Consider the following 573,974-nt stretch of genomic DNA (forward strand, 5'->3'; position numbering starts at 1 on the left):
CATTTGTGACATTTTTACTCATTGTGTTAGTTTGTTTTGTTCACGCATCATTATTCTAACTCTTCCGTTAACACCCATATACCACAACCACTGATAATAATCATACTAATATTAAAATAACAACAAATAGTAAAGTGCAATACCACACGACAGAGCCGAGGGCTGGTTTAATAACAACCATTAAATGATATTTATTGTATACAAATTTCGAATCACTACGAAAAGTCATCATTTATATAGATATATACAACTCGTCTAAACATCAACCAAATTAGATCTGTAAATTTGCTTCCGCAAATTCTTGTTCTTCCCTCGACGGGATACGAACCTATGCAGTGAGATATCGTGACACCAAATCGCCTGCACTCTAGCCTTCCCGCTAGATATATATATATATATATATATGTATTAGTATTTCAATACACACAAACATTTGTAAACAATCGATCTCTTAATGCATGATACAAACTAATATCAAATAGCATGGATGTAAAAATTAACGTGACCTATCGAGTAGACCCTGTCGTGCCAAATGATTTAACCGCCAAATCACACAAACCACTTAACCTAAACGCCACCTATATGGGCAGACAATTCAGAAGAAAATAATTTCATTCTAATTCATAAAATCAACCGACTGAAATTATATTTCTTCTTCCGTTAACACCCATATACCACAACCACTGATAATAATCATACTAATATTAAAATAACAACAAATAGTAAAGTGCAATACCACACGACAGAGCCGAGGGCCGAAAACACAAAGAACGGGAAAAATTCAAAATTCAAAAAAAAAAAAAAAAAAAAATCATGTCATAAAGATCTGAAAATAATGCTAGAAATTATCCAAAGAATCCTTCACGATAATATCGTTTACCGTTTCGGAACACCATCTACCGTGTCTCTATAAACTAAAAACCTAAATTAGCACAAGCACTAGCACCTTCAGACCTAAAACTGTGAAACCCATAACACTTACTATCAAGAACATACGACAGAACACTTCAATAAAGGGCTCGCGCATCCTATAGTATGACACTGGCGTATTCTTTTACGTAAAACATCAACATCTAAACATTTGGAAAAAATCCAAACAAAAAGTAGAATAAAATAAATAAATAAGTAACCCCATCAAAATAGCTAGAAAAATCAGCCCAATGCAGAAATAAATCAAATGTTTCACTGACACTTATACGAATGACACCTTCTCTCAATCTGTATACGCCTGTTTTGAAACGTTTAATGACAATAGACATATAATGATCTAAAATAACTTAAAATAATCACTTCGTCGAATAGATAGCAACTCAACTCGCAAAAGCACTGAAACACGTACAAATATCAAATACGCTGATTATACAAGTCACCAAAAGAAAACATAACAACCCACATTACATGCAGTAATTCTAACGAAACAGGCTCCTTTATATTCGTAGGAGTAGGCAAGCTACGCCTCACATCTTCTAGTAGGTTAATTACTAAAGACGAATTCGTCGGTAATCATGATGATCCAATAAGAGAACGTATCCACTGTAAAGAGTAAAACGGTTGTTCAACTGGACTAACAGTATTTCTCGAATGTGTCAATACAGCTAAATATAAAACAACGTAAAAAGCTTTTGCTGGTACAGTATAACCATTTTCAATTCTGTTTGATGCAGCCCAATTATTCCAGCGTAAAATACTCAGATAATATCCTTTATAGTCGAAACTGCTAAGATTCCTACATAAGTTCTGAGAGAAAATTCACTTTGCTAACTAGTGAAGCAGGTTAATTCTGCAATTCTTCCGGTGAGTGCCTGCAAAAATATATTTGTAATTAAAAAATAAAACATAACTAATAAAAGCAATCTAAAATTATAACTATCAGCTAAGTACTATGCATCTAATTATCCACAAAATTCATATGAAATCTCAAATCAAAAACTGAGATTCAAATCTAGTAAAGCTAGTAATCTATACCAAGAGATCAAGAGAGATCTATCATATACATGCAAGAGATCAAGAGAGATCTATCATATTCATGCTCACATCAAAGTGATCTATAATACATGCTCACATCAAAGTGATCTATAATACATGCTCACATCAAAGTGATATATGACTGGATGAAAAATCCATCATTAATGTTATTTAAAAATATGCAAATGTTAAATCAACATTGCCAAATATGGTCTTTTTACTCTACCAGCTATATAAACATGTCTGTAAGTAGAAAGATCCATAAAATTTGTCACTTCAGAAAAGAAACCATCACCATATAGAAAAACCATCACCATATAGAAAAAGCTTTAGCCAAAAAACCAGCAGAGAGCCAGTATAGAGTAAAAGTTTAATTTTCACTGTCGAAAATACATTAATTCTTGTGGGAACAAAGAAACAGGTGAAACGAACAACCCGTTAATCCCTCGTCAATCAACCGTGAAAACGTCAATACCTGACGAATTCACATTCCAAAATCTGGAATAAAAAACTGTCAATTTAAAAATTGTCACCTGAGGTAAACTAGTCAACCTCATGAGGTCCCCTAAGGGATTCAACTATCTGAAATACAAATTCAGAATTAGCCTGTAGCCAATCATCAACTATCTGAAATACAAATTCAGAATTAGCCTGTAGCCAATCATCAACTATCTGAAATACAAATTCAGAATTAGCCTGTAGTCAATCATGTTAATCAACAATCCGACTAAGATAATCTGCTCTCTTATCCTCAGTACGTAGACTCACTACCATGTCAATATAAACATTGTGCAATATATATGTGCTAAAATGTCTAAAATCAACTTTTGCAATACTGATGTCGTGCTCCTTTTACTAACAACATTTTTAAATGTGGTTACTAGTAATCTTATATTGTTGCAAGCTAAAAAGTTTATCAACGATAAAAATACATTTTTCACTACTGTGAACTCCTTCCATTTGGAACTTGTAGAAACCTCACATTCTATAAACCACATATCGTGAACAATATTACATGGGTTTTCACAGTACGCTATAGTCTGCCAAGAACTTCAGATTTAGAAGGTTTAATATTGGCTTCATGTGCATTTAAAACCTTAAATCTTTTTATTAATAAGACCAATACTGTCTACAGATAAATGTATATTACTGCTCCAGTATGAATGAACACTATTTATATCATAAGACAAATGTTTTGTCAATAAATATACAATATTGCCTATAACTTGAGAAATAGATATATTAAGCTGTCCTGGCTACCAAAGAAGCTATATCTCCCTAACAAATACTTTCCGTTTTTGCTAAACACAAATCAATGTATGAAATGATATTCATTATCTTGTGTATACAATTGTCAGGAATAGTAAAAACTCCTTTATCTTAGGCCCTGAAATTATAAGGTTTTAATAGTAGTCCACAGACGTCTCAGCCTTGGGTATAAAACCGCTACTTGTTGTATTACATAATTCCTCATCGTCATGTGTACCGAATGCATCGTCTGAGTACATAATAATCTGCTTATTTTCTTCTCTCCATTTTAATGAGATATTCTAGTAAAACTATAACAAGCAGAAACACCGTTAAAGTCCCATACAAATCATAGATATTTAGCACGAGGTGGAAACATATATAGACTAATGTATAACATACTTAAACGTATATGAATTGGTATAAATGTAATGTTTTGCAATACGCATATCTTCAAAGTTTACAATTGTCTTCCGCAAATACCTGTCATATTCTGTCTCAAATCTGATTTTAAACGTGTTGTTTAACTGAACAGAAACAGTTAACGGATTCACAACAAAGTGAATATTTGACATCTCTACAATTAAATCATAGCTAATAAATTAGTAATCGCTGATTTAACAAAAGAGGTATCTTAAAAATAATAAATTATTTGACAAACAATAATCGATATTGTATGAATAGAAAGGTAATATACAACCATCTCTTATAGTATCTATAATAAATATAGGCGTATCAATATCCATTTAAAATTGAATGTTTCTGCTAAGTCTATCCTTAATAATAATATCAGGCTGACCTACTTGGTCTTCAATAAAATCATTGGTCAAATTATAACCAATACAATTATCTATTATAGCTAAAATTTATAGATAATTTAAATACTCATCTTTCAAAATTTCACTGAGGCCAGGTTTGGTGGGTGATTTACTTCTGTTCACATACGGACTGCTGGACATGTAGTGTGTTTAGGACACACAAGAGTAGTATATTCCCATTTTCTTTTCTCTTCACCTGGTACTCCATCAACTGATTAGCACACTGTAACTTATCCAAGTCCTCCAAATTTCTCTCTACCACCAATAATTGCCGACTCAGTACCTCTACTTTGTTGATTTAAAGCAGTTAAAACAGTTCTCAATGAAATATCGGGTTCACCTTCATAATCCAAGACTAAATTCGAACGTACTAATCGACTAACACAGCTAGAAAAATTAACGTGACCTATCGAGTAGACCCTGTCGTGCCAAATGATTTAACCGCCAAATCACACAAACCACTTAACCTAAACGCCACCTATATGGGCAGACAATTCAGAAGAAAATAATTTCATTCTAATTCATAAAATCAACCGACTGAAATTATATTTATTATTAATAAATTTGATGCGACTGTCGTACAAGTGGTATATTATTATAAAACCAGGTTCAATCCACCATTTTCTACATTTGAAAATGCCTGTACCAAGTCAGAAATATGACAGTTCTTGTCCATTCGTTTTTGATGTGTTTTGTTATTTGATTTTGCCATGTGATTATGAACTTTCCGATTAGATTTTTCTCTAAGTTCAGTATTTTTTGTGAGTTTACTTTCTACATACGACTATATCAAAAATAACATCTGAGTATGGACTTAATCTTAACACAATAATATCCAATAGATATCAAAGGTACCAGGATTATATATTAATATGCAAGTCTACATAAGACTGACTCATCAGTGACTATAAGATCAAAATAGTTATAGAGCCAAACAAGTACAAAGTTGAAGAGAAGTGAGGACCCAATGTCCCAAAAAGTTGTGCCAAATACGGCTAAGGTAATCTATGCCTGGGATAAAAAAAATCCCTAGATTGTCAAAATATTCATAGTTTTGTATACAGGAAATTTATAAAAATGACCATATAATTTATGTTTATGTCAAAACCGAAGTGCTGGCATGTGGCAGTGGCATCGACCCAGTAGTATAAAAAGTTATCAAAGGCACCAGGATTATTATTTGTAACTACGCCAGACGCGCGTTTCGTCTACATAACTCTATAATGACGCTCAGGTTAAAATAGTGCATAACAACAAGAGGGAAACATGATAAAATCAAAGATTTGATTATGCAATCACCAACCCAGTAGTCAGCACCTCTGTGTTGACTGGAGTTATCATTGATATGTTCATAATTATAAATTTACTGTTAACAAAACTTTGAATTTTTCAAAACTAAGGCTTTTCTACTTAAGGAATAGAATATCTTAGCTCTATTTGGCAAAACCTTTCGGAATGTTTGGTACTCAATGCTCTTCAACTTCGTACTTTGTTTGGCTTTTTTACCATTTTTTTATTATCCAGCGTCACTGATGAGTCTTTTGCAGACGAAACGCGCGTCTGGCGTAAATATAAAAATCTAATCCTGGTATCTATGATGAGTTTATTTACACCATTACCTAAAGTCAGCTGTTAAAGACCAATCCAACCCTTATTATTAATAGTATGGCCTAAGTCGGATAAATAATTCTACAGCAATTAAGTAATTTTATTGTGTTCAATACTCATACATTTTGTTGTACTCATGTTAATAACATGAATATAGTATTTCGTATACATATATGTAAACTAAAATACTGCTTTAACACGCATGCTTCATAATGATTGCTGCAGGGCATCATTTGATGATTCAAGTAATATAAAATTCACTACAAACATGACAAATACTTCCAATCCTCACTATAACATGCCTTAATTGATCGAAACTGCAATGCTATCATAAATTTGCAGCAAGTTTATTCATACCTTCATTTCCATAGTACTAGTTATCAAAATTTGCTGTTTGATTGCAGCAAAGATTAGGCATCTGATATTTAAAAGTTTGAAGTTGTAAAAATCTACGCCTAAATGACAATGTTGCAAAGGCCTGCCATTCAGATGATGTTACAAGATTTTATCTATTAATTCAACGAAAGATCTTCACTGCACACTCGTTGACTTCTTAAGAGTAGTCGAGTCCCTTATATAATATATACTTCATTACAGGAAGCTTACTCTTCTCTTCCATGTAAATATTTAACATAATATCCTGTTGGTAAATCACAAAGGGGTCAAACAGTACTGACATGTATCTAGTAATATAGACACTATCATCAGTAAAACAGTATGATAATTGTATGTGTGTATCAAAGGGTTGACTGCCTGAAGTTTTGTAATGTATTGTGCAAAGTTATCGTTCAAGTACTAGTATGGCTTTCTAGCCTGTAACTGTAGCACAAGTCAACTGTTTATGTTCTTAGGTTCCTTTGACATCTGACTCAGGTTTTTTTTTTCATTTCACAGACTAAATTTTTTGATTTACCAATAAGTCAAATACGATTGATATCTTCTTCTTAAAGTTTTTATACTTAAATGATGAGTTGTACCGATAATTTGTGTGTTTGCATAATATTTGAAAAATTTCAATAAATAAATAAAAAACTAGTGTTCTACTTCTTATCTCAAAACTTTTCTGAAAAGATAGCCAATATAAATAGCTAAATTAAATGCAGGCTAATATAAATTTCTGAAATAACTTATTTGAATGATCGAGTAACCGAAAGCTTTTGCAAGCAAAAGGGGATTTAAAGTTTAAAATGAATAATGAATTACAAGAACATCAAATTGTTTGCCAAATTTTGTTTTATTTTTGACTTCCTTAGTTTTTGGAAGTTTGCTATAGCAATACTTTCCTTAGGCGTCGGCCTCAAACTTCCGATGACAGACTATCGCAAATGTTTTGCTCCGAGATAATGTAGTACTAGTGTTTAAATACTGATTCTAGGATGATGCTTTTGAAATATTGAGTCCTTTTGAAAAGATTACAACTGGAATCAAAATGGAAGGAGTGTGCACAGACAATTCAGGTGAATTTAACTTTATTTTGAAAATGAGTATCACAAACACTACTTTGCAGATTTTCCATTCGCTGAAGAAGAAATCAAAAGAAATCTACGCGAGACATCGTTTCATTCATGTATATTTCATGAATGAACATTTTCCCCGCGTAATTTTTTACTATGTACGATCTTTACGATTGTTTATTATTAGATATAAAGTAAAAGCCCAATACTATCGAAAGACTCCTGTATTCATGGCTGACATTACTGAATGCAACTTGTTAATGTTTTGACCAAGCCGTTGGATAATTGACAAGTGATAAAAGTTTGCTTGAACAATTATACACAGATGACAGAAATACTCGATAAACATTTGACTTATACCACACGCCAATGACGAGTAAAGGTAATACCGGTTATAAAACATTCATCGGAAGGTTTTGATGCCAAAAACATTTGAAAACTTTTAAATTCCGCTATTTAAATACTAGCTTTTTCACATGTCAATGTGGATGTAAGGACCTTTACTCGTCCAGCATGCTCAGTCACGTGGATAAAACTGACCGTTGAAAACCATTGACTCAACGACAGTTCGTACGTATCACAGCCTTCTCAGTGTTACACAAATCGTTACAAGGATAAGGCAGACAAGCCAGTTTCTACTTAGCATAACAAGTGCTGTAGCAACTATGTACATGATTAAATAAAATCTGTCCATGTAATAGCAAAATGACAGTCTTACTCTAAGTGCTAGTCCAAATAATTATGACGAACCAAAAATCTAAAATGTTTGCCTCAATGCTAAATTTCACAGCATCAACTGTAAAATATTTTCAAGGTTATAAGCACATCTCTAAATCTAGTGTATTTAAACTTTTAGTTCCTGTCGTCATACTGCTATTGTTATGTCCCCCACATATTAAGTTTTACCCTTTTCTTTTCAAAGTATGTATGTCCCTTACTTGTACATACGTCCATACATCCAAAAATCGGTTTCTGGTATCTAACTTTTAGTTTTCCTAAACCAAATTGTATGAAACTTTTACGCAATGCTTATTTCCACAAAACGTAGGTCAAGGTGAATTTTGGAGGCGTTGATTTTACAATTATATGAGTTATGCTCCTTAACAAATGGAAAAGTTGATTGAATATTTTTGTTTACGATCTCTAACTTTAGTTTGTTTCAACCAAAAGTTATGAAACCTGTACACATTGCTCATTATCACAAAATACAGACTAAATTTGAGTTATGGTTGTGTCAGTTTTACTGTTCTAGTGTTATGCCTCTTTATAAATTCAAACATTTTTGTTCTTGTTTTTCCGTATTTTACTTATTAAAAGACTTAACTTTTCGTCCAAGTAACATAACATACAGTCTGCAGTTAAATTTTTTTAAAGTATTTATTTGATTCATACTATCCTGGATTTTTACCAAACTTGGACAGATGCTTTTTACAATTAAACTATAGTATAGAGAGGAATATTGTTGTAAATGTTCCCCCTTATTTTTGTTGATTAAAAGCAAAAGTATGCGATATACCGGGTTCCGAGGAACACTTACGATTTTTCCGTGCTCTATCTTCAGTTTGCCTCAACCAAATGTTACAAAACTTATACACAATACTTTTAACCATAAAACCAAGATCACAAATTTGAATGTTGGTGCCGTCATTTTACTGTTATGGTTAGGGTTATGTCCAGTTACAAATTGAAAAAAATACTATAACATCACAGGCTCTAAATATGGCATTGCCATATAAAGAAATTAATAGAGCTTATTGTTTATTTTAGAACAACAGTTAAAGGTTGCAATAGAAACTATCAAAAATTTATATGACAAATATTAGAAAAAGTGATTTTTGACAATTGCTAAAAAGAAAATGATTTAGTTAAAAAAAAAAACATATAGAATAATACACATCTATAAACTATTTGAAATAATACACATCTTTAGCCTATTGGAAATAATAAACATCTACAGTTGACAACTTCCGAGAGGTGCTATCCAGTACTTTGATTTTAACAAGAAAGGATAATTGTATTCAGATAAATATCAACCAATGGTAATCCCTATAGAAGGACGTTCAAATATATGTCCACCCTGTTGAATTATAATAATTGTTTACTTTGTATACAATTTAAACTGTAAAAATTACAAATCGTGATAGATAAGTTAAAATAAACACATTTAAATTTCTGTAACACAAGGAAAGAAGGTAAAAACGAAAAGATAATATAGTGTTTTATTCATAATAACATTAACAATACCAATTTCCCTGCACCAGATGCGCATTTCGACAATACAAGTCTCTTCAGTGATACTCGTAGCCAAAATATTTGAAATCCAAAGCTTATATAAAAGATGAAGAGCGATAATTCAAACAGTCCAAAAAGTAAAGCCAAATCCGCGAAAGGAGTCAGAGCTTTGCACGAGGGAGATACATTCCTTAATTTATAATAATTTCTTACATTTTGTAACAGCAAATTTTAATAACACAAGCAATCCGTATCTTCATGCCAGTACCGAAGTACTGGCTACTGGGCTGGTGATACCCTCGGGACTAACAGTAAAAGAAGCACAACAACTAATCACCAAAAAAAATAGGTTTTAGTGTTGAGATAGTATTCTATCTAGATAGGTATAAAGTCGAAACAATCGGATAGCTACTTTAAGTGGCTAGTAGACATTTGCGAAAACTCGCATACACCTACGATTAGGATTACGATTACACTTACAGGTAACATTTAAACTTTGGTCGTCTCAAAGTGTAAATACAAACTGTCGTTCCAAACCAATGCTATGTCTTTTATGATGATTTTAAATGTTGAACAATTGAGTTTTCAAGCAAAACATGAAACTATAATTACAATTTTTAATTTTGGTCGTTGTGTTAAACTATAGTTTAAGTATGTCTCTCTAAAGTATGCATATGCTGAAGGCCTTACATTAACATATAATGGTTTACTTTATAAATTATTTTTTGGATGGAGAGTTGTCTCATTGGCACTGATACCACATCTTCATATATCTTTCATTCTTTATATGAAAAAATGAACGAATATCATTTCATAAATTGATTTGACAACTGAGATTTTTTTTCAGGAGAATGAGATTCAACAAGTTATTGTTTAAGAACTACATGTTCATATAATATTTTTTCGTGGTATTTCATTTCCCTTTCGATTAATTTTCATAATCTTTAACTTTATCTCAATCGAGAAAACAGTTTGTTAAAGTTTCCTCTGTCAATAAACATTCAAAAGTATACGAAAAAAAACACAACCCATGTTTTGGTGATTATATCTATGTCCATCTTTTAAATATAGAATTTGAACATCATCATCGTCAAACTCTTCCCTACAACTTTAATAATAAGGAATAAAAACATATTTTCTGAGAGGATAAAAAGTACAAACATACAACAGTTGAAATGTTTATTGTGTGCTAGATTTTCAGTGACAAATATTTTATGTATGTTCATGACGATACAATAATGAAAAAAATCAGCAAGTCGCGATATTATTGTTTTTTAAAATGTTACACAAAGATTTGTTTTGTTGCGGAAAAAGGGGTGCATAGAACAAACACTTTTATTATATGAATTGCGATTGTTAGAGCGGAACAGGTAGTTTAATTATGTTTGTTTCTGTTTTGTTTTTTAATTTAGAATTTGTCGAACGCTATATGCATATATCTATAACAAAATACGTAACAGCAAATTGTAAGAAAACCCCGAAATATACAGAGAAAAGTTAAATAGACTGATAACCCGCTATAGAGTGAAGGTTGAACATGCAATCAATGAATAAAAATATAAAGTAATGGGAACCTTGTGGAGACATCCAAGACAGCGATTAACATCTGGTGTGACTATATGCGCTGCCATCGTTTGCCGCTGTAAAGACTTATTTACATAATCAAAAAATCATTTTATTTTGTATCATTCCTTTTTTTTTTCATTTTGAGATGACCCTTTGTTTTTTTAACTGAAATCGTAAGTCTAAGGTATAATCCTAGGTGTAGACCTAGTTTCCGCAAATGTATAATAATACAATCACAAAAACACAAATTCTGAATTCTGCAAATGCATGTAAATAAATAAGAATAATTGTATTTGATAACTTTATCAATACTGATCACTAGTACTGATAATTAAACAAGAAACATTGTCATTGCTGTTTGTTGTGAATATGAACAGGACAGAAAAATATGTACCATAAGATTGTTATTGAAATTCACATTGATGTGTATAGTTGTGATTGCTATCAGTTTCAGAGAAACAATTGACAAATTTGAGTGAAAAATGTTTTGTGGAAATTCTTCCTTGCAGTTGGTAACATTTGTTTTTTTCTTTTAAAATAGTCATGCACAGTTCATAGAAATTGGGGTTGTTTTTATATAACCCATATTTGTACTCTGACATGTTGAACAATATATTTTTAGTTAGAGTTAAGATACAACTACGCATGTCAGTATGAAAGTAAATAAATTTTTCACAGCCCATAGAAGCATATAGGTTTTCAGTATTTCTATAATCTTTTAAAGCAGAATTTGTGTAAACGCTATGGTGAAAATATGAAAGTTTTGATATATTTAAAGTACTCAAAGGAAAAATGTATGATAATGGTAATACTAGATTATGAATGTATAATATTTAAATTCATTAACCTCTAATAAAGTCATATTAAGGTGGTATGGGTGTCTTTCGCCATCTTGGATTGTAAAAAACAGAGAATCTAAGGTCCATATTTTCTATCAAGTTAGAAAAATTTGATGCAGGAATGCAGATTTTTAATGTGAATTTTCATTTAAAAGAACCAATTTATAAGAATATAACTTATAAATATTAATATTTTTACAAGTGTAGATTATTTTTGGTTGTTTTTTTAATATTTTCAAATTTGCAATTTAAGGGGAGGTAACTCTAAAACAGTGCATTTTCTGAAGGACTCTTCATGAAATTTTCCTATTTTGTCTTTTAGCCGGAAAAAACGCACGGTGACCCTATCTTTTCTTTTGATATTCTCAAAGCATTGTACGAAAGCAATCTTTTCCTAATTTATTTTACAATTTTATCATTTTGTTTAGTTTCTATTCACAAAATGTTGTTTTTTCCTGTATAATCCATACAAAATTTGTCATTTTGTCACTACCTGTAGCTTGAGAAAATGCACGGTGACCTATCATTTTTATAATATTTTTGAACATGTATCAATAGATACTACATTTTGACAAAGTATGAACAAATTCTATCATTTTTATTTTAGACTCCCATACCACCTTAAACGAGTGACTGGTGGAAAATAATGTTTATCAAATTCTTAAACCAATACATGTATATATCATTAAATTAGTCTTCTGTGCACGATTTTTGTTATGAATGTTCTTGCAATATCGAGAGTTGGATCACTTCCTATGGTTTTTCTCTTATTTTCTGTGATATAACATTAAATTCTATTTGGTCTCGCAAACATTTCTTCTTTTTGTTGATAGTCACAATCATTAATCAATATCCTAAATCGGTAAAATAAAATGTTCAAAAGTCTCTACGCTCAATTGCTTTCTTGAAGTGAATTTATACCTTGCATACAATTTATTTGATTTGGGCTTTACATAGTTTTCGAACTTCTCGTAATAAGTCTTTAAAACTTTTGCCACTGCTTCATTTGTACCTGTAAATTCCACGTGTGGATTAAATATCCCGGCCTTAATTTCCAACCCATATCATGAGGTAGTTACATGTCGTTTCCTCGTTCTTTGCTTTCAGTGCTCCTTCGAACATAAACTGCACATGTTGTTTGAACGTTTTCCATGCTGTCGGTAAGTCACCACTTTCCCAGTCCATTTTGGGCGTTAATCCTAGTGTGGATTCCATCTTGAATTCCCTTTTAACAGAATCTTGACAATTTGCACAACTTTTAACATTGCGAAGTGTTCTGGAAGGATAGTCCTAATCCCCATTTTCAAGGGATTAATCTGACACTATGTTATGTATGGCTTATTGAACAGACAAGTTCAGTGCCAGATCTAGTTTAATTCTAATTTCATAATGACGTGTGCATATATGAAACATAATTAATTGTCGCGTTTTGAAGCCATAGTTATTTTGGTCCTTCGGCAACTTCGTACTTTATTTGGCCTTTTTAATTTTTTGGGATTCGATCGTCACTGATGAGTCTTTTGTAGACGAAACGCGCGTCTGGTGTATATACCAAATTTAGTCCTGATATCTATGATGCGTTTATTTACCGATTGTCACCTCATAGTAGTGTCAATCAGCAAAGAAGCTGACATGATCAAGATACTTTATTTCCTGCAATCCTATCGTTTCCCATCGTTAATTATCCATTTTTAGATGGTGACGTTCCCTTGTCACCATCTTATGGTGTTTATATATCTCAACTTGTACGACTTGTACGATTCGCTCGTGTATGTAACAACGTAGTAGATTTTAGCGAGAGAAGTTTATGCATTACTGAAAAATTATTACACCAGGGTTTTCGATATCACAAACTATCATTTTATCATCGGTATAAGGAAATAATTCGTAAATATAACTCAACATACAGACATCTAATACGTTCATGTATTTCACATTCAATCTTTTATGGTAATATTCTTTACAAAGCACAAAAATATCAGTATTGACCTCAAAAGATTACAAAAACAGACTTATTATGAAGGGATATAGTTACGTTACTGTTGTCAGGTCATTAAAGATTGCATTTTTTGGCTTTGATATTGATTCACTTATAGGGTCTTTGCATCGGAACTAAACACATTTATTTAAAAAAAAAAACAGTTGTTGGCATGATACGGGTTATGTTCTTCTCATATATTTTATGATAGTATGATACTAAACCCCTAACGGGGTTAGGGGGATTGTGCCTGATATTCATATGATGAAGACATAATCTTGGAATCAGTTGAATTTTGAATCAATTGAGGTCTGGAGATGGCATGTCATTTAACTGATAGTAGTCTGTTGTTATTTATGTATTATTGTCATTTTATTTATTTCCTTTTGTTACATCTTCTGACATCGGACTTGGACAATGTGCGTATTGTTATGCGTTTACTTTTCTACATTGTCTAGAGGTATAGGAGGAGAGTTGAGATCTCACTAACATGTTTAACCCCGCCGCAATTTTGCGCCTGTTCTTAGTCACGAGCCTCTGGCCTTTGTTAGTCTTGTATAATTTTTTATTTTATTTTCTTGTGTATAATTCTGAGTTTAGTATGACGTCCATTATCACTGTACTAGTATACATATTTTTAAGGGGCCAGCTGAAGGATACATACGGGAGCTGGAGTTTCTCGCTACATTGGTGGCCTTCGGCTGGTGTCTGCTCTATGGTCGGGTTGTTGTCGCTTTGACACATTCCCCATTTCCTTTCTCAATTTTAATCAATGACAACAAATTCGTTACGTATTGAGGACGTGATTTTCCAAAAACGATCGCCATTTATTTCAATTGAAATCAACGGTAATCTTCTTCTTGTCAACCTTTTTCTTTATCCATATGAGGCTGGCTTCATACTGGATATTCTTAGAAAGAGTGCGAAGAAATTAGCATTATCTTCCACGTTCCGCTAAATATACTTGATGTCCTCTAACTAAACAATTAAAAGCTAATTGACTTTGTAAATCGATCTATCCAATCGAACCTTTTATTAGGGGATACAACAGATACAGGTCCGAGTACACAGTTATTTCGTAGTGCATTTCTTTTAGACAATAAATGAAAATAAAAAAAATCCCACCTGCGCTTTCTCAATAATATTTTTACAGTGTGTTGTACTACTTTTGGGACAAATTATATCAAAATTATAGAAAACTTCATCAGCTCTAACTCAAAATATGGACAATTTTATGTTAAGGGGGTCTTGAAATCTTTTGACAGCTTCCGAAGTGCTAATTTTTTACCTTTTTCAGCTGGACCTAATCACTACTTTAAATTGATATTTATGACCAAAATGTTTTTACAGTGTCATTTCAACCCCCTACTTGCTATATGAGGCATTAAACAGGGAGAAATAAATTTGGAAGGGGTATAAAATAAATTGGCAAGTAACACACTGTCCACACCAAGGACTATATTCGTAACGAAAATCAAAGGACGATAACTGTGTACTCGGACCTAACAGTTATAAGAACAAACATTTACGTCTGAAGAGATGATTACAACTTCTCAATATTTAATGTTTTCATTTCTATGTAGCAATATTCCTGAAACACTCATATATGGAAGCAACATTCCAGCCGCACCAACATATGGAGTATAATATCACAGTTTATGCGATATTTCAGAGCTTGCATTCCTTACCACGATTTCCTTGCTAGACAGTGGCTGCTAGCTGAACACCTGGTTAAAGAGTTCCAAGTGGTGAAATTGAAATCATCACTTCGAAAATTTGACGGACGCATGAACGGCTAGTAAATGTACGGTAGACTTTTAAAAGATCTTATAAATTGTATGTAGATTATACCGTTGATTATAAAGAGTGTGACTTACCGAAAAAACTTATCACCGGGTTTTTACTTTTATTTTTCAGCAACATGTCGGTGTCATATGTAGAGCATGATCTACTCACCACTCTGGATCATTTGAGATTCCTACCGGTTTTGGTTGGGTTCGTGTTGATCAGTCTTTTGTTATATATGTTGTTTTGTGTGCTGTTGTCTGCTTTGTTTTGCCATTGGATTGTTAGTTTGTTTTCGTCTTATTAGTATGAATGTTATTGTGGTATATTTATACAAATGCAAATAATTGAATTAAACCAATCGAGGTGTTCTTTGATGAAATAATAAAAAAAAAATATAACATACTAACAAACTAACACGAAAAGGAAATAAAAAAATATGGATTTCAAAAAAATACATCAACATAGCTTCAAGCATTGCATTAGTATTTACAGTTTGAATAATACATTAATATATAATTTAAAGCTTCTGTTTTTTCTTTGTACGTATACTTGACTTTTGTTTTACTAGTAGTTGTTGTCCAAAATAATTTTGAAATAATGTCTAATATCGCAGCATGATCCTTGTAAGCCAATTTATAGTGGAAATTAATAATCTTCCTCTTTAAACATAAAAACAAATCTTCCAAATAAATAGTGTACGTGTATGATTCAACAATTCGATGTAACACTTAACTTATTTTTAATCAGGAAATGAAAAACAAAATTCTCCTATAAAAGTGCATTACAAGGGTCTATGTATTTGGAATAAGCAACCTTGCATTCAAGGTTATGGATGTTCCTCCCTTCCTAATAGACTTCTTGGAACTGACAATGTTAATGTCGCTACATACCATGCATTAGGGTTTTCTTTTAAAATTGTGAATAACCCATTGTCCATAGAAGTGGTTTATCTGTTTCTATTTCAACAGATTCAGTCTGAGCAGACTCATAAGTGTTTGATGTACTAATCAATTCACCAAACTTAAGACGTTGTTTATTCAGATTCCATTTAAGACCGGTAGTAAGCACAGATTCACATGGCTCTCCTATAGGTACCAAGCCACACCAGTCCTCTCGAAAAGAAGATTTTACTGATATTTTGTATGATCCTTCTTTTAGAAGAACAGCAAGGTTATTCTCTGACATTAGATAAATTGGTATTGAGATGTCAAAATGAAACAATGTGTCAATATTGGCAAAAATCTGATCAAGCCGTCCACCAAAAGCACCGAATACAATAACACAGCTTGCATTCAGTTTAAGAAGTTTCATCTTCATTGCAAGTAATTGTAAAGCCTTTGTAAAGTCTGTATAGTTCTGATCAGGTGTTGATACTATTTCCACACCTTTATTTTCAAAGAATTCCTTAACATCTGGCCTCATTGAATCAAAGTCGCCAGAAATTAAATCGGGGATATAGCTTTCTTCATTCTTCGTTAAATTATCATAGAGTTCATTGGTACCACCATCTACCGAAAGCTTGTACACAGATTTATTCCATAGAAACCTAATCAGTTTCAGGTCTGGATTAAGAGGTCTGTTCAGCATAACAATGATGCATTTAGAATTGTTAGACTCCAGTATTCGTAAAGGTTCAAGCAGTTTTGCCATTTTCCCACGCAAGTCTGAAATAATAAAATAACAAAAAGATACACATGTGTTGTATCTACAGTTACTATTAGTCCATACTGGAAAAAAGAAGTAAAACTTGCCTCTTATGCTAAATTGCTTTGTATTGTAAAATAGGAATGTAATCTCACAAGTGCATTTACAACCTTAATAAAATACGACCTTCATAAAAAGTTGGTCTTACCATTACATATCGGCTCTGTAGCAACAGGAATGGTCTATATAATTGTCCATTCGTTCTGGGAACAGTATATGTTCCTGATTCGTTTGATGTGTTTTATCATTTGATTTTGCCATTTGATAAGGGACTTTCCGATTTTGAATTTTCCTCGGAGTTCAGTATTTTTGTGATTTTACTTTTTAAAATTATCGTCAGTTTTCCTTTACATATTTAATAGTCATGTATGAAAATGTAAGTCCGATCTGAGGGATGTACTGCGTACGTCATGTACGTAGTATTAAGAAAGTGATGAACTACAATCCTTTTGGGCATATATACAAAAGAGAATTTCTTGATCTGTACTTTAAAAGTCTTGTAGATGTATGTTGCAATTTACATTCTGATCAGACTAATTTGAAGATCTCTGGAACTGGAGTTACAAGGCTTATTAGTAAAAGTTTACTAATCTTACAAAGGCAATCTTTCCTATAATTCACATTATCATAATTTCTTATCGTGTATGTGTAACAAAAAATTTGTTCCGGCGTAACATTTGTTCCGCCGGATCAAGTTTCATAGGAAATATGTTCCACCGGAACTTATTTCACAGAAATTAATATGTTCCAGCACTATAAAATTTGTTCCGGAACTAATTTTTAACCAAATGTGAAATACGTTCTATAACAAAAGTCACAGCTCCATGATTTTTTTCCAATATTTAACATACTATATAGTAAAAAATCATTTCTGTAGATCACCGAAAGGGGAAGTGGTCTAGAACACAGTATTATTTTATTTAGGGGGTTCACTATACACGCAAATTTCTATTAGTCTTCACTTCAAGGTTAATCGAGCAAATTTTATTTAATAAGGCTTTTTACAGTTTTTTTTACTTTACTACGGGCTCATAAGGATCTTAAATCTGATTTATATATTGCTGTGTCCACAATAGACACAGCAATATTATTCTACGTATTTCACCTGTATCGGTTTGGACAATTCCATGGACTATTCCATACACACACCATTATGCTTAAGGGGTTTTCATATGTCATGTCAAGATGATATAGGCTATTTACCGTTGTTTGCCACAAAAAAAATCTGGTAAAGTCACTTTTCTGAAAAACCAATATAAATATAGTTAACATATTTATATATTTAATCTAACTGTGTTCATTGACCCGAATTTTTTAATGACAACACACACCTAAAATTCGTTTTGGTCTATTCCATGACATATGCGCGGGAAATATTCATCAGAGACTTTAATAATTTTAATGGACGTTCATTTGGAAAATTTTACTATCTATTTTATGTGAATAATTGTCATATGTTTTTGTTTTTCATACATTTAAAGGATCAACGTTATTTAAATTCCGTATATCTTCATTTGACATCAGGTTTGTACGCATTTAGTCTCTTCTCACTATAGTCTATAATCAAAACTGAAGGCCGCGAAGGGACACATGTCATGATGACACGTGCTGCACAATCCCACACATTTCACATTATGTAATAAAATTCTACTGTTTGCGATAAAAATATTCACTGTTTAGGGGTGTTGAAATTAGGTCTTACATAGTTGATGCGTATCCGATCCGTGATTTGTATATATTTCAATGGTGCTCTCGGTAAGGCCAAAAAAATATATGTTTGATTATGGGTACCTGACCGATCCTATTTTGAGCACCCACCCTAAGCCATTTTATTGCCGTCGTAAGAAATAATCCAATCATTATAAATAGGGGAACTCTCGCCCATGGACAACTCGGACCACACAATATTCAAAATCATGGCACAAAAAATAAAATGGACAAAATAATAAAAAGAAAATACCGACCTTCCTACCTACCCTACATATTTTGATGATGTAACCTTAAACAGACATGTTAGTTTTCTCGTTTGAATTGTTTTACATTGTCTTATCAGGGCCTTTTATAGCTGACTGCGGTATGGGCTTTGCTCATTGTAACATGTACAACAATCGAACATCAACCCACACTAAACTGAATGTAATTGTAACATGTACAACAATCAAACATCAACCCACACTAAACTGAATGTAATTGAAAGACATCTAGAGGTTGATATCAGAGGTGGATTTAGGGGGGGGGGGGGGGTGTGGGCCCCTGCTTTTTGAGAAAAAATTTGGTTGCTTATATAGGGAATCACTGAATCGTGACTGGAGCGAGCCCCCTCTTAGGTCAGTCAGTGGGCTCCCACTTTAGAAAATTTCTGGATTCGCCCCTGGATATAAAGTATCGAACAGAAGAAAAAAAAGGGAACAATATGGTGAATTTTAGAGACTAATATTATTTCATGTACAAATGTACATGCATTTGAAATATTTAAGATATATTGTTTCCCTTTTTTTGTTCTAGGTTCCACGCTGACCTAGCTTCCATTTTCAAAAACTGTGATTTAAATGCTAGTCTATTAGAGGGATATTTCCTTTTCATTGGTTGTAGATATGGAATCTTATTTTACCATGAAGTCAGATTTGAAAATGACTTTGGGAATGAAGATATCGTAAAGACTGAATGTCAGTTTTAGTCGTATATATCTATAATACTAAAATTACGAGGTCCAATTTGTCAGCCGTCATCGTGAAAAACGACGAATCAAAGAATTCGACTTTATATTTATAACTAATATAGTACAAAGGTGTAGATTAAAAATCACACCACTCCAGGCCCTTTTGTTTTCCACGTAATTAATATTGCCAATAATTAAGAAGTTCCGGATCGAGTCCGATACCGATACCAAAAATTAATAGTATATTCACCTGTTACCGATTACCTTATTTGTACGTTCTGTGTCTGACAGGTGCACCACCAAACAGTGTATTCAGGATTAATATGCTACATGTATATACATGGGTCGTATCCACAGGGTTGAAACTACTAAATTGTCAAATTTTAATCAGTTTAGACTTTCTAAGATACATTGTAACAATACAAATACTAAAATCTGGACTAAAAATAAGGCGTATAGGTACAGTTTTCAATTTGTTAGCCGGCATGATGTAAAACAGCGAATCAAAGAATTCAATTTTATTTACAACTAATACATGTATGTATATGACAATGCTTCTGGTTTCATTAGCGAATTTTAACAACACAGGGAGGAACCTTAGCGTCATTGTTGTAGCGCTAAGGGACATTGTTCACAACCAGTAGTGAAATAAAATATTTAAAGTTGAAAAAAAAAAAAAAAAAAAGACAATGCTTTTGATTAAAAAAATACTCCATTCCAGGAACTTTTGTTTTTCAAATAATTAATATTACCAATAATGGATAAGTTCCAGTTCGACGGTTTCAATCAGAAAGATTTGAAAGCAGAGAAAACTGTGTATCGTTTAATCGGCATAACTTTATCAGATAAAAATACTAATACTAAAATAAGGCTTGCACATAGTTATATACGTTAACTCAGTCATGAACCTGCGATACCATGTGTCTGTTCTAGTGTACTTTATAATTTTAGTCTTGCATGTTACTTAACATAATTATGTGTACATATATCACTGATTCAGTGGCAATGGTAAATAGACACTGACAAGTCTTAGATAATATTTTATAGTTTTGAATGTTTTGTCCGTTGACTAAAATTAGGTGGAGGTTTGTGTGTTCTTATTTCCAACAGAGGTAAACTCAACACATATCAATATGTGCATGAAGCAAATTGATAGTTGCTAGATACTGAATGATTATACCACAAGAAAGTTTTAACCTGTGTATATATACTTAAAATATGATAAAAAAAATCATGTCTTTTTCAGGACTTCTGAATCCAACCATGTAGTATAGAATGTTTTTGAGATGTGGTTTTGGTCGATGGATGTTAATGAAGGACCTGTAGTACAAAGTATATCACTGAATTTAGCTCTTTGTCTAAGTGTATTATTGAATACTTTGCTTTGAGCTCAGTTCATTGTTATGCAAATCATTCTTTGTGAAATAAAGATTTGACAGAAAATTCTCATGTACAAGGATTTGTCAAAGTAGTATCACCTCTATTTACAATGTAAGTATTAGGGAGATAAAAGCATTCTATATTGATTTGAACCAAATATATTATAAAAAAAAAGAACAAATTTACCCGAGAATGCTACTACCACTACTAGCCATATGATGCTAGGTTGTTTTAATACATCTGTACTAGCAGCCTACTGATGACTTGGTTCTGAGTGTAAATGGTCCTTCAACTATGCAGGGAAAAATTATAAGGCATATCTAGGCTTATCAATTTCTAAAACAATATTTCATCGTACATGTTTGAAATTTTTAAACAACCACAGAAATTTTTGCAGTTGAAATACATGTATGTATCCTGTCGTCGTCTTCCCAAGACGGATGGTTTCCAGATAATAACTTCAGTATAAGTAAAAAGGAAGCCTTAAAATTATAACATACTGTGGATTCATTTATTTTCGTGGGTACCAATTTTCGTGGATTCAAGAAAGTTTGCATTTTCGTGGATATTTAATTTCGTAGTTTTGCTGAAGTCTGCATACAAGCCTATAGAAAATTTGTTAATCGTTGAACATTTAATTTCGTGGTAAGACTCTAGCCACAAAAGCCACGAAAATTGGTATCCAAAGAATAATAATGCATCCACAGTAATATTTATAATCATAAAAGGAAGCCTGGGATTGTTTTGGGGCGTTATATATATCGTCCCTAAGGTTTAGGAATAAGGGTTCCAAAGGTGACCAAAACAAGCATTAATCTAGTGTCCGTACAAAAAGTTGTGTATAAGTATTTCAATTGTTCTGAAATTGTACCATAATATTGAATACCATAAGTAGAAGGTTGAGGTCTATTTTGTGGGTTATGGGTCAAACAGTCTAGGAATTAAGGGCCAAAAACAAACATTTTTGTAGATTCCAGACAATAAATTTGAGTTATTTCTTTGTCCAGAATGGTTGTTGAATTACCTAAAACCAATGCTTTATGAAATCTTCTTTAAAAATTGGAGTTTAGATTTCTCTGTCCATAATAGTAGTTGAATCAACTTAAAATAATGCTATACATGTATATACACTATACAATGCAAAATTCACTTTACTACCAAAAGATAAATTTAAGCAGTCTTTAATAGCCATTCAGTGATTACAAGCACTTTGATTATCATTCTAGGGTTATGCCCTTTCACAAATGGAAAAATTTCTCAAGTTTGTCTCAACTAAATTTAGTGAAATGTGTATATAATGCTTATTACCTCTAAACTCAGTTTAAGTTCAATTTTTGGCAGCTTCACTTTATGTACCTTTTTAACGTTATATGCTAGCGGGGGGTGTATGACATTTATATTTTAATACTTAATGTTTTATTAAAATGAGTAGTTGAATAATTTATATATATTGTTGCAAACTCCATTAGAAATTTGATTTGAGATCATTTTTATACCACCACAAAAATTGTAAACTTTTTGGTTGTACATTTGTATCACGTTGGCGTCATCGTCTTCATCCAAAGACATTTGGTTTTAGCACTCTAACTTAAGTAAAAGTCAATAGAAATATATACTGAGCGACAAAAGAAACGATACACTTATTTATTATCAGATTTTCAAGATATAGGTTTTACAATATAATTAACAATAACAAATATATGAATGACTAACAATGAATTATGCATACTAAAAAAATAAAGTACAGCGGAGTAACAGTTTTGGCACAATTTCAAAAACAAAAGATGAGATCCAAAATCTCGAATAACAGTACGCTTCATCAGGTGTTTACAGTTTGAAAAGTCAATATCTCGTGTGTCCACCATTGGCATTAATTACTGCTTGGAGCCTACTTCGCATAAACAAGACAATTTTGGAAATTTTAGCCTGAGGTATGTTGTTCAACTCCTGTTGTAATGCTTGGGACAATTCTTGCAGTTTAACAGGTTGGCGTTGCCTTGCGCGAACTCTACGTTCTTCTGATCGTCTCTAAACTCTTGCTCGACCATCGGAATGCTGGAGAGTGAATCTGGACTCATCAGAAAACAACATGTTACTCCATTCATTATTGAGTCTCCATCGTCAACGACCTTGACACCATCGTAACCGCTCTAGTCTGTGTCGTTATGTCAGTGTCGGTCCCCTATAAGCATCTAAGATTAAAAGACCTGAATCTTCTACTGACTGTTAATGCACTGATATGTCTACCCTGAACAACACCAGTCGATGCCCTAGGAGGCATAAACCTATCCCTCAAATGCCGTATACGGATGAATCTGTCGTCAGCAATTGTTGGTACCCGTGATCGCATAGACCGAGGTCGATCCGCCGTAGATTCAGTCCCTTGGAATCTCTGCTGTAGCCGATATAATGTCAAACGTTTAAAGCCAATTGCTCTTGACACGGCAGTCATACTAATGCCTGCTTGAATCATGCCAATTGCACGGTCCCGTAGTGCTGTCGTTAGACGGGTCATTTTGAAATGTTTTCTTGAAATTTTTTGAACTTACTACTGAATACAGTAACAGGTGTTGAACAACATCAAATTAAGTCGAATTTTACGAACAGATTTCTTTGCACGTGCAAATTTTCCAAATTTAAAATTCAAAAACTGTGAAAAACTCACCTGTTGTACAGGTGAAAAATCAATATGTATTGGACGTATTTTTACCTAATTAACGCGTGTATCAAGTTTCATTTTTATATCTTTACTTTTTAAAAAATTATTAAAAAAATAAAAGTGTATCCTTTCTTTTGTCGCTCAGTATATGAAATTTAGACACAAGGTTTATGACCATGAAAGGAAGGCTGGGATTGATTTTGGGTATTTTGGTCTCAACAGTTTAGGAAAAAGGGCCCAAATTTAGCATTGTTCTTGGTTTTTGCTCTATAACTCAAGTATTAGTAAACAGAAATCTATGATATTTTAACATAGGGTCTATGGCCACACAAGGAGGGTTGGAATAGATTTTGGTAGTTTTAGTCCCAACAGGGTAGGATTTAGGAACCAAAAACAGGTCCCAAATAAGCATTTTTCTTGGTTTTTTTAACAAGACCTTTAGCATAAGTTAATAGAAATCTATAAAGGTTTATGACCACAAAAGAAAGGTTTGGATTATTTTTGGGAGTTTTGGTCCCAAGGAATAAGGGGCCAAAATTAAACTTTGTTTGCTTTCATAAAAAAAATGAATTATTGTGCTTCTTTGATATGCCAAATCTAACCGTGTTAAGATTCTTAATTTTTGGTCCTGTTTTTAAATTGATCTACATTAAGGTCCAAAGGGTCCAAATTTAAAATCAGCTTGATTTTAACAAAAATTGAATTTTTGGGGTTCTTTGATATGGTGAGTCTTAACATGTACTTAGATTTTTGATTATGGGCCCAGTTTTCAAGTTGGTCCGATCAAAAATTGAATTCTTCGGGTTCTATGATATTCTGAATTTAACCATGTATTTAGATTTTGGATATTGGACCAAAATAGGTAAATGTCCAATTTAAAATTTTTAAGTTGAAGTTCTTTATAGACCACATTCAATCTGTGTCAGAAACCTATGTTGTGTCAACCATTTAACCACAATCCAAATTCAGAGCTGTATCTAGCTTGAATGTTGTGTCCATACTAGCCCCAACCGTTCAGGTTTCCACCTCTGCAGTCGTATAAAGCAGCACCCTGCGGAGTATCTGTTCCATTCATTTGTTTTTTCTTAATTTGTGTGAATTAACATTGTTACAGTAAATGATAATTACTACACTTGCATACCACAACGAATACTGTATTGGTACATGTATCACTTATATTTGTATCCATATAACAAAACAAAAAATGAAAAGGAATAATTTTGCAATACCTTTTGAGTACTAAATAGCTTTTTAGGTATTTAGACATATTTTAAGACTTATTAAGTAGATGTTGATGATATCTGCTTGACATGCTTCAAATTCGATCAGATTACTTTTGGAGCAGTTATGAGTCTTTGAAGCATGCTCACAAAGGTTCTTTTGGTGAAATCATTTTTATTTTGGTCAAAATTTGTCTTTGCTTCGACCAGCTTTGGAGGAGATATAAAGAATTGATATAAATCAGCACAGAGGTTTACTTCCGATCTTATTTAGCCCCAATAATCATGTCAGACTTAAGCCATTGTCATTACTTAAAACCAATAAATGTATTCTAATCTGAGGAAGAAATTCTACATTTAAAATTTTTTTTTTACTAATGATACTGACGATCCACCACAAAGTAATGTAAATAGAACCATACCAATAATAAGCAAATACATATAAAAAAAGATGAGGTATGGTTGCCAATGAGACAATTCTCCACAAGAGACCAAATCAACACAGAAATTAACAATTCCCAGCTACAAAATGTATCCAAAACCAAAGATGTAGAACATGTTCTATCATAATCATTTGGTAACTAATGTAATTACTGTCTCCCCATGTCTGTATTGAACATAAAAAAATATCAAATAAATAATACTCCTAATGCTCAGATCGGTTGTCACCATGCGACACAGTTATTAACACCATATAGGAAAAACATAGAACTTTATTGTCATAAGACACTGTCAAACATCCAAACACACTATCCACACTCATCTGTGTCCACACTTGTAAAATTTAAAAAAAAAAGTGAAATAAGTTCCTGTGATATTAGTTGTGAACAAAGATTTTACAGAGATCAATGAATATGTTCTCCTCGAACCTATTTCACAGAAAATAAGAACTTTTAACATATTGCACAGCGAAATATTTTCATGTTACACTTAAAAATTATAATGCAAGATGAATCCTGTACAACAAATGGAAGTTTTTAATAACCATGACTGGATATAAAGCCCGGCCTTGCAAAGAATCCTGTACTGTGTTTGCATGGGGTACATAATTAATTGTCAAAATCTGCAAATTTAGAAACAGATTATCAATTTAATGGTTAGACTGTTTATCTATATATTTAGAAAACTTGATGATTTATTGTATTGGTCAAAATGTTTAAACAAATATCATTTTTGGGGGTTTTAGAATCATTTTTTCAAATGAGCCATTTAAGGGGAGATAACTCTTTAAGTAAAAATGTATACTGGACTAATAGAGAATTTTTTTATTTTCATTTGTAGCAAAAATGCAAGTTCGGTGATATCCGTTTTTCTTTTTCTTTTCTTAAAGCATAATAATAAAAACCTATCTTCTTACAATTTATTTCAAAATTCTATCTCATAAAATGTTTTTATGCACACAAATGAGTTTTTAAAACCTCATATGTTGAGGCTTCTATAATCCTATAACATAGGTTATGATTATGATTTTGTGATGTTCATGGTGTTATAGTATTTAAAGAACAAGTGGAGACTATTAGCAATTTAGGTCGAGTTTAAAAGGTACGAGTTGGTACAAATTTGGTACGAATTAGTAAGGTCAAAATGTCTTGGATGTAAACAAACAAGAGAAGAACAACAACACATGCCAGTGTAATCAAAGACGAAATGAATAACAATTTAGCGATTAAATATTTTCCGTGCGGCAAAGTACAAAACTGATCAAATATTCAGTATGGGTTGTCTAGAATCAAAGAAACACGGTGTGTAAATTAATATAAGGATGTTGTTTTCAAAATGAGCCCTAGCAAATAATTTAACATTTTACCTGACAGTTAGTCCAGGCACACGTCCAAATGTCTCGATCACATGTGTAAAATAAGTTTCACCTGTTCTAGATTCAGTACTGATATCATAAAGTTATGTATCCGTTTATGTCTTACTACAAATCTCCTTTTCAAGGAGCACCTTCCTTTTAAGGAATGTAGGAAAAAAAGTCACAGGAAACAAAGTCACGGAAAAAAAGTCACAGAAAAAAAGTCACAGGAAAAAAGGTCACAGGAAAAAAAGTCACAATATATATTTTGTGTAAGAAATAGTCATATATTTTGTGTAAGAAATAGTCATATGGCCGCACATATATATGAATATATTGAGAAACATTCCCAATTGACATTTTTTAATTTATTTTATACGACTTGCTTTGGAAATTTATATGTAAATCGCAAAACATTTAAATGAAACGTGTAAATGCTGGTGTACTATTGATACATATTTTTAAGGATTTGTTGTCATTATTTTTGTTTTATATCTCTTATGAAAGAGATGTAAGTTTAACAGCACCAATTTCCTTCAATATGAATACAAGTGAAATGTTCAGTATATATAAATTAACTTGACCACATGTTATTTTGATTTTTAAAGATAAATATTCTTTAATTTAGTGTTATACATTTTTTTTTATGCATAATTTCAATTAAACATATTGTGACTTTTTTTCCTGAGACTTTTTTTCTTAAGGATTTTGTGACTTTTTATCCTGTGACTTTTTTTCCGTTAACCCTTTTTGAGAGATCTTTTTTTTAATGTTAATATATAATAATGAATACATGTACTGTTAAATATAACATGCAGTTAAAACATCAAGTAGCAAACTGTTATATTCTACATTAATAAAGGAATCAATTAACTTTATTTCTGTTAGTTAATTAAGAAATAATTCATGGGGGCTTAATTACATCGTGATTTTACCACGGCTTGGCCTTTTATGACAAATATTTTACCCTGAACAACAGTGTCAACCCTAGTCCAAATAATTATGACGTCTTGAAAGGCTATTATATTTTTTTTCTTTGACGACGATGTAAGGCGTAAAAAAAAAAAATTATAATAGCCTTTCAAGACGTCATAATTATTTGGACTATGTCAACCCTTGGTAAAATCTAAATATATTCAAACCCCCATGAAATATTTCGATAAACGCACTATTCAATTGGCATAAAAGAACATAGCTTACTGAATTAGTGACATGCTTAAACTATTTACAATAACGTATTTATATCGTTTGGATGAATGTAAATGATAATTTACTTATATGTCTTACATGTTTAAAAAAAATGACTTATACAACATTTTAGCATCATTCCTTGTTGTGATGATTTTCAGTTTCAGAAGCATATATTTTCCTGTAAAATGCTTATATTCTTACATCATCATTCTATAATGTCTGAAACTTCATTCATAAAAAAAACATATGGCACGGGAGTACGATCGGAACAGCTCAGGGAATATATTCATATTTTACCACGGGTGTGTACAGAAAGCGTTTGAAGGATGTCATGTTATAATGTTAATTTTCCATGTACAGGGATATTCATTGACTTCCTTTTATTACAGATCCAACTGTACCCAGGTGTGCAGCAAATAATTATCCTAGAAATCCAGCTTACGCCAACCAACCACAAATGTATCCAGGTAAGACTTCAATCAGTATTAATGTTATGACATATGATGCATAAAATTGAGAATGCAGAAGATATCATAGATTGATATTGCTATAGATCTGATTTTAACTCAAATTCAATGTTGTTATTTTAGCAATTTAGAAATATTTAAGAAAAAAATGTACAAATGTACATCAATTCTGGACTTATCATGCTTAAAAAGATATTTTAGTCTTGATTTTTGCAGAAATGTAAAAGTATCTTACTTTCATTCTACAATGCCTTCTATTCAGTCAAAGATTCTTCATGGACAAATTATATCTTTTACCTACGATGTACATATACAATGTATTAATTGTTCTTGTACTTTGTTTTTTTTGCCACTGTCAGAAAACAAAATTTATCAAAGATACATATCTTACCTTATAATTTGGTTTGCCAGATTGGCTTTTCATTAAAGCAAGAATTATTGATTGTGCTCACATCAAAAGAGTTTGAAGACAAAATAAGATCATTAAAAATCAAACATTCCTAAGAAATTGCTCAAACTACAAGTACATTTTGTACATGTAAGGTAAACAATTTACACATGTTAAGTTCTATGTTACAGCTGGACCAGTTAATGTACCTGTAGGTATGCATGGTGGCAGGGATCATATGGGAGAAGTTATTGTTGCTGGTAAGATATTATTGAAAATATTTACATAGCATATCTATCACAGGCACTTGTCTCAGAAAAAAAATTTCCTATTATATTCCTATATACCTTTAAATAAAGGTTATATAGAATATTTTTTTCTGAGACGAGTGCCTGCGATAGATATGCATATATATGGATTCCATACCCTCTAGTGCAATGACTATTTAAAGTGAATTAACTTAAAGGAAATCATTCATATTGGAAGTTAAATTCCAATAAGGCATATATATATAGGAATTTTCAAAACAAAATATTAGAAAAGCTCTATAATTATAACTCAAAATTGTCTAATTCTACTCTAAGAGGGACAACTCTGATACATCTTTGTATAACTTTAAAGCACTGGAATTTTAAAGATGGGGAACGGCTGTGAGTGAGTGAGTTACTTGAGTAAGTACAATCATGGAAAATTGTTCAATGTAAAAATTTGAGTAAATGCCCTTAAATTTGATAGATTAAAGAAACCAAGGACCACCCTTTCTGACAATCAAACATGGGTTATGGGTCAGATAGTGTCTATAATCAGATTAAATAAAAACAAAAACCCTGGTGTAAATATCATTGATTTGAAAAATAGACAGATGTCTGTCCAACAGGTTAAGCATGAACTGGTATAGACTCTAAAATATTTTGAATAAATTTTTAAAAGGTCATCAATGATCTGCAATAAATGCCAAATTTTGGAAAATGATCAAAAACATTATTAAGATATAATAAAAGACAACTTTGTTATTGCCTTGGTAAAAGATTTTTTTTTTCTATTTTCAGGAGCCTTGTTGGGCCATGGAGGTTATGGTGTAGGGGGATTAGGACCCACAATGCATAACCCTATATCTGGTGGCTATGGTGATATGTTCTAAATCTTGTTATTACGTCATTTGATGTGATCATTTACATGTAAACAATGGGTATAATTATATATTGTGTTCTTATTCAGGATTTAAAGCAATAAGGGTATTTTTTCTAGCTTTTATTGATAGATTTATTTTCTAGATCTGATGTTGTGTTATGCATGTGTTTTTGATGTTTTGATTTGATACACTTATGAGTATGTTAGGTAGATGGCAGAATCTATAGTGTAAATATATTTTACTTTTACTTTATCTAAATTAAATTTATATGCTGTATTATTTATAAAAAGTGTCTTAGTATGGATTTCAAAGATTTATTTAAGCTACAGGTTGTGAAAAACTGTCATATGATTGTCAGAATTATACTTGGAAAACACACTTTAATCTAAATAGAAAGAAAATTTAATAATAGAGGTTAAGAATAGAATTTGAGAAAATAGTTCTTATAATAGGCTTTCATGATGGTTTTGCTATTAACTGCTGAAGGCAGTATGATGACCTATAATTGCTTATATTTATACTTTTTTTATTCTGCTTGATAGTAATTTCATTGCAAATCAAACCACATTTCATTAATTCATATTTCAGACAATAAAAATGAAAAATGGATTTATCTTTATCCTTACTTTTTACAAAACAGAATTAATGAACTTCCCACTCTCTTTTTTTTTACTAAAATTATCTGAGTTATCTCTCCTTACATGTACATGAAAAAAGTTTATAAAAAATTGAAACAAACAAAAGTTTTAATATATAATGAAATATTTGTAAAAACAATCTTTATATTAAAAAAAAAATCAAATGATCATATTCTTAAATATTACAAAACAATCATATTTCTGTCTCAAAATCTCATATTTTATAAAAGATCTCACACGATTGTTTTATAAATAAATATAATATTCTCAGACACAACAATAACTTTCTCTTTTTTTTGTATGTTTATTTATATTTTGTAGGCTCTTTGTCAGCAAAATTATATATTTTAAAAATTCATATTTTGTTTAACTTTGTAATAACTTGCCAAGTTGTTAAATTATAAGATATTGTACATCACTGTTAACATTTTCTAACTGTTATATACTGTATACTGTATATTTATCTGTTTTTATCTATTTATAAAATAAATATCTTTATAATTTTTCATTCTTTTTAATTTAATCAAAAAAAAGAAAAGACTGTTGTCACATGTATTTTTTATCTTGCAAATATTGTGCATGAATCTTCATATATTATAAAAGTTGCCAAGTAAAATTAATAAAAAAAATACAATTTGCAGTAAAATACAAAAATAATTTATGTGCCAGGATATATTATAACTTGTGCAATATATATATTGCTCAAAAGCTCAGTATTAAGGCAGAACCAATTGAAACCAACATATCACATATGTTCCTAGGAAGGTTTTTATACGACCGCAAAATTTGAAAAAATTTTCGTCGTATATTGCTATCACGTTGGCGTCGTCGTCGTCGTCGTCCGAATACTTTTAGTTTTCGCACTCTAACTTTAGTAAAAGTGAATAGAAATCTATGAAATTTTAACACAAGGTTTATGACCACAAAAGGAAGGTTGGTATTGATTTTGGGAGTTTTGGTCCCAACATTTTAGGAAGTAGGGGCCAAAAAGGGCCCAAATAAGCATTTTCTTGGTTTTCGCACTATAACTTTAGTTTAAGTTAATAGAAATCTATGAAATTTTGACACAAGGTTTATGACCACAAAAAGAAAGGTTGGGATAGATTTTGGGAGTTTTGGTTTCAAAAGTTTAGGAATTGGGGGCCAAAAAAGGGCCCAATTAAGCATTATTCTTGGTTTTCGCACAATAACTTTAGTTTAAGTTAATAGAAATCAATGAAATTTAAACACAATGTTTATGACCACAAAAGGAAGGTTGGTATTGATTTTGGGAGTTTAGGTCCCAACAGTTTAGGAATTAGGGGCCAAAAAGGGACCCAAATAAGCATTTTTCTTGGTTTTTGCACCATAACGTTAGTATAAGTAAATAGAAATCTATGAAATTTAAACACAAGGTTTATGACCATAAAAGGAAGGTTGGTATTGATTTTGGGAGTTTTGGTCCCAACAGTTTAGGAATAAGGGGCCCAAAGGGTCCAAAATTAAACTTTGTTTGATTTCATCAAAATTGAATGATTGGGGTTCTTTGATTTGCCGAATCTAACTGTGTATGTAGATTCTTAACTTTTGGTCCCGTTTTCAAATTGGTCTACATTAAGGTCCAAAGGGTCCAAAATTAAACTTAGTTTGATTTTGACAAAAAATGAATCGGTTGGGTTGTTTGATATGCTGAATCTAAAAATGTACTTAGATTCTTGATTATTGGCCCAGTTTTCAAGTTGGTCCAAATCGGGGTCCAAAATTAAACTTTGTTTGATTTCATCAAAAATTGAATAAATGGGGTACTTTGATATGCCAAATCTAACTGTGTATGTAGATTCTTCATTTTTGGTCCTGTTTTCAAATTGGTCTACATTAAAGTCCAAAGGGTCCAAAATTAAACTTAGTTTGATTTTAACAAAAATTGAAATCTTGGGGTTCTTTGATATGCTGAATCCAAGCATGAACTTAGACAATTGATTATGGGCCCAGTCTTCAAGTTGGTCCAAATCAGGATCTAAAATTATTATATTAAGTATTGTGCAATAGCAAGTCTTTTCAATTGCACAGTATTGCGCAATGGCAAGAAATATCTAATTGCACAATATTGTGAAAAAGCGATTTTTTTTTAATTAGAGTTATCTTTCTTTGTCCAGAATAGTAAGCAAGAAATATCTAATTGCACAATATTTTGCAATAGCAAGATTTTTTTTTAATTGGAGTTATCTTTCTTTGTCCAGAATCAACTTAAATCTTTGTTATATACTTTTACTACCAACTGATAAATTAAAATAATCTTTACCATTCAGTGATAACAAGCAGTTTTTTTACATCTTAATATTTTATGATGTATTTAATGAGTAGTTATTGTTGCAAACTCCATTAGAAATTTTAATTGAGATTAGTTTTGGAATAAGGGTAAGGGGGATGTGATTAAAAAAATTGGGTTAAATTTTTCTCATTTGAAATTTCATAAATAAAAAGAAAATTTCTTCAAACATTTTTTTGAGAGGATTAATATTCAACAGCACAGTGAATTGCTCTAAGAGAAAAAAAAAATTTTAAGTTCATTAGAACACATTCATTCTGTGCCAGAAACCTATGCTGTGTCAACTATTTAATCACAATCCAAATTAGAGCTGAATCCAGCTTGAATGTTGTGTCCATACTTGCCCCAACCGTTCAGGGTTCAACCTCTGCGGTCGTATAAAGCTACGCCCTGCGTAGCATCTGGTTATCAAGAGCTTATACTTTGTTACTGATGAAAAAATCATGATTGCCAGTCTGAGTCCTTAATCTACAATAGATAACTTCTAACAATGGTCAACATAACTATATCATTTAATATTAATGGAAATTAATAAATCAGTTTCGCATAAATATTTGATAGTGCTTTGATTATGTTACACCATTATTAATCTCGAAGATGGAAAACACAATCTCTTGTGGAGAGCTGTGTCATTATGATATTGGAAATCATATCACATATTTTTATATCAGTAGTTATTATGAACTTTTCAAGTTTTATGCTTGAGCTATTATGGTCAAAAGTTTGCATTCAATCTGTTTTCATATCAGAAACCTATATTAATATTTAACTTATAGTTTATTGCTACAAATTTAGTCTTGTGTATAACAAAGATTTCCAATTCTATATAGAAATGAGGAGATCTGTTATGATTACCTTTGAGACATCTATCAACCAATGTTCAAATAAAGTAGATGTAAGCAATACAATGTACAACTGTACGACCTTCAGCAATGAGGAAAAAACAAAATTGTATCTTCATCTTTAAATGGCCCTGCACCAAAACTACTAGTAATGTAAAACAATTAACCATAAAAACAGCTAGGAACGTCCGAATTGATTATAAAAAAACATTTGCAAAAAACAAATATTTTGTTAAATGAACGTCAGACATGAACAAAAAAAACCACTGTACTACAGGCTCCTGACTTTGGACAGGCGCATAATCTATATGGCAGGGTTAGACATGCTTCTGAGCGCTTAACCCTCCCTTAATCTTGGACTGTTGTAACCGCTCAACATTAAAACAAAAATCAGTTGTGTAATCTATGTATGTGAATCCCATTTTATGTTTGTATGTGGTGATTCTATAATAAAACATTGAATCTGAAATTGTAATTGGCTTCACTCGGAAGATAGACACGAGGCTAAGAAACATAAAACAACAGAAGTTACTGAACTATAGTTCCAAATTAAACATATTACATCTACTTAATGTATTGAAAGCCTACATTCTATGCTTGGGTAATCTTGTTTTTTTTTTGTATGTTTATAAATTAAAGGTCCACAATATTATCAATGTATCACTGACCAGCTCGAACGCTCATCTTTATATTGAATCATTTGGTTGAGACAGAATTGAACCTTACCAAGAAGTAGCTGACTCAAACTGTTGAATTTAAATCCTAATAGTAGCTCTAGTTGGCCTTTTGTGGAAAATGACGCAGTCATTGTTCCATAACTGCCGACCTGAACTTCATTACATTTCTCTGCCTACCGCGCTTGGTTTCGTATTTACTATTTTCCATACAAACTGGAATCTTCTTGTGTTATCATTATGCATGAGCATTGTGTAGTAATCAGCCAGGAACCAGTTTACTCTCGGTTTCATATTAATATTTTACAAACTAACTGGTTTCTGCTTGTATTCCACTACACTCGAACAAAGTGTTGTAGTTTGACGGGAACCAGTTTAGAATTTGTAAACTACAAAACGTAATCGGTGATTGTTCATTCCGTTTTGGTGTTCCATACCGACTTATATGTTTTGAATAAGCTTAAGACCCTTCAAACATTAACGTAATAGGTATATTAAAGACTGTTTTACAAAAGGATTGAACTGTTTTACTTTCAAAGTCGTACTATATTGATATCTGTCATGTACGGATTTCCACTCTCACCGGTTAATTTCTTCTTTTACACATGCTTTTGAAACTTCCTGTTAAAACATCGCAAGTGTTAAAATTGTTTTTTGAGTGAATTAAACTTATTTTAACAATCATGAAGCGTTCCAGAATCATTTTAAAGCAGTTTCTTCTTTTCTTTGATGATGGGAAATAGGTTTTCTCAAGAAAATACCGCAAACGATCGCAGAGGAATTGAAACGTACACGTCAGGTCGGCACCTGGTTAAATTGGCATCTAGTCAAATCGGCACCCATTTGACATCATTTCGGCATCCAATAATATTTGTTATAATATTTTCTTTTCAATTAATTAATTACTGTTACCAAGGACATTGTGAATATGTTGTTGTGTATTTAGGTAAACAACGAAGCCCTTACCAAAGCTGTTGTTTTAACAATTAGACAATTATTAAAATAAAATGGAAAACTATGAGTCCCTTTCAATAAATCAAACTTTCATGCCAAATAATTAGCAAATTTAAGGTGTTTTTTTCTTCAGTAAAGTTTAAACAGCATTTAACAAACAATCCTGATAAATGCTCAACTGGTTAAAATAATGCAGAAAAATATCTCATGTATTAGTCCAAATAATTATGACGTCTGGCACGGCAATTTTAATTTTTTTCTGGGACGCCTTCCTACGACGTTCATAGGAAGGCGTCCCAGAAAAAAGTTAACATAGCCTTGCGGTCGTAGGAAGGTGTTCAAGAATAAAATTTAAAAAGCCTTGCCAGACGTAATAATTATTTGGACTACTCATTTATATATAATTAAAAATACATAAAAAAAGTCATTTAGTTGAGAAAAATAAATATATACAAAATGTACATGAACACCCAAAAATGTGAAAGTTAGTATTTAACTCTTTTTGCTTAAATACTGAAAAAAATTCTGGCAACCCCTTTCTTATTTTCACTCTTTTTGCTTAAAATACTGTTAAAAATATATATTTAACTTGGTGCCGGTTTGACTAGAATTCTTTGACAAATGTTTGAAATTATCTAAGTTTCATTAGACCTTTGATAACAGTAACAAAAAGATTATTTACTGAATATTTTGTGGGAGAAGGGGGTTCAGACTATGTGGTATCAGGTCTGTTTTCGCCCAATACATTTTCGCACCCTACATGTTCGCAAATTCGCACCTAAGGTCCGTTCGCACCCTTCTCATTCGCGCCCAATTTTAATTCAAATTCAAGTTGAATAATTGGAAAATCATGGTTGTTGTTTTAAATTGTTTTGGTGTAAATACTGAATGTATTTATAGCTTGGTATGATTAAAACATGGAAGATTATAAAGGAAAAACACAAAAGATAATTATTTTTAACAGCTTGGTCCCTTTGATCTGAAACCAAAATATAGCAATTCACTAATATAACCAAAACATGATAAAATTTATTCAACACACAAAAAAAACCAGTCAGAATCTCACTTCATTTTGAAACAAGTCAATGAAACAAAGTTATAGCAATACACTTACCAAAACATGATTAAGAGTTATTCAACACAAAATAAAACGTTGACAAAATACCACATTATTTAGAAAGGATTATTATTATTTTTAACAATACGCTATCCAAAACATGATTAAGATTTATTCAACACAAAAAAATAATGCTGTCTCACTTTATTTTGAGACAATGACAACAATTATACTTATAAGAAAACACTTGCTTACAGAGTTATTAAACAAAAAACCAATTAAGATTGGGTGCGAACATGTAGGGTGTGAAAGTGAAAGGGGGTGAACATGAGTGGGCGCAAATGTGAATGGAAGCGAAAGGACCCGGATTCAGACTATGTACCAGTGAGAAATATACAAGCCTTTCTACGGTATTTATTTGTACAATTCAGGTAGTCTTGACCTATTCATTTGTCTTAAAAAACCAGCCAGTTGTCACCTTCACTTCACACACACACACACATATACGAATATCAATTATATGCTTACGATACATGTTGCATTGTTAAACTATACGGTATGTGAAAATCAAGACTTGCATAAAAACTATCCCAATATTAGAGACAGTGGCGTCATTTTTCTTCAGAGCTTTCAGCTCTTTGATTACATCTTGGTATTCGTCTTAAATGCACAGATAAATTGGTATTGGCAATACTACTAATCTATTGTTAATTAGTAACTGGGCCAATGATACCTTGGACAGGACACTTATTTTTTCTTGTAAACCGTCACAGGTAATCGATACCATTGGTACCATCGAAATTGTTAGGTGACTCGTTATAGTAGTCGTGAATTGTGGTTATTGCCCCTTATAACGACATTTTGTACCATTTTTTTCTTCTTCTTCATTTTTTGACAAATACAAATGGAATTTTTATTTAGTAGCTTTTAAAAAATGATCACTCAGTAGGATAAAATCTACACACATTTCACATATTGTCGATTTCATAAAAGAGTTTTTGCTATATGTAAGATACTGATTTTTATATGAACGGGAGTACATCAGCCATGTCAGCAGTTAAAATCAGCAAATCAAATAATATAGTCTCTAAAGTTGAAAAATGCTCATTGTTGAAGATACAAAATCATGGTTTAGAGCCTCTCGTTTATTTTCTATACATAATGATTTGTTCACAGATTACCTTGCTTTGGTTTCTTTTGGTAAAAGCCCAAAAAAGGATTCATAGACTTTGTACTATTAGACTGCAAGAAAACCTATATAGCAGCAAAGAGATAGCTACAAGGAGTGTTCAATAATATAAAACAGACATATAATTCCTGTAATATTGGTATTTCACTAAAAAATGTAGTACCTACTATCCTAAAGAATCTATTTCATGTGGATATTCTATCAACAAAGGCGGGAAAACAAGTGTTAATGTAATTTATGTAGATACAGACACAATAACATCTTACTTTGTCTAGTGGTTATAGCACTCGTTTGACAGGCATTATATAATTAGTCAGAACTTTCGGAAGACTCTGTCTCTTAATAAAACCTGTAATTTGATTTGGTGGGAATCCAATTCTTCACCAATTACGTAAAGAAATATTGTATTTTCTCCACGATTTATTGAGAATGGAACGTAGGGAACACACACGTAAGTATATACTTACATATTTGTTAGTCGTTATTTTTGTGTGCTTTGTCAAAAAAGTGTCAATCTGTAGTCATCAGTTATATGCATAATCAATCAAGAAAGTTCTTACAAATATTAGGATTATTTAAACAGATAAAACGCAAGTTACTCCCAAGCTTAGATATAACTGTAGTCTTAATTTCATCAATGATTGAAGAAATATCTCCGGTTGCACGAAATTTAATAAATTATTGGATACTAGTAATATATTCAGAAATTGTGTATAAATGTAAGGGTTAATTGCTATATGATATTTTGCTTATTTATCTTTTTGGATAATTTATTGTTCGCAACAAGCATCTACCCGTCTATTTTGATGCATATACAGTAAAGCAAATTATTTTTACAAGTGGCAACTGCATTCAAGCGAGCGTTACTTTGCGTGTTTAGTTTCATAGCTAATTTCGTCTTTCAAATAAAGTACATTGATTTTATTCTGTAAAAAACGTCAAAAAGGAATTTTAAATGATATACATGCGAAGATTATTCGAAGCATTTTTGTTACACGCCAAGAAAGTGTACATAGATTCACCACCACAAGTGTTTATATCATCATTTATGTAATTAGCCAAAGTTACTACCACTTTGCACTAGAAATATCATTCTGATTGCTCTGTGATGAGTTTATAGTTGTGTTGCAGCAACATAGATTGATTAGTATTTATTTTTAACAGACAACACTTCAGTCATTCACACATATAGTAACACTTATAAAAAGCACACTAAGCAAATTAGTGAACACTAAACCCCGCCCAAACCCCATCCAACCCATGATGTTTATTATTAATTTATTTTTGTTGCACTTGTGTTATCTCTATTTATTATACACTGATTATTTGAGCTAAGTGTTTTTCATAATATATTATGTATTGTACCTTTTATAAGCCCTAGCCAAGCGTAGAGATTGAAACAGGAAATATGTGAGATTTATAAAAAAAAAAAACTCTACTTTCTTATGTGCATTTTTTCAATCAGAAACCGGTGTCCTATATTTCATCATATATTCTTTTTTTTTGTAATTAATTCGGAAACGAAGTTTTTATAGGAGATCTTTGTTAGTCTCTGTTTATATTTTATTATTAAGTTTACATAAGATGTGGACACTGGTCTATTGTTGAAGACCAGGTGTCGTACTCTAGATGTGTCGTTGGGTTTCTGGTTGTCGGTTTTACAAATAAGCTTACGTCTAAGATCGATCAAAAGTCATGAATAAATCAGTATACTTAATTACGCCCAATCTTGGTTGTCTTGTGAAACTGGGTCCTGTTTTATTGACGACTAACTCCTTTTAATAGCGCATCTTTTCAAAAGGTCCCAGTGTCATATTCTTATCACTTGGTGTTCCTCGTCCGTCGTCGTCCGTTAACTTTGTTGAAATCGTCTCCTCTATAGCTTAAAGAAACTGTGTTCGATGATCATATAAAAAATTAATAAAGTTTTAAAGTTAAAAGTGTTCCTTGTGTTTAAACTTCGTAATATTTATAATCCGTGCGGTATATAAATTCTATGATATTTCTTCAATTTTGTTTACTCCCCCCACAATTTTGTATCTAACAGCATTCAAACTTTTCAAAATTTATATATTATATGATATAGATAGAAAATGTATTTCTCGACTTATGGAAACATTTCGGATATATTTTGCCGATTTTAAAGAAGCTGAATCTCCGTGATTTTTAGCTGGAACATACATAAAATTTTGACCAATATGACATTCCTGGTCCTCGCGACAATTTGTCTACAATAACTCTGCGATGCTTGTTTCCTTTTGCCACATCTTCTTTATAAACAAGAAAAAAATTGATTACTAGTATATGTAAATTTGATATCTTTAGCATTCATCATTTGCATTTCAACTCGGACTGAATCAAAGGACCTACAAGATATACTTTTAATCAAGTGTTAACTTTATTCAAAATGTTGCATTGCCGTTGACAAAATATCTGAAATGTCTGTCCAGATTTAACGTTGATTAAGCGCTATTGTTGCCTTTAACTTTTATCCGTTTGACTATTCCTATCTCTTATAAGGCTACATGTACATTGCCAGCATTTGAATACACTCCAAGAAGACTTTGCAAGTTTGATATGAAGTTTTACTGATACAATCAATTTAACAAATATTGTCTCGACTGTAGCGTTTTGTTGTTATTTAGAATATTTAGTGAATATATCTCGCAGGTTCAATAAAAGCAACACAAGAATTAAAAAGTTTCACACGTGAGAAAACTTGCATCTATTTAGTGACATAAAAAGCTGCAGAAAAATGCACATCAGTTTGAAGAGAAATGTTGGTCAATGTGTATTTATAAAAACAAGAATGCCCCACTCGCACTATCATTTTCTATGTTCAGTGGACCGTGAAATTGGGGTAAAATCTCTAATTTGGCATTAAAATCAGAAAGATCATATCATCGGGAACATGTGTACCAAGTTTGAAGTCGATTGGACTTCAACTTCATCAAAAACTACCTGGACCAAAAACTTTAACCTGAAGCGGGACAGACGGACGAACGGACAGACGGACGAACGGACGCACAGACCAGAAAACATATCTTCTATCGTAGGTGGGGCATAAAAACGTAATTACAAGGAAGTTATCTATAGATCATAAAGACTCCCTGCATGACGTTTTTTTTAAAGAATACATATTAGATGTACTTTTTTATAAAAATAGTTTTGTTTGTTTTCTGTAGAACCTAATAAATATAGAGTTCAGTTGGTTTACAGTGGTAAGTCTAACATTTGTAGTTTCCCAGCATGCCTTTAGATTTATGTTTGAGAAAGTCAATCCCTTCCGTCTACAACATCACCAGCTTTATAATTTGTGTTCTTCCCTTTTTGGCTTAGCTCGAAGCTTATAGGCGTGAAAATGAATGTTTACAGCATAAATTGAAGGCACAGTGTAGTTAAGGCTACGTGCACCCTTCTTCCCGAGTTTGTAGTGGAATTTGTGTTGCTCAAAGCTTGGTTTTCTGTGCAACGCTTTTCGGACTGTAGTTTGTGTACTCGTCTATTCTTAAAACACAATTTTCGTAAGAAAGAAAAGAAACTAATTATAGACAAAAATGCAAACCATTCAAACCTATAATTGCCTGCAATTAATTCATATGAATTAACTTTGGTGGATAGTTATCCCATTGGCAACCATACCATATCTCCTTACTTTTATATTGTCTGCAAAGTAATGCAATGTACATAAAACGTATAGATTGAGCAGCTTCTAACCTTACCGAACTAAAATTTCAAATTTCAGAACCGTTTTCTAATTGAGTATTTATGCATTATGAGCAAAATAAGTATACACACGCACTACATTGATTATAAAAAAATTAAGCAAAACGGCTCAAAGGATTTAATAGTACGATCCTATTTCCATAATGTTCATTTCCTTGTTGACCACGCACCAGAATCAGCATTACATCCATTATGAAAATGAAGCAGTCCAAAAAAAGAAACTGAGAAAAATCCGCTCTGATTTTATATAGTGTCTTTTCATTGCGTAAAATTTATATATATATTCTCCAATCTGTCCATAAAACAGACAAAAAAACGTAAACAAACTTAAAACGATATATATTTCGTGTGTGTTATTTGCCCTCTAGGACAGAGAGGAAAATAGAAATGAATTGACATGTAAACTACACAATAACTCTTGTAATCTGAGTTGTCAGTAGCCCTTTAGTATTTTCTTTTATCATTATGAAAAGCGTATACTGTATAGTTATACATACAAATGTATCTGTGTTTAGATCAGGAAGGCCTGTGATAAAATAACCATGTATTCTGTATACAAAGCTATGCATGGAGGTAAGCAGATTTTGTATATATTCACTTCTGTAGTTCCGAGTTTTTTTATGCGAATTTAATTTCAATGTACAATCGACATCTGTACTTTGGTTAATTGTCATTTTTAAAAATTTCATTTTGCATTCCTCATAAATGTAAGCATGCATGAACTAAGGAAATAGATACAAGTGCCTGGTCTAGTTTTCTCTGAGAGCAATGTTTACGGAAACACATATATATACATTTAGAATAGATAAATAAGTATCTTATAAATACTAAGTGGGTGCAGTACTAACTTGGAAGTTTAGTTCCGTTTTGATAAAGATGCAGTTTAAATGTATGCATCACAGTAATTCGGTAAGGGAAAATCATGAAATTATGTAACTTGAGTCTAGCTTAAAATCGATGTCTAATGACGAGTCGCTTAGTTTATTATAAAATAAGTCGGAGACCTATTCTTAAAAAAAAACGATTATCAATATAAGGTTGGATGCTAGCATTTTCGGTTTAGATTTGTAAAAGAATCTTCAAACTGGTTTACAATCTTGTCCTTAGAAATAAGGTACACTTAGATACATGTAGGTAACATTCTTAAACATAGAGATTATCAATATAAGGTTGGATGCTAGAATTTTCGGTTTAGATTTGTTAAAGAATCTTCAAACTGGTTACAATCTTGTCCCTAGATACATGTAGGTAACGTTCTTAAACATTGAGATTATCAATATAAGGTTGGATGCTAGCATTTTCGGTTTTAGATTTGTTAAAAAATCTTCAAACTGGTTACAATCTTGTCCCTAGAAAAAAGGTATACTTAGTTTTCTCATTTGAATTGTTTTACATTGTCTTATCGGGGCCTTTTATAGCTGACTATGCGGTATGGGCTTTGCTCATTGTTGTAGGCCGTACGGTGACCATAGTTGTTAATGTTTGTGTCATTTTGGTCTTTTGTGGATAGTTGTCTCATTGGCAATCAAACCACATCTTCTTTTTTATATTAGATACATGTAGGTAATAATATTGATTATACCTAACATTGCCTCATCAATCACAGTAACAAATTATCCATTCATTATTGCAACTCTGTCCTCATAAACTGATCAATTATTTCCCAATTTGTGTTACACTTTTATCACCAATTTCTTTATTATTGTAAGTGATCGTTATTTCAATTTGCATGGTGGTGGTAATGTGATTACTTACTTGATAATTGGATTATTTATATACTGTGGCTAGTTCTAATGTACATGCACTTTTATCATATAGACAAGACTATGTTTAAAATCTTAAAGTTGTCACATACAAGAAAAGAAAATAAGTAAAGTGGTCCTTTTAGAATTGATTCTAAACACAAATGAACATTTTGTTTTCCAAGCATGTTGAAAAGATGTGGAAATTCTTTTTTTTTTCTTTTTGTTAAATCGCATCTTATAATCTTGGTATATTTACCGAATGTAAGGTTGCAACAACATTAGAAAAACTTGAATTAGCCTGATTTAGACATTTGTTAGTCAGCACCCTGAGCTAGCACCTCAAGTTTGTATCCAAGGCTTTAGCTATGAGGGCTCTGATAAAATTTTATCAAGAAAAACCCCATACAATTACTTTGATTTACACATAGATTTATTGTTATTTTCAGCAATTACTATCTTTCTGAAATAAGCGAATCCTTAAATAATATAGATAAACTACAATGAAGTAGATATCGTTACGTAATGTTTTAAATACGATGAAATAACCAAGTTTAACAATGAGAAATAACAAAATGCACTCGACATCAAGGTATATATTCAAACGATCAATTTCTACTGTAAATACGTAAGCAAATCGATTCTTCAACTTCCGTCTTCCCAACCCAACAATATTTATGTAACACATTCTTCCAAGAATGTATGTAAAATATGATGACACAGTTTCTTATAAACAAAACAGAAAGTTACCATAATATTTATAAATTATAACCACGAATATAACAAAATAAAATGATAGATTAGATATAACTTTTTCTTGTATTCAGTTATTATTTATCTTTTGTGATAAAACATATGTTGCATCAACATCTTGTGTTAGTATTAACAGTTCTACAAGTAATAACTATGCGATGTTAGACATACTAAACGTGAAACTATTCTGATTTACATGGGTATGAGTTACAAGCTGTGGCCAGAAAGTTATGAAGAGCCAGGTAGGAAGAGTTATCGTTCGTATTTATGTTAAATTCCTTGCTATGCATCAGTTTAACGTCGTATTATGTATAAAAAAAATGATATAGAAGAGGAAAACTTTACTGATATATATATATGTATGATACCTGGAAAAAAGTAGTACGATCTAAAATTCAAGTTTAACACCCCTATGTCAGTTGAAAAAAATACTTTGAAAGGTTTTGAGGACAGATCTTTGGTATCTTTTAACCTCAAAATTCAGTATAATTATATTGTAACTGCATTTTAGTATCTACTATATTCATTTGCGTTTTGAATATGACATTTAGAATATAAATCAATTCAATATAAAAATAACTAGATAACTTTGTTTTTTTGTGTTGCTGGGTAGCTCTTCAATGAAATATTCAATATCTCCTTTATTCATAATATTCACTTATATTCGGTAGATCAGATTATAAATACTCATATTTTAATGAATGTTTAAAGCTATATATGTGTAAAGTTAAGCATACTAGCGAAACTAGGAAGTTATTGTGTACCTCACTTTTATATAAGTATAACATATATATATATATATATATAAGTATATTGACATTTCTACATGTATACTATGAGTACTTAGTTTAATAATTTAATTTCCGGTTTACGCATAACTTTGCATTGTACGTTCCATCTCAAATTTCACAATGGGTTTTAATCTATTCTAGATATAAAGATATGCACAATTAATTGTTTGGCATTACATCAAAGAGCAAACAATAATACTAGGATGAAGTGCACACACAATTCGATTTATGTGGCCTTGCGATCTTAATTCAATCGGAAAATATGAAAAATTAATAACGCATTGACGTGATCTAATTATATATATAGAAAGTGAAAGTGTGTGCAATATTGGTTCACCTTTATGGGACTTAAATCCAATTTACTGCCATTTTTGTCCAACCACGTGGAAACACTATACCTGAATAAATAAACAGAAACTACATATTTAGCGAGAGTTTAAACTACTGATTATTGTTTGAATATAATTAAAACTCATCTACCGTTCAATTTAATGGATATCAGTGATTTTTTTCTTAGTGAAAATGTAACTGAATGAATTCCGGAAATGATGCGTAACCGTCTTTGGTACGGTAAGTAACTCCATTTTCAAGTGTCTGTAATATATGCCAATGGACGTTCAGCAAACTTGCTACAATTTACACTAGTGTTGATTTGCTTCACATTCAACTATGAATGTTTATTTTTGAAAAGAATAAATGAGGTCAACTAGTAAAAACAAGTAGGATCAAAACATTGGAATAAGTTAAAATTTGAAGTGTTATTTGGTTATGCACAAGACAAACTCGAGTACATTTTAAATTTTACTTCCCTCTTTAACTCAGTAAGAGTCAGGGAATATTTCGAGATATATGAATAAGATGATATTTCAAATATCTAAATTATAATCCTGGTACTTTTGATAACTATCTATTCTGCAAAATTATTTTACAATCGACTTGCTCTAGATTAAGTCAGATGTTACCATCTTAAACCTAACGTTTTCAGTAATACATAAATCAATATTCAATTTTGTGTGACTACATCTATATATCTACGTAAGACATATCAAGGCAAACTCCAATAAATTATAGTTTAAACGTGAAACAAACACAAGCAGACAAGTTTAAATGTCGAAATCAATATTTTTTCTGTCATGTATGGAGCTAACTTAATTTCTTATATCTATGTACTATATAATGTTATATCTTTAGGTATGGGCGATATTAACCTTTTTAAAGGTCAGCTAAGGATATTGATTAACGTCACATCTGTCTTGTATATTACAAATAAACTTACCTAGCGGAAACATTTGATTAACGCAAAATCTGTCAGGAGGAAAACATTAAGATATACATATTTCTTGGTTAACTCTTCAATTTTATTTTGATTCTATCAAACTATGTTTATTCGATGACTTGTGCCCTCTGTGTTCCAATTTTCTATATTGAGTTATCTCTCTTTTGAGCTTGAAATATACTCCTTGTTGAAAATTATTTTCCGTTGTCAGAAAGAGAACAGCAATGCACTTACAATTGCTAATTTTTTTAATAAAATAATATTTTTTTTTGTATTTTAAAGAAGTTTTGTATTGTAAACCATCCCAATTCCTCTCGTTTCAAACATTGCATGCACAGTGAAACTATTTCTCTCCGTGCACATGTCAAAGTTCTATCATAATGTCTTTTGATAAGGCTTTTCTCGATTTGAATCCATTATACACGCACCTAACTGTATGTTTTCAATAGCAATGAACTATTCTGGGAAAACAAATTAAATAACCTTTTATTGACTTGCCAATGGATACAGATAATCATTTTCTCTTTTTTTTAATCAATCGATTGAATATTGTCTTTCGTCCTATATTTACTTGCCGACTAAAACAATAGCATATTAAGCGTTGGTGTATTGTGTTTATTTAGTTCGATGCTGAGTTTGTTTGTTAACTATTAGAAATTAACAGTTCCATAAACAAATCAGTAATATTGGTTTGGTTTCAGGTCATTCAAAGTGAAATATTTATATTATAATTGGAAGTTTAAATCGAGGATATTTTTATTATATATTTCTGAATTGCAAGGAATATCAAGTTACAAATTGTTAAATGATGTATTTTAATTAGAGGATTATGTTTCATATCGAGGCTACTTTGCTAAGTTATTATATTGATCAATTTCAAATGGCATCCCAGGTTTTAAGAATAACAAGTACATTCAAGTAAAATCAACCGTTTATATATATATATTTCATATAAACGGTTATATTCCACTGTTTGAAATCATTTATTTGATTATTTGGTAACTGGCAACACAACGATAGGTACATCATGCACCATGGTAAAGAAGGGGTTGGAATAAGGGAGGTCAAGAACAAAATGGGGAGTTCTAGCGTCAACACAAAAATATTTGAGGTCATTGATGAAAGTTATCGTATTTATGATATCATATTGGGTGTTAATGTAGAATGTAGGACAAATTTGGAAAATATTGCTGTCATACCTCATTTAAGAATTGAATGTTTTTTGTTGTAAAATCATTAGGATGTAAAAGCGTTGACCGAAGTATATTTTATTGTTGAACCTCCTGACATCATGAATGTTACATTTCATTGTGTAATGAATGTTAATTTCAGAAGGACGCGAAATTGCTGTTAGTCAATAAAGAAAAACCCGTATCATTACGAAACATACATGCAATGTAATTATTAGAAGTATAGTGTAAAAATTGACTTTTGCCAAAATGGGTTCAAAATGCAATTGAAATAGTCCCAAGGTTCTGATAACTGAATAATATGCAAAAATTACAATTAACTGATGTTTTAGTGATGATTCTATATCAAATCTATATCTGCTATTTTGTATGCACAATTGAACCATTCTATACACCTCATGGTCTTTCTACACCTCGATAAACTTTCTTCTTCCCTCTCTGTTGATACAGTAGAATTTTTAATCAGCGAATATGTTTTTAAAAGCTGTTTTTAGACGTTGGCCATGATCGATGCTAGTTAATTATTAAACCTTTTTTCCTGTTCTGCACCGAATCCTTCAAAACGTCTATTCATCTTTATAATCCTACATAGCTTCATCAGCGTCCGTGACAACTTATAAATCAATAACTGGGCTATTATATTAGTTTCAAAACGAGATAGTATTGAACTGTTACATCAAGTTGCAAGAGAATTCATTCTAAAATCTATTGAAAATATCACTGAATCAGGCTTAGCCTTGTGTTGCCATTGTCAGAGAGAAGTTACTTATACAGAGTTAATCATTGGAGACATAAATAATGTATGGACAACTTGGAATATTGAATTAAAAAAAGAAAAAAAAAGAACTTGTTGAATTATTTATTTCCAATAAGTCGTATATTATATAAAGGAAAAGTTAATAAGACTCTCTAAGGACCAAATGTAAATAAGTCATATGAGGGGAAAATGATTAAGACTCAATAAGGACCAAATTTAAATAAGTGATATACATGCCGATTGTCGGATCCAGGGGTTGGGTTCCGGGGGTCGGGAACCCCCCTTTTTTTGACAATCAATGCATTTGAATGGGAGCATATAGTGGAACCCCCTTTAAGTCTGGGTTGGGACCTCCCCTTTTTTTGTAAAGTGGCTGGATCCGCACCTGTCATGTATAAGAAACCAATCAGAACCAAAATCAGTAAAAAAAGGTTATATGAAACCTGTATTACTTAGAGTGAATCGCCAAACGAAAGCGAGGTTCAGCCCTACTGCACTGTATTATATATACCGTTATCAGCAGTGTATATACTCATAATGCATAATGTGTTATGCATTAACTTCAAAGTGTAAACAAAACACAATTGCATGCATCAAAATTCTGAATCAAAACTATATTTATTTTTCTATGACATGTATAGGGGCACAGCAGGGTTAAAGTAAATAAACTTATAGCAAACGTAAGATTTGATTCTTTGAACAATACATTATTGATAATAGCAACTCTTAAACCCAGAAGCAGTAGAATACACTTGACCAACCGAATAAACAAACACCTATCACATGTTTATAGACTGGACAAACAAAAAGGCGAAATGGCTGAGGAATTACTTAAAATGATATACACGTCTTCAACCAAAAGTTAGAATTACATAAATGAAACTGCTGATTACCAAACCAATAAGTAACCAATAAGCATAAGTTTAGCTGCTGGGGAACTTGGTAGCCAAGAGTTATGATCCATAAAAAGTTTCAGAAATGAAAACTTAGAACTGAAAAGAAAAAGAAAAACGTATAGAACAAAACAGAATAATGAATGTACATTGTGTACTATCATGACTATTATTATGATACTTTGACAAGAGGTTGTATCATATATTAACTCCTATTGGATCTAAAGTATACAATTAGTTTCATATCTTGAATTTAACATCGTAGATCTACCGCAAAAGTAGCTCACATTGAATATTTCCATATACAAAGGCTCATACCACATCTTCCTATATATATTGTATAATTTCCAGTTTTTATCAGCAACCTCCCAATTACGCTTACATGTGAAGTAACGTATACCAAAATTATGACATATTATAATTTTTTTGTTGTTTTTCACGATTTTCTATATAGGAGGTTGCGTTTTACATGGAAACTTCTGATACAAAAGATTTTAATGATAGAGCTGAAGTAGCTAGTATGTTAAATATTTTACCAATATCATCATGGCCATGTTGGACGTTACAGAATATTTGATTGTCCATGTTCTTTTTGTTGTACACATGTAGTGCACAATCCTCATTAATTACCTGGTTCAGCAGCTTGGCGGGTCGACCCCGGTTTCGTCGAATTCGTGTTGTTCTTCTTTAAGTTTTCATGTTTTATATGTTTTTTGTTGGTCTTTTCGTTCTTTGACAATGACTGTGTTGTACGTCATTCGTCTGACCTTCATAGATTCCTTTGAATTTTTGGGTAAATTTTTATAAAATAAGAAAATATGAATGGGCTATTTAAGGGTATTCCTTAGACTTGAAAGTGCATTCATTGCATAGCTTTTGTCTGCTCTATGGTCGGGTTGTTGTCGCTTCGACACATTCCCCATATCCTTTTTTAATTTTACGCTTTCTCGTTTTGATGTTTTATTCATTGAAATAAAAATACAAAAGAGAAATATGAATACAAAATCTTGAATATGATAGTTCTTCACAAGTAAATGTATCTATGTATATACATTTGTATAGGTAAATAATCACAGGTTTGTTGTAGGCGTTACATTAATAATATTCAACTCTTAAATATGTATAACTAATCAATTATGGTATGTAAATAGGAATTTTATTTTATAATGAGAAGAAAAAGGTAATTTAGAGATATTTCAACACCTACACACATACACAAAATGTATATACTGTCATATTATTCAAAATATGCAATAATAAACATGCATAAAATACTTATTATATGTGAAGTTAGATTTTCGATTGAATAAGTGTCTATTCGTAACATTCCGACTAAATCTTTTACTTGATGTTGTATCACAAAATGCTCTGCTTCACCCCAATCTTCTTTTTACGGCTCAGCCGGGCGGCATCGTGGACGTTCTTGGTGGCTATGCCGGGGGAGTAATGATGGAATAATTAAGTCGCATCTTCAAATTGATAACAAGTTTTTGTTTAATTATAAACAAGAAGATGTGGTATGATTGCCAATGAGTCAACTCTCCACAAGAGACAAATGACACAGAAATTAACTATAGGTCACCATACCGCCTTCAATGATGAGAAAAGCACATGCCGCGTAGTCAGCTATAAAAGGCACCGAAAATACAATGTAAAATTCAAACGAGAAAATTAACGACCTAATTTATGTACACAAAAAAAACCCGAACGAACGAAAAACAAATTTGTACTAGTAACACATAAATAAACGACAACCACTGAATTACAGGCTTCTGACTTGGGACAGCCACTTGCATACAGAATGTGGCGGGGTCAAACATGTTAGCAGAATCCCAACCCTCCCCTAACATGGGACAGTGGTGTAACAGTACTTTTTCAATTAGTTCTTCTGATAAAAAAAAAAAAGACTATTCATATAATGTAAAGTGCATGCGAATTTTGTCTGCGTTAGTATTACACATTAACCCCTTTATGACTTATCAGTACCTTTAATGTAACGCGTACTTCTATATACAATGTGACATACATGCAATTAACTTGTAAACATGGTGTATCACTTTTGATGTTTAAACATTTAAAGTTGTAATTTCGATATTTTTGCAAAGACATTTTGATTTTGGCATGAAAGTGAACAACTGGTTTTCGTGACGAACTATGTGTTCAGTGTACAATAAAACATACAGTAAGCATATCCGGGATTTATTATTGCCCTATAGTGAAATGTGTAATATATATTCGGTTTTAAAAGTGACAAGGTGTTTGTATTTGTTTTTAGTGTAAAAACTTATAATATTGCATATTTTATATAATTTTAGTAACCTGTACAGTTATAAAATAAACTTTTTAGCGATTTTGTTTGTTCGGGTGATGGGTTTGTTGAATGAATGGTTGGAACGAAGGATTTGACATACAATGTACAAATTACAAAGACTTTAAATGGATAAATTAGAATTTATTAAAGCAATTTATTACATTCTTTCTGCAAATTAGTTTCCAGGGGATAACAAATGGAAATTAATCAGATCAATTGTTGGATCTTCTCTTGAATGAAGAATTTTCTTCCGCGAGTTTTCTTTGATGCGATTGCTGCACAGTTGATATACCATGTCTATATATTATACTATATGGTATTCCTGTTCTTTAGTCTATTTCATCCCGTTTGATGTTATTACAAATTATCCTTTGAAGCTAGCTAGAAAACACATCTTTATGAAAATTGGCTAGGTTATGTATATAATTTACTGCACACAACTCATGCCAACTCTTAAAAGATTTTCATTACTTTACATTGACACGGAACGAAAACCGCTTTATCATTGCACCAGTTTCAGCAAACGTTGACATTGATCTGTTATATGTATTTCCTGTGTTGAAAGGAGAAAGTTACACGGCTCTGTACTGAGTTAAAAGTACGCAACATTTTTTATATGACCGTAAATAAAACCAAAATAAGCAACTCTATATTTTATATATTTTACACTATGCTTAACTGTTTTAATACGTACACTATATATGTCTTAAACTTTAGTAATACATTCACTATGTCTTAACCTGTAATAATACGTACACTATGTCTATGTCTGGCACTGTAGTAATACGGACACTTTGTCTTAAACTGTAGTAATAGGTGCACTATGTCTTAACCTGTAGTTATACGGACACTTTGTCTTAAACTGTAGTAATACCTACACTATGTCTTAAACTGTAGTAATACCTACGCTATAAATAAATTTTGTGTATTTACTGTTTTCTGATTGGTTAAAATTATTAGTTTTATTTTCAATGTTGTCAATTTTGATGGCGACACGCCCACTATGACGTTGTGTATTCATACGCCAACGTGTGTGTACGTTGTTATTGTCAAGATAAATAATATAAAAAGTCCTTTGAGCCTTAGTTTGATAGAAATTTATTTATAATGAATGGCAATAATTTATTTTGATTTTATTGAACCATAAAACTAATTTTTGACTCTTCACATTTTACATAATCCGCTTCGCTATGTACACTATGTCTGACACTGTAATAATACGTACACTATGTCTCAAACTGAAGTAATACGTCGTACACTATGTCTTAAACTGTAGTAATACCTACACTATGTCTTAACTGTAGTAATACCTACACTATGTCTTAAACTGTAGTAATACCTACACTATGTCTGAAATTGCAGTCATACGTACACTATGTCTGAAATGGCAGTCATACGTACACTATGTCTAAAACTGTAATAATACGTACACTTTGTCTGATTATAGTAACACGTGCAGGAAGAACCCTGACTTACTAGACTTACTTATCTACTTAGTATTGCTGTCCCATTTTTATTTGAATAAATATTCAGGAATCTGAACTTTTTATTTGAACGCTGATAGTTCCACTACATATATTGCGCAGATTATTTTATAATTCCAGATATATTCTCGGCAGAATGTATTGGACAAAATATACAAGGTTTATATTCCTATTTTGTCGATGTTTTCAATAGCATTGTTTTGTCTTGAACATTCAACCGAATGTATAACCTCTTCACACGTAGTTTGTACCGCGGCAGTGCTATAGCTATGTGACATTATCTATCATCCATGAACCAGTTGATAATGAATTGCAATGTGTTTTGATACCTGGCATGATTCAAATGCTTAATGTCAAATTGATAATATTATTTATATTTGTGTTTATGCTATAGATTGTAATTCCCTACAATAAATTTGATTTAAGGCGGTTGTTTTGCTGTTTTTGTCGTTGTTGTTGGTGTACTCTTCAACACTTTTATAGTTTTGGCGCTCGAAAAGCGGTGTTTTTGCACGATCAAGTCTTGAACTTGATGGTTATTACAATTTATATACTACAGTTGGCCTTATGAAAAATAAAATATGATAAAGACATCGATTACATATTTTACACGGTCAGACAATTATGTAAATTAATACATGATACTTACATACAAATATGAAGCCAATAAATTTGCATAAACTTACATTATGAATAATTATATATTGAATATAATACCGATATTATTTATAACCATCTCATATAGAATGTCAACCAAATTTCTTCAGATAACTCATTATACAAATTTTCACTATATAGACTAGCTAGAAAATGATTAGACAAATAAGTAGTCTATTATGAATACATGTGTTCTGTATGGGGTCCTTTGTTTCGTGTCTCATGATTGTCAATGGGACAACTCTACACAAGAGAAAAAAAATGAAATGACTCAGAAATTAAAACTATAGGTCACCGTACGGCCTTCAACAATGAGCAAAGCCCAAGCCCATATACCGCATAGTCAGCTATAAAAGGCCCTGAAATGACAATGTAAGACAATTCAAACGAGAAAACTAACGACCCAATTAATGTACAAAAATGTACAAAAGAAACCAATATGTAACACATAAACAAACGACAACCACTGAGTGACAGGCTCGTCTTTATTGTGCTTATAATGAAATTTAAAAGTTTGTATCTGTTAGGCTTAAGAGGGTAAACCTTATACTTATACCCGTTGTATGTTCATATAACAGGTTAACTTTGTCATCTGACCATTACACTACCAGACTCAAGCTAGCTAGGCGAGTTTGTATTTTAGGAGCTCCTAAAATATTTCTTTTTATCCTGCAATTGGGTGTCCTACTATACAGATACAGCCCTACAGATATCGCTATGCTGTATCTGTATACTATACAGATATCGCTTCTAAGCTCCGCCCACTGCCGGACTGAGTATTGTTTGAACCTGTGTGACCTCAGAATGTGTATTCCACTTGCATTCCAATGACGATGACAATTGTCGATTTCAAAACTTGAATGTGTATGATTATGTTACAAAATCAGCCATGTCAATTTCAGCATGCATGTTTAGTGAAAGTCAAGTCTGAAGCGTAGGACAACTCGTACACTTCTGTTTCAAATTGGACAATGTTTTGTTTTTAATTTTTACTGTTGAAATTAGTTGTTATGTTAAAATAGATATTTATTCACCCTGAGCGATGTATTATTATTGACCATTCGAGATTCTTTTTTTGCGAATCCATCTTCAGCGTAATGTGTGATTTTGATATTACTACGCGGGCCTCAAGGGATTACAAATCGAAAATAAATGCTAAATATGTAAGTTTTTGTGTTTTTCAAAACACAAACAATTTACAGAATTAATTGCAGGATAAAGACAATAACTGTTAAGTGTCTTTAAATATCAGCTGTATTTGTACTCGGCTCGAAACAGGTGTAGTAGCTCGCTAAAAGCTCGCATACACCTTGTTTCCTAGCCTCGTACAAATACAGCTGATATTTAAAGACACTAAACAGTTATTGTCTATATAACTGAAACATTTAATTTTCGTTCGTCGGTAATTCATTCGGTTTAACACAGTGTAACAGCTGGAACAGTATATATCGATATAATGTAACATTTGATTATTTGATTAAGAAAATTAAAGTAACTCCAGTACTTGATAGAGCTAACATATTTCAAGCAAAAGAAAATTATGTTTCTGTGAACAGCCTGTGTATTGTAACACATTGCTCGATAAAGACCTCAGGTAACCAGATTGTCTGATTGTTATGAACATAAATTTATACAAATTTATGAAAATCTCCTTTTATCAACGGTGCATATTTGGACATAAGCCATAAATTATTGAGAAAACATGGATTAAAGTACGGCTCTAAGCGATATTTAGAGGTCCATTTTACAACGTGTCGAACGTAGTTATGCCAATGTATGCCCTTGATAAAAGGACATACCGAATATAAAACATAAAATAATTGCATTGTAATCTTATGTAACAAATAATCACAATCAATAGAATGCAGATAAAGTGTTTTTGTGTGCAGATTTATTGAGACTATATATGTCATCTGCTCAACCAGAAATGATTGGGACCTAAAGGTACGGTAATAAAATGTCTTTACCTGTCATTATGCATCAAGAAATAACAATTTATCATTAATCAGATGTGAAGTCTGTTACATATTTGACCGTTCTACACCACTATAGGATCTACACAAGAAAAGCAGGTGATACTCTCGGGAAATATTGAGAGAAGGAAGAATTAACTTGATATGTATGTACATACACCTGCATTAATTGTTCGATTGCAATTCAACAAGGAAGAAAAATAAATCAGAAACTGTGGATTAGAAAAAAAAAACGAATGTTATTGTGAACAGACAGTGCAGTTGGAAAAGAATAAAGCTTAATAGGATTAATAGCATTATCTTTGCTTGATATACAGGACTTTTTGTGTTCTTAACAAATTGACCTGTTTCGAATTGGAAAGAGGGTTACTTGAAGTGATCAGCAAGTTATTAAGTATAGACTAAGTCATCATTTGAGGAACAAACTGTATCAGAATAGACTGCAATTCTCAAAGAAGAACAATTTACTGTGTTGTCAATAGGCTATTACACTTCACAAAAAATCAGAACGACGCCACGAGTATACTATCTTATGATCAATGCCTCTTTCCTATGTACTCGAAAAGTGTGTTGTATCGTTCACTTTGTAAACGAGGAGGCATATAGTAAAAGAATTCCATCGTGAATTGACTCGTGTCTGATGAAAGTGAGGAAATCTAAAAACAAAGAAATCCACTCAAAATTAAGTGCAATAGGAAACTGACAAATGACTTTAGTATGCTCATTATCTACTTCGACTAACTACCAAAAGGAAACTAGAAAGGCCTAGTTCACGAAGTAAAATACTTATTACGTGTAATTAGACTTAATGTCGACAGGGTCTATTGTGTGTGAGATTGTGTGACCTTTTGTTATGCAGAAATAGATTTAATTTGATCCATATATGCAGTTATAAAAAGACTATAAGTTACAAGGTACAATATACAACGGAGGAAGGAAGTCTGATTGTCGGACAGCAGTAGAGAAATAGCGACAGTCTGGAATTTCCAAGTGATCATTAAATATTCACAATTTGCAAAGAAATCCAATATTTCAAGCGACTGCCATGTTCTGATTGGATATTGGAATTTTGTGTATATTTGGTAGAGATCTGATGTATCGTTCTTGTTATATATCAATGAGATTTATGTAGTAGCAAATACGATTTAAAACCACCTATATATACATCATCAATTACTATATTATAAAACTCCATTGAGACTAATTCAGCTTAAAGTGAACCATTATTAAGTAAGCAGAACATTGAAAGATCAATCGTTCCGGCGACATAGTTCATCGCATCAATCGAGCGTTTGGAATATCCCGGCAACTGAAGGTTTGCAAAATAGCAGTCCGACTAATTACTCACGTGAGACGACAATTTGCTTAAATGCAAATGTCAAACGTCCTTACTTATTAATAGATGTAAAGTTAAATACATGTTAGAGGATTTTATCACATTATATGTTCGTAATATTGAGGGATTTTAACGTGTTGTTTACATGAGATGGTTTTACTTATTATTACAAGGCGTAATCATTATTCCTCATAGAAACACAACTGTACCTAATGTGAAGCACATATGGCTTAGAAAAATATCGTAGGAAATAACTTTTTCTCATCATAGTGCAAAGTGGTAGACCATATGTGAATTCAAATAAAAAGTATATGAGGATAGTTCCCGGTAATTTATATGATGGAAAGTCCATGGGAATCGCAAAGGGCCGAGGCTGAAAACGGAGAACTTTTGTCTGTTGAAGAGTCGGACCATGAAGGAGAAAGACTGGTTCACAAGCAACCAGTGGAGATTGTGAAAATTCATGAAGGTAAGCTAGGCTGGTGAATAAATGGCAAAATTCAATAAGTTTCTTTTCGTATGGTTCATTGAAAAAAATAAACAACGTGTAAGATTACCTATGAAAGTTACATTAAGATATACATCAGAGAGTTGACACGTTAAGAAAGGTGATCTTTTATTGATTTCATTATGATACAGTACTTTAAATACTTAACATGATATAAATGTGTATTGGATTAAAACGTAAAATGTAAATGTTTAAAATGTAAACAAATCATTTGTGACCTACGAAGCCATGTTTTTGTTTATATAGAGAAAATCAATATACGTGTTTTAAAAGATGTATAGTATTGACTGATGTCTAACCAAGCGTAAATATCTTACATTATATCTCACTAGATATTTGTGGTTATTGGATAATAGTGTTTTATTATAGTAAGTTATAGACATCTCCCACATGAATTATTATCATTATCCATTACCATCAACCTAGTTTTACGAGAATTTGAGATTTTAATTTGGTTTTGTATTATGACGTTGTCTTTTAGAAAGTACATGTAGATGTAAAGTATACTTTTGTGATGAGTGTTATTAATACAATTATACCGACACGCCTCCTCTACCAGGGCAGAAATGTTTGATCATTTAGTGTAAAAGAAAATTATAACCAATCTCCCACTTAATATTATCCGTGTAGATTCATGTATATGTGACTAAATGCAATATGCACTATCGGAAAGATTATTACATCATATAATTGTGTGAACATCGCCTCGGGGGAAACTTGACATTGGTATATAGATATCAATACATTTATAGTTTGTCTGATCTAGGTTTATGTAGGTCTTATTATAAAACGTTAATAATTTATTTGAAATAATTCAAAATCTGCCGATAGCTCTGTTAAACTACCCTTTATATAGTTTCTGTATCCGAATACAATTATTGCAACTTGTAGAGCACGTATAAAGTTATTAAGTTCTTATGTTTAGCGGCAAGTATTTTAATTTGCATACGACTTTGCAAATCATTCTGACAAGGACATAAATGAATATAAATTTAAACTTTTCATTTTATATAGTAGACAAAGGTAAATTGTACATATGATGTGTTCAAAGATCCATGAACAAGAAAACCTATACAACATGTAGCTTTACGTTAACCCAATGACCTTAAGTTAACCTACATGTATCTAAGTGTTTATAATTAATTAATCTATCATAATTTAGAGAACAAGTATTGAATTAAAAATATATAACCAAGTAGATACATTTTGTAATATAAAATTTATAAGATTTGAATGCTTTTTTTGTTTTCCAAATTTTTGTTATTGTCAAATATTCATGCAAAGCGAGTTAAGAACATAGCGTGCAGATTTTTATTAATTGTTTTACTGTCAAATCATGTATAGCTCGTTGGTCAAAGACTTGGTAGGCTGGCGCCACATTTTATTTTATATATACCTGTACCAAGTCCTTTGTTAATCTGTTTTTTGTTTGAATGTGTTTTCTCTGGTAGGAGTCTGATGTAAGTGGTTAATGCTTGTTGTCTATTATACAATCCAATACTTTGGTATATATATATATATCTGGAACGGTATTTTTTGTATGTATTATCAAAAGAGGCAAGACAATAGCAAGCTAGTACTGGAAGTTTGATTATGTTGACTTTAGAAAGATACAGTCATCGTACTGCTCGGCAATTTAGAACGGATGAGTCGTCATTGTTCTAAGTCATATAGAAGTACTATCGACCAGTAGCCACTGTGTTGAGTTGCAATTGTCCATTCCTCACCCTGTTGAGTTTTCATTTCCGTTTGTAGGCCCTACTGAGTTGCTTGTGTTCGTGCCCCACTTTATTGCGTTTCCATTCCCATATATATACCCTATTCTGTTGGGCTCCTTTTACCCTACCCCATTGTGTCGAATTGGCATTGCCCCAACCCTACCCTGTATAGTTTCAATTGCATCGACTCCACCCTATTGAGTTGCCATTGCCCCTATAACCCACCCTATTGAGTTGCCATTGACCTTATAACCCACCCGGTTGAGTTGCCTACGACTCTATCCCATCCTGTCGAATTGCCATTGCTACTACTTTAAGCAGTTAAGTTGGCATTTCCTTCCACACCCTAATAAGTTGAAATTCTCCTACCCCACTCTGTTGTGTTGTCATTGCCCCAAACCCCACTATGTTGAGCTGTCATAGTCTCTGCCCCACCGCCATTGCTACTAACTAGCATATCCTGTTTAGTTGAAATTTTCTTATACCCCACCCAATTGGGTTGCCTCAGTGGAGGTAAACGTTTAAAAATAACTTTAAAAAATAAAATAATGTTCTACGAGAATAACATGGAGGTTTCCAATTGCTCAAATATAAATTTAAGAAAGTAACCACATGCTGTGGATCTATAGACAAAAAATTGAGAACAGTCATGTGTTGTATTCGAATATTGGACATGTGAAGAAAATCGATCTTGATATTCAACACTATAAGGATAATTTGTAGGTTTGACAACTGCCAGGTCAAACCTAACATTATAACAAGATCTAATTAGGTCTTTACGCTTAATGAATGTCCAGGTATTTACCTTAAGTGTGATTAATAGCTCTCCTCTAGTGAGATGACCCAAGTGGATGGTAATGTGATGTATATATATGTAGCATCAATACAATGTTTACGTTATGAGCCAGTAGTTGATTTCCATGCTTTCAAATAAAATTGAGAATGGAAATGGGGAATGTGTCAAAGAGACAACAACCCGACCAAATAAAAAAACAACAGCAGAAGGTCATCAACAGGTCTTCAATGTAGCGAGAAATTCCCACACCCGGAGGCGTCCTTCAGCTGGCCCCTAAACAAATATATACTAGTTCAGTGATAATGAATGCCATACTAATTTCGCATTAACTGGATTCAAAGCAAAAAACTTGATAGTAATATGAATTTAATAAATAAAATGATCTAAATACGTTTCCCGTGTAGAATGATTGAAAAATTGACTACCATAAAATGCATTGTATGTTGCTAAATGTTATACCTACAAAAAACTATGAATTTGTTATCTTCTTTTCATTTTCTTTTCTTTTTAAAAACTATCATGTTTTAAATGTATAATACAACCGTTTAATGTTATACTTGAGGAAATCGATTTTCGTTCTAAAAAACACTACTTGAAGCTTTATTAGAGAGTTTTATTAGTTTCTAACAGTTTCAGCAGGTGAGGCCTGCATGTTTTTATCCTCATCATAAAGGATCAATACTTACTATATATAATCTTCTTTGAGTGGAGAAAAATTCTTACGCTCTGCAACCGAGTGAAAAGGATAAGGCATCGGCGCAGATGCACAACAATATCAAATCTCGATTTGGTATGCTTCTTTGAACGGAGGAAATCAAACGCAATGACTGGTTGTATTTTTTCTAGCTGGATGTGTATTGATTGAGTGGGATCTGTTTAGTTCTGGATTAAAATGAATATTATAAGCAGCCTCGTTGCTAGGATAAATATAACAACTTGAATGCTTCATGAACTTAGATAAAAGAAAAAAGAAACAAGTCATCAAATTGGAACTGATAATTAAAATAATTACAGCTATCAAATAATATGTATAGTAAACAATTATTCCTTTCTAAAAGTATCATTATGGATCATTTTCCTTTGCTTGGTATTTCGTAAATATAATTGAAAGAATAAATGTATGAAATGGAACGATTTTGTCATATTAAAACATTCTATTACATCTGGTATATATGATAACACTAACAACAGGGAAAGTGGCCAACGATTTTGCTGCTGTATTCCAAGAAATATTTTTTACAGAAAATAATATGTTTTACATACTTCATTTCATAACATCTGGTATACAGCATAGGTAGGCTATCCGGATAACTGTAATCATAGTTATAAGATATGTGTTGTAATCTATTAATTTAGGAAATAGCTACAAAATATTCACGATAAACACAAAAGAGATATAAACAACCTTCTGCCTTATTCTCATAGTATATTTCAGACTTCTTATTATTTTGAAAACCAAATACAAAAAAAATTTAAAAATAAAAAATATAATATGAAAGTAATATTAATGTATACCTATTAGATCATAATAATAAATCATTAATTGGTAAATTCCTTTCTGATCAACTTATTATATTGAAAACCTGTAAAAAAAACAAATATTATAGTAACGTAATTATATACCCATAAGATTATATCTTGTAAATTCCTTTCTGATCAACTTATTATATTGAAAACCTGTAAAAAAAACAAATATTATAGTAACGTAATTATATACCCATAAGATTATAACTTGTAAATTCCTTTCTGATCAGCCTGGAAAACATCTGTATAATGGGTAAAGTTCAGATTATATTTCTAATGTGTATTGTATTCACCTTACTACGTGCGTAATATAGTTTGAACGATAGGAAACTTATATTATAAACAGTGCACCTAAGGAGTAAATATTTTACAGTTTACATCCCAGATGCAGACACCTTGATGATATACAACTTACCAGATATTAGAAGTATTTATTGCCTTGTGATCATTTCTCTGTGTTAAGTCGATGTAGGCAGATCTATTAACACCACTTTATTGTCTGTCTAAAAATAAATCGAATTAAGAATATATGTTTTGCCGAATTAACAAGACTTCACACCCTAAATGTCTCACTAAAATGACAGTTAACAGGATAATTGGATACCTGCTCCAGCACAATGGTGGTCATCAAATTATAAACTATGAGGGGCACAATGAAACCTATCAAATTATATAATGGTAGCAAAGTTGTCCCCTTTTAATCATTTGGCACTATAGAGCCCAAGCATACATGGGATGCCAAACATATCAATGAATGAGGGGGGACAAAAGGCGGTCTGTTAACATATTAACAACACCTCGATTATGGCAAAAACAGTTAACAAAAAATGCAAAAATGCCGATAATTTACAGTTAACAAAGTGAGTTGAAAACAGTTAACAGCTTAAATTTATCTCAGATATCATAACAGTTAACAACACCTTGGAAAGGGCCATAACAGGTTAAAACAAAAAGGTATCCCCCTCCCCCGTAAATAGTATAGAGTAGTCAAAGTGTATGAGTAGTTTTTACATAGGTAGCCCTGTATCTACAGACCTCTTACTAAAATGGCTCTAGTCAAACCTTGATCTAAGGTATTGGCTCCCCTCGAACCCTACACTTATTAAATATAAAGGTCCAGTCTAACCCGGAATAAAGGTATGAGCTCCAATCAAACCATAATGAAAAGTATTGGCTCAAGTCCAATCCTGATCTATTAAAGGCATGGGCTCCCCTCAAACCCTGATTATTATAAGGAAAAGGCTCGAGTTCAACCTCTAATAAATGTAAGGGCTTCATTCCAAACCTGACTGAAAGGATTTCATAGTTGATCCCTTAAGATCCGTGTTGTTCCGAATAACATTAGAATAAGTTTATTGATTTGAACTGAAATTGGACAGTTTTGATAGACTAAACACATGGACATTCATTTGAGTTAAATTAAATGTATATACTAGTAACTGAATATGTCGTTTACAGTAGAACTGATACAAACAGATTAAAATAATATGATAATTGACAATTTGTTATGGTAAGAATGTCTTTTGGACAGAAACAATGAATATAGGAATAGTACTTAAAATTTGGAAGAACATTTACTGAAAGACATGAAAAAGAAAGAAGGAAATAAAGAATACGGATTGCCAGTTCTTTATGTTTTTGATAATAGATTCCATATTTTTTGTACTGGTATCAATTGCTCACCGGAAATTTCCTTCACTTGAGCCTTCGCAACAAGATGCATGGATGCTACGAAAACAATTAAAATAATAACTTTATGCAATACAAACAGATTAAACCAAACGATATTTATCTAAAAATATATCGTTAATCATAGCTTTCAGATATTTAGATTAAAATAAATTTCTAACCTACTGTTTACCATTTTATCATAAAAGCACGTGTGCATGGCGAATTGTAATCACTATCACAGCATTCATCGATGGGGTCACATACAGGGGTACTAGTAGTACTGTATATTTCATTTTCACAATAAAATAGTGACACTTGACGACAGCTGTATCCTTCGGAATCTCTCGGCTTTTAGAAGGGGATTCTTTTCGTCATAACAATGCTTTATTTCAATCCAAAGACTTACACCAGCATTTTATATTTAAGGTGATATCTATAATTCCTTTATCTTTGGAATTTATCTGAAACAAAAACATGTAGGAAACGGTCAAAGACTAAAATAATATTTCAGAGAACTCTCTGATTCGTTATCATAAACAAACATTAAACAGTAAGGTATGAGGATGTCAGCATTAGATACAGGGATACAGTAAAAACAGAAATACCCGTAGATTTAACATCAGTCAGTAATATCATAATTTGTATCGCTTTGTACTAACCATTACTATAAAAACTTGAAATATTTAACATTCAAACTATTGTGTTACGAAGCACACTTTTGTATACCGCATTTACAGTTTTTACTTTTGATTTTATAGAAAAATTATATGATTATGAATTAAACGACTGAATGGTGCTGATGTCAGTACGCATGGGACGAATTTTTCAAATAACTTTTATTATTTTAAAGCAAGAATAAGCTTAATAGATTGAAGCCCCCAAAATACATTTTTGAAGTACTAACACTGATAAAACATCAACAGAAAACGACTAAAATCGCCCGAAAGCAGCAACACTGTTATAATATATTACTAATTTTACAGTTTTAACAGTAAAATTAAGCCCATCTGCAGCACCGCTAATATCAGTTTTTATATTTTAAGTTAAACAGGGTTTGTCCAAAGTCTTTAAAAAAATATTACAACTTGAGTTTACAAATTATAGTAATGTCCCAATGATGTATTTAGCAAAACTTTGATCTAGGCAAACTTGCAAGTGTGATTGATTTATTCCAGTCCCATGCAGGCCATGCAAGGATTAAGACAAATGGGATGAAATTCAAACTTGTCGAAGTCCATGAAAGTTTTTTTCGACGGTTGTCATGTTATAAAAAAGATCCATCATATACTTTGACTAAGAAAATTCGTATGAGAAAACTTTGATAGTCATAACGGGCCTTTAGTAACTCGTTTCCATAGCATGATCAGACGTTTCGCATGTTTAGTTCAGAGAATTAGCAAAAGAAATGTTCCTGGTAAAATTTTTAAAAAGTATGATACTTTAAGGTTAATATTTTGATAGTACCCGGTATCATTTTAACCTTACAACTTAATATACTTTAAAACATCTAAAAACTACTTATAACTTCTAAAAAGTTTTCTTAGGCGATGTTCCCATCATAAAACTGTCACTTCCCTCCATCTTGATATCTCTAGCAGATGAAGTACTTCCTTATCGTCTGCAGCCTCAGACACAATCTAGGTTTTACTGTACATTTTCAATGCACAACATTTGTATATTTATATACGTCCACTCGGAACAAGTTTAGATTCCCTGGAGGGTCTATCTATAACAGTAGGATCATTAGTGAGGACTACACAAAGTTTTTTTCACCACTATTATTAGTGTATTGAAGATGTTAACTAATTAGAATAAAGTGTTTTGTAAGAAAGTGTTACTCATAATGGAGAACCCACAAGAAAATATAAACATGGAGGAAAATGGGCAGGAAAATGTGAACACTGAAGTTAAAATGGACGAACCTAATGATATTAATGTTAAGACTGAGGAAAATAATCATGAACAAACAACCCAGATAGAGGAAATTAAAACGGAAGAACCAATAACCGAAAAAGATGTTGAAAAAACTCAAGAGAAAACTGACCCTGGGTCAAGTAAGTCGAAAAAATGTCGATAAATCTCATTCGTTCTTTGGAAATTTTGGTAAATATGTTTTTGATTTTCATTGTAATATCCTTTTTTGACATTTGTTTGGTAAAGAGACTATGGCACTCATCGCGTCTATACTATTTTATTAATCTTGTTATTTGAAAAAAAAAATAGTAACATGTCAAGCATGTACAATACAACATACATGTAACACACCGATAAAGATTAAACAGTAGGAAAAGTATTTGGACGAAGCTTCATTGTATTTACAGACAGCGAGAGGAAGTGAGAAAAATTATCAAGGGTGCCCCTCCATCAATTCTAACAGCCATTTCCAGCTGTGTATTGTGCTAAATAGTAATATACACTATGTAATGTGTAATTTACAATCACAACTTGTGGTAATCTACTTCATCGTTAAATATTCAGCTCTGGAGTTATTCAATCAGAAGATAATAATTGATGATTTTAATCAAGTCCGTTGCACTCTTTGATATTTTGATTTAAATTGATAATATACCATGCACGTAACCGAGATATAAATATTTGGATTTTTGTCAAATTTAAAACAAAATAATGGTTACATAAATAAAAACGATAACCTACGCTTAATTAACATATCGCAAGACCATTTTTAAGAGTATTGTTACTGTAGATTTTGATATGGTATTGGCATTTTTCAGGGAAAGTTGACCTTATCTGAATTTGGCTTTATTTAATGGCTATTTAGCACCAAACGGTTTTTTCGTATTTCAAAGTTTATAGGTTTAAATAACAGGTTTCCGTAACTAGAGTTTTTTTATGAGACGAGATAGTTAGTCTTGTAGATGGATTGCCTTTCTCGGCTATTAACCCCAATTTGACCGACTATTTACCAATAGCTTGGACAAGGTCGATGAGTGCTAGGGTATATCCACACGCCAGTGGGCCTTCACACTGCATCTATTGGGCCCGTGTTGCCCACGATCTTCGTCAGTTTGGTTGGGCCTCGAATGAGACCAGTATCCGTGCTTTAACACGAAAAGCGAATGTCACTGTCATGTTAGAGCAACAAAAATATAGTTGTGCTTCAAAAGTTGTGTTTTCTGCCTCTATTATGTCATTTATTTTCATATACATGTATAACCTAAAACATTCCATGGCCGGACATTTAGTTAAGCACCAGGAACTAGGCATGTTAGGTTCTAAATGCGCTGTCAAAGTCCTAACGTTCCTCTTAATAGTCTATGTAAAATACAATTTTCACCTAGGAGACAGGAACGAAGCATACACATGTATTTTCTTAGCCTTACCCATGACTTCATAAAATTGAGATTACTAATATAAGTACCATTACTATTACATTGACTTTCACGCTGTACTCTAACAATCACATGTTGGACATTTAATATGTAATGACTATATAATTACTGTACACATTGATCGTGAGAAAATCGTATTCTCAGCAGGTACCGAAACATGTGAAAGGTGACACTTTATTTTTATATTTTATCATTTATGTAAAAGAATATTAAAAATATATTTTGAAAAATAAATTGAAAAATTTATATTATCAATACTGAATAGACCTCATAGATAGAAGTAAGACACATGTATTGATGCATTTAAACAAAGGTTAAACGAGTGATAATTGGCGACAATAAATACCGTCAATATGAATTCACACCTTCCACAGATTCGGCAAAACAAGGAACATGTTCAATAGCGTTCAAACATTGAAGTTTAAACGTCCTTGTTGAAGATGGAGGATCCTTTAAATAATAATTCGTATGGTTCCAATAATATGGTTTTGATATCTCGTTGTCAGTGTAATATGACCCAAAGGAGGACCAATATACACTCGCGCGCATTACGTCTCCAAGGTAAGAGAACCACTGACAATGCCGTTGTAATGATGTCGAAATGTTGTAGAAAAAATAAAAAAAAAAGAGTTTACAACCAAATGAAACCAGTCTCGATAGCATTGTCAATAAATCTTAGATCTCGTCGTCTTGAATATTTAAAAGATCAGTTTGTTTGAAAGTTTTTTTATACATCAAAAACTTTGTCAAACAGGTACGGAATTGTATGAACTATGGACAGAAACGTCTTAATATACTAAAAGACAGTACTCAGATTTTGTTTTATAATAAAAAAAATAAAAAAAAATGATCCCCACTTTGTATCTATTTTTTGTGCCGTATTGGGTTAAAGTTTGTTACAAATCAATATTATTTGTCAACCTTTCATAGATATTTTTGAAGATTTTGCAGAAGTTTTATTTGTGTTAAAATAATCATGATGAAATGATAATGTCTGCGACAGAGTTTTGAAAATGTGTATTTCTTTCATTTATAAGTATATTCTACTGATAGACTCACTTCCTTTTTTGCCTTTAACTTTTACAGATAGTTTAGCCAAGGATATTAACATTTAGTTTTGACATTATACATTTGTAAAACTTCATGGATTGTTTAAGAAATAATTCCTTCGTGTCATGCTCTATGCTCATTTTATTATTGGTAGGCATTATATTTGTCGATATTTTACACTGAGCGTTAGTAAGGTGTAAAATGTGGTCAAATATAATGCCTTACCATGTTAAAATGAGCATAGAGCATGACACGAAGGAATTATTTCGATTCTAATAGGACAAATACAATATTTTATAGGTCGAAGCGTACGAAAATACCGTAAAAATGTTTGGCGTTTCCCGTTTCCTCCCCGAGGAGTCGATCTGTGCATTACATTTCATATTTGATAAATTTAAAAACTACGAGCAGGGTAAATATGTGTTGTTTTATAAAAATATATAATAAAAGTTTATGCTAGCTGCTTAAATGTGTACATTTTAAAGGATGGAAATAACGTTTATGTACACAATAAGTTCGTGCACATGTGTCAAACATATTTTTTATGCTATATTAGAATATGAAATTTAGACATAAGCTCATCTTTAAAAACAAGAAATAGCATTTAAAGAAAAATTTCGATATTTTTATAGATAAATGGACTTGCATGTACTTTTACAAATTTAAAGTCATTACAGCATTAAACTACATGTACTTTTACAAATTTAAAGTCATTACAGCATTTAACTATCATGACTATGATTTTATGCTGATAACAGCAAACGTAGACAATACACATGATTCAGTGGAACCATTTAGTATTTTTGCTTTGTTTTATTTGTTCCTTGACTTTGTTATTGATTTGGTTTATTTTTGTTTGGTTTGAGTTCCACTGCTCTGCATCTTTGGTAAACGAAACGCTTGTCTGGCGTCCTAAAATCATAAGTCCGTTATCGTTGTTGACTTTATCAAATCTCGAAATCTTAATTCATATTCAATTTCCTGCATCTGTTATTTCAATTTCTTACGTTTTAAAGATATTAAATAAAGTTACATTGCATATAATTGTTTTTACTGAATTGACTTTATATTAGCCTTTGTTGAAAGGGTTATACAAGATGAATGATTTTATAGTTGTATGCAACGTTTGGAACATATTTCTTGTAATTCTTAAGCTTTATGATATTGTGTCTTTGACACAATGTTACGTAACCAAAATATAGGCAGACATTTTTACAATGATAACCATCACTAACAAAATAGATATATGCTTTCAATGAAATTGACATATTGTATAGGCACTTGTATAGACACGCGTTTATATTGGCGAAAATTGACAGAAAAAATAAGGGGGGATAAAGACCATAGATATATATAGGAAAAAATAAAACCAGACAACACGTTACAACATGAAAAAGGAAAAAGCCGGAACACACAGTTTACTGGCTAGTAAACACATTACAGGGCACCTTTATTTATTTTGGTTGTTTTTAAATGTTTTTGAATTGTCATTTTAAGGGGCACCAATTTAATTGATGTATTGGCTTTTTAAAAGTCGTTGGATTGCCGTTTCGTTTATCATCACTTAAAGGTTTTTTTCTTTTTTGTGTATCCAATAGAATTATTATGAAGTCGTTTTGTAAGCCAATGCCAAAAAGTTGTTGTATATTAATTTATTGAACTGTTTTTTGGAGGTCTATCATCATGATCATCTGCCAAGCATGTTCAAAACTGCATGCACTCCCTATTTCCTCGTATAATTTTGCTGCTAGGTTTTATGTACACGATTTAACAGAGATAAAATAATATTCTATTCATGACAATGGAAAGTATGAATCCTGTAATCTTTTTAAAAAGTTGTATAAAATGCAATTGCTTACTTCTACTTTAGAAAGTTGTATACTATTAAGTTATTTATGTTATTGTACTGTTTAAAATGCAACTTTGGAATGTCATGCATCTTGTAACGACGAGTTTTACATTTAATACTATCAGGTGGTCAAGAATAATAATGATGACCTATTATTAGTTGATGTATACTATGACGGAAATGTATTTTGGACTTTAGTATAACATTAAGAATTATAAATAAATAATTTAAACAAATGCAGTCAATAAAATGTCTATGTTCTGACATGAATGATCCAACGAGTTGAAATATTGATTGACACCTCAGGGAAATGTAACCATATTTAAAATCTGTGCACTCATCATACATGTACTGGTATTTATGTTTTTGTTGAACAAAATGCCGTACTTTGAAACTTGGACACATCCAATTGGTGACATTATCATTTCATTTAGATAGATTTTATACATCATGAATTTATCGAAGGACAATTTTTAACGATCAATTTTTAACGATCAATTTTAACGATCAAAGCAAAACATTAATGTGTAAAACTCATGTTTTGAAAACCTTCATCGGCTTTTATATTGTGTTCAACTATAAAATTTGGCCGAATTATAAACATGTCTCTTTTGCCTGCAAAACTACTTTATCGTATCCATACGCTTCTACGTTCCGATCCTATACATATTAGTGGAACAGATACAAGCATATAGTTAACGAGTATTTTTCTTACTATTTCAGCTCGGAATGAAAGTTTTGGTAACCGAATGTTACACTGCCTGTCTCAGGTTCCATGTGCCTCCCTGATAGCGTGGATCATCCTCCTGGTGGGACTTGGGGGTCTTACTGGAGGACTGTTGATTGGAATACAGAAAACACGTGATCTAGTCGACTCCGAACAATTGTAAGTATATATATATTCACATGCTGTGTGCAAGGATCGCAAATATACTGCACTTTAGGTTCACAAACATGCACTACTTTAGGCTCGCAAATATGCTGCTCTTTAGGTTTACAAACGTGCACTATACTTTAGGCTCGCAAACATACTGCTCTTTAGGTTCACAAACATGTACTACTTTAGGCTCGCAAACATGCCATGCTTTAGAAAAGACATATTTTCTTTTTTATTGTGTAAAATAAACTGTCATCTTTATGGAATCAACTCGTACTACATTTAGAAGGACAACTGTTTGTCAGCTATCTTAGCTATATTATGATTGATGGTTTCAAACGCATGAGGACTCACCGAGAACTACCGACTGGCAGCAGGAACAAAACTACTATGATAAAAAAAGTCCATTTAGTTAGAATCAACTTTTAACTATATTTTTTTGTTTTTAGTATACTTTATATAACATTACAAAATTTTATGTAAACATGCATTATATGTAGTGTTAACAGTTTTATAACTTTGATAACACATGAATTGTTGTTGTTTTCCCCTTGAAACGCTTGGAAGCAAAACAAGTATATAGTTCTGAGGCATAACAAACATACGCGCCATCAAATTCAATACATAATATTTTTAAGCCAGTGGTAGATTTTTGTTATGCTAAAAAAAAATATCAAAATTAATAAGTGCGCGAAAGATGAGAATATTTTATGCTTGAATGAATTAAAAAAACGTATTAAAAATGATTTAACAATATAAATTCGTCTTGAAAAGAAGTTATTGTTTTAAAATTTGATGTGATGAGATTTTAAGGATGTAATATATGTCAATTAAGTGTTGATCAATCTCTCCCAAGTTAATCTGTTACAGTAGTAAATTGGTTTAACTAAATCATATAAAACTGCTGAGGATTTTAGCCTCGCTTTAGTGTTTGTTAATTGTGTGTAGGGGATTGTTACAATATCACCCCTAAATCCGCCTCTGCCATACAAAGTGTAATTTTATTTCAGCCTATGGTTTTTAGAATATACAGTAGCCGGTGTAGTAGCCGGAATGTTTGTATTCGGGACATTGCTGCTGTGTATTGGTCACATTTCTACAGATCCAACTAGTCGTCACATTTTCCATACTACAAAAAGAAATCTCTGTGCTCAAGGACTGAATATCACGGTAGGTTTATTATGACAAATAACTGTAGAGGGAATCACTCATTGATGTCCTTCGGCTGTTTTCTGCTCTTTGGTAGGACTGTCGTCTCTTTGACATATTCTCCATTTCCATTCTCAATTTCATGAACATTTTTGTGATTTGTTTATGACTCCCTCAGTGTCAAAATTGTGAAATCTTTGGAAATTTCAATAACCATGATACAGAATGCATGGCCCGCACGATTTTTTCAGCTTAAGCTTGTACATGTATGAGTATTTACATATCACTTGAAAATACCTGGTTTTGAATTTACATTGAAATAAACTTCATGAACTTACAACTGAGAAGTTATTTCTCTCGTGATATAGCTTAGATGAAAAATGGAATTAAGTCATCTATATTCGTAAGACATTAATTTCCTTTCCAATTCTAATGAGTTTTTGTTTTAAACAGAGCTGCATTGACCTTTATAGATGTCTTGACATGCCTTCAATTATAGAAGGATTCTCAACATGAGACAGACATTCAATTTCAAATATAATATTATTCAAAATAGGTACAATATAACTCAATATACTAACACGTTCAGATTATGTTGAACTTAGCGTATATTTCATACGAAAGGCTATCCAGTAAAGTTAAGAATCATTAACGATTCACGATCAATCTTCCAAGCTTATACGTATTTAATATTTCTACTGGTTGTCGAGAGAGGAACAAAACGCGTACTTAGGAAGCTTGTGGATAGTGAGAAAGAAAATTAGGTTTGACATATAATCAATGTCTGTTATCTGAAAATGGATTCACATCGACAAGTAAAGGACACAAAAAATTAATTGACGTCTGGCTTGATCAGCGCCAAACTTACAAATATGTCATCTTGTTGATAATTGCCTATTAGGTGTCTAAATATGGAAAAACATAAATAACTCCGCTGTCACGATGGATTTATTTCTATCAAAGTATCGGAATTTAGAAAAACAGAAAACCTCTAACAAAATTAACAATGTCAATGAGCCTTCGTCTTCATCTAAACGATTTTATAAGTAACATGTAGCATAACAGATCATAACAGTCATGACAGTCTGACTACATACCGTATAAGGTATTGTCGTCCGTACTAACAACTGGAGTGTTTCATTTTGAGAATCCTTTTGTATGTTAAGGCATGTAAAGAGAAGGGTGAAGGTCGTTACAGCTCTGTTTGAACTAAAATACACATTGGAATTGAAAATGAAAACTAATTTCTATTTTTTAAACCAAAACCATATCACGAGATAATAATAGATTTATAAAATCTTTAATTAATAATTAAGCTGTAATAACTAATTTTCTTATTTTCAATTAAGAAATATGACTCATCAACACCGAAAAGTGGTCTACCAACTTAGATGCAAATATCACACTTAAGTTAAATGATGCTGAAAATTGATTGTTGTTTACCACAAATAATCTCGTAAACAATTCTCTTGAAACATACATGAGAAAATTAATTTTAAACATAATCACCCCCGTTGAACCTCGATAAATGCAAAACAAATATCATAATGGCACTTGGAACACCCAAAGACTGATCTGACATTCTTAGTTATTCAAAATGATCACAAAGTTGTTTCCTTTATACACTTTAGACGGTTAATTTAGCTTTTTTTTTGCTTGTTCAATACTACAATGACATTGATTTGACATTTGGCGGGAGATTGGCAAGAGGATAACAAAACTGACCAGCTGCTTGTTACTTCATTCTCACGATAAAAATCTTATTAAAACATATACGACCTGTTGTGTGTTACTCCAGCGAAATCTTAAGTCTGTTTGGGTTTGATTTACACCAAGCTATTCTGGTATATGCAACAGGGTAGATTTTTATAATTCAGTAGCATCTTACAAAAACGAGGTATTTTTTTTTTTATAAATGCAGGATATCCAACTACAGTACAAGATATCTCAGCAAAATACAAATGCTTGAAATTTTTCGGACTCTTGTTAAGTTTTCATAACAATAAAATTCCGATTCTATATTACATTATAATTTTAATTACACCGACTGTCAACTATCAAGGTTTTGGTATCCATTGCACATTTTGAACCAGTTGGAAGTGAGATATCGGCACACGTGATGAAAGTCCTGTGTTATGCTTCCGTGCCGACTTTGAAGTTATAAAATATCTTTCATAGTTTCATTTTCGAAGATAATTTTTATACATTTTAATACCTTGAATTTATAAGATAATATGATAAATATACCAATTTCACTTATATTTTAAGTGTTTAGACAAAGTTCATATTACATTTGGTTTACGAAATATATGTGCTTTGTTTTGTCTGTTTAAATTTACTCTTTGTAATGCTGATAATGTGGCCGCTTTCGAAATTGTTAATTGGACAAGACGTATTAACATTGATGATGATTTTGTTGCTTTTAAAATGACCAAAAAAGATTATACACCTCACCCTGCATGGATTATAGCATTGAAGCGTCCTTACCTAAGAAAACAAGCACACTACTTAATTTCTGTCTGCTGTTTAGTAAAAGACAATGACAATAGGCAATACATTCTATGTGACAGATGTGGTAAAATGTTTTTAGATCCAATAGTTCACACTATTTCTTCGTGTGACTATCTTGACGAAACACATGAGAACTTTTGGTGTGAAATTATAAACATCGATCCAATTACTTTTAGTATCTTCCTATCAAACATGTCGGATGAAGAACTATTTCATTATTTACTTTCTTGCAATTCGGACAATTTTCTACTAGAAACCAACCAACTAGAGACATTCCAAGCTATATGCGTTCGATATATCCATAAATTTAGGACTGTACTACAAGATTAATATAACTGTAATATCCGTTATGTTCTAATTCGTAACCTCAACCGAACATAAAACATTTATCAATATAATACAAAACTCGCACATGGGAGTAGCCACTTGCAAAAGTCAAGTGCATTTTATTCAGGTAATAAGTACACGTAATTCATTTTATATCAATGAAAATTGTCTGTCTCTAACTAGCACTGCAACATCAATATTTGCGACTCTTCTTGGACTATCAACCTGTAAATAAATAATTTTCATAATTATTTATTTGGAAAAAAGCATCTAGAGCACTTGACTGCAATGACTCGAATGACTTTAACTACTATCAAACCACCCGTGCATACAAATTTTCCCGCATACTTTATATATCCAATCAAACAGACCTTTCTATAAATAGCATAAACACATGTTCCTTACCAAACAAAACAAACTGTATCGATATATGTACAACTTTGATAAATATAATTACTGACAATTACTCACTTCAACTGATCATGACATTTTCTGATTTAATTTAATTGCTTATTTTGTTCAATTGTTTAATTATTGTGTTTATCATGTTCATTATGTTCACTCTCCTCCTGGAGGCAATAAAGAATATATAATAAAAATAACGATCATTATAATCATTCAGTCCTACTGTTACTTAATTGACTGAAATGAAACAATATGTTGAATATCAATCTATGAGAGAGAAAAACCTTGAAGAACGCATACTCATATAATATTTTAATAAACAAACTTGTAATACTCGAGATAATGAGTTCTCATTTTAAATGCTGTAATATTTGATGCATTACTTTTATCTTTCAGATGCTGATATTTAGCTATATGTTTGGTATTGCATGGGTTCTCATGACTGCCATTTTTGGAGTCCCACTTTACCTTCTCATAAACATTCTGATCATTGACGTTAAGGAAATAAATCTAGTCAATTACGGTAAGTTGATCACGTGATGAAAGTTTCCTAGTTAATTAGAAAAGGTTAGTTGATCAGGTGATGAAAGTTTCTAAAAGTAAAAATTGAACATCAGTTACATTGTAGGTCTGGTTTTCCCAGCCACAATATAGAGTTAACTCTCAAGTATGTGGTACGGTTGTCAATGAGACACATTTCCATTTAAGACTAATAGACGAGGATTTAAAAAAAAACTAAAGGTCATCGTGCGGCCTTTAACAATGAGAAAATTCATGCCATAGAATGTAAATATGATGTTTTTAGCAGTTTTCGTCGTTTTTAATGGGTTTTTTAACCGTTCAAATGTTTCGATGTTAGTGTCTTTGATTGGATATTGATTCAGAAAACTGTGTTTTAACACTTTCCAAAATGTGTGGTCGTTCATTTTAAAGTAGGTCATTTTCCATTCACTCTTGCCTGTCTGCTCAAGGTGTGTACCATGTACCAGTCAACATTCACTCTTGCCTGTTTGCTCAAGGTGTGTACCATGTACCAGTCAAACCAATGTGATTCAGATTAAATTTTGTAACCCGCATTTACAAAATGTACTCTTCAAAGAATACCATTAGATAAATTTACACGTAATTGCAGAAATGAAATATATTTCGAATTAAAATACTTCAACGTGGCCAATGATTAAATGTAATCAGGTATCTGTACCTTACAAACGAGGTTAATTGCACAATTGGTTGCCTTTTAAAGCATTTGTTTCCAGAAAGATACATTCCAGATCATTAATGCAGAAATCAGGCTGATGAAAAATCAATTCGATGCCTCGTCGTTGTTGTATATAATTCTGGCTCCGTATATTGATCCGCGGAATTCCCCATAGTAGTATATAGAAGATGAGCACTACAGATTGTTAAATGACTATCAAGCTATCGATAATACGGCATTATAAATACCTGATGCTATCTAAAGGGATTAAACTGGTTCTATCAGGGACAATAACACAGTCGCAGAACTGGTTCTACTAGGGACAATAACACAGTCGCAGAACTGGTTCTATTAGGGACAATAACACAGTCGCAGATCTGGTTTGAATTAAATGGATATTAAATTGTACAAGGAATTTCCAAAACAAAGCACACTTATTTCGAATATAAAACAAGGAGATCTAGTATGATTGCCAATGAGACAACTCTCCGTCAGAGACCAAATGACATAGAAGGTAACAACTATTGGTCACCATACGGCCTTCAACAATTTATGTACAAATAAATGAAGGAAAAGCAAGTATGACACAAAGCAACAAACGATTAACACTGAACTACAGGCTCATGACTTGGGCCAAGGACCTAAATAATGTAGCAGGGTGTTCTAATAGTTTGCTAGCGCCGAACCTTCCCCTTACTTGGGTCAGTGGAGTTTCGGTAAACTGTTGTGAAGTTGATTAAAAAAGGTCTTCAACTTCAGATGTTTGACATCTGTTTTATGCAATATTTCGCGATTGTGAAGTACCTCTTTGACTGATTAGCTGAAACATATTTGCTGATTGACATTCTATCGAATATAGTGCATCTGTTTAGGTATGACATTAAAGAGGCTAACCAATCAACAGTATAAAGAACGACTCTAGAGTGAAACCAGTCCGACAAATACTATATGTGTAAAATACTGAGCACCTGAATTCGGATTATTTCTATGATTTCCATAAAAACTTTTTCTTAAATCAAGGTTTTTTAGTTTATTTTAAACATATTTATTTAAAGTGGATTGGGAAACAAGTTTTGCAACTTATATCAATCCCTTTCCACTTTGCGGGTGCGAGTGCTGCCTTGTAGCGGTATTAACCTACTCTTTTTCGAAATATACAAGGGGGTTCTATCTTAACACGGGGTCAGCCATTTATCGTTTCCCTTCCGACAGACTATCATCGTTTCCTCAAGACCATACTCGCAAATGGTGTCAAGGGAGAGCCGAAAATTCAGTTCCTGAAATTGTCATCCCGGAACGGGAATCGAACCAGGAACCTTTGTGTTTATATTATTATAGAAGTCCGAAGCACTAACCACTAAACCACGGCTCTCTAAATAAAATCAAGTTGTCAGTTGATTTAAAATAAATGATTTACATGTATGCTTAACCTGAAATAGTGTAAATGTATGATGATTGACAATATAAAGAAGGAATCTAGCAGCTTATTTCGGAGGCTTTTATGTAACATTTTCAATTAGATATATTTTCCCTAGGATCAAAGTTTTTAATATTAACATTTCAGATAGATATGTACCCCTGCATTTATAACAGTAGTCAACCCTTAATGAACAAATAACCAACAAAGAATGAAACGATACAAATAAACATCCGTCAACGCTAATTCAGTTTTATTTTTATTGAAATTCGGATTTGTATATCTGTTGCGATATGAAACAATTATATTAAAGAAATATTTTATAACCAAAAAACTTTGTCTTGTTGAAAAAGAGAGAAAAAAAATATGATGTGAGATATAATTCAAATATAAGTTTGAAAAATAAGAATTAGTTCGTCATATCTATTACTTTTATTCAAATCCTAAGCTGAAAAGTCTAGACGTATAATGCTTATGTTGTCTATGTCATAAAATTCTGGATAATGAGGTGATCAAAATGTCAAAAGCGTACAAATTTATTATTTGCTATTGAAACTTTTTTATAATCGACCTTTTGGTTTAGATTGAAACATGATGGCTTTGCATGTACGTGAGATAAAAAACCAAAACATTTGATTTTTTTATTTCTAGGTTTGCATGATAAATCTTTTGCTGGAAGTGATTTTGAGAACTTTCGAATGGAGGTAAGATTTGACTTTTAATACAGTTAAAATGATCCGACATGACACATCTACTGCATACCGTTAAAATTATCAGATCTACTGCAATACATGAACACAACCATGACAACAGGGTTCAGTTTTTCCAAATTGTGGACATTAAGTTATTCAAAATTTCCGACATGTAGAGTACATATGTAAAGAGAAAGTTTTGTGCACATATAAGAACTGGCGCAATCCCACCTGATTTCGGGCCTGTGCCATGTCGGGTATATCACTGATGTACTGTATAATTTGTAAAGGTCACATTAAAAGGAGGTTATGACTAATCATAAGCAGTTTGATATAATGTATGGTGTCTTTAATTTGTCGGTATATAAATTTACATTGCCATGTTCCATTCGTTTGAATTGTTTAGCTTCAAACAATCGGCATTCGAAAGGGAACCAACAGGGAATATCTCATCGATTTTTCCTTTTTTCGTATAAATGCAAAACATTATTCAGTGTCTTCTCGAGAATTTAAGTAAAACAGTTGGACTATTTTGGTCACACCAACCCCACTGAACTTATAACAAGAAAACTAGTTATTACCACAAATACAACTACAGTGAAGAAGATAACTTCTAACCTCTTTTTAGAACTGTCAGAATAATCTGTCATAGAACTGTTCTAAACTGTCCTAGAACAGTTCTACCTAGAACAGTTCTACAGTAGAACGGTCAGAATCAATTCTAGGTTGAACTGTGAGATCTCCTCTGGGGTAGAACGGTCTAAAATGTTCTAGGTAGAACTTTCCAAATCAGTTCTAGTCGTAGAACTGTCAGCAGATCTGCCCAAATCAGTTATAACCGTATAACTGTCAGCAGAACTGTATGACTAAACCAGTTCTAACCATAGAACTGTCTAAAAGTGTTCTAGCCGTAGAACTGACCAAATCTGTCAGGATTGTAGAACAGGTCGTCGCTGCAGTTTTTCCATAACGAGAAATATTAAAACAGTGCTGCGATGAGATTTTGTTAACATATATTCTATTGTTTGGACTTTTTATCTTCAAGATAAAGAGTTCTTAAAACTATTCTACCCGTAAAATTGTTTTAGTCGTAGAACTGTTTAAAACTGTTCTAGGGTAGAACTGTCAGTTCTAGGTTACAATTTTTCTAGCTTGAACTGTCTAAAAGGTGTTAAGATGATAGTTCTTCATACTGTCCTAGCATAGTTCTCCTGACAGATTCTGACAGATTTGATGAGAGATTAGAAGTGATCTCCACTGCAAGTTTGTTTCAATACATTGACTTGTATCTTGAAATCAAAATTAAAATAAAGGTCAATATCCCTTTTTAAATATGAATCTTCCAACAGAAGTCTTCTCCAAAATAATTATATGTACCAGGCTTTGTATTTTCTAGAACTGGGTCTAACTAAATGCAAGAAGCTACTTATCTAGTAGGTTTTAACCATATTAAACATGTTAAACATTGAAGTAATTACTTGCCACATTTTGAAATTCCCATCAGAACTATACAGTCTCATTTACTTTTCTAAATTAGATATAAAACACATCAATTCGTTAATGATCTCACTCATTGGACATAAACTAACAAGACTGATTGAAGAGTATTACACCGATGTAGGATGTATCAATACTTTGACGTGTTTCATGGTTCTTTTCTCTTGTCACGTTTAAGAAACACGTTAAATTGTTAACACATTGCTACTAGTGTATATGTTTTTGTCTTGCTAGATTTTTTATCGGGTTAAGTTTGGTACAGAAAACTATTGATATATATATCCGCTTTTTGAGATTTTGATAATTTGAAATGGAGGCGGATAGTCAAACTCGTAAGCCGAAGTCAAAACTGACAACTACAAGACACAAACGAGAAGATACACACCTGTCTACAAACAAATTACCGAAAACTAGGCCAAATGACCAGAATCGCACCGAGATGTGGTATTGAGCGTCCCTTTTAATTACATTTCGTCTCTTGTGTACTTTCCACGTGAACATACCACTTGTTTTGATGGATTGTAGTTGATTGTGATTCATATGCTTAACATCACTAAGCGACTTGCTTTGTATTAAATATTGAAGGTTATGTTGAACTACAAGCCTTGCGAAATCAGAAATAACGATCTATAGTACTGGCAAATGATTCAGAATGATACAAACATGACAAATATTGTATCTTAAAACATAGCAGGGTTATAGATAAACATCCGCAGCTAAACACGTGTAAATCAAATATTATCTTTGTTATTTTAGGCGGATCGGTTATTGGTCATCTACATCACCATCTTTGTATCATCCATTTTGATCACTGTTAGCATGGTAAGTATCTAACACACAGACACCACCACGAACATACGATTTCCATACTGTCCTTTTCCTCAAATCTAGGCATTTAAAAGATAAATGTAACCTGTTTTATGTCCAGATGAAGAAAATCAATCAAAACGTACCGTTTTTTAAGTACATTACAGGCAACGGTAGTTTACCTATGTTCAAATTGTTTTAAAGAAATAAATACATCTTATATCGCGTAACTATTCTCATAAAAGGGTTTTGCTTTGGAAAAATGGATGCTGCATGAAATCCCATAGTCTTCATTCAGAAAGGTTACCCCTTTTATTTATGATTAACAAATATACCCTGGTAGACTTGTCCCCGAGCATAAGATTTTTACAAATGACTAGCTGTAAATAAATTGCTTATTTACGTCTATCCAAGACCTGTCTATACATATCCAATTTTGTTTATTTTAGATGTAGATATTTTATTTTTGTTTTTTCTTTCTTTAGTTTCTTATTCGACGCTGGCATCATATACCAAGTTTTAACGACATATATTGCAAATTACAAGAATATGTACAATCTTGATATACACGTAGGAGTAAGTCTGCATGTAAGGTCCCTCTGGTCAATAATTTTGTGTTTTATCGTTCTGTTTGTAAAATGTGAAAATGTTGTACAACGTCTTTTAAAAAAAAGGGAAATTTTATTCCAATCAAAGCTGGATATCATGTGCGTTTGAAAAAAAACATGTCACCTAAATGTTTAATGTTGGTTTTTTTATTTTTAAATATAAATGTAAATTTAACTTGTACTTCAGGAATATTAATAATAAAATGCAAGTCATTCGTGCCTTAAAATTAACTCCAACATTTCAACCTCATAAGCTCAATGTCGATGCTTTTTATAGTATACTTATTGATATATGATTTCAAGAACGAATATGATATAAATATTTGTGTAATCGATCCTATTTTGATATTGCAAGAGGAAATGATTAATGCGCTATGTATAGGATCTGACCTTGTAGTTCCAAAGTTTTATCAGATAACTATATAGACAGCAATATAAGATCAAGGCACTCATCATGTTGTGGAAAAAAACCAACATCATATCCTTATCCAAACCTAGCCAATTTCTTTTGTAAAATATTGTTGCATGTTATATTGGTGTGTATATCTCTGTGTACAGTGTAAAACATTGTTAACCTTTTTAGATCACTATAAATAAAAGCGACAGTAGTATACTGCTGTTCAATAGTCATTAACTGACTCAATAAAAAAGCAAGCCTTAAACCAAAACCGATGCAAACATTTGAGAGGAAAAATGGAATAACAGAAACACTGAACGCCAACACACACAAAACTGTATTTACTAATTGAGAAAAAGTGAAATTGACTTCCAGGAACCTATTACATATTAATACTTTTTCCTTAATGAAGATAAACATGATAACTCTTTCCTGATCATTATGATTATGATAAACATGCAAACTATTGTCTAAGACAAACGAATACTAAAGCTGAAATATAGATATCAAACCTAAGCGGAAGATACAATGCTACCAAAGAAGTTTATAGTAGTTTAATGATTTCAATTAAGACATTAAAATCACATTACATCCTGGTCATATGTTTTCTGCAAAAAGCAACATCGATTCGGTTACAATTGATTTCAAACAACATCTTGCGTAACCTAGTCATGTGTAAGTGTGTTTATAACGATATTTGAAGCTGTTTCGATTAAGTTATTTATGCATATATATTTGAGTGTAATCTCTGGAATGATTCTCTTTTGGTTGGTTAATGCATAAAGCAGTCACTAATGAGGCTTTGTTACTGTTGCATATCATTGTTTGAATGTCACAGTAGTCAATAGAAACAATACAAAGGAAACACATTGTGCTAAATTGATTCATTTCACAGGTAGCATTGAAAAAGATAAGCGCTTTTGCATCAAGTTATTTTGAATTGCTGTCGCATTTTCTGCATTTTTCTAAATTTACCACCATTACTGATTATATTCATCTTTTGCATTTCATATAAAAAATTGTGCAAACTTGACATACCTTTGATTCAAGTATATGTAATTTATTTTTATTTTGTGTTGAATCGACCAAGTTTCTATCGAAATTAAGAAAGGTTACTTTACGTTTTGACCTTGAACTTTTTCAAAACAGCGGGCTCTATATAATTCACTTCGCTATCCACAGGTCAATCGTTCAGGACAAATAGCCATTTAACTTGGCAAAGCCTGTAGAATTGTTTGGTACATTCTTGCATGGTAGATTTGATGTTTTTATTTATAGTTACTTAACAAAAGAATTAATCAAGGTAGACAATTCCCTCACGCATTTTTTGCAGAATTTGATTTGAAAATATCAACTGAACATTTGATAATTCATTGGTAAAAAAGGATTAATTTATTTACATTCTACTTGAAGGTAAAAGAAAAATACTTGAACGAATATAAATCTTTAATCTCTATCTTTGTAATTACAGATTCACTTTTTGATCGTCATTAGTTCTAATTTGACACATCTTAAGGATACACGACTTGCCACCTTGAATGCCTACGCCGATCATACAGAGATGCAGAATTCCAAGCACTCCGTGGTTGATACGACAATGTGACGTTACGTTACCATGGAAGGAACGTTTCTCTAATATCCAGTCTTTTATTACGGCATTGGGATAGTTCGATGGATGTGCTCTGGTTGAGGCCACATGCTTTTTTCTACAATGTGAAAAAGTGTTTCATGCTCAATGAGCATTACTATATTTATAGGAAACGGTTATACAGATGTCTTTAGAATTTGAAATACCAAAAAAAAAAACAAGATATTTGCAACAAGCATGTGACCTAAGCTCCCGATTACATCCTCGAAACATTTATTTCAGAATTTTCAAGAAATATATTTAAGGAGTCGTTATAAGAAACTATATGTTGATATACGCGATGACAATGTATCTTTGAATTTATATATACTAGAAAGTAGAAATGAACACTTATTTACCTGTCATATTACCATATAACAAGATAAGTATGTGAGTAAAGAAAGACAACTCCTATTGGCTATTAGTGATCTTTTATTTTATTCGCAATCAACCAAACCAAAATTGAACAAACAACCATATGCCTGTGTCAAGGACTGGATCATTTCCATATGATCTTTAACGTTCCCTTTCATGTAAAGAAAACTTGCAGCTTAGTGTGCTTAATAGTATTCTGTTTTCTTTGCCATTGTCAGGACACATTATAGGCATATGTTGTGGTTCTTTTTAAGTGCAATATTAGAAAAATTCTCATATTGTCATTTTCGAAATTAATGTTGGCTAGGGGTTAAGATTTAATGAATAAACTACTAAAGTTGAGAAGAATTTACTAGTATAGGAAAGTTTCAGCTTTGATGAACATCAGATTTAGAAATTTTATCGAAATTGAATAATTGGGAATTATTAGGGAAAAACAATATCGAGTTCGTTATGTTTAACATCTGAACGTACGAAATAGTTTAAAGTTAAGTCAACAGCCGACTTTCGAATGATTATGCAAAGGTTTCGAATTTGACAAAATGTTGTAGTGTAACAAATTAGGTAAAGAGTTGCTTCTGATTGTAATAGGTATTGTATTTTATAGTCTTTTTAAAGAACTCTTTATGAAGTTACTTTGTAATTTGAATCTCATGTACACAAATCTTTTTTTTTAGCTTTTCATTAACTTTGGTCTGTACCTTTTTCCTTGTATTATATTATGCAATTTAAACATAGATAGTTGTATGTTTTGAGATTTCTTATTGATAAATACATTTTACAACATTATGTTAGGAATATATGTATACTTCACTTCATTTCAATGGTCATATCTTCATGTAGTATGTTTCTATTTGGATTCAGTTTTTTCAGTTAATGAACTAAATTGTAGAAATACAAAATGTTGAATGTCATTTATGTCCCACTTAACACCATTTTGGCAGTTAATCAAATGCTGTTGTTATATACATCTACAACAGTCTTTTTGACTGAAGTATAATGAATCGGACGTAGAAAATGTTATGAATAATGTTTATAAATAATAATTGACATAAACACATGACATTTTAAGATATATATATTGACTTTTTCTTGTTTTATTTTGTTATCAAATAGGCAGCTAAATTTACAAGACTACTCTTTACATCTGTAATAAGGTTCATGAAACAAATATTTTCTTGTACAATTCTTAAAATATATTTTGTTGCAATTTGATTAAACGTTGCATTTGAAAATATCAACAAAATATTGACATATACGGGCGTCAGCAAATAAAGGCAACAGTAGTATATCGTTGTTCAAAACTCATAAATCCATGGACAAAAAACAAAATTGCACACAAAACGAAGTTGGAAGTATCATATTGCCAAGAACTGATTAAATTTTTTTTTTTCAACTTTTGATTTTACAGCTGTAAAGAAGTCTTTCGTGAATTCCCGAGTGTAAATTTTCAGGACACAAATTTGTCTCTTTCCAATTAAATGTTATCTATGTAGTTCAATTGCCTAGCACATGTACATATATCTGTGTTTGTGTGTGTGCTTTAAGTGTGTATGCATTGTGAAACAATGTACATTGCCTTTATATGTTACAAAACTTGTGTAAACATTTACAGAATTTTTAACTTTATGAATTGATATTTTATTTTGAAAAAGAATGAAGTGATAATAGCTGTTAAATTGTTGTCTTTAAAAAGGGTAATGTTAACGTTTTCTGTTGTAGAAGTATTTAAACAAGTTACATCAGGAAAAAAACAGTTATGCCCCTTTGGGTAATTTCTTTGTAAGAAAATGGCAGTTGTTTAAGTTTAATCTATTATGATTAATATTCAGGAAAATTTCAATTTTGAATTTAAGTGTTATGTTCATACCCAGTACTTGTTAGATTTGTTGGATAAGGTATAACTATTTGTTTTCAACTTGTTATCTAAAAATAGATAAAGGGGATTTTGATTATAGATATCATAATACTACACTGTACTATGTGATAATTTATACAAAGAAAAATTAGATAAACAGAAATAAAGGTAAGAATAAATTTCAGTTAATTCAAAGCTCAAATGAGAAAAATGTTTTTTTTTATAATAATTAATATCAAACTCTTACTAAAATACGCATTCTAAACGTAAATGGAATTACAGAGAAAATTTTAACATCGTTAATTCAATTCAAAATCTACTACTTAAAGTAGGAACTATAAAGTCCTTCAAAGATAATTAAGTAATCTCTTATTCATATTACAAGACTACATGCAAATTGTGACTGACCAAAGTAAAATTGATTTGATAGAACCCTCGCTACACATGGAGGTGGATTCATGCAATGAAAGTTTGCTTCTATTGGAAGTGAATATGATTACTGATTAAACATGAACCAATTTGTAGGCTCAACAATGTTTATAATTTTTTGAATATGGGTATATATGTCTGTTAAATTTACGTCGTTCTAACCTTGTTAAAGTTCTAAGTGCCAGTCGTTTATGTTTTAACTCTTAATCCTGAATTAATTTAATGCATAAATATTAATTGTTGTTTGATATTGTAGTATTGTTAAAGTACAATTGTTATTTATTTAAAATGGGTAGATTTGAGAGATTGAAATGGACAAATGGTTCAGTTTGACAATTATGTACTACTGATAGAGTTGGAAGATAAATAGATAGGTCATTGAAAATTATGACAAATCATTCAATGAAGCAATATCCATCACATATACATGTACCATTACAATGTTGTAATTCAGTAGTGAAATACACAGCAGTTACTCCTCTTTAAAACAACCACAGGTTCAGACATAATAAAATACAACACGACTATTCACATCGTGTGTACAAGTTCATAGCTAATATTCTAAAGACTTGAATTACCAATATTTCCACCAATGATACAAGATGAACACGCCAGTATATAGTTCACAATCAACAACTATGTTGGAACAGAAATAGGAATCATTAGGTTACAAACCCTACCTTTAAATCATGGTACAACATTATTACATCAAAATCATTGCGACTTCAAATATTAGAATGGAAAATCATACAAATAGATAATCAACACTTTATAGTCAGGATAAAAACACTGATAAAACATTACTTCATGTACGACCATATATTCAAGACAAATCGCAATTATCACAAGGAAAACAGACTCATTATTATCTTTCATCATTTGCTCATTTTAGTTTTATTTTATTATAATAATTATAGTTAGATTAAGACATTTTGGTCTTTTCTCTATTTTCATAGACTTGAGATTAATAGATTTATTTATGTATGGTAAATAAAGTGTTCAATGTCTAAATTGTTAATAGTTGTTCTTTCTTTAGGTTACCAGACAAAATTACATTTTTAGCTCACCTGGCCCGAAGGGCCAAGTGAGCTTTTCTCATCACTTGGCGTCCGGCGTCCGGCGTCGTCCGTCGTCGTCCGTCGTCGTCCGTCGTCGTCGTCGTCGTCCGTCGTCGTTAACTTTTACAAAAATCTTCTCCTCTGAAACTACTGGGCCAAATCAAACCAAACTTGGCCACAATCATCATTGGGGTATCTAGTTTAAAAAATGTGTGGCGTGACCCGGTCAACCAACCAAGATGGCCGCCACGGCTAAAAATAGAACAAAGGGGTAAAATGCAGTTTTTGGCTTATAACTCAAAAACCAAAGCATTTAGAGCAAATCTGACATGAAGTAAAAATGTTTATCAGGTCAAGATCTATCTGCCCTGAAATTTTCAGATGAATCGGTCAATCGGTTGTTGGGTTGCTGCCCCTGAATTAGTAATTTTGAAGAAATTTTGCTGTTTTTGGTTATTATCTTGAATATTATTATAGATAGAGATAAACTGTAAACAGCAATAATGTTCAGCAAAGTAAGATCTACAAATAAGTCAACATGACCAAAATGGTCAGTTGACCCGTTTAGGAGTTATTGCCCTTTATAGTCAATTTTTAACCATTTTTCGTTAATTAAAGTAATCTTTTACAAAAATCTTCTCCTCTGAAACTACTTGGCCAAATTAATCCAAACTTGGCCACAATCATCTTTGGGGTATCTAGTTTAAAAAATGTGTGGCGTGACCTGGTCAACCAACCAAGATGGCCGCCACAGCTAAAAATAGAACAAAGGGGTAAAATGCAGTTTTTGGCTTATAACTCAAAAACCAAAGCATTTTGAGGAAATCTGACATGGGATAAAAATGTTTATCAGGTCAAGATCTATCTGGTCTAAAATTTTCAGATGAATCGGTCAATCGGTTGTTGGGTTGCTGCCCCTGAATTGGTAATTTTGAGGAAATTTCGCTGTTTTTGGTTATTATCTTGAATATTATTATAGATAGAGATAAACTGTAAACAGCAATAATGTTCAGCAAAGTAAGATCTACAAATAAGTCAACATGACCAAAATGGTCAGTTGACCCGTTTAGGAGTTATTGCCCTTTATAGTCAATTTTTAACAATTTTCATTAATTTGGTAAATTTATGTAAATTTTTACCAAATATAGTTCTCTGTTACTTATGGGCAAAGTTCATGATAGATATAATTGTAAGAAGCAAAATCGTTCAGTAAAGTAAGAACTTCAAACACATCACCATCACCAAAATACAATTTTGTCATGAATCCATTTGTGTCCTTTGTTTAATATGCACATAGACCAAGGTGAGCGACACAGGCTCTTTAGAGCCTCTAGTTATTGATCCAATTCGTGTATTCCTATGTCTCAATCTCATTAAAATCACCTGTTATTTTGTGCCACAATACTCTACCTTTTATGGGAGTTAAACGAATTGCAACATCGGATTTTGATGAGATTGTCCTATTTCGCACAATGTTAGCAATGTAGACTAAGAATTGAACTTGTGTTTTCTTTAGAACATTCTTGAAATTCACCTGAAATATTTCGTATGTGAAAATTGGCATTTCAATTACTAGTATATTTTGAATGGAATGCAAATTCCCGAATAAAAGAAAAAAAGGCAGAAGATATCAACGAAGTACTAAAGACAAAAGGCACAACAAGACCGTGGCTAGGAGGAAAAGATAGACCTCAATACAAATCACCACAAAACCAGGGACGGTCAACGGTACTCCTGATATCATCCCTTGACAGTCATATTCTTCCATAAAGCATCAAGATTGTTGAAATATCTTATTTATAAATCCTCAGACATCACAAAACTCATAAACCATCGGTTCATTAGACTCTATAAGCATAAAATATAACAGTATAGTTTTGAATGCAAGACTGCGTACGTAGAAGAAAAGACAGACAAATTGAATTGAGGACAATGAAAACTAAGAAAATGAGAAATACGATACTTAAAAATTAAGCAACGCAAACTTAACCAATATCAAAATGAAACTCAGGAAACTCAGGAATACACTCGCAGCTTATCGATCCATTTCAACCGTGTTGGTGCTTATTCCAAGAAAACCTCCGTTGTTAATTCACCTGTTATCATAAACACTAGAATGAGGACGAAATTTTACAGTGTAACGCGAGGATATGCATGGCTACATGTATCTGACGCAATATTAATTAAAATAGGTTTTATTTCTTCATTGAATTTTGATGGATACGGAATTGGTAAAAATTGTGGTTCCCTTTGAGGCAGTTTTATATGTAACAAATGGTCAAAGAACCATAGTATTTTTTGGGGGCCCTTGTTCAATTGCTTCATTGTAAGCAGCAACCCTTTAGGAACCCATGATAGTAAACACACACTCTAGAATACTGTTTCAACCGGATGGAAGTCAAAACATGAGGTTGACTTACCTGTCTTTGGAATTTGTTATTTGGATAGATGCGATAGCGTTCAACTAAGTCATATATTTTTAGATTGTTAAGTGAGAGGACAGTATCTATAAAGGGTAATGTGACGTTTAAAGATAATGCTATTTTATTTTATTTCTTCTTGAAAAACACCTGCATTAGTTCCGTCACATATGAATAAAGGATCAAGCCAGGAAGTAAAAGGGCATATATTCTTTCCATTGGAATGTCGATTCGTTTTAGGAAAGCACATCTTCACTGTAACCAATATGTTATCAAGAACAATTTCAGACATTTTGATTAGAGAATTATTTGTTTGAATTAGGGTGTTAGTTTTATTCATTATAATTTATCCCGGTCTAAAGCAAGATATTTGTATTTACCTTTGCCATTATTATTTGTGTAAAACGTTGGACTTGATCTCTCCTTTTGTTTTGGAGATAAGAACTGGGTATGGTTATACAAATGTAGTTTAAAGGGTTAAAAACGCAAATGTCATAAAACCAGGTTCAACCACATTTGTTTTTTAAGTCTTGTACTGAGTCAGAAATATGGCAGTTGTTATCAAATCATCCGGTTATATGTATGATGGCGTTTGTTTTAGTTGCAATTCAGTGTTTCTGTTCTTTCATTGATTTCTTTTTATAATTGATGTGTTTCCCTGGGCTGGTGTTTTTGACCTTAATTTGTTTCATCTAAATCGATTTATGACTATTGAACAGCGGTATTTTACTGTTATTCTTATTATTTGGCTATTGCAAGAGAAAAGGAAAGAAAGTAAGATTGCATGTACGTTCTTTTGAATTCTTCAGTGTCCGCATCTGATTCACACCAACCCTAGAATAAGTAATGTTCTGTCAAATCTGGCTTTATGAAAATCATTCGCTTTTAATTATGCATTCAACTAGAAAGATACAATAAATATGAAATAATCCTTTTTATTCTTTCAAGAATTGTAAATGTGTGTATAGATATAAACAAACCGATTGATTGTTGGTTGCTTAACGTAGTGTATGTAGAAATGAACAGAATTTGCACAGAACACATTTGATCTTTTTAACGACCTTCTCTCAATCTCTTCATTATCTTCAAACCAAACTTTTTTCCAACACTGAAAAATAAATATGACAAAAGTAAGAGGCAAAGAAAACCAAAAAAAAAAACCTTATTCTATAATAAATTCAAACATAAAACCAGAAATACCCTGAAAAGAAAGGAAATTAGTCATTTATACAAAAATACATTTTATAAAGAATTTGTATTTACTCATGATTATACGAAAGTTTAAATCTTTTAAAAAAATTTAAAGACTGGAAATTATCAATAGGAATACAATCTGCAGAATTAGTTGTGTACACCTTTTTCTAAAAGATAATTCAAGGAGCAGAAATTAACCATAACTAACTCGATACGAGCTTTCCAAATATATATTTATGTTTTTTTCTACAGAGGAATGGTACACATTCTTGTAAATTAAATGTATGAGAATAAACATGAAAAAAAAATTCTGCATATACAATGACATTGAATCCCTCTGTTAATGTGAACTGACATCAGATTGGTTATATGTTTCTGGTTATTTCGTTGAAATATAAAATATGCATATCACTATTGATATTTGTCAAATATCTTTATGAAAGCTTCATTAAAATGTAATTATAAGCTGCATCTTGACCTACATAAATATATACATAAAAAGGTTTACTTTGTTATTATTTGACTTTATTATAACACAAATGGAAACCTTAACCCTCTTCCACAAGTGAGAAACAGTGTGCTTATAGTAATGTTTATAGATATACATGTTGAGGGAATTATTTGTTTTGGTCTGTGCCTTCTGTCAGTCAATATCAGATGAAAGTTTTTCAATAATTTAAACCAGATCATCTTGAATTTTAGTTGTTATGTCCATTAGGAAGTAAACTTTTTAACGTATACTAGTATTTAAAGAAAGAATATTTATGCAGCTTTTACAGCTCACGGATCATAGGAATGTGATGAAGAAGGTACTGTGAAGTTACATCAACCTCAAACTTTGTACACATGTTCGTTATTAAAAGAATACTTTGATTTATAGGTATATGGCTTTTTTCTTATTCCTAATGAGTGTTTTGACCATGATTGTACCGATCAGTGAACATGAACTTATGATCATGTGAGAGCGACTTGTTGGAATTTGATTTGTTTGAGTTTGACTCTTATAGACTTATGTTATAGTATATGTGATGTTTTCTCCTAAACAACATCTTTGAAGATTAAAATGGTATACTTACAATTTGCCCAACACTGGGGAGTATTGATTTGCATATGTAAGAAAAAGCACAGGATTCAAAGCAATCCAGCATTCATCAAGTTTATTGGCTATAGCAATGACACTTAATTCTGCACAACGTGTTGTTTTCATCCGTTTATCAGTTGGTTCCATTTTTTGATTCAGTACCTATTTCATTAGTACAATAATTATTTTAAGCTCGAAAATCATATCAATGTGTCCCCTGCAGGTCACACAATTTGTTTTGACAGAACAGATAGCAAATTGACTACAGATTGTTTCAAAGTTGAATTAAACACCAATTTACATGTTTCTATATCATCCACACACAATCAAAATAAAAAAAAAATGTTTTAAAGTTAAATATTGTAAGTGTAGCAATAATTAAGCAATCAATCAATTGGCAACTAAGACATATTTTCACTACAATGGTGTTTATAATATTTACTATATAAAAACACATGATAGTTTTGCTTATTTGTTTTTCATTTTCACGATGTTATTCAAACGATTAAGTTTTATAATAGAAAAGGGGTAAATTGTATCTCATTGAACTACAATAAAATAAGCTCCAAAGATAAAAGGAGAATAAATGAGTGACCAATAATTATATTTACTTTTCCTGCTTCCCCTACGAAAGCAATATCCAAAAGATTTGAAAATACTGGTCCCGGGCACAGATTTGTGACTGCTATGTTGTTTTCGAGAACCTCAATTCTCAAGGCATCAAACCAGCCCTGTAAAATGAATTGCATTAATGAATTGAACATGTTATTTAGATTAACCCTGACAGTTTTAAAATATCTTTTATCGGGGAACAAGTCGAAATAAAGAAGAACTTTACGCTATCAGGATAAACAGTAAAGAGTGTTTTTCATTTTCATTTTAAAAGAGTAAAAAACATTTGGGAAGGCAGATGCATTTTAGAACTACTAAAATAAAAAAAATAAGTATCAAAATAAAACAGTAAAAAACAGATACTTAGTTTGAGTAGTTATAGGATTACCTGGATTGCATGCTTAGCTCCAGTGTAAGATCCAGAAAATGGCGCCCCTGTAAAATGCAAATGGTAATCAACAAGATTCATCAGATTTCATTCAATATGTTTCGTTCATTCTCTTTCTCATTAAAATCATATTTTATCAGAGTATGTACATTTTCAAAGATTTCAAAGAATTAATTTTAGATATATTTTGCATCCCAATGCTCAAGTCAGCTGTTGGCTTTTGGAATGAAGGCAAAATATCATTTACACATTAAGTGCATACTCGCAGTTTGGTATTTTTGTGATACTTTTTTACATTTCAAAATCACAGCATCAACTTTCAGTGACATGTTTAAAGTCATGGCTCACTAAGTATCACATTTTTTTTTATAATACAACTTTAAATATGTTTTTGGTACATTTTTCAAATTGTAAATCCTACCAAATCAATTTTAAAATAAGTCGTTAATGTTATTAGTAATTGCCATTACATATTCAATTTACTTTCAATTGTTTTTCAAACTACACGTTTTAAGACAAAATTGTAATCTAAATCCAGAACTTTCCTTTTAGAATTCAGCTGATGAAAACATATATTGTTCAAACAGTTTAACACAGACATGTTCATACAATAAATTATGTTGGCAATAAATCAGTAAAATAAACTTCAAACAATAAATATAGTGTATTTAAATTGTTTAAATTTTGTTTCATTCAATGTTTGTTAATTGTATTGTGAATGTACCTATTTTCCCAGCAATACTGCTCATGTTTACAATATGTCCTTCGTTCCTTTTGATCATGTACGGTAACACAAGTTTTGTAAGGGAGAGCACTCCAAGTACATTCACATTCAAAACTTGTTGGTCAACTTCTAATGCTGTCTTTATCCATTCAGCTCTCTGTGATCGTCCAGCATTGTTGACTAAAATGTCAATCTACAGAAAAAAAGTTGAAACGATTTAAAAACCTAGCGATCGTCCATTATTGTGCACCTGAATGTCAATCATAAGAAACGTCCATTATTGTGGACCTGAATGTCAATCATAAGAAACAAAGTGTAAACGACTCTGAAACAAATCATCACTAAAGTATACCCCAATTGTCGAAAATGAAAATCCTTTTTGTTCGAACAAGCACTGTAATTCGGTGGTTGTCGTTTGTTGATGTGGTACATATTTGTTTTTTGCTCATTTTTTTAACATGAACTAGGCCGTTAGTTTGAACTGTTTTACATTTGTCATTTCGGGGCCATTTATATCTGAATATTTGGTATTGGTTTTGCTCATCGTCGAAGACCGTACAATTACCTATAGTTGATAATTCCTTTGTCATTTGGTTTCTTGTGAAAAGTTGTTATTGGCTACATTGGCAATCATACCACAACTTTTTTAAACATAATAGAAACAGTTGTTGTGTTCATCCTATCATTATGACTTCTGTTAAAGTTAAAGTTATTCGTTCACCAAAAACGTTTGTGGTAAAAAAAAATGTCTAACATAAAGTAATTCCCAGTAAATGCATGAAAGTAAGCGTGGCATAAATAATGTCATAATAGCTGTTAGCCTAATTGTTTCCTCTGTACAAGAGGTCTTCTCGGTATAGTATGAAAAGAAGTTAGACAAAAAGAGCACAGAACGAATCCGCACAGTTAATTGAGATGGAGAAACATGGCCATCCTGCTCAGTAGCTATATTTTCGCTAAAGAAGAAGATGATTGATGTATGAATACAAAGTTACTAGTACGTCTAGTAGGAATTGGGCCATTAAAATCGTTGCGTAGTGAAGGTGACACGGTCTCTATATTTCCGTTCTTGTAACTTGTAACAACTATTTGGTGCGTCGGCATAGGTGACATATTGCATAGATTCTCTTTGCAAAACCTTCCTTTTACAATACCTTTTCTTGTCATCATGGCATGTTTGCCACTGGATGTTCAGCATACAGTAAACAGTGATAGATTTAAATCTACAAGGTTTAACATATACTGAAACGTGTTCAGAATAAAAAAAAAAAACAACAGCATTAAAACAAAATAAAATAGGAAAAGTTTATAACCAAGAGGGCAATACAACCCATCTTATAAGGCAGCATATTTTGAAATTTAACACATGTCAGTCACTAACCTGTCCAAATTTATTAATGACTTTCTCGACAGCGGCTGCGTGAGTATCAAATTCTACCATATCTAACGGTACAACTAAGATATCATCCGCTGTAACACCTCCTTTCTCTATAAGGATACAAAAAATATATCGTTTCATATAAACATTGTGATAATTGTATTATTACGAAAAAAAACGCTTTTCTGTTGATCGACTTCAAATGTATTTTTTTAATGGTTGCAATAAACATACACTTTTAATCAAAGCTGTGCCTAATATAATAGCTATGCGTTTAATTAAAGAGTCGCTTTGTCCTTGAAGGCAGCTTAAAATCATATTGTGCTTGCTTTAAAATTGAGATTGGCGACAATCTTGTTTACACGTAGGATTATTTAGTTGGGTCTTGAATGTAGTGCTGATATGCTATATTTATGCAAGACAAGTGATTTATTATGTTTAATCTTTCATTTGTTATTTGAACGTGGCTGTGTATTTTTTACATCCCGGACGGACGTCTCTCTTACATGGAGTTTACAGACGATGAGAGAAGTGTATTATGTATACATCTAAGCTCACTGCCCTGATTGTGTTTAAAAGAAACGGATGATATTTTCGTGCCAGCATTCACTATAGATGAAGATTACAAAAGAAATCATATGGTTAAAAAAAACTTCTCCCAAAAATTCCTCGACTGTATCACTAACCTTCTACTTCTTGTCCTGTACAATTGACATTTAAACCTTACCAATACATTGTCCTCTGACTCTCTCTAATTCGTCTTTTCGCCGAGCAGATAGAATCAGTTTGCATCCCACTTTAGACAATTCATAAGCTAAACATTCGCCGATACCACTAGACGACCCAGTTATCCAAACTACTTTGTTCTTTAAAGAGCCTAAAATATATACTCTATACAATTTGTGCATCTTAGGAACACTATAAAAACAAATGATTGATAATTTGCTATAGTCAAAATAATTATGACGCGTTGGAAGGCAAAGCTTATTCTTGCAAGGACGCCTTCCTTCAACAACAAAAAAACTCGATCAGTTTGTGTTATTTGAAAACTTAAGTCGCCATGTATCTTTTTTATTGATGTGTACCTCACATCTCTTTTTATGCATACCTATCTTAATTTTAGACATCTTCGCTCGCCAAGGGTTACGATCCACTATCGCTAGCGGGAGTGGATCGTAACCCTTGGCGAGCGAAGATGAATTTTAGATAACATTAATTTTTGAAAAGACATCAGTGTCATCATAATAAACAGGGATGTGCTTCTTACACAAACAACTTCTCTAACATAGTTACGAGAAAAACAACTGAAATGGACACGACCTATGTTGTATGGTAAAGATCATGATTTGGTGGATCGGTATTGTCTAATATAATAGACAATCACAACGCAATAGCCGACTGCTAAGCAGTCTTACATATTTTAGTACCAGAAAAGTCGTCTGATAGTAAAAGAGGGACGAAAGATACAATAGGGACAGTCAAACTCAGTAAATTCTGCATTTCAAACATACTTAAGATGCAACTGGTTCCACCATTTTCTACATACTACGGAAATGTCTGTACTATGTCAGAAATCCGAATTTGACAGTTGTTTTCCTTTCGTTTGATTTATTTGAGCTTTTGATTTTGCCATTTATGGGATTCTCCGATTTGAATTTTCCTTTGAGTATTTTCTAATTTTAATATTAAGAATGTTTAGTGTTTCGTTCTCTCAAAATTGTTACAAGAGTGTTGGTTAAATAATTTGCCTTTCTCTCTCATTTTCCTTCATGGCTCCGTTCCCGGTGCTGTAATTTGGCATTGCATTTTAATCACAGAAAGGTATAAAAAAGAAAGCTAATCAATGCTCATAAACAAGAAACCCTACAGACGTGAGTAAACAATTATAATTGTTCAGTAGTACTATTTGAATATTTTCATACAAAAATATTTTTTTCTAGTAAATGCTTAACAAGAGGCATTCACAACGACAGCAAACCGGATTTATTAACATTTATTTGTTTCCTAGCAATATCACAAATACCATAACTGATGAACGGTGAAAGTGAAAATCGGTAATATCAAAATTGACCTCCATTTTGCCATCAGTAAAAACATATCCAAATTTGAAAAGCTTAGGTTAAATGGTACATGAGTAAATGCAACAACATGAATGGAAACGCCATTTTTCGATCTTTCAAGAACTACAACTGCTGAACGGTAAAAGTCAAAATCAACATTATTGAACTTGACCTCAATTTTGTTATCGGTTACAACATATTAAAATTTAAAAAAGCTTTGATGCAATATTGTGTACATGTTATAACTTGTACGAGGCACTTTTGTACATGTTATAACTTGTATTTTGACCTTGTACAATTTATAATCTATACAAATTTTTTGTACATGTTATGATTTTACAAAATTGCAACTTGTACACGGTATATATACATTAAAAATACATGTACATGGAATACAATATTGTTATATATGATATTTTCAGTCTCCAAGCACTTACTTGGTGATTTTCCGAATTTTTCAGCGATTTGAAGTAAAAGATCACAGTCTCCAAAGACTACCATTACCAGAGCTATGATGAACCATGTCAGCATAAACAAGAATATCAAATACAACCAGTCCATCATTTCAATCGGTCTCTATAATGTATTAAAATTTTATTTTCATTTATAATATACAAGTATATTAACGTGGTCACAGTTTACTTCCGTCACATTCAGGAAATTTCTTAAAAAATAAACTTTGTCTTACATATTGTAAATCTTGAACAATGAGCTAAACCCATACCCCACAGTCAGCTATAATTAAAAGACTTCAAAATGACAAATATAATACAATTCAACAATGTTCAAACGAAAAAACTAACGGTCTGATTTATGTTCAAAATGTGGAAATTTCTTCATAAAATGGATTTTCTTAATCAATGATCATTAATTGCCTGATGAAACGATACTGATAACTGAATGTAAAAAAAAAATATAACTTCAAACTTGATCAATGACATGAACACATTATCTTTACAATTTATAATAAATTACACCCCGACCAGCCTTAAATTTTGAAAGTTGACAATGGCACCATAAGAGCACGTATTTCTTAAAGATTAAGAGGTTAGGATGTCAGCACATATAGACTTGTCTATGTCAATTTTGGGGTAGGGTGGTTGGGGTTACAACTTAGTATCCACACTCGTACGTGATTTAAAAGCTTTCGTACATTGAAGTGTTGATAGAAACCACCCCTTCCCACTCCCCCTTCAACCCCATTTACAGAAACAATTGCCTGCGGATGGTAGGCAAATAATGTCCTTTGATAAAAAATATAGTCTTCTTGATATGAATATAGACACAAATAAGTTGACATGATTAATAACTTAAAGTTAAAACAGTTAAATCACGTGATGGACAAAGTTACTCTACTAACTATCACTGTGCTGAGACGAGTAACATGTAAATGGGGGACTATGAATAGTAATAAACAACTACAACTAAACTGACTTACCTTTAAAACTCAGATAAAAAGCTGTTAAAATATCATTCTTCCGGCTTATCACTCTAACGTCCTAAATATTGACACATATTTGTATCGGTTATGTTTATCACCTCCAAAACTAGGAGCACCCATTCAAGCCAGGTCGTACAAAAAATAATCAAATTAATATGTTATTTAAACTCAAGTCTAAACATATAAAACTCAAGTCTAAACATATAAAACATATTAGGAAATGAAGGCCGTAGCGCATGTCCTTTTATAGTGAGGCCTTCTGCCGAGCGGAGCGAGGCGAAAAATTTTTGGGCCCTTTTTTTTTAGGGGGTTCGGATGCATGAAATGGAAGAAGCTTATTTCAGCATTACTATCTATAATAAAAAAAAAAAAAAAATATAACAGAAATGCGGATTTTTTTATTAGCTAGCCTAGTTAGTAACAAAACGAGTTTCAATATTAAAGTTAATCTCTGTTGGTCAAACAAAACTTTACGATTCTCCTGTGATTTGTACTATTAAAAAGCTTCAACACACCTTCTGATGTATATACATATAAATTTATCTCCAACAGCAAGTTATAAGCTTCTAAAAGACGAGAACATACATGTATTATTAGCACTAATAAGAATACATTTATTATACATAATCATTAACCATATAAGAATAGGTACAGAGAAGACTAGACCAACATTGTTACTTAACCAGATGTTTGACGTTCTAATGTCACAAGTGATCACAAGTTATCTGTAAACATGTAAACATTCCGCTTAAAGACCTGTCAACCTACCTGGACACATTATTCTACCAATTTTTAAGTCATTGGTCTGACCTACCGTTTCGGGGTTCGAACCCACGGCCTACCACAATAGAATCAATGGAACACGCTTGCTTACAACCAGACAATGTTAATAATAATAATAGAAAAAAAGAAACACGAAAAAAATATTTTCTAACAATACCAAAAATATATTTCATACTTTTATTAAAGATAAATAAAAATCATGAATTGCCTTATACATTAAAGACTTCCATATTTATGAAAACGGCGCTTCATGATTTTGTTCAGTAAATCAATTATAAATAATCATTATATTTTTTGGTCAATGAATTATTTTATCGATTTGCATTGGCAGCATGTTTGTTGTTCAGTGTGTAAACATTGGTAGATTCAAAAATAAACCAAGAAAGTAATAAGCCAGCATACTCATGAGTTTCCCTTTTCATCTTTTTTCTCTTTAAAGAACCCGTCTTCAACCAGTTTTGTAACGACATAAATAAGATTTGTTTCAATTTTTGTATTTTGGTTTGTAATCGGGACACTTATTTTTTTTACCGTCACCGCTATGGTAGAATAATTATATTCAAAATCGCTGCTGCAGATTGGAAACACTGTATGAAGTGTGCCGTTAGATAGTTTGAAAGTTGAAACTCGCATATTGATAATGTAAAATACATGAAATTAAAATAATTGACACTTCTAAAGTTTGATCGTCGTTTCAAAAGTGAGGCATTTGCCTCATTTGCCTCCATTACGCTACGGATTGCAGCAATACAAACTGATTATTTTTATTATTATAATAATAATAAAAATAATCAGTTTGTATTGCTGCAATACAAACTGATAACCAAGCAACACATTTAGGAATCATAAGAGCATCTAAAAACGAATCAAGAATAAATATACAAGAACATATAAGTATTGCAAGAAAGACTCTGTATTCTCTAATTCCAGTGGGACTAAATGGTAAGCGAGGTCTTAACCCCAAAACATCTTACAAGATCCACCAAGCTTACGTACTTCCAAGACTGCTATACGGACTTGAAATACTGCCTCTGAATTTGACACAAATAGGAGAATTAAGGCAATTCCACATCAAAACTATCAGATGTTTCCAATCCCTTCCAATAAGAACTTCAACAGCTGCTGTATATATGCTTATTGGCGCAATACCAATTGAAGCTGAACTTCACAAGAGGCAACTTAGCCTGCTATATTCTATCCTAGCAAGTGAAAACACCAAACTAAGGAATCTAATGGAAAGACAACTGATTGTTAACTCAGAAAATCCAGATAGTTTCTTTCTAAGGGTGCAAGAATTCTTACAGTACTACAGCTTAACTCCAATTCACGAGCTAAAAGAAAAACTTCCAACAAAATTTCAATGGAAAAAACAAATTAATATAGCCATAGCCGATAAATGGACAAGTAAGCTACAAACCGATATGAAGGAAAAATCCACTTTGAAATTCTGCAATACAACAGATCTCAAAATACACCAGACTCACCCAGTATGGAACTCTCTACCATCAGTAACATATGAGGTAAAAAAGGCACAAATCAAAGCCAGATTACTGACTGGTACATACCTTTTAGAATGTGACATACAGAAATTCAAAAGGGAACAAGAAAAAGCACACTGTACTCTGTGTCAGCTTGAAACAGAAACATTAGAACACTTCCTACTCAAGTGCCCAGCTCTGCACGAAAAAAGGCAAAACATTTTCCCGGATTTGAAAAAAATCATTATACAGTCTGTTGGAGATAACAAATGGAATGATACTTTCAAAGGGAACCAGTCCTTAATAATTCAAATAATTATCGACTGCACAAAAGTAGCCAATGAAATGAACTTTAGTCCAGAGACAACTGTGCAAATTGAAAATATTAGCAGAGATCTATGCTATGGACTTCATACAAACAGAATACTGCTACAAAAGAGGATTAAGACTTTATAAAATGGTAATCACCCAATGGACACAAACTCTAATGGTTGTAAATTTTTTTATATAAAATTTTATATTTTAAATTTTAATGAATTTAAGCATTAAAAGTTTAAATCATGTAATATAAGGCTTGATAAGGACCACAGATTAAGGACACTTACAGTAGTGTGTTATGAGACTGCCCTCCGTAATCTTTTCTACCATTTTAATTAGGGAGATTACGGAGCCCATAATCCCCTCTAATCTTCTTAAGCCAGCTTATAATCCCCTCTAATCTTCTTAAGCCAGCTTATGGTACGATTTAAAGCAGCTTATGATGCAACTTTAAGCAGCTTATTATGCAATCAATCGGATAAAGATAATCCTTATCTTTTAATCTAGATTAGATAATCCTTATCTTTTAATCTAGATTAGTGCTCCTCAATGTTTTTGTTCCTTTAAGCACATCATTGTGCAATCAATCGGATTAAGATAATCCTTATCTTTTAATCTAGATTAGTGCTCCTCAATGTTTTGTTCCTTTTTTTTATCCCGATAAGAGTTAACAATTGCTAATTATAATCTATTTGTTTTCGGATTAGAGAACCGAGTATTAACCCTTTTAATCCTGATTAGGATAAACAAATGCTAATTATAATATATTTGTTTTCGGATTAGAGAAACGACTCTTAATTTATATCCTAGATTAGAGGAATCCCTTTTGATAATTAACCAGTTGTTTCCAGACAATCAAAATCCAATTGTTTTCGAACTTAATTAGCGGATCCTTTGTTTGAATAAAGGGAATTATTGTAACGGAAGGAGAGACAGGCTATTTTTTATTTTTACAGGAAATACTCTACACAACAGATTGCAAGAGAGAAGAAATATTAACAAACCGCTAACTGTATTTTCTAACAAACTAGTTGAGATAAGGATATTTAAAAAAATGAAAAAAGTTTTTCTTTCTTTCTCTTTGTAAATTCTTGATATTATTTTCTTTCTTTTCTCAATTAGTTTGTTTAAAAATAAACACCTCGTTGTCTCATCTATATATAGTTTCTTTTAACACAAAATAATAACACATTTCATGTATTAATCATTTATTTAAAATATTCTAGATTGTATTTGGTTTTTTTTTTAGTTAAAACATTTAAATTGTAACCATTTTTTTCTCTTCTTTTTTATTGTAAATATACTGTTTATGTCTCGTTGCACATACATTTTCTTTTGGGTTTCCAAATTAGTTTCTGTCTTTTTTGTCTTTTTATTCCGTTGGATGTATTCATTGTCACTATCTTCACTGTATTCATCTGTTTCTTCTTTCTCCTTATTTTCTTCTTCTGTTTTCTCATCTTTATAAGAGGTAGACTCGAATCGTACTTTGTTTGTTTTTTCGACATTCCTAAACAAACGAAGTGGAATGTTAGTAGACTTCAGAAATTGGTAGAATTGATGTATACCAGCTGTTAGTTTTCTACGACCAATTGGAACTGTTGAATCACGTATCAAGTCAACGATAAGAGTGTTTGAAATAACTTTTCCGTCAATGCAAACTTCACCTTGTTCGTCCCACTTAATAGATGGTTGTTTTTGTAAGTAAAGCAAAAGTTGCAAGGCTTTGTCTTTATATCTAGATGGAAAAGTGAGATTGATTAACGATTGTAAATCATCATGTAACGGTTTCTGGTCATAAGACAGATTGTGTTGGTCATTGTCTCGAGGTGGAGTGTCATGTAACACCACTTCCGCTTTCGATTGATCTTCGTTTTGTTTTTGTAAGACAGCCTCGAATTTATGTTTAGGAATAAGAATCATTTCCTTCGTCATTTTAAGTGAGCAAGCACAATCTTTACTACTATAGGAATGAGATTTGATCGATACTTTAAAAGAAGTCTCTTTCGATGTAAACGTTGGGTGTCCTCGGCAGTGATTTTACGAATAACCGTTTTGTACTCAAACAGTTTCTTTTTATTTAGCGGAGATAGTGTAACGACTCCATGTAAAATGTTGTATATACATTCTAGTAGGATCTTAAATTGTTCGTTATTCATCGTTTTTATCAATGCGAGTCTTTGCTGATCCTCAGAAGAAGCCAATAAGGATAGAAAATTAACGTGTCTAATCACTAGCTTACTCATAGCTTTTTAAGTATTATTTCGGAAGAAAAACCACACAGTTCTCTCCAATGAATATATTTGTTCTAAGTAAATAAAGTTTGTCTGTGTGAGCGCTCTAATCAAGGTGTTTGGAAAGGTAAAAGTGAATGATCTCCCTTTGACATGGTTTGAGTTCTTCTTTTTTCACATATCGTTGAAATCAAAGTTTTAGTTCGAGTTTTATATGTTTGATACAAACGTATATTTTTTTATTTGGTTTGTTTTTGGTTGTGTTTAAGTTTTGATGAAAAACATTTAATTAAATGAATGTTTACCACTCTTGCACAAAATTTCCAAATTGGTTTTCAAACTTAATAAATTACCTGAAAGCAGGTAAATTACCAAAAACAATGTAAAAAAACCTTAAATCAATGCATCAGTTCTATAGCGAAGACATTTTAAAAGACGAACAGGAAGAAAAAAAACAAGTAAAAGAATTATATTTGAATATTTATTAGACAAATAGAAATATTAAACACAGAAAAAGAAATGTCATATAATGTGGTTGTGTCATAACATAATCTAAATAGGACAAAATACAACAAACAGTATTAGGTATGAATTTAGTGTTCTACTTTGATCTGACGATTTTCCGTTATTTCAAAATAGCCAGAGTTTTCGGCTACAATGAGTAAAGAGACAGTTTCTGGTAAGGGTGATGCAAAATGACATTCAAGTCTTACTTTTCCTTGCTTTACCAGTGACAGATAGTTGGCATCTGAAAAGTGAGGTTGTAAATCAAAACAGAATAAAGCATATCCATTGTTGAAGTCCGATCTAGTTATTTCATTCCCCGCATCTCCGCCCCACTTTCCACAGTTTTGAAACATTTTAACGTATGCTGCAACATTTGTTGCACCCCTGTCTTCGTTGAATTGTAGTTTCAGAGGAATTCCATCTACAGGAACTCCATCACAGTACAAAGTTATTTGTTGCAAGTCAAAATGTTGAAAATTCCACGGATTAAGTTGATAATCACCGTTCACGGCGTTTGTCGAAGTTAGACCCATGATGATTCGTTTTGGTTTCACGTCTTGGAAAATGTTCTCCAACACTGCATTCGTACTACCCATCATAAGAGTAATATGTTTCATTACTGTTTTTGTATAGGGATATTTAGCATTCGTTGATTTCAATGCTTCCGAATGAGCAAAAATTATAGCTGGATTGACCTTAATTTTACACACTTTAACGACAATATCTTCAATGACAACATCATAGTCCGCATCGTCTTCGCTTGACATTAGACAGAAACTCGGTCTACTTCTGAAAAGTTTCAATTTTACGTCAACCATATTTAATAAGTAACGATCCATTTCAAAAAGATCGTGAAACAACATTCCTTCCATATCAAGGCTCTTAGAATTACCTATCAGTTTTTTCCTTTCGTAAAGACCCGTGTTAGTATCAAATGAGTCCATGTGTCCACTTCTGTCCTTATAAAACAACGCACTCGTTAGTTGTGATGCTTTTGCATCTTGTCCATAATCGAGTAGCGTTTTCATCATGCATTTGTACGAGTAGTTGGTATTACTTGATGATACCAGTGAACCTTGTAGGTAACAGTCGACTTGAGAAAAAAGTGCATAGAAAAATCCATTTACTGGTGCCACCTTTGAATCTATAGCAATATTGTCTCCATTGCTATGTTTTACACGCAACTTAACATACAGTTTCGACCGTCTGAGATCGATGTATTCTAGTCCGTTCTGGGCACACAAATTAAATTCTATTGGGTTGTAGGCTGTTACTTGTGATGTAGGCCGACATTCTTCATACGAAATTGACTCAACTCCTAACTGGTATGGAGGTATCTCGAAAACTTCTAATTGTGAAGGAATAGCTTCTGTAAAGTTATTCTGTGATGTTAGTAAAGCCATTTTTAATTCATGTACTCTGAAAAAACGTCTCGTTTTGGTTCTCTTTTCTTTTTGCATACGCCAACTCCACTGCTGGTTGCCTTATGACTGGTCTTTCGTTTACGTTTTTTTCCTTTTATATGCAAACCCTCATCTTCTAAAGACTCTTTAGCCATTTCGACCATTTGCGCACTTGGACTAACTAGATGAATATTGTACTTTTCATTAGATTTCGACGAGGTTGACGGTGATTTTTGATTCTCAATAGGTATCATAAAAGACCCATTACGTCCGGTATTTTTAATGTGCGTTATATACGTTTTATTATTCCCCTGCACAACATTTTGATAATATTTCGACCACTTCTCCATGCTTGGAATGTACATTTTGTCTGCATTCATCGTTGACACTTCCCCTTTCTTTTTCTAATATGTAGTGTACAGGACAAACGTTGATTTAAAAATGACGCTTGTTCTCCACTTTCGTCGAAAATATGTATTTCTAAGTCGCGGATTTCAGTTTTTTTCACAGGTACGAAAATAGGGTTAGAAAAAACGTAATTCCAAGTATTGTTTGGTGTAGGAAATACACGTCGTAAAAGTGAAAACTCATTGTGAAACAGACTTACACCCATACATACGTCACAAAAAATGTATAGTTCGTGTTTGGTTTTTTTAACAGTTGAAATTTTCTCCTTGGAATAAAAATCCAAAACAGCTATTTCCCACTTTCCTTCTAAATACAATGTGTCACTTAGGTGAACCTTGAAATTTGAAGGTATATTTTCAGGATAATACTTATTTGATTGATCGTTGAATAAGAAAATAATGTGATCCTCGTCAATATCGTCGTTTGTCATGATAATGTTTGAATGTCTTCCTCGGGAATGTATTGGTTATACTTATCAGGCCAACCTTGAAACTTACATAAAAACTCGGTCTTTTCTCGCCTTTTACGCTTTTTCAGAACTTTCTCTACAACCCAGAGTGATTCATCTGATTTATCAACAGCCTGAAGTTCAGCAGAATAATATTCACCAGAAATTTCCTCATCGTTATAAAAAGAGCTCAATTTATAAATCTTGATGTTCTGTTTTTTAAATCTCCGTACAACTTTGAAGATCTCATCCGTCCATTTTTGACTATAACTTCTGTCAAAGATGTGTCGCGTATAAGCAATTCTAACAAGAGAACCGATTTTAAATTTGTAACTCTTCCGCCGTTGCAATCTTCTTTTTCTCTTCAAATCTGCTTCGGTTTTAAGTTTTTGTGGGTTTTTGGTATTTGGCCGACTCGTCTTATCAGGAGATTTCTTTTTATTCAAGTATTGTTGAACCCATACATCCGCTTCGTTTTCCGGTGTAACGTCGTTGGGTGCAATATAGTTTAGGGACCTGTGTGGTGTTGCATTGTAGCTCTTTACAAATTTTTGTAAATTGTCAATGTACCGATACGTTCTCTTTTTAGTAAAGTAACGATAAAATTTATTTTTTATGGTTTGTATCACACGCTCTGCATAGTTTGCTTTTATCTCGTTCTTAGTTACAAAATGTCGCACTCCTCTTTCCTTGAAAAGTTTTTGAACAACCTTTGACTTGAAACATCCATCAACGTCCGAGCGGATCTTGTCTACCTTTGCTGTTTGCAGAATTTTTTCAAAAGCTTTGGCTATGTCAACACCTTTTTTACTCTTTGATGGTTGCATCCAAAGACGTCGACTAAAGCAATCGATGGCAACTAGTATAAAATTATATCCAGAGTTCCATTGTGATAAATTACTTACTTGCATTAGGTCGACGTCCATTAAGTTACCAATTCCTGTTGTATACACACGTAATCTTCTAAAAGAACGCCTGGGAGTTTTTTGTAAGGAATAATTGTCTTGTGCATTTAACCATCTCTTTATTTTGTGGTAACCAATTTTTTTCCCATCCGCATTAACAATGTGATAAAGTTTGCTAGCTGAGGAAAAAGAACTCGGATTTTCTATATTGTAATAAATTGGTGTCAAAAGATTGTTCACTTCTTCATCCATCGTGTTATACTGAACTTATATCCAAACAAACGCTTGAGAAATATACATAAAAATGAGAATTTTAAAACCAGTAAACGTACAATAAAATTCTATTTACCGTCCTCATTTTACCATAATAAATAAGTGTGAACCTTTGATCACTATGCATGTATCTTTACGTCTCAATGTCTTTATTCCACTAGAGTATCACCAATAAACACTTGTTATTATTATTTAACAAAAAACAAACTACTAGTTAGAGTTGGAGAGTTTTTTTAATGCTTGTATTAATTTTCTTCTTCTAAACTATAACAAGTTGAGAATATGTACATTTTTATTTTCAAAACAAATATAAAACAAGATAAAAAAAATATATATAAAATGCAGACACACACTAAATTAAAAAAAAATAGTAAACAAAATAGAAACAGGAAAAGAAAGTAAAAAACCATTTTCTGACTTTGTCTAGCGAGAAAAGTATGAAAAGATATTTAAGATCATCAATCAAATTGACCAGTTGGAACATGGAGATTGGGTAACATAGCACAAATGTTTTATTCTTCTATGAAGACCACGAATAATTTATATCTAATATTTTTTTTACAGTCGTGATTTTAACGCACTTATATTTACACACCGCTTAGAAATGAAGAAAAGATTTACACAACTGCGTAAGGTCCATTTAAATTAAAGACCACTCAATTTATAAAAGAGTGTATAATTTGTTAGTATGGTTGTTGTTGTTTGATTTAATTAAAATGATTGGGTGTTTTTTAATAATAAGGTGGTTTTTTTAGTTCATACTAGTTAATCATTTACCAATGAATATGTATGTTCAATATGTAATATTTGTCACTGTAATTTTAACAAACGTTAATGATACCGATGAATATGTATGTGCTATATGTTATATTTGTCACTGTACGTTTTATACACGTGAGGTGCGAAACTGTATTCTAGTAAATCATGTGCCAATGAATATGTATGTAATATTCGTCACTGTACGCTTAACAAACGTTGTCTTTTCGTCTATTTTATCCTCGATGTTGTCAGATATTTTTTTTTTCAATTTATGAATTTGATTGTCATTCTTGTATCTTTAGCCCCTCTTTTAAGACTTGTTTCATAATTTCCATTTAATACAAATAATGAATGAGATAGAGATGATTTATAACGCTTTCGTGTTCGAGGAGCGAAAAGGGAGAATGTATATATATCTTTGTAAGTTAAAAAAACAAACATTGATTAAACTATATCATTTGTGTGAGGAAAAGAAGCAAATTGAACAGTGGAAGAAGGATCTTCTTTCCAATGTGTTCTTTACCTATAATTAATTGAAAGAGAAAAAAAAATTGACTTTTTTTAAAACGTATTTAAAGGTATGAGTGATAAGCGACGTGGTTCCTTTATTATACTTACTAACATGGAAGAGACAAGAAGTAATACGGAGAGCACACAAACGACTTGGCGCTTCATGGGAGAAAATATTCCCAAAGCAGAAATCGTGTATTTCTGTCAAATAATTATTGTAATAACAATTGTTATAGCATCACTTGTTAATATAACAATGCAAAATGGAAACACTGAATTATGGATTAGTTTATTGAGTGGGTGTACTGGATATATTTTACCAAATCCATCCATCCGAAAAGTTTAATTAAAAAAACATGGCTATGCATGCACGAATATGGTATGACCCTACGCATGAATATACCTGTATTTAAATCACTGTATATAAAAACACCACAGTCATCATGACTCAGTGTCAAATTGATTTGGTGAGAGAAGCAACCAAATGTGATTACGAACACCTCGACACAAATTTATTGAAGAGAGAAGCTGTGTTTACCATTGACGACGAGACTAAAGTAATTATTAAGAAAACAGGAAGACGACTACAGCAAAAGACATTCATTCATATCGTTGTAAAGGGTAAAAAAATCAAAATCAACAGAGACGTGTGGCTAAAATTGTGTAATCTGAAAGAGAGTATAGTGTTTCTACATTCTTTTATTGAAGATCACTAAACTTCATTTGTTTTGAGAACAATCGCCATGTCGGGCATGGAGAAGAAGCTTCTAACTACAGTCTTGATCTATTCTTTTGCCGAGGTGTTACAGGAATTGATTACAAAGAAAACGAAAGAAACGTGTTCTGGTTGCCAAGTTGAACACCCCAGTCAACATAACCACGAATGTTTGATGAAAAGCGAGCAGGAGCACTTGGAAAGACATTTTGAAACAGCATGTCGTTCGTTTTTACTTTTAGATGTGTTGATTAAATTCAGAGAAGACGTAAAAAAACTGAACATGTCTTCAGAATTTGTGTGCAATTACTTCCTACTTAACGTGATCGTATTGGACAGACTACGTAGTCAAACAATAAAAGACAATGTTTACCGTTTAATGGAAAAAAGAATCAAATCACGTGAAAACTTAATATGACATTTTTATTTTTTTAAATTTCTTCATATATTGTACATTGTATGTAATTTTATTTATTATTTATATTCTTGTATTCATGTTTGAAATTTTGTGCGTTCAATAAATATTTCTTAACTTGTTTTCTTTTTGAAATTTGTTGGTAGAACTGAGGCTTTTCTTTCACGATTTGGTTTTTCAATGTTGGTTTTCAATATTCTGTGGTCAAATGATTTTTAACAGTTTTTGCATTGTTGGTTGAGAACGGAAGCTTAACACGTCAAAAAGGAACACCGATGCCAAACACGTAAAAAAAAAACATACCAAAATATAAAAAAAGAGCTAAATACATGTAAAAAGAAAAATCAACAAAAAATACTTATGTATCAAACATATAAAACTCGAACTTAAACTTTATTTCAGTCATTTGTGGGAAAATAAAAACTGAAAAAACTCAGACCATGTCGAGTGGAGATCGTACGCTTTTACCTTTCCAAGCACCATGTTCTATTTTAATTGTGGGACCGACACAAAGTGGAAAGACTATGTTGACTTTTCGCATAATTAAACAAGCTGGAGGTATGTTTTCAACCCCTCCTGTAAAAATTGTATATTGCTATTCTGTTTATCAAGAATTATTCACAAGTATGGAAAAAGAAATAAACAATATAACTTTTCATGAAGGTTTACCAAGCAGTGATCAAGTGGATGCATGGTCAGAAAAAAGGGAACATATGCTTCTGGTTTTAGACGATTTGCTCGCAACAGCAGTGAACGATGTGGAAGTTTTAAATTTATTTACGGTAAAATCTCATCATCAGAACATAAGTCTTTTAATGCTTACTCAGAATTTATATCATTCTCCGGGTAAATTCATGCGCACCATTTCCCTGAATGCATCTTACATTATTTGTCTGAAAAATCATCGTGATCAACACCAGTTAACCGTACTTGCTAAACAAATTTTACCAGGTCAGGTGAAATATTTCATGTCGGCCTACGAACTCGCCACCAAAAAAAAGTACGGATACTTGACGATTGATTTGAGCGCTCACACAGACAAACTTTATTTACTTAGAACAAATATATTCATTGGAGAGAACTGTGTGGTTTTTCTTCCGAAATAATACTTAAAAAGCTATGAGTAAGCAAGTGATTAGACACGTTAATTTTCTATCCTTTTTGGCTTCTGCTGAGGATCAGCAAAGACTCGCATTGATAAAAACGATGAATAACGAACAATTTAAGATCCTACTAGAATGTATATACAACATTTTACATGGAGTCGTTACACTATCTCCGCTAAATAAAAAGAAACTGTTTGAGTACAAAACGGTTATTCGTAAAATCACTGCCGAGGACACCCAACGTTTACATCGAAAGAGACTTCTTTTAAAGTATCGATCAAATCTCATTCCTATAGTAGTAAAGATTGTGCTTGCTCACTTAAAATGACGAAGGAAATGATTCTTATTCCTAAACATAAATTCGAGGCTGTCTTACAAAAACAAAACGAAGATCAATCGAAAGCGGAAGTGGTGTTACATGACACTCCACCTCGAGACAATGACCAACACAATCTGTCTTATGACCAGAAACCGTTACATGATGATTTACAATCGTTAATCAATCTCACTTTTCCATCTAGATATAAAGACAAAGCCTTGCAACTTTTGCTTTACTTACAAAAACAACCATCTATTAAGTGGGACGAACAAGGTGAAGTTTGCATTGACGGAAAAGTTATTTCAAACACTCTTATCGTTGACTTGATACGTGATTCAACAGTTCCAATTGGTCGTAGAAAACTAACAGCTGGTATACATCAATTCTACCAATTTCTGAAGTCTACTAACATTCCACTTCGTTTGTTTAGGAATGTCGAAAAAACAAACAAAGTACGATTCGAGTCTACCTCTTATAAAGATGAGAAAACAGAAGAAGAAAATAAGGAGAAAGAAGAAACAGATGAATACAGTGAAGATAGTGACAATGAATACATCCAACGGAATAAAAAGACAAAAAAGACAGAAACTAATTTGGAAACCCAAAAGAAAATGTATGTGCAACGAGACATAAACAGTATATTTACAATAAAAAAGAAGAGAAAAAAATGGTTACAATTTAAATGTTTTAACTAAAAAAAAAACCAAATACAATCTAGAATATTTTAAATAAATGATTAATACATGAAATGTGTTATTATTTTGTGTTAAAAGAAACTATATATAGATGAGACAACGAGGTGTTTATTTTTAAACAAACTAATTGAGAAAAGAAAGAAAATAATATCAAGAATTTACAAAGAGAAAGAAAGAAAAACTTTTTTCATTTTTTTAAATATCCTTATCTCAACTAGTTTGTTAGAAAATACAGTTAGCGGTTTGTTAATATTTCTTCTCTCTTGCAATCTGTTGTGTAGAGTATTTCCTGTAAAAATAAAAAATAGCCTGTCTCTCCTTCCGTTACAATAATTCCCTTTATTCAAACAAAGGATCCGCTAATTAAGTTCGAAAACAATTGGATTTTGATTGTCTGGAAACAACTGGTTAATTATCAAAAGGGATTCCTCTAATCTAGGATATAAATTAAGAGTCGTTTCTCTAATCCGAAAACAAATATATTATAATTAGCATTTGTTTATCCTAATCAGGATTAAAAGGGTTAATACTCGGTTCTCTAATCCGAAAACAAATAGATTATAATTAGCAATTGTTAACTCTTATCGGGATAAAAAAAAGGAACAAAACATTGAGGAGCACTAATCTAGATTAAAAGATAAGGATTATCTTAATCCGATTGATTGCACAATGATGTGCTTAAAGGAACAAAAACATTGAGGAGCACTAATCTAGATTAAAAGATAAGGATTATCTAATCTAGATTAAAAGATAAGGATTATCTTTATCCGATTGATTGCATAATAAGCTGCTTAAAGTTGCATCATAAGCTGCTTTAAATCGTACCATAAGCTGGCTTAAGAAGATTAGAGGGGATTATAAGCTGGCTTAAGAAGATTAGAGGGGATTATGGGCTCCGTAATCTCCCTAATTAAAATGGTAGAAAAGATTACGGAGGGCAGTCTCATAACACACTACTACTTACATATATCAAGACCAAACATGTGGAAGCTTTTATTATTATTTATTTTCTTTTTTATCTTTTACAACCATTCGTAACCATTTTTAAGGATATAGCCAATTAAAATAAATCACCTTTAAATTTTATGAGTCACCATATACATGTAAATAATGCAATAATTATTATTTAAACTGATGTAAACATTATCACTGTAAATTCTTGAGCACCAATCGTATTTATTTTAAATCTTTTATCTTATCAACATCCTATTTAAAACTCATTTAACATAGCAAATGTTTTGTTTTTTAGTGTTTTAAATTTTAATAAAAAGATAAATAATGGCCTGTAAATATATCCCTTCACCTACTACTCTTTTAACATTAAAATATAAGAACTATTTTTTTTACTACCGTGTGACACGGGTGCTCCGTTGCGGAGGAATTTACGAAGAAAAGAAAAAAGATAACAACACAAAAGCAACAACAACACAATAATAGTTCGGAAAAACAATCATGTCTGGTTAACGAATTTTGGAAATTTGATTATTCTCAGGCTGGTATAGATTTAATCACTCGGAAGTAATAACACCGGCAAAAGAACTTTTTAAAGATATACTATAGCTTTATACATGTATGAGAGATAGCCACCCAAAAGATACCGAAAAACTCGACACATATAACAAATTCATATTTTCTTTCAATTCTGAACGTACCTTAAATATGCCCAAAATAATAACCGAAGAAATGCCAAGGTATGACGAGTTAAAATTTACCACTGTTAAACAACATAAAGTGGGTGCGTGAACAGAAACTAAATGTAGTCTCAGAAAAACTTGAGATTCTGCCCAGATGAGAAAGTACACTTGACATTATTTTATATAAAACGAACTGCATTCTGTTTGAGAGTGCCCTCTGTATATTTCACCAAGATTATGATTTTTATATAAATTTATTCAAAAAGTTACCAAATCTGAGAACAATGAATTTGAGAAGATCTATTTAGTCTGTATATCTAAATTAGCCTTTGTGTTATTATTGCTTATTTGAAGTATTTCGTGTAGGCTGTTGGCATATAAACGCTGTATATATATGCAATCTTGCTTTGTGTATTCAGAATGGTTAAAATCTAAAGAGGTTTTGTTTTGTTTTGATTCGTTTTATTGTCTTTGTATATATTATTAAACACAATTTGTCTTGCTTCATTGTTTTTCTCTCGATTTCCTATTGCTTATATCTATTGATATATAAGTTTTTAGTGTGCGATTATCATGTATGTGCTTAGTAGGTTCTTACCGTATATTCGAAAATTAATACTCTATGATATGATGTTGCATTCATTTAGCATGTATGCATGTCTGGTCAAATCTGGAAAAATGCCTTTAGGGGACGACCATTTGATATTCGGGGGGGGGGGGGGAGGGGGCGGGGGAAGAGGATTTTGAAAATAAATAATTCAGCCTTGATAGTCACAAAAATAAATGGTTTGTTCTTTGGTAGTTTGGAAATAAATTACCTGACTTGCAATGTATTGAAAAGAAATAACTCAGCAGGTCTATGGCTTCTTGGGCCTTTGGCGGTTCCAAAACACTTCAAAAATTTTTTTTTGCCTCGCTCCGCTCGGCGAAATATGTTTGACAATACTTTGGAAAAGGCTAGGTAAAACCAAACTTTAATACTATGTATGTACACAATACATGTATATTGGTTCGGAAAATAATGATTCATTTCGTGATGAAAAGTATAAAATACTTAACCTAATTATACCAATTGTCTTTTATAATATACTATGTATTTGTGTTTTGTTGGTCCTGTCTCGCTATGCATTATCTTGATATGTTTGTATATATTGTCCTCTTGTACACAAGTATGTGTCTGGGGTTATGAATAAAATCTTGAATCTTAAAATTTCTGCAAGGGATAATGATTTATTTTGAATAAACGGTACACAATAACTTGACTATACATGTGTTATTCATAATTAACAAATATTTTTAAAATTGTATGTTTTTGAATATTATAGAACTGATATAGTTGTGAAAATGAATAATCAGTCCCTTGCTTTAATGAAAATGAAAAATCTTGCTTCAATAGTGCAGAAAATGAATAATCTGTCCTCTCAGTTTACAAAAATTAATTACCGATCAAAAACAAAGTACGAAGACCGACTGTTGTTTAAGTTAACAGTCATATCTGGTCTTTCTTTGTAGGAACATGACACGCTGTATGTACGGTTGAGAACGCATGGAATGACTCTTTCTTTGATGTGTCTGTTACTGACAAAAAGTTCAAAAACAAGCCAACATTATTGTATCTACCAAAATAAACTCTTCTTTTTATAATGACAGTCTAAGTTTAGCACTATCTTCTTGGTTGCCTAGCTTACCATGTTTATTGATTATATTTATAATTTTAGCTCACTTGGCACAAAATGCTAAATAAGCCTTTCTTATTACTTAGCATCCGTCGTCCGTCGTCTTCTTTGTTAATTTTTACCAAAAAAATCTCCTCTGGCACTACTGGGCCAACTTGAATCAAACTTAACCACAAATACAATTGTCTATATGGCATCTAGTTTTAAAATGTGTCAGATGACCTCGCCTGTCAACCAAGATGGCCGACATGACTAAAAATAGAACATAGGGCAAAATGCAAGTGTTGTCTATCATTTTGAAATCGTTGTATACTTGAAGAGTGAATCGGAATGAGCAAACATGTTCAGCATGATAAGCTCTACCAATTGTCCATATAATACGCCAAAATTGTCAGACGATTTTTACCATTTATTAAAGTGTTTGCTTTATATCTTAAAAATTATATTAGATAGATAGAAACTAAAAAGACAAGATCTACATTCATTACTTATGAAGGAAATCGTACGTAGTACGCCGCTAGATTAAAACTGACGTGGCAAGGTAACATATGGCCACCGAAAGCTCTTTTTTTGAGAGCCCAGGTGGTCGTGTGGTCTAGCGGGACAGGTTGCAGTGCAGGCGATTTGGTGTCACGATATCACAGAAGCATGGGTTCGAATCCCGGCGAGGGAAGAATCAAAAATTTGCGAAAGCAAATTTACAGATCTAATATTGTTGGGTTGATGTTTAGACGAGTTGTATATATATATATATATATAAACAAGAAATTTGTTCTGCTTCAGTTAACATTAAAGTAGGATTCAGAAAGTTCTTCATTTCTTAATAAATATACATTCAAACTCTTCTTCATAAGACTACATTGTAGTTATGATAGTTATCAAAGGTACCAGCACTATAATTTTGTACGCCAGACGCGCGTTTCGTCTACATAAGACTCATCAGTGACGTTCATAACAAAATATAAAGCCGAACAAGTACAAAGTTGAAGAGCATTGAGAATCCAAAATTCCAAAAAGTTGTGCCAAATACGTCTACGGTAATCTATGCCTGGGATAAGAAAATCTTAGTTTTTCGAAAAATTCAAAGTTTGGTAAACAAGAAATTTAAATAAATGACCACATTATTGATATTCATGTCAACACCGAAGCGTTGACTACTGGGCTGGTGATACCCTCGGGACGAAAAGTCCACCAGCAGTGGCATCGACCCATTGGTGTAAATAGTTATCAGAGGTACCAACAGAAAATAAATTTACAACTATCGTATCTTTACAGATTGTCTCTTGATACATGCAAACATATCATACATCGCTGAAGCTGTAATATAGTGATATCACACTGAACAAGTTCAAATGTCTATATATATAACTAGGTTTACTAGGATTTCCTTTAAACAGCCCCAACATCTTGTGATGTGTACATAATATTTACAATGGTATAACAGCAAAACACTATACAATAATTTTATTGTCAATTAAAGACTCTCCGTAGGGCAGCATATTTACAAATATCAGCAAAGATACAAACTATTTACAATGGTATAACAGCAAAACACTATACAATAATTTTATTGTCAATTAAAGACTCTCCGTAGGGCAGCATACTTACAAATATCAGCAAAGATACAAACTATTTACCACACTGATCAGTTAAGAATTATATGCTTCTTTTTGTAACTTTATTGGAGTGTAAAAGCGTTGACCGAAGTACATTTTGTATTCCGCGCTTCATTCTCAAATGTGCGCACATTCAACGCTTTTACAACCCTATGAAGTTACAAAAAGAAGCATTCAATACTTATAATTACATTTAGCTATGCTCATGAAAACACGAATTATATAATTGTTTTATTTAGTTCACCTGTTCACTTTATTGTGGGACCACGTGTTATCATGAATTAAAAAGTTTTATTTAAGGAATAACATGTGATGTGCAGTTAGCCAATCAAAATAAAGTATCAGAATGAAACATACATCTAATGTTATTATTGTTGAATGATAATAACAAAGTAAAGATAAAATGTAACGTAATAATGTACAAAACATTACAAAATATAAAGAGTGACAAAACAGCACGTATTTTGTATAAATCCCATATGTAATATTGGCCAATGAAGTCAGTACATTATTTCTTCAATTGAAACCAACTCTACGACTATTTGGGGATGACTCATTACTTGATAATAATGACTACAACAACGTTTGACTGTGTTGACTTAATTGGAGGAGAAATATCAAATGATTTTCCACTTAGGAAATGTTACAGAGAGTAACAAGGAAGTAAAACCCATCGATAAAGGCAAACGAATTGATGGGAGTGAAATTATCTACGTTTCCCAAGTACACCAACATGAGAAAAGAATTATGGAAAGATTTTGTTTGCGAACTACACATACAAATTTAGCTGTATTTGGCAAAACTTTTAGGAATTTTGGTTTTCAATGTCCTTCAACTTCGTACTTTTTTTTGCCTTTTAAACTTTTTTTTATTCGAGCGTCACTGATGAGTCTTTTGCAGACGAAACGCGCGTCTGGCGTAAATACAAAATTTAGTCCTGAGTTTATTTACTACCACTGGGTCGATGCCATTGCTGGTGTAGATTTATTTCCCCCGAGGGTATCACCAGCCCAGTAGTCAACACTTTTGTGCTGACATGAATTATCATTGATATGGTTATTTTTTGTATAAATTAACTGTTTACAAAATTTGAAACTTTTGAAATACTAAGGCTTTTCTACTTAAGGAATATTTTATATTAACTGTATTTGGCAAAACTTTTAGGAATTTTGGTTCTCAATGCCCTTCAACCTCGTACTTTTTTTTATTCGAGCGTCACTGATGAGTCTTTTGTAGACGAAACGCGCGTCTGGCGTATATACAAAATTTAGTCCTGGTATCTATGATGAGTTTATTTATATTATATAATTTCCTTAAAATTTCTTTATGACAATACTTATAACATATGAGCTACGTCGGATTAAAATCGACCTTATGCAAATCAATATAAAAAAATCTGATAACCTATATCGGGTTGAAAACATCTCTATGGAAAGTCTGTTACTATTTGAAAATTAAGCTGTTATATAAGAACCCTACAGATAAACTCGTCATAGACACCAGGATTGAAATATTTGCACCAGACGCGCGTTTGGTCTACAAAACACTCATCAGTGACGCTCGAATAAAAAAAAATGTTAAAAAGGCTAAATAAAGTATGAAGTGGAAGATCATTGAGGACCAAACATTCCTAAAAGTTTTGCCAAATACAGCTAAGGTAATCTATAATTCATGGGGAAGAAAAGCAACCAAAAATGCATCGACCCATATATGCTTCACGAATGCAAAAATGCATAAAATTAATGAATCTATGTACCATTAATGACGTTTCTAAAAAACAAAATCATTTGAAAGAAAAAGATGCAAAATAATGACAATAATTTTGTTCGGTTTATCTTCTATAACACAAGTTATTGTAAGTTCCCTGCCAAATTAACAATAATTTCTCTGCATAATTATAATTCTCATATTAAAAGATGGCTTTTGCTCTAGAAAGAAATGGAGGGCAAAACATAAAAGATAATACATTCTTTTAAGATAAAGGTCTTAATCATGTTTCAAGCAGTCTTAAGGTGCTTTATCTGTAAAACTATACTACAAAAGAGTGTTTATGTTCAGTAGAATGCATTCCCGGAGTGTGCCAGAATAATATTTAAATACATAAATATATATATTGCTGCCTGTTTATGCAACAACTATAACAACGACATCAACGATTGGAAATTTCAGAAAGGAAGCCTGCTGTAGAAAAGCATTATTTCTGATCTGCAACAAAGGCATAATACATAAATAGAATTAAAGAAAAATCAAAACAGTAGTTCAAATGAATACTAGAAAAAAATGCATATGTATGATTGGTTTTTAAAATAAAACCCATACGTTTACACGAATATATTTATAGAGGTCAATATGTTAGCATATCAGAATACAAAACATATAAAATGAAAACGTAAATATGCAGCATGGATTGAATAATATATTACAAACAAATCATTAATAGATGGTATTTATTCAATCCAGGCAATGATTATTTATAAACAAGATTATTTATACACAAGGCAACATGCATACTCACACTGTAATTGTTTGTTCAGTGAACCATGAAGTCGGGGCCAAAACACTATCTTTGCATAAAATGACGAGAAGAATCCAAAAGGACCTGATGGAACTTATGAGTTCAATCAATATTATACATGTTTAAATGTTTAACTATCACCATCATGAATGGTTTAACAATTATGACGTATCTGTGTCTGATCCGACACCAGGCACGTTAAAGTGGTAACAGATCTTAATTTATCCGAATGGTAGTTTAATTCTAAACTTACCGATTTCATAAATGTGCCAATCGTGAAGTTATGAATGAAACTACTTTCGCATGATGGGTGATGCATGCACAGGAGACGCTGCTTATGCACCAGAAGTCAGTTTCACAAAAAAAATTCGATTACGATTGATCATGTAAGTCATAAACAATTCAGTATACTCATGATACTAACGATCAATCATAGTCGTAAGTTATTTTGTGGAACCGATTCCTGGGGTTGTTGAATAAAGTTAAGGTGATTCTATTAGTTTTTATATTTTCAAAATAACATTTTGAGAAATGTACATTGATAAACTGCTGAAGCTTCTTCTTATCTAACAAATATTGGCAAATATTAGCAAAGCTAACAACGCTATATGTACAACTCAAACAATAACAAAAAAAACCAGCTGCATTTGTTTCTCACTTTCTGCACATGAATTTTTTTAGGTATGTGTATTTGCTGTTTGTTCATTGGCAGCTGTGTTTCCAAAGTTGAATTATTGTAAACCAACTTATTTTCGCGTATACTTTTTTTTGCGTTTACCCTTTCTTGACCACTTCACGGCTATTTAATTTCGCGATTATCTGATTTCTTTGATGAAGTTTATTAAGAAAAGATCAAATATTGACATATTTGCGACGATTTATATTCGCGTTATTTTTCTACTCGCGAAAGTCGCGAAAATAAATCGCTCAAGAAAATAAGTTGGTTTACAGTATTAGATTGATTGATAAAGGTTACGACTGAAAACGGCGTTGCTTAGCTGAATCCTAATAGACGTATCTTATTTATTCAACTTATTGGTGTTTTCCTTTTTTAAATTATTCAAATATCATAATACAATTAGATAAGCACCTAAGAATAACAGCCATAAGTTTTTACTGGAATAGTTAATATCAAAAGTAAAATTCAATATGTCGGCGTGTCAGTATAGAAATGACAATTTCATTGCTGAGAGGGGAGGGGGGCGATCGGATTTCTTCGGACGGAACATGTCTTTGGTAAAACATCCAGCATTATTATAAAAAGCCCGACTATGACAAGGAAAGCAATGCCTCCACTTCCTATGTAAAATGAAGACTTTCGTGAGTCAGGGGCGCTGTAATGCCTTCTTCGGTAAGAGGATAACGATTTTTATCAACTCTATATAGATAATCTGGGTTAGCATCAACACTACCATTTGTGTACTGGGAGCTATAACTTTTACACTTTGCGATGCATTCCACCTCACATGCTGAAATGGTTGGCACTGGAAACGTGCTTGGAATGATTGTGACATTTTCTGGTTGTTCTGTATAGTTTTGATCCGTCATTGTATCGATGTAATTTGATTTTTTGTTAGATCCGGATCCTTTCGAAGGAGTACTTAGTCTAGATAAGTGAGTTGAATCTAAAGATGATGATACCTCTGTTATAACGGAAGCATTTGTTTTGATTTCAGATGAGGGAAATGTTGTTTGTATATAAGCTGATGTGTCTTCCATCTGTGTAGAAATATTGATGACTGCTGTGGCTGAAAAATTGTCAATCGCTGGAATTTAATGTCAGAAAAATGTGTGTTTTTTTTATATGATTCATACTCGGTCAGTTTCTTTCAGTGGGTGTCTTTGTTCCATGTCTGTCATATTTGTTTTTCATCAATTGTATTGTTTATAAATTAAGATTTCAGTTTTCCCTTTTGAAGGGTTTTACACCGTTTACAGTTTTGGGCCTGTTATAGATAACTATAATGTATGTGGTTTTCTCGTTGTTAAAGGCTGTACGGTAATCTATAATTGCTAATATCCATGTCAATGGAACTCTGGTGTGTAGTTGTCTCAATGCTCTGGACATTCAATGCATTATGGTACAATATAACTAATAACAATTTTGTAGAGTTTTAAACCAACATACTGTAATAAACATCTATGATAATAATAATAATAATAATAATAATAATAATAATAATAATAATAATAATAATAATAATAATAATAATAATAATAATAATAAAAATAATAATAATAACAATAATCATGAAAATAGAAAAAAAAGTACTTACAATGCAAACTACTTACCGTCAATTTGACAAACGACTCTCTGTTTTTCTGTACATTCTCCATTATAGAAGATACCATTTTGTATAAATGCACAGATGTAATCCAGATTTCTATTGTTTGGTTCAGAGCCTACATATACAAAAAAACAAAATATTGCAATAAAACACAATTAACGAAAGTCCGCAAATCAACTCCGCTTTTCCTTGCATTTGTGGTTTTATCTATTAATTGTTTATCTATCTATAGGTTGCATTTTGTAAATTCAGCTGTTTAACAAACCGCGCCTCTTTCGGGGATATCATTGTTATTCATAGATACTATAGTTTGTTTTGCTTAGGTTCTAGTTCCAAGATATGATCTCTTTGTTTCTTCTTCTAGAGAAATATTTTGGGAATGTTACCAGTATAAATAAGCATTTATAGCGACCGCCTTGAATTCTAAGGTAGACCAAGAGTGAAGGTAGGGGTAGTACAGAATTTTAGTATATGTTTACTGAAAGAAGTTCAGGGCACATATGCCGAACAGTCCTATATTTTGACCTTTAAAAAAATAGTAGTGCATATGAGCATTCCATTCTAGCGTATATTTTTTTCGAAACTTCATAGTAAAAGGGGTACAGTTTTAGCCGTGAAAGGAGTTCTTATGGAAAAATTGCATTGTCTATTTACAGAAATGCAACCTGTAGTTTTGTTTATAAATATATATACATTTTTTTTCTCCACGTTTTTACTTCTAGGCATAGCATATTATTACTACTATTATAAAATTTGATGGTTATTTATCCTTTTGTATTTTATGGTTAGCGATATACCTTAAAGTTTCATCATTTCTGACATGGTCTTGAAAAATCGTAAACAAATTTTGAAAGTTATTTACATTCGTCGATATTTCATTTCTATACAAATAAATGTCATTTTGACTAACCCAAATACATTATAAGTTTGTATTCATTTTTTTAAAATTTTAATTCTAGAAATTGATTTTTAAAACCTAATTCTACTAGTCTATTTTTAAACCTGAAATCCTAGAACAAAAATATGTTTCTAAATTTTTCAACTTCTATGAAATCTTTTTATAGGCATCTTTGAATTTATTCATAGTTCTTCTAAAATTAACCTTATTATACAAACACTAAGACAACCAATAGACACACCAATACACAGGCTGGACTATTTAGTATATGTTTACTTTTAATATGGAAGACATTCGCTGGTCTGCAAATCAATTTCGAAAAACAAACTGACAAACAACGACACAGTGAAGTAGCACAACATTTTAAGTTATCTCAATAATAAAAAAAAAGCCATAACTTCAAATGTGAAAATGTAAAAGCATGCCCCTCAAGCAGCACGAAAGACAACATCCTTTAATATAATAGACGTGTTAGGAAAGGCAATACGATTTTGACGCTGATGTTAAAAACCAATACCACTATAGTCAATAGTGGGGACCATATCAAAAAGCATAGAAAATCATTTATTTTAGTTACCTGTATGGGTTTGTTTAATAATAAAGGTAAGCAAAGACTCATCGAAACAACACCTGATAAACAAATTTAATATACTTTTAGATATTTGGATGATATTTTGGCTCTCAATAATGACGACTTCAGTATGTATACTAAAGAAATTTATCTTGTCGAACTTACTTTAAATAAAGCTAATACTAACAATGACCACTGCCCTTTCCTCGATATTGATATCTATTTCACTAAAATGATATAAGAGATGATTTTTCATTTCCTATCGTTAATTATCCATTTTTAGATGGTGACGTTCTCTTGTCACCATCTTACGGTGTTTATATAATTCAACTTGTACGATTTGCTCGTGTATGTAACAATGTTTTAGATTTTAACGAGAGAAATTTATGTATTACTGAAAAATTATTACACCAGGGTTTTCGATATCACAAACTAGTCAAAACATTTACTAAATTTTATCATTTGTATAAGGACATCATTCGTAAATATAGCTCAACATGCAGACTTCTTATACGTTCAGGTATTTCACATCCATTTTTTATGGAAATATTCTTTATAAAGCACATAGGTGTCAGTATTCACCGCAGAAACTAACAAAACCTTTAAATAAACTTATTAAGAAGGGATATTGTTACGATACTGTTGTCAGGTCATTAAAGATTGCATATTTTGGCGTTAATATTGATTCACTTATAGTGTCTTTGCATCGGAACTAAACATATTTATTCACAAACCAGTTGTTGGCATGACACGGGTTTTGTTCTTCTCACATATGTTATTATGGTATGATACTAAACCCCTAACGGGGTCTTCTACTGGGCTGGAAATACCCTCGGGGACGAAACGTCCACCAGCAGAAGCATCGACCCAGTGGTGTAAATAGTTATCAAAGGTACCAGGATTATAATTTAGTACGCCAGACGCACGTTTCGTCTACATACGACTCACCAGTGACGCTCATATCAAAATAGTTATAAACCAAACAGATACAAAGTTGTAGAGCATTGAGGATACAAAATTCCAAAAATGTTGTGCAAAATACGGCTAAGGTAATCCATGCCTGGGATAAGAAGAAAATCCTTAGTTTTTCGAAAAATTCAAAGTTTTGTAAATAGGAAATTTATAAAAATGACCACATAATTGATATTCATGTCAACACCGAAGTGCTGACTACTGAACTGGTTATACCATCGGGCACGAAACGTTCACCAGCAGAGGCATCGACCTAGTGGTGTAAATAGTTATCAAAGGTACCAGGATTATAATTTAGAACGCCAGACGCGCGTTTCGTCTACCTAAGACTCACCAGTGACGCTCATATCAAAATAGTTATAAACCAAACAAATACAAAGTTGAAGAGCATTGAGAAATCGATTATTTTCTAATCTCGTTGTTCCTCAATTGCTTTATTTTGTTGTTGAACGACTACAAGGAAAATCTACAAAGTCACCAAAATAAATGAATCAAAATAATCTGCCATTAAAACAAATTCGAAGCCGAATATTTACTCTACATCAATCTTTGTTTAAAACGTGCCTTTATTTGATATATGTTTAAAATATTTTACTTGTCATAGTGGGTCTTTTAGCTTTAATTTGGAATAATTCAATTTTGAATGAAACGCGTCTTCTGATTGGCTTTATTTTGTTATTAGCCCATAGACATAATTTAGTCATTTGAGCTTGACGTCAGGAACGTTTTTTCATCGTGTTCTACGGTTTAAAATGGAATTAAGAATAAAATTATAAGAATTGACTGTAATACTTTTTTTTCTGTCTATTCGAAATAACATTAAAAAAATGTGGTGCACACTGTTAAATAATTTTAAATTAATTTTTTATGGTTTTTCTTCATAGACAGAAAAAAAAATATTACAATCATTCCTTAAATGGGTTTTGCTCCATGTTGGGGGTCATACGATGACTTATACTTGATAACTAAAAATTAAAATGAAACAATTAAACAAAAACGTTTTCAATAGATATAGGAAGATGTGGTGTGAGTGCCAATGAGACAACTCTCCATCCAAACAACAATTCAAAAATTAAACCATTATAGGTTAAAGTACGTGAGTTCATTATCTTAATCTTTTATTTCATCTAGAAAGGCCATTGCCAATCTCATGTAATGTTGAAAAGCCACAATATCTTAAAAAGAACAACGCTAAAATGTTCACATTTTAACTGGCATATTCTTTCTTTCAACTTTCGTGAGTTAGTATTCTGGACAAACGAGGTCATTGAATTATATTTTAAAATATTACAACGTTTGGACATTATTCAAGCATGTTAAATTTACATTTCTGAAAAGGGTCGGAAGTTTTTTTTCATTCGTTGTATTACGGCTTCCTCCACAAACAACACAGCACACCACGATTTTATTGGGATATTGTTGAAAGTGGCGTTAAACTTTCATATGGAGAAGGAAGTTAATTTAATTATCTTTGGGTCAGGAGAATATTTTGAAAATGGAATAATCTATCACACCAGTCTGCTAAATTATAAGTCGGACATGTTTTTTTATTTCCTTCATTTTTGGTTTTGTCTAATATTCTTAAAATTTGGATTCGACGTTAACCGTTCGCATCATATTGTATCAATCACACCACAAAGCCGAACTATAGGTGTCAGACCACCAATTACTCCTTTAAATTTAGAACGTAAAAGTAGGCCCACTCGGGACAAAAAATAGTGCATTTGATGTCAAACTACCCAACAAATTTGCAGAAATGAAACTTTTGGTGAAAGAGAAATATATTAAGGACATTTGGAGCCCAAATTTACTTGTCTATGAGTTGAAATTAAAAATTGAGGATTAATGCGCTCCATAGTATACTAATTTAAGATTTCAAGAAAACCAGGGGTTATTTTTAGTGGTACATCCATTCGGAAGGTCTCTTCTTTCTTATATGGCTTTAAAGGTGTGTCGAAAATTGGAATGAGGAAAGGTAATACCTGTACGATTCAGTACATACCTGGTTTGTAAGAGGTTAAACTTAAGATACATTTTTTTAAAAAGCTATGAAAATTGCAAAATTTGGTTGAACAGATTGGGACTTTTAATTTGGTGGTCTCACACCTATACTACGCCGGAATACTTTTCAGTACAATTGCATTTTGAGAAAGACCCCACTCTAATCTTGTATCGGTATTGGTATTTTTAACATTAGCGCAGTATATTTTAATCCCTTTCCTAACACGTCTATAGACCTGGTTATTTCAGGCAACGGAAATCAACTTTGTATATTTATATAAACGATAATACTTGTAAATAAATAACTATAGATAAGTGTTATTTGATCAAACGGATGCTTACTTCTGAAATACAGATTTGACTGACTTTCTTCAGTGCCATCTTCCCACGTGTAGGTATGATCAGCATCAAAATCAGTTATTCCGATCCAGCAAAATCTGTATAAAAAATAAAAAGTTAACAATGCTATTATATGGAAGGACTCAATGTAGGAGTGAAGCTTGTATTCTTATATTGAAATTTGGTGTTGAGGGCAGATCTTTGACTATCTCCATTGAATTATTTACCTAAAGTTCTAGACAATATGGAATTTAAAGCTCGACATATTGTAAAGAGACATCTGTTATTTGACCTGCATGTTTTTGTACCGATGGGTTTGCTTTGTTATCAACAAAGACGACAATTATCGTTTTAACCTGTCAAATTCTGTTCGTCTAAATGATAGCAATCTTCATAAACTATAAAACCGTTATTCTGATTCTAATTCATTACAAAAATAAATGATACGTAAGAGCTTGAATTTTTTATAATTTTAAATAAGATAAAACTCCACGAAATGTCATGAATGATTTTGGCGCATCAACTTCATGACTACATAACTTCTTCACCGCCATTTCTTACATTACCAATACATTACATGTTTAGATACTGGAGTAAAAGAGGGGCGATAAATATTAGAGGGACATTCAAACTCATATGCTGAAAATGAACAGACAACGCCATGGCTAAAAAGGAAACAAACCAATAAACAAACAATAGTACATAAAACACAACATAGAAAACTAAACTGGGGTGATCTCAGGTGCTACGGAAAAGAAAAAACAGATCCTTCTCCACATGTGGCACCTGTTGTGTTGCTCATGCTATGACAAACCTAGTAACGTATATCATAGATACCAGGATTTGAATGTTTACGCCATTGGCGCGTGTCGTCTAGAAAAAAAACTCGGCAGTTTCGCCCTTATAAAATTATTAAAAAATCTAAAAGCTATGACGTCAGCACGAAGATATGAGAGGACTACAACTGATTTTCAAAGAAGTAATAAATACTTATATTATCTTTCCTTGTGTTTTAAAGAGAGCTTTTGGTTTTGATAAAACAATAATTCTGTCATTATTGCACATTATTCAAATACGGTTAATTTAAGAAGATGTTTTATAGTATTGAATTTGGAATGAAATCTTAAATGCATCTGTTTGTCTGCATGTCATTTAATTCATACATTTTCACTGCTTTTGTACGGCATTGCGAATTGCTGTACCAACTTTCTATTTCTATCTTAATGGCCAAATCTGAACTTTGTGTCATAAATAATAACACTTCTATGCAAGTTATGAAGGAAGGCAGGTCGTCTCCATTGATAAAACGTATACAGACCCCGGGCCCAGAAAAAAAACCATAGGTTATAACTTCATACAATGTATCCTTTTGAAATATATTTACCTTTATATGCTTATACATGTATATATGTATTTTTTTTTATAATTCTTCAACCTATTTTAATCAGAAGATTAGACAAACTACTTACCTGCCACAGTTTAAATACGTGACAATTGTGTTGGCTTCACTTTGTGACTGTGGCATCATTATGTATGCATTTTCGTTATTACAAATACTCCTTGCATTTTTTAAATTTACGCCAGAATTACTGTGTCTTAATCTTTTGTAGCACAGGGTTCCAAACATCGTCCAACCATTTTCACATAATCCTATATTGAGATAAGAGTAAACAGTTTATATAAAAGTAGAATATTTTGAAATATTTTATCATTTACTTGAAACCCTTACCAATGATTACCAATCGTTATTCTTGTTGGTGGTAAATAAACTCATCATAGATACCAGGACTAAATTTTATTTATACACCAGACGCCTGTTTCGTCTAAATAAGACTCATCAGTGACGCTCGAATCTAAAAAAGTTTAAAAAGACAAATAAAGAACGAAGAGCATTGTGATTCAAAATTCCTAAAAGTGTTGTCAAATACAGCTACGGTAATTTATCATGCCTGTGGTGGAAAGGCCTTAGTATTTAAAGAAAAATCAAAATTTCATAGATAATTTACAGTTTACGGAATCTTTTCTAGAAACAAGATTTATTGGAATTAGGATTTATATAACTGCATTGTAAAAGACGTGATAGAAGCGACAAAAGTGTTTGCTATTTCTTCGATTTCACCATTTTCAATGCATATTTGCAAAATTCTCTTCATGATATCTTGACTTAAGATATTGGCAATAAGGGACGCTTGATAATTTGTTTTCGAAAAAAAGAGAAAAAATTTCAATAGTTTAATTGTGTGTTTTCAATTTTTCTTCAACAACGATCAAGCAGCTCCCTCAAATTGAATATATATCCCAATTGATACGACATTCTAGATTTTGATGTGTTCTCCCCTTTTCAGTTAAACAATCATATATACCTGGACTGTTTATTTCTTTCTGGCAAATCAGTCCATCTGTGCTGTAGCAGTATCGATCACACATCTCACCGTTTTCAAAAACACTGATACACAGCTGAGGTACCTTGTGTATTTCACCTTTTTAAAGTATTCATTATCATTTTTAAAAGTATATATAAATGCACATAAACATAGTACCATAGTAATGTAGTGATTGATATTTTAGTCTTGGATACTTTTTAAAGTGTTAAATAGTTTTAAACTAACTTGTAGTAACTGTGAGTATGCCAATATTTGTATTTTCTGTCTTAAGTCTTTTTATTAGTTGTATATGTGTACCTTGTTTTGATCTGACGAGTTAAAACTTTTTAACCTACTTTTTATAGTCTCTTGTTATGTTGTGCTGTTACACCACTATCCTAGGAGTTTCCGTAAGTTAACTCGTTTGAAATATTTGTAGTTGTCAAATCGGGTACTATTTTAGCTTGCTGTACGGTATGGGTTTGTTCAATGTTATATTTTTTTTTAAATCTGTACGTCTACGGCATTTGGTCTCAAGCTGAAAATTGTCTCAATCATCATATTGAATTTCACATTCCGGGCATTGACAAACAGCTAAGGTATTTTAATCTTTTGTTTAAAACCCATCGTTATCTATTTTTTGGATTACAAAATATATAATATTGATTGAAATCTAAGGAATTAGCCCGATGATAATTTATAACAGAGAGAGACAATACCATTGAGGCAAACAAAACCCAGCAGTCGAACAAACTAGACATATTGGACAAAAATGGAAACAGAAGAAAGCACAAATCTACTTAAACAACACAGAAAAAAAAAAGATTGTACAAAGCGAACGTCAACAACAGAAAGTTACCTCATTTGGAATGGAATGGAATAGTAAGCTGTTTCCGCCAACAACCGAAAATTACCTTAGTTGGAATGGAATGGAATAGTGAGCTATTTATGCCAAGATAGTTGCAACCGATTCTTATACTAGTAAATGGTTTTGTTTTATATTCTGTTTGGAAAAGTTACTAATTTTTTTTTGGATCATTTCGAATTTTTTTGAAAAAGCCTATGTTTACTTCCACAAATAAAGCTTGACACACATTATGGAAACTTGACTTTTTTTGTGACCATACATTCTTTTTAGTTGATTAAATGCTAAGGTTTTCTTGCCTTACAAAATGGTTTAAACTTTTTATTTAAATACTGTATCAAGTACAAAACACGGATCGGGTGCCCAAGTTTTCCCCCTTTATTATAATGGATATATTCAATAATTGAATGACAACTTATGTTCCTTATATCTGACTTGAAAATTTTGATTGGTTTCAGATGTTTATAGCTCCCTCCATGTCCTTTTTAGTTTTCACTAAGGACCATTATCGACATTGAAGTGTTGAAATCACAGTGTTTTGATTATTAAGGTGGTACTCAACACTTACACTAAAATTAGTTTGGCTCGTTTAATTTTCCTAGAATTTTAACGAAGTATTAACCTTGACCCTTTAACAAAAATATAAAAATTTCACAAATTTTGAACTAACCATTTTATCAGAAAAATTACACTGGTTGTATAGCAGTTTGACAAACACCAATTTTGATCTCTGAGAAGCTTAATATTCCCTGTACAACACAACGTATTTAAAACGTTTTACTGACTTTACAGTGTTATCTCCCTGTAGTTTTAGGTACCACCTTAATAGGTTGATTTTATTAACTTCTTGGTTAAAATTGGAAATGAAATTTTAACAATTTTCTCAGAAATTCACAAAACTATGTATAGAAGTTGAAAATGTGATAGATACCGTTTAAATTTACCATACAATTAGACACCTTAACACATTTGTTCTATCAGTACAATTCATAATAAAAAAAAATGTTTTATAAAGGACTTAATCTGCGGGAACTGGACTGGTATTATGGATCTTATTCCATATAACTTAAAGAGAGACTGAATATTTATTGTTCATTTGCCGACAATGTATTTTCGATAGGAAATGTCTAAGCTATATGCTATTTAATATATATGAACGAATGAATAAATAAGTAGTTTATTAGAGTGAATATATATAATTTAATGTACATTGAGTATTAACATAATAAGTTAGCCAACCAAATAGGTTAATTATGCACTATCATGTTTTAACTCTTAATATAACAGATAGAAATAAATTAGGTCAAAATAATAGCATTTAAAAATGTAGACATGCGTATCGTCTTTACTTTGATATTTACAATAGACAGATTAAACAGTCATATATATTCACATCTTATGTAAGAGCATTCTAAAATAAAGTTTGCTACGAGTTTGCTATTAGCATTAAAGAGTACTGTAATGGCTTCGCTTGGAGATAGTTCACAATGTTAACTGGCTAAATAGATGGTAATTCCTGTAACAGTTTGTTTCCTGAATCAGTATAACGGTCAAAACAGATGCGGGTGGAGGAAATGTGTTTCGTCTTCAACCGAACCTAAATTACAAATTTACATAAACGCAGATTAAGTGGAATGTTTCTGTAACGACCTTGTTTTATTTCCAATGGAAAAGTTCCAGAGCTTATCCATGCATTTGCCGAACGTTGCACTATTGATGACTGTCTTTTTAGCAAGCAGAGTAGAGTACAAATACAGCTGTATGCAGTACAAAGCATATATACTGACGATTATATTGAAATCGTAATGCCTTTATATAAATCGACTTAATTGACTCTGCTTTAATTTATTAATTTCTTGAGGGAAATATGAGATTTTTACAAACAAATGTTTGAAACAGCGGTCAAATATATTAGTTTTCTCACATATGTGTACATCTTCTAGTCAGAGAACTTCGCGAAACAATTCAATTTTAATTGGATTTAATAAAAACAATGTGTTTTGTCTGATAAGTTAGATAAAAAAATTGATCTCGACAAACGTTGCTGTTATCCAACAGTAAGTGACAATACATCATGATTTTCATTTGCTCACTCTAAAAATGGGCATTTAATTGTTCCCCGACATACGTTTCAAGAAAATGCATTAATTTGGAAAGACAATGTGTGTTCTTATTTCCTACCTCAAAATGTCCTGTAGCATCGTGTTTGATTATTTTCGCAACTTGATCTTGTGTACTTATACATAGTATATACACATTTGCTTTGTCTTTAACTGACTGTCAAAACTAGAGGCACAAACATATTTTTTTCCTGCAATTGTACTGAGAACTTTATATTCTTATATGAAGATTAGAGGTTTTCACAACTTTAATCAAGATGTCAAATGTATACTCACTTCCCCATTTATCTATTCTGGTCGATCCATCATCCCATATCCATTCTGTGCCATGGCGGAACCTTAGTCCAACCCATATTTTGTCTACAGACCTGCAAGGAAAGTTGCTATCTTAATAATGATAAAAAATAGTTCGACATCGGCAGAATTAAAAATAAAATCTAAGTCTAATGTTTTATTCTATCGATTCGGGAAACGTTAATATACAAATTGTAAAAATCATGAAAATGATGTATGACTAACGAAGAGAAACTTTTCCATTTTCCTTCTCTTCGAATTCTAAAATCAAGACTTCTGTTTTCTTCATACTTGTTCCCTTGTTTGCTATTCTGAAAATTTCTTTGGAGAGTCAAAAGCCTTAAATTAGTTTATTTACAAATCCTAAATTTTTTAAAGATAATTATCTTTAAAAAAACCACCTAGATTTGCTAGCACTTTTAAAATTGAAATGAGTGTTTCACTGTGTATTTATTGTGTAGCTTTTTTTGTACGTAAAGCGTTCTTAATCGTGTATATGTTTATTGTTAAGTATGAAGTTACGGTTGTGCAGGACACGATAATTACTTTCAACCTTTTGTTTAATTTGTTTGTCCCTAAAAAGGTGATCCCCAAAGCTTACAATATTGATTAAAAAATTATTCCGACTGGAATCAAAATATGAAAAGAAACTGCTAATATACAAACAATGTATCAGTGAAGGCGATAAATACAAATCATTTCCATGTTCGCTGTTTGTCATAGAATAAATGAAAAATTAAATATTAAACTTCATCTCTTTTGTAGAACTAAACCATTACACAATTAAGATATTTAAAAATAATCTAATATCTATCAAGCTGTACTCTCAAATAACTCATTTGCAATTTTCTATGATCAAAATGTTCATTAAATGGAATCAAATACATTGATTGAATTAAAATACATTGATTAAAACATTATTTATGTTAAATGAGCTGTTGGTGCAGTGGATGGAATACCTCAAAATTATTCATATGGAGATATGTGATGCTAAAATGGTTTTTGTTTTTTTTTTAAATACAAGGCTCTTCTACCTCAGGCATAGATAACCTTAGCTAATTTGGCAAAACTTTTAGGAATTTGGGTCCTCAATGCTCTTGAACTTCGTACTTTATTTGGCCTTTTTAACTTTTTGTCTTTTGTAGACGAAACGCGCGTCTGGTGTATATACTAAACTTAGTCCTGGTATCTATGATGAGTTTATTTAATATTGCTGCGTTCCTTTTATTTAAATGAGGATTGATTTACATGAATTTCTATCTGGTTCGAAATTAAAATATGCTACAGTGAACATACATGTATGTTATCGAACTCAATAACCTAATTTTAGCTATTCCATTAAGGTAATTTATATGAAGAGTTAAGACAAAATAAATACATTTATAGTTGTTCTTCTTTGTATGAATTCTTTGACAAACTTTAATGCTGATGATAAGGTAGTATATCAATGTGATTTATTCTATAAGTTGAGCTGAGAGAAATTAGTTTACGTGTTTAGGACACTAACACCACACTCAATTTAGCTCATTGTTAACATTGCCTTAGTTTTATTAAATAGAGGCGAAGGATACCAAAAAGGGCCATTAAAACTCACAAATTGAAAACAAACCATCAACGAATTTGAATAAAACAAAAAAGGACGAAGGAAAACCAACATAACAAAAACACAACATAGAAATCCACAGTTTAGTTTATCGTTAAGGATAAATAAAGATTTGGTTGCCTAAATGACACGATAATTACTAACAACCTTTTGTTCAATTTGTTTGTCCCTAAAAAGGTGATCCACAAAGCTTACAATATTGATTAAAAAAATTATTCCGACTGGAATCAAAATATGAAAAGAAACTGCTAATTAACAAACAATGTATCAATGAAGGCGATGTATGCTAATCATTTCCATGTTCGCTGTTGGTCATAGAATAAATGAAAAATTAAATATTAAACATCATCTCATATGTAGAACTAAACCATTGCACAATTAAGATATTTAAAAATAATCTTATATCTATCAAGCTGTATTCTCAAATAATTCAATTGCAATTTTATATGATCGAAATGTTCATTAAATTGCAACAAATACATTGATTATACATTATTTATGTTATATGAACTTTATGTGCAGTGAATGGAACTTATGTCTAACCTCAAAATTATTCTTATGGGGATATATGATGATGGTTTAATATTGATGCGTTCCTTTTATTTAAATGAGGATTGATTTACATCAATTTCTATCTGGTTCGAAATTAAAATATGCTACAATAAACATACATATCGTTGAGGATAACTTAAGATTAAGTTGCCTAAATGACAGAAATTCAATGAAAAATCTTAACTATAACATTATCTTCTATCTTCCTTCAACAGTTTTGTATATCATCTACTCACCACAATACACCGATAAGATTGGTTGCCACTTCTTTGGACGGAGCTAGTACTAATACTGCATTTGGATCTTCCTTGCTACACTGAGCCTGTCCATCAATAGGGCTTCCAGGGACTATTTTATAACACTTAGAACTTTCTAACACCCAGTCCGATTCTGTGCATGTTAATGTGCCTAAATTAAAATACACAATAATATATATTTACAGAATATCAGTTTTTAAGCTTATTATTTGCACATTATTTTCATTGTTGAGATAATACATCAACGACAAATAAGCATAATGGGATTTGTCTGTAAAGACTGAATGTTAGTTATTTATTTAAATAATATTTAACAATAATTGCTGGTGTATGTTTTATCTCTCTAAATTGCATCGTATGATAAAAACAAATAACAAATACAAATCCGAAACTGATTGTAAGCAAAAATATTTTAAAGATTCTTAAAACATGATTTTTAAATTATTTTTTTAATCTTTTCTTTAATATTGAAAAACATATATCATTCACATTCATATATGAGAAACTCGTGGACCCTTTTCAGGAATGACCAGGCCACAAAAGCTCGGTTAAATAACATAAGTGTAAGCCATTTTACTTTATCCTGAAGTCGACGAATGAACCAAATAAATTCTCATTTTAAAACAATAAAGTGCTGTTTTCGAAAGATTAATTGTGTGTAGAATTGTCATAGAGTTCTTAAAAAGAACAAGCAACGTTGAAAAATATAAACAAAATCTTTTCTAAAATTATCAAACGGAATTATACAATATATCAAAATACACATACTCACGAATACAGTTATCTATTAAAAAAAGACAGAAAAGAAAAGGGTATCTTACCGTTTACGAATAAAAAGCAAACAGGAAAAAGAAATATAAATCCCTTCATCATTCTCCGATGCCTTTAAAGGTTGCATATATCTAATTAACAATGCTTGAAGATACATTACACAATGACATAACTAGTTGCGCAGTAATTCAATCATTTTAAGATCATTGTTCTGTATTATGTATAGACACATTAATACTGGTTAGATATGAGTCTATCATTGGTGCATTTATTTAATATAACAATCTGTTTGTAATTTAGAAATAAGGAAATGTTGCATAATTGCCAATAAGACAACCATGAAACCATAAGACGAGGATGTAAACAACACCTATGTAAGACTGCACAACTATCAAATGGTTTTGAACAAACCGTTCCTCATTTTGTTCTGGTTTTTTTTCATGATGAGTTAATTTTCGAAAGACTAAATAAAAGTGTGTTTCTTTAAATCTTTGATGGACAGTATGATAAACAAAAACCTTTAAAACTGTCCAAAGAGCATGCAGACTTTTCATAATGCATTTCATTACTTTACGTTAAAAAAGTATGTATGCTTATTTGCAGATTAAAATTTCTGACCATTTATTTCAAAGAGTGAACAAATCGCGTCGAATAGGATAAAACTAAAGCAAATTAACAGTAGTGTATCGATGTTATAATATAACAAATCGATTCAGGAGACACAGCAAAGTATAATAAAAACTAAAGGAATGACATGAACTCCAACAGAAGCGAGACTGGATCTGTAGACAGGGTTTGGGTCTCTTTATGAATAGGACGTAAAATGTAATATAGCAAACTACACCGCTATTCTGGTGTCTAAAGATTTATAAGTAAAATAGCAGATTGCACGGCTATTCTGGTGTCTTCAGATTTATAAGTAAAATAGCAGATTACATGGCTATTCTGATGTCTAAAGAGTTATAGGTACAATAGCAGATTACACGGCTATTCTTGTTTCTAAAGATTTATAAGTAAATAGCAGATTACACGGCTATTCTGGTGTCTAACGATATATAAGTAAAATATCAGATTACACGGCTATTCTGGTGTCTTACGAGTGATAGGTAAAATAGCAGACTACACGGCTATTCTGGTATCTAAAGAGTTATGGGTACAATCGCTGACTACACGGCTATTCTGGTGTCTAAAAAGTTATAGGTAAACTAGCAGTCTACACGGCTTTTATGGTGTCTAAAGAGTTATAGGTAAACTAGCAGACTACTCGGCTAGTTTACCTTTTACCGAAAACATGTTTCTAAAGAGTTGAGACATATGCATATTCTATCAATCAATTCGTGATGGTAACTGTAAAACCTGTGTACTGTCGATTTCAGTTGTTCTTCTTCATAATTCTATTGTCGCAGTGCTTTTGTAAGAAGCACATTCCTGAATCAGATGTAGATACTTTGAGTGAGACGTTGTTAGATAAAAGGGGGATGGTTGATATAAACAGAAAACTGTATATTAAGAAGCCAGTGATTTTTTTTTTCAATTTTCATCACTTATTTCTGTATTAAAACTTTCTTCCACTATTTTTGTGAAAAAGAACAAACATTTTCCTGATTGATAAAAGTTAATATTGCATTTTTTTAAATTCTCATGCTCAAAAATTAATACAAATGAGTTGATGTTATATGACATCTGATGTTGTAATTCATATTCTCTAGTTAAATAAATAGAATGTCTACAAAAGTAACAGTCAGGTTATATTTTTTGTTGATAGCGTCATGAGACAAAAATTCGCCTTTCTCATCTACAATAGTATTGAAAACATTATGCCTTTCATGTACCATGATCTGTAAACAAAGAACCTATTCTGTCAACTTAATTGAATCGAATAAATTCTTTTTTTCATATTAAATGCCTCTAACATGTCCAACGGCATGAAGAAGAAAAAACCTTCCAACGTATCCAAGCATATAGCAGTGTATATGAAAAAGATGTTTTTTAATTTTAAAAACTCAAATTCACATATGCTCATAAATAAATCCTCTAAGCCAAAAAGAGGGAAGAACAGTTTAGCATGTTTAGTTCTTGATCTATTAATATTATTGGCTTCGAAAGAACACTTCTCATTTCGGAAAAAATAAGTTTGTAATATAGGGATTTCACCATGAAAATAACGTACGTGTATGAAGTGTATAAGATTAAGCTGAAATGCAGAAAGAAGCCAACACAATTTTTAAATTCCTTTTCTTCTAATGCGTGTATTAATATTTTAAGGAACTGCAGACAGTAACAGTGTTGAATATTTTATGTTTGTCATATTACAAAATCATCGATTTTCTGGTGCTCTATTTGTGATGAAGGGCTATGTAAGGAATGTCATGAGCATCACAGTATTTCAAAATTATCGAGAAACCATACAGTTATTCCGATAAAAAGTTACAATAAATGGCCATCATCTTTTGCAAACATCGTCAATTTTTGCACCAAACATGGCAGGAAGTATCTACATTATTGCCTACATCATGAGAAGTTTTGTTGTCATACATGTATTTCTGCCGACCATATGACCTGCATTAACATTCTGCTCCTTCAAGACAAACTAAACTGCAAGTTTGTGGCATCTCTGACCCTACAGCAATATATTGATTGCGTAGGCACTAAAAATATTTTGAGTGTGGCCGATAAATATCAACCAGTATTTACGTTTTGTCATGTTTGACAAATTTAGTCGCTTTTCCAAAACTGCTGCTTATTCGTATTTGTCCATTCAGAGCTTTGTGCCAGTCACTTCGATTTAAATTATATATTTTTTTAAGCAACTAATAAGCGTTGAGATTCATGATTAAATGAAAACTTCAAATCAATCATGCATCGTTAACGCCATTCATAAGTTGATGATGAACAGAAACGTAGTACTTCTCATAAGCCATATCTTCATTTTTGGTCTCTATTTCACCCACAAAGACATTTCGTATACAAATTTTTGATACCGTTTTTGTAGGTTATATATTTGATTTATAGCATAACACTTTAAAAAAAACAGTGATTTTTCATTAATACAGTATCACGTTGCCCATTTCCGTCGAAATTGTATTTGAACATGACCGCTTAAAAAAAACCGCTTGTAATCAGGTTTGATTAAAGGACATAAAAAAACGTAATATAAATAAAACATCAAACAATTTGAAGGTTAAGCCAGCTAAAAACAATAGGATTAAGAGTAAAAATAATAAAACAACAAAAGTACCGAAAAGTCCTTTGATAATTAGCATATCAAAAGCTCAAACACATGAAACAAATGGAAAAGAACTGTCATATTCATAATACAGACATTTCGTTATATAGTTAATGGTCGATGAAACCTGATTTTAAAGATAGCTAAACCTTTCACTTGTTCGACGGTTGCATAAAATTCCATTAAATTGACTATAACATGAATAGTGAGTGACCAAAACAAAATGACATAATAGGTTAAGTCATGTTTGTAAAGAAAAATGGCTACAACAATCAGTATTGTGTTATAATCTCAATCGCTATATAAAATTTAAAAAAAATATGTCAACAATTAGACATCAAAAAGGCATATAGAATCATATTCAAAACAGTGTGGTCCTGGCCATTGATTGACGATCTAAATTATACCATTGACTGGGACAGATTAGGTGAACGTTTGTCTGTAACGAACATTGCTCACTTCTTACTTATTATCGAATTTAAACTATGGGGTCACCAAAGGTTCTTAACGCCTCTAATAATAACAGAATTCGAAAAATTATTCAGGAATAACCTTTATGCTTTGATTTATATTATTGATATAAATCAACACATTGTATTATTCCGGATTCGTTTTTCGAATTGCTTTATTTGGTTGTTGAGAACTTTTGGTGACCCCACAGATTCAGTGTCTTTAAAATACATAGTGAGCAGTGGTTGTTACCGACAAACGTTCACCTAATCTGTCCCAGTCAATGGGATAATTTAGGTTGTCAATCAATGGCCAGGACCACACTGTTTTGAATATGATTCTATACAAAGGAAAAATGCAAAATTAAAGCACAAGAGTTGAAACCATTACCACGGGCAGCACAAGCAAACAATGGTGGGATGTACAAGAACCGATCCACGCATAAACGTTTACCAAAAATGAACCAAATAGTAAACGTGTATAATATAAAAGAATTAAGATGATAATCAATGTCAGTACCTAGAATCTTTACATTAAGACCATCATGAATCATATGTGATGTTTATACCGAAGAGGCATTAATAAGGTCTTGGTATCGTCCGATCCAGCCTTTTTTACAAAAAGGATCAGACGTTATATAACATAACCTTAGTTCATATATTTTCTGCTCCGACACTTGTGACCTTCTACGAAGTCAGAGTTCAGCTGCAAGTTCTTGAATATCGAATGAGTTGGAAAATACCCAAGACGCAGGCAAAGTTGGTATATTATCACAATAAAGGTGAAGGTAATTGATCATTTGAAAATAAAATTGTCTCGTTAGTCATAGATTCTGATACTGAGACGACTAATCGTGTAAAATTTGAGGAACAAGTCTAAATAGATGAAGGAATTCTGTTTATATTGTTTCTTTAATTCCTAGTTGTGAAATATATAATAAAGGAACCCAATAAGAAAGGTTATATCAGTATTACAAACCTAGTTTTGAAGTCTATCCTATTGTTAGGAAAAATATTTTGGAAATCTAAATGACGTCATTTTGTGCGTCGGTCTCTTCTGCTAACCTATAATATGTTGTTCGGCTGTTTCGTTTGAATTTGGTAATTAAGGTTGTTTTCTGTATTCGTTTTTATTCTTAAAAGTTGGTCACCACCTCGGTGTTAACATCTATATATAGCAACAAAAGCAGGTTCAATCCTGAGTTGATTCGAGGTTTAATAAATTGTATATCATACTTGTTTGAAGTTGCAGAACGTAATGTTAGTTGGGTAGCTGTGTCATTCTCATGTTTATGTTAAAGCTATTAAATTGTATTCTAAAACTAACGGTTATTGTCGAGTCCTAGACTATCCTATTATCAATTGGATAGAAAACAGACCACAAGATAACACGTCATAACCGACTGAAATGAAGAGAAATCTTTATAAATAAAGGTATTTGGTTCATATTAGTTAATAAATATGACGAAACGTTAGCTATTGTTAGTATTACTACTATCATATCTAAATAAGTGTTCTAATGTACAATATTATCTTGACGACCTTTCTGTGTCATGTATTCGTAGTAAAAGCAAAACACGAATTGTACAAATAAGATGACTGAACCTAAAAATTATAGATGGCGTCTGGTGTATTGTACATTGTTATAAAATGTTCGTTTAAACTGGACAGAATTATAGTTCAATAATTAAGAAAGTCACAAACTCATAGCAATTGAACTTCCTCGTCTTGAGACGTCTTGAGACAAATTTCCAAGACGAGTGAGGCTGTTCATAAAAGGAGATGGACTGAGGAATTTGGTTCCATGATATTAGCATCACAAAGTTGTGTAGTATTCTCAAACATGTGACATAGTTTAGTCTGTGAAGAAATAGAAAACACTTTACAGTCAATGGTTTCCCCACACGCATTTGCACAGTCTACTTTCGCTTTTAAACCAATTCTGTGTATAACTTCTGATTTCAACGGCGGACTTGAAATGCCTCTTCCATAGAAAGCTGTGCCATACTGCTGAAAAGATGGAACACTCATGACATTTCCTACAATGAAAATAAGATTGTTTTTAATTTTTATCATCACATTTAGATATCTTTTCAATAAATAAACGTTAGGGAGCGCGAAGCAGAATAGGACAAAGATAAAAATATTACACACCATAAATTTAATTTTGCTTATTTCTGTATTTTGTAAAAAACATTATTGATATCTGTTTTAGAGGTTAATGATGACAATTTGGTAGTTATTCAGACCTGTATAACTTAAGTTCTCGTACATACAAATATGAGTATAAAGAAATACGATAACTATGTTTTGATAGTAAGATTGCAAGACCTGACAAAGCCATATAAATATTCATATGATGAAGAGACTGTGTTGGAGGTTTTCGCAGTCATGACCAATCACAGTGTTGACGGTTATTCTAATGAATTGTGTACCTTTACCGCAAAGTCAGCTAAAAATGACCCGAAATCACAAAATGCGAGAACCTAACCCTCCACAAACACAGGACAGTGGTGTAACAATGAATGTATTGTAAATGAAGCTTCAATGAATATTAAAGGGGCACTAGCTATCAAATTCATGGTCACCGATTTGACTCAAATTCTCATATTTGATTTAAAACAATGTAAAACATTTATCCACACTATCAAACGTTTAAAACAGTCTACAAAGCATGGGGTAGATAAAATATAGGTACGTTTCGTGTGTATTTTAGTCCAGACGCCATCTAATTAACTATCGATTTGACCTCAGATGACCATATAAGCGATGTAGACATAAATAAAGATCTGAATAGATTACACCAACACGTGCAATTTCATAGTTCTGTTTGATTTTATTTTATAGATTAAAAATAAATGTTTCTCCTTGCTTTTAACCGTATAAGACTGATTTTATGTGCATCGAATTAGTAATCAAATGATTTACCGTAGTTTCATGTTCATTGTTGGCATCCCTTTTCTTTAAATAACCAGTACACGTACAATGCATGCGTTGTCAATCTCTAGCTAGGGGTTAACTTGACGTTCACATGAATACGGATTTAAAGAGGTCGACTCATTCACATGCAAGTGAAAACCTAATTGTCAATGTTTGTTAGCGTAATTTGACAAAATTGAACCTGTTTGGCTGCAAAAAGCGAATTGTTATTTCACTATTTCACTTTCATTATTGATTGAACAAAAAAAATCAAACTTTAATTTTTTTATATATCTCGTAGCTAGTGTCCATTTAAACATATTTTTTTTGTAAAACGTGCACTGTCTAGTTAATTTTCAATTCAAACCTTACTAATACGATATATAGATAGTCTCCAATCTGCTCCACACATTTGTGACCAGTCCCCATAACACGGTGTATTACATTCCGAATCGCTGACATTCGGATGGATTGCAAGATCTGAGTACGGATCATTACCACAATGGCACCATTGCCGAGACTGAAAAAGATAATTACGAGACCAAAAAAAAAAGATGAAGATAATTTATTTTGAGTTACGAAAACTGTCGAACTTACTAAAAAAAATTTCAAGTGATTGTTTCATTTGAAGCTGGTATATAAATGCCTCATTACATCTCTATCATAGGAAAGATTTTGGATTAACTAACTGTGCGATGTTTGTATTAGATTTATAATGTTTGAATACATGTCCATTGAGCATAAATTTTGCAACATGCCATAAATGGATGCTACATCAAGACACCTAATTCTATCTAAATATCCACAATTGTTAAAAAAGATTTTTAGAAATTCAATCATTTACAGTCATGGACTTTGCTATATATTCAAACATATTGACACGCGTCTGGCATATTTATTTTAATTATAATCCTGGTAACTTTGATAACTTTTTATATACCCCCTGATTGTTTTTGTGCAAATCAAGTCATGGAAACATTTATTATACAGGTCTTATGAAACATCAATATCATGTAAATGTACGTAACAATTACCTGCATACCGGCATACTTAAATCCATCATCTGCGCATCCCAGTATACAGAAGTCTATAGTCAAGGTTAACAAATGTGTGCCTCCATAAACATAAGGAAACTTTCTGATTGGATCGGAATCTATAAAACAGCCTATGTAATCTGCATGTCCTGAAACAGTAAACTTTCATTACATTTTCATCATTTACTTTTTTATTTATTTCTTCATAGCCCATAGATAAATAAAGGTAAACGTAATAACACATCCTTGCTACGGTGAAATTGCTTATACGCCTTTGAACCTAGATGTTATTGTTATATACAGCTAGAATAATTACATTATATGTCGATATCTATATTTTAGCCTTGCAAATTGTTTATGAAGTTTTGTTTTGATACATATAAACGAGGGGTGACAGACACCACAGGGAATTTCAAACTTGTAGAACGAAAATAAACTTCAGTTACCACGCCATGGCTAAACAGGAAAAAGACAAACAGCCAAATAATAGTACACAAGACACATCATAAAAAAACAAAAATGAAAAGCAAAACGAACCCAACCCAAAACCGGGGGGATCTCAGGTGCTCCGTAAGCGTATGCAGATCCTGCTTTACATGTGACAACCGTACGTCGTGTTGCTTATGCTATCATACACCCGGTAAATGGTCTAACTCGGTTGGTCACATTCTTGAAAAGAGAACGGAATGTAGTAACGACATAAGGAACGTAGCCGATATCATCTGTTAAACGGATATTCCATAAGGGTCAATAAACTCGTGATGGCTTCCGTAAAATTTACGATTTGATTATTTTAACTGCACCATTTGTAACTCTTTGTTTGATAGTTTCCTTGTGAGCAGCAACCCTCTATCAAATATATCAAGATACATGTAGGAAATACAAGCCGGGGAATATCGCATCAATTCGGAGACATATACTCCGTATACAGGCGCTGCTAGATTGTTTTAACATAGAAATGGAAAGTTCAACATTCGCGTCCGTATTTGTATAGTGAAAATTGTTCTCATTCTTTATCATATCTGTTCTTCTTTATATCATTAGATTAGCATAGCAACACCAAACATTTGTAATTGTGGAAAAACTTATACAAATAAATGGAACCCCTAAGGATGTTCCTGCAAAGCAAAAAAAGTGTGTGGCGTGTCTAAACTGGTATACTTTGTGGTCTACCATTTGACTTGGATTTAATAATTGTTAGTGTTGGTTTTTAACTTCAAATTCAACATTATTGTCTTTTATCAAATACATCATTGCGGTCAGTTTTTATTGGAAGAGAAAGCCTGGGTTCTTAGAGATATATTCGCAGAAAACTGACATGATAGTTGATTAAGATTGAAGTCAAATCGCAACGTGCGGGGCTCGATCGAACTCACAACTCCAGTGTTGTCCAAATATTGTGTATTATCAAAATCAGAACACCTTAACCTACATGGTTGATGATAAAAAGCATTATGTGTGGGTTTTTTTAATCAAGAGAGAAACAAAAATATATCAACATCAATGTGTGTGATTTACTTACCAAGAGCTGAGTATGAACACTGAAACATATACAAAGGCTATGATAAATATGTTATAAATTGTGTCGTTCGTCATTTGACTTTGATAAAAACATTTTAAAGGTGAAAGGTGCACATAAATAAATGAAGAACATCATAATTTACAACAACATACACAACCTGTTTCCAACTGTACATGTATGTGCCATCCATGAATGAATTATGAAAGAATCTGACAACGTACTGTAGTGGATAATCCTAATATGAACAAGAATTTTCCAATAAAAACTTGAGCAATAACAAAAAAAAAAAAAAAGAGAGAGATCGATAAAGAAACGGAATTCGGCAAAGTGGGAGACAAGTTTTATTAGTTCGACCTCTTTCAGTTTTAGTTGTTTTGTTATGTTTTAATTTACTTAAGTTTCTTTCTCTCTTAAGTTTACTCGTTGTTTTTTTGTTTTGAAGGAAGATATAGAATATTGTTAAATAACGATTATAAATAGGACACGACTCTTTTAGTGTTACATTCAATGGTAATTTCTAAACAACATGCTTGTGTGGAAAAAACATATCTCTCAATGAAAATCAAACATAACCATCCCTGTCCCATCCCTTAAAGTTAAAAACAAATGTTCCCCAAACTTTTCCTCGACTGATTAAATAACATTGCAGGTAACATGAGGTATGAGCTGATTTCAGATTAATTATCCTACCTGCAAATTAAACTGTTCAAATTGAAATACCAAAAGCACCAGTTCTATTAGTCTATGCATGCCACATTTATATCTGAAAAAGACAACAATAAAGCTGAGATACTTTTTACATGTAGTTATGTATATATGCTTGAATTGAATAGTACAAGGCAAGAAAAACATGTAAATATTGAGTTCAAAATACCATTGGGAGCAATTCAAAGTGTGCCATTTGTTACGTATTCTTATATAGTAACGTTTAACGGGTTCATATTGTTTGAATTGATATATTATCGTTCTAGGATGACCCATTGCATCAATCTTAGACGTTATATAGTCGTGCAAGTCTTATCTCGGGGTTGAGTCACTACTGGTTCAATCAAATTATATCAGGTTTGAATCATATACATTTTCAATGATATTTTTAGTCGCATTTTAAAATTACAGGTAATCCGTAACGTTTATTGTCCTTGTTACCATGGTTAAGAGACGGTATTTTCGTATGTATGGTTTCCAAACACACTGGATTTGTAATATTGCCGTCGTTTTCTTTAATGTGTTATAGCATTCTAGTAGATACATGTCCGGTTGTTTTGGGGTTTTATATTTTTGTGTAAAGAAGTATGTTCGATTAAGACCCTGTTATTGAGTTCAATGTTTCAGGATAAAAGATATTCTAAGATGATAAAAAAAAGTGAGGAAGTTAAATAGAAGTAATTGTTTTCCAAGTTTTATTCTGAAGCGTTGTTTTTTATATGCCAAATAGGTCAAAAACAGATTTTTTTTATTAAAATTTAACAAAAACGTACTGATATCACCAAATTAAAGTGTAGGGAAAATAGAGCGCAAGTGCCGACAAAGTAAATATTTGGCTCAGATATATATAATGCATTGACAATGATTGTGCTGAAAGATTTGTTTTTTGACGCCTGCGTGCTTTGTTCCTATTCAAGAAATCAATGAAAAATAGATTTCATTGAATTTTCGTCGGAAATACCAATTAGTGCTACTTATGACGTCATGAACAGTGCGCATCCATATGCATGTACCTAAATTTTCAAAAAGAATTTATTTTCGATATTTTTATTGTGAAAGCCATGATTCATTTTTGTATTGGCCAATTTATCCTAATTTATCTTAACCATAAATAGGGTCCATTTTAAGAGCTTATCGAACCTGCTCCTTAAGTATTTTTAGATATTGATAGCATGAATCAATATTTATCATGTGTCGTAAGTGAACAACACGACGGGTGCTAGTAGTGGAACTTCTATAGCACATAAGGTCCACCTAGTTTTGTGTAAGATTCGTGTTGCTCAGTCTTTAGTTTTTTGTCTAGTGTTTTGTGAACTTGTTGGTCTTTCGCCGCCTTTTTTTTTTTTGCCATTGCATTATAATTAATGCCATTGTATACTAACAGACTTTAAAAACGCAACACTAATTTTTTTATGTTTTTTTTTTTAACAAATCATGTTTGATCTTCATACAACTACTATTCAAGTTTATCATACTTCTTTCTCCGTAGAAAATATCAACATCTGACTACATGTGGTAATTGAACATACCGGATCATTGAAGATTTTTTTTAAAGCGAGATTTGGAACCCATTAAAGTTTTTTTCATTTCTTTTGTTTGTTTTTTTTAAATAGTTTTTCCATCCTTGGTCACACTTAAATAAGTTAAAACATGTTACATCTCTACATACATGTATATTGTAAAGACTAAGAATAATTCACTAAATCAGCCGATAAGAATACTTGAAACAGGAAAACGTGAACGTGCTGCAACCAGACACTTTGACGTCAGAATTCATCTTACTGTCCTTCCAAAGATGATACCGGTAGACGAGAATTTTTGAAGATTATCAATGATCAGATAAACATGTAGTGACAATGCAACGTCAATAGAATTTGATTACGCAAAGTCATTTTCGAGACATATTTACGGCCGCAACGTCAACTGTTTATCAAATTACTGAATGCCACTGCGTACAGATTCATGCCATAAATGTTTTCAATAAACTGAAATGCCAAAGAATCGATTACACTGAACCATTTTAGTCCTTAAGTTTCAACCGCATAATTGCCAAAGCCATTATAATGGTGGAACAACGGCAAAATCAGAAGGATCAAACCAGAACCTAAAGCATGCCGAACAGAATTTGTTGACCTATCTGACAAACATTTTGGCGTTTATAACAGGCAGGCACAGCTTTTGACGGGGACATGTTTATTGGCAAGGGGAAAACAGGGATTCAGGGTATACCAAATGATTTGGACATTAAAAATGACGTAATCAATTCAACATTCGAACAACCATTTTTTTAAACAATGTAGGGTATGAAAGAAATTCGAAAATGGGAATTGAAAAGATTAATCTAGTGTTGCGTTTGTAAAGTCGGTTAGTATATTATGTTCCTGCTGAAACAAACATGCTATACCTTTTACGAATACAATAATATTTCTTCCATTTGGAACTTATATTATGAAGGAACTTCCTTACTTATTATTAAAGAACAAATTATATGCACCAAATCATTCATCAACTGTCAAAGGAAAAGTTTAATTATCAATGACACGGTCCGGTAAACTTCAGCAGAAAAATCGGAAGATAATTAATTAGCGATCAGCTACTAGTATCTTTGAATGATTTATAATATGTTGATTAAACGTTATGGATTAGAAATATTTTTTTCAAAAAAGCATGCATACAGTACATAAATAACTTTATAATATGCATGCATGAAATTTGGTTCAATAACTTTAAGACCACAACATTAAAATTACAAGAAACTCATTTCATGGGTCTTTCAAATGACTTTAAAGAGCTAATTGTAATAGTTAATTTCATTTAACATTCATAGTACATATTAAGATATAGCACTATGTAATTCCTTTATTCGATCAGTACATCAACGCACTCTCAACGGATACAAATTTTGTCAACGAACAACTTTTATTTTCATCCAATAGTCGTCTGTTCGTGCTATCCGGTAGGGTGTGACCGAGGCTTTATGAATACAATACTATGTGCCATGAAGAGGCATGATGTATTCGTTATCTAAATCTTCTAGATCTGTATCTCCAATATAAAATGTATTCTCTTGAATGCATCTTAAATGCATTTTGGAGATTCGTATAAAATATGCTTTTTTCTAATAAGTATCAAGAAATGCACACATCAAATTGCAATACCAACGAAGTAATTAAAATAATGCATATTATATATCTTTAAAAGAATCATTATATATTTACCCCATGTATTCATATAAATAGTAACATTCATCAATCCCTCGAAAGCAATGTCAATAACTGGTATGATATTGTCTGATTAAAGTAATAAACCTTGAACCATGCTTTCCCTGAAAAATTGACAGCACTAATTTTATAATATTATATTTTTTTTTTTCTTCTAATTTTTGTAAAATACTAATGAAATTCATCCCAACGATTGTTCAAATTTAATAAAAGAGCGATTCGACAAAGACTTCTATATTAATTTTACTTCAATGGATTCAATAGTAAATTTTGATACAATTCTTTCACATTAAGATGTACACAAATGTAAACAGTTACGATGAACTTCTTTGTATTTTTTATTTATTAAATGTTCGAAAATAACAACATATTTTATTAAAATGTAATGTAAACAAAGAAATGGACAGATATTGGAAAAATACAATAACATCTGTGGTGTGTCACAGTTTTCTTTAATTGGGACTATTATACTAATATTATTATACCAGCCTAAGTTTTCAAACAGTTAAAATTGAAAAAAACATTCAATTTACCGATTTTAATAAACATAGACAAACACTAATCCACTTTTTTTTTCTAAATTAAAATTGTTCACAGCAAGAGCTAAATAAAATCGGTCAAATTTATATTAAATTTAGTAGTCTAGTCCAAGTTTTAAAACAGTTTTAATCGAGAAAAAATATTTGATTTACCGACGCGATTTTTATCAAATTAAAGAAAAAAATAATCTACTTTTTTAATTAAAACTATTTACAACAAGAGCTAAAAAAAAACGGTCAAAAAAACGAAAAATCTTTGACAACCTGTGACTTAATTGACTACGGTCGTCACAGTTTTCAGGAGAAGTCTCTTGGTTAATGATACCTCATACCAAAAAGTTATGTGTTAAAGGAGTACGGGAAGATGCTATTATCATAAAAGTACACTATATTATTACAGAAGAATGTTATTACATATTTAAGATTTTCTTTTGCGAGATCGTCCCTTTACACTTAAGCTTGTTTTTGTTTTTTGTTTTTTTATTTGATTTAAAGTTTTATGCAATGTTAATCAAATTTTGTCTGATGCTTGGTCCGTTTCTGTGTATGTTACAATTTAGTGTTGTGTCGTTGTTCTCCTCTTATATTTAATGCGTTTCCCTCGGTTTTAGTTTGTTACCCCGATTTTGTTTTTTGTCCATGGATTTATGAGTTTTTAAAAGCGGTATACTACTGTTGTCTTTATTTACAATAATCACTAAATTAAATGCATATGAATAATTAGTGATATGATAAAAACTCATCATAGATACCATGGCAGGATATATATTTTGTATTTCGTTTCGTCTACAAAAGACTCATTAGTGACGCTCGAATCGAAAAATATTAAAAAGGCCAAGTAAAGTACGAAGTTGGAGAGCATTGAGGACCAACAATTCATGATCTAAGCTATATTTTCATGATTTCTTATTCTGCCACTTTAAAAAGGAGGATTTCAACCATGAAACAACATAAAACTTTCACATATTTATAGAGAAAATGAAAAACGGTGTTTCGGAAATTCCTACCCCCGTACATCATCCGCCCCTTGGTGCTAATGAAGGAGAAAATCTATGCGATGACATGTATTAAACTGAGAAACGCTATTTAGCTTTCTAAAGAAGGCCCGTGTTCCCCCTTCCATTTCTAAATCCAACACTGATACCATTCAAATTTACGTAAATAAAATTGAGAATGGAAATGGGGAATGTGCCAAAGAGACAACAACCCGACCATAGAGCAGACAACAGCAGAAGGTCACCAACAGGTCTTCAATGCAACGAGAAATTCCTGCACCTGGAGGCGTCCTTCAGCTTGCCCCTTAACAAAAATATACTAGTTTAGTGATAAAGAACGCCATACTAATCTCCAAATTGTACACAAGAAACTAAAATTAAAATAATACAAGACTAACATAGGCCAGAGGCTCCTGACTTGGGACAGGCGCAAAAATGCGGCGGGGTTAAACATGTTTGTGAGATCTCAACCCTTCCCCTATACCTTTAGCCAATGCAGAAAAGTAAACGCATAACAATATGCACATTAAATTCAGTTCAAGAGAGGTCCGAGTCAGATGTCAGCAGATGTACATATTTTTACTTTGTATTTTCATCTTTTATTTATTTTTATTTTTCAATGTTGCCATTCTGTGGAACGCCTCTTAATTAGACTAATCTGAACTTTATATTTTAGTTTAAACATAATTATCTAAAGTGCATTGTGAAAAAAAAGTTATTGCAACTTATATTAATCCCTTTCCACTTTGCGGGTGCGAGTGCTGCTTGTAGAGGCATTTGCCTACTCTTTTCAAAATCTACAAGGGTGTCTTTTACGTGTTAGAGATATGGCTCTCTCTTAACACGGGTCAGCCATTTATCGTTCCCTTCCGACGGACTATCATTGTTTCTCAAGACCATACTCACAAATGGTGTCAAGGGAGAGCCGGAAATTCATAAGACTTGACATTTTAGTTTCCCCATGTGCCTGAGTTTGCAAAATACTGACTTGGTAGTCATTTGATAATAATTCATGCGCTCCCTTGCAACATACGGGTACTTGGGATACCTTGTTGTGTAATATCTGTCAGAATCAAACAAATTAGGAAGAGGAAACCAGTTTACATGAACCAGTTTACAATTATCCTTCTACTACTTGCATGAATAATTCATTATGTATTTATAGAACTTTTTTCTTTAGAATTCTATATCTTTGTCACAGTTCATTGACAAAAAGACTGTGGAATTATAATTTGACTTTATTATGTAATCTTATTATATAAATAAAGTGTGTCTGAGATTTTGTCTTTGAACATACAAGAACTGTTTGCTTTCAATGAAACAATGATGTGCTCGATCTTACATTCATGATATTAAGTAGAGTTCTATTCATGATGGGTTTAAGAATAGAATCAGCCGGTTCATTCCGCAAATAGTTCCTGATAAAATTATACTGTAAGATCGAATACTCATAAATGAAATTATTCCGTGTTGTGAAAAGAGTACATGTAAGAAAAAAACTAATAATTATAGATAATAGATGATGTATTATCAGTGTTAGTGAGACAACTATACATCCATGTGCAAACAAATGCAGCGGGTTTAATTGTTTCAATAGGTATACCAACCTTCACCCTTACCTGAAAACAATAGTGCAACATCACAACAGACAAAAACGAACTTTAAAATAGAAATTGAAAGGTTTTAACCCAATCAAAACAAATATTAACACTGACAAACAAGTATATATACACTGAAGGAATACATTTGATCTACGACATAATGTAAATGTGTATATAACAAAGAGACACATAACGTTCTTAAAATGGAGGTTAAATAATGATGCTGTAATATACAAAACATTGTGTACTATTACTTCACAGATATGCAGTTTTCGTTTGAAGATAAATGATATACAACAATCCAGTGGGAAATCTAATAAAAACGAATGAACGAAAACTACTTCTTTTTATAATAGATACGAGAAAACAAATTAATAACAATGCCGGTGACAACACTAATCTAAAAGATATTTCTAAACTATAATTGTACACTTTAAAGGTTTTTTTAACAGTATTATTAGAAATAAATACAAAAATACACAATGTATTTTGTTCAGTATTTAATATCGAGATAATTGCATTTATTTAGAGGGTTGTGAAACTGGAATCTGAAATATGACAAATTGAATGTTTGCTGCAAATTGTTAAAACAAATTTAAGTGGAAAAATCATGTACTGTTACAAGCAACATATAAAGATGTTTCGGATCACCATATTTTTAAGTGTTCCACAAAGTCTTTAGCATCTTACAATTTCCCGAAATATACTTTTTCACATTTTGAGTGTACAAGTACACCGGTGACATGACAGTTCAATGTAGACAGTTTTCCATTCGGCAACCCTCGGTAGAATCCGTTATTCTCCAGATGAGGGTACGGAATCGGCCGAGTTGAGAGGATTGAACAGTTTTCATGTTTATAACAATTTAAAAGTCTGTTTTTTGACACCTACCTTCTTGCAATAGGTAATACAGGTGTAACTTATAAAATTTACCAGTGTAAGGTTTTAAATTCAAAAAAAATATGCTTCTACCTAACATTTAATGCTATTCGCCTCGTCTTCAAATTGGAAATGAGGATACCTGAATAATTTTAATTCTAATTTTATTTTTTTCCTTATACCATATTCATATCTATACAAAATCTTTGTGAGGTCTTATAATGTTTTTGTATCAATGCTCAGTATTAGACTGTATCATGAAGTTGACAAAAATTGACAGAAATATGCGGAGCAAAAGACTGTGTGCTTGCATCATCCATTTTTATTCAGCAGGTCATAAAACACTGATAACTTGTACAAAAAAAAGACTATTTACCGGATTTGATATCACATAAGCAACACGACGGGTGCCACATGTGGAGCAGGATCTGCTCACCCTTCCGGACAACCTGAGATCACCCCTAGTTTTTGGTGGAGTTCCTGTTTCTTATTCTTTGGTTTTCTATGTTGTGTCATGTGTACTATTTTTTGTCTGTTTGTCTTTTTCATTTTTAGCCATGGCGTTGTCAGTTTGTTTTAGATTTGTGATTTTGACTGTCTCTTTGGTATCTTTCGTCCCTCTTCTATACCCTTTATTCCGTACAGAACAAATACGATAATATTTCTTCCATTTGGTACTTATATTATGAAGGAAATTCTATTTCATGACACTGGACTATAAATAGTAGTAACTTATTCTTAAAGAACAAATTATATGCACCAAATCATTCAACAACTGTCAAAGGAAAAGTTTAATTATAAATGACACGATCCGGTAAACTTCAGCAGAAAACTCGAAAGATGATTAGTTAGCGATCAGCTACTAGTATCCTTGAATGATTTATAATATGCTGATTAAACGTTATGGATTAGAAATAATCTTTTCACAAACGCATGCATACAGTACAGAAATAACTTTATAATATGTATGAATTCAATTTGGTTCAATAACTTTAAGACCACAAAAAGTCATATTAAAATCATAAGAAACTCATTTCATGGGTCTTTCAGATATTAGTTAATTTTATTCAACATCTATAGTACATAAGATATAATAGCATTATATAATTCCTTTATTCGGTCAGTACATCAACGGATAAAATGTTTATTCAACGGACAACTTTTATTTCATCCGTTAGTCGTCCGTATGTGCTATCCGGTAAGGTGTGACCGATGCTTTATTGATACAATACTATATGTGATGAAGAAGTATGATTTTTATTTATTATCTTAATCTTCTAGATCTGTATTTTCTATATAAAATGCATTTTTGAGATAAGTGTAAAATATGGGGTTTTTTTTTAAATAAGTATAATGACATACACTCATTAAACTGCAATAACAACGAAGTAATTAAAAATTGCATATTACATATCTTTAAAAGAATCATATATTTACCCCATGTTTTCACAAAAATAGTATCATTCATCAATTATCCCTCGAAAGCAATGTCAATAACTGGTATGATATTGTCTGATTAAAGTAATAAACCTTGAACCATATTTTCCCTGAAAAATTGACAGTACTAATTTCATTAATATATTTTTTTTCTTCTAATTATTGTATTTTACTTATGAAATTCACCCGAACGATTTTTCAATTTTAATAAAAGAGAGATTCGACAAAGACTTCTAAATTAATTTTACTTCAATGGCTTCAATTGTCAATTTTGGTACAATTGTTTCACATCAAAATGTACACAAATGTAAACAGCTACGATGAACTTCTTTGTATTTTTTATTTATTAAATATCCGAAAATAACAACATTTTTTATTAAAATGTAATTTTAACAAAGAAATCGACAGATATTGGAAAAATACAATAACAGCTGTGATGTATCACTGTTTTCTTTAACTGGGTCTATTATACTAAATATTATTATACCAGTCCAAGTTTTCAAACAGTTGAAATTGAAAAAACAAACATTCAATTTACCGATTTTAATAGAAATAGACAAAAACTAATCCACTTTTTTTCTAATTAAAATTGTTCACAAGTCAGAGCTAAATAAAATCGGTCAAATTTATATTCAATATAGTCACGGGTGTCATTCGGTTTAACGAGAGAAATGATCGTGAAAGAATATCTAACGAGGGTCAAGTATTGGGAGACGATCGTGAAAGCTCTGTTACCGGATCGTGAAAGATATTTTATCGAGAAGACATATGAAATGTCAGTAAATAATTAATGACACAGACAAATTTACAACGAAATAAAACTGTCTGTCAAAATGGTTCATAATTATGATCAATATGTGAGAAAAAACAGTTTTAAAAGTACATAGTTTTTACAAAACAACAAACGGCAGACCATTGCTTCTCGACATTTCACTGACCTAGAAAATGTAAACAAACTTGATTTTTTACAAATTCGAATAAAATAAACAACATTTATCCGAATAAGAGCATTCTATTTGAACAAATCAAATGGTTCTCATAGTTATTTTGTATAAATATAATCTAAAAGTTGGTAAAAATAAGAAATATTAACACAAAATTGATTTTTCGGATCGTGAAAGATCACGTACCGCTTTTTGAAGATCGTGAAAAAGGATCGTGAAAGATTTGATGCTACGGAGACGTTCAAATTATTTTTCAATTATATGATAATTAATATCTATTATTGGTATTGAGAAAATCTAGATTGGCAAAGATCCTCAATAAATTTTAGCATTTCAAAGTATTATTATGTTTAGAAAATGAAAAGAAAAAGAAATAACAACTACGGCAATAAGAAAAGACAATGGTCAACAAAACTCTGATGATTGATAAAGATTTTGTTTTGTGGTCAAGTCCGTATAGCGTATTTTTTAAGCTTTAGAATAACTGTCTGCTGTCATGATTATAAGCTGTACCTCTGCAAATTTCAAATAGTATGGACATCATTGTCATGCATCATTTGGCCTTTTGCTTATATACCTGTATGCTATAGTGCCACGGCATTTGGTGTATGGTGTACACGTCTGTCAGTATGTTTTATATATGACATCAATTGTATTTGATATATCGAATGATAGCTAGATGTCTATGTCGGGCTGTCGGTAAGGGTTCAAATACTTTCGACCTTATGTCCCCAATAAATTGGCCAAATATAACGTTTACATTTCATTTTGTCAATTTTGAAGGTACTTTAAGGATCGGAGCACCTATATTTTGTGTACGGGATATTTGTAGAGATCTTAATGGCATGGTTCACCTGACCTTGGCCTCTTCTTATGAACCATTGACAATCTTAAGCGTATTTGACACTTCTATTAATACCCTTAATATTACAGACGTTCAACAAATATACTATCATAAGTAAACCGACGAGACATTTCAGCATTTGCGCTCTGGTATTCTATAGTCTTCAGTATATAGTTATTTTATTGGAAATCAATCCTCATCTGCTACGTTGTCTATAACAATACATAGAACTTACGAAAGTACTGTTACACAAAATGTTGGTTATCGGTCAATCTCAAATTATTCAGGAAGGATGTTGTTTTTGCTGTAAGTTTTTGGTTGATGGTTAACATCTTGGTTTAAACTTTGCATATCCATATTAGCTAAATAGTGGCGGTCTGCCTGAATTGTACTAGAACCATTCTCAGAGCTGATAATAGAGACGTTTTAGTGGGTTTTTTTTAACTTTCGATGTACATGTAAAGTGTTGAATTGAAATAATAACTCAAATGTTCATTCTTATCAAAATAGTTACAGGATTCAACCAGTTGCAGATATATCAAATTGTAATAGAAATATTGATTTCTGATTACTAGTATTAAGTCTGGTCACGCATTACCTTTCACGATCAAAATAATGCGTTGCCTGATCTTTCACGATCAAGTTTGATGAAAATTCAACAAAATCCAAGGTTTAAAATTTCATAAACAAATAAATGCTTTTAAGGAAGAGCATACTTTTATTTTACTGTACTTTCAGATACACCAAAGATTAAATTTCAAATATATACCATGATATGTTGAAATATGACAATTATAGGTACAAATATTATGTGTTTTTTTAATTAATTCCCTAGACATGCATTGCGCCATTTGTGTTTTTTCATAAAGTACTGCATATTTTCGTTATCTTATTGCACAGTTATGTAGAGGAAGTTGAACAATTTTGACAAATATATGTTTTTGTTCAGATTTGTTCCGCAATTTGAAAATTAAACGAATATTTCACAGATTCTGAACTAGAATTTACATTAAATGTCTTTCAAGATCCGGTACCAGAGCTTTTACGATCGTCTCGCAATACTTGACGCTCGTTAGATATATTCTTTCACGATTTCTCTCGTTAAACCGAATGACACCCGTGTAAATAAAATTAATATACATTAGTTCAGTGATAATGCACGCCATAATAAACTCCAAATTGTACACAGAAAACAAAAAGTTAAAATAATACAAGACTAACAAATTATTTTTAATACATTTTATTGAGGAAAATAAAAATAATCGGGGGGGGGGGGGGGGGGGTTCACTGTGGCTTTCAATAGGATACCTTATTAAGAAAAGGGAAACAGTTTATATACATGAACCAGTTAACAATTATCCTTCTACTTCTTACATGAATAATTCATTATGTATTTAAAGAACTTCACAGTTCATCGACAAAAAAACCGTGGAATTATAATTTGACTTTATTATGTAATTTTATTATATATAGTATGTCTGAGATTTTCTCTTTGAACATAAAAGAACTGTTTGCATTCAATGAAACAATGATGTGCTCGATCTTAGATTGATGATAATAAGTAGAGGTCTATTCATGATATTAAGTAGAGTTCTATTCATGATGGTAATCAATGTCGTTAAACTCTCCCTTGTGGAGTCATTTGATAATAATTCATTCTTTCCCGTGCAACATACGAGTAATTGGGATACCTTATTAAGAAAAGGGAAACAGTTTACATAAACCAGTTTACAATTATTATTCTACTTCTTACATGAATAATTCATCATGCATTTAAAGAACTTTTTTCTTTAGAATTCTATATCTGTGTCACAGTTCATCAACTGGAATTATAATTTGACTTTATTATGTAATCTTATTATATAAAGTATGTCTGAAATTTTCTCTTTGAACATAAAAGAACTGTTTGAATTAAATGAAACAATAATGTGCTCGATCTTAGATTCATGGTATGAAGTAGAGTTCTATTCATAATGGGTTTAAGAATAGAATCAGCCGGTGCATTCCGCAAATAGTTCCTGATAAAATTATTCTGTAAGATCGAATATTCATAAATGTAGTTATTCTGTTGTCAAAAGAGTACATGTAAGAAAAAAAAACTATTAATTATATATATATATAATATCTTACATTAATTTGTAGGATCCTTTACTATAGATAATTTAGCTGATCTGTAACAATAACATCTACATGCCTTATATATCATGTACTGTAGTACGCCGCTAGATTAAAACTGACGTGGAAAGGTAACATATGACCATATATATACAACTCGTCTAAACATATATATATATATATAAGATTATGTGTTATCAGTGCTAATGAGACAACTATACATCTATGTCACAATTTGTAAAAGTAAACCAATATATGTCAACGTACGGTCTTCAACAAGAGCATTTGCTCACACCGAACAGCAAGGTATAAAGGCCCCCAAAATGACTAGTGTAAACCATTCATACGGGGAAAACAACTGTCTATTCTATACACTATGAACCACACCGACAAACAACAACCACTGAACATCAGGTCCCTGAATTGGGACAGGTGCAAACAAATGCAGCGATTTTAATTTTTTATAATAGGTACCAACCTTCACCCTTACCTGAAACAATAATGGACATCGCAACAGAGAAAGACATACTAAATAATATAAATTTAAATGTTCTAATTCAATCAAAACCCATATTAACACTAACAAACAAGTATATATACACTGAAGGGATACATTTGATTTACGACACAATGTAAATGTGTATATAACAAAGAGACACCTACCGTTATTAAAATGGAGGTTTGAATATTGATGCTATAATATACAAAACATTGTGTACTATTATTTCACATGTATGCAGTTTCCGTTTGAAGGTAAATGCTATACAACAATCCAGTGGGAAATCTAATGAAAACGAATAAACGAAAATTACTTCTTTTTATAATAGAAACGAGAAAACCAATTAATAACAATGCCGGTGACGACACTAATCAAAATATATTTCTAAATAACAATTGTGCATTTTAAAGGTTTCTTTTAACAGTGTTATTAGAAATAAATACGAAAATACACAAGGTCTTTTGTTCAGTATTTCATATCGAGATAATTGCATTAATTTAGAAGGTTGTGAAATTGGAATCTGAAATTTTACACATTGAATGTTTGCTGCATATTGATACAACAAAAGTGGAAACATCATGTACTGTTACAAGCAACATCTAAAGATCTTTCGGGTCACCTTATTTCTAAGTGTTCCACAAATTCCTAAGCATGTTACAATTTTCCAAAATACACTTTTTGCCATTTTGAGTGTTGAAGTACACCGGTGACATGACAGTTCAATGTAGACAGTTTTACATTCGGCAACCCTCGGTAGAATCCGTTATTCTCCAGATGAGGGTACGGAATCGGCCGAGTTGAGACGAATGAACAGATTTCATGTATATATCAATTTAAAAAGTAAAATCACAAAAATACGGAACTTAGAGGAAAATCAATTCGGAAAGTCCATCATCACATGGCAAAATCAAATAACAAAACGCATCAAAAACGAATGGACAAGAACTGTCATATTCCTGACTTGGTACAGGCATTTTCAAATGTAGAAAATGGTGGATTGAACCTGTTTCTATAGCGCTAACCCTCTCACTTTAATGGCAGTCTCATCAAATTCTGTTATATTTATATTGATGTGTTAAATAAACTGTTTACAGACACAATAAATAAAATAGTCAAAATATGGGTACATCAGTAATCATCGTATAACAATTTTAAAAGAAACAATTAAACAGAACACAAAACATCTACTTTCTACGAACACGTTGATTGATTTAAGTGTATGACGTCAGAAAATGTTTATACTTCACAAAAATTTGTCGTTCAATGTGCATACAAATAATTTTAAAATTTTCATAGGTAATGTTAGCATACAGGGTTAAAAAATCAAAAGTATGTAATAATAAATTTCAGAAATAGACCGAGATTTAAACTAGTTAGAATTTATAAGAATCCAAAAATAGTTAATTCCACTACGCGATTGAATGATTTTGAGGTTTGCGGTTCAACGTATATAGTAATTCATAATAGAAATATATCATAATGACATATAATAGAACAAAATAAAACTGACGGGATCTTTTCCAGTACAGAGTCACGTTATAAGAACAAAAGAAATACGAAAAGTCGCAAATACAAAACAAACCACCAAACAATGAAGGCCAAAACAAACACATTGACGAGATGTACCGAGCCACACCAAACGGATATCACATAAAACCATTCAACAGTAAAAGTAATATTAATAATAGAACAAAGATAAATGAAAGAACAATAAAACACGTTTTTAAGATGATAAACAACATCAGTACGCAGAACCTATACATCAAGACCATCGTGTATTATTTGGGAAGTTGATACGGAATATTTATCAACAAGGTCTTGGTACCTTCCGATGAATTTTTTTTAGAAAAGGACGAGACGTTCTTTGACATACCCCTGGTTCATCAACTTTCTTCTTAGACAAAGTCTGTCTGTTGAAAAATTGAAGATATATACAATGTTCGTTTATTTGTATTATTTTTAATACTCCGACGGAGTGACTGTGTCTCCGAACAATTCCAAGAATTGAATATATTTTCTTTTCTTTTCTATTTTTTAAACTAAACTCCAAACAGAATTTTAATAGATTATCACAAACAGTGAAAATCTACAAGAACATGTCGCTTACTGTTATAAAATATTCTAACATCGAGGCTGATGCATACTTAATACAAAATATAACGATCAGCCCTTTCCCTGGGACCTACATCCCCCACATCGAGTAGACCTTTCTACGACATGGTCCAAAATGTAGTTTGCTTTTCGTAGAATTTGAAGTGTTATGACAAGGCTAGGGGTCGAAATCAACCTTTCTGCACCATAGCCTATCAAGTTACTTAGAGATCATTACTTGAACGCTGCTGATATGTTTCAAACTAACAGAAATGTACTGACTAATCAGATGCAACTAACTGTTATATGTTAAGAAATTGGTAAGCTGAAACCGTCTTTTTTATAGTAAAGGTTTGTTCATATCAAACCGACTTTGCTCAATATTGAAGGTCGTACGGTGACCTATAGTTAATGTCTGTGTCATTTTGGTCTTTTGTGGATATTTGTGTCATTGGCAATCATATCATATCTTCTTTTTTTATATTGTCAATGATATGATGCAGACTATCTGCATCTGTTGTATTCTTTATAACAAGGTTGAGTGTGATTTGAAATCTATGTCATACTGGAATTGCTAAAAATAATCAAATTAATTAATTAAGTAAAATTTATGAATGGTTCACTGTTTGTCTAGTTAAAATCATAGTATACATGTACATGACAAAAAATTATCCGTGGGTCTTCCCGCATGCTATAAGGACTTAATACACTAAAAAAAACCTTTTTAATGGAAAAGGACAGAAACTTCACTTTGCAAATGTTTAACTACGAGCCCTATGCACAAAGATGTTTCTACGACCATTCTGTATACAAAATGAGTTGGCACTATCAACACGAGGCTTCTTATTTAACGTCCCTATCAAACGAGTCTGCCTATATACAAAGATTTTTTCCGTACAATCAATTGCAAACAGACGCCTTTAAAAAAGAATTAACACATATCGACTATTCGAATGATATTACTCCAAAAAGTGCTTCGATTCCATTGAATTGTTTGTCTACTAGATTTCAACATCTATTAATCATAAAATAACCACCAAATATGTGGCATATTAAACATTTGTTACCAGTTTTATTAAAAATTAAGACGAAATAATTTTAATAGCTTACCCTTTGGAGAGAGTAATAATATTTCCGAATTGATATATTAAGTAAACCTCAATGATTTTCAGCTTAGATGAAAGCAATCTTATCTTATTCCATGTTTTTCACATAAAAGCGTCGGGCTGCAGTAGAACTGTAGTAGTAATGAATTTAAATACAATAGTAAGTTTACTTCAAAGTCAACTCTGTATAAGAAATCATTATGCATAAAGATCAATAAATGCTGATATATTTGATATCTTCTTTAAAACCAATCAACGTTGATTTTCATATTTGTTCGAAGATTAACAATTGATCGATTGATTGGTTGATTGATTGTTGATTGGTATTTAAAATTACTTTCACCACTGTAAGTTATTTTGTGGCGGTCAGTTTTTATTTTTGGAGGAAGCAGGAGTTCCATGAGATAATCACCGACTTTTTGCAGCAAAACTGAAAATATCAGTCAATAAAGGCTGCAGTCGAGTGCACCTTCCACGTGGATGACTCGGTCTCACAAGCTCGGTGTTGACATGTTAAGAATACAATAGTTGAACTACTGAGACCACTTAGCCACAAGCACTTGCCTCAGAAAAAAAATCCTATATACCTTATTATAACAAGCCATATGCAGAACATGCAATTTCTTTTGTCTGTAACGTTATCCGTCACAATGTAGATGAGCATCCATCGCTATCTGTATGTGTCTTAACTTCTGCCAAAAAAGGCACACCTAATCGAAAAATCTTGTCTAACTGATGTTCCCGCTGTTTCACAGAAGCCCGTGCTCATTTCAGAAAGTAGGCGGAGCTTAATGTGTAAGGTCCAATAAGGGTACTTTGACTGATAAAACTAGAAACAAATGTATAATATGGCACATATTTGGTTATTTTATTATAACAAGGTATATAGGATTATTTTTTTCTGAGACAAGTGCCTGTGCACTTAGCCTCTGACGCCCTTACACATATTGAAAAAAAAACATATTCAGAAGAAAATATTATCGTTTTACCCCAAAAAAATTATACAGTGTTAAATACAATTAAATTATCGGGGTTTTTTTTAAAGTTTCTACGCACGAACAACAAAAGCGACAGCAATGAAAACTCAATTCTGCAAAAAACCATAGTAGACATTGTTAATCACATGAAACGAAACTTGCCGTCAATTCGCCGTTTCGGAATCTAATGCATTATGTTTTATATTTTTAAAAGCTACAACAAAACGTCATGATTGTCAATGGTTAAAATTATTCTAAACTGTTGAAATGGAATTAAACCATTATTTATATTTAGGGGTACAAACAATTGAAATACCATCGGTATCTTCGAAGTTTACAATTGTTAACTAAGAAATTAAAAAAGATTTCGACAAGCATAACGATAATAAAGGACGACCAATTGTATGACGACAGGAAGTGAAACTATTTTTTTCTCAATGACAACTCAATGGCGAGACATAAAATGAAAGAAACAAATACTTAATACATTTTCAAATAAACTGAATAGTTAACTCAATTTGTACTGTAGATGTTGTCTAAATCATTATTTAATTATAAATCGGATATTCCAATATTTACTTTCTCTAATTAAACTGTTTACATGGAATACTTTCGATAATAACCTAGCATTTACATAAGATGAAATAAAATGGAAAAACAAACAAAAAAAAATGTTGGAAATGGATTTTGGTGAGTAATTTAATTTTAAAAACTACTAGAAAGCACTTCATACGTACCAAAATTCAATCATTCGTCTAACAATTCTATTTAAGTGCAAGCGACTAGTGTAGCTTTGAACTTTTGCCTTATAATTGAACTTTGACTGCAATAAAGGACATTACCAAGCAAAAAAGAATGTTTTATTTTTGTATTATGATTATTCTTCAATTTTTATACCTTTTTCCCTTATTCTTTATATTTTAGCAACCGATTATGACTTATTTTATATTGTATGGCCTTCTCCCTCCTTTTTGCACAACATTTTCTTTTATATGAACCTATCCACCTTATTCCATAACCTTAACTGGCTATCTGAAAACTTTGTCTTAGATACAAAAGTATCAATTAGCGGACACTTGGAACTTTCGAACGAACAAAATATTAAATATTCAAACATGTTCAAAATTTCAAAAAAAGGTCAAACAGATTTCTAATACTTTAATAGAGCGTTATCATTACTGACACGGAACGTCATCGTTGTCATCAATCCACAAGTCATCGTCACAGAATTATACGATTTTTCAAACTTTCTTTTTCTCTTTTTACTTTCTCTCCTCTTTGTTTACCTATGAAAGCTAGTATTATATTGTATAAACTGTTTGTTTTATATGCATGTCCATTATATTATACTATTATTGTAACTTTATATTGTATGATGGAGAAGACTTCATAAGTATGATGTACTTGTGTCTAATCCATTTTGCTTTAATTCAGCAAATACAATAAATTTAAACTACACTTATTCACCCAGACCTTCATGCAAAGAATATAGAATCACTGTCAGAGCAAAGAATCGCCATTCTTGTATTATATTCTGTAGTTATTATAAATTGAACATATTATTTTCATTATCTTTGGTTTTTAAAATAGATATAACATTAACTACCTTGGAGGAACATTCCTTTTGTGATTCCGTTATTTCATTGGCTGTACGTATTAAAACCTCGTCGTCGAGCTCACAGGATTAAGTTTCCATTTTACTTGTCGTGCTAATCAAGTGGACCTTGCTTCAGTGTATTCGACCTTTGATTGGTATATGCCTCTGTTCAATTCTCTCAGGTCTGATTTGAGGGATGTCGAAACAGGATAACGTTGTCTTCTATGAAAATAAATAATTTGTTTGTCCGTTTAAAATTTCAGAATAAATCAATGAGATAACGTAAGCATTCGTCCGCTTGTCTAGCTCTCACTGGATGTGGAAGTATCGGACAATCAAGAAAATTTATCGTTTTTAATTTTTGTAATTCCTGTTAATGAAAACCGACCGATAAAAGTTCAGTTATATATTACCTGTAACCAGCGGCGGATCCAAGGAGAGTGTGGGGTCCGGGGGTTGGAACCCCCCTATTTTTAGGTCGATCAATGCATTTGAATGGGGTCATATAGTTGAATTACCCACCCCAACCCACCCACCCTACTTTTTAAAATAGCTGCATCCGACCCTGATTACACATGTTACAACCATAAATCAATATTTTATTAGAAATATAACGTTGTGTGTGGCAGCCACATGGAAAATCTTTTGATATTAATTTGAGATTCATAGATATCCCGTTCTCAAATAACATGCTGGCAAGTACGCTGAGATCAGTGTTGTGTGGCTTATATTTTACACAACGAGGTATTTTACATTCGTTTTATTTGTGCTTCGTGTCACTTTAATAATAAAATCAATTGTCAACTGCTTTTAAACGAGTGTTTTCATGTTGTTCTGGGCCAGACTACTGTCACAGGTTAAGACGAGGAATAGGTGTCCACAAACTTGCTTAACCCTGCCATATTTTCTTCATGTGCATGTCCTAAGTAAGAAAGGAGCCTGTTCTTTGGTAGTTGTTATAGTTTGTTCTGTCTTGATTGTTTTTTTTGTGTTTTTATTTCTTTTAACATGAATCAAACAGTTAGTTTTTTCATTTTAATTATTTCACATTTTTCACAGTTTGTCTCTGAGTGCAAATAATGGTTTTAAATATTAGATATGTATCTGCGATAAAAATACCACTTGATGATGATGATGAGTGTTGGCTGCTTAAGCATTTAAGGATAATATACTTAGGCATCTTCGCTAGTCAAGGGTTACGATCCACTCCAAGTGAAGAGAGAGCGGGAGTGGATCGTAACCCTTGGCTAGCGAAGATGATACTTAGGTGAAGTTTTGGAATTTGTGTCAAATTTTCGGACTCCTTTTTTTTCCATACAATACAATGTAAAATATTTTGCCCCATAACACTCATTTTTTTTTCATTTAAGACTAAAATAGCTCATGAAAGGTCATTTACCAAAATTTTAGAAGATTCTTGATTTTCTTTCTTTTGTTTTGAAACCCCAAAAATACCAATGCAAATATAAGGTAAAAGTCCGAGTCAGCCTTATCCCACCATATTTTAAATCTCAAATATCTCGAAAAGGAGGTCCATGACCTAACAGTATTTTTAACTTATCTTTATCCTTAATTTCTACCAGCTTATAGTATCAATTTTAATTTCTTAATTCACAAGGTAAAATGTAAAAGAAAACAAATATTCGAACTCCAATCTTTGATATTATTCCTTAATGCCACGTGCTTAACAGTTTAGTATAGCAAATACTAATTCCGAAATCTTTGGTTTGATCAAGCTTCGGTTCAAACCCCGACTTTCCGCCATGGAGATGAACACACTATCACGATAGCACCGAAGCAGTTACATGACTTTCAGATCAAGAACTATCGGTATTATGAATTATTTTTTGTCAAATATTTGTACGGATTTTGTGACATAACCTAATACAGCTAGCATAGCGCATATCTTTATTATGTTTGTCGCCGCGTAATTATTTAACAAACTCATGATAGCAATTCCAGTGAACATGAAAAGTATTGTTGAAAACACAAATCCTGTAAAAAAAAGTAGATAATCCAGGCAAATAGGGAAAATTAGATACTGTTTCATTTTTGCATTTTTATAATGAGTAATAGTACAACTATATTTGGTATGTGCGTACCTTGCAAGGACATCATACCCGTCATATAATCTTCACTTGACCTCGACCTCATTTCATGGATAAGTGAACAAGGTTAATTGGCGTGGTTAAGTTCATATCTTAGATGCCATAATGAATAGGTCTTTAATATATGGTGTATGGAAGGATTGTAAGGTGTACATGTACCTCTGGCAGGTGTCATCTGACCTTCACCGCATATTCATGGTTCAGTGGCTTTTGTGTTCATTTGTATGCAATAGGTCCACTACATTTGGTGTATGAAAATATCACACAACGTTACTGAATTGTCAGTCTGGTATGTTTTATTTGACATTGATTTTTTTTTATGATTCATTGCTCAATGTTATGTTTATGTTTTTTGGATTTTTTTAAAACTATTAGCAATAGGTCAACTATATTTGGTAAATTGTATGATTTCTATGGTTCATTGGTCAATCTTAAGTTTTCCTGGTTTTGTTTGTTTCTTAGATACTGCATGTATATGCAAAATTTAAAAATATGTATTGATTGTAAAGTGAACATGTCTGTCTGGCAGTGTTAATCTCACATTGGCCTCATGTTCATGTTTTATTGATAAATGTTAAGATTTCCTGCTATAGTTTAATTCTTCTAGGTACAGTAGTTCAACTACATTTAAAGTATATTTGGTGTATGGAATGTTTGTAAAGTGTACATGTATTTCCAGTTTAGTTTACCTGACCCTGACCTCATTTTCTTGAATCATGTTTTGTTGATGTAACAATTGTAGTAAAGCTTTATATATAGAAATTCCAACATATTATCAATGGTTAGTAAAGTAGGCAAGAAGTTTCAGAGTGTGCACATGCACTTGTTTAACACAACCTAAGATTTTCGAATATGAACAATTGTGAAGGTTTTCTTATTAGATAAACCAATGTCTCCTCAACTACACCTATACAGTCGTATCCCGTCACAATGTCTATGAATTGGGACACAATTGACGTAAGGTTCACCCCTTCATTTCTTTGTTTTTTCGTTTTAGTTTAGATTTCAATCAACTTTTAAACCTAACTTCAGATTTTCGAACATAGATATTCACGCAGTTTTTCTTACAGCCGATTTCATTGAGTTGTATGATAAGGTAATATCTTTAGTTAGCTTGCTTGTTAACTGAACCCTGAAGTCATTATCAGGTCAGGTATATACTACCATCCTATCAAGGTAGCCTATTCCAACAGACGAATAGATTGGTTATCTGTCGGACTAGTCCACTGTTAAAGAAGGGTAGTTTACCTAACATAAAAATGATTTCACGGTTCAGCTTACAAGCAAGCTAACCAAATATATAACCTTTGCCTACACGCTTAATGCAGTCGGCTGTTATACACACGCCAATGACTGTTTTACATCACATATACAGTCATTGCCCGTAATAGTCTCTGTATATATTGGTCTTAAAGCAACTAAAAGATTGCCAACCCCAATCCTCCAGCAATTCGTATTGTCAATTTCAGTTTCTAGTATAATTTTACCCAACATCTGATTTTTGAACATAAACCATACTAGTTTTTTTCCTTGACGATGCTCAAATGTTGCCCTTACATCGCCTTTAAGGTCGTCTTCACTTCAATCAACAAATCAGTCAAAAGATCATCGTAAAATTCCCTCTCCATCGGCGGATCCAGGGGGTTATTTTATGAAAATTTCTGGATTCGCAACTGCTTTTCGCAAAATCGTATCATTGAATGTGTTACCCTAGGAGTATTGTAATTCACCTGCCTATGATATCGAATGCCCTAAATGGATTTGTTTAATTTGGACAAAAAAAGTTTTTATTGTCTAATATAAAAAAAAATGATAACCCTTTTGTTTTTTTGAGTTTTTTTTTTTTTTTCATTTTTGGTTAAGATTGTATGTATTAATCACAGAAATCGTGATTATCTTATGTGACTATGTGGTTTTGAGTTAAACCTGCTAAGTGTTCGCTAGCTATAAATGTTTGCACTTTTCCGAAGTCAGAAATCTGATGTACAGTAGTTGTCGTTTGTTTAATTATGTAATTTAAACGTGTTTCTCATTTCTCGTTTTTTATGTAGATTAAACCGTTGGTTTTCACGTTTGAATGGTTTTACACTAGTATTGTGTGGCCCTTTATAGCTTGTTGTTCGGTGTGAGCCAAGGCTCTGTGTTGAAGGCCGTACATTGACCTTTAACGGTTTACTTTTATAAATTGTTATTTGGATTGAGAGTTGTCTCATTGGCACTCATACCACATCTTCCTATATCTATAAGTGTTCGCTACAATGCTCGCTAGCTTGGATCATGTCCAGAGAGAGCAAATATACAAATATTTCAGAAATAACGGTATCGCTTTTATAGTCTAACCAAAGAGATCCGAATAAAACTTCATTGATTCAATGAATAAGTTTTCGATTTAAACTATAATATATATTTCTTTCAAAGTCAGGAATTCGTAAATAAAGGGGGGCACAGCTGCGAGTTTGTTTCCTGTTAGGTCCAAACATTTAAAAAATGACTTATAAAAATGTATTACCCTAGGAGTATTGTAATTCACCTGTCTATGATATCGAATGCCCTAAATGGATTTGTTTAATTTGGACAAAAAAAGTTTTTATTGTCTAATATAAAAAAAAATTTTGACTGGAGAATCGTACGGTAAGTGATAATAAATAATGGTTTAGCTCATTATTGAAGGTTGTACGATGACCTAGAGTTGGTAATTTCTGTCATTTGGTCTCACGTAGAGAGATGTCACATCTTCTTATTGCTAATAAGGATAGAAAATAAACAAGTTCAACTTTTAATTTAAAATATTGTTTCATCAGGATTGTGTCCAATAATTTTTTGCGTTATTTAATAAATTATGTGCATACTTTTGTACAAAAACATTTGGTATACTGAACTATGTATGGATATTTTTTTTCTGTCTTGTTCACCATTGTAAAATATCATTTTGTATCATTTTGTCTGCCTCTTGTTAGAATGTAAACTGTCTAGAGTGTTAATGAAGTTCTAAGTACAAATATACGCTAATTTAGACATCAACAACCCGACAAAACTGTGGTAAATCCGATAAACTACAATTTTCCGCGGAGCTTCACGTTATGATATACATGTATATCTATATATAGTTCCTTGTCTGTGTCAAAATCTACTCTTTTGTAAAATGAACACGTGTTCCGTTCTCTCAACGAAATATATTTAAAATTTCACAGGTGTTATGGAAATTCAAATTAAGCCTTCAATATAATTTTTAGCTATATTTGAGGTAGTGGTTTCTACAAATTAACCCTACTACAAAACAAAATACACGGGATAAACTGTTGTATATGGATAGCCGTTTTTTTATTTATATTAACTCTTACATATATCATAAACTTTATAATATACATGTACCTTATAAAATTTATAACATATCTTATATTGTTTGAAATATATCTTAAATAATTTGTTTATAAGATATTTTATAAATTATATGAAATATTTTATAAACTATATGATATATTTTATAAAGTATATAACACGGCTGGTAATCTACACACGCAGAACATTTGGTTCTGCAATGAAAACCGTGAGAGGATTTTCCGGTTGTGCTTGAGTGGAGCAATTGTCACCGCTTCAAAGGGTATAGACATTTCTAAATCGCAATTTTCTTATTCGACTGATCAAAATATTGAAAATCGGAGAATGCTATGCTGTGGTGAATACTTTAACGAAGATATACATGTATCATTTACTGTTGTACGTGGAGTTGAACTCCTACAAAACCAGTTGCCGCACGAAAATTTGCCTAAAAAAGTGACATTTAAATTTTGAAATGGTTCTAATTACAGATCATACAGTTCAAATTTACTTTTTATTCGGTCAATGGGTATGAATGTCGATTTGAGCAGCGTTTACGCTGTCCCGTGTTGATCGACATCTTAATAAATCTAAAAACCTCATATTTTTATTATGTATTGCGTGAGGGGATCGGTTCTGATTGAGGACATCGTGAATGCGTGAGGGGACTTGTAATTCTATCTTTATATATAAGCTATCAGTCGTTGAAAGTTGCCTTGATATGGTTTATTTTATTAACTTAGATTGTTTATGAAAAAACAAAGGATTAGGTCCGGTAAGGACCAGTTTTGGCCTTAAATTTCAGGTTCATCTTTTGAAAAATGTTGACCACTTTTTAAACACTTTTTAAACACTTAAGTGTCTATTTCATTTGGTTCGATTAGTTTATGTTAAAGATTTTAACTGATTTAGTCATAACAAACGATCCGATTTAAGCTTAAATATGAAAAACTACCAAATATGCCGAAAAATATCACTTTTCAGATGTTTTTCGTGAAAAATGAAAGTGGTCGCATGCATGTTCATCCATAACCTTTATAAATGTTATGTATTATCATCAAATACAACTTACATTTCAATATTAAGGATAAACACGAATGCGGCCACTTTCGTTTTACACGGAAACCGTCAAAAATTTAACTAAAATGCTAGAATTGTGGAGATTTCAGTAATTTAGCATTACTTAATGGTGCTACTACCCGATACGTACCTATTATCAGGTTATCTACATGTTGATATCGTAAAATATCAGCTGCGAGACATAATATGAAGTTTTTTGTCGAGTGACAATTGTGCCTTAGAGTTTCAAGATATAACATTATTTTTGTTAATGTATGCTGATGACATGATTTTGATGTCTGAAACAGTAGAAGGTTTACAGGAAATGTTGAATACTTTGTCAATTTACACAGAAAAATGGGGCTTGTCTGTTAATACAAAAAAAACAAAAATTGTTGTTTTCAGGAAAGGTGGAATTGTACGGCCTAATGAGACATCATGGGTCTATAACGGTCAAACAATGGATATTGTGGAACAATTTTGTTATTTAGGAGTATTGATAAGATATAATTGTAAATTTCTTAATACACAGAAACATTGTGCAGAACAAGGTAGAAAAGCTATGTTCAGTATGAAAAGAACTACATCATCATATGTTTAAATGTATTTACAATGCTTAGTCTTTTTGATACTTATGTTAGTAGCATATTAATGTATGGGTGTGAAATATGGGGAGTACACAAATCTCCTATGATAGAAAAGGTCCATTTGGACTACTGCAAAATGTTATTGGGTGTCAAAAGAACGACCTCAAATGTGATGGTCTATTATGAATTAGGTAGATTTCCACTGCAGTATGAGCGTAATTATAGAATGCTTAAGTTTTGGTTCAAAATTTTAAATAGTGACAATTGTATATTAAGGTCTTGTTATAAAGAACTTGTGTTAAATTGTTCAAAATGTATGAATTGGGCAACATATGTAAAAAGATTGATATATAGTCTTGGTATGAATAATTTGTGGGATAATCAGTGGTTGTTAAATGTAGACAGCTCATATTTGCCTTTGATAAGACAGCGTTTGTTTGATCAAGCTAACCAAGAGTTACAATTTTTATTAGATTCTTCTTCAAAGTGTAGATTATATAAGTATGTTGTAATAAATGTAGTTTTGCAATTTTATTTACAGAAATGCATTCCTGTACTTTTTCGTAAATGTATAACAAGAATTCGTTTGTCTTCACATAATCTTTGTATTGAAACTGGACGTTATGTTGGTACTAATAGAAATGAAAGAAATTGTATTTTTTGTGATTTAGGGGTAATAGAGGATGAATTTCATTTTATTCTTCAATGTAGAAGATATACTGATTTGCGAAAAAAATATATAAGAAAATATTACTGGTTTAGGCCATCAACTTTTAAATTAATAGAATTATTATCTGGTGAAAACACAAAACAGCTTTGTAACTTGGGAAAGTATATACATTTCTCTTTTAAATTAAGAAACAGTTTATTGTAATAAAAGATGAAACTTCTGACGTCATCTATTGTTTATTATGCGTATTGTTTATATTGTTTGTAATATGCCATATGTATACATTGTACATGTAATTGATTATACTGATGAGCCGTAAGGCTCAAAGTTAATAAAGAATTTGAATTTGAGCGTAGCGAACGAGATCAAAAAGGCTTCATATTATGTCGAGCAGCTGATATTTTACAATATCAATATGCAGATAATCTGATAATCGATTTATCGGGCTATATTTGCGTGTTTCAGAAGTGTTTTCTTTGTTTCACCAGCACACAAAAGATGACTTGATAAGTTCGGGTCAAAGTTATTAACGTCGGTTCAAACATTGTGACGTCGCTGATATGTCCGGGTCAAAGTTATTAAGGCCGGGTCAACGTATTTGACGTCACAAAGACATGATACGGAATAATATTAAGAGCTGAACAGAGTGATATAGACAGTGGGACGTCCGATAAATTTGCATTGCATTGTCAAAAACAGCCACTATTTATGTAGCAGAAGCATGCTTCTATCCAATAAATGACTATAAGTTCACATTGTAACAATTTTGTAAAACTGCTATATTTTGGGGCCAAAAAGGGGTCTTACTGGACATAAATAAAACTTATGAGATAGAATTTTGAAATAACAATAAATCAAGTTTTCTTTTTATGAATAAAAGTCTAACCAATAAATTTCATCCAAATTCGTGGATTTGGGCAAATAATCGGTATAGTTTACTACCACAATTTGATATTAATTATTATTATACTTCACGTTAAAATGCCATATTTTGATTGGCTAAGACGTGGGTGTCAATTTACTCTATCACATGGCTGAGCGGGTGACAATTTTTTTGAATGTTACCCTCTCGTCTAGACCAATCAGAAATCGATAATTCAAAGAAACCCCTCGAAAAGACATTGTCAACCTTGGCTTCGCCGCGGTTGACAATGTTTCCTCGGGGTACCAATCTGCTCTATCACCCTCTCAGCTATGTGTTATTTATATAATGTTGTAATTTTCATTGTTATATCAGTATTGCAAATCTAATCCTGAATTTTGTCTATCCTATTTTGGAATATTGTTTAAGAAATTCATGTGACGTCACTTTGTGCGTTGATGGTATGGCTAACTGAGTAACTCGGCTGTGAATTTTTGTGTGCTGGTTTAGGTTGTTTTATGTATCCGTTTTTATTGTATAGTTAGTCACCACTTCGATTTTATCATGTATATCTATTATATAGTAATTTTATAAAACTTCACTGGTTGCAAAATTATGAATTATTAAAAAAAAAGATGTTCTTATTTCAGGCAGAAACCCAAGCCGTATTAGGCACAACTTTTTGGAGCTTTTGTCTCTCAATGTACTTGTCTTGGCTGTCGAACATTTTTCATGTGAGCGTCACTGGTAAGCCTTGTGTGGACGAAAGACGCGTCTGACGTATAAGGTTTTTTTTAACCTGGTACCTTTTGTTAACTATAATTGGCGTGTTTCTCTTGTCATATATGTTCTGTCATTTATTTGTATTGTAGTCCTGGCTATGTAATGTTGTCTTTAAATGATATATTTACCATTGCCCTAGAAGCAGGAGGTTTGGCATGCCTCAAAACCGGGTTTCATCCCACCATTTTTTCTTAAAATGTCCTGTGCCAACTGTGTGTGTTAAAATTTAATGTTAACTTGTGTTTCTGTTGTGTCGTAATTTTCCTCTTATATTTGATGTGTTTTCCTCAGTTTAAATTTGTAGTCCGAATTTGTTTTTCTTAATCAATTTATGAATTTCGATCAGAGTTTTACTACTGTTGCCTTTATTGGAAACATATTTGCAATTTATTGGTTAGACTGTTTATTCATATACAGAAAACTTTGTGATGTATTGTATAAATCAAAATATTCAAACAAATATCAAAATTTGTGTTTTAGCATCCATTCTTTTTTAAAAATACGCAATATAAGGGGAGTAAACTCCTTTCGTAAAAAATATATACTTGGCTGATATGAAATTTTTCAACTTTTATTTGTAGCTAGAAACAAATCGTTGACATATTTTTTCCTTTTATTGTTCGTAAAACATATATCTCCCCACAATGTATTTCAAAATTTGATTTCTTTAATTTTGTTTATGCACACAAATGGGTTTTTTCACGAACAATCTGACCACATTTAGGCAACTTTCAAAGACTCATACTTTGGAAAGAATATTATGATTGCATGTCCCCTCACGCATTCACGATGTCCTCAATCAGAACCGATCCCCTCACGCAATACATAATAAAAATATGAGGTTTTTAGATTTATTAAGATGTCGATCAACACGGGACAGCGTACACGCTGCTCAAATCGACATTCATACCCATTGACCGAATAAAAAGTAAATTTGAACTGTATGATCTGTAATTAGAACCATTTCAAAACATAAATGTCACTTTTTTAGGCAAAATTTTGTGCGGCAGCTGATTTTGTAGGAGTTCAACTCCACGTACAACAGTAAATGACACATGTATATCTTCGTTAAAGTATTCACCACAGCACAGCATTCTCCGATTTTCAATATTTTGATCAGTCGAATAAGAAAATTGCGATTTAGAAATGTCTATACCCTTTGAAGCGGTGACAATTGCTCCACTCAAGCACAACCGGAAAATCCTCTCACGGTTTTCCGTGCAGAACCAAATGTTCTGCGTGTGTAGATTACCAGCCGTGATAAGATATTATATAAAGTATATAAGATATATTTTATTAACTATAATAGATATATCTTATTAACTATAATAGATATATCTTATTAACTATAATAGATATATCTTATTAACTATAATAGAAGATATCTACAACACAATCAAGTTATCGGTGATTTTATAAAATTTATGAAATTTGAAAAAAGGCAGGACAGGAGTATTGAGTAAATAAAAAGGCAACTTTGCAAAAAAAGGCAGAAGGTTCTCTAAATAAAATCCATTGTTTTTGGTTTCAGGAATAGAGTGTTTACATTGTACAGACGCCGTATTGAACAGTTCTTCTATACCGTCTGCAGTAAAATTTGTGCTGTCTACTTTTGAATCGACTTACAGAACACCAGAATGTGAAAATGCGCAAAATGCTCGGGCGGCGTCAGATGTTACATTGAACACGTGCACGGACGCTCCTGGTCCCGGACAAGTCAACAGATGTGGAAGACTAGTAGGAACATTGAGGGTCTCGATAGACCCTCCATTAATCGATAAAATAGGTAATTAGTTAACAATCTTAATAAAATATCAAAAACAACTTATTTGTGATCATATGATTTAGGGAGAGATCCGTTTGCGCCAAAAATGCTTCCTTTTGCGCCACAACTTTTGTATCTCCAATGCTACGTTTACGTTTAAAATTACATGGTATTATTTGCGCCAAAAATAAAACATACGATTGCGCCAATTGGAAGAAAAATGACTTCTCTCCTCCTTTATTCGAACTTGGCTGTTTACACGGAAAATGTTATCTTTTCTGAAACATATCTTCTTCTTACTGCTGCTGTATGGGTACTTCCCAATTTAGTATGTAGCAGCTTGTAACTTCACTTTATTGTCCAAAAACACAAACATTGTATTGAAGGATGAAATGCATAAAACAGTTCATTATAATTCCTGTTGAATGCTTCTGCTCCATTGCTGGTAAGTCTTGTGGTTGATATAGTTTCAACCCATACGCATTGTGAGATCAAATCACTATGTCATCAGCATATTTGGCTAAAACATTATCAGCAAAAGCTTCTATATTTTGGGTTTAACATTCAGCAAAGCAATCAGTGTTATTATCTCCTTATAAGTCTCGCTGTACAATGACTGTCTAATGCATTTTAAGTCATTTCTATCCATATGCTCATCTTCTCGGTGAAATATCTCCGAATATATGATACTTTTAAGCCAAAAATAAGAATAAATAATATTTTAATCCTTAATATTTATGATAATAGATATGTGCACATGTAAATTGGCGAAAATGCGTTCCGAATATTGGCGCAATTGATACATTTGAAAACAAAATTTGGCGCAAATGGTACCCTAAAAAACAGTAATTGGCGCAAATGGACTGCTGCCATGATTTATGGGTAGATGATTAATTGTGTATTGGTTGCTTAACATCCAGTGATTAATATTTCATGGATGTTCAGGACGATATGGGTTGGTGAGGATGTATTAAAAATAATCAGAATGCAAACTTGGAAAATAAACGAGTGCGTAGTTGTGTATTACTACACTATTTTTTCCAGGGTAGATGTGAACTACACTTGAAAACCTCCATGTTTCTGAATCCTTACATTATTAATCTGTCCCTATCATGGAACTCAAAGATTTCTTGACTTTTTAAAGAATCTTATTACTGTATATTCTTGTTATGTTTCAAATGTCTGTTCGTTGTATGTTTATAAGTTGGTTTTGACCCTTTTGAATTAACAATAGCTTTCTGAATGTTTGACCATCGATTTGTCTATATAGAGCAAGTTATGCATTTCTATCGTTTCGTTTGTATCGTTATTATGTCCCATTTATGGGCATTATGTTTTCGTCCCGCTTCATGTTAAAGTTTTTGGTCGAGGTAGCTTTTGATGAAGTTAATTGCTTTTGAAACTTAATATACATGTTCCTTATCATATGATCTTTCTAATTTTAATGCCAAATTAGAGTTTTTACCCCATTTTTACGGTCCACTGAACATAGAAAATGATAATGCGGATGGGGCATCCGTGTACTTGGGGCACATTCTTGTTTGTACATACTTTAAATTTACAATTAAACTAACATAAGACTTCTGAATTCTTCTTTATGAACCAACGTTATCTAACTGTACGTTAACCTTTTGTCTCTCGACTTAATACGAAAATAAGGAACACGTATTTTGATAAATGATAAAAAAAAATAAAAAAATATTCGGATATAACGACACTCATATTTCAATATTTAAATTATATTGTAGAATTGCCTATCCATTTTCACGTCAGAGGATGTTTCCTAGTAGAGCAGTCATTAGGAGGAGGAGGTTGCTATAGAGATAAGAGAATTATCGATCAGCAGAGAGGGGTTTTATCTAACGTTTTGAAAGGAATATCTTTCTTGCAACTCGGAGAATTCAACGGTGTGCTCTGTATAAATGGACCAAGTAACTTAGATGCATGGGGAACCAATGGGATAATCAGACATGTTTTTTCTTGGGCGTCTTTATTTCTTTGTGCTATTGTTTCAATGGTTCTTCCTAACAAAACATATTAGAAATAATGTGTTTGTATATAAATGCCGCTCATGACAAGTGCTTCTCATATTTTGAAAAGTTTTGATTGGAAAATTACTTCATTTCTTTCACTTATATATATACCGTTGTCCGTTCGTCGGTCGTCAACATGTGGGACAATAACTTAAAAAGACTTTAACCAATCTTTATGAAACTTTTGTGAATTGTTTATATATATTTAATAATGAAAGGTCCTTTTCGATTTTCAAAAAAATTAGATTGTACATGTCTTTTTCATTTAGTTTTTTGTTGTTGTTATCTATTATATATGTGCTTGTGAGTCTGCAGCTTTCCTGATTAATTTCAACTAAAACTTTTTCCAGCGCTGGGTATTTTTAGACACACATTATGTTTTAAAAATTACTATTGAATAAGGAGATCTGGTATGATGCCAATGAGACAACTATCCATCAGATACCAAATTACATTGAGATCTGGTATGATGCCAATGAGACAACTATCCATCAGATACCAAATTACATTGAGATCTGGTATGATGCCAATGAGACAACTATCCATCAGATACCAAATTACATTGAGATCTGGTATGATGCCAATGTGACAACTATTCATCAGATACCAAATTACATTGAGATCTGGTATGATGCACATGAGACAACTAGTTATCAGATACCAAATTACATTGAGATCTGGTATGATGCCAATGAGACAACTATCCATCAGATACCAAATTACATTGAGATCTGGTATGATGCCAATGAGACAACTATCCATCAGATACCAAATTACATTGAGATCTTGTATGATGCCAATGAGACAAGTATCCATCAGATACCAAATTACATTAAGATCTGGTATGATGTCAATGAGACAACTATCCATCTGATACCAAATAACATTGATGAACTTAGCAACTTTAGGTTACTGTACGTCTTTTAACAATAAAATTGAGAAAGGAAATGGGGAATGTGTCAAAGCGACAACAACCCGACCATAGAGCAGACAACAGCCGAAGGCCACCAATGGGTCCTCAATGTAGCGAGAAACTCCCGCACCCGGAGGCGTCCTTCAGCTGGCCCCTTAAAAAAATGTATACTAGTACAGTGATAATGGACGCCACACTAAACTCCGAATTATACATAATAAACTTAAATTAAAAATCAAACAATGACCACCTCACGAACCAATATCGTAAGCTATCAATGCCCCGACATTGTTATTATTGACATTTTTTATTGAATTTTAAGGACAATTAATTCATTTTTTTTTTATATCTTCAGCTATTATAGATATAGGAAGATGTGGTGTGAGTGCCAATGAGACAACTCTCCATCCAAATAACAATTTAAAAATTAAACCATTATAGGTTAAAGTACGGCCTTCAACACGGAGCCTTGGCTCACACCGAACAACAAGCTATAAAGGGCCCCAAAATTACTAATGTAAAACCATTCAAACGGGAAAACCAACGGTCTAATCTATATAAACAAAACGAGAAACGAGAAACACGTATATATTACATAAACAAACGACAACTACTGTACATCAAATTCCTGACTTAGGACAGGTGCAAACATTTGCAGCGGGATTAAACGTTTTAAAGGGCCCAAACCTTCTCCCTTTTTCTGAAACAATAGCATAAAATCACAACATAGAAAAACATACGATAAAATATCAATTGGCAGACTTAACTCAATCAAAAAACGTATGATTACACAATGAACGAATAAATTTGATCTGCGATATCTGAATACAAATGCACAGTTAATAAAATATTAGAGACAAACATTCATGACCAAAAGGCTAACAAACAAATTCAAACACACTGAGAAATATTTAACCAATCAATGTTCACTTTAGAAAAAAAAACGTTTTTTTATAATCTTGAAGTTTATACAAATGTTGTAAGAATAAGTGAAAAATTGAAGCTATTACAAATAATCAAAGCTGGTATACAGACAAGATCCATATAAATAAAAAATGACAAAAAGCATTATAAACAGTATCAACAGGTAGAATTAACAAGAAAATACGATTTGAGGGTACTCGCAGTTACTGACAGCTAGTTAAAAGCCAAAACCAATTAATAGTAAAAAATCATGCATCAGAGACTAAAATCGACTAAAACACATCACAGGGATTTAGTATTTTAACGTCATTAATAGTCAAAGAAGACATGACTTGTGCACTCCCAAATTAAATGTTTCGACAGTTAGTAGTATAGTGAAGAGCGACTTTTATAGAAATAAAAATTAACGTGGCTGGATTATGTTTATTTGATTATAATTAACAAAAACAAATTAAAAAGAATGTATCCACTAATTCAAGTTTATAAGTTGTAATAGTATGTAAATGTTTTTAAGAAGTGAAACTTAAATAAAATATTGTATTGTCTTGTCTTGTCCTCAATACAGTTCACAAACTTTAAACTTGGCGATCAGTCTTTTTACTCCTTTATATCTAAAAACTCCATGAAAACAATGTAGATTATTTTTCTACGTTTGGTAATGTGGAGAACAATATTTGAAGCTCTAATTCACCTTATATGGTGAATTCATCAACAGAAAGTATTAAGCATGTATATCTGTCATGTATGCGAAATTCTGCAAAATAACACAAGCATTAAAAGAGGGGCGAAAGATACCAGAGGGACAGTCAAACTAATAGATTGAAAATACACTGACAACGCCATAGTTAAAAATAAAAAGACAAACAGCCAAATAATAGTACACATGACATACAAATGTAACATAGAAAATTGAAGACTATATATATAGCAACCCCATCAAAAACAGGGGTTGATCTGAGGTGCTCAGTTGCTTGGTCAGATTGTTCAAACTGCAATAGAGTCTAGCACTTTGGTGCAAAGTAAGTATACATTGAATATGTTGTAGTGGGAAAGAACGTTATTGTGACAACTGTTTTTTACGCATCAAAAGCGATTCGTAATGTGATAAGTCTAGACTCAAATTTAAAATTCGATGAAGTACTGTTGGCGCTCGGCGGCTTTCAACAGTTTCCGTGCAATAACGTAGTAAACGTTTAAACCATGCATTTCATTTTCATTTTAATATGTTGTCACTGATGACTGAGGTAAAGATTGATGATTGCGATTTTTTCAAAATCAATATGTAGTTATTGATTACGAAATGAAGGTCAAGATCAGTATATTAATGATTTTCACTTCAACCGTTATAGAGTTATTGTTCTTGATACATTTTCAAATTTGAAATTTATGTCATTTCCGTGTAATAATCTATCAACCGTTCAACCCATGCTTTTCAAATTCAACATGTTAATACCGATGAAAAAAATGAAGGTCAATAAAGATTAATTTCGAATTGAAGATATTCCCTTTTTAGTGTTCAGGAGTTATTAACAGGCACATAACGTCGTAAGTCAGTGTGAATGTGCCTTCATTATACAGGAGACACGAATTGCTGTCAATTTTGACAGCACTCTTCTTGTAACAGTTAGGTCAAAATCATTAGAGCATGTTAAAGATAGCGATCTGATCTGTCACGAAAAGAAAACATGTAGCTGACAATTAAGACTAAGATTTCTAGCAGAAAAAAAATGTTATGCTGTGGAGCCATATGTATTCACATATCAGCATTGTCTGGTTACAAGAGGACGATATGTTTTTCAATAATTCAAATTTAACTGTCGAGAGTAGAGAAATATCGTAATACACGAGTTATGGTGGTGGAATCTGTTCCTCTAATGATTTTTATCGTTCTTTTTCAAAGATTTTCAGAAAATTGTGCTCTTTATATGCGACGTTATCAGACAAGCAGTAGGACAACCGGAAGCGCCTGAGTAAGGATTTCGCCGCTCAGTGATACGGTTCACCAGTCGACGTTGTCAACACGTAATGGCGGCCATTATTTGACGTTGGATTTGGCATTCCATGCTGAAAAATTGCATTTATGACATTCTTGGATGCTTAATCTTTATGCTGAATAACACAAAAGGTAATGGTTTATATCAGATATTTTAGTTAATTACTATCAAATAAGTCGGATCCAAAGAAATGATTTAAACGGCAAAAATAAAATCAAACATGAAAATTGAAATCCAATAATAATATATCATCATTTCCTTATAATATACTAGCATTGAATCAACTATATATACTGGTGCAGAATTACTTTCGATTTCGGTCTAAGGTATCCGCACTTGTCTCCGGAAATATTATACCCATACAAGTTGTCAACATCCGTTTTTAAACTGGTCAAGGTGTTCTTCAAGATCTCCATGGAAAATATTCACGCTTTCACTTTTTGCTCAGATAATAGAACATTGTAAATCTCTAACTGAAAATACGGACCCAAATGAATCAAATTCGAAAGCACGTATGATCACGTTTCATGCCGATTGCAAGTTCTCGAAAAAGGGGGGTACACATGTAATTTCAATGCCCCATAAATTGCAAAATATAGGCTACTGAGGCACCACGAATTTTGATGAACGTCTCGGGTTCAACTCAAAAGTGAACTCCATACTGGGCCCATAGGCAGATTTAGGGGGGGGGGGGGGGGGGGCTGCAGGCTCCCTCTTTTTGGGAAAAAATTTGGTTGCTTATATAGGGAATCAATGAAGCGTGACCAGATCGTACATATGTACACCAAAATGTAAAATTCATAAAATTAAATCTTTCATAAACATAAAATACAAAAGGAAAGCGATACAGGCACAGGCTCCTCTTTCCCATACACAAAAAAATAATAGATAGCCATGCATCCTCTAAATTCATATCTCATATTTTAAAAGAAATTTACACATTGAAATTAACCACTGAATCACCCACTTATTTCAGAGCTTATACATGTACATGTATTTCATGACCAGGAATTATTACAAATTTGATATGCCTGTACAGATTCTTTATATCCATTATGTTATATTATTCCTATAGGCTATAGTCATATATATTTATACAACTAATCATGCTAATTATCATGCTACTTAGAAATGATAATCCATTGACAATATTAATTTCTTTCAAAAAATGAACTCCAACTTGATTGATATCATAATATTATCAAAATAATGGTGTTATGACAGTGGTGGTTCATTGATTCAAATTAAAAGTTAAAACAAGGTTGTGAGTGCCCTGAAAATGTAAAAAAAATCAGCTTGCATATATTTATGTACACTGTACACTATTATAATACATGTTTTCTTTGCCTGTAACTTTTATGTATTGAGCAGAAATTTATAATAATAGATATATAAAATTGCGAATGGAAATGGGTTATGTGTCAAAGAAACAGCAACCCAACCAAAGAGCAGACAACAGTCTACAGCCACCAATGGGTCTTCATTGGATCAAGAAAATTATGGGTTTTTTTGGTAATTTATTTGGCAAATTTGTATTCATGTGTTGATAATAACAATGCAAAATTAATTAAATGTTGCTTTGAATAATTTAGTATTATAGATTTAGTAATTGTATGTACATTTGCTTTATATTTACAGGATGGAGAAAGATGTTCACTATGAATAAAAAATTCAAAACAGAGGACTTTTATATATCAACAAAAACAATTGCAGTACATGCACATATACATGTATAAAAGGTATGATATACATACATAATACAGCAAGAAAACAGTAATCAAATGGAATGTCAAATTATTTTGTTTAAAATAGAAAACAAGATGACTAGAATATATTAACATGATTAGGGTAAGAAATCCAAATGTGTCTGTTCAGGGTCACACCAGTGGGTTATTTTACAATGCACTATGATTTTAATCTCTCAAATATGAAACAAAACATGATAGACAAATATGAATTAACACTATTTTGATAATGAAATAGACTGAAAATGTTTTACATTTAACAGTCAGACAAGAAAATTGCCAATGGAATAAATTTGGAATGGAAGTTAAAATTTATAGTTTATAGGTCCAAGAATGATACACAGACTTTAAGACCAAATGGTATACATTTAATAGTTTAAAGATTTTATGATACATGTATTATCTATGCTGTATAATTTCAAGATAGTTTCATTTGAATTTAAAACTTAATTTCAAGAATGAAGGGTTCAGTAATTTAAGATTCATTAATAAAGATTTAAAACAATATAAGGGAATTAACTCTTACATGATGTGCATCATATTCATATCCATGAGAATGTCAAAAGGGTTTAAATAAACTTGAATATTTTTTCAGGTACATGTAAGAGAATGACTTAAGCAGACCATATTTGGGTCAATGATGCCCATAACAATGAAAAATAATATATTAAAATTATCATTTATCATTTATCATTACTTTTCAATTGAATCAACTTAATTTAATAACAAATTTATTGTTTTCATTTTCAGTACACTGTCAGCATGGTCAGAAGAAGAATTTTACTGGAGGATTAAAATTTTGATACCTGGAATCAGCAATGAATATGAAAATGAAAATAAGATATATTCATGTACAGAATGGTAACCGAGGTGGTTCAATTGTTTATTAGCAGACATTTTTGTTGAACTTATGCAGGATTGAATAAATGAAACTTAAGCTGACTATGGGCTCAATGTGTAGTAAAAAGAGGATTTTGAAATATATGCAAGATTCATCAACATTACAATGTGCACAGGTGAAATATCACCTTATTTAGTAAAAAAAAAAATCAGATTATTGACTCAGTTGTTTTCATGAAAAAAAGTTTCAAAGCAATATCACTGTTGTATACTTAATAAGATTCCTCATTTTTCTTGAACCTGCAACTTTTGTTGCAGAAAGCTCTACAAAGAGATAGTGATCTGGCCACTATGGAAGTGGGGTTAGGTAACTACTCAAAAGACTAATATTTTAAAGGGTTGAAGACCTGGATGCTTCATCCTTGGTATATAGATGCCTCATGTTAAGAAGTTTCTCTCAGGCACATGTCCAATGTCCTTGACCTCATATTCATGGTTCAGTGACTTCTTGTAAAGAAAGTTAAGATTTGTGTAATGTTAAATTCTCTCTCATTATAAGTAATAGGATAACTATATTTGGAATGTCATACCTGGCAAGGTCCTCATGCCCCTCAGACAGTTTTCACTTGTCCTCTTTTCATGGATCAGTGAACAAGGTTAAGTTTTGGTGGTCAAGTCCATATCTCAGATACAACATGTATAAGCAATAGGTCTAGGATAGTTGGTGTATGGAAGGATTGTAAGGTGTAAATGTCCAACTCGCAGGTGTCATCTGACCTTGGCCTTATTTTCATGGTTCAGTGGTTATACATGTACATGTAGTTAAGTTTTTGTGTTTTGGTCTGTTTTTCTTATACTCACTGTATACAATTGGTCTACTGTATTTGGTGTATGGAACGATTGTAAGGTGTTCATGTCTAGCTGGCAGGTGTCATCTAACCTTGACCTCATTTTGATGGTTCAGTGGTAAAAGTAAAGTTTTTGATTTTTGGTCTTTTTTTCTAATACTACACATGTATATGCAATTGGTCAACTATATTTGGTGTATGGAAATATTTTATGATCTATATGTCAATCACACAGGTTTTATGTAAGAGATAACTGTATTGTATTTGAAGCTTTAAGGACGTCCATCAGTAGTTTTACTGTCGCAAATTTAGTTTACCTGGCGACGCGGTTTTACCATTCCAGAATTATTTGACTATTTTCATGTTAAAAAAGACTCTTACCTTTTACCCATATGTTGTAAAACTCTATTTTCAAGAATTGAATCACAAGGATGAATTTGATCAAATAAGCTCACTTTTGGATACTTATCACATGTCACATACTTAAATTATCTATTAAATTGAAAATGGAAATGGGCAAGGTGTTAAAGAGACAACCCTATCAAAGAGCAGAACACATGTCTGTCAGAGCAGAAACAATAGTGTGCTTAGATTGATTTCCTTCACTTTTGCCCTATTATTGAGATTTAGTGAAAGAATTCTAATTCTTTTATCCCAGTATCAATTTAGGGAGAGGGGAATCAGTATTCAACACTGCATTACTACATGTATATATCCTACCACCAGTTACAAATGTATGATATAAACAACCATGCTTTGAACATAGCCCCTGTGACTGAAAGGAGAAAAGAGATGCACAACATATAAAACATATTCCATATGGCTAGCTACATTATATCATTTAAAATATGTCATTGATTTTTTTTTAAAAGTGGAACAGTTTTTTGTAATAAGTTATTTACTATAGGTACTACAGTTCCCTTTCAGTTTGCCTGATTAAGGCTTAATTACAGTTCTAATATGAAAATCAGAAGTTTGAGTATGATTGCCAATGAGACAACTCCTCGCCAGATACTAAATGACTTAATATAGATCTCTGACGGCCTTCAACATTTATTATAGCAGAACCAATAACGTATAGTAAGCTACATGTATATAAAAGACCCCTAAATAACATGACACAAAACTACATGAAAAGGAATATTCTGTGTCTGTGTGCAAAAGTGAAATATGTTTAATTAAAAATGAAAGCATATAATGCAATGGATGCAGATTAATTGTCAATCCAGAAAAAAATCCTACTATAGATCTCCAATGTTATAGTTTATGTGGATTATCAAAAAAAGTTGGCAACAAACTTTTACATACTTCATTCAAATAATTTACATTAAACAAAAGAACAAAAAAAAAAGATGAACATATAGGCATACTGTTGAATGGATATAAAGGTAGAGCACCTAGGACAGACAAATACTAGTACAAATACACCAGGATTCTCTTCGAATTCCCACCACCTAGAATAGCAAATGGTCGCCCCCTTTCCCCCCTATGCATAGATACATGTATATGTAATACTAATATAGTAATCATAAATAATCATTTTCCTAAGAAACTGCAGATTTGAAATATATATGTAAAGTCATGAAGAGGCTGAACCTTCACTGCAAATCAGAAATTGAGAACCATAAGTCCTAAAATTACGCATGCCTTTGATAAAATTAAAAGAGCAAGCCCCCCTCCCCCTTTTGACAAAAAAAAAAGAAACAAAACACATAACGATAACTGTATTAAAGAATGAAAGGAAAATTATGAAAGAAATCGATATGACAAAACAGATAAGTTGTTCATTTCAAAAACTCAGCGGCCGGTAACGATATGCACGAAATGAATCTTTTCTCAACTTTATTAAAGTACGATGTCAACAATCTCATGATGTTGATGCAGGCCTTAAACTGTTAGTTTACCAAGTAAAGCCTGGTTTGGTATAACGTTGATATGGTTTCAACATACTGCCTGACTTTCCTGACATTAAGATAAACAAAATTTATACAAAGTCTACAAGGAAGAAAAGATTCCAACTTTTACTGACTTTTACGTTGACATTTTCGGCGCCGGAAATTGACAACGTTGATCTATGTATTGACACAACATCGGATGGGGCGATTCCGGCATATTCTGTTAGAAAAAATCAGTAGCATTTAAAATTTAATGATGTTTTAAAATATATTCATTTTGTTTCAATGATATTTAGTTGATAATTAATTTAGAGAGATGAATAGCTATCGTGTACTTCAGAAACAAGCGGAAAGGAGGACCACGCCCCCATAGTGGGGACATACAAAATAAAGATGACCGTTCTCCATTTCTACTCGATAGAAGTGCCTAATTTTTTAATAACATCTGTATTATGTACCAAAGATTATAAAATGCAAGTATAAAAAAAATCGAGGCGGAGATTTTTTAGAATCAGCTAATAATTATAGCGGACCAATAAACGTAATAGACAAATAGGCGAAAATGGCGCCTTCTTCAATTTCGAAAAAAAATCTATAATTTTACAATTTATTGACACATATTGATATTTTTATAGGGGTTACATATATAAGGATTCAGCTATTCTTGATAGTTGAATGAATATTTACGTTAAAAACAGAATGTTTCCCAATTTCTAATTCTACCGGCCATGCTAGGAAAAACCTATAAAAAATTGAGACCCCTACTTTAAAATGGGTACAATTTTTTGCCCTACTTTGGACACCCCTTTTCTTTACGGATTTCGATTTGAAAAACTAGCGAAATTACGATGTAAAAAATTCGAGGTAATTGGAGGATAAGCTTTTTTTTGTACCCCTTTTTAATATCGCTATTTTATTCTATAGTGCAGAAAATCGAAATCCGAAATTCTATGTTCAGATGTGAAAAAATAAGATTTTCTTTAATTCTTTTTTTCAAACATGATTATAATAAGTAAACTCATATATTTTTCTCTTATAAATGTGCTTACAATCAACAGCATTGACCGCCGGTACTTTGCTGTAAACGAATGAATATTTTGTACAAAAGCGCGCCATTTTTCAGCTGACGTCGGCCGACGCAAAATAGTCCAATTTTCGGCGTAGGACTACTGAGCGCCGCCGAATCACATTTTGGCCAAAAAGGCACATCCGGTTGTCCTACTGAAGGTCGCTTTTTTATGACGTCACAACAGGAAAATTGAGAAGAAAACAAAACATTTTGACGTCATAATCAAATTTCGACTAATCTTTTGCCGAGAACAGATTTTTCACTAGTGAGGAGAAATATTTTTCTCACACCGGTCAGGAAATGTGAAAATAGCACAAAAATTAGAGAAAAATATTTTCTCACACCGATCAAGAAATGTGAAAATAGCGCAAATATTAAAGAAATATTAGGGGTACAATGTTTGATATTGGCTGTCTTACAAAATTAAACGACAAAGTTGAAGATTAAATGATATACATAAGGGGACGACCATTTGATATTCTGGGGGGGGGGGGGGGGGAGGGGGGGCAAGAGGATTTGTTTTTGATCGGTTATTTATTTTTGTAAACTGAGAGGACAGATTATTCATTTTCTTCACTATTGAAGCAAGATTTTTCATTTTCATTAAAGCAAGGGACTGATTATTCATTTTCACAACTATATTTATGATATTCGAAAACATACAATTTTAAAAATATTTGTTAATTATGAATAATACATGTACAGTCAAGTTATTGTGTATCATTTAATCAAAATTAATCATTATCCCCTGCAAAAATTTTAAGATTCAAGATTTTATTCATAACCTCAGACACAAACTTGTGTACAAAAGGACAATATGTACAAACATATTAAGATAATACATATAACGAGACAGTACAAACGAAATACAAATACATAATATATTATAAAAGACAATTGGTATAATTAGATTAAGTATATTATATTTTTCTTTCGAAAGGAATCATTTATATACCCAAGGAATTGTATATTCAAATATATAATTTCCTTGATATACCCAACCAATATAAATGTATTGCATACATACAATGTACATAGTATTTAAGTTAGGTTCTACGTAGCCTTTTTCAAAGTATTGTCAAACATATTTCGCCGAGCGAAGCGAGGCAAAATTTTTTTTGAAGGGTTTTGGAACCGCTGAAGGCCCAAGAAGCTAAAGACCTGCTGAGTTATTTATTTTCCATACATTCCAAGTCAGGTAATTTATTTTCAAACTACCAAAGAACAAACCATTTATTTTTGCAATTATCAAGGCTGAGTTATTTATTTTCAAAATCCTCCTGCCCCCCCCCCCCCCCCCCCCCCCCCCCAGAATATCAAATGGTCGTCCCCTAAGGAAATTCAAGGCAAAAGAATGGAAGCACTCACATATCGACACAAAATACCGCGATAGTCCGTTTTTTCCTGGTTCACAATATCATTTAAAACACACACACACCGGTAACTGGTGATTTCCGAAATTAGCTAACTGAGGACCAAGGATATGCATAAAATATCCACTCTTGACTATTAGTTTCCGGAATAATAAAGACCATCATAAAATGGGAAGTCTCAATTGTTTCACAGGAAACAGTCGAAATCGATCCTGTATGTTAATTCGCATTTGATAAACTCTAGTCATACGTAGATGTACAGAAAAATATCACGTGATGTGACTTTTTACACCATCAACTTTGAAAAGAACAATATTGCGGAACAAGCGTATTAATCCCAACAACGATATGGTTTCACCATTATTTAATATGGTTGTGTCGTTAGGCAATGTGTTTTTTACATTACTTGATGTGTATGTGACTTAATGTTATGTAGTTGTTTCATTAAATTGTGTGGTTTTGTTATTTCATAATGATGATTTGCCAATACTTTATGATGGCTTTAGCATTAGGTATAGCAGTTTTACAAAATTGTTAAAATGTAAACGTTTAGTTATTCATTAGAAAGTAGAATGCTTCGGCTACATAAACACGGTCTGTTTTTGACAATCGACAAATGCACATATATCGAGTAGCACCAATAAGTCATGTTAAACAACTGAAATCTTCTTAATTTTAGCATTTAAGTTAAATTTTAGACGGTTTCCGTCTTCAATGAAAGTGGCCGCATTTGTATTCATTCTTAATATTGAAATGTAAGTTGTATTCGATGATAATACATAACATATATAAAGGTTGAGGATGAACAGAGATGCCGCCAGTTTAATGTCTGACGAAAACCATCTTAAAAGTGACATTTTTGGGCACATTTGATAGATTTTTCATATTTAAGCTTGAATATAGAAACCATTTATTTATTTCATCAGTATGAAGAAACCAGCTTCTTTTCAAAATTTCTTTGAAGTGGAAAGACCTTTGGTTTTTAATTATTGCAGGGACGTATATAAGTCCTTGATTATTGTTAGGACTTTTTCTTTGTTACAGTAAATAGGTGAAATTAGGAATTACATGTAATTACTAAAATTTAGGAATTACAGGTAATTCCCGAAGCACTTAGTAAATACAAGTAATTCCTGAAACGGCCCAGTTATTACCAGTAAATACTAATTTTAAAATGAATTTTTACACCTATTTACTGACTGCTAAAACAATGTTGTACTATGGTCAGATGATCAAAAGTTATGGTAATACTAACTAGAAGGGAGTTAGTACTCTTAAAATATTGAATGGTTGATTTGTATTAAAAATATCTTGAATAAATATGGACTTTCAAATATTTGGTTAAATCAGAGTCACTTTTTGACCAATTTCAGCAGACATGGAAATCAGAAATGGAAAATTCTCCCTAAGCATTATAATTTAACTTTTTAAAACAAACCTTGAGTTTGAAGAATATTAAGACTTATTACCTGATAAAGATAAGATAACGTTATGTAGGATAGGAACTGGAATGAACTGTTATGTGCATTAGCTTCGACATATACAAACAAATAAACGATATAGTGAAATTATAATTCACTGTTAGCAGCCAATCTGGTTCTATTCTGTTAAATTAGCTGAGAAACAAGGTTGATGAGTTGTGCACTTGCGAGTGAATATTTGGACCTCATTGAATACGTTATCTTGTGACTCCTCCAATTCAACCCCTACCTGGAGATGGGTTATCGATGTATTAAGCTATTAAAATTGTAAGGGTTTTGCAGAACAAATAGTCTCGTCTACTTTTGCTGATAATCGCAGGCTAAAAAAAAATGAGGAAAAAATATTAAAATTTTCCTCTTGACTAGTACTATAAGAAACTTCTGTCAAAATCGGGTAAAAATCGGGGATGGTTTATAAAATCTAAGTTTTAAAAACTTTAACTGCAGAGTGTATGTAATGTTAACTTGGAAAAACTAGTTCATTTATCATGTTTATAAGTAAAATAAGGAAAAAAGGATTTTTTTTTACAAACTTTACTTTCGGATATTATCTTATATTCATAAACATTTAGCTTCTGTCCAAGATTGGTAGGAATCCAGGATATTTGGAGAAAGTTATTTTAACGTTTTAAACCACAGTGAATGATTGAGATTTAGTTTAACAAAATTATAAAAATCAATTGTGGATTGATATCATTGTCTTGCATGCATATATTTACGGAGTTTCAAGACCTATAAAACAACCATTTGCCAGTTTCAATTCACAAACACTAAAGAGTATGCACTTTTGATGTGCCTTATATTCCTACATCCTAAAGTAAGCTCCCTTAAAATCCCTACCCCTTCACTTTTTTATTTGGTATCTTGAATTATGTTTTTAATTTTAAATCAAAAACACCAAGTTAGTAAATAGCTGTAAAAATGACAAAAAAAATCAGTAATTACCATAATCACTGAAACAACTAGTAAATACATGTAATTACTAAATTGTCTAGTAATTACAGGTATTTACTGAAATGTTTAGTAATTACGTGTAATTCCTAATTTCACCTATTTACTGTAACATATACATGTGAATACAAGACTGATTTGATTAATTTTATTTGCCAGACGCATACTCATCAGTGACTCTCAGATAAACATAGATGTTAGAAAGCCAAACGAGTATAAATTTGAAGAGTTAATTGAAATTAATTTCTTCTCCCTTTTTGCAAAGAATACAATTATATGAATAAGAACGCTCTACAATTTCCTACATTTAAAAAAAAACACTTTTTACATTGTCTTATGTAAAATTTGAAATTTCATCATAAATTGTATTGCATAGTCATGCTGAAAATCATATATTAGTTTAATGAAACATTTCGGTGGGAAGATTATATTTGATTCACACAAATGTTCATTTTGAAATAGGAAATCTGTTATAATAAAACAATAATAATAATTAAGAGGTCAAATCAACCCACACTACATTAATATTTCCTTAAAGCTAGATAATATTTTCTATTCTTAGCTATTGTTATTTGAAAGTTATGTTCACACGATGTTTTTGGTTTTGATAACTGTTTTGTTATTCACAAGAAAATGTTACGGTAAGTTACATATTTTACATCACCAAAATAATGCATCTTACTATAAACCGTCTTAGCATTTGTCATTAAAAACCATGCATGTAAGTTGATTTGCGATTACACTATTAGTTTTTCTTTTGTAACTACAATGATGCAAAGCATGAAAAACAAAAGGTCTACAAAGTAAAGCCATAAATGTCTATAGATATAGGAAGATGTGGTATGAGCGCCAACGATACAACTCTCCATCCAGGTCACAATTTATAAAAGTAAACCATTACAGGTCAAGGTACGGTCTTCAACACTGAATCATGACGAAAAGAAAGCTATAAAGGGCCCCGAAATAATAAATAGTGTAAACCATTCAACGGTCTAATCTTTTAAAAACGAGCAACGAGAAACACTTATGAAGAACATCAACAAACGACAACTACTGAACATCAGATTCCTGACTTGGGACAGGTGTAAAACAAATGCTACTTTGATTTATTAAAATGCAATTAAAGTTTGAGAATAATTTGTTAATACAAGGACTGAAAATTAAAACACAACCATTTTCATGCAGAAAACGATGATGCTGACTAACCGCATTCGTCAATCCTCGGGTGGATCCGTTACTCTCCTTCTATCCGTTAGATGAAGGTACAGAATTTGCCGAGTTGTGATGATGCTGACTAACCGTATTCGTCAATCCTCGGGTGAATCCGTTCCTCTCCTTCTATCCGTTAGATCAGGGTACGGAATTTGCCGAGTTGTGACGATGCTGACTAACCGTATTCGGCAATCCTCGGGTGATTCCGCTACTCTCCTTCTATCCGTTAGATGAAGGTACGGAATTTGCCGAGTTGTGACGAATGTGAATAACCGATGAATAGTTTTAAAAAGATCAATGCCGATTTATATCATCACGCAAATGTTCTACTGAATAATACTACTACCCTTGAAACTAAAAACTTGCATACCAAAACTTGAATTTAGTATCAGAGCATAAAACTATTAGGTATTATTTTTTGGAATCTGGAATAAAAAAGACAAACTGCATCTTTTTACCATCATAGTATTCTAACAATAGGGAAATGAGCTAACGCGAAATATACCATGATGATCCATTTAACGTTGCGAACACCATTGACATTCAGCATGTCTTTTCATCTTAAATTTGAAGCACTTACTCAATTTCAATTGTTTTAACAGATTTAATTGTCTTTAAAAGAAGTTTGACCACTGTCTGTCCCTAAGGTGGACAACTTGGTTTAATGTGTGTAGTAATTTAAGGTCAGAAGTTTGATAACGTGTGCTATATAAGTTAATAAAATCTTTTGATTTTCCACAGGAATAGAGTGTATCAAATGTACAGACGCTTTTTTGAAGGGATCGTCAACCCCGTTTGTACTACAGCATTTTGATTCAACACACAGACATCCAGAATGTGACAAAACACAAATAGCTAAAGCGGATGCAGGCGTAACTTTGCAAAGCTGTATGGATGCTCCTGGTCACGGTCAAGTAAACAAGTGTAGGAACAGTCAATGTGTCCATACAGACCCAAATTGTTGATGTAAAAGGTACTGGTTTACATTACAGTTTAACATCAAATGTTCTCTTTCAAAATCCCTATTTAGCTACCATTGATATCTGTTTCGTTGGCTAATCATTTCGTTAATAGTTATCAAAGGTTCAAGGATTATAATAAAAATATTTATAAAGCCAAACAAATACAAAGTTTTGAGGACCAAATATTCAAAAAAAGTTGTGCCAAATACGACTATGGTAACCAATTCCTGGGATAAGAAAATCATTAGTTTTTCGGAAAACGTTTTATAACAGGAAATTTATAAAAATTACCATATACTTGATATTAATGTCAACATCGACGTGCTGACTATTTGGCTGGTAATACCCTCAAGGACGAAACGTTCACCAGCAGTGGCATCGACCAAGTGGTGTAAATAGTTATCAAAGGTACAACAGTAAGTACGGTTGGTGCCCTATAGTGCATTTGTAAAGATAATGTAGATTTTCCTTTGCTTGAGAGATTTATCGATTGTCGTTTTAAAAAAAAAAATGAAACGTTAAAAATGTTTCTTTAGTTTAAACATATTTATTAAGTTTAAACATATTTATTTATAGTGGATTGGGAAACAAGTTTTGCAACTTATATTAATCCCTTTCCACTTTGCGGGTGCGAGTGCTGCCTTGTAGCGGCATTAGCCTACTCTTTTTTCGAAATTTACAAGGGTGTCTTTAACGTGCAAGATATATGGCTGTCTCTTAACACGGGTCTGCCATTTATCATCCCCGTCCGACGGACTATCATCGTTTCCTACAGACCGTACTCGCAAATGGTGTCATGGGAGAGTCGAAAATTGAGTTCCTGAAATTTTCATCCCAAACGGGAATCGAAACAGGAACCTTTGTGTTAGTAGTCCGATGCACTAACAACTACACCACGGCTCTCTCAGTGTTTCTTTTGGGGTGGGTGGGTATTTACTTACATCGGGACGCATAAAGTCATAGAAGTGTCAGTACTAGTAGACGTTCCAAATTTTGCACAAGGAAAACTAAAACCACAAACACACATATCATCTACATTCCCGACACATGATCAGCTTGACACTCTCATTATTATTTTTTACGTTTTATTAAATCATCTCACACAAAGTCCAGTATTTAGGTTTGGTCTGATTGAAATAAAATGTACTGAATACCTTATTTCTATATAAACTATAGCCTAAATTATCTTGATTCAGATGCATATTTAATTCTGAGTAGAATTTTCTTTTTTTTAACCAAATGAATAGCGACACTCACAATTATATTTTGTATTATAGATTTTCCTATACATTTTCTGATCAGAGGCTGTTTCATCTTAGAGAAGACATTTAGAGGAGGATGCTATCGAGACAAACGGATCATTGATCAACAGAGAGGTGTTTTGTCTAATTTTTTCAAAGACATCATGTCTTTGCAATTCGGAGAAGTTGATGCAAAATTGTGTGTAAATAAAGCCAACAGCTCAAGAACATGGGACACTAATGTCTCAAATTCCAACAATTTAAGCACATGGGGCACTAATGCGTCTAAAGATTACTTATTGCAGGATTTCCTCGTATGTTTGTGTCTTGGTTTTATTATTTTTATAAATAAAATTATAACCTAAATGCAATTCAGACAGATCAATCATTGGTAATTGCCTTCCACAATTCATATGTCATATGATTGGCTGTTCAAAACACTTCAAATGTCAAATCAATCAATCAAATGATATTTAAGTTAAATTTTGTCAGAATATATTATCTCTACATTTGATTACCGCAAATGAAACAAGTCTTAAAAAGAGACCTATTGACACAAAAATTAACCACTTAAGATACCATATGACCTTCAACAATGAAAAAAGCCCATACGATATGGCCAGTTATAAAAAGCCCTATACTATACTGTATACTTTTTTAAACCGTATTCATGGGATTTTGCATCGAAAACCTGTGGACTTCCGCCGGCGCAATTGTCCTTTCAGTTCATTGTCTGACATGAACTTCATTATTTGATCAGTTTTATCAATATAAAATATAAACATTAGATATCATTAAATACATATTAAGTTTTGCACAGTTATGTATAGCAAAAACGTTACGAAAACAATGTGAGCTTTCCTTTATAAGCTGGAATGAGAAATTGTCTGCTGGTGTGTCAAATAATGTCCCTTTTCTGTAGCGTTGTTCATTATTCTGTTACTGTAATGGTTAACAATTCATACAGTGACGAAACACATCTGTTTATGGGACTATCTTTAAAGGATAATGCAATGTGGTTTGGTTCCAAATTTTAAGACAGATATTTTAAATCACAGAACAGATTTGTGAACAACGTGCTATCGTAGGAGCATACAACGTTGCATTTTTCTGTTCCAGTATGAAAAATAAATGACGTGACTCTGTAAAACCACTTAAAGCGAAAAATAAACGGAGTCGCCTCTGAAAATCTGTACATGAGAGACGATTTCATGCAAGATAGTACAAGCGTTACAAAATTGGAAATAAAGGAAGCCATCTATTTTCTCTCCAAAATAACTTAGTCATTGTAAGTTGAAAGTATCACATCACACGAAAACGTTCTACGTGAAAAAATATATTTACAGAGCTGTATACGTGTGGGTAAAGAGTCCCTGGATGATGGTGTGTTCAAGATAAGTTTAATGAATACGTTCATAATATAAATACAAACAATCCATCTACACTTCACTTTTGTATGAATCATCAACTTGACTACATGGACACCTTTTAGTGAAAAGGCTATAGATGTATGGAGGTGGGTATCTTAATTGTACCCAACGCAATGCAGTTGCTGAGGGTTGAATGTTTTTGACCAGTCTGTCCGTCCGTCATTCCGTCAGTCCTGTTTCTTGTCATTGTAACTCCTCTAAAACCACACATCCCAATTTCATGAAACCTTTATAGATAGTAAGGACATACTATGCAGATGTGCATATTGACAGGAAATTACTATTCCATTTTTTTCTGAGAGTTACGCCCCTTTGAACTTATTTGTTTCAACATACTACTGCAACAGTTTGCCATCGCAACTTCTCTGAAACCACACAACAGAATTTCATGAATCTTTGTAGATAATAAGAACATACTACGGAGATGTACATATCGACAGGTAATTATGATTATTTTTTTTCCCTAAGAGGTACGTCCCTTTGAACTAATCTGTTTCAGTATACTCCTGCAACAGTTTGGTATCGCAACCCCTTTAAAACCAGTAAACAGAATTTCATACAACTTTGTAGATAATAAGGACACACTACGTAGATTTGCTTATCGACAAGAAATAACGATTCCATTTTTTCTAGGAGTTACAGTTACTTATTTGTTTCAACATACTACTGCAACAGTTTGTCATCGCAACTCCTCTGAAACCACACAACAAAACGTGTATATGCGTTACAAAGTCGTTCTTAAAATTATATACTAGTATTTTGGAAACCTTTCGCTGGAAAGAATATACTTGATAAACACAAATGTACATTTGAATGAATTTAGAAATGCGACATATGTAATAATATGATAATAATCATTGCTAAGAGGTCAAATCAACCCACACTTCATTAATATTTCCTTGAATTTGTAGTTGGTTTGTTTGTTATGTTCAAACAATGTTTTTTGTTTTGATTTCTATTTAGTTTTTCACAACGAAAGGTTATGGTAAGAAATATTTGATTTACTATTCTGCACCTGTCATTTGGTGCCATTTATAGCTTGCTGTTCTGTGTGAGCCAGTAGTCCATATTAAAGGTTATACTTTGACGTATAATTGTTAATTTTTTCATACATTTTGACTTGGATAGAGATTCTACTTATTGTCATTCAATGTGATGTACAGGGCGAATCCTACAATGAATAAGGCACCACTGTTTTCAGTACTGGATATTTAAGAAAAATATTTATAGAAAATATTTAAGCATCTACGGCTGAAAAAAATTTGACAGTTCGTTGTCATGACTAGAAATTGTAAAAACAGACAGCTTCATGCAGGCAACATATTCCTGTTACTCAGGTTTTTGATTTTGACACTGATTGACCTAAAATAAACGGTTTAAAAGTATATTAAATAAACAATTTAAAAGTATTTAAAATGACTTAGAGCATACGAAAATCACAATGATCCTTAGAAAAGACGACTTAAATACAGAATATAGGTCAATAAATCATTTGACATACATGTTAATAATGCCAAGCGAAAATGTTTGGAAAAATCAATGTTCTCTGGAAGGGCTATATAGTACAACATTAGACTGAGAGGATCAAATGTTCAGTTTAACCTTTTTAATTTTAACTTCGAGTTAACATTGTTGTTAGATAAGATGGTTGCATTTTTTCTGTTTATTAAAAGTAAAATCGCAAAAATACTGAACTTAGAGGAAAATCAATTCGGAAAGTCCGTAATCACATGGCAAAATCAAATAACAAAACGCATAAAAAACGAATGGACAAGAACTGTCATATTCCTGACTTGGTACAGGCATTTTCAAATGACGAAAATGGTGGAATTAACCTGGTTCTATAGCGCTAACCCTCTCACTTTAATGACAGTCTCATCAAATTCCGTTATATTTACATTGATGCATTAAATAAACAGTCACAATAAATAAAATAGTCAAAATATGGGTACATCAGTCATCATCGTATCACCATTTTAAAAGGAACAATTTAACAGAACACAAAAACATCTACTATCTACGAACACATTGATTGATTTGAGTGTCTGACGTCAGAAAATTTGTATACGTCACATAAATGTGTCGTTCAATGTGCATACAAGCAATTTTAAAATTTTAAAAGCAGTACAAGTGTTGTCCTGTGTGATTAAACGACCACGCTGTTTACTTTTGCTTGATAATTGTCTCGATTTGCATTTATTTATATTTTCAGACAAAATGTATCAGTTCTCAGAGACGGCGAACTTCGTAATTTCGTACGTTTCATTCAGTTTAATTTCATACTGAATTATCTCCCGTTTATTTCAATATTTTCACTGGTCTGACTGAAATAAAGTGACTTTACTAGTCAAAAACAAATTAACGGTACCAATTTTCTTGCACCAGATGCGCATTTCGACAATACATGTCTCTTCAGTGATGCTCGTGGCCAAAATATTTGAAATCCAAAGCTTATATAAAAAGATGAAGAGCTATAATCCGAAAGGTCCAAAAAGTATAGCCAAATCCGTGAAAGGGATCAGAGCTTTGAATGAGGGAGATACATTCCTTAATTTCTAATAATTTCTAATGTTTTGTAACAGTAAATTTTAATAACACAAATAATCCGTATTTTCATGCCAGTACCGAAGTACTGGCTACTGGGCTGGTGATACCCTCGGGGACTTATAGTCCACCAGCAGAGGCATCGACCCAGTGGTAGTAATAAAATTAACGGTACCAATTTTCTTGCACATTTTTCATAAAGACTCAGTTCTGACAATGGAAAAGTATTTTTCACAGTATCAACATTATTATTATATTATTTCATTTTCTTTTAAACCAATGTTTAAGGACAATCACAAGCAATTTTTTTGTTATAGATTTTCCTATACATTTCCACATCAGAGGATGTTTCGTAGTAGAGAGGACATTAGAAAGAGGATGTTATCGAGACAAACGGATCATTAATCGACAGAGAGGTGTTTTGTCTAACTTCTTCAAAGAAATAATTTCTTCGCAAATCGGAGAAGTTGATGCAAAATTTTGCGTAAATGAAGCCAACAACTTAAGTACATGGGGCTTTAATGCGTCAAAAGAATACTTATTGCAGGGTTTTGTCATGTGCTTGTTGTGTTATGGTTGTATTCTTTATACAATTTAAATTTTTACATAATTGTAAATCAGACAGGTCATTTGTGGTAATTTAAAATGGTACATAACATGACAGGGAGAAACCTCTGTAAAAATCAGCTGAACGTTTTAATCACATTCTATTATTGAGGAATATTAGGCTTCTCAATGATCAGAACTGGAGTTCATTAAACTGTTATAAAACTAGAAAAAAAAATTCCGATCAAATGTGTGGTTCAAGATTTTATATTTTTGTCAAATATTTATGAAAATTAAATGAGCAAAATAATTTTAGTCAACTTAGAGGTGTACTACCCTTAAAGTTGTCTGTTAAAACACTTGAACATGTTTATTTTTTCAATCAATTATATGGAAATGAACAGCAATTTTGTCTGAATATATTATCTATAAATATTGCTATTTACATATTAAAATAGAAGATTTGGTATGATTGCTAATAAGACAACTCTCTACAAAGAAACGAATGCCACAGAAAATAAAGACTATAGATCAGCGTAAGGTCTTCAACATTGAGCAATGTCTGTACCGCAATAGTCAAATAAAAAGGTCCCAAAATATGCATTGTACTTATTACTTTTTTTAAACTGTATTCATGACACATCTTTAAACTTTGGCTCTTTTGCAGCAGTATTACTTTCAATTTATTGTCGGCCAAGATGTACATGAAATATCAGTAAAAAACATGTGACATCAGAATCTCCATATTTTGATAAGTTGTTCAATATCAAAACTAAACATTACATATAAATAAATAAAAGTTTTAAAATGTGCTTACTTTTGACAGAAAAGTCGCGTAAGGAGCGTTTGTGCAACCAGTTCGGTCACTTTAGACGAAACACAGTACTAGTAACCTAAAAGGAATCTAAAAAAAGAATACACACATACGATATTTGTTGTTGGACTATCATTTCATTTACAAAGAAAAAGACATGTGGTTTTGGTGCTAATTTAAAGACAGCTATTCATAGACAAAAATAGATATGTAATCAAATTCTAGGTAACCGTAGGACCTTCAACGTTGTGTTACTTTGATAGAAAAAGCAAAAAGTCATTATAGATTATAGAAAGGTAGTTAATATCAATAAAATATTGAAATAATTACGAGGTCGACAAAAAACTAGCTTTCTGATAAATTTTAGACTCTGATCACACCTGATTTTTTAAAAGTGTATGCTTACACTAACGATATTTCAGGGCTTGTATTTTCTATCATAATTTCCTTGATAGAGGGTTGCTACTCACATAATAGCTATTAAACCAAGAGTTACAAACCGTTATTGAATATTCGTTTCTCAAAAGCCTATAATCCTGTTCCCTTTTGACGAATGTGACCTACCGAATTAGACTATTAACCGGGTTAATAATAACATGAGCAACACGACGGGTTCAACGTGTGGAACAGGATCTGCTTACTCTTCCAGAGCAACTGAGATCGTGTTGCTTAGTCTTTAGTTTTCTTTGTTGTGTCTTGTGTACTATTATTTGTCTGTTTTTCTTTTCTTTTTTTGCCATGGCGTTGTTAGTTTATTTTTCAATCTATGCGTTTGAATGTCCTCTGGAATCTTTTGCCCATCTATTATACAGTTGTTCAGTCTATATTTATTCCACAACCTGACAATCAATCTGTTATCTCACTACCGACATACACATATTTGATGATGATAACCACCTTCTATGTTTAGTCATATTTAAGCGTTCAATTTCTTGCTGAACATAAAGGAATAAATACATCAAACCACTTGTTGTATAATAACAGTAAATTGCACATCAGTCTTTGTGCGAAATGTTCGTCAAATAAAGGCAACAGTAGTATACCGCTGTTCAAAACTCATAAATCCATGGACAAAAATCAAAATCGGGGCAACAAACCAAAACCGAGGAAACGCATTAAATATAAGAGGAGAACAACGACACAACACCGAAACGCAACAGCAGACGGAAACGGACCAAGCAACAGACAATACACCACGAGAATAACAAATATAACATCAAAACCAAATACATGAATATGGGATAGACAAGTACCGTGCCACGTCTTATCTCAAAAATAAGAGAAAACAGAAACGACTCAACGTTAAAATGTTAACACACAGAAACGAACAATATTATAACAACGGCCATCTTCCTGACTTGGTACAGGGCACTTTTAAAGGGGAATAAAAGTGGTGGGTTGAACCTGGTTTAAAGGCATGCCAAACCTCGCACTTTAATGGCACAGTTAAATATAACATTGATATGAAAACAAAATATTACAGGACTACAATACAAATAAAAAGCAGAACATATTAGACAAAGAAAAGCATGATTAATAGATAACAAAAAGCATCAGGTTTAAAATTCAATACTACAAAAACGCGTCTAGTCTACACGAGACTCACCAGTGACGAAAAAAATACAAAATTGTACAGCACTGAAGATCAAAAGTTGAAAAGGTTTTGCCAAATACGGCATTATTGTTATCTGTTTAAACCTGTTACTTAAGTTAAACATGATGTAATAAATCCTTCTGCTTATAAATTGTGTTGCTTTTTCTGTCGATTAGTTGCTCTCACAGTCAAATGCGTCTCATTTGTAAAATTCATATGCAATTTTTCTTTAATTATCAGGATTACTCAAGTAAATAAGTAAATTGTAAATTTAACAAGTGTTTCTTGGGTTCTTGTTTGCTTCCGAATTTAATACAAAGTGAGCAAAGAAGATTTTTGGGTGTTGTTTTATTTATTATTATTGTTGAACAAATCACATGCCAATACATTCCAGTATTCAAAATGTCGGCTTCCTTAGTAACCGACCGAACGAAAGCGAGTATTATGGTCGCTATCATCCAATCCGAACCATTGATATACAATAATAGAATTATAGTTTAGATAAGTACCATGAAGATAAAGTATTCATATCTCATATGGTAGTTAACAAATTAACTTTAATAAAACGAAGGCACTTTTACAGGTTCAAACATACAGATATACACTCTTAACTTATTTATTTATTCAGACGGCGTGCACAAAGCTGAGTCTACAAATGTAACGTCTTCAAATTACAAAAAAACATTTAAGACGTCGGTATTTTCCCTCAGAAAACGGAAGCGTAACAAAATCACTGGACACTTAGATTACCACATAATTCTAAACATTCACGTTCAACATATTTCTTTTTTTTTCGAACTAAAAAGTGCAGCAAATGCACATTTTGAAAATATAAATAAAAATTTGCTACGAACAGTATAATGGAAATTTTGCTACGAGCAGTATAATGGAAATAATTAGCGACGATGTCGTGGATCCTTTTCAGAAAACAGCCTCAAACGCCATTTCTTTAGATTGTAACATAACAGCTGGACATTTAAAAAATTCAGGTCTTCAGTCTTGACTATCGAATCATTCATATGTTAAAGATTTTATTAAACCTCTGGTTTTGCACATTTCGAATTCCAAGTTATTTTGAAAATAAAAAGATTGCATTTACATTTTTTTCTTACCAATTCTTCCATTTTGATTAATAGTCCTTCCAAATTACTACTTCTTACACATTCCGAAGATCATTCCAAGTATATCTACCATGGTCTTTTTTTTAATTTTTTTTTGCGTTAAATTTCATATAATGTCAGAGTCCGAATCTGAACAATTCTAAAATACGAAATGTGGGATACGATGTTAAATTTGTATAAGTTTTAGGTCAAATACTCTATTTTATGCTAATTTAATGTTACAAGTTACATCGTTTTTTTGCCGTTTTCTATATGTCCGTTTCATGCTTTATAGATAAATATTAATTTACCTTACTAGTAATGTGGATTCTAATGGCATGCATCATCATTTTATTATGAAAAGAAATCTTCATAAAAAAATATTAAAGATACATTTAAATATTATATGTTTAAAGCTATTGAAAAGGCGCATTTTACAGTTGCCGTCAACTTTGTGCACGCCGTCTCAGGAGATAGGGGTTCAATATTGCCCTATTGATCATATATAATATAACTATAAGTAACAAGGTCCAGGTCATATTCGATAACGATACCGATGGTTTTTGTCACATGAAGTTCCAATTGTATGTGTTTTCTGTATCCTCCTCCTTTGATAGCATCGCCATGGTTAAGGTATAAGGCGGACATTTAACACACTGCATCGATACAAGTTAAATGTGAGTTTTTGCCTTCCCAGTTTCCAAGCGTGGACGTAACGGGTTTTACTACAAGAAAGTTAACATTACCCAAAACAATAAATGCAATGTAATCAAACATACGAACAGTCACTGTCATCAGAGATGGGTCCAATTACTTTCAATGTAATTGATTAAATCACAATTACTTTGTCATTTGTACGATTAAATCAAATTAATGATTACATCATTTCTGAAAGTGTCTGATTAAATTAATGATTACATTGGCAAAGTAATCATGATTACATCTGATTACAATGAATGAATTAAAAAAAAAAAATTTGAATGATGTGAATGAATTAACGTTTATTTAAAACAAGAGTATTTTTTTAAAGGATTTTTTTTATATATATTTTAAAATGATAACTTCTAACTGCATCTATTTATTAAACCATAAAAGTTCACTATAGACATACATGAACATTATGTCACCCATTACACTGTATCATCTCCGAAAGCCTTTATAAAGAGTTTGATGTTAGTCTTTTGACAATTTCCAGACTTTATATGTATATCAATATGCAGTTTTTGGAAGTTAATATATGGATGAAATAAAGTCACGAGATCAAAATAATTTAAAAATTTGCTTATTTTAAACAAGATATTTGTCCAATGTAGTGTGTGCTAATTAAGAGTAATTTTCACATATCTGATTAATCTGTTATCATATATATTGTCCTACAGCTATTCTTAATTAGAAATTGCAATAAAAACAAACCTTAATTTGTTTCCTACCTGTTGATTCAAAGTTTAGAATAATCACATTATTAACAAAAGATTATAATTTAAGGTTAAAGAAAAATTATTATAATTTTGCTTAAATATCACAATTTTTTTTATCAAATATATATATATGTACATCTTTTATAAATTATGAATATATGTACAATATTTTTAGACTACTGATGACTTTTTAATATTGTAACAGTTTATTTTTTACTGAAATATACAAATCATTTACATGCTTGATAAAGTAAACCAAACTATCTTAACTTGTTAAATATCTATTAAGTAAGAATAACAAAAAGGTTCATTTATTGGCAATAAACACAGTTCAAATTTTTTTTCATTGTAATCAGAATGTAATCAAAATGTAACCAGGATTACAGGGCATTTTGAAAAGTAATTGATTAAATTAAATTACATGTAATCATATTTTAGGCTGATTAATGATTACAATGATAACTTGAACAATATTTTTTTGTAATCAATTACAGCTGATTAACGATTACAACTACAATTACCCCAACTCTGACTCTCATCTGATTCGTTTCTCCTTAATATAAATATACAAAATATAAAAACAATAATATACGAAATATGGGATACGGTCACCTAAGATGCTAAGGATGCTTCACAAATGCAATGGCAAGGAACGAGTAACCGATAAGAACATACTGGGATTCCAAATCGATACTGATAGGGTGCAGACTTTCTGTGAAATTTAAGGGAACATGGTCAAAACTTGAGTATTACATTTCACATTTAGGTGCATATGTACCCCCTTTCCCCCGACCGAACATTACCATAAAATAAGCAAATTTTGGACTTCGACCAAACCGGCAAAAACAAAGGAAGTGAGAGTTTAGAATCGTTTGTATTGATCTATTATTGTTGAAGTACTTCCTTCTCATACACAAACGAGTAATTGTGAATTATTCCAAACAAATATATCAGATGATTCAAGATTAGTCATTCTACGTTGTAGAAGGATACAAACCATAATTTTTTATGTTCTGTCTATAGCTGTATATATTAGAAATCATGTTTAAACTAACTGCCTTATTGGTAGGCATGGCTTCGGTTTTACATAGAACAACAGGTAAGCATTTAAACATGTTTTTTTTTATGTAGTTAAGACCGTTGGTTTTCCCGTTTGAATGGTTTTACATTAGTCATTTTGGGCTCTTTATAGCTTGTTGTTCAGTGTGAGCAAAGCTCCGTGTTGAAGGCCGTACTTTGACTTATAACGGCTTATGTTTATAAATTGATATTTGAATGGAGAGTTGTTTCGTTGATAATCATACCATATCTTCCGATATCTATTGGATCCTGATGTTTGGAATATCATATTCAATAGTTGTTAAATATTTTATATACTTTAAATTAAGTTGCACAACAAGTATGTTGCCATGGTTATGTGGAGTTCATTAGGCGCATCCGCGATATTTGGAAAGATATTTTTAAGGATATTTCAACTTGAGAGCCTCTACATTCTATGCTCTCTGAACTGATGCTGATCTCAAAATAACGACCATATTCAAACTGATAAATTATTTAGAAACAAATTATTGTTTGTATTAGTCCAATAACAGTCATTATGTTTCATATCCGAAATCTATTTTTAATGTGTTTCTTCGTTGTTTTCACACACATCAGTTATATATCTTCCTTTATTCAAAATCATTTCAAGTTTTGCAAATTTGCCGTTTCTAAAAATTTTGATTGAATATAATTTCATACTAGTATGATTTAGAATGATTTATTTCAGGAATGGAATGCGTTCGTTGTGTAGATGTCAAAACTGATATCAGTAAAGCTCATAACTTAGAGAAAATCAAAAACAATATTGCCGATTTTTCAAATCTTAGGAGGTCAGAATGTGTAAAGACAATATCAAATGCAGCAAACACAAACCTCCTCTCATGTAAACCATCTTCAGCTCTACAAAGAGAACACAAATGTGGGACCATCATCGGTGATGTTGTCCTGCATCAAGCATACTTGCAAGTAGGTAAGTATTTTTAATCGAACTACAAATTTACAAATTTATAAAGCTTTATTTTGTTAAAAATTTAGCAATATACGTTTGTTGGTATCTAACGTGTTATCTCACTCGCTTCTGTCGTTTATTTTACAATGTTTTTAAAAGGAAATCTTGAATTTTTCGTTTTTATCATGAACTCTTCATTGTTACTATTACAACAGATTGAAAAACTCATCAAATATAAATGATGGCAACTCGTAGTTGATGAAGCAAATTGGGAGAAACTTTATTTATGAATTGTTTTGCTTAAAATATAAAGTGAAACGACTAAACTACCTATTGCAAAAAAGTAAGATGTGGGATATACCAAGCACACAAACTTATATATATCTTTCTTACACATCTATCTCCAACCTTGTGATGAACATTGGTTTCTGTAAAATACTAATAACTAATGTTTACATATTGTTATTTACAGAAATACCTACGACTGTTTCAATCAGTGGATGCTTAGATGTTGAAAACGGAACAGAGGCTGGTTGTTACGAAGACCTGACTATGCTAAATGAAAATAAAGAGTTCATAAAAAATTTCCTAAACCAGACAATAAGACATCTGAATATGCAATCAGGCGATTTTACTACAGGACAGATTTGTATTACAAGGACGCCTTTTGAGACCGGTGGTAATGAAGAAGCACAGAACAAATCCGCACCAATATCTACTGGGTACGGCAAGAATACGTCCGTGATATCTAGGTTCAAATTAGTTTTGACATTGTCATCCCTGTTTGTCTACTTTGCTGTGTTATAGAATTACAAGTTTCAAAAACCGTTGAATTTGAAACTGACAATATTCAGATTTTATAAAATTGCATATTTTTGTATGTATGATAGCTTTTAACATACATCTACATGTAGGTGAATCAGTTTGTGATTGTGTTTCTTGCTTCATAAAAAAAAATGAGTATCAACATTCACTTTTCTGAAATTCAGTTTTATGTTCATCAGATATTTGTATAAAACATTATATAAAGAAAGGCAACAGTAGTATAACGCTGTTCAAAAGTCATACATCGAGTGAGAGAAAACTCATATCCAGGTTACAAAATAAAACTAAAGGAAAACACATCAACTATAAAAGACAAACAACGGAACATCATTTAAACGTGCTTATAGTGTGTACAACTATCAGTCCAACATTCTTTTTTTAAATTCACTCAGACTAAGGCTTCGATTATGTGATAAGCATAACTAAATGTATCATCAAAGTTAAACAAAAATGAAGATAGAGAAAGCAAAAACTAAAGGTGCCCAAAAAGACATTTAAAGCTGATTAGTTGATAAGAAACTGATTTAGCCATAAATATTCAGCATTTTATATACGATGTTCTATGAAATTTGGTCCCCAATGCCCTTCAACTTCGTACTCTATTTGGCCTTTTTAACTTTTTTTTGATTCGAGCGTCACTGATGAGTCTTTTGTAGACGAAACGTGTGTCTGGCGTATATGCACAATTTAGTCGTGGTATCTATGATGAGTTTATTTACTACCACTGGGTCGATGCCACTGCTGGTGGAGATTTATTTCCCCGATGGTATCACCAGCCCAGTAGTCAGCACTTGTGTGCTGACATGAATTATCCCTGATATGGTTATATTCATAAATTAACTGTTTACAAAATTTAGATTTTTTGAAATACTAAGGCTTTTCTACTCCAGGCATAGATTACCTTAGCTGTATTTGGCAAAACATTTAGGAATTTTGGTCCTCAATGCTCTTCAACTTTGTACTTTTTTTTGCCTTTTTAACTTTGTTTGATTCGAGCGTCGATGATGGGGTTTTTAAAGACGAAACGCGCGTTTGACGTATATACCAAATTTAGTCCTGGTATCTATGATGAGTTTATCTACAAGGCTTGTAGAAATCTGCCCAAGTATTTACTTTTTGGTGAGAAATTTGGACAAATCACCACCAGTAGTAAGGTTATTTGTCTAGGGGTTTTTAGGAACATAGCCAGAACACCATGTCTTGTTCCTCTAAAGATGAAGATCGAAAGTATGGAATGTCCTGCAAGTCGAACGCGATATAAAAGAGAGTCAGAAGATATGAGAGGGACATTCAAACTCATAAGTCGAAAATAAAAAGACAACACCTTGACTGAAAAATAAAAATAAAACAGAGAACACAAACAATATTACACAAAACACGAACCCCACCAAAAACTAGAAGTTGACCTCACGTGCTCCAGAGGTGTTAGCCGACCCTGATCAAGTATTGCATCCCTAGTTTTGCTCATGTAAGTACAAACCCGGTAATACACCTAATTCGATAGGCAGCATTCGGGAAAAGGAGACGGGATTGCAATTAAAACATTCGGACCTGTTCGTTATCATCTGTAAAACACATGCTCCTTAACGGTCACCCAACTCGTAAAGACGTCCGCTAAACTTATGAAGGAATGGTTTCAACTTCACCACTTATAACTCTTTGGTTATATCCTCCTCATGAACGGCAGCACTCTATCAAGGAAATTATGGTAGGAAATGCTTGCGCATGAGTATCAAATGCGGGGTATATACTCAGTAAATAAGCAGTTGTTTCTTCATCTCATTTTTTGTAAAGTTTTATTTTCAACCAATCTCCATTTCCAATTTCTATATGTAATATATCGTTGACCCGTACTAGAAATAGACTAGGTGGTGTGAAAATAGCGAAAGGGTACAAATAACAATATCCAAATCGGAATTGATTAATTTGCTTGATTTCTATATGTCGGTAGCGATCCACTGTTCTAATATGTCCTCGTTGAATTTGTATGGATTACTAATCAGTATACCCCTAGGTTATGTTAATACATATAAGATAAATACAATTTCACTTTTATGAATAAATTTTAATTGGAAATATTTTACATTTTCTATTGAAAAGATAAAGAAATAAAAGATAAATAAAAAATAAATCAATAGGAATAAACAAAACACAAAAGGATTATCCAGTTTACATCCATATCTATATTTTAAATAAAGACAAATCATGTTATATGGGTTGTTGGGAAATATCTTCGATCAGTCGCCAAAAAGAAAGTTTAATTTATGAATTTAATGTTTATTGTCAAATCAGGTTCCAGTAAATAGAAACAAACATCCAAACAAATGAAGCAAGTTAATCAATGATTTGTTTTGCATGCTGTTATAGAAGTGCGGTTATGCATGCGCAATAATTGTGGTAAAAATGTTATGGAAAGAATTAGGAATAAGCAAATCATATTAAGATCCCGATTACCAAAAAAGTTTTCGTTCTAATAGGAAGCATTTGTATGAAGTCTTTTACTGCTTTATGCCCATTAGCCATGTAAATACAAATTCAAGACGAGAACAAAGTGATATGGGATGATTATGGCCCTTCTTTTGTATAAGACGGACACACTAAGTCGTATTTTTCATATAGGTGTTCACAAGATAACAGTCTGCAAAAGGCCGACCGTTTTTTTTTATAGAATGTATAACACTTGTGTGGTGGAGAAGCAGCAAATATAAAATTTTAAGTAATTTATGTTTTTCCTGTATAAACGTGCACACAATCTCAAGCAATGGAGACAGGCTTGATACCACGAGACCCCGAAATGTTGTTAACCGTGCCCGGAAATTTAGAAATGATCCATGTAAACTTGTCGCTCCTTTGAATAAATTTATTCTAAAAGGTTACCTATTCCACACTGTAATAAGATCATTGAATATTGTTTTTATTGGTATAAATATTGATTTTGTTATCAGTAAATTAAAAGCTAATAAATATTACTAGTATGTTATATACATATAAATATTCATGGATCTACAATCTGTCGGTACCTGTAACTTGGCATTGCACAAGGTCATGTTTTTCTGTGGCTGTTTATGACGTCTTTACACTTAATTCATTGGATGTTAGATGTGTACAGATTGATAGTTTAGTCTTAGATGCATGATTTTTTATAAGTTGTTAGTGGCTTTGAACTAGCTTTCACATAATTGCGAGTACCCTCAGATATGTTCATTGTGTCTTTTTGTGTCGGGATGTATAAGTACCCGGCCACGTCCACTAGTATTTTTGTCCATCTGATGAGTTAAGCCTTTTTCAAGTGATTTTGTAGTTCGTTCTTATGTTGTACTGTCATACCACTGTCCCAGGTTAGGGGAAGGGTTGGGATCTCGCTTACATGTTTAACCCCGCCACATTATTTATGTATGTGCCTGTCCCAAGTCAGGAGCCTGTAAATTCAGTGGTTGTCGTTTTTTATGTGTTACATATTTGTTTTTGAATTGGTTCATTTTTTTTACATAAATAAGACCGTTAGTTTTCTCGTGTGAATTGTTTTACATTGTCTTATTGGGGCCTTTTATGACTGTGCGGTATGGGCTTTGCTCATTGTTGAAGGCCGTACAGTGACACATAGTTGTTAATGTCTGTGTCATTTTGGTCTTTTGTGGATAGTTGTCTCATTGGCAATCATACCACATCTTTCTTTTTATATTTATAAAATATTTCCTTTATAAATTTTGAAATTTGCAAGAAACTGAGGTTTCCACTACCTCAGGGAAAATTGTCCTAATATATTTGTTTTTTTTAAGTACTTATGCCATGGTCTAACAGATTTTCAACTGTGACGGTTGATACATCATTGGCTTCCAAATATTCGGCTTTAAACGTTCCTAAAAACCCAGAAAAGCTCTTCGAACGCGTTACATTAATAACGTGTTGTTTTTATTTTTGACATGTCGAATAAACTTCATTTAATGGTCAGTTGTCTAATTGTAAATATCAATTAATCTCGAGTAATAAATATTTGATTAGAAAAATTTATCAAATATGAAATAAAAAAGCAACATTTGTCTGATTCATTACTTCCTAAGTACTTCCTTCTCTCTTTTTAAATATCAGTACCAGATGGTTCCAGACCAGTCACATGAAGTTGTGATTGTGTATATGAAATTCAAAATAAATTTTGCTGCCAGAGTTGTTTGCAATATAAATCATGTCTGGACTAATTGTGTTATTGATGAGCATGTCTCAGGTTTTACACTCGACAGAAGGTAAGCTTTTTACATATATTAAGATCACGATGTTTTGATAATATATGATGCACTTTCTTTAAAAATATATTTGTTTAGAGGCCAGCTGAAAGCACGACTTTGGTTGTGGCATTTCCTATCTATATTGAAGACCTATTGGTGATCTTCGGGGTTGTTTTTTTATTTTATTTTTTTGCTCTTTGTTCGAGTTGTTGTCTCTTTGACACATTTGCATTTCAAAATTCAATTTTATTTCAATTAAAACGAAGCAGCAACATAGTTAATTTGTTGATAAAACTATGTTGATAGTGCATACGTTTTGAATGTTTTAGCATATCTTTAATCATGGAGATTAAGTTTGCTTAAATATAACACTGTTTAATTAAACGACAATAGTTTATATTTCAACCGTATAAAATATTTCGCTTACATCATCTTTGATGACACATACGTCCCAATAGTTTCAAAGACAAAATGCTTGTTATCGTTCTCCCTTCAATATGATTAGGTATTACAAATATGACTTATTTTAAAGCTGGTTAAAATTATAATTTTTATGAAATTTGAAAGTATTTTTTCAGGCACTGATTGCTTGCATTGCATAGATTTCACAGCTAATAGATCCGGTATAGACGCAGGTTTCCAATCCGTTATTGATGGAATAAATATGTTAAACACATCTAGATGTTTTGATACAAATAATACAACACTCCTTCGGTGCAAACCAGCTCTAGGTTACCAGAAAGTACAGAGATGTGGAATTTTCAAAGGGACAATTATCTTACATCAGTGGTCTTTTCACCTAAGTTAGTATTGAATAAATATTTGCTGGATGTTTTTTTGTGTTGGTTTTTATTTCAATTAATTTTAGAACTGTTAGCCAAGTACATTGAAGGATAAACAAACCATCCTAACTTGAGCAACAGATAAGTCATAAATTAGAATCAGAATAAAAAGACACAAATAAGGAAAAATAACAACAGAAAGACAGTTGGACTATAAGAATATGATTGTTTATTAACAATATAAATACTTAATTAACCGAATGTTTTTTCAGAGTTTTCCTCCATTTTGGGGCATTTTTCTTTGCAACTGATGTTATTTTGCTTCAGTTAACTTTGTATCAAAGTCTTTTTTCGAGTGCATTTATGTTTATGTAATATTCTTTTATTAGAAACAAGATATCATACAGTCATTTAAAAAATTTTAATTGTTATATTATTTCAATTTTTAATTTGAATACTAAGTATCCTTTTGGTATCTTTTGCCTCTCTTTTTCTATCAGTTTATAAAGTCTTTATATAGATATAGATAAAACAACAATGAAAATTGAACCAAGGAATGCTGTCAATCACTTACTCATAAAAGTTTTGCCGTTACCTAGGATTTATTACGGGTAGCCTTGTGTTTTTCGCCTCTTTCTGGTAATTTCACAATATTACTTGAATTGTACTTATTCATCATTGTTCATTGTTGACTGTCCCAATTGTTACTGATCAGCTTTCCTAATGAAAATGATGAAGGTAAACAAAAAGGGTGTGTAATAACCAAATGAAGACGTAGTGCAGCCTTAATATTTTCATCATTAGTTGTGTTAAAAACGTAAAAGTCAAAATATTGAACAAAAACACATCAACATTATATAAATACATGTATGGTAAAAACCCACCAGAACTGTGTTTCATTCCTTCAACCTTAAAAAAACATGTTTGGTAAAACAGTCTCCAAAATATATAATATTTTTGACACCTCCATCTACAAACTGAGGACAGCCTTGGACCTTAATTTGAAATACTTGTAATGCCATGCATTCAAATACATAATGAATGTTATACATGTTTTAAATATAACTAAAAGTACTATTTATTACAGATATACTTACGGAGATAACAGCACAAGGATGTTTTGAAGTTGACAGAAGAACAAAGACTGGATGTTACACAGATCCATTTATGTTAAATGAGCAGAAAACAAATCTAGCAAATTTCTTGCTAAAAGAAATTGGACATTTGAAAATTCAAACATTCAATGTCACTGATGGCCAGTTTTGTATAAATCAGTCATTTGCTTCTGGTCGTATTGAAAAGGCTTCAAACAAATCGATATTAGCTACCGAAGAAAGCAAAAATAGGTCCGCAATGCTAAAATTTAAATATTGTTCAATATTAGTTTTTGTGATTTTCATGTTTAGTGATTTTTGAGAACTTCAATAGTACTTTAATGTTTTAGATGAAGTGATGTTAAAATAAAACATTTTAAATCGTATTTCTGTTTGTTGTGTTCATTCTAGTGATGTGACGTCAATACTTTCTCACTGATTAGAAAATTCTTTAGATCATTACTTATTTTTTTATTTTTTTATCTGCCATTTTTGAATTTTGGAATGTTATGAAGAAACACTTTAAATGATACAATATTCCAGAGTTTCATTTGATATCGTGGTTACATTGTACGAGATTAACTGCTAACAACAGAGCTGTTGCTTAGAGGGCCCAAAACGTTAAAGGTGAGTTTTCTCTTCAGAATGTAATACGAACGCCATCATTATTGTGGGGACCACAGTAACCACTATCATATCATCTTTTCCTCGAGTATAACTCACATACCACCATATGTGTACTCTCGAGAGCAACATGACGGGTGCAATATGTGGAACAGGAGTTGTTGAGCATTCCGGAAATCACCACCCCTGTAGTAAGCCCTGCTGTGTTGTGATGAGTCATCATTGATTTGGTCATAAATATAAATTATTTGTTTGCACAACTTTCAATATGTCAAATACTAAAGCTGTTCTACCTCAGGAATTTATTTCCCTAGCTGTATTTGACTAAACTTTAAGAAATTTATTTTCCAATGATCTTCAACTTGGAACAACTTTATTTTGACTTTTTTTTTATTTGAGCGTCACTTGTGAGTCTTATGAAGACGAATCGCGCCCCTTGCGAATATACAAATTTTAATCCTGGTATATATGATGAGTTATTCGATACTTGCATTAAAAGTATGGTATTCTCAAATTATGATATGTCATAAAATATTTAAAAACCACATAACAAACCCGATATTAAAAATGATAACATGTTCAGAAAATGAACGAAAATGTATTTAGTGAAAACGATATCTTAGAAATGTTGTTGAAATCTTTAAGGATAAAATGTTCCTAGAACAATAAACAAAAAAACCAATAACCTTTCAAACAAATAAACAACTAATCATAAAGTAAACAGCTGTTTAAACTTATTCAAGGGATAGAGAACTGTTCCAGGGTAGAAATATTAGGCTATGGTTAGCTAAACAAATCTACATAAATAGATAGAAATCTTTAAAATAGTTCTTACATATAGAATGGACTGTTAAAAAAATTATCAGTAGAACTGTTTTACTGGGTCGATGCCACTGCTGGTGGACGTTTCGTCCCCGAGGGTATCACCAGCCAAGTAGTCAACATTTTGTTGTTGACATGAAAATTAATATTGTGGTCATTTGTACCAAATAACTTTTGGGAATTTTGGACCCTCAATGCTCTTCAACTTTGAACTTGTTTGGCTTTATGAATACTTTGATATGGGCGTCACTGATGAGTATTATGTAGACGAAACGCGAGTCTGGTTTACTAAATTATAATACTGGTACCTTTGATAACTAGTTAAAGACTTATTAAGAACAGTTCTTGGCAGATTTTGAGGCCTTGGTTGGTCAAAGGTGTCCCCGTGTGAGAATTTCGGCTTAAGCCACTATAACAGACTTCCCGTTGTCCTCACACTCCCTGTATGCTGGGATAGGAATTATGCTTGCTTATATTGTTATTAATATTTTGGTGAAATATCTTATTCGCAGCTCTTAAGAGGTGTTCCGACAATCGGAGAAATCAACCTGTAAATACATAGGGGTAAAGACAATTTTTGATATACTGTTTTTTATTATTCCTATTATACAAATTCATATTTTCGGGGGATACGATTTAGTGTAATCAAGATATGACCACGATTTTGTTATTTGCAGCTGTTGATATTATCCTTATACGTTGCGCACATTAACGTTGTTAAGTAACGTGCGTTCGGCGAGCAAAGAACAATGTACCCGACGCTTCTGGTTTAAAGAATCATGTTTACTTAGTAACACAATATAGGATATTGCATCGCACGTAATTCTGGCGGATATTAATTACCTCGAACATCCGATATGGTGCCATAAATTAAACATCCAAAAAGGAATATACATAAGTTGCAGAATCAGTCATTAAAAAAGTCAAAAAACAAAAATATGTCACTCTAAGGATAATTCAGAACAGAGTCCCTAATTAAATGGCAAAATCAAAAGCTAAAAAGCATCAAACGAATGGATAACAACTGTCATTGTTCTGACTCATTATAGGTTTGTTTTATGTATAAAATGGTGGATAAAACGTTTTATAGCTAGCTGAACCTCTCATTTGTTTAACAGTCGAAAAGAAAGCGAATATACTTACAATAATATGTGACCAAAATAAACAGACATTCAGTTCGGTGTAAAAAAAAATATGTCAACAAATACAAACAAAAAGGCATACAGACAAAGCATTTATGTTCATAATAATAAATTTTCTTTGAACAAAACTTTAAGTTTATGAAATACTTAGGCTTTTCTACCTCAGGAATAGATTACCTTACCTGTATTTGGCAAAACGTTTAGGAATTTTTGGTCCTCAATGCTCTTCAACTTCGTACTTCATTTGGCCTTTTAAACATTGTTTGATTCGAGATTCACTGATGAGTCTATTGTAGACGAAACGCGCGTCTGGTGTATATATAAAATTTAAATCCTGGTATCTATGGTGAGTTTATTTAGTAAAAACAAAAGACAAGAATACGAAAATATATATATAAATATCTTTTTCAATGTTAAATGTGCCTAATTGGCTATTAACAGCAGTACCCGTTTTAAAATTGCCATCGTATTCTTGCGAGATTATAATCTATAAAAAAAAAAAATACAGTTCATATTAACGCATCAATGTAAATATAATGGAATGTGATGAGACTGTCATTAAAGTGAGAGGGTTAGCGCTATAGAACCAGGTTTAATCCACCATTTTCTACATTTTAAAATGCCTGTACCAAGTCAGGAAAATGATAGTTCTTGTCCATTCGTTTTTGATGCGTTTTGTTATTTGATTTTGCCATGTGATTATGGACTTTCCGAATTGATTTTCCTCTAAGTTCAGTATTTTTGTGATTTTACTTTTTTCCATAAATGTATTCCATGTAATCAGCATAAAACCTGACAAAAGAAAACAAAATAACGTATCAAGTTTTATTTATCAAGTTATGCTTATATTATTGTGCTAAAAACATAAAACAAAAATTCCGAACTCCAAGACAAATTCAAAAGGGCGTCTATAAAACCGACAAGATAAAACGATATATATCAACAGACGTGAAAATCTGCCACACTGCCAGCCCGGCACAGCCATCCCCTGTTGGTGAAAAAGTTTAATAGCCAGCTAAACCTCCACTTGCAAGTTGTTCATAGGTCCGTTTGACTGACATAATTGGGTAAGCCACCTAAACAGACAATTACTGACAAAAGGAGTAGGTTCAGTAAGACCCCTTTTTGGCTCCAAAATAAAGCAGTTTTACAAAATTGTTAAAATGTATACTTTTAGTTATTTATTGTACAGTAGAATGCTTCTGCTACATAAATATGGGCTGTTTTAGACAATACGATGTACGCTTATTGAATATTAGCACCATTAAGTCATGCTAAATTCTAGTATTTTTGTTAAATTTTAGACAGTTTCCGTGTAAAACGAAAGTGGCCGCATTCGTGTTCATCCAAAATATTTAAATGTAAGTTGTTTTTGATGATAATAAATAACATATATAAAGGTTGAGGATGAACACGGATGCGGCCACTTTCATTTTTAACAAAACCCATCTTAAAAGTGACATTTTTCAGCATAATTGGTAGATTTTTCATATTTGAGCTGTAATCTTAGCGTTTTTAATGACTAAACTAGTTAAACTCTTTCACATAAATTAATTGAACCAAATAATATAGACACTTAAGTGTTTAAAAAGTGATCAACATCTTTCGTCAGATGAACCTGAAATTTGAGGCCAAAATCGGTCCTTACCGGACCTACTCCTTTAGATACACATTGTTGTTCTTAACAGAATGAAGTATGGTAAGTATGAATAGTAGTTGTATGAGAATTAAAATATATTGGTTAAAAAAATGTGTTTTGCTTTTTTAAAGTCAGACAGTATATTTCAGTAGTTGTCTTTTGTAAATGTGGTTCATATGTGTTTTTCGTTTTTTATATAGATTAGGTGGTTGGTTTTGTCGTTTGAATGGTTTTACACTAGTTATTTATTAAGCCCTTTATAGCTTGCTATTTGGTGTGAACCAAGTCTTCGTTTTGAAGACTGTACTTTGACCTATAATACTTCACTTTTACAAATTGTGACTTAGTTGGTGAGTTGTCTCATCAGCACTCATTGCAGATCTTCGTATATCTATATTAGATAAAATTAACAATAATTGGGACCCAGGGGCCAAAACTAATCCCTGATGTTATAAAAAAGAGGTCCTACATTATAAACCAATAGAAATAAGAATAAAAGGTAGAATACGAAAAATACTGAACTCCTAGGAAAACCCAAACGGAAAGTCCGTAATCAAATTGCAAAATCAAATGCTCAAACACACCAAACGAATGGATAACAAATGTCATATTCCTGACTTTGTACAAGCATTTTCTTGTGTAGAAAATGGTGGACTGGAACTGATTTTATAGCTAGCTACACCTCTTTCTTGTATGACAGTCGCAACTAACAGACATAATAGGCAAAATGTCAAATATACAACAGTCCACATTGTATTATAATCTTTGTCACTAAAAATGCAAAAAAAATATGTAACAAAAGAAGCACAAAATGGCATATAGACAAATTTAATTTAGCAAAAGTCAAAGACAACAATACACAAATTTACCATAGTATAATAACACAATGCCGGATTGCATAAGTATAGAGCCACGAATGGTCCAAAAAATTGTTAATGTCTTTTAATCCAGATAAAACAGAAATTATGTTATTTTCTAATGTTGAAACCCCAGAAATGAACTTTATATTCAATGATTAAAATATACCTATTACACATATTCATAAACATTTAGGGATTACATTTCGCAATGTTGATAAATGGAATGCCCACGTTGCTAATATTATCTTAAGCACGTCTAAACATATAAATATGCTAAGGAAGTTGAAATATAAACTGAGCAGGAAAAATTTAGAAAAACTCTATTTACTTTTTATAAGACCTTTATTTGAGTATGCAAGTGAGGTTAGGGATAATATTGGGGTAGGTTATGTCAAGAAACTGGAGCAATTACAGCTCCAAGCTGCTAGGATAGATACGGGGTTACCTATATTCACAAGTTCAAGGGTTATTTATGAAGAACTTGGATGGGAAACAATAGCTGAAAGAAAAGAGAGAAGAAAAATTCAAATGTTTTATAATATTCAAAATAATAGTATTCCAGAATATTTGTCAAATTTAATTCCCCAAAAAAATACAAAGTATGACGGTCTATCCTCTACGCAATGGAAATAATATCATCATTCCATTCTGCAGACTAGCATTAACTAATGATTCTTTTATTCGATCAACCATACGTCTTTGGAATAATCTTGATGATTCAACTCGTGATGTGGAATCAATTAATAAATTTAAAACTGAACTAAACAACCGTTATCCTCAGAGTAATATAGTTGTACCGAAGCAATATGAATTTGGAAACCGAAAATTGAATATAATTCTCAACCAACTTCGATGTTTTGTATCATCCTTAAACTATGATCTATATTGGGTCAATATTATTTCTGACCCTTCTTGTCGCTGTGGTGTTAATCGTGAAGATTCCTATCATTTCTTTTTTAAATGTATATTATAATCAGATATACGAAATAAAGTGTTTTAAAGTCTGCGCTGGCTTCCAAATGATTGTAAAATTAACATAGAACTACTTACCTCGGGTAGTTGTCTTCTTTCTCTAGAAGAAAACAAAACCATTTTCAAAAATGTCTTCGAGTTTATTAAAAGTTTGAAAAGATTTCAAATTGTCTAGGTAGCAAACCTTGATCGCACACACATCATCATCTAAGTAAAATTCCTTCTCCCTTTTCTTTGTCCTTTTTATTTTTTCGTTGGTTTTTTTTTTTGATTTTTTTTGTTGTTTTATTTTTTTATTTTTTTTTGTGTTTCTGTTTTCTAAATAATGATATATTTATTTATATATTTTTCCGTCTTTTGATCCATATTTATATATTATGTATAAATAGATATACGATTCTATACATGCATGCTCATACATATATTTTTGTATTATATTGCTATAAATGTTAAATGGAGAAGACTTCATAAGTCTGTTTGACTTGTGTCTTATCCAATTTGTACTTTAACAAATAAAATATGTTTAAACTAAACAGAGCCACGTCATCTATGTAACAAAAAAACATAATAAGGCATACAGACAAAGCATAAAACAAAAATGAAATACAAGCAACAAACAAGTTTTACAATAACGGAATAGAGTTATATACTTTATAGCATTCAAAATATAAACTGGATACTTCCTTCTTGAATATTAGTAAAACAATTCAATTAAACGTGGCATATATGTTCCCCGACAGTTACGGATATTGACTTTTACAGTTCGAAAGTAAACAGGAGTGTAAAATACACTAACTCAGATGAGGTTGGATAAAACAATGTCTATATTTATGTGTGCAATATTATTTTGGATATTGACTTTAAAGACAGCAGGCGGTAAGTATGATGTGTAAAAAGAAATGTAAATAAAAAACAGAATAAAAATTCAAACACATATCAATATAAACGAATTCCTCAACCGACTCAATCGGAATCTGAATCTATGTCAAAAGCTTCAAACTACAAAGCAAGTTAATAGTTAGCATTCGACTTTTAAAAGAAATTTTAAAATATTTAAGAAGTTTGTTAATTCTACTCAACCGATGCCTTTAATCTGATTAATAATGTTCTACTGGATTGAACCAATCAAAACAGCTATTGTATAAGCCTGTCATGAACAATAATGAAGACTATTCTAGATATACATATCATTATGTATTGAAATAGAGAAACACGCGACCCGTACAGTTATTCAAATTAACTGAGTGGATAGCATTGCCGATGAACTTTCATTTTGAAAAACAAAACATTATTCAAATTTATATTCAAAAGTGACTATGCGGAATTGACAATGACCTCGCAGTATTCAGTAATTCAGTTCCGGCGTGTGAATCAAAACTATCTTCAATGTAAGAAGTACATGTATATATCGGTTGATGAAATCTTAATGATTTCTTTTCTTTTCTTACTATACAGTGCTTAGGGGTACACTTTCCAAAGAAACATTCCAAAATATAATAATAGTATGACATAAGACAATACTTCATCATTAACAAATCGGTTTTAGAACTGTTCATAAAGCGGCTTGTCTTGTATTCTTTCAGCTACAGAATGCTTGCAGTGCATAGATGGTACGTTTGTTACCACAAGCGTTCCTCCAACATTTCAGACATATATAAAAACTTTGGAGAAAGACATAAACACGCCAAAGTGTGCAAATGCGACGTCTGGTTCTCGACCAGGAAGTATAACCATTGGTCCATGCGAAGATAACCCCCCTAACAACAGAATGAATAAATGTGGAACTTTAACTGGGACTGTCAACTTGACTCACTTAACAACTCACTTAGGTATTGAAATATCAGTCTCTTTCATTTTTGCTTTGAGTCTTGTCTAATGTTGTTATTTTTATATTAAAGATTCAATTTGCCTTAAAAGCTTGAGGTTTGACTAGCCGCAAAACCATGTTCAACCCACATTTTTAAATGTCCTGTACCAAGTTAAGAACCTGGCAGTTGTTATGTTATTGTTCGTTTCTGCGTGTGTTGCATGGTCGTTTCTTTCTTTTTGTTGCACTTCGGTGTTTCTTTTGTTTTACTCTTATCAGGCTTATAGTTGATGTGTTTATTTCAGTTTTAGTTTGCAACCCGGATTTTTTTTCTCTCAATCGACTTATGACTTTCGAACATCGGTTTACTACTGTTGCCTTTATTTGAAATTGTAATTGAATAGGATAATTAATTAGTAAAATGACAAAGTAGAATAACAAATAAAATGATTTCGAAAGGAAAAACAAAATGGAAGGTCCTAAATAATAAAATGGTAAAGTCAAAAACTCAAATACCTTAAACAAATAGAATATAATTGTCATATTAAAGGCTTGGTGCAAGTATTTCCTAAAGTAGAAAGCGATGGATTAAATCTGGGTTTTTAACTAGCTATACCTCTCACTTGTAAGGCATTAACATATAATACCATTATATGGGTAATAATATTTGTACAAAACAAACAGAAATAATTGATATAAATGTCTAAAGTGAAAAACAAAAATACATTTGGTAAACGTGACTATTATTGGGATCCAGCAGCCAAAAAAAAACATATACTCACATTTCCGAGAAAGTACACATTGTATAAAATATGGCAAATATCAGGGTACACAAAACGAAAAAGTACCATAAAGGTTGCATGTATCCGAAGTGTCAAACCCAACGGCATCAGGAACTCTCATCTTGCTCATAGCAAAGAAACAGAAAGCTGAATAAACGAATACCGAGCAACATCAAGAGTCAGTTTCCTGGATTTACCTTCATCACGCAAAGAATTATAGAAAAACAAGGTGTACATTTTCCACTAACTGATCATTTATTATCCATTATTGTAGATATCAAAGCGACACTGACAGCTAGAGGTTGTTTTGCAGTTGATAAATACATAGAGGAGGGATGTTATACAGATAAGAATATGTTAAATGACCAGAAAATCGTACTTGAAAAATAGTTCGGAAAAGGAATTGAACTATTCCAAATACAAATAGGAGATATAAACAATGGTAAATTATGTATAAGTGGAAGTAGTACAATGTGTTCTTCACCTGTATTATTGATACTGCTTATATTCAAGTTGAAACTAATTGGACTATTCATAGAGTAGATATGCAGCGTTTTTTAACACTTAAATAAAAACGAAGTAAAAAAAAACAATGGTATTTTGATTATTTTATGCCTAGCTGAACATTGTGTTTATCTGATGTATATTGAAATGATAGGAGTCAAACATAGTGAATTTCCTAAAAATTGTGTTCTGGAATATCATTCAGAAATTTTGAGTTCTTTTACAATTGGTACTATGAATCTGTTATATTAGTAGTGTCGCTGCCTGCACGATTTCTGAAGATAAACTTTTTGAGTATATGTTTTATATGGAAAACAAGTCTGTATGATCGGAGAAACATGTATAAAATGCCATATAAGAGGGGCGAAATATACAAGAGGGAAACGACAATACTTAAAAAAATCTTTATCTTTCACAAAAATCCAGTCAGCTTCTACCTATTTATTACGTTTTTAAGTCCATTGTTTAATATTAGAATAACTTTTACGATTTTGATGATAAATGATGTAAAGTTTAAAATCATTAAAGATGAGAACAAATGTATTTCAAACTATGGTTACCTTTTGATACTGACATCTTCGTAATTAAAAAAGGAGCTATGGTACAAATTCGAGACGGACCGAAAGAACTAAAAATGATACATTATATAGAATAAAAAGATTCGGTAGATTGCTGATGTGACAAATTTTCACTAGGGAACAACTTAGATGTTATAGGTCACCGTACGACTTTTGATAATGTACAAAACCCAAACTGTATCATAAACGCTATTAAAGGTACCGACATTACAAAACGTACAACACTTCAAACGAGAAAACGAACAGGCTGATGTTTGTGCAAATTTTCAAAATAACAACAGTTAATAAACATTAACAAACGACTATCCGATTTGATCGTGGTGCTCCAATGAGAAAATATTATATTCACATCATTGAGGGGCCTGATGGGTTATTTTCTTTCTTCGTGATCGGCGCATTTTCGCTTTCGTGATCCGTGATCATGGAAATGTATTTTCTGTGAATCATAATTGACAAAAAAAATCAACTCGTGAATCATGATGAGACCCCCCCCCCCCCCCCCCCCCTCAGGACCCACATCATTGTTGACAAAACCTAATACTTCCCTTTTTATTATCATTCAAATGAACAATTTCAAATTGTTCCGCACCGTAATAACTCAAGTGATATCGGATATAACCACTCATAATCATCATTGTTCCAGGGTGCTAAATATAAAACTTTTCCTGGTGTACTTGTGGTTTAGGCCGTTTTGTGTTATTTGAACGAAATTGAAATTTCAATCGGAAATCATAAGATGATCGGCAAATATAGACAATACCAACACATTTGCTCTCTCTTGTCTTTTTCCTTTTATTCATTTTCTATTTTCAGAAATTTATGAAATTTATAAGTAGTTTTTTATGTTATTGTTATATTTGTGTATATATACATTAATTGTTTATATGTGTATAATTATAGTAGATTAATTATGTTGTATTTATGTGTTTGATATTGTATATAGCGAGCCTTATTGGAAATTGGTTCTGTTCAAAATAGTTTATACATGTACTCTCTTTTAATAAAGATATAATAATCATTATCCGTCACTTGATGTGTACTTCTTTCCTCGCTTACTTACTAGATGACTCCCATTTTCGCACTCACGACCTCTTCTTCCTCTCTCACTTCATCTGTTACTACCTGTCTGTTTCCGTCTCTCCTTTAACTCTCCCTCATTTTTCTCGACTCTCTGTCACTTGATCTTCCTCGCTCTTTCTTCGCTCGTTCACTCTCTCTCTTGTTGGCTCTCCCTCTTCCTCTTTTTTACTCCCTCCCTTATTTCCTCCCCTCTCGGTCAATCTTGCTCCCGCTTGCTCTTTCTTGCTCTCTCTCTCTTCCTTGTTCTTTTACTCACTCTGTCGTCCTCACTCACTCTCGCTAGTTTCTTTGCTAGTATATATCATTTTTCTATTTTCTTAGTGAACATTTGAAGGGGTTAAACATGTAAGGAACAACCAGTAGATAGATACTAACTACATTAAAATATTTAAATCTGAGAACTTGGTATATGTACATAACGTTCGGTTGACCACTGGTTTTTACTTTCTATTTTATACCTACAGTAAAATTGGTACCCAAATTAAACAAAAAAAGTAAAATCTTGCTATTAACAGGCCTGTCCGGAAACTTGATTTATAATTTAAAAATAAAACAAGTGTTGTCAGCAAAGACAAATATTGCTAAGTACTATTTGAATCTAGATAGTGTAGCCATTTGAAAAACTAAATAATCATGTACGACACGGAAAGTCTCATAAGAAATTGTCTAAAGTCTTTTTTGGCAGACACAATTTTCAATTGAGTATTTTAAAAAATCGTTCTCATTTCTACAACAGACAAAAATTTACATTGATACCATGAGTATTTCTTTAAGATATCAGTCCAATTACAGATATTTATAGATGATCGTTTGTCATCTCAACGAGATTGATGTTCTCGCTTTAGCCTGTATGCGGCGAAAGTAGGAAAATCAATCGAGTTGAAATGACCAATGAAAATAATTGTGTTTGACGCTTTTTCTTTACCTATTACGACGTTGTTAATTTCATTGACAACGGACACCTGCGCACTTGGTATCAAGCGATAATTGTTCATATCAGTCTATTGTGCTGAGAAAGGAAATTATTAGTCATTAAGATCAAAGGAAAATTTTGTAAAATAGCTATAATATTTGTTACAAAGTGTGCAAGTGACCTGATACGATATAGTGGGTCAGTAAATTTCTTATGGGATGATATCAAAGATATATATATATATCATAGTATCAATAATGACTTCACTCTTGTTACACATGGTGTGTGTCTACGTGATTTCAACCTAAAAAAAATATATAAATTGAATCTTAAAATCCGGTGAAGTGTTTTGTGGTTTGTTATCTGTCTGGTGTCTGTCTATACTTGAGGGTGGATAGGAGGGGTCCTAATCCCGAAATCCCGGGCTTAAAACAGCGAAATCCCGAGGTAACGAATTTAAATAAACTTAAGTAAATCCCGACATCCCGAAATCCGAAAAAAAGGATTCCGGATCCCGAAAGTGTAAATCCCGACATCCCGAAATCCGAAAAAAAGGATTCCGGATCCCGAAAGTGTAAATCCCGAAATCTCGAGCTTAAAAACACCGAACCTATCCCCCCTCATATATGAACTATCATGGTTCAGTCTGTCTTTAACCGACTTGTGATGTCCATCCTATCCCCTGTTATTTCTATGTATTTTTTCTTCGACTTTGTTTCAAGTATAATAAAGAAAAATAATACATTTTATATAAATAAAAAGTAGTATACGCAAACCACAAAACATTACTCAAACAAACTGACAGTCAGGAAATTAGAACCACAATAAACCGGAGATAATATTGGTACATACTTAAATATGATCAAAGTACAACAAGCTGTTTAATAATCATTCATTTTTATAATTTACGGAAATATAGTTTAATGGGGCCTCACATCTGGGTGTCCATGTAATTACATAATCACAGGTTTTTTTCAAAACAAGATAATCAAATAATCAAAATTACACAGTCCTAGATTATCAAACAAATTATGATCAATTATCATGAAATGGTTGGTCTAGTAATAAAATGATCACTATTAAATACGGCCAAGTACATGTATTAATCACATAATCAAATACCCCATGAAGAGAATCTTTAATTATGGGTTTACAGCCAATTTCAATGAGTGTGTAGGCAAAGGTAATATATTTGGTTAGCTTACTTACTATAGCTGAACGTGAAGTCATTGTTTTGATGTTATATTTGTTATTCTCTTAGGATTTTGTCTACTGCTTAGTCCGTTTCTGTGTGTGCTACATTTTAATGTTGTGTCGTTGTTCTCCTCTTATATTTGATGCGTTTCCCTCAGTTTTAGTTTGTTACCCCGATTTTGTTTTTTTTCATGGCTTTGTGAGTTTTGAACAGCGGTATATTACTGTTGCCTTTATTTAGGTTAGGTAAACTACCCTCCACTAAGAGTAGACTAGTCCGCCAGATAACCAATCTATCTGTCTGTTGGACTAGGTTACTTGGAAAGGAGGGTAGTATAAGTTACATAACAATGACTTCACGGTTCAGCTAGCAAGTAAGCTAACCAAAGATATAGTCTAGTTAAACTAAGATTTAACCTCAAACTAATTGCAACAGAAAATGTTTAGTTCTAATCTATAGCATTATGCCCTTTATATACACAGAAAAAAGTCTCATAAAATCTAACTAAAAGAAAACTCAAAATCAGCATTTTTGTCCTATGGAAATTAACATTGGAAGGGGAGATAACTCTTGAAAAAATGAGTCCCTTTTTTTGTCAGTTGTTGGTTGTTTTTCTTTAAATTTTGTAAAGTATGATACTTTGATGGGGTTTTAAGTTTAGATTTAACTAAATGATATAATCTTCTGCTCGTGAAATGTGCAAAACCGAAGTGTTATGGGTAGTTTTATTTTTTTCAAGCATTTTTTATTAAAGAAATTGCTAATTAGAAAGCTTTGTGACCATTTTGAAAAAATAATGTGAAAATTTGGTATTGTGTACTGACATCTGTATATTATATTTTTTCCAGCAACTGACTTATCCAAAGAAACTTAAAAAAAAAAATTCAATAAATGGTCAACTGATGAATTGTCTTGATTATAGCTTGACCTTTAGCTACACGCTCAACGATATCGGCTGTAAAGTTTTCGGAAAGCATATTCAGCACAGCAGTTTCACTTGAAAATAGGATGTACACAATGTACAACATACGAAGTTATTATTCTACGTTGAAACCTTTTAACATATCAATACGACATTTGACCTCACTGACCCCCTATAGATCATTTGTGTTGAACATAGTCTGTTTCTCCGCCATTGAAGTTCTTGACAACACCTTAATTATATTATTAATATTTCTATATTCCGAAGGCCATACTGAATGTTTTACGGAGGGGACCAACCTATGCTGAACATATCACAATGAATAAAACAATCTAAAGGGTTCAACTTAACCTGTGCACAATCAGCGCAAATGAAAGATTGAGACTATTCAAAATCGGCGCAAAGTTCGTACTATGTTTCTCTTCACTTACGGCAATTTAAACGATTTAACCGCTAGTGTTGCCATGACTATGGAAGCAGTAAGACATACGATGCGCAATAAAATTACAAAAGTATACCATATGAACTAAAAATTGCAAATAAATGAATATATTAAATGAAGTTAAAAAGTCGATAATATTTACATAAATGAATTGTTACCGATGTTCTCACTAATGGGTGTAAAACTATATAAATCTTAAATAGCACATAACACTGTACTTCCTTTGTGAAATAAAGGAAATAAAAAGAAATCTGTTCATTGCACATGCGGATATAGTCACTTTGTGGTAAGTACTGTTGCGGGATGTTGAAAACAAAATATAAATAAGTCGTTATAGGAAAGCTTATATTTTGCCAGAATACGTTGTGTAAAATGGTGTATAAATTTATTTTATTTTCAATAATTGGGATTACGATTACAGACAAAGCAATCGGTAGGTAGTTCATTTTTCTGTCATGAGCTTTTGAATTAATAAACAAAAACTAACAAGCAGAAGTGATATTTGAATGAATGAATGAATGAATGAATGAATGAATGAATACTGTATTTGCAAGAATCATATACATGTTATGGCAAACGAAATTATATACAATCGATATGACAAGGAGATTTGTAACAATCCTTAAATACACATTTCTATCCTTATATCTCAAGGTCGTCTCGATAAATAGTATTCAATATTCGTTGATGTACCCAAATGATATCTACATTGCCCTTATAGTATCTTGTGTTTTTGCTATAATTCAATTGAAAATAATTTATTGAGTTTATTGAATGCATTCATGATATTCAATTTTGTCAGTAAGGTCTAGATCACTCGCCTGCCGATAGAGCACCTGCTGATATAGCACCATCAGCTGGCGATAAGGCACCTTTTTTGAAAAAATTGATTTGCCTCCCTTTGCACAGTGTCTTAAGTTTTTAGAGAAATAACTATTTGCTTCTCATTTTAACCTAATTTAAATTGTTTTGTCGGGATTTATTTGAATAAATACTTTGAACATTAAATTATTTTTATATTGGGTTTGTAGAATCTCCTTTGGATCTAAATAAAATGTAAACTATAAGCTTACAGAATAAGATTTAATGTTCGTTCGAAATATTTTTTATAAAACTCACAAATAACGATGCCTGCCCTGTCATATATATGAATGAAGTTCTGGATAGGGTGTGTATATATATATTAGAGGATGATGGACAAAGACAACAGAATTGACACAAAAAGGGAATACAAAAAAAAATAGGACAAAAATAGAGAATAATTCATGTAAACTACAACTTCAAGACTAAAATGTAAATCTCGTTCTAATTAACAAAATAATGATGCCTGTCATACAAGTAGGTTATAGTGGGACTGCGCTCCACTATTTCTCCTCGAGGAGGTTCTAATCTCCTATAATCTTGCCAATATAAGTCATTAAACATATATTTCTGAAACTTTGTGATCATTGCCCTCTACAGAAAAAGACACTTTCTGGCCTATTTATTGTTGTTATGCATAGGTGAATTTAAACGTATATTTTACGTCATTAAGATTTCTCTAAATTTTGTACAAGTTAAAACCATTTTTAAGCAACATTTTGTACAGGTTATACCATGTATGAGGTACTTTTTTTTACATGTTTTAACTTGTATTTTTGCATTATACAAGTTATAACATATTTAACATGTTACGCTCGATGTTGGTGACGTTTTCTGATTTCATGTACCTCTGACCAATAATCGGCTTAAAATAAGAAAAATACCGGAAATTTCAAATGTTTTTTTGTGTTAAAATCTTTGGAACACTTAAAACATTATTTTTACGGTGGCTTATTAGTTTTTATTAACTTTTGTCAATAAACTTTCCAAAAATAAACCAGACAAATCATATGTTTTTGCGTGTAGACGGGTAACATACTAAAACTGTTTTTGAGGGTTCCTCCTAATTTCGGATACCCACAAGTAAATAAAATATAAAAATTGAATACCATTTGGAAGAGGAACGTTAAGGCTATGTGATGTCATATTTGTATGACGCAACCGACACCATTTTCGAATCGAGTAGACCTTGGAAAAAGTCATTTCAGCTTGTAGACACTGAAGGAAAAATATAAGCCCTTTGCGGCATAACAGGTGAGAATCGATCGATAGCGAGATTATTTGTCATCAAAGTCTTTATATCAAATATCATTATGTAAAACAAACTTGGAAAATGCTTTAAAAACATTGATTCCCAATTGAAAAGAACGAATTCAATGAAAACTTCGACATCATAGTCAAAATCAAAGCACCGAAAAACACTGTCACAACAACGTTTAAAAAAAAGATACTCTACTTGACATTATCAATACCGAGTAAAAATATGTAAAGCATGTTATCTAGTCAGAAAATACTACATGTCCGGTAATCTAGAACATCTAAACAGCATTTATTCATATCGCAGTCTCTTTTTTAGCATTACATAAAATCATATTTTGTATATGAGTCCCCACTGGGCTCCCGTCACAAAACTTTTAACTAACGTTAAACGTTAGTAATTTCGATGGTTTTTAAAGAAAACGATGAAAAAAAGAGGATTGTGCATTTTAAAACGGGGAAATGAAGTCAATATGATAAATTCCTAATAAAAAAGAAACGGTAGTATGCATTCGTGTATATTTTTGTCAATTTATTTCGATTACTAATGCGTTGGAAGGGTGTCTACCAAAATGTCACAAAAATGGCATCTTCATTTTTTTTCTAAAATACTAAAAACAAGTTGTTACAAATCTTTAGAAATAAGTGAAAACTGTATAATTAAGAAGAAAATTTAGGCGATAATCGTAAATTCTCAAACCGAAGGAACATTTCAATATAAATAGGATAAAGATTAATGTACAAATTATCAAAATACAGTGGTCACATGGTGGTCTACCAAAATGTCACAGCGTCGCTTATTTGACGTTTTTGACGTTCACCATTACATGTAACCGTTTTTTTGCATTATGGCGTTTTTGAAACGTATTTATTTTGTTATAAAAACATCTAAAACTTAAATTCAGAATATACTTTTTTCTTTCACATGTTTTTTTTTCTTTCATGTCATTTTTTTTTAAAGCTAATGAAGCAGAAACCCAACAACAACAAAATTATACATGTACACGTATATACAAAATTCAGTGGAGAACATTATCATCGCCTCAAATAAAACTAGCATATCATACATAACTGATATTCGTATCAGTTAAAGTATTGAATAAGAAAGTTGAACGCTGTGTATACATTATTGTATACATTATTGTGTTATTACATACATGTATACGAATACGGACACACGGACACATATCGATATGTAAACCATCAAATACGGAGATATGTTATACGTATGTAGCTAATCGGATATTAATATTTCTAAACATAGGTGGAAATTTTTCCGTTTTTAATATGATTAATATTTTAAAAGTATTTATGTATCAAATAAAACTCATCGATACTATATGTTGCCTTACATAGACAGACGCAGAAAGTTTTGGACATTAAAAGACCATGTTGGATATTAAGGTTGGCATGTCAAATATTCGCCTCAACATGTCTTGACATTTTTAAGTTGACCTGCTAGATAATTATACTAACTTGTTTAGATGTTAGGTCGACATGTTAGATATTGAAGTCGATATAGTAGATAATTGTGTCACCATACTAAACTATGTGACTTAAATACAACAAAAACCGCAACGCCATACACTTTTACCGTTAATAGTAGAACAAAAATACTACTAGAAATAATCTGTATACTGTCAAAATATATATTAATAAATAAGGAGATGTGGTGTGCTTGCCAATGAGACATCTGTCCACTAGTAAGACATAAGTTTTATTGACGAAGACTATTGCAATTATAGGTCATTGCATTTTTAATACCCTAGTAGAATCTGTAGCCGAATTTGGATATAAACAAATAATTATAAATTATTTTGAAAGTTGTCATAGAAAAAGTCCACAGTATGCCGCAGGTTGACTTTTAAAACATCAAGCAGATATTGCCGATATATTGTCCCAAGCGCTTCCGTACTGTCCGTACCAAGACAATATTTTGAAAAGAAAAACACTCGTTTAAACCAAAGAAAAGAATACAAATATTTTGGAATGTTTTAATTTATGTTAACTGCTTCATTGATTTTTTTTGACATTTGTATTGTGTCACGGCTTCGTAATATATCACGGCACAGGATGAGAGCACTACACAGAACTTTCTCAATATTGTCCAAAGCAATAATATCTATTACATCGAAGAATTTTTTTTATTTTATTTTATTTCTCCAATTGATATTAAAAGAAGTGATTTAGAAATGTATGACGCGTTTACTTAAATTGTATTCTAAGGAACAGAAAATCATTTCGTTGAGAAATAAAGAATGCGCCAAATGAGAACAACTTTAAAAATAAGATACCATCAACGACAAAAACAGGTAAATGAGAGAGAGAAAAAAATAACAGTAAAACAAATACAGAACAAAGTAAAACATAAAATATAAAATTGAGAATGGAAACGGGGAATATATCAACGAGACAACAACCCGAACAAATTAAAGAGCAGACAAAAGCCGAAGGCCACCAATGCAGCGAGAAATTCCTGCACCCGGAGGCGAGCCTTTTATAACCCCACCCCATTCCACAAAAAAATCAAACTTGACAACCGAATACTGTCATCGTTAAATTTTGATAGACATTAAAGTAAAATACGCAAAAGTTAATTTGTTAAACTACTCTAAGGTTGATATTAAAAAAAAGTGTCCCGAGCCTCCCTACAGCCATATTTAAAGTGAAAACAAAAAGATCAAGTATTAAAATAATCTAAAACTGTAAAGCGTTTCTCCTCTTCAGCGCGATTTTCGTAATATAAAAAATCTTGTTTTTTTCAACCGGTAAACATTATTTTAAAACAAATAGTGCATGAATGCGTGGATTTACATGTAGCGTAAATCCCACAATTACCGTCCTTTCCACAGAACACCATACGCATTTATCTTGTTTTTCCTTTGTCTAGAGGTCACCTGGCATACACCCATATCTCCTTACATTAACAGAAAATCAAGTTTTTAACGAATATACTGGACGTCAATATCACAAAACGTCTATGTAATATGATTTTGACGTTCACATACGACGTTATCAAAAGTGACACCAACATCGAGTGTAACTTGTACACGACATATATATAACATGAATTGATAACGTTAACTTCACTGAGAGTTAATCATCTGTTAAGTTTCTCAATAATAAAGCAATCAAATCAAATGTAAATAAAATGCAATCTAATGTCCATTTATATAAATATCAAGACAGGGATGTAATAAAGATGTCATTGAGGTAATTAATAATGTCTTCATTAGCTGACAACTGTAACAGGTGCTCATCTCTGACCACTATGATTAAGATAAGCACCATGTATATACAACCGAATACAAAATAATCATACTTATTTCACTTGCATAAACTTTGGGTATGATTAAGATTTTGTAGAAGTTTAGGCTGTTATCAAAAAGCTACGTGAATGTGCAATAGATATAAAAAAAATTAAAAAAACTGTCCGCAAGAGACAAAATGACACAGAAATGAAAAGTCTACATAGATTATATATTTAAATTTAAACTACGTGAATAATGCCTGCTTGACCATACACTCGTGCAGTTCAACATACAAAGTTTTATGGTAATGATGTGTGTTTAACCCGCATTCAAACCCAAATTAAGAAATGGCGTGTTGTCCTTTTACCGAATTTATGACAAATGTTCTCCAGAAAAAATACTGCATTTACAATTGGTAAATAAATTCTTGGTTCCTCTCTAAATCAACAAAAGTTGCACCCATACGAATCGAAACCGGGTGCTTCGAACATTTACCAATGCATGAAATGACTTGCTTTATGTGTGAAAATAAAACTGAAACTGAGGAACATGTACTAATTGAATGTCCGCTTTATGACGATTTAAGGAACATACTTTATTGATAAAAAACAACGAAACAATAGCATGAATAGGTCTCATGGGAAACGTATCAATCGAAATCAACGAGTTAAACATCGTATAAATTATACACTTGATAATCTCCTATCTATATTTAAAAATAATGGTAGGCACCAATTATTATGTAAACTGGGTCAAATACCCGTTAGAAAAGTACACGATATTTTCAAAGAGTGTGACACCATTCTCATTCTTCAGCCCACTGTATGAATATTCTCGTATAATTACAGCATTTTGCAACCATAGGCTGTTCCCACGTATCGACAAACCTGAAGATCATAAACGCCATTTTTTGAAAATTAAATATATTAGCAGTCCTCCGCCGTTTTTGTATGAGTATGACATTATAGGCTGTTTTATATTATCAAAAAAGGGAGGTATAAAGTTTTGAACGGTAGAGTAATTAAATATACTAGATAAGTTGATAAAATCAATACCTCTGCTAATCGGCGGAGGACATTTGAGCTCATTGATAGGACATTTGAGCGAAAAAAAATAGGACGTTTGAGCGCCAAAGTAGAACCCATTTCAGCGCCAGAATTTTAACCCATTTTAGTGAAAATTAAATTTGTCAAAGACCATTTTAGCGAAATAATTTTAACCCTTTTTAGAAAATAAATAATATATAATAAATTAAAAAATGTTTTATAGACTCAAGACAGCACAATATACAACAATATAAAACGTGTCCATTAAAATTCAGTACTAATGTTAAAAGTCAGTTCTAGCATAAAATTGCATTAAGAACTGCTCTTTCTCTATTTCTTTTCTCGATCGTGGTGCACATTTCTCTTTACTTCGTATCTTTATATATGTTGTTGTTTGTTATGGGCTATCGAAAATACAGGTGATCGGATTAATCCGTCGATTAAATGGGCTCTAATGTTGGCGCTCAAATGTCCCCTAGTAGTTTTATTTTTTTCGCTCAAATGTCCTGCACCCTACAAAAAAAACAGCAGAAGTTTAATTTTTAATTATACGTCGGTTACATCAGACGTGAATATGGATAGTAATACTCCCTCAACTTGAAACTGTGAATCGTCGAAGTTTAGATATGTTCTCTATGGCCATGTTATTACAAGGGACCTCAATATCGTCCAGGACAGAGAGGTTAAAATCTTTTTGAAAAAGGACCAAAATATCGTCCTCCATCTAAAATAGATTGGAAAGAATGTCGTCAAGTCAGATGCTCCTTCCTCATTTTGTAAAAAATGGTGTAAACGGGAAAAATCTGATAAAAAAAATCTCTTGATTCTTATTTAAATAAATGTATGAATGTGGTAGATAAGAGAATTTCACATTTTGAAAACAAGTGAAACTGCGAGCTACTACTCACTGATGATACCCCCGCCGCAAGTGGATAATATTAATAGTGTAAAAATATGCAAGTGTTCGGTAAACAGGAAGTTGTCAAGTTATCAATCTGAAAACGCATCATACGGTATAGCTGACTTATATAAATCTTGAAACCAAATTTCAGAAATCCTTGTATTGTAGTTCCTGAGAAAAATGTGACGAAAATTTTCAACTTGGCTATCATGTGTAAAATCATACAAGTGTTCGGTAAACAGGAAGTTGTCAAGTGATCAATCTGAAATGCATCACACGGTATAGCTGACTTAGATAAACCCTGAAACCAAATTTCAGAAATCCTTGTATTGTAGTTCCTGAGAAAAATGCGACAAAAATATTCATGGTACGGACGGACTGACTGACGGACTGACAGAAGGACAGACAGAGGTAAAACAGTATACCCCCCCCCCTTTTTAAAGCGGGGGTATAATAATTTAGAATTGAATAATAGAGTACATAATACACCTATTTCCAGAATAAGAAATAAACTTCAAATACTGTCAAAGCGGTTTGCGTTTGTACCGGCCGACAAAGCAGCCAACCTTGTGGTATGACGAAAATACTACACGGACGTTCTTAGGAATGTAATTTTAAATTCATCTACATTCAAGTCCATCCGATTCATAGAGAGTCATATAGTAAAAAACATATCACAACCGCATCAAAGCTTAAGGCTTCTTCTGAACATTTGAAGGGCCCTACTATGCATTGGCTACCTAAGCTACACAAAAAAACATTTAAATATCGTTTCATCTTGGCCTCTAGTAAGTGTTCTACAAATAATATGTCAGTGCTCTAGTTCATTAACGACCATTAAAGAGCTTATCATAAACTATTGTAATAAAATATATGAACATAGTGGTATAAACCAGTTTTGGAGTGTAAAAATTCTTTGGATGTTTTAGATAAATGACGGGCTTTTGATGGTCCTTTTGATTGTTTATAGCTTTGATTTCTCTACTCTTTACACTACACTTCCACACTATCTTATTAAACAAAAGTTTTCCTATTTAATTAAATGGTCGTTTGGTAAAGCTAAATTTAGATATATTTGCTGCAACTCATTTAAAGCATGAGAAAGTTAAATATGCTAGATATACTTACTGGAGGTGTGATGAGATGATTAAGGCTGTTAATTTTCTCCTTGATAATATTTACGTACGTTTCGGCAACTAAATTTATTGACAGGTTGTAGGTATCCCCATGGGCACTAATTGTGCTCCTTTAATAGCAGACTTGTTTTTGTACTGTTACGAGTCACAGTTTATGACTAAACTCAGTAAAGACCCGTCGAAATTGCATTTAATTGATGAATTCAACAACACTCACCGTTATCTTGATGATATTTTTTCGTTAAATAATCAAGAATTTTCTCAATATACTGCTGAATTTTACCCCAAGGAACTTACTTTAAATAAATCAAATGTATTCGGTAATAACTGTCATTTCCTGAATTTAGATATTTCGGTTTTAAACGGGAAACTACACACTAAAATTTACGACAAAAGAAAAGATTTTTCGTTCCATATTGTTAATTTTCCATTTTTAGATGGTGATGTTCCTTTGGCACCATCTTACGGTGTTTACATTTCACAACTTGATCGCTATGCCCGTGTCTGTTGTGACGTTTTTAATTTTAACGAACGCAACCTATGTATTACTGGTAAAATACATTATTGAACCAGGGATATCGTTACCATAAATTACTTAAAACCTTTACTAAATTTTTCCATAGATATAAAAATTTGGTTTTGAAGTTTGGTTGTTCCTGTAGAAAACTTATTTCAAACGGGATAGCACATCCTCATTTTTACGGAAATGTTGTTAACCGTGCCCGGAAATTTAGAAATGATCCATGTAAACTTGTTGCTCCTTTAAATAAACTTATTCTAAAAGGTTACCTATTCAACACTGTAATACGATCATTGAATATTTTTGTTATTGGTATAAATATTGATTTTGTTATCAGTAGATTAAAAGCTTACTAAATATTACTAGTATGTTATATACATATACACTTTCATAGATCTACAATCTGTCGATACCTGTAACTTGGCATTGCACAAGGTCATGGTCTTCTCTGGCTGTTTATGCCGTCTTTACACTAAATCCATTGTATGTTGGATGTGTACGGATTGAGTGTTTAGTCTAAGATGCATGATTTTTTATTAGTTGTTAGTGGCTTTGAACTAGCTGTCAGATAACTGCTTGTACTCTCAGATCTGTTCATTGTGTCTTTTTTTGTCGGGATGTATAAGTACCCGGCCACGTCCACTTGTATTTTTTGTCTATCTGATGAGTAAAGCCTTTTTCAACTGATTTTTATAGTTCGTTCTTATGTTGTACTCTTATACCACTGTCCCAGGTAAGGGGAGGGTTGGGATCCCGCTAACATGTTAAACCCCCGCCACACTATTTATGTATGTGCCTGTCCCAAGTCAGGAGCCTGTAATTCAGTGGTTGTCGTTTATTTATGTGTTACATATTTGTTTTCGTTCTTTTTTTTTTACTTAAATAAGGCCGTTAGTTTTCTCGTTTGAATTGTTTGTCTATCTTGTCTATCTATCTATCTTGTCTATCTATCTATCTTGTCTATCTATCTATCTTGTCTATCTACCTATCTTGTCTATCTATCTATCTTGTCTATCTGTCTTGTCTGTCTATCTATCTATCTTGTCTATATATATATCTTGTCTGTCTGTCTTGTCTGTCTGTCTGTCTATCTGCCTATCTGTCTTGTCTGCCTATCTATATATCTTGTTTATCTGTCTTGTCTGTCCATCCATCTATCTTGTCTATCTGTTTTGTCTGTCTATCTGTTTTTTCTCTCTATCTGTCTTGTCTATCTTGTCTATCTATCTTGTCTATCTATCTTGTCTATATGTCTTGTCTGTCTATCAATCTGTCTTGTCTGTCTATCTATCTGTCTTGTATGTCTATCTATCCATCTTGTCTGTCTACCTGTCTTGTCTGTCTATATATCCATCTTGTCTGTCTATCTGTCTTGTCTTTCTATGGTGTCTTTATCGAGGGTCTTATCAAAAGGTGATGTTTTAAGTTAATAAAGGATCAATAGAGACACTTTCTATGGTGTCTTTATCGAGGGGTCATTTCAGCAGGTAATGTCATAAGTATAGAAATGATCAATAGAGACACTTTCTATGGTGTCTATATCGAGGGTCATATCAGCAGGTGATGTTATAAGTAATAAAAGGATCAATAGAGACACTTTCTATGGTGCCTATAGGGAGGGGTCATATTAGCAGGTGATTTTATGAGTGAAGAAAGGATCAATAGATACACTTTCTATCATGTCTATAGGAAGGGGTCATATCAGCAGGTGATGTTATAAGTAAAGAAAGGATCAATAGAGACACTTTCTATGGTGTCTATATCGAGGGGTCATATCAGCAGGAAATGTTATAAGTAAAGAAAGGATCAATAGAGACACTTTATATGGTGTTTTTATCGAGGGTCGTATCAGCAGGCGATGTTATCAGTAAAGAAAGGATCAATAGAGACACTTTCTATGGTGTCTATATCGAGGGGTCATATCAGAAGGTGATGTTATAAGTAAAGACAGGATCAATAGAGACACTTTTTATGGTGTCTATATCTAGGGTCATATGAGCAGGTGATGTTATAAGTAAAGAAATGATCAATAGAGACACTTTCTATGGTGCCAATAGGGAGGGGTCATATCAGCAGGTGATTTTATGAGTGAAGAAAGGATCAATAGAAACACTTTCTATTGTTTCTATAGGAAGGGGTCATATCAGCAAGTGATGTGATAAGTAAAGAAAGGATCAATAGAGACACTTTCTATGTTGCCTATAGGGAGGGGTCATATCAGCAGGTGATTTTATAAGTAAAGAAAGGATCAATAGAGACACTTTCTATTGTGTCTTTAGGAAGGGTTCATATCAGCAGGTGATGTTATACGTAAAGAAAGGATCAATAGAGACACTTTCTATGGTGTCTATATCGAGGGTCATATCAGCAGGTAATGTTATAAGTAAAGAAAGGATCAATAGAGACACTTTATATGATGTTTTTATCGAGGGTCGTATCAGCAGGCGATGTTATCAGTAAAGAAAGGATCAATAAAGACACTTTCTATGGTGTCTATAGGAAGGGGTCATATCAGCAGGTGATGTTATAAGTAAAGAAAGGATCAATAGAGACACTTTATATGGTGCCTTTAGGGAGGGGTCATATCAGCAGGTGATGTCATAAGTAAAGAAAGGATCAATAGAGACACTTTCTATGGTGCCTATAGGGAGGGGTCATATCAGCAGGTGATTTTATAAGTAAAAAAAGGATCAATAGATACACTTTCTATGGTGTCTATAGGAAGGGGTCATATTAGCAGGGGATGTTATAAGTCAAGAAAGGATCAATAGAGACACTGTCTATGGTGCCTATAGGGAGGGGTCATATCAGCAGGTGATTTTATTAGTAAAGCAAGGATCAATAGAGACACTTTCTATGGTTCCTATAGGGAGGGGTCATATCAGCAGGTGATGTTATAAGTGAAGAAAGGATCAATAGAGACACTTTCTATGGTGTCTATAGGAAAGGGTCATATCAGCAGGTGATGTCATAAGTAAAGAAAGGATCAATAGAGACACTTTCTATGGTGTCTATATCGAGGGGTCATATCAGCAGGTGATGTTATAAGTAAAGAAAGGATCAATAGATACACTTTCTATGGTGTCTATAGGAAGGGGTCATATCAGCAGGTGATGTTATAAGTAAAGAAAGGATCAATAGAGACACTTTCTCAACTGTATATATCGAGGGTCATATCAGCAGGTAATGTCATAAGTAAAGAAAGGATCAATAGAGACACTTTATATGATGTTTTTATCGAGGGTCGTATCAGCAGGCGATGTTATCAGTAAAGAAAGGATCAATAAAGACACTTTCTATGGTGTCTATAGGAAGGGGTCATATCAGCAGGTGATGTTATAAGTAAAGAAAGGATCAATAGAGACACTTTATATGGTGCCTTTAGGGAGGGGTCATATCAGCAGGTGATGTCATAAGTAAAGAAAGGATCAATAGAGACACTTTCTATGGTGCCTATAGGGAGGGGTCATATCAGCAGGTGATTTTATAAGTAAAAAAAGGATCAATAGATACACTTTCTATGGTGTCTATAGGAAGGGGTCATATTAGCAGGGGATGTTATAAGTCAAGAAAGGATCAATAGAGACACTGTCTATGGTGCCTATAGGGAGGGGTCATATCAGCAGGTGATTTTATTAGTAAAGCAAGGATCAATAGAGACACTTTCTATGGTTCCTATAGGGAGGGGTCATATCAGCAGGTGATGTTATAAGTGAAGAAAGGATCAATAGAGACACTTTCTATGGTGTCTATAGGAAAGGGTCATATCAGCAGGTGATGTCATAAGTAAAGAAAGGATCAATAGAGACACTTTCTATGGTGTCTATATCGAGGGGTCATATCAGCAGGTGATGTTATAAGTAAAGAAAGGATCAATAGATACACTTTCTATGGTGTCTATAGGAAGGGGTCATATCAGCAGGTGATGTTATAAGTAAAGAAAGGATCAATAGAGACACTTTCTATGGTGTCTATATCGAGGGGTCATATCAGCAGGAAATGTCATAAGTAAAGAAAGGATCAATAGAGACACTTTATATGATGTTTTTATCGAGGGTCGTATCAGCAGGCGATGTTATCAGTAAAGAAAGGATCAATAAAGACACTTTCTATGGTGTCTATAGGAAGGGGTCATATCAGCAGGTGATGGTATAAGTAAAGAAAGGATCAATAGATTCACTTTCGATGGTGCCTATAGGGAGGGGTCATATCAGCAGGTGATGTTATAAGTAAAGAAAGGATCAATAGAGACACTTTCTATGGTGCCTATAGGGAGGGGTCATATCAGCAGGTGATTTAATGAGTAAAGAAAGGATCAATAGAAACACTTTCTATGGTGCCTATAGGGAGGGGTCATATCAGCAGGTGATTTTATAAGTAAAGAAAGGATCAATAAAGACACTTTCTATTGTGTCTTTAGGAAGGGTTCATATCAGCAGGTGATGTTATAAGTAAAGAAAGGATCAATAGAGACACTTTCTATGGTGCCTTTAGGGAGGGGTCATATCAGCAGGTGATGTTATAGGTAAAGAACGGATCAATAGAGACACTTTCTATGGTTCCTATAGGGAGGGGTCATATCAGCAGGTGATGTTATAAGTGAAGAAAGGATCAATAGAGACACTTTCTATGGTGTCTATATCGAGGGTCATATCAGCAGGTGATGTTATAGGTAAAGAAAGGATCAATAGAGACACTTTCTATGGTGTCTATAGGAAGGGGTCATATCAGCAGGTGATGTTATAAGTAAAGAAAGGATCAATAGAGACACTTTCTATGGTGCCTTTAGGGAGGGGTCATATCAGAAGGTGATGTTATAAGTAAAGAAAGGATCAATAGAGACACTTTATATGGTGCCTTTAGGGAGGGGTCATATCAGCAGGTGATGTCATAAGTAAAGAAAGGATCAATAGAGACACTTTCTAAGCTGTATATATCGAGGGTCATATCAGCAGGTAATGTCATAAGTAAAGAAAGGATCAATAGAGACACTTTCTATGGTGCCTATAGGGAGGGGTCATATCAGCAGGTGATTTTATAAGTAAAAAAAGGATCAATAGAGACACTTTCTATGGTTCCTATAGGGAGGGGTCATATCAGCAGGTGATGTTATAAGTGAAGAAAGGATCAATAGAGACACTTTCTATGGTGTCTATATCGAGGGGTCATATCAGCAGGTGATGTTATAAGTAAAGAAAGGATCAATAGATTCACTTTCTATGGTGTCTATAGGGAGGGGTCATATCAGCAGGTGATGTTATAAGTAAAGAAAGGATCAATAGATTCACTTTCTATGGTGTCTATAGGAAGGGGTCATATCAGCCGATGATGTTATAAGTAAAGAAAGGGCCGAAAGAAAACTTTATATATATTTATATATATATGGTTCATCTTTCACAAAAAAATACCGAAAGAATTGAGTATAATTTTACAAAATATTCATCATGTCTAGTGCAAAACATATTTAACCACATCTACATCATGGTGTCATCTTTTATCCCAATTTAATAGTGTTACTTGGGTATAATGTTAAAGTGTTAGAGTCTACTTAAATTTAGCGGTATCCTTACTAATGGAAAAAAGCTAGGAAAGCATTTTGTAAGATTAAGAAAACAATTGGATTGGATAATCCTTGTAAACTTTTAGAAAAATTATTTGATTCATTAGTAAGTCCGATATTGCTATATTGTAGTGAGATTTGTGGTGTTTTTGTATTCGGGAGACAATTCCATTTTGGAAAAAATCCACATGAAATCATAAAAGATATTCTGGGTGTTCATTGCAAAGCAAGTAATGCTGCTTTATTGCAGAGCCAAACTTTGCAGGCTACCGTTGTGGTAAAAAAAATAATCTCATTTTATATATTAAAGTTTTTTTAACAAATGTTTAGGTATGAAAACACACTTGTATCTAAAATTTTCTGGCAACTGAAAACAAGAGGCTCTCAAGAGCCTGAATCGTTCACCTTAATTTTTTTGGTTAAATCTCTCATCAATGATTATTTTGGCTTTTCAATTTATTTAAATGTTCTTTGAATTGTCCTATTTTCTTCAACAGCAAAAAAAAATCATTTTCTCCTATGTTCTATTTTAGCCATAGGAGCCATGTTTCTTGACATACAAGGAAATACAATATAAAATTTATACTAGATACTCTGAAACTCATTTAGCCTAAGTTTAGCTGAAATTGATACAGTAGTTTCAAAGGAGAAGATTTTTTAAAGTAAGTCAACATGATGAACAAATTGTGAAAAAAGTCTTTAAAGGGCAATAACTCCTTAAGGGGTCAATTGACAATTTTGGTCAAATTGACTTATTTGTAGATCTTACTTTGCTTAAATTTTTTGCAATTAACAGTTTATCTGTATCTATAATAATATTCAAGATAATAAAAAACATCTGCAAAATTTCTTTAAAATCATCAATTCAGGGGCATTATACCTGAAAAACCAGTTACCCAATTCGGCTGAAAATTTCAGGACAGGTAGACCTTGACCTAATAAATACCTTAACTTCTTGTCTTATTTGCTCTAAATGCTGGAGTTTTTGAGATATAAACCAAAAACTGCATTTTACCCTGTGATCTATTTTTAGTCATGACGGCCATGTATTCTAACGAAATAGAAAATAAAACACAAACTTTATTTTATACACCCTACTGATCATTCAGTTGAAGTTTGGTTGATTTTGGTTGAGTAGTTTTAGAGGAGAAGATTTTTTAAAGTTAGCAAATATGATATTGTCGTTAAAGGACAATAAACCCTTAAATTGACAATTTTGGTCATATTAACTTATTTGTAGATCTTACTTTGCTGATTATTTTTGCTGTTTACAGTTTATCTTTATCTATAATAATATTAAAGATAATGACAAAAAACTGCAAAATTTCCTTAAAATTACCAATTAAGTGGCAGCAACCCAACAATGGGTTGTTTGATTCATCTGAAAATTTCAGGGCTGGTAGATCTTGACCTAATGAACATTTTTTACTATGTCAGATTTGCTCTAAATGCTTTCGTTTTTGAGATATAAGCCAAAAACTGCATTTGACCCCTATGTTCCATTTTTAGCAATGGCGACCATGTTTGTTGATAGATCAAAACTTCGGATACAATCTATACACTAGATACCCTAAGGAACATTCAGTTAAAGTTTGGAAGTATTTGGCCTTGTAGTTTCAGAGGAGAAGATTTTTGAAATAGTTTACGACGACAGACGACGACAACGACGACAGACGACGACAACGACGACGACGACGACGACGACAGACGACGGACAACGGACGACGACGGACGCCAAGTGATGGCATAAGCTCATTTGGTCCTTCGGGCCAGGTGAGCTTAAAAGAACTCAATGCATGCACAAAGAAATTTATTCTATTTTAAACAATCTAGGATGTTTAAACCTAGCTGGGGGGAGGTTGTCTATTAAACAATGTTCACCAAGTATTTTAAAGGAAGAAGTGATTTGTTGGAGAAATTTCTTGCTTGTCTTTATCAATATATAAATGATGTACATTTTACAGTACACAGAACATTGAGGGATTGATTGAACGAAGCTTAAGAACACAGAACAGGAATATTTTCTTATATACACCAAATAAATATTACAAAAAAAATATGAAGCTGAAAGTTTACTTGTCTGATATTTGAATATGATATATATATATATAAATATATAATGTTAAATGTTTAAAGATTTTTGCTCACATTGTTTTGAAATATATCAAAATATTAACTTTATAAATGAATAATAAATCTTTTGAGAAGACATATTTTCATTTCCTCTTATTTTGAATATTAATCTTTTGTACATGACTTTTGTATATTGCAATGGGATTTTAGAAAAGTCAATTACAATACCAGCTGTTAGCTATAGATAATGTACTTGTTATTTCAATATAAAAAAGAAGATGTGGTATGATTGCCAATGAGACAACTATCCACAAAAGACCAAAATGACACAAACATGTGACTAACGGAAACTTCGTAACATGAGGCATCAATATACAAAGAATGAAGCATCCAGGTCTCCCACTTTCAAAAATATAAAGCTTTTAAGAATAGAGCTAACACCGCCGCCACCCCTGTAGCCGCCGGATCACTATCCCTATGTCGAGCTTTCTGCGACAAAAGTCGCAGGCTCGACAAAAAATGAATGAAAAACAAATATATATGTAACACATAAACAAACGACAACCACTGATTTACAGGCTCCTGACTTGGGACAGGCACATACATAAATAATGTGGCGGGGTTAAACATGTAAGCGGGTTCCCAACCCTCCCCTAACCTGGGACAGTGGTATAACAGTACAACATAAGAACGAACTATAAAAATCAGTTGAAAAAGGCTTAACTCATCAGATAGACATAAATACAAGTAGACGTGGTCGGGTACTTATACATCCAGACACAATGAATAGATCTGAGAGTACTTGCAGTTATATGACAGCTTGTTCAAAGCCACTAACAACTAATAAAAAATCAAGTCTATATGAAAGAAAGGAGATGTGGATTGTAATGTATAAGTCAATGAAACAGAAAACAAACAACACAAGCACATCTATTATGAAACAACAAAGCCAATTGAGAAAGGCAATGGTTTGAATAGATTAGTGGTACATGTATTTGGTTTAATACAAAAAAATGTGGCTCCCTTTTAACAATGTTTAAATTCCCAACAACATTAATACTGATAACTCATCAGTTTTACAAGGTATCAAGAACATGAAGAAGGTATGTAGAAAAGAAAACGAGATAATCCTAACAACTGAAGTATACACTAGGGAGACAGCAACTCAACAACACAAATATATCAGTCAGTACACTTACAGTACACATCCAACATCCAATGAATCTAGTGTACAGACGTCAGGGAAAAACACAAGCGTGTGCAATGCTAAAATATAGGTATCGACATTGTTTTGAAGTTTCAGATCATAAACAATAAGTAATGTTTTTTTAGCTTTCTGTGTCAAATATTAAGCTACATTGTAATCTGACCCAAACAGCATGAATAAACTTCTGTCTAAACATCAAAATTCACCTCATGTTTTGTGCATTTTTCAAAAATCACACCCATGGCAAGATGCTCTAAATGTTGTCCATACGTTTGTAAATCCGTCTTCTGTTAGTCTTCCTTATGACCATGATTACTCTAATAATAATTTCGTCGCTACTTAACAGAATTGTATATTTGGTCAGTATCTTAAGTGTTATGAGTTGAAATATATGTTATGAAATAAAAAGAAGATGTCATTGTGGTATGAGACACCTCACCTCTAGAGACGAAAGGTATTAGAAGGTGTATAATTTTGAGATTTGTCGGGTACTTACTTACATCCATCTCCAGCTGGTACAAGACAGAATATTTGAAAATTTTAAAGTAGCAGCAAATATTAGTACTAAATTATGTTTGCTAGGAGTCAGAAAAATACTTTGGTCTAGGTACTTTTCTTCTTGTGGAGTCTTACAACTTGTCAGCCTGCACACATTGCAGTCTAAAAAAAGACTGAATGTCATTTTTTTTATCATTCATATTTCATTAAAATTAATTGTCAGAAACACGCATAAAATATTTGCCACTGGATGTTCTAAAAAGTAACAATCAGAAACAGATAATCCTGCTGTGTTGGGTAGATGGCGTATACCATGGAAAATAAATATGTGTATGCCCCCGCAACTGGACGTGGGGGGGGGGGGGGCATATTGTTTTACTCATGTTCATCCCTTTATGGGTACATAGTTATTCAGCTTAACTCCTCCTAAAGTTTGAAATCTAGAAAGTTTTCACTTTGCTATCTGTTTGTACATATATTGAAGATGTGAATGTCGTCAGGGTTTGATTTTTATTCTTTTGGGAGATGCCAGCGGGAGTTTAACTTTTGTCATTTTTAGGGTATAAGGGGTTAAATGTTAAATTTATTTTTAGAATAATACTTTTGCATCTGTGGGGGCATCAATTACGTCTCCCAAACACAATAATATCTCAAAGAAAGTCATAAATTGACTATGCTATAATACAGTTACCGCTTACCGGTATGCAACATATATTCCGCTTTCTGAATTAGACCCCCTTTTTTGGGGGGCGGGGGATTTAGGATCTGCCCCTTCTCTTTTTACATGATACAGATATCATTCAAATATAATGTTGGGTCAAACCTAGCTATATAGCAAGCATAAGCTAACCTGCCACTTGTATGACAATTGGTTATCTTTCCATTTTGTATTAAAAACAATGATGCTTCTGACACATCCAAGTACTGATGAATTTAAGTTATTTCAGGGAAGTCCCCCACCCCCACCCCCTACCCCCCTGGCAATTGATTCTTAAGATGTAAAGACATGCTCTTTTTCAATTCATCTATTAAGAAAAGGTTGTTTTAAATAAGTGTAGCCGCATAAATTTGTACCATTTTACTAAGTTAAGTGTCTTCATGAACCTGAAAATCAACTTCTGAAAAAACCGGATCGTATTTACCTTCAAAAGTCCATATTTACAAAAATTATATATGCTTTTGCTTCAGAATTCAACAGACTATCTTTTAAAATGGTTTAAAAACATTATTCACATTAAACTAGCAGTAAAAAGGAAATAAGGTTATCTACAGAAAGCGTATTTATATATTTAATTTTTGAGAAAAAAGTGCATAAATATTGTAAAAAACGTGACGACATGATCAACATTTTTATGAAAATTCTGTACTAGGCTACATATTTTTATGTTTGATATGTTTTAGACAAGAGTCAACTGAAATAGAATGATCAAAAAAATCAAGTCTAGGGAGATAATAGAGTTTGAAAATTTCGAATTTTTGACAATTTTCCAACTTGAAAATATTTGTTAATTTGGTTGTCATGGTAACCAAGTTTCCCTTCTTGCATCCATCTTTTCAAATGTTTCCTATTTAAGTTGAACATTATAGATTGAAGGATCTGGTATATACTTGTTTTACAGTTCATCAGTATTGCACTTTTTCCAATTAGAAAAAATATACAAATTTTGGGTATTTAAGGCCATTAAACACCTTGTTGCTAGGAACAGCCGTTTCCATAGCAACATGTTGATTTTTTGTGGTCAAATTGCCATTTATTTTATTTTTCCCTTAAGTTGAATCAATTAAACTATAGCAGATGGATATCCTTCACTATGGATGTATCACGCATGATTCTTAGCTGGACTGCTACTTAAACAACGAGTATTTGATCAGTACACACAGGATCAATCATAAAAAAATCATGATTCATCAAAACTGAAACTTTATCAATAATTTCATAATTCAAATCAGCGTAGTTCTTATGTTGATATTCTAAGTAATATATGAGAAAGGTCATTTCTGTGTAAAATTAGATTGAGGGCACACAATCTTGCTATTGAAAAAGGGCGACATTTCGGTTTACCCACCGATGAACGGGTTTGTCATGTATGTAAATCGGGTGAGGTAAAAGATGAAAATCACTTTTTACTGAAATGTAATAAAAAAATATAACAACAGAATAAACTTTAAAACTATTATATTAAATATACTTCCTATATGTAGCAGTGAAAATCAGCCTAATACATGTAGGAAATTCTTTGAAAGGCCCGAAAGTGACAAGTTCTTATCTACATAAATATCTGGTATATAGAAATGTGAATTTGACTTCTTTTAAAACTATAATATATTTAATTATGCTGTATTCATTGTTATAATGTACTGAGATATGTAATTGTGTTTTTGCCAATGAAGTATTTGTATTTGAATTTATTCTGATATAAGAGCAAAGTCCAGTAAGACCCCTTTTTAATATTTTGAAAAATTATGATATTTGCGTTAAACCCCAAAAGTGACTCAGGAACATGCAGAAATATTATCACTTTTGTCTTTGAACCGACAATAAAGTCCCTGAGAATGTTGGGCGTTCTTTTGATGAATAAATACGCAGCCACGTCTAGTCAGAAAGGAGATTTTGCATTCTTTGTCTCGTGATGTGATAGAGTGCCAGGCTCTCTGCGCGTTAATAACACCTGGAGGAACTTCTACTGGCAGGGTCTGGAGGTGAGCTGTTGCAAGGCTAAATTTCAATTTCTCTATCCAATACACCCTTATTTACCAGTGTTATTTCAAGTTTGTCGACATTGATTTCGGCAAGGATTTGTATATCTTACTATACAAATTCTTGATTTCGGTTAAAGACCTTCTGGTTGTATTAAAGATTATTGATTTGATATCACCATGAGCATGCATGAAATATTTGATGCTCGAGTTTTGATGCTGAATGTAAAACAAACAACATCCATTAATTTAATATTACTGTATCAGTGTAAATTAAATTTACTTCTTCTGCTAATGTTGTGGGGGTATACAATACAATACAATAATAATTTATTAACGTCTCACCATCAATAACAGGGGCGGATCCAGGATTTTGGAAAGGGGGGGCGAAGATTTTAAATTTTGCCGAGCGGAGCGAGGCGAAAAATATTTGGGACCTTTTTTCGGCTAAAAAACATAAAATAAGTGTAATATGCACAATTTAAACGGTTCCTGGCTTGGGGCATGTATATTTTATACTTGCAGTATTAAAAGTGTAAGGTTGGACATTTTTTATGGACATGGACATTTGATGAAATTTACAATACGACCAACACGAGTTAAAAAAGACAAACAAGCAGTTTTTATCAAAATGTTTGATTGATATGTTTCACCCAACATAACTTAGAGAACCAAAGTGAGGGGTTCTAAATCCCCCAAAGATTACGAAAGTGTCTGAAATGACAACGAATTTAGAATAATGGTCGACAAATGGAGACATAAAGGTCACACCCAGTAGGCAGGTTACAAAGTATTCAATATATATAAGTCCGGCGAAACAGACATTCAAGTCAGACACCCCGGCCACAACATGCACAAAAAAAAACTACGCCCGTTTTTTTCATCATGTTCATTTCATGCTAAATAATTTTGTTGGAAATTTTCGTTTTTAATAGCAAAAAACTGGACAAGACTATTGTTTTCAATCCAGATACGGTTCAGAATTTTTGTTTAAGGCAAGAATCAGAGTCAATTTTTCTCTCTCAAATATCTAAGACTGTCTCCTCAAATCAAATGGTTCGTACATGAGACTTGAAATTTTTCTAGAGCATATACTTAAAATTGAGAATGGAAAAGGGGAATGTGTGAAAGAGACAACAACCCGACCACAGAAAAACAACAGTAGAAGGTCACGAACAGGTGTTCAATGTAGCGAGAAATTTCCGCACCTGGAGGCGTCCTTCAGCGGGTCCCTTAACAAATATAGTTCAGTGATAATGAACGCCATACTAATTTCCAAATTGTACACAAGAAACAATACAAGACTAACAAAGACCAGAGGCTCCTGAATTGAAACAAGCGCAAAAATGCGGTGGGGTGACAGGGGTTCATTATTCAACTTTGTTATTTATAAAATAAGCTGGTGCATTTGGGGTTAAAAATGTTTTCGTAGGTAAATAATATTGTGGAACTTTCTTTTTCTTGAGAGTGCAATAGTCTAAAGAGTATTTACTATTACTTTCTGTTTGGTGGAATAGTGAAATAGAAGTCAATACGTTCTTGCTCAATCCTGTACGTTCTTTCTCAATCCTGTGTTGCTTTGAAGGTTTCCTGATTGTCATGACATCCTCAGCCTAAGCAATGTTTATTACTGTAATTTTAATTTCAAAATGACCGTGTTCCGTTTTTTCAACGCACTGGTCAACTCCACCATAGCAAATCGCATGACTTTGACAATCAGTTAATACCACCGAAAAATATCTTTATAAGTAAAGAATTGTCGTATAAAAATTAAATACTCGGGAAATGGCAAAGTTCACGAAGTCTAGTCTGATAAATAATTTTCCAAAAAAAAAAAAAAAAAAAAAAGTCCGAGCAAAGGGGGGGCGTACGCCCTCTACGCCCCCCCCCCTGAATCCGCCACTGAATAATACAGTATACATAATTCACATTATAAAAGGAAACCTATTAAAATTATTAATGCCATATGGTCCGAGAACACAATTAATTCGTAGTGCATTTCTTTTAGAACATAAATGAAAATTAAAAAAATCCCACCTGCGCTTTCTCAAAGAAACTTTTACAGTGTGTTGTACTACTTTTGGGACAAATTATATCAAAATTATAGAAAACTTCATCGCCTCTAACTCAAAATATGGACAATTTTATGTTTAGGGCGTCTTGAAATCCTTTGACAGCTTCCGAAGTGCTCATTTTCAACTTTTTTCAGCTGGACCAAATCACTACTTTCCTTTAAAATTCTGGACCCAAATATTTTTACAGTGTAATTTTATCCCCCTACTTGCAATTTGAGGCATTAAACTTGGAAAAATAAATTTGGAAGGGGTATAAAAATTAATGGCAAGTAACCCACTGTCAACACTAGGGACTATATTGGTACGAAAATCAAGGGACGACAATGGTGGTCTCGGACCATATGAGAGACGGATTAAAAAGGAACGGACATTCAGTCAATACATGCTCCTCCGTTTCAATTATATCGTCACAAACGAAACAATTTTTTTTTATCTATTGGGAGACTCTCGTAGCGTACTGTATCCACCCGTATTGAGACAACATCACAGTGAAACTGAGAGTCAGTATATGTTGAATAATTGAATTAATTACTAATTGATAAAGCAAATCTTGGAACACAAGAAAAAAGATACTTACGTTACGCACAATATTGGTGCCACTCAGCGTTGCAAGTTACGTTCCTAATAAAACGACGATTTTGACTTTGTTCCACGAAAAGTTTCAAACGTTGACCGTGAAAATGCCGATTAAAATAAAAAGATGTTCGAAGTTGCTTCTTTATATGGTTTTATTTTTTTCAAGCCGGTGCAAATTCAAAATTCCATTGAATTAAAACAAAATTTTAGATACATGAACAATTTTTAATTTTTATGAAGAATTGTCTGCAACAATAGCACAAAATGACAATTTGATGTCTGGTAAAATGATTTAGATATATAAAAAGAAGGTGTGGTATGATTGCCAATGAGACATTTCTCCGCAAGAGATCAAAATGACACAGAAATTAACAACTATATAGGTCATTGTATGGCCTTCAACAATCAGTTTCTTCTATATTTCTTAAAAATTAAGCAATGTTCTCTCTGCCAGAAGACGTCTCCTATAATGGATAGTAAAATTGTAAATATTTCGTTTCCTGTTTCTAGGCTGTCTCTTTTCCCCAATTACACGTTTATATATGTTTGTTGTAATTTGATAATTTCGCCCTTTCAATAAGTATTCAAATGCTTCTTGATTTATAAAGTAGGAGTGTGGTCATTAGTAAGTTATCTCTTTGTTATACCTCCGGGGCATTGTCTTTTTGAAATATCCGAGTAAAACATTTCGATCTTATATATGCATTAATTAATGCAGATCTGTATTTTAATGCATATCAAACGAGAACTTTGTTTTATATAGATCAGACCATTTCATGAAATTATGTTATGCCAAATATGCAAGAAAATTTGTATACAGTTTAACTCTTTACCATTCGGCAAAAATTGCACTATTTTTGCCGCAGAGGAACGATCAAATTTCAATCATTCATAACTTTCTTGTTACTGTTAGTAGACTTATCAACTAAGACTTTTTATAGAAAACCGTTTTTCAGTATTATTAATGATAGGTTTGTAATTTTTTTTTGTCATTTTTGATCACGTGATAATCAGTCCAATGTCACGTGACAACAACAAAAAAATCGGAAAATTGTAAAATTTCGATTCAAAATGGACTTTTATGTAGTTTATTTATGGAAATAGTATCAACAGAGCATTCAAATACAATGTTAGGAATAACATCTCCACGAAAAAGAACCCTCGATGGTCTATTTATGTGAGAAAGAGCATTTTTTATAGCCAAACATGCTATGTGGTGATTTGGGTCAAAATTGCTTTTTTCGAGCTTTTGGGGTAAAAAACGTAGCTCAACTGTGCAACTGAAGTGCATCCACACTTTTATCCCCACAATCATTTAAAGGGCAGAAAACCAAAAATCTGGCAGCCTCAGCATCCCTTAGTTACCGATTTGTAATAGATTATCTTAATATGTATGTCTCTATTATTCTATAAACGACTGTAGCCAAAAAACAGACAATTTACTTTGTCACAAGGAAAAAAGCATTTTTAATTTGAAATTAGAATTAAATTAAAGTCAAGTCAAGTTATTTAATATTTGTGTTTTTTTTTTTTTTAACCGTACATTCACCATTGCGGCATGCGAACTCAGATCGCTTGATTACTAGCCTTAGATGCATCCCCTCAGCTACGGAGGCAGACAGTTGATTTCGATTAAATTCATACTTATTTTCAATGTTATTTATAATATTTATTTATAAGTTGACCATTAACATACAAATATTAGATTATAATAAGATACTAAGAAAGACGTCAAAACTGCATTTTTTTACATTTTTAAAACAACACACAATGTGGAATGGTGTGTGAACCCGGGGAGAATAGGGAAGAGGGTGGAAAAGGGGGGGGGGGTACTTATGATTTAATGTCAAAACCAAGTAACACAAGTAGTAAGAAATGCATTTTATTTATACTATTTGGCCTCTGGAACAACAATATGCACGTTTTAAGTGGTATTGGCACAAATTCTAAGAAATAGTTGCTGAAAGTTACTGACATATTGACAATGTTAACTGTTTGTATCCGTTTTTCGTAGAAACTAATCATAAGAAAACTTATTGAACTTTCATTTTATAAAGCTCAAAACATAACTGAAAGAAAACAATCCATTAAGAACCGATTTTTGCAGTTTATAGAAACCAAACACAATGTTTCGATAATTCAAGATTTACACAATCCTAAAGTTTTTTCTACAAAATTTTAGCAGATTTTTTAAAAAACGACGATAGTTTAATTGCTTTATTTTACCATAAAGATCAACCCCAAAATATACAACTGGCGTTTTAATGTGTAGCTGAAACTCACAGGTTTCATTTAAGCCCTTGGTGAAATCTGTTGATAGTCAAATGACAGAGAACTTAAGGTTTTAATCTAAATTTTACGCAAAAAAAGTGCTTATGACCCGAATTCGGGTCATAGGAACGGTAAAGAGTTTAAAAACGTTATTATAACGCAAACGTCAAATTACGGTTACGGGGACATTTCATTGGACATCTTAGATTGTTTCGGATTTTCTACCTGCAACTCAAACACACATACATATCATATCGTTTTAAAGAAAATTAAATGTTTTTACCATTCATATCAGTTAACAGGTGCTAAAAAATGAGATATGGTAACATTTCGTTTTATTAAAACAAGGATTTGTATAGCTATACAAATCCTTGACTAAAAACCTCTGAATTATTCTTTGTGTTATTTTGTTCATCGGGAAATTTTATTGGACACGGGGAAAAATGACGATGTTTTTAAATTAAGACCGCAGTTACATAATGATGACTTCAGATAGGTTCTGCGGGACATGTATATTTTTTTTGATATTATCAAAATCCATTTTCGTCCGTTTTATCTTATGAAAGTGAAGACAGAAAAAGTTTAACTGGTTGAGCAGCTAATTGGGACATTTTTTCTCTTTTTTATTTAAACTCTTTTGACGATCTTCCAGTTAAAAATGTCTCTTACTTCGTTTTAAGTTAAATATATACAAAACAATTGAAAATTTTTAACCATTCTACTTACTAATGAATCCGCACTGGGATTTTAAAGACTTACATAAAACAAAATTGTAACAGCGGGACACCCCCTGGAAATAACGTTATAGGCATCGAAATAAGTAAAGCTGTTCACTTAAAATTAGACAAAGCACAAAATCATCTATGTTATTGATTTCTGTGGGTTATTTCTTTTCAAATGATATGCATAACATGGATATTTATTGTATAGGATAAGGGCTTGAATTTGAATAACCCGCCTTCTAACCTATATTTCCAAAGTGACACCAATATCGTGCGCAACGTCAAAGCAAATAAACACTAGTGATATTAAGGTTCCTCTATAAAAATATTAGTAAATAAAATGCATAATGATTGTATGTATTTGGTCAGCAACCATTTGATTTTTCGCGACAAGTCGAAAACAACTTTTTTGATTCAATTTTGGCATTACATATAGGATCATATAGTGGCAGCTGAGGGTAAAAACAAACATTTCTTTTTCTCAGAATCAAAAACAAATTATTTTTTTCTTCAAAAACTGGAAACACACTTTTTTCCAAAAAAAAACATAGCTGTCCTCTCCACTTTTTACATCTCGTAAATTACTCAAATAATCGTTTTGCATTCCATGCATTCATTATAAAATCATATATACAGTTATATTAATTGTGTGGTTAACTTCTTTTAGTGGTGTCCAAACAATAAAATTTTAAGGAAAAATAAAACCTAACAGTCATATATTTTAAAGAAATATAAGTTAATTTCCTCCTTTAATTAAGTTTAAATAATTTCATTTCACTTGTTTTTGATCGTTGCAAGATTAATACAAGCTATTGTTTCTCAAATAAAATTTTATATTCTATTAAAAAAAGTCAAAACTTTTAAAAGTGAATTCAAATTTTACAAACCATTTTTAAATCATACTTTCCTGCAATCTTACATAATTAATGTTAGCTGTTATTCAACTTAATTAATAAAGTAACATGGCATTAATTTTTAATTTTAAACCCGTTAGTGTACAAAGGGAAGCAACTTTAGTTGTTCTACGTAGGGGTAAAATTGACAGGTTAATGGTGCAAAATCAGCAGGTGCCATATCAGCAGATGAGTGATCTAGACCCGTCTCAATTTTGTATCCACTTTCCATACTATTTATTCGCTTTGTATGTAAATAGTAGTACGGCAAATCCTTTTGTCTTCCATATATGCCATATGTAGTATTTCGCCGTCGATTAAATTTTAACATGTACATATCATATATATATATATATATATATATATATAGAGCTGAAAGGACATCAATATCCCTACACGATGTATCGTGTTTAACTCCCCAAAGCGCGTCCGGGCGTGGCAGTGTATACATGTATATATCCCACACAACCATGTGACGCCCCATATTAAAGCAAAAGTTTTACTGTGGTACGTCCGAGGAAGTCCAGGAATAACCATATGTGTAAACCTTATCAACTAACCATTGGGTTTATAGAATCATTTAACTTTATATTGTATTGACCCCATGTCAAAATGTATTCTTTATTATGATTTTAACAAAACGTCGGTAACATCCCAGAACTCACCGACACCAAGAAGTAAATGCTTCAATTTTAAGAGTGTGCATGATAATGATGCATCCTGTGGAAATAATCGATATGTATCTAGGTGCACGGATGAAAAATTTTGTTCTACTTTTTTTCAGTGGTAATCTCTGTTCTGCTTTTTTTATTTTTTACTCTATTCGGTCCTGTCTGCTTTCTTTCTTTTTTTAGGGGGGGATGTACTATCCTAACTTTTTTTACATAAAAAGTCATCATGTCTTTTTTTTACAACGTGACTCATCCTGCCTCTTTTTTTAATCAAAACTCCTGTTTTGCTTTTTTTTAATCAAAACTCCAATCCTACCTATTTTTTTCAAATTCCATCCTTGCACCGCCTGCCATAAAAATTAAATGGTAGCTCCCTTAATATGTGTTAATATTACTTCTGTTCTCTCATTTTTTTCCGTCTACAAGATTATACAAATAACTTATTAAAATGTCAAAACTACAGCACTACATGTATATAAATAATATCTGCAGAGCCACATCACACAGATTACTTTGAAAGCAGACAATTACCACTCGGCCATTTAAATCAAATAAGAGAAAAAGATATATGCATGTTCATAGACAAACATTGTATGAATGTTCCTTTTATATCAGTTCTTTAACGATCCGATACAAGGCGATGAATATGGCGAGCCGTACTCAAAGTTCAGAGTTCAATGTAATTCATTTATTTGATGAAATATCTTTTATTTGTTATAAGTTTTACCATGCGTTCCAAACCTTTCAAAAGTTTATATATATGAACATATGATATTTAAGAACCGATATGATCATATGATATAAAAACTATGTCACAACAAGTTTACTGCTATTAAAAAAGACCATTGTTTTATCACTTCATATAATTTTCTGGCTGTATATATAATGGTTAAAAATTCTTTTTTTTTCAGGAACAGAATGTTTGCAATGTGTAGATGGTAGCATAAGCCCACAAAATATCGCAGATTTAATACCAGATTATGTCAAAAAATTAAGCAGCCCAGAGTGTCCGCGTGCAACGTCGGCAACAAAGGGATCAAAAGTTATATTTGGTCCATGTCCAAATAATCAAACTGACAGATGTGGTACTCTCCGCGGAAGTGTTAAATTGTCATTGAAATCGTTCGGTTCAGGTAATGTCTGACACGCAAGATGAAATTTAAGTTTTGTCAAATTTATTTATTGCTTTAGGCTTATTTGTTGACAAAAATATAAAACTGTCCAAGAGTTTTTTGGATCAAGTATAGAATACGTGATTGTAGTACCATTGGACTTATATTTAAGTCAAATGAAGTAAATCGGTTCTTATACAAATTACATAATTGTAGTACCATCGGACTTATATTTAAGTCAAATGAAGTAAATCGGTTTTTATACAAGTTAAATTATTTTCCAGGTTTATTATTTGAAGATTTTAGTTATGTTTAATCGCCATTTTAAGTTGGGATCGACAGGTCGACAGGTCGACAGGCCGACATTAAGTCAGGATGTTGTGTAGAGGGAAGGTTTGGTACTCAGTTAAATAGTCAGCAAGTCGACAGGTCAGCAGGTCGACAGGTCGACAGGTTGAACAGGTCGACAGGTCGACAGGCCGACAGGTGACATGTCGACCTGTCGTCCTGCTGACATGTCGACCTGCTGACCTATCGACCTGTAGACCTGCTGACCTGTCGACCTGTCGACCTGCTGACCTGTCGACTTGCTGACTATTTAACTGAGTACCAAACCTTCCCTCTACACAACATCCTGACTTAATGACTTATAATCTATGGATAACATGAAACATCTTCTGACCTGTTGTCCTGCTGACCTTTCGTCTTGCTGACCTGTCGACCTGCTGACCTATCGACCTGCTAACCTGTTGACCTGCTGACCTGTCGACCTGCTGACCTGTAAACTTGCTGACTATTTAATTGAGTATCCAACCTCATGCTAGTCCCTATCCACATTGACATATTAACAGCTGTTATGTTAACCCCCAAAAACACCGACCCACAAGAACATATTTAATGTTTCAGCGAATGAATATTTCGATTATTGCAGGAACTAGGCCTTCAGATTGTTGCGTGCCTAAACATATTTAAAGTATTGGCGTATGGATATTTCGAATATTGCCGGAACTACTTAAACGTATTCTATACTTGGGCCAGTTTTTTTCAGTATTAATTCGAAATACCCGGTTGACTTTGGGTCTTGGATGATTGCCTCATTGACAATTACATCACATCTTATTTTTTATCAATAAATATCAGTATTTATTATGTTTTGGATAATGTATTGGATGATTGCCTCATTGACAATTACATCACATCTTATTTTTTATCAATAAATATCAGTATTCATTATGTTCGCAGTGTGATTCCTTACAGGTACTATATTGTTATTATTCAAATTAAATTCTGGTTAACCATAGTTGTGACGCCGCTGATATTTCAGGGACAAAAGTATTAAACGGTGATTCCCGCCGTAAAATATTCACTATGCCTTCGGAATATTAACAAGATTTTCATTTACAACCAGTCTAAGTAAGGCCGGGTCAACGAATTTAATGTCAAAGAGCCGTGATACTTGTATGCAATTTAATTGAGAGCTAAAAAAAAAGAGGGACGAAAAATACCAAAGGAACAGTCAAACTCATCAATCGAAAATAAATTGACAACGCCATGGCCAAAAATGAAAAAGACTAACAGTTATTGCTAACTTCTTATCTCGGCTTCGCTCGGTTGACAATGTTTTCTCGGGGTAACAATCTGCTCTATCAACCTTTCAGTTATGTGTCATTAATATAGTATTTTGTAACAATGTAACACCGTTCGTCACAACACTGTCGATTCCGTAGGAGTTTAGTTATTTTACCAATTTAAACGTTTGTGTTCATTGCATATTGATCCCATGTAGTTGGGTTTAAACCTATTATTCAAACTTTAAATCTTACTTTTCTTCTTTCAGAAGCCACAGTGACGTTCTTTTTAAGAGATTGTTTTGCGGTGAATAACAACACAGCGTCTGGATGTTACACAGACCAAAATATATTAAATGATCAGAAAGCCAACCTTGAAAAGAAATTTGGGAATGATCTTAAAACATTTGGTGTAGAAGTTGAAGATATACAAAATGGAGAGTTCTGTATCAACAAAGATGGTACCAATAAGTCTTGCACATTAATGTATTCATCAATGTGGTTACTAATCATGTTAATGCTGGTACCACTTATTGTATAAAGACTATATTGTACTTGTACAATTACGGCAGCATAGCTTACATGCAAAAAAATACCGTCTCCACTGCTTTGTTTTTTGTTTGCAATTTTTGTAAATACGTACATAGTATCATTGGACTTGAGAATTCTCCTCTTATGTGTTGCCAACTTATAATTTCAACAGCAAGGATAGTAAATTCAACAGCTTTGTTTTCATACTAGTATCTGTATTAGTGTTCTGGTTTATCATCTATGCCTTTTTGGTAATAAAGCTTCTAATATCAATATATATTTTATTTTACTGTTCAAACTTTTGTCTTTGTCTGGAGACAGTTAAACTTTTTTCAGATATTTTCAGAACTAGCGATTCATGATTTCGATCCATAATAAAGCAATAAGAAGCCACACATATTGTAGAACTTGCAGTTCAGAGTTTCATGATTTCTTTGGTAGAGCCTCGCTGCTTCAAAGGAAGATACTTGTATATACAGACATTTAAAAAAAAGTGTGGTTCATGTAATTGTAGTTCGTGATTTCTTTGATAGAACTGTGTTGCCTGATACGTTACCACTGAACTAGGGGTTATAGGAAAGGACAGATGAAATAATCTCAGCCTTTTTTAAGTGTTAATATGGCTTGGTTGACTGTTCAAGAATGTAAAGGATGTGATCCATTTGAAAACATAATTGAGAATAAAAATAGGGAATGTGTCAGAGAGACAACAACCCGACTAAAAAGCAGACAACAGCCGAAGTTCACCAATGGGTCTTCAACACATCGAGAAAATCACGCACCTGGAGGTTCTCCTCAGATGGTCCTTACATAAAAAAAATTACAATTCTTCATACTCCTTTAAGTATTTTCCTTGTTTTTTTACTAATTAATTCCTTACAAAAGAGTCTAATAAAGCAAGAACCACTTGCCTTTCTGAAATACTATCAAAGTTCATCAAACCTTTGGTTATTGGATAGGATACATATTCAGCCTGTATGAAACAATCCATACGGAATGTACACGGAATATAGTAGGAAAATTGCTTTGAATTCCTACCAGAAAAGAGTGATATTCTAGTCAGACAGTAGTAGGAATCCACCCGGAAAATAGCAGAAAAATTTAAATTAGCAGGAATTTCCTAGTAGGAATAGTTTACATTCCTACCAGGAATATGCAAATTAGCAGGAATACATTGGTAGGAAAATAAAATTCCTACTAGGAAACCTGGTAGGAATTTTTCAAAATTCCACCCAGAAAAAATGTTTTCTGGTAGGAATTTAAAAATATACAAAATGTAAGTGTATATTCACAAATTCACAACTGGGTCAATGATAAGTTTGAATCTCAATAACAAAGAACAAAGGAAATTCATGGAATAAATTCCTTTTTGAAAAAATGGACTTTTGAAATTTTTAAGGAAACTGCAATATATGCAAGCTATAAAAAGTGTTATACTAAACATGTAGATCTATATTAGTTTAATGAAAAATAATGAGTAAGATTATGCACTATTGATGAATTAATTGATAACTTAATATTTTTAGCAGGCAGATAAAAAAAACTCTTGAATGTATAAGAATTACCTTTAGTCTTGATTTGCCATATTTTCTTACATTTCTATATTGTAGTTTTGTGACCCTAGCTTGAATTGCAGCATTGTATTCCAACACAACTTTTCATTCTTTCCCCTCTAACTTGTGAATTTGTGAACTGGAACTTGCTTGCATTTAACATTGCAAAATGTGTGTCATTAGCAAACAGGAATCCAGTTCAAGATAACTTTCCAGGTAGAAAGATTTCCTGGTAGGAATTTTTATAAATTAAGTCTGGGAGGAATCTTAAAAATGCAGTAGGAAAATAAATAATCAAATCAGATTTTCAAAACAGAAAAAAATCCATACAGACTTTTAAAATTCAACCTATGTAGTAGGATTTTTGAAGTAGGAATATTAAAAAATCCAGTCAGAATTTTGTTCATTTTCCATGTCCGCCTACTTTCCATATGGAATCTTTGAATCTAGGTGGATTCCAACTTCATTCCTACTAGTGTCTAGGTGGAATCCTACTACTTATTTCGTACTGGTTTTTTTTTTAATTTAAGTCTTAATTCTTTCAATCAATGCATGTTGTTGTTTCACTTTCATAAATTATATTTAAGTGATATCAGTATAAAACAGCAATCGGCCAAGATATACATGAAATATTTGCCACTGGACATTAAGTGAGCAGAACAAAAAGAATATATTTTCTTCATTATACTACCATTGGATTGATAATAATTATGACTATCACTGATTGATTTGTGTGTGTGTGAACACCACTTTCGTCAATATAAGCTTTCAGTGGTGGCCATTTTTATTGGTGGAGGAACAGGGAGTTTCTGGAGAAAACTGTTGCATGAAAGCTAGCAATCCTATTCGATTAAAATTTGGAGACAAATTCACCTGCAACGTTTGGTGCTTGAATTAACAACCTTTGAGTTGACAGGCTAATGATACAGCAGATTAGACCTCTTTGGCCAGTTGGCCATCGAGGCACTTTTCTCATCGATATTATCTGATCATTAGTCAATAGTTCACCATAGGTCTTCATTCATTACGTTAATGAATTCGTAGCTCTCATTTTCTGTAAAATGGTTAAAACTAGACGGATTAAAATTGAGAATGGAATGAAAAGGCCATCACTTAGTCTTCAATACAGAATGAAAATACAGAAACGCGGATTTCCTTCAAGCATTGTCAACTTTAACTAATATGATTTTGATTATTTGTTATCCATCTTAATGTAACAATCACCAACAAATTAATCAATTTGCCCATTGTGACAGATATCAGATCCTCATTTTTATATAAATAAATTTTAAACAAACATAGTGTCCACAGTACACATATGCCCTACTCAATATCGTTTTCTATATTCAGTTGACCATGATATTTGGTTTAAAACTCTAAATTGGCATAAAAATTAAAAAGATCATATACTAGGGTCCATGTGCACTACCTTTCAATCTGATTGGATTTTAAATTGATCTAAAACTACCTTGACCAAAAACTTTAACCTGAAGTGGCACAGACGGACAGACCTAGATGGGGCATAAAACAAGGACACATAAGTTGAGGAAAACTGACAAAAAAATAAAAAAAAAACACAACACTTCATGGAAAAATTCAGATTGATCAATATGAGTTCAAGCAAGAAGGTTAAAAGATGAAAACAGACAATTCCCTTTAACCTCCATTTTATAATGTTGATTCCCACAAAATATATATCCGATCTCGCTTCAAATCTTTTTAGATCTTCTTGAGTTACTTTTGTGCAAATAACCATTCACCGAACATTCTGTTTTGATTTGCTTTATTTATTCATTATAGAAAGAATTGTATCCTAAGCTGACATTATATTCAGTAAGAAATTCTAAACTATATTAGATAACAACTAACAATAAAAAATGTAAAAATACATAAAATTACAGTAAAACCTTTCTTAAATAAAAATAATTGGTTTTATTTCAAAGTTTTGTTTTTGATAGTCATTGATAGTAGTTATGTATGTTTAATACAAAAGTTCTCCTGTAAGATTTACATGTAGTATGTGTAGTTTGTAACATGTTAAATTAAACATTTTATAATTTCAATTAAAGTCAAATTTGAACAATTTTTTTCATATGGGAAAGATTTCCTTGTATGTACTATAGAAAGTCATGGTAATGTATTCAGTATTCAATATTAAATTAAAAACATAAAAATATCACAATAATAAATAATTACAATTTACAAAATAAGAAATTAAAAATGCAAATGTTGTTTCTTTTAAATTTTTAAGAATAACAAAAGTCATCTAGTAATTTTCCTAAAAAAAAAATCTGTTTTTCTCTATATAAATATACATATTCATAATATAAACTATTTTAATTTCTACATATTCAAGTACTTAATAAGAAAATGGAATTTCAAATATTAAAAAAGTATAGTAAAATATCATAAAATGGGAAAGCTAAACAATAAAATAAAATGCCATTATATATATATATATACATTCACCCTTGCTGTATTATGCATGTCAATGGGTAAACAAATTCCCTAATATCACATTATTATCACATGACAATAAACTATTCATCAAATTTTATTTTAATTAAAGAGTTCATGTCTATAAAAATGTAAAAATATGGACGGAACACAATAATAAATTTAAATTGTTAGTTATCATTCATTCTAATGCAACAACGTTTGTAACGTTCATTTTGATTGGATAATGTCACTTTCTTACATGGCATCAATTGACAATTGATGCTATGGGACCTACGCGCAAGCGCAGACGGCATATGACAGATTTTAAATACATGTTTTAACGTTGTTTTCTGTCAGTTTCATAAGAATGGAGATACCAATATTGTATTTTAAGCTCCGACGGCATCAATTGGGGATTTGATGGTCGCAAATACCCGTTTACTGTCTCCGCTAACGCGTCGCCAGTAAACTTAATTTGCGACCATCAAATCCCCAATTGATGCCGTCGGAGCTTAAAATACAATACAGTTATCTCCTAAGTAGTAAACTGTAAATTCTAGTTCACAGATGTAAGATCACAAAAACATATTATGTAAGATCACCACTGTGACATAATATCCTTTTTTAAACTGTCACTCCAAAATATCTGACAGAAATATATTTCATACACATTTTCCTATACACTTGTACCAAACTTAAAAAGAGTACACATATATCTCTGTACCAAGTTTCATTGAAAACTTTTCAAAAATTTAATGAAAAATTAGACTTGTATATTTTATGGACAGACATACTGATTCATTCTCTCTTGAAATTTGTTACAAGGATAATAATTGCATATTCATTATATACTATTTTCTAATTATTATTTATCAATATTTTACACCAAATGTAAATTACTTTGTCATGTCCTTTTCTCTTATTAAAACTATATCCACAGTTGTTTTTTTAGTATAATTTTGCAATCAGACGAGTAGCATTTCAGTTTTTAGGTATTGTAGGTTTGTACTGAATAAACTCTGTGCCTTCCCCATCCCGCCCATTTTTGTTCTTTGAACCACCAATAAAAAATCTTTATAAAATATGCTAAAAAAATATTGTATACATGTACTGAGTTACTGAGACAGAAATCCAACAGTTTCTTGGTAAAAAAAAAGAAAATTTTATTATAATGGTCACACCATTACAGTCACTGATTGAACTTAAGATACATAAAATATAAAGTTCCAGACTAAGTATAAATATAAATTAATTTTAATATAACCCTCACATACCCTCACAATAAATTTAAATGACAATTTGCAAATAATAAATAACTGGAATATGATTATATATATTATTATTTGATAAATTTAACCTAAAAATGCATGGTTTTCATAATAGTGTCAAAGTTCATTCATGTGAAATTGATCAAGCAAAAGCTAACTCTTATTAAGGAGACTAGAACTATCTAAAATACAATTTATTTCACCAAAAAACATATACAAAATATACAAATATACAAAAATTACTCATACAGGGATATATATATTTTTTTTTTTTTAAATAGACGTCTAATATAAGCAGGGGGAAGTATCAGGCATTAATTGCTATAAATATAAAATTTCAACAAATGGTATCACAAATAAAAGATAAGGAAGTTTTTTATAATTTAAATTGACATATAGCACTAAAACAATAATGTCATTGTTCAAATCTCTATTATGAATAAAAGCATAAACAATTTGAAAAATATTTAATTCACACTTAAAAGTTTAAAGGTCAATTATCATGTTTACTTGTTATAAGTTTATAGAAATATCTTTGGTGAGGATGATTCTGCATGAAACAGGGGCAGATCCAGCCATTTTTCAAAAGGGGGGGTTCCTAACTCAGGATTAAAAGGAGGGGGTCAAATGATATATCCCCATCCTCCAAAAAAGGGGTGTTTCAAGAACTTCCAACCCCAGAACATACCCCCTGGATCTACCAATGATAAAAAACAAAATGATATGAGCATGACATCAATGAAAATTGTTTATAGAATATATTACAATAACTCTTTCCCAAGAAAAGTTAAACCTCACAATTAACAACACTAATGGGAAGAATTCTTTGAAAAAATAGCAATAGCAAGCAGCACCAAGCCATTAAACATCTTGTCAGAAATGTTACTTGTCTTTGTTCAATAACATCACATACCCCTGAGATTTCATCACACAAAAATTATAACGAAAAAATAAAATAAAAAAAGCTTTATTTTCATTTCAATCTTAATTTGTTATAAAGAAATTAAAAAAGATGTGGTCTGTATGATTTAAATTTTGATTGCATCTGTTGTAGGAAATAATAAGGAAATACAAATTCAAACCCTGCTGAGCCTTTTAAAAATATATAGAATAAACATGAACAATTTTAGTATAGATATAAATACTAAATAATTTTTTAAAATAAAATATTTATAAGCAATTACACCTATAAAATGTTTCTCTTGAAATTTATCTGAATTTTATCTGCTGCCTACAAATATATCACTAAAACTAAACAATTTATCTTGAGTACTCTACATGTAATTAACAACAAGTTATAAAATATATCATGAAAGTAACTTTCCACATAAGAGAAATTTAAAACAGTTCTATATTGATAATACACTATGGCCATCATCTCCATTAAAATTAAAATAAAACAGCCTCAAGTTTTTTATATTGTTTCGTAGTATCATGTAGAATCAATTAATCGATCATTTCAGAGGAACTTGTAAAATGTAACAGTAGAATTAATAACATGAAAAATTCATCTTTTTGGTGATATAATTTATAAACAATAAATTTCTCAAAATTTAAGGAAAAAAAATTCACTGTTCCCCAGGTATGAAAAACATGTTTTCTGTAACACTGGCTTAGATTTTATTTATTTTTTTAATTTACAATATTAATATTGTATAAAATGCATTTAAATTAGCACCCATATAGAAAACAATTGTTGACATTGGTACAACTTAAGCCATAGAATCATCTGAATGTTTTAATCTATATCTTCTATCAGTAGACATAGGAAGCTCTTTAATGAATTCTCCTCTCGGTCCTTTGACGGTGATATGTGAAGAAGAAATAGCAGAATGTTTGGAAGAATGTCTTGTTCTCTCTGATACAGGAAGCTCTGTAAAGACTTGGCCCTGAGGTCCTTTCACTTTAAAATATATTGGTCTGTAAAAGATAACGCAGTATATCAAAACTAATGCATATATTATTCTAATTCTATTTTATTTAATTTAGTTTTTTTTTTTTTTCAAATGCATGCAATTGTAACAAAACAAAAAATTTAATGTTAATATACCTAAAATTATAAATCCTCTCTGAGGCTGATTAATTTTTTCTTAATTTTTTTAAAATTAATAAGGAGATAAGGTCCCCTTAAACAGTAGAAAAATCAATATAAAAAAAAAAAAAAAAAATATAATTTCCATTGAGTGTACTAATGAACTCAAATTGTTAACTTTTTTTGTAACGTTTTTTATTTCCTGAATTTGTTCAGAAATCTCTTTCTTTCTTACGTCCGGTCTCATTTTTCATGAGACTATGAGTAACAACAGAACCAACATCAGAAAAGTTACAATATTTCCGTTTCTCTTTGAACATCAAAATATGTTAGAATTAAAATAAATGTAATTTATACAGACTTCCTCCCCTTTCACAGGTAAGGCCTGCCTCATATTATTATTCCAATTACAAAATATATAATAAAGGAAGGGTGTGTCCATAGGAAGCAGGTTATACTACATTGTTGTATGTTCAAGGTCAATGCACTAAGTCATACCCATTGGAACTGTGTGACATTTGTTTCTGTATGTTAATTGTCATTAGATATTGCTTGGGTGTTCTATAGTGCTCTCATTGTTCAATAACAAACAGTAATCGGGTAACTCAAGATCAGTGCAAATTAAGCCAACCAAATTTGAACGTTTATCTGTGTTTGATTGTTATTAGTATTAGTTTCAGAACATTTGGTTGAGGCAAAGTAAAATTAGAGTGTGGAAACAGCAAATTCACCATTTTGTTTTCTATTTATGAAGGGACATAACTCACGCATAGAGAAAAAGTGATGCCACCCAACATGATCTATGTTTAGTGGTAAATAGTTATCAAAAGTACCAGGATTATAATTTAGTATGCCAGATGCATGTAATAAGCATTGTATATAAGTTTTGGAACATTTGGTAGTGGAAAGGTACATGGAAACTGCAAATTCCAAATTTTCCAATTTATAAAGGGACATAACTCAAGCATAAAGATGCCACCCAAATTCAAACTTGATCTGTGTTTGGTGGTAATAATCATTGTATATAACTTTTAAAACATAGTTGTTGCAAAGTAAAGTTAGAGTGTGGAAAGGACAATTTGCCAATTTTTTTACATTTATAAAAGGAACATAACTCAAGAACAGTGAAATTGAGGCCAATCAAATTTGAACATGATCTAGCTCTTTTTGGTGGTAATAAGCATTTTGTAAAGGTTTTACAACATTTGGTTGATGGGAACTTAAAAAATGATGAGTTGCAGACTATATTACTGGAGAAACTAGTACAGTCCAGTTAGAGTAAAGACTAAATAACTATGTAATACATTGAAGTAACCTACTTGAAAGCCTATGACATATATCATATTCTAAGCACTGCTACATTGACAACATTTACTACAAACAATATTGTCTTAATTGATAAATTATACGTTTTTGTACCTAAAAATTGAGTAATTAAACAAGATATGTCTAGTTAAAGCACTGGGAATTTACATTCTGTTTAAACAGTTATAAAGGACTACAATTCACTAAAATTAGTTGTAAAACTGGTACAAGTGCCTTTAAATACTTTAGGTATTGTTATGCATTTACTATTCTACATTGGTTAGAGGTATAGGAGGAGGGTAGAGATCTCACAAACATGTTTAACCCCGCCGCATTTTTGCGCCTGTCCCAAGTCAGGAGCCTCTGGCCTTTGTTAGTCTTGTATTATTTTAATTTTAGTTTCTTGTGTACAATTTGGAAATTAGTATGGCATTCATTATCACTGAACTAGTATATATTTGTTTAGGGGCCAGCTGAAGGACGCCTCGGGGTGGGGGAATTTCTCGCTACATTGAAGACCTGTTGGTGACCTTCTGCTGTTGTTTTTTTATTTGGTCGGGTTATTGTCTCTTTGACACATTCCCCATTTCCATTCTTAATTTTATTTAGGTATATACCGGTTTTATATACAATGCACTATAGCAAGAATCTAAAAAGTTAAAGTTTGAAAGTTGATTGACAGTGTCAGAAATTCAGTTACATAGAATAAATATTTTATAAATTCAGAAATCAACTTTTTCTTAAGTCTAATGGTAAATAAGTCAAGTTTAATTAAATTAGCTTATGGAAATATTTTTAAATGTTGCCCTTCATTCATGACAGCAATTGAAATAAATCTAACTAACATTAAATCATCTAATGCAAAGCTTCCTCTAAAGTCTAAAGTTGAAATATTATGCACAGTAATACTAATGAGGTCAGGCAAAAAAATCTTTTTACAAAAACATTAACAAACAATAAGTATGATAAAAAAAAACACTAATAAATGCATTTATTTTATTTTTTATACAAAAGTTTATATAAGTATATATATTCCTAGAACTGAACAACATATATATCTATTACATTTCACCCTATCTATAAATAAATGTATACAAAGTTAAAAGGGTGAAAACAACAACCAAAATGTTATGTTACACAGTGTTGAACTTTACCTTTTTATACATCAAATTCTTTTCTGAAAACACAAAATCACCATTGGAAATAATCTTACATTTTGACATTCAGACTAATCCTTTCCAGATAGTAAGGATTATTTGACTGGTGTTTTCCTCCTGAAACCAACTTTTACTCAGAACAAGTACTCAAGTACTTTATCTTGTAGTGAGTGCTACATGTTTAATTGCAGTCGTTTTATAGGATAATATTTTCTCTCTAATATTAACTAAAGAGGAACCTGTACCAATTATACCAAAATAAGGATTTATATTACCTCTCTCAACAACATTTTAAAGAGACCTATGAGAGACCAAAGATGTAAATGTACCACACATACAGGTACTCCATGGATTTATAACTAGTATTGCTTTTTGAATTCTTCAAGGTGAGACAAAAATGCATCCCAAGTAAGGGCAGTTTGAAGTGTTTTACAATTGACATTTCCCTCAATTTGAGACTAACAATAGCTTATTTAAGAAATTGGTATGACAAATAAATTTACAAATGTAAAATCAGGTCAACATGAATTGTTCTGTTTCAAAAAAAAGGATGTAGGGCACTTGATGATCAATTAAACCCACTCTTCTGTAAAGAGATAGTTTAAGTATATAAAGTTTCCTGTTGAGAGATAGATTAAGTATGATTGTTTAAGTGGTATCACAAGGGCTACAATTTTAAGATCATACTTGTTGATAGTTTTACATTAACAATTCACAATGAAACTTACATATATGAGTAAAAACTATAATAAGATTTCATACCTGCCAACTTTTCAAAATGCCTATGGGGGTTTTGTGTGCAAGATGGCTGTCATAGTCCTAAAAAACCTTCAAGGGGGCCTGCAAATGTATTTTTTTAGCTTTTTCATACTTTTATAAGCCTAGAGTCATTGTAAAATTAATTGTTCTGTTTAAACTGTGGACAAAATTGCTCTTTCAAAATTTTAATTTAGGAGCCTCCATGGGATAAATCCCCCGCAAATAGTGACAGTTGGCAGGTATGAGATTTCAATAACTTTCAATAATCTGGTGATTTCAGTTTTGATGAGTCTTAATTATTAAAGTATTAATAAATATTCTTTACCACTAAATTTCCATATTGAATAAACATACAAAATATATTAAATGTGCCCTATTCCTAATAAATATGTAATAACCTTAGGTATATAAGTATAAATATAGTTTATATCCTGTAAACAAGATTTTTTTTCCAAAATTGGAATAACTTTGATTTCTCGAAAGTTGATATGAAATGTATTATGAAATTCAACCTAATTCGAGCAGTTTTATATGACAAACATGCATGACTTACGTTCAGGTCACTTTTGCTGATATTTCAATATGAACTTTCTAATCCTGTTTGGCCATAAATGCATTGCTAACCCTCCTTATCAGGGTTAGTTTTCATAATACATTTCATTCCAATTTCCAGAAATAAAAATTATTCTAGATTCAAATTTTTTTTTTTAATATTCTATGATAAAAAAGTAATATATATAATATACCTTCTCAGTGTCTCAGTATCCCTACAAGCCTAAGTAAAAAATGGCCTCTACAATTTACTTTTAGCTTGACCAGCAAAAACACTGTTTTTATCAATTTCTAAATAAGCTTTTTTTTATCAACATTTATTTTTGAGCAGGGATAGAATAATAGTTTCTAAACTGTACTTTATATTTTAAACAATATCAACATCATAAGAAATACTTAGTAAATCATATAGAACAAGGACATATAACTCGCATACGTCCTTGCATAGGATATTCTACTCAAGTTAAAAATAAATTTATTCAATAATAAATATGGTAATATGCATCCAAATTAAAATAATCATTGTGCTCTTCTAGTATTTAATGTGAATCAATAATTAATTTAATCATGCACCTCTATGATGAACTAGCTATTGTAAATTCAGAAATTATTGCATGCATTTATTATTGCAATTTTTTAATTTTAGACTCAAATGGGTTTTAAATCATGCAAAAAATTTCAAAATGCGATTTCAAATTATTGTTATTTCAACCGTGTCACATTTTTCTTAATAATAATAACATCGCATTAATTTCTGAATTTTCAGTATTGTATTTTGATGTTACTCTTCACTAAACTTTAACAAGTTGATTATCAAATTAGTAGTTCTACCAAAAAAAAGTAAACATGCAAAGAGATTTAAAATATTCATTGAAAATAAAGTGTATATCATGAAATATGTGTATTACCTTGAACTCTCTTGATCTCTTGATGTGTAGTATTGAGGGTCTGAACGGTAGGATGGCTCTTCACTGTAAGGTGGAGGTTCAATATCTTCTGTAAATACAATGATGAAACAATTCTTGCTCTAAAAAAATGTTGAGAAAATGGCAATGAGAAAACACAAACATTTATAGTGGTACATGTACCAAACACCTTCACTAAAATTATTTTGGCTCCTTAACTTTTCAATTTGACAAAATATTTACTTTGAACCTCTGACAAACATAAAAATTTCAAAAAATTATAAACCACACACTTTACCGGATTAGTTCATTAGATATATAGCAGTTTGATAAACACTCGTTTTTATCATTGAGAAGCTATTAAAATTTCCTGAAGAATAAAATGTGACTAAAACGTTCAGTTGATTTTTACAAAGTTATCTCTTTATTGTATGTGTTCTGTACCCACCTTAAAAGAATTGAAATTCAAAATTTGTTATTGATAGCTATGACATTTTGTGTTATTGTGTACCATGGTGAATGTTTTTTTTTACATATTTGTTTATTTTAACAGTGAATTAGATAATAACAAAATTTTGACTGCTGAACCATTTTTTTTTTACATTTTTACCTACTATGTCTTTGATTTGTTCATACATCATTGTCAATAAAATGGAGTTTTATGTGACTGTCATACAAGTGAGAGGTTTAGCTAGCTTCAAAACCAGGTTCAATCCACCATTTTCTACATAAGCAAAGAAAATGCCTGTACCAAGTCAGGAATATGACAGTTGTTGTCCATTCCCTTGATGAGTTTGAAAGAGCTTTTGATTTTACCATTAGATTAAGGATTATGTTCTGGATTTTCCTCGGAGTTCGGTATTTTTTAATTTTAATTATTACCATCCTCTCTATCTTCTTGCTGATGATGCTTCTTTTTCTTTTTCTTCTTCTTTAACTTCCTTATGTCATTATTATCTATTTCCTCATAGGCATTTTCTTCATCCACCCTATGTCTTCTCTTCTGTTTTGGTGATGATCTTTAATGAAATTAAAAGATTAAATCATAATTGTACAGTAATAAGGGCTGTCCAAGAAAATAGTATGTCCCCACAGGAAGGTATTTTTTTTAATTTTACGTTTGTGGTTGTATTTAAAATACCAAAATGCAAAGTAAGTATTGTTCTTATTTATTTCTGTAGGTTGTGGGGTAAAAAAAATGCTGTCCCTGGGGGACACAGTATTTTCTTGAACAGCTCTAATAGTGATATGTAAGAAATTACTAGTAACTGCCAAATAATAAACTTTAAAACAAGAATGTGTCCACAGTACACGGATGCCCACTCGCACTATCATTTTCTATGTTTACTGGACCGTGAAATTGGAATAAATTCTCTAATTTGGCATTAAAATTAGAATGATCTTATCAAAGGGAACATGAATACTAAGTTTCGACTTCATCAAAAACTTCCTTGACCAAAAACTTTAAACTGAAGTGTAACAGAAGGACGAACGAACAGACGGACGGACTGATGAACGAACAAACTGACGCACAGACCAGAAAACATAATGCCCCTTTACTATCGTAGGTGGGGCATAAAAATGAGGTATGGTAACATATAGAGTTGTTAATTTCTGTGTCATTGAGAGTCTTGTGAAGAACTGTCTCTGACATTGGCAATCATACCATTTTTTTTGTTGTCTTTAGTGGAAAACCAAATGGACTCTTCCATAGAAGTTTTTTTTACTGTGGAATTTTAATTATTCTTTGAATACCAATTTTAGTTGATTTCATGGGTATAAATGAACTACAAATTAAAAGTAAAAAGAGTAGGGGCAATAAGGCCCCCATTTGGCCTAAAAATTACTGCAAATCTAAAAGTTATCATACATATTCTTAAATTACTGAAAACTTGACTTAGATACAAGGTATTCAGAAAAACAAAACAAATGTGACATTGAACAAGTTATCATGTCAACAAATCATCATGACTTAATTTGCATATTTTGTTAAATTTCATGATTTCCTTGTTTTTCATCAAATTTTAAATATGTTTTTGATTAAAAATGTATGTGCGCACCCAAGAAACAACTTTATATTGAGGAGATTATGTCAATAAGTATAACATAGCTTCTGTTAAATTATGTTGTTGTTTCTTTGCTGCGCACAATGTTTCCACAATGGAAATAAAGATGGAAAACTGCATAAATTCTGTTTTTTTCATCGTTTTCGTGAAAACAGTACATATTATGACGTAGTTGTGACTTCATCAGATAAATATCTTGATGTTTTTCATTTATATTTCTTGACTCTAAACATTTCTTACCACTATGTGCCAATTTGAAATAGTTATCAAACATCTTATTTTCTTGGGCCAAAACCAGGCCTTAATGCCCCTATTCCTTTCCTATATGCTCATGTGCAAACTTTGTCAAGACCACAAAGCAAGTGTTTAACAAATTTATACCTTTTTTATTTAAACCATGAAAAACCAAAAGATGATCCAATGAAACCTTATTGTACATATAAAACCAAATATAAAAAAAAGTTGAAAGTATAAAAAAAATATAAGCAATTCAGATAATTTTTTAAAATGGAGAATATTTCCATGATACAAGATGGTGCCCTGCTTGCATATAACATTCTAAAGGGACATAACAAAAGACAACACCCCCAATTCAAAATTGATCTGTATTTAGGGTATGCAATGTGTATATATATAAGATTCATAACATATGGTTGAGTTAATCTAGAATTTAAAGAACATAAATTTTGGGAAATACAGATGGCAAGGGTAACACTAAATGACCCTGATGCCTAGTAGTGGGGATGGAGGGCGGTATTAAATGTCCAATACCTTTGATGTTGTTCTTCATCAACCGGTTGCCATTCATCATCATTCTCCTTCTCCCTGTAAACATTTGGTAGTTCCTTATATGGACTCTCTGGTTGAGGTGGATTGTTTATCAACTCAGTTAACTCTTCCTCTAATTTTTCTCTGTCTTTTCTCATTACAATGGACATATGATGCATATTCTGTTATTTAAAAAAAATATTAGTTAGTTTTAAAATTGCAGATATATCCCACTTCAACTTCAGGAATTTATTTTCCTACAATTATTATATTGTAGGTCTAGATCATTTCACTATGTATTTTGCACATAGAGAGTAGTGAAGGCAAATATGATATTGGTGATATACACAGCCGAATCTGAGCAAACAAATTGATGGTTTCTAAATTTCAATATTAAAAAAAAAAATATTCCAGTATTTCTGAATATTTAGAATGCATGGCAAAATTTATGAAAACAGTGTAAATTAAAAATACCTTTCTTGATGCTAGTTGGACAACAGCAGGCACATCTGGTATGAGGTAGGCAAGTATGAATTTCAAGGCAAACACTATATGCTGAAATAAAGAATAAAAGCAAAATATGTAAAATGAAAAAAACTACATATTATTTTGATATCTTTAATCTGGAATGTGCAGTTTTGCCAGTATATAATTTTTCAAATCTATTGAGGTTTACATTTTATTACTAATTATGAAATATAATGCAATTATCAATACAATAAGAGTTAAATACCAACTGTGAAGATACTGAGCAGCAATGAAAGCACTATCATCTCCTTTAAGAGTTTTTACCAACATATATTGTCTCCTGTATATCATCTCCTGAGGATTTGTTATTTTAAAGAGAGGCAAATCTACACAATTTGGGGGAAACTTGGAATATAATTACAGCTTTTATAAACTTGGATAGAGAGTTGTCTCATTTGCACTCATATCACATCTTCTTATTTCTATTTACCAATAGTAACATTTCTAATAAATATGTCAGTAATTTTCCCCAAAAATTCAAATGGATATAATAGAAAGTTTCAGATAAAATAGAATTATTTTCCTTACAATAAGTGTACATGACATTTCAAACATTGATTTTTTTTTATTTTGAATATTTCGAAAAACTCTTACAATAATAAATGCTTTTCCTGACAAATTTTTCAAAATCAATAGTACTTATACATTTCTAGTGCAAACAACTTATATCATAATAAAAACAATCCTTGAAATTATATTTAGCCTTTATTCTGCTTTTTATGTAAAATATTTAATAATTTAGAATTATAATAAACTGTCAATTTCCTACAGTTTACATTACTAACATTTTATATACTGTTAATGAATGAATATTTTCTTTAGCAAGCTTTTCTGTTGTTTGATAATTATTGGTGACTTTACTCCTTTGACTATAGTTTAACTCCTTAATATGAGCATGATGAGCAAAATTATAAGGCCAAAATCAATAACTGTTTCAGTGGATGACCTTCTCTTTTTATGTTATATAAATATTGTGAAGTTAGCATAGATCTTTGACACTGAAATTTCAAAACTATTGTCTTGTTTTTGCAATTAAGAAAAAGATTTTGTAAAATATCCCCATAATAAACAAGAGCCAATAACAACAACTCTCGAAATTATTTGAATTAATTTAACCTTCAATTTACACTTAATAAATAAAAGGTGCACATATAGTTAGTGAGACATGTACCCAATGAAACAAAAATATCAAAACTATTAGATATGGGTAATTTTGAATGAGAAATAAAACAGTCATGTTGAAATATCGAGTGACAGATATGAATCATATCTCTCGACCCTGAAATCATTCATGTAGTGTAACGTTGTTTGTGTTTAACAGTGAGAATATTTTTTAAATAAAATTCCAAAGCCTTAACATATTCTGTATTAAGTAAATTTTTTGCTTGATAAATGTATTTCCTGTTTTTTATTAAAAATTTAGTTCTCTTTAGTGGAACTGTTCTTTATCTCTTTTTTTTTGGCCATTTTGATGTCTGACCGTTATGTAGGCATTTTGTTGTCTGACTTCTACTTAGGTTTTTAAATGCCTCCATGTAATCTTGGTCTTATTTTTCAAAAACATATTTGCTGAAATCTAAGCATGATTGATGCAAACATTTTCACCTCAGAATTGTTTTAGTTATAGCAATTTTCATTTCCACAGCAACATTATTTTCATAAAAGAGCTGAGTTAAGCTTTTTATAAAAATTTACTACATGTCAAAAATGAAAACATGATATGGTTTTACTCTTGTGTAACATATTTGTTTTTCATTTATTTGTTTTAATAAATTAGCCCTTTAGTTTTCTCGTTTGAATTGTTTAAACACATTTGTCATTTCAGGACCTTTTATAGCTGATTATGCGGTATGACCGTTGCTCATTGTTGAAGGTCATAGTGACCTATAGTTGTTAATGTTTGTGTCATTTTGGTCTCTTGTGCAGAGTTGTCTCATTTGCAATCATACCTCATCTTCTTTTTTGTATAGAATGCATTTGCTCATGACTCACAAATCAGAACATCAACAAACCAGCATATGATTGCCAACATAGCATCAAGGATAAACTACCAAAAGAATATAGCAAGATTAATAAAAGCAATAAGAGCCCTCTTTCTATGACTTAATTATTATTTTACGATTGCTATTATAGGTACATCCCTCCATTTATTATGTTTTTTTATTTCCAATAACAATTTTTTAGGGATCATTTCCTACACCATAGCAAGTTGACACGTACATCAGATGCATCATGCAAAACGGTTTATAAATATCATCAGGCATTGTCAACATTTTCATGCCATCATTTCTTCTGAATCTATTTATAATTTTCTGTGATTGCCAGTAATGGTTACCCAATAACAAAAGGTCTTTTGGAAGCTCAGAACAAGCAAATCACAGAAGGGGGGGGGGGGGGTTATATATGCAGTGAATGAAAAAAATACTCAATTCATTTGTATTCTATTTATAGTGTCTGTGTAATTTTAAATGCTGTCAGTCAAAATGAAAATGATAAATAACAATAAAGCCAGAATATCATGCATATCCATACTTTTTGGTGGTGTCAAATTTCACAAACATTTCTGTCACTTCTACATGCTTCAAATGCAGCATTTGCATAAACGATCAGAACATAACAATAAACAAATTTTGTATCTTAAATAACAAATAAGTTTTACCTTTCACTTTTTAAGCTATTGATACAAATATATATATATAAATCATATAAACTGTCTATTTTGCACTTCAAGCTTTAATATCTAATTTTTCAGATTAGAAGACTGCATAATTTAACTTTTTCTAATTTAAACGAATTCTAATGCAACACCATTCCTAACATTCATTTTGATTGGATAACATCACTAATTTTTCACGTAATGCTAAATTGTTAATATGAATTTATTGAGAAAGATAATCTTTACAAAAAAACAAAACATTAGGATTCTAATTTCTAAGCACATACTGAATTTAATTTTTAGAATCAAAAAGACCTTTTAAAAGACTATGTCAAATTTCTTAGCTTGTACCTTAAAATTAAATTATCTTTACATCATTGGTTTAATTCTAATTGTTATGGACATTATAACAAATCACAAAGTTTTGGTGTATGTTTTTGAAAATGTTACCCATAATGCATTAGATTCTGAAATTCGAATGCAATACCATTCCTAACATTCATTTTGATTGGATAACACCACTTATTTTCATGGCATCAATTTACAACCCTAGAAGATGTAAGACAGATTTTAAATGAAACATTTTGTTTTTTTCTCAGGTTCATTAGTTAACAATTGAAAGTAATCTGATTTGCAACCATCAAATCACCAATTGATGCTATCGAAGCTTAAAATTCAATGCATTTATCTCCTACATGGAAAATTGGATTAAGATATTTTTTTGTTTAGTATGTAAAGTAATTATATATGCTATTATTCAATTCAGTATGACAGTTATAAATTGTACAATAAAAGAGAAACCAACCTCAAATCCTACAACTATCCATAGTCTTGTGTAAACATCATATTGTTGTCCCCATGAAGAGGTAAAAGCAATCAGGAAACCATTAGAAATTACTCCACAAACGTTTACAAACTGAAGAATAATATACCATGTACCTACAAACAAAAAATATTGTGGTTAAGGTGGTACCTAACACTACAGGGAGATAACTCTGTAAAATCAGCAGAACGTTTATAATGACGTTGTGTTCATAAGGGAATATTAAGCTTCTCAATGATAAAAATAAGTGTTTGTCAAACTGCTATATAAACAGTGTAATTTTTCTGATAAAACGGTTCGTTCAAATTTTTTGAAATTTTTATATTTTTCTCAAAGGGTCAAAGTAAATACTTTGTCAAAATCTTATGAAAATTAAACGAGACAAATTAATTTTAGCGAAAGTGTTGGGTAGCACCTTAAGAAACCACCATCATATGTTGTGATACCATCTACCTACAAACAGAAAGTATTGTCAAAGGAAACTTGCATATTTCATGATCAGTACCATGCAATTACTGTAAATTAAAACAAATTGTCAGGTTTTTATTATTGCAAATAATGAGACTGCCTAAGAGCGGGCCTTATAGCAGCTTCAGTCATGCTTATGTGATTCCCTATATAATAAAACAAATTTTGCCAACTAAAAGGGGGGGGAAACCCTCGTTAATCTGCCACTGGTATGGTTTCCTACATTTGATTAACTGTAGTTGTTTTATTGGCAATCACAACACATCTTATTTTTATACTGACATTCTAATGAAGTATCTATGTGGAGAAAGGTTGAGAATTGATAGTGGTAATATATATATTTTACCTATGTCTTGTGCTATCTTAGCCAATGGTCTTCTGTACCACCAAAGCATCCTCTTGGCATCTACTCTGATGTCAATAAGATTTGTGAAAAGTGCAATCAGTGGTGCTATTGGCAGTGAGGCTGCAAACAACTGGAAGAAAAAAGGATTATAGATTAATGAAATATTGGCAGAAAAATCAAAAAGAATAAGATCATCAAAAGAAAAGGCAGTTTGTAAGAATAATTAAGAAACATATATGAAATAATTTTAATAAATATTTTTTATTAAAAAGTGACAGAATTATCATTTGGCACTTCTGATATTAAGAGTAAGCTCCAATAGACAATCCCCACCCTCCCTTTTCCAGAACTTAATTTCATTTTATAAACAAACCATAAGGAATCCATATTGTATGATTTTCTCTGTGTACTCTCCCATAGTAAAATCACCCAGTGAAGGTTTGAGAGCCTCTTTCTGGACAAATGTCAACTTTTCTTGTACTCCTTCTACTTTTCTTTTACAGCAACATTGAGGACGTTTTCTCCATAAACGCTGAAGCCATCTGAGATTTTTAAATAAAAACACCAACACTCAGTTAGCATAAAATGAACAGTCGATATATCAATCTATAGCCATTGTTTTTCTCAAATAAACAAATCAATTGTGATAATCGCCTTTTATAGTTTAACATCTTCAATTTTGCGTTCCTAATTTTGTGTACAACTTTTCACACACCTACTTCGTTTAGCTGTAAGTGCTCTTTCTTGGGAAGAACCTTTCTAATTTGAAATATCATTGTGTATTTTATTCTCTGTACCTTATTTTGTTAGAGATAAAAAGGGGAAGGTTAATTTTTAACAAAAATAGTATGATCTTTTTATAGGTTTATGTGCTTTCATCTAGTAAAGAATATTTAAAGTCGTTAAATTTATCTATATCTTAATGTTTTGGTCTATTCAGGAATTTGATTTTGACACAAATATTTGGCCTGTTTTGAATCAATCTTAATAAGAGAGTTTTAGCACTTGAAACGTTTAATGTGTCCACCATTGAAAGCTGTGTTTTTCTTCTATGTGTTGTTAGGTTGCTGTCTCATTGATTTTCATCTCACATTTCATTTTATTCATGAAAAATAAATTTTGACATGTTGCCCAAAATAAATTTCCTAAAATTCTATAAGCTGATAAACTAAGTAGGTTAGATGATAAGTACTTACGGCAAAACAACATCAGTGAAGAATTTGGGCAATGGTTTACAAATGATAAGAATAAGAATCTGGAAGGAGAGTTCTGACATACAGTTTCCATTAGGTTCACACTTATCATTGTATTTTGGTCCTAAACCAAAAATACCATCCTCACCAAATCTCTGTAAATATATTAGAATGACACCATGATCATTTCAATCACTTTTGGCTTCTGATCAATAATTAAATACAAAATATCTAATACCAAATGATGAAATGTATGATTGTTTTAGTTTTTAGCAATGTGTATGAGAATCTTAAAATTTTGATGATAGAAATTGCAGAAAGGAAAAAAAAAGCTATTTTCCAAGATAAGAAGGAGCATAACTCTAGAAGCATTATGGGCGTAACTAATTTGCAATGTTCACCTCTTATTAAGTGCAACTGATGATTAATTTACTGATATTTCTTTTTCGTTTTGAGATTTCTTACTATTTCCTTTCGCAGTACTGAGTAATTCTCTTTTTCGGACTTTATATACTGTTTAACGCGCACTTTTCATTTCATCAAGATTTCACACACCAACTTTGTTTGACAAATTTATTAAATTTAGAAAATGTGATATTGTGCTCTGTATGAATTCTAATTCTTTATATTTTCTTTTTGTAGATATTAGTCTGAAAAGTTGAGAGGAATAATATGGCACATGATGTATAAATATTCAAGTGATACCTATGTATTTTTAAATAAATTGTTAAATTAAAACTGTTTGGTGTGTATCTCCTGCCATATTAGCCTTTGTTATTTCTTTATATAGAATAAGAAATAACTTATGTTCAGACTAGCAAAGTGAGGTCGAACATAATGCTCTTTAAGCCTGGAAAGCAATATTACTTTTAATATATTTTAAGCTTGTAAAATTTCATAAAATGACATCTCATTTATGCCTAAATGGCAGGTGTAAAATTTCATACAGCCAGTACAGTATCTAACTCATTACACAAAGGAGTAGGGACAATAAGGCCCATATTTGGCCCAAAAATTACTGCAAATTTCAATGTTATCTTACATATTGTTAAATTACTGAAAATTTTAATGAGGTGCTAGGTGTTTAGAAAAGAAAATCAAATTTGAGTTTGAACAAGTAACCATGGCAACAAATCATGACTTAATTTGCATATTTTGTATAATTTCATGATTTTCCTTGTTTTTCATCAAATTTCAAGTATATTTTTGATTGAAAAAGTTAAGCGCACGCAAGAAACATTACTTTATATTTGGTGAGATTATGTCAATAGTTATAATAAAGCTTCTGTTAAATTATTTTTTAGTTTCTTGGCTGTGCACAATGTTTCTACAATGGAAATAAAGATAGAAAACTGCATAAATTCTGTATTTTCATTGTTTTTGTGAAAACAGTACCGATACATATTATGACATAAATGTGACATAATAAGATAAAAATCTTTATGTTTTTCAATTATCTTTCTTGACCCTATTTATTGCTAAACATTATGTTCCAATTTGAAATAGTAATCAAACATTTTATTTTTTTCTTGGGCCAAAACCAGGCCTTAATGCCCCTAATCCTTTAACTTTGTCTGTGACTTGTGCTTTTAAGCATTGTGTATGAGTTTCATAAAATTTGGATGATAAATATTTAGTTTAAGTTGTGGAAACATAAAAAAATCGCAATTTTAAAAGTTATAACGGGGCATAGCTCACAGCTCAAATTTAACTTTGTCCGTGACTTTTGTTTCTTAGCATTGTGTATGAGTTTGATAAAATTTGGACGAAGTAAAATTAATTTAGTGTGTGGAAATAAAAATGGGAAGGAAAAATGGACAGTCAAAGGTAAGAATTATTTTCTCCATTCCCTACAGTGTGGGCATATCAATCTATTTTGTTAAACCTAAGAATGTGCAGCATACCATATTTGATAAAGTTCACCCTAGTTTTTACCCAAACTATGTAGTTGGTAGAAGGGATGCAGATTATACACAACTTTTTCGATTTTTTTTCTTTTATTTTCTCTTATTATTGTTTTTTCTTCATTATATAAAAAAGAAGATGTAGTATGATTGCCAATGAGACAACTAACCACAAAAGACCAAATTGACACAAACATTAACAACTATAGGTCACCGTACAGCCTTCAACAATGAGCGTATAGTGTATATTAGAAAAATTGTTTATATTTTTTTTTCATCCCCCCCCCCCCCCCCTTCATAATTGAATTTTCAAATTAAAGGTGTAACATCCTGCATGAGTAATCTAAAATGACAAAAGTTAAATTTGAGAAATACCAACCCCTCTAACAAAGGCTATGTAGAAACATGAAGCGTAGTTGTTAGCAAACTGGAAGGCAAACAGCTTCACAATCAAAGCATCATCATAAGATGTCTGTGTTCTGTGATTTTCTACAAATATACAAAAAATAAAATTGTTTTTAAGGTGGTACCTAACACTACAGGGAGATAACTCTGTAAAATCAGCTAAAGGTTTTAATTGTGTTGAATAGTTATCAGGAAATATTCAGCTTTTCAATGATCAAAATTAGTGTTTTTTCAAACTGCTATATATCCAACCGAATGTTTCCAATTGGAAAGTGATTGGTTCAAATTTTCAGAAATTTTCATATTTTTGTCAAAGGGTCAAAGTAAATGTTTTGTCAAATCATTATGAAAATTAATCAAGCCAAATTAATTTTAGTCAAGGTGTTTTGTACCATCTTAGGTTAATTTCAAGCAATTGATTGATTGATCTAATAGAGAAATTATTGTATGGATTTTTTTTTCTTAATTGCACACATTGACAAAGCTTTTGGAAAAAGTTATGCAGTTTAAACAATTATAGCTAGCATGTGGTCAAGTACGAGCAAACTTTGAGGAAATCTGTGAGTTTTGCTTCTGATAGAAAATTTGTTTGAAAGAATTAGATTTTTTTTTACATTTTTAATCCAAATGAGACCAAACATTGCCTTGAATCAGATGTGTGTTTTTGTTTGCAGTAAATATTTATCTATTTTTCAAATGATATTAAACAAACAAAAATCTTACCCCAGTCTGTTAGCTTTCTTGCCAGCCAGTCATACAGCTACAAGGTAAAATAGAATTTTATTAAAAAAAAACTCATTGTATACTAATAAACATTACCCTCTTCGACAATTATTTGATATTCTTTAAAATAATATTTTGTTCACTATTGCCTCTAATCGCTTTGTATTCATATGTAAAATATGTAAAACTGAAAGAGTTAATTCAAAGAAAATTATAATTTTAGTTTTTTTGTGAAAATTCAGAGCAGAATCTGCTTATCCTGCAGGAGAACCTTATAGCACCTTTTTTTTTTAAATGATTCATGGACTTGTCTTTTAATCGTTTTGTGGTTGGTGTTCTGACATTGCTAGTTTATTTTTGACTTCTGAGTTTTGATCTTCCACCTCTTCTGTAGATGTACGTCATGTGATGCAAATTTTGAAAAGAAAATTATCCCCACTTTCATATATTCAAGTTACCTTGCTTAATATCAAAATTGATATTGTATTCAGTAAAGATGAAACAACTGTCGTAACCATCACACAGGCTTGGGGGGATATGTTCGGACAGTAGTCAACACTAGCGAACACTCTGTAAACAATGACACCAAGCACACTCGCCAAAACCACACATAACATGAAGATTAATGTCAATCCAGACAACAGGAACTTTTTTAGCTGTTCTCTCATTGGATAGTACCAGTCTTCCTCTCCTGTCACTGGATCCTGAAAAGAATTAAAAATTCAATCAATATACAGTGAAACCTAATTTAACCGAATCCTGCATAAACCGAAATCCTGTATAAACCAAACATGTTTGTAATCACCGTCATGTCAAATTATGTGCCTTGTGAACCTGATAAAAGGGAACAGAGGCTAAACCGAAAAGTTCTGAAGTCTCAATTTCGGTTTAAACAGGATTCACTGTATATATATTTCCCCGCTTGAATGGTTTTACACTTGTCCTTTTTTGGGTCCTTTATAGTGGGGTGTTCAGTGTAAGCCAAGGCTCGGCTCCATGTTGAAGCTTGTACTTTGACCTATAACGGTTTGCTTTTACAAATTGAGACTTGGATGGAGAGTTGTCTCATTGGCACTGTCATACAACATCTTTTTATATCTATACATAGACAAAGAAATAATTATTTTTGCTAGAATAAAAAAATTACAGGCAAAGGATTAAATCTATCTATCATTTAATTAATGAATTAACTATAATCAATCAATCTTAACCAAATTGAAACATCCCCATACACACTACATGTGTTCTCCAATAACAGTTACTTGCTAGATCATATTACTCAAACAAGGCTACAAAAATAAAATAAATGTTCATAAATCAACCTTTCTTTAAAGTGTAATGATCAGTACAACAAGCTAAACTTGTTTGATTTATGCAGTAATTTGTGCACCTCCAATACTGCAACAAAGGGGAAGTAACTATTGTGTAAATATAAACCGATCTGTAATTTGTTATTGACTGACATGTTTGGAGGTACTAAACACTATCATTAAAACAAATTCAATGAGAAATTTTCTTCCTTGAGTACCAATTTAAGTACTTCAAGTTTGATGTCACAATTCAAAATTATTTAAAAAAAAAACCCAGTATGTTTAGAAGCAATGGAATATATATCAGGAATTTTCCAAAATAATAAAAACACACAAACATATAGTTCTATCATAAAAATGCTATATAATTTGTTAATGTTTGTGAACTATTCACAAAGCTATATGTAATTTTTATTTAAACATTTATTAAAAATCATATATTTTTGTTAGATTTTAAAAATATTGAAATCTCTTTTTTTTTCATTACAAAACTGAAGCTGCTTTACTCTTTTTTGTGCAAATGTATTACAAAGCTTCAAAGTATAATTTCATTCAAGCTAAAATTTATGAATGCAGCTTATTCTTGGTTGGTGTTGGATTGATGTTATCTCAAAATCTCCTTTTAGTCTTACAATATTACAGCCAGGACTCACTCTTATATGGTATCCAGTCAATAAAATTAAAAATTAAAGAATAAACTGGATTTTTAAATATTTAAGATTTTAATTGATAATGAGTTGTTTTCAGTTGTTTTTCTTGTTGTGAAGTACACTGGTATAGAATCTGATTGGCTTCAGTACATCAATCATATGAAGGAAGTAGAACACATTGAATAACTTTAATTTTTAAACATTTCCAGCTATGTAATAAAGTTTCCTTAAAAGTATGTTGAAAGGTTACAGATCATGCAAGACCCTTTTGGGTAGTCAAGGTCGTTAAACATACCTTAGTAGTGTTGAAAGGAAAGACCTGCAATGACTATAATTGACCACATGATACACACATGAAGCTTTTAGCTTGTCTTTATGCTTTAAATGAATTTATATCAACTAGAAATATTGTGAGCATGCACTTACAGCTAAAGAAAAAAAAACTCCCCTGAGCCCTCAAATTATTATTTTTTTTTTTTTAAATATGTCATACCCATCAAAACAAAACAGTGATTGTTCAACAAATAAAGTTATATTGTGTTTAAGTTAAAGTCGTCAGTGATGATAACGGACATATGGACACACAGTTTACCATTATATGTCCCATCTTTTAAGACAGACCTATAAAACATGCAAATCATTTTGATAAAATCATCATTGAGTTTTATTGTCATGAAGCAATTAAGGTTTGCGAAAGACCTATTAAAAGAGAGAAGTTGAAGAAAATTTCTATAGAAAGACAATAAAAAAGATTGATACAAGGAAAATTAAAAAAAAATAGACCTAAATCCTAATGACTGTATTGTTATTTGGCAGCATCAGACTTTATAGGTAAGTACTTGACATACTGTCAAATTTGAACTAACATTATGAGACCATCCTCCTGCTTATGGTGGAGGGTCTGAATGAGGGGTCTTTAAATTCTGTTATCTTTAATTCTTTAAGGTCATTTCCCTCTATTAATCTTTATATTCTGTGCCCTAATTCTCTTTTCTTTATAATTTAGAACTCTTTCAGTTTCAAAAAGTAAATAACCATTAGAGAAAAATATATAGTAACATGCAGTTTAATTAACATGCCGTTTAGTACATGATTTGATTGTTATAAATTATGATTTTAATTACATGTATCTCAATTGAATTGCTTCATATTTTTCATGACAGGGCACTTTAAAACCAACATTTAAGGTATGGGTACCCGTACGAAATATTGAGACGTAATCCATCTAGTTTGGAGGCGTAACTGGCAGTTACATGACATTATCCAGGTGTTATAGAGCAGGGAATGTAAAATAATTTGCCACTGTTGAAGGTTGTACAGTTGCATATAATTTGCTTACATCCACTTCATTTGATATTTGGAGGATAGCTGTATCATTGTCAATCATACATCACCTTATTTTTATAGATCTGTGCATCAGTTAATTTGTGCTTTGTAGGATGAGACCCCCAGGGAAGATCAGTAATAGAAGTGTGGTTATCCACTTTTAAATAAAATATTGTTTTCATTGCAATGCCTTATAGTTTGTCACATGACTATAATATAGAAAACTATTGGTTAAAATTCTTTGTCAAAGAAAATTCAGAAATGCATAAACAGCCACACTCTAGATATATGAGTTCTACCTTTCTTAAGAACTAATCTATATAACACAGAGCTTAGAGGATGATAGAGCAGATTGTTATCCCAAGAAAGTGTTATCTCCCTTGTATTAACCAATCAAAATCAATTGAAAATGAAAGAATCAAGATGACAATGAACTATAATAATCTGATTTATATCCACTCTGTGTTTCCTTGTACAAAAGATATCGTTGTTTCTGTTACCAAATGTACCCATCTCGTCTCAAGTAGACTTATGTTACCTGGGAACAAAGTATACTTCACTGTACCAGGTACCTCTATATTATCTGTTGAACTTTACAATGCAATGGGTACCAGATAACACCAATATCAGGTATACAGTATACAGTATACTGGAGCTATTTTACATATATATTTTTTCAATTTTTGGTCTTAATCAAATATTTATAAAAATAAAATACACATGGCAATATTATGTTGTCAAGGAAACATCAATACACATGTTAATTCAGTGTATATTATATACTGTGATGAATTAATGTCAACAGAAAACTATATTTTATAGCAAATCTAATTGTCATTAAGCTCAGAAAGCACAGAATCTAATTGTCAAGGCTCAGTAAACACATGAGTCAAGTAACCAATCATCATCCATCCTTTAAACTTACCTGCTGTCAAGATTAGACCTACCTTCTAAAATTCATAAATCAGTAATAAGATGAATGATAGGTAGTTATCAATGGCTTAATTAAGTCTTTATTACCAAACTTTCTTGTAAAAATGTGGTGGTTACTTGTCTCATGGCAATCATACCACATCTCCTTACTGTTCTTAAATTAGTAAAGATTCTGTTACACTGATGATGCAGCATTGAAGGTGTGAAGCTAATTTTTTAACGCAAAAAAATGACTTATTATACCATAGATATTAAATTCAAAGACAGAATGTTTAACAATTTAAAGCAGCACTTTAGGATCTTTTAAGATTGAAAACTATAATTCCCTCCAGCATAATTGTCCTTAGATGGATTTTGCCATATGTTTGGCTAAGTATCTAAAATATGTTTTTTTTTTGTATAACAAAATAAATGTTTTTCCATACAAAGTATTATTAAATGATGGATGAATATTTTTCTTACTTCTTTTGCTTTTGTTCCATAAAATAAACCATAATCACAAATCTGATTCAACATGTTCAACAGAAAAAGCAGCATATACCACAATTGATTCTAATTTCTTTTTTAATGATTTTTTTGCCAATTTAAACTCCTAAAACATGTAACTTATTTTGTTGGTAAAAAAAAATTGATAATATCTCTACATAATCTAACCATCCCTAGATGGCATAGGGAAGCAACATCAAACAAAAACTTTCTGAAGGGTGGCAAAACATTTAATAAATGTGTCTCTTACTTCTCTAGCTTTTGTTCCATAAAATTCTGGTCTGTCTGGTTCTGTGGCTTCGAATTCATCAACATCCCATTCATAGGCTAGGGTAGAAGTTTTCCTCTTCCACAATTCCAAAAATAATGTACCTAAAAATATACAAGGAATCTGATGTTAAGTTGTTGTCATTTGTTGATGTGGTTCATAAGTGATTCTAGTTTCTGATTTTTTTATATATTTTTAGTTTCCCTTTTGAATGGTTTTACACAAGAAATATTTTGAGGACCTTTATAGCTTTCTGTACGGTGTGAGCCAAGGCTCTGTGTTAAAGACTGTACCTAGACCTATAATGGTTAACATTTATAAATTGTGACTTGGATGGAGAGTTGTCTCATTGGCACTCATACCACATCTTTCTATATCTAAGAACCTGTAGTTCAGAGGTTGTCATTGGTTCATGTCTGTCATATTTGTTTTTTTTTTGTAAATAGTTTTGATATAATTTAGGCAGTTAGTTTTCTCAATTGAATGTTTTATATTTTTCATGTTGGGGCCTTTTATTGTCGATCATAAGGTATAAGTTTTTTTTCTTTGTAAAGGGCTGTATGGTTGCCTTTAGTATAAAATTCCTATTTAAACAGCCACTTCATTTGAACTTTCATGGATAGTTGTCTCATTGGCAATCATACCACATCTCCTTATTTTAACAATAATCACATCATACTCTACAGCAAAAGTGTAGTGCAAATTCACTTTTTTATTTTTAAAATTCTTTTTTTTAAAGAGAGAGTTGGCGTCAATTTATGACATTTTTTGTTTTGTTGGATATGTTTTTATATTTTTTTTAATTATTTTTTTTCACAATGAAGATTTCTTTTACATAATATGAAGCAAGATGATTAAATTGAGAATGGAAATGGGGAATGTATCAAAGAGACTACATTCCAACCCAAGACAATAAAACAGCACCAGGTTGACAATTGATGTTCAACACAGCAAGAAAATCCTGCACCCAGAAGTTGGCTATAGCTAGCCATAAACAAAAATGTGTACTATTTTAGCGAAATAGAACATTACTAAGGTGGAATCCCAAAGGACACATGTCTCCAATGTTTTTCACTAAAAAAGATATACTTATTTTTACATTTTGACTTGGTACACAACACCTGGACATTTACAAACTTACCCCAGACACAGATTATCATGGCATAGTATGGTGTGGCCTCATTGTCACAGGCTTCTTTAATTACTGTCAATATCTCTGTTACCCTAGAAGATACATACAACAAATTTGAATGGAATTTACTTATTCATTTTTCACAATCTGTCAGTTACTATCTCATTTAGGGTGGTACCTAACGTGTCATTGAATAAAATTAATTTGGCTCGATTAATTTTCATAAAATTTTGACAAAATATTTACTTTGACCCTTTGACAAAAATATCAAAATTTCAAAAAACCTGAACCATACACATTATAGGAAAAAAATGGTTGGATATATGGCAATTTGACAAACACTCATTTTGATCATTGAGAAGGTAATATTTCCTTAACAATACAAAGTGATAAAATGTTTGGCTGATATTATAAAGTTATCTCCCTGTAGTGTTAGGTACCACCTTAATTGTTCTGTAAACCACAAAATATCTTTCTTACAACACAAACAATGAGTTCCTTCACTTATGAACATGTTTGTTATACATGTTATACACTGTAACTCTTGGTTAATATGTTTCACTCATTAAACTTCTCACTTCAAGAAATAATTCAAAATCTGCTGTACACATTATTCCAAACCAGCTGTACATGTTACTGTGGATTTATTTATATTTGTGGGTACCAATTTTTGTTGATTAGGGAAAACTTGCATGAACATTGATATTCAATTTAATTCATTGTTTTGCTGAAGTCTACATACAAGCCAATAGAAAATTTGTGATTTGTTCAACATTTGATTTTGTGGTTCACCTGTACCAACAGACCAAAAAAGTTGGTTTACAACGAATATAAATGAATCCAGTGTTCAAAATCTGCTGTACAAGTTTTTTTCAAAGTCTGCTATACATGTTATTCCAAATCTATTGTAAAGCACATGCATGGAAGTAAGCATTGAAATCTACATACAGAACAAAAGCATTTTTTAATCTTGAATCATACATGTTATAGATCATTAAAAACATAATGCATAGTTAATCACTTTAAAAATTTGTTTTCTATATTTTCTATTCTATGTTCCAGTTAATTTCATGTTTTAATTTGCCAAAAGAACAGAACATCTTCTTTAAAGACAATGAAGTAAAACATATAGATGGCACTGTTTTTGGGTCTGAATATTTTACAGGTTACTTTTTGTGTCGACAGATTGACCTTGATTTGTCAACCATATAATTCATCTTTACATGACTGTTTTTGTTTATGGTTTTAACCTAATTTCATGCATGGATTCAATTTTTCCTACTTGGAAATTGTCTCCCTTTTGTAATAAGATTTCTAAAATTTGAAATAAAGTCAGTAAAGAAAATGGACTTAATTAATTTGTAAATTAATAATCTTTATGAATTGATGAATGAAATCAAATAAATAACTCATCATAGATACCCAGATTAAATTTTGTATTTACACCAGACACATGTTTCGTCTACAAAAGACTCATCAGTGATGCTTGAATCCAAAAAAGTTTAATAGACCAAATAAAGTACGAAGTTGAAGAGCATCAAGGACCAATTAAAAGCAGCCTAGCAAAGGCTAGCATAAGAGTGGTTATCAAACACGAAATGACTAGCTATCAGTACATGCATTTACTAAATATTAGGATTTCTTCTTCATTTGATGAAATTATTTTCTTTTTCTACAAATAAAATGATATATCACTCACTCAGATTGTAAACTTCTGAAGAACAAAAATACATTCAGTGTTGCTACAAAAACATTATACCCAAGAACACATAGAAAAGGGCAAAAAGTTTTTTTAAAAGCTGTTAAAATTTTGAAAACAAATTTTTTAACTTTGATCTTAAGAAAGAGATACACCCATAAAAGTAACGAAAAAATATTGTCACCAACTTTATGAGAATATTCATCTCGTAAACTTTTTTTTATGATTAAATTACAATAAATCTTGTAGTGAAGTAACCCCTTCCCCTCTTTCCAAAAAAACAAAACAAAAAATTTCCTTTGATCATGAAAATTGATACCAAAGAAAATATATGAATTCCCTGTAACATCTTTTGGGCTTCTTTAACATTTTAAGGTGGTACTAAACACCTTGACTTGCGGTCATAAAACATTCCAGTCAGTTTATTGTTCTCATAATCAAAATCAACCAATCAAAATGTTTGATTTCATGTTTCAAGCATGATTGTTATGGTCCGAGCACTAAGCAAAGTTTTATGACTTCAACCCCTTAACTAAAATTAATTTGGCTCAATTAATTTTTATAAAATTTTGACAAAATATAAAAATTTCAAAATTTCAAAAAACTTGAACCACACACTTCATTGGAAAATTTCATAAGATATATATATATCAATTTGACAAATACTATTTTTATCATTGAGAAGCTAAATATTTCCTAAACAATAGAATGTGATTAAAAGCTCAGCTGCTTTTTACAGAGTTATCTCCCTGTAGTGTTATGTACCACCTTGTTATGGCTTCTTACATAAATGTATTAGTTTTACCTTACATCTTTGTTACAATACATGTATGTGCTTTGTAATTATATACCTGTAGTTTTATGAACAATTAAGTAATACCTTATAATTGTGAGATTTCAGAGGAAGACTTCAAGTGTTGCATTTATTTCTAAAACATCTAGTTTAATTATAAGCTTCCAAAAAGAATGTGTAAACAGACAATTATCACCATTATATAATAATGTCAATACTCACGTTGATTCATTATTACTGGTTGAACCACTATCTGTTGAACTACTTGCACTGTGTAAAATAAAGTAAAATATTAGAATAAACAAAGAAATCATGAGTAAAACAAAGTAAAATTAGTAAATTGTGTATAAAACAAGTAAATTATGACAAAAACAAAGTTAAATTTGTGTAACCTTTAACTACAAACTTGTATTGTTTTGAAAAGAAATAAGTTCTTATTCTTATTTATTTAAATTTGTATTCATAAAAATCAAAACCCTGACACATCGCACACCTTCAATATATATGTACAAACAGCCAGCAAAGTGAAAACTTCTTAGCAATCAATCTGTAGGAGGAATTATCTGGAATATCTATATATTATACTCATAATGGGAAGGATCTAAGGGCCAATAGACAGATGGAAGAATGGACTGACAAAGGTCAAACAAAATGACTTTCAGTTGGGGGGACTTACAATATACCTTCATTAAAGCAATTCATTTAACTGAACACAATCCAAAGTAAATTATTTATTTTTCCACCCAAAAAAGAAAAAGATCATTAAAAAAAATCCTTACCTGTTGACTATCCCATATATAAAGATGGCCAGACCTAAAAGCATAGGCACCCATAATGAGGTCGTCAACAAGCCAGACCAGGCAAAATAAAAAGCTATTTTTTCTCCAAAATAATTTCGAATTTTTGTCAAGGGCTGAAATTTGAAAAGTTTTGTCCATTCATCATTTAGAATTTTTCTTGGATCTTCATCAAGATCCATGGCTGGAGGTAGTGGCGCTTTTTCTTCCTGAGCTTCTTCTGGGTCATCATGTGTAGCACCATCACGCTGTTCTTCATAAATCTTACTGGCTTCTGAAGCCTCATGTAAAATCAATTTGTCTGTGTACACACCTATTTTCTTCATGTATGGGAAATCTGGATTATTTTAATGCAAGTTATAACATAAAGTCGTATGTTACATATCATGTATAGTATATTCCACCTTTAATATTACACATTGATAGAAAAATACACGCTAAGTGAAAATTAAGGAATTAGGGAAAAAAAGAGGATTTTAAACAGGCTAGTTCACAAGGTGACAATCCTAGGAAAGGCATTACTCATTGTTGAAGGCAGTTCTTTGACTTATAGTTGATAGATCTTGTGAATTTCCATGTCATTTGGTCTCATGTGGGGAGTTATATATATCTCGTTTGCAATCATATCACATCTTCTTTTTTATATGTCACCCTGCTTTGACACATTATTCTGATTCTGAGCCAACAGGTCTTTGATCATACTCCTACATAGTGTGCTTATTGTAGAAGAAGCAAAAATCAAATTTTCAAATTTTTATTACATTGGTTGCATAACTTAATGACCTCCAGTACTCAAGACAAGCAAACCCCTAATGTTTAATTTAATTTCTTGGTTCCACTGTTCCCATGAAAATTGGTATCAAACAGATATTAATGAATCTAGAGTATATTATGTCTCCTATCATTCTTTGTTTTAAGGTATAATGCATTTCAAAATACTCACTTAATTTCTGTAGCTCTTTGTCTATTGCTAATGTTATTGTATCTGTAAAAAAATATGTTATTTTATTTACTAAAGATGATTCATGAATTAGCACATCCAATGCCAGGCAAGATTGTGGGTTTCAAACAACACCCTTACCCCTTCAAAAACATGGGTCATGACTCCTAATAATCTCTAGCAGTTTTTAAAACTCAATGCTGTTGCACCCATATTTTTATGGTATTGAGGTAAAAAAAGGTATTGGTGGCAGATAGTTGATAGTGTCTGGGAAATGTTATTTTCACAACTTTTCTATCAAAACCTTATCCTTACCTCTAATGTCTTCTGCTTTTTTGTGAAGATATGTTGCTGTCACATAAACAATGATTGAAGATTGCTCATGAGTGAACATTGCCTTTTTTCATATTTGTTGTATCTTTAAAAATTTAAATGTTGTAAAAAATGTACAATCAGGTCCAAAACTAATACTTGCAGGAAGGCTAAATCCAGAAAGGCCACATTAAAGCGGCAACCAACTCTTTTACTAAAATAATTTCAACTTATCTAATTTTCATAAAATGATTACAAAATATTTACTGTATGCTGCTGACAAAAACATGAAAATTTCAAGCAATTTGAACCACAGAGTTTACAAGAAAAATTTCATTGGATATATAGTAGTTTGACATACACTAACTGTGATCATTGACAACATTAAGCTTGTTTTTTAAGTGGTACCTCCCTTCGTTGTTTTGTATCCCCTTAAATGATGAATAAAAGAATCAAACCTGTTTTCTTTTTTGTCCTTGTCTTCCAATCATCCTCCTCATCAACATCATCATCCAATAACATTATGTCATCTTTCTGGACGTCCTCTCTGATATTCATATTGATTAAGATGTGATCAACCTGTTAATATGGAGAAAAAAAAACAATTGATTGATTGATTTATTTTTCTTTGCTTCATCATTATGTCCAGTGTCAAATACTTCATATATTGAGAATGATGACATAACTTATGTACATAATGATATTTCAAAGTCAAATTCAATATATTTACTCATGTTACTGGTCAAATGAAGTAGTCAAAACATCAATTTAATTCCATGTTTTATAATATAATCAATTCAAGCAAACCTTTTCACATTCATGACATTATTTATGTATGTGCCTGTCCTAAGTCAGGAGCCTGTAATTCAATGGTTGTTGTTTGTTTATGTGTTACATATTTGTTTTTTCGTTGATTTTTTTACATAAATAAGGCCGTTAGTTTTCTCGTTTGAATTGTTTTTCATTGTCGTATCGGGGCCTTTTATAGCTGACTATGCGGTATGGGCTTTGCTAATTGTTGAAGGCCATACAGTGACCTATAGTTGTTAATGCCTGTGTCATTTTGGTCTTTTGTGGATAGTTGTCTCATTGGCAATCATACCATATCTTTTTTTTTATACTTTTAAATTCTATCCAAAGGGATAAGTTTCTTGGGTTTTTTTAAAAGATAAGACAGTTAGTTTTACTGTTTGAATGGTCTATCACTGGTAATTTTTTAGCCCTTTATAGCTTAAGGTTCGGTATGAGCCAAGGCTCTGTGTTGAAGACTGTACTTTGACCCATAATGGTTTCTTTTACAAATTGTGAATACGACGGAGAGTTGTCTCATTAGCACTCATACCACATCTTCTTATATATATGAAGACTATAGATTCAATTATTTTTATGGATATCGATGTTCATGGATCATATATAAATTTGGTACCCATAAACTAGAGGCTCTAAAGAGCCTGTGTCGCTCACCTTGGTCTATGTGAATATTAAACAAAGGAAGCAGATGGATTCATGACAAAATTGTGTTTTGGTGATGGTGATATGTTTGTACATCTTACTTTACTGAACATTCTTGCTGCTTACAATTATCACTGCCCAGTAGTTTCTTTGGAAAATGTTACTGGTAGTAAAAATTTACAAATTTAATATAAAGGACAATAACTCCTTAGGGGGTCAACTGGCCATTTTGGTCATGTTGACTTATTTGTAAATCTTACTTTGCTGAATATTATTGCTGTTTACAGTTTTTTTGTATCTATAATAATATTCAAGATAATAACCAAAAACAGCAAAATTTACTTAAAATTACCAATTCAGGGACAGCAACCCAACAACGGGTTCTCTGATTCATCTGAAAACTTCAGGGCAGATAAATCTTGACCTGATAAACAATTAAACCCCTCATCAGATTTGCTCTAAATGCTTTGGTTTTTGAGTTATAAGCCAAAAACTGTGTTTTACCCCTATGTTCTATTTTTAGCCATGGCGGCCATCTTGGTTAGTTTGGTGGGTCACGCCACACATTTTTTAAACTAGATACCCCAATGATGATTGCGGCCAAGTTTGGTTCAATTTGGCCCAGTAGTTTCAGAGGAGAAGATTTTTGTAAAAGTTAATGACGACGGACGACGACGGACGACAGACGACGGACGACAACGCCGGACGCCGGACGCCAAGTGATGATAAAAGCTCACTTGGCCCTTTGGGCCAGGTGAGCTAAAAAGTTAAATATTTAAATTATACCAGTAATGTCCTGACAGCTGGTCTGAAGAAGTTAGATGGATCATGGTGGTTGTCAAATAGATGTATTCTCTCTACCATAAATCTGGCCGATATATAGTCCACGGCTAAAACATAAAGAGAGGTTATGTTATTAAAAAACAAACTAAAATATTTTTCTAACCTTAATTCCCAATCTATATGTAATGCTATATTTTTTAACGCCATTAATAATTCTTTCAATCATAAATATCTGGTATATATATTGTCATGAATTGTATAATTTCATGCTGGTGGAAATTGACAAACAAATTTATGTAAATATTATATGAGTATTAGGCCTTAATTCCGAGAGAACTAAGGTTCAATAAGGGAAGATTTGCTAAATAAAATAAAATTGATACTGTTATGAATATGCCAAATTGGTGCTATTAAATTGGTTACTGGGGAAACAAAAATTAAATGTTCAATGAATAACAAATTTTCCTTAGACTTGAATGTAGACTTCTGCAAAAACAACAAAATTAAATATCCATGAACATGCAAGTGTTCCTTAATCCCCAAAACAATGGTAACCAATGAAAATAGCTAAATCTGCAGTAATTGGTGACATCCATATAAATACATCATTAACAAACTATACTATATGAATGATTTTATTCTCATAATATAGTACATAGCTACAGAGAAAATAACAGTTCATATACATGTATAATACATATTTTGTTTCAACTTATCAACTTAATATATGATTACATAAACACACAGGCGGTGAATCAACCATAAACCATAGTGTGTAAAGCTCAAAGCTCTGTCCTGCTGCGCACTCAGTGTTTTGGTGATGTTAAATAATTATTTATGATAATCATAAAATACAACTGTTCATAATATTCAACATTCAGAAAATACTAACTAAAATTATAATATTTAATACCAAAAAATACCCATATATATACCTCTGCCATTAGGCGCTGTAAAAATATCATTTATCATTAATAATAATTGTATCAGTTGATTGTATTGTGAACTTTTACTTAATAATTTTTAATACTTGAGTCACTGTGGTTTAATGATAATCATTATTTTAAATTTATACAGAGGAAATTTTAAACTTTTCTTAACTCATTTTTTTATTTTTTTTAAACTTTTTACTTTTCTTTCATTTTGATTAATTTTAAATTTATTTTTTTTGATATTTTTTATGTGGGTTGTACATTCTTTTATATTATTCTATTTAACCGACAATCAATGTTTTCATTTTACACGCCACTGCTCAGAAATTGTATTTATGTGATTGTATATTTTGCTTTTACCTATGTATCTTATTTTTTTTTGTTTATTCATGTTAAGCGCTTAGGGTAATTTTTCAAATTATATAATGCGCTATATAAATATTGTATAATAATAATAAATAATATAATAATATCTACCTCATAGTCACTGTAAGGCATTGACTCATATAAAAGTATTTAAAGCTCCTGATTAATAATTTTATGTAGATATCTAGTGAAGCTATTTTTTCCCTTCTTCTTAATTCTTGTGAAAGAGGGGCAAAAGATACCAGAGGGACAGTTAAACTCACACTCATGCGAATGGTGTTTGAGTCTGAAAGTTTTAATCTTTATAGATAGGCTTAAGATATTTGGCTTATGGGTGTAATACTTAACTATGATGTTACACTACATATTTTGTGAAACCCTTGCTTTCAATGTCAACTTATTTAGGGTTCTCACTGTACAAACTGTGACGGCCGTATGTGACACGGAAACCAGGGGTAAAAATCATACTTTATCCTGGCGGCATTGCAGTGATTACAAAATGCATGTCCAGGCGTCAACCAGGCGTAAGTTAGGCGTACATTAGGCGTAACTAAGGCGTAAACCAGGCGTAAAATTTGGCGTAATTTTAAATGAGTACGCCTGGTCAATCAATAAAGTTTAACCAGGTGTAATATCCTTACATAATTCTACACTTATTTTAGTTCAACAAAGCTGTGTATACATTTATGTATTTGATACAAACTTCTGTACTGTTGCTTTTATTTCTTATTGTTTGACAAAAAACTTGAAATATTAACCATTGAAGAAGCTAATATAGAAATAAATACATTTTATGCAGACAATGGCTCAAATAAGTTTTGGTTTAAATAAGAATTATGACAATTATTTTTTCTTGAAATAAGAGTAGCATTTAAACTAAAATTAAGTTGGTTTTGAAAATTATTGTCTTTTGAACTAAAATATAAATGATAATTCCACCTTATGTAATAATGCTGTATTTTGATTGGATGAGAACCATGGTATTTTTTACCAATTTCTAAGAATTGAGATTTTCTTTTCTCTGCCGGGGTATTTGTCATTAGGGAATTCCATGTGCCGGGGTATTTGCTAGCAAATACCATGGCAGATGGGGAATACCCTAGCAAATACCATGGCAGAAGGGGAATACCATGTCTAAAAATAACTCAATGAATTATTTATATTCTAATTTGACAAATTCATGGTCATTCTAAATATACGGTTCCAGATGAAATATTAAGAATGAAAAGCATCATTATTGAATGACGTAAAAATTCCGCGAACCTGTACTATGACGTCATAAATAAAACTCAACAAAAATGAATTGTCAACTGGTCACATAAAACTGGAATCCACTTGTATAACGTTTCACTTAAACTGATGAACTAAGTGAAGTAGTCAGCCAAAACGAGCATATTATCATAAAAAGGTCAACTAGTGACTATACATAAAAATATGATATAAGAAATGATTATACCGTCAATGCAATTTGACTGCGCAAATATCACAGCTGCAGTGTATACAAACAATATACATCCAAGTAGAAATTCCATATGAAACTTGATTATAATAAACTCACTGAGGTGGAACATTCGGTGGAATTAAACAATTATATCATGCTTACAAGGGGTATTTGCCAAAAAAAATTATCCCTAGATATATGAAGCTGCCATGTGTACATGTACAACTCTTGCAAACTAAAACCATGCAAAGAGCCAAATTTTGAAAAAAAATCCCATGATCCTTTAAACAAAGCATTATGGGTATTTCTATTTAAGCCATACCAACATTTTACGCTCATAAGAAAATTTACGCCTTGTTTTTTTCAATTTACGCCTGTAAGAAAACTTATGCCTTGCTTATTTCAATTTACGCCAGGTTTACTGCTTTTTTCTACGCCCGCAAAGACTACAAATTTACATTTCAAGCTCCCTTATGCTTGGATCTAGACACATAACTACTACTTACGCCTGGTTTACGCCTTATTTACAGCTTAAGATGAGTCAATGAGTTTTGGATTCATGAAAATTAGTTTAGACTCTTTCATAGTTTCAAGCTGGATCAGGATTTTGTGGGCCTAGTCTAGATCTAGGAATCTTTATTTCATTACAAAGAAAAATTAATTTGATATCTAAATTACATTTATTTGAGTAAATGTTTTAACCCACAAAAAAAACGTTTTAAAAATACCATTTTGCATGACCCTTGTACATGTCCTCAAGGTGAAATAATTTTATACTGATCAATCCTTTTTTCACAAATGATTTTGATATTTGTCATGTGGGTATGTCATCTCAAGACAATGTGTCACATACTCTGGATACTGATCTTTGACCAGTCACCTCTAGGTCAACTCCTTTAAGTGACATGATTATGTCCTGACAATAAATTTTCTATCTTTTGGCAAAGGTTTTTAATTTTTGAGATATCACTCCAAGATAATGTGTTGCTAACCATTTGAAATTAATTCATGTCAAGGTCAAACTTATGATATGTCATGTTGCTTACCATTTGACATTGAATTCACCTCAAGGTCAAACTTATGATACATGTATGTCATGTTGCTTACCATTTGACATTGAATTCACCTCAAGGTCAAACTTGTAATATGTCATTTTGCTTACTATTTGACATTGAATTCATCTCAACTTCAAGGTCAAACTTACAATATGTAATGCTTCATTTAATGCATTTGTAGTCAAATATATACAATTTTTAAATGGGAACATGCATTTAATCAAGTAAAACAATTCTACATATATTTTTTATACATCTAAAGGTTAAAAACTGTGCGTTGGTTATCATGATTACATAACAAATAATTCCAATTAGATAATTAGCATTTGTAACATATTAATGCATTAGAGAGAGAGTAAGAGAGAGAGAAAGAAAGAAATAACACATGAGTATAATTGATTGTGTCAATTCAACCTTGTACAATTCAATTTACTAACTAAAATTTAAAAAAAAACCTGACCAAATCCACTTATAACGCTGATTATGTTAAGGTCACTTTGGCTTATTTACTATCAGTATTTCAATTGTTCATATAATTTTCTAATATATATCAAGCTAGCTCCACCACCATCCTAATTGGCAATCATTTAAGGTTAGACATGAGAATTGCCAAGAGTCTATGCATTTTTAACCAAAGATGTAGCTCCATTTATTTATAAAACTAGCTTTTCATGCCTCTGACAAAAACAGTTGGATCATTAATCAAATTAGCAGGATTAAAATCAGAGACTTTTTAAAAAAAAAACTGATATTATTTCTAAAAAAAAAATATGTGAATTTCAAAATGAGGCCACTAAAAATATGATAGCAAATTCCTCATCTGAAATTTTTTTATTATCATATTGCTCATGGTTTTCTTATATATATAAAAAAAAAAGCTATTTTGAAATTCAATGAAATGAATTTGAATATTATTCTTAAAATGACTAGCTGAATTAACACAACAAAGAAAACCTGTATATAAACATGATAAACAAATATTCGTGGACCATCTTCTTACCATCTTCTGTTGAAAAAAATAGAATAAGGAAATGTTTAAGAAATTTTTACATTTGGCATGCATATAAATAATGTATAGCACATAGTTTATCTAGATGCTTGATGTCATTTAGGTACGTGATAATATACAGTAACTACATGTGTATTTGGTGAGCATATACTGCATATTCATTTAAATTCTTGGGTATCAAAGTTTGTGGATTGTGGAAAAACTAAGTACTGCATAAAAATGTACCCAAAACAAAGTACTTCTTTTTACTCTTAAACTAATTTTCACCATCCACTAAACATATTAAGTACCCTATGACAAATAATGACCCCAAAATATGCTAGAAAAACAGTTTCAATCATCATGATCCATGTTTTTGTCATTAATGATGCCACTAAATTGTTCACTTTATTTTAACTTAATTGCTACATGTATGCCATATATTACTGCATGCTAAATTTTGGTAATGTTCTGTATGAAATATGTTATTACATGTACTAATTTTATACAATAAATAATGTTCCTTTATCCAAATTATGCCTCGTTCACACGAACATTTAATTTCGAATTGAATTCAAATTGAATGCAATTCGAATTCACTTATCGCGTTTACACACTCTTCTTTTTTAATTCGAATTGATTCGAATTGGTTAATTTGAATTCCCCAATTCGCATTAGAAATACGATTGTGTTAATACGAACTAAAAGGTAACGTCATTTGGACAGTAAAGCGAATGTCAAGACGAATTAGTTAATGCAAATCGAATTCGAATTATATGTGAACTCAGCATAATATTATTGTAGTATTTTTTAAATAAGAAACAAATAATATTTATATAGTAAATATAGTATACCAGACAGACATACAAAATTTCAGTTTCCAAGGTTAACCTGAAGTTATGAGGTCAAATATGTTGACTTCTTTGAAGGCTATTTTATTCTTTTGCTTAAATGAGTCCAAGACTTTAAAATTATCTAGACTAACCTGAAGTAATGGGTAAACACATACATGTAAAGTAGTTTGCAAAGTTTATTGATAGAGCCACAATTTAAAGAAATGATTTTTATCTTTTGTATAGTATCTGCTTTCTGTCTGTTCAGCAAGCACATCGTCATGTTCCAAATTATATAATAATTTAATTTTGGATGTAATGCGTCTTCTGATTGGCTGACGTTATTTTGTTATGAGCCCATAGACATAAATTAGTCATGTGAACTTGACGTCATTAACGTTTTTTCATGGTTTTCTACAGTTTAAAATGGAATTTAGAATTAAATTATAAGAAATGACTGTAGTATTTTTTCTGTCTATTCGAAATAACATAAAAAATGTTGTGCACACTGTTAAATAACCCGCTATGCGCGTTATTCAGTGAGCACCAAATTTTTTATGTTATTTCTTCAAAGACAGAAAAAATATTACAGTCATTCCTTAAATAATTTTTTTTTTGGGGGGGGAAGGGAATATGCAGTTAATTATCTAGAGTATAAAGGAATAAATTTCAGTGTGGATCACCCATGCCATTTAATCAGCAGTGTTCACCATGAAAATTATCTTCCAAGTGTCATTCATCTTATAAAGTGCCATGAACATGTGAACCCAGATTTTTTTTTTAGGAAAACAGTATAAGCATTATATCAAATTGCTAAATTTATCTTATGTGTATGAAAACTTACTATCTTTGTCTGTTACGAACTTGTCGTAAACAAATTTGGCACAAGAGTTTGTTGGTTTATCCTCTGGATTTACAAGCTACAAAAGAAAAATATTTAACATTGTAGAACTGTTAAGATTCATTACTACATTGTACATGTATTTGATATATATCTTGTTGAGATCAATTTTCAAGCATAGAAGAAATCGAATTTTAAAGATGATATTTAGGTGTTAGACTTTCAAATTTATTGTAGTATTTCCAATATTGATTTAACAATTCAATCTTTGAATTATTGAACTGTTATGACACTACATTTTTGTAAGTATTATGTAAACATAAGCACATGTCTCATTAAAAATAATGAAGAGGTTGTTTAGAGAATTTGTCGACACCACCACCTTCACTGCTATTGCTGAAAAATCAGCCTCGCTTTTTTCAACTTTCTTCACAGGCACCAGTTAATAAGAATATGAATCTGAGTGACTTACCCCTAGTAATGGCATTTCTAAATTTGTTGTTTCGGCTTCAATACACAGTCTTTTAAAAGGACAATGGATTTTCTTATAAACTTTATCCTTAAGAACAGATTCTTCAACGATAAATCCTTCATCTCTCAATGTATTTTCAAAAATTTCTCTTAGCTTTTCTCTAACTTGTATTTTTCTCTTTTCCTTTGAACTTAAGGAACCATCATCAGCTTTTGAATCTGGATGAATCAATACAATATCAATCCTTTTTGATTCTGGAATTAATAAGTTTCCAAGTTTTCTATAAACTCTGTCAAAACGAGTAATAGCTTTTCCTTCCACATTTTTAATAGGCTGTTTTGCTTTTGGTTTCATAAACCCGTCTTTTGTCCTTTTATGTTTTGGACTCATCTTATCTTTCATGTTGGTAACTCTTCTTTTTATTTTCTCCATAACTTAAAAGATTTGGATGATATCTGTGAATAAAAAAAATAATTTGATAAGCATCTTATATAAAAAAAAAAATCATGGAAGATACATAATGCTTCATGCTCTCTTAAATGCCTTTTGCAGCCTTTATTTGAGGTTCCTCAAGCTCTATTACTTTTAAACAGCATATGTTTGTTTAGTTTCCTATTAACAAAGTTTGGTGTACAAATCACCCATGAAAGTTAATTGTACATGTTTTACATGATTTTGCAAACTATTACTAAAAAGCTGTTATTCAAAATATAATCTGGGTTTTTTTTTTATTCAGTTTTTTTTCCTTAAAAAAATTCCCGGGTATCAAAAAAGAGTCAATAGACATGATAGAAAAATCTACATAATTGTTCCAAAAAAAATACTGATATACCGGAGTCCTAGTTAACTTGTATTTGTATTGGAGAATTGATAAGAAGTAGTGGATTCATAAACGATAATCAACGAGCGACTTTGATAATTATAATACATATACTAATTCCAAAAGTAAAAATGTGTTATGATAAAAAGGGGTAGGCCTTGTACATTAAAAGTGATAAGTGTAAGGTGTACTTGGGTGTTTATTTTATAAAGGAACTGTACCAATAAGTCATATTTACGATTCCTTGATTGTATGGTGTTATTTATTCTATTATATATATAAAAAAAAAGAAGCCAGAAATACAGTTTATTGATATGTATTGACAAATATGCGCTTTAAGAGTGATATTAAATTATTCTTTTATATAAGCGCTCATGGTCTAGCGGTATCATGCATAGACTACAGACTTCACATGAAAATGCGCGCGGGTTCAAACCTTTCATCTGTCACTCGTTTTTGAGAGGATTACATTTCGTAAGTTAAAAGCTTTAAGTTTTGACATAAGTTATCTTAAGTTAACATGGTTGTCAGTGGATTCTTAAAAAATAATCCACTGTAAGAACAATAGACTGACGTCATAGAAATGGGTTAACCATATATAACTAAATCATTATCAAGTAATCTGTGATTTTTGATGCAATTTCTAAAGTTCATTATTCTTTTTTCTTATAAATAATTAATATTCAACAATTGAGTTTATTAATTGCTTAATGTATATATCCAAGTTGAAATAACTTGTTCCCAAAGGGTGCTGACAGAATAATTTCAGGCTATTGTAAACATTTTCATCAGAATGCATAATGAGACCTTAAACTTATTTTTGCTTTTAAAGCTTAATCATGGATAGATAATAGATTAGGGAGAAAACATATAACTTCAAGGGGGTTGTGTTTCTTTTTCGACGCTGTCAATCAAATTATTTTTTTCAACATGTAAGACTGTAAAGTATGGGAAATCTGAATTCAGAAAAAAAAATTTGTCATCTTCTCGACCAGAATATTTTTATTCACCAAATTAAGGATAAGAATATTTTTTAAGGAAAAAATATAACAGCCCATCCCCCCTTCCCTTTTAAAATAGATTTCAAATTATGTCTTTTTCTTCTTGATATATTGTACAGCATATATATAACTATAAGTAGGTAAAATGGAGTAATAATAATTGTATAAAATGTAAATATGTCATTCAAATATATTTGTACATGCATGGATTCCTTGATCATCATCACAGTCATTTATCATGTTTATAGGTTATGAACTTTTAGCCTGAATTATTGATGAATTATTCAATTCCCTTTTGTACACAAAATACAATAAGTCAACAGACGTCTGTTGGTCTATTTTTAGATATTTCTTTGATAGGTAATATTTAAAGTTTTAAACATGTTAAAAGATGAAAGAACATATACAAACTGCAATTTAAAAGCTAAAATTATAATTTAATATTAATAAAAATTCTTTACTTTCATCTCAGATACATGTTGGTACTTGATATGAATAATTTATAGATTTTCATATAAAACATTTGTGAATAAGTCATTTAAACAGTCTGTTTTCCATTATTCATGTTATTTGTATGTGCAAAATTCATCATTATATTGGATTATTATTGTATTGGCCTGTTGGTTATTGTTCAGGATTTGTGACTAAAATTTGACACATAAATATTTCAGGCTTTCTTTACACTAAAACGCCTTTAAATTTGCAGCTTGGTACAAAATGTACATTGTGCGTCTAAAGTTAGAGGTGTAAATGTTTGGGTAGCCTAAGATAAATTGGTGATACAATGCCTACCAAGAATATAAAAAAAGGAAGTATGTAATGAAAATGCAAAGATAAAATCTCCTTATGTGACAAAATAAATTCCATTCTCCCTGTTTCTTTACAAATGTTTAAAAGTATATACCTGTACAATGAACAACACTTTCAAGATGAAATAATCAAAATTGTTCAAGAGGTACAGTGGACAGATGAATCTACAGTATTATGTCACACTAAGTAAGCTGTTTATAACCTAACAAAGTTGAGTTAAAAACAAACAAATGTTTAACATGTTTAATGCTAGCTCTTACAATGTACATGATGTATTAAAAAAATCAATTTGAAGAAAATAAGAATAAAGCCTGTATGACATGTATTAGTTGGGTGGGATACATAACACCATCAGAACAGCTGAAATTGATAAGTTTATAAACCCTTAACCCTTGTATTTTTAATTTTTTTGTTTTAGGGTTTAATTTTTTTCTCTCCATAATTTCTTTTTTTTTCTTCAATTTTTTCAGCTTCTCATTATTTTCAAATGAATTATCCTATCGATCATGTTGATTTTATCCTGCAATCAACCTATTGTACAACTAATAGGTATATAAATATATAATATTAATGCTTTATTTGTTCTAGTATTGTACAAATAACATGAATAAAGTCTCCTGTTAATTTGCTTGAGAAAACTGCAATGTAAATATAAAATTTTTAAATAACTGTTCATTTTATGGTCTTTTCAAGAGTTCATTTTATGTCATATTGATTTTAATAAAAATGAAGCAAAGACAACAAATAGAAAAAGAAGAACTAAACATAAAGTTGTCAATGAGAGAAACTACTTTCTACCAGAATTCAAATGATTATGGTATAACTAAGCAATTATAAGTTACCATATTCTTAAAAAATTTCATTGCCTATAGTCCGCCCTAAAAGGCCCCAACATGAAAATTGAAGGCTTAATTCATAACAATACAATTGAAAAAAAACTAATATGAACAACTTGAACCAACAAAAACCACTGCTTATACAGGCTCCAGACTTGGGACAGGCACTAATTAAAAATTAAGGCCTAGTTAATCATGTGGGTGAACACCAGTATAAGAGTACTGACTCCGAGTTTACTAAACATGCTAAAAGCTTAGACAAGTTCAAAGCAATTAAAACCAATGCATCAATCACTACTGTGAATTCATTTATTTCTGTACGTATATATGTGGGTATCAATTTTCGTGGACTGCTGAAAAATTGCATATTCATGGATATTTAATATCGAGGTTTTGCAAATCTCTGTATACAAAGCCTATTTAAAATATGATATTAGTTGAACATTTGAATTCGTGGTTCCCTTGTACCCACAAAACCCACGAAAAATGGTATCCAAAGAATAATAATGAATCCACAGTAAACAATTTTGAAAGGATGTGCAATCATGACCACTAATGACTGTACATGTATACATGATTAGCAATATATAAGTATTCAGTTACATTTAAAATTTTTCAAAAGTAAAATGAATGTTGTTTCAAATGAAAACACAATCTAATTTTTTTACTATTGTGGTAGATTGAATTGATAACCTGTAAGCATGATAAGACAAGGTTTATTCAAAGGATTAATGAGTTTACAAGGATAATATCTAAATTTATGGGCTAGCTTGAACCTATGAACCAAGATCACCGTGAAAAAAAGACCCACCCCTTTTAAAAACACGAAATCCCAAAGTCCCGAATTTATATTAATTAAATCCTGACATCCCAAAATGTGATGAAAAGAATTTCTGGATCCTGAAATCCCGAGCTTAAAAACATCTGATCCCGGAGTCCCGATAAAGGTCCTATCTCCCCTCATTACAAGTGTTATTCGGTAATTTGTGTTACCCCTACAAATATTACTTTTTTATTAGGTTCTCTTAATTATATGTTAATCTTTTAGTCATGTTTTGAAGTGTTTCAATTTGCTATAGTATAGATGTTTTGTTTTTCATCATTTCAAGATATACTGGTACCTAGTTCAAATAATTATGATGTTTTATATGGTTATTACATTTTGATGATGTAAGTGTAAGGCCTCATTATTATTTGGACTAACAGCTAGTAACACCAAGTAACAGGTGCCCTAAGGATGAGAGAAATTCGCCAATATTTGGCAAAATCTAGGGAGAACACTGAACATTGCAAACTAAAACAATGCATGTTTTAAACAAATGTACACAAACGTAGCACTGAAAGAAGGTATTATAACTAATGTTGATCACATGTTCACTGTACTGTGAATAATAATTCGTGCAACACACTTGACTGTTGATACGCTTTTTGCTTCTAAATTAATTTCTGTGAAGTGTGACCCACACATATCAAATGCATTTGGTACCGTATGCCTATAATTTTAATGTGTTCTACAATTACCTGTTTGTTTTCAATCTAAAGACATATTATAAGCATTTTCATGATTCAAAAAATGAATTGTTTTGATGTTGCCATGAATAGATTCAGGGGGAGTAACTCTGTACACATTTCCCGATCCCGGATTACAAAAGAAAAAATTCCGAACGTTTCAACTCATTTGCAGTTTTTTCGATCTTTAAAAATATAAGACATATATATATAAGGTCTGATAAAATATTCTTATATATTAATTTTCCATTTGATCGTCTCCGAAACATTAAATAGCAAAAAAAAAAAAACATAGGCAGGTAGCAAAGAAATAATAATTTTATAGAAAATAAACACATGGACAACATAATAAGGCTTCTGCTCTCAGTTTTAATGAATGTATTTTAAAGGAGCCAATATGTTTACATGTTCCATGATAGACTGAGGGGTTTAAAAATACTTTTGACCAAGTTTTGTTCTTGAGTACGATAGTTCAGGAACTTGCACGATCAAATAATAGTAACACTTAAATTGACTTATTGCGGACCGTATGTATCTTTTTGTATTGTTATGAGTTACAATTTATGACAAAAATAAGCAAAGACCCATCAAAACAACATCTGATAAACAAATTAAAAAATAATTTTAGATATTTGGATGATATTTTGGCTCTCAATAATGACGACTTCAGTATGTATATTAATGAAATTTATCCTGGTGAACTTACTTTACTATGAAATAAAGCTAATACTAACAATGACCATTGCCCTTTCCTCGATCTTGATATCTATATCACTAACGGAAAGCTGAATACTAAAATTTATGATAAAAGGGATGATTTTTCATTTCCTATCGTTAATTATCCGTTTTTAGATGGTGACGTTCCCTTGTCACCATCTTACGGTGTTTATATATCTCAACTTGTACGATTCGCTCGTGTATGTAACAATGTTTTAGATTTTAACGAGAGAAATTTATGTATTACTGAAAAATTATTACACCAGGGTTTTCGATATCACAAACTAGTCAAAACATTTACTAAATTTTATCATCGGTATAAAGACATCATTCGTAAATATAGCTCAACATGCAGACTTCTTATACGTTCAGGTATTTCACATCCATTTTTTTATGGAAATATTCTTTATAAAGCACAAAGGTGTCAGTATTCACCTCAGAAACTTACCAAACCTGAGTCACTGATAAGGTCTTTGCGTCGGAACTAAACACATTTATTCTAAAAACAGTTGTTGGCATGACACGAGTTATGTTCTTCTCATATATGTTATGATGGTATGATACTAAACCCCTAACGGGAAGGATTGTGCCTGATGTTCATATGATGAAATCATAATCTTTCAGTCAGTTTAATTGAAGTCAGGAGCTGGTATGTCAGTTAACTACTAGTAGTCTGTTGTTATATATGTATTATTGTCATTTTGTTTATTTTCTTTGGTTAATTCTTCTGACATCAGACTCGGACTTCTATTGAACTGGATTTTAATGTGCGTATTGTTATGCGTTTACTTTTCTACATTGGCTAGAGGTATAGGGGGAGGGTTGAGATCTCACAAACATGTTTAACCCCGCCGCATGTTTGCGTCTGTCCCAAGTCAGGAGCCTCTGGCCTTTGTTAGTCTTGTATTATTTTAATTTTAGTTTCTTGTGTACAATTTGGAAATTAGTATGGCGTTAATTATCACTGAACTAGTATACATATTTGTTTAGGGGCCAGCTGAAGGACGCCTCCGGGTGCGGGAATTTCTCGCTACATTGAAGACCTGTTTGTGACCTTCTGCTGTTGTTTTTTTGTTTGGTCGGGTTGTTGTCTCTTTGACACATTCCCCATTTCCATTCTCAATTTTATTAATCATCAGTAATGGACTTCGCTAAAGAGCTCTACAAAGTCTCACATCGTCACCTCCTTTCCAACCTCAAATTCTATGGTATTGAAAATAACACACTAAATTGGATTCAGACATTTTTACAGGACAGAACACAAACAGTAGTCATTCATGGCATTTCATCCACCTCAGTACCCGTAACATCTGGTGTACCAGATCTATATCTATATAAATGACCTACCGGAATATCTAGACCACAGTAAACTTAGACTCTTTGCTGATGACAGCATAATTTACAGGGAAATAAAAACACAAGATGATTTTCATAAGCTATAACTTGACTGGCCTTGACTCAGCAGCTCGATGGGAGTCAGATTAGCTTATGACATTTCACCCTGATAAATGTACAAACCTTTCCATCTCTCAAAAGAAAAATAACCGTACCGGCATAATTACATCCTCCACAATCACATTCTCGAATCAGTTACATCAGCAAAATATTTAGGCATTACCTTACAATCAAATCTAAAGTGGAACAAACATATAGACAACATAGTATCAAATGGGAACAGATCACTTGGTTTTCTAAAAAGAAATTTAAAAATTACTAACACAGAAACAAAATCAAGAGCATACCAGGCACTAGTAAGACCCAAACTGGAATATAGTTGTATAGTGTCTGGGACCCCCATATGAAAGAACAACAGATACAATTAGAAAAGGTACAGAGACGCGCTGCTCGTTATGTACACAACAACTACGACTACACGAGCAGTATCACAAACATGCTCAATCAGTTGAAATCGGGCCACCACTAGCTGAGAGACGCTTAAAACCAGACTCATTTTATTCTATAAAGTAATACATTGTCTTGTTGCCATTCCATCGCATATTCTTGAACAAAAAGACAGCAGAACAAGACAAAATCATACTCAGACATACAGACACATCCAAACTTCCAAGGACACATACAAATGGTCATACTTCCCGCGAACAATTATATTCCATGGAATTTACTACCACAAACTGTAAATTGAAACCACCACTGTTGACAGCTTCAGAGATCAGCTAACACCAGCTTTTCTCTCTAGCTTCAAATAAACAAATTCAAACAAAACATGTACATATATTTTAATCACAATCTGTAAATACAAACACTCCAATTGTTATAAAATATTTTTATAAATTTTGTATAAATTTTTGTCAATCACGCATGCGCAACAACATGTATTCTTCAGTATTGAAGCCTTGTTGACCTTAAAGAAGAAAAAGAAGAAGAAGTTAAAACATTAATGTATGAGAAGGTAAACAATTTCCAAAACGATTATACATATTAATTATGAGTTAAATAAAATAAGCTCGAATAATTAGAACGAATAAAAGTACGAGAAACCGCTGAGATTGCACACACACTAAGAAATCATAACCTTAGTAATAGTTCTGAAATATTGGTTTCTTGGGTTCAATAAATTGAATGTCAGCAACCTTGTTGCTTAAGTTGTTATGTTTAATGTTTTCATTTTGCTCTTTAGCACTTGAAGTTTTAACATCTTTGCATGCAGCAAATCACTACAAATTCGCGGTTAGAAATTCTCTCTTATCGTTTAGATCATAATATAACAATTGCCAGAATATATAAAAAAAAAAAGCTAGGCACCCCAAACTCTTATGTCGATTGCAAGCCGACAACGTGATGTCAAAAAGTAACTAATAGAAAAAACGATGACAACTCAAGAAAGGCAGTATTCAACTGAAAAGCACATGTACAACATCAAATTAAACTGAATAACGGTAACACAAACTCACAACTTGACTATCCTTGGGTAATTTCAAAATTCAAGTTTTAAACCATCATTACGATTTGAACAAACATTTGACAATGGCACAAAGTGTTGTTAATAGATATAGGAAGAACTCTCAAAACATGTTTTACGCAGCAGCATTGTTGCACCTATATTACTGAAGTCAGGAACCTCTGCATCCTTTGTTATATAAACACTAAAAGAAGATGTGGTATGATTGCCAATGAGACAACTCTCTACTAGAGATAAAATTTGTAAGGGTTCCGCGGAACCTAGCGTCTCGCCTACTTTTGCTGAAATTCACAGGCTCAACAAAATGAGGAAAAAAATCAATAAAAATATTCCTCTTGATACTATCTTTTGATTTTAAGAAGCTTCTGTCCAAGTTTAGTAAAAATCCAGGATAGTTTATGAATCTAATAAATGTTTAAAAACTTTAACTGCAGACTGTACATATAATGTTAACTGGAAGAAAACTTAGTCCATTTATAAGTAAAATACAGATACACAGGTACAAAATATTATCAAAATTTCCTTCTAAATACTAGCTTATGATCTTAAACAAGCTTCTGTCTAAGTTTGGTACAAAGTAAAAGTAGCAAAAGAAAGTTTTTTTTTTTTAAATTTAACCACAGAGTGAACATGTTATTTCCTGGCAGAAAATCTAAGTCCATTTAAAAAGTAAAATACGAAAAAAATGAATTTACTTTTTTACAAAATTTCCTTATGCATATTATCTTTTGATCATAAACTAGCTTCTGTCTAAGTTTGGTACAAACCCAGGATAGTTTAAGAAAGTTATTAAAATTTTAAAAACTTGAACCACAGATTGAATGTAATGTTTCCCCGCAGAAAAACTAAGTCCATTTATAAGTAAAATACGGATAAAATGGAATTTTATTTTTACAAAATTAACATTTGGATACTATCTTATGATCATAAACAAGCTTCTGTCCACGTTTGGTAGAAATCCAGTATAGTTTAAGAAAGTTATTAAAATTTCAAAAACTTTAACCACAGAGTGAATATTTGTGGACGCCGCCGACGACGACGACGGAATGTCGGATCGCTTAGTCTCGCTTTTTCGACAAAAGTCGAAGGCTCGACAAAAATGACACATAAATCAACAAATACAGTTCACCGTATAATTAGAATATCCCATACCGCATAGGCGAAATCGGTGTGATCAAGTTCGCCGATCGTATCAATTTTGAAATAAATTCCCCGATCGAATCTGTTGTAAAATAAATTCAGTGATCGCATCTGTTGTGAAAAAGATTCAGTGATCGAATCTATCTGTTGTGAAATAAATTCAGTGATCGAATCTGTTGTGAAATAAATTCAGCGATTTTATCTGTTGTGAAATAAATTCAGCGATCAAATCTGCTTTGTAATAAATTCAGTAAAAATTAATTTACCCTATATCTTCTCTTTCTAGACAAGTTTTTAACATACTTTTTTATTCCTTTTTGGGTATCATAAAAATATTACTATCCAGTACAACCTTGGATTTCTTCTCCTATATATCTGGCCTATCGAATTTTTATGTTTCAATATCGCTTGCGTTTTGCTCTGTAGCTACTATTAAAGTAGTTAACGGAATATTTTATTTTGTATTGAATGTTCGTAAGGCACGCAGCCGATTTGTCTCGCCTGGACCAGAGACATAGCGAAATTTGTTGCATGAGATTCTGAACGTAGGCAGTAAAGTACAACAGGAGTGAATATACAATCTACAAATATACATTATGTATACATGTATATTTGATAGTATAATTGACTTAATCTATCGGCTATATACCTGTTTACCCCTACATTTTACAAGAGACATAAATACGCAACTCCCATTTCACAGGGAACTTCCTTCTTTTTTTTTTAAAGTAAAAAGTAAATCTGCATGGATATTTATTATTTATCTTCATTTACACTTTTAATTTGATAAAAAAAATATCTTTACACAAGTTCGAACATTCAAGATGTTCATTAACACCGAGTACTCATTCATTGATTTATATTATTGATATGGTGTCTTCCTCGAATGCCAACATTTTATATGTTACCTATTCCTTGAATGCCATCAAAAATATTTCAATAGGTGTTTTTATAACTATCTAAATGATTTTATAAGTATTAAACTGTAAAACTTAATCAGAGAACTTGATAAAATGGGCGTAAATGCATTTCCGCTAATTTGTCAAAGTTCCAATACTACGTTTCCGCAAATTCAAAGTATACGTTTCCGCAATTTGCATTTATAACTTTTCCGGAAAATTACCTGGTTGAATATATATTAGATAAATTAGGCATCACCTTTTGACCATGAGGAACAGAGAACAATGAATGGTGCCGAGTCTTTCATACCCACCTAAAGGAGCAGTTTTACGCTAGCCATCCTAATATTTTTGTCTTGGTCGATGTGTTATTGAAACTTCAAACAACATCTTACAGATGAGAAATCTAACCGTAAAAGCAACCCTTCGGAAATATGAAAAAAAGAAGATGGACTAAGTCTTCCTTCTTGAACAAAATACAAAACTTGTAAACGGTGAATGTACTACTGTGGACTATGTACGACGTATTGGCTACACGTACATGTACTCTGCCGAGAACTGGCTTATGAACTCATATATATCAAGATATATCTGATTAGGGCTGTCTTTTGGACATACGTTTTCATACGTTATGACGAGGTTTGCTTGCATGTACTGATGACCTTTTACTTAATAAATATTTATTTTGTGTTTATGACTTTGCTTTCGATCAACAGGTATTCCATAATTATTTGCGGATAAGTAATAATAACTTTTTTTCCGGAAAAGTAAGATATTTATTTGCGGAAACGTAAACTTTTTTTTGCGGAAACGTCATATTATTTTTCCGGAAAAGTAATGCCAATTTGCGGAAACGTAAAACGCCGGATAAAATTGCAACATTTAATCACTTTTTGATAAGAAAATATAGAAGATTTTGGGGTTGAAAGTATCATGAATTCTATAGATTTAAGAAAATAAAAATATTTTTATTACTTTTTATGAAAATAAATATTTTGGGAACGGAAATATTTCTTAACATAAGACATATTTAAAAAAAGAAAAGAAAAAATTCTAGTAAAATACAATTATTTCAAACTAAAAAAAGGATATTAGAGATTTTATCATCTAAATCCATATCATATTGAATATTTAATTAGTAAATATAAACTTTATTATTTTTTTTGATTGAACAATAATTTGTTAAATTTTACACTTGTAATAGACTGTTATAATAAATTAATGGCTTGTAAAGAATATTCAACAATTTGAAGATTTAAAGTGCTTTTTTCAATCTGCTCATATGTTTACTTTAATATGTTATATGTATTGTTTTCTGTGTTCTCTGTCTGCAAACAAAATTATTATTCAAAGGGTTCTTCTTTTTATGCTATGAAAAAAGTATGAGAATATACAAAGTTCTGAGAAATTCCATCAAATAAAATAGGAGAAAATTACAGCACACAAAACTATAGAAATATTGAAAAAAGCATCAAAGTCCAAAGACCTAGTGATGCAACAATTTCAAAGTTTAGAGAAGAGCATAATGGTTCAAGCAGTTGAACGAATTTTCAACATTTTTAACAACATGAAAGTCAACGTGATTTAACTACCTGAAATTTACCTTTATGTTTAATTAGAATGATTGTTTTGAAAAGCATCCACTTTTGTTGTGATAACTATTGCACCTATTCCTCGAATGCCAACATGATTTTACGGTGTCTTCCTCGAATGCCAACATTTTATATGTTACCTTTTCCTTGAATGCCAACAAAAATATTTCAATGGATGTTTATATAATAACAATAGGTGTTTTATAAGTATTTAACTGTAAAAATAATAAGTGAACTTGATGAAATTGCTACATTTTATCAGTTTTTAATAAGAAAAAAATAGCAAAATTCAAGGGTTTAAATTACTATGAATTTAAAGAAAGAAAGAAAATGATTTTTTTTTACTAAAATGTATTTATTGAAAAAAAATTGGAGGAATAACAATGTTTATTAACATGATAAGACACATTTAGATGGAATATATGAATATTTTAATTGAACAATTTGCTAATTTAAACTTCAAAAATCATCAAAAATAATTGAGTAAATTTGATAACTTTCAAGATGGTACTCTACAAAGTTTACAAAGTTTGAAGAAAATCCACAAAATAGGGTTACAAGAATTCAGTCTAAAGAGACCTGATTTTTTTTTATTAGTGTACGTGACTTTGAACTAGCTGTCAGTAACTGCAAGTTTTCTCAGAAGCTGTTCTTAAGTGTTTTTTTTTGTTGTTGGGATATACAAGTACCTGGCCACGTCCATTCTGTGTAATATTTCTATTTGCATCCATCTGATGAGATAAGATGTTTTCAATAGTTCGACTATGTGGTATGGGCTTTGCTCATTGTTGAAAACTATAGTTGTTAATTTCTGCGTTATTTGGTCTCTTTTGGAGAGTTGTCTCAATGTCAATCATACAACATCTTCGTCCTTGTTAGGACACTGATGAGTTGCAAATGCCTGTTGATAAACCCCTTATCAATATCATTTCATGAACACTTGCAAAAAGGGTGTAGTATTACTACCAAGAATAATACCATGAACAAACTGAACATAATAAAACATAATTAAAAAGTTAAAAGTCCAAAGAGGCTGCTGTATAATTTGTGTAAAATGATTATGCACATGTTGACTTTGTGATGCAACATTTTTCAAAATTTCATTTGAAGAGAATCCATATTCGTTCAAGCACAGTATCAGCAAAAATTTTTTTGTTAACAACGTGACCAATTCAAGATGAATTAGATTTTACCTATCTGTTTAATTAGTATGATTGTTTTTATAAGCATGCACTTTTGTTGTGATAACTTCTTGCACCTATTCCTCGAATGCCAACATTATTTTACAGGTAAATTGTCGGTAGATCAAAGGATGTTGGCATTCAAGGAATAAACCGATTTTACAGGTAAATTGTCGGTAGATCAAAGGATGTTGGCATTCAAGGAATAAACCATTGATATCTATTACTAACTGGTAAAAAGTTATAAAAATAAATAAAAAAAATCGAACTAATAAAATAAAATGGGAAAAAAAAATTCTGTACCGTGGGACAAAGACTTTCTACAGCATAAAAGACCGGTGTGGGGTGAAACAAAACATAAGTCTTCGATCGTAGTTGGTCGACATCATAAACAGATAAACAGAACTTTACACATTTCTTTGTTACATTATACTTTTTGGTGATGATTCAAATTTTATTTTTGAGTTATGGAGTATTTTGTAAAAAAAAAGGGGGGATTACATGTCGCGCCGTATTTTATTATTGTTTCTGCTTCTGTGAGTGTAAGAACTTGTTAGTACTTGTGGAATGTAAATGGAGTTCTTAAGTTTATTGTCAATATGTACCTATATATCTTCTTTCTTAAGTAGTTACAATCATTTGATTGGTGCTAGCTATAGAGCTCTGACCAGCACCCGTGACTCTACTTTTTTATACAGGCATATGTTCGTCTTTTAGCACAAAATATTGTTTGAAAATATTTTGTTAAACATTATTATAATAAAAGATCATTTAAATCTATTATAATTTTGAACAGGAATTTATTTTCAAAGGATAATTTTGTATATGTATATTTGCATTTCATATCCGTGTATTTGATTTTAATATATCTATATTAGTTTTTAAAGATTTTAATTGTCTTTTATTATAATTTTGAACATAAAGTTATTTTCAAATGATATTGTAGTATTATTTTGTATATTTGTATTTTATATCCGTGTATTTGGTTCCAAAATGAAGTGCATTTATATATAGTTTTTATAAACAGGAAACATTGTCACTGTATACAACTTTTCGCAGAAGTTTATTATTTGATTGCTAGTTAATTTGATATCTTCCTGGTTATGCATACAATATGTGTCACTAAATCATATGTGCCACTAGATCATATGTGTCACTAGATCACATGTGTCACTAGATCATATGTGTCACTAGATCATATGTGTCACTAGATCATTTATGTTTATATAAGCAAACTTGTGTTTGTTTTGTAACTGTTTTATTTGTTGTTGTCAAAATTATGTCCAATATTGATATTTGCTACTTGTAAGATAAATGGGCCACCACAGGTGCATCTAGTATAGTCTGATTTGCTCGAAAAATGAGGAACGCCATTGCGTCAATTCTTATATAGCATCGTACGTGCATACAAATAATGAGTCGAGAGTTTGCAGCTTTTAACAATCACCATATTTTCATTCAAGTTATTCTTATTTAGCTAGTTGCAAGTAAGTTTCTATTTCTACCCCATTCCAACATAAGTAGTCTCTTTTTATAGTCCCCAGTGGCGGATCATGGTTAAGGGGTTGAGGACGTATGGCCGTTTGTTCCCTAGAAAGAAAAAAAAATCTCATTTTCCTCACGATTTATATGAGTTTTTAAATTTAGCATATTAGTAGTATTCCGGCTCCTCTTGCCCGTCTGTATCTTTCACATTTTTTGCATCTATTTACTGACAAATCGTATACCACCCATGCCCTTGGTCCTATTTATGAATATTTAATATCTTGTCACACCGAGGGCTTTTATATATACGGTATTGTTATTTTGGTGTGTTTTTTTGTGTCATAAAATTGAGAATGGAAATTACCGGGAATGTGTCAAAGAGAAGACCATTCGACCAAAAAGCAGAAAACAACACAAAGCCACCAATGGGTCTTCAAAACAATAAACTACATACTTATTGACGTCGCATCATACTTTGAAACAAACAAATGATCCGAACTAAAACAAAACCATATACGACTCATATACAAAACAAAACAAATGTCGGGGCCTATGCGATATGGGCTTTTATATCATCGCTGATTGCCGTACGGTGACCAGTTTTTGTTGATTTCTGTGTCATTTTATCTTTATTTATTAATAAGAGTTGTCTCATTGACAATCATACCACATCTTCTTATCATTTGTATAAAAATAGATGCATATGTTCCTGAATTGGGAAAATTGTATTGATGCTGCAGGGTTAAACATGTTTTGAGATCTGTTTGACATACACAAACACACAGCAATGCGCAATACGCAAAATAAAACTCAGTCCAATGTTAGAATTTATAACAGTAGAAAGCCTAGGCGTACACAAAGCTGATATCACAAACGTAACGTCTTCAAATGATTTTTTCATTTACGACGTCTGCATTTTCCCCAAGAAAACAAACACGTAACAAATACGCTGGACACTTAGTTCATCACATAACTTTAAACATAAATATTCAACATATATTTCTTTTCTTTCCGTACAACAAAGTGCAGCAAATGGACATTAAAAAAATTCAGGTCTTCAACCTAGACCATTGAATCATTCATATTTTGCAGATTGTATTATATCTCTTGTTATGCACATATGAAATATCAAGTTATTTTTTTTATAAAAATTAAAAATTATCAATTTCACATTTTTTTTTACCGATTCCTCCATATTTGAATATTAAACCCTTCAAATTACTACTTATTCTTTCAAATAGCAAAACTGCATTCCAAATACATGCAACATTGTCGTTTTCATTTCTTTTGGCGGGCAATTTTATAAAGCGTCATATATGGTCCGAATCTGAAAACTTCTTATATACGAAAATGCGGGAAAATAAGTTTAATTTGTATAAATTAAGGTCAAAACCTCTATTTGATCCTTATTTAATGTTACACATACTTTTGTCGTTTTTCTATGTTCACTAATAAATATTTTATGATTTAAAGATTTAATTTATATAACCTCACTAGTTATGAGGATATTCATGGCTCGCATTTATCTTTTCATAGAAAAAAAACCTTCCCATTTAAAAACAAATTGAAACACAGCTGATTTAACTACTTTTAAATGCGCATGTTACAGTTGCCGTCAACTTTGTGCACGCCGTCCATTGAACTAAGGCAGCTTGCAACCATTTGATTTTCGAGGGGGGGAGGGGGGCTATGGTTTTTTTTTCTGTGCAAAAGAAACAATCTACATGTATTTTCAATCTACATGTATTTTTTTTTTATCGACAAACCGAAAACATTTTTTTTCTTTTAATTTTAGCATTACATATAGTGGCAGCTGGGGGTGAAACAAATAAAAAAAAATTTCAGGGTCCAAAACAAATTATTTTTTTCACCAAAACCTGGAAACAAACTTTTTTTTCTAAAAAAAAACAACATAGCCCCCCCCCCCCCCACCCCACCCACCCAGAAAATCAAATGGTTGCTGCCTAAGCAAAATGACAATGATACATAAATTGACAAAGGACTACTAGCTGTTACCGACATGCCAGCGGCAGACCTCAGAAAAACTGCATGAAAGATCATGTCTACATCATTTACATGTAAAAAACATAAGGACAATCCCTTTTGTCAGGGATTTAGTATCATACCATCATAAAATATACGACCTACTTCCATGCATGGATCCGCAGTCTAAATATAAAAAATCTACCACTTATGACTTCATTTTGGTGCAATACGTTTTTGTCTTACAAGTTGAATACTTTAAATGTCTGTTATTCGATTTTTTTTAAATTAATTTCAACGGGTATTTTATTCATGACATTTGTATTTTACTTTTATATCCGTATATAAGCCTTCCAAATGTACCTGACAACTTATGTAATTCTAAACCGGAACATTACAGCTATATATATATACAATGATATTTCACAGAAGCTTCTTCTTCGATTGATACTTGTAGTTTAGTTTGATATCTTTCTTTACATGCATACAATATAGATCTATGTCACTATATCGTGTGGATACCAAGTAAACGTACGTACATTTTATTGCTGTATGTTGTCTAAATTAATGTTTTTTTTTTTATTGTATTAGTATATGTTGATCCATGTATTAATAGAAATGATATCTTGTTATCTTCTTCTTTTCATTCTTCTGAAATTGAAAATTTTGAAGCTTTACCTGGTTAACCTCGCAATGAACCACATCCCCTAATATTGAAAATCAAGGATCACAAGAATATAGAGCGCGAACAGCTAGTTTTATAATTATTCGCTTGAATAACTTCATGACTTCTATCCGTTTTTGTTCTAAAGTTAATTTATTTGATTTTTGTTTCTACATATACTTGGGCGCGTTCAATATTGTAGCTGCTACGTAGTGCTACGTAGATTTTGACTATTTAACGTTTACCTATAGACAAGTTGTTACATTGATATTGATAGCAGCTACGGTAGCCGCTACGTAGCTGCTACGATATTGAACTCAACCCTGCTGTTCTTTTCGTTGTATTACCGGTAACCTGAGTAAAAGAGAGTGTCAGGCTGTGTTTGTATATATTGATCATATCTGTCATACCATGGAAGTAATATTTAGATATTACTTCCATGGTCATACTTATTTTCGTAAACCATTTTGTTAAAATAAAATTAACGGTACCAATTTTCTTTCACCAGATGCGCATTTCGACAATACATGTCTCTTCAGTGATGCTCGTGGCCAAAATATTTGAAATCCAAAGCTCATATAAACTTGAGATGAAGAGCTATAATCCAAAAGGTCCAAACAATTAGGTTGTTATAGTTTTCTCAATGGCATCATATTTAAATTCTTTATTACATGATGATTTTACAATTCGATCATCGGTGTCATTGCAAAATTGATTTTTTTTTCTATATATATGTTGTGTACAAGTTATCATTTTGTTCAAATTATAATTTGTACAAAAAAATTGTACAAATTATAATTTATATTTTGACTTTGTACAAATTGTATTTTTTACAAAAAGCGCCTGCATGTACATATTATAATTTGTTCAAAATTCATTTATTACTTGTTCAATATTTCATAATATGTATTTTGGTGAAAAAAGCATTGATAGAATTGTTAATAAATGAGCACACCATTCACCTTATTCATCAAATACTAACATAATTCTTTATCATTCATTAGAGATGGCATCTAAAATTGCACACCAACTTTTAACTTTCATATTTTTACATTTAAAATAACTGTACCCGCCTATGCAATTATACGAAAGAAACTAAATGTTTTTTAAAGGCTATTAAACTGCTTCATATAGCGAATCCGGAAACGCAGAAACCGTTGCTGTGAATAAACATGTGTCTTTTAGAACGTTTTTTTAGAAGTGTCTGCGTGTGATCAAAAATGCCACCCATGGTACCACTATTACATCAATTGAATAAATGACTTAACATGTAAAAGAGTGTAAATAATAAATCTAAGAAAATATAGCTTTTGCAACTTATCAAAGCAATTGACCCCAAAGTTATTAACAGTTGCAAAGTGTTTAAGAAGAGATAAATGTGAAAGTCAAAAGATGCAATTCCCGATGCAATAATTCAATCAACTGCCCAAACGAATGATAAAGAACAATTTTGTATTTTGTAAATAAGATGTTATATATGTTCTTTGAAAAACAATGGTGTGTATCAAAGCTTTTTTCCACCAAAATCCATAATATGAATTATTGTACAAGTTATAAGTAAATTTTCGTCAAATATTGTACAAATTGTAATTTGTACAGGCACTTTTTGTACAGTCAGTATACAAATTATAATTGGTACATTTTTTTGGTACAATAAATTATAATTTGTATTCTGACTTTGTACACACCATATATATAGCTATTATACAGACAGAGAATGTTCATGTTATATGATGCAGTTAAAATGTATTTTCCTAAATTGGTCAACTGTTTGATCATACTTTAACCTCAAAAGTTCAATTGCAATAATGATTTTAACAAGTAATATTTCTTAATAAATTTTACTCTAAGTTCCTAATATTTCGGACACACTAAAATGAAATTGAATGCGTCGTCAAAACACTGACAGCAAATTGTACAGATACGACATGACAACTCAATGCTTTGGCAGTGTTCAGTTTCAACTGCTATCGAATGAGGAGAAAGTCATATTTTGGAAAGCGTTCTCCGGTACATGGTATGGATATTCTTGGTAAAATAAATCATTTCTTATTCTTCATGTCTTGAACTTTTATAACCGACTATTATATACGATATATGGAATTTCTCATGTCGAAGGTCTTACGGTTGTCCATACTTCTTACATCCACTTCATTTAAACTATGGTGGATAGTTGTACTATCTTACGCATGCAATCATATCATGCACAACTCCTTGTTTTATATAGTTATTAGAAATACATTTGAACACTACTCAATACTTAGTCCAAAAAATGTGTTGTCATTTTCAAAGTCACAAACACTTTGAACAGGTAAACTGGCTTGGTCGAAAGTTATCGGTTAAAAATTGGTCAAAGAAAACAGATGGTTGAATAGTTCCACTCCAATGGCATCCAAGTTTTAAGAAAAAAAAAATAAAATGCAATTCTTTTCCACCTTCTTTTATGGTTGTCACTATAAAAATATCCCTCATACATTTTGTCCGAGAAATCATGTACAGATAAGATAAGATAAGATATTTTTATTTCCAATTATGGGCCCCAAAGGGCATAAACATTACAAGAAAACTTTGATATTGACAACAGTCACACATGTTCTCTCTAACTATACATTGTGTTGTACAATGTTATCCAGGGGCGGATTCAGCCATTTTTAAAAAGGGGGGTTCCCACCCCAAGACAAAAGGGGGGAGTTTCCAACTATATGGGGCCCCATTCAAATGCATTGATCGTCCAAAAATGGTGGGGTTCCAACCCCCGAACCCTCCCCCTGGATCCGCCACTGTTATCTTACTTTGCTACTCAACGCGCTTTCTGGTCGATCCGGCCCCACGTCGATCCGGCCCAAGTCGATCCGTCCCACTTCGATCCGGCCCAAATATAAAGTCGATCCGGCCCAAACAATTTTTGTTTATAAGGAACAAAAATAAAGATATATATCAATTGTAATTCATAAACGTGTATGATTTTTATTATAATGTAAAAGGTTTACTGTAAAAAAAAAATGTCCCTTTGAAAAATAGATGAGTATAAAACAACTAGGTTGATTATGTTTTTATTATTACAAGTTTTTTTTAAGATAATTGGGTATCATCTTACAGACCGGTGCTTTGCTTTTGCGCCAATTGGCATTTAATTTGCGCCTAAAAAAATCTTTCATTTGCGCCACAAACCATATTTCATTTGCGCCAAAAATGAAACCTTTCATTTGCGCCAAATTACAGGTAAATACTGGTAAATACCAGGCCCGTAGCCAGGAATTTCCAAAGGGGGGTTCGTTTGACTCACAAACTCGACTTTAACAGTCACAATTCGAACAGAACATTGACTTTAACAGTGCTTATTTGTTTTCAAGGGGGGTTCGTCCGAACCCCCGAACCCCCTGGCTACGGGTATGAACACATTGACCTATAATGGTTTACTTTTTTAAATTGTTATGTAGTATAAAGTCAAAAGTCAGAATCTGACAGTGTTCTGGCATAAAACTTGTAAGCAACGGTTCTGATATATTCGTAGATATAAGAAATCTGAAGTTGTGGTATGAGTGCATGTTTGATTATCACAAAATTTAGACTTATTTTCTCTATTATCCAGGGGGATACTGTAGTGACACACCCTTTAGTTAAGAGCAATGAATATTTAATTTGTCCGTTAGATTTTACCTGAAATGCCTGTAAAATGGCGCAAATGATATTTTTATTTTTGGCGCAAATGAAATATAACCTTGTGGCGCAAATGAAAGATTAGATTTTTTAAATATTGGCGCAAATGCAATGCGCCCATATCAGCTTAACTAGTGTAGCGGCAAAATTAATGGAAAGAATTATAACATACAGGTAAGAAGGAGTACATAGTGGAAACAAACCGTTTTAGTGGATAATTTAATACAAATTTTTCATGTCATTTCAACTACCTAATTAACCATTTTTTTCGTTTCATACATTTATTCTATAGTATTTTTTAAGCGCCACCTATAAGATAAAGTACAAAGGAGGAACTAGTTCGGCTGTTTATAACAAAAAATAAAAAAAATATATAAACTTTTAGGAATATTTTTTGGAATATTTTTTTAATTTAATTTAATTTAATTTTCATATTTTTTTTTCATATATCTTGTGCACAAATATTTATGCAACGATATACATTGCCTATAATTATAGATCTGAATAAAATGTATATTTTTTTTGACAAAATATTCCAATTGGATAAGATGCGATAAATAAATTTACGGTTTATATGTTTAATCAGAGACATATAATATTGTATTACATGTCTCTGGTTTAATTCAGTATATTTATTATACTCCGTGTTGCTGCTGTTATAATCCAAATATCCGCTATGTATATCTACCCTATTATCTTTTGCTGCGCGAACGTCAAAGAAATCACCCTTTACACGAAACGCGAACGTTCATGAAGGCACCCGCCTCATGAATTAAGAAATCGTTCTTTTCTTCTTCACAAATAAGATGTACTCTTTCTAATATTCATTTAAAGAAATAAAGTTATCTCCCTTCTCATCTAATAGAACGAAAAAGAGTAATTTCGGAAGACGATACCAGTCATTGTTTACGTGCTCCTGGGAAACAACCAAGCTTCAAAATAGCAGCGCGAGGATATATGTTATTTAAATAGAACATTTGCAATATTATCATTATGTAGAGGTACAGTAGAAGTAAATTCACTACATTTTTTGTTAAATGATCAAAATTGGCGCAGAGGTCGCAGAAAAGTATTCGAAAAACGATTTATACCACTAATTTATGGCCGTGTAGCTAGTGGTCGTGGGTAATACAACATATTAATTGACCTCAGCTGGCTATATATGTTATGTTGACATTTTTCAATCAGACAATTATGAGGGCATATACGCTTTTGAAATGAAATGGTATTATGTAATATATACTGATATTTTTGCACATAACTGCATAATTTCAGTAAAAAAACCCCATTTTATTCTAACTCACATGTTCTTAAATAATGCAATTGATTGATAAGCTACATGACATGTAAATTTTTATTTATTGTGGTCACTAAAAAAACCTTAGTACACATCTTATCTTGTACAATTAGAGTAAATGATATCACTGATAAGTAATTCCCGGAATTTCCGATCATGAAATTGTTTATATTGAATCCAACTTAAAACCTAGAAGAGCAAAAAAACCACCTAGAAAAGTTTTCCTATACAATAAAGCAAATACTGAACAAATTAAAGAAAAGCTAAATGACATACATCTGAACAATACTACAAACCTAGAAAATCTCACAATGGACGAACTTTGGGATAATTTCAAAACAAAGGTATTAAAAACCATGGAAGAGTCAATCCCTACTAAAATGATTAATAACACCAAACAAAAACTACCATGGATTAATAAAGAAATAAAGTCACTGATAAGAAAAAGGAACAAATTGTTCAAAAAAATGAAAACAGACTCACATAGTAAAATAAATAAACAGTACAGGGAAACAAAAAAGCTGCTTCAGAAAGAGACAAGAAAAGCTTACTGGACATATCTGGAAAACATTATTTGTTACGACGAGAGCTTACAAACCTCGCAAAAACAGAAAAAATTTTGGAATTATATTAGGTCCACCAAAAAAGACAGTTCAGGAGTTGCACCATTAAGATCTGAAGGTATGCTGATAGACGACACAAAACAAAAAGCTGAAATACTCAATAAACAATACCACTCTGTTTTTACACCTGAAAATGATAAAGAACAAATACCAACTCTTTCCGACAACTATCCATCTATGGCAGAAATACATGTAACACCAAATGGCATAGAAAAACTTTTGAAAAATCTTGATCCATCTAAAGCTACAGGTCCAGACGAAATACCAGCACGAATTCTTAAACAATTTGCACCAGAATTTGCACCACATCTCGCTTTCATCTTTAACACATCTTTTTTGAAAGGAGATGTACCAACAGACTGGAGACAGGCAAATGTGATCCCTATTTTTAAAAAAGGCGAAAAATACCTGGCCAGTAATTACAGACCTGTCTCTCTAACATGCATTTGCTGCAAACTGCTCGAACACATTGTTGTAAGTAACATACTAAAACATCTGGACACACATAACATCCTTGTGGACAATCAGCATGGCTTCAGATCAAAACGCAGCTGTGAAACACAGCTACTTACTTTAAGTCATGAACTACTTAGTAACCTCCATAATGGTGTACAAATTGATCTTATTATTTTAGACTTCTCCAAGGCATTTGACAAGGTACCTCACAAAAAGTTATTAAGGAAGATGGATAATTATGGCATAAGGGGAAATACCTGGAATTGGGTATCAGCCTTCCTTAGTAACAGGACGCAACAGGTTGCCCTTGACGGAGAGGTATCTAGTCAAATGCCTGTGGTAAGTGGGGTGCCCCAAGGCTCAGTCTTGGGTCCACTACTTTTTCTCATCTTCATTAATGACCTACCTGCAGCAGTAACATCAAAAACACGCTTGTTTGCAGATGATTGTATCTTATACAGAAACATAACAAACCAACAAGATTGTACCATATTACAAAACGATCTAAACTGCCTAGCCAATTGGGAAAAAACTTGGGGTATGCAATTCCATCCTGAAAAATGCAACTCCCTCACTGTAACAAGATCACAGTCACCATTCAAACATGATTATGTATTAAAAGGCCACATCTTAGAATCCGTCAGCACTGCAAAATATCTTGGTATCACCCTTTCTCACAACATGTCTTGGGATACACACATAAATAATATTACTTCAAAAGCAAATAAGATCTTAGGCTTTCTAAAAAGAAACTTGAAAATAAACCAGGAAGAAACTGAAAGTTTGGCATACAAATCCATGGTACGTTCTAATTTAGAATACTGCTCTTCAGTTTGGTCACCTCACACCCAAAAACAAAAAAACAACATTGAAAAAGTACAAAGAAGGGCAGCACGCTATGTCACCAACAGATACCACAACACCAGTAGTGTTACTTCCATGATTGACCATCTTCAATGGAAGTCACTTGAAACTCGCAGAAACATCAATCGAGTCACTATGCTTTACAAAATCTCTCACCATCTCATTGCAGTAGACCCAAACCTTTACCTTTTACCACAGCCAGTCAAAAACACCAGATTCACTAATCCATTACAATACCAGACATTTAGCACAAGAACAGACTATTTCAAGTACAGCTTTTTTCCATTCACTGTTGTACTGTGGAACTCACTCCCACAAAACATCATCAGCGTTAACTCCCTGGATCAGTTTAAAATAATGATCCAGAGTCAGTATATTTAGATATCTAACCTGTTTGTAAATAATGTAAATGCGTTAATTTTTGTTTTGTTTTTGCACAAAATTATTTTTGAATTATTGCACAAAATTAGTTATTATATTTTATTAAGTGTCTGTTCGCGATGCGCCGACGTATAGTCATCAATGTGCTGATGGATCGTCGTATGATGTAGATGTAGATGTAGACTGATCAATTAATTCTGTGTACATCATGCATGTTATGAGGTGGGGGGGGGGGGGGGGGGGGTAAGACATTTATCGGGACTCCTGGATCAGGTCTTTTAAGCTCTAGATTTCGGGATTGATCCTTTTGGGATCCGGGAACTCTTTTATTTCGAATTTTGGGACCTCCGGATTTTAGTAATTAAGCCCGGTTTTGGGATTTCATGTTTTAATTTTAAGCCCAGGATTACGGGATCAGGACCCCTCCTACCCCCAATCTGTCATGAACATACAAAGCGGCAAATGTTTATTTTCATGTCATTTGCTTTCCCTTTTTATTTCACACGAAGCTGTGACAAAGGTTCGTAAAATCGGTAAAAAGATCATTGTGCAAGAAATTTTAATTGTTTGTACATCGTGAAATGGCAAATTTGTTTTGCGTTCTTACATGCAGATACCTCTCTTTACGCCCTTCTACATATTACATGAGATGATTAGGTTCGGAACAACATAGTTTAAATATTTATGATAATTTGAAAGGCTGCATTGTGTATTTTATCTATTTCCTTAGATGCATTTCTGAGAGTGTGTCTAAACAATGAAAAAAAAATGCATTTTTTGGTTCTTATCTCATATTTCTTGAATATTACTATAGATAGAGATAAACAGCAATAATACTCATGTAAGATCTACAAATAAATCCACATGACTATCATGACCAATATGGTCAATTGACCCCTAAAGGAGTTATTGGCCTTTATACCTATAGCCAAATTTAACAGCAAACATTTTCTCCTGAAAACTGCAGAGACAAATTAAATTGAACTTAACCAGTCCACAAATATCATTAGGGTATCTAGTTTAAAATGTTTGTAAGGATGCCCAGAACCCAGTGTCTTAAAAACTTCTGCTGTTTTCAGTGTGATATCTCATGGTTGATCAACGACAACAAAATGTTGGATCACTATGTCTCGCTTACGCGAAAAAAGTCGCAGGTTCAACAAAGATGTGGAATTTTTAATTATTTTTTTTACTCTAGATACTATTTTTTAATTGTAAGAAGTTTGGTATAAAATCCAGGATGGTTTATAAATCTTATAAATGTTTTGAAAACATTAACTGCAGTCTGTCATCATGGTCATGTCTGTATGTAATGTAAACTTAAAGGAAATCTTCGTCAAATTATAATATGTATACATGTAAGTAATATACAAATAACATGAATAATGTAGGGAAAAACAGGAAATAGAGTTTTACCAAATTATCTTCTCGATCATTTAGATACTTGGGTTTGATCATAAACAAGCTTAGCTCAACATCTGCTTGATCAGGATTCACTACTTTGCTCCCTCTGTCTTAACATCAACCCCTACCATCCCGCCTACATGTTCTAGTAGATTTTGGTGACATATGGACATGACTGTATTGTTTCAGAGAAATTTTCTACATATAAAATCAGAAATAGATTAATGGAACTGTATTGATATGGAACACGATGTTGACGTTATTGCTGAGAAAGTAGTAAGGAACAACATCAAAAGTTCAATCAGGGATAACAAACTTTATTTTGATTTTTATCCTACATTAATCTTTTGATGTCCCCTCAAAGATCACGATATGAACGTAGTATAATGATGGTCAGAATGGGCTGTAATCACAGTAGAAGTGAGTAAGATCGTGTTGCAATCGGATAACTCGTGTTGTGGATGTAGTGAGAAAGCCAAGAGCGTAGAAAGATCTTGATAAGTGAAGTGAGGTCGCAGACTAAGCTCGGTGAGAATGTGATATAATCGTAGCAGGATTGTGTAGAAGCGTAGTGAGGACATAGCAGCATCGTGAAAGCAACGAAAATTTACATTTTTATGCCGATCATACTGTGACCTCACCACGATTTGAATTTATTTTAAATCGCTATGTGCGTGGTGGGATCGTGGTCTAGTGGGACTTGGGCTTAAAAGATCATTAATATAAGATCAACAAAATGAGAATTTTTTCATGTCAGAAGTTACTCGTCTACAATGTTGTGAGTGTTCTTTGTTTGACATGTACATGTACATAAACCAAGGGGGGGGGGGGGGGGACACACAGACTCTTAAGATCCTGTTCTTTCTACAATAAAAACAAGGAACTATTTGAGTCTGGAATAATTTTGAATTCTAAAAAATTGATGAGAAAAGTATGATGAAGAAGAGACCCAGCTTAAAAGTATGTGATAAGTAATGTTATTATACTTCACATTAAAATGCCATATTTTGATTGGCTAATGTGCATGTGAGGGTGTTTATTTAACTTATCACATGGCTGAGCGGGTAACCAGTTTTTGGAATGTCCACCACTCATCCAGACATGCCAAACCATCAAAAATCGATATTTTAAAGGACAATGAATGGATTTATAGGTACATAAAGTTATGAAAGACTATACTTAATTTATTCTTTTTGGCTCAGATTCTATTATTTGACTGTCAAAATAAAAAATAGAACATCTTGCTTCACTTCCGTTCATTTTTCCGGTAATGTTGTTATGTACATAACGTCATAGAAATTACTTTTAAATAGAATTCATCTGTAAAAGACAATAATTATAGGACAGTATAATAAATTAAATAACATATAGCTGACAGAGTGATAGAGCAGATTGGTACCCCTCGAAAAAGCATTGTCAAACTTGGCTTCACCACGGTTGATAATGTTTTCTCTGGGTTTAAATCTGCTCTATCACCCTCTCAGCTATGTGTTATTTATATAATGATTTTATCCCAACACATCTTTTTAAGAGGTTTTAAAGATATCTACTTCAATCTGCTGATAAAAATATAAAATTATAACTAAAATAGCATTTAGGAAGCAATTCTAGCTATTCCATTGATTCTGTGTTCTAAAAATATTTTATCATTCCAATTCTACCCTGCAACATTAATTTTTAATGCTGTATAGTTTTTGTTTCATGCTCAAACATGCAAAGGATTTACATGCATTGATCGACTTCTTTACAAAAAAACCCACTTCTAATTCAAAGATACAGTAATAAATCTATAAAGTTCTATAAGATTAAATCTATTTTATGTGTGAAAATCAATATTTAGTATGTACAATTAAAATAAAAAATCTACTTGATATAGCTAGATTAAACAGATATTCTCTGGAAAATAAAAGAATATTGATAAAACTAAGACATGGATATAATCGAATATATCCCACCTTGTATTATAAGATGTAGGTGTAGGAGATATCTTCTTCATTAATGTACTATATTAAGAGGATATATAATATATCATTTGACATTCAGTGGATAAGAAGATGCTGTTATTTGCTTTTTGGTTGAGTTGTTGCATTTTTAACATTTCCCCCATTTCCGTTCTCAATTTCAATATCATAATTATTAATGGATCAATAATAATGGACTAAAGTAAAACAAACAATGATCTTCCTATTAAGATCAGAGAACCTAGATCATGTAGAAACAATAGCTTTACTAGCCTTTACAAGCTCTTTGGTTGGGTTGTTGCCTCTTTGACACATTCCACATTTCCATTCTCAATTTTATTTGACATTTGATTCAACAAGTCATTATATCATTGTATATGTACAGGCTAGAAAAATATTATGAAATATGTACCAATAATTTTACTTGCAAGCTTTAATACATGTATATTTTTGTTTATTAACTGGCTTCATGTATAGTACCAAAACCTGCATCCATTCAATAATAATCATATAATAAGAGTGCTGGAAAGGAAAAAAAAATACTTAAACAAGCCTTGCTTCATTCATGTAAATTGTTCACATAACAAACAAAATATGTGAATATTTCTTACATTCAGTTTAAAAATAAATTATTTGAGTTATTTCCCCTGATACATGTGTAACAACTTAGAATCAGTAATGAAACTTTGGCCTCTGTTGACAATGTTTTCTCCGAGTAATAAGCTGCCTTATCACCCTCTAAGCTATGTGCTATTTATATAATATCAAACAAATGAATATCTATTTCAGGGACACTTTGAATACAGTCACAACATAAGATGCAATGAAAGCTAAGACATTTTTTGATGCAGATAAACCGAGTGAGAAGCTAAATATAACTAATGGCACATTGCCAGGTATAAATGAGGAGGCATCAGATGGAGAAGGGGACAATACTGGTTTCTTAACAGCTGTTAGTTCGGCAGTCAAATTTAGGAAACTGCGAAAGAGGCATTTAAAGAACAACCCATCGATTAGAAGATTTGAGCGACGCTATACTGAATTAGGTTGGTTTTACTAAATTATTTTAAGGTGGTACCTTAAACACTACAGGGAGATACCTCTGTAAAATCAGCTATACGTTTTAATTACATTGTGTTGTTCAGGAAATATTTAGCTTCTCAATGATCAAAATAAGTGTTTGTCAAAATGCTATATAACCAGTGTAATTTTTCTGATAAAACGGTTGGTTCAAATGTTTTGAAATTTTTATATATTTGTCAAAGGATCAAAGTAAATACTTTTTCAAAATTTTAGTAAAAATGAAATTTGAAGGGGAAGGTAAGATCAGGTTATTTTTAAACTTATGAATTTGAAAATCAAAAAGGATTATATTTTTATCTATCAAATATATCCTTCAGATAATGATAATCAGATATTATTGCAATTTTGAGGGTCAAGTAATTTAGTTTCTGTTGAGCATGTTAAGTGAAGATGATGCCTGGTAGAAAATGACAAATAAACAGCATTTTTTGTTAAGGTTAACTTTTTTCATCAATAATTGGGAAATTTAAGAACTTTTATCACCAAAACAAACATATTATTTGCTTGCTAATATTCAATTCAGTTTAAATTTCAGATATATCTACAAACATGTACATAGTACTTAAAAAGTTGTTAGATATTTGAATATCATTTTTAAAGTCAATATTTATACTTCAAAGATAATGCCTTTTTTAATGGACTGTTGAATGGTCAAGGTTACAGTGAAAATAGACTAAACCAAGAGCTAAAAAGGAGATTCTTTTTTTATAATTCATTAGATTATATTACATGAAATTAGAACTGTTTTATATTTCAAATTATATACATTATTATATTAAGTTTAAAAAATCCTGCAAACTATACTTTATACATGTGAGCTTAATGGGATTGAAAGCTCAGGAGGGATGATTTAAAAAAAAAAAAGAAGAGGGACGAAAGATAACAGAGGAACAGTCAAACTCATAAATCAAAAATAGACTCTCATGAAATCTCATATTGGTCTTAGTTTTGGGGTGTAAATGCCAATGCTCTGTACATAAAATAAGCTTTAAAAAAACATTCTTTTTTACTTCTAAACATGTCCATGACGTTAAATTTATATTAATCAACTTGAAACAGTTTTTAATATTTTTCTTTATTTGAATTTTTGGATAAGTAATTTTTAAATTATAATTCATTGAAATTTGGCTGGAGGATGTCATTTTTTTCTGTAGGACAAAAACATATAAACCATTTTTGTAAACTTGATGATGAGAAATAATATCATTTTGAACTTTGGTGGATAAATGATAAATTTTATTTTACTATTGTGTTTCATTGCAGGCAATTATACCACATCTCCTTATTTATTTAAGATCATAAGTTCATGATCATTCAAATACATCATCAATAATTCTCCATCAAATACAAACAAATCAAATGATATATTGTGTATTGGACAATATAAGATATTCTACAAATCATTATGATTATTATGACACAAATTACTAAAATAAATAGTGTATTGAACTTCATTAAGATTTTATATAAATCATTGTTGACGCAAATTGGTATTCTATAGATTTTTAATGCCGATTGTATATGATTCTGAATTATTGAGATTAGAATTTAGAAACCTGTCCATAGGATTGATTATAATCATGATCATGATAATGGAGAAGGTTAAATTGGGTTCACTTATATATTAATATGCATTTTGATATACATGCATTATGATTATTCAAATCTTTTTATTTCTTCCTTTTGTAAATTTTTGTCATTTTTCTCTTTTCTCATTTTTGGGCTCATTTATTTGTGAGCTTGTGTCCTTATTCTTTGTTGCCCAAACCCCATGTTGGCCTCTCATTGTTTACTACATGTACTTATAGTCAATTTTGAAGAATATGGAAGAATGTACAAGTTCGTATTCACATACATTTGAAAAAGGTTTGATATTTTCTTATTGTTTATTTTAAAAAGTTTTAATTTTGTTTTTAATTCATGTAATTGATAAAAAAACTTTGTTGTGATGTGATGTGATGTACTTTTTGAACAATTTATCAGTTTATGAAAATAATGTTTTTATATTAATAATTCAATTAATTGATGTACTGTTAATTTAGAAATTGTTGCAATGTTTTTGTTATTGTGAAAATTGCAACAGGGGTATAATTGCAAGAATTTAAACTCAGCATTTTGATTTATTCCAGATGAATTAAACAGAATTTTTCTCATTATTGCTAAAATTAAAATTGTGTGTTAGTCTAAAATGACAAAATCACAATAATAGATACACACAATAATTTCTGAATTTAAATTATTTGCATAAGATATGTTTGCCTGATATTGAGGATATGACTTAATGTATGCAGATGTTTGGCCATTGAAATTGCAATTAATTATTTGAATTATTTAAATCTCATGCACTCTGAATTTTGTAAATTTTACAGATAAATGAAAAGCCAATGCAAAAGGATTATTTTATTTGAACATTTCATTATTTAAGCAAAACCTGAACAGAAACGTATTTGACTACGTTCTACTTTATGATAACAAATGATTATTTTTGCTTATGAAGCAATCTTTTTTATATTTCTATAGGACCTCTACTGAAGCTAGAACAGATACATATTGACTACATTCTACTTTATGATAACAAAAGATTACCTTTGCTTATGAAGCAATCTTTTTTATATTTCTATAGGACCTCCACTGAAACTAGAACAGATACATATTGACTACGTTCTACTTTATGATAACAAAAGATTACCTTTGCTTATGAAGCAATCTTTTTTATATTTCTATAGGACCTCTACTGAAGCCTAAACAGATACATATTGACTACGTTCTACTTTATGATAACAAATGATTACCTTTGCTTATGAAGCAATCTTTTTTATATTTCTATAGGACCTCTACTGAAGCTAGAACAGATACATATTGTCTACGTTCTACTTTATGATAACAAATGATTACCTTTGCTCATGAAGCAATCCTTATAGCTGACTATGGGCTTTGTTTATTGTTGAAGGCAGAACAGTGACCTATAGCTTAGTTGTTAATTTCAATGTCATTTGGTCTCTTGTGGTGAGTTGTCTCATTGGCAATCATACCACATCTTCTTACTTACTGATATCTTTTATTTTTGTAGGAACTCTTTTGAAGCCTGAACAGATACATATCAACTACATTCTACTTTATGATAAAAAACGAATACCTTTGCTAATATTTTTTTTATTCTATATAGGACCTCTACTGAAGCCTGAACAGAAACGTATTGACTATATTCTGATTTATGATACATTTCTGGAGGTTAACATGGTTAAAGAGTCCAAGAGAGAAAGATTTAAAAATGCCATGAAATTGGAAGGATTTCTACTTCAAGAAGAAAAAATAAGAAACAATGTATTTATCAAGATTCACTGTCCATTTAAAAGGTTGTGTGCTGAAGCAGAAATGGTCAAACTGGAAATGCCAATTAAAGATGTAAGCTAAATAGATAATATATAGGTTGATTTTCTTGACACATTTTATAATATTCCTAAAATGAAGAATGGAAATTAGGAATGTGTTAAAGAGACAACAACCCGATAAAAGAGCAGAACACAGTCAAAGGCTACCAATGGGTCTTCAACACAGTAAGAAAATCCAGCACACAGAGCCCCACTAATGTGTTCTAGTTCAGTAATAATGGAAGTCATACTAAACTAAAAAAACATATACATGATATTGATGAATTATAATAAAAATCACACAAGACTGAAAAGGCTTCTGACTTGGGGCAGGCACAAACTTGTGGTGGGTGGGGTTAAACATGTTTTTTTGTGTTCTCAATCCTCCCTCTATACCTCTAGCCAATGTAATGACTAATGTAGAAAAAGCAAACACACAGCAATACGTACAGTCACAGTAAAACTCAGTTCAAAAGAAGTCAAGAGTCCCATGTCAGAAAGGTAACAAATTAAAGCTTTATTTATTGATAAAAATAAATTACTTTTACATATTGTGACTTGGATGGAGAGTTGTTACATTGACACTCATAGCACATCTTCTTATATCTGTAAACTGACAATGGTAGCATAACTTTTAGGCCGGGATAAGAAAGCGTTCAAAGAAGATAAAATGTATCTATAAGGTCATTAAAAAGGAGGAGGCGGAAAAAAATAACAAACAAATTGATGTCACAGAGAAAGAGGCTGCTGAAGTAGGAATAATTGATTTTTTGATAATGACAAGCTGTTTTACTTTGATTTAACAATGCATGACTGTGTTATTTGACATTTTTTGGTAATTGTGTTTTAATTATGTGTGGCTATATTATTTGGATTGAATAGTTGTGTTATTGTATTCTATAAACTTAACAAATATGGCTGTATTATTTCATGTTTTGTTTAGATTTATAGGTTGCTGGGACAATTTAAAATAGGGTTTTAAGTGTGTTTGAAAGTTTTATTGGTTCAGTCTAGTGTTGACAATGGATTAAGATACATTTTTAACCGACCTGGCAAAAATGTATTTGTGATGTGACCTAATGTTTTCATTTCTGGTGGATATGTAATTTATTTTTTAAAAAACTTCAGATTTTTAGTGGTCCTTTGTCAAAACTTGCTATTCAGGACCCAGGAATTTCAACATCTGTGGTTCTGTGAAAAATATTTACAATCATTATACTATGTCATTGGTATTCGAATGGAAATTAATTACTCAGTGTCCAGTGGCATAATGATATTTGAAGACAATAATATACATGTGTACATCTCTTAGATTAAAAAAAGGTTTGTTTCTATTTCTTCTTTTTCAGTGTGACAAAAAGGAACCAAATTTAGGATGTTTTGGTCGATTTTTAGAGAAACATTTTGAAACAGATAATGAAGGTTTGTCAGAAATTATTTTTTTGTTATTGAGACTCTGAGAATTTGTAAATTAGTCCAAATGTCTTTCAGTTTTGCATTCATGCACATTTCTTGAAATCCTCAGGATAATGAAAATTATTTGCAGACCTCTTGTATAGTGCAATGCTGTTCAGCAACATTTTGGTAATGTTTTGAGTGACTGTCAGAAAGAATTTGCATTTTATTTTCATTTCAAAATTTTACCATTTAGCACCAAAAGTTCAGAGGACAAAATCAAGATTTAACTGCAGGTTACCCTAAAATAAATTTAATACCCATGCAAGAAAGTTTGAAGAAATTGGTTGCCATTTGGTCATACACTTACTTCAAATTGTGGATCTGTTGAAAATCAGAAATCCAAGATGGCCATCATTTGAGAGCTTTATGTGTAATACATATATTATAAAGTCATTTTATATTCAGGACAATTTCCAGCAGGTATGGTATGACTTAGAGTTTGTTTGTACCTTAAAAGTGAAATTCAGTCACTATAACCCATAATCATTACACAATTAGTTCAAGGATTGAGAACATTTTACTTTCCATGGAAGATTATTTTCAAGCATGCATTTGGCAAATTCTTTATTCAAGCTTTAAACATGTTAAAGGATATAGGTATCAAAAATTACAGGTTAAATTCTAGAAAATAAGTACCAATGAATAAAAATGAATTTACAGTTGAAACAAAGAAAATCAATAAACTTAAGTTTGACTTATAGATGGCTGTATTTTCTTTTTAATAATGAATTAGCTGTAATACTTTGATTATGGATACAGTGCAAATACTTCTGTATTTTATGAAAAAAAATGGGATTTACCTACATCAAAAACACTCAGAGGAAATGATGACTACATGTTCAGTCTGAAACACTTGAAGTTTACTTTAAGCAACATTTAAAAATATAAATTAACTTTCCTAATAAATGTTGTTGATATACAAGAATATGTTTCCTTATTTTCAAAACTTCTTATTTGAGTTATAAAAGGTTACTAGTAATACATATGAATTTAAAGAATTGTTAATGTCTGTAACTGTATTAATTCTGTATAGATCTGATATGAAATACACATTTATTGTGAATGAAAGCACATTCAGTTGATTTCTTCTCTCATGCCAGTTCTAATGCTATATTTCACAATTTCATATCCTTTCCAACAATAGTTTATACCTATACCTATACCATGTGTTCATGATTTAAAGTTTTTATGCCCCACCTACGATAGTAGAGGGGCATTATGTTTTCTGGTCTCTTCCTCCGTTCATTCATTCATCTGTGCGTCCGTTCGCCCAACTTCAGGTTAAAGTTTTTGGTCAAGGTAGTTTTTTGATGAAACTGAAGTCCAATCAACTTGAAACTTAGTTCACTTGTTGCTTATCATATGATCTTTCTAATTTTAAAGCCAAATTATACTTTTTACCCCAATTTCACGGTCCACTGTAAAATAGAAAATGAAAGTGGGAGTTTCAGGTTAAAGTTTTTGGTCAAGGTAGTTTTTTATGAAGCTGAAGTCCAATCAACTTGAAACTTAGTACACTTGTTGCTTAAGTTATGATATAATCTTTTTAATTTTAAAGCCAAATTAAACTTTTGACCCCAATTACACGGTCCACTGAACATAGAAAATGAAAGTGGGAGTTTCAGGTTAAAGTTTTTGGTCAAGGAAGTTTTTGGTGAAGCTGAAGTCCAATCAACTTGAAACTTAGTACACTTGTTGCTTATGATATAATCTTTTAATTTTAAAGCCAAATTAGACTTTTGACCCCAATTACACGGTCCACTGAACACAGAAAATGAAAGTGGGAGTTTCAGTTTAAAGTTTTTGGTCAAGGTAGTTTTTGATGAAGTTTAAGATGAACAACTTGAAACTTAGTACACATGTTCCCTATATGGTATGATCTTTCTAATTTTAATTCGAAATTAGTTTTTTTACCCAATTTCACGGTCCATTGAACATGGAAAATGATAGTGAGAGTGGGGCATCTGTGTACTTAGGACACATTCTTGTTTTTTACTGTAAATAAAACTGCACCCCTGCCTTTTGTGCAGTCCACTTGCATTAATTTTGTTATTAATAGAGTGTTTTTTATAATGTCTTTATAAAGGAATATTTAGGGTTGCAAAGGATTTACAAATTACATAATATGTATGTTTTTTTGTATCTAAAACTCATGCAAAATATTATATCTTATATGTATTATTAGCAATTTTCAGTATAAATTGATTGATCGATTAATTGAGGTTTAAAGCCACTTTCCATACTATTGTGCTATTTAGTGGTGGTAAATTTTTTTTTATGTTGGACGAAGCTGGAGTGCCCAAAGAGAATGACCAACCTTCAGTATGAAAGCTGACAATCCTGGTCAATTAAGATAAAGTCTGGATACTTGCATGTCATATGCAGGATCCAAATCATAATGTAGGCTTTATAATCCTGGTATCTTTGATAACTATTTACACCACTGGGTTGATGCCACTGCTGGTGAATGTGTTGTCCCAGAGGGTATCACCAGCCCAGAAGTCAACACTTTGGTGTTGACATGAATATCAATAATTAATGTGTTCTTTTATGAATTTCAAGTTAACAAAACATTGAATTCTTCGAAAAACTAAGGATTTTCTTATCCCAGGCATAGATTACATTAGCTGTATTTTTGGAATTTTGGATCTTCAGTGCTCTTCAACTTTACTTGTTTGACTTTATAAATATTTCAATATGAGCGTCACTGATGAGTCTTATGAAACGCGTGTCTGGTGTACTAAATTATAATCCTTGTACCTTTGATAACTATTTACAGGCTAGTGATACAGTAGTATGACTACTTAGACCACTCAGTCACCCAAGTATAAAGGAAATACAATACATAAATACCTCATCAAATCTATTTGTACTTGTTCATGGTGTAAAAAGCATTAATTTCAATAGATTTATTTAGATAATTTTTGCGCTTGTTTTTGCGGGAATTAAATTTCTATCTGTTCCTAAGTCCTGCCCTAATACGTTATATTCCAAAACAACATTCATCTTTTTTAGCAGACTAGTTTTCATTCATGTTAAATGCCATATGAGTTGTTACAAATTATGAGTCAACAATCCAACAAGATAGTAGAATTACCATCAATTATTTCAAAAAGAACAACCATTTTATGCTGTTCTTTATTGTGACAATTTTTAAAATTATAAAGAAATTTTTACTGGTTTTTTTTTCAGTTTATTTTGTCAGTGCCCCTTTTGTTATGGACAAAATCCAGTTATATGAAGGCTATGAAGATCCAACAAACTTCTTCAGATCTAGTGTGAGATCTATGTTGGTAAGTCAACTGTCCTTTTTCTTTTTCGATTTATGCTGATATGCAACTATGTAACAGCAACTAAATGACAAGGGAAAACTTAAAGACCTACAAAGATCAACCAGCTCACCAAAAGTGAACGATTGATCACACTTGTCGAAACAATATGTCATGCTTACAATGAGAAGCCAACAAATAGTTCCAAAAACTTTGTTATGAATAACAACTGAATAACAGAAATAAAAAATTTTAAAATTAGGATGTAAAAAAAAAGGTTCAATGTCTACAAAACATAACTCAGAATACTAAATTTTGAGTAACACCCAACATCTAAATATTCAAGTGCACTTAGTTTCTTTGTAAGAATGAGCAAGTTTTTCTACACATCAAGTAATTTCGATCATTTGTTTGTGTCATGTGAAAAAAAACCCAATGTTATTAACCTTGTGTTCTAATTTCGATTGATTTTATGAACAGGTCCATCATATTTTGATAAATTTGGACATAAGAGACAAAAGTGACAAGGAAAGGAAAGTCCTACAGATAAGAGGTAAAATATAATCTATATTTAATGTACATGTTAACACTATAACTGACAGTCAATACTTTTTTTCAAAATAAGACTGCTTCAAAGAAAAAAATACTAATGAAGTATAGTTTTAAAACAGAGTGATGTGCAATTAATAGTTTAACACATTTTTATTGTGAATAAAATAAAACCTTTCCCTAGAATCAGCCGGTGTTTACTTGTCTCTAAATCTTTGCAAAATACTGTCCAGTAGACTTTTATTATATTACTAACTTTTGACTCCCAACAATGCAATTTTTGGACTGGTTACTTTCTCTGCAGTAGGATATCCTGGTACTCTGTCAAACATGAGGAAGAAAAAGAAGTAGAACAAACATTTATGATATGATCCATGCAATTTGTGAAGAATGTTCCTCCAAAAATTTAACAATTATTAGCCTGACTTTAGTTCTTTAAGTTGCTCCTACTTGATTCAATATCAGGATGTCCTACATCACAGATGGTTACACCTGTTCAAATTTAAAATTCAGAGTCCTGATTCTAGAGAAAGGGTCCTTACTAACAAACATTTACTTCAGTCAAATACTGAGGAAAAAATTATCTATTTAAATTTTTTTTAAATTTTTTTTTCTGTCTTCCTCATTTGAAAAGTAGTTCTAAAATTTTGAATTGAAATGGCAATATAACATTAAAGATAGATCAGCACCTTTTATAGACTCTTTCACAGCTAACACAACCTTCATAATAATTTGATGACAATAAGAACTGAAGAAAAACTTTGCTTGTACTAACGTAAGAATGTTTTCTTGATAACATTAGAATATTTTTTATCATCCTCAGTTGCACAATTACAGTGGTTTTTAGCAATTGTGTGATACCAAATTAGAAAATCTTACTCAGAACCTAAGAATGTATTTATTAAAAATTGTTCACCATGCACAAACATATCAGTGGCTTTTAAGTTATTTCGTATATTTAACTTACATTTTGTACTGGATGGTTTAAAGAAAAAAAATCAGTTATATTAAGCTAATACTGAAAGAATGATACACAGACAAAAGGCTTAACAGTCTTAAAATTTTTATTCATCTTTTTTACTTTTGGTTGTTCAGAAAAAGAGGAAAGTCCTAAAAATTCCAGCATATTGTCCTTCACACTGCCTTGTTTTAAACCTGAGGAACTTAGTGAGGATGACATTGAGGGTGATATTCATTTGACTGCCCTTGGTAAGAATAGGATGGCGGTAGATTATCTGTTGGTACGCTTAGCTAGAATAATTCTTCAGTTACAATAAAATATTCTAACCTTTGCACTATGTATTTATTAGGAGCTCTAGTTCCTTGATTTTTGTTCTCTTCGAGGACAATTTGTCCATCATCTAAGCTAGAATAATTCTTCTGTTAGAACGAATTCTCTCTAATCTTTCCACTCTGAATGTATCAGGAGCTCTTCTTTGAATATTGGTCTATTCCAAAGTAATCTGTTAGTCGTCTTAGTTAGGATATTTCTTACATTTCATACAACAAAAACTCTCTGATCTTTCCACTCAGAATGTATCAGGAGCTCTACTTAGAATGTTGGTTTATTCTAAAGCAATCTGTCCATCTTTTTAGCTAGAATTTTCTTCATTTAATACAACAAGTACTCTCTGATCCACTATCCACTCTGAATGTATTAGGAGCTCATCTTTGAATTTTTTCTCTTCCAAAGCAATCTGTTACATGAAGATGTCTTAGCTAGTTAGAACGAACAATTTCTGATATTTTGATTATGACTAGTATGAGCTATCTTTCTGTGACTTATTTCTATACCAGTACATTTAGCATGCAGTCTGTTCCGTTCTGTTTAACATGGAGATCAACTGAAAGAAGCAGAAGATACATGTATTTGATTCATTTAGAATTTAGTATTTACAAAAAATATATTTTTCATCCCTTCATGGAAATCAGTATCCTAAAAAATTAATGAATTCACAGTAATCAGGATTTCTTGTTTAATCATCAGAAAACAGTGCACATTACAAGAGTTTACGTCAAGTTATTATAGATAACGATGATGAGAATTCTGATTTGAGAATCTTGGGTAAGAAAAGCACATGTCATCCTTGCATATTACATAGTATTATAGTCTTTCTAAAGTATCTTTTTTAATTTACAGTGTATATATTATTTACTGTAAATATAGCAGTCCAGTATTTAGAAGATGGCAAAGCATATTTTGCATTATGCCCCACCTACAATAGTAAAGGGTCATTGTGTTTTTTGGTCGTTCTTCTGTTGTTCGTTCTTCCGTTGTTGGATCTTCTGTGGGTCCATTCGTCCCGCTTCATGTTTAAGTTTTTGGTCAAGGTAGTTTTTGATGAAGATGAAGTCCAATCAACTTTTAACTTAGTTCACATGTTCCCTATGATATGATCTTTCTAATTTAAATGCCAAAATAAAGTATTGACCCCAATTTCATGGTTCACTGAACATGTAAAATGATAGTGCGAGCTATGCATCCATGTACTGTGGACACATTCTTGTTTATGCCAATAATAATTCTATTTTTGATATTTAGGCCACACCAATTTAATTTCTTGTTCTACGGATTTTTGGACTCAAAAAATTGGGGCGATCGAGCGATTTGAAAATTTTAATAAAAAAATATTTAATTTGCAAATTTTTGAGGCGAAGCTTAAAAAGTAAAGGCGAGCGATTATAATGTTTTTTGTAAACATAAAACAGTAGGTTTTGACTATATTAAAACTTGATTTATCACAAGTTTGTACCTTGACATTTCTTTAATTTATGAAATATTTTTTCCCTGTTCATCAAGAAATAATTGAATAATTAAATCTGGTCTATGTTTTTGTGACTGACAATGAGAAAATTCTCCATCCAAGTCATAATCAGGTTCAGAACAACCCCTTAATGTTATGAATATCCCTTTTATGAGGGGTCAAAATAATTTATAATATATTTTTTTTGTAAAAACACTTTAAGTACAAAAGGGCTTATATTTTCCCAAAGAACTATAATATTAGGTATTTAATGGTCAAAACATGTCCAAGAATTTTGTAATATTCCTGGACTTTAACCATGTTAACACATTTACTTTAACAGTTTAATATTATTCAAAATAAGTGGACCCTCCCTCTTTTAGAAAAGTTGTTTAAAATATAATGTATTTCTCCTCTTTTTGAGTAAAAAATTCTAAGTTGTCAAAAGGTTTTGTATAGTAGCACTGTACAAATCCCTAGTTTTTCTATTTTCTTTTCTACAACTGGTAAACATGGTAAAATTACTCCTTCAAGGCCCTTGTCTGAGGGAGGGTTGGTCCCAACTTGATAATAACAAACATAGGTCAAAGTACGGCCTTTTACACAGAGCACAGACCAACCAGCAAATTATAAGGCACCACAACTTAGTATTGTTCACGATCTAAATTATATTTCCAAACGGGAAAATACCAATGAACCACATTACCGGTAATTAACAAACGATAACTGCTGAACGACAGGTCCCTGAATCAACCATGACGGGTGCACTAACCTGCAGCGGGTATGACCGTAACCATACATTATAATTGCAGTTGAAGGCAAATCCTTCAGAAGTTCTTTGTACTTTATTTTAACAACGAACATATTTTTATAGGGAATATAAGTTAGGGGGAAAGAAACCAACGTTTTGTTCTGTACTGGTATTTCTATTTATATCGGAGCACTCTCGCTTGGAATAAATTGGTTTCATGCTGAAACAAATATTCTTGCAGATATTTACAGTGTTGTGGGGTGCTGATAGGTTTAAAATCATTATATAAAGGCTAGACTGTGATTTTTAAAAAACAAATGTTGAGATCTTTATATAATATTTACAAAAAAAACGGTGCGGGAAATGGACATGATTTCATTTCCGGATGCGTTCTTTGTACTTTATTTTAACAACGAACATATTTTTATAGGGAATATAAGTTAGGGGGAAAGAAACCAACGTTTTGTTCTGTACTGGTATTTCTATTTATATCGGAGCACTCTCGCTTGGAATAAATTGGTTTCATGCTGAAACAAATATTCTTGCAGATATTTACAGTGTTGTGGGGTGCTGATAGGTTTAAAATCGTTATATAAAGGCTAGACTGTGATTTTTAAAAAACAAATGTTGAGATCTTTATATAATATTTACAAAAAAAACGGTGCGGGAAATGGACATGATTTCATTTCCGGATGCGGGAAGCGGGAATATAATAAAAATAAAAAAAATCTGTTTTAAAAAAAATAGGTGCGGGCGGGTCCGTCGAACAAGGAATCAAATAGGTGTGGCCTTATATGTTGTCTTTAGGTGTTGGATTAGATATATTTATACCAATTGTCATTAATATCATTTCAATAATACAAGTTTGTTTGATTGCGATAATAAAGTTTACATGTAATGAGCAGATATTACTCTTTTTTACCCTCAAATGAACTATTGCCCTTTTTAGGTTTACTAGCTAGAGATTAGACAGACCTCACTATTGTATCAAACAATTTTTTTCTCAATTGCAAAAGTCAGTTTTATTTTGTAGACAGTAAAATTCTGAATTGTGGCAAATTAAGAATTACATGAATTACATGTTTTACATTTTTTTTCTTTTTACTGTTGCAGATTTTTCATTTACAGTACCATCTTTTCTTATTCACTTATATGAATTATCAAAAGAAGGTGATACAATACATTGTAAATCTGTGGGTGACAAGTTTGCTTTGTTATTATGTGTAACTTTGAAAAATTTATTTAATTGTTTGTATCTGAAAGACATTTCTTGGCAGTGAAGCAGATGTTTTTTCAAATACCATAACTGTTTTTGTATAGACGTTGCTTTTTTTTTCTACTTTTTCAAACCTGAATTAGGACATGTGCAGGTAAAAATGTATGAAAGATACCAGTATAAAAAAAGAAGATTTGATGTGATTACCAATGAAACAACTCTCTACAGCAAATTTTTTCTACATCAGGCTCATCAGTGGCACTCAAATCAACATAGATGAAAGGATTAATGAAATTGAATAGCATATAACATAAAAATTACAAAAAGTTGTGACAAATACAGTATATTATATTTATGGAAGATAACTATTAGAAAAATAAATGGGGAGTGTGTCTATGGGATACAGATGATGCCCCTACATGCATATAACCTCCAAATTCATACTTGATCTGAGTTTTGTGGTAATAAGCATACTTGAAAGGTTTTATAATATTTGGTTAAGGCAAACTTTAGTTAGAGAACATAATTAAAAAAATCAGGAATTTTTCCATTTTTAAAGAGGCATAATTCTTGAAGGGTAAAAGTGACGTCAACCAATTCAAAATAAAGAAACTGATTGCACAAATGTCCTGATGAAATTATATTACATGCTTTAGAGGGGCACTAGCTACAAGATATATAAAAAAATCTAGTTTATTATTTTATTGGCTGTCATTAATGAAATGCAAAAAGTGAAATAATAATTCGCTTTTAGAAGCCAGTATGGCTCAATTTTGTCAAAATAAGCTAAAAAACATTGATAATGAATTATTAACTTGCAAGTGAATAATTTGACCTCATTGAATCCATATTCATGTGAACTTCAATTTAACCCCTTAGCTTGAGCTAGATAACAGGTGAATTGTATGTGTAAAGTTTTTAAGGAAAATAATGTCAACATTGAAAACGAAACAAAGGTAAATCATTTGTTTGAAGGATTCAATCCACCAAAAAATAATTCTTTTAAGGTAAAAACAATGATAAACATTTATTTTTCATCTATAATATGAAATTAAATAGACCTAGAAAAATCCAACAGCAGGAGTTCGCTTAATCTATTTATATCTATATTTATGTTTACATCGCTTATGTGGTCATCAGATGACTTTAGAGGTACTCTCGATAGTTAATTATAGATAGGGTCTAGACTTAAATACACACGAAGCTACACATTTTCATGTTCATGCCCTTTTCATTATTTATTTGAAAGTCTTATAATAGTATGGATAAATGTTTTATTTTATCATAAATCAAATATGAGAATTTGAATTTGACAGCTAGTGCTCCTTTAAAGGCAGATAATTAAAAAAGAGCATCTAGCTTTATATGTTTTTTTCTCTAGAAAGATTTAGAATGGGTTTTGTGGACAACAACTTACAAGGAAAGATATAGAATTTATTAGCTTGTTTTTTATCAGCTTTTTCTTACCATTGTGACTTTGTCAGTGTTTTTAATAATTATTGTAAACTGATAAAACTAATTAGCATCATATTTATCAAGAGTTCAACTGATATACTCTAGGATTTAATATCATATATTTATTATTGTAAATCATTGACATAAGACAATGATGCAATTTATATACATGCTGTAGCAGATTATCAAAAATGAAATTACATATTTCAATAGGATTATCATCTCTTCATATTTTAATTTTATTTAATGTAAATGTTGATTATTTTCTGATTTTACAGCTAGTAGCCTTTTTTCAGAATTTTCAGGAAGTGAAAACACTGCTTATATTTTCTTGCTTCATTTCAATCTGCATATTGTATGAGAAAAGTCTTCTCACACATGTTTTAAGGATGTTTTTAGAAAATCAATTTTCATAAATATTTTCTTTGGGAAAAAAAGAAAAACATGACACTGTATGTTTATAAGAGAATTCATCTGGGTTTTTTTCTCAGGGAAATAATGAAATTTAAATAAAGATTCTGTAAACACCAACTGTTTGATATAATTCAAAATCATGTTACTTTAATTTTAATTTTTTAAACATCAATGAAAACCAGATAATAGTTCAATGTTAATAATATGACTTCTTTAAAATGACTTAAAAAATGAATTTTACTGAGTCCTGTTATTGATACACAGTGGTATATCTTACATGTATCTATAAAATATATTTTTAGGCTTACCTTACCTGTTAATGAAAGGTGTATTCAAAGATGCCTTCCCTCTTCACGAAGAATCATCAAAGAGTAAATTTAAAGAAGAAACAATGGAACGCTTTAAAGAAGGAAGACCTGACGATGAAGAAGAAGACTTGAAGATTGATCCCCGGAGAGATTTGGATGACACTTGGACTAAACTCTATAAATTTCAGCCTTTGTGGAAGATCAGAAACTATTTTGGTGAAAAGATTGCTTTATACTTTGCTTGGACCGGTATGCTGACATCATCACTATGGATACCAACCATATTCGGCTTTTGTATTTTCTTGTATGGTTTAATAGCCAGGTATGTGTAAATAGCTTAAATTATAATTAAAATATTAAATAATTAGAAAAAAAACACAAATCACTAAAATATTGAACAGAACAACAGACCATCCTAACTACCAACAACTGACTCTTGTCAAAATAGGGATCATCCTAACTACCAACAACTGACTCTTGTCAAAATAGGAATACTCAGACTTTCTCTTCCTCTTCCAATAAAATTGACTCCCAATAGTGTAGACAGTGGCATTTAATATCAATTAATCTGTCATGAAAAAGGAGCATACTGTCTTCATTGGTACAGGTACAAACTTTAGTGTGGTGGAACCAGCTAAATTTGAGCACAAACTACCTTTTGCTATACTGTTTCTAAACTGTATTTTGTAAAAGTAAAAAAACAAACCACTCTGACTAAATAAAAAGTCAGCCAATTATTTGGAAAGCAGGTATATTTATTATCACTGGAAGTTAACCAGTCAAATTGCCTACCCTTTTATTTCTATTTACAAGCGTAATTTACCATGTAAACTTTGAAACACCCAATTTGAAAGTATTTGTTTATGGCTCCGAAATTTTTACTGCAATAAAATGCAGGGTTTAAACGAGCTACAGCTGTCAAATTTGATGGAATATTTCATTTTCCTATGGAACCAGAAGTGATGTTTTATGTTTTGGTGGTATTACACCTTGATTTGAAACAGTCATTTTGATCTTATCTGCTCTTAATCACAGCAATTGTTTAAAATTCAATTGTGGACATTTAGTTTTTGGTCTTTCTATCTGTTCATCCCATAATTGTTGCAAAGCTTGACATTTTGAGTGTCTCAGACACATAATTTCTTGTTCTAAATAATTTTAAAATTCAAGGGTACAATATGAGGTAAAACACACTACTTAGACGGGACAGGAGAAGTGTGATCCCGAATTCCAAAAGAAGAAAACAATATGAATTCCCAATTCCTGAAAAAAGTAAAGCATTCTTTCTATGAACAAGAAAAATTTATCATTATTCCCAAGTTTGATCCCCATTCCAGCAATTTTAAGACATAGTGATTGGTCTTACTTTTTGTAAAATAAAAAGGAGTTTACCTAACTTATGTCGTCATAGTGCAGTGCATATATATATTTTTTGATTGAGTTAAGCCTGCCAATAGATATTTTATTGTGTGTTTTTCTATGTTGTGATGTTATGCTATTGTTTCAGAAAAAAGGAGAAGGTTTGGTACCATTAAAACGTTTAAAATCCTGCTGCAAATGTTTGCACCTGTCCTAAGTCAGGAATCTGATGTACAGTAGTTGTCGTTTGTTTATGTAATTTATACATGTTTCTCGTTTCTCGTTTTATTATATAGATTAGACAGTTGGTTTTCCCGTTTGAATGGTTTTACACTAGTAATTGCGGGGCCCTTTATAGCTTGTTGTTCGGTGTGAGCCAAGGCTCTGTGTTGAAGGCCGTACATTAACCTTAATAATGATTTACTTTTTTAAAATTGTTATTTGGATGGAGAGTTGTCTCTTTGGCACTCACACCACATCTTCCTATATCTATTATGTCTAAAATTGTATACATTCACATTACATTTATCATCTTTTTTGACAGCCAGATCAATGGATCAGTGCCACTTGTTATTCCACCGAATGCCACAGACTTTCAACAGTAAGTACACAAAATAATGTGCATAGTTCCATTTTTTTTGGTTATTATTTATAGCTCACCTGGCCTGAAAATCATCATTTGGGTATCTAGTTTTAAAAATATGTCCAACATGCCCGCCTGCCAACCAACATGGCACCCCATATCAATAGAACATATGGGGTAAAATGCAGTTTGCTCTGAAACTAATGCATTCAGAGTAAGTTTTACAGTGGTAAAAATGTTTTCTTGGTTTAGCTCTATCTATCTTTCAGACAAATCAGACAACCCATTGTTGGGTTGCTGCCCCATAATTTGTAATTTTAAGAAGATTTTTCAGTTTTTGGTTATTATCTTGAATATTGAATGTAGAAAGAGATAAACTGTAAGCAGCAATAATGTAAGGCAAAGAAAGATCTACAAATAAGTCAACATGGACAAAAACAAATAATAAGGAGTTATTGTTATTTAAAGTCATTATGATATCTAGTTTAAAAAATGTGTCCAGTGACCTGTCCTGCCAACTAACATGGCAGACATGGCTAAATATAGAACATAATAGTAAGTGGGTGTTTTTTGGCTTAAATCTCTGGAATTAAAGCATTAAGAGCAAACCACACTTGAACAAAAGTGATCATCAGGTTAAGATATGTCTAAATTGTAAAAAGCAATCATGTTCAGCAAAGTAAGATCTACAAATAAGTTACAATGTAACATGGCCAAAATGGTTAAAATTTGATTAAAAGGCAGGTCAGTAGTTTTGAGTTAAAAAAAAATATTAAGCAGGACCAAAAAGAGTGAAATGATAAAAAGGGGTACAGAAGTAACAACTAATAAAAAATATAGGATACAATTTTTCATCCTTTTGTACAGAGTTGTAATATAGGGTTATTGCATGAATATTTCTCAATATTCATGCAATAACCCTTTTATCATGTTTATTGAATAGCAATATAAAATTTGAAAGTAAAAATTGGTTTTCAATAAGATTTTGTTGTTGATAACATCATGAATTTTAAAGATTTATAGCACTAGTTCAATATTAGAATATATACTGCAGCTGTGCTATTTGAGTACGGTAGTCAAATTGCATTGACGATACATTCATATGTGATATACCGTCACTGACAGTGTATCACCTTGTTTATGACGTTGACAATGTGTTTCTGTAGAGTTTTATCTTTGACGTCAATAAAACATACAGGTTCGCGGAAATTTTACATCTTCCCCTCTAAATTAAGAAATGATGATTTTTACCCTAAATACTTTATTTGAAACAGTTTCAAGAGTTGCAGAATATAAAGAATAATAGAATTGAGAATGGAAAGGGGGAATGTGTCAAAGAGACAACAACCCAACCATAGAGCAGACAACAATAGAAGGTCTCGAAATATCAATGTTATTTGTACTCGGCTAGAAACAGGTAGAAATGCTCGGCACAGCTTCGCTTTCTACCTGTTTCTAAGCCTTGTACACTTAACATTGATATTCTATATTTATTGCACGCTAACTTTCTGTGGGAAATATTATATTGCTATGCAATAATAGAACTTATTGCACGCTAACTTTTGGTTACTCTCTGTGGGAAATGTTATATTGCTATGCAATAATAAGAGATATCATCCTATGACATGGTTTGAATAAATAAAATTGTCATATTTACAATGTTGTTTGCTATACCTTATTTATTGATAATGAAAAATATAGTAACTGCTTTGATAGACATGTTTTATGAATTTATGAATTGAATGCTTCTTTTTGTAACTACAATTGGGGTGTAAAAGCATTGACCGAAATACATTTTGTATGAAGTGCGGAAACTTTCAAATCTAAAAATGTGCAACCCTATGAAGTAACAAAAAGAAGCATCCAATACTTATAATTACATTTTTTAGCTATGATCATGAAAACATGAATTTTATAATTGTTTTATTTGATTTACCTGTGCACTTTATTGTGGGACCACATTTTATCATGAATGAAAAGTTTTATTGAGTAATGCTTAATTGCTTAAGAAAAACATGTGAAGTGCAGTTAACCAATCAAAATAAAGTATCATAATGAAATATACATTGTAATGTAATAATATGAATTTATGTTTTACCAGAATAACGATTAGAATGAATGGTTTGCTCAGTACAATAAAAAAAGCTTTTGACAATGATGTTACCCCGTTCTTTGCCTTAATCATCTGTCTCTGGGGTAAGTAAACAATTTTAAATGTTGGTTGTCTTTGGCAGCCATGAATATTGATTTTGTTTGGCATGCCATCAAAGTCTCATTTAAACATCTATAATACTAAAATGACGAGGTCCAATTTGTCAGCCGTCATCACGTAAAAACGACGAAACAAAGAATTCAACTTTACATATAACTAATATAGTACAAAGGTGTAGATTACACAAATTACACCACTCCAGGCCCTTTTGTTTTCGATGTAATTAATATTGTCAATAACTAAGAAGTTCCGGGTCGAGTCCAATACCGATATCAATAGTATATTCAACTGTTACCTATTACCTTATCTGTATGTTTCGCATCAGACAGGTGCACCACCAAATGGTGTATTTAGGATTAATATGTTATATACACGGGTGGTGTATTCAGGATTAATATGTTATATACACAGATAATAATCATAGGGTTGACACTACTAAATTGTCAAATTGTTACCTGATGTAGTATTTTAATCAATAAGACTTTCGAAGATAACAATACGAATACTAAAAATCTGGAAAATAAGGCGTATAGGTACAGTTTTCAATTTGTTAGTGGGCATGACGTAAAACAGCGAATCAAAGAATTCAACTTTATTTATAACTAATATAGGACAATACTGTTGATTAAAAAATACTCCATTCCAGGACTTTTTGTTTTCCAAATAATTAATATCACCAATAATTGATAAGTCCAAGTTCGACGGGTTCAAACAGAAAGATTTGAAAGCAGAGAAAACTCTGTATATTATAATTGGCATGACTTTATCAGAAGACAATTCTAATTCTAAAATAAAGCTTGCGCATACTTATATACTTTAATTCAGTCACGGACCCGCGATATCACAGGTGTGTTCTAGTGAATAAAGATATAAATAGATAGCAAACTTGTGCAATTAAATTTTTCTAGGTCTGTTTAATTTCGTATTATAGTTAAAAAATATATTTTAATCATCATTTATATAAGAATTAGTGTTTTTTTTATCAAATCATTCAATCAAATCATTTACCTTTGTTTCACTTTCAATGTTGACATTCTTTTCCTTTAAATAATTGAACATGCATAATTCATGCATAATCCATCTTTAGCTAGAGGGTAACTGATTTAAATTGAAGGTGACATGAATGTGGATTATTCATTTGCAAGAAAATCATTGATGGTGCATAAAGTAGAACCTTATTGGCTGCTAAAGCAAATTATTATTTCACTATTTCACTTTCATTAATTTAATGATTGAACAACAAAAATCAAAATTTTTTTTTTTTAACATATCTTGTAGCTAGTGCCCTTTAGGTGTTCTGCTTCAGTTAGTTTGATAGGATCTACTTCTCTATAGATTGATGACAATTTAAAGTTGCTACCAGTACAATTTTGAGGACCTTGAGAGGGCCTGCCCCTAGATCATGGTCCAATGATTTTCAATGAATAAACATTTTTTTAAAGGAGTAGGTTCAGTAAGATCTCTTTTTGGCCCCAAAATTTAGCAGTTTTACAAAATTGTGAAAATGTAATCTTTTAGTTATTTATTGGAAAGTAGAATGCTTCTGCTACATAAATATGGGCTGTTTTTGACAATGCAATACACATATATCGATTACTAGCATCATTAAGTTATGCTAAATTACTGAAATCTTCACAATTTTAGCATTTCAGTAAAATTTTAGACTGTTTCCGAGGTTGAGGATTGATACGGATGTGGCCACTTTCATTTTTGACAAAACCCATCTGAAAAGTGATGTTTTTTTGGCATATTTGATAGATTTTTCATATTTAAGCTTAAAATGGAGCATTTCTAATGACTGAATCAATTAAAATTTTTCACATAAACTATTCCAATCAATTGAAATAGACGCTTAACTGTTTAAAAAGTGTCCAAATTCTTTCGCTTGATGAACCTGAAATTTGAGGCCAAAATCAGCCCTTACCAGACTTACTCCTTCAATGGTTCTTATTAAAATGTTTGAACTGCTGCACACCACAATTTTTTCTGTATTACAATGTTATCTGTACATATCAGTTTGTCAACCATATCAAGAGAGACTATCCAATAGTTAGTTCAGCGACTCCATTTCAAGGCAGACTAGTACCCACTTGTTTGCCCAGCGACTATAAATAAAAGAGCAATTTTCCTATCCAGCGGATTGTCATTTTTCTTAATTTTATGCCTACAGTCAAGACATAAGTATGTGTCAACAGTTTGTTAATAATAAATTTTATTTATAAAAATGCTTATTTTATAGGAACAATTTTCTTAGAACTATGGAAGAGGACAAATGCAACTTTAGCTTATGAATGGGATGTGGATAATTTTGAAACCAACGAACCAGATCGACCTCAGTTTTATGGTTTAAAGGTCAAGACAGATCCTATTACTTCAGAAGAAAATTGGGTTTATCCATTCAAGAGATTGATTTTGAAATACACAGGTTCTTCTATGGTTGTGATCTTCATGGTGAGTTTATTACTTGGGATGCATGCTTTCCTTTGTGACTGATTTAACATACTGTAAATTCTGAAATTATTGCGTGCATTTATTATTGCGATTATGTCATTTCAGACTTAAATGCTATTTTAATTTTTACGATTTTGAGAAGTATCCTATTAAATTCATATAAACTATTTCAAAATGCAAGTTTAAATTATTGCGTTTACAACTCAGTCGCATTTTTCGCAATAATAAAAACCTCACATTAATTTCTGAATTTACAGTAGTATATAGATACAAGAAGATTTGGTATGAGTGCCACAATTTGTTAAAGTGAACCATTATAGGTCAAAGTACAGTCTTCAAAATGGAACCTTGGCTCACACCAAACAGCAAGCTATTAAGAACCCTAAAAATTACTTGTGTAAAAACCACTTAAATAGGAAAACCAACTTTCTTATCTGTATCAAATATGAGAAACCATAAGACTTATGAACCACATTAACAATGAAAACGATTGAGCATTAGGTTCCTGTCTAAATGGACTTTGACAGGTTCAAAAAGTGCAGCTAGTTTTAAATGTTTTAATAGGTACCAACCTTCACCCTTACATGAAACAGTAGTGTAACATCACACAAAGTCTGCAGACAAACCCATTATAAGAACATTGATAATTTGCAGTATATTTGAAATTTACTTTTACACACAAAATACCCAGTAGTCATTTTAAGCCCAAGTGAGCTTTTCTCATCACTTGGCGTCCGTCGTCAGTCGTTGTCCTGCGTACGTAGTCGTGAACTTTTACAAAAAATTTCTTCTGGGGTATCTAGTTCAAAAAATGTGTCCTGTGACCCGCCCAACCAACCAAGATGGCCCACATGGCTAAAAATAGAACATAGGGGTAAAATGGAGATTTTGGCTTATAACTCTAAAACCAAAGCATTTAGAGCAAATCTGACTGGGGTAAAATTGTTCATTAAGGGAAGATCCATCTGCATTGAAATTTTCAGATGAATCGGACAACCTGTTGTTGGGTTGCTACCCCTGAACTGGTAATTTTACAGAAATTTTGTCGATTTTGGTTATTATATTGAATGCTATTAAAGATAGAGATAAACTTTTAACAGCAATAATGTTCAGCAAAGTAGGATCTACATATAAGTCAACATGACCAAAATGGTCAGTTGCCCAGTAATTGCCCTTTATAGTAATTTTTATCAATTTTTCATAAGTTTTTGTAATCTTTTACAAAAATCTTCTCCTCTGAAACTACAGGGCTAAATTTAACCAAACTTGGCCACAATCATCATTGGGGTATCTGGTTTTAAAAATGTGTGTGTTGACCCAGCAAACCAACCAAAAAGGCTGCCATGGCTAAAAATAGAACATAGGGGTAAATGTAGATTTTGTCTTATTACTCTAAAACCAAAGCATTTAAAGCAAATCTGACATGGGGTTAAATTGTTTATCAGGTCATGTTCTATCTGCTTAAGAAATTTTCAGATAAATAGGACAGCTGGTTGTTGGGTTGCTGCCCACTAATTGGTAATTTTTAAAGAAATTTTGCCATTTTTTGTTATTATCTTGAATAGTATTATAGATAGACATAAACTGTATACAGCAATAATGTTCAGCAAAGTAAGATCTACAAATAAGTCAACATGACCAAAATGGTCAGTTGACCCCTTAAGGAGTTATTGCCCTTTATAATCATTTTTTAACAATTTTCTTTAATTTGGTATAATTTTGTAAATTTTTACCAAATAATTTGTTCTGTTACTAATGGGCAAAGTTCATTATAGATATAATTGTAAGTAGCAAGAAGGTTCAGTAAAGTAAGAACTTTAAACACATCACCATCACCAAGTCACAATTTTGTCATGAATCCATCTGTGTCCTTTGTTTATGATATGCACATAGACCAAGGTGAGCGACACAGCCTCTTTAGAGCCTCTAGATATAATCATGCACATGATAAAAAATAGTGTATATTTTACAGATATTAGTAGTATTTGCTTGTGTTGCCGGTGTTATTTTGTATCGAGTTATAGTGAGCGTATGTGTATGTCCAGGAAATTCGGCAATAGACTGCCTTATACTGACCACTGTCTTTTCGTCTGTATTGAATGGTGTTATAATTTTAATACTTGGAAAGGTAAGTTTACTTTAGTTTTTTTTAAGTTTTAATTAAAACCGATTTTACCGTCAGGACATAGTTGATTAAGACATGTTTCTCGTTTCTCGTTTTGTTTATATAGATTAGACCGTTGGTTTTCCCGTTTGAATGGTTTAACACTAGTAATTTTGGGGCCCTTTATAGCTTGTTGTTCGGTGTGAGCCAAGGCTCCGTGTTGAAGGCCGTACTTTAACCTATAATGGTTTCATTTTTAAATTGTTATTTGGATGGAGAGTTGTCTCATTGGCACTCACACCACATCTTCCTATATCTATGATATGGAAATGTTTTAAAATTGTACTCCCTACAATCCTGATAATTTCTGATAATATCAATAAAATGTCATTTGAACTAAGTTTCTTAAGTGATGTCATTGTAATCTGTCACTTCAAATTTGTTGTAATCACATTCATTCTATCGTATATGGGTACAGAAAGTAAAATCGGGTAATTATTATATCAAAAGGGTGTGGATGGCATTCACATATTCACAAACCATTAAAAAACACTTCTCATCACATAAAACACACTTATTTTAGGCATTTTATATGACAAAATTTATAGACTTTAAGATAAAACTTGTATTTATTTACGATTAGAATTTTTTGGTTAATTTATTGAGCAGTTTATATAGTTTTTCAGTCAGACACTACCAAAATTCATAAATCTTTATGATCTTATATATATAGTTTGAGATTTAACCAATTTTATAATTAAAAGCCTATCACCTTCATCTTTCTTTAGATACACTGTACCCAGCCTGACTACAACATATTATTTATTGACTAGTATGTAGATAATATCTTTGAAATTGTAATACTGCCAACCAAATTGTAATACTGTAAACCAACTTATTTTCGCAAGCGATTTAATTTTGCGACTTTAGCGAGTAAAAAAATAACATGACTATAAATTGTCGCGAATATTTGAAACTTGTATCATTCCTTATTAAACTTCATCAAGTAAGTCAGAAAATTGTGAAATTAGATAGCATGAATAGCCACGAAGTAGACTAGAAAAATAAGTTGGTTTACAGTATATTGTATATCATGTATCATATTCCTAGTTCTTCTTTACCTTGACTTTAGCAAGAAAAATATCCATCTATTTATAAAGACTTTGAATATTTTAATTTTCAGTTTTATGACAAGTTGGCTTTGATGTTAACAGATTGGGGTAAGTGATTTTCTTGTTGTGTGTTAAAGCATTCTGGGTAAATTTGAAGCAGACATTTTTTTTTCCTACATTTTAAGTGAAGCTGACTTGAGTTTTTTTAGGTTGATATCAAATAAGGAGAAGTAATATGATTGTATTAATGAGAAAACTTATTGAACTATACTCCCTAGGTCCAAAAGTCAAGCATGGTAACAACTAAATATCACCTTATTGACTTCAATGATGAGCAAAACTATAAAAAGCTATAAAGGTCCTCAACAAATTGTGAAATGATAAAGCAGACAAAAACAGTCAATTTTCAAATTTAATTACTAATCAAAGGGATACAACTCTAACATGTATACAAGGTTTGACAAACTGTATCCCTGCCTTTGCAAACGTTATGGAAAGGGCAAGTTTTGATGTAGGTAAGCAGTAACACACATTTATGACTTTATTTCCACCATCAATTTATTGCTCTTTGCTGTAAATTTAGAAATGATTCTTGTATTTATTTTAGTTTTCTTTTAAAACAAAAGGACAAAAATGTGAAATTATTTCTATTAGATGTATTGAACCAGTTGCAGTTTTCACATAAATAAAAGTATCCGCAATAATTTTTGACTACGATATTTGGGAGTGATTTGCAACAATACAATCAGGGGTTAAGCTTCAATTTTTGCTGACTTTAAGTATGTGTGTCTAATATAATAAGTTACAGATAGAGTTTATGTTTGATTCTGTTCTTAGACTTTGAACTTTGAAAATTTCATGAAATAACAGTTATACAGACTCTTTTTTCTAAAAAACATCACATTTTCAGCTTTTCTTTAGTATGTGAGTTAACTATGATTAGTTACAGATTGAGTTTGCATTCAGTTTGGCTCTGCTGATTTGTGTTGAAAGGTTTTCGAGTTCATGAAAATAAGTTATAAAGACTTTATTCTCAAATTTCTACTAAGAATGGCTTCAAGATCTTTTTTCAAGTGAGACCTTTTGTGCCAATCTGACTCAACTAGGTTCATATTTGTTCTTGTTAAATCAGGCCTCATGGTCATAAAACTTTCAAGCATGATTTTTGTACTCAAGACTCAAAAATCAACTATTTATTTGGCAATAGTCAGTGGCAGTCAGTAGGGTGTAAGAACATCCGCTGTTAGACCTACTAGGCAGATGTATATTGTTAAATATTCTTTTACACATTTTTGATCTTTTGGAAAATGTTGTTTGTGCTGTATTTCAGTGTATTTAGACCCCTGTACCAAAAAATTTGTTTTGTATGCAAATGTATAAAAATTGCAGTTCTATCCAACGCAACCTTACGTTTGAACGTTGTTTTCAATTTTGACATGTATATACATAATTCCTCTAAATATCAGCCCAACAATATATATATCATTCTTCTATCATTTACAGAGAACCACAGAACACAGAGTAGATACGATGATGCATTGATAATCAAGGTTTTCGCGTTTCAGTTTGCCAACACATACGCTTCCTGTTTTTATATAGCGTTCTTTAGAGGGGTAGGTTTTTAATGCTGAAATTTATACAATTACATTTAACATAAGGAATATTTGCCTTGCCTTGCTGTTTCTGACTGCATTAATAATTTGTTAAAGTTTGTAATAAGCCAGTTTTAAGTGAACCAAGAATGGTATGATAAGGATATTTTGTTATGCAGTTCTATTAGTTTTGACACATCATATTTACATGGAGACCCTCACTCATTGATGGTCTATTTACTTTTATTGAGGTATTAAAAGATGAGGGTTGAGATCTCACACAACAAGTTAAATCCTGTTCAGTTTTTTGCCCCTGTCCTACGTCAGGAATTTCTTGCCTTTGTATTGAATCTTCTCCAGCCTTACCCCCTATGAATTTTGATAACTCTTTATGGATCCGTAGGGGGTCAGTAGCAAACCATATAACTTGTATTAGTATCCCAGACGCATATTTCATCTACATAAGACTCATCAGTGATGCTCATATTAAAATATTTATAAAGCCAAACAAGTAAAAATTGGAAGAGCATTGAGAATACAAAATTCCAAATAGTTGGGCCAAATACATCTAGGTAATCTATGCCTCAGATCATAAAATCCTTAGTTTTTCGAATAATTCAAAATTTTGCTAACAGGAAATTTATAAAAAATAACCACATTATTGATATTCATGTAAATTTGCCACTGGACTTAAAAACACCAATCAATAAATCACTAGCAAGAACACAACAACAAGCACTCATGAATTAAATCATCTCAACCATAGAAAATAAATGAATGAATATAAAAAAGAATATATGATTGCCAATGAGACAACTGTCCACAAGAGACCAAAATGACACAGACATTAACAACTATAGGTCACCGTATGTCCTTCAACAATGAGCAAAGCACATACCGCATATTCAGCTATAAAAGGTCCTGATTAAAGACAATGTAAAACACTTCAAACGAGAAAACTAACGGTCTTTTTATACACTATTCTGCAAGAGACAATGTAGATATAGGAAGATGTGGTGTGAGTGCCAATGAGACAACTCTCCATCCAAATAACAATTTAAAAATTAAACCATTATAGGTTAAAGTACGGCCTTCAACAAGGAGCCTTGGCTCACACCGAACAACAAGCTATAAAGGGCCCCAAAATTACTAGTGTAAAACCATTCAAACGGGAAAACCAACGGTCTAATCTATATAAACAAAACGAGAAACAAGAAACACGTATATATTACATAAACAAACGACAACTACTGTACATCAGATTCCTGACTTAGGACAGGTGTATTCACTTTTATGTTTGCAGTAAAAATAATATTTTGATATTTACACAATTATTTTTCAGAAATTTGAGATATTTGGTTTGGGAGAAAATTTTTATGATGCATGCTCTGATACCTGTATGTCTCAGTTGTCATTCCAAGTGATGGTTCTCATGCTCATTAAACCATTCCCAAAATTCCTTAAAGATATTATTTTACCGTAAGTATATCTTATTCCTTAAGGTATAGTACCACTAATTCAGGCCAAGTCGGAAAGAACATACAAAAAAGTAGTACATATTACATAGACAATAACTGTTTAGTGTCTTTAAATATCAGCTGTATTTGTACGAGGCTAGGAAACAAGGTGTATGCGAGCTTTTAGCGAGCTACTACACCTGTTTCGAGCCGAGTACAAATACAGCTGATATTTAAAGACACTAAACATTTATTGTCTTTATCCTGCAATTAATTCTGTATATTGTTTGTGTTTTTAAAGACACAAAAATTAACATATTTAGCATTTATTTTCGATTTTTAAACCCTTGAGGCCTGCGTAGTAATATCAAAATTACATATTACGCTGAAGACAGGTTCGCAAAAAAGAATCTCGAATGGTCAACAATAATACATCGCTCAAGGTGAATAATTATCTATTTAACATAACAACTTATTTCAACAGTAAAAACAAATAACAAAACATTGTCAAATTTGAAACAGAAGTGTACAAGTTGTCCTACGCTTCAGACTTGACATTCACTAAACATGCATGTTGAAATTGACATGGTTGATTTTGTGACACAATCATACACAATCGACAATTGGCATCGTCATTGGAATGCAACTGGATTCACATTCTGAGGTCACAAAGGTTCAAACAATACTCAGTCCGGCAGTGGGCGGAGCTTTAAAGTGATATCTGTATAGTATACAGATACAGAATAGCGATATCTGTAGGGCTGTATCTGTATAGTAGGACACCCAATTGCAGGATAAAAATAAAATAGTACCTAAGCTTAGCTGTATCTTTGTCAATCGAGGGTATCTTTGGTTAGTTGTGGTATCAAATGAAAGCTTGGGGACTTGGGATCTCTGTAGAACCCTTGTTACAAAATTTATTAAAATTATAAAAAAGTATATGATATTTTGATAAAAGGGCACATTCATCCAGTATGCTTTAACTTTTTGTAGGACTGTTAGGAAATTCTGGCGTAACCGTCCAAATTGGTGTTGCCGTTACCGATGTTGTGATTGTTGTCAATGTTGTCACAATAAAGTAACTGATGAAGAGGCATTAGCTGATGAAGATAAGAAAATGACCTTTGATTATGTAGAAAATGAAAGATTAAAGCCCGTTCTAGATGACTTTACCCTAAGTGAATATACAGAGAAGATTCTTCAGTACGGTTTTCTAATGGTAAGTTTATCATAGAAAAAAATAAAATTAGAGAGACAACAACCAGACCAAAGAGCAGAAAACAGGGGACTGCTACCAATGGGTTTTCAACACAGCCCGAAAAATTCCAGCAACCAAAGTCGTGCTTCAGCTGGCACCTGAACAAAAATGTGAAGTATATCAGTAATAAAGGATTTCAAACTTAACTCCAAAGCATACAAATGAACTAAAATTAGAAATTATACCACACTAACAAAGGTCAGACGCTCCTGACTTGGGAGAGTTTTTAATTAAAGAAGAGGGTGCAATAAGCTCCTTAATTAACCTCATTGTACCCCTGACATTTGACATTGATTAGAGATTTTAGTTTTTGGGAATAGGCTGTTTCTTGAATCATGATTTGCACTAGTATGACTAAATGATAAAATTCCTACCCTTTTCACAGAGTGTAGTGCAACAGTCTAACATAAGAACAGACTATAAATCTTTGAAAGAGCTGAAATTAGAACACAAAACAAATACACCTTTGGGCCCTTTAAAGCTCGCTGTTTGGTGTGAGCCAATGCTCCATGTTGAAGACCGTACCTTGACCTATGATATTTTACTTTTACAAGTTGTGACTCGGATGGAGAATTAACTCATTGGCACTCATACCACATCTTCTTACATTTATATTAGTTAAGTCTAACACACCAATATTTTATACTTGTTATTAAATTTTTATTACAGTTATTTGCAGCTTCTTTTCCTCTTGCGCCACTATTGGCCTTGTTAACCAATGCCATTGACATCAGAGTGGATGCTAAACGATTGTTGTGGATGTATAGACGTCCAGTGGCAGCTATTAGAGGGGATATAGGTATTTATATTGATATCTTATGAGACTATTCACACCATGATGAACAAGTCTAGATTTATTGAATGTTTTAATTCATAAGTCATCATTTTATGGTCACTGCAATTTGCTGATGCAACCTATAGTAATCACCAATCAAGCAATCAAGCCTTTGTTTTAAGATTATTGATCAATTTACCCAAGGGACATAAGTACTGTAAATTCAGAAATTATTGCGAGGTTTTTATTATTGCGAAAAAGTGACATAGTTGTAAACGCAATAATTTAAACTCACATTTTGAAATATTTTATATGATTTAAATAGGATTTTTCTCAAAATTGTAAAAATTAAAATCGTATTTAAATCTAAAATGACAAAATCGCAATAATAAATGCATGCAATAATTTCTGAATTTACAGTATTCAAACCTAAAGATGTCAAAATAATGATAAGGATTTGTCTTTTTGACCATATTTGTGTGGATAAATAACTAAAATTTAGTTCAAATTTTCAAAGGTCAATTAGGGTTGAAGTAAGAAGACACTGTTTTGGACTTATTCTCCTTCTACAACCTAGGTAAAAACTGTAAAATGCTAATCCACCATTAAATAGTCCTTACTCAGACATTTTAAATTGCTAAGTTAAATCTCTTGAATCAAGTCTTAACAGTCTGTTTGTTGTCCTTAACTGTGCTTCACCTTGAAGCATGTAGTAATTTTAACTAGAAACAGTTAACAGGAAGTGTTTTGCTTGCTTATAATTATTGGAGACACCATACAATCTAATTTTTTTATCTTGCATTTGATGCAGGGTCTCAGTTGCTGAGACCCCCCTACTAGAGGTTGTCATTCTCTTTGGGTACTCTACCATTAAAAACTGACTGCTTCAAAAGAGAACAATAGTGTTGATAGTCAATCAATCAATCAAGGCATTTCTGGGCCTTATTTAACAAACTTGCTCATTTCTATATTGTGTTGTTTTGAAAATGCATGAGCTAATTTGGGCCTTTTAGCATTTAAATATCAAATTTCAGTCAAAGAGTTTTATGTTATAGGTAAATGGTATGGAATCCTTCAGTTTGTGAACTTAGTTGCTGTAGTTACCAATGGGTTTATCATTGCTTTCACTTCATCGTGGGCTCAAGATTGGACGACAACAGAAAAACTATGGCTTGTTATAGGATTTGAGGTATGTATTTATAGATTATCGTTTATTATCTCAACGAGATTGATTTTCTCGCTTGAGCTGGGACAGCGAAAGTGAGAAAAGCAATCGAGTTGAGATGACCAATGATAATCTGTTTATCGCTATTTTACCTATGACGACGTTGTCAATTTCAATGTCAATTTCGTTAGCAACGCCACGTGTCCTCCTTAGTTTCTAGCAATAATTTTTCCATCTCAAGCGAGAAGTATGATATGAAAATTATCACATAAAAAGATCAAAGGAAAAATGCACAAAATAGCGATAAATTTTGATTATATATCCAGGTGTAATGATAAGTCGTTATACCAAGGCTATTTTTTTCTCATTTTTTCTGTATACTTAGCTTTAATTTTTTATAACCATGCATTGGCAAGCTTGATAACTCGTAATTGTTTGTCAGTAACTAAATGTACGATGATGTCCCATACGGAACCTTCTGACCTTGTTTGTTTACATTAAAATTTCAATGGCGTCAAAATCACGTGATGTCAATTCGTTATATCCAATCAAATTGCTTTACTGTCAATTAGGGGATTTTTCAGTCTATGGCAATTACGTTATTTCTTTCTGGGATATTGCTTCAAAATAGTTTGCAATAGTTCTGGGTTTTATTCAACAGGAAAACTCTTTTTTTGCCATCCCTTTTGACATCAAGGGAATTTTGTATGAATATTTACCTACAGTCATGATGGTCAGAATATCGATCTTTTTATGATGAATAAAAAGAAAATTCTATGAAAAATAAATGTAAATTGTTTTTTATTAAGCAACTCTATATGCCTGTTCAAAATTATGGCATGTACATCGTTTTTTCATATAGTTTTCCTTTTATTTTGGTTGGGTTTTTTTCGCGGGAAAATCGCGAAAGAGGTAAGGAGCATGTCATTTTTAAATTCCTAAAAATACAATTTGCTTGACCTGTATTGCCTGCCACAAGATTGATGATGCTGAATGGAATGGACACAAAGCAATAGAGGCCGGAAATGGGATTTTGTGAAGTTCTAGAATGTTTTTAAATATTCGGAAGTTGGGATTGAAATTGGCATTAGAAAATTGACATTTTTTGGCAATAATTGAGAACAACAATGAAAACTTACCTTTAGAAATGTTTTTTTATTCAAAAGTGCAGAAAAAATGATTTTTGCACTGTTTTTCTACGCCGGAAGTACTGTAGTGACATCAATGCGGATTTTCCCCATGTGTTAAGTTCAAACACAAATACCTAACGAACTGACAAGATGAACGATTTTAGACTACGGTAGGATAGTGTAATCATTATTATTTATATGGAACCAATTTCCTTATATTTCATTGGTAAAGAAAAATTACAAAAAAAATTGGTACCTATAAAAAATAGGTGAATTGACAAATGTACAACAATTCAAACATGAAAACTAACAGCCTGATTCATGTAAACACAATAAACTAATTACAAAAATTACAATTTCAGCTAATAGCTATAGATTAACCAAGTTTTCCAGACTAAAATGTTAATCAACTGAACTTTACTTGATACAATATCTGACTATAATAGAAACTGGGGTATCCATCCATGACCCAAAATTAGTACATGCATATCAAAAACAAAAACATATGCAAAAAGCAAAGGAACAATGTTTTTATTTCGGATCGTCATCTTAACTTCCTCCCAGTGAGACCTTCAACACAGACAAAAAAAAAATATCTTACCAGATAATTGTTATTTTCCAGGTATGCTTGCTATTAATTGTACCTTTTCATTATCATCTGCATCAATGAAATATAGTTTCAATATCTGAATAAAACACTGCTATTTCCAATTATTTCAGCATATAGTTTTTGGATTGAAGTTCATTTTAGCCTATCTCATTCCTGATGTACCAGCAGCTGTTGCATTAGATATAAGAAGAGTAAGTTTTATTTTATTTCTTTTTACTTAAAATACTTTGAAAAAAATGTTTTGTAAAAAGGGATGTTTTTAATTTATAATTATAGCATGTCTTGAAGGGTTCATAACTATATTTTTTGAGAATAGGTTTTGGTTTTCTTGGCAAAAAATAAAGATGATAAGGTATAAATATATATTTATATATATATAAGTATGTCTGAGTCAGTGACAACTCTACAACAGATGTATCCATCGGATCGCCATCAATGATGGGGATACATGGCTGTGTACATAATGTATATACAACTCGTCTAACATCAACCCAACAATGTTAGATCTGTATTTGCTTTTTCAAATTTTTGGGGTTCCCTTGCCAGGATTCGAACCCATGCTATTGTGATATTGTGACACCAAATCGCCTGCACTGCAGCCGTCCCGCTAGACCACACGAACACCTGGGCTCTACAAAAATAGAGCTTTCGCTGGCCGTGTGTTACCTTTCCTCGTCAGTTTTAATCTAGCGGCGTACTACAGTACATGATATATAAGGCATGAAGATGTTATTGTTACAGATCAGCTAAATTATCTATAGAAAAGGATCCTACAAATTAATGTAAGATGCAGTCACAGAAAATAATTATATTTATAAGTATGTCTGAGTCAGTGACAACTCTAGAACAGATGTATCTGTAGGATCGCCATCAATGATGGTGATACATGGCTGTGTACATAATGTATATACAATATACAACATAACATATATATATATATATATATAACTCGTCTAAACATCAACCCAACAATGTTAGATCTGTAAATTTGCTTTCGCAAATTTTTGGTTCTTCCCTCGCCGGGATTCGAACCCATGCTACTGTGATATCGTGACACCAAATCGCCTGCACTGCAGCCGTCCCGCTAGACCACACGACCACCTGGGCTCTCAAAAAAAAGAGCTTTCGGTGGGCATATGTTACCTTTCCTCGTCAGTTTTAATCTAGCGGCGTACTACAGTACATGATATATAAGGCATGAAGATGTTATTGTTACAGATCAGCTAAATTATCTATAGTAAAGGATCCTACAAATTAATGTAAGATACAGTCACAGAAAATAATTATATTCATAAGTACGTCTGAGTCAGTGACAACCCTACAACAGATGTGTCCATCGGATCGCCATCAATGATGGTGATACATGGCTGTGTACATAATGTATATACAACTCGTCTAAACATCAACCCAACAATGTTAGATCTGTAAATTTGCTTTCGCAAATTTTTGGTTCTTCCCTCGCCGGGATTCGAACCCATGCTACTGTGATATCGTGACACCAAATCGCCTGCACTGCAGCCGTCCCGCTAGACCACACGACCACCTGGGCTCTCAAAAAAAAGAGCTTTCGGTGGGCATATGTTATATATATATATATATAAACCAGTCAAAATTGAAAACAATCTTCAAACCTATGATTGTGTTGGATGAAAACCGCAATATGTGTGCATGTAAAACAAATATTGTTGTAGAAGGGTCTAAAAAAGCACAAACAACATTTTCCAAAAGACCAAAAAAGTGAAAAAAATATATTTAAATATACATGTATATATATATACAACTCGTCTAAACATCAACCCAACAATGTTAGATCTGTAAATTTGCATAGGCAAATTATTTTTTTCTTCCCTCGCCGGGATTGGAACCCATATATATTATGACATGTACATAGGAAGGGTTTACAATATTCTTACATAGATAAATAAGATCATATATATATATATAGTATACTAAACTTAGAGTCTTTACTCAAATGTTTTTGTTGATTATCAAAGCTGCATATTTTTAAAGTCTGCCTTATATTTTATGATTAATAATGCACTGTTTTGCAATTTTACAATAAATTTCAGGAAAAATTCCAAGTTGCTAAACTGCTCGGTACATCTACACTAGACAAGAAAGGAAAAGGGAGTCATGATTTAGTGGACTATTCAGAACTTGTGCCAAAATATTCAAAGAAAAGGTATATTGTATTTTGTCATTTTTGTTTCTTTATTAATGATTTTTCAGGAGGTAAACATGGGATTTGTGTACCTTTAGTATGCATTTGTAATGTAAAGCACATCACAAAATTTAAGAAAAAGTGCCAGAAAGAAGTCCTTGATATTTGGTTTTAAATGTAAAATTAAAGAAATCTTGTGAGTTTTTCCTTGAATTAATATTTAGAAAAACAAGTACCCTAATACTGATACTGAAGCGCTTTTCAGAGCAGGTTCCCCCTAGCAAGATGATGTATTGTGGTTTAAAATTAATGATTTTATATGTGGCCATCCCTATGGCATTAACATTTTGGTTTAAAATATTTAAGGACCAAGGGTGGCACCACTGTTTATTTTTCAGTAAACTCACATATATGTTGCCAAATTATGTAAAAAATCAGGTTTTAATGAGATTTTTGACATCACAAATACATCACTAATGGTGCAATGGGTGAAATCATTAGAAACTGAAAAAAAAATGATATTTCAACATATGTTTCCATTAAATTCTCACAACATTATGGCACTATAATTCTTTCAGATTTTTAGACCAAATAAGTTTGTGAACCTATATAGCTACTCCTTTTTAAAAAGTATTGAATAAAGTACTAACTTTCATTTATCTGTTCATGGTACATCGTTGGTTTTTAATTTTAAGCATGCAACTAATATGATTGAAAATAATTTAATTTTACAGTTTGACGTAAGTTAACTTTAAAATGCATGTTATTGATAAAAATTCACCAAGACATTAATAAACTAAAAAAAAATAATGACCACGCTTGCTCTGTTATTATCAAAACATAATTCAGTAAAATGATAAGCTACACTGAAAAAAGGTTATTACTGTGGTGAATTTTGCAAGTTTTAGGACCAATCCTGTTTGCAAGGTTTTGTTTTCCCAATTCACATGTGCATGATTTACAGAAGGGGATATCATTTGTGGATTTATTTGAATCTTGAAATTACCAATAATAGTAATGCACAATTATCTCTAACACCTTGAAGACCAGGAAGCTAATTTAAGATTAAAACATTCTGATTATGAACTGGTATAATGCCTATAATTGTCTAACAGCACAATTATTTGCACCAAAAATTAAACTGTAGTTGTCATTATGGATAGAGTGAAATGCACAGCTTTATTCATTTCAGAGAAAAAAAAACAAAAAAAACAAACTTGAATTGATATAAGTAAATTGTAAATTTGGATTTAATAGTACAAGAATTTGTGTTCAGTAGTTTATCAAGCCAATGTTTTATAAGGAAATGATAGACACCAAACTCTGATTCTCTCATCTGCTGAGAGTGCATGGCTCAGACTCACTTGTGTGAATGCAAAAAATGCACCATATATAAATCACTTTCTCCTCATTTCTCTTAATTTGGTTGTGGATGTATATGAAAACCTTCTGTTACTTTGCATATCTACTGCATTAATATCTGCAATAGTTCTGATTTTGAACTGTTTAATTTCCTTTTCTCTTTTTAGCTCACCTGGCCCGAAGGGCCAAGTGAGCTTTTCTCATCACTTGGCGTCCGTCGTCCGTCGTCGTCGTCGTTAACTTTTTACAAAAATCTTCTCCTCTGAAACTACTGGGCCATATCAAACCAAACTTGGCCACAATCATCATTGGGGTATCTAGTTTAAAAAATGTGTGGCGTGACCCGGTCAACCAACCAAGATGGCCGCCACGGCTAAAAATAGAACATAGGGGTAAAATGCAGTTTTTGGCTTATAACTCAAAAACCAAAGCATTTAGAGCAAATCTGACAAAGGGTAAAAATGTTTATCAGGTCAAGATCTATCTGCCCTGAAATTGTCAGATGAATCGGTCAATCGGTTGTTGGGTTGCTGCCCCTGAATTGGTAATTTTGAAGAAATTTTGCTGTTTTTGGTTATTATCTTGAATATTATTATAGTTAGAGATAAACTGTTAACAGCAATAATGTTCAGCAAAGTAAGATCTACAAATAAGTCAACATGACCAAAATGGTCAGTTGACCCGTTTAGGAGTTATTGCCCTTTATAGTCAATTTTTAACCATTTTTCGTTAATTAAAGTAATCTTTTACAAAAATCTTCTCCTCTGAAACTACTTGGCCAAATTAATCCAACCTTGGCCACAATCATCTTTGGGGTATCTAGTTTAAAAAATGTGTGGCGTGACCTGGTCAACCAACCAAGATGGCCGCCACGGCTAAAAATTGAACAAAGGGGTAAAATGCAGTTTTTGGCTTATAACTCAAAAACCAAAGCATTTTGAGGAAATCTGACATGGGATAAAAATGTTTATCAGGTCAAGAACTATCTGCCCTGAAATTTTCAGATGAATCGGTCAATCGGTTGTTGGGTTGCTGCCCCTGAATTGGTAATTTTGAGGAAATTTTGCTGATTTTGGTTATTATCTTGAATATTATTATAGATAGAGATAAATTGTAAACAGCAATAATGTTCAGCAAAGTAAGATCTACAAATAAGTCAACATGACCAAAATGGTCAGTTGACCCCTTTAGGAGTTATTGCCCTTTATAGTCAATCTTTAACCATTTTTCATAAATCTAAGTAATCTTTTACAAAATCTCCACTAAAACTACTAGGCCACAATCATCTTTGGGGTATCTAGTTTGAAAAATGTGTCCGATGACCAGGCCATTCAACCAAGATGGCCGCCACGGCTAAAAATAGAACATAGGGGTAAAATGCAGTTTTTTGCTTATAACTATGAAACCAAAGCATCTAGAGCAAATCTGACAAGAAGTTAAATTGTTAATCAAGTCAATATCTATCTGCCCTGAATTTTTCAGATGAATTGGACAACTGGTTGTTGGGTTGCTGCCCTCCAATTGGTAATTTTTAAAGAAATTTTGCCATTTTTGGTTATCTTGAATACTATTATAGATAGCGATAAACTGTAAACAGCAATAATGTTCAGCAAAGTAAGATCTACAAATAAGTCAACATGACCTAAATGGTCAATTGACCCCTTAAGGAGTTATTGCCCTTTATAGTCAATTTTTAACAATTTTCATTAATTTGGTAAATTTATGTAAATTTTTACCAAATATAGTTCTCTGTTACTAATGGGCAAAGTTCATGATAGATATAATTGTAAGAAGCAAAATCGTTCAGTAAAGTAAGAACTTCAAACACATCACCATCACCAAAATACAATTTTGTCATGAATCCATTTGTGTCCTTTGTTTAATATGCACATAGACCAAGGTGAGCAACACAGGCTCTTTAGAGCCTCTAGTTCTAACTTTTAGTTGATTCATTCTTTTCCTGAATGTTTTATTTCAATAATTGATGTACAATTGGCTTAACAAACTCATTTGTAAAAATACTTTTTCTTGTTTTCCTCTAATTTTACAATGGTCATATGTGATAAAAAAAATACATCAAAGGTACAAGGCAAATAATAATGTATGATAAATGCAGGTTTCCTCTACATAAGACTCATTAGTGAAGGTCGAATAAAAACAGTTAGAAGGTCAGGTCAAATACAAAGATTAAGAGCATAAAAAATTTAAAGTTTTTATTTGATAAGATCTATCTAGAGTTGATAAAAGATAGATATATGAAATATGCATAAAGGCAGTGAAAGGTATCTAGTTATAAATATTCTATGTTGAAAAGTCTTAAACATTGAACAACTATTTTGTGTTTGCCCCTGAAATACATATTTTTGACCTTTTATTGACTGACTAGGCTTTCATCCTTTTTACAAATCAACAGGGGAAAACGTTTTTAAATATATGTAGATATTCAAATGTACTATAGTACTTCATTGTAATTTGATTGAACTATTTAAGAGATCATTTTTTCATATTAATTTAAACTATTGTTTATATTTTTTAGGCGAGAACGCTCCTCCAATTATGACACCTTTGAGGAGAATGACGACACTTCCAATTCCTTATCACAGAAAATAGTAAAAAAAGAAAAAGAGAAAAATAAAGGAAAAAAATCTGACTCTGATGTGTAAGTATTAGTGACACTTATCTTTATTTTTCATATTTTAGGGAAATATTTTTTGTTTGTGATTAACACATCACTATTGTTTGTTTTATAACTTTGGTACATAGTGGTGTTTTTTGTTGAATTACATGTAAGTGGGGTTGTCATCTGTGTCTTTGGACACATTCCCCATATTTTTATATATATAATATAACAATATTTATAAGGTATATATCTGTTCTTCTATCAAAATATGTATATCTTTGCTTTATTATATTAACTAAAATTTGCTTTACAATTTCAACTAACATTAATTTGATGAAGTGATACAATATATGATCATTCTGCCCATGAAAGAAAGAATAGAGAAGAATTATAAATTTATTATGAGTTGGGTTTACTGAACATTACAAATATAAGCTTTGTAGAGAATTTGGTCAACATTGATAACAAGACATACAATTTTAAGACATTTAAAATATTAACTTTAGACACAAAATAAGACAGCCTTGTTGCATCAATAAGGCTTTTTATACTATATTTCTTTGATGTGGGCAATACACAAAGTTACGAAATTTTACATGCAAATTCATTTTTATTTTGTTTTATTTATAAATAACCATTACTATAGTATTAAGCATTAGGTAAGGATTGAATCAGGCTTAACAAATTTATTTTTCTTTGCCTGAAACAATTGTCTGTTGGAGTGAAAAAGTATATTTATAGATATTTTCTGGCCTAGTTGAAGATCAACTTTATTTGACCTTCAGAATCATATTAAACAAAGTGTAAAATCATATTCATTATTTGTGAATCCATTCACATGTTCCTTGACTGTCTTTGCATAGATACCTTTTGAAAATTAGTTATGTTTTTCTAGATAACATTCAAGTTAGATTTTTTTTTAGACTTAGATATTTTTGCTGCTTTTAAGCTTGATATGTTTAGTATGACACAGACTACACTGAGTTTAAACTTACACTTTTATTTAGTAATGATAAATTATGTAACACAATTTTGTTATACCTTCACTGTTAAATACATTTAGAATAACATGTTCACGGGATGAATTTTATTTTGCACAGAAAAGAGCCATATCCTTCTTTACCCACGGTAGATTTAATATATAAGAAACCAGAATACACCATTCCTGAAAGGTAAAAAGTCAACATGCATGCTTAATTGCACACTGCACACTCGTCAAAAAGAGTACACATTCCAGCATGAATCTAACTCTTAAGGAACATAAGGTTTAGGGATTTAACAATTGTAACATATTTCAGGAATAGCAAAACTTTTCTCAGGAATAGCATAACTTTACTCAGGAATAGCATAACTTTTCTCACGAATAGCAAACTATTTCTTAGGAATGGCATAACATTTTTCAGGAATAGCATAACTTCTCTCTGGAATAGCAAACCATTTCTTAGGAATGGCATAAATTTTTTCAGGAATAGCATAACATTTCTTAGGAATGGCATAACATTTTTCAGGACTAGCATAACTTTTCTCTGGAATAGCAAACCATTTCTTAGGAATGGCATAACATTTTTCAGGAATAGCATAACTTTTCTCTGGAATAGCAAACCATTTCTTAGGAATGGCATAACATTTTTCAGGAATAGCATAACAATTCTCAGGAATAGCATAACATTTTCTCAGGAATAGAATAAAATTTTCTGATTAGGTGTGCATGTGGTCCTCTACCAGTAGTTTTTTTAAAGCAATTGCTTTCATGCCGTCGTGTATGGCCATCTTTGTGACCCATATCAGAGACTCCGCCCAGATCAAGCCATAGTATTTTGTTAAACAGGCTACTGGTCTGTCATTCTTAAACACCAATGTATGTTTTCTAATGCAATACATAGCTTGAAACTTTTGAAAAACGTTAGTGGATTTAAGAAGTTTCAGCATACGTTCTTGTAGATGTATTTTTGTATTTAGGGGGACAACCGTTTGACTATCAAAAAACATAGACGTCCGAGTGAAAAAAATGCATTTTTATACCTGCGATTTCGTTTTCCGTTCGTACGATGATCAACAAAATATGGAATCATTTCAGTTGTTGATTTAGTATTGAAAATTTGACTGAATTATCTTTTATAATATACGGTTTTATATGTTTAATTGGTGTTTTTTTAAGAAAGAGGTCAGGTGCTCTTGTTCATTCATAAAATTGTCGTTCATTCATAAATTTATCGTAAAATCAAAATCACTACACAGGTTATCAGGTTATACGTATAGTAGTGTCAAATGATTACCTGTAATCTAAAAATATACAAAGTTAACTGACCTATTTTGTTGATTTGTTTGCGCAAATAATTTAGAGGAACGAAACCCTTGTTAAAAACACATTACAGTAAGTTTGTTTTCGTTTTTTGTCATAACTCCGTAAGATTTATCGATCACCTTACTAATGAAATGGACCCGTCCAAACGTGATAGATGCCAATTAAGTCCAGATGAAGAGATATTTACAATTTGGAATTTTCTAGTTTCATAGATTAAAAAAAGTACATCCTTTTTGGATATCATATTCAAAACTGGATATGCATGACAAATGATAAAACCATTATCCTCGTCTTTCCAATGGACGAGTCTACTACGTTTGTTGACCTTCGACGGTCCACCGTGTTTGCAATTTTATTTCACGTTTTCGAAATATTGAAGATCATTTTCACAATGTTTCCTGAAAATTGGATAAATATCAAAGCAACTTAGAGCTGTTTGTTCTTGTTCGTTTAATGACGATTTAATGTCATGTTTGTCTGTGATGGCCCCTCTTTTCGGGATTGCACGAGAATTATAGTTATCTCGTACCGCATGAGGATGACACATATCAACTGAGCAATAATGTTTGGGACTTAGTTTTTAAGAAATGATGACAAAGTAACATTATGAAAATATTTTTAGTCAGCTGAAATATATATTTATTTTTTACATGTTTATGGCTTGTAAAATATTTTGTTTCTTTCCCGTTTTTCAACATTTGCGTCTGGAAAGTTGAAATGTTTTTACTGAAGTGTTAAATTTAAATTAATTATGAAAATTAAATCAATAAAGGAAATTATTGCCCAGTTACAAACACTACTAGGGGATAATCCATAATAATTTCTCTTGGAGTTATATGTTTCAGCACATGTATATTTGACCCCAACTTTAGCCTGGTAAACGTGTTGTCTCCTTGTGAAATATAAAACATATTAAAAATGACTTTCTGCTAAAGTCTTTAATTGATATAAAGTTAAAACCTTCTTAATTCTCACTAGACAACACTCCTGTCATGTTTAATTCTTGAATATATGTGGATGAAAAAAAAGTCCCCAAAACATAAACATGGCAGCAATTGCTTTTACAGCCTTTCAGGCTTTGATTTTCCACAGGTGTGAATTTTCTTCTTTTCAGTGGAACCACATATTTCTATGCTCTACGGATAAATATTTCCATTGATACCTTTTAGTCTAATAAGTTAGCAATTGATATGTTGTCTTCTTTAATGTTATTTATTCAAGAGTAGATCCAAGCTGTTCATGATTAATACACTTCTTACTTTTCTGCTTTCCAAAGTTTCATAAAAAACAGCCGGAAATTCTCTATCATTTTTTATAAACATGAAAAATGATAGACCAAATGAACTTCATTTGAAACGAAAGGTAATTTAGTAGTAGTAATAGTCTTTTTTTTCTTTTTTTTTAACTTTTAAATTTAATGTTTATATGAAAGGGGACATATATTTATTTGAAGCACTTGTACTATTGTTGTAACTTCTGTACTACTGTGGATCTATTTATTTTCGTGGGTATATATTATCATGGATTGAGAAAAACTTGCGTTTTTGTGGATATTTGATTTTGTGGTTTAGCCAATCACTGCAAACAAATCTATAAAAAATTTGAAATTCTTGAACATTAAAATTGGTGGTTCACCTGTAACCATGAAAACCAAGAATATTGATATCCAACAAATAATAATAAATCCATGATATAATGTTATAAGTTAAAATATAAAAAAGAAGATGTGGTATGATTGCCAATGAGACAACTGTCCACAAGAAACCAAAATGACACAGAGATTAACAACTATAGGTCACCATAGGGCCTTCAACAATGAGCAAAGCCCATACCTCATAGTCAGCTATAAGAATCACACAATTTCAATACAAAGTTCAGAAAACAACCAACTACAACTATTGAATAGCAGTTTTGCTCAAAGTCATTTTGATTATTAAATTAAATTTTCTGCATTCATTTTAATAAAATTATTTAATCATATAAAGCTAAGTTTACACTTTTCATTTAAGAAGTATCACACAATTTCAATACAAAGTTCTCTTCTGTATTGAAAAAAAGTGAAATCACAAAAATACTGAACTCGGAGGAAAATCAAATCAGAAAGTCCCTAAGCACATGGCAAAATCAAATGACAAAACACATCAAAAACGAATGGACAAGAACTATAAATATCTTTTAGACTAAACTTTTTTACTAATTTTGCATGTTCAGATAAATAATCTGAAAGAACTTTATGTACTTATAATTTATATTCTACTCTCTATGGTATATGTAAGTCTGTATTTGTTTTTGCACACAGATTTTCTGATCCTGAGGTTAAACCTCCTCCTGATAGGGAGGATTTATATACCGATACTACAGCCATGAGGTATTGAAATGTGTATGACATATTTTGTAGTCATTGTAGTGTTAAAGCATCAATACCCTAAGTCGTGTTTTTGTTATATGCTATAATTTCATATGAGGCTGAATGCAATGTATAACATAGTCATGATAAAGTTTTGCTGTAAGGTGTATATCCTATATTGCACTTAGGTTTTGTGTAGTCAGCTTGAACCATGAGATTAATTAGTTGCCAAATTTTGAATATACTCTTAATTTGGCATTGATGGATTTTGTTTCCATAAAGTTTGGTTTTTGGGCTTTTTATGCCACACCTACGATAGTTCGTCCGTTCGTTTGTCTGTTCATCTGTCCGTTCGCTGGTCCCGCTTCAGGTTAAAGTTTTTAGTCAAGGTAGTGTTTGATGAAGTTGAAGTCCAATCAACTTGAAACTTAATACATATGTTCCCTATGATATGATCTTTCTAATTTTAATGCTAAATTAAAGTTTTTATCCCAATTACATGGTCCACTGAACATAGAAAACGCTAGTGTGAGTGGGGCATCTGTGTACTTGGGACACATCCTTTTTTTTTTCATTTTCACATGTGGTGGAAGCACATAGCTTAATTCAATATGTATGTTAGTTTACTTATATTGTGTAGACAACACTATGCCACATTATCAACATGGTTGGTCAGAGATTTTATCTTTATATATTCATCCGTCATACAAGGATCAACATCCATTGGCAAATATTTCAGGATGACAAGAAATTATAGGAAAATAATCAAGTAGATAGCTAGTTTTTAGTAGAGATTATGTAAAGTTGTGGGACCATTAAGATGGAGGTCAGGAACTATGAGTTTCCACTAGAAAAAAAGATGTGTTTATAGTTTTGACTTTAACTTTTGTTTAGTAAAAGGTCACATAATGTGAATTTTAACTCCTGAAAAATTGTATAAAGTGTTCTTTAGTGTGGAACAAAACACCTCCTTTACATGTGACATCTGAGGTTGCAATTCTAATTACTGTATACGAAAACCAATGTGCATCCTGTCAATCAAAATAAATTCCTTCTGAATTTCAGCACTTTTTAAGTGTATTCTGTCCAGGTAACTGTGCTCCTGTATGCAGGACAACTATGTGATCACTGCTTTTCCATCCACTCCAGCCTTAATTATTGAGTAATGTTGCATACCTGTATATGAAAAAGATTCTTTGATATTTTTTCAAGATTGATAACTTAAAAATAAAGAATGCATGACAAGGTCACCATTGAACTGCTAAATTTCGAAAAAAATATAAAAGCATTTAAACTCTACTAAATAACAAAAGATTGGCATGTCATCAGTGTTAACATTTACTAAGTTTTTCTTGCAAATTTCATCCTTTGAGTTTCATATATTTTGCTCTACCTAAAACCAACATTAATTTTGTGACTACCATCCATGCAGATATGTTTATTGTATAATAAGTGTAAAATGTAGTTAGTGGTTTATCTGTTACATGTATGTACTCACTAATAATATGCCATATCTAAAATTTGTTTACTTATACTCAATGAAGCTTGAAATTTTATTATTTTTAGGGATTTATCTGCATATTTTAGATACCAGTGTAAATTATGTTCTCAATGCATTATGGTATAACAATTTCAATGAACTTTTCAGGTGACTAAAATCAAGAAATTGTAATGGTATAATAAATAATGTATTTCAAATTGATATTGAACGCATAATTTAGGACTTTTTTTTCTCTTTTCAGTTTAAATGACAGCTCATACACAATCAAAAGTATATCAGGTATTCAACCTACCATAAATCAAGGTAGCATATAGTAATATTTTTATGTCTAATAATTGAAAATAAGAGGATGTGGTATAATTGCCAATAGGACAACACTCTCATAAATTAAATTACATTGAAGTTTACATCTATAGATGACTCTGCTATCTTCAACAATGAGGGAAATTCATACCTCATAGTCAGCTATACAAAACCTGAAAATAACAAATGTAATAAAATTGAAAAGAGAAAACTAATGGCCTGTTTTATGTGCAAAACAATGACAGAAAATAAATATGATATAAGACAGCAACAAAACTAAAAGAACTAATTTTTTATTCCTGACCTGAGACAGGCATATACAGAAAGTGGCCTGGTTAAATATGTTTTCAGGTGTTCAACCTAGTCTTAACCTGGGCCAGTAGTGTAACAGCACAACATAATAAACGTATTTACACTTTTGGTATTTAGCTGTATCTTGCCTCCGAATGACCTTAGATCGACTCCGAAATCACCTTTTGACGTCAAGCAACAATCACTTTTAAATTGTGACGTCAAATATTTTAGATTATGATGTCAAAGTTTACGGGAACCTGTGTGATTTTGCGTAATGGCAGACAAATTTGCATACAAGTGTAAATACGTCTATACAATATACCAAATAAGACTATTTATAATGTGGGGATTCATTATTATTTGTTGAATACCAATATTTTGTAAATGTTATGGGTACAGAAAGAAGTTCAGCTAGATACAATTTTTCTAAAGGCTTGTATGAAGACTTTGAAAAAAAACATAGAAATCAAATATTTATGAAATTATATTTGTTTTTCAATCTACAAAAACTATAGTACCTACAAAAATGAATAAATCCATGGTAGCTTAGGGTTATTGCATCAAAGGCTGTAATTAGAAATTGTTGCTTGCATGGAATTTCCTTAGAGTCCTTTTTATTTCAATAAGATTTGGAAATCAGTTGTTATTTTGATGTTCATGTGTACTATAATTACATGCACTATGCTAGGATGTCTGATAAATACTAACGCCACACTTCTTTTACAGATACAGAAGTGTGAAGTCAATGAAGTGTGAAATCAGCGAAATATCTTTTCAAAGAAATTATAAGTACTAGAATGATAAAGCAGTGCTATTTTTATACTTGTTGTATAACTTAGATAATGTTCTGTGATGACAAAATGTTTAATTTATTTCTTGTTTTATATATATATTGATATCTTTCAATCATTTTCCATCCTTTTTTAAATGTTGTGAAATCCAAATATTATTGCATATTATTCTGTGATATTTTACTGTGTTATTTGTAAAATTTGAAAACTGACGAATTTCAATATTTTATAGCTTCTCAAGACACTGGTATTTTAAAACTTCAAAATGGAGTTTTGCATGCTCATAGTTTTCATTCTCTCAAAATCAAGATAAGTTTATGCACATCTCTGTACATTTTATAAGTTTTGTAATAGTAAATGGCATGGCATCTCATGGTTCTTTATATCATGGATATTTATTCAGACTAAATATTCAAATTGAAAGGTCAGAGATTTATTTGTTCACATCGCTGAATAGTTGACAATCAAAGAGTTAGTTTTACTTTGTCAGTTATAACCCCATTATTTTCTCTTTGTACATGTATCTTATATAAACATGTTAAACTTTAAAAAGATATTCTCGTTTTAATTCCATATTCAAAACGCAATTTTGATCAAAATGGTTCAGAAATTAAAAAAAAAAACATGGAAAATCTGTATGCATTAATATTAAGTCTGAAACAATTTACATTTGGCAGCAGAGGTTTATTCTCAAATGTTTTGAGAAACTTGATAATGTTTTATTTTGTGTTATTTATTTGTTTTAGATATTCTGTACTGTAATTTTTTTTAACTGTTTTGTGATATTGTTCTTCCGTCCATGGAAAGAAAGACTCTTTTGTTAGTATTTACATAATTCCTATACTTTAGTGTTTATTTTTAATGTTTTTTTTATGTAAACTGTTATTGTTTTAATGTTTTCCAAAGACTATTTTTATATGTTTTAATTATGAACAATCAGCTATATACATACATGTATTTAATTGTTACTAATTAATCTGTTGTTGGGGCGTTTTACGTTTCCACAAATTGGCATTACTTTTCCGGGAAAAAAAGATGACGTTTCCGGAAAAAAAAGTTTACGTTTCCGCAAATAAAAATCTTACTTTTCCTGAAAAAAAAGTAACTATTCCGGAAATATTTTTTTTACTTTTCCGCAAATAATTAAGGAATACCGTAACCTATTCAAAAGCAAAGCTATTTAATATGTGTAATAAGTTATAGGTCATCATAACATGTAAGTGAAACTCATCATTAAAATGTATGAAAACGTATGTTCAAAAGTCAGCACCAATCTGATATATCTTGAAATGAGTTCATTAGTCAGTTCTGACAATACTTGTAGCCAATACGTAATACAAAGTCCATAGTAATACAAAGTCCACATTCATCGTTTACAAGTTTTGTATTTTGTTCAAAAAGGGAGTCCATCTTCTCCTTTTCATATTTCCGAACAAGTGCTTTCACATTTAGAGTTCTCATCTTTATGTAAGATATTGTCTGCAGTTTCAATAACACATTGACAAAGACAAATATGTTAGGATGGCTAGCGTAAAACTGCTCGTTCAGGTTAGCACGAAAAGACTCGGCACAATTCGTTGTTCTCTTTCTTTAATTGTTAATCCAACAAAGCATTCTTCGATCATGTCGTTTGGCAAGTAAGCCAAACCAAGGAATTGTATTTCTTTTTAACTTATCCTTACCCAAATCAACTAGTTATATCTAGTAAATTGTAGATATAAGATCAGAACATTTTCTTTATTAAAAAGATAAAATAAATAATTTATATACCTTTTCAATAATATATTTCAAATATTTATAATTTACCAGGTAAATTTTCTGGAAAAGTAATAAATACAAATTGCGGAAACATATACTTTAAATTTGCAGAAACGTAGTATTGGGACTTTGAAAAATCAGCGGAAAAGCAATACGCCCTATTGTTGACCAATTCAGCTCATTTTTTTTTTTAATTTTGATCTCATAATTACATCCATATGTTTTATGTAAAAATTGGAGGGATTCAAATCTTATACCTGACAATTTGTAAATAAAGATACAATGAATTTTAAAGAAACTATTTTGATGGAAATTGATAACTTTATTATAATATTGCACATCAACTTTTTTTATGTATATTTTGACAAAATTATATTTTAGAGCTTTTTTCACAATCATGATTGTGCAATTGAGTCGACACACAGTCAAAATGATGTAGTTCACATCCCAATCCAGAAATTTAGCACTTAAAAACATTTTGTACATAATATACTGAAAAGCCATCTAAACCAATATAAAATGAGTAATTGTAGTATAAAATGAGTAATTGTAGTATAAAATTTCCTAATAGGTGAAAACTTGAAAAGTTTAAAATGAGTAATCAACTTTTAACAAATAATTCATGGTACTGAAGGCCATCTGACAGTTTTTGGAACAGATGGCAGATGCCAGAGAGGTAAAAGTGCTAATCTAATGTTCCAAAAGCTTTTCATAAAATAATAAAATTGAAATGTTTTGTGATAAGTTAAAACAATGACACCAAGACAGATTTTGGGGAAAATTATTTTATGAAGAAATTATGGGGTTAAATTTGTATAGTGAGTAATTCAAGCTTTTGGTTTATACAAGTGTATATTGGAATTATATAAAATTATGTAATTGAGTATGACTTACTATGTATTTGCACTAAAATATCTCTAAACTGGCATGCAAGTGTTAACATTTTTTTATATAACTTACCAGTAACTGTGACAGTTTTTACAGAGAGATGCTTTTTACCAATATTATGATTCATAATATTATGTAATTTTTATATCACACATTTAAAAAAACCGACATCTTTAAAGGGAGAATTTATATGGAAAAAACATTTTTGAGCAGAGCAGAAATGTGATATTGATCAATATTTTTATAATGTTTATCCTAAAAATTGTAATTTGTTGTGTACAGGACATTGTTCGTTTGATAGTTATTTTATGGTATTTGTCATGTCAGTGTAAATGTTTTGTTTTTTCAGCTTGGAACTAAATCTACCTCCATTAAGATGTTAATTTTTATATTGAGATTGATGATGATCCACTCAAATCATTTATTTTTAAACATGGATTTTCATGTGATACCAGATTTCCTTGATTTCATGAATAGGGAAAACACACATTAAATTACTCTATGAAAAACAAATTTTCAGTTGCTTTGATGAAGACAAAGTTAAGAATCTGTAGAATAGTAAATTTTATTCTAGCCACAGAAAAATAAATGAATCTCTATCCATATTGTAAATTATAAACAAATTAAACATGTTTGTGACAAACTGAAAGAAACACCAAACTAACATACACTATTGAGATGAGCAATAGCTGGCAGTTACACTTGTAATTCATGATTAAACAAGGTTTTGATTTGACATCCTGTCGTATTATACCTATTAAGAATACATAACTTAATTTTTAAACATAATTATCAACAATCAATTGGTCCAAGACCACAATTATTTAGTAGTGCATCTGTTTTAGAACATAAATAAAAATTAAAAAAATCCCACCTGCGCTTTCTCAATGAAATTTTTACAGTGTGTCGTACTACTTTTGGACAAATTATCTCAAATTTATAGAAAACGTCATCGGCTCTAACTCAAAATATGGACAATTTTATGTTTAGGACATCTTGAAATCTTTTGACAGCTTCCGAAGTGCTAATTTTTAATCTTTTTCAGCTGGACCAAATCACTACTTTCCTTAAAAATTTGGGACCCAATTTTTTTTACATTGTAATTTCACCCCCCTTCTTGCAATTTGAGGCATTTAACCTAGAGAAATAAATTTGAAAGGGGTATAAAAATTAATGGCAAGTAACCCACTGTCAACACTAGGGACCATATTTGTGAACAACAAAAATCAAGGGAGGACAATTGTGGTCTCGGACCATAGGAGGCCTCAGTGGCTGAGGGGTCTTAAGTAGTTCATCTTAAATATGAGGTCCAACTATTTTTCTTGGCATTCCATTTTGAATTTAATTAACTACAAACAAAGTTTTCCTGCTTATTGTTTTGGTACTCTCTTTTCCTCGACAAGTAAAAGTTTCTGCCCTGTAACAAATAGTGCTGAAATAGGTGTAAAACACTATCAATCAATAGGATTGACAATCAAAAATCATCCCTAATAAGAACCTTTAGTGCTGTACATCTATAAGGGAGGGTAGGAGGGGTCTTGAACCCGAAATCCGGGGTGAAAAACCTTTAATCCCAAAATCCAGGGCTTAAAACGTGAAATCCTGAGGTCCCAAAATTCGAAAAAAGAATCCCTGGATCCTGAAAAGGTCAATCCCGAAATCCGTCCCGATAAAGGTCCTATCCCTCCTCATCTATTTTATTACTGAGATTATGTTATCACATGTAAAGCATAGTAGTAGTGGGTTGTATTAGTTATATGCCTTTGTGTTCTATATAATTATATTAAGCCTACTGTTTTCCATGTATGAGTTTGACTGTCCCTCTGGTATCTTTCACCCCTCTTTTATTATTATGCTTTTATTAGACCTATATTAGAATACGGTGATGTTATTTGGGGCAATTGTTCCCAGCATGAGACTGAGCTCCTTGAAAATATTCAGATAGAAGCTGCTAGAATTATTACAGGATTACGACGTAATTCCTCCAGACAGAAACTTTATATTGAATTAGGTTTAGAAACTCTGGAGAATAGACGTAATAAACATAAGCTTATACTATTCTATAAAATATTAAATGGGATGACACCTGCATACTTATATGAGTTAATCCAGCCATATCTTCCCAGACAAACCCCTTATACTTTGAGGAATGAAAATAACACTTTTCACCCGCCTCTTGCTAGAACTAGCTCTTATTTTAATAGTTTCATTCCTTCCACTATAAGACTTTGGAATAGTCTTCCTTTGAGCTTACAAAAGTCACCAAGTTTGGGTATATTTAGAAGTGGACTGGATAAGTTTTATAGGACTGGTGATATATTTAAACCCTTCAACTATGGGATAAGGAAACTTAATATAAGTCATTGTCAACTCAGAAATAATGCTAGCAACCTTAAATCTCATTTATTTAATCAGTTCTTATCTGAGAACACTTTTTGCACAAACTGTAACCATCCTGTTGAGGATAACAAACATTTCTTTTTTATTTGCCCTAAGTATAATGATGTAAGACAGATCCTTCTTGATTCCATTTACTCCATTGTTGATAATGTTGACATAAATATTGAATTACTACTTTTTGGAAACAGATTATTATCATATGATATGAATATTGCTATTTTTAAATCTGTTCAGAAATATATCAGTGACACTCAACGTTTTGTTTGAAACTTACTTAATTTTTGTTTCATCTAGTTTTATTTTTTATTTTTTTAATTTTTTTTCTACACTCCAACGTTAATTCATTTATTCCACTAAGCAAGCTTAGTGTCTCCTTCAAGCCATATATATATTTCTAATGACTTATAAAGGATATTTGCATGTTTCAAGGTAATTTAAATAACTGATGATTAATTGCCTATATATTTATTTATACTTTGCATTTATTAAGTAACACTGTTAACATATTTTGCTCGTGTGTGCTCACAAGTAGCATGCATGTTCCACTAAATTGCATTATTTTAAATACAGTTGTTGTATAAATTGAATCATACCTTGTACATGTATTATGGAGAGAGCTTTTATAGGCTGTGCCTGTTGCTCAATCCTTTTCATATCTTAATGAATAAAATATGTTTAAAATCAAAATCAAACCCTCTTTTATATTTAGATACTCTATCATATTTGGAAATTGGTGAATCACCTAAATTAACCATTTTAAAACTTTCACGGAAAGAAACTAGAAAGAAATGTCAGTGGACAAATGCAGTCTAATGTTTTTAAAAACATTTTTTTTTCGGAGGCAAATTTGTAAAACCCCTTCTGTCCATAAAATAAAAAAAATATTTTACTTAAAACTTTTTACAAAATGCAACCACCCGTGTTTAAATAATTGAGTGCCTCCCATTTCCTGCCTGATAAAATGTTTAACAGATTATTTTTTGTAAAGTTTTGATAGTTTCCAATTGAACCAACGAGAATCATGTTATCTGGTCGTATTCACATTGTAATTCCAATTCCTTTTGAGAAACCAGCTATCAAAAGCTATTTGCAATTGCACTAACAATCATTTTTTAAAAAAAATTTCTGTTCATTGCTCAACCACAGTTATTGATCAGTAAAAAAGTTGAATAATGTATTGTATGAGATACCTATGGGTGATGGTAAAAAATAAATAGATCCTCCCTTTTCTATTCCAATTTAAGTTGATTACTTTGTTGAAATTTTGTTTTTTTTCTTTTGTATTGGTTTGTATCAAGGTCAAACTAAGACATATATAGAAAATGTGACAACACATGTTTTATCTGTGATATATGAACTCCTTGTGTTATGACTAGGAGAAAAGATAGTTAAGAATAAGAGGGCTCTATAGTTGCTACTGAGAAATGGGAATTTGATGTTCACAAGTTCATTTTTATTTGTGACTCAATGTGGAAAGCCTTTAGTTTAGATATTAAAATTTGTGGATAAACAGTAGCCAGTGATGAAAATGAGATTGTATTTATTGTATCATAAGACATATATAGTACTCCAGATAGGAGAGTCTCATTAAAGTCTTGTGTTTGTTTTGATACGATTTCCAAAAAAACTTGTTATAAGCTATACGAAAGAGTCAACACTCGTTACCAGAAAACTCAAATTGTCAACAATATCGAGTTGTACTTAAAAACAATATTTAGATTACACCTTTTATATATTTTTATATTTTCTGTTTTCTATTTCTAATGTAACTATTTAGTTATAAGTAAAATATGTGAAATCTTATTGATTTCAAAAGATTTTTAATATTTATAATGTGAAGTTACCTACCTCAGGTATTATATATGTCTGATTGTATGTCCTAGTATAAATCATTGTATTTTGTGACCTTTGATCTGTGATACTCATTATTAATCTTTCCTAGTAAAATTATTATGAAACTATGTATCTTATTTTTGTTATTCAGTTTCATCTCCCTCTAAGGCTGACCACGTACTAAGTTCAGTATCTTTCATTGGGTGTCAATTTTGCTTGGTTTTCTTTGGTTTAGGTGAACCCGGAATATAAATGTTGAGCTAAGTACAAAATATCTAGAGACTTGTTTGCAGATTATGTTCAAATTTGAAAATCGAATACCAAAAGAAAATACAATTTTTCCTGATTCTACTAAAATTAAAACCAAGGAAAATAAAAAGATCAACAGCAGGTGTTCTTTTGGTAGAATGATTCCTTCTATTACAGGAGGTTGTCATGTTGATCCCTAGCTAAGTAATTTTGTCAAACTTAATGTGTTAGACCTTGGTTCAGGGAGATAACTCTTTAAATCAGTTATGTGTTTGTAAAAGTCAAACTACATTAACGTATTTTAAGCATTTACCTGAAACAGATTGAAAATAATCTATGTAATATAGAAGCTTAGAATATATTTATGAAAAGGTTGACACAAACGTACTGATGATTTCAAGAGTTATTTCCCTTAACCTAGGTCTACCTACCTCCTTAAGACTTAGATAGATGGTATTTGCTACTTCTCTTGTTTCTCATCAGCATTTAGGAAGTAGCTTGCAAGATAAAAGTAAAATTGCAAAAATACATGACTCCTAGGAAAATTCAAAAACGGAAAGTCCCATAAAAAATGACAAAATCAAAAGCTTAAACACACCAAACAAATGGAAAACAAATGGAAAACAACTGTCATTTTCCTCACTTGGCACTTGTATTTCCATATTTCCTCACAAAGCTACTTCTTTCAACAAATTAAAATACAATATTTAAGATCAGAAAATAAACTGTTGACACAAAGATTTTGAGCTAACAGTTATTAATTGTAATGTTAATTACGTCTCTTAATTTTTTTTTAAAGTCGTCATAATTTGGTTCACTGTTTTAGAAATATCTTTGTCACAGATAACAACTGTTATGTTCTCTAACTTATTTCTGGATATGAAAGACTTCCTTCCTTCTGTCCCGCTTCAGATAAATGTTTTGGTCAAGGTAGATTTTGATGAAGTTGAAGTCAAATCAACTTGAAACTTAGTACCCATGTTCCCTATGATATAATCTTTCTGATTTAAATGTCAAATGAGAGTTTTGACCGCAATTTTACGGCCCACTGAACATAGAAAATGATAGTGCAGGCTGGGCATCCGTGTACTATGGGAACATTATTGTTTTCTTGACAGATAATACTGGATCAGGAAATGTTATTGCTTAATATTAAGTTTACTTTATAGTGTTTTTGTGACTAGTTTTATTTTATTTTGTGGAGGATGGGGGTCTAGTGTTGTCTGTCTTTTTCGACGTAGAATTCTTTTTTTCACTCTGAGAGTTGCCTTATTGAGGTTATAAGATCAATAAAAAATGGGAAAAATATATTGATTTAAATCGCCTTTCAGACAGTGTACATGCCAGGGTTCTTAATTTTTAAATCAGACAACTTTAAAAAGTAAAGGAGTTAAAATATAAAATATAATTCACTGAGATTAGAACTTTTTTCCTTCAGAGCTTTAAACATGTGTACATCTCTGCCTTCTATTTGTCAAAATCAGGAACTTTGCAAGTTTGAAGAAATAAATCTCTGAAAGCATTCAGGAACTGATATATTATTGTAATGTTATTATGATAATACATAGGATATTAGGTTCTAGATATAAAATAAATTAAAAGATGACTTTGTTTGGTTCAATCATTAATGAAAGTAAAATAGTGATATAATTATTCGATTTTAGCAGCCAGGTTGGTTCAATTTTGTATGAATACTTCTGACATATTAAATTTTAAACCTGATACCTTTGGTTAGCTATTATTTGTGTGTTTCTTTGTCCTATATTTTCCCACATTTTTTTGTATTGTAATTCTGTCGTATAATATTTTCATTTAAGCGGGAGGTTTAACATGCCACAAAAAACTAGTTTTCTTTTTATAAATCTTTTACATGTATAATTATAATTCATTTGTAAAAGTCTTATAAAATTATTTATTTTTTTAATAGTATTTGAAAACTTTAACTTGTCAATGATAAAGCTATGCAAAATCAAGAGAGAACATTTTCCCGCCAAAATTACAAAGGCTAATATCTCGAAAACAAGCACATTGACCCCTATATTTTTTTTATTTTTTTATTCTTCAATTTATTACCTATCAATACATACTAGTTTTCTGAAAAGTTATTTATTTTGAAACTGAGCAGCGAACATCTTTAAAAGAAAAATAATGTCAACATTGAAACAAGGATGTCCCATTTAGTTGACTATATCCACATAAAAATCATTATACAGGTAAAAACGATGATACACTTACTTTTTAACCTACAATAAGATATCAATCACGAAAAACTGATACATATTATCACGTCTATGCATTGTTAGGGTGGTATGGGAGTCTAAAATAAAAATGATAGATTTTGTTCATACTTTGTCAAAATGTAGTATCTATTAATACATGATCAAAAATATTATAAAAATGATAGGTCACCGTGCATTTTCTCAAGCTACAGGTTGTGACAATTTGACAAATTTTGTATGGATTATACAGGAAAAAACACCATTTTGTGAATAGAATATAAACAAAATGATAGAATTGTAAAATAAATTAGGAAAAGATTGCTTTCAGACAATGCTTTGAGAATATCAAAAGAAAAGATAGGGCCACCGTGCGTTTTTTCCGGCTAAAAGACAAAATAGGAAAATTTCATGTAGAGTCCTTCAGAAAATGCACTGTTATAGAGTTACCTCCCCTTAAAATGCCAATTTAAAAATATTCAAAAACAACCACAATTAATCTACACTTGAAAAAATATTAATATTTTTAAGTTATATTCTTATAAATTGGTTCTTTTAAATGAAAATTCAAATTAAATTTCTGCATTCCTGCATCAAATTTTGCTAACTTGATAGAAAATATGGACCTTAGATTCTCAGTTTTTTACAATCCAAGATGGCGAAAGACACCCATACCACCTTAATTGCGTTTTTTTTGTGATTTTGATCATTTTTTTTTTTTTTAATAATCAAATATGAAAATTTGAGTCAAATCGATGAACAAGAATTTTACAGCTTATGCCCCTTTAACAATGGTAGTATGAAAATTGTTTGAGAAATAAAATATAATAAATGATATGAATTTCATATATATTAACATAAAAAGAAAAATAATGAATACACTTTATCACAATAGTATAAATGGTAAAGTATTTCACCTATATTTCCATGTTTGCATTATACAATCAAATTAGCATATTCATCTTATATTAGCACAAACAACAGCAAAAATAAGGATTTCGTATAGTGCATTGTATTGAAATATAAATTGCTTATCAATTGAATTGGAATCGAAAGTACTAAATTTCTGACAGTTTAAATTAATTTACCCAGATATTTTGTCTTTCTGATATTTCAATGGTTTAGTTTAATTTTATTGGTTCAATCCATCATTTTGTACATAGAAAAATGCCCGTACCAAGTGAAGATATGACAGTTGATATCCATGTAATTGATTTTTTGATTATGCGATTAGGGAGTTTTCGTTTTGAATTTTCCTCGGATTTCAGTATATTTGTGATTTAACTTTTTGTCCATCATTCGTAACATTGGCATTTTAACTATGTCGATTTCTTTGAAAAACCAGAGACAATGCAAAAGATATGTAATCGCTTTTCGTCTATCTAAAGCTCGTACAACATGTACAAATAAATTATATATTTTTCGATTACATACATATGATTCTTTAATTATATATATAACAAGTATCTTTTTATGATAGTTTCAAGTGCATTCATACAGGAAAAACTAACTTTTATCTTATTGAAATATCAGCACGCATTGCTATAAATAAGAGCATATCATTTCAAGTGGCAATACATCACTTAGTAGATCTTTGTAGGAGAAAAAAAAAATTATACACATTTGCATTTCCTTGCATTCTGAAATCTACGACTGAATAATACACCTTTACAATGAATATGCATTTGACGCCTTAACTTTACCATTATATTGCTTTGCTATGAACACAGACAAACACAAGTTTCGTTTCGTTGTATGCATGGCAGTATTATCAATGATAACAGTTTTTAAAAAATAATTGTAAGATTTTCAAATGACTTTCCTGTTTCTTTAACAAACCATAACCAACGGACAAATACAACTAAGATTGGAATACCTTCACCATTTATAACACAACTCGCATGTTTATTTGAGAATAGTATACTATCGATACTCAATACCAGATAAACCACATTAACGTTGAATGGGAAATATAAAAATACTTGCTTGCTTCTAAAACTAAATTAGATACGTCTGTACAAGGAGGTCGTATAACCTATGTACTATAAATGGTGATAGTCTATATTGTCTGTTTCCGAGAACACATTACGATTAAATATCTATACAGTAAAAAAATAAAGTCAAATAATCTAAATTGTTTATTTTGTTAAGATACACAAACTACGTTACATTATTATTGAAAATGGGAGATGCTTCGCAGTGGACCGTCGCTAGATTTTTTCTGATTGGCTTTTCATGTTTTATCCAATTAGTTGGAATGGCACCACCTTATTGGTTTACCTTTGACAAAAGAAATGGCACTCAACGTTTAATAGGATTATGGAAGCGATGTTCCCAATGGTCAGATATTACATGCTATTATGATCTTAAGTGTTGTAAGTCTTATTTTTATTAATTAATTATTCAATTATTTGTATTTTTCATTCAGACATAATTCATTTATAAATTCTTTTACTTATTTCCTTTATTTCCTTATTTACTTTTTTTAAACACCTGTCCAATAATTAAAATCCTGACTTGGGATATACAACATAAGCTTAATACCAATATTTATTCTAAAAGAGATGTTTTTTTTGATTTCCTATTGTTAATTATCTATTTTAAGAAGGTGACGTTCCCTTGTCCCCATATTGTGGTGTTAATATATCACAACTTGTACGATTCGCTCGTGAAGGTACAACGTACTTGATTTTAGAGAAAGCAATCTATGTATTACTGAAAACTTTGACACCAGTGTTTTCGATATCACAAACAAGTCAAAACATTTACTAGTTTTATCATCGATGCACGGGCGTCATATGTTAATATAAATCAACATGCAGACATCTTATATGTGCAGGCATTTCAACATCCAATCTTTTATTGTAATGTTCTTTATAAAGTACACAATTTTCGTCATTCACCCCAAAAGAGAAAGGTCATAGTTACGGTATTGTTGTCGGGATCTTACAAATGTCATACTTTGGCTATAATTTTCATTCACTTATAGGGAGTTTGCTTCGAAAATGATCCGATTTGTTTTTGGAATGATACGGGTTATATGTTCTTCTCATATCGATATATTTTGATGTATGATAATAAGCCTCGAACAGGAGGGATTGTGCTGGATATTCATATGATGAAGACATAATCTTTCAATCAGTTTGGTGAGGTCTGGAGTTGACATGTCAGTAACTGCTAGTAGTCCTTTGTTAATTTATGTATCATTGTCGTTTTGTTTAGTATCTTTTGTTACCTGTATTTTTTTTCTGAAATCGAACTTAGATCCTTTAAACTGATTTAACCGTGCGCATTACTGTGTGTGTGTGTTTATTGGCTGGAAGTATAAGTGGAGGGTTGAGATTTAAAAAAAACATGTTTAACTCCGCTGCATTTTTGCGTCTGTCTGAAGTCAGGAGCCTCTGGCCTTTGTTAGTATTGTTTGAATTGAATTTTTTTCTCACATATTCCGGAGTTAAGTATGTCATAATGATCACTAGTTCACATCTTAATTTAGGGGCCAGCTGCAGCTTGTCTCCGGGTGCGGGAAGTAATAGCTGTGTTGATGACCCATTGGTGGCCTTCGTCTGTTTTCTGCTCTTTGGTCGGGTGGTTGTCTCTTTGACACATTCCCCATTTCCATTGTTAGCTTCGAGCATGCGCTTCCTGTCATACATACCATAATAAGTCCTTGCACAAGTCATTTGATATGTTTGTAACATTTGACCTGCATAGGACAAATGAAGTCAGTGTATACAAATTTCTCTTAAATATGATGAAACAGTTTAAAAACTGCCAAAGAAATATTAATAAGAAAAACAACGAAAAACCATTGAAAAACGACAAAAATAAAAACGACCAGTGACAAAACCCTACATAAAAAACTGAGCAACACGAACGAAAACCGACAAAATTAAAAATTAAAAATTTACAAAACCTTACATAAAAGACTAAGCAATAAAAACTTCAACAGCAACCGTGTTGTGAATACAAACACAGTAGTTGTGAATACAAACACAGTAGATGTGAATACATACACAGTAGATGTGATTACAAACACAGTAGATGTGATTACATACACAGTAGATGTGATTACAAACACAGAAGATGTGAATACAAACACAGAAGATGTGAATACAAACACAGTAGATGTGAATACAAACACAGTAGATGTGAATACAAACACAGTAGTTGTGAATACAAACACAGTAGATGTGAATACAAACACAGTAGATGTGAATACAAACACAGTAGATGTGATTACATACACAGTAGATGTGATTACAAACACAAAAGATGTGAATACAAACACAGTAGATGTGAATACAAACACAGTAGATGTGAATACAAACACAGTAGATGTGATTACAAACACAGTAGATGCGAATACAAACACAGTAGATGTGAATACAAACACAGTAGATGTGATTACAAACACAGTAGATGCGAATACAAACACAGTAGATGTGAATACAAACACAGTAGATGTGATTACAAACACAGTAGATGTGATAACAAACACAGTAGATGTGAATACAAACACAGTAGATGTGATAACAAACACATTAGATGTGATTACAAACACAGTAGATGCGAAAACAAACACAGTAGATGTGATTACAAACACAGTAGATGTGATTACAAACACAGTAGATGTGATTACAAACACAGTAGATGTGAATACAAACACAGTAGATGTGATTACAAACACAGTAGATGTGAATACAAACACAGTAGATGTGAATACAAACACAGTAGATGTGAATACAAACACAGTAGATGTGATTACAAACACAGTAGATGTGATTACAAACACAGTAGATGTGATTACAAACACAGTAGATGTGATTACAAACACAGTAGATGTGAATACAAACACAGTAAATGTGATTACAAACACAGTAGATGTGATTACAAACACAGTAGATGTGATTACAAACACAGTAGATGTGATTACAAACACAGTAGATGCGAATACAAACACAGTAGATGTGATAACAAACACAGTAGATGTGAATACAAACGCAGTAGATGTGATTACAAACACAGTAGATGCGAATACAAACACAGTAGATGTGAACAATTATGTCTCATGGCAAAACAATCCAAAATCAAATATTCAAAAATAATTAAATACAGCTTTTATGCTTTATAGATTAGACCGTCGATTATCCTGTTTGAAGTGTTAAACACTAGTCATTTTGGGGCCCTTTATATCTTGCAGTTTAGTGAGAGCGAAAACTCCGTGTTGAACACCGTACTTTGACCTCTAATTCTTAACTTTTTATACATTGCGACTTGGATGGAGAGTTGTCTTATTCAAGTTATTGTCACACATACGACATCTTCTTATTTATATTTAAAGTTTTAACTGAGTTGAATATATAAACAGTAAGAAATAGAGGGGTTGATTTTTATTATTATTTCAGCAAAAGACCACCAATGTTGGATATACTTAACAGTTGTCCGAGTATTGGATATTCTTGCGTTTATTGCATTGCTCCTGAGTGTGATATGGTTAGCGCTGAAAGTGTTGAAACTCAAGGATAGAAAATGGCTGCATATTATGATAATGTGTTTCTGTTTCATATAAAGTAGCTGAAATTTAGCAAAATTATATTACTCTGACTTAGTTTCGTGATTGTATCAATGTAGATGAACCGTTAAAGTTCCAATCGGTAATCCTTGGGTGAATTGTTGAAGTGCTATGGATTGTTTTGTTCTCTATTTCTCCGAAAAGATTATGTGAATTTCAAAGACATTGTGAAGGTAGCATGGGTTCATCTTACATACGGTTTCATTAATAATCTACATGTTTCATGTTATCAGTATTAACGGAAATAGTCCTTTTTTCATCGACACCAAAGAAAAAGTATAGCCAATGCTGAATATATATAAGTCGAATACAGACACGCACCAGCGAGCTACAAGAAAAAAGACCATAAGAAAAAATATTCACCAAAAACTAATGAATAGGATGTATCAACAACACTAAAAAATATGGAACATTGTAATAAACTGAGCATCAAACATGAACCTGTAAGTTCAAGTTTTGGAGTGTTTTGGTTTGACATATCTAATGATAAAAAATTGCTTCGACACTCCCTTGAGTACGCTTCCTGGACACTAACGACGAGAATGATTACAGCAGAACGCTGTGTATAGGTAAAGGTATTATCTTTGGTTAGCCAGCTTGCTAGCTGAACCGTGATGTCATTATAAGATTATATATACTTTCCTCCGTTGTGAGTTGTCTAGTCCTACAGACAGAAAAATTGATTATCTTCGAACTAGTCTACTCATAAAGGAGGGTAGTTTGATCAAACCTAATAATAATTTCACGTTTCAGCTAGAAAGCAAGCTAACTAAAATATTGTACCTTTGTCTACACACTAAATGCATTATGTTGTAACAATGATATTACACTGAGTCGGTAGTCTTTTCTGATTTTGATTACACATATAATTCACGTATTGGCATCAATGATTGATTACTGAATATCTAAATAAATCTATTCATTCATGTTTCACTATTAACAATTTCAATATATTTAGGGCTTGTATGAATATTTATGTAAACATATAATGCAGTAAAATATAAGATACTTCAGCATGTTTTAAGATTATGAAATCCATTTCGTTTCAGGTGCCCTTTCCATTGTTGGAAACTATTGTGTTTGGAACAAAGACACTTGCAAAGGAATCAAAATCAATTAGTGCGGGAGACTTTCATTTTTCGTTTGTATTCTGCATTATAGCTGGTATAAGCAGTGTGAACAGTGGTTTCCTTGTAATTAAAGGAAAATAGAACAAACTAATCGACACGGGTCTAGATCACTGATCTGCTGATACGGCACCTGCTGATTTTGCACAACTACCTTGCCAGTTTTACTCCTATGTAGAACAACTAAAGTTGCTTCCCTTTGTATACTAACATATTTTGAATTGCATTCTGCAAAAAAGCTTGAATTTGAAGTGTGATCAGTGGTTTCCTTGTTATTAAAGGAAAATAGAACAAACTCATTTGATACATGTTTTCCATATATTTTTCTTCGCTTATATTTATAGATTCAATCGGTAATCATCGGATGAATCCGTTATTCTCCATCTTAGGTACGGAATCGTCCGAGTTGTGACGGATATTATAGAACTGATTTGACTGTTGTGGCTCATCATAAATAACAATATAAATGTTGTATTAAAATATCATTTTGTAAAATGTAATTTTTGTATTTACTAAACAGACTGCACACATAGTCATATGTATCTCTACTTAGTTTGTAACATATTGTAATTATTATAAAAACTGTTTTTTTCAAGCTACAATTTGTACCTAATTTGGCTCAAATTAACTTACTACAATGTCCATTTTCACGGAACTAGTATTTGGCTTTTTTCTGCTCTTTAATCGAGTTGTTATCTCTTTGTTACATTCCCCATTTCCATTCTAAGTTAAATGTTTATGATAGTAACTACACCCTTTAGATCATGTATTTTAATTAACATACAATATGTACAACGATTCCTTTTCACCAGTAAAAATATTTTTTTTCTGCATCATTTGTTTGCGCATGTTAGTGAAGAATGGCGTCTATCGTTAAACCAGGGCTTTTTTTTTTTACATGTCACATATACATTATGAATTACTGCATCCCTATTGCTCTTAAATGGTAGAATCCCGAGGCCAGTTTTAAAAAAAATATTTTACTGCTCCAGATTTGGTTTTGAGATGATAGAAATATACTACTACGGGTAAAGATGGCCATCGGAGTTTTCTTATAATGAAAGTTTCAGTTTGGACAGCTTTCACTGTATCAACATGATCAATTCATATACATTTTCTCATCGACTAACATTCAGATAAATTCAAGATCGACAAATTCAAAATAAAAAATAAGCACAGTTCTTCATGCTTTTTGTGATTTAAATTCTGCAACAGACACTTTGAGCATAACTATCACAAGACGTCCAGACCTTTATTTCCTATAAGTTAACACTAAACAAGATTGTTTAATCATGTAAATAGTATACATTCATGTAGTGCATTATTAGACGATATAACTATTTCATTTGATATTTGATATATATGACAAAAGAAATACCTTTAAAACTTCGCGTACTTTTTAATAATACGTAATTTGCATGTACTATCATGTTATAATCCGGGTACTTGATTTTCGTAATACAAATGGAGTATAAAAGTGTATAGCCATAATGAAGCTGCCTGGACAATTTGAATTCTTTATTGACAAATAAACACATTTGTGTTAAGGTAAGAAATAAAAAAGTATTGTATTTCTGTATTATCTTTTTTCTACCAGTTGTGCATATCGGGTCCATTTAAATTTAACACACTTGAATCAGTAAAGGTAATTTGTAATAAGACAGTAAATATATCTATACTTATATATGTTTGTTTATTTAAAGGTAAAGGTAAACACATTACATATATACCCATACATGACAAAACCGTGAATACTGAGCTTCAACAGAAAAGCCGTTCTCACTTAGTTTTGGTTGCAAATGGTGCTTACGTATTATAATAATAATATGATATTTGTCGATACAGTAGATTTTTTGATTGTGTCTTATGAAAAGCCGGTCTGTGATATATTGCTGGGTCTTTCAAGTGCTCCAAAACACCTGTTTTTATATTATTTTCATCAATTTGTATTGTAGTCCTGTAATATTGTGTTGTCATTTTAATGTTACTTTTATATTGCCATAAAAGAGGGAGGTTTGACATGCAACAAAAACCAGGTTCAACCCACCATTTTCCCTTTAAAAATGTCCTGGACCAAGTCAGGAGTATGGCCATTGTTATATTATAGTTCGTTTCTGTGTGTGTTACATTTTAACGTTGTGTTTCCGTTGTGTCGTTTGTTTTCTCTCTTTTTTTTAGTGTGAATTCACATAACTATAAGACGATCAACGTAGACTCTTATCTTTGAAGGGACAAATCATTTTAAGTAAAAAAATCACCCTCTTTACAAAAAGAGGGACTAAAGATACCAGAGGGACAATCAATCTTATTTGTCGAAACAGACTACGCCATGTCAAAAAAAAAAGAAACCAGACTAAAACTGACATTATCAAGATGCTTTATTTTTTCTCTGACAATAAATGTCTTCATCAAACAATGAGCTTTCCCAAGGGAACCAACTATGTCACTCTCCTTGCCGATTTGTTCCTTTATTTATAGGAGGCTGACTTCGTGCAGGAGCTTATAAGGAAGAAATAAAGAAGTTAGCAGTGTCCTTTAATTTTACGTTCCATTACATAGATGATTTTCTTTCACTAAATACTTCATACAAATGGTTACTATGATGAACGCATCAATACAATCGAACTTGAGATAAAAAAAAGTAAAATAACAAAAATAATAACACCTAGGAAAATATATAACGGAAAGAAATTATTGAAATGGCAAAATCAAAAACTGAAACATATCAAACGAATGGATAACAACTCTAATATTCCTGACAGGGTACAGGCATTTTTATTTTGGAGAAAAAGGTGGATTTAAGCAGATTTTATAACTAACTTAACCCTCACATGTATGACAGTCACCTAAAATTTCAAAGCATTGACACCGAGGTTTAAACAAAAAATAAAAACATAAAAGGTAAAAGTAAAAAAATATGGGTACACCAGTCAATATTGTGTTATAATCTTAATCATTATAAATATAATTAAAGGATACCACATATACAGTTAAGTTGGCCTCATATCTTGACTTTCATCTAGAAATTGACAATGATGATCCGTTAAAAAGAAAATTTAATGAAAAAATAGATAATTACTGCATTGAAATTATACACGATCTATTTTTAATGTAGCAAGATTCCAGCAGCGCCTGTGTACGAAATATTCAATGTCTGTTACATCGCCTAGTTGATACAATACTCCAGGCATTGTATTCCATATCATGATTTCCTTCATCATAGTCACCTTCAATTTTGAAGTACCTTTGATAACTATTTCATACCACTGGGTCGAGGTCAATCCTGGTGGACGTTTCGTCCCCGAGGGTATCATTAGCCCAGTAGTCAGCACTCCGTTGTTGATATGAATATCAATAATATGGTCATTTTTATAAATTTCATGTTTACAAGACTTCGAATTTTACAAAAAAAATACGGATTTTCTTATCACAGGAATAGTAAACCTTAGCCGTATTTGGCACAACGTTTTGGAATTTTGGGTCATCATTGCTCTTCAATTTTGTACTTGTTTGGCGTGATAAATTGTTTTATCTGAGCGTAACTGATGAGTCTTATGTAGGCGAAACTCTCGTCTGGCGTATCAAATTATAATTCTGGTACCTTTGATAACTATTCACAGATAGATGATCGCGGAAATACCTTATGTTGTTACATTAAATTCGTCTCTTTTTCCCGAATGTGACCTACAGAAATTAAGTGTGTACTAGCATGAACAACATCACAGTTACTTCATGTGGTGCATGATCTGCTTTACTGTCCGGAGCTCATGAGATCTTTCGATAATGGGGTTCACGTTTATCAGTCTTTAGTTTTCTTTGTTGTGTTTTGTTGATATTGGTTGTTGGTGTATCTTTTTTTAGTCATTGCATTGTCAGTTCATTTTAGACTTATGAGTTTGAATGTTCCTTTGTTAATTCAAGCTACATTTTGGATATTTAGAATTGTCCCTTTTTCTACAACGTTTCTCCAATTCAAACACTGGTAAAACATGTTAATATTTCATCAACATCAAGATATACAATTAAATTTACAGACTTTTTAAACACATTTATGTTGTTATAACAGAAGGATTATTATTTTTCCGATTATGACTCTATAAGGGAAACAAACACAGAGACACTTTTCTCTTCTCCTTTTACTTTACTATAATTATGTAGCATGTCTATTAACAGATAACAATTTATATTCTTTCAAAGAGAAGATCTTCAATTGTTAACAATTAATCATTTAAAATTGTCTTAAGTATTTCTATGTTTGACTTGCAAATCATGCGATTAGTTTAAATAGTAATTTTTGAAAACGTATACTTGTTGAAGGTTTAAACTTGTTGAATTTTCATTGTTACAGTGACGAATAAAAAATTGTAAGATCGATTTTTTAAATTTTATTATCGTTCATGAACTTTTTGGTATGAACTGTAAATAACTGGATATTTTGTAGGAGTTAAATAGTTCTGTAGAATGTCTGTATGGCTTTTTATTTTGCATGTAAGTATAACTAACAAAATTGTAATGCGAATATCAAATACATTGTGAACAGTTATATATAATTTCCTTACCCTTTGATAATTGTATAGAAATTTGACACTAGATGGTCATTATTTAATATGCATACATTGAAAGGAAAATTAAGTCTGTGAAGTTACTTTTAACAATGACCAAATTTTATACAGATTTAACAGTTAGATAAGTTTGTCTTAAATTAAAGAAAACACACTTCATTTACTATTATAACCCTTATTGAAACGAATACTTCTGGGATAACTTGACACTATAATCTTTACTGGAGAATAAAAGTTTAGGAAAAATCAATTGTATTCTCTAATGAAATATCCATAATAATTTCATTGTCATATCAATTTTAAATCTTATTGAATAAATTAACGAACCTGTTAAATTGCACCAGTTGTGAGTCCATTATTTGTTTGAGCCACATGTAATTACAACTTACTTTATCATCATTATTTTGATTAATTGATTAATTTTCATGTTCAATAATGATTTTTTAGCTATTGAATCAAGCTTCATTGCTGCAGACATTTGATATAAAATGTCCCGACAGTTCACAATGGCAGTTTAAAGAAAAGGGGTTTTGTAACCGATCTGTACCTCATTATTACTGTCTGCTCGACGACAATACACATGCTCTTACTGAATTTTGTAGAAATGGATCCGAATTTTTACGACCAGGTGAGAGTTATCTAAATGTATTTTGGGACCTTCTGATACTGTTATTTTTGTTTCTTTAAAAATCACTATCATGATAATGTTTTGACATCTTTGAAAGACTGTGTCTTATTAAATAAAATGAAGATTGGGAAATAGTATGACTGTTCAACAAATAGTGCTCGGCAAATGAAGTTAATAACATGACATGCTCCTTTATTATTTACTAGATATATATAAGAGTAATGAACTGGACAAAATTGACGGGACTCTAGGTGAACATATCATCCTAATCGTGTATCCAAAAGGAAAACGTATTTAAATCCCCATACCAAAATCTTTTGGTGCAATATAAAAAAAAAATGTACAATGTAATGTGTGATTGCTTTTGTCATTCCAGGCTACAAGTTAGTAGTAAGTGGTGCTTTGACTGGAAAACTGTGTGGAGGCGATTTCTTTCAACCATTTAAATTTTGGACTAATTACAGCAGTGAGTGCGCTTTGACAAAGTCAAACTGTGGTGAAGAAGGCCAAAACAATTTCAATAACGGAAGTTCAACCTCTGACAGAGCATGTCGATGTGATCACACAAAAGGATACGCATTCGTGCGTAAACCAGATAATGACTGTTTTTGCCATCCATCATATGAAGACTGTTCCTGTTATTTTAGGTCTTGTGAGTCTGATTACGTATTAACACCAGGTAATTCATGAAAGTGTTTTTGTTTATCAGTTTCTTCTGTATTTTTTTTACACCGTTCTCATTTGAAAATAGAAGTAATAACACAGTCCTAAATTTTAGCTGGTAAATTTATTTAGCTGCAATTTGTACATTTTCCCTTTGATCTTACTGCCTGATATTTTTTAGCCTCATAGAAGGACTTGATACTCAAAAATATTAGGCACTGACGTCATGTATCAGTGCAGCAACGTCGCGTGTTCATGTCTATTCGCGTCAATTTATAAATGAATTACCGACGACTTTATTTATACAACCGAAACACTACAGTTGTATACCAACGGTTTTTATTTGTAAATTTAAGTAATTTATATCAATTTCACGCATATTCGCAACAACAACAAATACAGTGATGACAAATTGCCGATAAACAGGATAATCGCATTTTATTTTGTTCATACTTTATCAGCTCGAATATTATCTAGCATCAGCAAGCTCGCTCAATATTCTTGCTGATAAAGACTAAAAAAAAAAGCAAATAAAAATGAATTCACACTAAACATGCTAAACGAACAAATTTACTCCATATAGCTTATATTGGTACAGTTAAGAATTGTTGTTAGGTTAAAATTGAGAATGGAAATGGGGAATATGTCAACGAGACAACAACCCGACCAAATAAAGAAACAACAGCAGAAGGTCACCTACAGGTCTTCAATGTAGCGAGAAATTCCCGCATCCGGAGGCGTCCTTTAAACTGTTATAGTTTAACATGTAACACTTCTCTACTTTCTCTATCTATAACACTTCAGAAACTACGTCAATATCATAAAATACGTTAACATTTTCTTCTTTCAGATTACCAGTGTGTTAAAACATCAAATTGGACAGGAAATTATAAATGTGCAAAAACTGGCAAAGAAACGACAAGGTAAATAAATTTTTCAATTGAAGTAAGAACCGGTTACAGATGTCTATCAAAATAATACCAGGATTAAAATTTTATATATAAGCCAGACGCGCGTTTCGTCTAAAAAAGACTTACCAGTTACACTCGAATCAAAAAGGCCAAATAAAAAGGCCAAATAAAGTACGAAGTTGAAGAGCATTGAGGACCAAAAATTCCTAAAAGTTTTGCCAACTACTTAGGTAATCTATTTATGAGGTAGAAAAGCCTTAGTTAGTTAGTATTTTAAAAATTCAAAGTTTTTTAACGGGCAATTTATAATTATGAACGTATCAATGATAATTAAAACCAACACAGAAGTGCTGCCTACTGGTCTGCTAGTGATAACATAAATCGACATAACCATATTTTTATTCTGTAATTAGGTATTTTATACAAATGACCTCCCCCACTTATTTAAAAATTAAATATAGTCAATATTCCCAATTTCGAAAAGGCCTAGAATGTATCTGGTTGAGATCGCGTATAAACACATGCCTCACTTATAAAGCAACAATTGTATTGGGGGAAAACTAGTATATCCTTGAAACCTTGAACCAAATGTAAACAATTTCTTTCAATAAGATACCAACGTGAGATGGAAATTTATTTATCAACAGCGCAAATGTTAATAATTAGATTTTCAGATTCTTCAAGATAGTTAATGCTTTTTAATCATTCGATGATATCGGGATTTATGCCTCACTCTAGTGCAGAAGGTAAAATGAAAGATGCAAAAGGGGAATGTGTCAAATAGACATAAACTATCAAAGTGCCAAAAAAAAAAAACACCAAAAAACAAGCCCAAGGCCACCAATAAACTTAATCACAACTAGGAAGTCTCGCATGCGGACTATCATTGCATTTACAGACAAAAAGAAGTCCCCTTTTCCTCCTATATTGTAAATTGAAAGCGGGACGAAAGATACTAGAGAGAGTCAAACTTATATACTGATATTACAAATATGGTGAATAGTATAATTCGGAAGGTCACATTTATGAAAAGGGAAAGAGTATTGTTGTTACGACATAAGAAACATATCATATAAAATCTGTGAAATTGTTTTCCATAACGGTCAACCAAGTCGTGATTGCGTCCGTAAAAATTACGAAGGGATGATTTCAACTTTACCATTTGGAACTCTTGGTTCAATACTTTCTTGTGAGCAGCAATCCTTTATGAAAGACATCATGATAGGAAATACAAGCACAGGCATATCGTATCAGTTTGCTGATATATACTCTGTATATATGCGCTGCCGAAATGGTGCTACATAGGAAGGGAGAGTTTACAATTGGGAAGCTCAAATCATCTCTTTTGTCTTAAAGTTTTTTAAACCGACCGTTATTGTCAATTTCTAGATGTAAATCAAGTAACCCGTTCACATGTAACGCTGTCATATTTAATCATTCGATGACATTTGATATCACCACAGCGGAAAGGATGTTTATCATATATTTTTATATTCAAATTGTGCAATTGATAATAATTATACAAGCAATAGCTTTATGAAGCATACATTTCATTACAATGAAATAGGACAACACTACAGGCAGAATCGCAGCTATCCTCTATGCTAGATCGTGGCTTTTGGTGCCAACATCTGGACGCAAAAGACACATGTATGTTTGTTTATATAAAATGTATAGTTTGAAATATTCCAAAACAGTTGTGTTTACATTCTATATTTTCAAAATCAAAGATAACAAAATACAGGAAACAAATGCATTTTGATATTGCAAATATTTATCACAAGAACATATTATTTAAACTATAAAGGTTACACAGAAACATATTATTTAAACTATAAAGGTTACACAAAAACATATATTAATTGAAAAATTAAAACTGTGTAAATAGCATAGTAAATTAACTCATCAAACATACCAGGATTGAACTTTAGTTTATGTGCGTTTTTTCTACAAAAGAAGACTTATCAGTGACGCTCTAATAAAAAAGGGTTAAAAAGCCAAACAAGAGTACTTATAACATTAATGATCAAACACGATACAGTTTAAAAATTGATTTTCTTCCAATAACCATACTTTCATTATTTGTGTAGATTATTATATCAAATTTCAAGTTTTTCTCTATCATTTTTCCGTTTTTGTCGATGCTATTTTACCCAGATATTTGGTTCTTAATATATAATACTAAGTTCCGTATTTTTGTTATCTTTTTTTTTTTAATAATGTTCAATAATGTTATATTTGTTCATACAAATTTGGAGCTTATATTAAGGTATCGTTCGTGCATCTGTTAATAGTTTATGTTAATAGTTTATATTTCAACGCATTTTCAAGATATTATTTTCCTTTTGTTTTGTCGTTAATGTTAAGACACATTCACTGGACATGGTTTGCAATATTCTTTTATGCATTGAATTCGTATCACGCTTCATAATACTTATACGACATGAAATACAGTAGTATTCCGAGTTCAAACCTTACAGTGTGAAACATTAAAGCGTAAATATGTTATAAGAAATAATAAAGAAAAAACGTACTATGGCAAAGGTAACAAGAGAATAATTCAACCATTTTTGTTGCTGAGAGTGCAGTACTAAATACAGTGTGTCTTCCCAAATAAATAATTGCCGACAAAATAATTAGTTGTCATACCATTATACTCCTCTTAAACGCGGCTTAATTTTGTTTTTTTAGATCAAAGATCATCTCAGAAGAAACACATTCAGATCTTCGTGTTTATTGTTTATACCGCAATTGTAGCTATGTGTAAGTACTTCAGTTAGATACTAAGCATTTCCCATTATGAACAGAAAACATAGAACCAATGCAAAAATAAAATATTTCCTTGATTTAGCTACGATAGATTAACTTTAGGGCACTTCAATTTTAAATGATATACTCTAGAAATTAAAATCTAATCATCGTTTTACAAAAAGAAACGTTTCTTCTATAATGTAAAACTCTTACTGGTTTTGTGTAAACCTCAACGACGATGCCTGTAATGCACCTTAAATTAAAAAAAAACACTTTTAAATGATCATATTTTTCGTAAAGACTGATCAGTGACGGTCGGATCAAAAGTGTAAAATACGCCGAGTCAAATACGTAGCTGAAAGGCAATGAGACATAATGAATGGAAACATCTACTGCATAGCATCATGTACTTACTTTTTTGCATATTTGACGTATAGGATACATTGAGTTGCAAAATACATTTCTTTTTTTCTTGGAATTTCATAGATCATAGATAAAAGGATTTTGTACGAGTGCTAATAAGACAACTATATAACTAATAAGACTCGGACTTCTATTGAACTGAATTTTAATGTGCGTATTGTTATGCGTTTATTTTTCTACATTGGTTAGAGGTATAGGGGGAGGGTTGAGATCTCACAAACATGTTTAACCCCGCCGCATTTTTGCGCCTGTCCCAAGTCAGGAGCCTCTGGCCTTTGTTAGTCTTGTATTATTTTAATTTTAGTTTCTTGTGTACAATTTGGAAATTAGTATGGCGTTCATTACCACTGAACTAGTATATATTTGTTTAGGGGCCAGCTGAAGGACGCCTCCGGGTGCGGGAATTTCTCGCTACATTGAAGACCTGTTGGTGACCTTCTGCTGTTGGTTTTTTTATTTGGTCGGGTTGTTGTCTCTTTGACATATTCCCCATTTCCATTCTCAATTTTATCTATCCAAGTCACAATTTGTAAAAGTAAACCAATATAGGTCAAAGTGCGGCCTTTAACTAAGAGCACGAACTCATACCGAATATCAATCATGTATGATCGGCATCATAATTACACATGTACAATGCAATGTAATTATAAAACTGCCAGTGCTGCAAATTGTCATGGATTCCTTATTTTCATGGTCATCATAAATACTACTTGAGATTCAGTTGTATTTTTGAAATACTAAGGCTTTTCTTTGGCAAGCATAGATTAACTTATCTGTTTATGGCAAAACTTTTAGGAATGTTTGGTCCTCAGTGCTCTTCAACTTCGATCTTCATTTTGCCTTTTTTTTTACTTCTTTTGAATGGATCGTCACTGACGAGTCTTTTGTAGACGAAACACTTGTTTGGCGCAAATTCAAAAATTAAGTCCTGGTATCTATTATGAATTTATTCAATAATATTTGCCAGATACTATTTTTAGAGGATTTCGAGTTGAAATGATAAAATTCTTCACATAGTAAGCTATAAAAGGCACAAAAAGGAAGAAAAGATGGGTTATATATAAACCAACAAAACTTATCACTATTTCTAAAATAACTATAATAGATGGTTGTCAATCTTTAATATAAAAACCTTTTTTTTTTGGTTTCTAGATATTGAATAATGACTAAACAACTATTCAAAGTATCAGAGATTACTATTATCAATAAAAATAAATACAGGTAAATAAAAAACAATATGTTAAAACGGTTGAATGTGATTTCGTGTATGTGTTATTACCTCCTGGAATCTATCAAGATCGGTTCAAATTCGTTTCGTTATAGGAAAAGTCTGGGTTTTTTTGGGTCTTGGCACGCTTTATCCTTGCGTGTAAGAAAATAGTTCGTTAGCGGTCAAGATTTGTTGATTACAAACATAAATATGAATTATAAAGAAAGCAAGCATGATTTCGTACGTCTCGACACCGCGTTTCCGTAATTGATGATTGGTAAATAGGGTATATTTGATAATTTCAGGTGTAGCAATAGTTTTATTAGTAGTGCAGTTTCCAAATTGGTTAAGTAAGTAATGGTATAAAATACAAATTAATCAAAAGAACGGTCAATGCTGACGAACAAAATCAATGTTTTATTATTGTTTTCTCTAAAGCCCATCAATATTAATAAAATAAATGTCTTACATTTATTTCTCCAGTTATACAATATATTGCGCAAATTATACAGGACTTATTATACATTATTACTTCCCCGTATAAAACATTGCGACAGTAACACTTATAGCATAAGCAAATATTTGAGTTCTTAACCAAGTTTATTTTAATCAAGAATGGCATAATTCATCAGATGTATATATAAACCACAAGGATACTAGCAACTCATAACTCCAAAGTTTCCTAAAGAAAGTTAAAATGGCCAACCAAGTTGCATCAATCTTTCCAAGAAAATGGTACGAAAGTGTGTTAAGAGATAGAAATGAAAATATTAAATAACTACTCTCCATCCAAGTCACAATTTGTAAAAGTAAACCAATATAGTTCAAAGTGCGGCCTTTAACTACTCGTTATGTGCCTCGTTTTACAGTGTCAGTTTTTTTTTTAAATAATCAAACAGCTGCTTTTTTATTTTTGTAGACGTCCTTTCAATTGACATGAAACGTAAAACAGAAAGCAGTCCAAGAGGCATGTGTTATATATATATTTAAAATCTACATACATTTTATTGTCCAAAAATTCTGTTTTTTTCTTCTTCTACTCTTCTCCTTTTTGGTTAAGAAACGCCAGTGGAATGTACGGAAATCAGACATTTGATATTTGTTATGGTAACACTATTTTCTCGAAATGAAAGATACTGAAATGTAATTAACTACTTAAATTTTCAAAGTAAATGTATTTGATATAATTTAAATGGAATAAACACTGTTCGTACATTATATATTTGAAAATGTATGAGGTACAATGAAAAAAGCTAGGCCAGCTGATACATTCACTAAAAGACTGACGATAACAGGTCTTTCTTGTCTTCTGGTTACCTTGTGGTGTCGTAAGTGTTCTCTGATAAATTATTATAATTGATAAACATATTATTATACTCTTGTTAACACTTCTAAATGAATACATATAAGCATTTCACATCTTGCTTTGATATGAATATTTTATCTTTTTTCAAATGCAGATAGTTTCAGGAGGCGTATTAAGGCAAACTATTACGATATCATCACGACAATAGACTACGAAGCTATAACTAAATATATGATAAGCAAAAACATTTTACGCAAAGAGGACCTGCATATTATATCATTCAAAGGAATAAGGAGAAAGGACAAGAATCAGGAACTACTTCAAAAACTATGGAGAGGATCCCAGGCTTGGTTTGACCATTTCATTCAAGCTTTACAAATCCATGGATATTCAACACTTGCTAATCAGATCTTAGAAACGCACGGTTAGTTTTTAATCATTGACGATCCAGTATAAACGCTCATCAAATATCAAATTTAAGTTCCTCTTATGATCGATATGTCTCCTATGTTGACTATTTATATATTCTCCAAAATTCCGTTATAACAGATTTCACCTAGCAAACGTTTTATTCAAGCGAGGAGTATAATGTAGACGAAACGTGTGTCGGGCATACCTTATCATAAGCGTGAACTATGTGATGGCGTTTAATGCCATGCCATTATATTTTATCAGCATTAGTTTTTCTGATGATTGAAAAAAGTAATTATGCTTCAAATGTATTTCTGACGTTAGAAATTAGGAACACACGATACAAATCAAGCAAGAGAGAAAAAAGTTAATTATACAGGCGCAATAATGAGTCAAATAATAGACAAGAAAATCATTATAGCATCTCAGATAAATACCCCCTCTTAACATATGCAATTGCCTTTTATAATTTTATTTATAAGTCTGAAAATTAAACTCAACTGTTAGATTGTTATGCTGAAAAATGTTTGTCCTTGAACATGATTTAGACTCACACATGATATACACTCAAGATTCAAATATTTGACCTCATGGCAGGGCTCATGACTCGACCACATCCGCTACATACAATAATATAACTTCAATAGTTGAAGTGGTATCTAGTCAAGTAAGACGAATATAGAGATATACATCAGACATGTGTTTTAAGCGTATGTTGATGTGATATTATATATATTTTTAAATATGTATTGATTACCGAAATTAACGAAAATCTGATTAATGTCTTCTTATCCTGGCCTTAGATAAGTGTTCTACAACTCATATGTCAGTACTTTTCACAAGTCCCCTTTAAATTACTACTTTCAAAATAGTTTTTACTGGTAATGATCATTTACATAAATATACATCTGTTGTACAAGGCGGCATAACCCAATATTTACATTAAAAAGTACGACTTCATTCTCTAAAATTAATGTTCACTTATAACATATTAAGAATTGAAACATAAGAAATCTATACCAAAAGACTGGGCAGCAATTTTAAAATCGGAAAATTCTATAAAAAGTATTGTTTATATAAAAAAAAAAACAATTTATATTGGATGGTTTACCTATAAAATTAGAAGCATTAACAAATAAACTTGTATATAAGTCTCTGATAAATAAAAAAATTGAACCAGCTATTGGACCCAAAAAATGGCTGCGTATATTTGATATAGATGATGTGTTATATCAAAACTATCTATATAAATTTTTATTCAAATATTTAAAGGAAAATAAACTTAGAATTTTTAGATGGAAATTACTACAACATATTCTACCTACAAAGAAACTTTTATGCAGGTGGAAAATTGTAAACAATAGTTCTTGTAATTTTTGTACACCAGAAGAAGATTATGATCACTTCTTTTTACTGTGTCCTTATTTAAAACTTTTTTGGAATAAAATAAATGAAGTTTTAAATAACAGTAAAATAACTTTTAAGGTAAAACTAAGACACTTAGTATTTGGATATAAAACTTCTGAAGAAGAATATTTTTTAACAATTGTGGGCTTTTCAATTTATAAAGCCTACTACATATCTGATCAAAAGACAAAAAATGTCAATGTTTACTCAATTTTTCGCAATGAGTTCAATAGAAGAGTATGTTTGAAAGTTAAAAGTAATGTTTTAGCAACTATTAGAAAACATATTACGTGATTAATCGATATTATCTAATATATATATATATATATGATGTAAAAAATGTAATATGTATTTTGCAACTAACCACTACCCTGAGTGATTAGTGGATTGTAACAGGGAACATCAGGAGGAGCTTGGACTCTTGAATGATATTGTAACAAGCCAATATTTGAAATAAATATTTATTTATGTTGTTAAAAAAAAAAAGAATTGAAACATCTTTTTTAAAACTTGCAATTGATACATGTAATTTTAAGGGAGAAAAAATATACCAAGTCTACATTTTTTTACTAAATATTTATTAAATATACATTCAAATTGGATTATGTCTTTATAGTATCAGGGCAAACATATTGTTTCTGTTTTTAAAAGAAATTAATTACAACAAAGACATCGTTTGCGATTAATGAAAAAATGTTTAAACATGAAATATATATTTTTTCAAATTTTTGGTGTATTAACGCCACCTTAAAGCACCGCCTAGAGAATTTTGTGGCGGCCAGTATCTATTTGTGGAGGAAGCCGGAGTGCCACCGACCTTCGATTGGAAAACTGTAAATCCTAGTCAATTAAGATTGGAGTCGAGTGAACCTGCAAGAGCGGGGTTCTTACTTACAAACTTTGTTTTTGTTTGGCTTTTTAACTGTTTTGATCTGAGCGTCACTGATGAGTCTTATATAGACGAAACGCGCGTCTGGCGTATTAAATTATAATCCTGGTACCTTTGATAACTGTTTACACCACTGGGTCGATGCCACTGCTGTTGACGTTTCGTCCCCGAGGGTATCACCAGCCCAGTAGTCAGCACTTCGGTGTTGACATGAATATCAATTATATGGTCATTTTTATAAATTTTCTGTTTACAAAACTTTGGATTTTTCAAAAACTAAGGGTTTTCTTACGCCCAGGAGTAGATTACCTTAGCCGTATTTGGCACAACTTTTTGGAATTTTGGGTCCTCAATGCTCTTCAACTTTGTATTTGTTTGGCTTTTTAACTGTTTTGATCTGAGCGTCACTGATGAGTCTTATGTAGACGAAACGCGCGTCTGGCGTATTAAATTATAATCCTGGTACCTTTGATAACTGTTTACACCACTGGGTCGCTGCCACTGCTGGTGGACGTTTCGTCCCCGAGAGTATCACCAGCCCAGTAGTCAGCACTTCGGTGTTGACATGAATATCAATTATATGGTCATTTTTATAAATTTTCTGTTTACAAAACTTTGGATTTTTCAAAAACTAAGGTTTTTCTTACGCCCAGGAGTAGATTACCTTAGCCGTATTTGGCAAAACGTTTTGGAATTTTGGGTCCTCAATGCTCTTCAACTTTGTATTTGTTTGGCTTTTTAACTGTTTTGATCTGAGCGTCACTGATGAGTCTTATGTAGACGAAACGCGCGTCTGGCGTATTAAATTATAATCCTGGTACCTTTGATAACTGTTTACAACCTCAGTGTTGACTGGCTAGTGTTTACAGTAGTAAATACTTTCATGACTCTGACACCGGGGCACCTAAACATAAAATATGATGAACCCCTTAAATCATTAAAAATGTCATGAGTGATGATATGTCTTTGTTAATGTCCTTTAATTTTTAACTATTTGTTCTTTGCTCAATATGATAGTTTCTTCATTTTTCAATTTTATACCACATCACTTTAATTTTATATTCATAATTACTAAAAATTGAGGTATACGAAGCCGTTCGATTTTTCTATCACATTTTGTGTGAGTTCGGTGTTATTAATTTTATGATAATATGAAGTAGTTTATTTTAGAGCAATATTCAGAACATTTTTGGTCTTTGTCGCATGTAGTTTTCTTCGATAAATCATTTCATTTCATCTATTTTTATCATAGAAGTTTTGTATTGTAGTTGACCTTTGTGATGAATTTGACCAGGATTTGAGTGATGATGATGATGGTAATAAAAACATCCCACAGTACAACAGAGGTATGCTCTGTCAAATGTGTAAACAAGATATATGAAGTTCCCTTTCTCGTTTAAATTGTTTTACATTAGTTATTTCGGGGCCATTTATAGCTGATTATGCGGTATCAGCTTCGGTCATTGTCGACAGTCGAATGTTGACCCTTAGTTGTTAATTTCTGTGGAATTGGTGTTCTGTTGTTGAGAGTTGGCACATTTGCAATCATACCACCGATTTTTTTATGCATAGATGATAATTACTAAAGTGATTACGCGCTTCTTGTTTAAAATTAAAATTCTATTGATCTAAACATGCAAAGTGAGTTAACATATGTGTGACCAAAAAAAAGCTTGTGTTTTCTATTTAAGGATTTGCACACTTCTGAGGAGCCAACAATTTCTAGAATGAAACGTTTTTCTAAACCTGATTTTTGGGTTTATATGACTGTATAAATAATTGGTGAAGAAAAAATCATACGGTGATGCACTTCTTTTTTTTGCTACGACCTTTTAAAAGTACCCAATTTTCATGATTTTCCCATTTTTCCCAATATTTACCTATTTTTGGTCTATTATCATGAAAAATAACACAATTCTACAATTAAACTTTTTGTCAATAAAGACGAAGGGAACCAATCTGAATAAATTTGAATTAAAAAAAATAAAGGTAGGTGTTAATATAAGAAAGTTTTATCATATTTTGATGCTTTTTGTGTCAAATTAACCATGTTGTCAATTTTGTAAATTTGTGATTCTTCTCCGTTTTAAGTAAGAATTCCATATATTTTCAACTTGTTTGTAACAATTGATTAAACAAATACATACCTAAGAAATTTGAACTGAAAAAAGGGATGTGGGATATACATTTTTCTAGAAAAATCGCTTTTTCATTGTCATGTATCCCTCATCCATTTTCTCACAATTTTGGCTTTAAAAGACTGACTTGATTGGTAATAAAATTTGAAAAATTGATTACTCAAAAACTACTCAGTGGAAATATCTAATTTTTCTCATAGAGTAAAATTTGATTATAACGTTTTTTAAAAACATTCATTGATATTTTCCATTTGTATCACATATTTTAGAAATAAATCTAGAACGCGATTGAAGAATACATCCTTTACAAAGCTGTGTTCGTTTTAGCTACATTCTTTTAGAAAATGAAAAAGCCATTTTACGTTTGCTTTCCACATGATATGTCATTTATTGTCTTGTATTGATATTTGTTTTAAAAAAGAATTATTTTATATTTTATTATTTAGAGCTTAACACAAAATACATCCATGATTGGCTCGATGAAGACAAACGTTTTAGTCAAACAACCGCTTCAAAGAAACTGGAAGAACAGATTAAAGAAAATAACTGCATTCTTGTAGTTGGAGACTCAGGAGAGGGTAAAACATCTTTAATAAGACATCTTGCCGTCAAGTTGTGGTTAGAAGAAGATTACGATATAGTGCCTATAGTAATGGTACCACTTATTATAAGAAACTTCTACAATGCAGATAGGAAACAAGTATTTGTAGTAGATGAGTTTTGTGGAAGGGACACGATTAACAGAACGTCTGTTGATCTTTGGGTTCTACCGCATTATACAACACTTTTTGATGATATTATCGAGGCTAAAATACGTTTAGATAAAAAAGATATTGCTAAGAAAAACATTAAAATATTAATAGCTTGTGACAGTGCAGTTTATAATGATCCATCATTTAGAATGCTTGATTTTTATAAACAGTACACTTTCAGTCTATCAAAATGGCCTTTATCAGACAATGAGCGAGAAATAATGATAAAAAATAAATTGTTTCACGCTAATATGATTGACAGCATAAAGGGTTTAAGTTTTCCATTACTCTGTAAGCTTTCTAAGGGGAAATCAAACGATCAAATTCGGAAATTCTTTGAAAGACCAATTGAATGGATAACAATTGATATAAACAAGATTAAAGAACAGCAACGTTATCAGTTCTTTCTAATAAGTCTTTTGGTCATATTAGATAACCAATTAAATGTTAATTGGCTGGATGCACAAACATTACCTGAAGAGAAAAAAAGATCAGTAGTTGGCATATTCAAACTTTTGTTTTTAAATCTTTGGGATAAAACAGTAAAAGCCGAATTGGAGAAAAATCTTGATATTTTGGAAAAGACCTTTGTTGTTAGGAGCGAAAAAACTTGTAGTTTTGTACACAACAAGATTTACGATATTTCTGCAGTAATATGTGGTGAATACTTTTTTTGCCATTTTGTTAAACATGCAAGTAGTATGTTCATTGCAGAAAGATACAAACTTGAAACAATACACAATGAAACAGCTGAAAAGGAAATGCTTATTTCCATTAAAACGGAAAATGAGACCTTGTATTTTGATAGACTGATTAATGATTTAGAAAATGGTGATACTTGTAGCTTTTTTCACAATAGACAACTGGAAGATAAAATGTATCGTAAACAATTTCTAAAATATTGTCGAGAACATCACATTTTTATTAGAATTAAAGATTGCATATCAAATTTAAAAGCCAGGCAAAATAACAATGCATGCCAAAGAGATAGAAATATATCCATCACGGACAGGAAGAATTATGATCATGACTCGTTTTATATTGAATTAAAAGAAAAACGCAGTCATGATATTAGCAGCTTGGGTAAACCTTTAATTGAATCGGTAATAGAGGGATATGCCGATATTGTTGATTTTGCATTGGAAGTAGGATGTGATATAAACGGTACTCATACTTTTGGCAGGTCATCTATTTACTTTGCAGCGCTTTTAAATCATATAGACATAATGAAATTACTCATCGAAAGAAAAGCTGATATATCTGTGCGTGATCATAAAGGCAGATCTGCTTTATATGTTTGTTGCAAGAAAGGTCATGAACAAATTGTTGATGTTTTGCTTCAAACAAACCTCGACATTTCACAGTGCGATGACAAAAAAAGGACACCACTGCACGCAGCATCTAAAAAAGGACATGAACATGTTGTTAAACTATTATTGGATAAAAAGCACGCCGTAGATTTATTGGATATCGAAAAACATACACCTTTATTTCTGGCATCTGGACGCGGCCATACAGAAACGGTAAGAAAATTAATACAAGCAGGTTCAAGTATATCTATTAAAGATAAAAATGGATGGACACCACTTTTTGCTGCGTGCAAAAGTGGTAGAAAAGCAGTAGCAGAATTACTTATAGAAATGAAAGCCAGCATATCAGAATGTGACGAGAATGGTCGATCACCACTGCTTATTGCCTCAAGCAATGGACGTGACGAAGTCGTCAAACTGTTGATACAAAATAAAGCTGACATTTCAAAATGTGATATTAAGAGTCGTTCAGCAGTTTACATTGCTTGCAAAGGTGGACATAAAACAACAGTGAATATATTATTGCATAATCATTGTTCTGTCAATGTATGTAATAAAAAGGGCAACTCACCACTTCATGTTGCATGCGATAAACGAAATCTTGAAATTGTAAAAGTTTTGCTCAGTTATAATCCTTCCGACGAAACGTTGGAATGTAAAAATCAAGCAGTTTATTATGTCAGACATGAACACGACAAGTTGGAGGCAATTGCATCCTCATTTGAAAATAAACAAAATATTAATATATTTAATGCTGAAGGAGATTCTCCTTTGCATGTTGCTTGCAAACGTGGAGACCAAGAAATAGCGACAATGCTTGTGAAGAACGGCGCAGATATAAATCATTCGAACGATGTAGGCAAGCAGCCCTTGCATATAGCTTGTAGTGATGATCATTATGAAATAGTTGATATGTTATTATCGAAATCTGCTGTCATTGATGGTCGTGATAAAGAAGGAACAACACCGCTTATAGCTGCTTCAAAAAATGGTCGAGCTAAGATAATACGACTGTTGTTAGAAAAAGGCGCCGTACCCACAACTTTTGACAGGAAAAAGAGGTCACCATTGCATTTTGCTTGTATTCAAGGATTTGAAGAAATCGTTCATACTCTTCTCGATAAAGCACCCTTATTAGTTTCAGAGAAGGACATTGCAGGGAAAACAGCACTCGACTTTGCAAACGAAAACGGACATTCTAACATTGTGCAATTTTTGAGTAAATAAGGACATTTTTCAATAATAAGAATAACAGTACATGATTTAATGTAATAGCAGTTTTGTGACTTGTGTGAAACTAACATGACATGAAATATAATTTATGTCTTGTAAATTTACTATCAAAAACTTTGAGATCGATCGAAATACTAAGTAACTTCTTCTCGATTGTTTTCTCTCCAACTCTGTTTCGAACGACTCTGATCAATGTTGTACTAACGAAACGCAAGTCTGGTGTACACATTAATAGTGTCTTAAATAGAAAAAAAACTTAAACTGTCGGTACCTATGATCCATGTAATTGATGCATCATCATCTTAGTGTTTGTCCTATAACAAATAAACAAGACGTATTGCTGGTCAGAACTATGAGTAGCAGATGCGAGTCCTTGGAATGCAGTTTATTATGTCAGACATGAACACGACAAGTTGGAGGCAATTGAATCCTCATTTGAAAATAAACAAAATATTAATATCTTTAATGCTAAAGGAGATTCTCCTTTGCATGTTGCTTGCAAACGGGGAGACCAAGAAATAGCGACAATGCTTGTGAAGAACGGCGCAGATATAAATCATTCGAACGATGTAGGCAAGCAGCCCTTGCATATATCTTGTAGTGATGATCATTATGAAATAGTTGATATGTTATTATCGAAATCTGCTGTCATTGATGGTCGTGATAAAGAAGGAACAACACCGCTTATATCTGCTTCAAAAAATGGTCGAGCTAAGATAATACGACTGTTGTTAGAAAAAGGCGCCGTACCCACAACTTTTGACAGGAAAAGAAGTCACCATTGCATTTTGCTTGTATTCAAGGATTTGAAGAAATCGTTCATACTCTTCTCGATAAAGCACCCTTATTAGTTTCAGAGAAGGACATTGCAGGGAAAACAGCACTCGACTTTGCAAACGAAAACGGACATTCTAACATTGTGCAATTTTTGAGTAAATAAGGACATTTTTCAATAATAAGAATAACAGTACATGATTTAATGTAATAGCAGTTTTGTGACTTGTGTGAAACTAACATGACATGAAATATAATTTATGTCTTGTAAATTTACTATCAAAAACTTTGAGATCGATCGAAATACTAAGTAACTTCTTCTCGATTGTTTTCTCTCCAACTCTGTTTCGAACGACTCTGATCAATGTTGTACTAACGAAACGCAAGTCTGGTGTACACATTAATAGTGTCTTAAATAGAAAAAAAACTTAAACTGTCGGTACCTATGATCCATGTAATTGATGCATCATCATCTTAGTGTTTGTCCTATAACAAATAAACAAGACGTATTGCTGGTCAGAACTTTGAGTAGCAGATGCAAGTCCTTGGAATGCAGTCAATTGTGTTTAGAATACTAGATGCATTTTTTGTGTCAGTTTGGTTTTTTAAATTCATATGTAAGTTGCAATGATTAACAGGTTGACACATTTTGAGGAAATAATAATATTTAATTAAAAATGATAAATTGACAGCTATCATTAATAGCATTGTATTTATATTTAGTATCATTATTTCCGTTTGTTAAGCGAGGTCGTGCAATTCGTTGTGCAGTATTGATCAGAATATCGTAATTGCTAGAGCATGATAGTTTAATCAGTCCTATATCAATTACCATCATGTTGATTAACATACTAATATTTCATTTAACGCTGGATATTTGTTTGTGTGATGGAATGTGTAGCAAAGAATACAGGTACTGTAGTCAACTTAATGGTACGGCAAAGGAAATCAATAAGTAGAAAGACACACATTTTTTTAATTTTTATTTTTTCGATGCCATAGTTGATATTTATGTTTTCTAAGCCGAAATAAAACTTAGGGAATACATGTTGTTAAATCAAATTTAAAGGAGTTATATTATACATCAAACAAGAACTTTTTCAGAGCTTCATGTGCTTAGCAAACGTGACATAACACCATTTTAATAAAGTTTAATAAGATAATATAATTAAGTTTCCCAAAACTTTCATTGAAATTAGCTGACTTTGCAAGGAAGATACTTGGATATCAAAAGACAGTGTCCATAGCTGAATGTGGTAAAACAAATGTGTATGTTTTTTTGTCTTTGAATAATCAACGAAGAAGAAGTTTTTGCTGTGTAAGGTTAAACATATCTCGAAATGTTGACCAACAGTCATTTGACTTTGAAGCATGCAAGAAACTTTCATGATTGAGCAACAGTATTCAGAGGAAAATGTTAAAAGTTTTGATTTCTCGTTTGTATACCCTATTTATATTTTTTTCGGTACATGCGTCCGTTTGTTTGTTCGTCCGTTCGTTTGTCTGTCCGTTCGTCCGTCTGTACAGATAAAATTTACAACTGAATAGTTTAGATCTTGACTAAATAGCATTTTATTTCTATTTTATTGTTATTTCTGATAAAAGATTGAAGGCAGTTAAACTTATATTTCAACATTGGGAGCAGCAATTGCAGACTATAAATCGATTCTGCAGAACTCTACACGAATTTTTCGTTTTTCATAACAATACTTAAGGGACTATGAAATGTTATCAAATTTATTCCCATCACTGTCAATACAACCTTTTGACTATATTGAAATAAATATTATATTAAAAAATAAATCTGTTTAAAATGTATCATCTTTAAAAATGATACAAGACGGTTCTGAAGTATATTTTCTGCGTACGATTGTTCTTAATAAACTGCTACAGTGTTCTTTTATTTCTCTATATTGATAATACGTTTACATGTTTTACTGTTTAGTCTGTTTTTAGTATTTTTCATTTGACGTGATTCTGTACTCATACATCCCGTCATAGTTTTATTGTTCTATAATCTTTGTATGCTTGTCCTTTGTTTTCTGCTAAATTAATGTAGTTAATGTTAGCATAATTATATGCCTATCAGGGTAAGGATTGATCGGTCCCAGTACTTGAAATCGTATAAAAAAAAGTAATGGATGAATGACGTTGTTAAATTTGATATATGCCTTTTTGTGCTTCATAGTTACATATTTGTCTGTTTTTATAGTGATTAAGATTGTTACACTATGATGACTGCTGAACCGCGTTTTTTGACATTTTCACCTATTTTGTGTGTTTGTTTTGTTCACGCATCGTTGATGTTGTAATGGAATTTGATGAGACTGTCATACAAGTAAGTGGATAAGGTAGCTGTAACACCAGGTTTAACCCACCATTTTTTTTTGGCTAAATTGAATGTGCCGTGTTTCTTTGATACATAATGAAGTGGCTATGTACTTATACATCCCGTCATTGGGTTATTGTGCTATTGTTAATTTTAGTATTCTTGCCTTTCAATTTTGCAAAAGGGCTTAGTCTATATGCCTTTTTGTGCTTGTTACATAATTATTTGTTTGATTTTATAGTGTCTAAGACAATAAGATGATGTTGACAGCTGTACCCCTATTTTTGATAGTTTTACCCTTTATGTTTGTTTGGGTTTGTACTAATATGAACACCACGACAGTGCCAAAAGTTCTGTTGCTACGCACTTTCACCAAAAAATTCGAAAATACGAAAAAGCCAAATATCTATGGAAAAAAACATCTAATTCGTTGTTTTCTTTGTTCTATAGATTACTATATTGACTAAATTTTTTATATCTCGTACTGGATTAAATTGTCCGCCAAACATGTTAAAAGCACGTCAAAATTTCGAAATTATTTTTTTGTTTGGCTTTAATGTAAAAAAATTAGCATGACCGATGGTTTACGATTTGGATTATATCTAAAAGTTACATAGGAGGAAATAATCATTCTACTACTAGGTTTACAGTGGGCATAATCCCTTGATATGATATTGCAATGTATATCACAGCATTCCACATTTCAAACTAAAAGAAAAAATGAAAGAGTTGGTAGTTTTTTATAAAAAAAAGAATGGCCAACGTAGATACAAGTATCTTGTCTTCGGGAGGGATCGATCCTACTTTGTAAAGGATCACTCTGACTAAAACCAAAAAAATCTCTGAAACTGACATTATCAAGATGCTTGATTTCTTGATTGACAACATATTTGTTACGTTAGGAGGAGGTGTTTTCAACAGATTTTTGGCATTCCAATGGGAACCTATTGTGCTCCTCTTCTTGTCGACGTTATTATGAGGCTGACGTCATACAGGAACTTCTTAGGATGAAGGGTAAGAAGCTTGCAATTTCCTTTATCTCTACTTTACGCTATATAGATTATGTCCTCTCACTAAATAATTCAAAATGTGGTGGCTTGAGCGCATCTACCCGATCGAACTACAGATAAAGGATAGACCAGATACAGTAAAGTCGGCCTCATATTTTGACTTAAATCTACAAATTAACAATGAGTGTCGGTTCACGACAAAAGATATGATTTCAGCTTTCTTATTGGGAACTTTCCATTTCTAAGTATCAACAATCCAGCAACAAACGATATCATCGTGCTTGTATTTCCTATCATTATTTTCTTGATAGAGGATTGCTGCTCACAAAGAAGCTATTAAACCAAGAGTTCCAAATGATGAAGTTGAAATCAACACTTCTTAAGTTTAACGGACGCCATCACGAGTTGTTTGGTCGTTATGGAATAACCGTTTTACGGATGATATTGGATACGTTTCTTACGTCCAACAATCCCCTTCCCTTTCATGAATGTGACCTACCGAATTATACTATATACCGGATTTGTTATAAAATCAGCAACACGAAGGATGCCACATATGTAACAAGATTTGCTTACCCTTCTTGGCGCCTGAGATCACCCCTAGTTTTTGGTGGGGTTCGTGTTACATATTGTTTAATCGTCTATGTTATGCCATTTGTACTATTGTTTGTCTGTTTGTCTTTTTCTGTTTTAGCCATGGCGTTGTCAGTTTATTTTCAATTTATCAGTTTGACTGTCCCTCTGGTATCTTTCGTCCTTCTTTTACAGAAGTAACACGACAAATATTTAGCATGATCTACTATATTTTATAACACGTCTTGAGATATCGAGATTATTTCCGATTTTGGGTAATGTAGACCGTGTTGCTCAATCATAAGTTTCTTTTGTATTATTTTGTAAACTATAATTTTATTTATCCTTTATTTTACTTTTTGACATGTCATTGTGGGTATTTCCGATCTTATTTCGTATGATTGTCTAGTTTGTGTCATTATGTAGTCGTTGAACTTAAATCTCAATGACATTCGCTTATCTGCTTCAAAGTCGCAAGCTTTATAAAAAAATAAAAAAAAAAATAAGGCAGAAACAAAGAGAAATCTATGTTTTTGAGATACATTTAATTCAAAACTTGGTGGGAAATTATGGAATATTTTTTATAGCATGGTTTTGAAACTAGATGTGATAGAATTACTAAAAGAAAAATAGTGTTTAGCGAGCAACAGTTTTATTGACTTTAAATAGATAAAACTAGGATTCCGAATATCTGAAAAAAGATTACAAAATAAACAAATGTAACAAACACCCGTAAGAGGAAGCATCAAAAGCAAATTACTTAATGGGGAAGATGACTAAAAGTCTTTGCAAGATAGTTTCAAACAAACAACGAGTTCTCAAAAGAGTTGCGTCTGACGTTACTAATATGGCAATCACAACCATAGTCGTACACCAATGAATAAAAAGATAAATAAACAGATAAACAAATTGTTACAACTCGAAGTTCGAAAATTTATCCTCAATATACTTATAACTCGTTCAGGCATTCCTCGTTTTTTCTTTACAAAACAAGAAAACACATCATCAAAAGTGGTTTACTGTAAAATAGTGATATATAAAAGAATTTGATGTGGTATGATTGCCAGTGTGACAACTTTTCTATGAGACTAAAAGGCACAACGAGCAAATCCCATACCGCACAGTCAGTAATAAAAGGTCCGAAATGACAAATATAATTCATACGAGAAAGGTACCGGCTTAATTGATGTACAAAAAGACAGAGGGGACGTGGCTGAGTACTTTATTCATCCCTACAAAACACTTAGTACAGATATGACAGTTAATGACAGCTAGTTCAACTAGGAAAAAAAGCATCTCAGACTAAATTACCAATCAGTTCACATCAATGACCAACACATTTAGTGTAAAGACGTCATACACTGTCAGGGTAAAAATTATGAAATGCAAAGTTACAGGTATCGACATATTGTAGATAAATGAAATTGCAGATGTATATGAAATGATATCTTTAGTTTGCTTTAAAAATATTGATAACAAAATCCATATTACTATTTTAATGACCATTTTATATCCATCCAACAATAGATATAAAAATAATGTCTTTTTTTCCTCTTAAATATATCTAAAATGTATATTATTCAATCCTTAAACATATATTACTGAAAAATCATTGTAGCGCAAAATCACATAATGGAATATTTTACTACAAAAAGATGTTTTGCTGTGACAATTACGAGAATCGTGAAGGTAAATGTGAACGTAAGTTTATAATTACGATTATTTCCTGGTAAATTATTCAATTTTAAAGAATTCAAGTAGTGAACAAGAATTTGTTCTGTATGCATCCATAATCGATCGTCATTTAGATTCTTATATGAGCGAAGATGTGCGAATTCCACACATATATATAAAAAAGGACAAGAAATTATAGATTAACAATATTTCAGAATGAAACAAATTGCCTAGTGTCTAGATTGTACGTAACCTTTTCTCAGTTTATGACCAAAAGTGGAAATGGCACTTCATTGTTCCTTTTGGTTGTCATTTTCAACAATATACCGTTATCTTGTGGATATGTTATCTTTAAATAATCCAAAGTTCTCTAAATATACTAACGAAGTTGACCCAAAGAAACGTATTTCAAATATATCAGACATAAACAGCAGTAGCTGTCTTTTTCTAGATTTAACGATTTTATAATCTCAAGGGAAACTCCATACTATTTTTTTGCATTCTCTTTGGTTATTTGTTTTTTATTGAGACGGCGATGTGCTACTGGCTCCATCATACGATGTTTATATATCCCAACTCGTTCGTTATGCTCGTCTTTGTAGTGATCTTATAGATTTTAACGAAAGTACTCAATGCATCACTGGTAAACAATTTAAGGGGGTTATTTTTATCAAACCCTTCTTAAAACTTTGATTGGTAAGTTTGACTGTACCTGAAGGAAACTAACTTAAATATGTATTTTGCACTGATTATTTTTTACGACAATGATATTGTACTTAAAGCGCGGAAATCACTATTTGATCCGTGAGAACTCATTAATATTTATTGCTTTGTGAAATATCTCGTTTCACTATTTTGTATATATACTACCTCTGATAAATCTTAATTATAACGATAAATTGTCACCTCTGTTTGTATTATGAATAACAAAATGTTTTTTGTTTTTGCATTTTTGTTTTTTTGTTTTTGTTTTTGCTTTTTTATCGTTCTTTGTATGTTTACATGTTTTGTTAATATTTCTTTTACTGGAGTTAAGCCTATTCATTTGTTTTTTTTAGTGTGTCTTTCTATGTTGTAATGTTGTGCTACTGTGCCAGGTTAGGGCGAAGGTTGTCGCCTGTACATGTATAGCAAAATTGTATCCGGTGGAAAAAATGTCACAGTATTTGTGAAATTCTATCTGGGTTGTCAAACTATTGAAAAATTATTAAAAATAATAATTTTTACAAATACTATGAAAATAGTGTATTTGAGTTAAAGCTAAATTTAATAAAAAAAAATACGTATCCTAATGGGAAATAATTTCCTGAAATATTTAAGTAAATATCATTCTTTTAAGAAGACAATTATCATGAAACATATATAAAAATCAGAAGTAATTTAAAGATCCTAATTGTGTAAAATAATCAAGGCATAGTGATCCTAAATTCCGTCGGCGTCGTCGGCGTCGTCCTCGGTGGTGGCGTCCACTAATATTCACTCTGTGGTGAAAGTTTTTGAAATTTTAATAACTTCCTTAAACTAGCACATATTTCTACCAAACTTGGACAGAAGCTTATTTATTTTCATAAGATAGTAACCAGAAGTAAAAACAAAATCCTATTTTCCGTATTTTACTTATAAATGGCCTTAAGTTTTTTCGTCCAGTTAACATTACATACAGTCTGCAGTTAAGGTTTTTAAAACATTTATAAAATTCATAAACTGTCCAAGATTTTTACCAAACTTGGACAGAAGCTTCTCAGAATCTAAAGATAGTATCCAGTCGAAAAATTATTAAATGTTTTCCTCATTTTATTTAGCCTGTAATTAACTGCAAAAGTATGCGAGACACTGGGTTCCACGGAACCCTTACGCATTTTTATATATATTTGACTGTCGTTTGTCCAATTTGCATATTTTGCACTTTACATTTGGGGCTATTTTTATAGCTGCTTGGACAACCACTGGACTTTTCGTTTGGATAGTGCTACTTAGTCTTTAGTTTACGGTGTGTTGTTGTTTATGCCTTTTCTTTGGCTTCTGTCATTTTGGCCATGATAAACTTTGTTTTTCGTTGACTTATGGTTGTATTATCGCTGTGGTTCCATCAGTTTTATTTTGCAAAAGACATCTTCAAAAATAAAAAAAGGGTCAAAGGGCTGATAATGGGAATTAAGACGGGCTTCAAAGTTATTGTGAAACTGCCTATTCTAAAGGTGGCGTGAATCAGATGTGGATACTTAAAAATTCCAAAGATCTTTTATAGTACATACAATCTAACTCTCTTTCATCTTGTAACAGTATTAAAACATTTGACTTTTCTACTCTTTACACAAGTATTCCACATTCCAAACTAAAAGACAAATTAAAAGAGTTGGTATTACTTTGCTTCATAAAAAAGAATGGCCAACGTAGATACAAGTATCTTGTCTTAGGGATGGATAAATCCTACTTTGTAAAGAATCATTCTGATTCAAACAAAAAATTCTCTGAAACCGATATTATCAAGATGCTTGATTTCTTGATTGACAACACATTGTTACGTTCGGAGGACGTGTTTTTCAACAGACTGTCGGCATCCCAATGGGAACAAACTGCGCCCCTCTACTTGCCGACTTGTTTCTTTATTATAATGAGGCTGACTTCATGCAGGAACTTCTTAGGAAGAAAGATAAGAAGTTAGCAATATCCTTTAACTCTACTTTCCGCTATATAGATGACGTTCTGTCATTAAACAATTCAAAATTTGGTGACTTTGTGGAACGCATCTATTCCATTGAATTGGAGATAAAGGATACTACAGATACAGTTAAGTCGGCTTCATATCTTGACTTACATCTAGAAATTGACAATGAGGGTCGATTGAAGACAAAACTTTACGACAAAAGAGATGATTACAGCTTTCCAATTGTGAACTTTCCATTTCTAAGTAGCAACATTCCAGCAGCACCTGCATACGGGGTATATATCTCCCAATTGATACGATATTCCCGTGCTTGCATTTCCTATCATGATTTTCTTGATAGAGGGTTACTGCTTACAAGGAAGCTATTAAACCAAGAGTTCCAAATGGTGAAGTTGAAATCATCCCTTCGTAAATTTTACGGACGCCATCAGGAGTTGGTTGACCGTTATTGAATAACCGTTTCACAAATGATATCGGATATGTTCCTTACGTCGTATACAATCCCCTTCCCTTTCATGAATGTGACCTACCGAATAAGACTAATTACCGGATGTGTAATCACATAAGCAACACGACGGGTGCCACATGTGGAGCAGGATCTGCTTACCCTTCCGGAGCACCTGAGATCACCCCCTAGTTTTTGGTGGGGTTCGTGTTGTTTATTCTTTAGTTTTCTATGTTGTGTCATGTGTACTATTGTTTTTTCTGTTTGTCTTTTTCATTTTTAGCCATGGCGTTGTCAGTTTGTTTTAGATTTATGAGTTTGACTGTCCCTTTGGTATCTTTCGTCCCTCTTTTGAAACCGTCATGACTAAAAACGATAAACTACAAACGACAAACAGCCAAACAATAGTACTCAATACACAACATAGAAAACAAAAAAACTAAGCAACACGAATCTCAACAAAAAGTGTGGTGATTCTGGAGGGTAAGCAAATACTACTCTACATATAACACCTATAATGCTTCTCATGTAAGTACAAAACTGGTGTTAAGTCTAATTTGTTTCCTTCTTTCGGGGAAAAGAGATGGGATTGTAGTTGCTGAAAAAAATAATCAAGTAATTTCTGTTTTTAAGTAAGGATTCTGACTAATCTGCTCAAGTAATTTCGGTACTGATGAGACGATTTTTTTGCAGTCAATCTCGATCTTTTCGGTCAGTGTTTAGACTGTTGAGAAGTTGTTACTTACCTATACAAATAAACGTCATACTAGATTGACTGGACTGAATGTTCTTGAAGCGAATTAATAGCAGTCGATTAATTGAAAAAATCCTGAAAGACTGAACATAACTCATAAGTGTATAATTTATACTTTTCAGATGATATCAAGATTGCACTGACAGTTTCAGACTCAAATTCGTTTAATTGTTTTTGCATGATACTATCAAAATGACATACACTGGATTTATCTCTGGGTAAAGGGGCAATGAAATATTTGCCATCGACTACCACTGAGGAGTCGTAAATTGTCAAAATATGTCCCAGTAAACAATTATGTTTACAACAATGGACATATTATGCGCTTTTACGTCCAACGATGAGTTTTTAAAACAAAGCAGAACTGACTTAAGTTGACGTTATATACATGAAAATGTTAAATACTGATTTAAGGTCATGATACCTTATAATTATTCTAGTATAAATATTTGTCCTTCACATTAGGGACAAACGTATGGAAAACTTGTATAAGTATTAAAAACAACTAGGTTAATTTGACATTCTGCTCATCTGAATGGCAATCCAACTTGACGCCAAGCTGGTGCACCACGGGACAATTGTTAAACATTTTTAGAAAATTTGATATAGATATTAAGCAGTCATTTCCTATGCTAGATAATTATCATTATATTTTTGTCCATAGTTTCCGATAAAAAGATACATATGTAGAATGTCATCTGACTAATAATTAATCAACCTTATTCAATTAGCTGTGTCCTTCCTGATGATAAAAATAAAACAATAAGTACTTTATTCGATTAAAATAAATGGCTAAAAATTTTAATTTGCATTATCATGTTTTTAATGAAATCGATGATTTTCAATTGTTTGGTGGCCATTATTCCTGGTTAGTTGTAGTGATATTGGAATACTTTTATATATGACAAAAAGTACATTTGTATTACAAGTTAATGACACAAGAATGCGATGACTACTAAGAGGTGTGCAATATATTCTTTTAAACACATTTTTAATTAATATTCTTTTCTATCAAGATACAAGCACGAATATAGGGATATAACAAAAAGTAAAAAAAACTAAGTTTTTCGATCTAAATTTCATCTAATCATTTCCAGAAACCACTCGTCCGTTAATTGGCTGAAAACTGTTAGTTAATTCTTTCATTTAGCGTGTACTATTGGGTTCATCTCGGCGGCTGAATCACCATGTGTACCTTGTCCGAGAAACACATTTGGAATGAAATGTGCAGAATACTGCAAATGCAAATTAGATCAGAGGTAACTAAAATGTAGATATAATTGTGATGATTATTTATTTGATTTAAAAACGTATAATTATTATTCAATGTACATGATGTAATATCTAACAAGTGTTTTAATATCAAAAAAGTTAAATTAACAATTATCCCGAACTCAGAGGAAATTTTTAAACATTTTGATTTTGAGGGTAATGTCAGTTATATCCAAGCTATAAACGGAGGGAAAGAAGGATGTTTACAATATGAAACTTGTTATTGTTGTAGATGTGATAACAAAGTTGGATGTATCCAGGCGGAACAGACAACATTGCTAACAATCACCGATACTGAAAAAAATGGAGAATGTTAGTAACATGATTCTGAATTTTTATCAATCCAATATGTGATGTTTAGAAACATCATCTTCTTCTTCTTTCTCTTCCCTTAAATGCCTCCCCTTGTAGACTACTATTTCACTTAAACAAATTAATATTAATGTGATGCGTGCGTTTTATAAACGTGAGTAACCAAGGCTAAAAACACTGCTTTTCTTGATGACACTGTTACCAAATTATTATATTTTGATTATCTATACTAGTATTTGAGAAAAGGAATGGGCCAAAGGGACAACAACCCGACCATAGAGAAATAAACAGCCCCAAGGCCAGCTACACAACGAGAGAAAAACTAGAACCCAGAGTTCATTGAAAATGGACGTCACACTAAAGTCCAAAACATATGAGTGTACTTAAATAATAATAAAACAAACATTAAAGACTTACCAGAGGATCATGACTTGGGTAAGGCGCAAAAAAAGCGGTAGGATTAAACATTTTATGTGAGATATCAACTCCTTCTATACATATATCCAAGGAAAAATGAACAAACATACACAATACGTACACTATAACCCAATTTAAAAGCTTTTGTTTAGTTATCACCAATAACTCGGGTCTATAAACATTTAAGTCAAACAAAAAGAATTTGAAATTTGTTAAATTTTCATGATATTTCATTACAGATTTGGTTAACAATTTGACGCAGACAACATTGACATACCATGAGGGTACAACAAACACACAACGCCCCTTTATAGCAACGCTGAAGAATAAAAACCACAAAGACAGTTTGAATGTTACCAATAAATATATTCTAACAGGTTAAGATCCATACCAATTAAAGACTTTTATCCTGCAATTAGGTGTTTTGCTATACAGATACAGCCCTGTCGGACTGAGTATTGTTTGAACCTGCGTGACCTCAGAATGTGTATTGCCGTCACATTTAAATGACGTATTAATTGCGAATTAACGATTACTTTTATACATTCCGTTCGTTTTCAAACATTTTTTAGAGCAATTAGACACATAACAATTTTCTGATAACATACACACATGATCAGCAGTCTTTTCTACGATGACAGCTATCGATTTCAAAACTTGAATGTGTATCATTGTGTAACAATAACAACCATGTCAATTTCAGCATGCATGTTCAATGAATGTCGAGCCTGAAGCGTAGGACAACTCGTACACTTCTGTTTCAAATTGGACAATGTTTTGTTATTTGATTTTAATGTTGAAATTAGTTGTTATGTTAAAAAAGATACTTATTCACCTTGAGCGGTGTATTATTGTTGACCATTCGAGATTATTTTTTTGCAAACCCGTCTTTAGCTGAATGTGTGATTACTGTATCGTATTACTACACGGGCCTCGATGGATTTCAAATCGAAAATAAATGCAAAACATGTTTTTTGTGTCATTCAAAACACAAATAATATACAGAATTAATTGCAGGATAAAGACAATAACTGTTTAGTGTCTTTAAATATCAGTTGTATTTGTACTCGGCTCGAAACAGTTGTAGTAGCTCGATAAAAGCTCACATACACTTTGTTCACTAGCCTCGTACAAATACAGCTGATATTTAAAGACACTAAACAGTTTTTGTCTATATATTTTTTTTCAATTTGTAAGGTTGGTTTTAAAAAACTCTTCAAGATTTGAAACTTAGTAAGCATTTATTTCCCACGAAAAAAATCTAATTTTCAGAGAAAGTTTATTCGAGACTGCTTTGTATTTGAAAAAAATTATACACGTATGCGTGCAATGAAACACACGCATAATCGTCTAACGAAAAACCACTTGAAATCCTACGGAATGTCCATAGATCAACTGAAAACAGGTGTTTATAGAATATTTTTAAAGCTTTAAATTGTCTTAAAATGTGGAAAAGGAATATAAGAGATGGTAGCAAATGCTGTTATGAATTAAGGCTAATAAAACTACTTAAACTAAGATATACAATCATACTATTTATTTATCGTAAGACTAGAAAAGAAATCCGTCATTTTCAAACAAATATTAACGTAAGTGGTATTATGCATTCGTACCAAGACATTGAAAGTTCCGATGAATATTCGCTGATTTTTTGCAAATGAAAACAACATACTGACATCTAGCTATATATAGTAATCAACATAAAACATGTGTCTATAAAATAAGTGTGATGCCTTAATTTGAGATATTTCATGTACAAGTAATTTCCATTCTCAATTTTATGATATAAAGACACGTCTCGGAAACCATGCAAATCACTGTCTTGATTTTAATTTCAACCATTTGAAGAAAACAATAAAATTGAAAAGAGACAACTGCGCGACCAAATAATAGAAAACAACTTTAAAGCATATGAAATGAGTATTCATATTTTAAAAGATTGAACCATCAAAGTTGATTTAGTAAATTATAAAAATAATAAGTTAAGTCAAGAATTAGTTGCACGAATAAGGTTTATTTAGATCGTGGACAGGTATAGTTTTATTTTTACATGTTTAATATTAAATATAATATTTTGATTCATAAAATAATATTAAATATATTTGACAGAAATTGGTGACCGCAAAACAGTCGTTGTCATAGTTGGGATTACTTCGTTTTTGATCCTTGTTTTCATATGCGTTTTGATTGTGTATTGCATACGTAGAAAACTCCGACCTCGAAAATTCTTCCATGTCATACCGAACATTTCCCCCGGTCAACAAGATTTTAACGGACATAGAAATTCACTTCATTATGATATTGAAGACGATATTAACGATTATGCAGAAATTGACGAAGAGAGAATGTGTCCCGACTCGCCATACTCAGATCAAACTAGTAGCGACTCGAATTTAAGTTCTTCGAACAAAGAGTCTAAAGAAAGTGTGAACGATGGGTACATAAATCCATATCATTCGTTAATAACCGACTCTAAAATAAAACTAAACAGTGAAGTAGTATTTGAACAAGAAGACAAAGAAGAAGACGAACAACTAAAGAACTATTCAAAACTGGAAAATACTGTAATCTCTGAAAAGGAAGAAAAAACAAACGACAATCCCGCAAAAGTTATTTATCTAGAGTTAGAAGACATGAACAATGCCGAGATTAAGCCAGTGGTTGTTTGTGAGAATGGAGATAAAAAGGAAGATGCAATTGAACATCATGTTGAATGGACCTTCAAAAGGTTAAACACAATGTAAAGATGTTTTGTCTTTTGCCTTTTACTGAACCTGCTATTTCAAACATGTATTACTATATAGAATATAACAATTTATGAAGTTTTGCATCTGTGAGTTAAATTATTCGTTATCTTCCAGTATCTTGCAATCAAAATAAACAAATGTGCAGTCCATACCGATATGTGGGAACATGAATGTTTTGCGGAGTTCGGTATTTGTGTAATTTTACTTTTTAACAGTGCAGTGGTGGTATTCAAAATACTATAACGCCAACAATAGGAATTTTACCATTCTTTGCTTCGATTGTTTGTTATTCGAATAATTTCATGTCGTTGTCCATTCGTATGATATGTTTTATCTTTTGATTTACCATTTGATTAGGGACTTTTCGTTTAGAATATTCCTCGAAGTTCTGTATATTTGTGATTTTACTTTTTCAGAAGTGCAGTGGTGTTGTTCAAAATATCCTAACGTCAACAATCATAATTTTCACACCTATTTCTTTGATATTTTTTTTCTTCGAATTATTTCGTTATATTGTATACAATTTATTTTATATTATAAATACTATACAACAGAAACCTTGTACGTTAAAAATATTTGAACTAGTAGAGATTGAAAAAAGTCATACACTTAATAATCTCAAAAGAGGGATAAGGAATACAGTAAAAACGATTGTTTTGTTTTTATTTACAGTATAATTGTTCAGATGTATAACAAACTAAAGGGTACTACATAATTAATGTATGTATAATAATATACAAATAAAATAATTACTGTTTAGAGTCTAGAAAACAACATCTGGTGCAACAAAATTGGTACCGTTGATTTTATTATAAAAAAGATTAAAACAAATAATTAATGCTTAGAAGACTTGTCTAACATAAATGGCATGAAATTTTGGAATTCTCGATGGATCATCAGTAAATTTTGTTGAAGAATTTGATTGGCGTTCCAAAAAGAAAAGACTAGCGATTGTTAAATCGATTCTGGGAGGTGAGAGAATATGTCAGGAAGGTAAGAAGAAAAACAGAATAAATTTGTCGTGATAAACTTAACCCTACCCGAAATATAAAGTGTCTCAAAGCAAGATGTAGTTGTCTTACAGAAACGAAAAAGTCGACAAAACTACTATTCATCATTATCGACTCATTCTGATTAGTTGTTCCTGGGAAAAGCATGACGAAAAATGTTAAGTTTGTTAAAATTTCCAAATATCGATAAAAACGAAACAGGTACGAATATATGACAGATCCAGACTATGCTCGCACGTTAAAATATGAAGTCATTATATTATGTCAATGATAGTTTCTGAGAAACAGTATGACCACACAATTTGTTTGACAAACAGGCGGACAATGAAATTGCGCCATAGTCCCACTTTTAGTTACCTTTGAAGCTAATACATAAATTATGGACAAGAGATGCCAATCAATGTGTTACTTGGCTAAAAAAATGTCTGAGCGTCAAGTTGTCGGCGAAAAAAAAGCATTGTCTTTCGGTATAAAGATAAACCAGACACCATCCAAAATTTATGGGTTCTGTAGTCACGTACGGTCTAAAACAGGAACACGTACATTTAAAGTGTTTACAACTGCTATAAATGGCAAAAAAAACAAGGTAAAACCCCCTAGAAATCCTATAAAAACAATTTCGTCATCCCCTAGTTGCTCAATATATTTTGTTCTTTATAATGTGCTTGATTCATGGCGTACAGTGTACCATGTCATAATGGTCAATTATATACTATGATGATAAAAGTCATTTATCAGCATATATACGGTACAACGACATAGTTGTAAAAATATACACCATTATAACTAAACCGAATTTGGGTCTTAAGGTTGCATTTCTGAAATATTGACAATGCAATTTCCTATAGGAACTCCTTTAACGGCTAAAACTGTACCACCTTTACTATGAAGTTTTGAAAAAAATCTTATCCTAGAATTGAAAGTTCATTTGCACCACATTTTTTTTCAAAGGTCAAAATATAGGGCTGTGCGGCATATTTTCAACGTTTATATGCCCTGAACTTTTCAAAGTTATTTTCTTTACAACCCCTACCTCGGATGAAAGGTTACCACAGATTTCAATGTAAACAATATGCACGTGTTTATTTACTTGGAACATTCCCAAGTCCTGTCTCTGCGATATGGAACACAATGAGCATAGCTGGGAACTAGTATGTATTTACAAAGTGCAACTTATACAGACATTTATTCAATTAGAAAACTCTCTAAAATCAGTTTTTCTCACATCAATACTCATTTATCAGAATTATTGTCTTAAAGAAATCATTGTGTATACTGTAAGTTTTTCTTTACTATACATTTTATACCCCTTCCCCTGTTTCAATTTTTTAAAGAATTTGAAAACAAGACTTTAATTATTGCCAGTTTACCCTATTTGCACATTTTCTGACAAAAAATGCCCAGAACCTGTTAAAACTGTTTTGATAACATAATGAAAGCATATCAGAATATTATAAATGTTATGTTTAGCAGTCCCGATCCAGCCTCTGTCTCCAGTCCACATCTTACTTAACTGTATGCCTTTTTGTCAATTAAAGAACACATTTTCTGCCTTAAATGGTCAATTTAGAATTCTTGTCACAACAGTATCATCTGTATCCATTTATCTGACACAATTTAGCTGCTATATATACTCGAAGTGTTCAAACAAAGCCATATTTGCAATAGTTGTATGTATGCAGATACCAGTCTGAGATATAAATTTACTTAAAATGTTGCAGAGATGACTGCTAACATCTGATTTTTGCATAACTTCCAAGCATAGTTATTGCTTTCTATATCAAGAACTTTAAAATCATTAATATAATAGCATTTACAAGTTAACTTATTTGTTTTATGACCCAGGGGGTAGGCAATTGTCTATGTTTTTTGCCCCTGGGGCCTCAAATTTCCTAAATCATTCTGCTGTTTCTAGCAATTTGGAATATTTAGTACATATTCAGAATAGAACACACTTTTGTAAGTTTTCTTGAGATACTTTTGTTTTTCTAGCTTGTATTTATAATGCCGTGGTGACAAAAAAGCAGATTTAGGTGTTGCGGCTTAATGTTGGGTTATCGAAAGGACACAACTACGCATAAATAATATTCAAGAAGGATCTATGAGATTCAATGACTGCGAAGAGTAAATATAAGCACTTCTTAACAATTTAACTTACAAATATGCAAATATTATGAATTCATTTTGTATTCAGGACTTTAAGTAAACCATGCATACTGTAAACTGTGAATTTATGATGAGTCATCATAGCTAAGGCCCAGGATTCTATCAATCTTCATTTAATATTTATAAACTTCATATTTGAGTTAATTTCTTTAAAATCTGTGAAATAATGCAAATTTGGTAAAATTCTGAATGTTCCCCTTTTTCACCCTATACAATGATCTTCAATGTTGTCTCTTATTTTGCCTTTTCAATTTTTGATTCCAGCGTCACTGATAAGACCTTCGTAGCATCACAATTTTAAGGCTGATATCTATATTTGAATTGAACATTACAGAGCATAAAAGTATATGGAGTGATTGGCTTACATTTGCTGCAATGAGGAGTATAAAATTGTATACAATAATATGAACATTTATTTGCATTCAGTTTTATCTGTTTCAACTTATATGATATTCACACTACACAAGTTATTTACAAAAGTGTGTTCTTATCTATAGCGAAGCAGAAGGCCGTGACACATCCAAGAGGAGGCGAAAGATACCAGAGTAATATTCAGACTCGTATGTCAAAAATAAACAGACTACGCTATGGCTAAAACAGAAAAAAGACTTATAGACAAACAATAGTACATAAAACACAACACAGAAATCCAAAGACTGAGCAACATTAACCGCACAAAAACTGATTTAAGGCGATTCGCATGAATGATCATGAAGCTTACAATTATTGACGTTTTTTGAATACACATTACCAATAAATGAATATTGGTCGCTCTCATATAATCTGTTGTGGAAATATCGTGTATTCGAAAGCTACACAGTTATGCACTACATATCCGGAGGTTATCCCCTATTTTCATAAATTTCACAGTGCATTTTATGGAATGACAAAAGTCTCAAAAATGTAATCGTCCATAGACAAAAATTATGGACACAATTTATAACTAATTTTACAGCTAAAATTCTACATGTTCTGTCTCTGTCAACACATATCATTAGTCAAGCATGTTACTTCATACTGCTACACATATGGTTTAGTCTCAGCATTGACTACTTTGCTGGTCTTTCTTGGGTTTGAAAGAAGTACAACATTTGTCAATCAATCTATGAAAATCTAGAAACACCAGCATTCCGAATGTTGTCGACAGCATAACTATTCCAAAATATCCAATACTAGCCGAGGATGGCCGAGAGTCTTTAGCAGATGTAAGTTTTCTAGTGTGAGATGACATTTTTCGTTTATCAACTTTAATATTGTTCACTATTTCCTGAATACTCTCCTCTAATGACAATGTGGTTGTTACATTCTGACAAGTACATGTACAATAAGGAGAACTGCCTGAAAATATACGTTGTATTTTTAAAAAAAACTGTAAAAACGATCATATATTCTGAACAAACTCATCATATATACCAGAATTACGATATTAAATTATCGCCATACCCGCGTTTCGTCTAAATAAGAATCATCAGTGATGCTCGAATCAATACATTTAAAAGGCCTAAAAGAGTACGAAGTTGAAGAGCATTGAGGACCATAAAATCCTAAAAGTTTTGACATCTATTCCTGAGGTAGAAAAGACTATTTTTTTTCACAAATTCAAATTTTTTTTTAACAGTATATTTATAATTTTAATCATATCAAGGATAACTCAAGTCAACACAGAAGTGTTGACTTCTGGGCTAGTTTTACCCTCGGGGAGATAAATATACGCAGTGGTAGCAAGCAACTAAAGCTTTGTGTATTGTATCAGATCTAATACTGGTATTACGTACAATATATAGCTTTAAACTTATTTTATATTTATTATGGAGGCCCTCAATTTGTTATGCAATACACCAATTTCGAGTTGTTGTTCGTGAATGAGATACCTTCGTTGAAGAAACATGTTATATGCCACAATGCTGATGCCTTAACTTAAAAGTAAGAACCTTCTTTGATACATTGTGGCATATAACATTTACGGCAAAGTCATCTATTGAGTGAAAACTTGGTATGACTTTGACCTTACACATTGTATAATTGCAGCTTTTTTTAGATAGCTTATTGTGCTTCCTTGTTACATAAATAAAGAAAAATGTGGTATGATTGTTAATGGGACAACTCTCCATGCAAATAATAATTCATAAATGTAAACCATTATAGGTCAATGACATCAATTAAACTAAACTTGAAATTGGCAGTTGTTTTCAATTTGTGCCTAAATATAGCTAGTGGTGTTACATTCAAAGCAACATAACAGACCACTAAAGGAAACAATAAAAGTTTACAGAAGAATATAAAGTGTTCATTTATAATAATACTTTTGTATAATGTGAAATAATAAAGATATTAAAAAGTACGCATCTGCGTCACGCGTTTTCACATGCTTTTTGACATGTCATGTCATGTCATGACATGATTTCCTATTGTCAGAGGTTGGCAAGTATGGTCAATGTACGGCCTTCAACACGGACCCTTCACTTACACCAAATAGCAAGCTATAAAGGGCTCCGAAAATAACTTATATACAAGCATTCAAACGGGAAACCAACGGTCTAATCTTTATAAAAAAACGAGAAACTAGAAACTCGTATAAATTACATATACAAACGACAACTACTGTACATCAGATACATGTTTGTTATTATAGTGATCCACCATTTTCTTTATCAGAAATACCTATACAAAGTCAGGAATATGACACTTGTAATTCATTCGTTTGATGTGTTTAATATTTTAATTTTGCCATTCGAGTAGGGACTATTTGTTCTGAATTTTCCTCGGAGTTCAGTATTCATGTGATTTTACTTTTTAACTATAAACTCTGTTTAAGCCATATTTGAGATAACTATTTTTTGTATTTTTGGTCCTCACTGCTCTTCAACTTTGTACTTCTTTGGATAATAACTCATTTGATCTAAGCGTCACTGATGCGTCTGGTGTATTGAATTTTTTGATAACTTTTTAAACGAAATATCCACATCTGTTTAAACAAGTTATTGTTGATCGACAGATCAATTTTAGCTGTGTTGAGTCAGCAATAAACTCCTCATCGATACCAGGACTAAACGCATGTGTATAAACGCCAGACGCGCTTTTAGTCTACAAAAGACTTATCAGTGACGCTCGAATCCCCAAAAATTAAAAGGCCAAATAAAGTACGAAGAAGATATACTCCGTTAAACGTATCATTATTTTACGTTTTTAATTAGGTTGATTGCGAATTTCTGGACTGAAGAAATTTCAATTCTCTTATTGCTATAAATTGAAAAGAAAGCATTTGACATAAACCTTTTAATACTAGTACTTACATGGCCTTTCCTTAATCTTTTACTACAAATCAAATGATTGAATCTTAAATGCTAATTGGTACCTCCGCCAGGTATTGTTTGATTGATATTGCTTGTTCCAAGTTCTGTTGTTGTCTGCGCTGCTTTTTCTCCTGTTGTCCTATCATCTTCCGTTGCTGTTGCATGATCATCTGTTGTCATCACATTCTCCGGTGTTGTCTCCGTAATTCGGTCGTCTGTCATCTCAATTTCTTCTGTCGTTGTGTGTATTTCAGTAGTGTGGTCTGCTATCGTTGTTTTCACTAAGGTTGTTTGGAGGGGTATGGTAGGGAAACATGCTGAACAATGACTTCGTACGTGAACTGAAAAAGTGATTGGGATTTTTTTTTGAAATATACAGTATGTCAGTTAACATGTTAATTTGACGTGTCATTCAATTTTCGTAAACAACCCGAGCTCACCCCGGATTTTGCAAAGGTTTCGTTTTCCAAGTCTTTAGTTTTCTATGATACGTTTTATAGAGTGTTGTTTAAATTTTGTTGGGTTTTGTTTCTATTACCATGGAGTTATCTTTGAGTTTGTCTTTGACTAGGAAGTTTTGTACCAATCTATTTTTTTATGAATCTAAAATATATGGAAGAAGACGCAATTAATAAAAGAGGGACGAAAGATACCAGAGGGATAGTTCATAAATCGAAAATATACTGACAACACCATGGCTAAAAATGACAAAGGACAAACAGACAATCAATGAAGAAAATATAATAATGGGGTAATAAAAAATAATGAATTAAGAATAATTAATCAAATTTATGAGGAATAGAGAAAATACTGCGAATGCATAAAAAAAACTTTAATGCAACTCTTTAAATATACTGGACTGTTATATATGTGACTGTTTGAATTAGGGAGATCGTGTATGAAGATTGACACTAAGTCAATCATGTCAATTATATGATTTGAGAATGAATGCATATCATGTTATGTTATTCTTTTATTAAAAATACATGTATTTTTTTGGCTCTGATTCTGACCAATGCTAATATACTAAACACATATTTACATGTATCTGTAATTATTGTATAGCAATATAATATTTCCCATAGAAAGTAACAAAAAGTTAGCGTGCCATAAATTCCAATATTGCACTATTGCAGTAAATTTAAAAATTCATGACGTCATCAACTTCAAAATCTAAGTTTAAACCAATGTTTTACTTACAAATATTATATTGCTAAACAATAAAAGGGTAATTGCATGAATATTGTCCCTCGTAGAACATATATTGCACTTGCAAGCTCGTGAAATATAAAATTCTACTCGGAACAATATTCCCCAATATTCATGCTATTAGACAATAAACGTAGTGTCTTGAAATATGAAATTTATTTGTATGAGGCTTAGAAACGGAGAAAATGCGAGATTCTACCGAGACAAATACACTGTTTTTATACTGAAATTGATAAAAAATATATAAACAAATAAAAAAATATGTAACAAATTTTGTTAAAAAAAAGTGTTTTGAATTTACCTCTTGGCGTACAATTTCGGGTATTTACTTATGAGCGTAGTCCAGGCGGTAAGACATTGAAATTTTAAGGAATTTGAAAGGGAAAATGAACTTGATTAATAACATTTGATAAACTTGGTATATAAATTACAAATTTTAAGACATAATATTAAGTTTAAATACATAAAAGTTTAACCATTGTTACTACACGTTACCATGGCTGTAACGTGACGTTGTTGATAAAATACAGTAGTTCCGGTAAGTAGTCGGGGCTAATAGGTTGATAGTTGAGATCATTGACGTATAAAGCTAACGTGTATACGTAAAGTTTTTTCTGTATAGTAAAATAGCTGATTGCAGTATAATAATCCTATATTATGTTGTTTTTACCAACTATGTATATCAATTGTATCTGATTTTATGCCCTTTATGAGCCCTGTAATTTGGGTAATAATATTTGTATTCTATTCTTTTCTATTCTATTCTATTCTATTATATTCTATTCTACTCTCTATTCTATTCTATTCTATTCTATTCTATTCTATTCTATTCTATTCTATTCTATTCTATTCTATTCTATGATTTTCTATTCTATTCCATTCTAATTCTAATTCTAATTCTATTCTATTCTATAATTACTTGTTAAGTTACAGTTACGGATGTAGTTATAATGATTTCCGGAATATTGTTGGTTGATTATGTTGTAGTAAGGATCATCAGTGGAGTCATAGGTAAGACATGCATTTGGATCGGTCGTCACACGGTAAACGAATCCCCAGCAAACATAACCATTTGCTATTATCGACTCGCAGGTGTTAATACAGTCAGGCACAGTTGCTGGTGATATATAAAAACTACCGGAAAAACTCCCAGAACGCCATTTAGTAAAAGTGTAGGAAATACCAGTAGTACAAATACCTGAAAAAGATTTAATACAAAAGAAGTGAAATCGAGCTCAGTTGTCACTGATGCGGTATTAGATAATTTACGGGGCTTTTATTTGATTTCATGTTGGGGAGGGGCCCTTACAGCATACATGTATGTTTAATAACTGTATATATTTAGGAAGCATGACTCCGTGGGGGGCAAATATAACAGATGGATATTGTTTGACTTTTGAGGTCCTTTTGGACAATATATAGCACTATATATATTAAAGTTCTTGAACATTATTTGCTTTTACATTGTTGGTTTTAACATATCCTGTTAAAGGTTAATCCATAAAACTTATCGACGCACCACACTTATAAAGTGTTTTATATATTAACTGAATAAAATACGTTAAACAAAACCAACATTGCTTAAATAATGCACAAATTTTTAACCTATTTCTAATTTTTATATCATATATATATATATATATATAAACTAGTCTAAATTAATTGAAAACTACGTTCAAACTTATGATTGCGTTAGATAACAAAACCGCAATTTTTATAAGTGTGCATGTAAAACAGATTTCGTTGTAAAAGCGTATAAAAAGACCAAAAAAGTGAAAAAAGTATATTAAAACAAAACGCATTTGACTAGCAGGTCAAACAACTGGTGTTCTTTAACCCCGTTGACTGCCATTGGCAATTGCCAAAAAAAAATGATCACAAGATGTAACAAAATGGATCTTAATATAATTTTAATACTAAACAGTGGCCAAGATGTTATGCCACAAACATAAGTTGTCAATTTTTATTATTTTTCTTATTTTTTATTGTACACCAGATCCGGATTTCGACAATAAATATCACTTCGGTGATGTAAGGGATCGAAACGGTATCTGGAAGGCCATATCTAATTTACCCTAATTTTTGAGATAGACTCTTGAAATTTAAGAGTCAATAGAATGAACGGATCATATTAATCGGAAGGGAAATATAATACAAGCCCAAACGAAAAAATATTAACAAGTCTAAATTGAAAACTACTTTCAAACCTATGATTGTATATCAATTCTTAAATAAAATAATACGTTTGTCTTCTTCGCACATAAATGATTTCTTCTCGGTATCACAATCTGCCAAATTCCACTCCAGTCCCGTATTCTCTACAACGATATAAGTACATAGATACCCAGCACCTTCCGTTTTTGATGGGGACCAATTTTCATAAATCGGCGAAGATCCGTCATCTGACCATATGCGATTAGTATTATCACTGGGATTTGGAGCATACAGTCCTATCCAGATGTGCATTCCCCTGAAAACAAATAAAACAGAATCCAGCTAGATAATGGAACGACCATTCAGCTTCAAATAGTGGAGGTATTATTGATTTTAAAAAGATTCTGATCCTTCATTTGATGGATAAAATCATAAAAATATTCTGGTCAGACAACCCAAGAAAATATTCTGAATTCTGAGTTTCCCGTGCCTTAAAGTGTTAAATATTGAAATAAAATAATTTCATTAATAACGTTTAACAAAATCTGCCCCATACAAAAAACACATTGTCCTCACCCTTTTATGGTGGCTTCCTAAACGAGTTTTCCCCCCATGAGCCTCGGTCACTTTACTCAATACTGGGCGTTCAAACTTTGTAATCGATGCACTAAATCCATTATTTTGTTTGGTAGATTTCTGACTCTGAGTATGGTTCATTTATAATCATGCGTAAATATGTTATGACCACAAGCCCCAATGTGAGAATTTTTTTATGAATACTGTGTACTTACATGTAAGTTGAAGAATCGTAAACGCACCATAATCAGAAGGCATTATATTTAAATGCAGATCATTCACTGCAGTATTGTGAGATGGTGAAATGTAAACTTAAATGTATCGGAAGAAAAGAGGAACACTCTTACTCTTTTTAAAATCTTATTCTCACAATGTACTTCATTTCATTACTAATTTGTATGCAATTTTTTATCTCATTTTCAATAAAGACCTAATTATCAGACCTGGACTAAATATTCCATAGCAATGGTCGATGTTGATTCAAGCAATATTGTCTTAAAAGTGAGTTGTCTTTGAGACCCGTTATCGACCAATCATAATTTATATGCGTATGCTAATATGCAAATCGTATAAGAATTATATAATAATATTAACAATAGGTACAAGTGGTCCAATAGATGTTCTTTGAGAAGGTGATTCTTGGCTTCTCTATAAATCTGTACAAGATTTTGTCCATGACTATTGCAGACGGTGAAGGCAGTTTCCCATGTCACAGGTGACGTGTATAGTGTAATATCTCCCGCCATGACCTTATATTCTAAAACTATAAATATATTCTCATAATATTTCAAGTAATAGTAACCTCAAGTCACATTGTTAAAAATATAGAATTGGTTTTATATTCTGAAAGCAATGCAAACACTCCTGTAACAAAAAATGTCATCCACAACATCAAACTTGTTATCTTTAATTATTAAGGGTCTCTCTCTGGTATCAAAGGAACTAACTTGTTCTTCCACTGTAATCACATGTCATTAAAGGGAAGATGAGAGCGTTGAACAAAGATTTTTCCATAAGAAAGAACTTCAAGCTGTAAAATGTAATAGCCAATGAGAACAAGAGACCAAATGACACACTGGCTATATTAACAATTACGTACGTCATGTGTCAATTGCTAAAACCGTAGGTTGCTCATGCAAGTACTCATTCGTCATGGTTTGATTTGACATATAAGCACCACTGATAAGTATTTTGATGCTTAATTCGTTATTGAAATTTTAACAGGTTTTAAAAAAGTTATTACAAGTTAAATTGAGTTAAACTAGGTTGTCATCCCAATCCATACCATATAAGATCTTTCACAATTATATAGCTATATTTAACCGCCATTTTATATTCTTTTACGATCATTCATCTACATACACTTAAATAACGACGATTTACCTATCAATAAAATGACTGTAAAATTGGGAATAGAAAAGGGGAATGTGTCAAAGAGACAAAAACCCAACCAAAGAGCAGAAGACAGCCGAGGGCCACCAATGAGTCTTAAATACAGCAAATTGTGTCTTGACCATGAAATGTCTGTTTTTGTGTTATTGATTTGCTCATGTAACGTGTAACCGGGCGATCAATGGATCCGTATCTGAATAAATCAGGATTTCAAGTGTTCAACATAAATTTGCACCACAGCAAGTTGTCCTATTCAAAGCAATTATCAGACCCTTAAATGAATTCACAATGTCAAATATATCAGCTACACAATGCACATAAATTAAATAACAAGGTGAAGTTCCTCATTCACTATGTATAAATGTTCCGGACCATATGAGTATTTGGACCATACGCGTATGGTCATGACCATATGCGTATACTCATATGGTCCGACCATACGCGTATGGTCCGACCGTACGCGTATGGTCGGACCATATCAGTAAAATACTTGTTTGGTACATGATAAAATTTTCAAAAGTACATAAACTTTATCTAAAAAAAACAATGATGGTTCCATGACAATGTATTATTTTTTTAATTCAAATACTTCGTAAAAAATAAATTTTGATGCTACAGTTTTCATCGCTAATTACATTCTTGCATGTAGGCTTGGTGTGATATTAACTTTCACATGGTCTCATATTTTTTTGGCGTTTGCAAGTCTTGGTTGTGCATGATCATTTTCTTATTTCTACAGTGTTTTTAAGGAGCTCTAGATCTCAAATATCGTAACATGATTGCAAAACACCATATTCACAAGACAACTATGTAAACTATGTTTCTTTCCAGCGACTTCTTGTGTAACAGTTCTTTAAGATTTTTTTTGGAATTATTTTTTTAAGTTGCCATTCACTCGTAAACTTTAACAAATCGGTATTGACCATCGGTATAAAATGTGTTTATTATTGTTTTGACAAGTAAGTAAAATTAACTATGTGAAACTTTTAATTGTTATATATAAAATTAACTAATCTGGTCATCATAATATAAATTAATAAAATTACTAACATGATAGCGTCTTTTTAATGAACGGTCATATTATATGACGAGTTTAGAGGTATTAAAAGTAAAATGTAACAGAGTGTTAATTACCTAGACCATACGCGTACGGTCGGACCATACGCGTATGGTCGGACCATATGAGTATATACCCATATGGTCATGACCATACGCGTATGGTCCAAATACTCATATGGTCCGGAACATAAACACAATGCCTTATTACAGAATATATACACACAATGTCACTATGCAATCACTATGCAACATGTATCAGACCGATTTATTCACAATGTCACTAACAGATTATTATGCAACATGCACACGGCCCTTTATTACACCATGTCACCAACAGATGACTTTGAAACATGCATCAAGTAAGGCCGTGTTCACATTGACCTAAATTTGGTGTTGTGTTAGTGTAACTCACACGTAAACTAAACACTATTGCGTTCCAATTGATAAAACTCAATGTTTACATGTAGTTTAAATCATGTTTTACCTACACACAGTCGATAGTCAATGTAGGCCTTGTGTAGGTTAAGTGTACACAAAACTAGGCATTTAGGACATTAGTTTTATCGTGTATATATTTAAGGAGGAAACTATTTTTGAATAAAATTGATATTTTTGATAATTATAAGTTGTCTAAATTTTTACAGATTTTTTTTGTTAAAAAAAATTAACGTACTTTATTTATCCCTAATCAAGACTCAAAGCAGCATCATTGACGAACCTATAAGGCAGCAACCAATTGATTTTCGGGGGAGGGGGGGGGGGGGCTATTATAGTTGAGTATAAAACATAAAGGCAAGGGGGCAGGGGGTGGTGAGCTACGGATTTTGTTTTGGAAACTAAAAAAGTTTCCAGTTTTTGGCCCTGAAAAAAAATTGTTTGTTTCACCCTCATCTGCCACTATATATAATGCTAAAATTGATTTCGACTTGTCACCAAAATTTGTCCTGAAAAAAATCAATAGCTCACGCCCCCCTCCCCCTCCACAAAAAATGAAGTAAATAATTGTTGCCTAATTCATTTGAAAAGGTCTTCCCGAATTGACTTGACGTACACAGAAATATTCGCCACTGGTCTTTACTCAAAAAACGATTCACGCATAAATGCATGACTAAAACAAGTGTGAGGTAAATGATATGTTTGTCTAGTATCTCAGATCCATTAAATAACACGTAAAATAAATATAAAAAAAAACCGCTACCCTATTCCTTTACCAAATACTCCTTGGAGAAGAATTACCATTTGAAACGAACAGAAAAGATAAAAATGTAGTGATCACTAATATCTCAATCCTTTTTTTCGGCTGTAAGCACACTGTTGCAGCTAACGTTTTCTAATGCGTTATCGAAACTTCTCTTGTATATTCAAACTACTGCAAATTATAAAAATGGCTTTCTTAAAGTAGCAACCACTTAACTTTAAAAAAGGGGGAGAGTTATTTTTTTTATCTGAGTCAGATTTTTTTTCGCGCGTACGTTTTTATTCCTTTTTTTTCGATGCTGGTTATCAAATACTTTTTTTTCAATATTTAACACTATAATGTATGGGGACACTCTTGATTCAGAACAATTTTTTTTTCTATCATCTGTATGACCATTTTTTTTTTTTATCAAATTGGAGATCGTAATATTTCCATTCCCATCCTCCGCCCCCCTTTTGAAGTCAATTGGTTGTTCCCTTACCGCTAGAAAAAATTTCCAAAAATTTTGAATTCAGTTCTACGTAATGAACATTTAAATGACATATAGTTTACAAGTGGGAACAAATCTTATGTACAGGTAGCTAAACAAGGTGTATAGATGTGAACAAATGTAATGTGAAACCAGTGTACACTACACTAAACTAATTGTAAACATGTTTACTCTACACGGCGTTTGGTGTGAACACGGCCTAAGTATCACACAAAATGTATGAACACAAAAGCACATATATACAACTTCTATTTACAACGTCCACCAATATTTAATATCACCTTGTTTTAAAAATCTTCAACTAACCACAATAACACAACGACATATTTAAACTTGCACAAATCCTACAATGTATAAGGAATAAATATATATATATATATAAACCCAGCTGAACTCACGCACAAAATATCCCTTTGAGTTCCCACATAATGAATATTATCCAACTGGTAAGGTTTAACACAGTGAACTTTCACTAATACACTCCAACAATATTACAACTTGCAACACCATCAAGTAAACACTTTGTATTCTCACTAATACAAATCTATGAAGTATTCACACTTCCACATAGTACAACTTGCAACATCAGCAAGTATACACATTGTTTTCTCATAAATACAATAACCACTTATATATATATATATATATATATATATATATATCATAGGTTTGAACGTAGTTTTCAATTTAGACTCGTATATATATATATATATATATATGAAAGCAAATTTACAGATCTAACATTGTTGGGTTGATGTTTAGACGAGTTGTATATATATATATATATATATATACGAGTCTAAATTGAAAACTACGTTCAAACCTATGACTGCGTTGGATAAAAACCGGAATTTTTATACGTGTGCATGTCAAACAAATTTCGTTGTAGAAGGGTCTAAAAACAGCACAAACAACATTTTCCAAAAGACCAAAAGAGTGAAAAAGTATATTTAAACAAAACGCATTTGACTAACAGGTCGAACAACTGATGTTCTTTAACCCTGCTGACTGCCATTGGCGATTGCCAAATAAAATTGATCACAAGATGTAACAAAATGGATTCTCATATAAATTTAATACGTCACAGAAGGAAAAAAAATTGTTAACTTGTGGACAGGATGTTGTATATATATATGTATATATCAGATTCACTTTATACATTGTATCAGATTCACTTTATACATTGTATCAGATTCACTTTATACATTGTATCAGATTCACTTTATACATTGTATCAGATTCACTTTATACATTGTATCAGATTCACTTTATACATTGTATCACAATCACTTTTGCAATATCCATATATAAATCCGAACACTATGTATATATGCTTTGTAATCACGTAATTCACTCTACTTACCAGTTGGAAAAAAATCCCTGATCATATCACTTCAACGGTCCACATAAAACTGACAAATTTTCTCTGTCTTGAGCTGGTTTATATTACTACGATATGGAACGGTCCATTATACTTAAAGGGTTGAAAATCAATATTATACCAATTTTAGGGGTGTTTTAAGTAATAGTTGGTGCTCCAACTATGGAGACACTTGTATACATATCAAAACACAATTAACAGGGAAAGGCAACTGGAGTTTCACATCAAAACAAATAAACTATGACCGATTTTCGTTACACTCATATAAAATATATCATATCTTCATATATTTCATTGCTTTGCATTGTGTTGGGGGAAGGTTAACTTTCTGGTAACAAGACCCGTCACGGCCTGGCTGGGGAATTGTGTGGGCAAATGTTCACATTAATCTGTACCGACACAGGCTCCATATGTCCTCCTATATACGCCATATATCACGGTGGTGCTCCTAATTAAACATGTTAAAGGAGGCTCATATGGAGACAAGTTCACCAATCTGAATAAATTAAAAAACTTACCGTTTAACAAAATGAGATTGATTATGATATTCATCAGCATCTAAAAAGAAAAAAAACCCAACATTTTAAACATGTTTATACTTGAAATCGACACGTGTTTTTCTATTGTTATTTAGATTTGAATGTTTCTTACTGTTAATTCAATAGGGCGTAAAAGCGTTGACCGAAGTACATATTGTATGTTGGAAGCGCTTCATTCTAAAACATGTGCTCACGTTCGCGTTTCAACCCTATGGAATTACTAAAAGAAGCATTCAAAACTTATAATTTCATTTTTTCGCTATGATCATGAAACACGATTACTATCAAGTTTTTCTTTTATTCATCTGTGCGCATTATTATGAAAACAGGTATGTTATTTACAATTTATGAAATTTTTTGTGAAATGAATCCTTTCGCTCATTTTTTCAGTATGTTCACATTAAGAATGATACAAACAACCCAGTATAAGAACGAAATAACATTGAATTATCCTTAATTTTTTTCTTCAAAAAAAAATCCTTATTTATGTACAAAACGTAATAACAAATATGTTACGAGCAACAATTGAAAACCACTGAATAACAGACTCATGACTAAGGACAGACACCTAAGAATATGCCCACAGTGGTGTAAAAGTTCTATGTGTCTTCTCTTTTTGTAAATGTTTGTAGTTTTGAGGTTCATCCAATTTCCTCTGTATTTGTTTTACATACTTGACTAAGAGGATCAACAACAAAATATTAAAAAAAAAAAAAAAAAAAATTGAAGTGATTATCAAGAATATAGAGACATATACATGTATACAATGTAATGAATCCAAAATATTGTCCAGAACTACACATTTCGTTAAGATATAATCTGATTCTTAATATAATTAAAAATAAAAGTGTGTATTGCAATATATTATAAATATCAAAATGAAATATTTTTTTGTTCAATAGGAAACTAAAGGCGTTTAGAGCAATTTATTTTGTTTTGATGTTGAAAGTAAATCTTATTCATTCTTGTGCTGCTTGCAGTTCTCTCCGACCGCGTGTGTGGATCTTTTGGGAAGCAACGAGGTGCCACTATTTAGTGGCGAATCGGTCGGTCCTCCACCCGACCCGTCTTGAAACACGGACCAAGAAGTCTAACATATGCGCAAGTAGTTAGTGTATGTAATGTAACTTCTTATACTAATTGGTTTTATTAGTGTAGCTTAATTAATTATAAACAAAATAAAGCCGTGACGTAAATGATTCCGTAGTTGTTTAATTAGCACGAACAAATTGTTTACCCATTAATCAAGTTTTGTTTAGAATGAATATGTCCGAGACTAACATTTGTCAAATGTGTTCATGCAAATCTGAGGAGTCCGTGGAACATTTCGTTCTACAATGTTCTGAATATTCTCCTATACGAAATAAGTATTTTGCCGATATACATGAGTACCTAAGTAAAAACTTCCCTGACTTCTGCTTCACAGAGTTACCGTCCTAATAAACATACTGATAGGTGAATATTTTTATAAGATTGATCCAAATGTTTGTAAACATGTTGATACTTTTAGTAAAAAGATGTTGAGTGAAATGTACACTTACAGATCTTCAATTTTAGAAGATTAAGCTAACTATGATTTATGTGTACAACTTAAAATTGATGTGATCTCTAAATGTTGATATTTTATATTAATATATAATGTAATTATGTTTGATTTAACTTTGTTAACTTTGATATTGTCCTACAACAATGTATGTGTATCTTATTTAATTGTACATTATTCATTTTATATGCTCTTTGACGCATTTGTGGGTACCCTGCCTTCAAGTGCACCCGTTGTAAAGGAGTTGCTTCTTAATACATATATACACTGTATATATAATTCAATATAATGATAAACGAGTCTTTGACGAGTTTATTATTAATATATAATTTAGATTTGGTTGTGACGCGTCTTTTGATTGGCTGACGTCATTTTGTTTATCAGCTCATAGACATAATTTTGTCATGTAACCTTGACGTTATCAACGTTTTTTAAAAATGATTTATTCCGGTTTAAAATGGAATTAAGCATTTGATTATAAGAAATGATTGTAATATGTTTCTGCCTATTCGAAATAACTTTAAAAATCTGGTACAAACTTTAAGATGTTGAGTGAAATGTACACTTACAGATCTTCAATTTTAGAAGATTAAGCTAACTATGATTTATGTTTACAACTTAAAATTGATGTGATCTCTAAATGTTGATATTTTATATTAATATATAATGTGGTTATGTTTGATTTGATTTAACAGATAAATACAGATAATATCAAACAATATCTAAATACTCACAAGTTGTTAAACCTTTTTCGTCTTCTTAAACAAAGGAAAATGGTAAATATTACAAAATACCTTTTGCATGTTTTCCACTGCAATTTGTAAAAGATAATGATTTTTTTTTCAATCTTGACTATCTGAGACTAGTTCATTGTCGAATGGAAGTATTTAGTATAAAATATGTGTTATTTATAACCCGAATAAATGTCACAACTTAATGATTATCTATTTGTTCTTAAGAAACAAAGTTTAACAAGTAAAATATACATAAGAATAAATGAAGTGTGTTTGAACAATTATGTATATATGATGTGATATTTTGCATTTTCTTATCATTGATTTTTGTATTATTCGGTCTTTTATAAGAGAGATTTTATAATTATTAGCGGTATATTTAATTGTAAAATTAATTAGAAACCCGCTTATGAAAAGTTTTTATTGAATTGATTAACTGTCAACCTCTATTATTTAAAGACTTCAGTTTTTAATAAAGTGAAATGTTTATTGTAAACCTTAAATATGAATTTTGAAGGTCATTTAAGCGAATAACAAAAGTACAAGTGGATGTTTTAACGCAGACATTATAGCCCATTTTAGCATCGAACTTATTCTCATAAGGCCAAATTTTTTTTAAATTAGCGGAAATTAACATTTAAACTTAGATGCATGTTTTTATAACTTGAAAGTGACTTTGAACTAGCTGTCAGTAACTGCAGGTAATCTATGATCTGTATTGAGTGCTTTTTTTGTTGGGATATACAAGCACCGTGCCAAGTCCAACTGTGTGTTTGTTAGACTGAGACAACCATCAATTTACAAACAACAATGTATATTAGATTCAGAAGTATCCACGAATCTTCACCTCCCACAATACAAGACAATTCAAAAGAGAAGAAACGCTTTTTACAAACAGTATAGTATAAAGCACCCTGGCAGTTCAAGCTCTGACTCCCGGACTTCTAACTAATGGTGGAGTAAAGGGAAAACGTTCCGCAACGAAACGATCACTGTGCAGAGTTTTGTATCGCAAGAGTTTAAAACGTACGTTCACTATTACAATGTAGGATATAGTTCGGAACTTCCAGGGTAACACATACCAGTGACATTTTAATTTTACTTTTAAGATATTATAAGTGTTGTGTTGTAATAGCCAAGCCTTTGTTATGTTCTGCTAGCTTGATACTATGTAAACTATTATTTTACTATGAAAATAAATGTCTGTGAAATTGGCCTCATTTCAATTTTTGCCAAAATGAGTGAAAAAACTACTTAACGCTAATATACGTTATTCATTTGCAATTAGCATAAGCACGTACGAACTTTTCGCTTAATTTGTCCTACCAATCCACTGACAAATTCTTATGTATCAAAAGCCATATTTAACCAAAAGGAGTTGACATCGTTTTATTTTTCGAAATTTTCACTCAAACAATAATTTACGTCGTTTAAAAACACAAATGAAATTGGATATGGATTGTGTTTTGTGCAAGTTTACAAAGGCAAACGAAGTGTGTTTATCAAGTTTGTTTTATTTTTCTCGTACAGGAGTGTCAATGATAGTTTATCATGTTTTAATAACCAGGGTTTTTATGGAATAATAACTTATACAACCGTTATAATTATGATTATAATTTATATGAAAAAAATCGTATAAGGAAAGTAGTTTTTCAGTAAATGGACCATTTTGATTTCCAACGTTAGTTAGCGAGGGAAAATATATAGCAACTATGTAGAGACTAAATATTTAAGAAATAAAAGACAAAATAAAAAAATAACAGAACTGACTTAAATGTCACGGTTCATTTTGCCCTCGAACTATTATATATAGACATGCTTTTCCAATAAAATATCATATCATATTAGATAAATGATTGTAAATTTGAGTATTCCAATTACTAATATCAGGATATTGTTGAATCCAATCACAAAATTCAAATATTCTTAAGATGATCAGAATATTTGTTTTGTTCCCTTTTGTTCGTATACATAATACAAATTAAGATTCGACGTAATTATTCATATCTAGCGTTCTCAAGACAAACGCTTCAGATGTCATACTCATTTTATTTCTTTTCCAGATGAAATATAATATGTATTAAAAAGAAACTTTTAAAATAATTTTATTGAATAAAACTATTTTCGACTAACCTAACAGTGCTGTGTTTTAGTTGAAACATATTTATTTATAGTGGAGTGGGAAACATGTTTTGCAACTTATATTAATCCCTCTCCACTTTGCGTATGCGAGTGCTGCCTTGAAGCGGCATTAGCCTGATCTTGTTCGAAATCTACAAGAATGTCTTTAACACGAAAGAGATGTGGCTCTCTCTTAACAACCATTTATCGTCCCCTTCCGACGGACCACCATCGTTTCCTCAAGACCATACTCTCAAATGGTATTAAGGGAGATCCGAAAATTCAGTCCCTGAAACTTTCAACCCGGAAGAGGAATCGAACAAGGAACGTTTGTTTTAAAAGTCCGATAAACTTACCACCACACCACGGTTCTCTTATATGCTGTATTTTATTTCATGTCAGATTGTAACATGTTCAAATATACGTATGATCAGCTGTTTTCCTTTTTCCTATTTTTCTCTTCAATTAAACTATTATAAATATCTTTTTCTCTTTGAATATGTTAATTTCAGCTTTACGCAAGGTAAATTGTCCATTTTGTCAACTTTTTTTTATTTTAAACAGCTTTATTCTCTCAATATGTAACAAACTATGAACAATAGATATGAAGGGAGTGAAGTCTGCATTGCTAAAACAAATAGAACTATAAAGAGAATCATAAAAATTTATATGCATACCAGCAGGTCTTATATGCAATGTTTTTATTTTTTTTATTTTTAATAGCTATATTAACAAGTTAAACAAATACTTTTAACGATTTCGGCGCTTTTGTGAACATTGAGTTTATTAAAAAGTAACTATGACAAATATTCTAACAATTTTGTAATCACATTTATTCGGTCAAGTACCTAATTTGTATCTGAGAATTGAAATTAATATTGATTTTCTTATTTGAAGATCAGATAACCGTACACATAGAAAAAAGTCTAACGAACAAATTTGGTATCAATTGATTTAGTCAAATAGCTATTATTTTCCTCCAAAGTAAAAGAAAAATGGCTTTTTTTTGGAAGATAAGATGATAGTTTATTTTTCTCATGTTGTTGCGAATAACAATATTGAATATGAGAGGCGCTATGTATGGCACCTTATATTTTGAAAACTTGCTCAATGATTCTGATATATGTATTGTAACTGAGCACTGGTTAAATAGAACTAATATTACATTTTTATATGAGTTAGCAAATGATTTTCGAGTTATTCATGCTTTAGCTCTAGTTCAGTAAATTTTAAACAGAGGCTCTGGTGGAGTAGCTATTCTTGTAAGGAAAAAATTTGGTTTTAAGACTTATAATTTATTTGTTGATAATGACAGAATTTGTGCTGTCAAATTATCCAAGCATGGTTATGAAAGTTTATGTATCATAGGTACTTTACTACCATCAACAAATCATTCAGCTGAAGAGTATTTACAATATTTTCAAACTGTGTGTATTTTTTATGATAGAATTTCAGTTGATTGTGTAACAGTAGTAGGTGGTGATTTTAATACTGATATTGCAGTAACAAGTTTAAGTAGTAAATCAAAAAATGTCATAGACTTAATTACAAAAAATAATTTATCTTCTGTCCCATTGATGCCCGGTCGTAAAGGCCCTGATTTTACATTTAGGTCTAAAGATATGACACGTAAAACTATGATTGATTATATTTTTATTCCAGAATTCTTTTGTAATGGCTTTCCAAATTTAGAAGTCAGAAATGACTGTTCATTTAATGTTTCAGATCATTATCCTATTTCGATTTTCTTAGATATGAATTTGCTACATGTATGTAATACATCAAATAGATTTCACCTTTATCGTAGAGTTCTGATGTGGTCAAAATGTGATGAATGGGAGAAGAAATATTATCAAACAGAACTAGACAAATTACTAAATTTTGAAGTTTTAGCTTTGAACTCGGGTGAAATAAACGAAAATTATATAGAACATATAAATTCAAATATTGTAAATGTTGTACATGTGCATATCGCTGCAAATTCTTGTATTCCCACTGGAAAATTTAGACACTATCTAAAACCGTACTGAAAAAGTAACAGCTTAGATTATTACCACAATAAGCAACGTCAAGCTCGTAAAACGTGGCTGTCAATGGGACAGAAACGAAACAACGACAATGTTTTTATAAACAGTATAAAGATCAGAGAAGAGAATTTCGAAAGCACAAACGTAATGCAGAGCGATTGTGGGAATCTGAAAAAATTGCTGATGTGCAAAAAATCAGCCGAAATGGACATAGGACAATTTTATCGTGTAGTTCAAAAGCATAGACAACAAAAATCGCCACCAACTTGTTTGAATTATGGTGGAAATACTGCTACTAATAACGGGGATATTTGCAAGTTGTGGAGTACTTATTTTAGCGATTTGTATACTCCTAATGAACACGAAAATGACAATTTTTATCAATCTTTTTATATGGATGTCACAGAAAAAATTCGTGAATATAGCAGTCAAATTAGCAAACCGTTTAATACTTTTTTCGATGTGCCCTACACTGAAGATGAAATATATGAGCAAATTAAAAGTTAAAAATGTGGTAAGGACCGGACTATATATGTATGCAACGAACATATAATATACGGTGGTAATACCTTGTTGAAATGAATGTGTTATATTTTTAACATTATACTTAAATGCGAATATATTCCATTACTATATCGACATGGCATAATTATTCCGTTATATAAAGGACATAACAAAGACAAGAGTAATCTGAATAGTTACAGAGCTATTGTCCTAACATCCGTTTCGGAAAATTACATGACAAAACAGTCCTTCATCGAATAAATAAAATGCTTACTGCACTTGATAAGACTTTTCCTGATCCTTTACAGTTTGGATTTGTTCCTGAACATGGTTCTATCCCCGCTTCATACACACTCAAATAATGTATTAACGTATTTATGAAAAGTAAATCTTAACTTTATGTTGGTTTTCTTGATAACGAGAAAGCGTTTGATAAGATCTGGCACGACGGACTTTTTCTGAAATTGAAAGAAATCGGTGTAACTAGTAAATTATGGAATATACTTTTTATGTCTTACAAATCTGCAAGTGCACATGTGCAATATAATGGACTTACTAGTGACAATTTCTCCATTTCCCAGGGTGTAGGGCAAGGGAGAGTACTCTCATCTTGGCGATTCTCCTTATATATAAATGACTTAATATTACAGCTGATTTCGACAAATTGTGGAATACGAATTGGTTATTTGAATTTTCCTGCTTTTCTTCTTGCGGACGACACAATCCTTCTTAGTGCTTCGCCAAAAGGTCTACAAGGTCTTTTAGACCGTGTACGAACTTATGCTTGTTAATGGAGACTTCAATTTGACGGAACAAAAAGTTGTGTCTTGGCTTTTAATAATAAAACAGATATTGACATTAAGCTTGGAAATACAAAATTAGCATGTAAAACTGATACAATTAACGCTGGTACATTGATAACTAACAATAACAAAACGTTTGAAAGGACAAAAAATGCGGCTAAGAAGTTAAAGAAAAATCTACACTCATTGTATAGTGCTGCAGTTAACCCGAAAGGCTTTAGCCGATTACAAACACGTTAATATGGAAGCGTTTTGTTCTACCTACAGCATTGTACTTTTCCAAAGTATGGGGACAAATCTCAAATTCTGAAATAGAACTTTTAGAAAGAACACAACGATATGCTGCGCGATATATACAGTGTATGGACAAATATTCATCAAGGGACTCAACTAAAGGCAACCTTGGGTTATGGTCATTGGAAGCTGTAATTGACAAATTCAAACTTTTATTCTTTGGGCGATTATGTAGGAGTAAATCGACCACAACTCATAAAAAATTGTTCAACATGTGCATCAGTCAATTCTATAATCTTATAACAACTCTTGTTAATTACGATCTATTTTCTTTCCTTGAAACCTATGTAAATGAGGAATACAAACCAGAAAAAGTGCTCTGGTCGAAAATTGTCCGTCAGTCTATAGAAATTTATGAAGAGAACATATGTAAAATTAATTTAGAAAATAGAAACGAACTCAAAGGGTATTCCAAAATTCATCCTGCCCTCTGTGAACATAGATTACTTCGGTTGACAGTTTTATATCCCGATGCAAAACTCGAACTGCTAGTGCTTGTGGCTTTATGATCGGCAGCCATTAAGAAAGCTACATGTACTCTATATAACAAACAGTCTGTTGATATCGTTAAACATTTAATTATGGAGTGTCATGTTCTATTAACAGAGAGAAATGTTATGTTTTATAAAATTGTAGATGAACTTCCCATTCAAAAATCGAGTATTTATCTCGAAATGTATGATATTTTGTTTATTGTGTGAATAATTATTAATTTCTTTTTGTATGCAAAATCTTCATATACATGGAGGAAATAAAGATTCAATCATTCATTCATTCATTCATTCATTCATTCATTCATAGAAAAAAGGCTAATAAACAAATTTGGTATCAATTAATTTAGTCAAATAGCTTTTTTTCTCCTCCAAATTAAAAGAAAAAATGATTTTTTTGGGAAGATAAGATAATAGTAGACATTGAAATAAAGGCTAAAGAATAAATTTTGAATCAAATATATTTGGTCAAGTAGATATTTTTCTCGAAATTTAAAAAAATAATGATCATGTTGATATTGTAGCAACATCTGCTACTACATTGTATCAACTTGGGCGTTTTACGTAAACGCATTTATAGCAAAAATCCAGTTTCACGTGTCTGCATTTTTGTGCATTACTTTTCAAAATAAATAGATACCACCTTTCCGCATTTTTACCTGTATTTCACCAGTCAAAAATGGTAATAATGATATATAAGACTTTTAAATTTTTTTATAATAGTATTTTTTCTTAATTTGTATTTTAATATAATTCCTTCAACAGGTACATTGTAGTTTATGGTCATATTTAACATTGTGAGCAATTTTCAAAAGTCACCATGTGGAAAGTAACCTCACATGCGTTGAATTCTGTTTACGGTTATATATTTTATATTCATTTTCATATGTTTTGTGACACAGTGATGACTGCTGTACCCATACTTTGACAACTTTACCTATTATGTCTGTGTTGTTCTCGAGAGGTTTGGCTCTTTAAAGTCAGGTTCAATCCACCGTTTTCTACATTCGAAAATGCCTGGACCAAGTCAAGAACATAACAGTTGTCCATTCGTTTGATGTGTTTTATTATTTGATTTTGCCTTTTGGTTAGGGACTTCCTATTTTAATTTTTTGGAGTTCAGTATTTTTGTGATTTCACTTTTTTTTAGTCATATATAAAGTTTTAAGCGCCAAGTTGAATTTATAAGATTCCTCATTTGAGGTGGTTACCACTATGTTTCATGAATAACCTTTCTTAAAAAAGGGACGAAAGATACCAAACGGACAGTCAAACTCATAAATCTAAAACGAACTGACAATGCCATGGCTTAAAATGAAAAAGACAAACAGACTAGAGGGTCCAAGGACCCTGTGTCGCTCACCTGATATTTTTAATTACAATTGATGCATGATAAATGTAACTGCTGTACTGTTGTTTAGTTTCAGAGATATAAACTAAAAAGTACGTTTGGAACTGGTTTTATTTCAGGTATGTGGGCAGACAGGGTCATCATACACAGTGGTCCCTGGATATCCTAGTTGTAATTTAAACCAAGTTTGTTTAAATTTGACAGTTGTCTCAGGGGAGAATTTTGTAAAATTTATGTAACGAGAAATGCAGTGATGAGATAATTGTGAAGTTGTTGAGGGCGTTTCGTTTGAATTATTTTAAATTGTCTTATTGGGGCCTTTTTTAGCTGACTATGCGGTATGGGGTTTGCTCATTGTTGAAGGCTGTAGTGTGACCTATAGTTGTTAATGTTGTTTCATTTTGGTCTTTTGTGGATAGTTGTCTCATTGGAAACCATATTTTATCTTCTTTTTTATATTGTTGTTGCCCAACCCTCCCATTTTTTACCAAAAAAAAAAAAAAGTAAAAAAATGATCATATTAGGGCAATCTAACCTATTAATGATTTCTGCAAAATTCAGTTGATTGTGCAAGGGTTGTATAGGTAGCTGAGGTTGTTTAAAATTTTCTTTTGTTGTTGCAAAATTCCAGTTTTTGATTTGCTTTGTTTATCTTTTTTTGTTGACAAAGTTTTCATGTTTTAAAGCTTCAAGACAATTAATAAAAACACAGTTACAACAAGGAGTCAAGAGACGATTTTGGCTATGTTAAGTTTAATGCTTGTAAATTTGGTCTGATGATCATTTTTGCTGTAATAGTTTTATGTGAAAACTAAGCAAAAGTTTCAGTCAATAGATTATAACTGAGGGGTCAGGGTCAAATAATTTCCATGGTTATGAGATGTGCATACCAAATATCTTTGACCAACCATCAGTAGTACACTATAAACTAGACCTAATCACAAACTAATACGTTGATGATGCTGGCTTCGGAAACAGCATACCTGTGTATTGTTTTCTTACTCATCATGCGAGACAATAAAATGGTAAAAATGTTCATTAATGGGCAATAAGTGTGATGAGTTGTTTGATAATTTTGGTAATGTCGACTTTAAATTTTAGAAACTGAAGATGTGGATTCTTCATACATGTACTTTGTTTATAGATGTTTCATGTAACGAAGTTTGTGACAATTGTATGTACCGTGTTCTTGGTATCATTTTTATGGTTCAGTGACTACTTGAAATAAACTGTTATCACAGAGATATGTCTTGCCTTTTTGTAATTTTGGCAATGAATTGTGCCAATTAATGTTTATAACTGAAAACCAAATATCAATGACCTACCACAAGTGGATCTCCATAAACTGACCTAATCACAAAGTAGTAAGCAAACTATTCAGTCAATAGACCATGACTGAGGGGGCGGAGCCAAAAAATCTCCATGGCAATGGTAATACATTTGCATACCAATTATCATTGACGTACCACAAGTGGATCTCCATAAACTGACCTAATCATAAACTAATACATGTAAAGTAAGCAAATCATTCAAAGTCAATAGACCATGACTGAGGGGGCGGAGCCAAAAATTCTCCATGGCAATGGTAATACATTTGCATACCAATAATCATTGACGTATCACAAGTGGATCTCCATAAACTGACCTAATCATGAACTAATAATTACATTAGATGTAAGTTTCATTATAATACGTTATTCTGATTGGCTAACATGTTATTCCGTAAACAATTGCATCAGACAATAACATTTATCATGCATGATGACACGAGGTCCCACAAAAAAGTGCACAGGTAAATTAAATAAAACTGGATAAAAATTGTGTTTTCATGATTTTAGCTAAAAAAATGTAATTATAAGTATTGAATACTTCTTTTTGAAACTTAATAGGGTTGTAAAAGCGTTGACCGTGCGTACATTTTTAGAATGAAGCGCTTCCGCGCTTCATACAAAATGTACTTCGGTCAACGCTTTTACCACCCAATAAATTTACAAAAAGAAGCATTCAATTCTTAAATACATGTAAAGTAAGCAAATCCTTCAAAGTCAATAGACCATGACTGAGGGGGCGGTGCCAAATAATCTCCATGGCAATGAGATGTGGCAATGGTAATAAATCTGCATACGAATTTTCATTGACATACCACTAGTGGTTCTCCATAAAACTGAGCTAATCACAAACTAATACATTGTTGATGTTGTTGACGCCGGAAACAGCATACCTATGCCTCGCTTTTTCACTCAGTCAAGGTGAGACAAAAAGTGAAGATTTATTGTAATGTTCAATTTACTGTTAGTTTATTAAAGTAATAGAATAAGTATATTTGGTATGTGTGTATTTCGCAAGTACATGATGCTTTAAACAGTTTTCAGTTGACCCCTAATTGATTTTTGGTGTTGCCAAGTGGTGCAAATATACAATAATTGAGATTAAAATGTTAAGGCAATTTAAACATTATCAACAAAATTCTGAAACTATTTTTTATTTTTTCAAATAATGATAATCCTTTTTTTATCAAGTTGTTCATCAGTACATGATACACATTTTGAAAACAAGTTTGTTGTTGATCTTTGAGATGTATACACCAGTATAAGATTACATGTCTGCAACTATATGGCTATATATGATGGGTAGTAAAATAATAATAAGTTATTTACTATTTACATGTGCAATGATTACTAGGATAGTGCAACAGTTACATTATTTGGAAAAAATGTGAAAAAAATAATATTAAAAGTCTAAAGTTCAAATACATGTATGGCTGAATAGTGCAAGAGTTGCTAAACATTATCATTTAACAGAGTAAATCTAAAAAATATTTAACAATAAACAAGGCCAAATAAAACTGAATTGAGGGCTTCAGGCACATGTCCAGTTTGCTTAAATTTTTGAAATTTTTATGTTATTTTTATGCATATCAAAGAACTGCTAAAGTTGTTCCTTTTTATGAACATAATAGGTTTATGAAAATGTATATATTGATATATATATCATGTATATAAAACATTAAATTTAATAAAAGACAAAAATAAAAGGGATCAATAAATACAAGCCATTAACAAACAAATGTTAATTAATGGTATTTCAATACATATAAAAAAAAACTCAAGTAACTCTTTTTATGACTAAAGCAATATATACTGATATAAATATGTTTGACCTAAAAGTAAAATGTGAAAAATGATAAAAAAAAAATGATTTATGTCAATAGATATTAATGATTGACAGATAGAGGGATAATGGTATACTCCTGTATACTACTGTAACAAATATAATAAAGTATTTATACATGTGGCAAAAAGCTATTCTATACTAGGTAACATATAAATAACCAAAATTTAAAACACATATTTTAAGTAATATATGTGACCCAAAATCATCTTGTTTTTTGAAATTTTAACATGACGTTGTTGCTGGAGTTACATGTTATTGCAAGATGCTGTTGTTGGAATAATATTTAAAGTATAAAGTTCAAATACATGTATGGTTGAATAGTGCAAGGGTTGTAATACATTTTTAACAGGGAAAATCTTAAAAAATATTCAACAATAAACAAGGACAAATAAAACTGAATTGAGCGTTGCAGGCACATGTCCAGTTTGTTTAAATTTTTGAAATTTTTATGCTATTTCTATATGCATATCAAAGATATGTTAAAGTTGTTCCTTTTTATGAACATAATAGGTTTATGAAAATGTATATATTGATATATATACTTAAAAGATCAAATTTAATAAAAGACAAAAATAAAAGGGATCTTAAGTCAATAAATACAAGCCATTAACAGACAAAGTTTATTAATGGTATTTCAATACATATATAAAAAAAACAAAGTTAAGCAACTCTTTTGTGACTAAAGCAACATATTTTGATATAAATATGTTTAACTTAAAAGTAAAATGTAAAAAAAATGATAAAAATAAAAATGATTTATGTCAATAGATATTAATGATTGACAGATAGAGGGATAATGGTATACTCCTGTATACTACTGTAACACATATTATAAAGTTTTTATACATGTGGCAAAAAGCTATTCTATACTAGGTTAGGTCAAATAAAAATATACGTGTGGTTCCAGTAACCCAATGGACTTGAGTTAAAACCCCTTGACCCTAGAACTTTTTTCATTTCTGAAATATAAATTTTCAAATGATCAAATTTTGAGGATTGTAAATTAAAATAATTAAATTCAGATTTCTGTCATGTGAATTTTCATCACAAGTATGTGTTATGGCTAAAATGCAACAATTCATAACAGTATGCAACAAAATAAACTAAAAACGTATCATGACTGTTTATTTTACAACCAAACACATGAAAAAATGGTGGAATTCCGGTTTTGATGGGTATAATACCGGAAACAATTTAGGTAAACACACGATTTTTTTCTGGATTTTGTCATTCAAAAAAAAAAAATAAAAAAAAAAAAATTTGCTGACCTATTGACACTATTTTTTAAAAGTATGTAACTGATGTTACTGGAACCAAATATAACACATACATCAAGTAATATGTGTGATGCAAAATCATCTTGTTTTCTGAAATTTTAACACAACCTTGTTGCTGGAGTTATATGTGATTGTAAGATGTTGTTGTTCCAACAGGTAATCTTCCACATCTTCCATTTCAGAGAGCAGACTTAATTTGAGATTTTCTGTAAGAAAGGTCACCAAGACCGATGAAAACATGTTAAGTTTAATAACTTGAGATGTAGATTCATCTTTGACATTCATCGTGCAGGAGTATGCGTTGTTGAGGTTACTTTTTAATTGTTTCATGTTGCAGGAGTTGCAGCGAACTAAATTTCCTGTTGGTAGGTCTTTGATTGATTTGTGACAGTTGCCACATTGTGCTGATTTGTGCAAGATTATCTGGGTAATTGCTCCTGTAATGGTAGTAGATGTTGATTCTTCCTGGTAGTCAGCTATATCTAATAAATCTTCATGATCATTTATATCTGTTGATGATGTAGTTGTTAATGTATAGGTGTGGAAAAATCTAGTAGACACAGTAGTGAAATGATAAGTTTTCCCAACAACTACTTTGTCAATGTGGTGTTTCCACAAGGTCAACTCCATTTGTTGTGTGTTGTCAGCAATTGTGGATGTGCACTTATTAATAAGGGTTCCTCTTACATCAACTATTTCACTGTTAGATTTAGACATCACAGTAGCTACTAAATTTACCTGAAATAAATAAATATAAATAAGAAACTTGGCTGAACAGTAAATATAAAAGTAAAATTTGATTAGTGAGTAAGCAAGGTAAAATGGCGTTTTTATTCATTATAGACTTCAACTTAAAAAGATAGGAGGGGAAACAAGAAGGTGTCCAAAGTACACTGATGTTCCACTTGCATTATCAGTTTCCATGTTCAATGGACCATGAAATTGGCATTAAAATTAGAAACAATATTTCATATGCACATGTGAAATAAATTTCAAGTTGATTGGACTTCAGCGTTATCAAAAACTATCTTGACCAATTCATTTTAAAACTGAAGTGGGATGCACAGATCAGAAAACATAATGCCCCTTTCTATCATAGGTGGGACATAAAAATAATGTTATCCTCCAATTTTGTTTTTAAAACTTTATTTAGATATATATGAGCCACAGAAAAATAGGGTAGGAGGGAGAAAAAAATAATTATTTGAAAAAATTTAGGCCCAAAAAAATACGTGTTTGTTTACAGGTACCCGACTGACCGTATTTTGAGTGCTTTACGGTCATAAAAGTTTTGAGCATGATTTTTGCACTCAAGACTAAAAAATCAACCAATCAAATTGCTGGATATCATGTTTCGATCATGATTTTAGTGCTCAGAGCACTGAGCAAAGTTTTATGTTTTCAAGGCCTGAAACCATTATATTCGGGGTAAATTGAAAAATAAAATGAATTTATGTCATAAGTGAAGATAGTGTTGCCTGATACATTCAAATGTTCATACATGTAACTGCGAATTGGAATGAGACAGCTGTTTAATGAAAATATTAAAAAGAAGACATGGTACATGTATGATTGCCAATGAGACAACTATCCACAAAAGACCAAAATGACACACATAAACAACTATAGGTCACGGTACGGCCTTTTACAATTAGTAAAGCCCATACATATGGCATAGTCAGCTATAAAAGGCCCCAATAAGACAATGTAAAACAATTAAAACGAGAAAATTAACATTTTGCTGCCATTTTTTCCAACCAAAAACCAAGGGCAATAATTATCATTAAAATTACAGGTAAACTCGGCTTATGATCAACCTTGACCACGACAAGACGAAACTGCACCCAAAATCATGTCATAAAAAATAAAATAAAATGGAAATACTAATCTATCTAGTTGTCGTTTGTTCAAGTAATTTATATGTAAAACTGAGAATGGAAATAGGGAATGTGCCAAAGAGACAACAACACAACAATAGAGCAGACTACAGCAGAAATTAAGTTTATCATGAAATTTGTTCTCAAGTTACAGGTCAACAAGTTTGATACCAAGAGACAAAAGAGATGGAAATTTGTATATCACAAGACGTCCTGTTAGAATTTTGATGAGCGTATAAAAAGTTTGATGATAATAAAATGTTAATCCTGCAAATTCTTGTATGTGGCCTTCTCAAGCCAAGAACCTGTAATTCAGTGGTTTATTTATTTTAAAGTGTTAAATATTGTTTTTGTTCATTTTATTACATAAATTAGAGAGTTGAGAGTTCTTCTGTGAATTAGATTTATATTTACATTTGACATGTTCAGTGTGTGGCGTTTTAGAGCTGACTATGCAGTATGGATTTTGGTCATTGTTGAAGCTCGTATAGTTTGATGTAATATGTTGTTAATTTCTGTGTTGTTTGGTTTACAGAGGAAAGTTGTCTCATTGGGAATCATCTTATCATTTCATATCAATTTTTTTTTATATATACTGTAAATACAGAAATTATTGCGTGATTTATTATTGCGATTTTGTCATTTAAGACTTAAATGCCATTTTAATTTTCACGATTTTGAGATAAATTCTGTTAAATTCATCTTAAATATTTCAAAATGCGAGTTTAAATTATTGCGTTTACAACCCAGTCGCAATTTTCGCAATAATAAAAACCTCGCATTAATTTCTGAATTTACAGTATATAAAAATTTATGTATTACTGAAAAATTGTTACACCAGGGTTTTTGATATCACAAACTGGTCAAAACATTTACTAAATTTTATCATCGGTATAAGCAAATAATTCGTAAATATAACTCAACATGCAGACATCTTATACGTTCAGGTATTTCACATCCAATTTTTTATGGAAATATTTTTTATAAAGCACATAAATGCTAGTATTCTCCTCAGAAACTAACAAAACCTTTAAATAGACATATAAGAAGGGGATATATTTACTATACTGTTGTCAGGTCATTAAAGATTGCATATTTTGGCTTTAATATTGATTCACTGATAGGGTCTTTGCATCGGAACTAAACATATTCATTTCTAAAAAAAACAGTTGTTGGCATGACACGGGTTATGTTCTTCTCATATATTTTATGATAGTATGATACTAAACCCCTAATGGGAGGGATTGTGCCTGATATTCATATGATGAAGACATAATCTTTCAATCAGTTTAATTGAGGTCTGGAGCTGGCATGTCAGTTAACTGCTAGTAGTCTGTTGTTGTTTATGTATTATTGTCATTTTATTTATTTTCTTTTGTTACATCTTTCGACATGGGACTCGGACTTCTCTTGAACTGAATTTTAATGTGCATATTGTTATTCTTTACTTTTCTACATTGGCTAGAGGTATAGGGGGAGGGTTGAGATCTCATAAACATGTTTAACCCCGCTGCAATTTTGCGCCTGTCCCAAGTCAGGAGCCTCTGGCCTTTGTTAGTCTTGTTTAATTTTAAATTTTAGTTTCTTGTGTATAATTCAGAGTTTGGAATGACGTCCATTATCACTGTACTATTATGCATATTTTTAGGGGCAGCTGAAGGACACCTACAGGTGCGGGAATTCTCGCTACATTGAAGACCCATTGGTTGCCTTCGACTGTTATCTGTTCTATGGTTTGGTGGTTGTCGCTTTGACATATTCACCATTTCCTTTCTCAATTTTATTATGTACATCTAGGTGGATCGAAGAGGGGAGGGGGGCTTTGGGAGAAAATCGGAGCATCATATTGAGTTTTTTTCACCTGTGAGAGTTGCGCATGTTAGTCCAACTGTGTGCACTTGAGTTTCTATACTAACGTTAGTGCCGGTCCCATTTAATATCGTGAATAGCAGTGGCGGTATACTTACTGTAGTAAGAGGGGGCCCCGCTCCAGTCACGGTTCATTGATTCCCTATATAAGCAACCAAATATTAACTCAAAAAGCCTCCTTTCTCGTAAATTTGCCCCTGAATAGTCATGCATTTCTAGTTTAATTGCCTTATATTTTTCTGGAAGGTTTTGAATTTTTCCAGTGTACTAATTTACTTGTTTCTTTCGGATGTTCTTTGCGACTAAATTTGTTTCAAAAAGGCCCCCTCCCTTAAATTACTTCTGAATAATCATTCATTGCTACTTTAATTACCTTAGATTTTTCTGGAAGGTTCTGAATTTTTTCCAGTGTACTTTGTTCACTCGTTTCTTTCGGTTGTTGTTTACAGGAGAAATCTAGAGATCGCAACACATTCAATGATGACGTTCTTTTAATCAACACATCATTTGGAGAAGCGTCCCTCTTACTTGGTACTTGAGATATTCGTTGTAACTTCACTGGAGATTTCTGGGTGCCTGCTGATCTGAATTGACTATGTTTGCTCACGTCAAAGCAGACAAAGTGCTGAAAAAGTTTTCTATCTGAGTTTATAGTTCCGTCAAAATATTTGTTGTTCTGTTGAGAAGTTTTGATGGGTGAAACTTCCACCAGATAACCACTGATTTCATCGTCGTTCAACGCTTCAGCCTTACGTTTAGCCATGATTGTTCAGTAAATGGCGGGAATGTAGATGTCAAAGGTCAATCTATCGGAACTCTTCGTTGTTTTTCTTTAGTTCGCAACTGATAATCCGAATAGTGCAGTATCGATCACATTTTATTCATTATGCATATATACAGAATTATAAATGTAATATATATTTAATATAATGATAATATAAGAAAGCAAACATTTGTTTTTAATAAGTATTGGAAAAAAGGATTAAATGTTTTTAGATATTTGTTTGCTTTTAAAAGAATGATCAAGAATCAGCATATTTTAAATTAAACATGTTAAATGAATGCTTTCTATTTTTCATAAATTCATGAAAATTAAAATGTAAATTGTAAAAATCATTGAGGAGATTCAAAATTTAAAATGAAAAAAATCTAGGAAGATGCTTTATGAGTGCTAATGAGACAATTTTTCATCCAAGTAACAATTTGTAAAAGTAAACCATTTTATAGTGCAACTATTTGTGTTTATTTCCTAAACATAGTAACATAGCTATTGTTTGTATAATGTCAATTTTATCATGGAACACAGTTTTCACAAATAATGGTGCATTAAGGGATGAATAAAAGTTAAACATTTTGTTTCCATCTAAAAATCTATCAATGCATTAATTAAAGTTGGAAGCATAAAAACAATATTAGGTCAATGTCATAAAGATACAAACTTATTTTGGTTTTCAGCGCAAAAGTGGCAAAGGGTAGGATTGGATCCAGACATTTAAAAAAGGGGGGGGGGGGGTTGCAACTATATGTCCCCATTCAAATGCAGATAAATTGTATTTCAACATTTAAGTTATGAATAAAAAAGAAAATAAGAAAAATTATTGTCACATTTACATTAAAAGTATTGTTTTCTAGTACACATAATGTATTATTGTACATAAATGTTTAGTAAAATATATAAGAAATAAATATTTGGAATTCATTGCTTAACTTTGTCTCGGGTAAGGCCTAAAATAAAATATTGTTTGTTTCCCCAATCTTGATCGACCCTGCAAAATTGGTGCTAATCATAAAATGTTATTGTTAAAACTAAGTCAAATATTATTTTATTCATTTTGGATTTTCAGGCTTGCTGGATCATCTGATAATGTTCAAGGTTTTTGGAAAAATAAAATTATTTCCCTACCTTGGTGCCCACACCTGGCTTGGCAGGGTTGGGATTGGGGAACCAAACAATATTTTAATTTAGGCCTAAATATGATTAAAAAATTGTAATAGACATAATACAGAGGATCCAACGGGGATTTTAATATTGTACTTAAAAAAAATTATGGTACAATCATGGTTTATCAAACAGCAACTCAAAATTATATTTTTTATAGGAATAGAAATGTAACATGGAGCTTGAGGTCTTCATACTCCTTTATTTTACAATTATAGAAAAACTAACAATACTTGAGGTAACTATCAGGAGTGTTCAAATGCCAAGTGCACAACACTTTCTACTGATATTTTTATAGATTAATTAACCATTTAGGTGGTAGAGTTGTTTGTTTATTTTTGCTACTCTAATCTAGTGCACTTATATAAAAAAGTCTTGATAAAAAGCGTCAACCAATATGGGTAATATTGGATGTTAAGAGTCTTTAAGCCTATTATTTTGAAGAAATCATTTCTATTCCTACATATGAAAAATCTAATTTTTTGAGAGTGGAAGCCCTTTTATAATTTAAACCACTCTATGCACTTTTAAGGTTGCATATTTAGCAACCTTAAATGTGCAGTATTTTATCAGTGGGTTTAAATTTCATTTTGTTTCAAATAAAGCTGGTATCAGTACATACAATAATCATAATACTTCATCATTGTGTTTCAATAGCTACATATATAACTTTATGATCTGACCAATACGAATCAAGAACATCTGTTTCAAAATTTACTCTAGTATCAAAATTTAGGAAAATTAAGTCCAACAATGTGCCATAAGATGTTGTAGGTTTAGACACAATTTGTGAACAGCAAAATGTATCTCTCATGAACTTTAAAAAAGAAGTGTTTCCAGTGTTCAAATCAAAATTAAAGTCTCCCATTATGATAATTTTTGGGTCTCTTAAATACACATCTGGAAGAAGATCTGCAAGGAAAGCATCTTTGAGCTGTGTCAATTTGCAGTGTGGTGCTTTGTAAACAAAAACAACTTGAAATAGACCTTTACTGGACGATATTATGTCTGCTATTACAAACTCTAAATGTGGAGTTGAGTAAGTGAGTGTATTGTGAAGAATACAATCAGTTCGATAATATAATACCAATCCATGAGGAGGTCTTGTATTGAAATTATTTTGCTTTTGGTCTAAGCGAACTGGTGGTTCAAAACCAGGAATATAAAAATCTTCATTGTCATCTGTTGAAATAAGTTTAGATTCAGCAATACCAATAACATCAGCATCTAAGATGTTAGGGTCTGATTTTAGGTCATTAAAATGAGCATGAAATGATCTTGAGTTGTTGAATACTACTTTAAAATAGTTACTTGACAAGTTATATAATGGCTTAAAGCACAATTGTAGAGTTGCATCTGTCATCAACCTGTGTAATTCTTGTCGAACACATTCTGCAACGGCTATTGCTTCTTGATTAAGATTTAATATCTGTAATCCAGTTAAAGATGTTACTCTGCTTAGTGCAACATAGTGAATATGTGGTATTTTCCCTTTACGTTTTGATTTCAGACTAACAACAACTTCTTATAATGTGTCTCCTTGGGATTTATGAATTGTTTTTCCAGCTGCTGGACGAAGAGGAAACTGAATTCTTTCGAAGGTCTTATATTTATAAGTAAATGATCTTTTAATGTCAAACATTGGTGTCCATGTTTTTTCAACATCTTTTCCATACAAGTGTGAATATTTTCTTCTATTGATAGCACTAATTCTGGCATCCTCAAACTTAACCCATATTATACTTGGTCTTAAAGATGTAGTTTTGCACTCAATCAATTTAAGTTCACAGGTTGAACCATTTGTGAGACCATCAGTGACTTCAATATTAGCTGTAAGGTCATATTTCATCCCAATTGCTAATACTACTTCTTTTGCAAGATTGGCTGTATCAGATTGTTTTTCTGGTAAAGAGCTAAGTAATTTTGTCTTTACAGATGGTGGTAAATCCCCACAAACTGTGTCAACTGCTTTAACTTTAACTTTCTGTGAGCATAATTTAGATATGTATTGTAAATTAAAATTATCCACTAAAGCATTTTCAACAAACAAATGAGTAGCATTAGTTCTGTATGTTGGATCAGTGATTGAAACAGTTCTGGTACTTAATATTGCAAAATCATTTTCAGTCAGCTGATTTTGTCTCAACCTATTTAGTAATTGAGCAAATTCTAAATCATCTTTTTGTCTCATTATTTCAGTAAGTTCATGAAAAGAAAATAATAGTTTCCAGTAATTAGGAGCTAATGCTGTTAAACCTTTGCTTAGATCATTGAAAATCCAGCTGTCAAATACAGGTTGGAGTTGGAAAAAGTCACCAATAGCTATGATACTCACACCACCAAATGAACAGTTGCTTCCCTTAATTTTTTTCAGCCTTCTCTCCAGTAAAGAGAACATTTTGTTACCAACCATTGAAATTTCATCTATCAAAATCAGAGACAAATTTCTATATTTCATTCTGAGTGTATTGAGAACATCACATGACAGTGACTGGTCAAGTCCTTTATTTGGTTGTATCTGGAAAGCATTGTGAATGGTCAGGCCATTTATATTGTAAGCTGCCTTTCCAGTAGGAGCACAAAGAAGAATTCTTATATCGTCAGGGTCCTCACCTTCAATAGAACATAAGTGTCTGTGTAAAGCTTGAAATATTGTTCTGACAACAACAGATTTTCCACATCCTGCTCCACCTGTCAAAAATGTATAAAATGGTTCATTTTTTGTTTTAATCCATGTGATAACATGTTGAAAAAATTCCCACTGTTTCTTATTTAAGGATCTTATCAATGCAAAATAATCACTCTCACTTATTCTGTTGGCATGATTTGTCAATTCTACTGTTCTTGCTTCAATTCCAACTTCACGAGACATATCATACAGTCTATGTTCTGTTGGTCTATCTGGATTGAAATGAACATATTGTTCAGATTCTTTTGGGCCTATTTCTGCATCTTCCATTTCTACTTGCTGAGTGGCAGGTGCTATTTGATCATTATCATTACAATCATTTTCTGCCTCTTCAATAGCTTTCTCAAGATCAATTACTTTTCCTTCATATTGCTTAGCTTTTTTTTCTAACAGTCTAGCAACAGTCAAGTACATTTTTTCAAATGTTTCATGTCCACATTGCAAATCTGAAAGTTCATTTCTCCATGGATAAAATAACATTAAGCGTTCTCTGTAGAAATTTTCAGAATCAGTCTTGTAATTATACTTAACATATCTTATCACCTTGGGTATTTTTCTTTGGTATATTCTAATACCATTTTTCAGGGTTATGTCGATCTTGTTTTCTTCTACAACATCTGCATTTGCCTCTTCATTTTCACTTTCAGATTCATTTTCCTGTATTTCTGTTTCATGCTCTAAAGACTCTGAAGTTTTAGGATATTGCAATTCAAGCTGAGATACATAGTCTGCTAGACACCAGTTTTCCAGTTGCTTTGGTCTTCGTGAGTATCTTTTAATATCATTGTCTGATTCTATTTCAGTAGAGTCTGCGCCTAGTTTTTCTAGAGCTGATGATTGCTTAAGGAGGAAGGTTCTTTTGTGTTGTGGAGATGTATTAATGAATACAACTTGCCTTGTAGCTTTTGTTAAAGGCATATGTAGTGTTAAGTATGTTGCTTCTTGTGCACTTGTTTCAACTGAATTTGAAAAGTAATTCCCAATGTGCCTTACTTGATGCTTCAAGTCTAAATTACCCTGTCGTGCTTCTTTTGCTGCTTGGTCTAGTAATGCACTCATACCTTTTTGTGATTTGCTTATGTATGAAACAATATACACTGCACATGCAAATGCATCTAAAACAAACTGTAAATCATGATTAGCTTGCCAAGCTACCAACACTGTTTTCATGTAACCATGAACACGGACTTCAGATGGTTTTCGTTTGAGAAAAACTTTTGGACCACTCAAGTTGCTTCTTATGGCCTTTATGTAATTTTCTTCATTTATTTCTAACACATCATTTAAAAACATGTCATATGTCATCTGGTCTATATCTTCAGAATTGTGAAGTGTATTAATTTCGTTTTGTATTTCTTTATATATAGCTTTGAACTTTTCTATGTCATCATCTTCTTTCAAAGGCTCTAAGATTACTGTTGCTTTCATAGGTGGAAGGGGGAAACCAAAACGACAAATTGGGTGACCTTTTTTTCTGCATGTTTTTGAATGCTTATGAACCTGCAAATTGACTAAACTAGTGTCATTTTCTAAAAGTGAACAGGAGACATATTTATCAATAAATGCTACAACATCTTCATTTGAATCGCTTTCATATACTGGTGCATTTTCAATCCAGATCAAAATATGAATATGCGGTGAATCTCTCTGTTGAAATTCAACTCTATAAAAACAATCTGTCAGTTTTCCAATAGGATCATGATCACTTTTCAACACCAAGTTAATAAACTGTTGGACACGATAATCAAAATATCTAGAGCATGTCACAGGGTCTTTCTGAACAAGTTTAGATTTCTGATGCCAATCCATTTCTTCCAATTCATTGTCAGTATATTCTTTGCCATCATTTAATTTGCCAAGAATTCTTAACAAATCTTTCCAATTAGTGTCTGCAGATGAAAGAGAGCCAAACCATGTTGGAAGACCCAATTGTCTGATCATCGCAAACAAATCTTTCTTCCTCTTTTCAAGGTAGACTGGAGAGTTTCTTAAACTTCTAAAGATATAATAACCTTCATCCAATCTTACAAGATCATTTACAGTGTAAGGATTCAGTACATCTTTTGCTGTCCATTTTTTCCCTTCTGATTGACACCTTCTTAAAGCAAGATTCACCTTATCACTTATGTTTTTTAACTGAATTTTCTTTAACTTGAAAAATATGTTTGGTACAGACTGTGCCACTCTCCTGTCCATAGACATTAGTTCCCATTTGACAATGTCAGTATAGTGAACAGAAACAGACCTCTCTATGTTATCTGGCCTTTTTTTTACCACAAAATATAGTTGGAAAAGATAAGCACTCTGCATCAGGATCACTGTAGAGACTAATTGGTCGTTGACCTTCACCAGGAGCAAAAGTAAAACCTGTGTCACATAGTGGATTGTCGTCTGGAATATGATCTAACAGTGTATCTGTGTTTCCAACATGTATTTCTTTTTCATCTACTTCACTAAAATGATCGGAATCATCTTCTGAGTCATTTTGATCTTGGTCATCGTCTTGTTCTGTACTATTTTTTTCATTTTGTGTTTCTTTTTCATTTGTTTCTGCTATTTCTGTAATCCAATCCTCATTTATTTCTATTCCTGAAGACTTGTACAAGTCTCTTGTTCTCATCAAATAATGTAATGCACAAATGACAGCAAATGGTCTTACATTTTCACTAAAATCACACTTTTTGAATTCCAGCTTTTTCTTCAGTTTAACTGATATTGTACCCGATTTCTCTAATGTATGTGGAAGTGAATTAATTGTAGGTTGAACTTCAACAGGTACATTTACAACATTACCTTTAACTGATAACTGTCCACCTCTAGGCAACTGTCGAATCTGCATAAAAGGAATTCTTAGTGACAACAGTCTCTCTTCTAAAGGATACAAATTTAATTCTTTTGGTCTTTGAGGAAATCCCATTTTGTTGGCTATTGAATATCGAGGAATTTTTTGTTTTTTAATTGCATTGAGACAAGTATGGCATATCCATTCTATGTGTTGTACAGATTTAAGGTTAGTAAAGCAATGAGACATATTAGCAGGAGTATTCATTTTGACAGTTTTAGAATTAACTACAGAATCACAAAACCAAGTTTGTTGACATGAAGTACATATATATGTAGGACCTTCATTAATTTTTGTTTTAAAGTTTCTTATGCAGGCATCAAGGGTTATACCTTGAACTCTTTTCTTTTTTAAGTCTTTCTCATGATCTGTGAAATCAATGTTTTTTCTTTTAGCGCTTTTGACGGTCTTATCATAATATCTGTCTATATCTAGGTTTTTCTGTCTACAACTCTGTTTCTTCAAACGCTCATTTTCTAAATTTTCTGGATGTGACCTATACTCTTGTTTTCTGTGGAAGTCTCGTTTGGACTCATGTTTTCTGTAGTTTTCATCTTGTCTGGCATTTTTTTTCTTTTCTGTTTCGTTTCTTTTGAAATCTTCATTTTTCCTAGCCTTTCTTTTAGCAGCAAGTTCTCTTATATTGAAATCCTTATTTTTTCTAGCCTGTCTTTTAGAAGCAAGTTCTCTTTCTCTTTCCATCTGTCTTATATCAGAATTTTCTCTTTGAGATTTCTTACTTTCTGCTTCAGCCCTTTTATAATTTTTATCCTTTCTAGCCTCTCTTTTAGAAGCAAGTTCTCTTATATTGAAATCCTTATTTTTTCTAGCCCGTCTTTTAGAAGCAAGTTCTCTTTCTCTTTCCATCTGTCTTATATCAGAATTTTCTCTTTGAGATTTCTTACTTTCTGCTTCAGCCCTTCTATAATTTTTATCCTTTCTAGCCTCTCTTTTAGAAGCAAGTTCTCTTATATTGAAATCCTTATTTTTTCTAGCCCGTCTTTTAGAAGCAAGTTCTCTTTGTCTTTCCATCTGTCTTAGATCAGAATTTTCTCGTTGAGATTTCTTACTTTCTGCTTCAGCCATTCTATAATTTTCATCCTTTCTAGCCTCTCTTTTAGAAGCAAGTTCTTTTTCTCTTTTCATCTGTCTTATAGCAGAATTTTTTCGTTGACATTTTTTACTTTCTGCTTCAGCCCTTCTATAATCTTCATTTTTTTCTAGCCTCTCTTTTATGTGAAAGTTCTCTTTGTCTCTCCATATTTCTTTTATAAGAATCATCTCTTTGAGACTTCTTTCTATCTGCTTCATTTCTCTTATAATTTTTATCTTTTCTTGAAAATCTTTAAGCATTTAATTCTTTTTCTTTGAATCTTTTATTTTTCCTTTTAGTTTGCATGTAGTTTTTCATATATACAAATTTGGGTACTTTTATATACTGGTAGGATTTTTGTTTTTGTTTTGTGTTCCTTAGATTCTGATCATCGAAATAGTTCTTAATCTGCTTGGTTACATCTTTGGTAGTATCGTTACTACTGATACATACAGGTAAAATTTCATATTGAGAGTCTAAATCAATTTGTAAACTTGTGTAAAAAGCATACAAGTAACTGAGGAGGTCGTGTAAGTCAGCAAATCCAATCAAAATACTTTTGCCAGAGGAATCTAATGTATTATTCAGTGTACATTCTGAATGAGAATGAGTGTAAAAAAAATAGTATGTATGATCATAATAATAAACTGCTGAACATATTGCTCCAATCATGATAAGAAATTTGTTTGACTGTTTTATACAATTATGAATTGCTTCTTGTAATGTTAGAAATCCAGTCAACTCTAGGTACTGTAAAGCTATACCAAACAGAATAGTTTGTTTGTTAATTATAAAACTCCCCTCTGGAATTTCTATTTTGACAGGAATTTCATCAAAATTTAAAAGCATATTTTTAAATAATCCCTGTGTTGATAATTCTTGAACATGCTTCCTGTAAATGTCATCACCTTTGTTTAAAATGTAATCCAGGTTCAGTGTGTTTGGATCAAAATTTAAAGTAGAAAGTGATAAGAAAACTAAGCAATTACAAGTGCATTGGTTTCCCCTACTTTCATCAGCAAATTGTGTGGCATACTGGTCAAAACTTCCAAATTTAACAAAAGTTGCATTGAAAGAATTGTAAAATTTTGATACTACTTCTAAATTATTTTTAGATTGTTCATTTTGGTCTTGCAAAAAATCAGTTTGGATAATACTACGAGAATCGTTTTTTGCATAACTATTGTTTGATTCATTTGACAGAATATCTGTTTGTATTTGACAAGTTTCATTTGCACAGTTATAGTTACTGTTTTGATTCAATTCATTTGCACAGTTATAGTTACTGTTTTGATTCAATTCTTTTGCACAGTCATTGTTACTGTTTGGATTAAATTCAAATAGTTCAAGTTTATTCAATTCAGATATTTCAAGTAAGTTCAGTTCAATTATTTCAATATTTTTCAATTCAGATTTTTCAAGTAGTTTCAAGTTACTGTTGTTTGCATTAGAGTGGAGGTCAGTATCCCCCAAGTTATCTAAGTTACTGTTCTTGAGAGTGTCAGTATCACCCATGTCAAGGTCAAATTTTGTACTGTTAATGGGGCCAGTATCCCCAGTCAAGTCTGTCTGTCTCTGTTTGTTTGGGTTTTTCACACCACGTTTAGCGTCAGCTGTCCTCCAATTTTTTCTTCTTGGCATCTTTTTAAATCTATAAATACATATTCAAATAATGTACAATAATGAGAACAAGAGGCTGTCACAACGACAGACAGTAAACACAGGTGACCTTACTGACCGACCGTGGGAAAATCCATTCATGATTAAATTTGATGTGGAATGATTGACAGTATAGTGTGTTAGTTCTGAGGGTCTTGATAGAGATCCATTAACAATTGATTTACCAGAATAAAAATTTAATCGATTTACAAACATGCATAAACGAAACAAGATTTAGTCGTCTTTAACTATTTTTCGTTTTATTTTTATCAGTAAAACTAAATCTTGTTTTGATTATACATGTATGAAATAAAATCATTTCCCGGATTCCCATTTAAATAATTTATTTTAAAGTCATTGATTAAAAAATCTTACTGACTACATGAGCTTTAGAATGTCTATTACAACGAAAAAAGTAAAGACAGCTGATTGTAAAACTTTGATTTTTCGTAATATTTAATCTTTCAAGAACCATAACTCCTGAACGGTAACAGTCAAAATCGTCAATAATGAACTTGACCTCCATTTTGTTGTCTGTAATAACATATAACAATTTGAAAAGCTTTGGTTTAACGATTCATGAGTAAATGTACTGACATCATTTGGTTGCTGCTCGCCAGCCTGTTGCTGTACATCCCCAAATCAATAACTGACATTTTTGTCACAAATATCCGGTTAAAAATGTTATAAATGCATAATGTGATAAAACAAAGGCTAGATGAACAATTGACTAATGGAGGAACTTTCACAATCACATACATGTAAGAAATGGTGAACAGACTGATACATTGCTTATTTAAATTTCATTATAGAAGTATCAATATTTTCATTAATTGCCATTTGTGACCATTTGAATGCCAAGCCTTCATGGTCCGTCTCGTCTGAGAATGACCAAAAGCTGTCATGAAGATTCCCATGTAGCTTGTCATGAACCCATTAGTGGCATTGCAGATTTGCAGCAACAACAAAATGATTTGTACAGGTTACATGTATGTAAAAATTTGATTTTTAGGGCAAACGTTGATAATTGAAAAGGTTTTAAATGACTTTATCTAGCAAGATGATGCTATGCGAGATGAATCTTTAGATTCTTAATTTAAACCAGAAACGCAGATGGATCAGTTTAATTGTAAACTCTGAAGTGAATTCAGAATTACGATACGTTATTTCTTTGAGTAAACAGTAAATATTTTTATCGTTTTACTTTTTAACTTTAGAATAATTCTATATTTTTGTTACAACAGTACTCAAATTATTTGCATGAAGTATGCGTCTAATTAACAAATGATTTAAGCCACAACCCTCATAACCATCCCTTTGTAGTATCGAGGCTTGTGGTATAATTTCAGAGATTTATACACTCAAACAACAAGTTATTGACAGGAAACTATAACAAGTTATTGTCTAGAAACTAAAGAAATGCTTGTTGTTTGGCCCTTTTAATTCTTGGATGAATGAGACAATAACTTTTGTGATATGGAACTTTGTGGTACAATGTTACAGACATCTATACACACAATTATTGTCTAGAAACTACAAAAAAGCTTTGTTTTGGCCCCTTTTGAGCCCTTTATTCTTAAAACTTTTGACTCCATAGACCAAAAAATGAATCCAAACCTTACACATGTGGTATTATACATTGTAATACAATTGCAGAACAATTGAAATACTTGCACACAAGTTATTATCCTGAAAGTAGAAAATGGTTGTTTTGGGCCCCTTTTGGGTCATTAATTCCTAAATGTGTGCAACCATCCCCAAAATGAATTCCAACCTTTCTTTGTGGTATTGAACATTCTTGTGAAATTTCAAGGAGATCCATTTACGTTAACTAAAGTTATTGCTTGGAATCAAAATGTTTCTTCAGATGTTAGGACCCAGAAGACAGCAACATTATACCATTAAATGATTCCCAAAAAATGTTTGCAGACGTATAAAAAGCCTATTAAGGTTTATGTAATTAGATGCGTTTGAAAATAATTGCTAAAAATAATGCTGTCGGGTAAAATAAATTTGAACGATGCCGCAAGACAATTTAACAATGGTGCATCATTTGAGGACGCCGAAAGATATTGGTGAGGCACCATCATTAAACATGTCATGGTACCTGAACAAATACATAATTAGATCTGATATGATTGGGGTAGACATACTACCTTCATATATATCATAAATATAATATGTTTTTTTATGTAGGAGAGTTGTGACTTGTTCAGACATATTTATAGCTATATCTATATATGTATCTAAAATACTGATACGATTCATGTATTAGAATAATATATTGTACCAAAGTATAATTATAGTTACTAAACATGTTGACTTTGTCATATAAGGAAAAAGTACAAAAATATAGGTTATGACCTTTTTATTTTATCATGATCAATTTCATGTTGTGTTTTTTGCGTGTACAAAAATGTACTTAGTTTCAAGAAATGGGTATTGTTGTTGCATTTGTGTATATAAATATAGCAGTATTGCAGAAAATATCAATATAATTCATTATAATAGACTATCTATGATTCTGTAATAAGGAGTACCCAAATTGCATCCATGCTTTAATTCACATCATCAAAAGTCTAATAACCAAGCTTTTGTTTAATTTCTTCAAATATTTGGAACAATTGTATATTATTCCATGCTTACTCTTCATATTTTATGAAATGGGTACTCATAATATATTGTATTTGCTAATTCTAAAGAGATGACGTTTTGATGACGTCGCATGTTATCAAATGGGTATTCATAATATATTGTATTTGCTAATGTTAAAGAGATGACGTTTTTATGTCGCATGTTATCAAATGGGTATTCATAATATATTGTATTTGCTAATGTTAAAGAGATGACGTTTTTATGACGTCGCATGGTGACGTTTTCGTACATTTTGCTTGCTTTTTTAGTCTGTTGATAAATACTGTGAACGTTATGTGTATATCTAACTATGTTTACTATGTTGAAAGATATGGTTTGGTTTTTTTTGCCTTCAGCAAAGAACAATCTTTTTTTTTAGCGACAAACCGAAAACAATTTTCTCTCAATTATAGCATTACATATAGTTGCAGCTGAGAATAAAACAAACATTTTTTTTTTCTTAGAGTCCAAAACAAATTATTCTTTTTCACCAAAACCTGGAAACAAACATTTTTTCCCCCAAAAAATATACCCCTCCCCAAAAAAAATCAAATGGTTGCTGCCTAAAAAAATATTCAATTTTATTCAAATTGTAGAAATACAAATAAAGTATATCAGTACACAAGTTCCAACAAACAAAACACAAATGGTTAAAATATTTTTAATGAATTAAATATTCCCATTGAAAACTAGTTTTAGCTTCAGCTTCATCCTCCTCTTTTACAAAAAAATGTTTTCTTGAAAACATCATTGCCGACTATATACGTGCATATAAACAACATTATTATTGAGAGTAAACTTGCAAGTATTTGCAAATGATTAGACACAAGTATTTGTATGATACTATATTTTCAACACAGTAAAATATATATTAACAGCATAATAAAGTCAAAGCTATTTCCATCAGGTTAATATTATTTGCTGTCGTGTATCTGTGATAATCTATTTATAACCTTTTATCGTCAATTTATTTCAGATTTTATTTTTACATTCTAAATTTAGAACGCTAGCGAATCAGATTTTTTCAACTATATTGATCCTATTCATCTATATATTATATCTGAAGATACAAAGCACTGTGTGTGTGTCCACATTATTATAGTATTAAACTTGAGCAGACTACTCCATTAATATACCTTCGGAAGTTTCCAGAAAGAAGTAAGTACTTTTCTGTTTTCATTGAAGAGTTTCTTTCTGATATATCCTATTACCACAAAAAAAAACTTAAAACAACAAAGTCCAACAAATATGATGACTGAAACTCATGACACTGAAAACATGGTCTTCATTCTAAAACAATATGGTTTTATTTTTTGTATAATAATTTCTTAAATATCAATTCAATACTTTATATAAGATTACACCTAGGAAATGAGAGCAAGGGAGACAATTAAATTCAACAAATATTTTGCTTAACTTCTTATAAAGTATAAAATGCAGAATTATATTTTTTAATAAGAAAAAACATCTTTTAATAGTTAATAATTATTTTGAACCATATAGATTAATTTTAAGGTCTTGTGTTGTTGATTAATTTAGCTCTTAACATTTGTATTGAAGTTTTAAACAATAATATGCAGCACACATTACCTGCGAATGGTTAAAAATTGACTATAAAGGGCAATAACTCCTAAAGGGGTCAACAGACCATTTTGGTCCTGTTTTCTTATTTGTAGATCTTACTTTGCTGAACATTTTTGCAGTTTACAGTTTATAAATATCTATAATAATATTCAAGATAATAACCAAAAACAACAACATTTCCTTAAAATTACAAATTCAGGGGTAGCAACCTATCAATAGGTTGTCCGATTCATCTCAAAATTTTAGGGGAGATCGATCTTGACCTATTGAACAATTTTACCTCTATAAGATTTGCTCTTAATGCTTTGGTTTTTTAGTTTAAAGCCAAAAACTGCATTTTACCCCTCTATTCTATTTTTAGCCATGGCGGCCATCTTTGTTAGTTGTGTGGGTCACAGGACACAATTTTTAAACAAGATACCCTAATAATGATTTTGGCAATGTTTGGTTAAATTTGGCCTAGCAGTTTCAGAGGAGAAGATTTTTGTAAAAGGTAACAAAGATTTACGTAAAATGGTTAAAAATTGACTATAAAGGGCAATAACTCCTAAAGGAATCAACAGACCATTTTGGTCCTGTTGTCTTATTTGTAGATCTTACTTTGCTGAACATTTTTGCAGTTTACAGTTTATCTCTATCTATAATAATATTCAAGATAATAACCAAAAACAACAACATTTCCTCAAAATTACTAATTCAAGGGCAGCAACCTATCAACGGATTGTCCGATTCATCTCAAAATTTCAGGGATAATAGATCTTGACCTGATAAACAATTTTACCTCATGTCAGATTTGCTTTAAATGCTTTGGTTTTTGAGTTATAAGCCAAAAACTGCATTTTACCCCAATGTTCTATTTTTAGCCATGGCAGCCATCTTGTTTGGTTGGGTGGGTCACCGGACACAATTTTTAAACTAGATACCCTAATAATGATTTTGGCAATGTTTGGTTAAATTTGGCCCAGTAGTTTCAGAGGAGAAGATTTTTGTAAAAGGTAACAAAGATTTACGTAAAATGGTTAAAAAATTGACTATAAAGGGCAATAACTCCTAAAGGAATCAACAGACCATTTTGGTCCTGTTGTCTTATTTGTAGATCTTACTTTGCTGAACATTTTTGCAGTTTACAGTTTATCTCTATCTATAATAATATTCAAGATAATAACCAAAAACAACAACATTTCCTCAAAATTACTAATTCAAGGGCAGCAACCTATCAACGGATTGTCCGATTCATCTCAAAATTTCAGGGCTAATAGATCTTTACCTGATAAACATTTTTACCCCATGTCAGATTTGCTTTAAATGCTTTGGTTTTTGAGTTATAAGCCAAAAACTGCATTTTACCCCAATGTTCTATTTTTAGCCATGGCAGCCATCTTGTTTGGTTGGGTGGGTCACCGGACACAATTTTTAAACTAGATACCCTAATAATGATTTTGGCAATGTTTGGTTAAATTTGGCCCAGCAGTTTCAGAGGAGAAGATTTTTGTAAAAGGTAACAAAGATTTACGTAAAATGGTTAAAAAAATGACTATAAAGGGCAATAACTCCTAAAGGAATCAACAGACCATTTTGGTCCTGTTGTCTTATTTGTAGATCTTACTTTGCTGAACATTTTTGCAGTTTACAGTTTATCTCTATCTATAATTATATTCAAGATAATAACCAAAAACAACAACATTTCCTCAAAATTACTAATTCAAGGGCAGCAACCTATCAACGGATTGTCCGATTCATCTCAAAATTTCAGGGCTAATAGATCTTGACCTGATAAACAATTTTACCCCATGTCAGATTTGCTTTAAATGCTTTGGTTTTTGAGTTATAAGCCAAAAACTGCATTTTACCCCAATGTTCTATTTTTAGCCATGACAGCCATCTTGTTTGGTTGGGCGGGTCACCGGACACAATTTTTAAACTAGATACCCTAATAATGATTTTGGCAATGTTTGGTTAAATTTGGCCCAGCAGTTTCAGAGGAGAAGATTTTTGTAAAAGTTAACGACGACGGACGCAGGACGACGGACGACGACGGACGACGCCGGACGCCAAGTGATGAGAAAAGCTCACTTGGCCCTTAGGGCCAGGTGAGCTAAAAAACAATTACACATGACACAACATAGAAAACTAATGAATAAACAAAAAGAACCGCACCAAAAACAAGGGTTGATATCAGGTGCTCCGGAAGGGTTAGCGGATCCTGCTCCACATGTGGCACCCGTCGATTATGTGATTACAAAACCGGTTAATTGTCCGGTAAATAATCAGGTAAAAAATCCGTTTTGAAATTCAAAAAAAGAAAAAAAAATCGCTCCGGCTATTCTGAACTGATTTGGCCTAATCGTTTTTTGCATCCTCTATTGATCTTTCTTCTCTTCTGGAAAGTGATTCTCTGCAGATTATTTAGTTATCTTTTAAACTATTTGTTTGTGAATTATGTTGTTAATATATAAACCACAGTATTGAAAGTATCGATAGTAAGTCATATATTGGACAAAAATACAAAAAGTTAATGTTTTTCCTGTGTTATTTATATATTTGGCGAGGAATTTTCGAATAAAGCAATATACAAATTAGGAGTGGATATCTATATCAAATAACTATTTTTCACACAATCATTCATCCCCTCAATATGCATTCGGAAAAATCATGCATAAGGTCAATTTTCAACAAATAAACGTGCGAATCGATGTAAATCCAATTCCGGATTTCATCAGTAAAGGTTATCAATATTCATACTGCAATAAGTTTTTTTAATATTGATCTTTTTATATTTACTAAATGTGTTTTAAAAAAAATTCAAATTAAACTAAATACTTGTATCATATTGCTATACATCATTAACACTATTACACATGACTTTACGTCCTGTGTATACTTATAATTGAGCAATGCGCATATCATGTTTTCCTAGACGCTTTAGTTTAAGATGTCTTAATTTACATTAAATCTATTGCAGGTGAACTGGTTCGTAATAAGTCTTCAAGTTTGGATACATGATGGGTTAGTCTAGTACAAAAAGTGTTTCCAACAAAATGCGCGTCGGTCAACGCTTTTACGTCCCAATAAAACCATAAAAAGAAGCAATCAAATCTTAAAAATAAACTAATATATTTATTGAACTTACGAATACATATATTCTTTTGAGTAGACAAATAATAACCAGTTCAAAGGGTGTTTGCTTATGAAAATTAAGTTTAAGTAAACTAAATGTCCTTTGTTTTCTTCTACCAATCATGTAAAATCAGCATCTGGACAAGGGAACGATATCCGAAGGATATTCAAATTCATAACTTGAAAACAAACTTACAACTTACAAAATTGTAAAGACAAACAAAAAAACATCAGCACAGAAAACAAACACAATTTAAAGGTAAATACTCGACAACACGAACCCGACAAAAATAGGAGGACAATGCCAGATGCTTTAGAAGGAAGCAAATCCTGCTGTTTTATATATAAAGATATTGTTGAAGGCCTAACGGTGACGTATAGTTGATAATTTCTGTGTAATTTTGAGTCTCTTGTGGAGAGTTGTCTCATTGGCAATCATATTAAATCTTTTTTCAAATCTAACCCATATCTGCTTTATAACCTTTACATCGTATACAAACTCTATAGTATGCTTTTTCAAGACTTAATATTTAAATAACTTTCGAGTCTATGGTTAAATGTCATCGATTTATGTTTTTGATCTATATGTATAATATGCCCACATTCACTAACCAATTCGATTGAAATAGAAACAACATGAACAAAAACCCAAGAATATGTATGTGCCTATCTCATGTATCGTTTTTAAAATCAGGAGCCTGTCAATTTGTGGTTGTTCTTTATTACTGTTGTAACCAAATCAGGCCGTTGAATTACTTATATGTACTTAATATATGTAAACGTCTATTATTACTGACCTAATATACATATTTGTTAAGGGGCCAGCTGAAAGACGCCTCCGGGTGCGGGAGTTTCTCGCTGCAAAGAGTTGTCACACTGGCAATCATACCACATCTTTTTTATATATTTTGAGTTGGTGATATACTCTGGAATTGATCGGAATCGACAAAGTGCTGTAAAAATTAGAATAAAACATTATTAATGTATTGCGTTCGAAGCTCTCCCTGGATTAACCTTTATCAGGAACACTCAAAACCGAATATTTGGAAGCAAAAAATGCATAAATTTTATAAGGACGAAAACACTTGAAAAACTGTATCACATGAATAGACGTCAAATTCTAAATATGGTACACTTTGACATAGAGAGAAGAAATTGAAGTATCTAACTAATACTTGAATTTTATAATCAATCAATTTTAGAAATGTTCATTACAAATCATGTCAGTTTCAATGAGATGACGGTACGTACACAAAATGTACCCTCGGGATCTGATAGTCCACCGGCAGCGCTAACGCTATAGTTTATTACAACATAATGTATTAATTTTTTATGCGTTAGATGCACTTTTTGGAATTACCTTAAAACCGAATATTTGAAAGAAAAAAGTATGTATAAAAACCGTATCAGTTGAAAAGTAGTAATCATTCACCTATGACTTGTAGACAAATAATATCTCCAGCAACCATGTAAACAAGAAACATAAATTTCCTTAAAAGTAAAGTCTTACACTGAGCTGCATGTAAAGTAATATAAGTATCACAATCTATCAGTCCTAAATAAGATAAAATTAGCATTACAATAGAAAGAAACAAACAGTTTTCGGCCAATCTAGTTTTTATTTTTGCAGAACATTGTATCATGATTTTAGCGTCTAGAACATAATATATACAGTACCATTGACTTGGAATGATGCTAACCAGGATGGTAAAAGTAAAGGACAATATTTAGTGGAGTTGGTCCACAGGCGAAGCAGCAGCTTCTCAATGAAGCTTTATTAGACATGTATATATATTTTTGTGTGTCAATACTGATAATCATTTTTAATCTTAGGCCGAATTCGAAGCATTTACTTTGTTTAAGATATTTGTCTTGGCCAAACATTCATAATTGACTTTTAGAAAAAATCTTAACAAGTTAAACCTGAGTTTTTTTTCTTTTTCTTTTTCGAATGTGTCCTATATATAGTTGTTGTCTATTCGTTCGATGTGTTTTAGCTTTCGAATTTGCCATTTGATAAGGGACATTTCGCTTTGAAATTTCCTCAAAGTTTAGTATTTTTATGATTATACTTTATACCCTACTATTATAATTTGCAACTTTCAACCCGGGCGATACATATAACAGAACAAGCGTACATTATAGTACGTCTGGCTAGAAAACACATGCACAGTCACCTGCTCTTGAGGGTTATACAAGTAAGAGGTTTACCTTGCTATAAAACCAGGTTAAAACAATGATAAACATGTAGAGTTGTCCTAATTTGCAGGTTTTTTTCAAATTCTGTTCTTGCTTCTTTTGTGTATGATTTTCAGATGGTTCGAATGTTTGAAATCGTTCTTTTCAAGATCATTACATTCCAATTAACCGGGATAAACATTTGCTGGTTGACATGCATGGTCATTGATATGGTCATAGTCATACATTAACTATTTTTTTTTCATTTGTCCTTTTTATTTTTCATTTTAGCATCACTGAAGATTCTTTTGCAGACACAAAGCGCGCCTGGCGTACAAAATATCAATCCCGGTATCTTTACTTTGTTCTTTCAGACACTTTCAATGTTCCAATCAGTTATATCTGGCTCTGATATATAAGTTTCATTTGGACACATCTGGCGTAAATATAAACTTAATCCTGGTATTATGATGAGGTTTTTTTACAACCACTGGGTTGATGCCACTGCTGGTGGAGTTTTTATTTACCGAGGGTATCACTAGTAGTCACATATACGTGCCGACATGAATGATCATTGATATGGTCTTTTTTAGATTAACTGTTTATAAAACTTTTGAATTTTTGAAATACTAAATTTTTTCTTCCTCAGGAATAGATAATCTTAGCTGTATCTGTCAAACATTTTGAAATTTTGGATCTCAATGCTCTTCAGCTTTGTACTTTTATGGCTTTTTATAACTTTGTTTTGGATCCTTGTTTGATCTACAAATCTTTCAATCCTTTTTATTACTTAATTTATTTCACTTGACTGAGCGGAGTTTAACCCGTTTGTATATTAAACGCATCAATGTAAATATAACGAAATTTGGTGAATTTTCATTAAAGTGAGAGGATTAGCGCTATAGAATTAGGTTTTATCCACCATTTTCTACATTTGAAAATGCCTGTACCAAGTCAGGAATATGACAGTTCTTATCCATTCGTTTTTGATGCGGTTTTTTATTTGATTTTGTCATGTGATAATGGACTTTCCCAACTGATTTTTTTCTCTAAGTTCATTTTTTGTGTGTGGTTTTACTTTTTGCTCATTACAGATAGGTTTTTTGGGATAAATTCATCAATTAAGTTTCCAGTTATGATCATTGATCCGGTAAAATATGTAAAACCTAAATATGTATTCGAAAAATAACTCAATGAGACACAACCGTTATTTTTTTTTGTAAAGCGATGTTTAAAAACATGTAAAAATTTATATATAAATTATTCCAATATTACTAAACATGCTTTCCTATATATATATATATCTTTATTCTGTCAAACCTTTGCAATAACAATGGTATACATACACTACAGGACATCAATAATACAGACATAAATACATAAATTAATACACAGAGTAAAATATGTACACTATTTACAATTATACTGATAGTAGTTAGCCAGGAGGGCACACATGGGAATTTATAAATCTAATGAAAGTGCACAGCTTTCTCAATTTAGATTTTTTATTTAAGTTCATAACATTCTTAAACATTATTATATTTGGACGATTTACATATTTTTTGTCAATACATTTGTTTCTTTTTTCAGACATCTCTGTGCACATCATCCTGTAACGACCAATGCTATTCTTTTGGCAAAAGAAAATAGTGTTCATTATGGTCAGATTTAGGTAAATATTAAGTTATCAAAATTCAAAGGTTTTGATATTTAAGATAGTATGATATTTCGTTTTTGTAAATTATGCCCACAATAGTACATAGATAGACTTATTAAGACTATATCAAAATCGAATTTCGAATTTTTGCAGCACTCACACCATATATGAAAATGCAACGGATTCTGGCAAATGTCTTGCAAAATGTCCAAGGTCTGATTTTGCCGCTTTTTACAAATAAACTGTCATTTGCAACAATATTAATTGAAAATTTAGATTTGTTGCAAACTAAATAGTGCTTTTCCGTTGTTGTACTTTAACTCTACAAAACCGCTTCATACTTTTTGATAATTGGCGTAGTCAAAACGACTTTGTTTTCAAAGACATTAAATGTCTTGCAAGTTTGTCCACTGGGCAATTTAGATACGTTTTCGACGTTGTCGATTCGGGACTCTACTTATTGTGGATCATCTGTTTAAATTTTCTTATGTAGAATAGCCAGATACTATCAACAAGCCCACAAACCATAAAAATTATCTGATGACTGGGTTTGTTCTTTTATATGAGGTTCTTCAGTTGTGAAAAAGTTATATATGACAACAGGATAAAAAATCGTCTATTTCAAATTTCCAAATTTTGGAAGCGTAAAACTGAGATTTTTTTTTAATTTATCTGCAATAGGATTCATAGGTTTAAAACATGAAAGTGAAAATAAATTTGGGCCTAAAAATTGGCTATATAACTCACCATATCATTCAAAGCGTGAAAACATTTGAGATGAATTTACATTTTAATTTTCTTTTTTTTTCTGGCAATCGTTTCATATCGAAATCTATAATTGTTCCGTAATTAAAGAAAGTTAGGCGAATTTTATTAGCAAGACCCGTTTAACTTGTAATTTCCGACAAACTTTTTAATTAAATCAAAATATATGTCTTCTTCTTTTTCGGATATTCATGGGGAAATGTTGCATTTTTTTTTAACGTTTTATGTCAATTGGTCTCTGGCAGAGGGTTGTATCATTGGCACCCATCATATCGCATATATCTTCTTATTTCATATAAACTTATGCATTACCAAAATAATCAATACTATATATTTTGTTGTTTGTTGCTTGCGTTACTTTCAGTGGGAAATATTCATACATATGTATTACAACCAAACATCAAACAGTATCCATATTGGTGTTCAAAAAAAAAATTGCAAGCGAAATGAAAACAATATATATCCCCAATCATTAATCGCCGTAAAGCGTAAAAATTTGACGTTACCACTTGAGACGCAATATCGTGCTCAACGTCAATATATAGATTAATAAGGGTTCACCTTTCACTGTTCGTGCTTATATGATATTTACAATACACAAGTTTATGTACAAAATTTGCACTAATCCACAGAGAAGTAGAAGACACAATCGGAAAACATATTATTTTGATAATTGTGGGGTATTAATTTTAGTTAAATTGTTTAAATTTTATTGTTTGTTAGAACCTTTGCTACTAATGATTACATTGTATGTTCAAAACTGAGCTTTCTCTGATACATATTTCGTTTGGTTTCATATATATTTGTTAGAGAGAGAGGGAAGAAAGATACCGGAGGGACATTCAAACTCGCATGTTGAAAATAAACAGGGAACGCTACGACTAAAATAGAAAAAAAAGCTTATCGACAAAAAATGGTACATAAAACACAACATAGAAACATTAAGAAATTAACCCTAACCCCACAAACAACTGGGATAAGCTCAGGTTATCAGGGAACCTCTGACAAATATTGACTTTTATTGAATACATATCACCAGGAAATAAACAAATGTCGTTCTCACATTATCTGTTTTATAATTAACGTTGATACGTAAGCTTCAAAGTTATGCACTGCAATTCCGGAGGTTATCCCCTTTTTCACAAATTTCAAAGTTCATTTTATGAAAAATGTCTATTGTTTTTCTGTTTGTCTTTTTCATTTTTAGCCATGGCGTTGTCAGTTTGTTTTAGATTTACGAGTTTGACTGTCCCTTTGGTGTCTTTCGTCCCTCTCTTATGGACACAATTTATAACTATTTTTTACAGCTAAAATTCTACATGTTCTGTCTCTGTCAACACATATCATTAGTCAAGCATTTTACCTCACACTGCTACACATATGGTTTAGTCTCAGCATTGACTTCTATGATGGTCTTTCTTCCGTTTGAAAATAGTACAACATTTGTCAATCAATCTATGAAAATCTAGAAACACCAGCATTCCAAATGTTGTCGACAGCATAACTATTCCGCAATATCCAATACTAGCCGAGGATGGTCGAGAGTCTTTAGCAGATGTAAGTTTTCTAGTGTGAGATGACATTTTTCGTTTATCTACTTTAATATTGTTCACTATTTCCTGAATACTCTCCTCCAATGATAATGTGGTTGTTACATTTTGACAAGTACATGTACAATAAGGAGAAATGCCTGAAAATGGACGATATCATTAAAAAAACACTACACATTTCCTGGAATTTGAATTTATGTATGGTATCTGATCTGATATTACGTACAACATATAGTTTAGATTTTTGTTATTGATTTTCTGTGTTTTAAACGCCACTTTTAAGCACCGTTTTTGGGCTAAATTGTGGTGGCCAATTTTTATTGATGGAGGAATCCAGAGTGTCTGGAGAAAACCAACAACCTACGATAGGAAAACTGACAATCCTATTCAATTAAGATTGGAGTCTAGTGCATCTGCACGAGCAGGGATCGAACTCACAACCTCAGTGTTGACTGGCTAGTAACTACAGTTTTTTTATCCTGCAATTGGGTGTTCTACTCTACAGATACAGCCCTACAGATATCGCTATGCTGTATCTGTATAATATACAGATATCGCTTTAAATCTCCGCCCATTGCCGGACTGAGTATTGTTCGAACCTCAGAATGTGTTTTCCAGTTGCATTCGAATGACGATGACACTTGTCGATTTCAAAACTTGAATATGTATGATTGTGTTACAAAACGGCCCCGTGTTGAAGGCCGTACTTTAACCTATAATGGTTTACTTTTTAAATTGTTATTTGGATGGAGAGTTGTCTCATTGGCACTCACACCACATCTTCCTATATCCATGTCAATTTCAGCATGCATGTTAAGTGAATGTTAATTCTGAAGCGTAGGACAACTCGTACACTTCTGTTTCAAATTGGACAATGTTTTGTTATTTGTTTCTACTGTTGAAATTAGTTGTTATGTTAAAATAGATAACTATTCACCTTGAGCGATGTATTATTGTTGACCATTCGAGATTCTTTTTTTGCGAACCCGTCTTCAGCGTAATGTGTTGGCCTCAAGGGATTACAAATCGAAAATAAATGTTAAATATGTTAGTTGTTGTGTCTTTCAAAACACAAGCAATATACAGAATTAATTGCAGGATAGAGACAATAACTGTTTAGTGTCTTTATATATCAACTTTATTTGTATGCGGCTCGAAACAGGTGTAGTAGCTCGCTAAAAGCTCGCATACACCTTGTTTCCTAGCCTCGTACAAATACAGCTGATATTTAAAGACACTAAACAGTTATTGTCTATATAACTGCTCTGACGACTTGGCGAACAAGGCCCCCTACAACACAATAAGATTCCATTTTAAAGTGGTACCAAACACCTTGACTAAAATTAATTAGGCTCGTTCAAATTTCAAAGAACTTTGACTCTTTGACAAAAAAATACAATTTTGAAAAGTTTTAACAAAGCCTTTTAGCGGAAATTTGGTTAGATATAGTATTAACAACTTGGATGACTCGGCCACCGAGGCCCTACATATAGTTTAGAAACTTTTTTTATATATAAAATTGGACCTTTATTTTTCATGCAATACACCAATTTCGAGTTTGTTTTTTCAAGAATGAGTTAGATCGGTTGACCCTAGGTCAATCGTCGTATACAACGTCATCGCAGAAAAGGTTCTTACTTTTACATTAAAACAAACGCATTGTCGAAATCCGGATATGGTGTACATTTTTTTCACCTCATGTTAGCGGTATACCATCTTCTCCGCGAGTTTATTGTTTTCTATTTGGTATTAAATTTTAAATTTATTAAGATCCATGCATATGTAACATCTCGTGAATAATTTATTTGGCAATCGTTCTTTGCAGTCAGCATGGTTTAAAAACATCAGTTGTTAGACCTGTTAGTAAAATACGTTTTTCTTAAAATATACTTTTCACTTTTTTGTACTTTTGGATAATGTTGTTTGTGCTGTATTTAGACCCCTCTACCAAGAAATTTGTTTTACAAGCACACTTATAAAAATGCGTCTTTTATGCAACTCAATCATAAGTTTGAACGTTGTTTTCAAATTAGACTTGTTTATAAATATATACTATGTGTATATAAGAAAAAGTTAAGTAAAGTCCGTATGCTGGTAACATAAAAGAACATTATTAAAAGATAATAACGGTTCAATGTCAATATATATAGTGACATGTTTATACCCGGTAACATGTCATTGTTTCCTGTCGGTCAATTTTAGCTGTACTGACTCAGAAGATACAAATTTAACCTCCATTTTTTACATACAGCATATTTTTTCTCTTTAACTTGATTGTGTTTCTCTTTACCGATGACATTTTAATTATATAATCGTTAAATTGAAGAAAAACAATGGATTTAAATGAATGAATCTGAAATCATAATTGGTACCTCCTCCAGGTCTTGCTGGATTGCCAATGCTTGTTACAACTTCTTTTGTTGTCTGTGTTGTTTTCACTCCTGTAGACGTCTCAACTTTCATTATTGTTGTTCCCTCTTCTGTTGTCATCGCATTTTCTTTTGTTGTTTCTGTTGTTAGGTCTTCAGTTGTCTTTTCACCATCCATAGCTGTTGCATGGTCTTCTGTTGTCATCTCATTTTTGAGAGTAGTCTCTTTTGTTCTGTATTCTGTTGTCGTGTCATCTTGTTTTGTTGTTGTTCGATCTTCTGTTGTCATCTCACCTACTTCTGTCGTTGTGTGTACACCAGTGGTGTGGTCTTCTGTCGTTGTGTGTTCTTCAGTGGTGTGGTCTTCTATCGTTGTTTGCACTTCAGTGGTGTGGTCTTCTGTCGTTGTGTGTTCTTCGGTGGTGTGGTCTTCTGTCGTTGTGTGTTCTTCAGTTGTGTGGTCTTCTGTCGTTGTTTGCACTTCATTGGTGTGGTCTTCTGTCGTTGTGTGTTCTTCGGTGGTGTGGTCTTCTGTTGTTGTTTGCACTTCAGTGGTGTGGTCTTCTGTTGTTGTGTGTTCTTCAGTGGTGTGGTCTTCTGTCGTTGTTTGCACTTCAGTGGTGTGGTATTCTGTCGTTGTGTGTTCTTCAGTGGTGTGGTCTTCTGTCGTTGTGTGTATCCCAGTGGTGTGGTCTTCTGTCGTTGTGTGTTCTTCAGTTGTGTGGTCTTCTGTCGTTGTTTGCACTTCAGTGGTGGGGTATTCTGTGGTTGGAAAACACGCTGGACACTGACTACGTACGTGTACTGTAAAATTATTTGTGAATTTTTATTTAAAAATAGAGTATATCAGTTAATAAGTTAATTTGACGTGTCATTCAATTTTCGTAAAAAACAATCGAGATTCAATTCGCCTTTTCAGTTTCTAAAGGACTATGGGTAATCTCTTTGTTCGTACACCAAAATAAGAAAAGCGTACACAATTTGTTGAATTCCTATTGTTTATAACGTTTGAAAACAATCACAACGTTTTATGTACTCTTTTGAAGACATTACCCAAAATGCATTATATTAAAAAACGACGAATTGCAAACTGTAATTTGAAGAACAAGAGGCGATAAAGAGCCTGTGTCGTTAACCTTGGTCTATTTGCATATCAAACAAAGGACACAGATGGATTCATGACATAATTGTGTTTTGGTGATGGTGATGTGTTTGTAGATCTTACTTTTCTGAACATTCTTGCTGCTTACAATTATCTCTATCTATAATGAACTAGGCCCAGTAGTTTCAGGGGAAATAATTTGGTTTCAGAGATATGAGCCAAAACCAAATTTTACTCCAATGTTCTATTTCTAGCCATGTCGGCCATCTTGATTCGCGGGCAGTGTCATCGGACATAAAAAATTTTTAACAAAGATACCCTTATCAATGATGATTGTGGCAAAGTTTTGTTAAATTTGTCTTCGTAGTTTCAAAGGACAAGATTTTTGTAAAAGATCACAATGGTTAACGAAAAATTAACTATAAAGGGCAATTACTCCTTAAGTGGTCAACTGACAATTTTGGTCATTTGACTTATTTGTAGATCTTACTTTGCTGAACATTATTTCTGTTTACAGTTTATCTCTATATATATAATAATATTCAAGATAATAACCAAAAACGGTAAAATTTCCGTAGGGGCAGCAACCCAAGAACGGGTTGTCTGATTCATCGGAAAAGATCTCAATCTGATTAACACTTCTACCCAATGTCAGATTTGCTCTAAATGCTTTAGTTGCAGATATACATGTAAGCCAAAACTGCATTTGACCCCCTTTGTTCTATTTTTTTTAGCTATTGCGACCATCTTGGTTGGTGGGCCGGGTCATCGGACACATTTTTTTAAACTAGATACCCCAATGATGATTGTGGCTAAGATTGGTTAAGTAATAACTTTGGCCACATAGTTGAAGAGGAGAAGATTTTTGTAAAAGTTAACGACGGACGCCAAGTGATGAGAAAACAAGGTAACACCTCAACATTTAGAAAACTATAAAAAGAGTTGTGTTTTTTTCATTTTGGTCGGGTTGTTGTCTCTTTGACACATTCCCCATTTCCATTCTCAATTTTATAAATGTCCATAAAGTATACAGAAAATCAAGACAAACCATGCAAGTTCGAAATATCTATCAAAAATTGTGTAATTCTAAAGAACTTGTTTTAAAAGCAGTAAAATTTTTAATATGCATGTTGAAACAAGGTGTTTTGTATTTTATAAAAAAGAGAACAAAATTACTACTGGGTCAAATGAATAGTCTGTGACACAGACATACTATGAAGGTCAACCACAAAAATACAATCATGAATCTTTCGGACCTTTGAAGACCTTACATTAGAAGGATTATTTGGTTTAAATGTTTAAAGGTTTAAAAGATAGAATGAAACAAACAATTTGAAAATGTCCAGGGATAAGGTCAATCAGGAAAAACTAAAGCTACAGTTGTAAATTTTTTAAAAGCATGTAAATCCATTAAGAAGGGACAAATCAAGGTAACATAAACCATACTCAAAAAGGAACAAGACGGGATGCATCAAAAGGAACATGTTTTCTGCATTGCATGCATCATGCGGCATGCAAATTCAAATGGACGGGTTTAGTCTTAGCTTTATCCTAGGTCACCTTTTAAAGTTTTGAATGTAAAAATGCAACCACTATTTATTGATTGATTGTTGCTGTTTTAACGCCAGTGTTAAGCGCAACATTTGGACTATTTCGTGGCGGCCAGTTTTTATTGCTGGAGGAAGTCCGGAGAAAACCACCGACATTCGAATTCGATAGAAAAATTGACAATCCTAGTTAATTAAGATTGGAATCAAGTGCACCCGCAAGAGCGGGGTCCGAACTCACAACCTCAGTGTTGACTGGCTAGTAATTACAGTTTTAGAACTACTCGGACCACTTGGCGAACAGAACAAGGCCCCCTACAACACAATACGATTCCATGTTAAGGTGGTACCAAACACCTTGACTAAAATTAATAAGGCTCGTTCAAATTTCATAGAATTATGACAAAATATGTACTTTGACTCTTTGACAAAAATATAAAATTTTTGAAAAGTTATAACCAAGCCTTTTATCGGAAATATTTGGTTAGATAAATAGCAATTCAGTAAGACATAAAGCAGCATATATAACACTAATTTGGATCATTGAGAAGCTTAATATTTCCTTAACAGTACAACGTGCATGTGATTAAAACGTTTCGCTGATTTTACAGAGTTATCTCCCTGTAGTGTTAAGTACCACCTTAAACTGAGGGAAAGACATATTTTATAATCGATATCATTGTACTTGTTCATGTTATATCTTCTTTTATACATTTGGAACAGGACATATTCTCCCTTCCGCTAACTTCGACTAACGAGTTTTGTACCACTCGCTTTTATATAAATATCATATATATTTATACTATTAAACGAGAACCTCATTTTGTGTGTCGCTTCTCCTCCTTCCACAATAAATTAATCATCATGCCTCTGTGTCCTATAGGTAACATGTATAGTCGCATTTGTCATCCATTCTTATGATCATTCAGTTTGGGTTATTTTGAAGAAAAACGAAAATAATTGCGTCCGGATTTTTTCCCGTCACTCGACAAACTTTAAGTCAGATTAAACTTCCGGTTTGTGTTTTTCTGTACTTTGAACATACACAGACTATGGATACATTTGCTTTCTGTTATCATTTTGAGTTCTAGCATTTATCATCCTTGCTTAAAGTGTTTCAGTTTGGATTATTTTGGGAGGAAAACGAAAATAAATAATATTTGCTATTTACTATCAATGCCAATAGTTTCAGTACTATCCACGGATATATTTCTGTATACTTACTTACATTTACTATGAATTTTTTTTATTTGTTATAATTTATTATAAATTCCGATGGTTTACTGGGGGAGGGGGCTCTTTACTATTCATGGCGTTCACTGATGTATATATATTACTATCAACTATCAATTTCCTTCGCGATTTCACGGGTGTGTTTTAGTATATAAATCTAAATAAAAGGAAGAAGACGCAATCAATAAAGATGAATAAAAAGAAAAGGAGGATTTAAAGAAATAATAGAAATTAATTACATGAAGGTCTGGATGGGTTTAACAGAGAACAGGTAAAATTGGTAAAAAGTGCAGAATAAATAACCAAAATGATGATAGAAAAAGATAGCCACATAAAAAAAAGAATAATGGGGAGTTACATATAATGTATAGTTAATTTAAAGAATAATGAGTCAGATTTAAAAGGAATAGAGAAACAAAGTTTTAAAAATTCCAGAATACAGAATTACTACTGCGAATGCATAAATAAAAAAAACTTAAGTTATGTATAATTACTTGTCAAGTTACAGTTGCGGATGTAGTTAAAATGGTTTCCAGAAGCTTGTTGATTGATAATGTTGTAGTAAGGATCATCAGTGTCGTCATAGGTACGACATACCATTGGATTTGACGTCACACGCATTACGAATCCCCAGCAAACACCATTATTTCTTATTATCCATTCGCAAAAGTTAGCACAGGCTTGCGCTGTTGCCGGTGTGACAAAATAATTACCGGTAAAACTCCCATAGTGCCATCTAGTAAAAGTATAGTAAACACCAGAAGAACAAATACCTGAAACAGATTTAATACGAAATCAGCGAAATCGAGCTCAGTTGTCGGTGATCCGGTACTAAATGATTTAAGGAGCTACCATTTGATTTCGTATTGCAAAAAAAAAAAGCAGGATGACAATTTATGTAAAATTATCAGGATAAATTAACAAAAAATGTCATGTCCGAAAAGAGTGAAAAATAAAAAGGCAGGACAGAGAATACAACTTACAAAAATGATGGACAACATTTTTTTCATCCTAGCCACCCCCCCCCCCCAAAAAAAAACCCTAACAAGACAAAACAACAACAACTGAAACAAAACAAGAAACAAATGGTACCTCCCTTATAGCATACATGTAACTATGATTATTAACTTTTCTGAAGATTTGTAGGAAGCATAAGAACACTAAGAATCTAACTCCGTGGGGCAAATATGACTTCGGTTTTATTTTTGATGTCCTTATTGGCCAATAGATATATAGGAAGATGTGGTGTGAGTGCCAATGAGAAAACTCTCAATCCAAATAACAATTTATAAAAGTAAACCATTACAGGTCAATGTACGGCCTTCAACACAGAGCCTTGACACCGAACAACAAGCTATAAAGGGCCCCAAATTTACTAGTATAGAACTATTCAAACGGGAAAATCAACGGTCTAGTCTATATAACAAACTGTTTTCGACGCACCACGCTTATAAAGTGTTATATACATTGACTGAATAAAATACGTTAAAGAAAACTAACATTGCTTCACTAATGCACAAATGTTAAACCTATTTATATTTCTTTAATAAAAATATATCAATCATTTAAAAAAAATCTTGTCGAAGAGAACTGTAAGAGGGGAACAATTTATCTAGGCTTGTTATTTCCCTTACAACATACGGGTATAGTAGAGCCAAACAGATAAAGGACCGGGAAGCAGTCTTCTATCAACTAGAAAAATATTAGTGAACGACAATTTAACTTTAAGGGAGTGGTGGGGTGGGTTATGGGTTTTTCGTAAAAAAATAATGATCCCCAATTTGATGGAAAAAATCTTCTGGTCAAGCAGATGACAAAAAAAATATTCTAAATTCAGTTTCCTCCCATACCATATAGTGTAAAATTTTAAACAAAATTATTTTATAGCGTCGAAAAACTAAATGAATTTGTTCGTCCCCCCTCCCCCTTTGAAGTTAAATGGTTGCTCCATATCATAAAATATCCATGACATATTGATAAAATTGTGCAGTCATAATTTATGGTTTAACTAAGTGATCACATATGTTTATAATGTCTCTGTGTTCTGTCTTTTGAAGGAAAAAAAAAGCAACCTACATTATTTCCAGCGTTTTTATAAGTTATAATTTAGAAATTTTGTAGAAAATAAGATCTTATAGAACAAATATATCAAATTGAGCTATTGGAATATTGTTTAATAAATTACATTTACAGTATATGGTTCATTACAATACGCTATTTAACTTGGGTAACAGCCATCTCGTGTCATTCTGAAATCAACCTGAATTTCAAAATAAATGAAACATTCATGATGACACGAGCTTCCACAATAAAGTGCACAGGTAAATTGAAGTTTTAAACGGTGGTGAAAGCGTTGAAACTGTGCACATTTTATGAATGAAGCGAAGTGCTTCCACGCTTCATAAAAATGTACGCATTAAATCCCCCCAAAAAATACAAAAAGAAGCATTCAATTCTTAAATAAAATAATACGTTTGTCTTCTTCGCACATAAATGATTTCTTCTTGGTATCACAATCTGCCAAATTCCATTCCAGTCCCGTATTCTCTACAACGATATAAGTACAAAGATACCCTGCACCTTCCGTTTTGGATGGGGACCAATTCTCATAAATTGGCGAAGATCCGTCATCTGACCATATGCGATTAGTATTATCACTGGGATTTGGAGCATACAGTCCTATCCAGATGTGCATTCCCCTGAAACAAAAGACCAAAATTCAGTTAGATAAGGGAAATGACCATTTGCTTCAAAAAGAGGAGGGAGTAAGGTTTTTTTTCTAAATTTATATTCTTATCCCAAATTTGATGGATAATTATATATTCTGGTCAAGCAGATGAAAAATAAATATCCTGAATCCAGAGTTTCCCCATAGCTTATAGTGTTAAATATTGAATAAGTAAATTGATTGACCATGTTGATATCGTTGAAAAATTAAAACAATATACGACGCAAAAAAAAAACCCATTACCACCCCTTTTAAAGTTAAATGGTTGCTTCCTAAACGAGTATCCCCCCAGGAGCCTCGGTTACTTTACTCAGAGTTCAAACTTTGTAATTGATGCTCTAAATCCATTATTTTGATTGTAGGTAGATTTCTGAGGCTGAGTATGATATACATGCGTAAATATGTTATTACCGCAAGGCCCCAGTGTGGGGACTTATTATGAATATTGGGTACTTATATTGAAGAATCGTAAAAACTCCAATGTCAGAAAGTAATACATTAAATACAGATCATGCATTGCAGTAATGTGAGATGATACAAATCGGAAAATTAAATGTATCGGAAGAAACGAAGAACACTCTAACTATTTTTAAAATCTTATTCTCACAATGTATTTCATTTCATCGATATAAATGATAACTAATTTGTATACATATTTTTGATAATCTCATTTTCAATACGGGCCTAAGTATCAGACCAGGCTTTGCGGTCATAAAACTTTTGAGTCTGTTTTTTGTACTCATACTCCAAAATCAACCAATCAAAATGCTGGATTTCATGTTTCGAGCATGATTTTTGTGCTTCAATCACTGAGCAAAGTTTTATGACTTCAACCCCTGGACTCAATATTCAATAGCAATTATCGATGTTGATTCAAGCAATATTGTCTTAAAAGTGTGCAAACTCCCCGGCAGTTCCAGCTCCGATCCGCTTATGGGTCCGCATACTACTCTACACTAACGGAAAATAGTTCCGGAACGGAAACGATCACTGTACGGAGTTTGAAAAGTGGGTTGTCTTTTAGATCCGTGTCCGACCAATCATATATGCGTATTCCCTAATATGCATATCATATAAGAATAACATAAGTATAGATTAATTATAACATGCCCTTTTCCATTTTGGCCTTAGTATCATCCCGAGACTCCCAGATCGGCCTCGAGGCCTTAGCCGAAGGCCGATATGGGTTGAGTTCATTTGGAATCAGGGCACAATATCTCTTTTTTGCCCAGGGCAATTTTGAGGTTTTTGCATATGCAAAACCTAAGGTATTCATAACAAATGTGTGATAATTATAACAATAGTTACAAGTAGGACGATAGATGTTCTTTGAGAAGGTGGTTCTTGGCTTCCCTATAAATCTGTACAAGATTTTGTCCTCGACTATTGCAGACGGTCAAGGCAGTATCCCACGTCACAGGTGTCGTGTTTAGTGTAATATCTCCCGCCATAACCTTTTTTTCTAAAACTATAAATATATTCTCATAATTTTGAAAGTGATAGTAACCTCAAGTCACAGTGTTAAAAAGTGAAAAATATTGCATTGGCTTTAATTTTTAATAGAAATGCAAAAGATTCTTCGGCCAAAAAGTTTCACCCACAACATCAAACTTGTTATCTATTAATTATTTAGGGATCTCTCTGTTATCAAAGGAACTAAGTTGTTCATCCATTAGGCCACTGTTATCATTTTGTCAACACTGAGGTTGTGAGTAAGAACCCCCACGTGACAGGTGTTCCACTTCAATCTTAGAGTCAAAAGAAACGAGTGTTACAATGTATGAAGTAAAACTATGGCAGCTCATTGATTGTCGTGTTTTGAAGCCGTAGTTTATCGATTGTCGCATTATAGTAAACAATCAACAATAAAGCATGAATATTGAGAACGTGTGTAATATGTCAATCAGGTAAATCAGGTTATAGTTTATTTCAGTAATAATAATAATAATAATAATAATAATAATAATAATAATAATACTATATAATTCTTTATTTAAAGAGGGTTACACAGTTAGCTATAAAGCTAATCTTCCCTGCGACCCTCATGATATACAATGAAATATAACAAACAATTACAAAATATCAAACAGACACACATACATGAATAATGAAATAAAAAATTGTTGTGAAATATACAATTTTCAAAACAGGTAAAAGTTACAAATTCATATATGACATGTGTAGTATTGGCATCAGCAATATCATAAGTTTGAGTAAGTGTGTGAAAATTATTATGTATATTCTCATGATATTTTAAATAATTGTAACCTCAAGTCACATTGTTAGAAATATTGCATTGACTTTAATTTTTAAAAGTGATGCAAAAAAAACTCTTGCGCCAAAAAGTATGGTAAAAATAAGCAACCATCGGAATATATCAAAGATCTAAAGCAAGTAATGGAAGAAGTAATTGTCAGGGAAAATATCCAGTCGGTACAATTTAGACAGAAGACAGTGACAGATCCATGTGTATTGTGATCACCGGATTTCCACGAGTAGGGTCACGCTAAGGTAACTTTGAATAGCGAAAGCCTGTCGGCAAATTGCTTCCTGGAAGTAAGGAATTAAACAAGTGAACTTCTTCTAAATTTGGACAAATTAAAGAATTTTCTTCAGACAAAGTATATGTACATAAGTTTAATAATGACAACTATCCATTTTGTTATGAAAAAAAACCCCATATGCATATGTTTTTTTTTTTAATTTGAGGTTTCATATGACTTTGATAGATTTTATATATGATTTTGAGTTTTACCACCAAAGGTCGATAATTCTCTCCAGACACCCTTGCTTCCTCCATAAAAAAAAGCGTCTGCGATAAAGCTAAGATCGCTGAAAGTTGAATTAAACACCAACAATCAATCAACCTTGTTTTTCATTAAAGAGAAGTTAAGAGCGTTTAAAAAATACAAAAAAAAAGATGTAACTGTTGTATGATTTCCAAAAAAGACCAACCTTTCACAAGAGACCAAATGACATATACATTATATGTCACCGTAAGGCCTTCAACAATGAGACTTCAGAATAAAAAAGGGATAATAAATGTCAAAATTGAAAAATAAACCCAAGAATGCCATAGCAAAGGTAAAGTGTTCTTTCGTACTAATCATCTCATGTTCGTAGTGTTTCTCTTGTAAGTACACATTCGTCGTGATTTGATTTGACATTTGTCAACTTGCATTTCAGCACCACTGATAAGTATGTTGATGCTTCAAGTTGTTTGTTTTTGCTGTCAAAACATTTTAAAACAAGTTTGAATTGTGTTAAGTTAAGTTGTGACCACGATCCAATACTAGATCTTTCACAATCCTTTAGATAAATTTGACTGCCATTAATTATTTGTATACGATCATTTATCTCCATACACTAAATAACGACCATGAACTTAAATTTATCAATAAACGGACTGTAGGATTGAGGATGTAATGGTGAATGTGTCAAAGAGACAACAACCCGACCAATGGGGGTCTTCAATACAGCAAATTGTGTCTTGACTATGAAATGTCTGTTTTGTGTTGTTGATTTGCTTATTTTAAATATAGATTATCTTAATTTGAGTTATCTTCATTATAAGTAAATTAGGAAATAACTTACCGTTTAACAAAATGAGATAGATGATTAAATCCATCATCATCTGAAAAGAAAAAAACCCATCATAAATTGAGTTTTCGATATCACAAACTAGTCAAAGCATTTACTTATAGATTATCGGTGATCATCTCAACGAGATTGATTTTCTCGCTTGAGCCGGGACGGCGAAAGCGAGAAACGCAATCGAGTTGAGATGAACAGTGATAATCTTTTTATCGCTATTTTACTTATGACGACGCTGTCAATTTCGTGTCAATTTCTTGTCAATTTCGTTAGTAACGCCACGTGCATGCTTAGTTACTGGCGATAATTTTTCCATCTCAGGCGAGTAGCATGATATGAAAATTATCACAAAAAAAGATCAAAGGAAAAATGCACAAAATAGCGATAATAAATTTTATCATCGTTATAAGAAAATAATTCGTAAATATAACTCAAAATGCAGACATCTTATACTCTCAGGTATTTCACATTCAATCTTTTATGATAATATTCTTTACAAAGCACAAAAATGTCAGTATTGACCTAAAAAACTTACAAAACCTTTAAACAGACTTATTAATTAAGAAAGGATACAGTTACGATACTGTTGTCAGATCATTAAAATTGATTATTTTGGCTTTAATATTGATTCACTTTTTAGTTCTTTAACGGGAGGGATTGTGCCTGATATTCATATGATGAAGACATAATCTTTCAGTCAGTTCAATTGAGGTCTGGAGCTGGCATGTCAGTAAACTGCTAGTAGTCTGCTGTTATTTATGTATGATTGTCATTTTATTTATTTTCTTTTGTTACACCTTCTGACATCGAACTTATACTTCTCTTGAACTGAATTTTAATGTGCGTATTGTTACGCGTTTTCTTTTCTACATTGGCTAGAGGGATAGGGGGAGGGTTGAGATCTCATTAACATGCCTCTGGCCTTTGTTAGTCTTGTATGGTTTTTAATTTTAGTTTCTTATGTATAATTCGGAAATTAGTATGACGTCCATTATCACTAAAATAGTTTACATATTTTTAAGGGGCCAGCTGCATGCCGGGTCAAGACATACAGAAAGATTTATTGAAAAATCAATATATTTGATTGTGAATATTGGCCTTCTGAAGGAGTCTTCTAATTTCGGAAACAATTTCTTTTGAATTCACTCAATTCAATTCTTATATTTAGGTCTTCTCTCTCAACAACTACAATCAATATTTATGAATTATAAAACTATATTGCATAAAATGAGAGCTATTCTATACACCATTATAAGACACTATTTAAATGCATAAATGTTTAAAAAAAAATTCGCGCAAATGTCGGACGAATTAGCGCCGATCCTTTTAACAACTCGAGTTGTTTCTTAATTTCAATATGATGATAATAAACGAGCCTTTGGCATCATTACAGTTATTATCAAGCAATATCTATTTTTCACAAGTTTTTAAACATTTATCTTTTACTTCAAACAGAGAAAAATCGTAAATTTTATAAAATACCTTTTGCATGTTTTCCGCTGCAATATGTAAAAATAATGCTTTTTGTGAAATTAATAATCTTGATGTTACTAAGCCTTAAGTACATCTAGTTCATGGTCGAATGTACATATTAATTATGAAGTAAGTGTTACTAATAACACATATATAAATGATATAACTTAACGATTACTTATTTGTTCTTAAGAAACAAAGTTTAACAAGTAAAATATACATAAGAATAAATGAAGTGTGTTTGAACAATTATGTATATATAATGTGATATTTTGCATTTTCTTATCATTGATTTTTGTATTATTCGGTCTCTTATTAGAGAGATTTCATAATTATTATCGGTATATTTAATTGTAAATTTAATTAGAAACCCGCTTATGAAAAACTTTTATTGAATTGCTTAATTGTCAACTTCTCTTATTTAAAGACTTCAGGTTTTAATAAAGTGATTGGTTTATTGTGAACCTTGAATTTGAATTCTTCATCCTGAAGGACATTCTATTGCAAAACAAAAATACAAAGGGATATTTCAACGCAGACATTTTAGCCCATTTTACCATCGAACTTCTCATTAGGCCATTTTTTTTTTAAATTAGCGAAAATTAACATTAAGTCTTAGATGCATGTTTTTATAACTTGTTAGTTGCTATGCACTAGCCGTCAGTAACTGCGAGTAATCTGAGATCAGTATTGATTGCCTATTTTTGTTGGGATATACAAGTACCCGGCCACGTCAAACATGTGTTTTTGTTAAAATTGAGAATGGAAATGGGGAATGTATCAAAGAGAAAACAACCCGTCCATAGAAAAAACAACAGCAGAAGGCCACCAACAGGTCTTCAATGTAACGAGAAATTCCCGCACCCGGAGGCATCCTTCAGCTGGCCCTTAAACAAATATATACTAGTTCAGTGATAATGAACGCCATACTAATTTCCAAATTGTACACAAGAAACTTATTATATTTGTATCAATCAATATTTATTTATTTATATTTGTATCAATCTGATGAGTTAAGTCTATTTCAACTTATTTTTATATAGTTGGTTCTTATGGTTGTACTATTACACCACTGTCCAGGGTAAGTATGAGGGTAAGGCTCTCACTATCAATGTTTAACCCGCGAGATTCTGTATGTATTTGGCTATCCAAAGTCAGGAGCCTATAATTCAGTAGTTGTCGTTTGTTTATGTGTCACATATTTGTTTTTCGTTCGTTTTTGTGTACATACGTAAGTCCGTTAATTTTCTTGTTTGAATTGTTTTTTATTGTCATTTTGGGGCCTTTTAAAGCTGACTTTGTGGCAGGGAATATGCTCATTGTTGAAAGCTGTACAGTGACATATAGTTGTTAATGTCTGTGTCATTAGGTCTCATGTGAATAGTTGTCACATTGGTAATCATACCACATAGTATTCATGTTTATATGTTCGATACAATTCTCATCCCTATAACTATCACAGTGAACCGAATTCATGCTAGCTGAATGTTTAAGTTGTTTGTATTTCTTTTGTTGAAAATAGGAAAAAAAAGTATAATATATGTGATAGTTTCATATTTGAGATAAGCATCAATTTACAAACAACAACGTATATGAGATTTAGACGTATCGACGAATCTTCACCTCCCTCAAAACAAGATAATTCAAAAGAGAACAAACACTTTTTACGAACAGTATAGTATCAAACTCCTCGACAGTTCCAACTCTGTTCCGCGTACTACTGACACTAATTATATATATAATGATGGAGTAAAGGGATACCGTTCTTGAACGGATACGATCACTGTGCGGAGTTTGGTATCGGAAGAGCTCATCACATACGTTGACTCGGGAGTTCCAGGGTTGAAAAAACTCGTATAAGGAAAGCAGTTTTTCGGTAAAAATGTTCCGTTTTAAAAAAAAGTTATTGGAAATAGAAAATATAGTAACTGTGCTGAGATTGGATATTTTAGAAATAAAAAGATAAATAAATAAATAATACTGAGCTGACTTATGATCAATAAATGTACTCGTAAATAGTAGATGTTTTTGTATTCTGTTGAATTGTTCCTTTTAAAATTGTTATACGATGATGACTGATGTACCCATATTTTGACTATTTTATTTATTATGTCTGTTTATATAACGCATCAATGCAATTATAACGGAATTTGATAAGACTGTCATTAAAGTGAGAGGGTTAGCGCTATAGAACCAGGTTTAATCCACCATTTTCTACATTTGAAAATGCCTGTAACAAGTCAGGAATATGACATTTCTTGTACATTCGTTTTTGATGCGTTGTGTTATTTGATTTTGCCATGAGATTATGGACTTTTCGAATTGATTTTCCTCTTAGTTCAGTATTTTTGCGATTTGCTTTTTTTACATGTTACAAGTTCATTTTGCTTTGGAAGTATTAATATACACATGGTTTCCCAATAAAATATCAAAGTTATTAGATAAATGATTGTACATTTGAGTATTTCAATTATCAGGGAAACAAAGACCATTTAAATTACTTAATTTTCTTAAGCAAACATCTTATGAACTGGTGAATAATTGTCTACTTAAAGATGTATTCGTAATTTCAATAAATAAATACTTGTTTATATATTTGAGAATTTCATGATTCTTTTTATAATTGTATAAGGGTTGAAAAAGAGTTCACCGAAGCACATTTTGAATGAAGCGCTGAACTTCTAATATAGAATCGTGTATCCAAGACTAAATATCAACCAGGGGTAGTGTTCACGAAGCTTTTTAAGATTATGACGTTTCATTAGACTATCTAATGACACGTCTTTGACCTAAGTCGTGTTCTCGAATATTATGAAACGTTTGAGAACACTGTGTCACCAACCCAGTTCACCATCAATGGATTTCTTGTATAGATATCATAAACTAAATCGTTAAGGAAACATGACATGCGCAATGCTAAAATATTAGTACAGACAGGATGTAGAGTCGTATGTAGAGAAGTGTAGAGAAGTGCAATATATATTTAGTTTAGTTTTAATTTCTTGATAACGCATTTAGTTAAAATAACATCAATATTCAAAACAACATAGAACCATTTTCATAACAGTGTAGAAATAATTATTTCTTTGCGTTTTCAGGTTATCATTTGGCTGGGTTATATTAGATGCAGATTCGTCTGTATAGACCAGTTGTCATATCGTTCGTGAGCCAAAAAGTAGCAATGTCAATAATAGATGAAAATTAAATGCATTTTAAGCCTACAGCAACAACACATGGAACACATGCTAATATGATATTTGTTTGTCGGTTGAAAATCTAGTATTTTCGAACCTAGTATTTTTGTTTTACGTTTCATGAACAGAAGATTGTTAATTTCTTTGTCATTTTGGTCTCTGGTGGAGAGTTATCTCATTGGCAACCATAGCATATCTTCTTTTGTTATATTCACAGAAATATAAGATATTTTTAAAATACTAAAATGTCATGTCAGCATAACTACGTATACTGAGTTTGGTTATACACACGGGGATGAAACGTCAAGAATCAGTTCTTAAAACAAGAAAATGTGTATTCCAGGGGCCGTCTCAATGAAAGTATTCTAGGATATGTCATAAGATATGCCTTAGGACATTATTTAGGATGGTCTTATAGACATATCTTAGGATCTTAAACAAAGCTATCTTAGGACAGTCCTATTTGCGATGGTTCTAATACCAGCCCATTTAACTTCTTGATAAAAAGTATACAGAGAGGTGAATGGCTTATATTTTACTGTATTTCAGTATATACGCTAAGGGATGGAGAATGACTCTTTTATGGAAAACAATTAACGCAAAATATAAGTTTTGATGTAATACTAATAGCTACGTTATTATATATGATAACAGATATACTTAATGAATTTCTTACGTCAAAAACAAAAGTAAATAGTAATTAGTTGAATGCAATATTCGTGTTGCAATTTTAGCATATAAACTTGTTTAAAAATTGTCATCAGGCCACTCGATTTTATTTCACGTATTGAATAAGGATAGTTAAAAAAAGAAGTCACTGAATATTTTCCACTATTATTGAACTGTATGTTCAAGTGCAAAAATGTTGCATATGATCATAGTATTTTTTAAGCTTCCAAAAGGGCAGCACCATTTATTTAAGATGAGCGTAATTCTGTGACATACTTTTTGGAGAGTTACTATTGATGCAAATTTCATACAAGTATGTTTATAGAACAGTGATTTTTAGTAAGAAAAGCATTTCAACATAATGACTCCGCAATACGTCAATGTATTGATACATGTGCATCAAGTAAGTTCTAGAAGACACACCCACAGTATTTTTTCTATTATTGAGGTAATGCCATATTTGTTTTGTTTTATTTCGTTTTAGATCATCGCAACTATTATGTCTATCCTAAGACACCTTTTCATATATCCTAACTTTAGGACCAAATGTAGGACATATTTTATTTTAGGACACCTCTGTTAACCTGACTTAGGACTAAAACGTGTCCTAAGACCATCATAAGACACGTCCTAGTCCTAGGTCAGCTTCCTTGAAACGGCCTCAGGTTCTTAAGAAGGTTTTGTAGTATCTAATCACGTGATTTTTACTGGGTGGGGTGGATGGTTGTGTCAAAAGGGTGCGTGTTATTGCGTAAAGGTATCCAACTTCGGTTAAAAAGCTTGTTTTCCGATAGTTTCTATAATTCAAAATTTGAGAAAGGTATGTTATGAACCAAAATGTAATAAATTGAAAAATATTACATGGAATGCATTAGATTGAGAAACGGCGAATTATATTGCATAACTCAATAAAAAACTTATATAAGTATCAAAAAGTTATAACAAAGTGACATAGTTTAAAAACGTACTTTTCACATTTCTTCTTAAAGCAAACATTGCTTTTCTACCTTATTTCGACAATTTCTGCTGTAACATATTATATTTGCCATTTAAATTTAAAAGTACACCAAGGTAGGTAAAACTATCAACAACTTCAATGTCTTTATTATCATAAAACCATTTCTCCTCATTATGAACTCTACCACCTTTCCCAAATACTACAATTTTAGTTTTAATAATATTAGGTCTAAAGCAAATTTGGTAACCCTAATACAGATTCTGATAAAATAACCATATCATCAGCATACATAAGTAGAAATATAAATGCAATTGTTTCATCTCATATGGTATGGCATTATTATTGATGAAAGCCATTTCACAATCGTTAACATACAATTGGGTGCAGACCAAGCATTACATAAAGTAAACGCAAGTTAACGCGGCGTGCACACACTTCGTTAGTTAACTTTAAATTTCGCGTTTACTAGTAAACGCCCGTTTACTTCATTTACGTAAACGCGGTAAAAATGGAAATTTCTAATGTCCACTCGAGTAAACGGGCGTTTACTCTCTGTCCGTTTAGTCAGTAGTAAACGGCCGTTTACTTCAGATTTCACAAGTTTAATTTAACGTGCACGTAAGAGTAAACGGGCGTTTACTACAGATTTCTCAATTGTATTTTTACGTGCACTTGAAAGTAAACGCGCGTTTTTACTTTTCACGTTAACTAATTGTGTATATTATAAAATAATCATCGTGTGCATTTGTACATTTATTTATGTTGTTAACATGATTAAATATTTTACGTATATGTGTTTCGAACCTCAACATTCAAAAACACTTTTTATTAGAAATATAAAACATTTATTAATTGCAACAGCGGATTTATTATTTTTTCTGTTCAAAATTTACATGTACAAATATCGACCCACGAATGTAAACTGAAATTCTTGTAGGTTTTACAGTTCCAGGACGAATTTCCATTTTGTTCTTATAGGCAATGATTAATTTTCAATAAATTAATTAAAGACGTGTCATTTAATTAAATGCAATCGTCAATATATTGATCGAAAATGGACAGATGGATATTTTGATGTAAAATGTACCTTATCATGTGATATATTAGGTCAGTGTATCCAGGATACGAGGACAATCTGCGTTAACGCGCGTTTACTACATACAGTACACGGGCGTTTACTTATTTTAAAAAAAATATAAGACACGCCTTTTTTGCGTTAACGTGAAGTAAACGCGAAAGTTAACGCCCGTTTACTCTTTACAAAATTAGAAGACGCGCGGTTTTCGCGTTAACGCGGATGTAAACACGAAAGTAAACGCCCGTTTACTATTTATGTCTACTAACATTTCGGAGTTAACGCAGAGTTAATGCGACGTTTACATGAAGTGCACGCGAGTAAACGCAGCGCTAACTTTTTAGGCCCGTTTACATGAAATGCTTGGTCTGCACCCAATTGTATAAATAAAATTGAGAATGGAAATGGGGAATGTGTCAAAGAGACAACAACCCGACCATAGAAAAAAAACAACAGCAGAAGGTCACCAACAGGTCTTCAATGTAGCGAGAAATTCCCGCAACCGGAGGCGTCCCTCAGCTGGCCCCTAAACAAATATATACTAATTCAGTGATAATGAACGCCATACAAATTTCCAAATTGTACACAAGAAACTAAAATAAAATAATACAAGACTAACAAAGGCCAGAGGCTCCTGACTTGGGACAGGGGCAAAAATGCGGCGGGGTTAAACATGTTTGTGAGATCTCAACCCCCTTATACCTCTAGCCAATGTAAAAAAGTAAACGTTAACAATACACACATTAAAATTCAGTTCAAGAGAAGTCCGAGTATGGAAGATAACACATGATTGACAATAAAATTAATACGAACAAAATGTGTTAGAAAGTTATAGTCTTTTTTCAATGTGTATTTTTATCTGATTTTTAAATAAAAAAATCAATATTTCTTTCAACTTCGCAAAAGAATACGCTACTTGACTGAATAATTTTTTTTTTAAATTGGTTCTTCAGCCTAATTTTTAGAATGTAAAAAAAAATATAGCTACTTGACCAAATAAATTTGATTGACAAAGTTTGTATCAATATTTGTCTTTGTTTTTTTACAATAAACTTAATGTGTGCATAAGCACTGAAATTGTTAAACTTGTTTGCCTAACTTGTTGATATAGAAATATTAAAAATAATTAAAAAAAAATTGTATATAAAACATGCTGGTATGCATATAAATGCTTAATATATTCTTTATAGGTCTTTTTTTTTAGCAATGCACACTTAACTGACTTTATATTTGTCGTTCATAGTTTGTTACATATTGAGAGATTAAAGATGTTTAAAATAGGTAAGTTAAACACGATGGCCTATTAACCGTTATGGAGCTAAATTAAAAACAAACATATGGGCTTTGCTCATTGTCGAAGACCGTATCGTGACCTATTGCTGTTTATTTCTGTGTCATTTGGTGGCATTGGCAAACATTCCACTTCTTCTTTTTATATATTTATAGAGAAAGCTATGTTTGAAATTATGTTTTTTCTTAAAAGACCGAAGTTTCAGATAATTTAAAATTGGATAAACTTGAAAAGCACATTAAGAAAAAATAAGAAAACAGAATCTAGATGTTAAGGTAAATATTGTTGTGCGTATTGTTGTGCGTTAGTTTTTCTACATTGGCTAGATGTATATAAGGGGAGGTTTGAGATCTTAAAAAAAAAATTTGTGTAACCCCACTGCAATTTTGCGCCTGTCTCAAGTCAGGAGCCTCTGGCCTTTGTTAGTCTGGTATATCACTGTACTAGTATGCATATTTGTTTAGGGGCCAGCTGAAGGACGCTTCCAGCTGCCAGAGTTTCTCGCTACATTGAAGTCCCATTGGTAGTTTTCTGCTGCTGTCTGCTCTATGGTCGGGTTGTTGTCTCTTTGACATATTCCCCATTTCTTTTCTCAATTGTATTACCAAAAAACAACCCACAAAGTCTTGCATAAAAAGTATGTTATAGTTCGGTAAAATTTTATTTCTCCTTCAATAACGAGCTAGGAAAATGTGTATCCAAGAAATATGACTAGTGTTGTTTATTGAAAGTCATGGATATAATTTTATAGTTTTATTTGTCATGATGGCAGAGGGATGCATTGTTCTTACATGAGAAAAAAGTTTCGATTCAAAATAGAAATGTGTTATATGAGGCAGAGCACAAACAAGTAGTTAATTTAATGCATCATTGTTGTTTGTTTGCTTTTAGTAGCAAATATCTAAAGAATAATTAAGAGAAAAACAAACTAATAATAATTCAAAAATTTTTAGGTAAGTTCTGCAGTACCCCGGTTAAAGGACAGGAATTTCCAAAGTCGCTTGAAGTGAAGGTCACATAAACAATCACAAATAAACCCACATACAGAACGGTCAAAGATTTATTTCCATGAAAAGAGTGTTTCACTTGTCTTATATGCAGCGTCATACATGTCATATTTAATGTCCGAAATTAAAAATGAAAATTCATACTTCCATCCGGCAAGGCAAAACATATTCCCCATAACTGATCATTGGGGTCCTCCATATAAGCCGGTATTCGATTTTGTTGCAAAGATAACAGTATCTTCATTTTCACAATTCCCTTATGCAAAGTTCTGAATCCTTGTCCAACTTTGGCTATACTTTTCAGGTAATTAGAAATTGGATAAACACGAAAGTCATATTCTAAAATAAAGATAAATATTAACAAAAATAACCCACAAAGTCTTTCAGAGTATTGCATAACTAGTATGTAATAGTTCGGTAAATTTTCGTTTGTTCTTCAATAACGATCTGGGAACATTTGTATGCCAGAAATAAGTGCTATTTATTGAAAGTCAAGGATATTATGTTTTAGTTCTTCTTTCCATGATGACAACAAGACACATTGTTCTTACAAAATTACTTTGGCTATACTTTTAATGACCATTTTGGTTTAATGCATTCCAAAAGCTATAAGTGTTGGATTTTCAAATAATTTGCCCTCAATCATCAGCGAAGAAACATTGTTTGTGGAAACGCGCATCTGGTGCCAACAAATTGATATCGTTTTTGGTACTCCTCAACAGAAGTCGTTCCCACTCCGTATATCTAATTCAGCTTGATTAATGACCTTTTAAACTTAAATATGCCAGTCAATATTATCATACTATAAAATTGAGAATGGAAATGGGAAATTTGTCAAAGAGACAACAACCCGACCATAGAAAAAAACAACAGTAGAAGATCACCAACTGGTCTTCAATGTAACGAGAAATTCCCGCACCCGAAGTCGTCCTTCAGCTGGCCCCTAAACAAATATATACTAGTTATGAATATCAATCACATAAGAAAAACAGATATTCATATGTCAGCTTTTTGTGAAACCCAATGTTGATATTTTAGTATTCCATCAGAAAAAATATTGACAAATTGGAAGCTAAATATGTGATGATCTATATTTCAACAAATGTTGTAGAAATATTTATACCACGATTTTATGTAATTTCAATAAAAGCTAGGAACATTGTGTAACAGAACCTGTCATTTAAACTTTAAAAAAAAATAGCATACGATTGTTTCGTTCGGTACTTGTTTGAAATTTAGGTAACAAGTAAGATGCATTTTGAATTATGAAAATTCAAAGAATACAAGCTGCAAAATTAAGAAATTATCGAAGATAATACTGCTCTGTTTTTTATTCTTTAAATTGCTCAGCTTTTTAAAATTTAACTTTACAGAGAAATCTCTACAGAAATTTTCTAAATTGCATGATTTTTTTTATTGAAGATGCATGAATCCTACAGCCATATAAGAATATGTCTGAATTTCGAATTGCCATTATTGTTCTATTCCGTGAAGTTTTGAAATCGTTTGTAACTGTTATATTTATGAATAACTTATTTACCGTCTGTTGCAGTGATGAAGATAATCGCAGTGCTGATTATAAAAGAAATGACAGGTAAGCTTAATGAAACTCTGGATATTTTGTCAGACACTTAGGCATGCAAGTGATGTCAAATACCAATAACATTAGACGTTAAAGCTTTGCAGTTGTTTCTAAAAAATAAAGGAAATCCCTTTAGTCATTTGAAAATATCATCGCATTTTTCTCGCTACTTGAAAATGCAGAATGTTAGAAAACAAATAAACTTAAGTGAAAATATCAATGCGCCACCCTATTTCTGATCCTAAATTATTATTCGCCGGCAATTTTACTGCCGGTACCCAAAAATTAACTTAATGTCATGGATTGAATTTCAAAACATTATAATGGGTACGTTTGTATGTAAAAAAAGTTTAGACAAGGAGCTGACAGAAGAGGATTCCTCAGGAATCCTACAGTCAGAAGAGGATCTGTGAGTATCTGTGAGTATCTGTGAGTATGATGTACATTTTGAAAAAATATAATTGATATTGTTCAAAATTCTAAAATATTGACTTTCAAGCCAAATGATCTTTTAATTGATTGATGTATGGCGTCGAAAGCACATTCATTGATTGACCTTCAAAAGGAACACACAAAAAACGAATATTTAAAAGCCGAAGAATGGACAAAAATGTAGAGCTATATTTCCCAAAAAAAATTGACCCAAGTTCTATGATAGTCAAATTCATATATCATATTGGTAAACTTTGATCGAGGGAGTTGAAACCCTAGTTTCTTAATAAATAATGCTTGAATTCAAAATCGAACAGTTTTAGAAGGGGTTGTTATACCTCATGTCAGCACTACTGAGATGACGATACGTACCCGTGGGTCTCAAGCACTTTCTGGATTTATCTTCATCAAAAACGCCAAATATTTGAACGCCAAGAATGTATAAAAACCGAAAGCGCTGAAGAGAAGTAATCATTCATTAATAATTTGATGACAAAGTATACCTTCTTCAACCATGTTAACAAGAAAAATACATTCCATTAAGTAAAGTATAACTTAAATGCAGCTTCGACAAGTATAAATTTTTTAACTATCACAATGTATCAGTTCTATATAAGATAAAGTCACATTAAACTATAAAGAAACACATTTAGTTCTGCATATTTCTTTTCTTCTATTTACAGAACATTCTCTCCTTGTTTTAGCGTCTAGAACATTATATACAGTACCATTGACTTGGAATGATGCTAATCAGTATTGTAAAAGTATAGGACAATATCTAGTGACAATTGATCGACAGACGAAGCAGCAACTTCTCCATGAAGCTTTATTAGACATGTAAATATATTTTTGTGTGTCAATACAGATATTTATTTTTAATCTTAGGCCGAAGTTCCTATTTGTTAGTTTTAAGATATTATTCTTAGTCAAACCTTCAAAATTGAATTTTAGAAATAATCTGAACAGGTTAAGGGTGAATTATTTCTTTATCGAATGATTCCTAAGTTGTTGTCTACCTGTTTGATGTGTTTGAGCTTTTGATTTTGCCATTTGATTAGGGACTGTTTGTTTTGAAATTACCTTAAAATTTAGTATTTTTGTGATTATACTTTATACCCTACTATTATAATTTGCAACTTCCAACCCGGGGGATATTTAATAGTATGTCTGGCTAGGAAACACATGCAAATTCACCTGCTTTTGAGAGTTAGTACGTTGTCATACAAGCTATAAAACCAGGTTCAAACCATCCTTTTCTACATTATAAACTGTGTATACCAAGACAAGAATATGAAAGTTGTTATCCAGTGTTTGATGTGTTTGAGCTTTTGATTTTTTTATTTGATTAGGGACATTTCTTTTAGAATTTTAAGTATTTTTGTGATTTTACTTTTTACAGTTTTGAAGCTAAAGGGATATTAAATTCTATACAGATTGTGAAAACCGACAACTTCGCGAGTCTTACCACTATTTTAATTTTTGGTTTAGAAAGAACAGAAACATTAAAAGGCAATATAAAGTCATCATATTAATACAAAATAATCGTTAAAACATGATTTTACAAAAAATGAACATTCGACCGGAAGGGTTATAACCATGCGTCATCGTTGAATTATTATTCTGCAGTTTTATTAAGTTGCATGATGACTTTGAGTTTATGCTTATATTGACTGTTACGGCCAGAAATCGCCTTTAAATTGTAGCCAACAAAAGACACAAATCAATAGTAAAATTTAACAATATTTATTATACAAAAGTTTACAAGAAGTATTTTACAAATATAAATGTTAACTTAACTGTCAAAATATGAGTCCAATCTGTTATCTTTATCTGTATCCGGAAATCTTTCGGAATCCAATTTGAATATTACGTTCACTACTAATGTCACAATTCAGTATGATGTTGTTTGTAGAATAAAAGTGTCAATCCAAATGCTGTGAATACTAATGTCTATCAATGTCTATGTCCAAGTTTAATTATGAGAGTTTAACTTTAGTGTCTGTATATATAGTGTTGTCATGGAAAGTTCTAGAACACTCTATAATGGAACATTGTGGAAAATCCTGGAAAGTTATAACGGAAGTTTCTGGAATAACGTAGAAGTTTAAATTACGCATCTTTTATAAGGATCATTCTAGAAAGTTCCAATCATTCTGTGATTGTTCCAGTGATTCATAAACTGCACAGTTATATAATTATTTGGTAAACAACTATCAGGCCATTCAACACAAATTAGGCCAACATAAATAAACATAATCATTACAATATCATAACACCTCCCCCCTTAAAAGAAGTTTTAGTGTAACTAAAACTTATCATGAATAATATGAACAAAAATACATAATATATACAAAGTGATTTAATAAGCTCTAGATAAAGCATCAGCTATTACATTATCTTTACCCTTAATATGTTTTACAATTACATCATATTCCTGTAACAATAAACTCCACCTAGTCAACCTCTGATTTTTGTTTCTCATTTTATGCATGAAGGTGAGAGGATTATGATCAGTATAAACAAGAATAGGATATACAGTGGGATTCAAATATACATCAAAATGTTGAAGTGCTGACAACATTGCAAAACACTCTTTTTCAATAGTTGAATAATTTTTCTGATGTTTATCTAATTTCTTAGAAAAATATGATATAGGTTTTTCAACATTATCATCTGTCTCTTGATATAAAACAGCTCCTATTCCTACATCGCTTGCATCAACGGCAAGTTTAAATTGTTTTTCAAAGTCTGGAGTAATCAGAACTGGACTATTAATTAAAAGTGATTTGCTATTTTCAAAAGCGTTTTGACAATTTTCACTCCAGATAAATTTAGAGTCTTTTCGTAAAAGATGAGTCAATGGTTGAACAACAGTAGCAAAATTTGAACAAAATTTCCTGTAAAATCCAATCATGCCTAAATATCTCATAAGTTGTTTTCTATTTGTAGGAGGAGGAAATTTGGAAATAGCTTCCACTTTAGCCATTATAGGTTTTACTTGACCTTGGCCAACTGTATGCCCTAAATAATCAACAGTGGCCTGACAAAATTCACTTTTACCAAGATTAACAGTCAAATTTGATTTTGACAATCTATCAAAAGTATCATACAAATGTGTTAAATGCTGTTCCCAGCTATCACTACATACAATTAGATCATCAATATAAGCATAACAACAGTCTAAATCTTTTATAACATTATTGATCATTCTTTGAAATGTAGCTGGAGCACTTTTCATGCCAAACGGCATTACAGTATATTGAAATAAGCCATCTGGTGTAACAAAAGCTGATATTTCACGAGCTCTCTGTGTCAATGGAACTTGCCAATAACCTTTCAATAAATCAAATTTGCTCACAAATTTTGCTTGACCAATATTGTCAATACAATCGTCTATCCTTGGAATCGGATAGGAATCAGATTTTGAGACTGAATTTACTTTTCTGAAATCAGTCACGAAACGAAAGGTTTTATCCGGTTTTGGCACAAGGAGACAAGGAGAGCTCCATTCACTGTTACTCGGCTCAATAATATCATTGTCAAGCATATATTTAATTTCTTTTCTCATAACTTCAAGTTTGAGTGGATTGAGCCGGTAAGGATGTTGCTTAATTGGAGAAGCATCTCCTACATCAACATCATGACAAACAGCAGTTGTTTTGTTAGGCACATCTGGAAAAAGATTTTTGAAAGAAAATACCAAAGTTTTTATTTCTTCTCTACGATCAAAAGACAGATGTGCAAGTTTTGAATCTAAATTTGACAAAATTTCTGAATTTTTCAATCTAACGGTCTCTTCCATAGTTTTACAACTAAAAGTTGATTCAATTACATCTGGTTTGTCATGATTGTTCTCAAATTTAACCATGCCTAAAGTGGCAACTGGTTTACTATCACATAGTACATTAGTACGCTCAAAATATGGTTTTAACATATTAATATGACACACTCTAGTTTGTTTGCGCCGACCTGGAGTTTTTACAATATAATTCAAATCATTAATTTTACTCTCTATTGTATAAGGACCACAATATTTAGCCTGTAAAGGATGTCCAGGGACTGGTAAAAATACAAGTACCTTATCACCAGGCTCAAAAACTCTGTCCCTGGCATCTTTATCATACCATATTTTCATCTTGTTCTGTACATTTTTTAAGTTTTTCTGAGCAATTTGACAAGCAGTAAACAATTTTTCTTTAAATCTAGATACATAGTCTAAAAGATTCAAGTCAGTATGTTCAGTAAGCCACTTTTCCTTAATCAATTTTAACGGTCCCCTTACAGTATGACCAAATACCAACTCAAAGGGACTAAATCCAAGGGATTCTTGAACAGCCTCTCGGACCGCAAAAAGTAGAAAGTGAACTCCATCATCCCAGTCTCTGTCAAATTGAAGACAAAAAGTTCTAATCATGTTCTTCAATGTTTGATGAAAACGTTCTAAGGCACCTTGAGATTCTGGATGATAAGCACTTGATCTGTACTGAGCAATCCCTAACTGGTACACGACTTGCTGAAATAAACCTGACATGAAATTTGATCCCTGGTCGGACTGTATAGACTTAGGAAGTCCTACTAATGTGAAAAATTTGATCAAAGCTTTGACGATAGTCGGTGTCTTGATATTTCTGAGCGGAATAGCTTCAGGAAAGCGAGTAGATGTACACATGATTGTCAATAAATATGCATTTCCAGTCTTGGTCTTTGGTAAAGGTCCAACGCAGTCAATTAGAACTCTGCTGAAAGGTTCGTCAAAGGCTGGAATAGGCAGAAGAGGTGCTGGTGGTATTTTCTGGTTAGGCTTACCAACAACCTGGCATATATGGCATGATTTGCAGTATTCTGCAACATCGTTTCTAAGTCTGGGCCAGTAGAAATGTTGCAATATTTTTAGGCAAGTCTTCCTTATACCTAAGTGTCCAGCCAAGGGGGTGTCATGGGCAAGACCAATAATTTCTTGCCTATAAACTTTAGGCACCACCACTTGGTACACAACTCTCCATTCCTCCTCTGGGGTAGCATCAGGAGGCCTCCATTTCCTCATTAAAATGCCGTCCTGATGGTAATAGCATTCGGCTACTTTGTCTGCTTCCTCCTGTGGTTGAGCTCTCTGGCTGAGCTGAAGAACCTCAGGGTCTTTATGTTGTTCTTCAGATAAATTTTCTCGGTCTAATGAATGGCTGTTAACGTCTGGCCATGGCATAATAACATTCTTGTTAACACTAGGTGGTTTTTTAATGGCCTTTTCTGAGCTACCAGGACCTTCAATGTCAGCTATAAAAGTGTCAGAAAGGTCCATGTAATCAAATTTGTCTTCTTGCAAATTCTCATTTTGTTGTTCTCTAGCCATCGCCCTAGTAACAACACAAGCTGGATACAATTCAGCATCATCTTCAGGTGATTTAACATCCACCACCGGTTCACTGGTAACAATTGGTTCAGCAACCACTTTGTTCCTAGCTAGATCATTTCCTAGCAATAATGTAACACCCTCAACAGGGAGATTAGGACGAACACCTACAACAACTGGTCCAGTTATCAAATCTGACTTCAGATAAATACGATGGAGAGGAACATCTATACAACCTAACTCTACACCTTGTAACAAAACGGAGGCACCAACAGAAGTATTCTCGGACAAAGGCAACACACCTTCTAACAATAAAGTCTGAGAAGCTCCAGTGTCCCGTAAAATCTTAATAGGCTGAAGAGTGGTATCATCAACAATAGAAACAAACCCATCAGACATAAAGGGTTTATATTCCTCCATGTAATCACAAAAACTGGACTTAAAAGCCTGACGCGCAGGACATTCCAATGTACTGGTAATATAAGGTGTCGTACAAGCACTGGTCTTTGGCTTAATATCTCGTTCATTCTTCTTCTGGAGTCTAAAACAATCAGCCATCAGGTGACCAATCTTCTTACAATAAGCACAAGTCAGTGACTTCTTCTCAAAAGTATCAAATTTTGAACTAGACATATTATAACTGGACTGACTCTTATTCTGTGGAACAGGCTTACTATCAGTATGCTCAGTGCTTTGATTTTTGTAATTTCCACTGGAAGTATTATAATTTTGACCCTTGAAACTTCTTTTATGTGAAAGAGTATAATTATCTGATATAACAGCTGCATCATGTATTGACTCAACAGTTTTGTCGTCTAAATGTGTTTTTAATTCTGAATGAACACATTGTTTGAACTCTTCTAATAACATCAATTGTCTTAGGTGATCAAAATTGTTATTTGTTTTCTTTGAAGTAAGCCATTTATCAAATAGATCTTCTTTTTCCCGAGCAAATTCCACATAGGTTTGCGAATCAAACTTTTTATAAGATCTAAATTTCTGTCTATATGCTTCTGGTACTAGCTCATAGGCTTTCAAAACTTCCTGTTTCACAGTGTCATAATCAGAACTTTTTTCTGATGGAAGTGCGGAGTATATTTCAGCTGCCTTACCCTCAAAAACACTTTGCAGCATCGTAGTCCAATACGGCATTGGCCATTTCAAATTATTAGCAATTTTCTCAAACTGTGGAAAATATTTGTCGACTGTTTTTTCACAAAATTTTGGTACCAAACGTATGTTTTTTGCTGCATCAAAATAATCTGATTTCGAGTGAACTTTAGTGTTGCTCTCTTCTTTGACCATTTCAATTTTCAGTTTCTCCATCTCTAGCCTTTCCCTCATTTCAAGTTCTTTTAATTTCTCCCTCTCTTTCATTTCCAGTTCTTTTAATTTAAATTCATCTTCTTTTTCTTTTTTCTCCATTTCTAACCTTTCCTTCATTTCCAGTTCTGCCTGTTTTAATTTAAATTCATCTTCTTTTCTTTTCTCCATCTCCTTCATTTCCATTTCTTTTAATTTAAGTTCATGTTCTAATTCAAGCTGTTTTAACTTAAAGGCGTCAACATTTTCAACCTTAAGATCAAGAGCCTCTTCACCTAAAATTTCTTCGTCAACTAATTTGTCTATAACCAAATTTTTTATAATTTGTTTTCTCATAGATACTTTAAAAACTAATTTCAGTTGTTTAGCAAGCAACACTAGTTCCTCTTTCTTTAAATTATCAAAACTCTCCAGGTCTGGCGTTTTCAAAAATTTACCAGCATCAAATGCCATTTTGTAGAATTTTGTTGGCTAGTTATAATAAAAATATTAAACAAATTTTGAATAAAATATGTTCAGTCTCCCGGACGAGCCCCCAATTTCTGTTACGGCCAGAAATCGCCTTTAAATTGTAGCCAACAAAAGACACAAATCAATAGTAAAATTTAACAATATTTATTATACAAAAGTTTACAAGAAGTATTTTACAAATATAAATGTTAACTTAACTGTCAAAATATGAGTCCAATCTGTTATCTTTATCTGTATCCGGAAATCTTTCGGAATCCAATTTGAATATTACGTTCACTACTAATGTCACAATTCAGTATGATGTTGTTTGTAGAATAAAAGTGTCAATCCAAATGCTGTGAATACTAATGTCTATCAATGTCTATGTCCAAGTTTAATTATGAGAGTTTAACTTTAGTGTCTGTATATATAGTGTTGTCATGGAAAGTTCTAGAACACTCTATAATGGAACATTGTGGAAAATCCTGGAAAGTTATAACGGAAGTTTCTGGAATAACGTAGAAGTTTAAATTACGCATCTTTTATAAGGATCATTCTAGAAAGTTCCAATCATTCTGTGATTGTTCCAGTGATTCATAAACTGCACAGTTATATAATTATTTGGTAAACAACTATCAGGCCATTCAACACAAATTAGGCCAACATAAATAAACATAATCATTACAATATCATAACATGACTACAATACATTGCAAATTAAACATACCATATTATAGTTTATTTTGCAAATGAATTGTATTTAACCAGGTATACCTAAAACGAATAAATTACTTGTATCTTAAATATTGCATAAATTTGTCGTTACATTGTAATTACAATTACGGTACCAACTTTACTTTATTATATGCGAGTTTTGACTATACATGTCTGTTCAGGTATGCGCGAGGTCAGCCTATTTGAAATTCCAATTCTTCTATAAGTAATATGGTACGAATACATTAACATTTCAAGTATTGGTCTTCAATGCTCTCCAATCTAAAACTTGTTTGGCATTTACTATTTTGATCTGAGCGTCACTGATTAGTCTTATGTAGACGAAAACACCGGGTACCCTTGATAATTATTAATCCTGTGCAAAATGCATATGTCCTGAGTATTATTAGTTTTAATCATTTTCAGAGAACAAATAACTCCTAACTTTGAAAGAGACATTTGGATAGGACTACATGCTCCAGATCCAAACCAACCAATCAACCGTGTTTGGACAAATAACTGCGTTTCGTCAAATTCTTTTTCAAACTGGTCACCCGTAGTAGATACTGGTAATGATACGTTATGCGCTTATGTAGAGGTAGAAAACGAGGACATGCATTGGCTCTTAGCGGAATGTGGAACAGACACGAGATCATTTATATGTGAATCTGATGCAGGCAAGATATGCATAACTTTTCAATTGCACTGAATTGGTCAAGTACTTTTTGAATTTAAAAGCCAAACTCTTCAAAACTAGTATTTTACATTTACGAATAAGCTTAATAATTAAATTAAAATAGGTATAAATACAAATGACCGTTCAAACAAATAAAGGGAGTAAAATCAAATTAAGAGTAAGTCAGTATAGCATAAACCACATTTCATACTTTTGATAGAGTGTAAATCTTAACAGTATAGTACTACTGAACAATTTAATTTAATATACCAGAGTTCTACTTCCTCTTCTTAAAGGATACATCGACAAAATTGATATAAGCACATTTTGGTGTGATGAAAAAAAAATAATAAAAAAAAACTGAGCTCCAAGTAATATTCAATAAGAAATTCATTTAATTTGGCTTCCTCTGTTTAGTTAGGAACTAACATTGATGCGTAAGCATGCATCCTTGTTTTTCAAATGTTTACGTTTTTGACGTCCCAATTGAACATGTTGAAGTTATATTTCAATAGGAGCTACGGATGTATGATATTTAATTGTTATCCTTATTTACAAAAGCTAACTCAATATCACTTAAAGCTACTTATTTATGTTATTGACAAGGTCTTTTGACGAAAATAAACATAAATCATATACCATGTTATATATTGCTCATTAAAAAAATCGTGTTTTCACTACTGTATTTTCTTTCTTTCAGTCATATGCAATGAAGGATTTTCTTATGATATCGCAAGTAATACTAGGCTATCAACTGGATTAAATGAAAATTACCAAAAAAACCCAGGATCTGCACTAGAGTGTACAGATGCTTGCAGTAGGATGTCAATCTGCTGGGCGTATTTATTTACAACTACTGAACCCACCAAATGTGTGCTGTATGATGAGTATGATGGACCTTTTCAAACAGGAAACGATCACATTTCTGCTTCCGGTGGAGATGTTTATACGAAGTTGTGTAACTTTGAATGTGAGATGTATTGTTATTATTTTCTATTTAGAAAGTCAACATAAAAAATAAGTAAAGACAACACGAATAATAAAGAAGCCAATGGAATTATAGAATATATTCCGATATATGCACATTTAATTAAAATAAACTAAGAAACATCATATTTAGTTTTTCTTATAGAGTATGTAAAATATGACAGCTTATACTACATTTTTTTGTACTAGGGTTTGTTGACCTTTTGGTTTTAATTTATATGTCATTTGGTCGCTTGTGAAGAGTTGTCCCTGTTAATCATCAGAATTAAGAATGAATATTTTTCTATATTTAATTTTCATTTTGTAATAATGTCCTATGACACATACACATACGAATGATGATAGTCAAAATAAATATAGAGTAATATGTTGGTGTTTGTTTTTTTTACAGTAAATAAAAATACGAATGTCGTGAGTGTGCCATCGTATAATGATTGCGGATTTGTTGTTGTAAGTGATTGTGTTTTATGTGAGACAACCATGCAAGTAACAACAACAACAATTCAAACATCAACAAAAATTAAAACAACTTCTTTCAAAGCGTCATCTGCAGACAAGACAACAGAAAAAACACCTACAACAACGACTGACAACCACATGACATCTACTGTAGAAGTAACATCTTCGGAAATTCCTGAACCGACATCCAAGCCCGAGCTCACATCGACAGGTAAAACTTTTATTCATCAAACCACGAAAGATTTCTTGACATCCAATTCAGAAGTTACAACTTCACAGGATCAGACTACAACATCTCAGCCAAAAACAACACAAGTATGGAAAACATCAACACAGCAAAGAATTACGACGAATAACACAGGTATAAAATTAAATATATGACCATAAAATAGAGCAACCCAAAAATAGAACTTTGACAGCAGATTTCGAAATATTGTGCTTATTCTTTTTCAAAAATTGACGACACTCTGCTTTGCATTACCATAAAGTACAGGGATATACATCCATCCCATTTATTTAAATGTATGGAGTCGAGACATATTAAATCATTTTTTATCTATATTGTCATAATCGTGCCTTATGTCTCTTGACGTATTATAATTCAGTATTTAGCTAAATGCACTACAGCCACAATAACATGTATTTTGAAATACTAGACTTATACTAAACATTTGAATTAAATATCTAATGTTTGATTGTGTTGATTGTTTTGTAGGTAAAGCACCATACTGTGTCTGCACATGTAACAATGTAACCAAACAAATTTCATTGGAAGAAAGTATCAATGAAATAGTAAAAGAGATTAAAGTGGACAAATTAAGAACATCATCGTATACGAGAAAACGCACTTCTGCGTGGGATTCACGAAAATCGTCTGCATGTATTGGATTTGTAGGAATTACCATATTGGTTTCGATGGCTTCCTTGCTAGTATGTCTAGACAGTACTGCGCTCGTCTACAGAGTGTTTGCTCTGTTCAGGAAAACGGGTACCAGTTAAAACGTTCAAAATGAAAATGGGAAACCGTTTCTATCAGTCCCCGAGGGTATCATCAGCTCAGTAGTCAGTATTTCGGTACTGACATGATTAAACAAACTTTACTAAAATTGTCCGTTTATGAATTTATAAATTATTAAGAAACTAAGGTTTCAACTCCCTCAGTCAAAGTTGGCTTTAGATGAATTTGGCTATTTATTTTAGGTATTTTTGACATACAGCTCTTCAACGGTTTCGGTACTTATACATCTTCGGATTTCAAATGTTTGGCTTTGAGCGTTCCTGATGAAGGTAAATCCAGAAAAGCGCTTCGGACGCAAGAAATTAATAACGTGTTGTTTTCAATATTCTACCATGGTTATTCTTAAACTATTGATGGCATGAAAGACAATATGTATATATTACACAAATTAAAACACATGAGTGAGGCCTTTTGTGACTAATTTTTTGATATTCGTGAACATGGTTTTGTTGGATAAATGACAAGTTTAATTATTACTTCTTTATATATGACGAGACTAATATATTCATGGTATCGATATTGTTGATATTCTTACAAACAATTACAGTTTCCGATTTAGGAAAAAAAGTCTAATGGTCTAAACACAAAATAGACTTACGGACAAAAAACATGTATATTAAAACGAAAAAAGCTAATTTATATGTTGATTTATTTGATTAATGCGGGGTTCACACATTGCCGATTATTGCTCCCGTTTGAGATTAGACAGCGATACGACACGAAAAGTGAAAAAGTCGGATTAGTATCCTCAATTATCTGGAATGTCCTATTATTGTCTGAACGCAGTCGGTTTAGTTCATAACAGATTCCTACTGTCGGTGAGAATGACATAGATCTTTATTTGATAATTTTACTCTGCTGCTTTATTTTTTGATTCTTTGGAATATTTACAATTCTTTTCCATCAACAGAAAATATGGAAAGTATAAACATGTTGAACAGCTAAAATATTAAAACAAAACTATAAAACAAAATCTGTATCAACGAAAAATACAGGTTCCTTTATCATGTGTATGGTTGATATGCCTTGAATCAGTTTGATAATGCAATACCGTTGGCTATGAATAATGAAGTAATCAACTGGGAAAGTCACAAACTACATCGTGCAATGCCCAAATAAAATTGTCACAGAAAATCAATACTTTAAAAAAAGAAAAAAATCTTACAACCTGTTTTCTGTTTTCTTAAAAGTTGCTCTTAAGGAATTGTTTCAATTTTTTAGGGTTTCAATAATTTTATTTCTTAACAGTGTTAGTGAAATATATCCAATTGTATATCGTATGAAGTAGGTTTAAACGTCTGGCGTATAAAATTATAATCCTGGTACTTTTGATAACTATTTACACCACTGGGTCGATGCCACTGCTGGTGGACGTTTCGTCCCCGAGGGTATCACCAGCCCAGTAGTCAGCACTTCGGTGTTGACATGAATATCAATTATATGGTCATTTTTATAAATTTTCTGTTTACAAAACTTTGAATTATTCGAAAAACTAAGGATTTTCTTACCCCAGGAGTAGATTACCTTAGCCGTATTTGGCACAACTTTTTGGAATTTTGGGTCCTCAATGCTCTTCAACTTTGTATTTGTTTGGCTTTTTAACTTTTTTGATCTGAGCGTCACTGATGAGTCTTATGTAGACGAAACGCGCGTCTGGCGTATAAAATTATAATCCTGGTACTTTTGATAACTATTTACACCACTGGGTCGATGCCACTGCTGGTGGACGTTTCGTCCCCGAGGGTATCACCAGCCCAGTAGTCAGCACTTCGGTGTTGACATGAATATCAATTATATGGTCATTTTTATAAATTTTCTGTTTACAAAACTTTGAATTATTCGAAAAACTAAGGATTTTCTTACCCCAGGAGTAGATTACCTTAGCCGTATTTGGCACAACTTTTTGGAATTTTGGGTCCTCAATGCTCTTCAACTTTGTATTTGGTTGGCTTTTTAACTATTTTGATCTGAGCGTCACTGATGAGTCTTATGTAGACGAAACGCGCGTCTGGCGTATAAAATTATAATCTTGGTACTTTTGATAACTATTTAAAGATATAGAAGTCATATAAATAAAGAACGGAAATACCAAGTCCAACTGCTTTAGCAAGACTAAAACGACGAAATGACAACTATGAATAACAATACAATACGATGAACATATGTGTTCATAAAACTGAATATCACCAATCCGAACGAAATGATGTGCTCAGCTTGTCAACTCATCTTAGAGCTTCATGTTACAACAGTAATGTAAGATGAATTAATGCAAAATGTGTCTGCCAAGACTGAATGATTCTATGATTGATAAGTACACGTCTAGATAGTTAATGATTATAACCACTATACATTTATAAATCTTTTTGCTTACAATGAGAAGATTTAAAAAAAAATATTGAAGTTAACCAAAAACATTTTAAAACTACATGCGTTGTACGAATACTACATGATTCAAACATTTGTTCAATATACAAACATTAACATGAATACAACAGAGACATATTTGAAAAAAAACCCTTTACCTCCCCCTCTACCTTTATTGTTGGCTCTATTGTGTATTATATGCTCATGTGATTTTTCATCAATTACTATCTAGAAAATACTGCAATAAAGGTGCGAATATTTGTTAGATGAATACATTATTTGAGCTGTATAATGTTTACGAATAAAGTCAGTACTATGATTACAAATGCTGGACTGTCTCATCGTTACTTGTGTCACAAGTCTAATGTTTGCTTCAATGTATATGACTTAACTTATAAATGTGTTTTTGGTTATTAGACTTTAAATATGAAAGAGGGGCGATATATATACACGAGGGACAGTAAAACTCGATCTCCGAGTGATAATAAACTGAAAACTCAAAGGATGTAAAAAAAAATATGCAAAGACACAAATTATAGTACACATTATACAACATAGAAAACTAAAGAATAAACCCCGTCAAAAACTGGAGGTTATATATTGTTATATGTAGTTAGATATTTTGTTAAAAATTAATTAGCTACTCTCAAAAATCTGCCCTCAACACAAAATTTCTATGGACAAAACATCAACTTGAAAGATGTAACGAAGATAAGGGACAACATCGACAAGGTTATTTTCTGCAGACAAACACATGCATGTTAAATATTAAAAAAGACTAAAGTATGTTTAGCATAAACAAAGTCAGGAATACGACAGTTGTTATCAAATAATCGGTAATATATAAAATGAAATAATAATATGTATGTTAGCAATTATTTGGTTGTTGTTTTTCTGTTGTTCCCTTATTTTTCTCTGATAGATGATAAGTTTCGCTCGGTTATAGTTTGTAACCGCGGTTTACTTTTGCTGCCTGTATTGACTTTTTTTACATTCATTATCTGTCGTAGGTTTTGATATTCATATTCAGATGAAGATAATTGGTATCGAAAATGGCAAATTTGATTTTGAACTTGATAAAGAAGTCATTTTTTGTCAGAGACAATTTTCTGCTTTGTTTTCACAAGGAGAAGTAAACAAAACTTCTACATGTTCAACAAACGGTGTATAAGTATAAGTATATGTTTAGCAAGCCTGCCGGGAAATAACAAAATTCATCTTAGGTCGTGGTGTGCATATCTTATTCGAAATAATTTCTAAATTTTAGAAAACGAAATCATGTTAGTAATAAGTCGATGACCATCTCATAACAACCTTGATATTATTAGTCCAGTGGCATTTGTTATATTACAATGATTTATAATAGTTACAATGTGTATTAATCTTTAATACATGTTAAAAACAAATATCTTAAGATACATATTTCGACCTGCAGTCTACAATACATATATCGGAAAAGAACATATGTCTGGCATTGCATATCGACCGTGTGAGTCAATGTAGTAAAACAAAATCCTATCATCATGACTGTCGTTAATAGTCTCATACACTCAGCGGCAGTTCTTAAGTTTTACTTCTATCTATTTTTATGTTATATTTCACATGCTTAATTATCATAATCAATATATCTATGAATTTCGAAAATAAGAGCACTTAACCGAATACATTTTGTTTGAAAACTTTCTATAAATATTTGTTATAAGTTGATTTTCAATAATCTTACTAAGTAACAATGTACTATTAGAATACCTTGTTCATGTTGTTTAACAAATAAATATTTTATGACAATATTTAATCTTAGATATATTTAAAGTCACATAAATATCATGCTCATAAACTAATTTATACGGAAAGTTTTTTTGTTTCTATTCTTATTTTTATGATGTCCTGTTTTATCAATATTGCTTTCTACTTACTTTGAAAATCTTGTTTTAAATATCTTGATCAGGAGAATTTAAGATGTTTAAGATATGTAAGTATTATATTAGAATTAGTCTGTTTTTGAAGTTACGAAAGAATAAATAGTATTTAAGGAGAAAGAATACGACAAACTATAAATTTTCACTACTGTTCTCGGACTATGAACAACAAAGAATTTTACAAAATATGTGTTAGTACTTCTTAAAACTAAATTATGATCTTTTATCGTTGACTGGGTACGTTGTTTTTATTTAATGCCATATTGTACCAGATTATGGTTGTCCTTTTTGACATTGTTTTCTTTTTGTATTTATATAATGTCATGGATCTTATTTGCAACATGTGGAGCAGGATCTGCTTAACTGTCCGGAGCACCTGAGGTCCCCTCTAGTTTTTGTTGTGGTTCGTGTTGTTTATTCTTTATTGTTATATGCTGTGTCATGTGCACTATTGTTTGTCTATTTGTCCTTTTTATTTTTAGCCATGGTGTTGTCAGTTTATTTTCGATTTATTAGTTTTACTGTCCCTCTGGTATCTTTCGTCCTTCTTTTATTAGTTCAGAGGATGTTTATTTGATTTTATTAATATTTCTTTTGAGTTATTTTAATTAATATTTTATAGTGACCTTTTTCTACCTTATAATGTAATACTTTTGTTTCATGTCTGGTGCAATGTGTGAGCCTGATAAAAATAACTAAACCGGCTTCATTTGTTTGTCATGAACTAGTTTTTCAGAGGTTATAGTTAGTTGATGCGGTTTATGAGTTTTTCTAGTTTCATTTTATTTTTTCATATGTTAGTCTGTTGGTTTGATTGTTTGCATAGTTTTTCTTAAGATATGTTGGTGCCCTATAAAGTTTACTGTTGGGATAAAACACCAGAAGACGCGATTATAGTTTCTTTTTGTTGATACGCCACCATTTTTGAAATATGAATTATTTGTTAAGATGGTGCATAACACAACAGGGAGATAACTCTGTCAAAAACAGATGCACGCTTTAATATCGTTCTATTGTTAAGGAAATATTTTACTCCGCAATGACAAAAATAAGTGTTTGTCAAACTTATCTATATCTAATGAAAAACAATTCGGATAAAGTATGTGGTTCAAGTTTTCTGAAATTTACATTTTTTTGTCAAAGGGTAAAGCTATATATTTTTGTCAAATTTTATCATAATTTAACGAGCAAAATCAATTTTATTCAAGGTGTTTGGTACCACCTTAAATATGTTAAATGTATGTCTTATATTTTTCGAAAGGTTTTAAATGGTATACATGTAGCATTTATGTTTTTGTTTCAAGAAATGGGTCTGTGTAGCTATATGAATGCATTGAAATATAATGTTGTTGGAAAAACTACGATCCATTTTTTATTTTAACAACTTACTTGAATATTTTTTTTGCAGTAATGAAGATAATAGCAGTGTCGATTCTGATAGATATTACAGGTATGCCTAATTTTTATATTTTGTGTTAAGAAAATATCAACTTTATTCTAGCGCTTATTATAAAATGTAGCAGTTTAAAACATGATTAAACATGATTAATGATATCAATTTGCAGCCTTTTTACTGATCCAACCGATTGTGGCAATGTGTATGTCTGTAAAAAAAAGAACCTACCATTACATATATAACGGGTGGAATTTGAAGTACTTTTGGTAACGTTTGAAAATCACATCATTATCAGAATAATGATGAGCATACTTTCAATTTTCATTAAAACAACAGCTGAAAAATTCCCATATTTAATAGTCCGAAAGATAAATTGGTTTCCCAGTGTGCTGGTCAACTAATACGATGTATAAAGGATTAATAAACATCCTATGGGGCTCTTGTCCCAGATTGAGTTAACTAACCCCATTAATATCGTATTAGACATAGAAAAATAGGACAACAACCTGAACGAAGAGCAGACAACGGCCGAAGATTCTGAAATGTTGTCGAAATATCTTGTCTTTTATATCATAATAAGTGTTTGACATAAAATTGAGAATGGAAATGGGGAATGTGCCAAAGAGACAACAACCCGACCGTGCACGGAACAGAAAACAGCAGAAGGTCACCAACAGGTCTTCAATGCAGCGAGAAAATCCCGCATTCGAAGCGTCCTTCAGCTGTCCCATAAACAAATATATTTACTAGTTCAGTGATAATGAACGCCATACTAAACTTTAAATTGTACTCAAGAAACTCAAATTAAAAATATTAAAAGACTAACAAAGGGAAGAAGCTCCGGACAGTTGCAAAAATGCGGCGGGGTTAAGCATGTTTATGATATCTCAACCCTCCCCTATATTTCTAGACAATGTAGAAAAGTAAACGCATAATAATACGCATATTAATATTTTATTTAGTTGAGGAGAAGTCCGAGTCTGATGTTAGAAGATTTAACCAAAGATAGTTAACAAAATGACAATAATACATAAATAACAACAGACTACTAGCAGTTAACTGACATGCCAGCTCCAGACTTCAATTACACTTTTTATGTTTCAATTTGCTCTGATATATAACACATGTTACATATGAACACTACAGAAGTGAAACAGATAATTCGCATCTAAATACGTCACTGAAGTATTGGGTATGTTAAGAGTTAATGCACACACATAATCATAGCCTAATTCGAGCGAAAAAAAACCAAAAAATGACGATTGCATGCGTTGGCTCTTACTTGAATGTGAAACAGACACAAGATAATTTATATGTGAATCAGATGCATGTGAGACAAGACCGAGAAATACGCAAATAAACAACCCAATACATTGTGACATACTAATAGTTACTAGGCTTGTAACCTTAAACATGTACGTCAGACGCGTGTTTCATCCCCATAAGACTAATCAGTAACGCCCAGATCAGAGACAGCAAAACACAAAGCACAAAGCAAAAGAGCACCTACGACAAAAATAAAACACAACAACCCAAAACATGAGTTGCGTCATTTGTAAGATACAAAAAAAATGTTTACTGTTAGAGATATTTAACGTCTGGAAGTAAAAGACCTAAAAAGAACTATCAAACGTAACATCAAAAGTAAATATGAGAAAAATATGTCGATCAGGGTTTTGGGATTCCTTAAGCATGTTCATTTAAATGATATTTTCAGACGAAGAAATTTAAATAAGCTTAAGCACATTACAAATAATCAAACAAAGTTTTTTTTTTTTAATTTGGTGACCTGATCATCTCCGTTTTTTTGGTTTGCATTCACACGAGATCGTTGTCAATTTTCAAATTATCAGTATTTTATTGCATGTAAATAAGATTTACAGACTAGTATTTAACAAGAAACGGAGTGTCATCTCTTTACTTAACTTTATCGCGATGAATAATATATCAAAACAGTAAACTGGAATCAAATGCTCATATGCTAACCACAATGTAGTTATATTAACAAACAAAAAAAAAACAAGGTCAGCAATGTTCTGGTTTACATTTTAAGTTATCTCAAAAAAGCTGAAGTGATAATTTGTTGAAGATTTGTTGAAAAATAGTATAGTGCTTTGCGTTAAAGGATGCACTTTGTAAATACAACTGTTTATGAAAACACGCCTCTTTTGAGGAGATCTTGAATATACATAGAAAATAATTTGTTTACAAACTGGTTCCTAGAGACATAACTTGGGAATCTTACCACTTAATTTTCATGTGCATATTGTTGACATTAAAATCTGTGGCAACCTTTCATTCGAGGTAGGGGTAGTTAAGAAAATAGAGTTAGTTTCAACTCTGAGAATTTTAGGGCATATAAACGTTGAAAATATGCCGCACAGCCCTATATTTTGACCTTTGAAAAAAATCGTGGTGCATATGAAATTTCAATTCCAGGATAAGATTGTTTTCAAATCTTCATAGTAAAGTGGTACAGTTTAAGCCGTAAAAGTAGTTCCTATGAGAAATTACATTGTCAATATCTACAGAAATGCAACCTATTGTAGAAACGTCCGTCAATTAAGCATTTATCTTTTTTTTTTACATTTATTTTAATTTTTTTGCAGAATTAGCGTTAGCATCTACAACATTATTTACCAACTTTTTGACTTGGAATGATGCTAATCAGTATTGTAAAAGTATAGGACAACATTTAGTGACAATTGATGAACCAGCGAAGCAGCAACTTCTACACGAAGCATTGTTGGACATGTAATTATAGTTGTATAAGCTGTTTAAAGTATTTATTACAAATTGGATTTTGCTGTATAAAGGCAAGGGTTATTTTTGAAGAGATCTGGTATAGAAAAGTTTAATGCCGTAACTACTACTATTGCTGATAGGCCAATACCTACGGCGATGGACTATTAGTCCTTGCGTGTTTAACATGCCAAGTAGCCAGCACTAATCTACTGATATGAAAATGATGATATAGTTTTATTGAAATAAACGATTTTTTAAAACTCTAATTTATTTAGAACTCTCTGTATATGAATACATGTTTTTCCTTTATGTTAAACTATGAGTTCTTGTCTAACTGAACTGGCTTTAAAATTAGTTCATCGAAGAAAATATAAAAGATTTCTTTATCGTGTTGATTTTATTTAATTTATGTGTTTCTAATAAGAAAGTTGTTTCAGCTAGAACATGTAACTAGGACTCGAGGTTAACTTTTGGTTTCATATTGACTGCTAGATAAACCCTACTATATTATGTTTCTCATTTTGCTAATTATTTGGTAACATAGAAGATGTTATTAATGCACACCTTATCACCTAAGGTTAACACAACAACTGCAAAACTAATCACATCTGTAGAAAGCAATTATCTATTACAAATATTCCGCAAATTTATCAATACATTGTTCTAGCAGTGACTGTGCCAAATGTTCTGCACCGTCTGCAATTTTTCATAAAATCTTCGGTGATGCTTGAGGCTTGAATATTTGAAATATCCAGCATTCATTTAAATGTACAAGTATATTAATGTACCAAGTTATATTTTCACTGGCATAACAGTAAGGATTATAAATCAGTACTATTGTTTTATCATTTTGATTTTGTTTGGTGATTTTGTAGAGAGGACAATACTTCTAATTTTGAAGGAGACATTTGGATAGGACTACATGTTCCAGATCTAAATCAACCAACAAACCGTGTTTGGACAAATGACTGCCTTGCAGCAAATTCGTTTTCAAACTGGTCACCTGTATTGAATAGTGGCAATGACAATTTATGCGCTTATGTTGAAGTGGAAGACGATGACATGCATTGGCTCTTAGCTGATTGTGAATCAGACACAAAAACATTCATATGTGAATCTGATACAGGTGAGATCAACTATTTATATATGTTCAAAGAAGACCGAACTTTGCCTTATATAGGATTTTGCTAACTTATTGTGATTTGGACGAAGAGTTGTCTCATTGGAACTCATAACACATCTTCTTAGATCTATTAGAAATTATTGTAAAGTTAACCTCTCCAACAACGGAGTTTATATATAAATCTTGACGATTAAAATACTGCATTTGTTTGAAAAAAATGTACAAATACTTGTTCGACGTATATTATCATGAAAGAAGTTAAATTAAATACTAGTACATTAGTTGAGTATGACAGTAAGTGAAAAATCTTTTAAATAAATTGTTGTTATTGACTGAATGTATTTTAACTAAAAATGGTTGTGCCGGAGTTGTCGGCCTCAAGATAGAAGTTCCTCTTGAAGTGTCCTTTTCTGTTTTAACTTCAAAAAGGTTACACACATATTTTGACACAATTTGCCGAAGAAAAAAGTGGCGAAAAATACCAGAAGGACATTCAAACTCAGAAGTCAACAATAAACAGACAAAGCTATCTCCATTAAAAAGACCACCATAAAAACAATATAACACAATACACAACATAAAAAACAGAAGACTGTGCATCACAAAGCCCATCAAAAACTATTGATGATCTGAGCTGGTCCAAAATGGTGAACAGACTTTGCTGTATATGAGACACTCGTCTTGTTTATGTTTAGTAGTACAAGTGTGGAGTTATTTAAGTAGTTTAACAAGTAACTTTTACCTTACATTTACATTTTAATAATTCAAATTAACAATTTGAAATTGTTTCTGTCTTGAAATTTATTTGCTATTTATCTTCTCGTTATATTTATATAAGATAACAATTCAGTATTCACTAATGTCGGTTTTTCTTTCAGCCATTTTTCAGTCTGGATTTTATTATGAAATCGAAGGCGATACAAGGGCACCTTTAGGATTGTCTACTATGGACACACATGGGACGGAAGAAGTGTGCATAAATTATTGCAATGGTATTGCATTCTGCTGGGCTTTTTTATTTCAACCTTCGAAATCTTATTGTGTGATGTATGCAAAGTATGACGGACCTTATTATACAAATAATGACCAGATTTTTGCTCCCGGTGATCATCTTTATATGAAGAGGAATTTTTAATGTAAGATTAGTATTTAGATATTTATATTTATTTAGAAGGTACACATAGAAAGATAAATAAGTAAATAAACGACTATAAAACTGTAATCTGAAGTCAAATGAATCATGTGAATTATTGAATAAATTATATAGTTTTATGCAAAACTGAACCAATATTAACTAAAGTACACCATGTGTGTTATTATGCTATAATATATGGCATAACTAATGTGTACTCTTTTAAACCAGAATTTTGTTTGACAAATTCAAAATCAAATATTTCAGTGTGCTTCTACATCAAAGATACTTTAAATTATATTAAAACGTAAAAGATGATAATAAAAAATCTTTTCTTTTGAAGTAAATGAAGACCACATTGTCTTGGTGGTGCCCCCATATGATAATTGTGGCTCTGTTGTGGTGAGTGATTGTGTGTTATGTGTGACAACAGAGGATAAAACGACAACAGAAAAAGGAACAACTTCTTTTATAGTTTCGTCTCTAGATAAGACAACAGAAACAATTATACCACCAACAACCGTAAATCACGAAACATCTTCTTTAGAATTTACATCATCAGATATTACAACAGTAGCAACAATATCCCCAATATCCCCAACAACTGAAAATCACGTGTCATCTGTTATAGTAGTTACATCGACAGTTTTTACAAAAACAATACCACCAACAACGGAAGATCACATGACATCATCTTTAAATGATACAACGTCAGACTTGACAATAACTACATCTCCAACTACACACAAAGAACAAAGTAAAGGTACGTAAATCAAATATTAATATAAATACTTATCAAACAGGTAAACAAATGCTTTCTGTAATCTATTAATGAACAATTGAATGAATTCTGTGAAGCAACTTATAACGGCGAGCGATTTTTGTTCTCGAGACTTTGACGACTAGAAAAATACGTAATTATAAAATGTATAAATCGTTTCAAATATGTAAACGTTTTAACTAAACTTTTTACATGGGATTATATTAAAACATAAAATCGAGAGTCTTAATAACTACAAAGTGGACTTAAAAAGGTAAAACAAGAAATATAGGTATTGCTTATAACAGCCACTGCAAAAAGTATCTTAAAAAGCAGTTTTGAAAAAAATATTCAATAGTCCGGCCGGTATACTAGTAATTATAAATAGATATATCTAAAAGAATCAAAATCAATAGTTGATTGGATATCCATAGCAATTTCTTGTCGTTTAATAAGAACAACAGTAGCATACCGCTGTTGAAAAGTCAGAAATCGACTGACATAAAACAAACCCGGGTTACAAACTTAAACCAAGGAAAACTCATCAATTTTGAGAGGAAAACAAAGAAATAAAAAGAAACAATAACGTACAACAAAATTAACGACAATGCAATATACATAGAAAGCAACTATCCATGTCGGACTGTCTTCCAAATAAAACTGTGTAAACCTAAAAATCCATGTGCACATAGAATGTTTAAACTGAAACTATACAAATGAACCTGGTAATTAATTATCTTTACTTTAGCAAATAGGCAATAGAAAATAGAATCACAACTACAAACGATTAGAAACAATATCCGATCAGAATTAAAAATAAACTTTGTAACTAAACACATCAATATTACTAGGTAAACAAATACCGAGACACGTCTCATAGCATTGCGAATTCACACTCAGCAAAACAGTCATAAGAATTCAATTAAGATATGAAACACATCATGCGCGTTATCGTTTTACCTTTAACCTGCACATGCATGATTATGTTTTGGCGAATCGAAACAGTCATTTAAATCGATATTTTTGTTCTACCTTAGTTTAACTTTTTAAACTGACATTCTATCTGATATCTGACATGACCGTGCCAAGTTGTCCTTATTTCAAACCATTTTATAATGAATTATAATCACTGTCAATAATGTATCAGCGATGTAATTGGACTCATACAAAAAATGATTAGAACTAACTCCTTCATGTGGTAATTACAGGTAACGAATAGTAAGGCGTGACAATTTTGTTTTAAGAGAAATATTTTGGCTCATATTTTCAATCCGGTAGGTAATGCACATTGAACAAGTTTATTTATTTAAATAAGTGATTTTTTTTGTCAAATTAAACTTAAGGAATCCTATTTGATTGACATAGAAGTAAGAGGTTAAGCTACCTTCAAATCTAGTTTTCATCCACCATTTACCAGATACAAAAAAACATATTCCAAGTCAGGAACATGAAAGTTATTATCCATTCGTTTGATGTTTGAGCTGTTGAATTTGTCATTTACATTTGTACTTTACGTTTAGAATTTTCCTTTGAATTCGTTATTTTTTGTTAATTAATTTATTATAAATTGATTTATAAGATTTATTTAATATTTTGATATCTGAATATGATTTAATTTGATTATTTTCATTTCTTGTAGGTAAAACACCACACTGTGTTTGCACATGCAATAATGTAACCAAACAAATTTCATTGGAAGAAAGTATTACCGAAATAGTCAATGACATTAAAGTTGACAGTACTAAAACATCTTCTTATACGAGAAAACACACCTCTGCATGGGATTCACGAAAATCTTCAGCAAATATTGGATTTGTAGGCATTACCCTATTAATTTCAGTTGCTTCCTTGCTTTTATGTGTTGACAGTACTTCACTTATCTACAGAGTTTTGTCAATGCTGAGGAAACCTGATACCAGTCTAAACGTTCACAATGAAAATGGGAGATAAAACCAAACATACAGATGACAGGGAGGAAAATATGTACTTGACAAATTAGCAGTAAAGTAGAAGAATGTTACCAATAAAAGACTGAAATCTTCTATTTTTAAGATTTTTCATGATGTCCGTGAACATTGTTTATGATAATTAAATCTATGTTTATGACAGTATTTATATATTTAGTTTTTGTATTGTCAATTTTATGCAAAAGTTGTATAGTGTCAGATTTGTAAAAAAACCAATGAGAGCCTCTCAAATGCACGTTAATAATGTTAATAGCATACCTTGTAGGTCTTAATGTATTTAAAACGAGCGTCATAGGCAGGTGACCAATTTCGTAACTACGTTGAAATTTTTTTTCCGGGTATCTTTGATGAGAGTATCTGCCTAGAACACAAAATTCAATAACAGACAAAAACACGAAGACGTAACTAGAGAAAACACGAAGACGTAACTAGAGAAAACAAAGGAAATAGGGTCTTTGAAAACTATGAGTGTGTTTTGCTCCCTCAAATAGTCCTTTCAACCACGACTCATCACAAGTTCAAATGTTCGAATAAATAACCAAGATATTATATAACAATGTAAACAATCGTGCAATAAATAGAAGGATCAAAGTTATAACTGATTTTCAAAGATCACATTTATTACAAAAGATCAATGAACAACTGTTAAGGAAAAGTTTTATTTACGAATAAGTCACATGAAAAAAATAGAAACAACATGTCACGGATCAATCAATTCACTTTCAGGGTACGATTTCCCCCTACAGTTATTACTTTTAAAAAGCATATCGGACTTAATAAAACAAACGTTTTCGTTGATAATTTTTACGGAGTTTTCATACCCAAAAGAAGATAAACGTATCGTAAGTTTCAAATATGACTGCGATTTTGTTAATGAAAATATACACTTTTCAAGCTCCGTTTTCTTTTATCATGTAGAGTGAAATGATGTTTAAAAATATACTGAAAGCGGTAGTACAAAAAAAACAACACATCATTAAAAGGTAAACTGTTCGAATTCATGTAAGGTCGTCTCTACCTCTCAAAGTTAGGACAAGAATACTTTAGTCGAAATTATTTTTATAATTTTAAATATAAGAAAATATTTATTTTTTTCATTTTCACAACCAATGCCCAATGAGTCAACCTTAAGTTAGCTCTATTAGGCTACCAGCATGTTTAAGGCTTATTACAATAACAATAGTATCAACAACGGAATATAATTCTTTTCGGATACTCGTTTGGAATAGCTTAGCTTGTATTATGAACACATGACTGTCATTATTTATATTAAACAAAAACAGTACTGCAATTGTTAAGTTTTTCAAGCTCTTTGTTACTAGTCTTGAAATATTAGAATCAATATTTATTTTAAATTCAAAAAATAATTTGTATAAAAAATAGCTATACAAATTTGTTCACGATAAACTTTGAAGGTAATAAAGCACGAAAATAGTTAGTCTTATTTGTTTAACTTATTGATATAATATAATGACAATCACTTATCTAACATATATATAAAGCTACAAAAAAAACCATGCTGATATGAATCTAAATAGGAATTAGTTTTTTTTTCACAATTCTTATTTGCATTACGCCTATCGTTGTCAATTAGATTCTCGTCCAAATGTTTTGATTATTTTTTATTAAATATTAATGGACTGAAGATGATCAAGATAGGTAAGTCTCAGTTTTAAATACGAACAATTTTGCTCTGGAAAAAACGAAGGAATGCATACCATAATTTATCTAGACGAAGGAAAAAGTAAAACCACAAAAATACTAAATTCCAATGAAAATTCAAAATGGAACAATACTTATTAAATGGCAAAATTAACTGCTCAAACACAGCAAACGAATGGATAGCAACTGTTATATTCCTGATTTGGTACGATAACTTATTTATCTTTCTTATACTTATCTCTCTTGTACTTGTCTTTCTCCCTTCCTTAAGACAGTATTACGCTTGACAAAAGCAAGCTTGATAACGTCTACTCACAAATTGTGACGTCGCTGATAACTTCTTCTCAGAAATTGTGACGTCTAATAGATACGGAGTGACTAGTCAGGGTAATATAGGCGTCGAGAGGGACGATAATTGGACATTATAAATCTTTGACAGGTTAATTGTACGGAACGAATTCGGAAACACAAACAATCAATGACTGCTTGTCAATATAATTGGATTTGATGCGTCAGTCATACAAGTGACAGGTTAAGTTAGCTATACAACCATGTTCAATCCACCATTTTCGTCATAAGAAAATGCATGTACCAAGTCAGGAATATGACAGTTGTCATCCATTCGTTTAATGTGTTTGAGTTTATTAAATTGCCATTTGATTAGGGACCTTCCTTTTTGAGTTTTCATTGGAGTTCATTTGTTTTTTTTGAGATTGTACTTGTAAGATACGTTTTAGTTTGCATTATAATTGTAAGTATCTTAAATACAAATTATAACTGTTCGGTATGAAAAGAATAAAAAAATATTTGAGTTTAACATGAGTTTACGAAAAATAATTGAACTAAGTGGTGTTTTTAAATCAAATGATCAATGTGCCAAAGCCTTCACGAACAACCGAAGGTACGATGAAAGATAATAGTGAAAAGACAGCCAATACCGTTAAATGCCTAAACGAGAAAACTTTTTTTTTCATCGATATTTAAGTTAATTTATTTCAATAAGCTCGACTGAAACTAAGTATTTTGAGAAATTCAATGTGATTATATTTGATACTTTACTATTTCTAGAAAATGTTCTGAATGCAGCTTTACAATTATGCAATTAAATATATATACTATTATTTTTTGTATTCAATATATGTAACGAAAGTCCCATAAAATTCTCTAAGACTAGGATACATTATCGAAATAATAATAAAAGTAAGCATGCACTAGGACAAAATAGGCGAATAATGCAAGGGATATATAAAACTCATCAATCAAAATAAATAGTGGCAAAGTCATGAACAATACAAAAGACGACAAAAAGACACTAAGTTCCCAAAACACTAGATAAAAAAAATAAAGACTTACAGTAGGAACACTAACCTCAACATTTAAGCAGAAATCGTAGGTGCTCCGGAGTATGCAGATCATGCTTCACCAGTGGCACCCGTCATGCTACAAATGTACTCATGATAAATACAAATTCGGTTATATGCCAATAGAGTGAACAAGGATCGAAGGTTGTATCACAATTGGAACACACCACTAGTCATCTGCAATTAGCTCATTTATAATACATTTTACACGTTTAAGAAGAAAAAAAAACCTGAACAAATTAGTTTATTGGTATCCGTGTTTACTGCTGTTGCTATGCTAAAATATCTTTCTATTAACTAAGATTATCCGGAGATAAAACCCCACAAAAACACTGACAAACATAGGCACTTCTTAACTTTAAACTTCAGTATATAAATTAAAGGAGATATGTCAATGGGACAGCATTCATAAAAACGAACAAACAAATCACGAGAACAACTTACCCCTAGTTTTTGGTGGGGTTCGTGTTGTTTATTCTTTAGTTTTCTATGTTGTGTCATGTGTACTATTGTTTTTCTGTTTGTCTTTTTCATTTTTAGCCATGATGTTGTCAGTTTGTTTTAGATTTATGAGTTTGACTGTCCCTTTGGTATCTTTCGTCCCTCTTTTAATAAAAAAGGTATGTAGGGAATAATCTAAGGTCTTTAATAATCAATAGATCACTGAAAGAAAGATAGATCTCTACGTGTAAAAATTATTTAACCAAAATTATTAGAATTAATACTAAATTCAACAATAGCAAATACATGAATTAGTATACCGTTTAGTTAATGTTGATTCGTCATCGAAGTGATATTTGCATTTTTTCTTTTACATGTAGTGATGTACTGATCTGCTACATCAATATATTATAGGAGTTGTAAACACTAAATACATTATTCAACTCGTAAGGATGCTTCATTCGAGATCACATTACCGTGACTAGGCTATGGGTGTTACTGTTAACCTGTACCTATAGTTCAACACAATTGGGACATTTAAATTAACAAGTGGGTCTTGTTAGATTTAAATCTACGTTGATGCTACCTGTAAACATTTTTATTCACTTAACCCGAACTGTCAGCTTGGTTTTTTCCTAAAGTTTTTCTTAACCCAGGATTATTCTTTAAAACAAATTGAAAGGGAAGAAAATAGTATTTATCACTCATGTATTTTAATTAAGAGTCTACTTAGATATTGTCCTATCACTTCATCTGTTTGATTGTTACAGTTGTAGTATAACTGAGATAGGGTTTCAAAACTTATAAATATGGCATCAAGGCTTCAATTCTTATCCGTGTTGAAGAACATTATATGCATTCAGTCTTAATTATTTGATATGGTATGAATAATGCTAGTATATGACTAGTTATTTATGATAACTAGACGGAAATTTATTTCATGTTATGACATTTAATAAAAACTGCGCATTTAATAAAAAATATTTCTTTTCTCATATTTTTTTTATTATTAGAGAATCATAAAACAGGTAAAGAAATAACAATTTATATTAGTCTTTTTGTTATGGAAATTGATGTTTTTCTCTGACATAACTTGTCACACAAATATAAAAAAAAAACCACAACATTTAGAAGGAAAGAGATATCATTATTTTAATGTCATTTAAAATGTTAGGAGTAAGCATACCAGATCACGGCCATATGTTTTCTTTTTGCGGGGAATTTGAATTGCATGTCATGTAATTCACTACATTTCCTCTTAATATTTTTAAAGCTTGATTAATTCTATTATTTCCATGATATGTATCCATTTAAACAGGTGAAACGCTCTTATATCCATTCTTGGAAAAAACAAGTCACATTTTATGAAGCAAAATTACTATTATATGGCATCTGAGAAGTGTATTAAAATAAAATGAATCCAATATGTTTTGCACCTTGATTCCAATAGATTTCAAATATTCCAAATATCACAATCCAAAATGAAAGTCTTGAAGGGACATTATAAAGAAATGTACAGCATATAATTAAACAGAAACTGATAACACCTGTATAGCTTTTTCTTATTTCGCTGACAACTGGACAATACTATGTATGAGGGTTACAAATTTAAAAAATCATTTATATGTAAATGGTTATCAAATGTACCAGGACTATAGTTTATTAGGTCAGACGTTCGTTTCGTCTACACGAGAGTCATCAGTGACGCTCAGATCTAAAAAATTATAAAGCCAAAAAAGTACAAAGTTGAAGAGCATTGATGACCAAAATTCAAGGATTGTGCCAAATACGGATAAGGTAATCTAACCCTAGGATAAGAAAATCCTTAGTTATTCGAAAAATTCAAAGTTTTGCAATAGGAAATTAATGAATTGATTTAAAACAATGAAGACCAAAAATATTTCTACTCTATCAATTTTTTGATAGAAAACCCTAGGTAAAAAAAAATCTTAAGGAAAAAAACATGCTAAATTTAAGTTAAGGTGAATAGCTTGTTAAGCTGAATAACGAAAGATATTTAAAACTCATGTAATGAGTGTTTGGCGTGACTTATCAAAAGCTGGGTTCTTTGATAAATGATGTAATGTTGAGAAGTATAGAATTACTATTATTTTGTTTGTCAAGAGTTTACTATTTTCGTTAATTTATTTATGGATTTGTTATTCTTTTTAATACGTTTCCAATAGTTAATTAGGTGGAAAACTATTATGTCTATTCATTCTCCATTCGTGTTGATGCAACGTCAACGACGGTTTGATAATTCATGGCAACCAATGTAATAAGACAATCTGTTTGAGACAATTTGGATCTCTTCAATACATTGTCATTAATACTACATGTATAAAGGTTTGCTTAAAATGTAGCATTGTATGTGTTTCATTGTTGTTGTGAAGTATGGTGTATTACATCACCTTACATGAACATAATATGGCTTTTGTATGTATATGTATTCAATAATTGTCATTTTTGTTTACAGTAATGAAGATATCAGCAGTGTCGATTCTAATTTCATTTTACGGTAGGCCTTGATAGAACTTGAATTTTCGTCATTTTTATGCGTCGTATGGGCAAAGTTTTATTCCTTTATATATAAAAAAATATATTTTCGTTCTTTTTCAACACTACCAACTGTTGAATGCAAAATTTGCAATGTAGAATTTTAGCAAATAAATGTCAATTTTAAAAAGACAAAAATACTTTTGGTGAACAAGAGCATTTATCATACTAACATTTACTTGACATGACGCATTTTTCGAACAGGCAATCGGAATTTGTATAGACCTTTGTTTTCGCATAACAATTTCCATTATAAAGAAACCGGATACAGGATATAGATCTGACTTTATTTGGAAGCTTCTAAATGAGATAAAATTAATAACCAAACTTTAAAACAAAAGAAGGACATGATCTACCCAATATACAATACTGTAAAGAAAACGTAACTAGTATGATTCCTGCAACGTTACTAAGCTACGAAAATATCAGAAGATAAATTTATGAACTAAACATTAAAAGAAGTCTTACCATTGCAACTGAATTATAAGACAGATGTATAAAAAATCTTAGTAGCAATAATGTACAACTAATTTCTGAAACAAAAACCACAATATAAGACAAAAATGTTCATATATAATGCAAATGACATCTTTCAAATCATAACAACAACATCAAAATCAAACTCAAAAGAGTACTCGTCTTAGTGAAACACAACAATTTTATAACATTAAATTAAAAAAAAACATTCGACGGTACCTGAAGCTCGTTTACGAAATTTATGTTTCTAAATGATGCCACAGTTGAACATGGTTGTGACGTTAATTAAAGGTAAACAAAATATCCATAAACCTACAAATGACCAAAAGTGTGATTTATGCTTTTTCAGATCATCATGCACTGATTTCAGCGGCCACAGATTTATTCATTGAGCCGCTGACATGGAACGATGCTAACAATTATTGTACTAGTAAAGGACACAATTTGATTGCTATCGATAGACTAGCGAAACAACGTTATTTACAGGAAACCATATTGGAAAAGTATACATATGAATTTCATAATAAATGTGTCTTCTCACGTTTAATGCGGGGTAAGGGCGCTGGTGAAAAGAAAATGACTAAATGTTTTCAAACCTCACCATAGATATGATACAAAAGGAAGATATTTAGTTATCTCAATTTTTGTTTGTTTTGTAAGCGACAAATGTCATCAATTTGAAATGGAAAGCCATTCAAAACTTGCCGATTTTTCCCAATAGAACTCAAACTAAAGTCTGTGTAGATAGTTAATACAGGCTTTCTATCTACACGCAAACACTTAGCGTTTATACAAAAATCAATTCAAAATGCAAAAATTTTGTATGTGTTCTAAATATCAAATTCTCACAGAATTAAAATATCGAACTTTTTTCATGTCGCACATTTTAAATACTACATTGTAGATGTGTAGACGGAAAAAAATGTTCAGTTCCGTATGATCCTTTTTTACACTCTGCAACGTGTACTCTTTCATAGTCTTTGTTAAGAATCGTGTACCCAAGAAATTAATTTTAAATTTACAATTTTGCTACTTACGGATATAATGGAATAATGTTGTCTGCACCTGCCCTCTAAGTTTTATTAGTATTGACTATACATGTACATGCAACAATGTTACCGTATTTTAGAGCTCAGTAAGTAAGTATGATAAAAGTTTAGTCATCATCGGTTGACTCAAATACTTAAACATACATTTGACCTTTTTTATTGAGATCATAGATTCTAGTTTTACCAAAGAAAATAAAATTTACATTTCAAATGACATCTCTTACGGCTGCTAAAAAAAACATACGTTTAAATTCAGCTACATGTTAACAACGTTTTCTCGTTTATTCTTGGCATTTACATACGGCTATAAAACTACTCATATGGTTATGTCAAATTTGGAAAGTTGTTTTTTTATTTTATTTTTAAATATTAATTGTCAAACAACATATTGAAGAAGCCATGCCAACAATGAATATATATATACGGTGACAAATCACTGATACTTCCACTTTATTTAAAACAATAGTGGATAGTTTTTTTCTCATATTGTTAAATATAAGAACGATAACGAAATGACTTTAACTTCGGTTCATATAATTATAATTATATATATCATGATGAATTGAGTATTGAACATAATATTAATTTTTCAATCTTATTTTGAAGACAGTGAAAAGTAGAACTAGATTACATACAAAATAATCCTAGAAATTTTTATTGAAATGGTTTTCACGTCCTATTTTCAGAAATCTCGGTCGTACAGAATTTTGGATTGGGTTACATGTTCCGGATGCAAATCAACTAAATATACGCGCATGGACGAATACCTGCTCTATGCCAACAAATTATTCAAAATGGTCACCCTCATTGAAAACTGGTCCTAAAGAATTATGCACGTTTGTGAAAGTAGAAAGTGACAACATGTATTGGTTTTTGGATGCATGTGATAAAGCCACAAAACCATTTATATGTGAATCAACTTTTTCAGGTATTATCAACCAATACTTATTTTATTTGCCAACTCCCATTTTAATATGATTTGTCGACAAACTCTTTAAACTCAGTGATTTATTACTGCATTTATACAACAACTCTAACGCATTGTTCTGTTCAACTCGTACATGTACAGGAACAGGAACAGTTCATATATGAGGGTGTGTTTTTGGTAATGCGGTTAAAGAATTTTTAATGAGATCCTTTAATTTCTAGCTTGATAGAATGTACATATATTAAAACATAGTATAGTCCTTTATTAAAAATACATATTAAATAGAGAAGTTCTTCTCTGAAGAATTTCCTGTTTGGTAAGCGTTTAAGGAAATTTCCGGCAATATTGTAACACAATCTCGTGTAGTTCAAATTAGTTTTAGTAAGGAATTCTAAAAAAAATCGTACGATCTATTGATTTAAGTATGTTATTCAGGAGAACACTAACAACGTATGTATTGCATACATATAGTTTGCTAATTAATTTAGATCGAATACACACATAAATACGCCTTTATTGATCAATTTTCTATTAATGACAGAGAATTAATATGTATGTTTTTCTTAATAATACATGCATTTATTATATTATCAAAATATTGTTTCTAATTGTTTTCTATTAAATTTGATTATTGGCTTCCAAATATTGTTTAAATTTAAAAAAAAAAAGAATAAAGCAAATCTTATTTGTTTCAAAATAATGTTCAAATTGTTCATTCAAGAGTTATTAAATAAAAAAGAAAGACATTGTCACAAAATTTCGGGTTTTTATGCTCTTTAATTTCATATTTGATTTCCTAACAACTGTTTTGTTTTAATTTGAGCATGGTGTAAACCTGATATATCACATTATACGTCTGGTATCATTTATTAGTTCCCAAAACCACTTGGTCGACGTCGCTTTGATTGAAGTTTCGTTCTTTTTGGTATAACGATCCAATATGATCAGTTGGTGTAAATATACTGTTGATAACATTTTTTTTTTAAATTCGAAACACTAAGGTTTTTCTTCCACAAGACACACAACCTTTTTCAGCATAACAATTTTTGGTTTTCAATATTTTTCATTCTTATAAATGGGTTAGCATTCTAGTTACTGACATAAAAGCGCATTTAGTGTATTGAATAATCATCCTGGTACCTCAATACTATTATGTTTATTAATCATTCAGAGAGATTTCAATAAAACTATATATATGTTTTCTCTCATTATGCCGTGTTTATGTTTTCCTCTAGTTTTCTGTTTCGTATCTTCCTTTGATACTGAAGGTGATTCAACGGTACCAACTGGATCGAATGGACAAATTACAGAAAAAGATCCTGGAACAGAATTCGAGTGCGGAATACATTGTTACTTCGATCCTCAATGTTGGGGATTTACGTTTACACCGTCGGTACCTAAATGTGTTATGCATGACCGGATAGATGATCCTTTTTACTTGGACAATAACAAGGTTGATTCTTTGGGTGACACTCTATTTATGAAGAGGTGTTACTTTGAAAGTAATATTTTTTTATTTTAATATATTCTTATTTCTATTTAGCTGAAATAAATGAACAAAACTAAAGCCAAATAAATTTATGAAGAAATTTTAAAATGCAAGGTTGAACCAATATAAAATAGTGCAAATGCAAAACGTATTTGTTACATTGTTGTACAATACAAGGTTTATGTTTTATTGTGTATTCCTGTTTTTTCTTCGGTGGTATCATTTATATATATTATAAAGTCATTTTTTTTTTAATAAATTTACTGTTTAAGTATGAATTATTCTAAGTAATAAGGATTTTCTTAACAGGCAGAAAGCCGTATCCGTATTAGGAACATTTGGTCCTCAATGTCATTAACTATGTACTTTTATCTTATATTTGATGCGATCGTTCAGTTTTAGTTTGCAACCCGGATTTGTATTTTTCTCAATCGATTTATGAGTTTTTAACAGCGGTTAATTACTGTTGCCTTTTTTTTGAATTTCGAACTTTTTGTATCTGTGCGTCAATTATTAATCATGTGTGGACGAAACGCGAGTCTGGCGTATTAAATTATAAACCTGGTACTTTTTATAACAAGTATTCTTGTGTTTCTCTATGCAATATGTTCTTCCATTTTTTTGTATTGTAGTACTGACATGTATTGTTGTCACTTTAAGTTATATATTACATTGCCAATAACGCGGGAGGTTTAGCTAGCCACAAAACCAGTTTCAACCCACCATTTGTTTCTTTAAATGTCCCGTACCAAGTTAGGAAAATGACTTTTGTTATATTATAGTTAGTTTCTGTGTGTGTTACATCTTAATGTTGTGTTTCTGTTGTGTTGTAATTCTCCTCTTATATTTGATGTGTTTTCCTCAGTTTTAGTTTTTAACCCGGATTTGTTTTCTCTCAATCGATTTAAGAATTTCGAACAGAGGTATACTACTGTTGCCTTTAATTAATGAGAAATAATGTTGAATGATTGCTTACTTGCCTTAAAATCTTTTGATTGATAAAAATAGGAGATGTAGTGTGATTTCCAATAAGACAAATATCCAACAAAGTTTAAAACAAGTGGATTACAGAAATAATAGGCCACATAACAGGCTTGAAAGTCAACTATACGTTCGCATATAAAACATTTCAATCGAGATAAACAACTGCCTAATTTCCATCATAACAACTTATGGAAAACAAATATGACAGCTATGAACCAATGACAACAACTGAATTACAGGTTCCTGTATTATGAGAGGCACATACAGATTGAGGCGGGATAAACCATATGTTAAGGTGACATTCTAAACCAAACATGCGAAAGTAGTGTAACAGAACATCATAACAATACATTTTACCAAAAATAGCTTATCTCATCAGATAAAACCCGAGGAAACACAACACCAACAACTTTAAAGGGTAATTAATTATGCATCAATTACAGCAATACAGAAGACTCGTTTTATATTTGTAAGTAATGTCAGTTACTATTATACATGTTACAATTACTTTCGATTATATAGAAACTCAAATGATGGCAGCATGTATGACTTTTGTACATAATCCATATTAATATTTCTTTGTATTGTTTCAGTAAATGTAGATACTAATGTCTATAGTGTGCCACCTTATGATGACTGTGGGTCTGATGTTGTTAGTAAATGTGTTTCATGTGTGGCAGCAATTGAAGAAACAACAACACAAAAACAAACATCTACTTTTGAAGTCTCTTCAGCAGAAAAAACAACGGAATCAACAGCACCACCAACTGAAAGCCGCGGGACTTCTACGGTAGAATTAACATCGTCAGCTCTAACCGAAACTACATCAATAGCGAAAACAGAGCATTTTTCAACAGCACAGAAGGAATTCACAACAATAAACACAGGTATATACATGATAAACATGTTAAACGATAGATACATGTATATTAACACGGTTTATGCATACATCGTTACAGTGATAAATTGACAAGTGAATGAATAACTATAATTAATAATACAAGTAATTTAACACGTGCTGATGTTTCATAACAATAAACGGTTTTCCCGACACATAAAAAAAACACATTTTGACGTTTAAGGTGTATATCGTAAGATGGTGGATTGCATTGTTATTAGCCAGTAAGAAAAATATATATCAAGATTGGCCTACGCAATTACGCCACGTCTTACCCTTATCTACTGGCTATAAACAACTACTGAATATAGAATTTTAATGAAATCAGTCTGTTATGAATGCTTTATTATTTGTTGTAATCCAATTTTCGTGGTTTCGTGGGTACAGGCAAACCACGAAATTAAATGTTCAAAGAATAATGAATGTTCAATCAGGATTTTCTTTTCGACTTTGGCAAAAACCACGAAATCAGATATTCACGAAAAGACAAATTTTCTGTTATCCTCGAAAATTGGTATAAAATATTGTACCATAGCTCACCTTTCTTGGTATGCGTTCATCACTTCTCGATAATAATAAATATGTCAACTAAGATAGAAGTCTTTTCATTTAGTACAGGCATAAAAACACTTTAAATTGTTGGCTGAATGCAATTAGTTTAACATTATTAAAAAAAACAGATTTCATCTACCATTTTCCACATTTAAGAAAAGGTATTTACTAGTTCAGGAATATGACATTTGCTTCTCATTCGTGTACTGTGTTTAACATGTATAAGCTTTTGATTTTGCCATTCGGATTACGGATTTTCAGTTTTAAATTTTCGTCGGAGTTCTTTTTTTGTTTTAAATTTTACTTTTTATTGTTTTGAAAGCATTTGAGTGAATGTGATGCCAAGTGAAGGTCGCACGAATTGACCAAAACACTTAAATGTTTATTTTTAAACTTGGTAATGTGTACAAAAAAGTACACATGGAACAATAAAAAAGGCATAAAATCAGAATAAGCACTATGTTAATAACTATCATAACGGCCTTCGCAGATAGCAGATTACCATGAAAACATATATGAAAGTATAAATATACGCAGTATAATAATAGCAGGTGTAATCCTCATGAGGAAAAACTTCACCATATATTCAAACAACTATCAAATGATCCTTCTGATTTTTGCCAAAAGAGCTATGGCTACAATAAAATTCGTTTTTAAAGTAAAGACTTATATTGAATATTTCATTATAATCGTTATGATTTCTTGTAGGTAAAACACCATACTGTGTCTGTACATGTAATAATGAAACCAAACAAATTTCATTGGAAGAAAGTATCAACGAAATAGTGAATGATATTAAAATTGACAGATTAAAAACATCATCGTATACCAGAAAACACACCTCTGCTCGGGATTCACGAAAATCGTCTGCAAATATTGGATATGTAGGCATTGCCATATTGATTTCAATAGCGTTCTTGCTAGTGTGTCTAGACTGTTCTTCGCTTATCCTTAGAGTTATTGTAATGATAAGAAAACTGGGTACCAGTCACAATGAAAATGGGAAATAATTTCTGACCAACTGACGACATTAAAGAACATCGTCTGTTTTTTTTCTTCATTAATTCTAATCATTGATTGTATGCATATGGGTATATTAATATATTTTATTTTTGTTATTGATAAATATGTATAGCTCTAGATTTTGTAGAGAAAGGTAAAGCGACTTCTTAATATTTTAATATCTGCCTACAACATTAGAATAAAATAACGGACAAACACATCAAAATGTAACAAAAGCCAAAAATAATTAAAAAAAAAACCACGAAAATGTAATGCATTTTGAGAAATTTAAAATAAAGTTTTGACCTTAAACAAAATCGTATTGCTTTATATCATGTAAGCACATGCCGATGCGTCGCGAGGTTCTTTTGAAACATTTTAATTTGATATTACATTATACAACTTTCACAAAACATCCTTATCTCATTTTAGAAAACTGCAGAAATATACGTTATTCTTCCACAATGTCAAACTATTAGCTATAAAGTTAGAACTTTTATCAAAAAGTATACATCTTGTATCCCTATGATGCCAGTATTTAAACGGACCTACTTACCCTACAGGAACACAGGCGATCATCCCCAATGTTTTGTAACTTAGTCTTATTTTTTTATGTTGAGTTTATGTACTTTTCATAAGAGGTGATTTTCTTTTCATAGCCGATAATAGACTCTTGATTTTGACGAACAATGTATTTAAAGAGTGTTTTTGTTAATGTTTGTGATCTTTTTGAACGAGTAAATTCAGTTAAATTTTATAATGTGTCTTTGTATTTTGTTATGTTACACTACTTTCCCATGTCAGATTGAGCATTGTTGAAGATTGGCTCCTGTTAAAAAGTTGAACCCCGCCAGATTTTATATGTCCTACGTCAGGACCCTTTATAGATGAGATTTTTGTTTGTTGCTGTTTATTACATATGTTTTACATTTACTGTTTTGAACAGAGTTTTTCTTGGGGGGTAAAACCATTGTCCAAGTTTAGCTTAAGGTTGGGCGCCATCTAACACGCCGAATTTGTATGCACCTGTCTTAAGTCATTACTTTAAAACTTTTTTTCTTATATAGAATTGACCTTTTCTTGTCCTAAACCTGCATTAATGATATTAATGGTACTAATTGTCCTGCACCAGATGCGCATTTCGACAATACATGTCTCTTCAGTGATGCTCGTAGCCAAGATATTTGAAATCCAAAGCTTATATAAAAGATGAAGAAATATAATTCAAAAGGTCCAACAAGTATAGCCAAAATCCGTGAAAGAAATCAGTGCTTTGCATGAGAGAGATGCATTCCTTAATTTGTAATAATTTCTAACATTTTGTAACAGCAAATTTTAATAAAAAAAAAAAAACCCGTATGTTCGTGACAGAACCGAAGTACTGGCTTCTGGGTCGGTGATACACTCGGGAACCAATAGTCTACCGGGAGAGGCATCGACCCAGATTTGCCCTTGGACGTTACAGACTAATCAATCTATCCATATGTGACCTGCCTAAAAGTGAAGTTTACCTTCTTACGCGTTACGTTAGTTTCACTCACGTTTTGTTTGAATCAATATTCATGTGTTATAGTTTCTTTTTACTTTTAAGAAGAAAACAAATTTAGATGCACCATTAGTTCTTATAAATTGAATGTTTTATTAACATATGTTCTTGTGAAGAATAATCTACGTGTGTGCAAAAAATATTAATGACTTGTAGCTTAAAATTAGCACGGGTACGCATTATTTGTATTACATGGTTATATAAGCATTGCACATATATCTAGGCAGATGTGGTATGAGTGACAATGAAACAACTCTTCATCCAAGTCACAATTTTAATAAAGTACTTAAACACGAAACCTATACTATTATATTTTTTTTCATCTATTATACTATTATATTTCTTTTTTTTTATTTATTATACTATTACATTTATTTTTTATCTATTATACTATTATCTTTTTTTTTCTATTATACTATTTTTATCTGTATTATTTATAATATTATATATTTTTTTTATCTTTATTAATTATATTATTATATTTTTTTTTTAACTTTCATTGTATTATTATACTGTTAAATTTATTTAAGTTTAGTTACTAACTTTAAGTCAAAATCTTAAACATTAAAATATGGAATATCTTTTTTGAAAAGAAAAGGGTGATTTAGATTTTTGACGATTGCAAATTTTTCGAAAATGAATCGAGCATTCCCTATGCAAACGCAGCATTCACTATCTAAATAGGCATGCCTTTGACAAGCAATACAGTGTGAACCACTGACAGTGTCTTTAAAGATCCAATGTGCAAAAATGTCAAAATTGGGGGTAGAGAGTATTGTCCCCGCTCAACTGAAGTGTGCATGTTTCAGCTCCAAAGTTCCCAGTGAAGACATATTTTGTTTTAGTTAAAACATGTGAGGTACACAGTCTGTAGAATGAAACAAATATTGAAAAGATGATGCTAGTCTTGGCGTTAACTCATTTTTAGCTCACCTGGCCTAAAAGGCCAAGTGAGCTTTTCTCATCAGTTGGCGTCCGTTGTCGTCCGTCGTCTGTCGTCCGTCGTCGTTAACTTTTACAAAAATCTTCTCCTCTGAAACTACTGGGCCAAACTAAACCAAACTTAGCCACAATCATCATTGATGTATTTAGTTTAAAATGTGTGTGTTTTGACCCGGCCAACCAACCAAGATGGCCGGTATGGCTAAAAATAGAACATAGGGGTAAAATGCAGTTTTTGGCTTATAACTAAAAAACCAAAGCATTTAGAGCAAATCTGACAAGGGGTAAAATTGTTTATCAGGTCAAGATCTATCTGCCCTGAAATTTTCAGATGAATCAGACAACCCATTGTTGGGTTGCTGCACCTAAATTGGTAATTTTAAGGAAATTTTACTGTTTTTGGTTATTATCTTGAATATTATTATAGATGGAGATAAACTGTAAACAGCAATAATGTTCAGCAAAGTAATTTTACAAATAAGTCAACATGACCACAATGGTCAGATGACCCCTTTAGGAGTTATTGACCTTTATAGTAAATTTTTAACCATTTTTCGTAAATCTTAGTTAACTTTTACAAAAATCCTCTCCTCTGAAACTACTGGGCCAAATTTTACCAAACATGGCCAGAATCATTATTAGGCTATCTAGTTTAAAAATTGTGTTTTGTGACCGGGCAAATCAACCAAGATGACTGCTACGGCTAAAAATAGAACAAAGGGGTAAAATGCAGTTTTTGGCTTATAAATCAAACACCAAAGCATTTAGAGCAAATCTGACAAGGAGTAAAATTGTTTATCTGGTCAATATCTATCTGCCATGAAATGTTTAGATGAATCGGACAACTCGTTGTTAGGTTGCTGCCCCTAAATTGGTAATTTTAAGGATATTTTGTTGTTTTGGGTTATTATCTTGAATATTATTATAGATAGAGATAAAACAGCAATAATGAACAGCAATTTAAGACTAAAAAATAAGTCAAAATGACAAAAATTGTCAATTGACCCCCAAGAAGTTATTGTCCTTTATAATCAATTTTTAACAATTTTCATAATATTTGTAAATTTTTACTAACATTTTCCATTGAAACTACACGGACAAGTTCTTTATAGATAGAGATAATTGTAAGCAGCAAGAATGTTCAGTAAAGTAAGATGTACAAACACATCACAATCACCTAAACACAATTTTGTCATGAACTATCTGCTTCCTTTGTTTAATTCACATATACCAAGGTGAGCGACACAGGCTCTTTAGAGCCTCTAGTTTTTAATCGGAACTGGTTAGATATAAAATGCAGTCACAAGACACATGCGAAAAGTCGCTGCCTAAAAAGGCAGACTTGCCCTTCGTACAACTTAAACACGTACTCCCACAATGACTCAATGATTTACAGCATAATAAAAAATCATAAATTTCACTATTTAAGAAGTAACATGAATTAAACTTTTAGCCATTATAATTTCTATATGTAAATTTTTTTTAGCAAAAATAGCTTACCTATATAAAAAAAAATATGTGTTTGGTTTGAATGGAAGCCAGATATATGCCATGTTTTTTTTTTCACTCAACGAGATAGTATCTCAACGACAAAAATGTATTTAAACAAACTATGCACTCGGCTACTGCTTTATTTTCAAAATCTCTTTTTAAAACCTTTTGCGATATTTAATTTAAGAGATAAAAACAAAACCATCTGTAAAACGAAAACTGGATCCCGTTCTTGCTAAAAAGCTCATATATGCCCACTACTCTCTTTTAAGGATTGTATTGTATGCAATGGGTTTCCATCTGATAAACCTTCATTATGCTTGATTTTCCCTAGCAGATGGTTTGGGTTGTACTTTGTAAATACAGTTGTTTCTTAAATCACGCCTTTTTTGGAATATTCATAGTAAATTAATTTTGTTTCATACCGGTCCCCAGTTATGCTCTCTGTGTTCCATATCACAGAGACATAACTTGGTAATGTAACCAGTAAATCTACATGTGCATATTGTTTGCATTGAAATCTGTGGTAACCTAATATAATCTTGAATGATGTAATGATTGGCTGCTAAATATTACATAGTTGTCTGATATGCTTATATGTTATCAAAACAGTTTTAAACAGGTTTTAGGCAAAAAAAATTTATCAAAAAATAGGGCAAATAGGATAAGCTGGCAATAACTTCAAGTCTTGTTTTCAAATTCTTTGAAAAATTGAAACAAAGGAAGGGGGTATTACATGTACAGTTAGGAAAAACTTAGAGTATACGCTGTGATTTCTTTACAGTTATAATTGTGATAAGCGAGTATTAATGTGAGAAAAACTGGTTTTAGAGAGTTTTTTATTTGAAAAAATGATTGTATAGGGGGTCTTCTTGATCTCGGTAAATCTTTAACATCGTTTCTTGCCTGATTTTTATTATCAAAACGACTTATAGTGGAATGATGGTAACCAACAACACGTGCGGTTGTTACAGCGACATCTCTCACGCTGAAAATCTGCCATCTTGCTGCAGTTAAGAGCTGTGAAGGACACATTACAAGGTTTCAATCACATAAAAATAACGTTTGATTTTTGAATATTTTTGCTTAATTTTATTCAATTTGTCAATAAATGAATCAATTTCTTTTTCTTTAAAAAGTTTCTTGACCGTACAAATGTGTTTCAGCACTTTGTACAAATATTGGGTTTATGTTAATTAAAAAAAAGTACTCAAGTACTGAAATCGTTAAACTAATTTGTTTAATTTGTTGATATCAATAGTATAAAACTATTTGATGTCATATAGTTATTAAATGTTTGAAAACTATTCTTAATTAAATATAAAAAAGTATGTTTTTCTTTATTTGTGTTATGCCATGCTTCACATGAAAACAAGCTATGTACCTATATATTGTACTGTTTTGTTGAGTGTAGGGAGAACAGTGATGCTTAAGATTGGTAAGTTTCATTTTAAAGTAAGATTTTTTTTAATACAAAATACATTAAACAATACATGTAGAAGATTTTTTTTAAAGAAAATGTCTAATTTATGTTTTCCGTCTATGTTTTTATAAAAGTGTTCACTATATTTATTATGATATTTCTAACAGTGTATTTCTTCATCAATCGAAAAAATGGAATAAATGTTGATGACATATCGATAACATGACAACATTATGTATATAAGCTTACAACCATGAACACTTTCTATAAAAGATGACGTGTAAAATCACAAATTAAATAAGAGATTTGATATATGAATAATAAGCATTTTACAACAGTTGACAGAAAAACGTAAAAAAACCAACATACATGTATGAGCCGTGACTGCTTAAAAAACGCGGTATAACTTCTTTTTTTTAATAATTTTTTTATTATCCTTGGATAAGTCAAAAAATAGTTTGATAAAATGACCATTTCACTTTTTGGCGTTTCAAAAAACTGTAAAATATTTAAATTTTTCTTAATCATTCAAGAAAACACCCAGTGGTGGAACCAAATTCATAAGTACAAAACAGCAAAACTCGTGCCCGAACAACTAAAGCAAACTACAAATAATAAAATAAGCAACAGAAACTATGTAGAAATGGATAGTTGAGATCTTGCAGCAAAACTTCACAAAAAAAGTGTAATACTCACGAGAATACCACATTTAAAAAAAAAGACATGTTGATACTTAGTACAACATATATTCCATAGTAAAAACAACAGCATTGAATTTCAACTGGACAAAAAACTGTTAAAATTCGTTAGATAACATCGGTTAGAAATCGATCGAAAGTCTTGCAAAATAATGACCGTCGTTTTAGAGTTGAAAATTGGAGAAGTATAATTGAACAAATATTGATTAATGAAGTCCACAAAAAAACCCATCTGGTTCCAATCTCTTTTAGTAAGGCGATGATGTAATATACATCGAACCAGTTTCCATATGTTAATAGCAGTATTTTTTATATGAAAATGTCCAATTAACACACACTGAAACTTATGAATGCGGGAATCAATGAGATAAAAAAAATTAAAGATGGATCGGATTATCATGTGTTGAAAGTTTTGTAACGCGTCAGTACAAAAAAATACAATATACGGTTTATCAGTTATAAAAAATATAATTAAGTCAAAAATATTCTTTAAAAAAATCATTGAATAAACCTATATTTATTAAACTTCCTAACTTCCATTAAATGTACAAATATAACCCCCGTTGTGATTTAATTGCATTTAAACTAATATACTAGCTGTGGTATCATTTAAGGACATAATAGCATTTAACCCTAACAATACACGTCATGAATTAAAAAAATGAAAATGTTATTATAAATCTGACTTCAAATTTGTTTTCAATGTCATAGTTTTACTAGTCTAAGAGTTACAAAACATCAATAATAGGCAAAACTTAAATTGTCAAGATATGCTCGTTTTTATGAAAGAATTATGAAATGTATTTTGGTCACCTATTTCCTATTTGAATGGTGAAAGTCCTTTTTTTATTGTTATTTAGACAATGCAGATTATTTTAAGTTAGGCTCGATGAACATATCAACACAAAATCATATACATTGATCATGTTTCTATCTTGTGCTTTGTTAATGGTTTCAGAAACTACTACTCGATTTTAATACTAATGCTTTCTCCTTCATTATATGAAAAACTGGTGTTAACACAAAAAATAACCGTATTTGAAAAGATTACCATATCAACACTATAACTAGATTGATATACATTTGTTTTGGTAATTTAAACTCAAACTTTAAAAATATTCGTATAATAATATGCATATGCATGGCTCTTCAATCCGTCGCTCCAGCATATTTGCATGGCACATGGTCATGTTTTTATCTCTGACTGTTTATGGCGATTTCACACTAAACCAATTGGATTGTGTATGTGTATTCTTTATTCTATTGTTTTAGATGAATGCTTTTTTTTATTAATTACTGTTGAAGTGTATTATTACCGTCTGGTCGTTAATTGTGTTAGACGTACTTCTAATTTGTATAGATCTAATGATTCACTCTGTAAAATACAGTTTTCAAAATAAAAGACAAAAACGTAACCTAAATGTAAAAATCACCATCAAACATAAGTAAGTAAATTGACAAGTGTGACCATTAATTCATCAGTAGACATTTCATGCTGAATATTTTAATTTTTTTTTTAATTTTAATTTTAATGTTTCAGTTTTAAACATAATAAGAAATAAATAAAAAAAAAAGATACTTTACATTATTCAACTGGAGTGAAATATCTGACAGTTGTGATTTACAAAGCAATAAAAGACCAAATTTGCATGCTACCCTATCTTTTATTTGTTCAGATATGTCGGCCATGTTGTTTGGAATGCGGGGTTATCGAACACATAATTTGTTAAAACTAAATGGTGATTGTGGATTATTTTGATTAAAGTTTGCGAACACAACAAATTGAGACATGTTTAGACTGAAAATAGAATATCGAAGTTAAAATTTGTTTTATCTTGACTATCATACCATATCATTATGCAAACTATGATAACACTCATTGACATGTCAGGTGAACCCACTTATGCATTGTTCAACGCAGATTTCTTGAAACAGTTATCTTCAAAGCAATAAATCTGAAATGGGCAAATAGAGAGATATCAAGGTTTTGACACATTACTCTCATTGAATAATTCTGTTCGTCCTAGTGCGTATCACAAAATTCATTTCAGGAATTAGCATTCCTAATGTGAATATGATGCTAAATTATTAATGCAATCATTAATGCGATCATTTTCTGCAATGATTTAGTGTACTCATAAAATTTCAAATCATTAGATTTCTAACTACAAAACCAACGGAGGTAGATTTTGTTTGGACAAAATTCAATATTGATCTGCAAGTTATCATCATGTGATAGGCGTAGTTTTAATATGATTATTAATTTCAAAGCTGGTGTAACGTAATAGAAACACTCTTTTAAAGACGAAATGCTTGCTGACCTTTAACCTTCATTGTCAGTGATGGAATCTTAATTTCATATTCAGAGAACGGTTATAAATGTCGCAAGTGACATATACCACTTGGTGCATAATAAAATAAAAACAACTTCTAAAAACTTGTTTCCAGTAGTCGCCTTGTTTATTTCTGTGACATTTGGTCTTTTGTTGAGAAGTGACTCATTAGAATTCATACCACAACTTCTTTTTATATCAACAAGGAAAGACTAATCTTCAGCATGTGGAGGCAAATGTAGGTAGCCTAAAAGTAAATAGAAAGTGTTCTCAAAGGTCGACTATAGCTATGCCTCACAATTTAACTCAACACTTATGATGAAAACACTTATCATGTCAGTACCGATTATTTTACCACCGGACGTAAGTAGTGCACTCGCACGTATTATGTTACAATAATTGAAAGCAAATGATTGAATACAATTTTTGACCTGTTATCTTAAAAATATGTATCTAAAATTGAAAAGCGATTGTAGTTAATAATACCATACAAACAAAAGTAGTTCTTGAGCTTTTTTCCAATATATATGATCATATCTTGAATATCAAAATCAATATGTCTTTTAATTTATAAAAAAACAGTACTGTATACCTATTTCATTTATTTAAAAGAATGCTATACAGATTTATAATAGGCTTGTTCTCAATAAACTTTCAAAGTTCTAAAGCACTGAAATCGTTAGACTAATTTGTTTAACTGTTTTATGACAATATTTAATCTAAAATATATGTAAAGTTACAAAAAAAACATGCTGTTATAAATATGAATATGTATGATGTTTTGTTAATACCTTATATTTGCTTTATGAAATGTTCCATACATTAAACCCCATACACATTTTTTGTAATGGTTTGAAAAATATTAGTTAAAGAAGATGTTTAAGATAAGTAAGGTTCATATTCAAATGCAAATTATTTTGTTTTAAAAATATCGTAAGTCTAATTTACCTGTATTTTTTCAGTTATGAAGATAATAGCGGTGTCGATTCTGATAGAAATTACAGGTAGGTCTTATTACTAATAGAACTTGGATTTTATTCTCGCAGTACTGGGTTGAAAAAAGAACAATCACAAAAAATCTGCACTCTGTGAAAAATTCAAAAACGGTAAGTCCCTTATCAAATGCCAAAATCAAATGATAAAACACATCAAACGACTTGACAACAACTGTCATATTCCCGAATTGGTACTGGTATTTTCAAATGCAGAAAATGGTGGAGTGAATCTAATTTTTTTAGCGTTAAACCTCTCACTTGTAAATTACTTATTGCATTATACAGGAAGTTTTTCTGTTTGATCGGAAGTGAAGGCAACCTGTCTTATGTTATTTATATTGCCTATTATGGAATAAAAAGTAATAGAACATGAATACACATAAGTGGTGATATCATTCCGCTTGAAAAATGCATATGTTGGTATTATCATTTACTTTGAATAACGTTACCAAATCACACCATTCGTCATAATTATCGATGAACATCTTTGAACTTATATTACCGTCTTTGAATTTCAAGGATTATCATTGGTGAGAGCGAACAATTGGAAACCACATATATTGAATAATAGTTTATACACATTTATTTTAAGTAGATGTGGGAGTGAGATGGCTGCCTTGTAGCGGCATTATTCTGTTATTTTTTTTAAAATATAAGGTCAATGGGCGTATTCGTTTATAATTTTTCTATTTAAACCTCTGATAATAAAAGTAAGTAGTTGATTTATTTATTTTTCATAGTTTGTATTGCTTTCTGTCGGTCTCATAAGTCATGTTCTAAGATAATTGTTATAGATTGTTCTCATATTGTGCTCTTACACTGCTAAAAATGATATGCAATAGACGTGTTTATGTGTGTGGCTGTCAAACATCAGGTGACTGTCCTCCAATCCAAGTTGTTAGTTATTGTATATTTATTTTTTTGTTGTTCTGTAAACGCCAATGGTTTTAAAATTAGAATTATCTATTTTATTTTGTTTTGTTATGGTTTCACCTTAATTAGTTGGTCTCTGTTGGTAAGATGCTTATCTCCTTATTTTATATAACAACTTGCATGTATATGTCTATTAAACTTCGATCATAGCATAAATGGCTATCTCCGAAACAACGGTGGACTTGCTTTGCTAAACTTTCATTGTAGCGTAGCACAGACGTAGTTACTGCTATTAAGAAGAGTGTTTACAATATAGAGGTCAACATCCTTCCTATCCTATATTCAAACAAAATTACAATCTGGCATTAGGTATTCAAATCGAAAAGTGCGAAGTGTAGTATGGCAAAAAATCAAATATTTACCGGTATCACTGAATGTCTCGAAAAAACAAAGACAAAAAACCATTGGTAGCCAACTTTCTAGCAATTTATTATACATAATTATGCCGACCAGCTGCATGCGTAGTGTCCAAATACTTCTTTATTGCATCGCGATTGAAAATATCAAATGTATCACGACTGTCATTAAAACTTAACTTTTGAGTAAAAATGCTAACAAATCTCGATCAGTTTGATATGACATAAAATTGAAATCAAATAAGAACAGGAAGTTTTAATTTTGTTCTACATCTTTTTATTCATGCACAACATTATGTCTTTATTTTTAGCTTCTACGACATTATATACGGAACCATTGACCTGGAATGAGGCTAACCAATATTGTAAAAGTATAGGACAATATCTAGTGAAAATTGATCGGCAGGGAAAGCAGCTACTTCTACACAAAGCTTTATTGGACATGTAAATATACACATGGAAAAAAGTATTGCAACACCAAATTATAATTCAAATTAAATAAATAATTTTTATTTTTTTGTTAAATAATTTGTTGAAATAGAACTAGTTAAACATTATTTAAGTATCACCCGAGTTTAATCAATAAATATCGACTCTAACAGTTCTAATCTGCACATGCAGCTACTGTACTCGTAAACACTAAAACAGATGTTTTAATCCTCATTGTTTTCAATACTTTAAATAACCAAGTTATAAATTTATATTATTGACACCTTGTAATTGGTCATCTACAACTCATAACTGCAGCAAGATGGCAGATATTCAGCATGAGGGAAGCAGTCATGTTGCTGTGATAAATGCACGTATTGTTGGTCATCTCCATTCCACTATATGTCGTTTTGAGAATAAAAATCAGGCATGAAACGATGTTAAAGACCTTCCGAGGTCAAGAAGACCCCCTATAACATCTTCTAGGGAAATTAAAGCATAATGAAGGTTGGTCAGAAGGAAACCCATTGCAAACAATACAACCCTTAAAAAAGAATGATGACCATACAGGAGCCTTTACACAAGAACTGTTCGAGATCGGCTCGTCGCTACTGGTTATGGTGCGCTAATACCATTTCGGGAACCTTTGCCTACGAACAGACATACAGATGCACGTATCCAATATAGTGCAGAGCTCGCCAAAGTTGGAAATTAACGTCGTGGAGGAAGATCCATTGTTCCAATGGCATTCGGTTTATCTTCCTTGGCCCAATCGTAGCCCGAATTTGAACAATATCGAGCATATATGGGACACTATTGGGCATAAAGTGCACGAAAGAACACTCCAGTTCAAACAGGTCATGAAATAAACAATATCTTTCGTCAAGAATGGTTGCTGCTAGCTTAGCAACAAATGAGTCGACTTATGGCAGGAATCAGAAGACGTTAAGATGCTGTTATCCGTTTGAATGGAAGCTGCGCACAAAGTACTAATTCTTTGGCGTATAACGATCAACCATGATGTGATCAATCCTCTAAAGATTAATTTTGAAATGTCTGACATTGTAAAGTTCGACTACAGTAAAACTTGTAAAATGTATTTTTTTGTACAAAAAACACTTCATTTTTTTTACAAAAATTTTGGTTCGATAAAACTTTTTTTTTCCATAAATCTTTTGTTCGTCTTTAAGCCAATGTTATCATTAAGTACGTTTCAATATTATTTTATAAATATTTTATCATATTCCATCCAAAATAAGAGACTGATTTTTCAAGTTTTAAAAAATCAAGGTGTTGCAATACTTTTTTCCATGTGTATATATATAAAGTATTTGATGTTTAGACGAGTTGTATATAAAGTATTTCTATACAGATATGATTTGCAAATAAAATAATAAGTAGAAGTCTTGTGACTGTTAAGCCGATTTTCTCCGTTAAAATGTCACAAGTGGGATCGGTAAAGTAATTTAAGCAAATTAAGATAAATTATGATTTTATCAATTATGTTCTTTTATTTATGACGTCACCAACGTCTTGTTCATAGCTTTATGATATGAATCTTTTGTTATTGCAGTGAGAGCATTTGGAGAATTTTGACAATTTGATTCACCTAGAAGTTAGATTGATAATCATTTCTGTGTTAATGCAAATGCTTCTTTACATTGTAAGATTTGAAATTCCACTGATTGAGCGGAAATTTCAGTATGACATTACCATAAGCAAATTTAATATCAAGACTAAAAAGGCATAAGACGCTATCACTGTTTCGTCTCATGAAGAAAGACGTGTTAAACATTCGAATTCCATTTGAAAATTTAGAAAAACATGTATATTTTGCCGATCACTTATTGTCAAAATTATCCAGCCTGCCATAGAGTTGAAGTGTCCTAAACTTTTAATTTTCTAGCCTAAAAAAAACAATCATATGATCAAAATCGTTATTGATGTACTGATATTGATTAACTGTTTAAAAAATAAATACAACAGCAGTATGCCGTTGATAGAAATTCATATATTGATTGAGAGAAAAAAACAAATCCGGGAAACACATCAAATATAATTGTAGAACTATGACACAACAGAAATACAAAATTCAAATGTAATACACACAGAAACGAACTATAATATAACAATGGCTATTTTAATCGTGCAATAGTAAGAGGATATTTTCCCGGTAAGAATTTCCGACACTGCACAGCACAAATATGAGGGGGAATACCGTGCATATAGCAAGTACAGGACTTCATTTGTAGATAGTATTTATGAATGTTAAGTTGAATAACTTTCAAACCATTTACATTACAAAAAACTTGTTTCAAACGACTTTAATGATACACAAGAGTACTATTTTTTAATCATTTGATGTATATTCTTCTTACAAGAGATCCTGATTTTGATGAAATTTGGATAGGACTGCATGCTCCTGATCCACTTCGATCAACTTATCATGTATGGACGAATCAATGCTATCCAATCATTCTGTATTCAAACTGGTCACCCGGACTAAACAGTGGTAATGACGATTTGTGCACTTATATAAAGCTTGAAGACGATAGCATGTATTGGCTTTTAGGTGAATGTGGGTCAGACGCAAAACCATTTATGTGTGAATCTGATACTGGTAAGATAGACTATTTTGTATCTTAAAATATATCAATAATGTTTTCAAATTATTTTGGAAAAATCTTCTAAACGGTATTAGAACAATGTACCTTTAACGATAACACTTGTTTCTCTTTTTCATTGATAATTTATCCCTTGCATCCATTGTATATACATATTTAGTCAACTTGTGGTTGCCGGTGATCCCGGTAGATGATTGGATACGTTTAAGGGTCATAACCTTTAGCAGCGCACTGAATGCAGAATATGCTTACATGTGTTAATGAAATTGACAACTTTGGGGAATGTGGAAGGCATTCTAAAGGTGATTTTCGTTTAACAAAAAATGAAAAATCAATATTTTTATCATTACAAAAACAGATTCTTACATAGTTACTCGTGTATTATCGGATTCATCCAATCTCGATAGTTCAATTATCAATTTTTAAGTTTTTGCCAAGGCTCGGATTTTAAAAATAATTTAACTATATATATATCGATTGGATACATTCGATAATCAACTGGTATCAATTCAAGAATCTATATTTTTTGGTCTGGAAAGGTTATTTAAAAACGTATGGGCGTCTGATATGATGGAGTACATACAATCAATTAAATATTGTTGTGACGTCATTCTATGGTTTTACTTGTTCTTTATTTCAGTGGTTGGCATTCCTTCTGTAGGTTAATCTAATAAGGAAGTCAGATGTAGAAAATAATATTTATTACACATATATAACTTCATTTACAAACAATGGCCCAATATTACTGCTGACGAACTGTAAGTCTTTTCGGGTATCATTGGCTCAGTGATCAGTGCTTTAGTACTTAAACTATTCACAGTTCATTTCTGTAATTTTCCGTTGATGAATGAATCAGTTTCTAACAGAAAAATGTACCAACTCTCTCAGTCTAGGTCGACCTTTGATTTTGTTTTGTATTTAAGTTGTGTCACCTATGTTCGTATAGCTTTTGACGTTTTTACTGTATTTATGCATACCTTGCTTTTAAATGTTTGAGTTAGCGCATTCCTAATGAATATAAATAAAACAAACACACTACAGAAGTACGAAATTTATGATGTTGCTGTAGTTTGTAAATGGATTTGTGTTTTTGCTTAATTGGTTAGTTACTTCAGAATAGCAGTATACTATCATTGCCTTTATTTGTATTCAATGATATGATGTTTTTTTTTCAGCTATATGTAATTCTGGAATTTCCTATGATATTGAAACCGAGAGTAAGGTAAATGGTGGAATGAGTGGACACACTAAACTAGACTTTGGAACTGCACAAGATTGCAAAGATTTTTGCGATCCTAAAAGTTCATGCTGGGGCTTTGCGTTTACCCCTTCTGTACCTAAATGTGTGATGCATGATATCTTTGATGATCCGTTCCGATTAGAAGATAATCAGATTTCTGTTTTGGCTGAAGATCTATATATTAAGAAATGTGATTTTGAATGTAAGACATTTATCTTTTTTTTTTATTTAGAATGTGAATATATATGTGAATAAAGAAATGAAGAAAGAAATCGATAACTAAACACACACAAATCATCAAAGATAAAACTAATAAAGAAATAATACTGTATCCAATCAAAAACATTCAGTAACAAGAATATGTATATTTATAGGTTTCATAACCAGTGATAAAGAGATATCACTAGTTCTCCACTCGATTTATTTCAATAACCGTTTGGCGAGGTTTTTTTTATCACTAAATGTATCTTAATTGAAAAACCGGATTGACATCAGATGATAACAAATTTTTGAAGGTTGTTAAATATGTATCTCTTCTGGTCAATACTCTCATTGTGTAAAATAAAAAAAGCGAAATATTGATCCAGTATTTTGCACACACCATTATGACATCTTAATGTCATTTTTCAATGTCAAACTTTTACAGCAGGCATTTTTAGACTTTTTGAATGTAATAAAATTTGACACAAAGAAGAATGTCAGGTGAAAAGTGTGAGTGCTTTGTATATAATTGACGAACTGTACGTCGCCTTATCCTTTGAAAATCATCATTGAAATAACTATTAACCAATGGAAGTGCCGTAATATTGTCTTTTTATGCTGGATTAGCCAATCAAATAAACGCAAATGTACATATCACTTTCTCGTATCGCATTCCGTGCTTTGTGATACGAGAAACTCATGCAAAAAAATCGATAACAGGCCACAATAATTAGAGAATGTATAATAATTACCATATACGGTATACATTATATTTGTTTAATATTGTTACATAGTATCACAGGGTATTCGCAGTTTGCTAAATAAAAAAAAACAGGCCAAAATATATCAGAGGAAAAGTCACACTCATAGATCGAAAATACTGTTATATAGTATCATAGGGTATTCGCAGTTTACTAAATAAAAAAATGGAAAAAGGGCCGAAAGATACCAGAGGAACAGTCACACTCATAGATCGAAAATATTGTTATATAGTATCACAGGGTATTCGCAGTTTACTAAATAAAAAATGGAAAGAGGACCGAAAGACACCAGAGAAACAGTCACATTCATAGATCGAAAATAAACTGAACGCCATGGTTAAGTAATAAGAAGACAAGGGACAAATAATAGTACGAAAGACACAACATAGAAAACTAAACACTAAGCCTAACGAACCCCACCTACAGTTGGGGTGATCGCATGTGCTCCGGTCCGTGAGGGTTAGCAGATCCTGCTCCACATGTAGCCCACGTCGTGTTGCTCATGTTATTACAAACCCGGTAAATAGTCTAATTCGAAAGATCACATTCGTGGTGAAAAAGGAAGTGGACTATAGTTTCGACATGAGGAATATATCCGATTTCATCTTTAAAACGGTTATTCCATAACGGTAAACAATCTCGTGATGGCGTCCGAAAGGTTGGTTTACCTTCTTTTAAATGTTTACCTTATCTTGTAATTTCTACAAATAATAAACAAAATATGAATGAAGAAATTCAAAAGTAAAATAACAAAGATACTGAAAATGTCAAATCAAATCGCACAATTCAAACGAATGGATATACAATCTTTAATCTGCCTGACTTAGTACAGACATTTTCGCATGTAGAAAATGGTGTATTAAACCGCTATATAGTTTAATTTCTCACTTTTTTCACAGTCGCATACAATCCAATATCAAAATGCATATAAATAAATCCGTTTTCTTTTTGTTTTTAAGTGAATGAAGACACTAATGTCTTGATTGTACCACCGTATGATAGTTGTGGATCTGTTGTTATAAGTGATTGTGTTTTATGTGTTACAACCATGGCACAGGCAACAACCGAATATCTAACATCAACACAAGTAGAAACAACTTATGTGAAAGTGACAACTGCAGATAAGACACCAGAAACAACACTACCAGTAATAACTGATATGGCATCTACTGAAGATTTTGTATCGTCTGATCTTCATACAACAAGATCTCAACTCGATATCATATCAATACCGAAATCTTCAACTGATCCAACAACACAGAAAGAATTTACAACAATTAGCACAGGTAAAGAAACGATACATTGATAACAAATAATATGTTAAGTTAATGCGGTTTAAAGTCGAATCAACAAGAAGGTGAACGAATAATTGTTATTCATAGAATATTTCTACGTATGAAGGTGCTTTGGGTTAACAGTACTAGTGTTGAAAACAATTATTAAATGCAGTATTCGTGGTTCATGATTATATTTATAATGTTTTTTTTCCAATATGGCCTACGAACAAAATAAAACGTTATCATTGATATTATTAGCATAACACAGTCACCTGGAAATAGAAAAGAACTATTGTGCTGCAGATTAATGTTTTCAAATTTGTTCACCACTTATCAAGTCATTGTAAAAATATCAATGGATTTTAATACATTGAGTATTCATCGAAATATCATTTAGGACAGGTGTATAAAAAAACTCCATACATGAGGACTAAATGCAGTTTTTGAAACAATATACTTACTTTTTAAGGAACGTTTGATTACAAATTATACTTATACTAAACAGTTCAATAGAATGTGTTTTTAATTACTTTTAATCTATTTCAGTTAAAAGACCATACTGTATCTGCACGTGTAGTAATGTAACTGAACAAATTTCATTGGAAGAAAGTATCAACGAAATAGTAAATGAGATTAAGGTTGACGAATCAAAAACATCATCGTATACCAGAAAACACACTTCTGCATGGGATTCACGAAAATCGTCTGCAAGTATTGGATTTGTAGGCATTGCCATAATGATTTCAATTGCATCTTTGCTTGTGTGTCTAGACAGTGCATCGCTTATATTCAGAATGTTTGGTTTACTTAGAAAACTGTGTACCAGTTGAAACACCGACCATGAACATGGAAAGGAATACTTAATCAGATATACTGTGGATTCATTTATTTTCGTAGAATTAAGAAACTTGCATGTTCATGGATATCTGATTTCGTGATTTTTTCAAAATCTTCAGACAAGCATATAGAAAATGTGTTATATGTTGAACCTTTATTTCGTGCTTTGCTTATACCAGGAAAATTTGTATCCAACGAATAATAATAAATCAACATTGACATTGGTCAAAGAAGACATAAACAACATTTATATATTACAAATGAGTACTGTCACCAAAAAACCTTTGTCGATAAAAGACATAATCTTTTGACGATATTAGATTAAACTCCTTTAGCGATATGAGACCTAAATCTAAATCAAGAGCTAAAAAATGCAAAAGTCAAGGTTTCTTATTTCTAAAAATCAAATGGATATTTAGATATGTTGAACTACTAGTGTTGACCTTCAAAACAACCTTTCCGATTAATAACATGTATGTATATGTGCGTCGAGCTTCGATTGAAAAAAAATCATTCGTGCATAGTAAATCTTTTGATCACATATCATCATCGTGATTACCATGTTTACCGTTCAGTGAACATGCCCGTTGAACTTTCATTTTGACAAGATATTGTTAAGATATATTTTTCTACAATCATGGAGAATTTATCACTGTTTTCCTTTTTAAATTTTATCTAAGGGTCTGTCAAATACATGGTGCTGGTTTTAAAACAAAATCCTCAAAATCTAACAAAAAACAATATACAAGATAGTGTACCGTTTGTATTATCACTGGTTAAATTAAAGTTGGTGTACTGGAAGGGCCCATAAAAATACTGAGGGGCTATTTAACATCAGGAGTAATATAAAATAAATATAATTAAGCTACTGCACTGATAAAAAACTTGTATACAAGTTTAAAATTAATATTTATTTTCACATTTGCCAACCCCTAATAATCTTTTTCAATCCATTAAAGGCAAATTAACTCTTTGCCGCCATCATGGATTGCAAAATAGCAGTACATAATGTGTCTACTGCTTAGGATAATTTTGAAACAGGTTAACCAGTAATGTGCTAACCCGTTATAAACAAATAAGTGAATTATTGTAATAATCTATCTTTTTTACAAATTAAATATAACAGTTAGTTGGAAGGGAAGATGGATTTTATAGTTATAGGAAGATGTAGTTTGAGTGCCAATAAGACAACTTTCCATCCAAATAACTACTTATAAGAATAAACCATTATCGCTCAATATTCGGCCTTCGATACGGACCCTTGGCTCATACCGAACAACAAGTTTTAAAGGGCCTCAAAATTACTAGTGTAAAACCATTCAAACGAGAAAACCCACGGTCTTATATACATAAAAAACGAGAAACGAGAAAACGTATAAATGACAAAAAACAAACGAAAACTACTGTACATCAGATTTTTCTTGAAGAATTTATTTTTCAGTTATTTATTTCTTTCTTGAATTCTATCAAGAAACAAGTTCGGTAACAGCATTATTTATTTCTGATTTCTTCAACCATATAATAAAAACTATTCTCTGACATTTTATTTTAAAAATTCTATCCCTTTAATTTCTTTTTATTCTCATCAAGAGTTGTTTTCATGAATAAACTCTGCAAACGTGTGCAATTTGGACTATTTGTCGCATGAAAAATGGCATGCATGGTAAACAACAAATTTTATTTTGTTTAAAAAAATAGAACAAAATGTCTTATATAACCTTTCTAAGGAAAATATATCGAGGATCCCCTTACATTTTCTTTTTTGACTGGCATTCCCTTTGATGTTACATGTTTTGAGCTGTAATACCAACTCTTATGTGAAGAATCATAACCTCGTGAACCTAAAGTGAACCAGAAGGCGTTACTTGTTAATTAGTGACAATACCAACAAAGGTTCGTAGTGTGTCAATAGAAAACAATAGGGCAAACATACTATGACCTAAGTCTGAAATACAAATAACATACGACTGTCTTCTAAATATAATTTTAACAAAATTCGATCTTCGTTTTTTAAATTAACTCTACCAAATAAATGGGTTAAAATACTTTTTGCAAATTATAGGTTAAGGTTTATAATATAAAAATTATAAAAATTCAAAACTTCCAAAATCATTAAAATAGTTCTTTTAACTTATTGATATACATACAATATAACTATTAAGATTTTAATAGTTATTGATTATACATGTTATAGAAAACTATGATAAAATTAATATGAACTTGTTTTTGTATATGTTGTTATGTTATATGTCCTACTTTACAAATAAAAGAAACTGTACACCTATATTTTGAACTGTTTCGTTAAATATTAATGGAATAAAGATGTATACAATTGGTAAGTTTCATATTTAGTTAAAAACAGTTTCTATTCAAAACACATTTAAAACATAAAAAGATAAGTTCATACGATAAAAAGCAAAGCATCTAACAATATAGTAATTGATTGGGGGAAATAAGAAAAAGAAGCGTCATAACTACTTAAGAAATGTAGAACTTTTTTTCTGATGATAATTATAGTATTTAAAAATATGTAAAAAATAGTTTATACATACTAAAATTGAACGGCGATTTAATTCATTCAAATGCAAGCAGCGCTTTCCAAATACTTGCGGTAAATATTTCAAGTTTTTCTTATACATACAGAAAGAGAAAAACAAAAGAGGCAGAAGGAATGAGTACAAAAAACATCGTTTGCAGACAAATGAACAACCCAATAAAGCACAAGGTTATCCATCTTATCAAATGCAGAAAAAGCCGAGATTATGCAGCATGAATACCACAAATATACTGAATGAACTACAAAAAGAAAAGAAAACTTACGAGAATAATATAAAAAAGGAACCGGTGCACTGATACTTAATGCATCATTTTATACAGTTTTATTAATCGATGAGTTGTATATAAATTTCACAAATACTATTACATATATGCCATTAATACAAAGTTTTATCATCTAAACAAAGTAGAATATATTAAAAAAACAATTACTGTGGAGATTCGGTATATGCCATAAGTAAGAGATTTTATAAATTATATTGTTGAAAAAACATCATCACATTACTGTATGACAAAGCTTTGAGATTTACACATTTTATGGTTGATAATTGAAAAACAATGAAGGGCTATTTATTTGCAAATAAGTATAATTTTAACTACCTGTTTTACATAAATAGGATCGTTGTTTTTTTCTGTTGAAATGGTTTTACACTAGTCAAGTTTGAGGTCCTTCATAGATTGCTGTTCGATGTGATCCAAGTCTCCGTGTTGTAGTCCGTATTTTGACCTATACTGTTTTACTTTTAAAATATGTGACTTAGATGGAGAGTTGTCTCATTCGCAGTCATACAACATCTTCTGGTATTTTTTGTAGATACAAAAACTCGTCATTCTGAAATTGATTTTGGTGACTTTTATTTAGTGTATGTGCCTTTCTCGATGCTTCAACATATTTTGTTTTGTTTTCAATGCTCAACTGAAAAAATATTTCCCCCGACGATTGATTAATTATATCAGCCCTTATGAGCTGTGTAAGATGTGTGTGTGTATGTGTGTAACTTGCAAAATAATAGTTGTTGCATCTTATATCAGGAATTGCATCCAAACGTTTATTACGTCTTCAAGAGTAATACTAACCGAGTTCTTTGCAAGTTATGATTACCTGAAAAACATTCATTCAGAAAAGTTCTTGGCAATGTATGGTTTTCAATGGTTTTGTTATCAAATAATTACGATCTGATATGGCATTCCAAATAAACTTATCATAGATACCAGGATTATGATTTTGTATTTGTGCGCCAGACGCGCGTTTCGACCACAGAAAAATCTTCAGTTACGCTCAAAGTTTAATCCCGATTGGAATTATTTGTTGAAATATGTGATGAATTTTACAGTAATGAAGATAATTGCAGTGTCGATTCTGACATCATCCAAAGGTAGGCCTTGATAACATTTACAAACACATTTTGTCGAAATCCTTTACTTTTTTTTCAGTTAGTCTGTATCATCCTATTTCAATAGCTTAATTTTCAATATAAAGTTTAAGAAGTTCTGAAATAAATGAACATTTTAAATAGAAAAGAATACAATACAAGCGTACAAATTAATATGGAAAGGGTAATTCTTCTTTATACAAATGAAAACCTTATTTGTAAAAGAAAGATACTGGAATTGCTATTACCTAGTTATCATCGTACATGTAGTATGCTGATAAAAATATCTTCGCGAACACAATAAGATGCAACTAATGTTTTGTTGGTTTCAAAAGCCAAATAGACAACACTTCGGCACTGGCATAAAACGGTATTTGTGATTATGAAATTGTTTGTAACACAAATTTATAGATGATTCTAAATCGAGGGATATTTATATATATATATATATCTTCTATAATCTTTGATTCATTGTACTTTTGTAATTTGTTTTCTTCATTATATTCTTTAAAGATTTTGATTCTGTTTCTCAAATATGTTCTGTATTCTCAAATAATTTGGCAAAGAGCATTTTTGTCGAAATCAACAGCTGGTAAACTGTATCGTCAACGTAGGTAATTTTATTACAATCTATTTACAAGTTTTAATCATCTTGTTCTGACGTAGTCGGTATAGTTTCGGTTTGTGGCCTTTGAACTTAAGGACGGTTAACTATGGCACATAATACGCATGCTCGAAAATCTTTTCTCTGATTGGACAACATGCTGTCATGGTGGGTGATTTGGTTGTGTTTGAAAAAACGTCTCGTTAATAATATCGTGATGGAAAGTAAGTGAAAAACTATAAATATTTGAACTAGATGTTACAAAGATTTATATTTTTATTAAATTAATTGTTTCTCCAATAGTTCTTTGCATCCATGACAGCTGTTTATTCGGGACAGTTATATAATTTTTAATGTAGACTTTGTTCTACGAACGTACATGACTTTAGAACGCACCTACGCATGTGAGATTTCCGCGGGGTTTTGGTGAATATACTAATTTAAATGCGTCGGATATCTTTTTTAAAGATAGTTTTTGTTAATCTTATGTATTTTAAAAAGAATCTTATTTTTTTTCCATGTTTTGTTTGTGTTCTAAATTGCTCAAATAATACAGACAGTAACACAATTAAGGGGTATTGCTGTTTTGTGTAAACTAATGTCACATTTATACTGTTCCTTAAAATTTAACTGAAATGATATTCTGCATAATATTTTACCAAAACTATCTTTATTTTTAGCCTATGAACCTTGTTTGCGTTTTCTTAAATAAATGAACGTAAATAAAAATAAAATGTAACTCGTCTAAAAGAAAATCAGAACTTTGTCAGGAATCCGAAATGTTTGATCATCCTCGTATATTTTTTTCCTGGCAAGAATTTAGTTAATGAGAACATTATGCTCAAAGTGAACGTGGAGTTGAATTATACTTTAAATATGGTAGTTTAAAACAAACATGTACCTTTTTTTCTCGCTTTCAATAGCACGAAAACAATACTTCCATAGTAAAAACCCATTACATAAACATATTAAACGTCATAATATTAATTTGACTGAAACACAAACATATTTCAACTGATCACATATTTTCAGTTATATTGAAGACAGCATATTTCACATTTACAATCTAATTAACATTTCCAGAGTTAATGTACACTATGAAACTTGAACGGACCAATATAATGAAGCGATGTTTGTTTTTTTACATGAATCTGTCCTGATTTCAGCTTCCACAACTTTATACATTGATCCGTTGACTTGGAACGATGCTAACAAATATTGTAAGAGTATAGGACAAAATTTAGTGGCTATTGCTCGAGAAGCAAAGGAAGTTTATTTACAAAAAGCTATACTGGAGATGTAAATATATTAGTGTTTTAAATATTTCAAATTTCTGCAGATAAACAGAGTGATTAAAGTAGTGTAAAGTATCAACATTTTGTTTATATCTTCTAAAAATGAAGGTAATAAAGTGCCTTTTTAAAAGAAGATTAAAAAAAAGCAAATTTGCTACATTTATATCTTTTTTTCTAAAGCATGTTTTACCTCTACAGAATAAAAATTAAAAAAAATCATACTTCGATACATATTTAAATTTTGCTCGAAGTTCAGTATTTTTTGTGATTTTTATTTTTTGATAACTTTGATGCTTACTTGTCTCATTTATCTGTTTTAGTGTTATTTTTGCTTTAAACTTATAATTGGGTTGTTGAATTATAACAAAAGAAAATAAATTTGGCTCTAAAGCGGAGACAATGCAACAGTCGGTCATTTTTAAGAAATTGGCTTAATTTCAATGCTGAATATGTAAATAATGTATAAGGAAAACGAGGTTCAATGTTCTTTGTGTGTATTTTAAATTATATTTGGCAAGATTTTTACATGCAATTTAAAATCTGAATAA

The 573,974-nt window shown here is 31.6% G+C and overlaps 21 protein-coding genes and 2 long non-coding RNA genes across 38 annotated transcripts; 13 read left to right on the top strand and 10 right to left on the bottom strand.

The window, feature by feature from the left end:
• Nucleotides 1-16,218: 16,218 nt before the first annotated feature.
• Nucleotides 16,219-17,161, bottom strand: LOC134696521 (thiamin pyrophosphokinase 1-like). The gene has a single exon (XM_063558360.1). It carries the CDS (start codon nt 17,144-17,146, stop codon nt 16,406-16,408), a length of 741 nt encoding a protein of 246 aa, XP_063414430.1. The 5' UTR covers nt 17,147-17,161; the 3' UTR covers nt 16,219-16,405.
• A 20,904-nt stretch (nt 17,162-38,065) lies between these two features.
• LOC134696390 (uncharacterized) lies at nt 38,066-86,293 on the top strand. Of its 8 annotated transcripts, XM_063558133.1 has the most exons (8): nt 38,067-38,204; nt 40,939-40,974; nt 69,832-69,994; nt 70,996-71,155; nt 74,774-74,900; nt 77,644-77,696; nt 79,938-80,003; nt 82,465-86,293. In XM_063558133.1, exons 1-8 carry the CDS (start codon nt 38,183-38,185, stop codon nt 82,594-82,596), a joined length of 759 nt encoding a protein of 252 aa, XP_063414203.1. In that variant the 5' UTR covers nt 38,067-38,182; the 3' UTR covers nt 82,597-86,293. The 8 variants fall into 8 exon arrangements, with proteins under 8 accessions (XP_063414207.1, XP_063414203.1, XP_063414205.1 ...); XM_063558137.1 differs by lacking the exon at nt 40,939-40,974 and having other exon boundaries at nt 38,066-38,204; XM_063558135.1 differs by lacking the exons at nt 38,067-38,204; nt 40,939-40,974 and adding an exon at nt 41,939-42,052.
• Nucleotides 86,294-89,681: 3,388 nt separating this feature from the next.
• Nucleotides 89,682-97,763, bottom strand: LOC134695980 (dehydrogenase/reductase SDR family member 7-like). The gene is made up of 9 exons (XM_063557488.1): nt 97,636-97,763; nt 96,635-96,773; nt 94,865-95,014; nt 94,141-94,247; nt 92,760-92,952; nt 92,036-92,082; nt 91,647-91,766; nt 91,031-91,197; nt 89,682-89,868 (listed from the first exon to the last, which is right to left on the bottom strand). Exons 2-9 carry the CDS (start codon nt 96,759-96,761, stop codon nt 89,814-89,816), a joined length of 966 nt encoding a protein of 321 aa, XP_063413558.1. The 5' UTR covers nt 96,762-96,773; nt 97,636-97,763; the 3' UTR covers nt 89,682-89,813.
• Nucleotides 97,764-103,044: 5,281 nt separating this feature from the next.
• LOC134697608 (uncharacterized protein F54H12.2-like) lies at nt 103,045-104,361 on the bottom strand. The gene has a single exon (XM_063559891.1). It carries the CDS (start codon nt 104,359-104,361, stop codon nt 103,045-103,047), a length of 1,317 nt encoding a protein of 438 aa, XP_063415961.1.
• An 834-nt stretch (nt 104,362-105,195) lies between these two features.
• On the bottom strand, nt 105,196-106,374 carry LOC134697609 (uncharacterized). The gene has a single exon (XM_063559892.1). The coding sequence runs from the start codon at nt 106,372-106,374 to the stop codon at nt 105,196-105,198; it is 1,179 nt and encodes a 392-aa protein (XP_063415962.1).
• Nucleotides 106,375-179,974: 73,600 nt separating this feature from the next.
• Nucleotides 179,975-182,652, top strand: LOC134695639 (uncharacterized). Of its 3 annotated transcripts, none has more exons than XR_010102825.1 (3): nt 179,975-180,096; nt 181,604-181,704; nt 182,461-182,652. It is a non-coding gene; the product is annotated as an uncharacterized LOC134695639 (long non-coding RNA). The 3 variants fall into 3 exon arrangements; XR_010102826.1 differs by lacking the exon at nt 179,975-180,096 and adding an exon at nt 180,334-180,426; XR_010102824.1 differs by lacking the exon at nt 179,975-180,096 and adding an exon at nt 180,342-180,477.
• Nucleotides 182,653-195,926: 13,274 nt separating this feature from the next.
• On the top strand, nt 195,927-198,422 carry LOC134695640 (uncharacterized). The gene is made up of 2 exons (XR_010102827.1): nt 195,927-195,997; nt 197,874-198,422. It is a non-coding gene; the product is annotated as an uncharacterized LOC134695640 (long non-coding RNA).
• A 5,575-nt stretch (nt 198,423-203,997) lies between these two features.
• On the top strand, nt 203,998-205,946 carry LOC134696012 (uncharacterized). 2 transcript variants are annotated; one of them, XM_063557533.1, is made up of 3 exons: nt 203,998-204,127; nt 204,797-205,039; nt 205,491-205,946. In XM_063557533.1, the coding sequence occupies exons 1-3, from the start codon at nt 204,070-204,072 to the stop codon at nt 205,823-205,825; spliced, it is 636 nt and encodes a 211-aa protein (XP_063413603.1). In that variant the 5' UTR covers nt 203,998-204,069; the 3' UTR covers nt 205,826-205,946. The 2 variants fall into 2 exon arrangements, with proteins under 2 accessions (XP_063413603.1, XP_063413604.1); XM_063557534.1 differs by having other exon boundaries at nt 204,797-205,035.
• A 3,989-nt stretch (nt 205,947-209,935) lies between these two features.
• Nucleotides 209,936-212,296, top strand: LOC134696520 (uncharacterized). Of its 2 annotated transcripts, none has more exons than XM_063558358.1 (3): nt 209,936-210,084; nt 210,634-210,869; nt 211,936-212,296. In XM_063558358.1, the coding sequence occupies exons 1-3, from the start codon at nt 209,939-209,941 to the stop codon at nt 212,262-212,264; spliced, it is 711 nt and encodes a 236-aa protein (XP_063414428.1). In that variant the 5' UTR covers nt 209,936-209,938; the 3' UTR covers nt 212,265-212,296. The 2 variants fall into 2 exon arrangements, with proteins under 2 accessions (XP_063414428.1, XP_063414429.1); XM_063558359.1 differs by having other exon boundaries at nt 210,645-210,869.
• A 6,459-nt stretch (nt 212,297-218,755) lies between these two features.
• On the top strand, nt 218,756-221,955 carry LOC134696778 (uncharacterized). Its single transcript, XM_063558725.1, has 3 exons — nt 218,756-218,877; nt 219,585-219,830; nt 220,865-221,955. Exons 1-3 carry the CDS (start codon nt 218,802-218,804, stop codon nt 220,978-220,980), a joined length of 438 nt encoding a protein of 145 aa, XP_063414795.1. The 5' UTR covers nt 218,756-218,801; the 3' UTR covers nt 220,981-221,955.
• Nucleotides 221,956-226,479: 4,524 nt separating this feature from the next.
• On the top strand, nt 226,480-257,923 carry LOC134696508 (uncharacterized). Its single transcript, XM_063558343.1, has 3 exons — nt 226,480-226,657; nt 255,351-255,572; nt 257,389-257,923. Exons 1-3 carry the CDS (start codon nt 226,597-226,599, stop codon nt 257,658-257,660), a joined length of 555 nt encoding a protein of 184 aa, XP_063414413.1. The 5' UTR covers nt 226,480-226,596; the 3' UTR covers nt 257,661-257,923.
• Nucleotides 257,924-262,129: 4,206 nt separating this feature from the next.
• Nucleotides 262,130-306,403, bottom strand: LOC134697195 (anoctamin-4-like). 2 transcript variants are annotated; one of them, XM_063559289.1, is made up of 23 exons: nt 306,298-306,403; nt 301,310-301,764; nt 300,841-300,916; nt 294,385-294,488; nt 292,605-292,725; nt 291,838-291,879; nt 290,877-291,231; nt 290,320-290,367; nt 287,615-287,697; nt 286,456-286,577; nt 281,959-282,204; nt 281,501-281,537; nt 280,752-280,861; nt 278,472-278,623; nt 277,649-277,817; nt 277,276-277,405; nt 276,444-276,577; nt 272,929-273,009; nt 272,458-272,636; nt 270,503-270,639; nt 269,624-269,711; nt 267,402-267,424; nt 262,130-264,830 (listed from the first exon to the last, which is right to left on the bottom strand). In XM_063559289.1, the coding sequence occupies exons 2-22, from the start codon at nt 301,739-301,741 to the stop codon at nt 267,406-267,408; spliced, it is 2,865 nt and encodes a 954-aa protein (XP_063415359.1). In that variant the 5' UTR covers nt 301,742-301,764; nt 306,298-306,403; the 3' UTR covers nt 262,130-264,830; nt 267,402-267,405. The 2 variants fall into 2 exon arrangements, with proteins under 2 accessions (XP_063415359.1, XP_063415358.1); XM_063559288.1 differs by lacking the exon at nt 267,402-267,424 and having other exon boundaries at nt 262,133-264,830.
• Nucleotides 306,404-323,370: 16,967 nt separating this feature from the next.
• On the top strand, nt 323,371-382,062 carry LOC134697222 (anoctamin-3-like). 4 transcript variants are annotated; one of them, XM_063559350.1, is made up of 23 exons: nt 323,371-323,527; nt 330,302-330,558; nt 333,762-334,000; nt 335,316-335,388; nt 338,617-338,717; nt 339,174-339,246; nt 346,125-346,452; nt 348,034-348,090; nt 350,174-350,268; nt 352,524-352,735; nt 354,708-354,863; nt 356,023-356,059; nt 357,455-357,564; nt 358,886-359,022; nt 359,994-360,219; nt 360,928-361,057; nt 362,089-362,222; nt 364,049-364,129; nt 366,008-366,120; nt 369,998-370,120; nt 371,182-371,253; nt 376,476-376,537; nt 377,558-382,062. In XM_063559350.1, the coding sequence occupies exons 2-23, from the start codon at nt 330,336-330,338 to the stop codon at nt 377,569-377,571; spliced, it is 2,796 nt and encodes a 931-aa protein (XP_063415420.1). In that variant the 5' UTR covers nt 323,371-323,527; nt 330,302-330,335; the 3' UTR covers nt 377,572-382,062. The 4 variants fall into 4 exon arrangements, with proteins under 4 accessions (XP_063415420.1, XP_063415421.1, XP_063415422.1 ...); XM_063559351.1 differs by having other exon boundaries at nt 376,476-376,513; XM_063559352.1 differs by lacking the exon at nt 371,182-371,253.
• Nucleotides 382,063-389,223: 7,161 nt separating this feature from the next.
• LOC134697610 (autotransporter adhesin SadA-like) lies at nt 389,224-392,074 on the top strand. The gene is made up of 2 exons (XM_063559894.1): nt 389,224-389,306; nt 390,919-392,074. Exons 1-2 carry the CDS (start codon nt 389,224-389,226, stop codon nt 392,072-392,074), a joined length of 1,239 nt encoding a protein of 412 aa, XP_063415964.1.
• Nucleotides 392,075-395,095: 3,021 nt separating this feature from the next.
• On the top strand, nt 395,096-402,114 carry LOC134697611 (uncharacterized). Its single transcript, XM_063559895.1, has 6 exons — nt 395,096-395,216; nt 398,110-398,156; nt 398,678-398,858; nt 399,235-399,537; nt 400,372-400,444; nt 402,000-402,114. The coding sequence occupies exons 2-6, from the start codon at nt 398,130-398,132 to the stop codon at nt 402,112-402,114; spliced, it is 699 nt and encodes a 232-aa protein (XP_063415965.1). The 5' UTR covers nt 395,096-395,216; nt 398,110-398,129.
• Nucleotides 402,115-406,286: 4,172 nt separating this feature from the next.
• On the top strand, nt 406,287-414,640 carry LOC134696835 (uncharacterized). Its single transcript, XM_063558788.1, has 3 exons — nt 406,287-406,546; nt 410,098-410,175; nt 411,414-414,640. Exons 1-3 carry the CDS (start codon nt 406,354-406,356, stop codon nt 414,254-414,256), a joined length of 3,114 nt encoding a protein of 1,037 aa, XP_063414858.1. The 5' UTR covers nt 406,287-406,353; the 3' UTR covers nt 414,257-414,640.
• A 149-nt stretch (nt 414,641-414,789) lies between these two features.
• LOC134697612 (uncharacterized) lies at nt 414,790-429,234 on the top strand. The gene is made up of 4 exons (XM_063559896.1): nt 414,790-414,992; nt 425,994-426,073; nt 426,730-426,867; nt 428,600-429,234. The coding sequence occupies exons 1-4, from the start codon at nt 414,790-414,792 to the stop codon at nt 429,232-429,234; spliced, it is 1,056 nt and encodes a 351-aa protein (XP_063415966.1).
• Nucleotides 429,235-433,452: 4,218 nt separating this feature from the next.
• On the bottom strand, nt 433,453-440,485 carry LOC134697613 (uncharacterized). Its single transcript, XM_063559897.1, has 5 exons — nt 440,249-440,485; nt 439,159-439,385; nt 437,835-438,113; nt 435,769-436,047; nt 433,453-433,751 (listed from the first exon to the last, which is right to left on the bottom strand). The coding sequence occupies exons 1-5, from the start codon at nt 440,389-440,391 to the stop codon at nt 433,453-433,455; spliced, it is 1,227 nt and encodes a 408-aa protein (XP_063415967.1). The 5' UTR covers nt 440,392-440,485.
• Nucleotides 440,486-460,101: 19,616 nt separating this feature from the next.
• LOC134697614 (uncharacterized) lies at nt 460,102-464,532 on the bottom strand. Its single transcript, XM_063559898.1, has 2 exons — nt 464,143-464,532; nt 460,102-460,761 (listed from the first exon to the last, which is right to left on the bottom strand). The coding sequence occupies exons 1-2, from the start codon at nt 464,530-464,532 to the stop codon at nt 460,102-460,104; spliced, it is 1,050 nt and encodes a 349-aa protein (XP_063415968.1).
• Nucleotides 464,533-467,233: 2,701 nt separating this feature from the next.
• Nucleotides 467,234-470,599, bottom strand: LOC134697615 (uncharacterized). Its single transcript, XM_063559899.1, has one exon. It carries the CDS (start codon nt 470,597-470,599, stop codon nt 467,234-467,236), a length of 3,366 nt encoding a protein of 1,121 aa, XP_063415969.1.
• Nucleotides 470,600-470,651: 52 nt separating this feature from the next.
• LOC134697617 (calponin homology domain-containing protein DDB_G0272472-like) lies at nt 470,652-472,550 on the bottom strand. The gene is made up of 2 exons (XM_063559900.1): nt 471,572-472,550; nt 470,652-471,322 (listed from the first exon to the last, which is right to left on the bottom strand). Exons 1-2 carry the CDS (start codon nt 472,548-472,550, stop codon nt 470,652-470,654), a joined length of 1,650 nt encoding a protein of 549 aa, XP_063415970.1.
• A 14,657-nt stretch (nt 472,551-487,207) lies between these two features.
• On the bottom strand, nt 487,208-501,638 carry LOC134695932 (uncharacterized). The gene is made up of 6 exons (XM_063557425.1): nt 501,532-501,638; nt 500,050-500,089; nt 497,764-497,923; nt 496,200-496,426; nt 489,849-490,649; nt 487,208-487,616 (listed from the first exon to the last, which is right to left on the bottom strand). Exons 1-6 carry the CDS (start codon nt 501,538-501,540, stop codon nt 487,318-487,320), a joined length of 1,536 nt encoding a protein of 511 aa, XP_063413495.1. The 5' UTR covers nt 501,541-501,638; the 3' UTR covers nt 487,208-487,317.
• Nucleotides 501,639-526,920: 25,282 nt separating this feature from the next.
• On the top strand, nt 526,921-536,115 carry LOC134697282 (uncharacterized). Its single transcript, XM_063559455.1, has 7 exons — nt 526,921-527,043; nt 528,399-528,440; nt 530,996-531,140; nt 532,007-532,257; nt 533,133-533,390; nt 533,730-534,149; nt 535,786-536,115. The coding sequence occupies exons 1-5, from the start codon at nt 527,031-527,033 to the stop codon at nt 533,387-533,389; spliced, it is 708 nt and encodes a 235-aa protein (XP_063415525.1). The 5' UTR covers nt 526,921-527,030; the 3' UTR covers nt 533,390; nt 533,730-534,149; nt 535,786-536,115.
• Nucleotides 536,116-573,974: the final 37,859 nt, after the last annotated feature.

This window comes from Mytilus trossulus, chromosome 14, assembly GCF_036588685.1.
Source record: "Mytilus trossulus isolate FHL-02 chromosome 14, PNRI_Mtr1.1.1.hap1, whole genome shotgun sequence".
Lineage (NCBI taxonomy): Eukaryota > Metazoa > Mollusca > Bivalvia > Mytilida > Mytilidae > Mytilus > Mytilus trossulus.

Excerpts from the sequence above, each read along its gene's own strand:
- LOC134696521 (XM_063558360.1), bottom strand. The coding sequence starts at position 17,146 with ATGGCAAAACTGCTTGAACCTTTACGAATACTGGAGTCTAACAATTCT.
- LOC134696390 (XM_063558129.1), top strand. The coding sequence starts at position 64,703 with ATGGAGAACCCACAAGAAAATATAAACATGGAGGAAAATGGGCAGGAA. Across the intron at positions 64,914-69,831 it reads GAAAACTGACCCTGGGTCAA|CTCGGAATGAAAGTTTTGGT; the intron begins GTAAGTCGAAAA and ends TTACTATTTCAG. Across the intron at positions 69,995-70,995 it reads CTAGTCGACTCCGAACAATT|CCTATGGTTTTTAGAATATA; the intron begins GTAAGTATATAT and ends ATTTTATTTCAG.
- LOC134695980 (XM_063557488.1), bottom strand. The coding sequence starts at position 96,761 with ATGATGGACTGGTTGTATTTGATATTCTTGTTTATGCTGACATGGTTC. Across the intron at positions 94,248-94,864 it reads AGTCAGAGGACAATGTATTG|AGAAAGGAGGTGTTACAGCG; the intron begins GTAAGGTTTAAA and ends GTATCCTTATAG. Across the intron at positions 89,869-91,030 it reads TCCCCAGTGTTGGGCAAATT|TGTTGGAAAAAAGTTTGGTT; the intron begins GTAAGTATACCA and ends TTTATTTTTCAG.
- LOC134697608 (XM_063559891.1), bottom strand. The coding sequence starts at position 104,361 with ATGGCTTTACTAACATCACAGAATAACTTTACAGAAGCTATTCCTTCA.
- LOC134697609 (XM_063559892.1), bottom strand. The coding sequence starts at position 106,374 with ATGGATGAAGAAGTGAACAATCTTTTGACACCAATTTATTACAATATA.
- LOC134696012 (XM_063557533.1), top strand. The coding sequence starts at position 204,070 with ATGTTTAAACTAACTGCCTTATTGGTAGGCATGGCTTCGGTTTTACAT. Across the intron at positions 204,128-204,796 it reads GGTTTTACATAGAACAACAG|GAATGGAATGCGTTCGTTGT; the intron begins GTAAGCATTTAA and ends GATTTATTTCAG. Across the intron at positions 205,040-205,490 it reads TCAAGCATACTTGCAAGTAG|AAATACCTACGACTGTTTCA; the intron begins GTAAGTATTTTT and ends TGTTATTTACAG.
- LOC134696520 (XM_063558358.1), top strand. The coding sequence starts at position 209,939 with ATGGTTCCAGACCAGTCACATGAAGTTGTGATTGTGTATATGAAATTC. Across the intron at positions 210,085-210,633 it reads GGTTTTACACTCGACAGAAG|TATTTTTTCAGGCACTGATT; the intron begins GTAAGCTTTTTA and ends GAAATTTGAAAG. Across the intron at positions 210,870-211,935 it reads TCAGTGGTCTTTTCACCTAA|ATATACTTACGGAGATAACA; the intron begins GTTAGTATTGAA and ends TATTTATTACAG.
- LOC134696778 (XM_063558725.1), top strand. The coding sequence starts at position 218,802 with ATGAGGTTGGATAAAACAATGTCTATATTTATGTGTGCAATATTATTT. Across the intron at positions 218,878-219,584 it reads GACTTTAAAGACAGCAGGCG|CTACAGAATGCTTGCAGTGC; the intron begins GTAAGTATGATG and ends GTATTCTTTCAG. Across the intron at positions 219,831-220,864 it reads TCACTTAACAACTCACTTAG|ATATCAAAGCGACACTGACA; the intron begins GTATTGAAATAT and ends CCATTATTGTAG.
- LOC134696508 (XM_063558343.1), top strand. The coding sequence starts at position 226,597 with ATGGTGTATAAATTTATTTTATTTTCAATAATTGGGATTACGATTACA. Across the intron at positions 226,658-255,350 it reads GATTACAGACAAAGCAATCG|GAACAGAATGTTTGCAATGT; the intron begins GTAGGTAGTTCA and ends TTTTTTTTTCAG. Across the intron at positions 255,573-257,388 it reads ATTGAAATCGTTCGGTTCAG|AAGCCACAGTGACGTTCTTT; the intron begins GTAATGTCTGAC and ends TTCTTCTTTCAG.
- LOC134697195 (XM_063559288.1), bottom strand. The coding sequence starts at position 301,741 with ATGGAGAAAATAAAAAGAAGAGTTACCAACATGAAAGATAAGATGAGT. Across the intron at positions 282,205-286,455 it reads ATGGAACAAAAGCTAGAGAA|GATCCAGTGACAGGAGAGGA; the intron begins GTAAGAGACACA and ends AATTCTTTTCAG. Across the intron at positions 273,010-276,443 it reads GGATAGTTGTAGGATTTGAG|CATATAGTGTTTGCCTTGAA; the intron begins GTTGGTTTCTCT and ends TCTTTATTTCAG.
- LOC134697222 (XM_063559350.1), top strand. The coding sequence starts at position 330,336 with ATGAAAGCTAAGACATTTTTTGATGCAGATAAACCGAGTGAGAAGCTA. Across the intron at positions 335,389-338,616 it reads TTTTGAAACAGATAATGAAG|TTTATTTTGTCAGTGCCCCT; the intron begins GTTTGTCAGAAA and ends TTTTTTTTTCAG. Across the intron at positions 362,223-364,048 it reads GGCTTGTTATAGGATTTGAG|CATATAGTTTTTGGATTGAA; the intron begins GTATGTATTTAT and ends CAATTATTTCAG.
- LOC134697610 (XM_063559894.1), top strand. The coding sequence starts at position 389,224 with ATGGCACCACCTTATTGGTTTACCTTTGACAAAAGAAATGGCACTCAA. Across the intron at positions 389,307-390,918 it reads TGGAAGCGATGTTCCCAATG|CAACCGTGTTGTGAATACAA; the intron begins GTCAGATATTAC and ends AAACTTCAACAG.
- LOC134697611 (XM_063559895.1), top strand. The coding sequence starts at position 398,130 with ATGTCTGTATGGCTTTTTATTTTGCAT. Across the intron at positions 398,157-398,677 it reads TATGGCTTTTTATTTTGCAT|CTATTGAATCAAGCTTCATT; the intron begins GTAAGTATAACT and ends ATGATTTTTTAG. Across the intron at positions 399,538-400,371 it reads TGATTACGTATTAACACCAG|ATTACCAGTGTGTTAAAACA; the intron begins GTAATTCATGAA and ends TTCTTCTTTCAG.
- LOC134696835 (XM_063558788.1), top strand. The coding sequence starts at position 406,354 with ATGATAAGCAAAAACATTTTACGCAAAGAGGACCTGCATATTATATCA. Across the intron at positions 406,547-410,097 it reads TCAGATCTTAGAAACGCACG|TTGACCTTTGTGATGAATTT; the intron begins GTTAGTTTTTAA and ends TTTGTATTGTAG. Across the intron at positions 410,176-411,413 it reads CATCCCACAGTACAACAGAG|AGCTTAACACAAAATACATC; the intron begins GTATGCTCTGTC and ends TTTATTATTTAG.
- LOC134697612 (XM_063559896.1), top strand. The coding sequence starts at position 414,790 with ATGCTTGTGAAGAACGGCGCAGATATAAATCATTCGAACGATGTAGGC. Across the intron at positions 414,993-425,993 it reads GCTAAGATAATACGACTGTT|ATGTGATAACAAAGTTGGAT; the intron begins GTTAGAAAAAGG and ends TTATTGTTGTAG. Across the intron at positions 426,074-426,729 it reads TACTGAAAAAAATGGAGAAT|ATTTGGTTAACAATTTGACG; the intron begins GTTAGTAACATG and ends ATTTCATTACAG.
- LOC134697613 (XM_063559897.1), bottom strand. The coding sequence starts at position 440,391 with ATGGCGGGAGATATTACACTATACACGTCACCTGTGACATGGGAAACT. Across the intron at positions 438,114-439,158 it reads TATGTGCGAAGAAGACAAAC|GTATTTGTACTACTGGTATT; the intron begins GTATTATTTTAT and ends AATCTTTTTCAG. Across the intron at positions 436,048-437,834 it reads CCGTAACTGTAACTTAACAA|TTCACGTACGAAGTCATTGT; the intron begins GTAATTATAGAA and ends TCACTTTTTCAG.
- LOC134697614 (XM_063559898.1), bottom strand. The coding sequence starts at position 464,532 with ATGGCTAAACGTAAGGCTGAAGCGTTGAACGACGATGAAATCAGTGGT. Across the intron at positions 460,762-464,142 it reads ACCTTCCAGAAAAATCTAAG|GTAAATTTAGTAGCTACTGT; the intron begins GTAATTAAAGTA and ends TATTTATTTCAG.
- LOC134697615 (XM_063559899.1), bottom strand. The coding sequence starts at position 470,599 with ATGTCTATGGACAGGAGAGTGGCACAGTCTGTACCAAACATATTTTTC.
- LOC134697617 (XM_063559900.1), bottom strand. The coding sequence starts at position 472,550 with ATGAAGCAGATAGAAAGAAGTCTCAAAGAGATGATTCTTATAAAAGAA. Across the intron at positions 471,323-471,571 it reads AAAAAAGAAAAGAGTTCAAG|CCAACAAAATGGGATTTCCT; the intron begins GTATAACCCTTG and ends GATATTCAATAG.
- LOC134695932 (XM_063557425.1), bottom strand. Across the intron at positions 497,924-500,049 it reads CTATCTCATTTTGTTAAACG|TTTTAGAAAAAAAGGTTATG; the intron begins GTAAGTTATTTC and ends ATATATTTATAG. Across the intron at positions 490,650-496,199 it reads TATGTGCGAAGAAGACAAAC|TACACGTACGTAGTCAGTGT; the intron begins GTATTATTTTAT and ends ATAATTTTACAG.
- LOC134697282 (XM_063559455.1), top strand. Across the intron at positions 528,441-530,995 it reads GATTCTGATAGATATTACAG|AATTAGCGTTAGCATCTACA; the intron begins GTATGCCTAATT and ends ATTTTTTTGCAG. Across the intron at positions 531,141-532,006 it reads CACGAAGCATTGTTGGACAT|AGAGGACAATACTTCTAATT; the intron begins GTAATTATAGTT and ends GTGATTTTGTAG.